At 39.6% G+C, this 576,716-nt stretch overlaps 6 protein-coding genes and 3 long non-coding RNA genes across 30 annotated transcripts; 3 read left to right on the top strand and 6 right to left on the bottom strand.

The window, feature by feature from the left end:
- Positions 1 to 74,023: 74,023 nt before the first annotated feature.
- CHST2 (carbohydrate sulfotransferase 2) lies at positions 74,024 to 80,543 on the bottom strand. The gene is made up of 2 exons (XM_082740097.1): positions 79,748 to 80,543; positions 74,024 to 79,639 (listed from the first exon to the last, which is right to left on the bottom strand). The coding sequence occupies exon 2, from the start codon at positions 79,455 to 79,457 to the stop codon at positions 77,856 to 77,858; it is 1,602 nt and encodes a 533-aa protein (XP_082596223.1). The 5' UTR covers positions 79,458 to 79,639; positions 79,748 to 80,543; the 3' UTR covers positions 74,024 to 77,855.
- A 47,005-nt stretch (positions 80,544 to 127,548) lies between these two features.
- Positions 127,549 to 181,311, bottom strand: U2SURP (U2 snRNP associated SURP domain containing). Of its 7 annotated transcripts, none has more exons than XM_082712978.1 (28): positions 181,161 to 181,311; positions 172,125 to 172,169; positions 170,599 to 170,730; positions 167,877 to 167,975; positions 165,310 to 165,424; positions 164,732 to 164,865; positions 162,106 to 162,173; positions 161,431 to 161,525; positions 161,312 to 161,347; positions 161,139 to 161,221; positions 159,764 to 159,929; positions 159,365 to 159,576; positions 158,392 to 158,435; positions 155,173 to 155,277; positions 154,027 to 154,093; positions 153,789 to 153,952; positions 152,420 to 152,582; positions 151,959 to 152,038; positions 150,995 to 151,082; positions 149,890 to 150,012; positions 144,476 to 144,632; positions 143,753 to 143,848; positions 142,928 to 142,994; positions 138,691 to 138,850; positions 134,068 to 134,178; positions 131,644 to 131,762; positions 130,088 to 130,264; positions 127,549 to 128,927 (listed from the first exon to the last, which is right to left on the bottom strand). In XM_082712978.1, the coding sequence occupies exons 1-28, from the start codon at positions 181,203 to 181,205 to the stop codon at positions 128,789 to 128,791; spliced, it is 3,090 nt and encodes a 1,029-aa protein (XP_082569104.1). In that variant the 5' UTR covers positions 181,206 to 181,311; the 3' UTR covers positions 127,549 to 128,788. The 7 variants fall into 7 exon arrangements, with proteins under 7 accessions (XP_082569104.1, XP_082569106.1, XP_082569105.1 ...); XM_082712980.1 differs by having other exon boundaries at positions 161,315 to 161,347; positions 181,161 to 181,299; XM_082712979.1 differs by having other exon boundaries at positions 153,789 to 153,948; positions 154,023 to 154,093; positions 181,161 to 181,285.
- A 27,691-nt stretch (positions 181,312 to 209,002) lies between these two features.
- On the bottom strand, positions 209,003 to 209,429 carry LOC309862513. The gene is made up of 2 exons (XR_014310558.1): positions 209,259 to 209,429; positions 209,003 to 209,059 (listed from the first exon to the last, which is right to left on the bottom strand). It is a non-coding gene; the product is annotated as an uncharacterized lncRNA (long non-coding RNA).
- A 1,336-nt stretch (positions 209,430 to 210,765) lies between these two features.
- Positions 210,766 to 224,101, bottom strand: LOC309863520. Of its 3 annotated transcripts, none has more exons than XR_014311097.1 (2): positions 223,266 to 223,347; positions 210,766 to 211,968 (listed from the first exon to the last, which is right to left on the bottom strand). It is a non-coding gene; the product is annotated as an uncharacterized lncRNA (long non-coding RNA). The 3 variants fall into 3 exon arrangements; XR_014311095.1 differs by lacking the exons at positions 210,766 to 211,968; positions 223,266 to 223,347 and adding exons at positions 222,674 to 223,130; positions 223,902 to 224,101; XR_014311096.1 differs by lacking the exon at positions 210,766 to 211,968 and adding an exon at positions 222,674 to 223,130 and having other exon boundaries at positions 223,266 to 223,382.
- Positions 223,129 to 232,913, top strand: PAQR9 (progestin and adipoQ receptor family member 9). 4 transcript variants are annotated; one of them, XM_082728403.1, is made up of 2 exons: positions 223,129 to 223,252; positions 224,095 to 232,913. In XM_082728403.1, the coding sequence occupies exon 2, from the start codon at positions 224,249 to 224,251 to the stop codon at positions 225,380 to 225,382; it is 1,134 nt and encodes a 377-aa protein (XP_082584529.1). In that variant the 5' UTR covers positions 223,129 to 223,252; positions 224,095 to 224,248; the 3' UTR covers positions 225,383 to 232,913. The 4 variants fall into 4 exon arrangements, with proteins under 4 accessions (XP_082584529.1, XP_082584528.1, XP_082584527.1 ...); XM_082728402.1 differs by lacking the exon at positions 223,129 to 223,252 and adding an exon at positions 223,257 to 223,382; XM_082728401.1 differs by lacking the exon at positions 223,129 to 223,252 and adding an exon at positions 223,594 to 223,734.
- Positions 232,914 to 291,219: 58,306 nt separating this feature from the next.
- PCOLCE2 (procollagen C-endopeptidase enhancer 2) lies at positions 291,220 to 356,972 on the top strand. The gene is made up of 9 exons (XM_082713179.1): positions 291,220 to 291,672; positions 292,686 to 292,794; positions 329,409 to 329,664; positions 333,726 to 333,850; positions 337,141 to 337,277; positions 347,139 to 347,293; positions 351,502 to 351,585; positions 353,531 to 353,698; positions 356,393 to 356,972. Exons 1-9 carry the CDS (start codon positions 291,590 to 291,592, stop codon positions 356,521 to 356,523), a joined length of 1,248 nt encoding a protein of 415 aa, XP_082569305.1. The 5' UTR covers positions 291,220 to 291,589; the 3' UTR covers positions 356,524 to 356,972.
- Positions 356,973 to 367,583: 10,611 nt separating this feature from the next.
- On the bottom strand, positions 367,584 to 439,275 carry TRPC1 (transient receptor potential cation channel subfamily C member 1). Of its 7 annotated transcripts, XM_082713037.1 has the most exons (13): positions 438,613 to 439,275; positions 429,057 to 429,211; positions 422,402 to 422,503; positions 417,795 to 417,997; positions 404,142 to 404,273; positions 400,227 to 400,422; positions 395,010 to 395,346; positions 384,541 to 384,680; positions 382,750 to 382,893; positions 371,455 to 371,630; positions 369,605 to 369,806; positions 369,057 to 369,251; positions 367,584 to 367,936 (listed from the first exon to the last, which is right to left on the bottom strand). In XM_082713037.1, the coding sequence occupies exons 1-13, from the start codon at positions 438,785 to 438,787 to the stop codon at positions 367,709 to 367,711; spliced, it is 2,385 nt and encodes a 794-aa protein (XP_082569163.1). In that variant the 5' UTR covers positions 438,788 to 439,275; the 3' UTR covers positions 367,584 to 367,708. The 7 variants fall into 7 exon arrangements, with proteins under 7 accessions (XP_082569163.1, XP_082569164.1, XP_082569162.1 ...); XM_082713038.1 differs by lacking the exon at positions 404,142 to 404,273 and having other exon boundaries at positions 438,613 to 438,933; XM_082713036.1 differs by lacking the exon at positions 422,402 to 422,503 and having other exon boundaries at positions 438,613 to 438,933.
- Positions 438,418 to 467,579, top strand: LOC309854300. The gene is made up of 3 exons (XR_014306142.1): positions 438,418 to 438,534; positions 444,866 to 444,987; positions 467,385 to 467,579. It is a non-coding gene; the product is annotated as an uncharacterized lncRNA (long non-coding RNA).
- On the bottom strand, positions 441,801 to 558,935 carry PLS1 (plastin 1). 5 transcript variants are annotated; one of them, XM_082713104.1, is made up of 17 exons: positions 558,788 to 558,935; positions 500,308 to 500,463; positions 496,028 to 496,131; positions 491,408 to 491,571; positions 489,700 to 489,829; positions 485,507 to 485,639; positions 484,124 to 484,205; positions 481,216 to 481,381; positions 480,992 to 481,134; positions 478,187 to 478,282; positions 475,578 to 475,770; positions 470,828 to 470,906; positions 466,046 to 466,160; positions 460,082 to 460,215; positions 459,512 to 459,635; positions 443,856 to 443,980; positions 441,801 to 443,589 (listed from the first exon to the last, which is right to left on the bottom strand). In XM_082713104.1, exons 3-17 carry the CDS (start codon positions 496,095 to 496,097, stop codon positions 443,454 to 443,456), a joined length of 1,890 nt encoding a protein of 629 aa, XP_082569230.1. In that variant the 5' UTR covers positions 496,098 to 496,131; positions 500,308 to 500,463; positions 558,788 to 558,935; the 3' UTR covers positions 441,801 to 443,453. The 5 variants fall into 5 exon arrangements, with proteins under 5 accessions (XP_082569230.1, XP_082569231.1, XP_082569233.1 ...); XM_082713105.1 differs by having other exon boundaries at positions 558,830 to 558,927; XM_082713107.1 differs by lacking the exon at positions 558,788 to 558,935 and adding an exon at positions 502,299 to 502,446.
- Between the last annotated feature and the right edge of the window lie 17,781 nt (positions 558,936 to 576,716).

The raw sequence follows: 576,716 nt of genomic DNA, 5'->3' as shown, positions 1-576,716 counted from the left end.
ATCTGAACACCTGCCTTTGACGCTTTTCCGCGCACGCGAGAACAGAAGGTGAGCTTGTCCCGGCGCCCTAGGGTCGGTCCTCTCCCAGCAGAAGACCAGCCCAAACCAGCCGGACCATAGTTCAATTCCAAGTCTCCTGGAGAAAAAATCTAATTGGTTCAACTTGGGTCAGGTGCCCGCCCCTGGTCCAGTTGACTGTCCAGAGAGGCGGAGTCAAGTAGCACAAACCTGGCTGTCTGAACCGGTTCCTGGGAGTGAAGGTGTAGTTCTCCAAAAAATCTTGTGATTGTGGACTGGGAAGACGGCCAAGTACCTAATCAAGTTAAAGACAAAACCAAGTACCTACTCGAGTCTCTTAATAAAGGAAGGATAAGATATTCTACCTCGAATAAAATAAACTGTGATGGCCATCTCTGGATAAATGTTTCCTGGATTAAAGGTTCGGATTACACAGTTAAGGCTTAATTATAATGGATGCAGCAGTTCTCATCGACAATATGTGCAAATCTTTGCTTTCAAGCAAGTAAATCAGAAAGGGATCATTAGTTACTGTGCAATCACCTAAACACGACCCCAGCCCACAGGAGGAAGGTCTGGGGTTTTCACACCACACTCAGACCCACTATCAGGAAAGTCATTTGAATCTTAGACATAAATGGCCTACCTGCTACTAAGAAGGTATTAGACAGGACAAAAACAAGCTCCAGAAATGAGAGAGAAGTTAAATTTAAGAACGGTACTCCTGGGGCCCCTAGGCGGGTCAGTAGGTTAAGTGTCTGCTTTTGGCTCAGGCCATGATCACAGGGTGATCATGTGATTGAGTCCCACATCAGCATCCTGCTCATGGAGGAGCCCGCTTTTCCCTCTGCCTGCCACTTCCCTTGCTTGTGTTCTCTCTCTTTCTGACAAATAAATAAATAAAACCTTAAAAAAAAAAAAAAAAAAAAAAGTACGTTCTCCCCAAGTACAGCATTAAGGTGAACTGGTTGGAACAGAGAAATAGAATGTTCTCCAGTATTCACAGGATACCCTTCGTGGCCACTCCCATAGATCCATCCCAATGCCTCTTTCCCAGCCCTTCCTATCCCCAGCATTCTGATTTTTCTCCCTACCAAGTCTCTGACCAACCAGTCAAGCCAGTCACCACTGTCTGGAGTCCATTCATATCCTTACCTCGAACCACTTTTCTCCTCCCATGAAAGTATACACCACTCAAAATTCTGTCCTTTGAGAGTGTTTGGGTCTTTATGTTGTACTATCCCTGTCCAGGATGCCATATTGTTTCCTTATCCACCATTGTTTATTTGTTGCTGAATAACAAATTACCACAAAAATGTGGTGGCTTAATACAGCATCTATTTTAATTATTTAGCATGATTCTGTTCTTGCTTGGAGTTTCTCATGCAGATGCAGTCCAGTGGCAGCTGGGACTAGAATGTCCAAGATAACTACACTCACATGGCTGGCACCTTGGCAGAGATGACGGGCAGGCTGAGGCCTCTCTTTCCACCTAGTCCCATCCTGTAGTGACCTACGGCTTCTCCATTTGGCAGCTGGATCCCAAGGACAAGCTTTGCAAGACAAACCCCTCTGTGCAAATTTTTTTTTTTTGTTTCCAAGGCAAAGCTAGAATCAAGGTTATTTAAAAGGAGTAGATCCTGGGGCACCTGGGTGTTAAGTGTCCAACTCTTGATTTCAGCTCAGGTCATGACCTGAAGGTCATGAGATCGAGCCCTAAGTCAGGCTCCATGTCCAGCATGGACTCTGCTTGAGATTCTGTCTCCCTCTGCCTCTGTCCCTCTTCCAGCTCACACTCTAAATAAATAAGTAAAATGTTTTTTAAAAAATAAAAAGGAGTAGATCCTGCAAGGAACCAGTGAGGGACAAAGCACCAAGAAATGGAGAAACAGAGTCCCCTAATGCGCCCTGAGGAGAACCACTTTTTATAGGCAAGACAAGCGAAGTAAAGCTGCGGGGCTGACCTATTTTCCCAACGCCCATCATCCACTTGTGCAAACTCTTATCAAGCCTCTGTTTGTACCATGCCAACTCATATCTATTTTCCCAAGTTAGGAGTCAATATTGGAGGGGACCACACAAAGGTGTAAATATTGGGAGGTATTGTTGATTGAGGGTCACCAAAGTAACTGCCTATTTGGTCATTAGGAAGAGAGCAGCTCCAAAGACTCCCACTTGGCTTTTTCCATTGCAATATCCCTCAGCTTACAGGCCAAAGAACAAATATGGCATTTCTGCAAACTACCAAGTACATTTGTTCCAGGAAAATGATCCCTTGATCCCAAGAACTCAGTGTACACTATAAGTTGGACCTAGACTGTCTCAGAGGGAGAGGCCCCAGGCACTAATGTCAATTCAGATTCTGCTGCCAACAGTCTTTGGAATGTTTGTGTATTCTCCCTTATCCAGGGGACAGCTGGCTGAGTAAGCCACTGGATTATTACCCAGAGGAATGATCACTGTATTCACTTGCCATGGTGTTGAAGAGTTCTTCCTCCTGATGACTCTGTCTCCCCTTCAGTAAACAGGTTTCAAGTCCAAAACTGGCTCTGGTCTAGAAACTGGACAGGAGACATCATGAATTTTTACAGGAGTAGTTCCCTCAAACTCTTCAATATGTTTTGATTGTATGGCCGGAGCAATCCTTTTTGACTGCCCCTGTATCACACCTGTAGGAACACCACATCTTATTAACCATCTTCTTAGCTCTCCGTGGGTTGAGGCTTCTGGCTGCCACCTTGACCTTGCCATTAGTTATGATGACTGTGTCGTGTCCCCTTTGCTTCTGACCTGCACCATTGTTATTACCAAACTCAGTGCTAGAACAGCACCTGCCGCCAGCCATAGCCTTCAGAACACCTCCACCACCAACCTTGTTAATGATGCTGACGCCCTTCTTACTTACTTATACTTAGTATATTCTCTCTAGCACACTCACTTCTCTGACCCTTTGATCCCTTCTACTGTCTGCTACACACTTGGGGCTTGTCTCCTTCACTTTGCCTAGATCATCACTTTCTTCAAGCTTCTAAGAACAATGTGCTAGCAGCATATTAGCATCATTCCCCAAGGGTTTTTCCAGGATGTCTCAAGAGTCCTGTGAGAGTGTTTCCAAATCAATAAACTCTCCTTTAGCCAGCTTTGTATTTGCCCTTCCCTTTCACTGTCTCTCGATCCAGCATACCACTCTGCTCTTCCAGCTTGGGAAATCACAGATCGGTGAGGTTTGGCAAATCACAGATTGGTGAGGTTTGGGGGCTCCCTTCCCTCCTGGAACAGGACCGGTGCTTCCCTGGCCAGCCTATATTGTGACTCAGCTCTGGCTGTTGGTCTAGAGAGGAGACAGAAACAGGTCCTGGAGGTATTCAGGATGAGCATCTCTGCCTTGTGCCAAAAAATGAGTGAACTATCATTTAATGGTGAGGACAGTGACCATTTTTACAGGTCTAGAGAGTTCAGGGGACTCCAGAAAATAAAATTTCCATTTACATTCACCCAGATGACAAGTCTCAGAGTCCCACACCTTTCTCATTGGGGCCCTCACTTTGGGTGAGAAGACTTGCCAGGTTTGAGAATTCAACCTCTTCTGGAGCTCCATCACCCCTGTAATTAAGTCCGAGACCTGATGTTGAGCATTTTCTGCCCCTTGGCTGCAGGGAATGAGAATCTCTTTACATGCTGCCAAGGAAGCCCTCTGCTTTTTACACTTCACCTTAAACTGGTGATTAATCACCCTCAGCCTTTCATTTTCTCAATACCTTGATGTCCCCAACCAACCTCCATCTAATTTCATCATCCTAAAAATGTTTACTCTCCCTGACTTCTCAAATACTGAAATACTGCATCCACTGATGAATTTCCTTCTGCCAATATCCATCTCAGTTCACCACATTTTAGCAATGCCACCATACTACATAACAGGGGGCCACGGCCAGTGATGGGGTTCTCATTGCCACTTGGCTGGAGGCATCAGCCCCCAGGTCCAATTTCCTAGCTCTACACCTGGCACCAAGTTCATAGGTGGGCTCTGTGGAAACAGACTCCAAGATGGAAGTTTATCAGGGTGCTCTGTTGCGCACAACTGCTGAAAGCAAATGAGGGAAGCAGGATGGGGCAGAGGGGAGTGTTGAACTACAATGCAGTGACAGCTAAAGTCTAAGCCATGAGGAGCTCTAAAGCTGGAATGACTCTTCAGAGATATCCCAGATTGAAGCAAGGAGATCAGGAACCACATTAACTGTTCTTGGAGCAAGGACAGTTTCTGAGGGAGGACCTTGCTATGAGCCACCCAGCAGGCAACCTGCCTGCCCTATGGGGGAATGGATGCGTAAGTCCTCTGGGTGGGAGCGAGAAGGCACATCTCTGCATCCACCTTACAGCCCAGAGAAGAAGATGTACAACATAAACCCCCTCCTCTCCATGCACTTATTAATCATAATGAGATATTAGGAAATTATAACTATGTTTCCAACATGACTTAAGATCTGGCCAGTATACAATAATGGCAGAACAGTGAAAAAGAGCAGGCATCAAGAGGCTGAAAGCTTCTAAATCCTACAGACGATGATTAGTGAGAGAAACAAATTAAAAAGTGGATCCAGCCCAGAGCCACTGACCAGGCTCTGGTTTAAATCATCTTGAACTTGAAAAACGGGTTCCATGCCCAGACCCAGACTCTGCTGGTTTATCCTGCCATTTAAGTTGCCCTGGTAAATTACTGTTACCCTGGGAAGGTATAAGGAACAAGAATGAGAATGAGGATATGATAGAAACAATAAAATAATGATATCAGTAGTGTAATTGCAAGGATAAGGTCTGCACTCTTTGCAATATTCCACATGTTTTATCTCCCTCTTATGGTCTTTAGAACATTAAAGAGAATCCGATACATTAGACTCATGAAAATCAACTGCTTAAAACAGGTTCATCAACTGTCCAAGTTTGGGAGGGGAAAATATGGTGTCAAATTCCTAATTTTGACTGCTTAGTCATGTTAAGTAGCATGAAAATATTTTGAGGGGTGTTAGTTATTGAATGATTAAAGAAATGTCTGTTGTTTCAGAAAGTCCAGAAAGTTAAGAAATTGAAGATCAGTAAAAAGATAGGTAGTCGAGAAGTTTCCTCTCCAAGAAAAAAGGCCTCCAGACAGTAAATCCTAGAATGCATACAGAGGCTCTCCCGGTATGAAATTGCTTTACCCCAGGCTGGCACAGAATACATACTTGGTATAGGTGGGTATTATTTTAACCATAAAATCCCCCCTATTCAAAAGACAGTACCAAACAAGACACATTTCAAAATACCAGTACTTGGGTATTGACCACATCTGTTTAGATCCATCATGTCCCATTCACCAGGCAATTGTGGGCTGACTCTACATCCAAACATTTATGAAATGCTCTTGATTGGCCACGATCTAGGAGGCTCTCTTGATCTGGTTCTCAATCAACTTCTTCCATCCTACATTCTTCCGGGAAGGCAGCAGATGGAGCTTGTTCCTGGGTCCCAGCAAGTGTCAGCTAGACTTGGTAATTATTTGAGAGTTTATCCAAAGTCCTTTGTGTTGAAAACACTGCTCAACTTCCAGGGTGAAGGGAGATCAGAAAAATCCAAACAAATTCAGATTTACATGTGTGCGATGCAAGAAACAGAAAACACTACAAGACCGACCCTTCAGAGAAGGCAAGGATGAGACCAAGATTCAGATTTTTAAAATCCACCCCTTCCCAAGTGTGTTTTTAAGTACCCTGGCTTCCAAAATTCATGCTGTACATTCAAAACAACTCTCCTGGAAGTACTAAAACAAACCCCAATGAGTTTATTTTCTTTTCTTTGTAGTGTTTAGGCTCTGCACCTGCGGTGAGAGACCTCTGTCCCTGGACTACTAACCTCTCTTGGAAGTTTTTAAGCCTCAAGTAAAATCTAGATGTGAGGGCTTCCTGGTCTGATTCAAAGCCACTTTAATGTTGAAAACAAATGCAAGCACAATGTCCACTCTGTTCTCATAGATTTATTTGTGTTTGGGGTTTTTTGTTTGTTTTTTCAGAATCTTGATTTCCTTTTCATTTGATGTTGGGTTAGTATTTACTTTTCAGATCACTTTCCTGAGCCAGCTTGTCAGCAGACATCAGCCAAATTGGCCTAGGGCCGCCCTGAAGAGAGAGTCACCAGTGCCCGGTTGCCATTGCCACACCTGACCACCAACCCTCAGCATGTCCCCCTTTCCTACAGAGTCGTGAAACATGGAGACCAACCCCTGAGCAAAGGATATTCTTGTCCTCCAGGGTCACGTTCCATGAGCTGCTGTGAAAGAGAAGAAAAAACATCTCTGGTTTCTCCAGGGCCCACATTGCCACTAGCTGGTCGTGTGACCTTAGGCAAGTCACCTCCCCTTTCTGAGTCTCAGTTCTCCTTGCAAAAATGAGGGCGCAGAACTGGGTAATGTAATAAGAAGTCTGAAGTTTATTATCAGCTTTCGGAATTGACACCTTTCACCTCGTCCTCTACCTTCCCCTTTTGTCCCACATCTGGGAAAGCTGAAAAAAAAAAATCCCAAATGTTCCCTCAGGCAGTTTTAGGTCCCACAAGCCTCAGCCAGCAGGACCCCTCCCCACAGTCCCATCTCCTAATCGCCTGAAAAACCTCAAGGTATTTTCCCTTCCCTCCTCTCTCAAGCCATTTTGGGACCTGCCCAGGATCGACTCCACCCTCCCCAGAAAGCATGATAATTACATGATAATGAACATTTCCTTAGCCTCTGAACGTGTGCCGCATAGTCGGTCATGACGTCTGAACCAAATTTGAGGCTGAAGGCCACCCAGTTTCTATAGGGCAGTTACAGCAGACAATCTCTGAGAGCTTCTTCCAAAGCAGCACTGTCCGGGAGAGATGCCGTGGGAGCTGCACATGGGAATATAGAGTTTCTAGTAGCCACTTTTATAAAAGAGTAAAAAGATGAAAACAATTTTAATAATGCAGTTTATTTAACCCAATAGATCTAAAATATGATCATTTCAACATGTAATCAATAAAAAATGGTGTTAAGTAGGGATGCCTGGCTGGTTCAGTCTGTTAAGCATCTGCGTTTGGCTCAGGTCATGATCCCAGGGTCCCCGGATCAAGGCCCGCATCAGGCTCCCTACTCAGTGGGGAGTCTGCTTCTCCCTCTCCCTCTGCCCCTCTCCCTCACTCATGCTCTCTCATTCTCTACTCTCTAGCTCAAATAACTAAAGAAATAAAATTTTTGAAAAAAAAAAATGCTAAGGAGATCTTTTAGCATTATTCTTTCCCATGTGAAATCTTCAGAATCTGGTGAGTAGTTTGCACCACAACACGTTACAATGGAGACTCGTGATGTTTCAGGTTCTCAAAATCCACATGGAGCTAGTGGATGCCATGCTGGAAAGTGTGGTCCTAAGAGATCCCAATGAAGACCCTAGATTCCTGACAGTATTGTTGTTTATAAAAAGTATTACCAAAGTCATCAAAACTCAGATGCCATCAATTATGAGGTACATTATTTCATACATCATTTTAAACAGTTGTCATTATAAATGCCATAAATTGTCAGATGAATTCAAAATTCAGAGATGTCCAACTGTGAAAGAAGTGTATACCTTAGAGATAAGCTTTAAAAAAATCTATATACACATGTGAATCACTTCCCCTAAAAGCCCCAATTCCAGGGAAAGCAGCAGGTGAGAAAACCAATGTCTTTGGTGCTATCACCCATTTTCTACAAGATTCTGCTGCTTTCTTTTGACCCTCTCTGCTTAATTTTCCTGTCAATCCTTGCTTTATCATTATAATAATCCTTTCATATCATTACCATAATCCCCAATATCATATTTATCATAATCTTTGCTTTATCATTAAGTGATATCATTAAGTGATGAAGCACTTACTGTATTATAGGAATAATACTGATAATACAGGAATAATATTGATAAGTACTTATTGTATTATAGGAATCCTTGAAATGCACTTGTGTTTCCAAAGAAGACATCTAAAACGAGACATTTATTGAGCACTACGCTAGGCAGTGAGCTCATCTGATCCTTCCAACAACCCTATGAGTTAAGCATTCTCTTCATTTCAAAAAAAAAAAAAAAAGAAGAAGAAGAACAAGAACAAGAACAAGAAGAGAAAAGTAGACTCAGAGAGGTGAAGTAAGTTACCCAAGGTCAAACAGCGTCTGAACAGCAAGTTCAGTTTTCAAATCTACATCTGCCTGACTTAAGAGGCCAGGAGTTTTCTCTACAACCAAAAGGAGGTGGAAAAAGCAGGACGACTGGTAGAGACCCAGAAGGCAAATACTTACCTACCCTGTTCCTAATGAGGCCACCTCCCCCCTTCACAGATCCTTAAGGATTGAACTGCCAGTGTCCGCCTCCTCACAAACACTACCAAATGCCAGCTCTGGCCGCTGTTTTTGGCCACCCGTGGTGATTCAGTGGGTTTTCTTTGCAAGACCACAAGAAGCATTGGAACCGACAAACCCCTGAAAACAGGCAGCAACCGGAGCTCCAGGGAAATGCCTCAGTGAGCAGATACAAGTGCACAGAAAAAGAAAGGGCCGCATGTGCATTTTTGGAGGTGAGGCTCTGCACAGCTGAGTGGTCATGGCCCATCACTCATGACATGATGGCGACACAGCCGCCTTTCCCAGGAGCCCAGCAGCCCAGACAGAGCCAGGCTGGGCAGACACGACTTGTTTTTCTTTTCCATGGGCTTGAGAGAGGCAGCCGGAAGAACTCGTTCAGGTCGCAGAGCTGCCCAGCACGCCAGCCAGCCAGAATCCCAACCAGGCTCAGAGAGCTGGACTGTAGGAAGGGGGGTTCTCTGGGATAACCAGCATCAAGGCACCACATGGCAGAAGTGACGCTTCCAAGCACACAGGAACGACGACCTCAGCTGAGTCTCTCGGCTAGAGGTGTGGCTGGGAATCAAGACTGCTCTTGAGCGCTAGCCTCATTGACAAGCTGTGATTCTTAGGGAGGAAGCAAACAAAAGAGCAGTCAGCCATGTTCATGGAGAAATAAGACAGTGCAAAAAAAAGTAGACGGGGCTCTATCCAAGACGGGGGTGAGACACAGGCCATCTGCTGAAAACATTTCTCCGCCACTTTGAGCTGGGAGTCAGGCACTCAGTAAGTACTTACTGAGTGAACCACTGTATCTTCACAAAAATTCAGTGATGAAAACCTTTCTATCCTCCTTTTCCAGATGAAAAAACAGAGTCAGAACAACTGAAAGCTGCACGGGGCATTAGTGACAGAGCCAAGACTGCAACCTAGATCTTGAGGACCAAAACCTGTGCTCTGAACTATCAAAGAACAGTCAGGAACCTTTGACTGAAGATCTCAGAAGGCCCAGCACAAACAGGCTTAGATGGTGAGGAAATCCGATGACGTGACCGGAAGCGTAAAGGTGGGGGAAGCTCCCCCGTGGTACATCACCGAGAACACGGCTTCTCCCGCCTCATCTCTCTGACCTGGCATCTTCAGTGCGTGGCTTGGGCTGTTGGCTCTCCCGACGGTGCTAGGATGGCTACCACTGGTGTCAGCATCACGCATAGACAAGAGCATCCAAACGTAGAGCAGAGAACCATCCCGTGCTGTGAAACTTACTGAGGATAAAAGGAAATGTCCCAAAAGCAGCCCCAGCAAACTTCTCCACGCCTCTCATCGGCCAGGATTGAATCTCTGGGCCATACCTAATCTAAACATGGAAGAAGAGAGATGAGATGACCATAACTGTCTTAGGCAAGTCAATATTCATCCTCAGGGGTTAAAGAAGGGCCACAGCCTCTCCTCCAGGACATAAATATGCAGAGGAGGATGAACAATTGGGGTTTCCTTAGTGTTCTAGTTATTATTGCTAATTAAGAAATGTCCTTAAACTGAAACCAACATGTTAACAAATGCTTTACCATTCCACCCTGAGGAAACTCTGGCTAACCTGATTTATGAGCTTGTTGTGTAGAAGTTGACTGATCACCAATAGGACTAGTTAAGACTGGATCAAACGGGGAAGAATTCTTGCCATTGCACAGAAGGGACGAAGAATGAATGAAAGCAACCTCTGTGAACACACATCCTGGGATTTCCCCCCAACCCCCACCGCCCCCATCATGCTTATAGCCATTTAGTGAGCAGGTGTTCCATGAGGAGATAAGAATCCAGACTGTGCATGCTCAGAAAGGAGGACAGCCCCCCCCAACACACACACACCTTACTTATCCCTATATCCAAACAGCATGTTGCATTACACCTACATCCGCCCCCCCCCCATGACATCCTGACGTGTTCCCCTTAAAAAGACACAACCCCCACTTGTGCAACACTCATGGAGATGGATTTGAATCCTGCCTTCCCCTCTCCTCTTTTAGCTGTCTCTCGAATAAACCGTTTCCATGGTGCATTCTCAGTGCCTCGGTGATTGGCTTTGCTGCACGTTGGACATACAAACTTGGGTTTGGCTCTAAAATTTAGAGGCCTAACGCAACAATGATTTAATTATTCTTACAGATAACTGGGAAAGGTCCAGTACGGGGAGTTTGTATCTGTTCTAGGATGTCAGAGGCTTCACATAGGATAATTAGAATGGCTGAGGGGCCAGAATAATTGTCCAGAGGCTTCTTCACTCGCAAGTTTGGTACCTGGAGGGGAATGACTCAAAGGCTGAGCTCAGCTGGGTTGGTTAACCAGAGCTCCTCCAAACAGCCTCACAGTGTGACTTGGGTTCCCACACAGCATGGCAGCCTCAGAGTAGTTAGACTCCTTACACAGCCTCCCTGGGCTCCCAGCGTCAGCACACAAGGAAGAAACTGCATTACCTTACATGAATCAGCCTAGAAAGTCATATAACATAACTTCAACGCTACTGTGTTGATTGAATCAGGCATACACCCACCAGACTCAAGGGAGATTACAAGGACTCTATCTTTCAATGGAAGGAATGTCAAAAAATTTGTAACAATTTTTTCAAACCACTTCTGTTCACAAGGAAAGGCAGACACAAACAACAGGATCTGCCTTCAGATCAGAAATGAACTACACGCTCAGAAAACAATCACAGGAGAATCACCCTTTTAGAAAACAATCCATGTCTTGCCAATTTTTCCTACAGCTGTTCTCTATTCAGCAGCATGTCTGTGCGATAGACCACCGACCCATTGATTTCATCTATAATTTAGCCATTGGTAAAGCTGATACTTTTCAAGTACATGGTCAACACATTGTTTGCAACCTAGGAGTTACAAAGTGTAATGAGAAAAAATGGGCTGGTTGATGGTAACTTGTCTTTAGTTTTTGCTATGGGTAGGTCCTTCTTCCTGTATGACACCCAGCTAGTTCAGCCACTCATGTGAAACGGACCCCCCTGCCCTGTTTGCTCTGGCTTAGCCATCTGTAAAATGGAGCTAGCCATCCCAGGAGGAGCAAGTTCTAGTGACTCCTTTTCTCTATTCACAACAGACCTGAAGGGCCTCAGAGACTGTGCTGTTTAAATGCAAAATGTTGTGACTATCGTTTCATTATCGGAAAAGCTAAGCAGCATGAGGATGCTTGTGTTGCCACGTTGCTAGGTTACGGACAGACCTCCCTGCCTGTGTGAGATGTTGAGCCTTGCTGCAGCTTTGCACCAGGGCAGCCTTTCCCGGGGCTGTGAGGAAGGCGGGAGAGAGAGGTGGCTGACCTGGAGTCAAGTTGCTGTGGACACCACTGAGAAGGGAAGGGCCTTAGCTTTCAGGGAGCATGGCTGGATTTCCTTGTTCTTTGAATCCAGCAACTCAGCGTATAGTATCAGAGCCAGAGATGGCTCAACACCCAACTGATGGGCTTAATCCTTACCAAGTTCAGATTGCGTCTCTGAAGGAGCCAAGTCCAGATCTACTTTATCTTCCAGAGAGTAAGGGGTGAGATAATCACATGTGGCAAGGAGGCAATAGTATCTGGAACACCTGTCATATTCTCAAGGCATGATATTGCCCTTCTGACACATTTGCCCACAATTTCTTAAAGGGGGGGAGGGATGGGAAATTTCATATGATTAATATTGTACCATTAAAAATACTCTTTCCAGGGCTGAGTAATCTTCTGTTGGCAGTCCCAAGGTGGATGCTGTTGTAAATGTCTAAAGGAAGATAAGCTTCCCCAGATATGACATTTAGATACAGTGACAAGTAATTACACACACACACACACACACGAAGGAGCTTTCGCCCTACATTCCTCCAGGTAAGTACTATTTATTGAATATACTTTACTGCTAAAGAAAACTTCCTAGCAGCTTTATCCTGGTGAGCCTTTGTCTGTTTAATAATGATTTAAACCCAGCAGCAGAAGCGTCCCGACTCTCAAAAACCCAGGGATATTTTCTCCCTGGCCATGTAACCGTGAAGAATAATTTTAGAAAATTCTGAAATGATCTCATCAATGGGAATGTGATATTCAGTATTCAAGTGAAGTCCTCTACCCATCTGTTTCCTTCTAGAGAAACATGGGCAAAAAAAAAAAAACAAGGATACCAATAAAGTTGTTACAAATGAACAGGGGGAAGGAAGGAAGGACAGAGAAAGTAAAAAGAAGACAGATGGAAACCAAGCTGTGGGAGAATTCTGCCTGGACAAAGCAGGAGAAAGAACACCAGTCACCCTGAGAAAACCACAAAGTTCCCTCGATGGTCACCAAGGCATACTGGGTCCCTTGTCTATGTCCTCCCTGTTATAGATGCTAGGGAGCAGCAGGGAGCCCTGACCACAGCCTGGTGGGGGAAACCAGGAAGCCCACGAGTAAATGTAAATTTAGAGATGGCGGTGGGAGCTGTGAAGGAAACCCACAGAACGCCATGAGCGTATGGAACTGTGAGATGTAACTTAGCTGGGCAGGTCTTGGAAGCCAACTTGAGTTGACGACATTTGCTCTTAAGGAAACCTGAGAGACAGTGGTGGGTGGCTGAGAGAGAGGCAGGCCAGCAGAGCTCACTTGGCGTGCACTGGGACGTGACCCCTGATGGTAACCAGAAAAGAAAGTGGAGCCTATCCACTTTTGCCACTGCCTCTGGACTGGGAAAGCCACAATGAGCTGTATCCTGTGGCACTTAGTCGGCCCCTCCTTCCCTTCGCCAGGGCCCCTGAGGGAACAGTGGTTCTGCTGACAGGATGATTGGTTTACAAGACCTCCTTCTTACATCTGGAATGAAGTCAAAGAAAATTGTCTGTTGGGTTTTATAATTTGGTGGATGATCCTCCCTTTCAACGGTGTCACTTTTCATAGCATTTCCATCATTTTTGTATCCACACAAAGTGCCCCTCCCTTGGTGTGTAATTAAATGCTTCCCAGAATCTGGCTGTACAAGAAGGGCTGCAGTAGACTAGCTTTCTTCCACAATGAAATGCAAAAGGGTGTCAGTGCATACAAACAAGGCGAATTTATGTCATGCCATCCTTAAAAAAAGAAAAGAACTGTTTAGGAGACGGGGACAGGGGATGGGGAACCACTGATTTCTCTTGATGTTGAAAGAGTGACTTAAGTTGCTCACCTCACAGAAACCTCTACTCGTACTCCATCAATTAGCACATTAAGCTAAAATCATAGAAACTTTGTGGGGAAGACCTAATGTTGTCTCTCAATCTCTGGAATCATTTTTCTCATTGCATCATGGTCACAGTTTCCAAATGCCGGTAGCCCAGACAGAGATGGGAGGCAACATTCGCGGGAACTGGCTCCGTGTGTTCCGAGTCACATCTGCCATCCTGCAATAAACATTCTATATGCAAATTGCCTCAAGTGACTCTCCAGAAATTGACTAGTTTCTTATGCTGTATCTTAACACCAAAAGAAATTGAAAACATTTTTATGGCTTATGTCCATAATACATCCCTTCAGTGTGTGCTGCGTTTTTATCTGCCAATATATAAGCTATTTTTTAGTGTTTGTTTATGCATCACCAGTTCATTTTTTGTGACAATGAAAAAAGAAAAGAACTTTCAGAACTATCTGTTCAAATGAAAGCTATTCATGGCCACACCCCAAAGTGGGTTCTAGCTTCCATTGTTCTTGAAATTGAATTGTTTCAAAAACAGTAGGAAAGTTGTGCTGGCTAAAGCCACTTACGGTATAGAAATTAAACCCCATTTGTCCATGGAGGAAAGGTCTGAAGTATCTGAAGGTCTGCTCTGAGTTATTCTGTCCTGACCATAAAGCTTTGGCCACTTGGTCTCAAAAAAATTTCCATCTGAGGTTTATCAGCTAATTAAGGAGGCCAGCAACACCACTGTTGCTGGTGTCAGTGCATACAAACAAGGCGAATTTATGTCATGCCATCCTTAAAAAAAGAAAAGAACTGTTTAGGAGACGGGGACAGGGGATGGGGAACCACTGATTTCTCTTGATGTTGAAAGAGTGACTTAAGTTGCTCACCTCACAGAAACCTCTACTCGTACTCCATCAATTAGCACATTAAGCTAAAATCATAGATGAAGATGATTGTGTTTTTGTTTTGTGGGTTCCGATGGGGTATTGAATGTTTGGTCATGCTCTTAGAAGCCTCATTTTCTTCCTAATCTTTTTGCTCTTCAAAGTTTGGCAGGGACCTTCAAAGTTGCTCCGTTTCCTTTGTTTCCCTTCCCTAGAGCTTTGCAAAATGGTTAACAGTGTTCAAGGCTCCATGCCTCCAACAGGTGGCCCACCTCTTCCCATTGAGGGGCTCACATCTCACCCCTGCTTTGGAAATGCAACAATTTGTACCAGCTGGTGGGGAATATTGATCGTGAAGGATGCTACGCATGTGTGGAAGAAGGGGTTATATGGGGAATTTCTGTACCTTCCCCTCAATTTCACTGGGAACCCTAAACTTCTCTAAAGAAAATAATAGTCTTCACTAAAAACAAAAACAGGGTACACAATCAGCCACTGCATATATGAACCCATGGCAGAACCACCCATGGCAGAACCACCACCTGTAAGACAGACTCTCCTTTACAGCTATCCCTCAAGCCACACTTGGACTTTTTATAATGCCTTTGTCCCTGAAGCCTTCCCATGACATTCACTTTATTCTGGTTTCAGCTGGGTTAAAAATGCTCAAGGTTACATATGGGGAACAAGCAGTGTGAACTGCCCCCAGAGTAGGAATAGCTCAGAGACATCTTTTTGGAAGAGAAAGATGGTGAGATCTGCTGTGGAAACGGATCTACTCAGCTGCAAAGGAAATTTACCTTAGGGACCCATATGAAAAAGTATAATCTTTTTATTACAAATAAAAGAAACCACTAAGTCTCAGCAAACATTTAAGGAAACCAACGGCATGAGAGACTCTCCAAGGTAAACAGAGCAACTGATCACTAAAATACACGAACAGGTTTGAAAAGAGACGATGTCCGTCAAAACCAAACAGGGCCCTTGAACCTGGGGCAGAGAGCACCGGCGGTACTTTCAGAATAAATACGTAATTGTCAAAAGAAATATCAGGAGGAGGGCCAAAAGACAACGTTACAGAAAGGCTGCAATTTAGAAGAAGGAATAAAAAGGAAAGGAAAAGAGAATGTTTTTTTAAAGGAAAGGAGAAAAGCAGAATGATAGGTCTAACTTCCATCTAGGAATTCTAACACCAACCCCACAGGAGTTCCAGAAGGAGAGTAAAAAATAAGAACTGGAAGGAAGACAAATAAATCGTAGAAAATTTCCTAGAGCAGCAGCAAACACAAATCTTTGATTCACCCATTACTGAACAAAAAGGCCCACACCTAAACATAATCTTATGAAATTTTGAAACATCAAAGATAAGGAGAAGAGCATAAAACTTCGGGTGGGGGGGCAGTTCAAAGTATCTGCGGAGGAACTGACATCAGACCTCTCATCAGCTTTTCTGGATACTGGAAGACGGTGGAGTAATTCCAGCAAAGTTCTGATAGATTATTTTCAACCTAAATTCTATAGCTAAGCAAACCATTTACCAAGTGTGAGGGCAATATAATGCAAGAACTTTGTAAGCATGCCAGGATTCAGAAATTTTACTTTCCTAGTTACCCTTTCTGAAAAACTTCCTTTCATTGTATCCCAACAAAAACCTAAATGAAACAAAGAAAACAGAAGACATGTGGACCCAACCAAAAGTCCAATAAAATAAAATGTCAAGATGACAGCTAACTAGCAGCACTAAACCTGAAATTCACACTGAAACACGAAGTCAGTAATCCCCCTCCAGCAACCCTCCCCCACCGCCCTGTCTTTAAGACCATCAATTTAAGAAATAGATTTATCTCAATAGCCGTGTAATGAAGTAGCTTGATATACTTACTAATTGGATAAATACATCACATGATTAAAATCTCCATCTCCCAAATCAGACTGTTTGGTTCAAATTACAAAAATTACAAACTAAGTACATGACCTTGAGCAGTTATTTACCTGCTTTTAGGCTCAATTTTCTTGCTTAAAAATGGGTATAAACATAATTTCTACTTCATAGGGTCATTATGGGTGTTGAAAGAAACAGTGCATAAAAAATATTTAGTGCCTGGCCTTCAGTAACTTCTACAAAAGTTTTATTATAATAAATAATTATTATATATATATATAATATATATATAATTATATATATTATATTATATTTATAAATTATTATAATTCAATATAATATAATAAGTTTTATTACAATAAATAATTATATTATAATTTAATATAATATTATAATAAAGTATTATAATATTCATATCAACAAGAAAAAAGAGAGGCCATTAGAGATTTTGGAAAAGATAAAGAAAGCTGTCAAGAAATGTCAAATGTCAAATCAAAGCAAATTAAACTGCAGCATGATTTTAGCAAGCGAAGTACTATGAAGTGGCAAACAGAGAACTCATTTGACCTTGAAGATTGGATCTTTTCTCCTGTGAGTACCATGAGTTTGGTAATTTAGAATTATTTTTCATTCTCTACAAGTCTAATCAAACTACTTGGTTCTCCACTGAATAATATTTACATAATTATAATTTCCAATTGCCATTTAATGGTTCTCGATTTTAAGAAACTAACCTATCGTCAAAGCACAGAAAACTTAATTATAGTTACAGATCAGAATATAAATGTAATAAACTTTGATCATGGAAAAGTAATGAACCAAATTGAGGGGGGAGGGGCCAGAGAATAGGAGAAGTAAGTGTTTGTGGTGCCTTTTCTCTTCTTAGGTAAAGGAGACTCAAGAAATAGTTATAAAGGTAACCAAAAGAAGACATTCTCGACAAAAATATAATTTTTAACAATAGAAGAGGAGGAATGATGTTCATGTGCTAAATTCTACAAATTCCCAAACAAACTTACTTCTTGGGAGTTGGGCCTGGGGAAGGCAGGAAGATAACTTTACTGTTTATTTTATGCCTTGATGTTATTTGAAAATTTTCTTGTGTGTTTGTGAATTACTTATATTATTCAGTAAATTAAAAGGCACTGATTCAGCGAGTCCATAAATAGTTACCAAGTACATACTCTGTGCAAGGCCTTGTCTAGACTCTGGGAATCACAAGATAAAAGTCTTGCCCTCAACAAGCTAACATTCTGGTGAGGAAATTAACAGTAAACACAGAAGCAATTTGATGAATAAGCAAATTTTAGAGGGTGATTGCCATGAAGTGATTCAGGGTGCCTACAAAGAGGCAGGTGAAATCTCCTTAACTAGGGTATTCTGAGAAGGCCTCTGGGAGGAATGATTTGAACTGAGATGTGTATGATGAGAGCAGCCATGCGAATGTTTGTGGGACTGTCACACTCAAAGGCTTGAGACTGGAAGGAGCATGACATGTGGACTGGAAGGAAGGCCAGCTGGTTGGAAGGAAAGTTGGAAAGTTTCTATTAGAAAGTTGCATGATTTTTCCCCCAGAAACATTCAGCTATTCAAATGCCGGCATTGAGTGGATTGATAGATGGGTTTGACCTGAATACTGTCAGGCAAGGAAGAAGGGGACGTATAAGGAGGTACAAGGACCTGTAAAGGAGAAATTGTTGTGTCACGTCATGATTAAATTGTGTTTCCAAAGATGGCAGCAACAATACCCGCCATGCCCATGCTTTATTGTGGTGTGCTCTTTGCCACTCCCCTGCCAGGGTGTGGAATCTATTTACGCTCCCTGTGGATCTGGGATCACCATATATTTTGCTTGGACTAATAGAATGTCCCAGAAGTGATGCCATGTACTTAATGCAGCTTCTAGCTTTGCCACGTACAATACTCACTATTAACACCCAGCTGCCATGTAAAGAAGCTGAAGATAGATCCTGGAGGCAACCCTGCATGAACTGAGAGCGAGGGAGAGAGAGGAAGAGAGAAATCCCAGTCATCACCACCAAGGTTCCAGATCGGTGATGAAGCCGTCTTGGACACTCCAATCCCAGCCACCATCTGACTACAACCTCAGGAGGGATGCCGGCTGATGCGACATGGGACAGAAGACCCATCCAGCCAAGCCTTGCTCGAACTTCTGGCCCACAGAATTGTGAGCAAATAAAATGTTGGCTGTTTTGAACCACTGAGCTCTATGGTGATTTGTTACACAGCACTGAATAAATCAGGAGTGCTCCCTCAACTTGTTACCATCATCCACTGAAAGGAAATGAATTTGAGGGGTGGGTGTTAATACTAGTGAAATAACACAGGGCCAACAGCATTTGTTGAGGTGAGGCTTTCCTAAGGAGGAGGAATTTCTGAAGAGGGGGTACTACTGTGGAGGGTTAGTTAGTAAGACAGGAGGTGATGCCAAGGAGTGGAAAACTCAAAATCAGTCAGGTACTGCTGTTATAACTTGTGACAAGGTCATGGGTGTGACCACTGGAGCAGGTAGTTGTGGTCGAGCCAAGAAGCTGGGGTGATCAAGGAACAGAGCAGTCAAGGTGTCAAATGGCCATCTGCATAGATGGAAAGGTTAACAAGAATATCAGTGAGGAAAGAGCTTCATATAGTGTTTAAGCGCATGCATTTCCAGCTCCAACCCCATCACTAATTGTGCATGATGGTAGGCAAAGCATATTACTCTGTGCACCTCCGTTTGCTCATCTATAAAATGAGGGTGGGAATTGTACCTTTCTCACAGCATTATAGAAATTAAATAAAATAAAGCTTTTGGAGGATGTAGAAGAGTTCCAGGAGAAGAGAGAAAACTCAGAGCGCTGTCATTGTCATTCTCATTGGCAGTAGAGATGAAGACAGCAAAGCAGGTGCTGGAGGTACCAAGGACTGGGGTCAGTGAATGACAACAAGGTGGGGTAGCAGGTGGTAACATCTGATGGTATGCTTCAAAGGGACTGAGGACTTTGAAGTTGGAAGCAAGAGCAATGATTAATTAGAAGTAGCAAAGGCAAAGAAGGAAGAGATTGGCCATTTTTCCAGGCTTTAAGGTCCACGGGGGATGAAATCAAAAGTCTCTCCCTGCAGAGGAAGCAGTGTCCTCAGGGAGATCCAGCTTCCATCCAGAGTGAGAAGGTAAAGGGAGCATCCAGGGCAGGGGATGAGAACGTGTGTGTGCCGATGACAGAATGACAGCCCGGGGGGAGGGTTAGCACAGATGGAGAGAAAGGAAAGAAGGGTCCGGTTTCAGGATGTACAGACTAGTGCAGGGGTAAGGGAACATGCCATGAGGGCTTATCTGATGGGGATTAAGGATTAAGGCAAAAAATATTCATGAACCACATGAGTCTGGTCCAGGAATTCTCTTGGGAAGGAATGTGGGAAAACCCAAAGCCAGCTAACTGTTCTTTGGCTCAAGGTGTATACCGGTCTGGAGGTTGGCAGGGGCCTCCTCATGGTTGTTCTGCTGGACAGCTCACTTCCTTATGCACGTTTTTTCAAAAGACAAGGGATGGTGAAGGTGAAAGAGGTATTGTTCCCTTCAAATCCTAGCTGGAAAAGTGAAGAATTAGAGCCTCCATCTGTGGTCCATTCACAGAAACATAAGGGGCGATTATTTCTCTTTCCAGGGCATAGAGGCTGGGCCACCTGACTTGGCAATTGTAGGGTACCAGGGCCTTGACATCACACATGGCAAAAGGAAAGACCATTACTAGCCTTTATAGTGTGCCTTAGCCCATTTGCGCTTCTCTAACAAAAATACTATAGACTGAGGGCTTACAAACATTTGTCTCTCATGGTTCCAGGAATCTCAGATGTGAGCACCAACAGATTCAATGTCTACTGAAAGATCATTCCCCGTTTGTAGATAGCCGCCGTTCTCACTCCATCCTCATGTGGCAAAAGATGCAAGGAAGTTCTCGGAGGTCTCATTGATAAGGACATTTATCCTCATTTCTTACCCTTGCCCTGATCCTTCCTGCTCCAGTCACACTGGTCTCCTTCTGTCCTTGCCTGCTCGAAGGACACTCCCACCTTTCTGTTTCCTTGCCTCTGTAGTATGTACATGGTTCGTTTCTGCATTCCCTTCAACTCTACTTAAATACACCCTTGTTGGAGACTTCTCTGACTCCTTCCCACATAAAATAGAACTGCTATCCACACAAAGGCCTTCCATCTCCTTATCCTGCTTTATTTTTCTGCATTACACTCTTCATCATCTAATATACTATATTCATTTTTTAGGGTTTTGTTCCCTGTTATATTGCTGGCACCTATAACTGCTTCTGTAACAAAAATATTTGTTGAATAACTGAATGAATTTGTACTTTCATGACAACACATTCTCTGCACCTGACCTTAAGTATGAGGCTTAAATTCTCCAAAGTCTCATTTCCATAAAACGCTGATATCAAAACATCTATCTCATACTGTTTTTGCTAAATTAAGTGACGTCTTAGTAGAGAGGTGTGACGTCTCTACCACTGTGTCAGAATTCTATAGGAGCTAAATAAACACTTGTTGCCATTGTTGTGGTTATATCATTAGTTAATGTTACTGTAGCAAATGTGGCTAATAATTTAGTTTCCATGTCCCCAGAACACCCTCTTGACCCACTTCTAGAAGTTTTAGGGAGGAAACACGATCCCCTTGCTTGCCCTGTCCTGGCAGGCCACCCCCACCCCCGACATCCCCCCAACCAGACTCAGCCTCACACACCTGCCAAAGCCCCTTATGGAAGTACCAGTCTTTCTCAGGGAGAAAATAGCTCACCCATGTGACACCAATTCCATCTTCCAGGACACCAGGGTGGTATTCTGCGCAATGAAAGTAATTTACTAAATGGTCCTCTGGTGCCATCGAAAAGTGAATTCATTTTGCACAGGTCACAAGTTTACTTCCAGAGAGCAGTTTCCTCCCCGCCGGAGAGGCCTAAGTCTAATGGAAAATTGAAACACAGCATGGAGGGTCCACGCAACAGTGGCTTGGGAGCCAGTCGAGGAAGAGAAACAGGGGAAGCAGTGATGCCTGTGAGAAAGCGAAGTTGTTCTCTGTCTTAATCTTGGGACTGTTAAATTGTGGTCCAGAGGGAGCCAAAGATGGGGGGAGGGGTTGCCACCATGGGGAAAGCGTGGGAGGAGAGGACGGAGCCAGAGTCAGACAACACAGTCAGAACCAGCTGTCCAAACACACAATACACCCAAACCTGAAGGGTGTTGAGAGAGAAAGAGTTATGGTAGAAAGAACACAACATTCTTCACCACATTCCTAGAATGCGGTGGGGAATCCCAGCCCAGATATAGAAAATTATAGCCTGGAGTGATTACCAGGACTGCAGAGCCATCAACAATAACAAATTCTCACATCGAGTCCCCCCGCCCCCACCCAGCCATACCCCCCCCCCCATTTCTGTTTTAAAAAGATCTTTTCACATCTGTGTGCGCACTCCATGGCTGTTCTTCTCAGATAAGTAACAGCGTTTCTCACCAGATCTGGATTTAGAATCTGCCCTTTTTGAACATTCAGAAATCACTCTAAAATGTCAAACAAAGCAAGGCTATTTGAGGAGAGCTCTACAGCACACACAGGGAAGGCAAGTGAGACTCACCACTTCTTTTCTCAGATTCGCATCGAGAGCTGCCTCAGATCAGGAAGAAATCAGGCAGATGATGGTGCTCAGTGATGGGAAATGCCCTTTTAGCAGATTATTATAGACCTTAAAAGTGAATCTGGATAATGTAAGCAAAAAGACAACAACCTGTATCCTCATTTTACTTGGTGGTCATGTTTTTCAGCCCCTCTCCACTTTTCGATTGCCTCCTAGAAATCTCAGAGCCAATGCTTTCATTTTAAGGAACCAGCTCAAAATTGTACGACACTGGCTCTCTGGGCTGTTAATAAGTGTTTTGTGAAAAAATAATCTTTTGGTCAATTTAACATGGTAAATTCTAGGTTGAAAAAAGTTAACCAGGTGTCTTCTCTGAAGACTTTTTGGTACCTTTACTATGTGAGCTGTGGATTTCAAATATATGGATAGATATAGCATGGGAAGTTCTCCAAACTTATTTGTTAATAGAAACTTGTTACAGGGAGCGTCCTAGAGGGTCATTACCAGCAGAGAGCACTTTTTAAGAAATGATGATTAATTAAATCTTCTTTTTTATTGGCCCAAAGAAACAGTAATGGATTCTGCAAAGGTAATATTCTAATCAACAGCATTTTTAAGGTCAGGATTTATGTACTTATGGGCACTTTTGAAAATGTTGGTTTAAATGTTTGGTACACACTTTGATTCATAATATGGAAATCTCAACCCCACACTAGTGGAATTATCATAAACTCAAGCCTTTGTTGAACATAGAATGCAAACCGCCTGGCATAGTGGCGCAGTTCACGGACTCTGGAGCCAGATTTCCCGAGTTTGAATCTTAGTTTTAATCCCATTTGTTAACTGTGCGGCCTTGTGATAAATACTCAACCTGTCTGTGTCACAGTTATGCTTCCCCATGTGTATAATGAGGACAATAATGACAATCGTACCTGCGTCACAGAGTTTCTTGAAATTTATTGATGAATAGAATAGAATAGAATAGAATAGAATAGAATAGAATAGAATAGAATACTGAGCTTTTGAAAAGGAATGTGTGATATAAATGAGTTCAAGCTCTCCAGAACAAAATGGCACCCACACACTTTGAGCCAATAAGAGGCAGCCCGTGCCCTTCCTCATCTGAGAACTTTCTTGTTTTCAGTATGAGAGAGAAATAATGGAAACATAAGTTCAACCTTAACAAAAATGTATTGACTGAAAAATTATACAATATTCAGGTGTCGAATGAGAGGTTATTCAGTTTGGGAAATTTAGACAAAATATCATACATGGACTAAACACAATACGGTCCAAATCCACCAGCTGACTCTCCAGGCCTGGAAACATTGACCTTCTACCTAAGAGGGTATGCAGATACATATGTCTGGATGTTTTGGTATATGCTGAGCAAGAACATTTGAAGATTTTGCTATTTTTAATTGCTGAATTGAAAATATAACTCTTTGAGTGTCATAAAACCACACTCATGTCACTGCCATGAACCTTTCACTAGAAACACATTTTCAGCATGTGACTAGATTTAAAGAAGCTTTGTGGGTGTCATTGATCATACACTGAGCCATCTGTGTCCCACCTCAGGGCGCTTCTTCGCAGCCCCCCACCCTGACCTGTACCTTTGTCCCCACTGTCTCCTGGACTCTCCCGTCCTCTCACCAGCACAAACACTAGACTCTACCTGAAAACAAGCCTTCCAAACTCCACTGAGAGCTCCCCTTTCAGAGTCTCCCAAGCTAATTTCAACTTTCTTTAAAATAATTTTCTATGCTTAAAGACATGACTGAAAATCCTTCAGGTTCTCTATTCTGGGTTGAGGGAAGGCCCTTTATATCACACAGGTCCTAGCGAGGCTGGAGCTCTCCAAAAAGAAGTTTATACATTCACTTCAGACCTGTGATGCTTGTTATTTCAGAAGGCAGCATATGTGCCTTGTGGCTCTTTGGTTTCCTCCCCCTGTGTCTATCCTTGGCCTTTGTCCATGCGGCTCTGAGCCCTGCGGACCAACTCTGTGCACCTGCCAGCTGGCTTTTGGCTAGATTTGGCCAAGGGAGGCACCTAAAGATGAGGCAAGAGGAAAGAGAAGACAGGGCATTTCTTTCCTGCTCCCTGCCTGCTCCAGGCTGTATTATCTGAGGACAGCTGCAGCCCTCCCTGACTTCAGCTTGCAACGGACTAAGGGAATGGACTTTGTAACACCCCCTGTCCCTTTAGGCCGGGGACAGGAATGGCTCCACTATTACTCCCTGGGTACCTCACCACCCCTCATTGTTCCCATAGCCCCATCCACAACCCTGTAAGCGGCCTCTTATTTGCCGTCTCTTGAACCATGTGAATTGGAATTTGTTTTTTGCTAAGCTCCTGACGACACAGAACCCTATTAAAAATGTGATAATTTTACACAAATAATGATGAATGTGATTGTTAAGCAAAAAAGTAGCATCCTTAAAAAAAAAAAAGTAGCATCCTTGCAAATTCAGATAACCTCAGAGGCAAGGAAAAATCCGCTATTGCTTCCACTCACCTCTGCCATCCTCTGGGTGAGGGACGCTCCAGCAGCAAGTTAGGCCTATGGCACGCGGATGTCTTAGTTCTTCTGAGAGCCCTACATAGTAATACTCATGATTCCTAAATGACTTAAGTACTTCAAACATGGCACGCACTTACCGCTTACAATTAGAAGCCATTTCAAAACATATAATGTTCTCTTTAAAAAAAAAAAAAGTTTATGTTGACATTTTAAATTTAGAATCTCACAAAGTTAATCCACTTCAGCAAACACCTTGGGTCCCTGGCCCCAGTCCTCCCTCTCCCTAGATCTCTTTATGCCTGACTCCTTTTTTTTTTTTTTTTTTTTTTTTGGTCATTTAGACCTCAACTTAATGAAGACCCACTTAGAGAGGGCTTAAGTAGCAACCTGCCCTCCATCCCAGTCTCCTAATTTAAATACTATTCATAACAACTTGTACTATTGGGTGTTTTTGCTATTTCCCTGTGCACCTTCTCCCCTGTTAGAACATAAGCTCCATGAAGGCTAAGACCTCATCTAACTTATTCACTGATATATCTTACAGCACTTAGCCCATAGTGGGTGCTCAAAAAATACTACAAATTAATGAATGAATTGGCATTTTACAGGAGATAAATGGGATAAAATGCTGTTCCTGCTCTCTCAAGTAACTTATAAATCAGAGAAAGAAACACACTTAAAAATTTATAGTGGAAGAAAGTTCTGTATAGAACAGAGCCCCGCTTATATCTACAGCAGACCATCCTGTAATAGAGCAATCATCCCACGGAACAAATTGCAAAAGTGTGATAAAACGAAAACATCTCCATTCAAAGATATTGGGAACTAGGGATTTACAAGACCAGGAGCCCACAGGAAGGATAAAGTCACGGAGGTGAGACAAGAATTCTGTACTTCATATCTCCTCAGGGCATTTCCTGTCGCATACATGGCATGCCTGGAAAGGCTGAGAAGCAGAAAGCAACTACTAAGAGGCAAAAAAGCTAAGCAGAGCTTTCATCATCTCACAGATATATGGAGACAAAACTTGGAGTTCAAGGCCAGCAAGACAGCCAGGACATAAAGGGCCAAGATCCAGGAAAGGAGAGCTGTGAGGTGGAGCACAACAGTTAGGGCAGCATTTCTGCTCTGTGGCAACTTCAGAAAAAGCTGTGAAGAGCCAGTGGTCTCTAAGTCTGTAAGAAACTGAGCAGAACTACCAGCAGTGTCCCAGTGCTGGAGGATGTTTTATATTCTCTCTGGAAGAAGAAAGTTCCAGACACAACCTCTGAAGGTTTTATATACATGGCTGGGATTTAATAAAATGTTACCAGATATCCAAAAGAGATGACCAAGAGGGGGGAAAAAGACAATAGAAACAGACTCTCAAGAGAGTCAAGGAGTTATTTAAATAATTTAAAACACCAGTAATTTATAGATTAATGAAAATAAATGGTAAGATAATGGTAATTTATAAAAAAAAAAAAAAAGAATCAAATCTAAGTTCTAAAACTCACACCCAAAATTGAGAACTCAGTAAATAGATACGATAGAAGATTAGACACAGCTGGAAAAGGGACTAGTAATCTGGAAGATAGACTAGTGGGAATTATCCAGATGAAGCACAGAGGAAGAGGATATAACATATAGAGAGAGATGTAGGATCCTGGTAGAATTATATGGAATTAGAATCCCAAGGAAGAGCAGGAGAGAAAAGGAAGACAGAACAATAGTTTAAGAAATAACATCCAACCATTACCCAAAGCAGAATACAGCAAGCCACAGATGCAAGAAGTCCCTCAAGCCCCAAGCAGGATAAATACAAAGAAAAACATATCGACCCACATCACTGAAAACCAAATGCAAAGAGAAAAACCTTAGCGATAAATACAAATTGGTATAGTTACACAAAGGAAAGAATAATTTGCCTCCAGGGATCAGATAAAGATTCACAAGGAAGGCAACAATTCAAGGGGCACCTGTCTGGCTCAGTTGGTGGAGCCTGTGACTCTTGATCTCAGGCTTGTGAATCTATACCGCACATTCGGTGTAGAGTTTACTTAAAAATAAGATCATTAAGAAAAAATAAGCAACAGGCTCTCTGCTCAGCAGGGAGCCTGCTTCCACCTCTCTCTCTGCCTGCCTATCTGCCTACTTGTGATCTCTCAGTCAAATAAATAAATAAAATCTTTAAAAGGAAAGAAAAAAATGAAAAGAAAGAAGGAAAGAAAGAAAGGAAGAGAGAAAGAAAGAAAGAAAAAAGAAAGAAAGAGGGAAGAAAAGAAGAGAAAAGAAAAGAAAAGAAAAAGAAATGGGGCGCCTGGGTTGCTCAGTCAGGTAAGCCACTGCCTTCCTCTCAGGTCATGATCCCAGGGTCCTGGGATTTGGATTGAGTCCCGAATCAGGCTCCTTGCTCAGCGGGAAGCCTGCTTCTCCCTCTCCCTCTGCCTGCATTTGCTCGCTCTCTCTCTCTCTGACAAATAAATAAGTAAATAAAATCTTTAAAAAAAAAAAAAAGAAGAAGGGGCACCTGGGTGGCTCAGTGGGTTAAAGCCTATGCCTTCAGCTCAGGTCATGATCTCAGGGTTCTGGGATCGAGCCCCGCATTGGGCTCTCTGCTCCGCCGGGAGCCTACTTCCCCCCACCTCTCTCTACCTGCCTCTCTGCCTATTTGCGATCTCTCTCTGTCCAATAAATAAATAAAATCTTTAAAAAAATAATAAAAAAGAAAAGAAAAGAAAAAAAGTAACCATTCCTTTATTCATTCACTCCACTAGAAGAATTAATAAATATCTATCACTAAGTTGAATCTTAAAAAATAAAAATAAAAATAAAAATGACATACTCCCTGCTTTCTCGGAGCTCAAGTTGCTGTGCAAGAGAGACAGAAATGTAAACAAGGTCTCCATAAAACCTGGGGATTTTTTTTAAAACCGGAAATTAAAAATTGTTCCAGTTGGGGGGGCGCTGAGGGATTAGGGGAAGTTGCAGGACAGTGTATGCTGTCTTGGTAGAGGCTCTAGGGGTGAAAACATCCCAAGCAAAGGACAGGGGGTCAAAGTGAGTATCTCATTGAACAGTAGTGAGCTGTTCTCTTGGGGTTCAGTGGGAGGAGATAAGAGGGAGTTACAGAAAATGTGGCTGGAAAGTTAGATTAGAAGCAAATTCAGTAGGCAGTGGGGACCTACCAGGATTCTTTCAGCAGGAGAAAGGCATCATCTAAGTCATTGTTTAGGAAGAGCACCATGGTGGGTAACATGAAGGAGATTTTTGAGAAAGAATCATGGTAACTCATGAGACCAATTAGGCAGGTCATTAGTTGCCATGACCCAGACAGGCACATCCTGAACTAGGATATCAGAAATAGAAATGCGAACCTGAGAGAATATTGTCTAAACATTTCAAAGTCTGAATCAACAGGACTTGGCCACCGTTGACTGTAGCAAATAAAAAAAATAAGTCAAAGTTGATTCAGGTGTTCAGAGAGAAGTCAATGGTACACAAATATTGTCACACAGATATTGCTAGGGGATCTATCCTAAGGTCACTTGAGCTTGTTGAGTTAGAAATATCAATCAGACTTTTCTGAAATATTTATCAAGGACCTAGAAAGTCCAGTCTGGAGGCCAGAAGCAAGATACTGGGAGCTGACACCAAGCTGTGTGGACCCAGAAGGGAAAGCCTGGCCAAGCAAGAGCTGAGAAGAGGCCGGTGACTCCAAAGTGTACACATCTTGGTAAACACAGATGATTCTAACAGAATATTCTTGGCTTTCTCATTCTGAGATAAATGAAAATATATTAATTGAAGAAAATCATTAGGATGCTCATTACACAGGGAAACCATTTGAGAAACAGACCTATTATCCTTCATATTTTATATTTTCCTCAGCCTTTGCTAAGTTGCATCCCAATTTTTTCTGCTTAGACAGCAGAAACACTAATGATGTGAGCTGTAGTTAAAAGTGCTTTCCAAGTTGGCTGTTTGAGAGCTTCAGTGTGAATAATGTCAGAGGCATGGGGCGGGGGGGGCAGTCTAAGACTATGTCTGTGTCATATTTTTTAAGTACTACACATCACATTGAGAAAAACACCACTTAAAACTGAAATAACATTTCCATATTAACCAATTACTTGGATTTACATACACACACACACACACATAGTCTACTGTCACTGGGGAAATTTCTCTCTGCTATCAATCAGTTTCTCTAATTCCAGATATGATTTATGGAAAAGAATGTAACATTGTCAGTGAGATTAGAAGCATTTTGGCAACCCCCATATTGTCACAGAATACTAAAGTTCAGGTCAAGAATAGCAAACTTCCTTCTGCTGCAGAAATTCTCTCACAGGCTGACACCGGATGTAGTTTGAACTTTGGTGTTTTTCAGCTACTTGTGGTTTATTTCTTGAAAAGTCTTGATCTGCTTCAAATCCCCTGAGGTCTAGAGAGAGGCAACCTCGGTTAATATTTACACAGTGGGTCTTTGGAGATGACTGCCCCCAAACTACTTTCCTACACCCCTGAAAGCTAGTGCCCCTTAGTAGCTAGTCCATAGTGGGTCTAATTAGAGGGCAAAGCAACGAATAATCACTGACTTCCTCCTCCGTGATCAGCTGCTTCATATGACAAGGAGCAAAGAAGCAGCGGTAGAGATGAGCTCTGAAGCAAACAAAGACAGAAGTTATTAAAGACACTAACTAAAAATACCAAGACGCTCTAGTCAAGGACTTGAACAGCACCAAGTAATAAATGCCGTAGGATATTTTGTAAAGGAGGCATGTGTGTGGACTATACCATCTGGAAGATCCCATGGAGGAAGCAGACTAACCCTGGAAACATTAGTACGTCTCCTGCACTCTCTTTGGTCTGGGTGTACCATCTGTGTTTATTTCTTTTTAAGATTTTATTTGTTTATTTGAAAGAGAGAGAGAGAGAGAGAGAGCAAGCGGGGAAAGGGAGGGGAACCAGCTGACTCTGCGCTCAGCCCAGAGCCCGACACAGGGCTCCATCTCACGACCCTGAGATCATAACCTGAGCCAAAATCAAGAGTTAGATGCTTGACCAACTGAGCCACCCGGGCGCCCCTCATCTGTTTTTAATTTGCCAACCCGCCAAGGAAGGTTGTAGTTGTCATGGACCTGGCATTTAGATATTGCTGGATCTGTTGAAAAGTCGAACACTCTTCTACCCATCCTGGAGGAAGTAGTCAAAGCCACAACGTCCCTCCCTCACTCCTGAGCCCACATTTGAGCCGCCTGCCCCAGTCTCACACGTGCCGGAGCATGCGTGCAGAAGCAAAGCAAGGAGATGGGGGTGAAGTTCCCTCGAGGCCGCACGTCTACAGCCTGATGTGAAGAGGGAGGCTGCGGCCTGATTACATGCCAACCTCGGGCTAAATGGCAGCATGATGGAAGTTGGTCCCAAGAGCCTCTAGTTCCTCACCCTTTCCAACAGCTCTCCTTTTCTTTCATTTAGCTTCTCTCCAGAGTTTTTTCCCTGTAGATTTAGATCTCATAGGTTATCACTCACCAAACCTTTATTAAGCACCTACAAAGTACACCACATAGAGTAGGTAAAACCAAGAGACTGTCTAGAAGTCTACAATCGGTCAGGGAAGCAGACAGAAAATTCTAAGTCTGGTGGGCAGTAGAGTGTGTGCTAGAGTTGTGTACAGACAATGCCATAAGATGAAGTAAACATTAAATCTACAGACACAAATCTTTTTTTAAAGATTTTATTTATTTATTTGACAGACAGAGATCACAAGTGGGCAGAGAGGCAGGCAGAGAGAGAGGAAGGGAAGCAGGCTCCCCGCAGAGCAGAGAGCCCGATGCGGGGCTCAATCCCTGGACCCTGAGATCATGACCTGAGCCAAAGGCGGAGGCTTTAACCCACTGAGCCACCCAGGCATTCCACAGACACAGAAATTTTTTAGGAGACTTGTCCTCCACTAAGAGCTGCGAGGTAGGTAGAGGGAGGATTCATCAGCCATTTTCTTAACATATAAAATTTACAAGAGAACCCCTCCAAGAATTACTTTGAGTCAGCAGAGGAAGGAAACCTGCATGCTTGAGATTCAATATGAAAGGGAAGGGTAAACCTTAGAGCTGTAAAAAATTAAAAATAAATCTAAAAGGGAAGAGGGGTAATGATGACATATGCTTGAAGGAAGTCCCAGTGTTTGCCCAACAAAACTACCACGCATTGTCATTTTGCTGAAACTGTACCTCTCTTTCTCTAATTCCTGACATGTAATGTCCTCTTATCAAAGCAGGGATGGTTTCTGCATTAAGAATCACTAAGGGAGAGAGAAATCAGTTGGGAGATAAGAGGAGGACTTTAGGTAGAAAGTGGCATCTTAACCCAGTCCAGTGGGTAGACTTTTTAGACAGCAATGGGAAGAAGAGTGTGATGGGGAAAAGGGAGGAAAGTGAGTAACGTGTCCAAGAAGAGGCATGGACACCAGGAGAGATTTTGACCTATGGGGTAAGATGGGAGGAGTCAGGGGTCCCATCCAGAAGTGAAGCCTGAGACAGGTTCCTGGAGAGCCTGTGTGCCAAGCTACATTGTTCAGTCTTAATTACAAAGACCCTGGGGAGCCATGGAAGCTTTCTGAGCAGACATGGGGACTGGATCCCCCCAGACCGTCTACCGAAGTCACTGATCGATACTAATTCAGGGACTGACTTCCTACAAATATTTCTATTTCCATTAAAACCTTTTTAAAGGCAAAAAAAAGTGTCTGCTAATCCAAAGAAATGGAAACCAAATGAGATAGTGCTACAGGGGAGATAGCTTGGGGCAGGGAGCCCCTTCTACTGCCCAGACCACTCCTTGAGCACCACTATGCATTTCTTGAGGCGAGATATAAAAAAGGTCTAGCCCAAAATTCCTTACCCTCTCTTCCCTGAAACACTCAGGACAGACGATGATCACTGACGGGATATACTCCCCTGGGTGTACCCAGGCTGACGTGGGAAACCAGCTCCAAATAGCCTGAATCAAGCGGGATTCAAATGGGAAACAGCTCTGTTTTCCTTAGCCCCTGCTTTCACCTTGTCCTATCAGATCTCCCTTGTCTACCCCTTGACCACACTTAACAGATCTCATAACTTTCCAGTCACTGCCAGTTCTAAGAACAAGCCTCACTTTGATAATCAAGGCCCTCTCTGGCCTGGTTTAGTCTCAGTCATAGTACCAACCCCATGGGGCACCTGGGGGGCTCAGTCATTAAGCATCTGCCTTCAACTCAGATCACGGTCTCATAGTCCTAGGATCAAGCCCTGCATCTGGCTCCATGCTCAGCTCAGAGCCTGCTTGAGGATTCTCTCCCTCTCCTTTCCCCTCTCCCCACTCGTGTGCTCTTTCTCTCTCTCTCTCTCTTGCTCTCAAATAAATAAAATATTTTTTAAAAAGTCAATCTCATACAATTCAATGCTCAGCCACCTCTCCCTAAACAACCTGATCACCCTCTCTTCCAACCTTAGCCCTGACCTGCTTGGGGGTGGGCAGGATCTGTACATCCCTGCCCTTCCACACCTTCTCCATCTCCACCCATCTCTCTTCTGGTGCAAGAGCAGGCTAAAGAGGCATGGAGCAAAGTGGACTTACATTCTGCCTCATCGGTGCTTCTGTGATACAGTGTTGGTTTCCTGGAGGAACCCCCACCCAGACTTGGAAGGAAAAGCCCAGGCAAGTGATTCATTTCCTTGATGATCCCCCTTGAATTTCAAGTCCTCCTCACACAGCCCAGAGGTCATTGTTGGGCTGAAGATCCCTGGGCTGGTTTGGGCACATCATTAACAGTGCCAAAGGGACCTCTCTAGCAGCAACTCCCTAGGAACTTTATATCCAGTTATTGACTTTGGGGCTTTAGCTAAATTTTTCAAGACAGTAGAAGAAGGTACCGTTCAACATCGGATGCATCTGCAATTTACCACCAACTAATTGTAGCCAAACCTTCCTCTCCCCTTACTCATGAAATCATATCAAATGCAAATCAGTGAGAATAAAAGTATTAAACAGTAACTCCTGAATGTACTTTAGTTTATTTTTTTGTATATTTTATGAGCAAACTTGGGTGGTTTAAACATGATAGATAAGCCACTTGTTTTGACACACCTCACCACTGACGTTCTGTAGCAGAAGCGGAACCCTTCCTTTACTGGGGCAACTATCACCTTACTCCAGGGTGAAGAACTCAGCAGAGAGAGGTCCATTTCTGCAGATACGTAAGTCCCGACCTGTCACTTTGCAGCCCTGATTCAGCTCTCTGACTGGGGTGAAGAGAAGAGTGATGGGGAATCGAGACTGGAAAGTGCCGGGGAATCAGAGAGCATGTGGCAAGGAGGCAGTCAACAGCTCACACACACAACCCTCAGGGCACACTTTGTCGTGTTTTCTAACCACAGGGTTGTGAATACCTTTGATCTCTGTGGCCTAACATGAAGCCTACCGGCATTATAGGAGCTGCCTGAAAACCTGATCAAATGCACCAGCACTTCAACCCTAATACCCATCCTTACCCCTTGGCCTCGTGCAGATTAGGGCCCTTCTCTTCCCAGTACTTCCCGAAACCACTACAATGGGCCTTAGCCCCTACTTCTGTTGAGCGGGGAGAAGCTGATAAAGGTTAGCCAGTTGTTGTCAATTTTTTCATTTCTAATCAGCTATCATAAAGATTTAGAATCACAGGCCAATCAGTCAATCTACAAATGTCTAAAAGGGACCCACTTGCACAGGGTCCCGTGGGACCCCCAGCTCTGTAGGAAGGTACAAGCCATTCTACCCCTAAGACCAGAGAGATCAGACCCTTATCCAAGGACACTGCAGCTCACAATGTATTTTCTTTAGATATGGACTTCAGAGTGTGATGTGGGTCAAGAGGTGAGGGAAGAAAGGAGAAACTCAGCAAGAGGTGGAAGAAATAATAAATTTCCAACAGAAGATGCTCAACTAATAACTAGAAACTATGAACTATGAAGATTGACGATTTTTTTTTTTTTAGATTTTATTTAGTCATTTGAGAAAGAGGGAGAGCACATACAAGCAGGAGGAGAGGCAGAGGAAGAGGGAAAACAGACTCCCCACTGAGCAGGAAGCTCAATATGGGACTCAATCCCAGGGCCCTGGGATCATGACTTGAACTGAAGGCTGATGCCTAACCATCTGAGCCACCCAGAGGCTCCAAGACTGAAGATTCTTAGAAGAAGACAGGTCTAGCAATATTATAAATATAAATATAATATATATAAATGAATATATGGTATATATAATATTTTGATAAACAATAAAATTTCTAAATAATAATAATAATGTATATATTTATAAATATAATAAATAATTCTGACATTAAGAAGTATGATTCATAAACAAGTCAGATTTGTCCATTTCACAGCTCAGGTTTAAATGACTTCTAAGTCCTCGCCACTCAAAGCACGTTCCAGAGACTAAAGCATCAGTACCACCTGAGAACTCGTTAAAAATGCAGACTCTCCTGCCCAGTCCAACAAATAGTGACTCAGAATCTGCATTTTAACAAGATCCCCAGGGGATTCACAAGAGTGTTCAAGTATGAGAAATACTGGTGTGAGAGCCAAGCCCTGACTGGAGGCACACATACGAACGGAAACCAGGAGATCTGCTTGAGCAGACCCTTCTGAGCTGCTGAGAAAGATCGGGCCTGAAGCTCATTCTGCTCCTCTCCCAATCTAGCAAATTCTCAAGTGGCCAGTGCCTCCCACCGGGCACCTATTTGCCTCAATGGTGGCAAAACCATTGAGGTTTTTTAGCTGCTTTAGAATTCAAGACAGCCTGCTTTTCAACCACTAAGACAGGAGGAAAGTTGCAGAATTAGAACTCAGTGCATTTTTTCTCATAGAGCAGTGTTCATTGTGTGTTGTTATGTGTTGGCATTATTTATACTTCCAAACTAATTTATACAAGTTATTTGTAATTCCAAAAACATTATGCAACAATGTGATCCAACAGAGATACATTCAATAAGACTATTCAAATGCAAAAGAAAAAATCAGACATCAGCTAAGGCAAAGCAGCAGCAAAAGGAAAGCACGTTGGATATCACAGTTATTTAGACTAAGCAATAGTTGTAGCTTTGAGGTTCCTGGTAGCCAAAGCAATAAAAGAAACATGATGAGTTACAAAATTCTCATTATTGGAAACATATTGCTTGAGGGAGGTTAAGAGATACCTAAATATCAATGTCAAGAGGAATTTATTTATTTATTGAATTTATTTAGTGAAAGAAAGATTAAAGAAACAGGGGCACCTGGGTGGCTCAGTGGGTTAAATCCTCTGCCTTCGGCTCAGGTCATGATCTCAGGGTCCTGGGATCAAGCCCCACATTGGGCTCTCTGCTCAGCAGGGAGTCTGCTTCCCACCCCCCTCTGCCTACCTGTGATCTCTGTCAGTCAAATAAATAAATAAAATCTTTAAAAAAAAAAAAAAGATTAAAGAAACAAGTCTGGCCCCAAATCTTGAGCCAAAACAAAAGACTTCAGATGGGGTTTCAAGGTTAGTTGTTTTGCAGAATGCCTGGATGGCTCAGTCCCTTAAGTGTCTGCCTTCGACTCAGCTCATGATCCCAAGAGGATGGAGTCCCGCATCCCATCAGAATCCTTGCTCAGCCGGCAGCCTGCTTCTTCCTCTGCCCCCCCTCCCACCTCTGCTTGTGTGCACTCTCTCTGACAAATAAATAAATACGAAATTTTAAAAAGAGAGAGAAAAAAAATGTTTTGCATTTTACATACATCCTTCGAACTCATCCAAAACTCTTCAGGACAGGAAATATGTTTCCTTATTCTTTTGTCCCCCTGCCAAGACAGTGAATACAACCTGCAAATTCAAGCCTGGTGAAAACATGTGTCCTTTTCCTCTCCCTTACAGACTAAGAATTTAAAGCACTCAGATTCTCAAAGCACTTTCAAGTGTTCTATCTTATTTGACCTTTACAACAATGTTCTGAGACTATTTCCTCCACTGCACTATGAGGAAAGCAAGTCCAGGAAGCTTGTGTCACTTGCCCAATACCAGCCCCAGAAGTTAACCTGGAATCTAGATCCCCACACCCAGTCTGGTGGGCTTGACCACTCTTCCAAGAGTTTCCCACTCTTGGAAGTCAAGATTTCGTTCCAGGAACCAGTCTGAAAATCTCATTTCCCGCTACCAAATGGCAGATTCAGAGTGGAAGTAACTCTTTAAGACAAGAGGAAGACTGATCTGTAATACGTTACAAGACCAATGACTGCTTGCACTTGGGGAGCTCGTTCTTAAAAGGGTCAATGGCAGAGTATTCTCCATCAAAAAGGAAAAAAAAAAAAAAAAAAAGCACTTGATAACTCCCCCTGAAATGCTAAGAGGCTTTAAAGTCTAAAAGGACTCTGAGAAGGGGAAGGAAAAACGTAAGTCTACCACAATCAAAGAGAAACAGCCAAGATGAATGAAAGAGACCTCCACAGGGATGGCCATTCAGCAACAAGCTTGTCTGGCCAGAATTTAACTCGAGAAACGGTGTCAGCCTCAAAACTGAAATCACAGGAAAGCAGTATGAAGATAAACCATGTGGTGGGGACAGGTTGAGCACACAGAGGATGACCACAGAGACTCGGAATACAAATAATGCCGTTTCCACGGCAGGGAGTAGCCCAGCGCCTCTCACTTCCAAAAGGAAACTCTCAGCGTCCCCCTGCCAGGAAAACCAGCCAAGAGTGAAAAAAATCTCTGGTTCCTTCTCTCCTCACCACTAATCCGCCACTCAGGCAAATACACTGGGAACCTGGGGCTCTGAATAACAGGTCCCAGCCCAAGACACTGCTTTGCGATAAAGTTAATCTGTTCTGCGGGCTGTTCAGTAACTAATCACCTTTCTCTTTTCATTGCTATGACCAGAAGCTCTGAGCCAAATGTGTAGCCTGCCCCTAGCGAGGGTTTCAGGACCAAATGGTGTCTATTTCTTTGTGGCTTTGTTTTTATGTGTACTTCCTACACCATTTTATCCACTGGCCGACATTCAATCGGCTTTGGAATGAGGTGGAATAAAGATGATAAATGATAGGAAGGAAGGAAGAAAGGAAGGTAGAAAGGAAGGAAGGAAGGAAGGAAGCCAGCTCATGATTGTGTGTGAGAGAGAGAGCTAGAACGAGCCGTGAGGAGAGAGCAACAGTGTACGTGTGCCTGCAGAATTCAGGTGCATCTCTGTGGGTAACAATAAGAACATCCCAGCACCGGCCAAGAGTCTTATGTGAGTCCCACAGGACCCTACTGACAAAGGCAATGACTGACCAAGCCACCGGCTTATTGGGCAGGAGATCAAAACTAAAACTCCTGATACCATTGTCCATGCCTATAATACCCATGGCCACCATTGCTGAGAAGTCAAGACACACTGCGTACTTTACCATGACATCCTTTTGTATTTAAAAATAATTTACAAACAGTAAAATGCACAGATCTTAAATAGTTCAATGAGGATGTTTCATGTTTATTTTCTTATTGAAGTATAATTAACATGCAATGAGATATTAGTTTCAGGTGTACAGTATAGTGATTCAACAATGCTATACATTGGAACTTAGACAATTATACACACTCACACAACTGTCACTCCAGTGGAGACAGAGATCAGGTCCATCATTCTACAGAGTTCCTTTGTCCCACGTTCCACTCAGTTCCCTCCCACAAGGACAACTGTTTGATTTCTATCACTCTGGAATCCTCTTATCTGTCCTAGAATTTAGTATAAAAGGAATCATGCTGTAAATTCTCTTTTGTGTCTGATTTCTTTCACTCGGCATAATGAGGTTCACCCATGTTGTTATGTGTCAGTCATTTGTCCTTCTTAGTGCTAAGCAGTATTCAATTACAACGGATACCCCATAATTTGCTTCTCTTTTCATGTTGATGAACATAGAGTTTTCTTATTTCTGGCTATTATGAATGAGACTGCTCTGAACATTCTTCCATAAGTCTTTTTGCGGACATAAGTTTCCACATCTCTGGATAAATATCTATAAATTAAGGTGCTGAGTCATAACATAGATGTATGCGTAACTTTATAAGAAACTGACAAACAGTTCTCCACGGTGGTGTGCTACTTAAACTCCTCCCAGCAGAGTGGGAATGTTCCGGTTCTTCTACAACTTGGTATTATCAGTGGTTTTAATTCTAGTCATTTTAATGGACATCTAGCGGTATCTTATTCTGATTTTAAATTGCTTTTTCCAAATGAATAAATGTATGGATTATCTTTCCATGTATTTATTGTCCATCTATATATCTTCTTTTTTTTTGAGCTTTCTGTTCAAATCTTTTGAGTATGTTATTATTAGGTTGTTTTCTTATTGTTCAGTTGTAACAGTTTTTGGTATTTTCCAGATATAAGTCTTTTGTTAGAGTATATGTATTATGAATATTTTCTCCCAGTCTGTGTTTTGCCTTTTTCTTTTCTTTTTTTTTTTTTAAGATTTTATTTATTTATTTGTCAGAGAGACAGAGACACAGGCAGACAGAGTGGCAGGCAGAGACAAAGGGAGGAGCAGGCTCCCCACTGAGCAAGAAGCCCGATGCAGGACTCCACTCCAGGACGCCGGGACCATGACCCAAGCCAAAGGAGACGCTAAACCAACCGAGCCACCCAGACGTCCCACCTTTTTACTTTCTTAACAGCATTTTTCAATGAGCGGACATTATTTATTTTGATATAGTCTAACTCATCAATTTTATCTTTTATGGTTAGTGCTCTCCACATCCTGACATAGAAGTCTTTGCCTGGCTCAGGTTGACTAAGACAGTCTCCTCTACATTCTTCTAGATTGATGGCTCTGGTTTTATATGTTGCATTTATAAACCATCTCAGATGAACTTCTGTGTGTGGAGTGATGTAGGGGCAGAAGCTCCTCTTCTCCCCATATGGATATCCAGTTGTCTCAGCAGCATCTGTGGAAAAGTCTTCCTTATCTCCCATTGAAGCAACGTGGCACCTCGGGCCTTTACCGTGTCATCATATATAATCTTCATAACCCTGTGATGTGTTTTCTATGTTTTACAGATGAAGAAACTGAAGCTCAGAAACATGAGTGAACTTCCCCAAGGTCACACAACCTCTGAATTGAAGCATGTGATTCACGCCCAGGTCTCTGTAAAGGCAACACATTTAGATACCAACAATGCAGCCTCCTTCCTTCAAAGACCCCCTCAAAGCCACTTCCCCAGGAAGACCTCCCAACAATGTTGATCTTCTCTCTCACTTTTCTATCCTCCAATTGTAATTAACACATGGACTTAGTTCTAGTCATATGGCTGTTATGCTGATGTGCACCATTTTCTACCTGGTACCTACATCAATTTCCAAAACCCCTTCCTCTCTTTCCAACAAGGTTTCTTTGAAGTGAGCAGAAGCCAAGTCTTAAATTTGATTATGCCTTCTGGAACACCAACCATGATGCTGAGTACACAGTAAGTGCTCAACAAATACCTTCTCAGGGTGGAAAAATGCCTTCATTTGAACAGTGGAGCCCTGTGCCCCTCCTACCTTGTTCAAGGCATGTCGACTTCCGTATGATGTCACCAGGTCCCACCTCAGGTCACCCAGACACAAACAACCTGGGACACCTGGGTGGCTCAGTTGGTTAAGCAGCTGCCTTCGGCTCAGGTCATGATCCCAGCGTCCTGGGATCGAGTCCCACGTCGGGCTCCTTGCTCAGCGGGGAGCCTGCTTCTCCCTCTGCCTCTGCCTGCCATTCTGTCTGCCTGTGCTTGCTCTCTCCCCTTCTCTCTCTCTCTGATAAATAAATAAAATCTTTAAAAAAAAAAAAAAAACAACGTCATTGCCCTCACATGCAGAGGTCCAGAAGAGGGAGCAGGTCAGACTATTCATTGGACTGCTCCCAGATTGTCCCATTGATGGATGCCTCTGGTTGTTCGGTTAAGCAGCTGATGATGCTACAGATTAGTAAAAGAATGGGCACCTGGGTGGCTCAGTTGGTTAAGCGACTGCCTCTGGCTCAGGTCATGATCCTAGAGTCCTGGGATCAAGTCCTGCATCAGGCTTCCTGCTCTGCAAGGAGTCTGCTTCTCCCACTGATCTCTCTCCTCTCATGCTCTCTCTCTCTCTCTCTCTCATTCTCTCTCTCTCAAATAAATGAATAAATCTTTTTAAAAAATAGTGGGTGGGCTTTGGAACTAAAAGGAATTAATTTCAAGAAGTCTTCTAAATGCCTCAAACAATTCATAAGCAAAACTAAAGTTATGAACATTTTGATGAATACAAGGACTTTTCCCCACAACACTTTTCCTTCCTAAAGCCCATCCACTGCTTATAATTTGGAGAGATTCAGAATAGAAGACTCATGTTGAGCTTTGTTTTGCTTTGTTTTGTTTTTTTGCAAAATTGGCTCTTTTGGTAGGAGAGTCCACCTATATAAAACTTGGAAGTTAAGGAAATGGGCAATTGGCAATTAAATAAAAGGAGAGTTTGAAAGTAATAGTGTGATGCCCCCCCCTTCAAAAATAGTGAAACACCCAGGGGCACCGGGGTGGCTCAGTGGGTTAAACCTCTGCCCAGGCTCAGGTCATGATCCTGGGGTCCTGGGATGAAGCCCTGAATCGGGCTCTCTGCTCAGCGGGGAGCCTGCTTCCCCCTCTCCCTCCGCCTGCCTTTCTGCCTACTTGTGATCTCTGTCTGTCAAATAAATAAATAAAATCTTTTTTAAAAAAAATAGTGAAACACCCAGAAAAAACATAGCTTTGTCATCAATTTGAAGCATGTATACTCTACCAGACACACAAGAACCTCAAAAGGGATTGAAGACTGAATCACAGGCACTGTCAGACAGGGAGTCAGTCGTCCTGAAGGACTAAAAAGGCCCACCCCACCAGAAAATGCCAGGTTCTTAAGCTGAGCTGCAGGCCCCAGAGCTCCATGCTGGAAACTCAAAGGGCACCAAGAAACGCAACTAAGAATTGGCATCTTCCCAGGGCAGGGGTGCCTAGGGGGTCAGAGAAGCCACGTGCCCAGGGCCCGCCGAGGGGTGATATGGTCAGTGAGAAGTTAAATTAATTTTTCAAAACAGCCTGTCCCTCAGAGGAGCAGATGGAGAGGTTTCTATTCTCTCAAGAACATTGTGAGCATGGAATCACAGGCTGGCAGGGACAAACACACTGAGGTCACCAGGGAAGAGATCAGGCAGCCTCGACAGAATCAGGAGGTGATAAGTCAGGAGATCAGAATGGTAGTGTCCAGGAATCCAAAAGGAATGAGAAAGCAGGATGCTAGAACTCGTGATGAAGGTAGGAAATCTAGGTCATAGAAAGGAAAACGCTCCTGATGCCGAAGCCAGGAAGGAATCCGGCTCTGAAGTGACTTTCATGGATCTGTAATCTGGGGACACAGCCGAACATTCTGGTCTCCACAAAGTTAAATGGAGAATTCAGCAACTCTCTGGGAAACGGGGGACAAAGAAGTCAGCTTTAAAAAAATATAAAAAATTAAAAAAAAAAAAAAGACTGCCTGTTGTTTTCTTCATCTAAATGAGACTACATTTAGAATATATTTTCAGCTCTACCTTTAGAGCTCTCCAAATAGAAACTCGCAGTTAAGGGGGAGTCTCATCACTTCAGTAACTCAAGAGGAAGTTAGACTGTTGAGTCCAACCCATTTATTAAACAGTTTTCCAAAAGCCTCCTTGGGTCTTTGTAATCTTTGAGAATTCTCTGAAGATTAAAAAAAAAAAAAAAAAAAACAGCAGCAAGTCTCTCACCAGTTATAAGGCAATTTGCTGAAAATATATGGACAGACACAGAAACTCAATTACCTGCACAAATAAAAGGAAGCACACATAATTCACAAACAGCCATTAAGCCACATGGTATCAACGGTCACCCTTATGAAAGGTTGGCTATAAGAGGAAAGACCCTATGCCACACACCTCACACACAGGATTTTTATCCTCAAAGAAAATTCGGGGCTAATAATAACATTGGTGACCTATATAAATTACCTTATTTAGTTCTCAGATCAAGCCTTGGAGGGAAGCACTACCATTATTCCATTTAACAGATAAGGAAAGATTGAAAGACACTAAAGAATGTTCCCGTGGTCATATGGCTATTGAGTGTGGGCTGGGGAATCAATCCAAGTGTCTCATCCCATGGCTTGTGCCTTTACCAACTAGACCCTTCCTCGGGGTTTTACAGATATGGAAACTGAGCCCTAAGGAAGCAAAATAACACCAAAGAATACACAGATGGTAAGTGGCCACATCAGAATTTGAATTCTATTCTTTCAAATTCCAAACTTCTATGCCTGTAAACTTGGTGTTATAGTAAATTGACTTCCATACCCAACCCTAACTTCTACATAGATATTATTTGAAGGTTGCATAAAATGTGAAATCAGGGAAACCCCAAGGGCTTCAACCTGTTGGGGTATCAAAGGAACGAGACTGAGACAAAGTGAAAGTTATGTAGAGCTTTATTCTATGCCAAGCATTAGAAGTCAGACTGACTATCCAGGGCCACCTCCAAAGAGAGCGACCCCCTCCTGATCTCACAGGCTGGTTTTATAGGGCATAACCGCAGATGCAAGGTACGTGGCTTCTATTGTTAAGGTGTTCACTCCCAGAATCGATACCCGAACCATACCAGGAACTACTGGGGCGTTTATTCCCGGAATGAAGTCCGTGGATGTAAACAACAATATGGCTACCTAGGCAATATGGAGTTGCTCTGGCTAAGCAGGCCCTAATAGTTAAACAGGTTTTAACATTAAATCGGACCTAACATTCCCCCCCTTTTCATTAGAGATTAGTCAATTCTTTGACTTTTTAGCCAGTTCTTGAGGGTGAAAACAGGCTGACCTGAAGTGTCGTTAACCTCCACAATAAAGGGCTGTCTCAAGAAAAACTGGATAGATGTCCCAGGGACCCTCCCTGACCATGGACTTCACGATGCCCTGAAGGATGGCCTACAGCACCTCTCGGACAACAGAGGAGCCAACCACATAGCACAGTCCATTCACACCTGTCCTGGCAATGAAGATACAACTATCTAGGATATAAAGTGAAGACACGTAGGGAATGTGGGGAAAGGTTGTCTATTGCTTTGGGGATTTTTTAACATATCAATTAACTCAGAGCTCACAACAGATGGATGGAAGATGCGTACATCACAGAAAGTAGTAGACATCTGCTGCTTGCCATCTACCCCCCTCTCCCCATTGCTGGCTCTCTATTCAAGGTTCTCTGCCTTCCCTCAACCCAGGAGTGGTCATGTGACCCAGACTAGACCAATGGAGCCCTCCCAGAAATGGAGTCTTGAGTGGAAAGATGCAGAGAGTTTTCTGCAATTGACTCATTCAGGCATGGCCTGGACACTGTGGCAATTGGTTCCTGCCACCAAGCTTCCTGGAGCTTCTAAGTCCCTGTGGTTCAGAAACAGGGTCCGGCAGCTTTCTCTTCAATTCTGTTATCCACCACAAATCCTCCCACACATTCCTATTCTGCCCAAGTTAGGTAGGGCTGGTGTCTTGCTACCCCTGTAAAATCCTACCTGAATTTGACCAAGGTGAGGCATCTCAACATGGGACTTTCAGCATCAGAATCCACTGCTGAGATCAAGAGGTGAGGGACTGCTGTGGAAAAGTGATGGAGAGGTGAAGGAGACATTTTGCTGGGTTTCTGTAGAGTTTTACACTCCCGAAATCTTCTCTGTCCCTTGCGTGATTCACACCTTTGACTGTTACTCATCATTTAAACCTACAGATTTATTGTCCTGGGAGAAGTATCTCAGCTGTCAATAGTGCAATGTTAATGAGGGCGGCTCTTCTGACTTGATTTCTGTGGTTACCCTAGCTGGAGTAATGAAGCTGATGGACAACACTAATCACTGCCACAAATTCGGGTTCAGCTCATATTTCTTAAGACCCTGTTTCATGCCAGGAAGTGCATTAGGCCTCCACACGCATTATCTCATTGGCTGTCAAGCAGACACTTGTGACAAATGAATCCAAGCCTATTACAAATGAATGACATGACCACACTGAAGACAGTGAGGAGGAAAGGAACTGAGCTAAGTAAAATTGGAAAACAGTATCCTGACTCAGTACTCTGAGCCTAAAGACAAAAAGAAAGTACATAAACACCGTACTCTGGTTGGTACACTTGTTTCTCACAGGGCTATTGGGTTAACAATTCTGAACTTACTTTCTATGTATGCCAGTGTGGAACATATAAGAAAACGCATTGCCGATAACGGGAACCAAGTTTCCTTCTTCTAGAGAAAGAAGTGACAAGGCAAGAGGAAGCTGGAATAAACACTGTAGTGCTTGATGGGAGTGGGATGGAGCAGTGTGAACTTATGGCTATGTTTTTTGTTATGGTCAAATATGCATAATGGAAAATTTTACTATTTTAATGCTTTTTAGACATATAAGTCAGTGCCATTAAGTACACTCACATTGTGGGGTAACCATCACCTCTATCCACCTTCACAACTTTGTCATGGTCCCAATGGGACACTCTTACCTGTTAAACAATAACTCCTCACTGTCCTACCGCTTGGATCTTGTAGTGTCTTTGGCTTTGGTATCAAGTCTCATAGTTACTTTAGGTGATAGGAAGATGATGACTGATGATAAATGATAGGTAAATAGATGATAGATAGATAGATACGTAGGTAGATAGGTAGATAGGTAGATAGGTAGTTAGAATCCATGTTTGCATAGGTTAGGATACACACATGTGTGTTCTAACTCAGTCTGTCTCCTGAGAGAGCCCAGAAGTAGTAAGAGCCCAGTAGCAATGAGTACACCTAGTGCCCTGATGTTGGTTTCTAAAACCACGCCCCAGTTATGGGGCGCCCAGGTGGCTCAGTGGGTTAAGCCGCTGCCTTCGGCTCAGGTCATGATCTCAGGGTCCTGGGATCGAGCCCCGCATCGGGCTCTCTGCTCAGCAGGGAGCCTGCTTCTCTCTCTCTCTGCCTGTCTCTCTGTCTACTTGTGATCTCTCTGTCAAATAAATAAATAAATCTTTAAAAAAAAAAAAAAAACCACGCCCCAGTGAAAGAAACCAGGACTGGAGCAGGAAAAATCCAAGATGAACTGGGACAGTCTTATGGTGGTAAAACACAACCAGGTGATTACAAAAAAGATGACAGGAAAGCATGTTAAAAGACACAGGATTCAACCTCAAAGAGCTTCCAATGACTGAAGCTGGAGCAATCTGGGCAATAAAATAAATAATAGTACTGTTGGGTTATAACCCAAAAAATAAAATAAATATCCCCAAGTCCATAGTGGGTAAGTAAATGATTGAGTGAATACGTACATACATACATACACACATACATACCTACATGGGAGAGAAAGTACAACACTTCCTTACAGAAGAATTCCAATTAATAAATGTAAATAGAATGAGAAAAATAGAAAATCACTATTAGAACACCACGGTAGTACCTACTGAAGGCATAATCCACTGAGAGACACTGAAATTAGTGAGTGAAAATTTAAGAAGAAACAAGATATCTCCATAATCTCAAACCATTTCCCCCTGAAATAAATATTTATTAACTTCAAAGGTAAAACATGATTGTTTTACAGCAGAGAAAACACCTCAGCCAATTGGTCAGGGCTAACATTGCTGGTGATATCATTATGATGGCCTGTACCCCCTGATGTGACCCACTGAGAAGGGCAGGCACATCTCCTCTGTGGTACTCTTCCCCCAGATCCATAATTCACATGATCCTGAGAAAATGTCAGACAAACCCAAATGGTAGGGCTTTCTACCAAATGCCTGATCAGTATTCTTCAAAACTATCAAAGTCATGAAAAACAAGAAAAGACTGAGGAGCTGTCCTAGATGGGGAGGAGGGGAGGCCAAAGAGACACACCCAATCCTTCAGGGCAATGTGATTTCCCCAGTTGGATTCTGGAACAAAAGACATCAATGGGGAGACCGGGAAAATGCTACCGCCATCCGCCATCCGTAGTTTAGTTATTAGCATTGTGCCAGGGTTAATGTGTTAGTTTTCATAACTATACTATATTTATATAAGATTTTAAACATTAGGGAGAGCTTGGTAAAGGGTATGCTAGGGAACTCCCTGTAGTGTTCTGGCAACTCCCCTATAAGCCTAAAATTATCTCAAAATAAGAAGTTTTATTTTTAAAAAAGTTTTGTTTAAATAATCTTTAAGAAAATCAAAGCACACAGACCAAATATCTTGAGAGTCCTGAAAACAGCATCCTTCCAGACAAAGAAGGCACGTCTTCATTTTTCATGAGTTAGTTATTCATGGTAGGAGTTCACCACTGTTCCTGCCCAGGAGTATTAAAGTCTAAAGGGCAATTGGTCAGGCAACATCTTTAGGAATCACTCTGGCATGTGGTGAGGCAGAACTAAATTTGAGTTGGGGAAATTTGCCAGGGGAAAGTTGTTTCTTCTCTCGAAAAGGTAAAAATATCTTTCCAGGGTTATTGTGGAAATTCAATGAGGCCATGCTAAGAAAGCATTTTATCCATGATTGGCATTCAATAAAAATCCTTCCTTTTCTTCTCTCTTGCTTTAAACTCTTTGGAATACAAAAGGAAAGCAACATGAGGTAGCTTTTACATGAAACCCTTATCATCTAGATTGAGCAAAAGATACGCATGTATGAAACAATGACCGAAGAAGAGTTTTCCATTCTGATAAAATCTAATGCTGAGTTCAAAGGTGGGGAGGTGGAAGGGAATACGTTCCAGAACACAACCCATGCAAAAGCAAAGATGGGAGCCACGGGAGCTAGCGTCCCCCTGGTCTCCAAGAGGACCGTCCTGAGTGGTGGGCGCAGATAAAAGAAAGATGGGACTGGGAGGGACAATGGAGCCCAGAGGGGAAAAAAAACAAAAGCTTGAAGATCGGAGTACTTCTGGGGGGCAGGGGCACCAGGTATGCCCCCCCACACACAGATTAGAGCAGCCCACAGGGAGAAACACCCATTCGGAGCCCAGGATGAATGTAGGAAAACACCAAAACCAGACTGACGAATGGAGCCAGATTCTGGGGAAGCTGAAAGGCAGGCTGAGTCATTCTTGATGCCAGAGACAAGAGAGGCTGTGACTGGTCGGCGAGTAAAAGGGGCTCAAGAGAAGCATATAGTGCCATAGTTTAAACTGGATTTGGTGGCCACAGAAGTGTTTTACGCAGAGGAGACATGTGATCTTAGCATGGTGTCTCAGGCAGGGCTCTGTTGCGGGAAATCAAAACCACTGTGACAATGTTAAATGAAAAGAGAATTCAGCACCTAGAAAACCACTGACAGGCCTCGAGGATTGAGCTCTGGGCTGTCCTATTAGAGGCACTGCCAACTGGTGAAGCCTTTTTGGAAAGCTGCTGGATGGCATCTAACAATAACTAAATATATATATATACATATATATATATATATATATATATATATATAATGTTTGACCCAGAAATTCCATATGAGAACAAACTCGATTCCAGAAACATCTATTCTCAAAAAGTTATTTACCTAGGAACACAAAGATAAATACACAAGGCTATTCATGGGAGAACTTTTTTTTTTTTTTTTCTGCTAGTGAAAAATTAGAAACTCCTAACTGGGCAAGGTTAAAGTATGATACAGAATACTGCATGCTCGTTAAGAGAATATATGGAGACTTTATGGAAAGATATCCCGGACAGATTGTTACTTGAAAAAACAAGTCACCAAGCAAAAGTCATAGTATGTCCCAATTATGTGTTTTAAAGTATATGAACTGAACAAATGCAAAGCAGCATTCCTCGTGCCTTTCACGTGGGACAGGAGGCAAGAGGGATGGGGCCACCGGCCCAGAAGGCTGCGGTGTTTTCCTCTGAGCCTTCCTGCATTGTTTAAACCTTTTATGCGAAGCAGCAGCCATGTGTGACCCGTGTGCTAAAAATATCGGTCACCAGTCACTTCCTCCAAACTTCTCCCTAAGATGAGATAAAGTAAACAAGTTTGGTCTTGATTCAGATCACGATAGGGGCAGAGCAGTGACATTCCCCTTGGATAAAAAACGAACTCTTGTCCATCTCAGGTAAAAGTGATGAACCAGAATGCAGTGCCAAGCCAGGGTCTCCTGATTTTTCTCTAGTGGTTTGTGCGGTGGATAGAGGGGCTCATGTTTTCTTTGTGTGCTGGTTGGCTTGTACCAAAGGGATGTTGCAAAGATAGGAGAAGACTGAGAGTCTAGGCTTAGAAAATAGAAAAGGGGAAGCCCGGCATCCCATGAACACAGACAAGCCCCGATCCAGGCAGAGTGTCATCAGGCCATCCACTCCCTCCCAGCTCATCCTGTCACAGCGCATCTCCAAAGAACTGTGCAGCCGGCATCTCTCCCTGAAAATTCCAAGACTGGATGCAAGGGTCTTATTTGCCAAGCAAACAAGGAGTAAAGAATGAAAAGTATTTGTTGCCATCCTTGGTTTTGTGGTGGGCATCTGGGTCCTGCCCCTCTCCAAGAACCCGCAAAGGAGAGGTGTGTCTCCAACAAGAATGGTCTCGTGCCGAGAAGGTCGACAGTGGCAAATGTCAGCCACTCTTGGGTTGACTGAAAATTTTGTCTCATTACGCATCCGAAGCCCCACCTGCCCGTTCATTCGCCTCGGTCTAGCCAATTCTTTGGCTTCAGATTTCTGAGTGCTTCAAGTTAGCGTAGCACTTCACTGACCACATGAAGGAAGAAGGCTCCATGGAGAAAAGGGAGCCTCACTTCTGAAGAGGGCATCTGTAGTAGCATCCATGAGACACGGATTTTTTTGAGCTACAGAGCAGAGGATGTGACTGATGTCCTGTCCCACGGGTCTCAGCTGAAGCTATGTGCCCCGTTTCAAGTGCCCCATCATATCGGGAAATGAAGCAAATGATTGGAAAGGGTCTAGGCTGGCCGGCTGGGAGAGCTGGGAGGGCCGTCTTCATTGCCTTCAGCAGGCTGCCAGGTTATATTCCAGACAGAAGTCATTCAGCCAAGACAGGGAGACAAAAAAGCAAATTCAATTGAGGTTCATAAAACTTATGAAGCATATGCTGAAAAGTGCCTCAGCAACTCACTCCTCAGCCTTGTCCCATAAATAACACAAGGACGAAGGGGTGAGGGAAATGGAACTGGAGACGGGGAGAGAACTCTCCTTTGCTCAACAAGGAGTTTAGATGAGGAGCGTGCCCGCGGCAGGCAGGAGCTCCCAAAGCACACAGGACCAAGAGCGTCTTTGGAGAGGCCCATTTCATTTTAATCTTTTTTTTACCACTTTTGGCATTTGCAGGTGTGTGGTAGCCACACTTCTTGATTTAGGACGCAATTACGTGTTTATTGGAGAAGGAAGGACTCGGAGGGTGATTACTTCCCACACGTAAGAACAGTTCATAAATGCCATCTTGGCCTCTACTTTTCACCGCAGGCTCTCCACACGGCACGCTGACAAAGGGAACTTTCTCTCAGGGAAGTCCCTGGGCAGAAGCAGCCCCAAGCGAAGAGGGGTCAGGAGGTTTGACCGCCCCTCAGCACACACCCGAGTGCCCGTGTGCTGATGGCTGAAGGAGCACACACAGGCTGTTTCCAGCACTCTCTTGCTTTTACCAGGCCACACAGAGGAGTGAGCAGGGGAATACCAGCCTCCAAACTGTAACTGCACCCCAGCAGCCCATTGCCTAAAACCACATTCTTCTTGCTCAACCAGTAGACCAGCGGCCAAAATAAAGGGGCAAGAAGATGCCATTAACTAGGAATCTCATTGAGTATTTTTCTAACAGGCCAAGAAAAGCGAATAGGACTATGTATGGCCAGTCTCTGTCTCTCTATGGACATTCTCTTGGCTTTTGGTCAAGTCACTCCTGGTCAAAATGAAGGGGCAAGAACTGCCTCTGAAATCCTAACTCGGGGAGAGCAGTATTTATGTAGTAAACACAGCCAAGAAGTTGGGGCATGTGACCAAAAAGAGACGGGACAAGAAATCGGGCTAAACAGGAGCAGAACGAAGCTTAGCCAGATCTGGAAACCTGGTGTCAAGTCAGTCAGTGTCCTCACAAGGGCTTGCTTCCATTTAAATTATTTTTGAGGAACAAAAGACATAGGAGGCCAGGGGCCATAATTTAAGACAAAGCAAGGGCTAGAAAGACCAATTCTCCTGCAGAGAACTAGACTATCTCTTGTTTACATGATCCACTCAAATTGACCTCTGTTTTCACATAAACCCCAGTGCCTATTTCGAAAAGAGGAAATGTATTTATGTTAGCTAGCCCTTGTTATGGAAGTTACTTGTATCAGTTAGAAATGTGAGCAGCTTCAAATAACAGAAAACAGAGTACTGAAGACTTAAATAGATAAGGATCTATTGGTCTTCTGTGAAAAGGAGTCCAGGGGTCAGCAGTTGGGCAAGAGCTTAGAAGCTCAACATTGGCACCGGGATCCCAGGCGCCGCTCTACTTTGTGACCCACAAGCCTTCTATTTTAGGCTTCCATCCTCATGTTTGTTGCCTCCTGGTTCCAAAATAGCCGCAGCACCTCGGTCATCCCATCTACTTCCAGGCAGGAAGAAGAGAAAGAAAAAAAGGGGAAGAGTTTGTATTGAGAAAGCAAATGCTTTCCCCAAAATTGCTTAGCAGCATTTGCTTACAGCTTAGTGACCAGAGTGTGTCACATAGCCACTTTTAGCTGCAAGGGAGTCAGAGAAGTACGAATTTTTTGCCAGACATATTGCCCACCCCTAACACACTTACCATCCTATTAAAAGGGCAAATACACGTTGGACAGACCACCAGCAAGGCCACCAGAACAACTGGGCTCTGTTTCTGTCATTTAGTGCAAGTGCTGTAATCCACTGAGTTCCAATGGTTGTGTGAAGTCATGATCCCGGTGTCCTGGAACCGAGCCCCACACTGGGGGACCTGCTTCTCCCTCTCCAGCTCCCCCTGCTTGTGCTCCCTGATTCGCTCTCTCTCTCTCTCTGTCATAAATAAAATCTTAAAAAAAAAAAAAAAAAAAGAACACTGGCATTTTATGGTAATGTAAAAATGTATAATGCTGGTAAGTTTGCATATGGATTCACCTTAATAGCTTGGTTTTTGACACCTCTAAAGTGGGTCTAAGCAGAGCTGGAATTACCTGGTGTGACGCATGCGTTTCATTTCGCTTTCTCCCCAGTGAACAGAATCTTCCATTTGTGATTATGTGTTCATGATTACCCAGTTTCCAATTCCATGAAAAGCACTGAAGCCGCTTCATGAATGTCTCCCTTTGCAACTGCCACTGTTAAGTGAGGGGGCGCGGATCACACGGAACTCAGAGTCATGCTGTCAGATTTCCTGCCTCCCCACCTGCTCCCGCTGCCGGCCCCTGGGCATTTCCAGGCCGAGGTGAAGGGAAGAGAGGAAGAGAGTGAGGACGGTGAGTGGTGGGAGCTGAGACAGAAGCTGCTGTAGCACCCAGTCCGAGTGCCTAATAGCTCCTAGACCCAGCTCCCATGGCCGGGGCTCTCCACAGAAAGGCCCTCAGTTTCTCAGGGGTGACTTTGGGGTCGATGGCTGCTCTCGCTGGAACTAAATCAAAGTCTCTCAGCCGTGGTCCCTCCCTGGGCATCACCTCCTTGGTCCACACCTTCAGAAAACAAGGAGCCATCTGACAGGGAAGGCATGGGCTGCCACGTTGCACTGTCATGTCTTCCAGGGAATTCCTTTCTGAAGGTGCTCCACTCTGTGTAGATGCCCTTGCCGACATGTGGAACAACACAATATCTCAGGAAGGTCCTGATCACAGGACCATGGCACAGGTCTGAAACCCTCCTAAAAGCTAGTCTTTCTCTACCTCCAACTCTTGCGATCGGCTCTAAACTCACCAGGCATCCATCATCCGTAGTATCAAATGTCATGGTCCCTGGCCACCCTCTCCAACACCTCAGGTGTTTCCTGGCTCTCCTTTATTTTCCCTCACAGTGTACCTAAAGGGCTCACATGTCTGAGAGCTTGTGAGGGCAAGCCCTCTGCCAGTTCCCTCCCCTGCGCCTAGAGCATTGCCCGGCATAGAGGACACACTCAGTAAATGTCAGCCCAATCATGTGGAAGTAAGCATGCATTGAGTCTGCCTAGTCATGATTTTAAATGCTTTACATATATTAATTCATTTATACTTTGTAGCAACCCTATGTGGTAAATGCTGTCATCCCCTCATTCAGATGAGCAAAGTGAAGCTCCGAGAGGTTAATGTTGCCCAGTAAATAGCGGAGCTGAGATTCAAAGTCTGACAGCGGCTGCAGAGCCATGATGCTGGCCACCACCATGTTCTGCCCCCACATCATAGAAGCTTCCAGAACACAGTGGGCTGTGGCAGGCCCTGTCCACCACTGCCAGCACATTAGTCCCGGGATCTCACACAGCTCTGCAGTTATCTTTTTCTCTCTTCTCAGACGCCGTTTACCCACAGCTTGAAGTGACCCCAGATCTCCATTAATACTTCACTAATTGGCCACAAAAATAGACACTGGTAAATGTATTTAAAACAGTCTTAAGGTCCTTAACTGCTTGGGAGAGTCCTAGGTTTGTTGGAAATAATATATACTTTAAAGCCAGCTGTGAAAATGGTTTTCGTTTTCTGCTCAAGGAATTTCAGTGATGGCACATAGAATTTATTGAGTACCTACTGCATGCCAGCAGGAGAAATGCAAATGATTTTCGAATCCTTTCAACAATCCTATAATGAAGGCAACGTCATCCCGTTTTGGAGTTGGGAAAAAGCAGCTTCACGGGTTTCAATTAATGGTCTCAGTTTGTGTCATAAGGAATAAGTGGAGGACCAGTATTCCCACTCACCAGGTTTCACCATTTTGTGAAAGAAGTAGGCACCTACCCAGGCCTGAGGTCTTCACAAAGAAAATTTATGAAGCAGTAAACATTCAACGATGGTCTCAAATGAAATGAAGAGCTGTAAGGCATCATCCAATCTGTAAGAGAGTCTAACAACCCAAACTTTTCCATGCCAGTGAGAGAAGGTCCTACATTTCTTCCAACAATTGTGTCATTTCTGAAATGTGTCTGAAAGGAGCAACAAGATTGAGCCATCACATCTCTGCCCAGCTTCTCCCAGAGGGACAGGCCACCTTAATCACAGCTCCTTTCTGCCCAGGTTGTTTAGCTTTATTCCAGAGACCAAACCCACCCTCAAAAGATAAAGTCTGGTGCATCACTGGAGATGATAATGAGGTTGTAATTATCTCCTACATTTCACAGAGGAGGAAGACTCAAGAGTTTGAGTAAACCGTCTGAGGCCAATTCCTTGCGGTCATGGCAGCCCAGCATCCAACCTCCACTGGCTGACACAGAATCCTGTGCTTTTCTTCCATTTCTAAGAGAAGCTTCATTGTGCAGCCTAAGAGGTGGAGGCCACGGAGAAGCAGGAAGAGAGAACATTTTGTGGGTGTTGGCAGCAGCATTGAAAGAAGCCGATCTGGCTCAGAGTTTGACTTTGGAGGATGCCATGTTGATGCGGATTAAAAAGCCATTGATTTACCTCATAGTTGCAACTCATGAGATTTCATTATATGAAGCCTTGGTGGTTCTTGTCCCCACAGAGAAAACGTCATCAGGCTCCCTCTGTAAACTGTATCCCCCTAGATTTGGGGGTTTAAAGAGTTCTAGGGTTCCTATTCATTTCCTCAGGCAAGCAAATGGAATGATTGGTGGACCTCTAAGGCGTTTAGCCGACAGGCCACATGTCATGATGGCTTGGAGCCTTCCATGGGCTCTGGAGTCTGACTTCTGTGTCCAGCTCCCGTCTCTGTCACCTACCAGGGGAATAACTTCAGTTTCTCCTGCCAATAAGATGGAGTTAGCTGGCCCATTCTTCAGGGGTGGGCACGAGGGCTGGACAAGTTCACGGACACCAAGCCCTGAGCACAATGCTGGCACTGGACGAGCTCCACTATTATTTATTTCTGCCCCATCCAGCTGGACGTAGAGGGTCCCAGAGAAGCCACTTCAGCCCAGCTGTGGGAAGTTAACAGGGCAGAGGAGGCAGAAACCACTCCTCTTTCGAAGGTCAGCAGGACATTGCCTGGGGGCCCTCTCACTTCAGCCCGCAACACACGGGCTCCCCAAATGAATAACATGGGGGTGGGGGTGAGCCGGGAAGCCTCCCGGCCTCCTGCCGCTGCAGCCTGTGGGCAATGTTTGCCAAGAACGCCATCACTCACAGAGAAAAGTGAGGCGAAGGAAAATACCCAGGAGCAGCTTGTTTGCAAAGCAACCATCCAGAATCTCAGTACACTTTTTCAATAAAAATGCCTGAAAATACTGTTTTTCTTTGTTGATACCATTTCTAGTGACGAAAAGTTGTCTAAGAGACACATTACCATAACTGCGGTCACCCTCTGTGCACATAACCTGCTTCTTTCACAAAATATAATTATTCCTGCTCTCCATGCTTTTAGCCAAAGATTAACTTGTAGCAATTTAAAAGGTCAAAGCTGGGATCAAACTGTGTGTGTTTTAATCTCCAAAAAAATGTAAATTGGGCAAAAATTTCAAAAATAACAAGCCCCGCGGGTAGGCTATATATTCACGGAAAGGTTCCCATGACATAGGAACCAGTCCTTGGATAACCAGCTTTGCGTCTGAGCAGCAGATGTAACCTCTGATGGGGTTATCAGCCACGGTACGGGAAACGCTGATGCTTTATCGAAGAGGAACAAGCAAACAGAATAGAAATACCACGGCCTCCAACGCATTCCATGGCTGAAATGAAGGGTGACTCCAGCGCAGGCGGCCACCATGATTCATTCGGCCAAATGTTTAAAATACACGCTGTGGTATGTTTGTATCGATTGTACTTATTTTCGCTGACCGAAATCGTATCTGCCAATGCCATGTCTGGGCGGAGGGTTTGGATCAGGGGATCTAAATTCCAGCAATGGACCCTGTAACCCGTCCTGAAAAAATGAGCTCCACTTTGCACAGAAACCAAATGCATTCCTTTCCACATGGCTGTTCTTCAACAAGAAATAATGAAGGAAAAACAGTGCTGAAATGTGCTGTGCGATTCTTAATGGCATTTTAATAGTTTAAATTAGGAGCAAAAGGCCTCTCGGCATGCGGTTTTGCATAAACATTGCCCTTTAGTGATATTAATTGGGATGGGGACAGACGAGCTAACGGAGAGGCGGCAGGCAGCAGGCCTGGGTCCCATCACGGTCAGGTGGCTGGGCGGCCCAGGCTCCCCTCGGCCCCTCAGCAGCAGCAGCCAGACCTGGAATGTCAGTGCAGAGAAAATCCTATCTGTACCCCTCCTTATGAAATGACTTACAGTGTGAAGTGCCCTCCACACACAGCTGACAGCTTGCTGGCTTGGACACTGCAACCGCTCAATTTATGTAATGTTCAGCTAGGGAAGAAGGCTTGAAAGTAAGTAAGAGGCAAATGACTCTTCACTTGCTACCGAAATTCATCTTTTCTAATCGCTACAAAGAGGGTGATCATAATAATGAAATTCCAAGAGACAGACAGCCATGGGAGCATGTGGGTTTATAATTTGGTGAGGTACCTAAGACCACAGCACAGCAATGAAGAAGGATCGTGGCCTGGGTTCTTCTGGCTGAAGCTGACAGCAGGCATCACAGACCTCTTCTGAGACCGATTTTGCCATTCCTGTTCTAAACCTTGGGTATACGCTCATGACCAAAACAGACAAGGTCACTGCTTTCAAGGGGTTCCCATGCTAGACCCCAGGTGTCCAATAAACAACTCAACCAACAGAATAATATCAGATAATAAGTGCTAGGAAGAAAGAAAAAAAAACTGGAAGACAGGAAAGCGAGTATCTGTGCCATGAGGGAGGCCTCTCTGAGAAAAGTCTATTTAAGCTGAGACCTGAACAACGAAAGAGGAACAGCTATGAAAAGATCTCAGGAAATAAAGGTTCCACGCAGAAGGCACTGCAAGTGCAAAGGCCCTGGGGTGCGTCTGTGCTATGTTCTCTTCTTTTTACCATTCAAGCAGATCATGTTAGGTCAGATCTTCTCACTGCAACATTTCTTGAACAGATGACCTATCTCTCCAGGGTAGAACATGGAAACGACCACCTTATTGAAGAAGTCAATGTAGTGATGGGGATCATAAGGGCACAGAATCCCAAGAGAGTAGGAAAATATAATTGCTGTTGTCTGGGTACAAGAACTAGTCTATAGAACTTCCTCTGAGACCTCTAGGCAATTACCAACAGCAGCAACACATGGAATCAAAAGGTCTGGGGGAGGGAGGAAGGAGGAGGAAGATCTTGAAAACACATTTGACAAACACCAGGCTGTTTGTTAGGTTTTTAATAAATACTGGGGGGTAACATACTCTGTTGCCAAGGTGGCTAATCTGGGTCAGTCACACGTTTTCCTCTGTCTCACAGGTCTCATGATGGCAACGATACCTGCTTTTGGAGGTCATCCGTGAAGGGGTTAGAATGAGGATTCTCCGCTGGAGCAGCAAGGATCACCAGGAAGAGGAGTCTCTGCACTGAAGAAAGAGAAGTTGACTGTCTCTACCTCAGGAGCCCTGGATGAAGAAATGATGCTCCCGAGTGGCTTCAAAATGATATCATATTGTGTCCTGAGAGGCTAGGAGGGAAGCTGAATGGACGTTCATTTTTCAGAATACAGTTTCAGAGGAAGAACTACTCACATGAAGCACCCTTCTGTTGAAAGAGTCCCTTGAGGCACAGGAAGTAGTAGAGATATCTGGATGGCCTTTCCAAGGCTGTCGGGAGTATCGTCTCTATGGAACGGCAAGGCCATTGTCAAGTCTGGCGAATACGGTATTCGGCTGTATCTCTTGAACAGCGACTACTTTTATAATGACAACCCAGGTTTGATCATATCAGGAACTGCTCATCTTCGGGGGAACTGGCTGAGACAACAGTAGCAACAAAAATGTATTTTTTAAAAAAGAATACATAGAATTCCTCCTACCTCCTCTCTTGAAATCTCACATTTTCTTTCTAAATCTCTCACTTGGCACCAGATACATCAAATACAATGTAGAGAAGCCTTTGACTTTCTGGAGAAAAATTAAGTGTTTTGATTTATATGATTGCTCTAACTGCATTACCCATGTGGGAAACTGTTGGCTAAATCAACATGATTAAATCGTGTTCCAAGGGTTTCCTTACTGCACTCTTGTTTGAGCTATAGAGCGAATTCGATGAGGAAGCCCCAGCAAATGAAATAGAGACAGCCCTCACCAAAACAGAATGGATGAGCTTTTGCACGGGGACATTTGGCCTCAGAGTTCATAAATTACCTGTTGACTATGCATGTAATTCTGTGATATCCTTCGGGGGAGTAGGTGCTGCAGTGTATCAGCTGTACTGAGATTCGATAGGATTCAACCATCTTGACAAATGCATTACAAACTGGGAAATTGAATTTCTAACTGAAGTCAGATCTACACAACAGCACAACCGTTTAAAAAATGAAAACTGCGGTTAGTTAATTGGGATCTAACTATGCCAAGCAGCTAGCCACGCTGATTTTTGCTCCACTCAACCGAACAGGAGCTTGAGCAAATGGTTTGAGTTAACCAGTTGATAAGGAAGCAAAGAGAGGGCGTCTATTCACACCAAAGCATAACTATATAATCAGACTTTGACCACCTATAATCTCATCTCTTTTTGGCTATAGAAGCAATAAATTTTGGTGCTCACAGGTAAAAAGATGAATTGTTAGAATAGGGAGTCCCGTAAATACTTGGTGGAACATAGTAAATAAAAATAAATATATACATTGGTATCTCTGTAACTGTTATAACACTGTTCTGACACCACACAGGAAAAAATAAGTGGATGATAAAGAAGTGACTGAGCGGGAAAGAATGAAAAATAGCAACGCACAACCAAACCCCCGTGTATTGATGTTTCACTTATTCTGGTTTATGACCAGATCTAGCACCCAGATCTTAATTTCTAAATACCATTCCTCAGTAAAAAGAATCTTGGAGAAATGGCTGATTCCAGGACAGGGAAGGGAAAGTAAAAGATGGGCCTAGAGTATCTTATGCCAAAAAGTAAGACATGCTCAGGAGGGCCTGGTTGACTCAGTCATCAGACCAGATGATTCTTAACCTTGGGGTTGTGAGTTCAAGTCCCACACTGGACATAGAGATTATTTAGAACTGGAAAATAAAGCAATACATGCTCCAAAAATGATGGATATGTCAAAATGACATGGAAACCAACTAACCAAGGTGGGGCAATTATAGCAACAAGGTTAATAGTAATACTAATAGATAATTGCCCACAGAATAAAATAAAATTTGTTAATTTGTACCAACATACCAAGTTGAATAAACAAATAGATGAGAAAGAAAGGAAAGCTCTTTTTTGTTATTGCAAAAATTATCGTAGAACAAGTGATGGAAATAGAGAATTACCACTTGACAAATACTGTAAGAAACAATATATTTACATAGGTCTCAGAGTATCTCTCCATAAAGTACTTACTAACTGCAAAGGGGAAACTGCACTGGAAAAAAATCTGTCAGGCATCACCTTAACCAAGTTATCAAAGTTAATATCACCAGTTACGGAACAGGTCAATCTCATGCCTTCTAATATGTTGCACAAGAAGGACATGATATTGCCTCTGTGGTGTCCTTGTCAAAAAAGCATAATGTGAATTTAATCCTCATGAAAACTGGACAAATGCTAATTAGGGGACATTCCACAAAGTAACTGGCCAGTACTCTTCAAAATGTCAAGGTCATGAATGACAAAGACAGGAGCAAGCTGTCACAAATTAAAGGAAACTAAGGAGACATAACAACTAAATGTAATGTATTAACCTTGATTGGATCCTGGACCAGAAAAGGAACGTTAGATGGACAACTGGAAAAATGGGAATAATGTCTCTAGGTTATACAACAATATTGCAGCAATGTTACATTTCTAATTTTTATGCTTTTACTGCAGTTATGTGAGATGGGTTAACATTTGGGGGATCTAGGTGAAGGGGCTCCAAACATTCTTTGTATCATTCCTGTGACATTTTGTAAGTCTCAAAGTTTCAAAGTCAGGTATTTAAAAAGTAAAATGTCTATAATAAGTCTGGTTGGGGTTTGGCTGGAGGTGGCAAGGAGGGGGCAAATATTATTAGAACCAGCTTTGTAGGGATGCCCGGGTGGCTCAGTAAACATCTGCCTTTGGCTCAGGTCATGATCCTGGGTCCAGGGATCGAGTCCCACATCAGCCTGCTTCTCTCTCTGCCTGTTGCTTCCCCCTGCTTGGGCTTTCTTTCTGTATCTCTGACAAATAAATAAAATCTTAAAAAAAAAAAAAAAGAAAGAAAGAAAGAAAGAAAGAAAAGAATAGAATAGAACTAGCTTGGTAGAGACCAGACGGATGGGTCTGTCAGAGAGCTAAGAGTCAGCCCACAACAGGAGGCAGCAGTGACCTGAAAGTGCAAGAATTTAAAAACAAACAAACAAAAAAAAAAAACAAAAAACAAAAAAAAAAAAACCACCAGCGCTAACCTCATCCTGTTACTTTGGCCATACTTACCTATTCACACCCACAGGTGTTTCAGACCCCATCCCGCTCCCAGCAGCTCTCAAAACAGAGAACAAACTTCTTAATGGGACTTGAGACAAGTTAATGTCTTCATTCCTCATCTGTAAAATGGGGAAACAAATGCAGTTAAGCCATCAGGCTATGGTACTCAGCACGAGGGCCGGCAGACAGAAAGCTCATGCTCAATGTTGGCTGCTCCAATCATCTTCTTTATCATCATCATCATCATCATCATCATTATTAGGCTTTGGCTTACCAAGCTCCCTACACCTTGCCCCACAAGAGTGGCCACTCTGCCCAGCCTGGTCACCACCACAACCCCGCACGTCACCCAGCACCTCCACCGAGCAGGCACTGGGGAAACGTGCTATTCAGATGGAGGAAAGAAACATCTGGCCCCAGCTTAGCTCTTGAATGACTGTGAACATAAATAGAGCTGCAGTACCAGAAACCCCAATGACCAGTAACCTAAATAAGACAGAGTTTGTTTTTCTTTCGCATAACCATCCGAGCATGAGCAGTCGGTGACGGGAAAGGTTTCTCCAGTTTCCCCGAACCTTTCTTCGGGCAGGACCATCCCAAGAATGCTTATGACCTCATCCGCATTCCAGCCGGCAGGAAGCAGGAAAGGTAAGGCACAGCTGAGAGGATATACGCATCACTCTATTTCCTTCTTAAGGCCGGGATATAGATGGAGACCACACCCTGATGCTGGGGAGGCAGGGACATGTAGTCTTTCTACTGGGTAGCCACAAGCCTCGATAAAATGTGGTGGCTCTGTGACTGTCAATGAAGATAATGCTGCTGGGAAGGAAGCCCCCGGCAGCCCGCCAGTCTCTCCAGCTTCCTTATGCACCCTCCACAATGCCTACTGGTCTAGGGTTGGAGACCAACCCTACTGGTCTCCAGGTGCTTGTACACCCTGCTCCCTTTGCCAGACACCCTAACCTGGCCCCAGCTTCACCCCTCTCCAGAACTCCTATTTCACCTTGCAGACCCGGAGAGGCATCACTTCCTCTTTGAAGTCTTTTTGAACAATTCCCCCACCAACCACCATCACCACTACCCAGTAGGAATCAGCTCTTCCTCCTTCCATGTAAGTTTCCTTCTTCCCTGAACTTGCCCCACAGGTGGCACTTGTCACACTGTATCTGAACTGCACTCTCCAAGAGGACAGAGAATATGACTGCCTGCATCTGAATAATTAAGTATATACTTTTGAGAATCTGTATTTCAATTTCGAAGCTACTGTTACTTTCCCCAATGGAAAACTACTCTTGGCATAAATATGACCACCGCACCCCAGACCCAAGCAAGTTGTAGGGAAGGTGCCAATAAAATGAGACCCACTGCTTAAGAAAGAAAGGAACCCAGATGCTGTGGGCTCCATGGAACCCTGAGAAGGCTTGTCCTACTCCTCACTTACGTTTATGTCCAACTGAGCTGGAGGACAACAGAGACCCATTGCCAACACCTCCCTACGTTAAATCAGTAGGGCTGGGGGTTGTCTTTGGACTCAAGACATCCCATGTTTACTTCCTGGGCAAGGAGACCTAGTGTGGCAACATACTCTGCTGGTAGAAGTCATAGCACAGATGGCTTATGAACATGAAAAGGCTGTTTAATGTTAAAAGCCTTTGATTTTTTTTTTTTCCAGATGAATTCCTTCAGAGCCCTGCAAGCTGTAGGCAAAATTCTATGAGCCAAGGAGAAAGGGCATTTCAACCCAAACACTAAATTCCCTTGCTTAATACCATTTCCGTGAGTTCCAAGTCAGAGTCTCAAATACATGTTTGTGGATTCAGGGTTAGTTTTGTTTGTTTGAGGAAGGGGAGCAAAGGAATAGTTTTAGGCTGTTTTGTTGCCCAAGTTTTTCAACAAAGAGGAAGAGAGGGAAATACCGAGCTTCGATGGAAGAACAAAGAGAAGTAACCATTTGCTAAAGATGTTCTAGCAACAAAACCTAATTTTAAAACCAATCCTAATTTGTTATTACTGAGCTTAGAATTCCTGCCTCGGGGCACCTGGGTGGCTCAATGGGTTAAAGTCTCTGCCTTCTGCTCAGGTCATGATCCCGGGGTCCTGGGATCAAGCCCCGCATCGGGCTCTCTGCTCAGCAGGGAGCCTGCTTCCTCCTCTCTCTCTCTCTCTGCCTGCCTCTCTGCCTACTTGTGATCTCTGTATGTCAAATAAATAAATAAAATCTTTAAAAAAAAAAAAAAAAGAATTCCTGCCTCACCTTTCTTTCCTCGTTTAACGCTGTTTCCCTCACTTCCAGATCAGACTTATATTTAAATATAAGTTCTGGGATTGAGGCTGTGCTTTTATTTTTATAAAGAAGACTTCTATCAATATTAGACCATCAAGCCCTCTAAGTGTTGGCTCTACTGGGAGTTTTGTCTCATCTAATTTTCTTGTCAACTCTATAAAGTCAAAAACAAACCAGGGTTCAGAATGGTCCTCGGATAATTAAAAGACAGTGGCTTCTCATCAAAGGCTACTGCCTGGAAAAAGAAACTAAAGACACAATGTTTTCTCTGGATATTCAGGGGACATTAAGGGGAATCCAAGAACTCTTTCTTGAGGAAGTAAATAAGCCATAGATCATTCTGGGTCCTTTGCCCAAACTAGTCTGTGATGTCAATAGCTCCCTGACTACTTGCCTCTTACTGGCTGCTCAATAGGCCAGAGTGATTTGAGTGTATTTTCTGGAAAATTAAATCTGTTCTCTGTGGCTACCTCCTATGTCCATGAACACAGAGCTATGACATGAAATAGTAGTAGTTGTCACATACACACAAAGTCTGTATATATTTTTTTAAGATTTTATTTATTTATTTGACAGAGAGAAATCACAAGTAGGCAGAGAGAGAGAGAGGGAGAGAGGAGGAAGCAGGCTCCCTGCCGAACAGAGAGCCCGATGCGGTACTCAATCCCAGGACTTTTGGGATCATGACCTGAGCCGAAGGCAGAGGCTTAACCCACTGAGCCACCCAGGTGCCCCCAAAGTCTGTATCTTTATGTTTAAGTACATAACACTGTGGATTTTGTTTTCAACCTACTCTAAACATCATACAATATCTTCACAATGCCTTAAGGACCCAATCTCTAAGAAACCAATATCCATGTGTGACTATGTTTTAAATGTGGGTCTTTATTAAGTGAGGTCACTGAGGTCCCTGCTTATACTTCGGATTAAGAAAACACTTAAATAAGTTCCCCTAAATCATTCCATGTCAGCTGATTCTATATAGCACTAAAAAAGAAATGATTGCTTTCCTCATGCACCCAGATGAACATTCGCATTAAAACCAAACCATTCATTTGTTTCAAAATACGGATGATACATGATGATGATTCAAATCAGAAAGGCGGACACCTGAGTGGCTCAGTCAATTGAGGGTCTAAGTCTTGATTTCAGCTCAGGTCCTGATGGGATCATGAAATCAAGCCCCGCGTTGGGCTCCTCACTCTGCACCAGGTCTGCGTGAGATCTCTCCCTCTCCCTGTGCCTCTAGCCCTTCTCCCCCAACCACTGATGTGCTTGCTGTCTCTCAAAACTGAAAAAAAATCTAAGAAAAAAAATCAGAAATTAGAACCTAATGGAGACTCTGGATTAGATAACTTGAAGTCTTCTTTTAAAGATTTATTTATTTATTTTACACAAGTGGGAAGGTCCATGGGAGAGAGAGACTTAAGCAGACTCCCTGCTAAGCATGGAGCCCAATGCAGGGCTCAATCCCACGGCCCTGAGATCAGGACGTGAGCCAAAACCAACTGCACCACCTAGGTGCCCCTTGAACTTTTCTTTACAAAAAACAAAGTTGTATGGTAAGAGCTTGGGCTCTGGGCTGAGATGGCTGGCCCTATCATCGCTAGTGTGCAAGGCCAGGCAGGTTACTCCACCTCCTTGAGGCACATCTGCAAATGGGTATGAGGAGTGGCTGGGTGGGAGCTAACCGTGAGGATTAAACCGTGCACAACCCAGGGGCTGCAACAGGACGTTCAGTCAAGATCGGCAAACTATTACCATCCTCAGGAAGTCAAAGGAAGAACCTTTTGTACCCATTCTTTGCAAATATAAAGTTGCTTTTGTTTGTTTTAAATATTTTATTTATTTATTTGACAGAGACACAGCAAGAGCAGGAACACAAACAGGGGAGTGAGAGAGGGAGAAGAAGCGGGCCTCCCGCAGTGCAGGGTGCCGGATGCCGGGGTTCAGATCCTAGATCGCAACTGGAGCTGAAGGGAGACGCTTAAGGACTGAGCCACCCAGGCACCCCATAGTGAACCGACCACCAGGCTGGCAAATCTCCAAGAGCTGGTATCTCCTCTGGAGGAAGAAGGCCTTATCTGCCCCAGCTGGCTGTTGGTTAGGTACCTGTTAGGTGCGCTTAAGCCCAAAGGTGGGTGTTTAGTCCCACCTTGTTCAGCTCTGATATGTTAAAATACTATTTGTCCATGAGATAGTTTCCTTGAAGATCCATATATATATATATATATATATATATATATACAGACATATATAATGTGTGAATAACCTATCTAGTGCCATGCTCTTGATTTTTCCCCACACTCGGGGCTATCCTCAGCCTTCACTGGTGGGATCCCACGGAGCCAACTGTACTGAGCTCTTGCCCAAGGAGTGTTCTCCGGGCTTCCCTGGTTGAGTGTGTCCCACTGTGCATCTTGCTTAGTCAGAGGTGGCTTTTCCCTCTTCAATATATTGAGTTGTAAACAATGTTGGTTGTCAAAAATTGTGTAAATGAAGGCACTCGGAAGCAAAGGATGCCACAAAGAAACAAAGGATGCATCACGTGCTAGATATCAACATGTAAGTGATCACACTGTGATATTTTATCGAAGTGGGAAGGTCACAATCTATAAACAATTAAGAGCTCTTGGAAGTCCTCCGTATCATCAGAAAATTACAGCAATCTGGAGAACCGATGCACAACCCACCCACAATTGTGGACTGGAGGCTGGAAGAAATGGTGGCTAAAGTTCTGAATTATTTCAGGTGTTTCAAAAAGCCTAGAAGGGTGGGCACCTGGGTGGCTCAGTTGGTTGAGTGACTGCCTTCAGCTCAGGTCATGATCCCGGACTTCCAAGATCGAGTCCCGCATCGGGCTCCCAGCTCCTTGGGGAGTCTGCTTCTCTCTCTGACCTTCTCCTCTCTCATGCTCTCTCTTACTCATTCTCTCTCAAATAAATAAATAAAATCTTTAAAAAAAAAAAAAAAAAAAAGCCTAGAAGGGTAACTGCTCACTGCAATGCCAGAACCACATCCCCGTACGAGGATGCTGAGTCAGTCACTGCTCCCACTTCCAGGACAGCAAACCGCAGGTACAGGGAAATGAGTGTGTTCTTCTTCCCCTGGCTGGAAGTCTCTGAACAGCCAGTTTTAAACAAATTCTTAGGTTGCAGAAGAGAAATGACTCATTCCTTCTGCTTGTGTTATTCAAACGTTGTGAAGATCTTTATGTCACATGTACACATGTATAAAAACATATAAATATGATCCTTATATGAGACTCTGTTTTTCTAAACTCATTCAGACTTTGTGTGTCATGGTTGGGTGTAAAACTAATGGTAAAATATATTTGCACTAAATGGAGTGAGCAGAAATTGGGGGTTGGGGGATCTGCATTGTCCTTTAATAGTTAACATGCAATGCTTCGGGCATCTGGCAAGCCAGACTTTCTCATCACCTGAAAATAAGCTAAGAAATGAGAGCATTCCTCATCTTTCCTATTTACACACTGCCTGTTTGCCTTTGCCTCTCCTAATAATGCATCCTCAAAAAGACACCTAAAAACCAAATTCTTGAGTCAGCCACAGGGCTAAAACACTGCCGGATGGAAGCCCAGAATTCATTTTAATGTGTAGTATTCCCTAGACTGTGACAGAATTCAGGTTTCAATTAGCCTTCTCCAGGCTCCCAAAACCAAAACGAATCTAGTGGGTTGTTACCATATTCATAAATAAACAAATGCTCGGTGTCTTGGCAGGCTGCCAGGACGTGGTACCAGGGAGGGATCTGGGCATCGATGGTGAAGCCATAGGGTTCCTTCACGTCCCTCCCTCCCTGGGACTGGACCAGCTGCAGGTGCCCCTCCTGGCTTTCTGAGCATCTTTATCTACACATTTATGGAACTCTGCAGGCAAGATGTCCACAAAAGGGGTTGGACATCCAGCCAGAATCACTAAATTAGGTGCTGCTTCAAGTGCAGGAGACTGCTAGGCTGGGCATTGACAAAAAGAAGGTGTCTATAGGTCTGCAAACCCTTCCTTCCCAAACTTCAGTGTGCATATATTAAAATGCAGATTCCATCTGGCAGGATAATGGTGCACTGACCTGCTGGTCTGAGGGCCCCATACTTTGAGTTGCAGTGTTGTAAAGTGAGCTCAAGACCATTTGTTTCACTATGAAATAAACATAGTTGGGAGATATCCTGGGTGCCAGGCAGTGTTGCCTTCTACTGAAAACACAAAGATGGTAAGACTAGGGCCCTGCTTAGAGGAACCTGCCATGTAATAGGAGAGGCAGATTCTAAAACAGTATTCATTGAGATTGTTTGCATTACAAGGAAGAAAAAGCTCATCCAAAATGGCTCAAGTGAAAAAGGGAATGTCACTTGCTCCTGTATTTGCAAAGGCCAAGTAAGGCCAACTTCAAGTCCGGCTTGAAAGCAGGGCTAAAATGATGTCACCAGTGCCTAGTTTGCATTTCTCCACCAAAACCTAGTTTCTCTCTCTCCAGCATTTTGCTCTTCTTCCTGTGGTTTGATTCTTTTCTTCTTGAGGCAACACGGATGGCAGTCCATCCATCCTCTCTTAGTAAGAGTGCCTGTCAATTCCAGATGTCTCAGAAAAAACTCAAAGTATCTGTCTCATTGGCTCTAATGGGTCACATGGTCAGCCCTTAACCAAGCACTGTGTCCTGAGAAGTCAGACGTTCAGCCTGGCCAACCCTGGAGTTTGGGGTTGAGTTAGATCCTGCAGAACTACATGTACCAAGAAAGCAGGAGGCATGGATTCCCAAAAGAAAATCAAGGTCGGATGGTGAGCAGCAAAAACCCACAGTCACCACTGCAAATGTATGACAGAAGCCTGTGCAGGGGAGCAATGAGGGCATGAAGACAAGCACTGATACTTGATAAATGCTGTCAGCAACAATGTGGTGGGAGGGGGATGGACCAGCCACAGGGCAAAGCATGCAAAGTCTGGAAAGGACAGGCACTGATCGTTTTGTTGGGGGCATTCAACTCAATACTCCCCCACCTCCCTCTTTTTTTTTTTTTTCCTTTGGATTTGTTCTTTATTAAGAGTTTTTTTTTTTTTTAACTTTTTATTTTTTATAAACATATATTTTTATCCCCAGGGGTACAGGTCTGTGAATCACCAGGTTTACACACTTCACAGCACTCACCAAAGCACATACCCTCCCCAATGTCCATAATCCCACCCCCTTCTCCCAAACCCCCTCCCCCCAGCAACCCTCAGTTTGTTTTGTGAGATTAAGAGTCACTTATGGTTTGTCTCCCTCCCAATCCCATCTTGTTTATCCAGAAGATGTGGTATATATACACAATGGAATACTATGCAGCCATCAAAAGAAATGAAATCTTGCCATTTGCGACAACATGGATGGAACTAGAGCGTATCATGCTTAGCGAAATAAGTCAAGCAGAGAAAGACAACTATCATATGATCTCCCCCACCTCCCTCTTAACCATGGTGTAATTCAGTCTCTCCAGAAATATTTCATTACACTACTTTCTGTGCAGAAGATGAGAAATGAAAACTGTGGTTAAATTGCTCCCGAGATTAGAGATAAACTGGAATGTAGACTAGACTGACACACATCAAAGATTTAAAAGCCAGTATAGATACTATGCAGCTGGGGGCTAGTTGGTGCCCAAAGGAAAAAGGCATTGGTATGAACTGTAATAGAAGCTTTCACAAGGCGTGAACACACAGATGCATTGAGAGTGATGAGACCAAACAAGTAGTGGGCGAGGACAGTGTCATCTTCAGAAACCAGGGACACCTGCAAGATTTGAGCACCCAGGCCCATGACCTCCTCTCCACCATGGCCTCTACCACCATCAGCTGTGACTTCAGTATTCATGTTGGAAGCCCACCTGACATCTTAGCCCTTCAGCTCCTTAACATCTCCACCTTCAATCCAAAACAACTACCAACTATCTTAGCCCTTGATAAGTAACAGCTACAGAAATGTAGGTTTCAAGGATTCCTGACCAACATTCTACATTTTCTCCTGCCTGAATTACTTGTATTTTTAATTTTATCTTTATTTATATAAAAGCTCAAATCTTTTATCTCACTGATGGTCTCAATCCAGTATCCCTCCTATTTTCTCCCGATCCATTCTCCATCATCCACCTAACATAAAAGAGCAGAATGTCGCCAGAGAAACATGCAAGCTGCAAATTCATTATCACCACAAATGTCCAAAATAGCAGTGATAATGATGCTGATGACGATGGTGATATCATCACCATTTCACATGCATTAAGTATCATTATGAGCCAGCCGGATTCTCAATTTTGAGTCAGTAAGTACATAATTCTTTTTGGCTTAATTTAGCACAGTGTTTCTCAATGGAACCACTATTAGTATTTCTAGAGGGGCAATTCTTCATACATGGGACTGTCCTGTGCATGACAGACCATTCAGCATTACTCCTCAGTCATGGCAAAACACACCTGCGCGCGTGGCCCCCAGTCCACCCTCCCAACCGGGTTGTAGGAACAGTCCCACACCCAGCTGAGAACCCCTGGCTGAGTGAAAAGAGCACTAACTTGAGCATCAAGACCGACACTGACTCTACTTTGAGACTTTGAGCAAACAGCTTAGCCTCTGTGACTACCAGGTTCTTCTCCTATAAAAGGTGGATCATTACCTTACTTCTGCCTAGAGGGGGCAAGTTTCAAGTGATCTGATGAAATACTAGTGAGAAAATTTAGTGTATTCATTAAGATTAAGTTTGGCTATGACAAAAAGTTGGCAGCACCAGCATAAACAATTAGATGTGGATTTTTCCCACATCACAGCCATCCTGATGGCTGGTGGTCCAAGGCTGGTGTGGTAGCTCCCCGGTGTCACCAATGTCCCCAGCTTCTCTCTTTCTGCAAGCTACCTTTACCTTCGTGGCTGCTTCTCAGTCATGAAATAGGGGCCCTACTTCCAGACTCAATCTGCAGGAAAGGTAGACAGAAAGGGAGGGAGGAAGGAAGAAGACAAAACAGACAAGGAAAAGCTCTGTCTATCTCAGAAACATAACGCTTGCCCAAAACTCCCCAGCCAACTTCCATTTACACCTCATTGGCTGTCACGTGATCCTTCCCACCCACAAAGGAGACTGGGAAATATTTTCAGCTGAATATACTGCCTTCTTGAACAAAATTAAGGTTCTGTGAGTGGGGAAGAAGGGGAGAAAGGATAGTGGGTGGGAAGCCAGCAATATGTGCCATCTTGGGCAAGTTACAAAGCATTCTGGAGTATAGGGTGGCATTATGATTAAAACCTGAGGGAAAGCACATAACAAAATACAGTATCTACATGAATTTCACTACATAAATTCCATCTGGAGTCTCATTTATCCACATTACTGAAGACTAAACAAGTGAATGTTCTTATTTATGTCCAACAGGCATGGTGGCCCAATTCGCTGATGAGGCACATCTCTGCCTCGTTTTAACATAACAATGCAGAGTGAACCACCTTGTATGAAGGGGACCCTAAAGAAAATAGCCCCCAATTATTCAAGATAACAGGAGAATAATAAGGGTGTAAATGAATTGAAAAGGACATTTATGAGTTTAAGGCCACCTGGCCTTCATCCCCCTACTTTTGATCATTGCATTCTGATTTTCTTGTGGGAAACGACTTCTGCACATTGTGTGCTGGTTGGCGGGACTGTCCGTCAAGGCGCCCTGCTCAGGGGCCAAGGAACAGACACCTGACTGAACCTCAGCCAATGCAACTCTCGTCCAGCGTTTTGAATATTGAATGTGTGAAGCAAGGCAAAGAAGGGAGGGAGGGAGGGAAAAAGCAAAGAAGAAAGAAAGGGTGAGAGAGGAGAGAGGTGGGAAGGGGAGGGGAGGGGAGGGGAGAGGACACCAAAGGGTCCAGCCTTGCTCCTTCGCTGTTCTTCAATTCTGTGGGCTCTGCACACCTTTCCCAGTAGATGAGTCTGTTTTGCAACCAAAGAACTTTGACCGATGCCCAACAGAATGACTTTTTCAGACCACCCAGAAATTCAGTCATCTGCTTTGGTTTCAACCGCATCTCCTACTAAAACTTGACCAGAACCCCAAAGGACACTTCCTCCCTGATCCCCAGACATTCTACAGAGACATTGAGAACTACTGGCGTGGTCAAAAGACTGCTAGGACCCAAGAAAATAAAAAGTCCTAGGGTGCGAATATGTCAGGGAGCCCCCGATTGGGAATCAGGAGCTGTGATTTCTAGTTTGTGCTCTTCCCCCAACTGGGGACACAGAGCACATCTCACGGTCTCTCTGCACCTCCGTTTTCACACCTGGAAATGACTGAGCTGACTCACATTAGTTTTTATAAGACACCAGCACTTCCTCACTTTGCTAAGTCTCCACATACCCACTGAGTTCTTACTCTTAAACAGTTAACAAGCCCTATGGATCAGCCTCCCGACATTCTCCCTCCTTGAGTCCTGCTCTACATACCTGTCTTTTATAATTTACATTAGATTGCCTAGAAGCCCCATCTCACCCTTGGAAAGAAATCCCCCTCCCTTCTAAACTCCCCCAGGGGCTCCCTGAGTAAGTCAACACTTCTAGGGTGGACTACAGAATTTGCAATTGCTTCTCTGCATTTCACCTGCTGTGGCTTCTTGCCCCATGCCATGCTAGCTCGCACTACTCTGATCCCTTCGGCCTGCAGGCCCCAGCTGCCCAGGGTGAGGCATGAAGTGGCCTTTACTTGGAGGTCTGGGCAACAGAGGCAGCTTCAGCACAGCTCAGTGGGCCAAACAATGCCATGCTGAACATCAATCTTCCTGCCCCCTAGCCATTCTCTTCTTGGGAGTGTCAAGGCCGCATCCCTTCCTTGGGCTCCAGTCTCCTGAGCGGCCTCTCAGGTTGCTTATCCCTAGACATCCCACCCTTTACCTCTCCCTTCTCCATTTACTCTTTCCCCCTCAACCTCCAAATGTTCCTTCCAGGTGTCTCCTTCCCACCCTCTAAAGGGCCTGTTTCTTGTTTGGCCAACAAAGGCCATTCTAAGAGGAATTTTGTCCAACAGCACTTAAACCGAAGTTAACCTTTCTCTTTCTGCTGCATAAAAATGCATCTCTAAAGATAGGGATAATACCTGTTCTTTGGCTGAAGGCACAATGCCTCAAGCATTCAGGAGGTATTTCTCCAAAAGCATTTGGTTGGGACAAAAAGACTTGCTATTTTGTTGGTATCCCTTCATGGAAACAGAGCGATCTCTGATCTACCAAGCAAAAAGAAAGGGGCCTTTTCACTTACTAGCTGTGTGACCTAAGGAAAAGGACCCATCTAAACCTATATTGTTCTTCTATAAAATAGGGACAATAGTAATACTTATTCCATAGGATTGTGGTGAGAATAAAATAGAAACATACATAAACAGTGCTGTGCACAGTGACTGGCAAATAACAAATGATCTACAAAGGGTAAATGATGATGTTGTGATTATTACCATCGCTACTGCTACTTACAGCACTTGAAAGTGAAATTAAAATGGTGAGAGCAAGTTATAAAGAGCACAGCACATCAAGAAGGCACTTGGGGAGTGTGCAAATATAAATGAAAAACCATGTGCAACAAAGACTTAACCTAAATAAAGTGTACTTGGAACTCACGTCCTGGGAAGGATACTGGTCTCACTAGCAAGTAGGGCTGGTTAAATAACAGGGCTAAAAGCTATAAATGTGAATGGTGTTGTTTCAGAAAGAAAATGTGTTTCATTTCTATTTTTCTTTGAAAAAGGAATAACATAATACCCTCCTTCATCTAAAGATACTGAACACCAATATGAGAACATCAAATGTCTTAATTCCTCCCAGGAGCTCATTTGGCCCTAGAGAGAATAAGAGTTTGCCAGAATAACTGGGACATCTGAAAATGGAAATGGAATATTTAGACCTCCATGTTGTTTCTTGAAAACTTCCAGTCCCTGGAAAGGTTAAAAGAGAATCACAGCGGAGGTAAGCTCCACACGTCAAAAACAAATATACATGGGGCACCTGCGTGGCTCAGTGGGTTAAGCCTCTGCCTTTGGCTCAGGTCATGGTCTCAGTGTCCTGGGATTGAGCCCTGCATCAGGCTCTCTGCTCAGCGGGGAGCCTATTTCCCCGCCCCACTGCCTGCCTCTCTGCCTACTTGTGATCTCTGTCAAATAAATAAATTTTTTAAAAATCTTTAATACACACACACACACACACATACACAAATACACAGCCTCAGCCTCCTTTACAATAACACATTTTCCTAGTGGGCTCTTTAAACATTGTCTCATTTCTGTTGGACTGCAGTTCAGTTGTTACTTTTCTTTGGTGGGGCAGGGCTCCATTATTGTTTCTCTGTTTCAAACACTAACAAGGAAGGATCACATTGGAGGCCTTCCATCTGCATGATTTGGTATGTTCCTTTTGTCGGTATTAACTTGCCTTCTTTTTCAGCTTCTGGATGCCACACATATGAAGAGTTCAAGCCATTGTGGAATGTCGCATACTATTCTAAAGTCTCTTGGACAAAGTGTCTGCCCCTCAATCCCTTCTGCTCTGTCTTCTTGGGCCACGTCTTCTATTTCACACTCACTTACTACAGACCTGTGAGCAAGACACAGCTTCAGTGCTGGGGAGATACACACACACACACAAGAGATCCTGAAGAACCTAGACTAGGAGAGGAAGTAGGCTATGAACAAGTCTCGGTCTGCCCTGGCTCCCTCCGATAGATCCATGCTCATGGCGGTAGGGGAAGGAGGGGACAGAAAGACACTTCTGCATCTTAGAGCAGGGCCAATAAATAAAACCTTCAGAAAGATCCAGGATCTTCAATAATAAGTAGGAATTCACAAAGCAGAGAAGAAATGGGAGGCAGGAGGTGAAGAGAGTGGAGAACTGCTACCCGGAGGAAAATCGGATGTATCACAACTATTATAAAAATAAACGTAGCCAACTATACTTAGCACAATGAGGAGGTATACCAGTTGGCTTAGTGACATCTTGCACTGTTACTCCTTGAGTTTATTGTGACTTGACCTTCTGCTCTTCCATACGTAAACTTTCCCTCTCTACTATACACAAAGCAAATACAGAGTCCCACGATAGTTCCAGAAGGAAGGGAACATGGTCATTAGCGGGACTCACCAGTATCCACCTGCCAAAGACAAAGAGGGCATGCCCGCCATCCTCATGGAAGACGAATAACCTGTTCTTCTAAGGATTCCCACAACAACACAAGCTGTCTTGCGCCTGACCAGTCCTGAGAACACTCCGTCTCAAGTATTCTCAAGCCCAACTGATGACTCAGAGGGGCTTGTTCATCACTTGCTGCAGTTCCTAAGGATCACGTGTCCTGTGTCTGTGCACCTCCTTAGAATTCCATCGCTCGAAGCGCATTTGTCTGGCTAGGATATCTCCGCGTTAATTACGGTTCACACAATAACCCCTACCTTTGCATCCACTTCTCAGGAACTTGCGGGTCACCATTATCTGCTCTCTCCCCTCGTTTGGCATTTCAGTCCCCACACACGGATCCGGGAGCACCTCCACGGCATACAACCTGTACAGCGGGCTGGCCCCACGCACAGAACGACGATGTGCTTGGCTTAACTCTTTGCTATTGCAGAATTGAAAGGTTAAAAGGTTTTTTAACAAGGGGCTCCACCCTTTCATTTTGCACTGAGCTCCACAAATTACATAGCTGGTCCTGTCTAAGAGGTGCGTTTCTGTCAAGCCCTGCCTAGACACCCAAGATGGGAGTCACTTTGATCACTTTCAATCATCATTCACGTGGCAGGGTGACTATCACAAACCTGCAAAGCTCGAGCAGCCCCCAGACAATTTTTGACAACTGATTACAGATAACCGGTTCGACCAAAAGTTAAGCTTGGCCTTGGCCATACTCCATACTCGATCATTCTTTATCATCCTGCCAAGTCTGCAGATAGGCTCCTACTCCTTCAAGGCTCCTTCAAGTTTACAAACAATACCTCCTCCAAACCCTGGTTTGTAAAGTTTCCCATTCTATAAACTTAACACGTTATTCAGGATTTAACAGTTTCCTTAGCATAATTTGATTAAGGGTGTGCAGAATTGCATCAGCCGTAATAAAAGTCAAGCCCTGTAATTCAATTATTAAACACTTGTACGAGATCCTGTACCCAAGCAGCCCATTGGCTGTGAACTTGAACTGCAAAAGTAGCAGCTGGGATGTCCAGAAAGGAGGGAAAGGATATGAGCACATTATGTTCTTCCTGTGACAGTTTTGAACAGCCTCAAGGTGAGTGACAAAGGGGTCTGTAAATGGCACGTTTACCTCAAGCCATCCCCTCACACAGCTCAGGCCATTCCTCACATCGCGATTGTCATTTACTGCCTGTCCACACTGGATCCTGACACAGAACTGTCATAGGCTGTGATAGACTCATCGGCACTTACTCTCCCGAGGTCTGAAATCAAAAGTATCCCTCCCCACATACCTTTCAGCGGGCATTAAAACATTCTGTTTTCCAGACTCGAAGACAGCGCAGGATCTGGGTGGATGCATGCGGCGGGGGGTGCGGGGGGTGGGGGGTGTTGTCGTGAGGAGGGAGGGAAGACAGGTGGGGGAGGGTGGTAGTGACAACTCAGCCTTCTTCACAGCTACAGAGAAGACGTGCCTTTTTATTTTCCTCTTGGTCTTTCTGAAGTCATCTCTAGAGACAAGGTTTCAAACATGATCTTTATTTCATTGCTGAGACCCGGGGAATATTCATTAACAGCCTCTCTCAGATTCACATTAATTTCAAACCGACAGCATAATCCAGCCGCAACTACACCGTACACAACAAAAATCCTGGACAGGACTGGCCAGAGCCAGGAAGGGATGCTTGGGGACAGGCTACCATTGTCTCATTCAGCATCCACAAGAGGCCGAACTTCCTGAAAAATAACTATTCCTCTGCCTGGGTGAAATCCACCTCGTGGTCCATTAAACGGCTCATTCAAAGCACTCAAAATAATAAATATGACAACGGTACAGCCCTCCCTTAGGTACCAAGGCAGCATTTGTTCCACAGCTAGCTTTGACCCTCCATTCTCTTGTTCCGACAATTGGGAAAACAAGTAATGAATGTCAAATCCCTCATCTAGAAATTTTTACTTCTCCACATTCAGAAACTCTGAATTTTTGTTTCTAATTCCTCTGTGGGAAATATTAGCCTATACCCGGGCACTCAGGAAACCTTGAAGACGTTCCTGTTGCCCGCTCCCCACATCGAAACAGAGTCTAAGGCCCCCTTCTTCCAGCAAACTTCGGTAAACAGCCTAGCAATTTCTCCAAACAGGGAACACATTCTTTCACTCTTTCCCTTCTGAGCGCTTTAAAATTTTGACAGTTCATTACTTCATTCACTTACTTACCAAGCGTTTATCAAGGACTCACTACGCTGTGGACACTGAAGGGTACAGGATTTGCCCCAGTCCCTGCTTGCAAAGGTGCCCACGGGTCAGTCTGAATGAGGCCTTTGAGTGCCTCTGAGCTCCCTGAAATTCAAGCACCCAGCCAGTGCCACTGCCTTGTTCCAAACTCTTATTTGTTGACTAGATGCACCAGGTAGACTACGTTTTATAAATAGAGCTTTCTAATTAACAAAGGCATTCCAAAGTCAAAGGAGGCAGTCAGGCGTGCTATCAGCTGAGCTGAATTTGAAAATAAAAATCACTCAGATAACCTGCTCTGAAGAATATTTCCTCCTGCTGATGGACATTCTGCCAAGCTGGGACATGGGAAAGCATCGCCTTTACAGCCGCTGCCTCAGAAACGGTCACAGTCTCGGGTGCTGTTTGCCGGGGCCCAGGTCTGCTTGCACTGGGGGCTGACAGGAGCTTATGAATGCCAAAAAAGCTATCCAATCCGTGGAAGCTGAATGTCACTGATAGGACTGTCTCGGCCGTTGGTGGGAACTACACCTGTCTTGCTTTCCTAGAATGCAGCTAGGTACAAATCTCCAGGAGCCACAATTCACCTTTTCCAATTACAGAGCGGCAGAGTGCAGAGCAAGCATCTGCTACAAACAAGGGTATTGGGCAGAAACCCCGTTCAAACACCACCAGGGGACAAATGGTGTTGATGCTTAGAATGTCATCTGAGCGGAGGCCGCGAGTGCTCTGCCGGCTGCCAGGGCCCCACGTGGCATCCAGGGTTTTTTGTTTGTTGTTGTTTTTTTTTTGGGTTTTTTTTTTTTTTTTTAGATACAAGATCCAAACACATCGAAATTCAACTTTAACACCAAGTCCTTAGATATACTGAGAGAAGAATGAATTCCACTGTTTAAAAAATCCTTCACTCAAAAACGAAGCATGAATTTTACTGTGATCAAGTGATAAGAGCTGATCCTAATGCCACATGAAGTCTGTTTTCCCATGGTTTTTTATTCAGAATGGTTGCCTTTTAATGATGCAGTCTTGATTCCCTGTTAAACCTGTTTCACCTATAGTTGTCTGACATTAATATTTATTTTGTTCACTTAATTTTAATATTCTTCAATGAAAGCTATTGCAAATATTCTGTTGCTGCCAATGATTTGGGCAGAGGCGCTACCGTGAAAATAGCATAGAAAACATGATCCATGTGTCATAGCTGTCGTCTGATTTAAACAACACAATACTACAAACTATTTTAGGAAATTAAGAACTAGTCATTCTAGAGTACGTTATAAAATCCATTGTTAAACACAACTCTGTTTTTCTAACTTCTGTGCTTCTTTATCTTGAACTCTCAACAGTGTAGTTAGATTTCACATTGTAATGAAAATTATACTTAAGAATCACCTGTGTTAAAATCTTTCCCATGTACATATTATTTTTCATCATATTTTCCTTCAGATCCCTCGCGTTTAGCCAACACAGCTTGGCCTGCAGAGATTTCACAATAAATTATAGCAAAATAAAGTCATGATGATCTCAAACTCGTACCATCTCTAATGAAATATATAACTACACTGTCTCTCATTCCTTACTTAGGGTTTAAAACTTCATACTGTAATACAGAATGCTTCAGTCGAAATCTCAGGACAGCAGCACACCATCACTGTTGCAGGAAAACTGGCATGGTTTTCTCCCTGGAAAATACCAAAATCTCAAAATCCAACACACTTACTCATAATTCATTTTCATTTCCTCTTTCCCAGAATTCATTTTCGTATCTAAAAGGAGCTCTTGACTGAAGCCTTATGCTGTCTGCAACATGTTATAGCTTCTTTGCAATTTTACTTTTAGGAAACACAGTCAGGAAAAGTAATGCACCCTCGTGGGCATCCCACGTAAGCCACAATCAATTCACATTCTGTTTTGCACTGATTTGAATGGGAACCAAGAAAGAAAAGGAAAAGCCTGTGAGTGCCCTTCTAGCTCTCAGGTGAAACTTCCCTTTCCAAATGCCTCCATTTACTGGGTCACAGGCAGAAGAACACTCCAGACACATATACTTATTATTTTTCTAACCACAGAAGTTGCTGCTATCATCAACAATACATTCATGCTCATTTCTGAGGTCTGTGTTTTAATCCTCAGAAATCTTACTTATATTCTTAAAAAAAAAAAAAAAGTCCTTTTTCTGAACTAACCTCAGAACCAAAACATGTCTTTGCTTCAAGGTTGCCAGTCTTAACTGAACAGTAATCAAAACCGAATGCCTTCAAAGCCCCAAGGGCTGCTTCTTCCTTTCTGTGCTCAAAGTGAAACAGGAAAGTAGTGTGAGTTTTCCCTCCACCGCCCTGCTTGGTCCCCACTCCTGCTCACCTGACAGGCTGTGATTTACATGTGAGAAAACTACTCAAAGGTTCTTATCAAGGAGTCAGAAGCTGTTCCCACCCATCCTAGCAGTTTTCTAGGAAACAGAATGGGGAGAGGAGGTGGGGGGAGGGGAAGCAAAGTCTGAAGCTACACAAGAGAAGTAGCACAGGTCAATCCAAAGTAATGGAGGCAAATATTAAAAAGAATATTATTTATTATCTTTTTTATTAATACTCACGTAGAACCTTTGCTTTTTACACAAGTCTACTTTTAGAAGAATGCCTCCTCGGTTTATCATGCCCAAAAGGAGCTCTGCGCTCCTGGACAACTTCCCCTTTCTCCACCCCCACCCCTCACAACCAAATTACTCTTTTACATGTTCACAGATACCACGAAAATTTTGTAAACAAGATTTAAGTTACTGGATCTTGATTTAATCAACATCCCACTTCAAAAGGGAAGGCAGGTATGAGAGAGGGTAGGAAAGGGGGGGAAAAGGAAGGGAGAAGAGGCAGGGGAGAGGGGGTGGGGGAGCTGGTCAGAACTTTCAAGTCTTGCCTTTGCTGAGATGTGTGTATATTGTGGCTGTTCCTTGAAATTCAATGACTCAAAACATTGACAGCAAGTGCCTGTGTGGTTATTTATATTATATATCTATAATAGAATATGTGGGCTTCCTCAGTTTGGGTCTGGGCTGTTTTTGTTTAAATACACAGTCCTCCTGTGGGCGTCTCCACCGGGAGTCGGCTCTCCCAAGAAACCCTCTCAGAGCCGGGGCTTCCGGAGCAGGGTCTTACTGAGGTCTTTGACCTCCTCGGGGCTATTGACCCGCTCATAGCCCAGCACGGCCATGGGCTGGTAGCAAAACTCCTCCACCTGTTTGATCTGCTGGAAGGTGAGGGCCGTCCGCCAGGCGTTGGCGGCCTGCGTGGCGTTCCGCGCGGACACCACGAAAGGCTTAGAGGAGGAGCCTGAGCCGCTGGTCATGTTGAGGGCAAACTGTTCCATTTCGGGGCTCACCAGCAGCCCCACAAAGTCGTACACCCTCCGTAGGGTCTTGACGGGGTCTCCCACCAGGTCCTCGTACCGCACAACCAGATAGTGGCCTTGCAGCCAGTCAGGGGGCTGCAGGGCCGTCTGGAGTGTCTTGGCCATGCTGTTGCAGATGACCTCCATAGCGCCAAGCGCGTGGTAGTCCGCCGGGCCGCCCACGCCCTCCTTCTTGACGCCCAGCTTGTGGCCAGCCGCCTCCAGGAAGGGCATGCGGTGGGCTCGCGGGTCCCGGCTGCGCACCACCTGAAGGCTCTCGCGGATGAGCCCGTGGCGCGAGCGGATGCGTGAGCTAGCCACAGCACGCGGATCGCGCACTAGGTGGATGACCTTGAGGTCCAGGGCCGGATCGCGCAGCAGGGGCGCCAACACGGCCACGTCGAAGACACGCACGCCCTTGATGACCAGCGTGCGGTACTTGCGGCACTCCTCCTCAAAGCGTGCCAGGCGCTGCGGCGGGCACTTCTTGCACACGCGGTCATCCACCAGCCCCACGATCTCCTTGCGGTAGGCGGGGCACAGCGGCGAGGAGCACACCACCTTGTTGGTGGCTGCCCCAAAAATGCCCAGCGTGGTGAGGTTGCGCCCCCCGCTGCCCGCGGGGCTGTACAGCTGGAAGACCGAGAGGTCGCAGCGATAGAGAGCGCTCAGCATGTCCCGCGCAGCCCCTTGCAGAGAAACAGCGTCCCCTGGGTACAGTTTTTGCCACACATGCCACACTGGCTCGTAGAGAAAGAACACCTCGGGGTTCTGGTTGAAGAGCTCACCGAAGAAAGACGAGCCCGAGCGCCACGTGGTGAACACATACACCAACTGCCTCTTTTCTCCGCCACCCCCGGTGCCCCGAGTGCCATTGCGAGGAGGTGCCACGGCCCCCGCTCCTCCTGCTGCTGCGGCGGCGGCTGGGGCCACCCCGACGGCTGCGGCTGCAGGAGGGCGGTACGGAGTACGAAGGTCCAAGCGGGTGTGTGCGTGGGGCTGCACAGCCGGAGGCGGCCCCGGGCGCGCCCAGCCGCCCCCAGCCGCCCCCGCCGCGGCACCGAGCGGCCCGTCGGGGCTGCATTGCTGCAGCGGCTCCTTGTGCCACTTGTAGTCCAGGAGGTTGAGCATGGTGAGCACCAGCAGCAGCGCATAGCCCGCGCACAGCACCAGCGCCTTCCTGCGGAACACCTTCATTCCGAGCGGGGACGCGGGCCAGCGACGGCCCGGGCGCCTGGGCCACGGCGGGAGCAGGGCGCGCGGCGCGGCCGCAGGAGCAGCCGGGAGCAACCGGGGGGGCGCGCCCGGGGGCAGGGCTCGCGGCGGGCTGCGGCTCATCACAGGCACAGCCGGGGCCGGCGGCGCGGCGGAGGCGGCCCTGCAGCCCAAGAGGGGGACTCAGCGGGCCGACTTCGGGCGCGGAGACTGGGGCCGCGGCTCCGAGGCGGACGCGGCAGCAGTGGCGGCTGGTCCCCGACGCCCAAGGCTGGCTCTCCCATGGCAGCGGCTCCGAGAAAGACCTGCGAGGGAGAAGCGGAGTAAGCCGATGCGCCCCAGTCCTCCTCCACATCCGCCTCTTCCACCGAAGTAACGCCCACCCGCGGGTCTGCCGGGCTCCCCCCGCTCACCTGGTGCCGCGGGCGCGCCCCGGAGCCGCCCGGGATCACGGCCGGCTGGTCTGTCCCGCTGTCACTCGTTCCTCGATTTCTCGCGCACGGTCTTGCCCGGGAGTCCCCGCGCCTTTAGAGGGGGCCGCAGGACTCGGCAACCCAAGCCCTGGATAGTTTCCGGGCAGCGGGCGCCCTGCGGCTCGGGAAGGGAAACTTTCACCGGGCCTGGAACCCTGCTCCGCGCTCTGCTGAGCCCAGCATGCCCAGCTCCAGCGGTGCCTCCGCCGCCCTCACGAGACCACAGCTTCCTTCCTCGCTCCGGGGGGCGAAGCCGGCTGGGGGAGGGGGCTTACACAGGACCCAGCTCCCGGCAAAGCGGCTCCGCCTTTCTCGCTCTCGGCCTCCGCGCCCGGAATCTTCCCATCTCTCTGGCGGCGGTGGATGGGGTGCAGCGCGACCCTGCAGCGGCAGCCGCTGCTTCTTCCATCACTCGGAGGATGCCCGGGCCGGCATAGCCGGCAGCGCCCGCCGCTCCGCAGCCTCCTACTGGCCCGGGAGGACCCTACACACACAACAATCGGCCAAGGAGACGGAGTCTGCAGCGCTCCCTAGCCGGCCCGCCCCCCCCCTCCCCCGCGGCACCAGCCGCTTCTGGCCAACGAGGTATCGGGGCAGAGGGAGCCCCCGCCGCTGCCGTGCGAAAGCAGCGCCCGGGAGGATGCTGCTACCCGACTCCCCCTACGCGGAGCGGCTGCAACGCGCTCTGGCCAGCCTCTGCGCGGCTGCTGCCAGCCTGCTCCGGGTTGGTGCGCGCGGCCGTCCGTCCCTGCGGCTCCTCCCCTTCGCCGCGCTGCCCTCCTCCTCCGCCCGTCCCGTGCCCGCCCCCCTCGCAGAGCGGGGCTCCAGCCGCCGCCGCCGCCGCCGCCGCCGCCGCTGCCTCGGGGCCAGGAGATGCGGGGCTCGATTCACCGCGACGACGCTCGGGCAGCCAACTCCACGACCGAGGCCGTAGCAGTCCGTCCCAAAGCGCCTGGGCGCGGAAGCGGGGTGCGGAGAGATGGGGAGCCCGGGGCTCTGAGAAACTTGGAGTCTCCTTGAGGCTGCGGGGCTTAGGCGCCCGTTTTTGCTTTCAGAAGGAGTTGGTGATAAAGTTAGGGCAGAAATCCCCAAGCGGCCTCCCACTCCGCTCTTCGCCCTGGGCGTCGGCACCGCCCGCCCCTCCGGGAACCGAGGACTCGCCCGGCTCCGAGGATGCCGAGCGCCGCTTGCAGGCTTTCTACTCCCGGCTCACGCGTTCCAGCTGCTCTGGGGCTTCTCCCTCAGCGAGGAAGTAATAAATCTTTCTGGCCCCGGGGTCAAAGAAGACGCATCAGTTTTCGGGAGTTGTGTGCAGGCGGGGCGCCTTCCCCCGCTTTACTCCACCGACGGATAGGACAGCTTGGGGTTCACTACGCCCCCCGCAGATGCTCTCCTGGCCTCCGCTCGTAGTGATGCGTCCGCTGTGACCCAGTGCTCGGGAACTGGGCTGATGGGGGTGGGGGAGTGACTCTGTTGTTCCAGTTTACAGTAAAATACTTGTCTTGCTTCTTGCTTTTACAGATGAGTTCACGTGATTTGACCAAAGGAAACACGGTCGTTGGAAGTAAAAACTCATTTTGAGTTGGTTTAAGATAAAGTTCTTTTTAAAAAGATGAAAAATCGCTCGCTCGCTCGCGCTTTCTCTCTAGCTATCAAGAGAACCAAAGGCAACTAAGCCATACCCTCAACTGCATCCGTAAAATGGGGACACTTATAATAGCATCCGGTAATTCAGCGGTGATTGGGTGGCATATGTTCAGATGATTTAACCCCATTGGAGGCTGTGCCTAAGTTGCGGCGAATCCGTAGGGGTCCTGAAGTTCACGGGCTGCAGGGACACAGAGCGCTGATCTCCTGGAGGCGTTCTGTTGCCTCTTGCTCATGAAGTTTCTGGAAGTTTGACGAAGTTACTACAAAATTCTATTTGTACTATTTTGGGTACCTTCTCTCAGTCAGAGGATCCTAAATTTAAAATGTTGCCGTTTGCGCTCTTATTCCTCACTGAGTTTTAAAGAATCTTAAGAGCGCAAGGACTTCTGGGAAGTGACTTCACTCCCGCGGGTTTTCAGGAGAAAAATGTTCAAAGAACTTGACTTCACCCGGTTTTCCAGAAAAAAATCCACCACCCCGGGAGTAAGTTCAGATAATTACTCCCTCTGTTGTTCTGATAAAGCATAAGGCTGGGGTGTTTCTAGGACCCGTTTTATGCAAATAGGAGGAGGCAGAGTGGAGTTTAGGTGGCGCTTTCTCAAGTCGCAAGCGCATCACCCCTCAGAGCAGGTCCGAGCATCTGTCTTCAGACCCGGTTTACAGAGGAAGGTGGTAGAATTGAGTGACTTCCCACCTCTCCATTTCTGGATCCACCTAACTCCCTCCCCCTGATGTCTCAAAAGTCCCTCTCCCTTCTTCCCCCTAGCTTTCCCCCAACACACACACACACAAAATAAGTGATACTGGCTTGTTAAAAGACTGATGGAAGAAAGGGAGCTGTGGAAGCAAGAAAAATCTCAATCTTAATATTCAGCATGATTCCAAGGAAAATAATTTCTAGTATTTTTAATTTAGTCTCTGGCTTTGTGGTTACTCAGAAAGCACCATGAATTGCAATTATTTGATGTAAGACCCTTTCTTAAACAATTGTTTGCATAGAAACAATTTTATTGCAATTTCCTAACACTTTACTAGAGTTGGCAAACTAGTAAATCCATTTGCCATACACCCCCACAGTGAGCGCTCAGCTGGCATAAATTACCAGCTTCCGGCATCTCCACCCTCTCCTGGCTTGCAAATATTTTACCAATTGGCACGGTGTCATGATTAATTCCAAACTTTGTTACAACTAATGACATCCTAGGACTTGATAATGTCTTCCTGCCTGCATTTGTTCAGAAATTCTTTTCACTTTAACCCATTTATCCTTTTTTGCATAGGAACGTCCCAGACATACAATAAGTCACATAATAATTTCATTGGCAGGGGAGCCGGTCATGCCACAGGGTTGTCCTTCATTCAGTTTGTTGCTTAGTTCGCTGCAATGCAGTCTGTGCCAGAATGCTCCTTTAGCCTTTTCTTTGGTGCCTGTGATGTGGAAAGGAACCATTAATAGAAACTTGCTGTGACCTTTGCCTAATCCTAGACAAATAGGGGCCTAACAACCAGGGGTGCTGTGGGCCCAGTACCCCACCTGTGTAGTAGGGCAGAGAAATCTTCTAAGACCTTCCTCCATGATCAGGATTGGGAAAAAATATAAGGCTGGGTTATCTGGATAGTTTCCAGCCCAGCCCGTCAGTGTCATGGGGGACCCTGCGAGATTCACCTTTAGGAAATATATCTGCCCCTGGCAAGAAAGATTGACTCACTCAGGTTTTCAACGAATATGCATTTTCAATGGAGCTTAAGCACACAGAATTGGATTAATCATACCCTTGATTGAAAACATACCATCATTAGTCCAAGGGTAGCCCTTTTCTATTTTATATGACTTTAAATAACATAATGAATACTCATGAGCCCTTTACAGAGCCCCAAATCTCCAGAGATAACCATTCTACTTAATTTAGTTTAAAAATTTTAATGAAATGGTTAAGTTCAAAAAAAAAAAAAAAGAAATAGCCTGATTATTCCTATGATTATTAAGGAAATGAAGCAGTCATTTAAACTCTTTCCATAAGAAAACCAACAGGCCCAGAGGGCTTTATCAGATTTTCTAACAGATTTTCAAGAGCTAAATAATTTCTATCCTACACAAACTCTTCCAGAGAACAGAAAAAGAGTGAAGACTTCCCTCCAATTCATTCTAAGGGGAAAATAACTAGAAGGGAATTTCAGAGGAGGAAATGGGTCCTTTTCATCGCTTGATATACACATCAAACTCCTAAATAGAATACTAGCAGAGCAAATCTAAGTGAGTGTGGGAATAAAGACAAGATTGGCGAACAAAGCCTTGGAGTTTCTTCTAGCAGTGTTTCCTTCCAGACATCAGGGACAAGCTAACTGGACAAAGAGATGTCCCCTGCCACAGCTAGTGACACTACCTCCTCGAGTCCACCAGCCATTTCCCTGCTACCTGTATAGGGCATCCTTCTGGGTTCTGCTTGACTCCATCCCTTCTCCCTTCCTTTGGGAACAGCGTCTGAACACCCCGAATGTGGCTTTCGTGGGAACTTCGACCGAAGTATTCCTCTTCTCTTCCCAAGGGGCATGTATGAGACCCAAACTCAGCAAGTTGAAGGTTCTGTCCATGAAAGCTCTGGTCATTCATTAATTAGTTCATTCATTTTTTAAATATTTTGTTTATTTTTAGAGAAAAAGTGTGAGAGAATGAAGGAAAATACGCAAGAGCAGGGAGAGGGCGAAGGGAGAAGCAGGCTTCCTGCTGAGCAGGGAGCCCAAAGAGGGGCTCCATCCCAGGACCCAAGGACCATGACCTGAGCCCAAAGCAGGCACTTAACCGACTGAGCCACCCAGACATCCCGATTCATTCATTCTTTATGTATTGAGCTGGTTTTATGTGGCAGGCAATCTGAATCTTCATCAGAGAGACTGAAAAATAGAAAACAGTTGCAGCGCCCTCATCCCAACAGTGAAGCCCTAGGGAGATGCTCCATTACCCTTTCAGGGGGGCCCTGTCTTTAAGCCTTTGAACTTGGAGGGTTTTTTGTTTGTTTGTTTGTTTGTTTGTTTGTTTTTAAAGATCCTGTGAGCTACTCCAAATGCATCCACCAATGCCCCCGCCTTCCCATTAAGTTTGTCAGAGTTCATTTGTGTTATTTACAACCAAAAATTCCAAATTGACACAGTGGCTTACTGCCTAATTATAGATTTGGTTTCATTCATGCTTTGTCTTTGTGCCTTATTCTCCACCTGCCCTTAAAGCAATGCTTTTGCTTTTGAGTTTCCACCTTTAAATTCTAGGATCTAGCCAGGCAGTGATCAAAAGGAGCTCCAGGGCAGCCCCCCACATTGGTGTCCGGGATCTCACCACCCAGACCTTTCCCTGACCTTGTTTATTAACACACTGGCTGGGCTGCTCTCTCGTAACCTCTGGCCCCCTCAGCCACCCAGCCAGGACTGCTTTCACTCTAATTAGTATACCTTTTCCATCAGATTTACTCCCAGAAACCACATCTAATGATCAGAATCTCCTGAACTCTGATCCCAAGGATCTACTGGGCTCTTCTATTACTATTTAATTATAGCCCCCTATTTAAAAAAAAAAAAAGAAAGGAAGAAAGGAAGGAGGAAAAAGATAGTAGGGATGTGAGATGGCCCATAAGGATAAATACAAGAAAACTGATCAAAGGGAACATAACATGAAGCCGAGGATGTGGTTCTATTTAGCAACTCATTCCATGACGTCCTATTGAATTGCTAGAGGTGAGCCAAAAAAAAAAGGCTTTCTCCTTCCTAGTAGCCAGAGTAAAGAAGGAAGATTGCTCAGGAGTTCGACAGCTTTACCTGACACAGAAAACTAAGAAAAAATTTTATCTGTCTTCTCTTGTAAGCTTTATTCATGTGATTCCTTTGTTCATTACTCTTTTCCCAATACTAGCATAGTATCTGGCATGTAAATGCTCAATAAATATTTATTGGCTGACTTCCTGGGGGTCCTTATAAAAGAATTATGCCATATAGAATGCAGATTAAGTTCTTTAATGTGTCTCTGTAATCTACAATTAAAAAAACAACAACTATAGAGTTGGGACAGAAAGTGTTCTTTTTTTCTTTTTTTTTTAAGATTTTATTTATTTATTTGACAGAGGGAGAGAGAGATCATGAGTAGGCATCGGTGGGGGGGAAGCAGGCTCCCTGCTAAGCTGAGAGCTGGATGCGGGGGCTCGATCCTAGGACCCTGAGATCATGACCTGAGCCATCCTGGGACCCTGAGATCATGACCTGAGCTGAAGGCAGAGGCGTAACCCACTGAGCCACCCAGGCGCCCCTGAAAGTATTCTTTCTTATAAGACCAGTCAATGCAATCCGATGGCATAATGTCAATGCTCAGTTCACTAAAGGCATTTCAGTGAAGCTATATTCACCTCTCTGCTGGGCTTGCCTGCTGGCTCATCTCAGCACGCTCAGCTGTTTGTCATGCTGAAGTGTACAAGGATGAATAACTTCTAGGACAAGGCTTCTTGGAGAAACTATTACCTGGAAGCAAGAGACCCAGCTTCTGTCATCTCTTTCCACATCTCCATGCCAGACTTCACCCAGTAGTCGTTAAACCTGTGTCTTGTACCATCCTCGGCTAGAAAATGGGCTTGAAGCATTTGAAAATCATTTTGTTTCCCCAGCTTTCCCCCTCAGTGTGTCAGGACTCATGAGTTATGAACACACTAAATAGCATTGAAGCTAGGAGAGGGCAGAGTGCTTTGGTCTCACTCCGGCCCCCACCCCCAGGGTGGAGCTCCAGTCCACAGGAATTCCTCCTTGGAGTAAGCCTGTTCTCTCCACAGAGGGTCTGTGCGCTGACAGCGAATGCTCAGAGGCCAGGGCCCCTGGTATCTGCTGAAAGCTAGCCCTCCCCCCCCCAGCTGGGGAACAACCGAACCCATCTCCAGCCTGCCGCCCATCCTTACCAGTCAGCACCGGTGACTCACAGAGTATTTTGAAATCCAACATTTGAGAAAAAGAGAAGCTTTGACACTGAAGTTTCAGCCCATGATCAGAAATGCTTTAAAAATCATCAACCAGTCACCGAACCCAACGGTCATGAGGGCGCAGAGATAACATCGGATTAGCAGAAACTCTGTGAGACATCCGTGCGGCTCTGCGCTAATAGATTTCTGTTTAAAACAAATAAAGGGATGTCGACTGTAACACCCTCGTGACTTCAATGTGACTTCCACCTCAGGTGTCACGGTATCTGATAAAAGGCTGTCAACTGGAAACCCCTCTCTTTATTTAACAGAAAGAATTAAGTTCTTTGAGATTTAAACAGATAGCGGCCCGTGTACAGAATTTGGAAACAGCCCTGGATTTAATTCCCCACAAGTTCACTTACAAGTCTGATGTATTCTCTTTTGAGCCTCAGTTTCCCATCAGCAATATAGGAAAACAACATATGGATAGTAATATCTGACTCATGGAACAGACAGAAGTAGTGAGGGAGCGTGCAGAGGTCAAGCCCACAGCATGGCTTGGAGTGGTTAGTAGATAATAATTCCTGCCCTCACCCTAGGTGAAGGGCCTTTTCCCTTGGGAGAGGAACGAAGCAAGTGGGAAGAACTTGGGATCTACCGAAAAGAAGGATGTCCTACCACTTTCCCCTTCTTCTGTTAGGGATACTTGGGATTTGGTTTGGTGAGGGCTTTTTTTTCAGGATGGGGAGAGTTCCAGTTGAGGTTTGTAGAGGCAGAAAGATGGGGAGAAGTGTTCAAGCGGTCGGCGGAGAAAATGGAGGCCATCACAGCTGGAGTTGACCTGTGTTTCGTTGGCCTTGATGTCCACTGAGCCTCACTACCCAAAGTGTGGTCAGTGGACCAGCTGAACCAAGGTCACCTGAGAGCGTGTTAGAATGCAAACTCTCGGGCCCCAGACGTACACCAGTGTATGCATTTTAGCAAGATTCCTGAGTGACTGATCAGCACGTTGGAGTTTAGAAAACAAAGTGTCATTAAACTTTGATGTTTAATGGTGGGTAGACACCTACAATAAATTACTCTGGGTCAGGCACTTGGGTGGACTCTTTCCTCCCCGCCCCCACCTCTAGGGCTACATAAGAGTATCGGATGGCTAGCAGAGGATTCTTCCAGAGCAGTGCAAATTGAAAAGGGTTCCCTCCCTAACCCCCTTTCCCCTGCCCCAGGTACAGCCCCATGTCAGGGTACACAGCAAATGAGCAGATGCTGGAGACTTTGTGCAGTCTACAATCACATGTGAGTCTACACAATCATATGAGAGCCTGCGCCTAGCCCCAGAATAAGTAAAACAATGCCCAAATTCCCAGAACTAGTCTGTCACTCTCAACTTCTGTATTTACCAAAAGCAATAGAATTTGCTGCTTTGCTTGCATTCAACAGAAAGAAAAAGAAATTACGGCAGCACTTAATTACAAGAACAACATATTGTGACATCGATTCTTCCTGCAGAAAAATGAGTGTTCGGGGCATGTCATGAGTCTCACGGTACACATTGCCACACGCAAAAGCAAATTCCATCCTAGGCAATGTTAGCTCTGTTCCTGTAACTTACAGACAAACCAGGATGCAGAAACATTGCAATTTTCTTTAGGTGACCTCGGTGCTCATGCATGTAATTTCTAAGATGTACTGGTGAACAAAGTGGAATGTACGATTTCATACATGCATTGTTTTGACAGTCACGAGACAGCAAAACCAACAAGGGAAGAAATTGGAGATAGAAAGTAGCCCTCGGCCGTGCCTGGGTGGCTCAGTCAGTTAAGCCTCTGTCTTTGGCTCAGGTCATGACCCCAGCGTGGGATCGAGCCCTGTGTCTTAGGGGCTTCCTGTTCAGGGAGGAGCCTGCTTCTCCTTCTCCCTCGGCCTGCCTCTCCTCCTACCCTTGCTCACTCTATCTCTCTCTCTCTCTTTTTCTGTCAGATAAGTAAATAAAATTTGGAAGGAAGAAAGGAAGGTGGGTAGGATGGTTGGAAGGAAGAAAGGAAGGAAGGAAGAGAGAAAAAGTAATCTTCACCTTGGATAATTTCATTGCTCATTTTCTCGGCTCTATAGTTCATCTTTTACCCCCCTTTCATTTTCTGTCCGACTACCAAATTCCCGAAGTTTTATGTCAACTCTTATCCTCTGGCTCTGCTCTTGCCTAGTTACATGCTAAAAAGTTGGATGCAACTTTGGCTCGAAGTGTAACGTCTCATAATTTTCAGATGATAGATCCTTGTCCTTCTACGGATTCCTCTCTTCTCAGTCACGACACGACATGACATGTGGTTTTACTCACTTCAAAGGAGCAACCTTTCTGCTCAAGCGCGGTTTCTGTCACATTCGTTTCAAGAGCACAAAAGGTTTTGTTGATTTGTTGAACTGTTTCTTTTCCTTTGCCTTGTTAGCTGTCTATTTTTATGCACAATTTCATTGTTAGGGCACAACTTATTATGCAGAAAAGTCTCTTCTGCAGGTCTATGTCCCACTTACAGTTTTTGGGAGACAATCTGCATTTTAATGCCACAGGTCAAATTCCAATCCAATAAATATCTAAACTCCCAGCCTTTCTATGAAAATATATTACTTTCTTCATCTCCGGCCAATGCCCCGTTTGTCATTTGTTTCTATATCTAATTGGCTTAATGAAATTTTGGTACAATGTAAAAATGTAGGGATTTATTGCACTCAGATATCTGTTTTGATATTTATAGCAAACACCTGGGTTCATTCAGACTTATTTTTCCACTATTCTTTTAATGATGGATATGTCGTCTCCTTTCCCTCCCAAACCTCCTCGACACAGAACATAAGAGACAGGGGGGGTTTAGACCTACTGGTTCAGTTTTCTGGAAACCCGATGTTCTGCACATGCCATGGCCTGGACTCTGAGCCCAGAGAGAGAAGATTTGATGTGCAGCATCATAACACATTGTGTTCTGCTTGACACAATAGCAGTGCCGACAAAGTGGGAATAACAGTCAGTGATGACAGAAGGAAGCCCTCTCCCTCTGGTGAAAATTCATTGTTCTAAATTAATATGCATGGCCTGCTCTGGAAGCTTTTGGATCCCTGGCTTGTTTCATTCTGTCCATAATGATGAGGAGGCCACAACACCTTCACGTATTTACAACGTTTTGGCTGTGTCACCAGGTTGGGACCCCAAGGTGTCCCTCTCTCAAATATTACCCTTCTGCTTGACGTGCCATGTTGAAAAGGAACCCAAGAAAGATGGTGCCATTTGGTATGTGTTGGCTGAATGGCTTCGTTTCTGTAAACAGCTGGATTTGTCCAACCATGTTGGCCATCAGCTTGGGTGTTTATGGCCCTTAGGAAACTCCCATATCATTCAGGCAGGCCATTGTTTACTCATGTTTTGCTGGAAACCTTTAGAAATATGTCCTCCGTAGCTGCAGATGTGCCCACAGCTTGCATCCAGTCCCGGCCTGGGTCAGCAATCTTTTCTATCCTTTTAAATAACCAACACAGAATATCCCCTGACAGATTATTATCCATCTGGTAGTTTGAGGCAAAGTGCTGAATTAGGCACTGTGTGTATTCGGGACTCACATTTAGCTTAATCCCATGATTCCTCCCGATCTGCAAAGTCTTTATTTACCTACAAGACGCCCCACATTGCTGATTCTTGCTGTCAGGGAAAGGTAGATAATATCATCTGCACAATCATGGTTCACTTTCAAAGCAATTTACAGATGCTCATCCTTATAATCGCTCACCAGAGAAGGACAGATATTTCAAGAAGACTGGAAATGAGGCACTAATTTTGTCCATGAATAACCGCGTCCAGTAGAATTTGAGCAACCTGACTTCATGGTGTTCCCCAAGGACCCCTGAGAACTGAACCCTGTACTCGGCTTAGATAGAAAGCACAGAGAATTCAGATAAGATCTTTCCCCAAGAATGCAACCAAGCATTCTTCGCCCAATATCTCCCACAAAAATGGCACCCAACTGGTCCCTAATTCGCACGGAAGCCTCATGGGCAATGGGAAAGATACACAAATACACAGGAACCGAGCTTCCTCGTTGATGGCAGTGAAGAGCTGAGGAAGTGGAAGCACTTAGTTGAACTGCAAGTCCATGACCCCAAGAGGACACACACTCCAAGCTCAGGGGTTCTGACCTCCAACCCTGTATTTGTTCTCTAGATTTACAGGCCTTCTCAAATTGCCGTCCTTTGACATTCTCAGAATGAGGTTTAAGCACTCCTTTCCTCCCACTCATTGAACATTACCTCCAAGGGTGAGTCCCGGAAAAGTCCTCCTGTTGATTCTGATGCACACTTATCACGGGGCACCAGCAGCACCTGCAGTCCACACCTTGACCCTCAGGCTTCCCCCATCATTTCCACCATGTGAAAGGCCTCTGGCTCTAATGCCAGTCTCTGTCCACAGAAAGACAGGCTGAAAAGTCTCTGCCAGGGAGTTTCCATAATTACCACGGGAAAGGGAGGCAGCCGATGCCCAATGGTTTCTGTGGTTCATGCTTGAACCAATGAGTTAGCTGAGCAAAGAGTGTGGGCATGCCTTCTTTCTCCTTCAGGGTTTCTCAAACCTCATTCATTGTGCTGCCACACCCCCTCTTTCTTGCCAAGTGCACAGACTACTTATTTTACTATGAATTTAATATTTTCTTTCATCTGACTCCTTGTTCAAGACCTGACCTGCGTTCAAATAAAAACTGTATATCACATGGAAAACCATTATGTTCCAGAAATGAAAAGTAACAAAAAACAAAAGAGAGCTATTAAATCCTGGTTAGGTTACTGCCTATGAAAAGTTTAGACATGATCTCTGGGATTTTTTTTTAAGGAGGGGAAGATTAACAAATATTAAAAAATGTTAAAGACACACAAACTCCAGACTAAAATTAAAAATCATCCTTCATTCTTCAAAAAACTCCCTGACATTCTATGAGTAGTAGGGTTCTAGTCATTCAGAAACACTGTCCCAAAAATGAAGTTTCTTAAGACAAAGACCACATTTCGTGGGAAATGAAATGATTCAAAGGTAGTCATGTTGCCACTTAAAGAATCCACGTGAATATTTATAGTACCATCCGTGCTCGTCTTTAAAACTGCTTTAGGACTTAGCATGAGTGCTTTGCATATGGAGTACAATGAGCAAATATTTATTGAGTGAATGAATGAAGGAATGTACAAACATCCTGACTGTAAGATTAATTTTGCAACTTTCCTAAGCTGAGCTGCTCCATTAACCTTTAGTGGTTCAGTTCACTGTCTCCCTAGTACACTCTAAATTCTACCCTATGAATTTCCTCCCCCTGCTCTGCCCGCCACACCATGTGATGAGGTCCAATTACACACTTCAAGTAGACAGCACCTGATTTGCATATGATTTGATTGCGGTCATACGCTCATTAATGGAGGCTTTTTTGTTGTGTGTTTGTTTGTTTATTACACTTTCCATCTTGCGTGCCAAATCACCCCTTTCATTTATGGTAGGTCATGAACCACACAGTTTATTGGAGCCACTGGTTGGTTTTTATGTTTGGATTTTGGTTCAGGATTGTGTGTCTGATATTAATCCTTTAGTCGCCAGCTTCCCTGTTGCTAAGAGTTTATGTTTATGCCTGTGCACCTAAAGTGGTTTCACTCAGCCTGCAGCTCTGGCTCCAGCTCACTGAATAACTTCTTCATGCTATTTTCTTATTAACTTAACTGTAAATATTTTCATTTCTGGCTCATGAGCACCGCAAAGGTGCTTGCAAACTCCATGCACCCAAAATCCGATAAATCCTTTGAATGCTTTTGTAAACTATGTACACACACAGGTACAGTTTGCTCTTGCTTTTGAGGTTTAAGTAATGAGGTGTTCTTTAAAACACTCACTTTGCCTTTAAGTGTGTCCAGGCCTTCTTTTCAGAATAGTATATAATAGATTATTTTCAAATATCAGATCTGCATGGGTACCACACATGCAGCTACAATAATAAGGAAAAATACATTCCGCTTGTCACTACACTTGGCATTTTTATCATCCAAAAGATTCACATATTCAGCACGTACTTTATGAGAAGCTACAAGAGGCATGAGGTGAACATTATATTCCTACCCAAATTAATTCACAAAACACATAGAGAGCATTTTTCCATTCCAAATCTTGTGATGACCCACTTGTGGGAGTGTATCTTGGTAGCTCACATTTTGCAGAGTGCCATTTGCTATGATATATCTAAATCCAAATTTAAAATGTTCTACCCAGAAAGTACGGCTTCCGCTAGTAACAGTTGTGGTTATTCAGATCAGCACCCCCACAAACTACAAAAGCTGGTGGATATACAACGTACGGGGCCAAAAAAAAAAAAAAAAAAAAAAGCCAACAGAAGCTCAAAGGAGAACAAGTAGGAAGATTTGCTTTTGCAGATATAAGAGCTTGATAGAAAGCTCTCGTTATTAAGACAGTATGATATTGTTACAGGAACAGAAAAATAGACCATGGACCAGACTAGACCATCACGGACTCCATCACAGACTCGTGCATATATGGACCCTGAGTTGTGACAGTTGCCACTGCAAAAGGAGAGGACAGACACAGTTTTCAATAGATGATGCTTGGACTACTGGGTGTTTATACGCCAAAATGACAATGGATGCCTACACAAAACTCAGTTCCAGCTTGATTACAAATCTGAATGCTAATGGGAAACACAATAATGCTTTTAGAAGATAACATAGCAGAGTTGATTGATCTTGACAGGAGAGAAAAAATGTAACACAAAAGCCCTAACCATGAAAGAAAAAAATATATGCATTTAACTACATTGGAAATAAGGGCTGGGGCGCCTGGGTGGCTCAGTCGGTTAAGCATCCGACTCTTGATTTCGGTTCAGGTCATGACTGATCTCAGAGTCATGGGATTGAGCCTCCTATGGGGCTCCTCGCCAAGCATGGAACCTTCTTGGGATTCTCTCCATCCCTCTCCCTCTGCCCCTCACCCACTCGCACGCAAATGCTCTCTCTCCCCCTCTCTCTCAAATAAATAAACAAGGGTTTCTGTAATCAAAAAAAAAAAAACATAAAGAAAGTAGAAAACAAAAGGAATGGGAGAAGATATCGCACACATGTACATGACCAAAACTTCCCACAGATCAGTTGAAAAAAAGTAGGTAGCCTAATAGAAAAAACTGCAGATTTAAACAGCCTCTTCACAAAGGAATAATTCGAAATTGCCAATTACATGAAAAGGTGCTCAATCTCATTAGCAATCAGGGAGATACAATTAAAAACCACAATGAAATAATACTACACACCACCAACTTGCCAAAGAAGTAAAAAAAAAAAAAAAACAAACAAACAAAAAACCTGGCAATGTCAACTGAGATGGGAACTCTCATTCACTGCTGGTGAAAATCATCAATATGGATAATATGGATATTATGGGGGAAAGGTTTTAGTACTAACTAATAAACTTGAAAATGCTCATACCCTATGACCCAGAAATTCTATTTATAGAACATATTTGCTGAGGAATCTGTGGACATGTGCACCAGAAAATAGACCAGAAACTTCAAAACGACACTGGACATAAAATCAAAAACATCAAAAGAGATAAATAAATGGTATAGTCAAACAATGGAATATGAAATGAAAAAAGGTAAACTAGATTACAAACAAAACATGATGAATTTTACATGCACTGCTGAGTAAAAGGAGTGTGACCTAGAGTATTAGGTATATGAATTCATAAAACAGGTAAAATGACACAATATTCTTTTAGGATATAGACATAGGTGACAAAATTATATTTTTTCAAAATCAAGGAACTGCATTCCACAAAAGTCAGATGGGGTCACCTCTGTGGAGGAGAAGGCATTTGGAAGTGCTCCAGGGAGACTCACGACATTACATTTCTTGACTTAAATGATGGTACGGCGTTCACCTTATTAATATAAATTATAATGTACATTTTAGGTACTTATCTTACGTGTGTGTATTTTATAAGATAAAAGGAAATAAATAAAAGGAATAAATAAAAATGAATAAAAGGAGAATGAAGGAAGACAAAGCCAGGAAAGAACAAAGGCAAAAAGAAAGGAAAGAAGGAGTGAGGGAGAAAGAAAACGAGAGAGATCAGATGCAGAAAGACCATCTCTGACTAACATCTTTTCTCAGAAATGCATGCAACAAAGATAATAAAGATGTGTCTAAAGTTTTAATTAAGAATGTTCATTATGGGAGCGACTAGGTGGCTCAGTGGGTTAAGCCTCTGCCTTCAGCTCAGGTCATGATCTCAAGGTCCTGGGATCCAGCCCCGCACTGGGCTCTCTGCTTAGCAGGGAGCCTGCTTCCCCCCTTTATCTCTGCCTGCCTCTCTGCCTACTTGTGATCTCTGTCTGTCAAATAAACAAATAAAATCTTAAAAAAAAAAAAAAAAAGAATGTTCATTATGACACTGTTTCAAACAGCAAATATGGGAAACAATCTAAAAGCCCAAAAATAAGGAAGCAGATGTGTACGTTCATATGATACGATCTATTTGTGCTGTCAAAGCCTAGGTAACTATTAACAAACGGTGTTACAGAAATACACTTGCTGACAAGTGTATTGGGGAATCATATCACATGGTAAACACAGAGCTGCACTAGCCAGAGCCCCCTTTGGGAACAACTGCCACCAGGCCACAGGGTGTGTGGTTCGCAGACTTCCCCCAACTGCCAGGTACTTCACGGTTGTCCTCAGCTGTTGGCAGCTGCTGGAACAGAGACAGGCCATGATGCACCATTGGTCACACAGCTGAGGACAGTACCCTAAAGGGTGGCAGAGCAGGATGGAGCGAATGCTGGTCACTGAACGACCAGATGCAACACACCCGGCCCCTCACCGTCCCCTGCCCTCCATCTTCTCTGAGGCGCTCTGTTTTGAAGCATGCTTGTTACAGCAGTCTTCCCTTGGACTTGTCGACGTTGTAATTCAGGAGATTTCACATGAAAAATGCAGATTTCTGTTGGAAATGTGAATTTTAACAACACCGGACCTGGATTCTTGTGAGATGATCTTCCAGAGCTCAGAGGTAGTGGACCCCTCCAAGGGTCCACGTGATGGATGGCTCACCCACAGTCCCTACTTGGTCCACCTCGTTCTCTCCTGGTAACTCACTGGCTTCTGAGGAGTTTGCAACTCCAGAATTAAAAGAACTTTTATCAGTCCATTCTCCTGATTCAAAGATTTCTATTCATTTCCCACTGCCAACAAGATCTTGCCCAGCCTCCCAGGTCCAGGGTGGGGAGCGCTGCATTCCTGGGCTTCCTGTGCGTCCGCTCTCCGCTCCAGTACTCTGGAATCCACTTCCATGCCTTTGCTCATGCTGGGTCCCCTGCCCAGAAAGCCCCTCCTCCTCTCACCCTTGTAAAGCTCCTGGGTACCCAGCAGCCTTGTCCTTCTCTCAACTGCTAGGACACAAATTGTGGAAAGAACCATGGAAAGAACTGGAAGGGCTGGAAAGAACCAAGAAGAAGAAGATAGGGCTGTAAAGAGAGTGTTTGAAATGACAAAACAAGGTAATGATCGATTCCTAGAGGGGAAAAACCTCCCCAACACCTAGCCATCGCTAACTATTCCAAGCCAGAGTTTTATAACTGTTTTTTATCACAACACCCAGTAGGAAACCAATTTTACATTATAATGATATACAGACACATACACAATTCACAAAACATGAAATGTAGTCTGATCTTCCCTAGTTCATTCTATTGTCTTGATGTTGCTCTTAAACCCTGGTTTCACAGTGACACTCCTAACCCATTAATGGTTTACAACCCGGTTTGAGAAGCCATCTGCTCCTTGATTTCACCTTGTCTGGCTGGGTGTCGAGGAGCTCTGCTTCCCTCCAATCCTGGATCAGCCCTTGAAGGAGCTCTGAGACCTTGGGCAAATCACTTAATCACTTTGGGTCTCAGTGTTCTCATCTGTAATATGGGATGATCATGTTTACTCTACTAGAGTGCTATAAGGATTCAAAACCCTCGTAGAGGGATTTAGCACACAACACCTTGTATATGATGAGCAGTCAATCAACAGTGATTTTGTTGTCAGTTTTTCTTGGCATCTCAGTGTCATGGTCTTCAACTGCGTGGCACTTTCTTTAGAATGCCCACCGCACCCAGAACACCGCTGTGCACCTGTTATGATCTTAGTATGTGCATCTGGGACAGTGTCCTATCACCTCTGGATTCCTGCCTTGAGGACCCAACCCCAGGGGTCAACAGATAGAGCCCAAATGAGAGCCAGGGATATGAAGCATGGGAAGAAGGAAGGAAAGAAAAGGCAGAGTTTTCCATCCTCTGAAGCTTGTGACCGCTGACCAGTCCCTCCTCCTGGGCACAGATTCAGAGGTGATCTGAACTACAAAGATGCTTCAAGATGACCAGAACACAGTTCTTACTATGGGGTCCCAAGGGAACATTACCTGGCAGCCGCAGAAAGCTGGGATTAGAACAGTGGTACTCAATTTGGGGACGGGCAAGTTTTTGGAGCACGGCTTTTAAAAATGACAACACACAGGCTCGCACAGACTCACACATGCACACACACGCACATGCAGAGTTGGCTGGTGAGAGCAGTAGTATAATGTGGCATGATGGCTTCATTTCATGGAGAAGGACAGGGAGTGGCTGGCTGAAGGTCACAATTCACCTGGACCTGCGCCAGGACCAGAGTTCCTTTCTCAGCCAATGCCCTTCTCTCGGCGCACCTGCCAGCTTCATTCTTCCCAACCCAGCTCCCAGATGCCCACTCTGTCTCTCTTCCCTGGATCCAGGATCTAGCCAGGTTACATATTGGTTTTGGAAAGCCATGGCCACTTAACCTTCTGTTCCCATTTTTATAAGAACCAAGGTTGGTTTTTTTCTTTTTCTTTTTTCTTTTTTTTTAATCTCTGAGGAAAGTAACACTGATTACATGTGATGCTGGAAGTATGTAACCAATCTCCTGGCCTTGGCCTCTGCCTTAGCAGCCTCGAACCATCAACAATGAAAATGTCTCCACCGGTGGCCCTTTCTGCAGACACTGCGGTGACCATGTAAAGAGTATCTCCCCTCTCATCCTCACATTTGCCTCATTTGAATCTGGAAATCAGAAAATAATGGTGGAACCATTAAAACACTGTTAAATCACTGAATGATGAGAAACCAAGTAATTTCACTGACAGCTTTGCACTGCTGGCTCCCCACCCAGTCCGGGGAAATAGAAAATGTTTGGGCTCTCAAGCGCAGGGCCAGGTCCAATCCACGTAGGAATTTCCCAGAGACAGAGGCTGAACAACAGCTCAGGCTCTAAGTTTCTGAGCCTTTGTCAGTTTAAGTTGGGATTTTAATGCAATTTTAATAGGTAGTGATTTTATTTTGTATCTAATGAAATCAACGGAGCGTGAAAATAGACATCAGAATTTGGAAGATAATGAGTCTGTTAGCTCTGCTGCCGGGGTTGCTGAGCGAGGTACAGTACTTAAGGTAGGAACAATAGACTGCTTCAGAAGAGGCTTTATTAGCTTCATTAGGGTGGTCATCAAATGAATGATTTCATAGCAGATCTAATTAACCAAAGGGGCTGCATCTTCTTCCTGTTAATTGGGCATATAGACGCAAGGCATATTAGCTACCTCAGAAATTTAGCATACAGATAAACCTGATAGATTCTTTGTGGGGAAGCACTTCCTGTGGGAGGATTTCAGAGCAGAATTTTGAACAACTCAAGATTTAAAAAAATTAAAAAAAAAAAACTCTCCAGTTTCTGGCTCCTGACGTTGGGTTGAGGACCCAGAGCTAACTCATGCCCTTCTTCAGCCACCAGGAAAGACAGCAGGAGCAGAGAGAAATCTTGATGGGTCCCTAAACAATGGCTGGAATGAGGGAGACCGGGACAGGTAACCCTGTGAGCAGAGGGTGCAGGTCTGCCTACAGGAGCTCTGGGGAAAGAACAAGTTGTGCCAGACCTGGAGGGCTATCCTGGAGCAAATCACGGGATTGCAGAGAAGGACGGCACAGAGGACAGGAGGGTTCTGGGCTGTGCCTGCTCACATGGAGCGGCGGTGAGCTGGCTATGCCGCCAAAGCGCTCCCCCCACCCCAAGAATGAAAGCTCCTCATGTGGGCAAGTGTGGGTGTCCCAGGGCTGCCTGCCAACCTGACCCATCAGCATACCTATAGGGTTGGCCTTTCAACACGCCCCACCCACATATATGAAAGCACCAGGCCCCTGCCTCAGAAACAGTCATACCCACTCATCTCCAAAGGAAATTCACATCAGCGACTGGGTGCTATGGAAAATGGTTAAAAAAAAAAAAAAATAGAATCATCGATATAAAAAATAGAAGGGATAGTGGAAAAGATTGAAGAATGAGTTACTGATTTTAAAGGCAGAGTCAAAATCCCTCAGAATATATAGAGTAAAAAGAAACTAGAGGAGAATTTATTCAGGCAGTTTGACTCAGAACGAACAGTCATTCCAGGAGGAGTGTACGGTCACACCTGAAGAGAAGAAATAATCAAAATTATAATAAAAGAAGATGCCCCTGAACTGAAAAAGATGTGACTTTTCAGAATAAAAGAGCTCACCAAGTTCCAAACAAGATTAAAGAAAAAGATCCTCATCAAGACACATTCTGCTAACATTTCCTGACTCCAAGAATAAAGGGAAAAATTCAAAAAGCATCCAGGAAAAAAAAAAAAATGAGAAAACCAAAAAAGAACAAAAATTGGGCTCTTCTTAACACTGGATTCTGGAAGGCAATCTAACAGTGTATTTAATTGTCTAATGAAAAATTATTTTCTACCAAGAATTTTATGCCCTGGCAAATTGAGTCAAATACTAGAGTAAAATAAAAATATTTCCCGTCAAATAAGTACCAAATACCAAAAGATTTGTCACACACATACTCTATATGAAAGAACCAAACAAGCAAGATTAGACGGAACAAAATAAATCTATATAAGGCAATAGAAGAGTGGACCGAATGTGATCTCAAAGAAGTGAAGGGAACTAGGAGAATTTAAGGAAAAATCCACTCGGATGAGATGCTTGGGAAATTCTCCAATGAGCAAAGTTTTTTAATCCTTCGGGGCGCCTGGGTGGCTCAGTGGGTTGAGCCGCTGCATTCGGCTCAGGTCATGATCTCAGGGTCCTGGGATCGAGCCCCACATCAGGCTCTCTGCTCAGCAGGGAGCCTGCTTCCCCCTCTCTCTCTGCCTGCCTCCCTGCCTACTTGTGATCTGTCTGTCAAATAAATAAATAAAATTAAAAAAAAAAAAGGATTACGCATTCAACTATAGGGCTCCAGTCATAACTGGCTCTACGACTAACACCTACCTATAACATTATTGTAAATGCCATTAATAGGTTCTCAGTTTTTAGAATTAACCAAAACCAGGATGAGAGCCTTAGTTACACAGGTGGTTCCCAACTCCCAATGGCACAACTCAGTGTGTCTTGACTGTATGATGTTGTGGAAATGGTACACTTTTCAGTGGAAACCATACTTCCAGTTTTGAATCTGGATCTTCTCCGGTGCTAGTGATATGCAGGGCAGTCCTCCCTCATGTTGCTTAGCAACAGCCACATCACAAGGATGGCCAACCGCTAGCTAAGGACCATTGCGTTCCCTTACAACCATTCCGTTTCTCACTTTCACTACAGCGTTTAATAAATCAAGGAGACATTCAAAACTTTGCTCTAAAATCAGCTCTGTGTTGGATGATTTTGATCGACTGTGGGTGAATACAAATGTTCTAAGCACGTTTTAAGGTCAGTGAGGCTACACTATGATGTTTGGTAGATCAGAAGTGTTAAATACATGTTCTACTTAATGATATTTTCAATTTGCCATGGGTTTATCAGGACATAACCCCCATCTTAAGTGGAGGAAGAACTGGACTGACGTGAACAGAATGCAGTGTGTCAGGCAGTCACACTGTAACGAAAACAGGCATATAGCGAGTAGTAGAGAAAGAGGTCAAAGAGATAGAAGAAAAGATGGAAGGAAGAGCAAGTGGGTCATCCGTAGGGATTCTCTCGGCTGAGGTAGGCAGTCACTAGAAGAATTAGGTAAAAGGACAGGTAGCCAGTGCAGAGAGTGGGAAGTAGACAGAAGCATGAGTGAGCTAGTCTTCTCTCCAGATGGCAGGAGGTTAAACAATTCCATTTAAAGGTGGTAACTCAAGAAATAGAGGTACAAACATAGTACATAAAGTGAGATTGGTAAGTGCCAAAAGAATTTATGATAGAAACTATTGACAGTTTCTGTCATTGACAGTGGTTACCTCTGAGGATGGGCTCTGGTAGTTGACAGAGATTGTTAATTTTTCTCTCCCTCTTCATGAGGTTAAAAGGAGCATACTGAACTGAACAGTTTCATGGCTTTCACCAGACTTCAAAATCCACTTATCTTTAAAGAATTTTATTTAGCAGGATGTTAAAGATCAAAATGAACTCACAAATTTTTCTTTTTTTCTCTTAAAAGAAAAACAAAGGGTAGCTGTCTGTATGAGAACTCCAAACACACACACGCATGCACACACACAAATACACGCTTTTAGGCTCAATTATAAGCCTAAGGCTCCAAAACTATTACTGTTGCCCCCAATATTTCGTGCCAATATTAAGGAAAAGCATGTGCAATGTTTTATTCTCTTTCTCTCATTCTGAACGGTAAGCCCTCGGGAAGCTTGATGGTGGGGAGGCTGATGGGATGACTCGTGTGTATCTCCTAAATGGGGTTGGATGAGACAGTTGGAGACTAAGGAGAAGCCCTAAGGAGATTCCAAACCCCTGTGACTTCTAGGATCTTTGCAAACAGTATCAGAGGTCCCCTTTCCCCAAGCCCTCTGATGAAATCGTTGCAAACTGTTCCTTTCTTCGTATCTCCATCAAAACCCTGGCATCGCTGTAGAGCGACAATAAAAACGTATTGTCTTGCTATATTGTAAGCAAGGCTCTTTTCTCTCCGGTGTCAAGACAATTTCAAGGACTTAAAATCTCAGCTCTGGAATGTAAGTCCTGGCCCCGAAGCAGAAGGCATACCCGTTGCTCCCCTTCCCAGCCGTGTGGCATCAGAAGGCAGCTGTGAGTCGGGGCTGGGGAGGGAGTCACGTGGCTCAGATCATCCACCGGAGAGTGTTTTTTAAATCTCAGTCCCTACCTTGATGGTTGTGTATACATGTGGCAAGAGAACGAATTCAATGTTGGAATTGCCATTAGAAAAATATGGTTTTGTGCTTTAGTTGTGAGTAAGTGAAAACATCTGTCCTCTATAGTTTTTGCAAGACAGTGTGTTTCCAGTGGAGGTTTGCATTCCATGTACCACTGTCTAAATGGACCCTAGAAATCTTCATGGACATACCTAACATTTATAGCACACTAACTTTGCAACCGTTCTAAATGTTCTCAATTAATATGTTAGTCACATTATTAATAGTTAGTCACACAATTAATATGTTAGCCACATGACCCTGTGAAATAGGTGTTGTTATTATTTGTGTGCCCATCTTTTAGAAGAGATAACTGAGAAGTAGAGGGGTAATGTAGCTTCCTTGAGGTTACACAGCTAGAAAGAAATGGAGTTGAGATCTGGGCCAGGCAATTGCCTTCTCCCTTAAGCTATGCTTCCTCCAAAAGCAATGCTGTCCTATCTACATTTTTAAGTTCAATTGATTTTTTAAGAATCATACTTTGTGCCAGAAGGGATTTTAGAGATTAGGCAGGTTGTTACAATGATGCCCTGCCCTCTCTCTCCATGATTCACACCCCCTGGGTCTGCACCCCTTTGCAATGTCTGTTGGATGCTCCCTTCTAGAGAAGAGTCCACCCCCCAACACTTTGTATCTGAGCACCCCTTCTCTGTTGCTTTGACCAAGAGAACGCAGTGGAAGTGAAGCTGTGTGACTTCAGAGCTAGGCCTTAAGGGGTCTTGCAGCTCCCAGCCTCTTCCTCACCAGAGACCCTGTGACCAACATGGCAAGAAGCAGCCCGGGATGAAAGATCTCACATGGAAAGGGTGTCCCAGATGTCCCAGCTGATTCCAATCCCCAGCCATGCACCTGCTGAGGCGTATCCCAAGTGCACATAGGGAGACCAGCAAACCAAAACCCAATTAACAAATTTTGCGAAACTGCTGTTGTAGGCCACTAAGGTGTGAGGTGGTTTGTTAGCAGTCATAAATAACTGATATAGAGATCAGATAGCACAGCCGACCAATTTCACAGCTAAGGAACTAGAGGTAAAGCAATTTACCAGGTCCTTAATGGTGGAATTAGCTAGAGCCCCATGACTTTCCAGCAGACACAGTGTCTCACTATAGACAGACTAATGCCTGGGTTGATGAAGCCGCTAGGTATTGCCGGGTTTGCATCCACTGTGCTCTGGAAGGATGAACAACCAGCTGGGGGAGCAGAGAGCCACAGGTGAAGGAAAGTTCCAGCCTCAGCCTGCAGCAGTCAGACCCTCTCCTTCTGCAAAGTACCAGGAAACTTCAGGATTCTAGTCCGGGGTGGGGGTGAAGGGTGGCAGGGAAAGGGTCCTGCCTCTGGCTGCTGGCGGGTCCCCTGCCTTAATCGTGGAGACTGAGCCTAGAGGTTGGCAAATAGGAGAAACAGCAGAAAGCATCTAGGGGTCTCCTGATGACCTGAGCCTCAGCTGAGAGGTGCAGAATGGGAGTTACAATCCTCATGCATCCTGTTGTTGGAGGGGAGGGGCCTTGGAAGCCAGACAGGGATGGGGGGAGGAGTCAGGGCACCCTGAAGTGATAAGAGGAGGAAAAGAGGGGAAAATGAGGGGGGACATGAGAGAAATGAAAGAAGCCCAGGGAGAGGCTCCCAGAACTGCCCTTTCTCCCACCCCATCTCGACTGACCTCTCTACACCTGGGGGGAAGGGAGAAGATGAAGGATCACCTGGTGGTCTCAGAAGCAGTTCAGTCCCTTCTCTCCAGCCCGACTTGGCCTCCGGAGCTGCTACCCCTTGGGCCCTCTCCCTGGCCGGAGGCTTCTCCTGGGCTCTGGCTTCTCCACACTCCAACCTGCCCCCGTAGTGGCACAGACGGAACTTTCCCAAACTCAGATCTGGTATCCCCTTTCCAGCAAAAATGTGGCAGGCCACCATGGCCTCCACCAGCTATCCACACACCACCTTCGAGAATCGGGTTCCCCACAGCCACCGACACCCGTCCCCTCACTTAGTGCTTTTCTTTAAAATGGCTCACTTTCTGACTTAAATCATTGTGTCCTCATTCTAGGCAATAAGACCCATACCATTGTGGGGTTGACGTGCTGTTTACTATTTTCCCCAATATGCATTAAAGTAATTCCATAACTGAGAAATGTCAGCGTTCCTTGTGTACGACCTCACAACCTTCCTTGTGGATGATCCCACTGACCGTATTTCCATCTGGAGCCATACTGAAAGTATGTCAGAATACTTGAGTTGCAAGAAATAGGAACTGAACCTGACCCATAAATAGAAAAGATTTTATGGGAAAGCTATGCGGGCATCAAGGACCAGGGAGGTGAGCAGTCTGGTCAGGGGACCGTGAGCCCAGAGCCCAGGAAACTGGGCTCAAGGCCCAACCACGCAGTGACCCTGGAGTTCAGGACAGTCAAGCATTTTTGGTCTCTAAGTCACACTGTGAATCAAATACCAGGAAGGGAATTTCCATGGGCCCGCTTGGGGCCCTTGCTCACCTGGTAGCTATTGGCCCAGGAGCAGCTATGCAGTGGCTGCTGCACCATCCCCAAACCCCTGTCTGCTTTGTTTCCTTCTCAAGCTGAGAACTGACCCTGCAACAATACTCACGGGACAGTATTCCACCAACTTCTCACGGAAGGTGGGAGTAATGCTGTGTCTTTCGAGCAGATTTGGTTTCTTCTGGGGATTTTCATCTTGTTAACTTGTTCGATGTTGGAGATTTTTAGGAAGAAGGACAACAGAGAATATTAATAGCACTAATATTGTCTAGTTTTTAAAAGTAAATCTGATTTGGGGTACCTGGGTGACTCAGTCAGTTAAGTGTCTGCCTTCCACTCAGGTCATGACCCCAGGGTCCCATGTTGGGATCCCTCCTCTGGGGGGAGTCTGCTGCTGACCCTCCCCGCTACTTGTGCTCTCTCTCTCTCTCCTTCTCTCTCTCTCATTCTCCAATAAATAAATAAAATCTTTTTTTAAATTAAATCTGATTTAAACAAATTAAAAGTACTTTTATCATTGTAATCTACTGATAAACTTGGCCCAAAAGAAATTCCTTTTGGCTCATGACCAAAGGCCAGCTGGGTTTCTCCTGGGTTCACTAGAAAGCTCCAAGCCAAACGCTGACCCACTGATAGTAACTGTGTGGGTTTTAGGCACACTCCATGTTTATAGAGCCATACTTATTTTTCTCTTTTCCATCACTCCTTCTCAGCTCCACGTCTTTCTTTTATAGGTATTGTTTGTTTTTTGTATCCTTGGAAGGCACTTTAAATTTGATACTTAACATGTTGGGAGATGTAGACGATGTTGATGGAGACTCACACGCACACCCGCACCCAACAGGACATTAAGATGGGCCTCTTTCAGTCTCTGTTTTGGTCAAAGCTCCATATGGCCAAGAACAAATCAATAGGTGTCAAGTATTCCCTCATTTCACACATTAGTACTAGATCAGGCCTATAAGACCTGCAAAAGAGGGGCTCCAAAATTGCAGTCCTTGGCCCCATACCATTTTGAGGGTATGAAAGGACTGAGATGAAGAGGTTATGGGGAAAGCCATTAGCAGAAAGAGAACATTTTCCTCTCCCACCTTCTGTGGGGAGAAGTGAAGGGAGAGAGAGTTTGTTGGGAACCAAAGGCAGGAGAGGAACATGGTGTTTCTTGTGAGTCCTCAAGATTCCTGGTCTTCCAACACATCAGTTCCACAAACTCAGTCTTCACACTCAGAGTTGAGATCATAGGGATCAATTCTTCACACAGTGTTGGTCCCAGGATCGCTGTGTGCTAGTCCGCATGATTTCCATGAGAAGCCCTATCGCCAGAAGTCAGTGAAAGCTCTTTCTTGTTATAGGACCATAGAATTGTTCTAAATCCGGCAGAATGCCGCTCTACCCAGATGCCTAGACTCTCCCTGGGGACCTTTGCATTTTTTTTTTTCTTAATCTGGGAGCTTTCCAAGATTCCCCTTGTTTTGCCTTTGGTCTTTGGAGGTAAAGTCTGGAGAGCTCCTTCCCCTTTCTCCTAAAATCTACTGACAGAGGTCATTGCCCTGTGGCTGGCCGGCATGAGTCATAGTTATGTGTCAAGTACGTGTCCCTCTGGAGAGGGAGTGGGTGAAGGAGAAAATGGAGCCCTAGAAAGGTATGGGCTGAGGCAATAGAGAGATCCCAAGATGTAAATCTTAGCAAAGCCTGTGAAATATCTTGACCAGATCATCAAGCCAGAAATCAGGTAGTGAGGCACACTGGCCTGATTTCTCCAAAGGCCGGGAAGTTAAACAGCTCTGCTCCTTCATGAAATGCAGTAACTAAATGTAGTGCTCTCACAGGGAACCGAACCACTTCACCTAATTGGTAAACGCTTCAAGATTAGGTCTTTCTACATCTCCTTAATGATAGGTTGTACTGAATGTTCAATACATGTTAATAGATGTTGTAGGAATAATGGGTTGTGCAGTTTAAAGCAAGAGGTATGAAATTCTAGCAGATCAATGCACTCTGGCTTAAATGTTTTATTACAATTAGAGAAAAACTAAGATATTCAAATAATGGGTTCAAAACAAACTGTTCCTAGGTTCTCTGAATTATGGCTTTGGAACATTACCTTTTCTGATAATCAGAAGTATGGCAAATCAGATTCGTTTTCTTCAATTGTTTAATTATTTTCCATTCACCTCTGGGATTATGCCTGATAGCTAGAAAAAAATGAGAGATCAAAACATCCCAGGGCTCCTTATTAATTCTGCACACCAAACATTCCCCAATAACCCTATGTAATACACTGCTGACAATAAATACGTTAGTCTGAGAAATAAATCTGTTTAGTTTTAAATTTATAGTTTGGGGATAAGCTGGCTCTCAGCTTCTTAAGCTTTTTATTGTTTCCCAGAAATCTCCCAAATACAGATGTTAAAGAAGGGCTCTTCAGGAAGATTTTCTTTTTTTAATAGTGTACTTGTCTTTACTTTGAAACCTTTTAAAATATAGGATTTCTTTTCAAGAAGAATTTTTTAATGAGATACCAACTCAATAAAAAAATGAGCAAGAGATATAAACAGACACTTCGCCAGCAATCAAATCCCTTTCCCCTCTTTGGAAACTTCCCCAGCGTGAGTCCATCCCTGTAGAAAAGCCAAAAGGGATGACACACGCATTCTCAGACTCCACATGGAATACCCAGTCCTGAGACGTCTTGCAGATCATCAAGAGAACCGTGTTACTCTTTCAGTATCAAATCAGGAATGTGGGGACATGGTACTCACTCGGACAAGGTGCCAGACCTCAAATATGCCCCAATTTCCCGCCGCAAATATGGACCTGCTAACATCAGCTTCTATATTTTACCAAATTCTTGAAAAGAAAAGTTTGCAAGAATGCAGAATTTTCTTAGGGATTCTTAAGTGAGATGGACAAAACAAGTGTGGGTATGTGTTTTTGAACGAGCATGTCTTACTAAAAGGAATGCAAATTTCAAACCCAGAAGAGGAAAAAAAAGACTGCATGCAGAAATGTCATTCCATATCCGAATTCCAGCTCCTTCAAGCAGGGAGTGGAAATCCAACCAGCAGGGCAGCCAGACTGGATTTCAGAATGTGTGGAGTCACCGCGGAGAAGAGTTTCTTCACAGACCCAACAATGCTATCAAATGCTTTGCAAAGCAGCCCACGTAGCCATAATTCCACCTGTGTGTCCCAGCTTCTGTATGCTTTCTCGCCTGTTCTCCTTTTCAAGCAACAGAGATAAATACAGGATCTTGGTCTCCTAAGAATTCATCTGTTTGAGCCTTTATCTTCTCAACAGCTGTACACTCCCATCATAGATGTCCAAGGTAGAGACTAGGGACATGGTCATCACGTCACGAAGAATGAGGCCAGAAGGACAAAAAAGCAGCAAACACAAGGAAACCCTGCACGACCCAGGGCCCATAACTGGAAGAAAAAAATCATTTCCAGGGGCAAAGAAAAAAGAATATTGAACGCAAAGTGTCTGGAGAACATTCCGTCATTAAGACTTTCTTTTTAATCCTGCAAGTTCGGCGTACAAACAACCTTTGGAGAGTATCACGCCCTGCTGTTCCCCAATCCCCCCAACAGTATTACGGCGTATCTCGACAGGAACATGCTGGAGAAGACAAGCAAGAGTCAGGCCCTGGGCTGTCACCACAGAAAAAGAGTGGAGCCCCCAGGGGACTCGGGGCCATCAGACCAGAACAAGCGCCTGGGACAAGTTAACATTTTCCTGCCGGTGTCAATGACTTGGAAAGTCAATTCTATTCCGCTGAGCCTTTTCATCAGCTATGATACCCTGAACCCATCTTCTTTTCACACCTGCAGCTTAGAGAAAATTCTGCGAATCAGTCTGTCACCAGCCCGCCCTCGGCATGTCTCCAGCAGGCACGGATGCCGCTGCAGCCAGCTGGCCCAAGGCAAACGCGGCGGTTCCTTTCGGGAGGAAGGTGCTACCGTGAGAATGTCAACGTCTGGCGCATAGAAGGGACACCTGCAGGCCTTCTGCTGTCTTCGTGGAATCAGATGCCTCTTACGGGGCCCAGAGGGCAGGGAGAGGATGACTGTTGTCCCGCTGTGGGGGCTGAGTGGTTCATCCTTTGCTCCTGAAGGATGTGCCCAACATACAGAGCAGCTCACAAAACACCAGCTCTGAGCCCTCCCTGCAGCATGGAAGGGACCAGTTAGATGGGGTTCTCGAAGGTTCTGTTCAGGCCTGTACAGGTCCCCGGGGAGAGGATATGGGGGACCCCAGGTTCACCCTCAGCCTGCCACGCCCCTGGCTCAGCACCCCATGAAAGGCCTCCACTCAGTCAGAGACAGGCATTTCCCTCACACGGTTCCAAAGTGTGTGCAACACCCTGCAAGTTCAAGTGGCTTCGGCCTTCGTAGCCCTAGCCCTCGGGGAAGTGGAGGATGGTGGTTGTGGACCTGGGCTCACCCACAGTGCCCAACTTGCCCTTGGAATCTCCACCCCACACAGCGGACCCGCCGGCCCGTCTTCCAGCCCCAGCACAGAGAAGCCCCTCTTCGGGGTGTTTAAACAATTTGTGTTAGCATTTTTCAATATTATTCCTAGATGAGACCAGGTTTATTACCATCTCTAGCTGCCCTTTCCAATTCTAATAGTCTCATATTCTGTGCATCCCAAGAGGCCCCTTTCCTGACAAAGATATTTACCTTAGATATGTGTAACTTCCAGGAGCCTGAAATATGATCATAAAGCATGTGCTAACACCGTGGCTTTTAGCTTCTTCAAGGCAGAACTCACATCATTAATAAGTCTTTCAGGATATTTATCTTTGCCGAGCTTTCCTCGGCATGGGGAGGACTTATTATAGAATATAGGTTGTCCCCGCCAGGGGACCACAGACATGAGGACTGCATTGCATTTTATTAGCCCAGTAGGTTATGTTCATGATGGAGAGGGAGAAATCGCAAGTTAATACTCCGAAGGGACCTGTAAAGGTCCGAAGCTTTTCCTTCAGGCTGTAACACCGGGGAGAAGCCCCAGCCTGGGCAAGAAAAATGCCAGCCTCCTGGATCTCCTCACTAGGGCTCCCCTCAGCCCTCAAGAGGCCAGAAGGTGTACACTTTTCTGGAAACCACTCTGAGAAGTCCCCTGTGGGTTCAGAGTTGGTTTAGACAGTGGTTCTCAGACTTGAGCATGTATCAGAATCCCCTGGAGGGCTGGTTCAAACCCAGATGGCTGGGCCCTACCAGAATTTTGGGCACTGCTCATGTGCGATAGGGCCCAAGAATCTGCATTTCTAACCAGTTCCCAGAGTCTCTGCTGCTGCTGCTGCTGGCCTGGAAACCACATGCTAGGATCACTGGGGTTCCAAGATTGGTCCTGCTTTAGGACATGTTAAGGGAGCCGAGGAACATGGGCTCTCGTGGATGTCCCAGTCCAGCTGCTCTACAGGCCACCTGGTTTTCACTGTGACAGCTCTCCTCAGAAGTCCAGACTCCCTGGATTGGCCCCAGGGCCGCTCCCTTTGATCTCAGGGCCAAGGGCTCACCACACAGCGACTCCCTCACCACAAGGCTGCTGGTTCTGCCCCTTTCGTCCCAACATGCTCCCAGCTGGAACCCGCTACATAATTTGCGTGGCCAAATGGAAAATGAAAATTTGGGGCCCCTTGTTGAAAATTATTAAGAATTTTAATACACTGGGGCACCTGGGTGCCTCAGTCAGTTAAGTGTCCAACTCTTGATTTCGGCTCAGCTCATGATCTCAGGGTTGCGAGATCAAGCCCCACATGAGGCTCTGCACTGAGCGTGGAGGCTGCTTGGGATGCTCTCTCTCTCTCTCCCTCTGCCCCTGCCCCACATTCACATGCTCTATAAATAAATAAACAGATTTTTTTTTTTTTAAGAATTTCAAATACACTGACAGGAGAGCATTAAATTCAACGTGTGCCTTTTTCCCCAGGGCTTGATCTCTGGGCCCCCACAATTTGGAGCAGAGAATTAGGACTCTTTCTCAATCCATCCTCAAAGAATGTCCTCCCTCTGCACCACGCCTCACCTCCTTGACTTCCCACCTTCTGTCCCTCAAAAAGAGGATATTGGTATATATTTGGAGGGAAACTTTTTATAAAGATTTTATTTATTTGAGCCAGAGAGGAAACACAAGCAGGGGGAGTGAGAGAGGGAGAAACAGGCTCCCCGCTGAGCCGAGAGCCCAGCACGGGATTCGATCCCAGGACTCCAGGATCATGACCTGAGCGGAAGGCAGATGCTTAATGACTGAGTCACCCAGGCATCCCTGGAGGGAAATTTAAACACTATCAAAATTATAAAATATTCCTACTCTATAATACAGGAAGCCCACCTCAAGGGATTTATTTGTCCTTTAGTGGATAGATTCATTGAAGGGCTCTTACAGTGCTCAAAGGATGTTCACTGGTACAGAGTTTGTAACAAGAAAAAAATGGAAGCAACTTAAATGTCTACCAATAATAGTTAATGAATAAAGAATATTTATAGGTAATGACAAGGAAGTATATTCAAGATAGAGCAAGTACAAAAAGCAAGTTGAAAATGTGTGTGTGTGTGTGTGTGTGTGTGTGTGTTAGTGCATGAACAGGAAAACATTCAGGTGATCTAAACAAATTGTTAGCCATTACTATCAGGAATTTTCACTTTATAACACATACTCTTTAAATTTTAAACTGTTTTATTATTTCTTTTCTTATTTCTAAGTATATGAGGAACTAAAAAGTACGTAAGAGTTCCACCAAAACTGTTCTCAGCCAGAAACTTTGACCAGCAGGCAGGGCTGCTCCCTCGGCCCCGGCCCTGTGTCCTCCCAGCCCTGCCCCTCCAGCACTGTGACATGCCCCAGCCCTGTAACTCTCCACACCTGTTGCCAGGAAGCCTCTCAGTTACCTGATCAAAGTCAGACCACGGCTGGACCTGCTCATCTAAATATATCCAGTTCTCCCCGGAAATAGGCTCCTGTGAAAACCTAATAAAACTGTGGAAAGGAGAAGCATTTATGAAACTTCTTTTAGACTATTTTCTGACTTAGTTTTCACTCTGAGGTAATGGATTTTTATTTCTCTTATTTTTGTGTTTGGATACAGAACAGGATGCCACCCACCCAAAACCGCCGTCAAACTGGTCTCAAGGTATACCCCAGGTTGAATTTGTATCTTGACTAACAGCCTCCAGCCTCTCCACCTCCTGAAGCTCTAAACCATCCTCTTCCTCATTCTCTGTCCTGAGCTATAATCAGTCAGTTGAGATACCAGGGGGAGTCACGGTAGCTAACAACAAACTTCCAGGTTTGGGGGCTGAACACATTTATTTTTCACTCACTTGGGTCCATTGAGGAATGTTCCAGTGTCAAAGTGTTCTGCTTGGTCATCCACACTCCCAGGCACCTCCACCTTCTGACTCTGCCCTTCTTTGTATCATCGGTGCAGGGAACGGGGAGAGCATGAGGACCACAAGGAAGATTCATTGGGCCAGGCCTAGAAGGGAAGAGTAAAAACTCATATTCCTCTGGTTACATTCTACAGGCCAGGATTTGACTTCATAAGCCAGGACTCTATATGAGATGAGCGTGAGTGGTGCCGCGGGCGGAAGAATGGTTCCCAAAGATGCCCAGAGAGCCTGTGTTTCATGCTCCCTGCCAAAGAGGACTTAGCAGATGTGACTAAGAATCTTGAGATGAGAAGATTGTCTTGGTTTATATGGGTGGGACCAATGTAATCACCGTGCTCTAATAAGAGAGAGGCAGAGGGTCAAAGTCTGAAAAAGGAAATGTGAGGATTCGAGCAACACTTGGGGTGATGTCCTCGAAAATGGCAGGAGGAGCCCAAGCTAAGGAACACAGCTGGCCTCTAAACACCAGAAAAGGCAAGGAAATGCATTCTCCCAGAAGCCCCGGATGGAACTAAGCCCAGCCAACACCTTGATTTTAGACTTCTGACCTCCCTGAATTATAAGAGAACAAGTTTGTATTGTTCTAAGATGCTAAGTTTGTGGAAATTGGTCCCAACAGTGGGACCAATATGAGTGGTCAGGCTGGGTGCTAAGGAGGAAAAGACAGGCTCTGGTGAATAATAGTGGCCTTTTCATCAGTGGGTAAGTCCACCCTGCCCTTCCTGCTGCCACCACCTCTCTTCAAGCTCCTGTGGCCTTTCTTCACCTGACCTGTGGTTTTGGCTGCTCTCCCACTGACTTCACCTCCTGCCAACCTCTTTCCTACACAGCTGCCAGAGTGGTTCTCCTAAATTTCAGGTCAGGTTCTATCATTTTCTTGCTCAAAACCCTGGTAGTTCCTACAGGAGAAAATCCAAATGTCTCAGCCCAGCATTCCACGTCCTCTGAAACGTGGCTCCTACCTGCCTTTTCATTTTACCGTTCACAAGGTCCTCTCTCCCATCAGGGGGAAACACTGACAAGTGCCTGTGAGTAGCTGTCAAGAGATGTGAGTGAAAGAGGCCTGGGTGGGGCTTATCCCCTTCCTCAGCATCAGCTTCCCCTCAGGTTCAACCTCCTGTCAAGAGAGAGAAAGCCAGGGCAAGGTCTTCCAGGCATTGGGGGCAATGGCGGCTGAGAAAATGTGCCTCACATACCAATAAATACAGCCCAAAGGAGCTTGTTCTGAGGTCATATCACAAAAAGGGCAAGCTCCAAACAAATCCTCATTGACATGCCCTTGGTTACTTGAATGCATTGAAACCAAATTCCTCAGCATGCCAGGCTGGACAATTGTCCTTGCCATCGAGCCACATTCTTTGAACTCCTTGGTGTGGAAACTATCCACATACTCCCATTGAGCAAATGCCAGAGACATCCAACAAGGAGACTAAAGAGCTTTTAAAGACCCCTCGTGCTTATAGGTGAACTCTTTGTGAGCCTCACGAAGACAAAGCTCAGGTAAGACTGAAGGGGAGGCAGGGTCACATCCACTGTCACCAGCCCCTCCACCCTGGTCCTTCTCAGCCTGCTGCTCGTACCACCTCCATGACTCCCTGGATCATGCCCCAAACTCTGGGCTCTCCCTTATGCTATGTTGTCCCTCCTCCCTAAGCCCTATTGTTTCTAAATGACAAGGGACTGCAAGTTAGTTAATCAGGTAACATCGCATTTCCAAATACATGTTTAACTCATTTGGAGACAAAAAATTGGAAGAAGAGGCAGGAAGAGAGAAATCACCCGTTAGGCTACTAACCAACTGCTATCATTTTGGTATATTCCAATTTAAACGTTTTCATGTGCGTATTTTAACACACTGTCATAAATACAATTTTGCATCTGGCTGCATGGTCCTCCCAGGCATCATTTAACGGCCTCATGACATCCTTTCCAGTAAATTCTCCGCAGTCTACCTAACTACTGTCCTATTTTTGGATGCTTGAGCCATGTCTAACTTTATACAGTTTGCAAATAAAGCTTTAATGCATGCATTTTTCCATTTTTATAAATTATTTCTTTAGACCAGATTTTTAAAAGTGGAATTTCTAGGTCAAAGTGTATGAAAATATTTAGGGAGTGATAGATTTGACCAACTGCATTTTTTAAAGTTGTACCAACTTCAAGTGCAGAGAGCAAAGGAAAACAGTATCAGTTACTGAGGTGTATTTTTATTTCATGTAAACATTTCAAAGTCACTTCAGATAGATTTCTGCTATAATTGGCAAAAGGACAATAAAACATAATTTTGCTATTGGAGGAACCTCAGATTTAACCCAGTGGCTCCCAAACTCGGCTGCATATCAGAATTAACTGAGGATTCTTTTAACAATACATCTTCCGCTAAAGCTTGAGAACTATTTTAGTCTGGAGTAAATCATGGACTAGATGAGCCTGAAGAACTTGTCATTTCTGAAAACAAGGAAGTTCTAAAGACCTTTGTCATGTGTCAAAAGAACTCAAGAGACATGGGGCACCTGGGTGGCTCAGTGGTTAAAGCCTCTGCCTTCAGCTCAGGTCATGATCCCAGGGTCCTGGGATTGAGCCCCGCTTCGGGCTGTCTGCTCTGTGAACAGCCTGCTTCCTCCTCTCTCTCTCTCTCTGCCTGCCTCTCTGCCTACTTGTGATCTCTCTCTGTCAAATAAAAAAAATAAAATAAAATCTTAAAAAAAAAAAAAAAAAAGAACTCGAGACAACTTGAAGAAGGTCCCACTGGCCAAAGACAGGAATTCTAGGAATAAGAATTGCAATGGACCAAAGCCCATCAAATACGTTAAAATCCATGAGGCTAGAGTGATGCAAAAATAATAAAATTTCAATGCTGTTTTTGGAGGGTAGTAGTGATATCTCAGCATCAGAATGACTTTGAAAATTAAAAGTAAAGGGGGGGGGGGTGCCTGGGTGGTTCAGTGGGTTAAGCCGCTGCCTTTGGCTCAGGTCATGATCCCAGGGTCCCAGCCCCCACGTCGGGCTCTCTGCTCAGCGGGGAGCCTGCTTCCTCTCCTCTCTCTCTGCCTGCCTCTCTGTCTGCTTGTGATCTCTGTCTGTCAAATAAATTTAAAAAAAAAAAAAAGTAAAGGGAAAAAATTTAGGCTGTATTTCTCATTGAACAGAGAAATAAGTAAGTAGTAGGTAAAGGGAAGTTCCTCTGTATTATTCCAGGTAAAAAGTAAAAAAGGAATGATAAATTCAGGAGATCATCATTTGCAACCATAATGAATTAATGGACAAAGACGATGACCACCAATGGCTGCTGATGTTAAAAAAAGAGACACTACCAGACATCATGTGATGTAGTGAAAATGCACAGCACCTCTTATGAAGTACTCTTGCCAAAATTTTTGAACCTAAGTCAGATCGAATCTGTAGGTCAAATTACTGCTTAATAGAAAATAAACATAGGAGACGGGGGATGCAATCAGCAAAATCCAGACTATGGGCAGGTCCTCAGGACAAACAAAGCAGTTTCTTGAACAAAAGATTTAAAGGGGAAAAAAATTAAATTAGGGAACACCAATGGATTAAAAATTACTTCAGAGCTATATTAACCAATCATAATGCATGATCCTTATTGGAATCTCAATTCAAACAAACTGAAAAAAAAAAAACCACTTTCTGTCAGACAATTGTGGATTTGTTAACACTGACATTAAGGGGTTACTGTTCATTTTTCTGGTCCATTTTCTGGTACATAATGGTATTGTGAGTATGTTAATGTCTGGAAAGAATATCTTGGAGAGAAACATACTAAAATACATACAAGTAATTAAAGGTTGAAGCTGGGTGATAGATGCAAGAAGGTTCATTATGCTACTTTCTCTATTTTTGCGTACGTTTGAATTTTCCATAATTAAAAGTAAAGACATCTATTTTAGGGGCAAGGCCCTACCCCCACCTGCTGGACCAGGATCTCAGATACAGGAACCAGGAATCTGAGTTCTGAGAGGCCCCATGCAATTCTGATGTGGCTGGTCTGTGGACTAGTGTCCAGGAAACAATGATTGAACCCACAGGGAAACCAAAGCCCAAAGACAGTGCATTTCTTGCCCAAGCTCACAGAGCCAGCTCATGGAAGAACCCTAGCCCACAGTCCTTTTCAAGATATAAGACATACTCTTGAATACAAACACCCTGGGTCCAGAACGTGCTCCCCTTGTAGGTGACATGATACTCTGGCCCAGTTTGAAGGCATGTGTACAGAAGGCACCCTGGGAGCTGTCTAGGATATTTTTTCTCTTCAACGTCATAGTCTCATGGAGCTACCCATGAGATCTCACAGTCTATTACAAAAAAGAAGGGAGACTTTTGAGCTGCACCTGCACAGAGGAACACAAAGATCTCCAATGTTATTTCCAAATGAGATCACACACAGAGCTCACAAACCTTCCCCAGCTCTCCTCCAGGATTCACAATCCAATAGTGGCATAGTCCCCTGGAGCTTCAACTTCTTTTCTAAATGGAAGCCTGAAGGCAAAAGGAACATTCAGAAAGGAGGTTGTGGACATAAGGAATTTTGCTTCTGTTGGACTGGGAATCCCGGACAGAAAGTGGGGGCATTCAGCCTGACATGTATTCAGTGTTAGAGGTGGTGTGGGAGTCTGGGGCTTCTCGTGAGAGCTGACAGCACCTGGGATAAAGAATTGGATATATTCAGGGACGCCTGAGTGGCTCAGTTGGTTAAGCAGCTGCCTTCGGCTCAGGTCATGATCCCAGCATCCTGGGATCGAGTCCCACATAGGGCTCCTTGCTCGGCAGGGAGCCTGCTTCTCCCTCTGCCTCTGCCTGCCATTCTGTCTGCCTGTGCTTGCTCTCTCCCCTTCTCTCTCTCTGATAAATAAATAAAATCTTAAAAAAAAAAAAGAATTGGATAAATTCAGTCTTGGTGTATTAAAGAAAAACAATGGTAGGAGTGATTATGAGAAGCTTCAGGGAAGAGAAAGGAGAGGTGTCTGTGATTTTCTGCTGATCACTGTTTAATATGAGGACTTCTTCTTGACCTTTGAGCATGGGGATGGATGCTTAAGGGAGGTTCACTCCTAATCTGACCTCTGTTGTTGAAGGGGCAAACCCATGCTGAAAGTGCTGGGTCATTCCTGGCCCAGAAGCTGGGGGTATCTCATCATCCATGATGATGGGGGGTAGGAAGTTTAGGAGAGATATGTCCCACTCACCTATCTTGCTACCATGTCTCATGTTCAATATTGATACTGTTTTGATCAAACACAAGATAAGATCTGGAGGATAAGAACCTTCAGGTCCAATTTTTAAACTCTTAGTGCAGGAAGACTTGACAGCATTCCATCTCGAGTCATTTGGGAGCAGAAGATAGCCCCATACCAGGATATAGTAGAAAAACAGATACCTGTCTAGGTGGTCCCTGGTCTAGAAAATAAGGATGCAGGGGCACCAAGATGGCTCAGTCTGTTAACATCCAGCTCTTGATTTCAGCTCAGGCCGTGATCTCAGGGTGATGAGATGGAGCCCCATATCAGGCTCCATGCTGGGCGTGGAGCCTGCTTAAGATTCTCTCTCTCCTTCTGCCCCTCCCCACCCACTTGTGCTCTCTCTCTCTCTCTCTTAATAAAACAGGGGGAGGGAACACAATATTGCTTGATTTTTTTTTAAGATTTTATTTATTTATTTATTTGACAGACAGAGATCACAAGTAGGCAGAGAAGCAGGCAGAGAGAGAGGAGGAAGCAGGCTTCCCACTGAGCAGAAAGCCTGATGCGGGGCTCGATCCCAGGACCCTGAGATCACGACCTGAGCTGAAGGCAGAGGCTTTAATCCACTGAGCCACCCAGGTGCCCCTGATTTTTTTATTTTTTAATGCACCAGAAATATATTCCTCTCTATCACCCCTAATCCTCACCCTACAACACCACAACCACAGGCCTACACTTACACACATGAAAAACTAACTCGGAAAAAAAAAAAAAAATCACACATAAAAATTCAAAAAACAGCAAGGCACCTGGGTGGCTCAGTTGGTTAAGCGACTGCCTTCCGCTCAGGTCATGATCCTGGAATCCTGGGATCAGTCCCACATCCGGCTCCCTGCTCAGCAGGGAGTCTGCTTATCCCTCTGACCCTCCCCCTTCTCATGCTCTCACTCTATCTCGCTCTCTGTCTCTCTCTCAAATAAATAAACTTTTTTTTAATCTAAAAAAAAAATTTCAAGAACAGCTAAGGTCACCCCCAAACTTGCATTTATTATATGATCTCTCATCCAAAACTAGTATAAAATGTGATTTTTTAAAAAACTAAGTTATAATAGATTCATATTGGGAGTCTTTGGCCCTTTGCCTCAGCTGACAGAGGACATTAGTGTGGATCTGAGGACGTGCTGTCACTCGGTGTGGTTGATGCAAGTGGGATTGCTTTAGACCCACACATTCTTATAGATGACTAGATTAGTTACCTCACTCATCCATACAGCCTGCCAAAATCACCCTCTGTTTTATAGATTCCAGAAATCTCCCCAGCTGGGAGCAAGTAATTTCATCCAATTTTGAACTTCTTTTAAAGTAGTATGTCACCAACTCCCAGTCTTGGCAAAGGTGCGTGAAATACCCACCCCCCAACATCACAGAAGGGCTAAAATGGTACACTTTGGGAAAGAAAGTTGGCAACATGAGACACATGAGCTTCAAAATGTTTATGTTCTTTGACCCAATAATTCCATATCTGAGAATAATCTAAAACTGGTTTAAAAGAATGAAAACAAAAATATCATGCATTCTGTGATATTCGTCACGGCATAATTGAGACTAGAAAAAGGTAGCAACCAACCCATGTTTCTAACAATAGGGTCTTGGCAAGCTACAGTAAATGATTGTTTGCCTCCATTAGAGTTTTATTTTCTACAAAATGATAACTTGGGAAGCTAGGTCCATCTGGTGCTGCCTTCCGGGAATTGGAAGCTCCGACAGAAGGACCAAGGGGCTGCAGAAGGTTAGAGCTGTGGTCTTCGGGGTGGGGAGCCTGGCCAGATAGCTCCCCACTGGATTCTGGTTTCCTCAGCCCGCTGCCTTCTCCTATCCTGCTGATTCCCACATCTGGCTTGCCAGCTACTCTGTCAATTCTCTGAGATTCCATAGGCTTCCACTGAATTCCTTTTGGCTTAACTTAGCTAGAGATGTTCTCTGTTGTTTGTGCCAAAGGACACTGACACATCTAACTAACCCATTAATCAGATCATCAGACTCTGAAAAATGTTGCCCAATCACAGCTTGGAAGTTTTCGAGTCTGTTCAGTGGAGTTTTTAGCCTTCTGAGATCAGAACAGTTGAGGCAACATGACATAATGTCTCCTGCCTGGGGGTCCAGAGTGCAGAGTCCCCGTACTTTCTGAGAAGTACTGCTGAAAAGCCTATTAGCCCAGGGCTTCCCAATGGACTTGACCATGCAACTCTTTTTCCTAGGCAACACCTAATAACACCCTGCAGCAAGCCCAGGACCAGCAGCAGCAGGGGTTGGGGGTAGGGGTGGCAAGTGCACGGAATGTATGAAAGAATGCTTATGCAGTCCTCACGACTTAAAATTTCCTGGTCTACTAGCTCCAGAGTGACAGGGGTGCTACATCCTGATCCAGCTTCCTGATCTAGCTGGGTTGGTTTAAGGGAGGCCAAGCGGTGTTAATCTCAGGGTGAATACTTAGCCTCTGCTGGGGGAAAAGAAATCGCAAGATCCAAGAAAATGATGAGAAGAGCAGCTGAATTATTTATCAGGAAGCTGCTGTTTGCTGGGGGGCAATGCTGAACACTTATTACTGATGAGAACCTTTAATCTTCACAGCCAAGAATCTCCTACTGGCTTCCCCGCTTTTCCTCTTGCTCCTCTTCCATTCTTTTTGTGTAGTGACCAGAGTGATCTTCAGAAACTACATCGGGGCACTCCTTGCATAAACCATTAAGTTCTACAGAATCTCCTTTCAAGCCACACCTACCTTTCCCCACTGCCCCCAAGCCACATTGACTGCTTTCCTCAACTGCCATTCTTCTCCAGCATTGTGTCCCCACCCCAACCCCAGCCCCTGCCCCGCCCCCCCGCCCCGGCCCCCTCAAAAGTTCCATACTTGCAGCTCCCTGGGCACGGAGCACTCAGTGCCGTCTTCCTGTAGCTGGCTCCACCTTATCATTCAGGCCTCAGCTCAGATGTCAGCACCACTGGGAGGCCCTCTGACCACCCTATCTGTAAGAGTACCTCTCACCCACTTTCTATCTCACCGCAATGTTGTTTTTCAGGACATTTTACTATCTGAAATGATCTTGATTTTTTTTTAATGCCTCCCACTAGTATGTAAATTCCAAAAGACCTTGTCTGTCCTATTCCTCACCATATATCACTTGTGCCTAGAACAGTGCCTGGTGCATAGTAAATGCTCAGCTTATTGATCTCTGTAACAAGTGACCAGCACACTCATGCTGCAGATGAGGAAATGGGCCTGAAATGCCGTGGGTACACATCTTGACCAAGGCCACACAGCTGGAAAATGATCAGAACTCGTGCTTTGTGATGGTGGAAGGCTGAAGGGAGTCTTTGGATCTTTAGAATACACTTATTATGGTGTATGGTTGGCCAAGTCCTGCTGAGTCACAGAATACCAAGAGCTAGATTTTCCAGGAAGCCCTCCACTTCTGTAAACTTTCTGCCTGTCAAGCCCTGTAGGAACTAATCTAGATTTGTTAAAGATGATCAAGGTCAGAAATTCATCTTTAGAAATCATGTTCCACCCAAAATATCCAAAGATGTCTCTGGTCTTGGGGTTTGACAGCTGGACTCATTAATATTTCATGCCTTTGCCTCGATCTTTCTTTTGGCATTGGACTGTGTTTTGGTCAAAGATAAGGATCTGCACAAATTAATCAGCAGGAAGTATCACTTTTGCCAAAATCAGGTATTTTATCATACTTTGTTGTCAGCAACACAACCTGCAAGGAAATAACTAAAAGCTTGAGAGAATGGGGAGGAAACAAAAAGCACAAGTCAACCAGAGCAGGTAAGGAGGGCAAGACAAGTCCTCTACTTCTGCCAAAAGCACATTAGAGCCTCCTTCATTTTCATCAAAAGGGTCTGTTTCAACAGAGGTAAACCATCTTCCACACAGACACAGGAAGCTTTGCAAGGTCCTCAAGGGCCTTTGGACCCCCAGTAGGTGCATGGAAGGACACATCAAGATAAACTGATGAAAGGTCAAAGTCAAGGATAAAGCCATGTAGGCATTAGCATACTCAGGTACTAAAAATAAATGGAAGGATTTTTTTCATATAACCCCAGTTATATAAGGACAGATGAAGTACAAAGAAAGCTATGAGGAGGTGGTGATCTGTGTAGCTATGAATTCCACTGTGATAGGCTATGGCACTCGAAGACTGCCAAACTCCTCACTGGGTAGGACAACTATCAGTGCATGTACCGTGATTAATCATGAAGAATATTGTAAGATAAGCTGTTCCAGAAATACTAAACAGACTAGATAGTGGAATTCCGCACCTTATCACCGATAGTATTATAAGCTCTGAAATACAAAGCAGGGAGAGATTCTTTCTCAGCACCAAACCTTTCTCTCATTCTTCATACATTGTTACCCATGGTTTTATTATATAATAGGCAAAGTAATGAATACATTAGGTTTCATTACAAAATACATGCAAATAAGGAATACTCCAAGAGGTTTTGACAATTTCCATGTGAGTCAGGAGAACAAACAGATAAACAGATCATTCCCTGCTTGAAGACTTAACATACACCTGCTATTTAAGTAAAATAAATCATGCTTTTAAGGCAATCAATTCAGAATTAAACCAGTATTTTTAGAGGTTGATGCCTTTTAAGTACTTGATGAGTGGTATTTCTGGTTGGTGGCACTTCCACATATATAGTATTTGGCACAGAGTTGGACACGCTGCAGATTTTTCTGGGGAGGACAGATTCTTAAAATAAGATGGGATATATCAGAAGTTGTGAAGAAGCACCCTATGAAATAGCACCCAAGGGCACACATAATATGTGATCTTGAGAATTGAAATTCACATTAGCCAAATGTTATGATTGGAAAACATAAAGATAAAAAATTCACTTCAAACACCTCTTGAGTTTTGATACCTCACTATACCCTGTGAGGGAGGCCTATATTAGACTCAAATAGTTTGCTTTTCCAGAAGTAAGTGAACAGTTTGACAGATCCCTTAATAAAATGTTAGCAAACTGCTCACACCTAACAGCTATTGCAATGCAATAAATCAAAATATGCTGACACAAGAAAAATCACCTAACAGCACTTCTTGTGATAGGACTCTTCAGCTGCTAAGGTAACCAATGTATAGTGAGGCGCTTATCCTTTTCAATTTCAATGTTTCATCTTTATGGAGGAAATCAGTTTTGCTTTGGAATCAGTTTTGCTTTTCCAGATTCTTGTTTGTGCAGCTGCAAGAACTTCAAAGAGTTTTACAAATGTCCTGAGGACATTACTACAAAGCCATTACTTTTGAGCAGAATTTAAAGTGTAATTTCCTTTTCAAATTCTATAGTCTCAGCTCTCCAGTCTTGTTTAGGGTGTATTATGTATTTCTGCATAATCTGAAAACACCAACTGTAACACACAAATACACACCAAATACAAGAGTCCAAGTCCACTCACATCACTAGCCCTCTTCATCTCCCCTCAGGATACCATCCTCCACCTAATCATTTTGTGAAAATTCCCAATTTTCACAGCTGGCTGCTCAGTTCTGGTAATTTGTGATTTGTTATTTCTATGTTTTTACTTTGAACTTCAGCAAAAAATCCAGTGCTCATCATATTCCATACTGTTCTCCAGGCTCCTTCCCCATATACTCTATTCAAGTTGTTCACTTAGATTTTCCTTTATGGGTTTCCTTTCAGAAAATCTGATCATGGGGTTCTATAATAATAAATGACAACTAATAAGAATTCTTAAAAATCTAGTTAATAAAAAAATTTTTCTTAAAGGAGATTAACAATTGGAAGTCGTATATATGACTGAGACAGCAGAATATGTACTGATATTCAGTGTGCAATAAACCAACATAATCCCAATGTGAGTTTATAAATTCTATTACAGTGCTATGTAATTGTTGTGTTACTGTTTTATTTTAGTTAGTTAGCTTTCAGGAATACTGTCATTAATTTTAAATACTGCTGACAACTATGTGCCCATGATTTACATGTGATCTCACCCTTATGATAAACACCCAGGGTTATTACTCATTTTATATACTCACATGTTATTTTCAGAAAATTAGATTCTGAAACATGACACAGCTAGTAGGAGAGAAGCGCTGGTATTCGAGTCCAAGTAGGACTCCAGAGCCCAAGCTCTTTCTCTCCCTCCACACTAGGCTATACCACATCTCATTTAAAACTCAAAATGCAGGGATGTCCACGTGGCTCAGTCTCATTTCAAAATCAAAATGCAGGGATGTCTGAGTGACTCAGTTGGTTAAACGTCTCCCTTTGGTTCAGGTCATGATTCCAGAGTCCTGGGATCAAGTCCCACGTTGGGTTCCCTGCTACACGAAGAGCCTTGGCTTAAATGTGCTGGCTCTCTCATTGGTAAATCAATAAAATCTTTAAAATAAAAAAATCAAAATCAAAAAGCATACATGCAACTAACGAATCGCTAAACATTAAAAAAAAATCAGGGCACCTGGGTGGCTCAGTGGGTTAAGGCCTCTGCCTTTGGCTCAGGTCATGATCTCGGGGTCTTAGGATCAAGCCCCACATTAGGCTCTCTGCTCAGCAGGGAGCTTGCTTCCCCCTTTCTCTCTGTCTGCCTCTCTGCCTACTCGTGATCCCTGTCTCAAATAAATAAAATTTTTTAAAAATTAAAAAATCTAAAAATAAATTTAAAAAATCAAAAAGCAAGTTTCTTACGCTAAACTGAAATTCTATGCTTTCTTAGGGTAAAATAAGAGAGAGTGGGGTTTTTTTTCTTTTCTTCGTGGCAAATGAATACCTAATCCAAATATTACATTTACTAAGTGCCAAAGTTTTAGTTTCCTTTTCATCAGGCGATAAATTAAAAAAAAAAAAAGCTTGAATATAGTCATTAATGTTAATACAATCCCAAAATTACATAGCTTGCTTTGAAAGTATACTTTGTACCCCATGCTATGAAGTGCTGATGTGAAATTATCCATAACCATTAAAAGAGGACACAGCATAAAAAGTGGTAAAAATGGTAAAGAAAGTGGTGTGGAGTAGCTGGCCCATATACTTGGTATTACTTTGTTTTCTTTTGAAGTTTTTGCTCAAAATAGAAAATGCTAATGTGCCATTTAGGGAGAATCCTTTTCAAATTCTCTAAGGAGATAGTGAAACTTTAAAGAAAAAGTTTTTAAAAAGTACCAAGGCACATGCTACCACATGGATGAACCTTGAGGACATTATGCTAAGTGAATTATGACAGTCACAAAAAGATGAATACTGCCTAAGTCCACTTGTTTATCTGGAGTAGTCAAACTCCCAGAAATAAAAAGTAAAATAGTTACGGGGTGGGGATGAGGAGTTGCTTAATTGTTATAGTTTCAATTTTGTAAATGAAAAGGTCCAGAGACTGCACAATGTACACACAATCTTCCTGGATTATTCACCTAAAAATGGCTATGATGGTGTATTTTGTTATGACTATTTTACCATAATTAAAAATTTAATTTTAAAAGAAACCAATGGATTATTTTTAATGTAATAATGATATTGTGGTTATGGCAGGTTTTAAAAAGAAAACATTTAGAGATACATATATGCAAGTTGATTGGTATTTGGGATGTTTGTCCTTTTTTTGTATGTTTGAAATCTTGCCCAGTGAAATAAAAAGGAACAAAATGACCCTTCATAGAAGGGGGAACCAATAATAAAATTTCCTAATCAAGAGAATCATCTATCATGAAAATATTTTATTAGAGTTTAAACATATAAAATGTAACATTGTAGCTAGAACTGATAAATGTGACACATAACTTATTTCACTTGATAGAAAGCTGCTGAAAACCAGACATGGTTTACTGGGCTCGCATTAGAAAAACTACATGGAGAAAATTACATGAACAGGCTAGTTTGCTATGAAAACAATGTATTTTTATTAAAGTAATTAAAAGTCAAAAAACAACAACAAAAGGGAAATTCCACAACCTTTGCAACTATATAATCTTTATGTAGAAAAACTATAAAGTGACAGTCTGGAAAGCAGCTCCATAATAAACTTAATCCTTACATCAAGAGTAACTAAATTATGGAATCCGTTTACCCAAAAGAAATTGTCTTGCTGTAAAATATTTCAGCTGAGCTGATTTCAACTATATTATTCTCATTCCTAAAAAATTGTCTTTCCTGATATTTCGAATCACCAGAGATGTAACGTACAAGAGCCTGTTGAAGTAAAAGGAGAAAACAAATACTCCAAGCACAATTACATGTGAAAATGAATGAGGGCATTTTATCTATAGAGCTACAAAACTATATAAATAACCAATTATACACATAATCCATTTACACCAAAGCTCCATGAGGTGGTACTGAGTAAACACTGAGGCATTGAATTTTCAACAACGGAACATGGCTCACTTTGAACAGCAGCACATTCCCACCTTTTAGTCTACCATCATAACACTTCCCCTGGGATCTGCATTTGGGGATTATCTAAATCCTGGGAAGTTGATAACAAAAATGAAGAAAAAAAGCCAAAAGGCAACAAATTAAATACCCCCTATAATCTGTCTAAAACCTGCATCTGAAATAGGAAGAAACCAAGCACTATGTGAGCTTTTACAGTCATGTGTTCTTTTCAACTTAGACTAACTAGTGTCTTCGTTACTATCTGAATTTTCTGTAATTTGCTTTTCCATGAAAGTATAAAAGGAAAACGACAAAGAAAAAAGCTCAAATTTTGTAAATGTACTGTCTTAGAAAAGTGGTACTATTTATTTAAAAAAAAAAACAACCTTTGCTGTTGAAGAGAGCACACTGTTGTGGTCATCAGAACAGCTTAAGCCACTTTGGCAATACAGGGATTTATTTGCTCTTATTTTTTAATAATCATAATGATAGGCTATTATCACGGCCACATAAAGTCAGAATTTATGTGATCGCAAAGGCAAATGTGTAGAACACAGCTAATAAATTAAATCATGGTTGGAACCTCTTAAAAATATTTTCAAGACTATTAAAATCTGGGGGAAAAATACAGAAGTCTTAAGCAAGTATTTCTTCTAAGATTCTTTAATTGGGATAAAAGTCTCAGGGTTAGCTCACAGGAATGGTCTGCAATAAAGAAAAATTAGGTCAGTGTCTAGTAATTTCTGCAAACTTTAGCAGAAAAGCCAAGAACATTCTGAGCATCATAAAAGCATTCTTTTGGGTCAGGGCTTTTTGTTGTTTTAGTTCTTTAATTTTTTACCTTCTCAACATATTACAGTTTAGAAATGCCCATATGCTTAACTAATGGGAATAAGGAAATACAATGTCACAGAAAAGATACACAAACATGATCCTTTTCAATCATAGGTCTCTCTTTGGTAAGAAATAGACCACCATTTATTTACTTTCTCTCAGTGTAGGAGGAGATTAAATAGTATTAACCTAATAAGAAATCCCTGTGTTTAAATGTTAGGACAGAGGGGAAAGAGTTTAAGCCACACTCTTTGTGAAAAGAGTAGGTAACCGAGGATTTCCTCTTACTCGTAGCTATGATAGAGCAAAACTGTCTACTACAGAGCTGGACCAGGTTATTTCCTATAACTAGAAAGTTATCCTATGAACATTTTAGTCAACCTGAAAAAATTCTATCTAATGAAGAGCGCTCTTTAGATGTGAAACATGAATACGCTATTTTTTTAAAAAATGGTAAAGTATCTCCGTCCTTAGAATTAACCAATTTCTGATCTTGTTAAACTTTCATAGAATCCATGAAGAATTAAACAGGCTTATTCTAGATATTTTCTAAGTAAAATCGGAAATAACCATTTGCAATTCCAGAAAAAAAAAATCCAATACAATCTAATACACACATTAGTAAACTTTACAGAACACATACTCTATCAAGCCTAAGCAATCCCCACCCACCCACCCCAAAGGAAGCCAATCTAATCCTCCTTAAGATATTCCTTGTACCTGGATCCACATTAAAAGAACTGCTAATTCCACTGCAGTAGGAAAAATACTACAAATAAGTACCCAAAACTGACCTAACAATTTCTAATCACTCCTCCTTCTTCAGGATATTTTTTTGAGAGAGAAATAAGCATTCCTTGTAATTTGACCACAAAAATCATTACCTGCCATTATTATGTCTAAGCCTATACTAGATACCAACTAATTATGGAATGCCCAAATCACCAGGAACTCAACATTATTGTTATTTATTTATTTATTTATTTATTTATTTATTTATTTGCAAAGAAAGGTATATATAAAATTTCCTCCCCCCAGGCTAGCAACAGGGGAGGAAAAAAACACTTGAAAAATGGCTATATCTGTAGGTTTTTAAAAACCTTTAAAAATGGCTGTATCTGTAGGTTTTTAAAAACCAGCACCAAATGTTCACATTTAATTATTCTAAGCAACATTTAGGAATTAACATTCCCTAACATCATGAACAAACAAAAGAGTGAACAATAAGGGAATAACCTTGAAGCAATAATGCATGTTGGTAAGAACCATTCAGTCCAATAACAGGATTGGCTCATTTGTAAAGCTGCTGTAGGTTTGCCCAGTTTGGAAATAGCACACCTCACCACCAGCTAATATACCTACTTCCCACATCATCAGTGCAGCTTATTTTATTTTATAACTAGGCAACATTAAATAAAGCAACTTGAAAATATAGTTTTAAAAAGGTAACTCAAAACAATCCATTATTAGAATGGTTTTCTATGCTATTAAGGGGGAAAAACCAAAACATCAAAACCACTGCATAACGTGTCCAGAAAAACTGAAAGATTCACAAATAGTAGTAGTGTCAGTTCAAGACTACATAACCCTTTATTACATTATATTGTAGCAATATTATGATCAACATTATACAAGTTTTATTTCGTTCTCATACTGCAGCAATTTTATTCCCACTGTGTAACAGATTTAACTCTGCAAACTGTTTAAATCAACTTTTTGCACCTTGAATTTACAAACCACTGGATGTTAAGTTTCCTGAAAACTATTTTACTTTTAAGCTTTACTTAAAGGTAAAGCTAAAACTCAATTCTTAAAAAACAAACAAAAAAAACAACTAAGGTGCTTTAAATAGAACATTGTAGAAATATACTGATACCAGTGTTTGAAAGATAACCTACACAGGGCTATAAAAGGGCAATTATCATACAAAAAACTTCTATGGCCAACTCTTGTTAGAAAATTTATTTTATAAATAAACTTCTTTCATGATAGAAGATGAAACCAAAAGATGGAGAGTTAATTTTTCCTAAAATAAATAGTTGCTCAGGACATAGACTGAGTACACTGAAATCATATTGCTTCTTTGATAAAAGAAAAAATATTCCAGCCAGGCATTCCATTAACAAAAAGACCATGCCACCTTTCTTTAGTTTTTTGATCTCTGGGTACTAGTATTACCCAAGATAGCCTTACCGAAGAAGTTGGTTGGCAAACCTACCAAATAGGAATCTCAGGTCCCTTAATTTTGATAGTCATCTTAGTAAATATAAAACTTTAGCTACTTGAACAATGGAGCTTATAAAGTGCTTTAAGTATAAGAAACACAACAGAAGTGCTAAACTCACTTAGTAGGACTTTAAGGGACTTGATGTCACCAATAGGGCAAAAAAACAACATTATAGTTTTCTGTTCAGATTTTATTTGAAATCTAATTCAAATTGTCAAAGCTACAAAAGGGGGGAAGACATCTGTATTATTTTTGCTAAGTCACAACATCCTAAAACAAAATACTACTACTGCCAGCAGATCCATTATACACATTTCTGATGAAATTCATTAGCACAATAAAAATTTCATCTTCAGAAACAGCCACAACGAAAGTAATTTATACAATATAAAACAAGGACAGGTCTACAGATGCAGTTACTCATGAGTTTACACATGCATTCACAAACAAATAAACAAAAAATCCAGGAATGCTCTTTCATTTGATTTTTTGTTATTTTTTTTTTTTAAAAAAACAGACCATTCAGGCACAAAACAAAATTGCATTTCCAATAAGTGACAGCATCTTAAAAATTTATGTCAGTGTTTGTTTTTCTTTGACTTTTTATGAGACCTGTGTGGAGATCGGGACTGGGATCTGGATTTCTTCCCTGACTTTTTAGGGGATCTAGACCGTGATCGCCTAGACCTTTTAGGTGTCCTCGAACCAGATGGTGATCTGAGGAAACAAACAGAAACAATTTATCAAAATACTTATATGATCAAAATGGACCATCCTTTAATTATCTAAAATGATCCTAAACAGAGCACAATGAAAGTCAGAAATAAAAAAGGCTGTAAAATTTCCCAAATTTATACTTTGCCTACTTTATATATACACACACACAATTTTATACCTTCTGTGCACTGCATCAATCAGTGGTGTGCTTACTTAAAAAAGACTCATTCCTGAGCCCTACCACTACTATTTAATCAAAATCCCAAGAAGTAAAGACTGGGAATTTGCATTTTTAACAAGCTCCACAGGTTATTGATATACCCCTAATCCAAACCTCTTCTACAAGGTAAAGTTCAAAACGGCATCTAAGATCATTCACAAAATTTTTTTCAACACAACAGTGTAGCAGCCTATCTTCCTGAAGGAAAAAGCACCAACTACTACGTATCTTTCAAGGGAATCTTTTAAGATACCATAATTCTGTAAGTGCAGTTCATGAAGATTACCAAAACAAATAAATATGCTTTTTATATAGGTGCAAGCGCCATTTACAAAAGGAAAAACTTATCTTTTACAAAAATTTTACTAAAAATGGTCACAAAAATAAATTTTTAGGCTATAAAGCAGTTTTAGTTCTCAGGAAAATTCCAATATATAGCACCAAATGAATAAAACATTTCTTAACCAGTTTTCTGGAACTACAAGGAAAAAAAAAGTATATAACACACATTTAAATTACCCACTGAAGAAGGGTATTTATTTCCACAAACATCTACCCAAGAACTTGCTAATAAGATGCAGGGGCAGGAGGGAGGGGGTAATGTATTTTGCTTTCAACCTTGACAAAATCAAAGAATATTCTATAGAAACTGAAGAACAGAATGAGAAGTAAAGCAGCTCCCCCTAGTCCACAGAAAACACTGGATATAATGTTTAAAATTCTTGGCTGGTCTTTACTTGTTGGAAGCCTTCTTGTGCTTTAGTCATGAGGAGACTGGGGTGGGGAGGTGGGAAGGAATAATCTAAAATGGAAGTGTACTTCTCTGGTTTTCTAAAGCCCTTTTAAAAAATGGCTGCCAGCCAAATTATTTTCAAAAGCTGGTAAAAATGACAAGGAAACTGGCATTTGAAATATTACAAAAAAAATAACTTGCATTTACCTTTTGGCCTTTTTGCTAACATCTCTAGGAGAATCTTTGTGAGATGACCTGGATCGTGAGCTCTCTTTATGAGATCTTTCTGAACGCTCTGATCGCTCCGATTTGGGTGAAGGGGATTTCACTCGTCTACCACTGCTACTGCGAGATGGGCTAGGGGATGTGCTGTGTCGCCTCTTCCTAAGGAACAAAGCCCCCAAAATATTCCATAAGTGAGTAAAGGATCAGGTATTCATTTTCCTTCTACTGAATTAGCTATTAATTCCTATCAGTTTACACTATTTTCACTAACCTTGTTAATGTTATTTTCCAACAACATTCAAAGCCCTTTATAAAGAACAAGAAAGTCTCAAAGACAGTTTAATCAAAACAAAAACTGATTTCAACTAAATTGGAGTTTCTTTTGCTATACGAGACTGGGACAATGGATAAAATTTCATTAAAGTCTCTGGTTAGATAATAGTATTTGTTTTAATGTTAATCCTCCAAACTTGAAACTTTGATTGTGGTTATGTAAGAAAATGGGGCATCATGTTGGCAAGTTGCTCTTAAATGATTAGGAGGAGGGAAAGGAAGGGAGAAAATTTTAAACAAAAGTAGAACTATTTCAACATTTGTTGGAGAATGTGGGTGAAGGATATCTGGGAATTCTTTACATTATCTTTGTAACTTTTCTATAAATCTGAAAGTCTATCAAAATAATAAAAACCAGACAAACAAGTGGTAAATTTAGCATTTAGCCAATCAGTATACTATTTTATTTGTACTTTATTTTACAACAGTATTATAGTATAATAGTATTATAGTATTTTATAAATACTATGTTATTTGTAATTATCTGTAGAGTAACTAAGCCAGAATAAATTTATTTGCATTCACTTGGATATTGGGAAAATCTCAGTTAACTAAAGCAATTTTCTCTATTAAATGAGAGATTTGGGAACTGTGAAAGTAAAATAAAAACTAAAAGGGAAAATGATTTTGATTAGAACGAAGACAAAGTGAGGAGTGAGTACTTATGGCCTATGCACACAAACTCCATTTAGACAGGACTGGGAGACTCAAGTTTACAAAGGTAGCAGCCTCAGCACAGCACAGAAGAAAAGCTTATACTAGAGGCAACAAGGAAGATGTAGCAAGCCTGTTTAGTTATTTAAACCTTAGGGTTGATACCTAATATGGTAACTGAATTCTTGCACTTAACTAAGGCTAAGGTACCATTTGAACCATGCAATGGGATTATGTCCTAATTAACCAAGCCAAGTGCCAACTAACTGCCCCATTTCTCAGTTAATTCTGCCTCCTACAGGCAGGAGCCAAACATGTTTATCATGAAAAAAATACTTTTCAAGTTTGTTGGCATCAGTGATGAAAACATTACAAAATGAAATATCATTCCAGAATTTAATTTATTTGGGGGGTGGGGTGGGGGGGAGAGAAGGCACATAGTAATGTCATTTTTTTTTTCTTATGTTCAATTAGCCAACATATAGTATATATCATTAGTTTTTGATGTAGTGTTCAAAAAGCAATACAGGCATTAAATGAGAAATATATACCTTTCTTTCCTTGTTGGAGTACATTCATCTTTTTCCTTCTTGTCTTTGGATCGAGATTCCAATTTTTCTTTATCCTTTTTATCTCTTTCTCGTTCTCTTTCTAATTCTTTCTCTTTCTCCTGTTTTATTTTTTTTAAAGAAAGAATATTTAGTCATTAAAAAATACCAATCTGAGTTAATCTCATTTATGCAATAATGTTTCACTTTTTAAATCACTACTGAAGGTATAATGCCATTAAAAAAAAAAAAAATACCTACTCTTCCAGGAAAACTAGTTATTTCTTCTACTTATACTGACCAGTTACTGAGTCCCTACCATAGACCAAATAATTACTAAACAACTTTCCATATACCATTGCATGTAATACTTCAAAACATCCCTAGGCATATTACTAATATCCTCATTCAAGAGATGAAAAATGAGACTCAGAAAGGTTAAGTACCATTTCATAGTCACACTGGATGGTGAAGTCAGGATTTGAGTCCAAGCTCTAGAGAAGGATTCTTAACTACTTCCTTTGTCCCTCCACTTAAAAAAAAAAAAAAAAAAAAAAGGAAAATGCCAACAATACACTGCCCCTTCTATCTTAAACTACAATAAAATAGTTGTGATTCTGTAACAAGTTGATTTAATCTGAGAGCTCTCTCCAAAGCAATAGGCTGAAAAGAAAAATAGTTATTCCCAATAATCGTCCTTAAGAAAATCTTATTAATAACAGGTATCACTTTTAATGGAAATTTTACAACCTAATTTATAAAAGTGCAAACTGACTACATGACTATACAATTATATAAACCAGAAAGATGACCTATCTGCTTTTTCCCACTGCTACAATCGCCACATCTCAGCTGAAATTATTTCTGTTGATAATTAAGGGAGTGGCTACAGAAAATAAACCCATAAAGCCAACTTAGCTCTTCATTAATAGGAATTTAATTTCTCTATGATTTATATGCATCAAGAAAGCTACCTGGTTGCTGATAAACAGCCTATAGCAGACGCTGCAAACAGAAATACTCTTAAAAACAACCAGATAGTAAATACTTTCTGCTCTGTGGGTCACATACATTTTCTGTCCCTGGATTCAACTCTCTCATAACAGTCCAAAATCCACTATCGATAATACATAAGTGAAGGCACATGTTCTATGTTCTAATAAGCTTATTTAAAATGAGGTGATGGCCTGTGAGGTGATGAGTCTCCTGACCCTTGGTATATACCTTCAAGAAACACATCCTCCTCTCCAGTTACAACCATGGAATGCAAAGAGATTAAAATATTATTACATGCATTACAATCATCAGGACCAGTGAGTATCTCAAGGTTTAGTCTTCCATGCAGATCAAATACCTGCCACCAACTCCAAAAAGACTCAGGGAGTACAGATACACCTTTGAAAAATGTCATTTTTCTTTTTTTGAAATGTAAGATTTAGAGTACAGATTTAAAAGTAATGCAGGGGATGCCATCTTCCTCTGGTGATCTGTAGGAACTATTTTCCTAATTGATAATTTTATAGGAATCAAACTAGGTAAAATACTTAAAATATTTTAAACAATTTAATCCTATAAAAGAGTAACATTAGCTATTATCTCACAATCCTACAAAACTGGGGCTATTGATCTAGTTTCGCAGAGAAAAGCAGGCCTCAGCAACTTGCCTAGGAGCACATAGTGAAGGCACACAGGGAAGGGGGGCACCAAGACCACACAGGTGTGTGCAGCACCAAAGCTATCTGATACACTGCTGCTCCCATCACCAGTCCTCTGCCATCAATAGCTTTAGTGAGTCTAATTCTGTTCTAGCTTGTTCTTATCTCTCTCTCTCTCTCTCTAGTCTTTTTGTAATGATAGTCAAGATACAGGTAAAAATTAATAGCAGTCCCAATAAAATTCCAGGGTTCTTTCAACAATTAACATGCGTTCTAAATTCTCTGTATATAGCCACATATTTTTTACGCATAAAGAATTCAAGGCTTAGAATTCACTGATGAGGTATTCTACTACTTGGTGTCCCTCTTTGGAAACAATGGAAAAGGAGTCCTAAATCAACTTCCCAAACTAATTCCATCTTTGTCTTTGTGCCACTGCTGAGGGTTGCTGGCATTTCACTGTCACAAACGTTGAAGTTTCATAATATACTGTCTTCCAGTTTTAAAAGCATGCTCTTAGCAGATTTTCTAGTTCACAGGTAGCATATCCAGAACAAAGTAGTGTGCTGTTGCCCTGAGACTCTTTTCCAAGTTGAAATAATTGCAAAACATCAAATTTCAAATGTTCCTGTCTACCAGTATTCAACATTTACACATGAAAGGATGTAATCTAAGATATACATTTCCTTAACTATACCAATATACCAATATCCTAGTAGTCAAACAAGTTAACTTTGGAAAATGCATATTATTGAATATACTTATTCCTTACTCGTTGAAGAAGTTTATCTCTGTAATGTTCTACTTGCTCCTGAAAGCTTTGGCCTGGTTTTTTAGGTCTTTTTCCAGATTCCAATTCATCCTGAAACTTCATAACTTTGAGCTGTGAAAGAAGATATTTTAAAATAAATCTTTTCATCACTATAGTTTTTTTAGTGCTTTACTCCTCAAAAAAATGTTTTTCCTTTGAAATATGTGTGTAAAAAGAAAAAAACAGAAACACAGCACAAAGTAGTAACTAATTAGAACTCAGTCAAAAATATAACACCAACATAAAGCTCCCTTATCTGAAAGCCACTTGTTAGAGAGCTCAGCCATGCAGAAATCAAGTGATCACATGCGGGCCCACATGCTCTCTATACAGCCCCATGAGATGACTCAAAAACCCATGAACTACTATTAAGAATCTACTTATTACCTCAGCACAATGATAATGAATTTGCTATCTGGATCCCCAAATGTGAAAGGCAAGGCTGCTAAGCACAACCTACTTTCAACAAGATAGGACAGCAGGCACAACACAAGATACATAACAATTTTTTTTTTTTTAAGCAGCATTCTTTATAGTTCACGTAGGACCAAACACAGAGCTGTAGAGTTTGAAGGTTTCACTCTATTTACAGTATAGTGCAATCACTGAACATCAAGACATTAAGAAAAGGTTAAACCACAGTAGAAATATAGAGCACATACTAATAAAAAAAGATTAGAAAATCTTCCAATTCTGTTTATCATTTATCCATATGAGCTCAGAACTATTCGTACAAAACTATTCACCACTGTTTGCACATGTATTATGTATTTTATTTTAATACATATTGTATGTTAATACACATTCTCTATAGGTTCACTTATGCTACATATATAAATATATACTTTATTATCTGTTATATTAATATAAACATAATTATATTAATACATATTATAAAAATATATATTTAAATTATAATCTAAAGATATATATACATCTTTACTGAACTAAGGGAGAACAAGTAAGATGAAATGCATGAGAACTCAGAGGATGTTGGAGGTGAACACAGAAAGCACATACAGATCCACTGAGTTATAGTACCAAACCTGTCCACCTTGTTTCACTCAAAGAGGGGAAGGAAACATTCTTGTCTAACAGAATTACTGTATATGCAAACATCTTGACCTATTTTATTAAGCACTGATAGGTTCTTTAAATGGACTAAATGTTATTATAAATGTTTCATTTTTATTTGGAAACAAGACCTCATTTGTTTTAGGTTCCACCCCCACTACATATGAGGTTTTCCAACAGAATGGCAACAAGTTACAAAAACTTTCTTCCATTCAAAGTGTTACTTTCACTATTTTTGACTTCATGAACATTTCTCATACATTTCCCAATTTTTGCCCTTTTTCTCCTTCCACTTCTATAATTAAGGGTCGTTTATAATCAGAGATTTCAAGTTCCTGCCATTTTCAAAATGCTTAAAAAAATCTTTGCGTTTTGTTGTTTTAATGAGGACTACATTTTAAAACACGGAAGACATAAGGGTAAGAGAGAGGGGAAAGGGGGAAGAAATGTAAATGTCTCACCTCACCACTGTGTGTAGCCTCCTATGACTAAAGTGACTCCGTTCTACAGAATGCATTTGCGACAAATCAGTTTAAGAGTTAAGCACCCAAAGGTCAAACAGACCCGAGTGCTACTTTGGAGAATGAAAGGCATTCCTTAAAAATCTTTTTAAAAATCATTATAAAATCCTTATAGTACCTGCTCATGTGGCCTAACTCAGGAACAAACACAAGTCCGGGGCACCCAGAAAATAGGTGACAAAAGGTCCCAACTCAAACAAGAACAGCACAGGTAATGGCTTGATTGCCAGCTAGTTATCTCCCTGTTGCCCTGGGACAGCAACAAGGTTCACCTTCCAACTCAACTACCCACTTTTTCCTCTGGGACCAAGGCAAAAAAAACAGGTCTTTCTGCTCCAACAACAAAGAAGATAGCCCCCCACACCACCAACCAACCCAAGCGTTCCACACCTCCAACCTTGTTGTTAGAAGTGGGGATGCAAACAGAATAAGAAAAGACAACTCCAACATAGGTCAGGCTCTAAGCAGTTATCTGAAAGATTAAGTACTTCCTTCTAGCCAACACCAGTAATACTCTATGCCTGCATGTTTTCTAAGTGCTTTGTGAAGAATGTCAGTATTTTATAACACAAATTCTTTGGTTTTATTAATCCCATGCTAAAAAATGTTCAGCTATATAACTGAAACCAGTCAAAGACGAATACCATATGTTTTCATTCATATATGGAATCTAAGAAACAAAACAAATGAACAAAGCCAGGGGGAAGGGAGAGAGACGCAAACTAAGAAACAGACTCTTAACCACAGAGAACAAATTGACAAACCGACAGTTATCAGAGGGGAGGAGGGAGGCAGGGATGAGTGAAATAGGTGATGGGGATTAAGGAGTACACCTGTGATGAGCACCAGCTGGTATGGCACGGCTGAATTACTGTACTGTGTGCCTGAAACGAATACTACACTGTGTGTTATCTAACTGGAATTTAAATAAAAACTTAAAAAATGCTCATCTATAGACAACTTTATTACAATATATTTGAAAAGAGTTTTCAAAAAGAAAAACTACAATATATAATTTTGTTACAGTAATTTATAGTAATATAACAACATATAACACTATAATAATGACCTTATATATATATTTATATATATATATATATATATATATATCCTTATTGAACTAAGGAAGGTCATGTAAGTTGAAAAGCATAAGAACTTAGAGGATGCTGGAGGTGGAGGTAGAAAGCACACAGATCCTGGATCAAATTTAGGGGCAGAAAGAGGACAGGAATAAATCTCATGAACCCTGAGTTCTAGTTCAAATTTGCCACCAGTTGTGAATCTTTATTCCATACAACTAAATCTTAAACAATGGAGAAAAATTAGATAACTCTAAAATGAAGCCAAGACCTAGATTTTAAAATTAGGGATGTGGTTCACAACTTAAATCTCAAAAAAGGGCAGTAAATTGTGAGAAGTAGGCGCTACATGAATAGGAGAAACAATCAGAATATGTAACAACGGAAAGGCCAGACAATCAAAGAGCACAGAAGTATGGAAATGGATGCATGTAAACACACACACACACACACACACACACACACACACACACAGAGAGAGACAGATACAGTGTGGAAATAATAATGTTCATAAAAACCATCCAAGTTACCAAAAAGTAAATTATGTGGCTTTCTTCTCCAATTTAAGCCAATAAGGAAATAGGAGTGTTTAAAAACTATCCAACAGTTTTGGCATTTAAAAGGGGTAACTTCACTATCAAGAAAATATATTTTTATTCAACTCCAGCAAAGCAGAGTTCAGTAAGGTTGGGAAGCGTTCTGAAAGTTAAGAAGGGGCATGTGCAGCTTGGAGAAAACCCACAGGTAGAATACTTTCATTGATACATTTCTGCCCCTAAAAAATTTATAAGGAATGTATATAATTACATCCCAGGAAAAATGAATCAACATGTTAACTCTGAAAATCTCTCCTCTTCACTTATAATACACAGTATACTCATTCCGTGTAGGTTAAAACAAAATACTTTCCCTGTTAACATTCTGGCTTGGTGATATCCAAGAAAGAGTTTGGCAAAAACTTGTACCAGTGCAACAGTATTAGAGAACTGGAAACAAGGAAACCACTATGGCAGATATTATAAAGTATTAAGAGGAATAGTGCTGATACACAGTAGGCATGCAAGAGATACTATTAGTTAAATTAACGGATAAAGAATTAAAAATACACTCTCATATACACTTCTGAGACTCTGGGCTGAGTGCTACACCAGCGTTTACTGGGAATGTTTCATCTCCTTGGGGCAAGGAATGAGGAAAGGTTCCCATTACAACACCCTTCCTTCTCTGAGATGTCTGACTAGTTTTGGTAATAAAAAAGGCACTAAAAAAGGAGAGGGTACTGAAGGAGGGAAAAATCTGCTTGAGATTGTTCGGACTCATTGTCGTAAGTTTTCCCCTGTCTTACTGTTAAGTCCCACTTAATGTCTACTCTCCCCACCCCAAAAGGATGCAGATACTTAAAATGATCACATAATTTGAATGTGCCAGAAAACCTCTCTTTTCCTTGTTACATACTATGTGCACTCAAACGTTATGGACTTCATAATGCCAAATATTGTAATATACTCATTGGAAGAATCAATATCTTAAAAGGATCTCCTCTGTGCCAGGCACTAGATTTATGATGATGAACAGACAAGCGCCACAGCCCTTTCCCCTCACGTAAATCACAGCCTTGTCAGGAATAGAGACATTAAACAAGCAAGCTAAGAATACAAAATTAAATAAACACACACCACAATACACGTAAAATCACAAGAGAAATAAGCAAATGCTGAAGTGTAAAAAAAAGGATAGCAGGAGAGAAGGGATGCTTGAACCAAGAGGCCTACAGTAAGTCAGGTGGTATGAAGGTTTCCAGGCACAGAGAACATAGTATACAAAGGAATGATGCCTAGAGGGAACCTAGGTTGGTGGAATAGAGAAAAGCGGCCAGTGAAGCATAGTTTCAACCTCATTGCCATACTAACTTCAATTTCACGAAGTTTAGCTCTTTTTTCCTCACTCATTTCAGAGTACTTAGAGAACTTGGACTCAGTCATTTCTTCTTTGATTGGATTAGAGTACAAATGATGTTCTTCTGATTTGGAACTTTGAGTATCTTCTTCATCTTCACTTTCTTCTTCTTGACTGGAAATAAACAGAATATATCATATGTTAAGGCAGGAAAAAAATGTTACATTTTACAGTCTGGCTTTTTTATTTTTCACTGTCTCAACCTGTAAATAATGTTAACAAAACGTTAAGAGGCCAATTCATCACTAAAACATTTCTTGAAAATATTTTACCAAATACTACAATTTTATAAAACTCTTAGGTTTCTTCCACATAAAAATTTTTAGCTTCAGCATAATCATTTTAAAAAATTCTGTGTGTGTTAAATGTTATCTGTGTGCCTTTCATTCCGCAACAAACTTTTCTTGCAGTGTTAAGTGAAATGAATCATCAGGCAATGATTCCCCAAATTTTCCAGTTAAGCATGAGTTTGGGAAGCCTAACACTAAAAAAGCCAAATGGATTTACCTTTTCTTCAGCAGAGGCTATACAATGGAAAATACATGAGTTTGTGTCACACAGTTAACTATGAAATAATGTACCATGTAAAGACCTTATCTGATTAGCACATAACCCTAGAAATAAAGCAAAGTATAAATTTTAAATATTATCACACATTAGTACTCATGTCAGAGTTGATTTTGAAAACTGTACTGGTTCTACATCAGCCAAGAAGAAAATGAAAAACTAAGTGATTGCCAAGGGTAAAGATACAAAGAAGAAAATAATCTACCCTTCACAAACAATATAGTGGAAACAGATAGGCAAGCAACTATGTGCAAAGTTGGTCCTCACTGCTGAACAGAGGCTGGTAAAAATGTTCTTGAAACACAACTGAAGGGGCCCAAAAAAGCTGTATGCTCTGGGACAGGGCTTTGTTGTGTACATATATGTCAAATCTGGGCAAAACATGTCATCCACACACAAACTTAGAATGTTTATGTATATACAAACAAAATTCCTTTTATAAACAATATTGATTATGACATATAAGCAGGAGTCCTTTCAGTATATTTAAAGCTATTCATAATAATATGAAAGTAGTTACAACCAAATTTGTTCTAGATAAATAATTTGAAAGACTGATAACAGAACTCACAGAATGACAAGGAAAATGTAAGGAAGGCAGATAAAAAGAAAGTGCTCGCAATTCAGAATCAGAAATTTGGTATTAAGACTATGCTACTAGCTTTGTAATACCTTACCCAAATGTCCTTTCCTGAACATAACTAAAATGTTTTACAAACTTTTTACTCTAAGAGCCCCACAAATCATTAGTACCACATAAAGATACAACTCACTATAATACTTAAAGAAAACAGTAAAAGGAAACTATTTCTAAAAAAACAATATCCTTTTTGGAAATAAATCTTTAACTTAACACTTCTCATTAATTTGTCAGAAACTTCCTAAATGCAGTTTTTAGTTAATTTTTTTAAACATAAGAATTTCTTGTTTTATGGTGCATAAATGCTTTATAAGTGTTTCAGATGCTTTTAAATGGCTAAACTATAGGCCTGTGTATGTGTAAATACAGAGGTTTGCTGTGATTATTCCAGAAAGGGGCACTCAAAAAGGACGAGACACAATTAAATTGTGGTATCTAAGCAATGGAAATTACTTAACCAATTCCAGCCTGTTATTTACAAATTTTCAGCAATTTTTTTGCAAATTCAAATATTCCTTAAACATCCTTCAACGTTTACCTGAATGCTTTCAATTACAGACAAATACAGAGCAGATAACTATATGGATTGACAAAGAAAAATGCCCATGACAATTAAGTAAAAAATGGGGTCAGAGAATAGTATGTGCAGTATACATTATATCATTCATGCTTAAAATAGATATACATGGGGGCGCCTGGGTGGCTCTGTCATTAAGCATATGCCTTTGGCTAAGGTCATGATGATCCCAGGGTCCTGGGATCGAGCCCCATATTAGGCTCCCTGCTCAGCGAGGAGCCTGCTTCTCCCTCTCCCACGCCCTCTGCTTATGTTCCCTCTCTCTCCCTGTATCTCTGTCAAAAAAATAAATAAAATCCTTAAAAATATAAATAAATAAATAAATAAATAAATAAAATAGTTATGCATGTTTTATGTAGACAGAGAAAGGATCTAGATGGCAAGACACCACACATTAACCACATTATTTACTTTCAAAGTAAGCTACACTTCACAACCTGAAATACGTATTTGTTTTACAATTGCTATTTTAATTTTTCAGGGCCCAAGCAGTCTGTTCTCATTGGCTTTGACTTTAGCTCTTAGTTACCAGTGCTTGGTTCAGATCTCAATATAGTTTCATCTTACTCTTTTAAAGAAATGCAAATTCAAGTCTATAAAACCATACAGAATTCACTATAAATGAAATTAAGTTACTACTTGGAAGTTTTCTACAAAACAACAGTAGGGCTATGTTTTCTTTTAATCACTTTTCTGCCATAAAAAATTAATTACTAGTTTCAAAATGGCATTTTGGATTCAGCCACTAGAGAGCAGTAGTGATGCATAAGAAAATTTCAAGGACCAAAAACGTGTATGGGAAAAAAAGTCTTTTCCTTGCTTTGTACTTTCATAAAATTATTTTTATGTTATTGTTATTTGGAGCTCTTAGGAAAAATCAAAATTAAAATTTTATTTCCTGTGATCCAGGCCTTGCTGTATAAACATGATTATTCTGTCAACACTAAAATGCAGTCACATTCCAAACTTTAAATATCAAATTTATGCAAAAAAAAAAAAGTTAAAACTTTTAGAAATAAAACAAACTGAAGAAATATCCAATGGCCTTTTCTACCCTTCCTTCCCCCTAAATTAAATAATTATTTCATAAATACACATAATTATTTTACACCAGTGATGCTACAATGGTGAGATGTTAATAATGATGTATTACAGACATTAAAAAAAAAGATTAAAGCATTATTTTAAAGCAAACTGGCCTGTCTCAATTCCTGTACTCCTACTAAACAGACCTAGAAAGGTACTTCCACCAACAAACCACATCTACATTTTGTAAATATTTTGTCACCATCACTGCTGACTAGTTCTGATAATCCCAATATTTCTGGAAAGACATCACTGTTGCGAAGTTTTCCTCAGCATATCAACTGTGCTCCCACATATGCTGATCAATCATATTTCCTTAACAATCTAAATGCTACTAATACCCACTTTCTGATTCCATACAAATACCTAAACTGTGCTGGGACACAAAACAGACTTTCTCCTTTGTTCACTCTTCAATTTGAGAATCATTTTTTTTTTTAATTTTTTTTTAATTTGAAACTTCTGCTTTGTGTTCTTGAGGTTATCTGTTCTATTTAATAAAATCAACTTCTGGGGCGCCTGGGTGGCTCAGTGGGTTAAGCCGCTGCCTTTGGCTCAGGTCATTATCTCAGGGTCCTGGGATCGAGTCCCGCATCGGGTTCTCTGCTCAGCAGGGAGCCTGCTTCCCTCTCTCTCTCTGCCTGCCTCTCCATCTACTTGTGATCTCTCTCTGTCAAATAAATAAAATCTTAAAAATAAAATAAAATAAAAAATAAAATCAACTTCCTTGCAATGATTTAAAAAGGTGTCAAGTTCTACATAAAAACTACCAAAACAAACATGCCAAGAGAAACTGGGAGCAGTATTCCTAGAGTCACATTCAATGTTAATACAAAAACAATCCTGGGGTGATTACCCAAGAGCAAAATTTTTCTACATGTTAAAGGAAAGCTTTTTTTCTGTTAGTTATTCTTAGTTCTTTTAACATGTTTACATATAAATAACAGAATGGCCATAATGCAATGCTTAGCAATGTACAATTCAAATAATAACTTTCCCATTCACATTTTAAAAATCACTTTTTGTGGAGTCAAAACAATACCTGATGACAAAGATTTGAAATAAATGCAGTTGACCATTTAGTAACTACCAACTGAGAATATATATACCTACAATAGAAAAACCAACTCAGAAACAAAGTGAAACCAGATCCATCAAGACCAGAAGCCAAAAGCTCTTCTCACTAAAAAAACAATGACAACTAAAAATGATCCTCTCAACAAGTTTAAAAGTGAAGTTGTCCTCTTCACTGTTATTTCAAGCATATCTCTTAATTAAAAAGGGAGCATATATGCAATAAGAAACTAAGTATGTTTCTTACTTTTGATTTTCTTCTTCTTCTGATTCTTCATGCTGGTCAAATAACTCCCATTTAGAAGTTGTTACAGCTGAGTGGAAGGAAAAAAAAGGGTGTAATTCCAAAAGGTAAATTAGCATTTTTGCAGTAGCACATAAGGGCAAAATTGAAAAGTTTTAGAATTGAAACTTTAGAATTGAAAGTTTATATTACAGAAGCATTAGAATTGGAAGTTTATATAAGTTTGTAAAAAGTTATCTACAATATTAATCTATTCTTTGAATAGCCTTTTCTATGTGATAAATTTCTTTCTTTCCTCACACCTAGGCTATAATTTTACTCAAATTCATGAAGTGACAAATAAAGTTATCATTCTTATTTTTGTGCTAGGTGGTAACATTTATTTCATTAGAACCTACAAATATTAATAATTACAGATATAAATACTAAGGACACATGTCCAAAGTAAGTATGAAAAGCAGGTCTAAACTGCAACTAATAAGTCAAGCATTACAGGAAGATCAAAGCCTGGTTTCTCTAAAGTGACCTCTAAATAAATTTCTATGTAGGTATTACCTCCCATCTACATTTTCTATTGAAATGCCTTAACTGAAAGGTTTTAGTGATTTCTCTGATTACTCCCAAAACATCCAAACTAAAAGATCTAAGAAAATTGTAACAGCAACCATAATGAAAACTAAGCCACTAGACATAAAATAAATAACTGTGGGTCTTAAGGTTGAAACATTATAAAATACAAAAAAACCAAAACAAAACCAAAAACCCACACTCTAATAATTTTAAGTACTCAATTTTTTAAACCTAGTATTTATTGTCCTTTTTACTCACCCTGTGCTTCCAATTCAGATTCATCTACAGCTTCCCATTTTGATGGGGCAACTTTAAATATGGGCTCATTCTTCTTTGAGTCCTCAGTTGCATCCACTATTGAAGAAAGATAAGACATTAACCCTGACAACTAGGGGATGACTAAATAGTTCATGAGCATTCACTATATTACTGAAAAGTAAAATAAGGCCACACATGGACTAATAATGCTAGTGTCAAGAATTATGACTAATGACCTCTGTACCTGAGGTCCAAATTTTGAACATGTTATGTGTCAATTCAGAATATACAAGTTATTATGATTTCAAGCAAATGGGGAAGTTGTGGCATTAAAAAAAAATCTTTATTATCTCTACCTAATTACTGTTTAAACTATACAATTCCCACATTGTTCAATCTTTTCATGTCATTCAAATGTACTAAAGACTGTGTACACTTCCTATTTCCAAAAATGATTTTAGGCAACTAGGAAAACTGAACCCATAAACTATGAACAAAAAGAGAACTGACGAAACAAGGAATCTGAGATGATAAATAAAACTGAGCACAAGATTTTGCCTACAGTCTTCCTGGTCAAATGTATTATTGGGTATTTGAATTTTGAAAAGTCAGAAATAAGAGACAGAAAAAAATAATGACAACTTAAACTTCATCGACATGTGTGGAAATTAAAGAGTTTTGGAATCCAACTTATTAGATCATCAGTTTGAAATCTGAACTTACAAGGCACTCCATCAAGATCATCATCAAGGCTCTTTATAGGGACCCCATCAAGATCATCAATGGGAGTAGCATCAATAGGAATTCCATCCACATCTTCTAGAGGTGCACCATCAAGCTCTTCCTCAATGGGGGCACCATCAAGGTCATCTGGTACATCCTACAGAAACATACACACCATTGTTAACATTTTCCTTTGCTTACTAGTCATATTGCTATAAGATTAATTTACAATATGAGGAAGCTGAGAGGCAACATGGGGGGGTTGTGGGGTAGGGAAAGAATAAATGAAACAAGATGGGATCGGGAGGGAGACAAACCGTAACAGACTCTTAATCTGTGGTGGGAGGGTAGGGAGAGGGTGGTTGGGTTATGGACACTGGGGAAGGTATGTGCTATGGTGAGTGCTGTGAAATGTGTAAACCTGGCGATTCACAGACATGTACCCCTGGGACTAATAATACATTATATGTTAATAAAAACTTTTTTAAAAAAAGATTAATTTGCAATCCAATACAAACCAACCTAGGACATATCTAGGATATGATTTATCCTCCTGACAAAGAAGCAGTCATTCTTTCATTATTTATGAAATATCTATCAAGTGTTTACTGAAACCAGGTACACCATGTAAGGGACTGAGATACAATGATGAGCAAAAATGAGTTTGTTCCCTTGGTCATTCCTATAACAGGGCTTACTAGAATATTTTTTGCGGGGGCGGGCGGGGAGAGGCAGGCATATATATTATCACAATATGCAAAGAACCATTACGGTGACCGCTACAACAAAGAAGTATATCATACTATTCAAGTGTGCGATAAGTATGTTTCACCTAAGAGGTCTGAGAAGGCTCAATGCGGTTATGCTTAACTGACATCTGAAGGATCTCAGATAAACAGGAAATGTTTCAGAGAAAGGGAGGAAAATTTACAAAGGTCTATGGTAGAAGGAAACGTATATAAGAAACTGAAATGAGGCCCATGTGCTTGGAATAGGGGGGCCAATTAGGAGGATCTTGTAGGAGTGAAAGTGAAAATACAATTGGATTAGGATGGTAGAAATGAATATAAAGGATTCACAAAATACTGAGGACGTGAAAAGCCAACAGAATCACGATGAACAAAATCTGCTATCATTGTGGTACATCTCTTCATGTACATATTTATTTATATAGCTACTTTAATAAAATTAAATCGTGCTGTATACCATGCTCTACCACTTCTTTTTTCTACTAATACATTATCTTTTCATGTCATTTAATAAAACACCAGTCGATAGAAATCAATACATGGAGACCAAATGAAAATTTAAAAAAAAAAAAGTTCAAAATCTTTAGGACATAGCAAAGGCAGTTTGAAGAGGGAAGTTTGTATCAATACAGGCCTACCTCAAATAAACAAAGAAAAGTCTCAAATATACTATCTAACCTTACATGTGAAAGAATTAGAAAAAGAAAAACAAAGCCCAAAGCTAGTAGGAGGAATAATAAAGATGAGTAGAAATAAAACAAAAACAAAAAGAAAAATTTAAAAAATCAATTAACCCAAGTGCCAGTTCTTAGAAAAGATAAAACTGATAAACCTTTAGCTATTCATCTAGAAAAAAGAAAGGACTCAAATAAATAAAACCAGAAATGAAGCAGAAGTAACAACCAACACCAAAGAAATCAAAGCATTATAACCAAAGCATTATGGAACGAAAAATCATCTGCCAACAAACTGGACAACAGAGAAGAAATGGATAACTTCCTAAAAGATGCAATCTTCCGAAACTGGAATCAGCAATCAAAAGCCTCCAAACAAACAAAAGTCTAGGGCCAGGTGGCTTTCCAGGTGATTTCAATCTACAGATGCAATGTAATCTCTATCAAAAAACCAAGAGCATCGGGAGGCCTGGCTCAATTGGTTGGGCTGCTGCCTTCATCTCGGGTCATGATCCCGGAGTCCTGGGACTGAGTCCCACATCCAGCTCCCTGCTCAGCTGGGAGCCTGCTGCTCCCCCTGCTTGTGCTCTCTCTCTGTGTCAAATAAATAAATAAAATCTTTAAAAAAAAAAAAAAACAATAGCATTTTTCACAGAACTAGAATAATCCTAAAATTCGTATGGAACCACAAAAGACCTCAAATAGCCGCAGCAATATAAGAACAAGGTGGAGGTATCACAATCCCAGATTTCAAGATATACAAAGCTATAGTAACCAAATCAAGATGGTATTGGGGTGCCTGGGTTGCTCAGGCAGTTAAGCGTCTGACTCTAGGTTTTAGTTCAGGTTGTGATTGTGGGACTTAAGCCTGGCATCAGGCTCCATGCTCAGCAGGGAGTTTGTTTGTCTCTCTCCCTTTGCTCCTCCCCCTGCTCATGCTCTTTGCTCTCTAAAATAAAATCTTTAAAAAAAAAAAAAAAGGGGGAAGATGGTACTGGCACAAAAAACAGATGCACAGATCAATAGAACAGGATAAATACCCAGAAGTAAACCCACACCTAGATGGTCAATTAGTCAACCACAAAGGAGGCAAGAACATACAATGAGGAAAAGACAGTCTCTTCAACAAATGAACCTGAGAATACTGAATAGATACAATGCAAAAACACAACAAAACAAAACAAAACCGAACCACTTTCATACACCATACACAAAAGTCAACTCAAAATGGATTAAATACCTAAATTTAAGACCTGAAACCATGGAACACAGGCAATAATCTCTGGGGCACTGGCCTTAGCAATGTATTTATAGATATGTCTCCCCAGGCAAGGGAAACAAAAGTGAAAATCAACTACTGGTTTTTGATTCTGATGAAGTCCCAAAAAGTTTATTTTCGCTTTTGTTTCCTTTGCCTTTGGAGACATATCTTGAAAGAAGTTACTGTGGCTGATATCGAAGGAACATAGGCTGATATTGCCTATGTTCTCCACTAGGATTCTGATGGATTCCTGTCTCACATTGAGGTCTTTTATCCATTTTGAGTTTATCTTTGTGTACGGTGTAAGAGAATGGTTGAGTTTCATTCTTCTACATATAGCTGTCCAGTTTTCCCAGCACCATTCATTGAAGAGACTGTCTTTTTTCCCACTGTATATTTTTTCCTAATTGACCATAGAGTTGAGGGTCCATATCTGGGCTCTCTACTTGGTTCCACTGGTCTATGTGTCTGTTTTTATGCCAGTACCATGCTGTCTTGGTGATCACAGCTTTATAATAAAGCTTGAAATCAGGTCACGTGATGCCCCCAGTTTTATTTTTGTTTTTCAACATTTCCTTAGCAATTCAGGGTCTCTTCTGATTCCATACAAATTTTTGGATTATTTGCTCCAGCTCTTTGAAGAATACCGGTGGAATTTTGATCGGAATGGCATTAAAAGTATAGATTGCTCTAGGCAGTATAGACATTTTAACAATGTTTATTCTTCCAATCCAAGAGCATGGAATGGTCTTCCATCTTTTTGTGTCTTCTTCAATTTCTTTCATGAGTGTTCTGTAGTTCCTCAAGTACAGATCCTTTACCTCTTTGGTTAGGTTTATTCCCAGGTTCTTGGTGCTCTAGTAAATGAAATCGATTCCCTAATTTCCCTTTCTGTATTTTCATTGTTAGTGTATAAGAAAGCCTCTGATTTCTGTACATTGACTTTGTATCCTGCCACGTTGCTGAATTGCTGTATGAGTTCTAGAAGTTTGGGGGTGGAGTCTTTTGGGTTTTCCATATAAAGAATCATGTCATCTGCGAAGAGAGAGAGTTTGACTTCTTCATTGCCAATTTGGATACCTTTTACTTCTCTTTGTTGGCTGATTGCTGTTGCTAGGACTTCAATTACTATGTTGAACAAGAGTGGTGAAAGTGGGCATCCTTGTCTTGTTCCTGATCTCAACGGGAAGGCTGCAAGCTTTTTCCCATTGAGGATGATATTTGCTGTGGGTCTTTCATAGATAGATTTGACGAAGTTCAGGAATGTTCCCTCTATCCCTATACTTTGAAGCGTTTTAATCAGGAACAGATGCTGGATTTTGTCAAATGCTTTTTCTGCATCAAGTGAGAGGACCATGTGGTTCTTCGCTCTTCTCATATTAATTTGTCAACTACTGGGACTATACCAAAACAAAGCTTTTGCACAGAAAAGGAAGCTATCAACAAAACAAAGAGGCAAGCTACCAAAGGGAGATGATGCTTGCGAATGATATACCCAATAAGGGGTTAATATCCAAAATACATAAAGAATTTATACAACTCAACACCAAAATAAAACAATCTGATAAACAAATGGGTGAAGAAGCTGAGCACACATTTTTTCAAAAGACAACAGAGATTGTCAACAGACACATGAAAGGAGACTCAAAATCCCTAATTATCAAGGAAATGCGTATCAAAACCACAAAAAGATTTATCACCTCAAACCAGAATGGCTAGTATCAGAAAGAAAAGAAATAACAGTGTTGGCAAGGATGTGGAGAAAAGGGAACCATCATGTACTGTTTGTTGGTGAGAATGTAAACTGATGCAACCACTATGGAAGACAGTAGGCAGATTCCTCAAAAAACTGAGAACAGAAATACTATATGGCCCAATAATTCCACTGGTGGGTATCTACCCAAATAAAACAAAAACACTAAATTCAAAAAAATACATGCACCCTGATTTTTATTTCAGCATTATTTATAATAATAGCCAAGATATAAAGATAACCCGAGTGTCTACTGATAGATGAATGGATCAGATGTGATGTACACACACATACACAAATCGTTGTCATCAAAAAGAATGGATTCTTGCCATTTGTGACAACAGAGATGGACCTAGAAGGTATTATGCTAAATGAAATATATCAGAGAAAGACAGTATGATTTCACTTATACATGGAATCTAAAAACCAAAACAAGCAGACCAAAACAAAAAAAAAACCCGACTCTTAAACACAGAGAACTGGTAGTTGTCAGAAGGGAGCAAAATAGGTGAAGAGGATTAAGATATATAAACTCCTGTAACAAAGCAAATAAATCACAGAGATTTAAAAAAACAGCATGCGGAACAGTCAACAATACTGTAATAACACTGTATGGTAACTAAACTTATCATGATGAGCATCAAATAATGTACAGAACTGCTGAATCACTACGCTATACACCTGAAGCTAATAGAACACTGAATGTCAACTATACTTCAATTAAAAAAAAAAAAAATGCAGGTATTAGGGGAAAGAAACCCAGTCACCCAGTTTTCACATAAGGTCACAAAACAGAATTCCTATATACATCATTCCATCTTTCAGGCTCTAGCAATTCCAGAAACAAAAATCCACAAGTTAGTGATAAACAGTAGTTATTTTTCATAAAGAAATGTCACATCCATAACATACCACACCCCCATAGCATCTCCAGAAATAAATTCTAAAATAATCAAACAAAGACACTGAGTACATACCTCTGTTTCCTTTTCTTCAATAATATTTACAAGTCCTAAGAAAATATTTTGTAGTTTGATCAAAAATGGTTCTGGATAAATTGCCCAATCCTCCCATGCTCTGAAGCAGGTCATTACCCGTTGCTAAATAAGTAAGAAAGAGACAACAAATTATTAATTAGGAAAACACGTCTCAAACTTCATCTCATGAGAAGAGCCATGACAATTTGCTGAATTTTCCTTTAAACCAACATCCTGGATAGAAAATAATTATCATATTTTTAAAAAATCACAAAGTCACCTTCTAACTAAATGGGAATAAAATCAGAAATAAATATAACGAGAAAGCAACAATAACTCTTTTGTTCCTGACCACCTAAGATCAATGTCCCCTACCACTAGTGGTACAAGAGGCCCCATCTGGGAATAATAACTTAGAAATTTATTAAAATTGGTACTAAGGTAGTTCTGACCCAAATTCTTTTATGGTCCAATGATGTACTTTCCTGATTCTCGCTAAGACTTTTCCTCTGTCCCATCCCTGAACTTTTCTATAAGCTCTGATTTATGGTCAAAATTTAAGGTCAAAAAATTTTTAAAAGGAGTTGTTTAAATTCTCTAAATGGTGGGGTCATTAGGCATCTTCCCAGTCTAAAAATTTCATTAATAGAATTCTTCCTCTCATGAAAGCAGTATCTATTTATTCCATTATATGCAAGGTACTTTGTTTAGCTTTTCTTAACACTGGTCTACAGCTAAGAGATAATAAAAAGTAACTAAATGTATCTTCTAAACATGAATAACTAAAATTGTGTTTCTACTCCAGCCTAATTATATATACCATTACAAAACAAGTGATGTTCTGAACGGTTTTTTGTGCAAAAACTAGTATGTAAAACATTTAAATGTAAGACTTCAAACTAAAACACCCAACAAAATAACACTACATATTTCAAACTTTCAGGCTTTTTGGTACTGAAGATGAAATGGCAGTAAATTTTAAAGCAATAATTTCTGAAAGATTCATGTTATGTCTTATACTTGTCCTATGTACTTTTCTAGCCCTCCAATGTGCTTGCCAGCCCCTACCACATTTCACACTAGGGAAAAAAAACAATAAACATACCTTAAAGTTTTCAGACTGTAAATGGCCTTGAATTGTACGATAGGTAGCATTGAGGTCTGAAAATATCTGACATAACTTTGTTTCAAAACTGAAATTCAAATAATACATATTTAACAGAGTTTATTTAAAAACCTCTATCTACTTCAGCATGCTATCCAATGAAAACCTCTCCTGAACTTAAAAAAAAGTATAAATAAATTAATCAAGTAATTCTTTAAAAATAAAGAACTAGGTACCTAAACTCTTAAAACTGTAACTGAACTCTTTATTCTGAGTTATTCTCCTGCAAAGAATTAGTTTCTTCGATTAACAAGAAACTACATTTTGGATACTTTATGCTACCTAAACTGATCTCTTCATGCTAGGAAAAGTGACTTGTCCAAGGCAAAAGAAAAAGAAAAAGAAAAAAAAAACCTAATAACAACTAAGGTTAGGATCCACATCTCCAAATTTCATTTCAGAATCAGCTCTTAGAGGAAAGTGTCCCTGATTCATAAAATAAACACCAAACACAAATTCTGAAGAACAATTATATATTAATTACAATAGAGCAACATAATTTCCTATTGACTAGGAAAACAATCACTGTGAACTACAAAATGATCAAAAGAGAACATAGATTCTATAAACAGTTTATATTCTATCTTTGGTCTCTTCCCTTATGTTTGCCATTATTTCTATTTGTTTCAGTTTATTTACTACACAAGTGGCTAAATATGCAATAAAGTTTTTTAACCCTTATTTGTTGTAATTTATCAAGAAACTGGTATGAAAACTTTCCAAACATTTAGCTTAAAGTGGTTTAATGAATGCAACCCAATTTTTTAGAAAACTCTATTAAACTAAGAAGAAATACAAATTATTTATCACTGAAACTATCAATTAACCAAAAAAATCCTCTTCTCTGAATTCCTTACCCTTAATGTTTTATTTCAGGAATATCATCTTACACCATTATACTTACAATTTTCTATAATATGAAGCATTGGCAACTTTGGCTGAAGAATTATACAAAACATCAGAAACCAAATATAATCTGGCAATCTAGAATACCAAAAGATAACATAAGAGATTAAAAACAAAAACCCATAGCAAATAATGTATCTAGAAAAAATTCCATATTTTTTGCCATCAGTGGCATACAGCTAATGTTTAGCTATAATACTAACAGCTAATTATAGGAGTTAAGAAATTCAACATTACCAGAGCCACTACTTTGACAAGGATAAAATACGTTTCAACCTGTTGATAACCTGTGTACTGATTAACATAACAAGTTTCCCCAGACAGGAGGAAAATTAGACCGCGTGGGAAAGATCTCTTCGGTCAAGTTCTTCATGCAAAACCAATTTCAATAAAAAGAAGTCAACCGTTATCTCTCTTTTACTTAAATAAATGTTCCAGAAAGAGAAATCATTCCCATACCTTTTTGGGGAGGGGTGTCTTTAAGATGGACAATGACTCAGTAATGCAATCCACTATTTCTTCGGCAGCTTCAGCATTATTAAGACAGAAAACCATTGCATCTCCAATATCATTTTTCCTTGGAGTTAACCCCCGCAGGATTTCTTCTAATTTGTCCCTCTGTCTGAATACAAATGTTTTTAACTCACAAATATTTACAGATAGAAACTTCAAATGTCATTATAGTTTCTGCTCACAAACTAATTTCTTTAAAACCTACTTGGATAAAATTCTGAAGACTAAATTGTATGAAGTCTGATTTTCAAGAGTATTTGAGTTTCCTAGTCCTATTATCCCATTACAGTGGGGGAGGAAGGGAAGCCTTCATGTTTTTTACTCTCTTTTGAAGGAAGTCAGTTACTTTAGCACTTCTGCATCAGATCAGAAACAGGTTAAAGCCGGTGGTGGCAAACTTCACAAAAAATCAGACAGTAAATATTTTAGGCTTTGCAGGTCTACTGACTCATAGTTACTTGACTCCACTGCTATTAACACTAAAGCAGCCATAAACCACATATAAAAGGCAGTTTGGCGGGGGAGGTGCTGGCAGGGGGTGCAAGAAGTGTAGAGCATGACTGTGATCCAATAAAACTACAAAAACAGGAGATAGCCAGATTTAGCCTACAGACTGAGCTTGAAGACCTGGGCAAAAGTAATGAGGAAAATACATCTTCAGAAGCAAATATGCTTCAAATATATATAGCTCTCCATTAGCAAAGGCTCTCACAAACAATGCACCAGTGCAACTAATACTAAAATTTAGATTATGAAGTGGAGTACATAAACCCACATGCCATGATCTTTTAGTCAATTTCTCCCCATGAGGTATACAGAACTTCCTTTTAATATTTAATAGTTATATCTGTTTCTGATTCTTAAACCAGACTAACCTCACTGTACCCATAATGACTGAACACTAATAAGTATGTTCGCATGGTATACAACTCTTGGGGAAAGACTCTGCATAATCAACCATCTGACTTCACAAAGCTCCACAGTAATTTTTTCCTCTTTAATGTTGCATTCATGGAGGCTAGAATTCTAAAGATCCCAAGATAATTTCTGTAAGAGTCACAAGTATTCCACTGCTAGAGAATCATTACTTAAGAGATTATCACTGTCTTTTATCTGCAGGAAAAGACAGAGGTCAATAGGCCACATACTTACACTTGCCAAGATTTTTAAAATAACTAAACACATGTATTTTAAAAACAGTCACAAGAAAAAACATTTTATTTTAGGGCTAACATCTTAGTAACAAGATCACTAATTAACACAATTATTACAGAACTTTTCTTAATATGTAACAGGAAAAGAAAAAAATTCTTACTCTTCCTTAAGTGCTCCCTTTTTACTTGGCTCCTCTACAAAAGCTTCTGTTTCTTGCTCTTCTGACATCCCATGCAGGTATGGATTTAATGGTGGTGGCCTCCAAAAAGATCCATTTTTGAACATACGAAAATCCTCTGTCCGCCACTTAGTCGGAGAATCTCCCTAATAAATGTCCAGAATGTTACTAGGCAAAATACCTCAGAGTCAAAATTAACAAAGTAATTGATTCCACTTGCCTGTAGAATAGAATAAAGCTTCCACCTATAGTAAACATGGGCTGGTGTCTGGTTTTCAAATAAGAACCTAAAAACAAACAAAAAAATACATTCTTTAACAAAGAAGTGTCTTCAAGTAAATATAAACAAATGAGAAATACTATCTGCCTACCTCATTTGAAGTAAAACCAAAAGCAAAGATCACTGAAGAAAAATCCTCATCCACTGCCTTCTGCCATCAATCCTCTTCCTCGCCCTAGCCCCTACACTGCCTTTGTGACTGACATCAACACTCAGGAGGTATGTATGCATCTTATTGAGTCTTACAATTTTATTGAATACTTAGAAGTCAGATATTATACCTGGCGATAGATTTTCCCAAGATAGAAATTTCAAAAGCAGTGGTTTTTAAATGACTTAGTAGTGCTAAATGAATGTCTTAGATACCGTATCTGTTAAGAAGATAACCAATTTTCTACGAAGCTCTATTGTTCTACTATGAATGAGTCAGTGAAAAACATGAAGAGTAGTGTCTCCCTCCTAGAGGAAGAGGAATAACTTAAATGCTATTTAAGTAGCCTAAATCAAAATCAGACATAAAACTGACCCAAGTACATCCTAGTCTAATTACTAAAACTTCCTTCTCATTCCATTGCAAAAACAACTCCATACTTTTAGAACTTTATTCTCCGAAATATTTTCAGCTCCAAAAAATAAGTAAAAAGTATTTCTTAAATGCAAACCTAAGGATAAAAAAATTGTGGTAAATACATGTAATGGACTATTATACAGTTTTAAAAGGTAAGGAAATTCTGACACACTCTTCAACATGGATGAACCTTGAAGGTATTATGTTAATTGAAATAAGCAAGTCTCAAAGTACTAAATGATTTCACTTATATGAGGTAACTAGAGTAAACATATTACAAGAGACAGAAAGTAGAATGGGAGCTACCAGAGGCGGAAGGACCCAGGGAATGGGGAGTTATTGTTCAAGAGGTACAATTTCAGTTAAGGGAGATGAGAAAATTTCTAGAGATAGACAATAGTGGTGATTTTCACAAAAATGTGAATGCACATGATGCCACTCAACTATATCTGTTAAAATGGCAAAAACAGTACATTTTCTATTATATGTATATTATACCACAATAAAAAAATGCACACCTGAACATAGGATTGTTGATTTCTCTGTTCATAATCATAGCTTCAAACATTGGCCCTTCACGTACAACAAACTCTATCATTCGGTGTATCAGGGCGAGCAAATTCCTACAACAACAACACAGTTAAAGAAAATGGATTCAGACCTACCACTATATAAAACTATACTTGACCTAAGTTACTATAATTGTGCAGAAAAAGATTATTCTGCTGACTAATACAAAATTTTATACCTGGAGCATATGTTAATGCCTTGTGCATTAAGAGGGAGTGGGTCAATGGGGATAAGGTAGTGGGAGGGGAAGGGAAGATGAAGGGAGGGAGGGAAACCACAACACAGCTTCATAGCAATAAAGATTTTTTTCTAAATGCCACTTAATTTTATTTTCCAAATGCAAAACATTAAATTATGAATCACAACTAATTGGAAAGCTGCAAATACATAAAATGAGTAAACTTAGAGCTTACATATTATCAAAGCCATCTAAAAACGTACACACTATCTCAGTTTTAAAAGAAAATATTCCTAAACCAAGCACTTTTGTGGTGGTATTGAAATGTTATATACATTGCTATAATTTAGAAAAAATCCAAAACTATTTAACAAGTTTAAGGCCTGATTTAATAAAAAATCCATCCAACTCTTGTGCTTTTCTGGTACACATACAGCAGATGGAGTTTTTATTGAATCTGACCTTTAATGAGGCAACATCCCTTTGGATCACACTTCAAACTAGTTCACACAACTCATCACATGTATAATTCTGCCTGCGTACTATAACTCAATGAAGCAATTATATTGCCAAAGCCTTAAATGGAGTCCTCTTTCCAAAATATTCCAAAATAAGGGACATGGTGAGATGCCTCTCCCATTTTTCATAACAATTACTTTCCAATATTTAAGCCAAGAAGAAACCTGTAACTTTTTAGTACAGTCGTTTTATTGGTTGGGCTCATAGAAAATCTTTATTTTTAAAATCTAGGTCCTAAAATCATGTGATTTAAACACTATTTTAGATACTGATTACAACATCAAGCAAAAATGACTCAGCTTATTATAAGCTGCTTTTGATTTCTCACTTCACCAGTCCCCCAGCATATAGACTAGGCAAATAGCAATTGGGAAAAGCAAAAGGATATTGGCTCTTGGTACAAGGCACACACCAAATTACACCTTTAGCATTCCCAACTCAAATTAAGTTCATGTAATTACTAGAATATAAATAAATATATAGTTATAGAATAAGACATTGTTTTGGCTCTATAATGCCCTGCTTCAGAGTACATAAACAATAAAGTAATTTATTTCATGGTCATTGTAGTTATTTTCTCCCATTTCAAACAAACCTACTTAAATGGACACTAAAATCTCTATATAGTGAAAAAAATTAATTTTTTTGACCTTCTCTAGGTCAAAAAAATTATATGAAAGTTTAAATCTTTAATATAGGGGAAACTATATATTTAAAACTATTAATTCAACCTCAAATTGTTAAAACAAAAAACCAAAAGCAACACTTAATTTTATACCTAAAAATTACTTTTCTTTCACAGAAGTACTAATTATTCTGCAAATATGCAGTTCTTGTTACCAAATGACAATGTATTCTGAGCATCCATATAGTTAATGATACTATTTTGAGGGAAGGGAGATAAAGGTAAGCTATGATTCAGTTCCAAAATTCCCACTGGTATGTGTCAAATTAAAGTGAAGGGAAATTTTATACAAATATCGTAATATATAAAATGAATTACTGGAGAACAAATACTATCATCCAGAAACTTGTATGAATTAAGTCAAATGCAACTTGACTTGAATATTATAAATTAAAAATGATTTAGCAAGTTTAAAACAAAGGATTCACTGTAATGGTGAATTAAGACTTTTCAACAAAATGTATACTCAAAATTTAGTTTAGAAATAAGCTGAGCCACATGTAAAGCTACTATGGAATATGCTTTTTGAATACTACAAAAATACTTTCCTGTGAATGCTTTATCAGTGGAAAAATAACCCACTATAGTTTTAAACAGGCTTGTAAACTGATAAAATGTATTTTTAGAATATTTAAAGTCTTTCATGTGATTATTTAAAATCAAAATCTGACAATTAGTTGTTGCTAACCTGAATTCAAGATTATTAAAAGAATTGTAATCACAATTTTTTCCTAAAGATTGTGTATTTAACATCATTCTTAAAAGGGTGACTGTTCTACTAGAATGAAACAGTGTAGTACAAAAAGATGATATATTTTAAAGTGCATTATTTTATTTTAAAATGGCAATTATCTTACTCTGGGCAACAATAACCAAAAACAAAAAAAAAAAAAAAAAAAGAAAGAAAAACCAAAAAATTGTCTCTCAGTTATAATAAAACCACATTTATTGGAGTCGATCGTACCAATGTCTGGTCAAAAACTGTATACTTTCCCAATCCATCCCATGATGTTTTCCTGGTCCCCCGCTGCCGCAGACAGTTCAGCTGGTGTTGCTCACCAAGGCCAATGTCAAAGAGAATTTGGTATTCTTTTGTGTTCATTTATTATTCAACCAGTGTTGTGTTCCTGTGTTTGGGAAAAGGCTTAGCTTGACTGAGCAAGAGCATACCTAGAGCATGAATTCTTCTGCTTTATCATTATGTTTAAAAAGAAAAAAAAAAGGAAAATAAAAGAATTCCAAATACCTTTTGTTACCATGAAAAAAATTTTCTAGCCATGTTCAATGTTCATAAGGATAATAGGAATTCCTAATCAATTAGAAAAAAAACAAAGCTATGCTCTTCAGTAAGGAGAACTCAAACTAAGGTTACATATTAAACACAGATCATTCAGGAACCAAGACACACACACCCCCATACAAAAAAAAAAAAAAAAAGGTTGGGTCAAATTCCAACATTACATACAATTTAAGATACATTTAAAACACCTACTTTCCCAGCACAATAGTCTAATATTATTAGACTAACAACTCCAGATTAAATCTATCAAACACATTCGAACTACTAATGCTATAAAATTCCCTACTTTGGTAACAATAAAAACAAAAAGATAATGACATAAAATTGCAATATACTAGAGTTAGTCAAATATCCCCCCCAAAAAGTACTGGGAAGGAACCATTGCTCAGTCAAGATATTACCTTTTCCTGAACACCATTTTTTTTTTAATTCAGAAGGGGATATTGTCTATATTTAGATCAGTAATAATAAAGAAAAACATGTACCTTTCTGTTGGGATAACCACTTTGACTATGGCTTGCGACAGAGTCTGTATATGAAGTCACATCAGATAATAAACATAGAATATGTGAGTATTGTTAACAAGTAACAAGCAAAAATATACATAATGCATTGAAAACACTACACATCTAATCACAAGTTTTGCAGGCAATCACTGCATTTGAAGTAATTATACACTAAGCAATTACATAAATGCAAATGGATGTGTTCAGTGAACAATAAATGTTCACCAAATGCAAAGAATCAGAACATTCCTGCCAGAATGCACATCAATGCACTGAAATAGGTACTACACTGAGAATTATCAGATAAAGATTTTAATTTGTGAAATAATTAACTGTTTGCCTCTGACCATACAGTTTGCTACTTTGTTCCCAAGCCTTTAAAACCAGCCCTGCCATTTTAAGTGTAATTATTTCATAACAGAACCAACAAATTCTTATAAACTTGAAATTAAGTTGGTTTTGTGTTTAATAAAAAGAAAATACTCACCCTTTGCTTTTACTAGAGTAGTTAACTGCTTTTTTAAAAAAACCACATATGCTCTCAAATACTCTAATACCTCAGATCTTGAGAACTAAGTTAGCTAACAGCCATCCAAACAGTTTAACTATTTAGGTCTTTCTAAATGAAAAGTCACTTAACCAAATACAGAGTAACACTTTCTCAGAACAAAGTAAATTTAGATACTGCACTTAAGCAAACCTGGATACAATAGTGGACAAAGAAAAAAAACTTAAGTGGTCAAAAAAGGAATGGTAGCCACAAATAAAAATATGACCTAGTATTTCAATACACGGTTTCCATGGGCTAAGGCAGGGAACACATCTACTTATTTCTTAAGAGTTGTCAAACAGAATTACACACACATTTTCTATAAAATTATTGAAAAGAAATACTACCACAGATTTAGTATTTACAAATTAGATGCGGCCCTATGTACATTTTTTAAATTACCTTCTCAAAATCCTCCTTGTTTTTAGGTGGCGGTAACATTGGAGCATTGGGGTTTTTTAACCTCTCTCTAGGCTGCGCATTAAAAGGCAGTCCTGATGGAGGTGGGGGAAGCGTATGTTCCATCATAGAAGGCGGAATGTATATTGGATGTGGAGGAATAGGCACAGCTTTACCCCAACCTAACTTCATTTCAAATGACATAATCATCTTTCCTGCAAAAAAAGAAAAGAAAGGTCACCCTGGTAATTCTCAAAACAAAATAAAAGACTTCTGTTAATTTGAATTAATTCCCATGTTTAACCTTTCCATTTTTGGTCCATTTTTTCCCTAGAGTTTTTATACTTTTCAGAACCAGAAAAAAAACCTGAATTCTATAGTATACAATAGAAACTTTCTTACCATTTAAATTTTTTAAAGCTCTTTCAGCATCTCTTCTATTCATAAAAGCCACAAAGCCACAATTTCTCTCTCTTGCTCTTTCTTCATCAGTTCTAGGCCACATAATTTTCACACTGGCTAATGGTCCAAATCTTCCAAATTCTTGACAAAGCATTTCTTCATTCATCTATTTAAAGGCATAAAAGAAAATGAATACATAAATAAAAATAAAAGACATGAGTTTTTTCGATACGTAGAAAAAAAGGGGAAAATCTATGCAACAGAAAGCAAATTTTTACAAAATGAAGAGTGAGATATATTAATGCTACAATTTTCCATTCAAGTACTAGGACCCTATAAAGGTAAAAACCTTGCCCTCAAGGGACATTCACAAATATTTTCATACTAGAAACACAAATAAGTGTTCAAGGTGAAGAGGCTGGGTGGCAAAAGAAAAAGCACACCTCTACATCCCCTCCTGCTCCTTCTGAGATCCTGCATCTAAAATAAGCTGTTCTTCACCAGTGGTTTGTTTCAGTCAGCTCTGATTATCCCAATTAAGGCAAAGAGAAAGTATATGTTGCTGATGAAAGTCAAAAAAAAAAAAAGCACCTAATCACTCCCCCCCCCCCCCAGCACCCAACGTAATTAAGAAGAGAGAAAACAGTAAATACCCAATGAGGTCCAAAATATATACAATTATGAGTGCCTGGGTATCTCAGTGGTTGGGCATCTGCCTTCAGACTCAGGTCACGATCCCAGGGTCCTGGGATGTCAGACTTCTTGCTCACCAGGGAGCCTGCTTCTCCCTCTGCCTCTGACCCTTCCCACTGCATGTGTGCACATGTGCACACACACATACTCTCTCTCAAATCTTTGGGAGGGGGAAAAAACCTGTAATTTTTTAAAAAGAGCATACTATGTATAACCACCACCATTTTCCCCATAACACAAGAAACACTGAAGTAAGGAAAAGAATTCAAATATAAAAGACAGAAGTACAAATTACTAGTCTGCTACGATGAAGAGAAAATAGAAAAAGGACGTCCATTAAGGAAGCATGCTATGCATAAGAGGGTAGTCTCAAAAGAACACTGTCAACCACTGGACACATCCTGATTTGATAAATAAAATCAGTATATAGTAAGACATTTCAAATTCAGATAGTCCAGTTACAGAAAGTGGAGATAAGTCCTTAAGAACTGTAGCAAGACAATACCAGTCCACACCACTAAGGCTCAATTTTCTAAGATAATTTTTAAGACTTCAGTAGCCTTTAGGTTTCACCGAACTTGCTTACTTCAGATTCTTGACTTTATTTTTTACTGGCAAAGTAGTTTTCTTCCATAATTATAAAGAATATGAGCCAACATTCATCTAACTTTTCTAAGATTACCTGTGGATTAATGTTTCCAAGATATAAATTAGTAGTGCTTGGATCTCCTACATCATGTGAGCCAGGTGCATAATCATCAAGAACTAGAACAAAGAGGGATAAAAAAATTATAACCTGCAAAATACAAGGTTTGGACAATTTCTATTAATTAAAAAAGCAAAAAACTGTATTACCACCAGATGATCTATTTCTTCTTGAAGGCGCATCCACTTTAAAAGAGGGAAAAGCAAACAAGTCTTAGTTTTTAGAATAGTTAATCACAAATATAAACATTAAAATAAATGCCACTTACTAGAACGACGCTGGCCATCAGAATCTGACTGAGGTGGCTCAAATCGGCTTAACCTGCCTTTTGTTTTATGTCTCTCATCACGCTCTTCCTGAATTCTGTTGAAAACATTTATAATCACTAATAATGAGGCAAAAGTTATTTATTCACATTTATTAGGAATACAACTTATCCAGGTACTATGTTCATATAACTTGAAATACTTTTGAGTAATTAAATGCCAGTACCAATAACCAAGATGAAAGAATCCCTCAGCTATAACAATCATAAGCAAATTTCTGGTATGTCATGCAAGCATTAGAATACAAAGCTCACTTCTAAGGTGAGAAGAAAATTCAACAATAAAACATTAAAACAAACTGAATTTGTTCTTTCTTGGTTAAGTCTGCTCACTGCTCAATAACCGCATTTTTTCCACTGCAAACAGGACTCCGGACATGAGATAAATCAATTGAATTGCATCCATATTATGCTACCAACCTCGATGCTGGATGAAATGCTAATGCATTTTCAAACATACCCTAAAAAAAATGAAATCACTATAATTTCTAAAACAACCTCATCATAGGTTAAGGCCTTTAGTGATAACTAATTGGTACTCTACATTCTTCATACCTGCATCTCTAAGTATCAGCTCAATATACCTATGACAGCCATTCTCCGCACTATAAAACTTACTGTTTCAATTCTTCTTTGAAGAGTTCCAAATTGCTTTTTTTCTTTTCCTTCTCCCCTTTCTTCAGTGGCTATGAAGGATATGACAAGTTATACTTCAAACAAAACATGGTCAAACAAAACTAATGGTTCAATAATCAGATCATTTTAAATAATTTTTGAGTACCAATTATGTTCTAATTATTTAAATTAAAAAGAATGTCTCTGTTCTCACTGTACTTCCTTTTCTCGTCAATTAAGAATTTAACAATTCAATTATTAAGGCAATTAAAGAAAATGACAACGAGTAGTCTTAATGTAAAGGAACCACAAACTATCTCCCAAATGCCTGTGATACTTAGGCCTCAATATTGTTAGAGGGAGCAAAACTAAAGAACATAAAGTAACTGAACTGCCAAGTGACTGCCATGAGCAACCATTGAAAATATGCACTTCTTCAAAACAATCACCTTAGGAGGACTATGAATTATTAAAATAATCAGTAACATCTTGGAACGCCTCTTTTAAAACTGCTTTTGAGATCCCTTTCTTAGAAGTGCCAAAATAATTCAATGGGGAAAAACAGCCTTTTCCCCCCCTCCAGAAACAGTGTGAGAACAATCGAATATCCACATGCAAGAAAAACTGAAGTTGGTACTCTTCTCCACACCACACACAAAAATTAACTCAAATGATTCACACACCTAAATTTAAGCACAAAAACTATAAAACTCTTAAAAAAAAAAACTATAAAACTCTTAAGAGAAAAACATAGGAATAACTCTTCATGACTTTGAAAGAGGCAATGGTTTCTTAGATATGACATCAAAAAGCACACCTGACATAAGAAAAAATCTGATAAACTCAACTTCATCACAATTAAAAACTTTTGTGTTTCAAAGGATACTATCAATAAAGGACAAAGACAACTCACAGAATGGGAGAAAACATGTGCAAATCGTATAGCTGATAAGAGACTTGACTCTAGGAAGTGGAAAATGCAACAGAAAAGACAACAAATAGCCCAACTAAAAAATGGGCCAAGGATCTGAAAGACATTTCTCCACAGAAGACTACAAATGGATGATAAACACATAAAAAGATGTCTGACGTCATTAGGGAACTGCAAATCATGCCCATGATTAGGTACAAATTCATACCTACTAAGATGACTAAAATTTTAAAAACAGACAATTTTAACAAGTGTTGGTGAAGACATGTAAAAATTAGAACCCTGGTAATGATGCTGATGGGACTGTAAAATGGTACAGCTAATTTAGAAAGGAGTTTTGGCAGTTTCTCAAAAGGTTCAACAAACAGTTGACCATTTGACCCAGCAATTCCACTTCTAGGTATATGTAAGAGAACCGAATACATACGTCCACAAAAAAGGCCTACGCACAAATGTTTATAGCAACATTACTCATAATGGCTAAAAAGTGGAGACAACCCAAATGTCAAGTGATAAATGGATAAACAGTATGTGCTATACCCATAAAACAGTATTATTTGTCTATAAAAGAGAATGAAGTACTACTATATGCTAGAATACAGATGAACCTTGAAATATTATGCTAAGAAGTCAGAAACAGAAGGCCATATGTTATATGATTCCATCTGCATGAAATGTCCCAAATACACTAATCCAAACAGGCAAAAAGTAGATTAGTGGTTGTCAGAGGTAGGGGATTACTAAAAATAATTAATGTTTCTTTGTGGGGTAATAAAAACATTCTGAAATTAGAGATTAGTGATTGTTGCACAAATGTGAATACACCTTAAAAAAATAACTGTACTTTAAAAGAGTAAATTTTATGGTATGTGAATTACATCCCAATAAAACTGCTTTTTTCCACTGCCTTCAGAGCTATTTTTAAAGTCACAAAAGAAAAGTCAGTCTCACCATTCAGTGTAATCGTATTTCTTCACCGAGTGTGGCTCCAAATGACATGACTCACATCTACCTTCTAACCCCCATGAAAAGTCCCCACCATTTTCTAACATTGAGAATATTTAAAAGAAAGTACCACTAGTTGACACTAATTCCAAAAATGTTCTAGGCAAAAAATACATTATCAGAATACATATAGTCTTCCAAGATAACTGCCACTACACATGCTGATATTATTTAAATACCTCAGTTCAGAATTGCTTAAAAACACAATCCCATTATATTTATACCTAAAATATAATCAACCTTTTACTTATTATGACTAAAACACCAGAGGTTCACTGCTCAAAGAACATGAAAAGAGGGGTGCCTGGGTGGCTCAGTGGGTTAAAGCCTCTGCCTTTGGCTCAGGTCATGATCCCAGAGTCCTGGGATCGAGCCCCGCATCGGGCTCTCTGCTCAGCAGGGAACCTGCTTCCTCCTCTCTCTCTGCCTGCTTCTCTGCCTACTTGTGATCTCCGTCTGTCAAATAAATAAATAAAATCTTAAAAAAAAAAAAAAGAACATGAAAAGAATACTATCTACATGCTGTACTCTAACTTATTATCAATTCTCTAGGAAGATTAAACACCAAAACTCAACATCTACTCCCAAAATAATTAAAAACAAGAAACCAAAGTCCTGCTTATAGTGGAACTAAAAAATCATTAGTAGTATCATCTCTGAACATAAAAAGTCACTTATCTGGGTATGACTTACAGGTTTTTTGGTTTCTATCACAAGAAGAGATGGTGGTCTTTCATTGGATGACTGATTTGGAGGATTTTTTTGATCTGCAAATCTTGAAGAGGGCTTATAAATTTTACCTCTTTTTTCATCTGTTTCATGTTCTTCTGAAATTTAAAACAGTTAAGTTTCAAGACTAATTTTTAAAATTATTTCATATTATTTATCATTTTTATTTAAAAATAAACAGAAATTAGTAAAATGCTTTAAGCACTAAGATGTATCACTACTGACAAAATATGAAGTTAAATTCGTATTACCACCTTAACTCTCAAAAATACTAATAAAACTATGAAATATATTAAAATTTTTGCAAAGTGTTTCACTGTATTCAACAATGAAAGATATTATCTAACTTATCTGGCTCAAATTTCTCATTAATATACATCTGGCCACTTATCCTACTAATTGATAATTAGTATCAACACTAGAGGGTGCTGATAGAAAGGAAATGTGAAATTCAAAAGACAACAAACATATTTCATAATTACCTACAGTCATTCTACTAAGACATTTTGGGTTTGCTCAAGGACTATGATAGTCACACTAACCTTTAGCTGCATTAACAACACCTCCACGCACAAATGTCTTCACTTTATTACCATCACTCCCCTCAAAAGCGGCAAGAAATTCCTCATATATCTCAGCAGCTGCCTTTTCATCTTCCTAAAAACACAGGAAAATATTAATACCACTTGTCTGAAAAATATTATTGGAAACAGGGCAAAACTCATTAAGGAATAAGTAAACAAAATCTTTCCCTTCACTGGAAAAAGCAGGTTATGCAGTCCTAATAGGTAACATCTAATCTTTAGCAGATGTAGATACTAATTAACCTTGAAACTAAGAGAGACTTTGATCCTTCATTGGCAATTTGTGGAACTAGAAAAGGACCCACTAAGTAAATTTGTTTAGAGACATCAAGAGTCAAACTACAGGACAACTATGTAAAATATATTACTTTTTTAAGGTTTTTGACATTTCCAAAGCATGATGATTTAATTCAGTGGTAATAAAGATTTCCTTCACAAACCAAAGACATGAATATCAGAAGCTGAAGCAGCAATTAACTCCACAGTTGGCATTAGGAAAAAAGCTCAAAAGAACCTTAACAATTTCAATTGTAACTCTTCACAATGTCCCCAAAACATGTATGCATAAAAGGCCAATGGAACAGACAAAAAATAGAGACGTAAATCCATAACACTTGGAAATTCAGTATTCAATAAAAGAAGCATCTCAAATCAATGGAGAATAGAATGACTTTTCAATGAATGATGTTGGGCTGACTATTTGAAAAAAAGATAAAAATGAACCAATTCTTCACATCACATACCAAGAGAAACTGCAAATGAATCAAATTTAATTTTTTTAACCTGAAACTCTTTAAGGGACGCTTGGGTGGCTCAATCGGTTAAGCATCTATCTGCCTTTGGCTGGGGTCATGACCAGAGTCCTGGGATTGAGTCCCACATCAGGCTTCTTGCTCAGCTAGGAGCCTGCTTCTCCCTCTGCCTGCCATTCTCCCCACCTGTGCTCTCTCTCTTTCTCGTGCGCTCTCTCTCTGATGAATAAAGAAATAAAAATCTTAAAAAAAAGAAACTACTGGGGCACCTGGGTGGCTCAGTGGGTTAAAGCCTCTGCCTTCGGCTCGGGTCATGATCCCAGGGTCCTAGGATCGAGCCCCACATCGGGCTCTCTGCTCCACAGGGAGCCTGCTTCCCTCCTCTCTCTGCCTGCTTCTCTGCCTGCTTGTGGCCTCTGTCTGTCAAATAAATAAATAAAATCTTTAAAAAAAAAAGAAAGAAAGAAACTACTGAAGTATTAGAAAAAACATGAGGAAATTCCTTTATAAGCTAGGAGTAAGAAAAACACTGAAAACTAGAAATCATAAGGGAAGACTGATAAATATGATTACATTACAATAAACAAGTTTCTGCATGGAAAAAACACCATAAGCAAATAAAAAGACAACTGACAGACTGGGAAAAAACACTGCACCTTGTGTCATACGTAGACAAAGTGTTAATATACTTAATATACAAAGTTTCTTTAAAAAACAGAGTACTACTAAATTCTAGAAAGAATGGTTTACATAAAAGCAGACAGCTCACAGAAACAAACACAAAAGCTGTTCAACATTACTTACAAAAGAAATGCAAATTTAAAACTGCACTGAGATACCATTTTTCACTGAGCAGACTGCCAAAACTTCAAAAACATCCTCTGTGGCAAGGCTATAGGGAAACAACCTCTCATACATTACTGAGAGATGCAAAATGTCCCTGACCTTATAGAGAGCAATCTGACAATATCTAACAGAGCTACATTTATACATTTACCATTCAACCCCATAATCTCACTTACAGGAATATATCCCAAAGGCAAATTAGCAAAAAACAAAAAACAAAACAAAAACCATGTGCATAACACTATCCATTAACAACACTATCTGTAATGGCAAAAGACCAAAACAAAAATGCCCTTTATAGAATTTTAGTGAAAAATTACTATGTCTACACAGCTATTTAAAAACACAAGGAATATTTCATTATACCTGCAGTAATCTCTGAGATACAATGTTAAGTGTAAGAAGCAAGATGGAGAAAAGTATAGTGGATATAGCATATCACTGATCACCTAAGAAAGAGGAGTACAATACCTGTTTATACACATTTGCTTATACAAAAAGAACAGACCAGAAAAGAGCCAAATCTTACACAGAAGAGACAGTGGAGGAGATAGGGATACAAACTGGACTCCTCCAAATGTACCTTGTGTTACAGATTTGACTTAGTGTTGAGAGCTGAGAATACCCTGGTCAAGAACCTTTGAAAATGGGCACCTGGGTGGCTCAGTGGGTTAAGCCTCTGCCTTCAGCTCAGGTCGTTATCTCAGGGTCCTGGGATCAAGCCCAACATTGGGATCTCTGCTCAGCGGGGAGCCTGCTTACCCCCTCTCTCTGCCTGCCTCTCTGCCTACTTGTGATCTCTCTCTCTTTCAAATAAGTAAATAAAATCTTAAAAAAAAAAAAAAAGAACAAAACACCATTTCTCTACTGTCTGTGCAGCAGAGAACACATTTCCAAGGATAACTGAAAATACAATTTTAACATTACCTTTTTCTTTAATTCTTCTTGCTCTTTCTTACTTAAAGTTCGTTTAGCCGTACTCATTTTTCCAATACTGAAGGCTTTAAGTTTGTTTTCTAGAAGAGGCTATGAAAAGAAATAAAAAGCATACCTTTACAAAGACATTCTTAATACTATCTATTAATACTTAATATCTATAATATTTAATACTATTAACTGGTACAGCTCATAAGATAACCAAGTCTTCAGATTAGATGACTTTACAAAAGAAATTTCACTGTAAAGCAGAAAAACTGAGGCTACTCTTAAGCATCAAGTGCCTACCTTGGGCTTGATTCTAAATATTCCTTAAAGAATGTCTTCATTTGCTAGCTCAAGGCCGATAACATACAAAAACCATTATCTTTATAAAAAAGGTTAAAAAGCAGAGAAAGAGATGCCAAGGTTTAGAACTCATTCAACCAACTTGCCGGCAGCAAGAATAAAATCACTTCAGAAAAAGTACAGATGGTTCTGGGCAAAAGAAGCAGTGATGGAAAACAGACATTCAAATAGGGAGAAGGCACTATTTATTTCCAAGTTCAGTATCTAAATGCCATCTATAACCTCCATTACAGGTACCACAAATCACATCACTTCCTTCTATAAATCAATAAATTCACTCATTCTTCATCAGTACTGACATTTATGAACATAATAGTAATATTTCACATTTCAGCAGAAGTAAAATCATCCATAGATCTTTAGTTGCTCAGTTATTCATTTAAATGTTAGATTTTGATCCATAAACTTAAAAGAGAGTAATGTCTATTAAATATACCCTAAAATATTAATCTGTAGTTGAAATCTGAAGGTTTTGCCTACCAAAAAAAGAAGTTAACCAATTAAAAATCAGACTTTATCAATCCCCTGGTTTTTAAATAGGCTTGCCCCTGAGAGAAGCTGAACAGAAGACTAACAGTGCTACAAATTATTTTAAAGAAAATTACTTTGAAAAAATAAAAGCTTATAACCCAAAATGAGATTTCACGAATAGATTCAAAGTAAATTTTTTCCCCTAAGTAGAAAGAAAAATGTTTGGTCATCATTCACCATCTTTAAGCAAATGGTAATATTACATATAAATTCAATGAAAAACATATACAAAACAAAATCAGGAGGGCTCAAATTTTATTTATCTATATTCTAAGAAAGTAACCTTACACACCAAAGAGAAAAATGGTTAAGGAAATTATGGAATGTTTACATAAAGAAATACAACCATCCAATAAAAAGTTTCAAAGAATTTTTGCTAAAATTAAAAAAAAAATACTGAAAAGAGTTTGTTTTGTTTTGTTTTGAAAAGAGTATTTTAAAATGTATTCCTGGGGTGCTTATGTGGCTCAGGGGGTTGGGCCTCTGCCTCCAGCTCGGGTCATGGTCTCAGGATCCTGGGATCGAGCCCCACATCGACCACTCTGCTCAGCAGGGAACCTGATTCTCCCTCTGCCTACTTGTGATCTCTGTCTGCCAAATAAATAAATAAAATCTTTTAAAAATAAATAAATAAATGAAATGTATTCTTGTAAAATGGATCTTAGCAAAGTAAAAATATATTTATGCTTAGAATATTATACCATAAAAATAAAGTGCTATCAATGTTAATATTGGCTGGTGATGACTACCTTCTTTGTATTTCCAAATTTAATTTTTATTAATTTATTAATTCCCCAAATTTAATCACAACAAGAAAAAGTATATGAAAAAGAAAAAAGACTAAAAGAGCATGAGAACCCTTTGCAGATACACGTAGTAAAGAAGCTCCTTCTCTAGGTTCTCATACTGCCCTGGGCACCATACTAACCATACTGAATAGTACCTATCCCTCTTTAAATCCCACAGTGAGACTATAAACTCTCTAAGAGCAAGAACTGCATTTTACCCATCTATTTATTTCTAGTGACTGGCATGTGGTACTTGGTTGAGTAAGTGTTTGGTATAAGGGAGGAACAATAAATCTGACCATTAACCATTTCATATCCAAAACACTCCTTGGTTTTTTTTCTTTTTAATATTTTACTTTTTTTTTACTTTTTACTTTGGTTTTTTTTTTTTAAGATTTTATTTATTTATTTATTTATCAGAGAGAGAGAGAGAGAGAGAGCGCGCGCGCGCATAAACACAAGCAGGCACAGTGGCAGGCAGAGGCCAAGAGAAGAAGCAGGCTCCCCAAGGAGCAAGGAGACCGATGCGGGACTCGATCCCAGAACCCTGGGATCATGGCCTGAGCCGAAGGCAGCGGCCTAACCGACTGAGCCACCCAGACGTCCCACTCCTTGGTTTTTAAATACAATTTAAATTTTGCAAGAGTCCTATCTCATATAAACAAAAAAAGGCGGGGGGGTGCGCCTGGGTGGCTCAGTGGGTTAAGCCTCTGCCTTTGGCTCAGGTTATAATCTCAGGGTTTTGGGATCAAGCCCCATATCGGGCTCTCTGCTCAGCAGGAAGCCTGTTTCCCTCTCTTTCTGCCTGCCTCTCTGACTGCTTGTGATCTCTCTCTCTCTCTGTCAAATAAATAGATAAAATCTTAAAAAAAAAAAAAAATTCCTTACATGAACTTGAGTTTATCATTAACCCAAATACAAAAAAGAATGCTATTTTCAAATAGGACATGATGAAACAAACAGTACAAAACCAAAATACCAATCACCAAGTTCTATCAAGGACAGATTAAAATCATTTATCCTTTCTTATCTTTATCAACACTCACTCTTGAGAGATTTTGATGAGGAGAATCACAAAGGCTTTCACGGGTACTCTCATTTCTATAATTATGTTTTCTTGGGCTCTTAGGTCGTGTCCGACTTGGCATGTCACTATCTGAGGGTCCAGATGCATCCATCTTCAGGAAAAGTGAAACAAGTTTTTAAAAATCACTTATGTAGTACTAAAATCACAACCCAAATGTCCAAATAGTGACAAATTTCACTATACACTATCAAAACTCTCATCAGAAAAGTTATTCAGTACAGGTAAAGTTTTTAATAATTCTAACTTGTACCTGAAAGCTCGGATTTTATATCAGTAACAAATAATTGTTTTCTTTGAAGTAACAGATCTGTTTCCTTCACTTTTAAAAGAACATCTGCCAAATACCCAAGTCTGATTTACCAGTCTGTCAGTTGTTTCTTCAAGTAAAAATGGTATGCCAGCGAAAAAAAAGGGCCAGTTTTCATTTCTCAACTTAAATAATCCACCAAGCACCTTTCCTCAAGACAAATATACTTTGAGAAGTAGTACCTTATACATACTTCCCATTTCATCACACAAAACATAAAAAAGACCCACCCACAAGGATAAAATTAAGCATTAATACCTGTTACTGCTTCATCAAGAACATTTTTAAGTGAAACTAACTTATTTTTACTTTTACTGTGCCAGGTGGGGAAGAACACAATGACAACTAATACATTTTGGCAACACTGACTTGATTCACGTTAGATGCCAACAGTTTACCCATACATTGCCTTTTCACCACGAATGCAAATGTCAACCTGATGAAACAGGCAAATGTGTTTTTATTATTATAAAATAGCTGAACTCACAAAACCCAGGAAAAATTCTCAGTAACCCCCAAGAGTCTGAAAGCCATACTTTGAGCACTGCTTTAATAACATGCAAAGGAATGTTTATTGAAGAACTGTTCAAATGTCAAAAAGCTTTAAGCAAGTATATGCCCATCAAAAAAAATACAACTTAAAAAATCATGTGTACTTCTCCCTATGGAATATTACAACGCCAGCAGAAAGACTATATTTATTAGAGCCTTAACTGCTGAGGAATTTCCAACAGGTATATCATGTAGTGAAAAAAGAATGACTGCATATAACACAAACCATAACCAATGTACAAGTATACACACTTGTATATGTAGAGAACTTTACAAGCACAATAAAAAAACAAAGATACACACATACTTGGTTACTAATATGGTCTGAGGGGGCAAACTTATACAAACAGAACACACAAAAAAAGAGGGCACCTAGCTAAAAACATGATAGAAAACAGACACAATGTATTAGTATTTATTTAGCAAGTAAAATCATAAATGTAGAGATACAGAGAGAAATTAAATGTTAGAGAAAAAAGGAAAGGTATTTGGCTGGCTCAGTCCATGTAGCATACACCTCTTAATCTAGAAGACATGAGTTGGAGCCTCACAATGGTTGTACAGATTACTTAAATGAATGCTTTAAAAAAAAAAGAAGAAAGACACAGATTGCCTTTTATACTCACATGTGCATCTGAAGATCCAGATGAATGAACATCTGATGATCTGGTCTGCAATTATTAAAAAGCCAATATTTAAGTGATCTGAAAATATATTGTGCTAACAAAACAAGTATGTCTCATGTTATACAACTTAATCTTCCCAAACTCGAAGCAATTTTGCCTCAGCTAATAAAACCAGACAAAGGAAATCTAGAACTCAGAAAAAGATTGTGATCTAAAATAAATGTGCAAGTCAATTCTTTAAAATTCAGAATGCCTATGTGCCAAAATATGATACAAATGAGAGTGGGAGGTATCTGAGGAATCAACTTTATAAACTGTAATCTGGAAACTTAACCACTATTTTTATGACAGATTTTCGTGCAAAAGCTCTTTCCAAGTCCTAAGATATACTGTTTACTGCCACAACACTGACAGAGCAGCAACTTCTTGTTATACAGCAAAGAAACTTCCCCTCCTTCCTCGAACTACTCAGTCATATAAGAAACAGATTCTAGTAATAAGAAAATCCACACATAAACCCTTAATGTAAAAGGTACAAACTATTTCTGCTACTGCAGAAATAGTTCAAGAGAAAGAAAAGGCTTTTATCAAATCCACTGCTGGTTACCATTTACAAGTTGTTTTAAGGAGACTGCTTCTAATTCAGCATGCCATTACTGCTGACTGCTGCACAGAAAAAGTTCAGTCTTCAAGTAACGGTACTTTCCAACAATGTCTACTGTTAAAATCTCATCTTATTTTTCTTAATTGATGTACAGATTAAATTACATATGGCACGCAATATTTTGTTTTTTCACTATGCAGATGAAGAACCCAAGCTGCAAGACTATTAACTAAATAACATGTGGCATCTGTCTCAAATTTTTACTTGGGAGTCCCAGAATTTAACTGTCATTGAGTTCTTTTTATTTTGCAAAGTATTGGGTAGTGAGATTTTACTTATTTTTATGTATAGTCAAATATTAAAAGTGAAACCAAGAATCTTAACACCACAAATATCTGACCCTCGCTCCAAGTTCTAGATTTCAAATAAAATGCACAAAACATTGTATTAATTTTAAAAGAAAATTGAAGATTTGTAGATATATAAAAGACCAAATACAGCAAAACTCATGTAAGTCTACACATTATTGCTTTACTTACCTTCTCTAAACTTAAGGCTAAGAAAAGCTGGTCAGATTTTCACTCTGAATCAATTTGTTCCTCTGAACTCCACTGTGCTGGGCCCTAAGCAAAATAAACTCAAGACAACCAAGCAATGACATACCTTCCATCACTATTCTTTCTATCTATCTTTTTCTATATCCAGCTTTATTGTATGCTTCCTCCTTTACTTTCTCCTCACATCTAGCCCAAGAAGAAATTGTTTAATATTTAAATTTAATTCTCTGAAACACACTCTGAAACAGTTTGAAATGTGCCTATTTGCACACACTTAGAAATTAGAAAATGCAAGAAAATAACTACTCTTAAAAAGAAAAAAAATTCAGTCAAGGCGCTGAACAGATTGAGAAAGAAAAAAAAAAAAAATCAACTGCTTGCCAATATACTAGTATAAACCTGCTAAGTAACAAAAATGATACCCTAACTGCAATAGTCCCAATAAGTATAAAACATCTAGAAACCAACAACAACAAAAAAAAACATATACAACCCCGGTGAAGAAAACACAAACTTTTACAGAAGGATTCGGTTATTCAAGTCACCTTTTGAAAAGACCAATTATACTACTACTGGATGGGAAAACCCATTATTAAGACAATGTCAATTATACCCAAATTTATTTATACATTTAATGCAATTTCATTCAACAGCTCAATACCACAAAGGAAAATCCTTCTAAGGGGGCGCAGGGGTTGCCAAAAATAATTCTAAAGTTCACCCAGATGAATAAGCCTGCAAGAGCAGCTAAAACAGTGCTGGTCTTTCTTTTATCTTCTAGGTCACCATATCCAAATCATCATTTCTAGGATTTAAAAATAACAGGCGGCACCTGGGTGGCTCAGTGGGTTAAAGCCTCTGTCTTCAGCTCAGGTTATGATTTCAGGGTGCTGGGATCGAGCCCCACATCAGTCTCTCTGCTTGGCGGGGAGCCTGCTTCCCCTCTCTCTCTGCCTGCCTCTCTGCCTACTTATGATCTCTGCCTGTCAAATAAATAAATAAAATCTTTAAAAAAAATAAATAAAAATAAAAACAGGATAGCTTATGAAGATGCACAGCTGATTTCAATTAACCTAAGATGGCACTGGTCACATTTACTACAAACCAGACGTTTTCTACTGATTAGCAGCTATAATTACACAGCGTTTAAAACAGAACTCTTTAAGCTTAAGAGTTAGAGAGATGAAAATAGTACTAAGATTTTTAAAATAACAAACTTCTAAAACCAGTGGTCCAAGTAAACAGTAAATGTAATGCTACTTCAGAAGCTGAACCTCTCCCTCTTCGTAACCTAGAACTGACTATATTGTCTTGGGTTTGGTTTTTACATTTTTTTAACTGAAGAACAACAAATTAATAATGCTTTCAGATCTTTTGAAGTCTAGAGCACAGTTCTTCATCCATAAGAATCCAAAAGAAATGAATCCGCAGAATTAAGGGAAGCTTAAGACAATAAGAAGCAGACACAAGGAGCATCTGAATGGCTCAATTAGTTAAGCTACTGCCTTCAGCTCAGGTCATGATCCCAGAGTCCTAGGATCAAGTCCTGCATCTGGCTCCCAGCTCTGCGAGGAGTCTGCTTCTCCCTCTGACCTTCTCCCCTCTCATGCTCTCGCTTTCTCTCAAATAAATAAAAATCTTTAAATAAATAAATAAAGGGAAGACGAAGAAGTAGACACAAGACAAATTTATCTCAGGATAGAAAAAGCAGAGAGTAGAGATGTAGTGTCCTCTAAAGCATCAACTTACATGTCCACAAGTTTAACAATCTCTCCCACAGGAAGCACATCAACACCTTTATTTTACTGAGATGACTTCTAATTCTTTATTTTCAACCTTAGTCCCTCTCCTAGGTTCTAATCTGCTTTCAAACTACCTACTGAACATCTTCACCCGAATACCTGCAAGCTCCTCAAACAACATATTTAAAACTCCTTCCAAAAGCTTCTCCTATTGACTTTATTTCTGACAGTGGATTGTATCTCACTCACTCATAATATGGAAGCAGTAAAACGTTTTTAAGAGCACAGACTCTGGAATCAGACTTCCTGGTTTTAGCACTTACCAGTTTTGTAAACTTGGCCCTGTTTCCTTCATCTGTAAAGCTGAATAGCACCCTGCCTATAGGATTATTGTGAAGGACAGAAACAGGTAAAGCACTTAGAAAAGTGTCTAGCACATAATAACTACTCAATAAGTGTTAGCCAGCAACAGCCTTGTAACAGGATCATCCTGGACCCCTGTATCCCCTCATAATGACATAAGTCAAATTCTGTTCATCCCGCCTCTAATACAGCTCTTCTCTGGGGACTCTTCTCTTCCTTTCTAAAGACACAACTGTGGTCCAGATCTTCCCTTAATTCAACCATTTACTGGTACTATGACTTACATTAGAGATATAAAGTAAAATAAGACATACCTCCTGCCTTTAAGAGCTAATAAAAAAGTAAAGTAAAACAATGGTCACTGGAGAAGAGGGGAAAGGCAAATCTTAATGGGAGTGGGGAAGAAGCTTCCCAGAGAAGATCTGAGGTGAGATTTCTGCAACAATCCTCAATATTTATCTGGAGCACTGCAATAATCTTCCAAGTGGTCCTCCTCACTCCCAAATTCTTCCTGAAGTATACCCCCAAGAATTCTTTCCTAAAGGACTTTACTGCCTCAAATTTTCCATGGCTCTCTAATTTTACTCCACAGCATTCAAAATCTCCACAATTTATCTCAAACTTATCTTTCCATCTCAGCAACTCGTATTCCCTATGCAAGTGCTCTATGCACTGACTAAATGAGATCACTTACTAATCCATTTCCCAGATTTATTTTTCTTTACCTCGTCCATCTCTTTTTATATCCCTATCTCTATCCTTCAAACCTCTGCTCATTGTTGAGCATTGCTCATATTCCTTTTTTTTTTTTTTTTTTTTTTGACAGAGAGATAGAAAGAGAGAACAAGTAGGCAGAGAGGCAGGCAGAGGGAGAGGGAGAAGCAGGCTCTCTGCTAAGCAGAGACCCCGATGCGAGAGGCTGGATCCCAGGACCCTGGGATCATGAGCCAAAGGATGCCATTTAACCAACTGAGTCACCCAGGCACCCAAATTCCTCTATTCTTGAAGCCTTCTCCTTCCCACCTTCCATTTAACCAGCTGTCACTTCTCTCTAGACTTCTAGATACCTCTACTTTGTGCTATTATCTGTTGACTTTTCTTCCACTAGACAGCACACTCCTCAATTGGTATAGTCTCATTTCATATTTTCTTCTCAAAGTCAAGCACAAGATCTGCCAAGTGATGGAGCCTCTATATATTTGTTGACTTTACCTACTAGAACAAGTACCTACCCAATAAAATTGTTACACTCCACTATCAACATACTTTGCTGCCCACTCACTAACAAGTGGCAGCCACCTATTTTAATATCACTCTCCAAGGCAAACCAAGGGTCATCTCTCAAAAAAAACTTTATAGATCACTAAGACATGTACTATGTAACATAAAATTAAATAAAAACCCAAAATGACTTTTTAAAGTTATATTTAAAACACGACCAATACATGAAAAGTTGTTAAGTACATTTGAACATCCCATAGTTAATCTAAATTGAGGAAAGTCTAGCGAAAAAATTTAACTCCTGAAGGAAGAGACAGCTAACAGTACCAAACAGCCTTGAGTGCTACTGCAAACACATCTTGCTTTTTGAAAAATTATTTCAGCACAATATCTAACACATGTCTAATCTGCAATATTAAAACTTCTTAAAAATAGTATGAAGCAAGTTATTTGTAATATTAATGTTTTCGAGTTTAACATCCTGTAGCCAAGTTTTTACTTTATTTTTTAAAAACAATGCTCTTTGTGAAAAAGTGGTAGAGAGGCAGCAGTCTTCAACTTGCACACCAAATGAACCCCTCTTTCATATGCCACTAAGGCAAAGGAGAATGTTCCATGGATTTAGTTTCCAGGAAGAAAAAAATCTTCAGGAATAAAAAAAGAAAATAAAAACTGGACTTTCAGAAAACAATTAATCTAGTAAAATGGGATTTTTAAAAAACCATATCAAGAGTCACATTCCCGAGGTGCCTGGGTGGCTCAGTCCTTAAGTGTTTGCCTTAGGCTCAGGTCATGACCCGAAGGTCCTGGGATGGAGCCCTCCACTGGGCTCCCTGCTCAGCAGGAAGCCTGCTACTCCCTCTCCCACCACCTCTGCTGTGTTCCCTCTCTCACTGTGTCTATCTCTGTCAAATAAATAAAATCTTTAAAAAAAAAAGTTACATTCAAGCACCAGTGCTGTAAATACTCTAAAAGAGTATCAATCAAGAAAACAGAAGTTCATAATTCAACTCTCCACCCAAAAAAAAAACCACCCACAAAACTATCTACCTTATATTTTAAGATAAAATTACAATCATAACAAACTTTTAATCTAAACTAAAACTAGCAACCCATGAAGAACCTAATTTTCAAGATTTGTTTCATTTAGAGTATTTTACCATATTTAGGGCAACCATCTCAAGTCCCCTCCTTCCTTGGGAGCTTTGTACTATCACTGTGCTGTCACTCAATAAACCTTGCTTTATTGCCCCCCACCAAAATAAAATAAAATTTAAAAATAGAGTATTTTACCATATTTAAATCTTACATATCTTTAGGTACCATCAAAAGAATATACACAAGAAGTAATAAATACCTGAGGATCAGAAGCCTTGAATGTAACCTCATTTTACTTATTTCTTAGAAGTGAAATACTTTCATTAATCAGCAATCAAAACAGTTCCCTAACCAATTCAGCACTAAATGTCTAAGGAAGCCAGCAATATCTTCTACCTGTTCATATACCTAGCCCAATTTCTGACAATATGGCAAAAAAGAAATACTGTCACAGAGAGAAATAACAGGACACGTAAATCCATTACGATCACAGTATATCCCACACAGAAAATATAAAAAGAAAGAAAATACCACATTCGCTTCATATCCTCATTTTGCTGTGCCAGCAAACAAATTCTTAAAATCAAAATAATAAACTAACCTTTATAAATTAAATTCTAAGGAAATATGTTTAATAATTTTCTAAGGAAATAATTATTCTCCTCCCAAAATAAATGCTACAACATGGCACCAACAGCCCTCTCCTATTCTAAAGCAATACTTTAATCTGGTAATAAATAAATGCGTAGAAAATAATTACAACTAAGACACATCAAATCATTTTGCGATTATCAATAAAGAAATCCTGAATACTGAACATTTTATTTTTAATTTATTTTTATTGAAGTACAATCAACAAAATTATATTAGTTTCAAGTACACAACATGATTTAGTATCTGTATATATTATGAAATGATCACCACAGTAAGCCTAGTTAACATATTTCACTATGCAGAAATCTTTTTCTTGTGATGAGAGCTTTCAACATCAACTCTTAGCAACTTTCAAATATGCAATACAGTATTAACTATAGTCACCATGCTGTACATTACATTCCCTTGTACATTTTTAAATTAACATTTTCCTTAATGTGCAGAAATATGATTAACAAGCATGCCAACCTATATCAATGGGAATTTAACTACCAAAGAAGAGTGAGCATGAAACAAAAGAATCTGTTCATTCCATCTGTACTGTAGTATACATCATTCATCTGATCTCCCAGAGGAAAGAAAATCAAACCACAAAGATCAAAGGCTAGAAATTCCAAATATTGTAGTATTAGCCAAAAAGATCTGATACTCTCTCCAATAAATTCTGGACTTGTGTGAGAAACAAAGCAGCAGTGTGGGCAGTCATTATATGATAGGTGATGACTTAGATTCTAAACCTTAGGATTAGAATTTATTGAACATTTTTGAAAAGTTAGTACTTTTTAATTCCTGTAAGGACAAAAAGGAGAGGGAAAAGGAACAAAGATTATGTACTTCATAGACATTTATTCATTTAATCCTTACATCAACCCTGTAAAAAAGAGATTACATCCATATTACAAATGAGAAAACTGAGGTTTGAGAGTATAAGCAATCTGCCTTCTTATCACAAATATAATCAATTACCAATTCAGGATTTGAATCCAAATGTCTTTTGTTTGTCATCAAAATCTATAATCTTTAACTGTATCATGCAGCTCTTCAAATTAATCAAGAAAATCACATCAACATCATTTGAGTCCTGAGATACTCTGATTCCTTTTACAAACATCGGTAAGGAATCTCTTAATAGCATGAATGGAAGATAATCTAAAGCAATATATAAACTGAAAATATTTATTATTGGAAGATCCAACAATTTACCTATAGGAACAGCCACACAAAACCATGAGAAATAGTATTTTAGAAGAAAACCTGAACATATACATTGAAATGTTTTCCATGTATCCAAGGAGTCAAGTAGGAGATACTTAAAATATTACTTTGAAAGAAATTAAAGCTGTGAAACTGGAGCAAATTAGTAAGGGTGTGGTAGCATTATCAACAGTTCTCAAACAGCAGCAAGCAGGGCTGTTTTTGTGGCTCTGTGAGGTAGTGACCTGAGCGATGTACCCAACCATTCCGCTCAACGCTAAGGGAAAGGTACTGGAGAGGGAAGAAACTGACAAGGAGTAAAAGTAGGATGTAAAAACAGCCAAAACTGGCCCTCTACCACAGTTTCTACAAAATTAAAGGATGAAAGGTAAAGACAGTACTAATTACAAACTAATTATGGACATCATTCACAAAATATCATAAAGATTATGACTTATTAGACATAAACCAAATATAAAATGGGTTATTTCTCAGAACAAACTAATTTCAGGACTCGCCTTGTCCACCCTAAACTTCCTAATAACCGATTTATAATCATACACTCCGCAAAATGTTAACAGTCCCTAGAATCTTTAAGTGTTACACAACTTCTTTTATTAGCATAAAAAGCTTAATAACTACTTCAGGCAGTACCTATTACTTTTAATATCGTGTTCAAGATGAGAAACTAGAAGTAAAAAAAAAAAAAAAAGATTAAATGACCGGCCCAAGACGGCAACTAAGACCTGATGCTAACCACCACCTAACTACTGTTAAACTACTTCTACAGCTCAGTGGTTTCACAAGACGTGCACACGGTTCCCTGTTAACTCAAAATTAATTTAACAATCTTAAGTGGCTTCCAAGTCTTTGGAAGTTCTCTTTTGAGTGGAACACACAACATGGAGATGCAGGAGACCCCGAGTCCTTGAAAACGAACACTCCAAAAAAAAAAAAAAAAAAAAAAAAGTGCTCATTTTATACTTCCTCTTAAGTGAGGTAAGACCACGTGTAGAGCGTAGCAATAACCTTGGTGATGCAGCTCGGCAAAGGAGAGCTGCTCCCGCCTCTGCACTTCCCACCCCGCGTCCCTCCACCATTGGTCCTCCCCTCACAACTTGCAGGCCTAGATGTTATTTACTCCCCGGAGGGCAAGAGGGAAACTGAGGGACACCGGAAGCGTGTGAGATCTAAAACCAAAGAACCGAGGAAAGAGAGGCAAACACTTAAACACCGGGAAGCGATTCCCGCCTCTCCCAAGCGCTGTCCGGCGGCCTCAGAGATCAACAAACAAATACAGGGGCGCGTTTTCACGGCTTCAAACCTCAATCTAAATCCCTGACTTCACTCCAATGCCAAACGCAGGCCGAGCTAATCAGGCCACCCAACCCGGGCCCGCCAGTCTCGAGCCGAATCCAGCCTGGGACTAAAGGGAGACACCAGGCCTCTCAACCTGCGCACCATAGTGCGTCGGGCCCCAGGCCTACAGTCGTGACCAGAACAGGGAATCCCAGCCCAACCTCCTCCCGCTGGCCAGAAGCGTCTGTAGGCCCCAGATGACAGTGATAAACTCACTGACTTACAAAGTCCTCTAAGAAATTACCTTCGAACTGGCCTTCTGAGATCCGCCTGGCGTTTTGTCCGCCATCTTGAGCTTTGCCCCTCCTTCGGCGGCCGCAGCAGCACGGGCGAGTCGAGCACCGAAAGAGCGGATCTCAGTGGAGCCCGCCAGAGGCGCCTGCAAGACTGAGTAGTCGACTGCCGAGATAGGGAATTCGGGCGGAGCTGTGCCACGTGACTTCCGGTGGCAGTCGTTTTCCCCGACCAAGACCAGTCCGCTGGGTTTCGCGGGTGTTTCACCTGGTTGTCTTCTCTGTGGGGTCCTAGCAGTTGGAGAATCTCCTTGTACTGGCTTTCAGGGCGGGCTGATATTTCACTTTTTTCCCCAGTTCCCGCCATTGATAGGTGCGAGCCAGTTGAATTACCTGGGTGAGAAGAGAACGACTCCTTAAAGAAATACAGACTGGTCGGCTAGGGAGCTGATTGGGGGCCCCGCGCTCCATGGCCAAAGACGGCTTTCGCGCCAGCTCCGGGGCTTACGCCGTAGTGTGAAAAGCAAACCTGGAATTTTCTCAAGTTAGTTTTAGACAAGCCAGTGCCTCGAGAGTGGAGAAAATGAGCATTGACCCAACCTGAGAATCCAGCCATGGAGTTATCCGATACACTGTTAGGGTATCTACAAAGTGGGTACATGCAGAGAGAGGGAGATGGAGAGAAAATCATAGACCGTATTCTAAGTCTAGCATACATGTAAGGTGTGTATCATTTAAAATTACATTTCCTGCTTTAGTGGTTTCATTTTTAATCACATAAATGGAGAGGTGCACCATAAACTTTACGTACCAACCACCTTTTTAAAGTTCTTAATGGGATCTGTATTCAAAGGAGGAAAACTTGGGGTGCCTGGATGACCCAATGGGTGAAGCACATCTAACTCCATCTCACCATAGGTCTTGATCGCATGGTTGTGAGTTCAAGCCTGGCATTGGGCTGCACACTGGGTATGAAGCCTACTTTTTTTTTTTTTTAAATTTTATTTATTTATTTGACAGAGAGAAATCACAAGTAGATGGAGAGGTAGGCAGAGAGAGAGAGAGAGAAAGGGAAGCAGGCTCCCTGCCGAGCAGAGAGCCCGATGCGGGACTCGATCCCAGGACCCTGAGATCATGACCTGAGCCGAAGGCAGCGGCTTAACCCACTGAGCCACCCAGGTGCCCCTGAAGCCTACTTTAAAAAAAAAAAAAAAAAGGAAAATTTGCTTGAGAAGATCGTGCTTGAACTGAGCCAGGCAAGGAAAATGGAAAATGGCATTCCAGGTAGAGGGAGTAGTTGAAATAAAAGCCTCAGGGGGATGGGGGGCGCGGAAGCCTAGTAACATGTATCAGTACAGCTCCTTGTGCAGTCACCATACACAGACAAGTTTTATTAGAAGAGATACAGAGAGAGTTGTGGCTGGAGAGATGGGTGGGAGCAAGTTAACATAGGGCCCTGAAGTGAGCAGGTGCTTAGGAATTAGAATCCTAGTCTGAGATGAATAGTGGCCTTCAACAGGGTTAAATAGGTCTGTGATGTCAGGCTTGAAGTTTTAAAAGATTGCTCTCATTACTGTAGGAAGGGAAGAAGAATTCATTTATTCAAAATATTTTTGAGCCCTGTTTTGTGAAAATCCTGTCCAAAGTGTTGAGAGCCTTACAGAGACAAATAAAAAATCACTGCCTTACTGTGATTTAGAATTTAAGAATGGGGGAAAGAAAACCAGAATTAAATTGATGCAGCAAAGAGAGACCAAAGAGGGGGGAGGACCCTGAAAGAAGTAATTCTGAGAGTAAGCGTTGGGTAAAGAGATAGGGAGGTTTCACAGAGAGGGGAGAATTTGAGCCAACTCTGAAGAAGTAAACTTTGTCTGCTGGGGGAGGGTGCGGGGGTTGGGGAAGGAAGGGAGTTTGGGTGGCCACAGCAAAGCACTTATTACAGGATCTGACCCATGGCAGGTCCTCAGTAAAGGTGAACACTCATATGTACCTGGCAATGAGGAATCAGCAATTTCGGGTTTCTGTGTGAGCAAATGGGGATGGAAGAACAGACAAATAAGCAAACGAGAAATGATCCAAAGTGACAAGTACTATGCATTAAAATTAAATTGGAATGATGCTTTGCATTCTCCAGTCCAATTGAATTTATTTCCAGTCTTGGGTTTTATCACACTTTTTCACTTCCAGGCTTTTTCTCCCACCCTCATTCTGGTCTTTAATTGAAAAGTAAATCGATTTTACACTCTTACCGAAGATATCACTTTCTCCAGGAAGCCTTAAAGCTTACAGGAGGGAGATCCCCCAACAAGCCTAAGATAGAGACTCTGCTTCTGTTTCCATAGGAACCTAACACTTTCCCACTCAAAATGCTCATCAGACTGGACCTTAATTGTTTACAATCTAGGGTGAGAAAGTGAAATCACTGGGGTGCCTAAGTGGCTCAGATGTTAAGCGTCTGCCTTTGGTTCAGGTCGAGATCCCAGGGTCCTGGGATGGAGTCACTCCCTCTGACTGTGTTCCCTCTCTCATTGTCTCTCTGTCAAATAAATAAATAAAATCTTTAAAAAGGAAAGAAAGAAAGAAAGTGAAATCATCACCTGAGATAAAGGAAGAAGGAGTGGGACTGGCTGTGCCTACTCATGTTCCTGCAATGCTGCAAGCTGATTTTGTCTACAAAATGCATAAAAGCATGCTTTTCATTCAAATCCCCAAAGTTCTACTGCTCACAAAAATAATTTTCTCCAAATGTTTACCCCTAAAGAGTTAGAATAAAGGAACACACACTTCTTTCTCTTTTTCATACAGTAAAGTACCAAAGAAAGCTGGACAAATGTGACCTGACAAAAAGTAATACATAGGCTTTTATTAAGGCCTGATTAAATATACCTTTAAAAACACAATCATGAGGGGCGCCTGGGTGGCTCAGTGGATTAAGCCGCTGCCTTCGGCTCAGGTCATGATCTCAGGGTCCTGGGATCGAGTCCCGCATCGGGCTCTCTGCTCAGCAGGGAGCCTGCTTCCCTCTCTCTCTCTCTCTCTGGCTGCCTCTCTGTCTACTTGTGATTTCTCTCTGTCAAATAAATAAATCTTTAAAAAAAAAAACACACAATCATGAATATAAGCAAAGCTCTCCTTAACACATGTATGTCATGAAATCTTTCCCCTGTTACTCAAACCACAAATTAAGGAGGATGGCATAGCATGAATCATCCAAATGGAATATGACAGAATCCGAAATTTTAATTAGATTCACGGTTACTATGGCCAAAGGACTACACATAAGTAGTAAGAAAATCATACAATTTACTACAATTAGAATTACTTTTTACAATCACACTAAAACCATGCTTTTTCTCCTCCCACTGTGCTAGTGGTTCTCTAGTCCCTGTCATCTGCTTTAAAGGGCTCTCCCTGCAGCTGTGTTCAACGAGGATTGCAAAGTAGTGCCAGGTGCGATCCACAAAGGTGTTTTGTTTGGTTCAACCGGAAAGGTTTTTGATTTTTGAAATTTGAGCTAGCATTTTAAAATTCGGAGATTTTTGTGTTTTTATGCTCAGGGTTTCCAGTGTTTCTTGAAAAATGGGAAAGACTATGAGATGCCCGGGTGGCTTAGTTAAGTGTCTGCCTTCAGCTCAGGCCATGATCCCAGGATCCTGATCCTGATTCCTGAATCAGGCTCCAAGGAGCCTGCTTCTCTCTCTCCCTCTGCTGCTCCACCTGCTTTTGCTCTCTCTCTTTCTCTCTCTCTCTCAAATAAATAAAATCTTTTAAAAAAGGAAGGGAGAGAAAAAGAAAAGAAAAATGGGAAAGTCTGGCAACAACTCAGTAGAGATGAGCCACAGTGACCTTAAAGGGAACTGAGCACTCCAGTTCACTAGACCTTCACCACACGTGTGGTGGACAAATGCTGCACCCTGGCCTGCTTGTAGGCATTTGAGTTTACTACCTCTCAGGTACAGTTTAAGTCTTATTAGTGGTGATGAACAAAATGAGGCACAAAAGACTCGGTGCCTAGGACCCACAATATTTTCAGGGACCTTCCAAATGTTAAATTTCTTTTAAAATAAGCGGGGGGTGGATTAGAGAGACTGAAAAAAAGGGGCAGCATTTAACAATACACACAAGGAAAGAGAGAGGCCTTACAAATGAAAATCTCCTGTAGTGTGCCAGTGGACTGTTCCTACTTGGTGGCACTTTCATTCTGCAGAATTTTTCTTTTAAGATTTTATTTATTTATTTGATAAAGAGAACACAAGGGGAGCAGCGGACAGAGGAAGAGGCAGAAGCAGGCTCCCCGAAAAGCAAGGAGTCCAACGTCGATCCCAGGAGCCTGGGATCATGACCTCAGCTGAAGGCAGATGCTTAACAACTGAGGCATCCAGGCTCCCCTCATTCTACAGGATTTTGTATGCGGTTTTTTCCTGCTCTCTAGACTTCAAGATAGAGGCTTGTGAAAGCACAATCCCATCCATTTGTTTATTTGGCAGTTAATGAATTTCTAGCATGTACTAGTGATGAAGGATAGTTAGAAGGCAGGCAGGCATGGAGAAGGGGCGTCCACTCTAACAGGAAACTACCCTTAAAAGGATTTACACCACCTTGGAAGAAGCCCTCCACCTTTTCCCACGTGATAGATAACAAAAACCTGGTTGGATGACAGGCACAGGGAGGGTTAATCAGATTAAAACAGCACGGCCAGCAAGGCCATAAAAACCCCTAGACTTAGAAACTCCAGTATCAACCCTCTCAGGTCCCTTCCCTTCTAGGGAGCTTTGTACTATCACTCAATAAACCTTGTTTTGCTGCCCACCACTCTGTCTGGTCTACCTCTTCATTCTTCAAAGCAACGTGACCGAGAACCAGGCCACCGATGGAGAAAAAAATCCTGTAACACCGGGCTCTGAAAAAAAGATAAAGAGGGAGAGAGAAACAGCTAAAAATCAGACTTAGTTCTTCCTTTAAGAGAAATTTCAGCTGCTTCTAGGAATAGTCAGGGAACAGCCTTCAAGGAGGGTGTATCCTGTGTGAAATTAAAGATTCTTTCTGATAAACTTGACTGCCTGTCCACCCCACAATGCTAGCCTGACAGGATTTCAGAGGCAATAGTGGCTTCTCCTACCCCCCATAAAAAAAATACTACCCAACTTACTTATTGATGATATCTAGAATTCCTTTGATAACAGTAATTAGCAGAGGCTTTTTTTTTTTTAACCAAAAATGTCTAGGAAATAAAAGATACCTAAAAATGGTGTCAACAAGTATATAGCCCAAGAATGGGCTTGTGATATGTTGAAAATAATAAAAATTGCTGTTTTAGCTATGATTGTGGAGAGAACATTACCATGAGCATGCTACCATGAAGCAATTATTTTATCAATGAGATAAAACCTAAGATGATCTAGATGGGGTATTCCAGAAATGTGTATTCTGTGTATTCTGGTGTTCCCGAGCGAGTGAGTGGGTGTGTAGGTGTGTACGTGTGTGTTTGTGGCAAAGGTATACATTCTGAAGGATCTGTGGCGAGTCAAAATAACTAGCAAAAGGCAACATCCCATAGCGAGTCCTCACTGGCCATGACCTGGCGATCCAAAGGTGGACTGGGCTTAGATCACCAAGAGATCAGGCCTCAACTTTTGACCTGCTTTCTGCCAGTGGAGAGGCTGCATACCCCATGAAGACTGAAATTCTTAAGACAAGACCAAGTAATATAAAGGCTAGGTGAAGAATGAATTTATGAAGTGAAAATGAAATGATTATTTCCCTTATCAATTTCATTAGGTTGGCAATAACAGAAGTCCAAGTGTACTGGTCATAAACACATAAGGCGGGTGTTTGGTGGCTCAGTGGACTGAGCGTCCACCTTTAGTTCAAGCTGTAATCCCAGGTCCCTGGGATTGAGTCCACATCAGGCTCCCCACTCTGTGGGGAGTCTGGTTCTCTCTCTGCGCCTCCCCTAACTCATTCTCTCATTCTCCTTCTCTCTCTCTCAAATAAGTAAATAAAATCTTAAAAAAAATAATTAAACACATAAAGCTTTATTTTGATCTTGTTATCATGGTAAGTCTATCAGAAAATATAACATACCTTTCTTTTGCATGTTTTATTCTGTTTCCTTCTCTTTGACTTTGCCTATGTCTTATTTTATTCTTTTATTTTATCTTTTTTATTTTGTCTTTTCTGTTTATTATTTTACCTTATTAAAGACAAATTTATTTTATTATTTTTATCTTTTCTGTTTATTTTATCTTTTCTATTGTTACTGAAAGTTGTTTTTCCACTATTTATATGTCGTAATTGTTGTTTATATATTGATTATTTATACATTAATGTTCTGTCCAGCCACTTTGCTGAATTCCTTTATTATTTGTATAGTTTTTTCATTTTTTCCTCCTAGCCTTTCAGGTAAACAGTCATATCATTTGCAAATAATTGCAAAATTACCCCCTTCTGTCCCTCCCCCACCATCTTTTGTTTTTCTCTTGTGTAATAACAGCCAGACTTCCAGAATAACATTAAGTAAGAATGGTACTAATGGATATCCTTGTCTTGTTCCCTACTTTAATGAGAATGCTTTTAGTATTCTCATCAGGATAAGGCTGACTTTTGGGTTGTGAGTTGAATTATATATTTACTTTTAGCTAACCATGGAACTGAAAATACATAATTTTAAATTCTCGTAGAAAAGTTGGGGACTCTGAGGATATGCCAAAGAATGCCGATGGTCAGACAAGATGGTTAGAGAAACACTTACATGTTAAGAAAAACCAGGACATCTCAATGACGTTGGGAAAAACAAAGAAACAGAGTAGAAACGTCCTGCTTTCTGCACCAGGGAGAATGGGAAGCTGGGAAGGCAAATGAGAGGGAAGACATGTAGAAATCTATGTTAGCTTCCTGTCGCTGACATAACAAATTACCACCACGTTAGTGGCTTCTAGCAACACAGATGTGTTATCTTATATTTCTAGAGGTTGTAATCTTTTTTTTTTTTAAAGATTTTATTTATTTATTTGACAGACAGAGATCACAAGTAGGCAGAGAGAGAGAGAGAGGAAGCAGGCTTCCTCTCAAGCAGAGAGCCCGATTCGGGGCTCGATTCCAGGACCCTGGGATCAGTACCCTGGGATCAGGGCCTGAGCCAAAGGCAGAGGATTTAACCCACTGAGCCACCCAGGAGCCCCTAGAGGTCGGAATCTTAAAGGTGCCAGCAGTCCTGTGTTCATTTGGAGGCTCCAAAGAAGAATCCTTTTCCTTGCTTTTTCTATCTTCTAGAGTTCACCTACGTTCCCTCCTGATTCATGGCCCCCTTGCCTATCTTCAGAGTTAGCAGCATAGTATCTTCTCTCCTCTCTGACCTCTGTTTCCATCCTTCTATCTGCTTTCTGACCCTAACTCTACTGCCTCCCTCTTACAAGGCCCCTGGTGATTCCCTTTGGCCCACCATGACAATCCTGGATAATCTCCCCATCTCAAGAGCTTAACTGACTCACATCCCAAGTCCATTTGCCATGTAAGTGAATGTATTTGCAGGCTTGGAGAATTAGGATGTGGACATCTTCGGAAGGTTGTTGTTCAGGCCACCACAGGATCTAAGATAAACTTTCTGCTTCTGTATTTTGTCACTGGTTGGCAAGCACAGCTTTGATTCCATCAGAAAACTGACATGGGAATGGTCCTGATAAATATGGTCATGTCAAATCAATTGAGTTCTGAAATTGTTACTGGAGAAATCACTGGGTGTGGTTTCAGTGAAGAAGGGATAAGACAGGCCCCTGTTGTCAAAGACTTACCGCATATAAAGAAGACAAGTGTGTCTCAATAAGAGTGTCATAAGTGAAGACTGAAACTGTAGTCTGATTTATTTCCTGCTGTATCTACAGAGTCTAGAACTAGAGAAAGCACCAAGCAGGCACTCAGTTAGTATTTGTTAATAAATGAAATCTATATCGGGGCAGTTTAGGGGCGCTCAGAATATTTGCACTGCAGAAGAGGAGAGGGAAGACCTCATGAAGGATGCTATGGAACTTTTGGGCATGTCTGTCTCAATCTCAAGACTTCACCTCTGGGGCAAACTCCCTGGAGTTAACTAGAAGCCGCTCAGAGAGCAGAATGAGACCCTTTCAAAATGTCTCATTTTAAGAAAATACAAATTTTTCTATTTGGATAGGCTTACGCGTCTCCCTTCATGTAAAGATTTTGAAATAATGCAACTTCCCTCTCATCCCCAGTGAAAAAACCATTTTCAAGCATTGCGTCATTTCTACACAGGCAGGCTCAACGCACAGCAAAAGTCGTTTACTGTTTGCCACTTGGGGGCGCTGCTGTGCTTGATTAACAGAAACACCCACCATCCTTCCTGGGGATTCCGTGGACGCACACAGTACCTCCGTGATGAGGTTGGTGCACTTGTCACATTTGTTGCTATAATGAAAAATCTTTCTAAATCCTGGTTGTTGTCCCCTAAGCTTTCATTGGGCAATTGGGCTAGTGCTGTTGCTAAAAAAAAAAAAAGTGCTAAAAAACAATTTAGAAGGGGAAGTTAAATGTGATGAAATCATGGAATACTGTGTTCTTATTTAGGAGAGAACAGTCCACTAAATATGAAAGATAATAAAAAATATTAGAGACAACATTAGAGATAATAGCTTTATAGTCAGGCTTGCTCTATTTCTCTAGGAAAGCAGGGACAGGGCTAAATCCCATGCCTATTTCCGTGCCAGGCACACAGGAGGCAGCCGATATATATTTGTTGAATAAATAATAAATAAACGTGGAAGATTACCCATAAGCCACCTGATAGCCCCAACCACATATCTATCCTCTCAGTTTTACCAGAACATAGAGACCAACAAAAAGTTCCTGAAACCAAATTCCAAATATGCAGCAATAAGTTTCTGAAAAGTTCAGCTCAAGTTAGCTGCTCAGTTGTGGTCTAATCAACTGTGCCGAGGAAAATAGTGCCACATAGCACAAATGGCTCCCAGAGGCTTACCATAGGATGAATGAAGATTTGGGGGAGGAGGATGTGTGAGGCCCACAGCAACACATTTCGGACCTCAACTCAATGTACAAAATGATTTTTAACTTCTAGAACTGTTTAACGATGGAACAGTCTACCTTAATGAAAAAAGCATTACTCTGTGAAAATACAAAGACAGAAACTGATTGTAGAAGGGAGGAGGAGGTTGGAGGAGAATTATATCTGGGCTCTAAGACTTCTTAGACAGAACATTCTCTGTCTTTTTAATGTTTGAAACATCAGTAGAAAAGATGATAATGACCAAAGCTGTAAAGTTTCCAAAATAAATAATTATTTAGTGTATACTTGGTTTGATAGTCATTAGTGTCAGTTCCCCCAGATGAAGTTTGAATCTGAGAAGCTAACTGTTGAGTGCTTTTAGAAATCTATACAACGTTAGAGGAGGACATTACCTAAGATTCTAATGACAGGAGCCAGCACGGATTATCAGGGACGCTGAGACCTAAACCAGGAGTCCATGCCATTTTTGTATAATGTACTAGGAAAATACCCTGGTAAATCCAAAATCAAATTCAACAAATAGCAGAGCCTTGTTCCAGTTTCATTTAATAAAAATCAGTGACCCCATTTGTCCTATTTAGTAGACTTTGATTTTTGGCTTTTCTTTCATGATTTCTCTTTTGTTTTTTATTAAAGCTTGTCGGGAAAAGCTTCCTCAAGGAGCTGTAGAAAAGTAGACAACTCTTATACTTGGAGTGGGAAAGTAAATTGGTACAACCTTGCTTGAATGGCAATTTGGTCATAGTTACCAAAATGTGAAGCGTATATACCTTTTGACCCTGCAATTACCTTCCAGATGTAGTCTCACACCAATAAACAATGTGTGCAGCAAAAGATCAAAGACACCATAACTAACTGCCCATCAATAAAGGACTGTTTAATAAAGGTATGGCATAGCCAAAAAAATAAAAAATAAAAACAGTGTGGAGTCAGGCCTAAAATCCTACGCCATTGCTAGAAGAATGAGGGAGGTCTTCATGGACTGACTTCGAAATTGCTTCAAGATACACTGTTGTATGACAAAAGCAAGGCAGGAAACATTTTTGTGCTTAAAAAGAAAGGTATCTATAGATAGAAATATAGTTTATACATGTGCACCAGGCATCTTCTAAGTTTACCCCAATGATCACCAACCTCTGGTTACTATGCTCTGTGTAATTCCCTTCCCTTGAGATTGGATTCAACCTAGAGATGTGTTTCTAACAAACAGCAAAAGTGAAAGGATGTCACTTCTGAGATTTGGTTATAAAAAGAACTTTGGAGGCGTCTGGATGTCTCAGTTGGTTAAGCGTTTGACTCGTGGTTTCAGCTCAGGTCAGGAGATGGAGCCCTGTGTGAGGCACCAGGCTAAGTAGGGAGTCTGCTTGAGATTTTCTTCCTCTCCCTCTCCCTCTGCCCTTTCCCCACACAGGTGCTCCCTCACTCTCTCTCAAATAAGTAAATAAATCTTAAAAAAAATTTTTTTTGGCTTCTAGTCTTCCTTGACTTTTCTGGCTCTTCTTGGCTATTTGCTCTGATGAAGCCAAGTACCATGCTGTGAGGTGCTTTATGCAGAAGCCCATGTAGCAGGAAACTGAAGGAAGCCTCAGCCCAAAAGTTAGTGAAGAAATGAGGCCATCTGTCCAACAGCCTGTGAGAAACTAAATCCTGCCCACAAACCCTTGAGTGAGCTTGAAAGCAGATCCTCCCTGGTAGAGCTATGAGATGACTACAGCCCCAGGTGACAGCTCAACCACAACCTTGCAAGAGACCAAGTTAGAGGACCAGCTAAACACTACATTCCTGCCCAAAGAACATGTAAGATAATGATCATTGTTAAAGCCACTAAGTTCTGGCATAATTTGTTATACAGCAGTAGACAACTAATATAAGCTGTAATGTGTGTTTATGCATATAGACAATATATTTCTTTAAAAATTGGCCACTGTGCTTGCCCCTGTGGAAGGAAACTGAAGATTCTGGGAATTAGGGGAGGGAGGAAACTTGCTTTTTACTGTTATACCCTTTGGTCTACTTGAATATATTGTTTATTCAAGAAATGAACAGAGACAGATAATAACATTTTTAATACCTGCCAATAAACAATAATTTCAAAGACCCATTTCTAAAATTCTCATACGAATTTTTTTTTCTATATCTGCATACATTAGCTACTCACTCACAAAGAAGTTTTTTCATAGTTCTCTAACTTGAGCACATATCACAACATCTCACAGTTAAAAAAGAAAGAAACTCTTTCATACTTTCTGGGGAAATGGGGAAAATGTCTTCTTGCCCCTTCTGATCTGACTCCCCTGTGCTCCAGCCACACCAAGGTTCCAAGTCCCCCATTAGGCTCTGTTGTTTCCAGTCTCTGTCCCTTAACTCACACCTTTTCTCAAGTCTGGAATACTTTTCTTCCCAGCCCCTCCCCTGACTAATTCCTATGCAAAATACAAGACCCAACTCCAACTCCTCCTCCTCCTCCCACACCCTCAGCCCATTCTTTCCCCAACCTGCTTCTTGCCTCTCCCCTTCCCCCACATCCTGCAATTCTCTTTCTGGCTATGCCTCCCAGACAGCTTGGTCCCTTACTTCTTTGGACTACCCCTTATTTCACATAGTTCAGGATAGGTCGTCACCCCACTGTACTGCCATTTTTCTGTCTTGTCTACTAGTCAGTAAGCTCCATGGAGATGAGAATGGAAAGGATAGAAGGCAGGGACATGGGAACTGTGATACAACATACCCTTTTCACTTCCCCCTTCCCAGTGCATAATCCTAACCAGAACAGTGGGAGTAGATATGTTTAGCTCGCATATGGGTCACTTACATTCTTGACACAAATTCACAAGAGATATTTGAAGATTTATACATGTGTCACTTTAGGGTGCATGTATAAAATACCTTTAGTTACGATTGACAGAAGCTTCCTCACTTGTGTAGCTTAAACTGTAAGGAAATTTTATTTCACCCATCAAGACGCTCAGAAGTAAGACTGGGGCAGGATTTGTTAATTTAGCAGCTCAGTCTCATCAAGGACCCAGTTCCAAGTTTCCATCTCTCTGCTCTGCTATCTTCAGTGGGTCAGCCTACCCGTCAGGCTAATCTCCCCCCCAGTAGTCATGAATGGCTACCACAGCTCCCAACACCACACCAGAAGAAGCGTTCCTTTCTTCCTGAAAGCTTGTCTATCTCTTTTTTTTAGGACTGAAGGGAAAGAAACCTAGAAATCACTCCAGCAGACTTTCCCTTCATGTTTCGTTGGCCATTGTTGTCACCCTTGCCATATCTATCAAGGGGGCAAGGGGAGTGAGATAGATGATAGATGATTGTGATCAGCTTATATGGAGCACCTGGCTGGCTAGGACATGCATTATCTGAAAATCTGTCTTCTGCTAAAAATAAGGAAGGGCGTGGGTAACAACAATGCTGCCTTCTATATTGTGAGGATCTGGGCTCTCTTACTTTTTTTTCTCACTATTATGCTAAATTGCATATATTATAATTAGAAAACACCACATCACTCCCAGCACCTGGAGATCTATTTTTAAAAGTACCACACAGGCAACCCAAATCCAGCTCAGAATATGTATTTTTAAAACTTTGAGCATTGGCACTACTAGTCTTGTTGTTTGGGAAAGATACAACAGGGTCTGAGCAAGAAGAGTGAGGCAGTTAAAACTGGGACGGTGCTGGTGTTTGCCGAGGGACTGAGGTGATGACTTTCTTCCCTCTCCCAATCGTCCAGGACTCTTCAGGGAGCTTAAAAAACAACAGACCAGCAGCTGACAAGCTGGGCATAGTGTGGAATAGGGCACACAGCTTCTCTAGTCAAGCTGACTACTTTAAATCCTAACTCCACCATTAATATCTCATGAAATTTGGGCAATGACAGTAGATTTTCTGGGCATCTGTTTCCTTATGAGTAAAACAAAGATAATAATATAAACCTTGCAACTTTATGAAATTAAGTGAATATCTGAAATGAAAAACATATGGCAGAAAGCCTCTAACATAAGAATAAACTATCAAACCTATCATAGTAAAAACTAAACAAACAAAAAACAGGGTTATAATAGCACAAGAACTGACAAATTGGCCAACGCAAACATAAACCCATTTGCACAGGGAAATTAATGTACAACAAATGACAAATGACAAAGTGACAAATGTAACAGAGGTGTCACCACAAATCAATGTGGAAAGGATGAATTGTCAGGCAGATGGTGGTGGGGAAAGTGACTCACTATGAAGAAAAAGAAAACCTGGTCCCTATCGAACACCATGTCCCAAAGCAGGCTCCTGAGACTGTGCTGCAGAAATCCCTTTTCACTTTCCAAGCTAGCAGTATGGTTTCAAGACCAATGAAGGGTCTAATTATCTAAGGAAGAACTCTGTAAAGCTGATGGCAGAAATTGTTGTAGGGTATCTTTGTGACCCTAGGAGTTGGGAAGCATTTCCTAAACAAAATTTCACAAGCACAGACCATAAAACAAAAAGTTGATGCATTTAAGGGACATCTGCCTAGCTCAGTAGGTAGGGCTTGTGGCTCTTGATCTCCGGGTTGTAAGTTTGAGCCCTGTGTTGGGTGTAGATATCTCTAAATAAATAAATAAATAAATAAATAAATAAAATCTTTAAAAGAGGTGCCTGACTAGCTTACTTGGTAGATTATGCAACTCCCAATCACAGAGTAGTGAGTTCAAGCCCCATGTCGGACATGGAGCTTACTTTAAAAAAAAAAAAAAAAAAAAAAGTTGATGCGTTTGATTACACAAAAAATTAAAGAATTTGATTCAGTGAAGGCCATTATGGATAAAAATAATAGATTACATGATAGAAGATATTTGTAGAATATAAAAATGAAAAGGTATTAATATCTAGAATAAGCAAGAGCTACAAACCATTAAGAAGAAACAGTAACTGGGGCACCTGGGTGGCTCAGTGGGTTAAAGCCTCTGCCTTCGGCTCAGGTCATGATCTCAGGGTCCTGGGATTGAGCCCCGCATCGGGCTCTCTGCTCATTGGGGAGCCTGCTTCTTCCTTTCTCTCTGCCTGCCTCTCTGCCTACATGTGATCTCTGTCTGTCAAATAAATAAATAAAATCTTTTAAAAAAAATAAAAAATAAAAAATTTTTAAAAAAAGAAGAAACAGTAACTTTACAAGAAAAATGAGCAAAGGACAATAACAGACAATTTAAGAAAAGGAAGCCCAAAGTCCACCAAACATATAGAGAAATATTCAATTTTATTAGTAACCCCAAAAGAATCCAAATGAAACAAGATATCATTTTATATCTATAAGATAAGCAAAGATTAGAAAGCTGGATGATGCCAAGTGTTGGTATGATGTGAGATATATCATACCCTGTGATGAGGAGTTATCAACTTGTCTATTTTTTTTCCATTTATCTATTAAGTGCATAGCAAAATATCCCAAACTTGGTGGCTTAAAACAACAACCACTTTATTTAGCTAATAATTCTGTGGGTTCTCAGTTGGCACTGGGCTCTGCTTAGTAACCAAGTCTGGTCCAATTCATTTAGATGTTCTCTGTTCTCAATTCACTTAGATGTATGGGGCTTCAGTTAAGGAAGCTGAAGCACTGGCTCCTCCCTCCACATGGTCTCATCCTCTAGCAGGCTAGCCTGGGCTTGATGACATGATGGTAGAATGGCTCCCAGATAAATAACAGTAGTTGTAGGATTTCTTGAGGTCTAGGCTCAGAACACAACCATTTTCCGTCACCTTCCATGAAAGCAAATCACAAGGTCAAGTCAGATTCAAGGGGAAGGGAAATAGGTACTATCTTTTGATGGGAGTTGCTACTAAGAATCTGTGTGTGTGTGTGTGTGTGTGTGTATCCCCCCCCCCCACCCCTGGTATAGGATGTGTGCATTGGTTCATCCATTCTGGAGAACAATCTGGTGTTAGAGTCAAATTAAATACATTTATATCCTATAGCTCAACAATTTCCTCCCTGAGTATATAGTCCAAAAATATTCTCACTCAGGTTCATTAGATGATAAGATTATTTGTGGTAGCAGGGAATTTGGGACAATCAGATATACATTATTTGGTGACTAGATTATAGCAAAGTGGTGGATACTCACCAGGAGTATTATGTAACAACTCAAAACAATGGATTAAAAGTACACATAGCAATATAAAGAGATCTCAAAGACATATGCTGAAAGAAAATAAACAGAATAAGATATATAGTATCGTACCATTCAATTAAAAATACAAGTACACAAAACAATATATATTTTACAAGAAACACGCAGAAACACATTAAATGCATTGTAATGGCTGTCTTTGAGGGAAGTCTTAAACGGAAGCAGATAAGGGAAGAGAAGGTAATAAATTATTTAATGAATAAATCAACGACATGCGGAGCCCTGCCCAGACTAACAATGACGACTACCCTGAAATTTGAAACTTCTGTATCTGAGATCCAGGAAGAAAAAGAGATATGATAGCTGCTTTGTCTCTTCCATCCCTTCCTGCACAAGAGTTCCTTTTCATCATGAAACATTAAAGAAGAGAGCCAAGGAGGGAAAGGGCTAGCCGGGGGCCAAAATCATATTTAAGGGTCACATCTCTATGTGAGGACCACTTTCACAGGTGGAAAATTCAAGAAAATTTGATATGTTAATATCCTGAGATTTTCGCTAGAGTCCAAGGGCAACAGGCATGGGAACTGGATGTGCTTCCTTGAAAACTACTCAACACCTATTCTATTTTCCTACCGCTGACCTGGGTGGAATGGTTTCCATGAAGATGGCCACTATCCCACTATGAGTTGAATTCCCTGTTGGAAAAAAGTGCTTTCAGAAAACCATATACTAACTCTCCATAGGCTATCGGACCTCCTCAGAGAAGTGCTGGTTTACCATGATCAGGCCCAAGGACACTTTGCAAACAAAGGACACACATGTGACAGCCATACTCTTAAAAATTTCTATGAATTTTGTCCTTAGATCATTTACTAAAACCAAGCATTCTTTCATTTACCAATTCCAATGACTATTTACTTTACGATGCATCCTTTGTTTCTTTCATGGGCAAATTAAAGCTTTGGTTAGTTTAGTTTTTTTACTTCCAATTCAGTTACCCATATAACTAAACCTACACTTGGAAAAATCCCGCTTAATCTGTGTATTTGGCTTCTGAAAATTGGATATTAAGGCAAATTAAATATATTTTCAATCATTCTCTTTGTTAGTTACTATTTGTTTCTGGCTTAAGAAATGTATCTGTTGTAATGGTATGAATGTTTGTGTCCCTCCCCCAACCCACACCAGATTCATGTGTTGAAATCCTATCTTTCAATACCACGGTATCAAGAAGTAGGGCCTTTGGGAGGTGATTGGGTCAAGAGGGTGAAGTCCTCAGGTGTGGGATTAGTGCCCTCATAAAAGATGCCCCAAGGATCTCTTTCGCCCCTTCTGCCATGTGAGGACCCAGTAAGAAAATAGCTATTTATGAACCAGGAAACACGTTTTCACCAGACCCAAATCTGCCAGCACCCAGATCTCACTTCCCAGCCTCCAGAACTGTGAGAAATAAATAATTTTTGTTTAAGCCGTTCGTTCAGTCTCTGGTGTTTTTGTTATGGCAGCCTGAAGGCACTAAGACATCTACTATGTTTATGCTGCTCATGACTTCTTATTTTTTACATTAATGCCTAGAGTTTTCATGCAGATTTTTAAACCACAGAAGTCGTTGATTTTTGAGAAAACGGGGGTGGGGGTGGGGGGTGGGAATTGGTGAAAGAATACTTTGTTTATTTAACCACTAGAGGGCGCGTTGCATCAGATGTTTTGGATTTTTTTTTCACATTCCTATATAATTTGAATGTGTACTTCAAAAGAAAGTCAAAGAACGTTGGTTTTCAATGTACATGATTTTTAAAAGAACTTTCATTAACTAAATAAGAAATGATTCAGTACGAAGAAAGAGACAAAATGGGGGGAGGGGAATCAAAATCCTTAAAACCTAGAAATGAATAAACCCAGAAAGTGTACTTGCCAATCAAATAAAAAATACACAAGTTGGGGCACCTGGGTGGCTCAGTGGGTTAAAGCCTCTGCCTTCGGCTCAGGTCATGATCCCAGGGTCCTGGGATCGAGCCCTGCATCAGGCTCTCTGCTCAACAGGGAGCCTGCTTCCTCCTCTCTCTCTGCCTGCCTCTCTGCCTACTTGTGATCTCTGCCTATCAAATAAATAAATAAAATCTTTAAAAAAAAATACACAAGTTTTTCTGTTCAGTTACTAAGTGGAAAGAGGATAACTCAGACTTTCTAGGGGGAAAAAAAGGGAGCTCTGCAGCCCCAGAAAAGAGCCATAGTAGGAGGGTACACAAAAGAAGCTCACAGGCTTGTGATGAGAAGAAATTCCGTACTTCAACAGAAGTCATTAGTTTTTCTTTTATTTAGTTTTATTGAATTGGCCATATATGTATGTCATTAAAAATTAAAAGTACAAAATATGTATAGTGAAAAGAAAAGTCTCCCTTCTCCCCACAATACAATTCCCCTCTGTGGCGGCTACCATTACTACTGATTTCTTATACATCCTCCAGAAAACAAATTCACACATTTGCAAACGTATAACTGAGCAAATATATTGAGTTTTCCCCCACAGAAACATAGTGTGGTCTATACACTGTTCTCACTTTGCTTCTTTTTTTTTTAATTTTAAATATTTGAAGTATAATTGACATATTAGTTTCAGATGTATGACATAGGGATTTGATTTTGTATATATTGCAGGTGATCACCAAAATAAGTCCAGTTAATATCCACCACAATACATAGCTACAGAGTTTTTTTTCCTGTGGTAAGAATTGTCAAGATCCACTCTCCTACCTACCTTCAAATAGACTAGACAGTATCATTGACTATAGTCACCATGCAGTTCATTACATCATGACTTCACCTCCTTTATTTCAACTTCACAATATATCTTGGAGATCCTTCTCTGTACATGTAGATCTGCCTTAAATTCTGTCTTACTGTCTTAATGGATATCTGCAATTGAAATTACATTATTATTATTTTATAATAATAAAATTACTTTATAATTCTGTTTAAAATATACCCTCCATTTATTTAATCACTGTATTAATGGACATTTAAGTTCTTTCCTATCTGGTTTTGGGTTTTTTTGTTTGTTTTTGTTTTTGTTTTAAGTTGGCTCCATGCCCAATGTGGAGCCCAACACAGGGCTTAAACTCACGATGCTGAGATCAAGACCTAAGATCAAGACCGGAGCTGAGATCAAAAGTTGGAAACTTAACTGACTGACCTAACCAGCCACCCCCTTTCCAGTCTTTTTTTAAAATTAACACTATTGCAATGAATCCCCTTTTTCATATACCACCTCGGGCTGTGTATATAAAGAGTAGAACGCTGAGATATTATTAGCCAATTAAAGACCAAAGCAGTGTACATTTTAATGGGGAAAAGAGAATCTGGGAAAGAAGGCTCTCGACCTCACCCCTCAAGCCCTCTACACAGGTCTGTGCGATGCAGAGACCTCATCCCCTCCACAGATCTCATAGGAGCCCTCCCCATCAATCCAAGATCAAATCAGATTCCCCTGAGGACCAAAATGTACCCAGAGCCTCCTGTCTGCATAGTCCTCAGTCTGCTCTGCCCTGATCCACTGCTCAACCTTTTCCCCTGCACTTTCTAGATCAGCTCTGTCTCATAGAAATGTAATTCACGCTACATACGGAACTTAAAATTTTCTAGAAGCTACATTAAAAAAATATGGAAACAGTTGTAATTGCTTGAAATAGTATTTTTATTTAACATAATATATCCCAGGGCACCTGGGTGGTTCAGTTGTGAAGCATCTGCCTTTGGCTTAGGTTATGATCCCAGAGCCCTGAGACAGAACCCCCTATTGGGTTCCCTGCCAGACAGAGTCTAGACAGAGTCTAGAGAAGAGTCTAGTTCTCTCTCTCTCCCCCTGCCCACCCTACACCCCGACCCGTGCACACACTTCTTTCTCTCTAATATATAAAGAAAATCTTTTTTTTTTGAAGATATTATTTATTTATTTGACAGACAGAGATCAAAAGTAGGCAGAGAGGCAGGCAGAGAGAGAGAGGAAGGGAAGCAGGATCCCTGCTGAGCAGAGAGCCCAATTCAGGGCTCCATCCCAGAACCCTGGGATCATGACCTGAGCTGAAGGCAGAGGCTTTAACCCACTGAGCCACCCAGGCACCCCAAATAAAGAAAATCTTTAAAAACATAATATATCCAAGGCATTGTCATTTCATCATTTAATCAATATTAAAAATTACTTTTTCAATTTTTAATTTAAATTCAATTAATTAACATATAATGTATTATTGGTTTCTGACTCAGAGTTCAGTGATTCATTAGCAGCGTGTACTACCCAGTGCTCATTATATCACATGCCCTCCTTAACGTCCATCACCCTGTTACCCCATCCCCCCACCCCCACCATCCTCTCCAACAACCCTCAGTTTGTTTCCTATGATTGAGAGTCTCTTATGGTTTGTCTTCTCTATGAAAATGAAAAATTATTAAAGTTTTACATTCTTCTTTTTGGACTCTTTGTAATCCAGTGTGTGTTTACACTCACACCACATCTCATTTTAGACTAGCTGTATTGCAAGGGCTCAATAGCAACATATGGCTTGACCATCATTGTCCAATGAGAGAAATGCAATGAGAGAAATGCTAGATCCTTGCTCCCACAAATACCCTTTGCCCTCCTATACAGTCGGTCTTTTCCCAGAGCACTTTTCTCCTCTTCCTGCATCAGTGAGATCCAGGCTCTCCAAGGTCACTGCACCACCACGGACATTTCTCATGGAGGCCACTTACTCCTTTATCTCCCAAACCACCAGAACAAGTGCCTCCTACAAGCTTCAGTCCAGATCTGTGCTGTCCATGGTGACAGACATAGATAAACATGTGGCTACTTAAATTTAAATTAATTAAAATAATTTCATTTTCTCAGTTGCACTAACCTCATATCAAGTGCACAGTAGCCACATGTGGCCAATGGCCATTGGCCATTGTACTGGACAACAGAGGCTCAAACAGTTTCTCTTCCAGCATCGGATAAAACCTCCTGTCTTTGGAGACTTCTGTCCTGGGGCTCCCTAGAACCTCCAGCCATGCCCATGGGGAAGTCATGGAAATGCCTCTCTTGATTAAGACATTTGGAGGGTTCTCTTCATTCTTCATAGCCTTCAGAAGGCCCCATGGTGCTCTACCGCAGATCCCAGCATTCTATGGGTTTTTAGCATCTGCGTGCTTCTAGATAACAGCTTGGATGAACATTTCTTGTACCTCATTGATTCCAACCTCACCTTCACTCCACCGCAGTCCCCTACTCCCAGAACCTGCACTGATCTGGTCATCACCTAGCCCAACTCCATCCCAGAAATATTTTTTATTCTTTTATTTGTAACTAATGAACAAGTAATGCATACTATGCTTTTCCCAGAAAACAACAAACCATACAGCTAAAGGGAATCCCCCTTGGTCAGCCCACTCCTATTTTCAAGCTTTCTCTTCTTCTCCTTCTTCTCCCTCTCCCTCTTCTTCTTCTTCAGATTTATTTATTTATTTATTTATTTATTTATTTATTTGAGAGAGAAAGAGAGAGAAGGAGGAGAGGCAGAGAGTCTGAAGCAAACTCCAAGCTGAGCGTGAAGCCCAATCCGAGGCTTGATCTCTCGACCCTGAAATCACGACCTGAGCCAAAACCGAGAGTCTGTCACTTAATAGGTACCCACCACCTCGGTGCCTCCCAGACTTCTTCTTGAGCCCTTCTCCCAACCTCCTCTCCCTTGTATTTCTAAATCTTGATAAGTGTGTGCGTACTGTTCTGCTACTTTCTTGTTTTTCTTAATAGTATGTCTTGTGGGCCTTTTCACATCAGAATATGTAGATCCACACCTTGTTATGTGCCTATGAGGGCAGGGGAGAGGTGGTATATTCATACAGTTAAGGCCCAAAAAAGTACAAAAAAGATGTATAATGGGGGCGCCTGAGTGGCTCAGTGGGTTAAGCCTCTGCCTTCAGCTCGGGTCATGATCCCCGGGTCCTAGGATTGAGCCCCGCATTAGGCTCTCTGCTTGGTGGGGAGCCTGCTTCCTCCTCTCCCTCTGCCTGCCTCTCTGCCTACTTGTGATCTCTGTCTGTTAAATAAATAAATAAAATCTTTAAAAAAAAAGATGTATAATGAAGTTTTCCTCCTCATTCCTTTTCTTCATCGATGCCATTCCCATACAAGTTTCATAGATAGCCACTTTTATTAGTTTCTTATTATAACTAGTTATTCTTCATTTCAAGCAAATATGAATATAGATTCTTATTTTCCTTCCATGATACTCCCATTTCATACATATTTTATACACTCTTCTACCTTGAAGTACATTTTTTTTGAGAGAGAGAGAGAGAGAGAGAATGCACACATGTATGCAGGGGAGAGGCAGAGGGAGAGGGAAAAGAGAGAATATTAAGTAGGCTCCACACCCAGCACAGAGTTGGACCCAGGGCTTGATTTCGCAACCCTGAGATCATGCCCTGAGCTGAAACCAGGAGTCTGATGCTTAACTGACCGAGACACCCAGATGCCCCACTGAAGTGCCTTTCCATACCAATACATAGGGAGTATCTTCATTCTTTTTTCCATGCTGTAGTATTATTCCATTGTATGGCTATAACATAATTTAATCAGGTCCCGGTTGAGGGGGGTCTTGGATTGTTTTCAACGCTTACTATTCCAACCAGTGCTGCCAGAAAGAACTTTGTATTTATGTCACTTTCCATGTGTGGAAATATTTCTGTAGGATGAACTGAATTTCCAAAGGGAAATTGTGCAAATGTATTTGAAATGCAAATTTTGATAAATATTGCCAAACTGCCTTCCACAGAAGCTATACCAACTCAGGGCACATCTCAGTGTTTCTTAACTGTTGCATAATATTTCAAAGCACAGAGGTTATACGTCATAGTGTATATAGGTCCTGCCTACTGATGCAGAACATTAGGTTGTTTTCAAAGGTTGTCTTACAAAAATTCCTGCAATAAACATCCTTGTGTGTGCTTCTTTGTGCATGTTTATCTCTAGGATAAAGAAAACAGAGACCAAAAGAAGCAGTTGCTCTAAGGCTCCAAGATGAAACAGAGCTCAGAGTGATGAGAAACAGAGAGAAAGTCTGTGTGGCTGGAGCAAAAGGTCCAGGGGGTAGATCTCAGGGCAGATGGGAGCAGTGGCCATAATAGGGCCATGGAAGCCCATTGGTAAGGCTTTTGGATTTTATTCTGAGGTCAAGATGATATGATGAACATTTTAAGAGATCACTCTGGCTGCTGCACAGAAAATGATTTTGAAGGAAAGAGTAGAAGCAAGAGACCAGCAACGATTAACATAAGAAGGAGCACCAGAGCCATGGCTGCCCTGAAACAGTCCTTGGCAAGGAGCAATGAATGGGAAATAAAAGCAATAGGAAGTATCCTGCTCCCAAGAGTGGACTCTCTAAGTGTGATGAGGGACACATGGGTCCACAAGGCAAGACACAGCCTCAGCCTCTGCCCTCAAGGGCAGATGAAGGAAATACTTTAAAGTGTAGACAATAGTCTACACACAGTGTGACTGGCTTTGAAAGTCACATGGCTGTGCACTCACTGGGAATTCTGCTCTCCCACTTATTAGTTGTTACTTTGTCCAAGTTTCTCTTTCACTCTCTCTCTCTATCAGTCTCTTGCATCTGATTTCTTCATCTCTAAGGCTTAGTGAGTGGATTAAATGAGATCATTTTTGAAAAGCACCTAACACTGGTAAAAAGGGGGCACTTAAGTATACTCGGTGAACGAGAGGGAAAAAGCATTCTCCTTTTTCTGCCATCTGTCTTCCTATGCCCTGCCCACCTCTCCAGGCAATCGTCTGGTTCTGAATTCCTGCCATCCCCTCCAACTACAGAATGTGATTACCAATGGAGTCCACCCAGCTTATTAACCCTTTGCATGTAGTTTTGTCACCATCATGAGTTGCCAAGTAATGCAAATTAATTGTTTGCCCTCCTTTCTTTCCCCAAGATTATCCTGTTTAAAAATAAATAAAATATTTCCCCCTCCCCCCTTTTACTATCAGGAAGTTTAACATATACTAGAAACAATAGATGGAGAAATTAATTTATTTGATTAATGGATACCAAATTATTGTAGTTAAGTTTATTGTTTTGGACCACAGCTCCATGGGGACTTTAATAAATGGGATTGCTTTTGCTAGAATTTTCGTTAATCCTCTGGTTTAGTGCACTGATAATGGAACATGCTGTTCCAGGGACTTTTAATGAGCGTGCGCCCCTATTTAGCAGGAAAGCAAAGAAAATAAATTTATAAATGTGTACATGTTAAAAAAGACTAAAAAAATTTTTAAATCTCCTTATGCTCTCAGAACATGTCACAGAATTGTTCTTAAACATAATTTCTTTTTCCTATAAGGTTTTCTCTATAGATATTTTTAAAATTTAAAATCTACAGATATTTTTAAAATTTTAAATTTAGAAATCTGAGGTATGTTGCTCTTAAATTCTGAAATAATGTGAGTTATTCCTGGCTGTTGGAGTTTAAAAGACTTTCTTTGGCTTGGAGGCCTTAATTAAGATGATTTGTTTTGGCAGTTACTAGGTTTTGCCTTCTTTTGAGTAAATAATTCTAAACCAACAAAGTAATATGCTGATATTATATATAGCACCTTGTTAATCCACGTCATACCCACAATTGCAAAGGGAAATAAAAATAATGTTATTTACAAAATCGCCGGAGCTTTCCATCCAAGGGAAATAGATTGCTGAGGTGCCACGTCAAACGTTAACTCTTATGTGTGCCCTTTCATGCCTTCCACTACCTCACAACAGTCTCTCTCAGTCAATGCATGAGTATGCTTTAATTTCATGTTGTTACACAAGAAATCAGGGTGGGGAGGGGAATGTCCTGCATATGCATGCATTGATGAGGCAGGGAGGGGTGTAAAATTAAAACAGCAAAGAGAACAAGTGAGCAAGTTACCAGTGGACAATAATTTCTGGAACACAGGTCAGGTGAAACAGAGCAGTGAAGGACAAAACCCAGGATACACCAGGAAGGAGGATGCAGAAACATTCTGAGAGAGTCCCCTAGCAATGCTGTGTAATGAAGATATCGTATGTCAATGGCTTAGCACATCGTAAGCGCTCAATTAAATGTTAACTATTATGTTATTATTCCAGAACTTGCTTTTGTTAGTCTGGGTCAGTACATCTACAAGTAAGTTATTCTTTTGTAGAAGTACAGAATATTCCATAACTTATTCATCTATTTTCTTATTTAAGAAGCCTTCAGATTATTTTTAGGTTTATTTGTTTTGGGGCTTTTTTGTTTTGTGGTTTTGTTTTGTTTTGGGGCTTTTTTGTTTTGTGGTTTTGTTTTGTTTTGTTTTTTGATAGAGTGCTCTGCCAAAATATGGTGCTACAAATTTCCATATACACCTGTCCTTTAATTATTGGAGCTTTTATTTCTATGTGCTAGATTTTCAAAAGTGACCTTGCTGGATCAAAAGGAATGTGCAAGTTTAATTTTAACTGATTCACCAACTGAATGAAGTTTTTTTTAGGAATTATAGCAGACGTGGGCACCATGAATCAGGCTCTCTGAGAGAGAGAGAGAGCAGAGGGAGGGGGAGAGGGGAAGAGGGAGAGGTAGAAGAAGGCCCCCCACTGAGCAGGGATCTTGACATGGAGCTTTATCCCAGGACCCTGGGATCATGACCCAAGCCAAAGGCAGACGCTTAGCTGACTGAGCCACCGAGGCACCCCTAAATAAAATCTTTAAAAAAAAAAAAAGAAAAGAAAAGAAAGAAAGAATTACAGTAGACGAACTTTGGCCAGCAATGCTGAGGACTGCCAAACAGGACTCTATCCTCCAGCCTGAGTTCGATGTTATCAATCTTGTAAACCAATAAATTTATAAATTGTTGTCAATTTGATGAATTAAGAAAAAGAGATGTAACTACTATTGTAATTTGGATTTTTCTGGCCTAGTATAGTCGAACATTTCTTTATACACTGATCAGTTCTATGAAGTTCTTTATTTGTGAACTAATTATTCATATGCTTTGCCCATTTTTCTTTTGCTGTTTGTTATCAGAGTTCTTTGTACTTTAAAGATATTAATTACTTGTGTATCCAGCACTGATTTTGATTACCATTTTTTGCTAGGCATTTCTAATTTTTACGTTGTTGAACTCACCAGATTTTTCTTTTATGGCTTCTGGGTTTGCAGTGTTGCTATAGGCTAGGTCTCCCCCATATTGAGATTATACAAATACTCTCCCATATTTCCTTGCTATTTTTACTGTTCTATGTTTTAAATTTAACTCTTTAATCCATCTGGGATTTATTTTTATATATTTTTATGCCAGTCTCATTTTTTAAATTAAAAAACTTTCTTAAAGTTTTTATTATAATTCTAATTAGTTAACATACAGTGTAACATTAATTTGAGGTATACAATATAGTGATTCAACACTTCCATATGCCGCCCTGTGCTGATCACAAGTGCACTCCTTAATCCCCATCACCTATTTTACCCTTGTCCCACCCCCTCCCCTCTGGTAACCATCTGTTTGTTCTCTAGAGTGAAGAGTCTGTTCCTTGATTTGTCTCTCTCTCATCTCCCCCTTTTGCTTGTTTTGTTTCTTAAATTCCACATATGAGTGAAATCATATGATCATTATTTTTCTCTGACTTACTTCACTCAGCATTTATACTCTCTAGTTCCATCCATGTTGTTGCAAATGGCAAGATTTCATTCTTTTTTATGGCTGAATCACACACACACACACATGCCACCTCTTCTTCTTTATCTGTTTATCTATCAATGGGCACTAGGGCTGCTGCCATATTTGGCTATTGTAAATAATGGTGCATGTGTTCCTTTGGACTAGTGTTCTTGTGTTCTTTTGATAAATACCCAGTAGTCCAATTCCTGGTTCATAAGGTAGCTCTATTTTTAACTTTTTGAGGAACCTCCATATTGTTTTCCATGGTGGCTGCAACAGTTTGCATTCCCACCAACAGATCATCACTGACATCTTCCTTGACATCTGTTTTTTGTGTGTGTGTTGTTGATTTTAGCCACTCTGACAGGTGTGAGGTGGTATCTCATTGTAGTTTTGATTTGCATTTCCCTGATTTGATTAGTGATGTTGAGCATCTTTTCATGTTCTGTTGGCCATCTGTGTATCTACCTTAGAGAAATGTCTGTTCATGTCTTCTGCCCATTTTTTAACTGGGTTTTTGGTTTTTGGGTTTTTTTTTTTTTTGAGGTTGTTGATTTGTCTAAGTTCTTTATATATTTTGGATATTAACCCTTTTGGGGACATCTTCGCCAATATCTTCTCCCATTCCATAGGCTGCTTTCAGTTTTGTTTATTGTTTTCTTCACTCTTCACTGTGCAGAAGCTTTTTATTTTGACGTGGTCCCAACAGTTTATTTTGCTTTTGTTTCTCTTGCCTCAGGAGACATATTTAGAAAAATGTTGCTGCAGCTGATGTCAAAGAAGTTACTGCCTATGTTCTCTTCTAGAATTTTAGTGTTTCTTGTCTCATATTTAGGTCATTAATCCATTTTGAATTTATTTTTGTGTACAGTGTAAGAAAGCGGTCCAGTTCCATTCTTCCACATGTTGCTGTCCAGTTTTCCCAGCACCATTTGTTGAACAGACTGTCCTTCTCCCATCAGATATTCGTTTCTGCTTTGTCAAAGATTAACTCACCATATATTTGTGGGTTTATTTCTGGGTTTTCTATCCTGTTCCATCAATTTTTGTGTCTATATCTGTGCCATTACCATACTGTTTTCATTACTACAGATGTGTAATATAACTTGAAGTCCGGAATTGTAATGCCTCCAGCTTTGCTTTTCTTCTTCAAGATTGCTTTGGCTCTTTGGGGTCTTTTGTGGTTCCATACATACTTTAGGATTCTTTGTTCTAGTTCTGCGAAAAATGCTATTGGCATTTTGTAGAGATTGCAATAAATATGTATATTGTTTTGGGTAGTATAGACATCTGAACAATATTTATTTTTCCAATCCATGAGCATGGGATGTCTTTTTTTTTTTTTTAAGATTTTATTTATTTTTTTTTTGACAGAGAAAGAGAGAGATCACCAGTAGGCAGAGAGGCAGGCAGAGAAAGAGGGAGAAGCAGACTCCCTGCTGAGCAAAGAGCCCAGTGTGGGGCTCGATCCCAGGACCCTGAGATCATGAACTGAGCTGAAGGCAGAGGTTTAACCCACTGAGCCACCCAGGCATCCAGAGCATTGGATGTCTTTTCATTTCTTTGTGTCATCTTTAGTTTCTTTCATCAGTGTTTTATAGTTTTTAGCATACAGGTCTTTCACCTCTTTGGCTGGGTTTATTCCTGGTATCTCATAATTTTGGGTGCAATTATAAAGGAGGTTGTTTTCTTAATTTCTCTTTCTGCTGCTTCATTATTGGTATAGAGAAATGCAGCAGATTTCTGTACATTGATTTTGATCCTGGAACTTAACAAAACCCACTACAAAATATATAATACAAAAGTTTCAAAACACTTTTCCTTGAAAGATAGAGATAAACAATTCTCAATAAAACATTAGCAAATTTAATCGAGCAGCATGTTAAAAGAATGATAGCAAGTAATATGGGAGTATATTAGAAGTCTTAAGAAATTCAACCACAACATTAATATTAAAGGAATTTGAAAAAATAGCTATACATCAAAAACCACTAATATAAAAAATTGACAATAGCTTTTCTATACACCTAAAACCACCAGTTAGAATTGGAAATGAAAGAAAAATATCTTACTCATACCATAGTTTTATTATTATTATTATTTTTTATTTGACAGAGAGAGCTCACAAGTAGGCAGAGAGGCAGGCAGAGAGAGAGAGAGGAGGAAGCAGGCTCCCAGCTGAGCAGAGAGCCCGATGCGGGACTCGATCCCAGGACCCTGAGATCATGACCCGAGCCGAAGGCAGCAGCTTAACCTACTGAGCCACCCAGGTGCCCCCATAGTTTTATTTTTTTAACAGAACTTTTGGAAAAAATTATTTTCAGTGTTCTTTGGAAATTTGTGAAACATAATTTTGAAAATGTAAAGTAAACATGGGTGGAGCCCTGCATGCTTTCTAATGATTAATTCATGCAAGGCCATTTGGAGATAAAGCACCAAATGCATGGCTGACTCATCAGATCTTCCTTCCCTCAAGGAGAACAAGTGCACCGGCTGAATTCAAAATAATCCTATAGTTTCCCTGAAAACTACGGCTTAAATTGTGTTTCACAGGAGAATTTCTGGAATTAATTTCCTTTTGTTTGGGCTGCTCTTCACATCAAGGGCTTAGCTGATACTCACTTTCAATCAGCTAAGCATTGTGTTGTCCATGTTTCCTATTAATAAAACACAAACCATCACATGTAGCTTGGATTGAATGTCCCCCGGAGAGAAAGTACTGGGTTGTCTCCTTTACTGGAAGTTTCCTGTTTCTAAGAATACATTCACTCATTTATGAATGTAACCCATATTTACTACATATCAGGCACGGGACATTGTGACAGGGGCAGAGTAGTCGGCAGCACTATGGGACAGGCCCCCTCCTTCAAGGACCTGACAGACTTGTGAGCTGAAGACCATGCTCTGCCAAAATTGTGACTGACCCTTCACTTTTGTCTAGAACAGGAACCTGGAGAGCAATGGGGGAATAAAGAATGGGCAATCTCCCCTTCTAACTGAACAGTGTCTTTCATCACAAAAAGGCCTGATGGCAGTATGCCACAAAAAACCCTACTCTAGCAGGAAAGTCTTCTGCCAGTCCTTTATCCTGCTCCCCTCTACTGCCCCAGGCATGTGCTCTCCAAGCAGAAGGAGCAGCAGCATTTCCTCTCTGCCTTCTCCCTGGGACTGAGGTCAGCTTTGGGTTGAGGCCAGCATGAGTCAGCTTGCCCAGCACGGACTCTCGCCTCTGCCTTGAGGATGGCCTTGCTAAAACTCTGATGCACACATGCAGTGTATGTATCCAAGATCCAGGGCAAATTTGGGGCACGGGCACGTCCCCATGGAATATGGGATGTGAGAACCATGTGAGATTTGGGTTGACAGGGTAGTGAGGAGAAACTTTTCTTTCTTTCTTTTTTTTTTTTTCCCCAAAGAAATCTGTTAGTCACAACAGGAGCCACCAAGCTGTCCATATATTTTGAGCTCATGATTCCATTTTTGAAGAACTTAGGGCAAAGAAACTATCTAAAAGAAAAAAAAAAAAAGCCCAAAGATACCCTCATGATTGCAACTGGTAATCATGATAAATTCGTAGCATCCCAAATACTGCCAATAGAGAAACTATAATATAATCTGAATGTAATGTTACAGAGGTATTAAAAATGGAAAGGACGCATACTATGTTAATTCGTGGAAATATCTACATTTAGAACAGAACATAAGATGGGATTCACACATGGATTATAATTATATGAAACATCTGTAGATATATCAAAGAAGAACAGAAGAGAATTTTGAACATTTTTAATGGCTTAGAATTGAATTAGTTTTTCCCCTCAAATTCTCTATTTAAAAATAAAAACTACCATTTTTTTATGCAAATAAGAATAAATGGCAACTGACATTATCAACATATACAAGCTCTTCAGAGCAGGCTTAAAAGGGAAGAGCAGAAGCAGTCATCTGCATGCTAGGGTTTGTCCGTCTGTCCCACCTCTAACCTCTCCATGTCCTGAACAGAAGCCCAGGTTCCAAGGCCCCACCACCTCCTGACAGATCACCCTGATGTCAGCTACTCAGGCCTCCAGCATGCATCTCATCTCTCCTGGGTTTCTGGTTGCTGTGCTCGGTCCCTCAGCAGTCTAATTAGGTGTATTCCCTGCATACGGCTATCTCCCTTGAGGCTGCCAGCTTGCCTGCCTGCTTGGAACACCACCACGTCTGTCTCCACGCCTTTTATGTGCTTCTCACATGAGCTTCCTCCTAGCACCTTCAGCTGAGCTGTTCCCCTAACACTTATCCAACACTGCGTGTAGCTGGCTTGTGCCCAGATGTCCTCTCCATTACTAACGTTCATCACTATGTGTCTCAGTGGCTTTTCATTTCCAAGGATCTCTACTAAAAGATAAATATCCTTGAAGGTTGTTCTGTCTAAAGCCAGTGTTTTGTAATATTGGCAGCTGGGTTGGTTGTTCTTTGAGTAACTAACACAGGGGTTGTGGGGGGAGTGCATAGGAATAACAGTAACTACCTTTTATTGGCACCTCGTTTGTATCTGGCACCTTTGAAACATCAGTCTTCACAACAACCTTGCAGCAAAGCATTGTGGCTTCCCTTTGCAAATCCGAAAGGCTACACTCACACTGCTGAGCCACTATAAAGTGGGACTTCAAGCTCTGGCCCATCTGACGCAAAAACCAAGGGTCTGTCAACCACCTCCCACCATGTACTCAATGTGGTGTCAAAGGAAGCGCAGAGCTGAGAGTCAGAAACCCAGCTGCGTAGCCTTGCACAGGACACTTCGCTTTTCTGGACTCTGGTTTCTTCGTCTGTAAAATGAGGGAGCTGGACTTTAAAAGCTGCCCACTAGGAAGGAGTAGGAGGGGCTAGGAAAATGGCCAAAAGGTTCTCCAGAGGCCCTTCTTTCCCATTTCACCGCTGAGACCGCAGATAGGCTGTGGTTAGATGCATGATTCCGAGCAGCTATCCAAACCCTGAAGAGAAGAGGAGAAAGGGTCAAGAGTGGTCACCACAGTTGAAATTTCCCCTGTTGTCCATGAAGAAACAAGCACGGGACTCCTCACACATTTGGAAAAAGAATCCTTTCTGACAGGAAGCTCTCAGCTGGCAATTTGAAGCCCTGTAATATAAATACTTTCCCATAGGATGTGGGGTAGTTCTTGGTGGAAATGTTACTGGCACCAGCCTGGGTGCAGGATTTGAAGTGAGGAGGTCCTCTTGGGGACAGACTCTGCATTTGCAGAAAGGATTTGGAAGGAGAAAGTAGGTGCGAACCGCTCTCGGGGCTGAGTAACAGCTCATCACAGGCTCTGCCATCAAAGAAAACAGAACACGAAGGAGAAAGATGCATTACAACTGGAATTCCCCCTCCCGCACTTCCCCCTTCCCATCCCTTGCAAACGTCAGGCAATAAAGCGCAGACTATTCTTTTCCCAGGAGCTACCGCCTGGTGCAACCTACGTGGGCCACCGTGCACCCGTATATAATATAATCACCCCTTTTGAAAATGCAAAGCTATACTTTCCTAAGTAGATACATTAAGCACATTAGCTGAAATGAAAGCAAAACTCAATCAAGCTGGAAGGCATTTAAAGTTCATCTTCCACCCATCAGGGATTAATGCTGCAAAATCTTCCTTCACCTCTCACACACCCACGTCCCAGAGCTGTTTTCCCTTCTGAGTCTCTGCAGCCCACGCTGGGCTTTTAGCCTCACTGTCTGCGGGAGGCTGACAGGACACCTGGCACCTACAGGGGCTGCCACGTCCAGAAGAGGGCGCACGGAGAAGGTGCTCGGCAAGCCTGCCAGCCCGCAGCCAAGCCTGACTGCAGTCCCTGTTATTCCCAAAGGGAACTGGGTTTGGGACCACGTGTGTGCAAGTGAGACAAGTGTTAGTGCGAGCTGGGGGAGGGGGAGGGGACGAGGGGGGACAGCGGCGCTCTGTGTATACCAGTTTCTCTCTGCACTTGGTTGTGCTCTCAGCCCCGGGTCAAAAATTTGTGCGTGGTAGTGTCAGAAGCTCTTATGACATTTGCAAAACTCTAAGTATTTTTAAACCAGACTTTCAGGAGGAGGATCTGTTAGGTTCTAAAAGCTCAGGCCGTAGCCAAAGAGGGTGTAAATTTTTATACCTCTATGGCACTGTATCCACACTGACATTTGCTTCTCTCTAACTCGGTTAAGGTGAAACCATGGTGAGACAGTCCTAAACAGTCTGCTGAGCAGCAGGGGTGCTAAATGGTGCTATTAATAGAAGAGATTGGAGGAATTCTCTTTGATACAGACTACTTTGTTAGAATTGACCTTTAATATCCAAAGCATTGTAAATCTTTCCTATCTTTTCCTATCATAATAGCGCATTATATGTTGTTTCTTTCCCAATAAATCACTAGTCCGCCAAGGTGACCTCCTAGAAGCTCAGCTGAGTGCGGGTGGAGGGTGGGAGCTCTGAGTCATTTTTTGGTGGTGTTTTGGTGGTTAAAGTCTCCCGGTAGAGGGGGTGATTCTGAGGTGCAGAAACCACTGTCCTGGTCACTGAAGTTCACAGCCAACAGCTTTTGTGTTTTCTATTTTTGGTTTAGCTTTTCCAGGTTGGGGAGGTCAGCTAATAAGATTCTGCCTGAGCAGGGTCAATGCAAATATTCTGGGTTGCGCCTACTCCAGTTTTAGAAAGCCTTGGGGGTACGATCTTTTTTAAACATTCCACAAATGTTTATTTGGTGCCTACTATGTGCCAGCATTCTCTGAGAGGTGCTGGGGATAGAGCAGCAAGCAAAGTCCCTGCTCTCACAGAGCTTATATTTCAGTAGGGAAGAAAAAAATGAATGAAGTATATATTATGCCATATGTTATGTAATGTCCAATAATAAATGATGAAGAAGCTAAAGCAGAGTGAGGAGTTAAAGAGTGATGGGGACTGTCATTTTAGATAGGATGGGTGGCAGAGTTTTCTGAGAAGTGGTGATGTCAAGCAAAGAACCAAATGAAGGGAGAATGTCAGGGTGGGAAGCATCTGAGGCAGAGGGAGGCAGAAAGAACCAAGTGTAAGGGCCCACGGGCAACTGGCAGCCCACCAGTGAATCAAGAAAAGAAACCCCTTCTTCTGGGCAAACAGCCCCTGCCTGGGCCCAGAATGTGGCCTGCAGATTATGGGCTGCCTATCAGATCCCCCTGCCCCCTCAGCCAGGCCCTTGTGTGGAGACAGATGTCCAGCCATACAAAGCTTCTTCTAGGGGTAGGTGCTCGGGACTTAGAGGAACGGCAGGAAGGCTGGTGCAGTTGGACAGGAAAGAGGCTAGAACAGAAAGAATGGTAAGTAGAAACCTCAATCTTAAAAGATTAGTAATTTAGAATAAAAATCCCTTTGTTATGTGGATTAACCACCAACTACATGGGGCAGGATTTAAGAGCAACCCCTCCACTGGTCTCTTCTTGATCCTCCATTGTGGCCATGATTTTCTGCCATTAACCCTGAGGCTGATAAAGAATTTAAGAACCACATCAGACTTAAAGAAATTACTATTCCAATTTGGAGATGTAAGGCTGGTTATTTCTGTGTCTATCTCACAGAGAGAAAGTCTCTCCTCCCTCCCCTCTTTTTATTCTTTCCTTTATAGCATTTGTATCATACTTGGCTTCCTTGAGGCAAGATATTTTGCACAACAAAGTCAAAAGAGCTTTGCCATAAGTGTAAAATCACTAATATTCTTTAAATTACTAAAAAATGAACAAATGAAATAGACTTTCTTCACCCCTTCTTCCATCTCTAACTCTCTTGTGGGAAACCTTCATTTTCTACCTTATTCCTAAATTGTTTATAAAGCATTTTACAAACCTACTGCTTTGATAAGCCCATAACCAATTACTCGATGTTATTTTAATTTTTCTTAACCATTTAAGAAAATCAAAAAGTGGGGCGCCTGGGTGGCTCAGTGGTTTAAAGCCTCTGCCTTCAGCTCAAGTCGTGATCCCAGGGTCTTGGGATCAAGCCCCACATCAGGCTCTCTGCTCAGCAGGGAGCCTGCTTCCTCCTCTCTCTGCCTGCCTCTCTGCCTCCTTGTGATCTCTGTCTGTTAAATAAATAAATAAAATATTAAAAAAAAATCAAAAAAGTGTTGTGTGAACATCTGCTAGACTCAGATTAGCCTGTCTCCCCTAAGTGGTATTGCAAAGAATTTTGAGAACAGTAGATAAAATGTATGTGCATTGCTGAAGGACCTGTTAGAAATGTTAATTTGAGAATTTCCAATGCAGTCTGGAGCTGGGAATATGAGATAGAATTGTAGTCTGCAGAGCCCTTCCACTCCCACTCCACTTCCCTCCCAACATAGACCCAATTAAACAAGGTCCGTAGAAGCAGGAAGCCTCCAAAATACAGGAGTGGCCATTCATGCGATTTAAAATGGATCCTTTCTCCATCATTCAAATCTATTTGTTAATTAAAAGTAAAGAGCATGGACATTGTTATGATAAAGGAAAGTGAGATGCAAGCCAAGGGACAGGCAACAAGTAAGGCAGGATTGACAGTTCTTTTCAATGAACAAGTGTGGTTGACTCATGACTTTTGGTTGTATGTGGTTTGCTTGCCAGATGGTCCTTAACCCTCCCTCCAGCCCTGACCTCCGTGGGGGGAGGGGGCAGGAATCAAGGCTGGAGGCAGGTGTCTGTCTAACACATTACTCTGAAGTAAAAACACTGAAGCCTTAATGGTCTTTGAAACAGCTTCGAAATATTCCTTTTTTCCAAATAGCCACATTAAATAAGCAATCACAAAATGGTTGCATTAAAACATGGTGGGCACGTTTCCCATACAACGGAAAGCAGGGATGATTCTGACTTTCCTTTGTTGTGTTCCGACTTGCTCCTCTGTTCTTCCGTGCCTTGTGCATCTAGTACCAGCTTTGCAAGTAGGTGATGTTTATTTCTGTGGATTAAATATATATTCAAAGGTGTCTCCAGGATGCTCACTGTAGATTTATTCAATAATCCCTACCAGTACTGAGAAGTCTCTCTAGACAGTGAGTTAAGTGCTTGTGAAAATTAGGTATACAGAATTAAGACTCTTGGGAGGGGGGAAGAGGGTTGGAGAAGTAGGGCGGGGATCAAGAATGAAACGAAACTAACCCATTTTGACCATGGAATGCTCAGAACACAAGGCTCAAAGGAAACATGTCAATGGGTGACCATGTGAATAAGTATGCTCCTAGAAATAAATGTTCCTTGTTCACTTTGTAGAAATGAATTAAGTGTTCTGAGAAGATTCTATTGATAACTCCATATTATATATTGTATTCTTTTTTTTTTAAAGATTTTATTTATTTATTTGACAGAGAGAAATCACAAGTAGATGGAGAGACAGGCAGAGAGAGAGAGAGAGGAGGAAGCAGGCTCCCTGCCGAGCAGAGAGCCCGATGCGGGACCCGATCCCAGGACCCTGAGATCACGACCCGAGCCGAAGGCAGCGGCTTAAACCACTGAGCCACCCAGGCGCCCCTATATATTGTATTCTTAAAGTAAAGTAAGCTAAAGAAAATCACAAGAGAAAATGCACTTACAGCTCTAAACTGTATTTATGAAAAAAAAAAAGCCCACAGATAAAGTGACCCACACAGTTTAAACATGTATTATTCAAATTCTTATGGTTTTCACATGAATGGGTACAAGAATGAACTGAAATTCTCTCTCTCTCTCTCTCTCACACACACACACACACACGACATTCTTCAGTTTAGTGATTGTTACTTGGAAAATTATGCTGCTAAATATTTTCAATAAACATATTGTACCTCAAAGAAAAGAAAATTGTTGCATTAAAAAACTAAATGTACAGGCACATGAGAAGGTGCTCAACATCACTCATCCTCAGGGAAATGCAAATCAAACCCCTATGAGATATCACCTCATGCTTGTTATCAAAAAGACAAGAAATAACAGATGTTGGTGAGGATGTGGACAAAAAGAACCCTTCGACACTGCTGATGGAAATGTAAACTGGTGCGACCACTAGGGAAACCAGGATAGGGGTTCCTCAAAAAATAAAAAATAGAAATGCCATATGTTTCAGCAATTCCACTTCTACATATTTATCTGAAGAAAATGAAAACACTAACTTGAAAAGATATCTGCAGTCCCATGTTCACAGCATTATATATAATAGCCAAGACATAGAAACAACCTAAGTGAAAAAAAGAAACAACCTAAGTGTCTACTGACAGATGAATGGATAAATAAAATGTGGTAGACACAGGCAAGGGAATACTACTCAGCCATAATAAAGAATGAAATCTTGCCATTTACAACAAGATGGATGGCACTGGAAAACACTACGCTGAGTGAAATAAGTCAGAGAAAGGCAAATACTGTTATGACCTCACTTGTATGTGGAATTTAAAACAAAACAAAACAAACACCAAGCTCACAGAGACAGAGAACAAAGTGGTGGTTGAGAGAGGCAGAAGGTGGAGGGATGGGCAAAATGGGCCAAAAGGGTCAAAGGTACAAACTTCCAGTTATAAAAAAAGAAATAAACCATGGGGATGTAGTATATAGTGTGGTAACTATAGCCAATAATACTGTATTGTGTATTTGGAAGTTTCTTTTTTTTTTTTTTTTTAGATTTTATTTATTTATTTGACAGACAGAGATCACAAGTAGGCAGAGAAGCAGGCAGAGAGAGAAGGAGAAGCAGGCTCCCTGCTGAGCACATAGCCCGATGCGATGCTATGCGGTGTGATGTGGGGCTCCATCCTAGGACCCTGGGATCATGACCTGAGCTGAAAGCAGAGGCTTTAACCCACTGAGCCTCCCAGGCGCCCCTATTTGGAAGTTTCTAAGAGAGTCAAACTTAAAAGTCCTCAACACAAGAAAAAAACAAATTTTTATAACTATGCACAGTGATGAATGTTGAGTAGACTTAATTCCCAATGTTTGCCAATATCAAATCATTATACTGTACACCTGAAACTAATATAATGCTATATGTCAATTATACCTCAATAAAATTTATTTTAATTTCTTTAAAAGGAAAAGAAAAAAAAAAAAACCCGAAATGGAATTATGGCGAGTGAGCTTGAGGCCCAAACAGAGTCCCATAATTGAGATGCCTTCCCTTAAATGATATAGAGTATTTTCCTTTCCATATGAATCAGTTGCCATAATCAATAATGTGCTAAAGGCAAGGATCAGCTATGAAATCATGGAATTGGTATTTGCCTCCTTTGCAGAGATCTAGGGTATGGCAAGCCCCCTGTTGTTACCAGCAACATTTGTTTACAGAGAAATGCTCTTTATATGAAATATACCTCGTAGACATGCCTAATCAATATGCAGCTGTCACATACTGCATGCACACGTGCCTCATTTGGCATCGTTCTTTTCAGGGACTTGCTAACCAGATCCAGTTGGTGACCACATCCAATAATACTTACAGTTGAGCTTTGGGCCAAGATGCAACCGTGATTTAGTCTCATCGGTTGTGTTCATTTAATTATTTACAAAGTTTTTCAACAACAATTTAAAAAACTGAAAATGGAAGGGAAGGCTCTGTGAGGTAGAAAGTCTCTTTACTGGAAATGTTCAAAGCTGGCCATACAATAGTTTCTCAGGACAAGGTACCCTATAAAGGAAACAGTTGGGAGGGGGAGGGTTGGAATTAATCAAGTTAGACTCTGACTTTGCCACGCAACAGCTTAATATCTCTGAGCTTCTGTGTTCTTGTCCAAAATGGGGATAGTATGGGTTTACCTTACACAGAATATTCTGAGAATTAGGGTCTATCCCACTACCAGAACACAGTATATGTATTGACTATCCTAAAGGGGAAGACATTGAACTAGAGGACTCACAAGATTATGTGACATCCAGATTCTAAAATTCTAAGATTTTATGTTCTAACCTTTTGGGGTTTTTTTAGTTTTTTAAAGATTTTACTTATTTATTTGAGAGAGAGAGAGAGCACACGAAAGAGCACGAGTTGGGGGGAGAGGGAGATTCCCCACTGAGCAGGGAGCCTGGTGCAAGGCTCCATCCCAGGAACCTGGGATCATGACCTGAAGCGAAGGCAGATGTTTAACTGACTGAGCCACCCAGGTGCCCTAGTACTAATGTTTTAAAGCCTTACTGTATTAGAAAGAATTTCCCCAACCACAAAAATATAGTGAGTGCTTAGCATGTGCAAAGCACTATGTTTCAAAGAAAACTGTTCGTAAATAGTGAGGAGCAGGAACTCAATAATCTTACACACTTACGTAACTCTTTACCAAGTTAAGTTAATGAATGCTACTTAAAAGGCCCTATCAAAAGCAAGCCAACAACCTACGACAATCTCTTACCCAAAGGGTAACTCTAAATTGGGATGAATAAAACATGTAAATATAATTAATGCTTTTATGGAAAGACAATATAGGATCTAGCTAAAAAACAGAAAAGACAGAATTTGGAGAAATAGCCCCAGAATGGAGACTGCCATCCTAGTTCAGGGCAGCTGAAGGCTTGGGCAGGTCTGGTCATAGCTTAAGGACTGCTGGGTGATAGATGGGGACCTCCAAACACTCTTTCCAGTGACCTCAGAGGCAGGAAAGGGGAGTCCATCTTAGACCTGGGAGAGAGGGTGAAAGCAAGTTGGACAAACATGCAAGTCAATAGCATGGGTGGCACTGTCCCAACATGTTCTTTATAAATTACTTCCATGTACTACCTATCAAGTGTATCATAAAAACCCTTCATAGAGTATAGACATTGAAAAGGGTTTTGAAACAGAAAGTGTAATATTTTATTTTTCACCCTAATCAGTCTCCTTGTGCACCCCACCCCACTGAGACCAGTAGTACAGAACAGGTGAACGTGTGGGAGAGAGGGGAGCATGGAGCTGTCAATCCCTGCATGTAACCTCAATGGGAAAAACACTGTCTACAAGTCTCCCTCTGCTTTTCTGCAGAAGAGAATCCTGTCACCATGTCAGTGAATAGGCAGGAACAGCACCAGATAAGAACTCCGTGTCCCCACCACTCTCTCTCTAGCTTCCAGCCTTCTGCCTGGCCTTCAGATCACACTTGTCTTCCAAGGTTGCCATAGTGACATCTGATGCCACTGCCAGAAGGTTTGCCACGTTAGGAAGCTCAGACTCTACAGTCTGGTCGTGACCATATCTGACCTAGAAGAGGTCGGATGATAAGCCTAGGACCGTTTTCAATTTGGGGGAAGGGAAGCACTTTTTTAGACCATATATTACAAGTAGAGGGAATGAATCTTAGAATCCTCCTTGTACAGAGTCCTGGGTGCAATTAAACACTGGGTCCATGGTAGGTTTTGTTTGGTTGGTTGATTGATTTGGGCTAAACATTAGACTGAGAAAAAATTATTTCCTGCAAAAACAGGTGTATTATTAGCAAATATCATAGGCTTTTTCCCCATGGACTTTATAGCTACTAGAGAACATCAAATTTGGTGCAGAATTTTCATATATGCTTCATCTTAGGACTATAGAGAGAAATACAAATAGACCTAAGTCAGTCTGTGAAGACATCACCAAAGCAAACCGTATGGGGAAAAAACATTTGTCCAGTTTGCAACAGGTCCCCTATATATGAAACTATAGATTTCATTCTGCAGTGGGGACCCCTCAACCCCCCAAGTGTACAGAAGTCCAAAACTACAGAACTCCACAGAACCCCCAAAACATTTGTGGTCTTGCTTTGACAAGATTTCAATTAAAAGAACTAGCTGGTTTTTGCCTCTAAACACTGGCACTGGCATTCCAATGTAATACCTTGTGATTCTTCTCGTCAAGAGTTTGGTAGTCAGTCCTGGTTACCTTTGAGAAGCCTTATCTCCCAGTGAACCTTCAGGGAATGGCAGCCAGCCTAGCCTGCTGCTTCTATCGGTTTAGCCAAGCCCATGGGTGCGAGCATGGTTCTCACTGACAAGAGGCAGTTCGCTTACTAGATAGAGTTCAGCCACAAAACCTAGTCTGTGTAGGGTTTGGGTAACACATTTTTATAGTTAAAAAAAAAAAAACAAGAAAAATTAATTCTATATATCAGTAGTAATTATGGAAAAGTCACAATGCTGGGTTTGCTTTTTGCTTTTTAATAAGATCAGTTTTGCTGTTTCCTTATGTTCTATTTACTTGGCTTTGTCAAGGTATAGCAAAGATAGCTGGTGGGTTGGCATCAAAGAGCTTTCTTTCTTTTTTAAAGATTTTACTTATTTACTTGCCAGAGGGATAGAGCCAGAGAGCACAAGTGGAGGGAATGGCAGAAGGAGAGGGAGAAATAGACCCTGCACTGAGCAGGGAGCCTGATGCGGGGCTCGACCCCAGGACCCTGGGATCATGACCTGAGCTGAAAGCAGACACTTAACCATCTGAGCCACCAAAAGAGCCCAGGTGCCCTGGCACCAAAGAGCTTTCATGACACCAGTCCATGGCATCAGTTGATCTTAAGCTCTCATGTGCAGTGGGAGATGGAGGAGAAAAGAGAAAAGCAGAAATCACAAAGACTTTCTGAGAGTTAGTTTTCAGATTGTTTGACTTTGTAAAACACTGTTTCAAGGAACATTATATTTTATTATAGACAGTCTCACCACTCTCAGAAAGATAAATATTATTTTATCTAAGTTTTTACACATTCATTTACAATCAATTCTATTATTTCACTCCATGAACTATTATATTTTCTCCAATTAAGTGAGGTGATTATGAAACTGAAAGATTGGTAAATATGGAGGTTATTATTGGATCAACATTTTCTTCAGGCACAGTTTAGATTGTTTGTGAAGCACAAAGAGAACATGAAAATGTCTTTCCTACCCTGCTCTAGATTCAAGTTATTCATTCCAGGATTGATTTATAAATGTCTAAATCTTAATCCCTTTTACAAATTAGCATGGGTCTTTAGCCCAGATGTTAAAGGAATTTTGCTTTAAATTGCTTTAAAACAGTATGATGACAGTGGAAAAACAGAAAATACTAAAACAAAGCACTTGTTGAGTAATTACAGCGAAATGTCATTTATATGAAATTCATTCATCAGGAATTGGTGATAGTTAAGAAAGGCACAAGACCAAGGTGTACCGTTGGCCTAATTGTGCAAGAGTTGCTAAATCAGTTACTAGTGGAAAACATTTTTTAGAGAGAAGGCTGAAGCCTCTATAGAGAATGTTTCTAATACCCGTAAGTAATTTTAGACATTTAAGACATTGAATTATTTCTCAGTTATAAATAATCCTTATCAATAATTTAAGTCCTTCTTGAGCCACTACTAAGTAAATCTTTCTTGATCTACTTGTAGGATTTGCTGTAGCGATGAAGGTAGCCTTTCATTTATAAAATGAACATGAAAGCCTTTTCCTAAATCAGATGCCCTTTCCTACTAGTTTCCTTTTCGCAGAGCAGGTCAGATGTTCTTAAGTGCGTGAGATCTAGAAGCAGCTTGCCTGGGTTCAAATCTCCCTTCTACCAATTGGCATATTATCTGCGGTCGTGGTACCTCCATTTCCCAGTCTGTAAAATGGAAAAAATAATAATACCTAAAAGATGTTAAAACTGCAAAGCACTTAGAACAGTGCCTGGTCCCTTTAAAATCAGCTCTTGTTGCCATAACACTGAACAGCGGGTCAGTGAGGCAAGTTAGACTCGGTCACACCCCCAGGGCGTCGCTAAGAGAAACTTCTGTGAAATGGTACATTTTAGAGCAGACGGGTTTTTAAGCCCCTCCTTTCACAAAGCTCAAGGGCAGATTTTCTTTCACACCGCAGTGCATCACACCCGTTTTCGATTCCTCAGCCTTCCTTTCTTCTGGCCTCCATCCACCCAACCTAGCCTGCCGGGTACGCCTGGTTAATTATGCAAAAGCCTTCTCCAAGCCACCCCCTCCGAGTCTCTACGAATTCGTCTCCGTGCTCTCATCATTTCGTGCTAGACCGCACCTCCTCCCTGAAGTCCTCCCTCATCAACGCGCTCCACTCGGACCAGCCCGTGACTCGGGCACAGCTCTGCTCGGGAACCCCCTTCTCGATAGATCCTTCAGATGGTTAGAGGCTATTTGAATCGCCCGGTCTTCATCTGAAATTTTTCATTAAAACGTGGAGTTTGAACAGTCCGCCCTGAGTTGTTGGACTTTGGCTCCAAACCAGACTCCTAGTTAAAGACACAAGAACACAACGATGGGTGAGCTGCGGGCCCCGAGGGCCGGTGAGCGCGACCGGAGCCCCGTTTAGGAACGGTTCGTTTGGACGAGACCAGGACGAAGGAGAGCGGAGGTTAGTGACGCACCTGAATAAGTCCGCTAGACCAAAGGAGATAAACTCAGGCTTTAATCGTGCAGGCGGAGAGCCGCGCGCGCAGGCGCGCACACACACCACAGACACGGAAAGAGAAGCGCCTTCCCAGGTATCTGACAAGGACACGACTCTGAGCAGGACCGGGTCTTAAAGGCCCCCGACTTCCGGAGAACCCCTGCCCCCGCCTCCTCCGAAGATTACCGTTAGCGCATCTGTCCGCCAAAGCCCAGGCTCGGGCGCGCCGGGCACCCTCCCCGCAAGCCCCGCGGCCACAGCTCCCCGCCCCCCGCGAACGCGGCTGCCCAGTGTCCTCTGGAACGCCTGAGTGACTGTCGGGTTTCGAACCCGGGCGTCGACCCTGGCCCTCGGCGCGCGCAGCGGAGTCGCCGGCGCAGCCTTTGGCCCGCACATCAATCATTTACGCGCCGACTAGGGCTCCTGCGGCCCGAGGAGGGGGGATGGTACGGAAACCGAGCCCGGGGACAACTCTATCCCCCAAGGCAGCCGCGAAACACTAGCCCGGGAGGCCCCCGCCCTCCCTCGGTGCGCCCGTCCCTCCCTCCTTCCAGCGCCTAGGCTCCCACATCCCCGCCTCCCGCTCCGGGGGCGGCGGCGGCTGCGCCCGCACCGCGCGATGCCCAGTCACCGCAGCAGCGCCGCCGCTGCCGCCGCAGTCCACCGCCGCCGCTGTCGCTGCCGCAGCGCGGGCGGCCGCGAGCCCGTGGCAGGGAGCCTGGCGCAGGGGCCGCCGAGCCCGCGCGCTCCTACCAGTCGCTGAGCGACTCATAACCTGATTGCTATTTTTATTTATTTTTTTTCAGGACCGGCACCTCCGAATCAGGTCTTCTCTTGAATCTGCAGCGACGCCCCCGGCGCGTGCACAAAGGCTCCGACGGCGGCCGGCGGGGACTGCCGAGCGCGCGGGAGCCGGCGCCAGAGGTCGCCTGTGCGCGCCTTAGCCAAACCCCAGGCACCATGCCGCGGCGCCTGCAGCCCCGGGGCGCGGGCACAAAGGGCCCGCCGGCCGCGACCGCGGCGGCTTCGGAAGCGGCCTCGCGTTCCCACCCCTCCGCCTCCGGGGACCCTCCGGCATCGGCCAAGCCGCTGCTGCGCTGGGACGAGGTGCCCGACGACTTCGTGGAGTGCTTCATCCTGTCGGGCTACCGGCGGCTGCCCTGTACGGCGCAGGAGTGCCTGGCCTCGGTGCTGAAGCCCACCAACGAGACGCTCAACTTCTGGACGCACTTCATCCCGCTGCTGCTGTTCCTGAGCAAGTTCTGCCGCCTGTTTTTCCTGAGCGGCCAGGACGTGCCCTTTCATCACCCGTGGCTGTTGCCACTGTGGTGCTACGCGTCGGGCGTGCTGCTGACCTTCGCCATGAGCTGCACAGCGCACGTGTTCAGCTGCCTGTCGCTGCGCCTGCGCGCTGCCTTCTTCTACCTGGACTACGCGTCCATCAGCTACTACGGCTTCGGCAGCACGGTGGCCTACTACTACTACCTGTTGCCAGGCCTGAGCTTGCTGGACGCCAGAGTGATGACGCCGTATGTGCAGCAGCGCCTGGGCTGGCACGTGGACTGCACGCGCCTCATCGCCGCCTACCGGGCGCTCGTGCTGCCGGTGGCCTTCGTGCTGGCCGTGGCCTGCACAGTGGCCTGCTGCAAGAGCCGCACGGACTGGTGCTCCTACCCCTTCGCGCTTCGCACTTTTGTGTTCGTCATGCCCCTCAGCATGGCCTGCCCCATCATGCTTGAAAGCTGGCTCTTTGACCTGCGCGGCGAGAACCCCACGCTCTTCGTGCACTTCTATCGTCGCTACTTCTGGCTGGTGGTGGCCGCCTTCTTCAATGTGAGCAAGATCCCTGAGCGCATCCATCCGGGCCTCTTCGACATTATTGGCCACAGTCACCAGCTCTTCCACATATTCACTTTTCTTAGCATCTATGACCAGGTGTACTACGTGGAGGAAGGCCTGCGCCAATTCCTCAAGGCGCCACCTGCGGCGCCCACCTTTTCTGGCACAGTGGGCTACATGCTGCTGCTGGTGGTCTGCCTGGGACTGGTCATCAAGAAGTTCCTAAACAAAACCGAAGTCTGCTATAAAAAGTGAACCTCCGCCTTGCCTTGGAGGAGGCTGCTGGTTCGCCCACCTATTTGTTTGGAGTTTCTGTTGTTGCTATTGTTGGTTTGTTTTCAAGTTTTGTTGTGTTTACTTCTTTGCTCAAGGAAGGTGCTGCAAAACCACAGGGAAAAAGTCGAATACAACAAGGTGGTCTCAGTGCACTTGGGGCCTTTGGAAGAGGGGAGATAAGGTTCAAGCAAGAGGGAGAGGGCCACTGGTTCTTGCTCCTGGAAAAAAAATTCCGGTAGTGTTTCTGACATCCAGGGTTTTTCAGAGGGAGCGAGTAAAATCCCCAGTAAAACCCCGAACAGTTTGGTTTTCCAGTCGTCGTCTGCACCAGTGGTAATGACGAGTAGTCCTGGTGAGGTCAGGTATGCAGTAAAGAGGGTAAGTAGACAAAATCCCCGGATACTTCCATTTCAGTCTGAGGAATGCTTGGATTTGTAAAAAGAATGGAGCTTTGTAGGGAATGGGCACAAAGACACAAACCCAGGGCTTAACCTGCTAGAAAATGCATGGAATGTGAACACAAATTAATTATTTCAAAATGTTTCTCATGTTATTTAAATAGTAATATATACAATGATTTTTCATAATTTATCAAAGCCTGTGATATGCACTGAATTATCTTTGTTACATAGTTTTGAATTTTGCAGCCCTTCTGCATTGCATACACTTGAACTGGACATCAGGGCAAGCTGCTTGAGAATTCTCAACTACTTTTTTAAACAGTGTTTTCCGAAGGCTTATGTGTGTTATGATACAACTGTGAATTATTTTACCTTAGGGACTCTGGTTAAACTATTGTTGAGGAGCTCAGTGGTTTGTATACATCCCAGGTTTCGATTTACTTCAATGTATTCCACACAACCCATCCAATTTTTTGTTTTGTTTTTAATTTTATTCTTTCCTTCTCTACTTATTTAAATTGCCACTGGAATAAATGTGCCTTTTGAAGCAATGCCCAAATGACTGGTCCTCAGACATAGTTTCAGGCATGGAGAGAGCAGTAAGAATAAGCTTTTCTTACTTTACTGTAAATCAGGGTCTAACATTCCATCAAAGAGGGAAGGAAGATGGTGTTGGTTTTAAAATTTTGGTAGGACTGAAAGGAGCTTACCAGGAGAAAGGGAGCTAACCCACTAATGTGGCTGTGGTTCCTAAAGCAGCCATCGGGGAAGGTGAGAAGACACAGTTCTAGACCAATGCCATTTATCCTTGCTTATAATTAAAAATATAATATTCAAGAAAAACTGAGGCAGTTATATTATGAAAGTCAAGAGCATATTACTTGAGTTGTAACTGAAGACATTAACTCAAATAACATTACCTTTGCGTGGTTAAACACTGGTCTCATTTGGAGCCACGCTATGGAAATGAATAGCAGTCACCCTAAATCACTGAAAAATTAGTGAACGTGTTCCTGAGATCCTTTCTGACAACCACATTGGCCAGTGTTATTTAAGACATTTCTCATAAGTGATAACCTGTACTTGAGATAACAACTCTAGATTAACACAAACCACCGAGGTGGCTTATTTAACTTACCACACTTCCTGACAAGTCCTTTTGGTTAAGAGCCAAATAAGTCATTGAATGGGAAGTCTTGACTTCATAGGATAATTTAGATCAAGCACATAAGGTAGATGAACACTTACCTCAGCACTGGCCGGCTGGAACTCCTAAAAAGATCGCTGTTTTTGTTTATGCTTTTAATCTCTACTTTATTTGTAAACAGAGAGGCTTGGCACAATTCCCTGGAGGAGCCAGTATCCTTGTGCATTAATTTGCACACAGAAGTTAACTTTCTATAGGTCTGTATTTAATTTGGAACCTCTTAATGGGATCGTAAATACACTTTGCACATTTGTTGATGGATGTCAGTATCTAACCTTTTGCAAAGTGCAGGGAGATTCCCATTAGGTGATAGAGGCTGAAAATTTGTGCCCAGCACGGATGTTATTCCTCAGCTGTAACTTAACTCAGTGCATGTATTCAAGGACAGTTGTGGAAATCATGATATTTCCACATGCAAACTTATTTGCATGTCATTGTTGTCCCTTCTAGAGCCCCAAAGAATGTTGGTTTGGAAGCTAGAGAAACAGGTTGAGGAGTGTTTGGTAGCTTTCTTGTAAAATGGGACCTCCCCTTTCAGAAGGAACTTTCAAGGGGCAGAATTCTAAAAACGGTCCATGAGCTTGAGAACAAGAAATAAACCCTGTATTTGTCATTTTAAATTTGTGTTGGAGATCTGGGTCTCCAGAATTCCAGCCAACAGAATTCCCTTCTCACCCTGTGTCTTTGTCCTTAAGTAGAGGCCACTTAAGGATAAAATTATACCCATATCATTTTCAAGTGATTATGATACGTGAGCCCAGTAAGGTGACACACTTTCCCCCTCAATGTTTTCAGACCCAGTGTGCCCCAGGGAGAATGAGGACTCACTTTCCTTCCCTTTGCTGTTTCTTTCCTTTACGTTCTTTTGTCCCATTCCATCTTAGTATTTATATACCACATATAACGTTGACAAAAGGTCATTCTAGTTGAAAACAGTGGTTTGGCTTCGCTTCTTATTTGCAAAAAGATACCCTATATGCTATATAGGACCAGGGATGATTTGTGAAACTATGTGTGTTATTTGCTAAATTATATCAGATTTCTGCCCAGATAAATGGTGATATTTTAGATTCAGCATATATTTACTGAATCTCCATTTGCATGGAAATAGCCAGGTATGTTATTACATATTTCAGGGGTAAAATGGCCATCAGAATAAAATATCTTTGAAAAACATTTTTCACGTTCTCCACTTTGCCACATCCATTAGGATTCAGTTTTACTTTATTGTGTTCAGCTGCTTGAAATGTAGGACAAATGATAAATAAGAATGTACTCCATTATCTCTCTAAAACCTATTTTGGCAGTGGAATTTTGAAGCATATTATGTAATGCATTTTATTTTTACTTGTTAGTCATGATCTAGATGACATCTCAAGGAGCAGCGTCGTAGAGTCATGCCTGGAAAGTGAAGGTGTTTGACTTTTTGGAGCCTGTCATTCTGTGGGCTGGTCTCTGGGGTTGATGCAGCTGAGTTAGTTGGTTAAAGAGGGTTCGTGTCTTTCCTGTACGTGCAGCTGCACCCTCAGATGAAAGGGATGACCTTCCCAGACCGAAGTGAGTCTTTTGGTCATGTCATGACTGCTTATAAAAATAAGCGTGATCTTTTCCACTGGCCATACACTTTCTATAAATAGCCCAGGAAGAAAGTATGGGGCTTCAGAGCTGGCCAGAGTGGCCTTCACATGTTTCCATTCATAAATCCTGCCCGTAAGTGCTTGCAGTTAAAAACCATTTAGCCTAATTCATTGTGCCACTCTAGGGTAATCTTGACTAAAAACGCAAAATTGGGAGATGGAGGTTATTATTTTTATTCTTATTTTTTCTGATTTGGTGCTGAATCTGAGAGCTCACAGCAATAATAAACAGGGATTGTTATCTTCATATCTCTTTACAACTCTACTTAATTTGCACAAAGCTAGAGTAAAAGGTACAATAGGAATTATCTCCATCTATAGGTTATACTAAGGCGACAGAATCAAGTTTGCAAACTGGCCTTAGAATGTGGGGATGGTTGTGTGCTCACTTGGGAGTATGTGCTAGTTTGCATGGCTGTGATGCCTGGTCAAGCACACAGACACTAATTGAAGATGTGTGTCTCCGTAATTATATATCTATGATTAATAATGTCTAGTATTTATTTTATATACAGAGATAGGTCATTTATCATTGTAAAACAGAGTGAAGTAAGATGTGGTTATCCTTGAATTTAGATTATAAAATCTTAAACAAAATGTACTTATGTAGTTTTTATCATCTTGGATTGTTTTTCATCTGTTGAAGTCTGACGCTGCTGACTTCACTCCATCAGTATCCTTTGAGTTGGTTTCCACATTTGTCCATGTCATCCTTTTAGTGATCACTGAGCACCTACTGCATGTAAGCCATCAGGCAAGGATTCATCCACATTATTACAGCTATTACCCCTTTGTCTGTGGGGGAACAGAGATGGGAACACTAGAGAGCCATCTGGCCAGGACCCAAACGCTGACCTTGGCCACAGCAGAATGTCCTAAGCCACTGAGTTTGGTTCTTTTCTCCTTTCTGTTGCAGAGAGGCAATGCATAGAATCTTCTTTCAGTTAACGTGCTAACTAACCCCAAAGCAATTTCTTTCTTTCCTTCATTCTTTTTTCCTCCCTCCCTCCCTCCCTTCGTCCCTTCCTTCCCTTTCCTTCGTTCCTTTTTCTGTCTGCTCCTAGACCTATGTGACTCTGATGGCTGTAGAAATCTTAACATAGGATGCAGGTGAAGTGATAGCAGGCATATGTACATGGAGACAGTTGAAAATTTTATTACTACTAATCAATAGAAACGCTACTAACAACCACTTTTGGGGAGGTTAATAGTATTTATGTCATCATGAAGCAAGATTCATCCAAAGTGCCTAGACTGTGATATCATTAAGTGTCTGAATTTCATAGAGAGCATACTTATGCTTTAAAAATAGGAGCTTCAGTCCGCAAAGACGAACTCATGTTCTTTGGCCTTTTTCCTCTTTTAAGGTCCTTGTGTTGTCATCTATAAAACATGTCTTAGAAAAAATTATTCTGGAAGAAATTAGTTTTTTTTTTTTTTAAAGTATCAGATCTGAAAAAGACAGGAAGAAGGCATGAGCAGGGGAGAACAAGGAGGATTCGACTCAGACAGTTAGAATGGGACTGCAAGTTCAACTGTGGACAGTTACTCCTGAGTTTTACGTTCTGTCCCTAGAAAAGCATGTGAACTCGCATGGTGTTAGCTCTCAAATGGACAGGCAAGGAATTCTCTTTGGCAGGCTAACCACGTCCTGTAGTTTTTGACCTGAGCACTACTGCCAAGGTATATTTTGAGTAGCACTCTTACTGCTGGCTTAATGTCCTTAATTTGTTTCCATAAAATTAGGATCTAAGGCAAAAAGGCATTAGGGGATAGCCCAGCCAATTGTAAATCACCTTTTGAATCATTTCTTTGAAGGACTGCCAATATCCTCTAACACAAATTGCCTGACAAAAAGCAAACAAGCCCAGACGTACCGAAAAAAGAAAGCATTCATTGGTTAAGCTGAGTGAGCACCATTGTATTCCAATGGGATAGGCTGCACACCCTCCTGTTGAAGGTTTTCTTCCTCTTCACTACTATGAATAATGATCTTTTAATTGTGAAAATAGGTATCGATTCTTAATTACTTTTCCAAAAATCTAATACAAATTTTTGCAGTTGTTTCAAAAGGACAGATGTATTGCATTTCTGGTTTGCAGATTTCTAACCAGCTTGTAGACATTTTTGTTTTAGAATAGCTTAAGAGTCTGTGAACAAGTTGCAGAATTAGAGTGTTTATATATAGGTCAGAGGCCAAGAACACTCCGGTGGCTGCTAACTGTGGCAGGATGTGACTTTGGAAAGCTCGGAACACATCCATCCATGCAACAAAATGATCACTTATTTACTATCTAACTCGGTGGAAAAGAGCCTTTTGTTTGAGTTTTGGAAAATGTTCCCCAATGTATTGTGCTTCTAAATGTGATGCAGGATCCTCCATCTTTTTTGTTCTCAATCAATCTCTGAAAGCTGTTCCAAACATGGCATTCCTCAAGGAATATTTTGTGAATGTGCAAAAGTATTCTCGAATGTGTCAATGTGGCAGGCCACCTTTCTCATGCCTTACAGCTCCACCTAAAATATGCAATAAGCACCCCCGTAGGAGTGAAAGGGCCTTCAGATGGTTATTTAACCGCGCTGTGGAAATGGTCCTGCTCCTCACGGCTCACCCACCACATTGAGAAAGGACATCATGTAAATAAACCTTTGTTTCTAGTTGAGGGGCGAATGGGGATACACATGAATCTCGTTTCTTCTTTCAGTTCCATCTGTAGTTAGAAAGTGTAATCTTTTTAATATGCTGGATGCAAAAAAAAAATTAATAGGAAAACATTTTAAAGAGGTATTCTAATTTTCTATCTTACAAGTTTATAATAGCAATTTGTTTGTAAAAAACAGGCCTTAGCACATAGATGAGAACCAGCGCTTTTTGGAAAGCCTCATCTTTGTCCTGGGAGTTTAATCACCTTGAGCTCTTACCCAAATGACGAAGACCTAGTAGGTCTTTAAAAATGTAAATAATGTATAGTTTACAGAAGGGTAAAAAACAAACTTTTTTTTTTTTTTTAATGAAGAAAACAGGTCAGATATGTTCTAGGTGTGTAACAAGGCTAAATTCAACGTCTTTAAAAAATTCTAGTTAGAAACTTCATTAAATCCACTCTCCCAGCAAGGCTTAGCATGGAAGGTCTATTTTCGACAGGGTCGATTTTCTCTTATGGAGGCTATGAGCAAAATTGTTCTAACAAAGCAACTGAGTACCAAGGCAAAGGGGATGAGGCACAGTTAGTTCACTTGGATGAGGGTATAACCACAGCAAATGACACAGCCAGGAAACCGGGCACACACGTGCCCCTCGTTTCTGTGGAGTGGGAAGGAGCCGAGAGCCCCACACCATCGCTACACAGACAAGGAGAAGGCTATCTGGTTGCAGGGCTGGGGATGAACCCTTGGCTGTTCTTTTATCTGCATAAAGCCTGTGGTGGCTCTGAACTCCTCATTCCAGCCTTCCCCCAGGCCATTCCCACCACCCTGGAAGCCTTCGGTTTTCACAACCTCCTCCTCTAAGACGAAAGGTTTCTAAAAGGATTTCATGTGTATCTAGGCCTTGTCCAACCATCTGCCTTATGAGGTTCATCCATGTCTAAACCAAGGATTTAAATACGATTACTGTGCTCAGATTTACAAGAATGTACAATCAGCAGGTCCCCTTTCGTGGTAAAGGGCATTTAATTGAAGGCCATACTCATTTTTTCCCTCAGGTCAGAGGCAGAGGGAGGATTTCACAGTGACCAAGTAGACACCTCCTTGTACCAGTATTTTCTTTTTTTAAAGTTCATTTAATGGTGATAATGGAGGGAGAAAGGAGTAAAGGATAATGCAGGCCTGAAGAAAGAAACTGAGGGGAAGATCCCACTGCTTGCGAAATTATTTCTTCTGAGGCTGCCTGACTCCAGCCATCACCTACATCCTAAACAGCTGTATTTAGCTGGCTAGAGAGGCTTCTCAGGATGTGTGAACTTCCATACAGGGACTACGTACGATGTGATTTCAAATCAATAGTGTTCTCTGCCAGAGAAGCATTATTTAATCATAATTCCACGTTACCTTATAAATCTATAGAAATAGGTATCACTTTGGTCAGTTCTGTGCATGTAACTAACAAAATTGTGACTAATTTCTCTTGTATAGTTTGCTATGATTTTGGTTTTCTGAGATATTTGTTCCTTATGGTCTTGAACATGGAATTCTATATTAATAATATATGTATTTTTTGCTGAAAAACAAATGTATGAAGTAAGAATAAATTATTTGTAAGCAGAGTGTTTAGGTCTGTATTTGTATGCCTTCAGCAAACAATTCCTAAGTTAATAGTATGTATAACACTAATACACATGATAGGAAGACGCATCCTTTTTATGAAAATCTGCTAGCAGAACAGAAGAATGTTAAGTTTCTAATAGAAGTCCTGAAGAAGCACCCTTAATATATTTTTACAATTTTATTTAAATGAAAAAGAAAGCTCATGAATTACTTTGAAACCATGTCTTCTAAGAAAATACTTAAGCCCAGATAATGAAGCTTTTCCTTATTCTTCCCTATATTTCAAGGCACTTGTGGTCCATGGACTTTTGTGCAGTGCAGCCTGTCCCAGAACCCTGGTGATGTGTGTGAATTTGTGGTCTCTCTGTCCCAAATAACCCTAGCAAAGGAGATCTGGCTTCAGTTATTAAGGTCTGTGAGTTAACCTCAGGGGAACCTAAGTGTAAACCGGAGGGAAGCCAGGATGAGAATAGAGCCAACACATGGAATGGGGCTGAACAGAGTAAATCACAAAGGGAGGCTTGATCAATCTGTGCCTGAAGCCTACACTTTGGGGCTTGTCCTTATGCGAGCCAAGAAGTTGTTTTCATTTTACAATCTAGTTTGAGTGTTCATTGCTTGTAATCAGAAGTATCTTAACTCATCCACAAGGTTTGGTAACCTCCCAGCCGTCTACAACAGGATTGGCACAGCTCCCATCCCACACTCAGTCAGTCCCACATTTTAGGATCTGCATGTTAGATATTTGAGATACCTCATTTTTATTTTTTTAAAGATTTTGTTTATCTGATGGAAAGAGAGATTACAAGGAGGCAGAGAGGCAGGCAGAGAGGAGGAAGCAGGCTCCCCGTGGAGCAGAGAACCCGACGTGGGGCTCGATCCCAGGACCCTGAGATCATGACCTGAGCCGAAGGCAGAGGCTTTAACCCACTGAGCCACCCAAGAGCCCCTGAAATACCTCATTTTTAAAGTACAGATTTCTGTTAGGACCCAGTGGTGCCAATGACCCTCCTGGATTGCCTAAACCACATTCTCTCCTGTTCTCCACTGCAGATACTTCATATCTCTGACCTTCCCACTTCCTCCCACTCCTCAAATGTCCCATCCCACCACTCCCCATCTCTTCAACAACCACGCTATTAATACGCATTGTTCTCCTGTATGTTCAACCAATTCTACTTACTAGGGTTCTTCCTACGAACATTTAAAAATGTACCACTAGTATCTCCCATCTTCTAAATAAAGAAAGTCACCCTCTCCCCACTATGTCACACTCTAACCACCACCACCCTCTCTTCTTCACAGCCAGGCTTTTTGCAAGAGTGGTGTACACCGGCTTTGTTTCCATACCTCCTACTCACTCCTTCACCCACTGCATTCCGACTTCATAAATCTCACTAGAATGGCTCTTACATGATTTCTGACAACCTTTCTTGGCTGATGAGCATTTTTTAGATCCTTCCTCATTCCCCTCCCCTGAAACTCTTCCCTTGGCCTCTGTGACCCCATACCTCTGGATTCCCTCCTACCTCTTGGGCTACACTGTTTCACAATTGCCTTTCTGACCTCTCTTCACCTGTTCATGCCTAAAGTCAATTTTCTCAAAGCGTGAGCCAGAGCAGGGGCACCTGGCTGGCACAGTCAGAAGAACAAGAGACTCGAACTCGGGGTCGTGAATTCAAGCCCTACATTGGGTGTACAGATTACTTAAAAAAAAAAAAAAAAGTGTGAGCTGGACTATCTACATTAGTATACTTTAAGGACTTGTCAGCATCTTGATCCTACCACTTCCTTTCAGCCCTCAGAGCAGAGGTATTATAATTCTTATTCTAGGAATCTCAACCTCAAGCCTACTCCAATTACTTCCAGTGAATTTGTAAGCCAACCAACACCTGTTAATAATCCCCTTCAGCCCCAACTAGGTTGAGTGGATTCTGTTTTCTGCAACTGAACCTTAACTGATACAGCAGGTACACAGAAAAAGAGGGTGATCAAAATTTCTGGCAATGGAAAGCCATAACTCTTTATTCCCCAAACCAATCATTGGTGGACAGTCTGTTGGGCTTCTGATTTTTTTTTTTTTTACCTTTAATTTTCCTTGGAAGACAAAGCAGGTTCTGGATCAGGCGGCTTCTTCAGAGAGTTTGGATCTATTTCAAAGCAAAAACGAAACATTAGGAAGAGAATTGCCTAGAAATTTGTTTCCCCTTATTTTTGACTTAATATAGATGGACAGAAACACAGCATGAATATTTAGAATTTATGTCAGGTGAAAGAAATCTTAAAATAACAAAGCTCACCAACAATAAGGGGCATTCCCATATCACTGAAGTTCATATAATTTTCATATAGAGATTAAGCCACTGGTAACTAAAAATCCACTAAGACCATACAGAATTATAACCCTGGATAGGAATTCTAGAAGCCTAAACCAAACCTGCAGCAGCTGCTTGGCTTCCTCTTTCCCTAGACAAAGGTGCATTAATGCATACCCGTTTCTTCCAGCAGTACCCTAAATTTCCTTTTAAGAAGGACCCCTTCCACTCAACCTTGGTAGGACTGCTCTCCCTGGCAGCCATGGGCATGTGACCCAAGGTAGGTTTGCAACCACAGAGCTTCTCTAGATTCTGAACTTTCTGTGACTTGCCTGCAGATGTCTTCATGCAATTCTGAGAGCTACCCAATGGACTTCAATAGCTTTTATCTTACTATTTTCTCCCTGTAAGTTAACCAGAAGGTTCCCATTTCTTGCAACTAAAGATAATTAACTAAGACCTTCCAGTTTCTGGTCCAGCATGCAAGGAGCTTAGAAGCTATCACTCTATCCTAACAACAATTAAAAAGCTGAATACGCCATGAAATCAACCACACTTCTTTGATCTGTCAGAGAATTGTGGGTCAGAGGGCAAAATGCTGTCCTCAAAATAGAGACACACACAGGTGGATACAGAGAATTACAACTTACCACATAGGAACCCACAAGCAGAAACCTCTGCAGGCGCGAGAACTGTCTTTCAATAAAAAATCAGAAGGCTACTTAAAGGCAAAAAACATAGTTTAAAGAGACACAGCAAGCATCAAAACTCATCTCTGATAAGGCAGGATGTTGGAAATACCAAATTGGAAATTTTAAACAATGATGCAAACAGCTCTAATGGAAAAAGTAGGCAACGTGCAGGAACAGGTAGGTAATTGTAGGCAAAGAGATGGAAATTCTAAGAAAGAATAAAAGATAAAATGCTAGAAATCAAAACCATTGTGGCAGAAATGGAGAATGCCCATGACAGACTCATTAGTAGACCAGACACAGTCAAGGAAAAAATCAATAAGCTTAAAGGTATTTCAGTAGATGCTTCTAAAACTTAGAATCAAAGAGAAAAGAAGACTGTGCGGGGGGAGAGCAGAATATCCAAGAACTGTAGGACAACTACAGCCACCAACCGTATAAAACATACATAATGGGAATAACAAGGAAAAATGAGAGAAAGGAACAGAGCATATTGACTGGTACAACACCACTCAACGTTTGTAAACTGAAAGGGAAGGACATGACTTTTGAATCATTTGTAAATAATTTCTTTCCTCCTCTCTGTCTTAGAAGACCCCTGGTTCTGACTGCCAACATTTTTTTTTCTCAAGTACAGAAGGAATTCTTTAAGAAAGGTGAGAATTTGGGCCACCTGACTCTTGATTTTGGCTCAGGCCATAATCTCAGAGTCTTGAGAGCGAGCCTGTGTTAGGCTCCGTGCTCAGCAGGGAGTCTGCTGGAGATTTTCTCCCTCTCCTCTGTCCCTCCCTCCAGCTCACCCACTCTCTCTAACAGAGATATATAAATCTTAAAAAAAAAAAGAGTGGTGAGAATTTAAGAAATCTCATTATCTTTGTAGTTTATAAGTACTTGCTAAAACCATAGGATGAACAAAAAAGGTCCCATACCTGCCTTCCTAAATAATTTCCATTCTTCCCACCTTGCTTGAACCTATGTGACTGTGAAAATATATGTGAAAAGCTGAGAGGTAGGGACAAGGCATGAGACCATCTATCAGTACGAAATGTAATTTCCTAAGAGCTAGCTTATTAATTCAAGATGACTTGAGTGGGTTTTTCCTCTGGCTCTTAATTTAATGGTTCCCTGTGTTAGCTCATCCTCACTCACTATCAATCTATATTGATGGTGATCTGTAAATAGCAATTTAGAGTTCCTTCCTATTCTAATTTTAGTTACACAGAGAGGTCATAAAGCACAAAAAGACATGAGTTTAAGGAAAACTTCTTCTAAAGCTACACATATAATACACCAACTGTAGGTAGATGATGCTCCTATCTTCCATTGTCTTGGTTTGATTTTTTGGTTTTGATTTTGGTGTCTCCTTTTTCATCCCCTTCAGCACCTAGAGAAAGGGTCAGATATTTAAGATGGCAGATGTGAAATCCTGCCAGAAGTCCCTCATTTTGATCTCCAGTGTTAACCTCTTTCTTGCCAAATGTAAAGTCTGTTCATTTATAGGTGCAAATTTATCACAGAAACACGTAAAGGGATCTGCGACAGGTGGCGTAAATCAGGGTTCCTCCCTTCAGTTGTATTACCAGGTGGACCTGGCTAAAATAAATTTAAAAATAAGAGTTAGAAGAAAAGGGGGGTTTTCTTACCAGTAGATGGAATTCTACATTGCCTCCCCGTCCTACTGCTTCATGGAATCATTTGAGTCCTGGGGCTATCATTTGCTTGCTTGTAGCAAAGGGAGCTGTCCGGATGGAGGACGGCGGGTGAGTCACAGCTATCCTGTAAGCCAGATATCAGTGTTCCAGAGCAAAACAAAGCAGCGCTCATTATGCTGCTCAAAAACAGGACACCTTAAAAAATAAACCTTTCACTCCCTGTCCTTGCTGTCCAGTCCCATAAATACTTCTAACAAGGCCTATGTCAGGCCACAGTGTCGCTCAGCTTCCTCCACAGGGGCTGGTAACTCTTCACAACCGGCCCTAAGAAATCCCAAAGAAAAAACAGGTGCCAATCTGAAAAATGGGGGGCTGCATCAGGAATAGCTGCTTAAGTGTTGGGACATCTTAGCGTCCAGCCTGGTTCCGTGTGGCGCTCTGTCCCCACTGTCCATGCTGCAGCCGTGGAGCTGGATGACTGCAGTCAGGCAACCTCCCGTAGATGCTGCCCGTAGGTCTTTACAACTGGTAAGAAAATGCTGGACACCACCACCCCCCAAGTTGGGTGTGGGAGCAGTGGGGATCCTGCCCTCCTCCTCCAGAGAGTGGTGTCTAAAGAGCGATGGACACATAACACACAAGCTCTTTCCCTCTCTCTCTCATGCGCACACCCCCAAACTCAAACTTCCTGGTCACTGCGAGATGGTGGGACAATCTCCAGCCGTAAAGGTCCCTAGAAAGGACTCTTCCAGAACCACGGAAGACAGAGCAGAGGAGATCCCTGCAGGAATCCTGGCAGGCCGGGCATGGGCTCTGGAATACACTGAGCAGCCAGAGGGAGGAGTGCGTTTTCCCACCGCGGGCATGGACGAGCTCTCAAGGGGCAGGTGCTGGGAGGTCTGCGGGGCAAGGTGGCGAGTGGGTGGGGGGTGATGCCGTCAGTGCGCAGGTGCCTGTGGGAAGGCCCGGGGGCTGGGCGGTGGGACCAGGGAACTCGAGGTCCCAGGGCGACCCGAGACACCTCCACGTGATCCTGAGCTTGTAGATGCTCTAATTCTGGCCTCTTTCCTCCATTGCAGCCTCTTGCATCATCAGACCTCGGTTGGGTTGGACTTCTGGAGCCATTATTCCCTAGTCTTGTCGGCAAATTACTTGGTCCCTCTGGACCTCCATTTTCTCATCTGTAAAATGGGGTTGTAAATCTCTCTCTCAGAGTAGCGCAACAATTCAGCTCAGTGCCTGGCACATGGTAATTGTTCAGTACATTTTAGCTAGTGTTGCAATAGCTAAAACACTTAAGAATCCGTAGCACACCCAATCCATGAGGTTCCTGAGGGAATGCGTGCATTCTGGGGAAAAAAGTGGAATTGATCTAACTTTCTTTCTACATCAGTGCTATCTAATAGAAATATAATGCAAACTGCATATGTAATTTTCTAGTATCCATAGTAAAAGGGTAAAAAAAATCAAGTGAAATTAATTTTAGTAATACTTTTGATTTAGCCCAGTAGATCCTAAATATTATCATTTCACCAGCCACGTTTCAAAACCTTCAATTTCTTATGTGCTGGACAATATGGCTCAGACTCCTTGTCACCATATGGGTCTCAGCTCAAGTGTCACCAACACCTTTGAGCATATAAGGAACCACCTTGGTCTCCTCCCCCACCCCACATTCACCATGGCTTCACCCTGTTTTATTTTCTACACATCACTAGCATGTGAAACTACCTTGTTTATTGTTTCCTTTTCTCCATGAGAATCTAGACTATAGGACTGCAGAAATAACAAGATTTGTTAGCAGCCGGCATGGTGCCTTCCTTGCCTGCTGCAGACCCCCCTGAACACTTGTCGAATGTATAAATAAATGAATGAACAAATTCATAAATGAGTGGATGTGGTATTATCCACCCACTCTACAGACAGAACTGTCCAATGTTGACTAAGAAGATCTCTCTGCAATGCGGAAATTATACTCTATGTGAAGAATTCAAAGGATGCACAATACTCACAAGGATATAAAAACAGAATTCTACCATTTTGACGATTATGGCGGCAAAGGCAAGTAACTTAGTTACTATTTTATGCCTAGGTTTATAAACTACCTCTCCCAGCTATGATGGCACAAGTATCAGATGTTTTTCAATAGCCATTTATTTACTTCATGCATTATCTGAAATGTATACCAATTCAAGATTTAAGATTTTTAAAAACAGTTTTAAAATAAAGATTAATACATAAAAATATTAAATTGTGCCCAAATGGTGAGGAGTCCGTTAACCATGACTAGGTTAACCTTCAGTAAAAAGAGATTAACTGGCCTAGCTTAAGAGTATGTGTATATCTCTGTTGAGACACTTCAACAACAGAGCTTTCTTGTAAAACTATATTTGGGCAATGGGTCAATAACAATAGCTAAAACCTATATCTGGTTGGGCCACTCGGTTATGGCAATAATGAGTTTGTGGTACTGGTTCTAATGGATTCATTTGTTATTATAAAATAGCTAGTGAAATAGTGGTTTCCAAACCTGGCTGCGTAGAAGAATTACCTAGAGAGGATTGGGAGGGAGACAAACCATAAGAGACTCCTTATCTCACGAAACAAACAGGGTTGCTGAGGGCTGGGGGGGCTGGGGAGAGGGTGGCTGGGTTATGGACATTGGGGAGGGTATGTGCTATGGTGGGTGCTGTGAAGTGGGTAAGCCTGATGATTCACAGACCTGTACCTCTGGGACAAATAATACATTATATATTAATAAAAATAAAAATTTAAAAAAAAGAATTACCTAGAGAGCTTGGCAAGAGAGCTGATTCCTAGGGTCTATCCTCATAGATTCTAATTCAGACAATCTGTCAGGGCTTTGGAAACTGTTGTTAGAAAAGCTCTCTCAGTGTCTCCAGTAACGAGCGGGGTCTGGGACATTCTGCAGCAGAATTGTCCAATTACCACCAGACACACATTAACCAGGACACCAAAGAGACTCAGTTTTCAAGGACATATCATGTGCATGAGTCCCTCCCAAAGCCCTGTATCTAATTTTGTGTTTGTAATTTTGCATTCTTTTTCTTAAACAAGACCCCCCAAATTATAAAGGGTTCACTCCCCACAAAACCTGGATCTGCTCCCGACCATAAACTATACTATAGTCAGAAAACTACAGCCACAGAGCAAATCCAGCCCTCTGCCTATTTTTGCACAGCTCATAGCTAGGAACAGTTGCTCCATTTCTTACTGGTTGGAAAGAATGAAAAGAGTAGCACTTGGTGACACGTGAAAGTTACATGAAATTCAAATTTCGCCTTCTATAGGTAGTTAAGTTGGCTCCCAGCCATGCAGGCTCATTCATTAACAAATTGCCTGTGACTGCTGCCATGGCAGAGTTGAACAGCTGCCACAGAGATTGCATGGCCTGCAAAGCTCAAAGTATTTATTATCTGGCCTTTTACAGAAAAAGTTTGCCAACCTTGACTTACACCGCCAGCTGATAACATCATAGACACAACAGAACAGTGATTTAAATGGATTACATTATTTAAAGTGAAAAGCATGCATGATGGGGGAATGGTGTAACATAAACAACTTATAAACACTCCCAACTGTAGAAGTGAGAGGTTTGTTTTATGAAAATCTAGAAGTGACTAAACTCACGTGTGAATAGCAAAAAACCATAGCATTTTGTTCAATATCACTCAGAGTAAGCTATGTTTGGTCTATAGGTTAGGAGCAATGACTGGGGAGACTAAAGGCTTTATGAGATGATTAAGAATAGAATGATTAGCGGTAAAAAAAAAAAAAAAAAAAAAGGACAAGAGATCTTCCTTAATGGACTCAGGAGCCCAAGACTTTGAAGATCCAAGTGGTCTGCTATTCTAGGTTCTGATGGAATCTTAGCTGTTTGAAGACCATTGGTTCTGTGTCTTTTGAAGAGATCACAGTCTTCTGTTCCAAAGACTACCTGGGAATAATAGCCCAAGGGTAGCCTAACATTTCAATTTTCGTGATAAGAGAGGAGTCTGGAGAGCTGGAAGGTAAGAGGATTAGTGAGTCGATCTGAAGGCTGAGTGATTTATAGGCAGGCAGACATAGGGAAAAAAGAAGTAAAGGAACATTTTGGAGCATCTGCTATGAGCTAACTTCGTTATCTCCACATCCCCTCAGTATAATGATTCCAGTACATATCTGAAGAAACAGAAACAGTAAGTTTTGTAACAGGGAAAACCTTAGCATATCTAACTACATATTGCTTCTATTTCCCTTGCTGCTATGACCTATAGCTTAAATCTTCTGCTTACAGCTAAGATGTACATAAACTGCTTTTTACCCAAAATCTACCTCACTCGAGGAGATAAGGAAATAAGTACAGAAATGACTATACTCTGTTCAAGATATATAGGATTGACAGGACCAGACTCCCATATACAAAGATCAACTGACCATGGTCAGAGAAGTTACATGACTTTCCTGGGATGTCTACAGATAATCAGTCACTTTTTGACTCCAACCCCATTCTGCTTCTCCCTTTTGCTAATGTAGCAGAAGCCTGAATTTCTTGCCAAGGAGAGATATTCTTTAGGATAATAGTATGCCATCCCCTTGGTCTGCTGGTTTTCCAAATAAAGTTGCATTCTTTACCCCAACATCTTGCCTCTCAACTTGTTGGCCTGTCGTGGGGCAAACAGAACGAGCTTGGACTCAGTTACAGTTTCATGCTTACGACCATCCAGCCAGTAATGGCAGAGTTGAAGTAGGAACTCAGGTCTGACTGTTTGCCTGGTCCTGAGTCTTTACTTACGACCTGGCCCCCAGCAGGCTCTCCAAGCAGAGAAAGCAACAGGCAGAAAAGCACAGCCTCATAAATACGGTTTTCCACTTTCAGTGACCACCAAGATATTTCTTTAAGTTTACTGGAGTTATAAAAACAGAACTAAACTAATATCCTTCATTAATTAATAATATGTCTCCAAGTTGGAAGGTCACATTACCCATTGTAGTCTTTCTTAAAACAAATTGCCACGTTCTAAATCTATGAAATGTCCTCTATTGGGTCCTTTTGAGACTGTACAGAATTTAAACCTGCAAACTGGCTGTAAAAATTGCCTCATAGGCAAATGCAAAGTCTTGCTGACTCGATTGCCCCCGATGGGGCTCTTTGCTCCATCTGTGACTAGTTTCTCTGTCACCAGATTCCAATTAGAAATGAGGTTGTAATTTTAAGTCTTCCCTCCCCATGGGGGTTTCTTTACGAGGGTTTCTTTACACAGGCCATTACAGTAATGAGTTCCATGGTCTTCCCTCAGGTGATGGTCACTGGTAAAAAACACATTCAGTAGATTACTAGAGCAATTATTACAAGCTTCTTTAAAAAATTGGTTAAGGGGTGGCGCCTGAGTGGCTCAGTCAGTTGAGCCTCTGTATTTGGCTCAGGCCATGATCTCAGGGTCCTGGGATCGAGCCCCACATGGGGCTCTCTGCTCCCCAGGGAGCCTGCTTCCCCCGCCCCCTCTGCCTACCTCTCTGCCTACTTGTGATCTCTCTCCCTCTGTCATATAAATAAATACAATCTTTAATAAATAAAGAATCGGTTAAGGAACATGTGCTACCATTGAGAAGTCCTTCAACAAGATACGTGATCAATTTGTAGATAATTCTGTTCTTTCCTAAAGTGCATCTTCAAGTTTGTCGGAGCTTGAAGTATTTACATTTCACCCTGCAAATTACAAGCCATTCAAAGGAAGCTATAGGAAGACACTACTATCCAGTAACACTGTTTTAAATAATCCCAGCCACTCTGAATTTTGTAGATTTCTTTTGTAAACCTAGGTCTAATCTCAGATTAAACAGAACAAATGGTAGCTAAATAGACAGCCTCTTCAAATCTGTTTGCTTTACCACAGATGAATAGGCCAAGTCTTTCGTAATTTGTAGTTGAGAGCTCTCTTCCCAACTTAGAAGCAGAGGGAAAAGGAAGACCAAACACCAACTTAAACAAAGGGTCTGTAATTATAGGATTTTAGGTTTGGAGTCACTTCACTTAATCTTTGCATGACCCAGAATTCAACCCAGAAGATTAAAAGAACAGCATTCTCAATTCTATTCATGAAAAGGAAGGACTTGGCTAGAGTTAATAAAGCTGAGGGAAAAAAATATATAAGTTGTTAGTCAAAGTGAAATAATCCTCACTTCAGTGCAAAGTGGAAAAAAAAATTCATTGTACATGGTTTCCATTGTAAGAGGTAATAGTTCTGCATACAGAATTGTAAAAGAGGACATAACATCCTGAAGCTGAATGATTCCATGTGGAAGAACCATACTAAGATTCCACTGTTGAAGCAACCCCTGGAGCTTCTCAGATCTAAATAAAAGATTGATGGTGATTCTGAGTTTAAAATTTAATGCCGAGTCTAGCTACTTAATTTTACATTACAAGAATGGTGATGGTACTATAAATCAATAAAATCAATTGTGCCCTCTTAGGGGATGGATTTTACAACAGGAAAATTATTTACATATTGTACTTTTAAAGAAGGCATTGTTTACTTATTTTACGCACTGTCACTTGTCAAAATTTTCATCTTGATACATTTAATGAGTAATATTTTTACATGCTTCATTAGAAATCCCACTCTTCTGAAAATGCCCTGTTTTCCCTAGAAATTACTGACAGACATGATCATTTCTATCTACAAACATGGTATATGGATTTGCAGATGCAATCTAGTAACGTGATATACCTATATTCAAGAAAGAAATTCCCAACTTTAAATTTAGCTGATCCTCTTCCTGGAAAAAGGAACTTCAAGACAGCTACATTGTGCTGCAAAGAAATAATCAATACAATCATCATAGCTATGAGGCTGCTTTGTAAATAAATATAAGTGTCTGTTTACTCAACACCTTAGTTACTATGCAAGTCTTTTCCCAAAACCAGGTTACCAATTCACAGGAGCTTTATCTTTGGCTAAACCCATCTCTCAAGTGAGTTAAAGTCTTGTGAGAGAAGGTAAGTGACCTTTCCCTGGGTTTAAAATGGGCTGTAAGATGAGGACCTGTGAAATGCCGCTCAAAGGCTAGAGTAGCCATGTTCTTCTCCTCTGTACGATGTCATTAGTGTTCCCCCATCTCCTTTCCCCAACCTCCGGAGGGAAAAGGCCATCTTACTAAATAATGCACATATAAGTACTGTAACAACATATGTCTCCAAAATGTGCTTTTGTAAAACCGTAACATCAAGATTTTGGTCATTTGGGCCGAACAGATAGTTGGTGATGTTTATCATCAAGAAATCAAAGATGACAGCATGGAAAAACGTCACAAATGCTATCCTAAGTAACCGTTTAAAACACATTTCAGAATAAACTTTGATAAGAACTTCCAGTCTATTAACTCAGAATTAGAATGTGAGAAAGACAAATTTCTAGCTCAATAATGAAATAATTTATTATTTTGTTTTCTTAACAGAACGGGGAGATATATTTTGATCATTAGGGAGAAATCCTGTTTCTTATTCCTAAATATATTGGATTAATACCATAGGTGCATCATGCTAACTAGGAAGAAGGCCATTTCAAAGAACATTAATAATTTTAACTCAAGATAAAGATATAAAGAGCACCAATCAATTATATTTAAGTTCTGAAATCAAGAATTTACTCAGAAAAGCTTTTCTGGGCTTTCATCAGCTAATATGATTATTCTATAAAGATGGTCCTTGTATCAAATTTAAGCTGTTTTTTCTTTTCCCAGGTCACTTGCACTATTATCACCTCTATAAAATCCCACATTTGGAAAAACACGATATATGACATTCATTTTTTTAATTTATAAGATTTTTAAAAATTACAAAAGATACAAACACACAAGTCAAACATTCCAGAGGTGTATAACACCCCTTCCTTCTCCAATCCCATCCCCCTGAGGCACCCAATGTTAACATTTTAATGTATATCCTCCACACCAAACAAATACATATGAATGCACCTATCCAAACACAAATGCATAATTATAAAAGTCAGAATCAATTCATCCACATTGTTCTCTATATTAATCAGGACTCTTGATTACAAGTAACAGAAAAAGAAAGGAATTTAAGTAAGAGGGAGGATTTATTGGTTCACAAACCTGGTAGGCTTCAGGCATAGCTGGATCTAGGGACTTAAATCTGTAAAGTTTCACAGGCGAGGTAAACATAACACCAGGCAAGGTGGGTGCAAGGCAAGATTTATTAAAGGCTCTCTCCCACGAAGTTTCAGGGCTCAGGAGAAGGGGAGCCAGGAAGGTCCCACCAGGAGGAGGTGGGCACCCTCGGGGTGAGGTTCCTCAACTCCAGAAAGGGGAGTGGGGGAAGCGGCACTAGGAGGGAGTTGGTGGGGGTCTTTTATTGGGCCAAGGCAGGGCATGGGCTCACATCCATATTTGGTGATGGGACAGTATGGGGTGAGGGCTCCTGATACTCCTGTTAACTGCATAGGTGTGAGGTTACCTATGGAGACGTGATCTGGGCGTTAGCCCTTTTGGCGGGAGAATCTAGGGTTAAGGAAGGAGGGGAGGGGACTGGAAGATGGCGGCCCGGCGGTCATTTCCATTGTTCCTCCTGCATTCCCGGAACCGCCGACCCAACACTATCAATCCCTGGTTTAGCTTTGTCTTGATTCAGTTTTTCTCCATACTGGGACATTTTGGGGAAAGTCTCCCCCTGTGGGGGCAAAGATGGATGCCACAGCTCGGGGTGTACATACTTATAGTTCCAAACCCAGGAGAAAAGAGAGTATGTTTCTATTTATTTTTTTACTTATTTATTTATCTGACAGAGAGAAACAGTGAGAAAAGGAACACAAGCAGGGAGAGTGGGAGAGGGAGAAGCAGGCTTTCTGCTGAGCCAAGAGCCCGATGCAGAGCTCCATCCCAGAACCCTGGGATTCCAGAACCTTGGGATCATGACCTGAGCCGAAGGCCGTTGCTTAACAACTGAGCCACCCAGGCATTCCTGAGTATGTTTCTTTTTCAACAGAATCAGTGAAAGTTCTGAAACTTTGCACTTATTATTTCTTTCGTTCCTTTTTTTAAAGGTTTTTATTTGTTTGATAGAGAGTACAAGTAGGCAGAGCAGCAGGCAGAGGGAGAAGCAGGCTCTCCGCCAAGCAGGGAGCCTGGTATAGGGCTATATCCCAGGACCCTGGGATCATGACCTGAACTGAAGACAGCAGCTTAAACGACTGAGCCACCCAGGCCCCCGGAACTTACTGTTTCTGATCAGATTAAACATTCATCCCTGAATCAATCCCTGTGGCTAGAGCGATGCTCTGATTCTCCAGGCATGTGTCATGGGCACACTTGGGCTGAGAACAAGGGTCTATCTTAGTTTGGGCTGCCATATAAAAATATCCTACGCCAAGTAGCTTAAACAACAAGCATTTATTTTTCACAAATTTAAAGGCTGGAAAGTCCAATATCAAGGTGCTTTAAAGATCTGGTACCTGGTAAGGACATTCTTACTGGTTTGCAGACCGCTGTTTTGGAAAGACAAAGACAAAGAGGCTGAGAGAAGTCAGAGGCAGAGAGAGACAGAGAAAGAGATGAAGGGAAAGGAGTAAGGTGCAGGGGGTGTGGAGGGAGATGGAGAAGGACCGAGAGAAAGCGCTCATGTCTCTTCTTACAAGGGCACAAATCCCATTCCTGAAGCCTCCACCCTCATGGGCTGTCCTCTCCCAACAGCTCCACTTCCTAATGCCATCATTGTGGCAGTTAGGATTTCAACATTTGAACTTGGTGAGGGGGTGTGTGTGACACAAACTCTCCCAAAAGGAAAACCCAGGTCCTACTTTATGAAAAAGTTTAACAAATCCTGGGTCGGCAAAATCAACACATGATCTATTACATCCTGTATCCTCCTTTCTTCACTTAGTAGGTTATTATGAATAACTCTCTGTATAATCAGTGTAAATATAGTAATGCCAAAATGGGGAAGAAAAACCCCACCTCATTCTGTGAATCCCCATAGAATTTACCATTCTAGGGGTGCCTGGGTGACTTAGTGGGTTAAGCCTCTGCCTTCAGCTCAGGTTATGATCCCAGGGTCCTGGGATCGAGCCCAGCATGAGGGGGGAGTGTCTCTGCTCAGCAGAGAGCCTGCTTCACCCCCCCCATCCCAGCCTGCCTCTCTGCCTACTTGTGATCTCTCTCTGTCAGATAAATAAATAAAATCTTAAAAAAAAAAAAAAGAATTTACCATTCTATTCCTGATGGATATTCAACTGTCCCTGCTCCCTCCACTTCCCCCAACTTCCCAGAGTTTTATAAACAGTGCTGCAAGAACCATCCTTGTATTTTCTGATTCATTGGTTTCTGAAATATAGATTCCTCAAAGTGGGATTGCAAGTTCAAAAGATGAACATGTTTAATATTTCAATATTTGCTGTCTGATTACATTTCAAAATCTGTTGTTTGCACTCCTATCAACAACATGGGACGAGAATGTTGATTCCTCCCATCTTTTATGATGTTATTACATATGTTAATGTTATTATATAGAATATTATATAACCCATAGGATAGTATAACCTCTTCAGTTTTTTCAAATCTCAAGGAAATAAAACAGTATCACCCTCATAAAAAGAATAATGAGGGGTGCCTGAGTGGCTCAGTCGGTTAGGTGACTACCTCAAACCCCTGCTTCCTCACTCACATCACAAAACCAGAGATGGCAACCTGCTCTTTTCTCTCCCCAACGTTGTAATAGATAGACTTCTGGATCTCCTTCATGTGGGAGATATACTCTGAAAGAAGTCATCTCATCTCCAGACTGAGAAGCATGATAACACAGCAGCTCAGCAAGGCTGTGAGGAGGAGTCGAGCTCTCATGGATTCCAGGCTTGAGGTTTTTAGAGAAGGCCTCGTAGAATTTCCTATAGTTCTCCTTGTCCTCTGCCAGCTCAGAGGAGAGCTCAAGGCATCATTACTTTACAATGGTTTTGCAAATGACCTTCAAGAGTTTGCTCTGCTGGAGCATTTCTAGGGAGATTTCTAGGGCAGGTCCTTGGAGTCGACCACACCCCGAATGAAACTGAGATGCTCTGTCATCACAGCTGTCCTCAATGAACACATGGCGGGCATAGAGTTTAATGTTGTTCATTTTCTTCTTGTTCTCAAAGAGGTTGAAAGGAGCCCCGCGAGGGATGAACGGCAATACACTGAATTCCAGGTGATCTTCTCCAAAAAAGTGCTTAACTACCAAGGGTCTTCCCAGTCATTGGTAATAGAAGCGTGTATTTATTCTCACATAGGATTGTTGACTTTTAATTAGTTAACTATAGTATATTGAATTACATTGATATATTTCTTAAGGTTGAACCACCTTTGCATGTGGTCACAGGGCATTAGTCTCTGAATCCACTTTTAAAGTCAGTTTCTAATTATTATTATTATTATTATTATTTTAATTTATTTGAGAGAGAGACAGTGAGAGAGAGCATGAGCAAGGAGAAGGTCAGAGGAGAAGCAGACTCCCCATGGAGCTGGGAGCCTGATGTGGGACTCGATCCCAGAACTCCGGGATCATGACCTGAGCCAAAGGCAGTCGTCCAACCAACTGAGCCACCCAAGCGTCCCAGTTTGTAACTATTTTATCTTTCTCTACAGTGAAAGAGATCTTGTTTTCCTTTTATTTTTAAGCTTTCTTTCTACATATATATCTTTACATAGATAGATATTAAAATCCCTAAATATAATCATACATGTTTGCATCTTTTGTTTCCCTTTTTGTTTTGTTATTTCCCCACCTTCTTTGTCCTCATCACCCACACCATTCTTTCCCCTCCCTTCCCTTCACTCCCATGCTCACATGACTGTGTTAAAAATAGATGGTGCATCTTCCCATGTTTCTTCTTCAAGCTGATATAACATTATAAATATAGATGTGTGTATCTGAATGTTTTTAGTTTGTCCTAGAGATTTTTCTTTTTGGGTGGGGGGTGGGAGTAAGGATAGGATCCTTTTTGAATCTATGGGGGTTTTTCCATCAATTCTGAAAATTCACACACACACGCACACACACACACACACACACACAATTTCTAAGAAAAAAACAGTCTTTTAGCAAACACTTTAAGCATACTAGGACATAAGGCACCATGAACAAGATTCAGCGTACAGGTAGATATCAGCAAAGGACTCCAAAGACCTCAGATACTGAACATATCAGACAGCAAATACAAAATAACTATGTCTGACAATTTTAAAGAAGTACAAGACAGGCTTGAAATATGGACAGGCAATAAGAAATCATTTTAAATTATCAGAGACTTAAGGCCCACCTGAAACTTATAAGAATGAAAACTATAATGATGAAATTTTTTAAAAACTCGGTGGAAGATTTCTATTTCTGACTGTATTGGTTACCAAGATGTTTTGGATCACTCTCCCACTGAAAAGAACTAAAAATGCTGGCTAGATTAGAAAAAATATCTTAGAGGCATCAAAGAGCTAACAGAACGGTAAGAAATAGCCAAGCCAAAACTCAAGTGCAAGTGGAGATGCAGAAAAATAAGCATAATGATGAAGCCAGTATGTATTTATTCAAACTAATTTCTAAATGTTCTTTAATTTGTGTGGGGGCATACTTCGTAACCTCATGTCTTGATGACCCTGTGAACAAGGCCTCAACACTGAACAGCTGTTGCCTAGGCTGCAGGGATACTCAACAAGTGGGCTTGTCTGGACAAGGGCCAACTGGGAGGCACTTGCCTGCACATTCCAGAATGAGACCTGTCCCTCGAAAGTCTAGACCATAGACAGCCAACTCTGCAGGACCAGCCCAACGATGGGTTTGCAAACCCTTAGCTCATAACATGCAAGTAGGATTGGGTTGGGGTGAGGATGGGAAGGATGATCTAGCCTGTCATTCTTCCTACCTGCCTTACTCACAACAAAGAGGGTTGGGGAGAGGGCATGAGGCTCACCCTCAGTTCCGGGGTAACGAGGCTGCTGAACTGAGTTCAGAGCTGCCGTCCTCCCTCCCCTGCAGTCACCACGTGACTATTCCCTACTGCAACCTCCTTGCCTGCACTGGATTGATGCATTAGGCTAAGTTCAGTCACATACCCAACCCATTCTGACACTCCGTTATTGCTCAGGGCTCTGAGAACACGTCCTGCCAGTACTCCAGACTCAGTTAGGATGCTTCTAGCTTCACGTAGCAGAAAGTCCAGTTCAGGAGGGCTTAGACACAATGAAAGGGGATGTTTGGCTGAACGTTCTAGAGAGGATTCTCAGTCTGAGCACTATAAATGGATTCTAACTGATCACATTTGCTGAAAGGATGTTGGGTAAGTCAAAGGCTAGGTAGACCTGCAGTGGAAATTGGGCCACAGAAGCAGTTTGGTCAAGACAGTGCACTCCATTCCGACCCTAGGATTCAGGATGCTAAGCACTACTTCTGACACTGTTGCTCTAGGGGCATTGCATGTTGCTCCCATGCACCACACCTGCCTCTAACAAAATGAATTCTTCAATTCCTTCACATTGCTAGCTCGGGATTCACAGAACCACACAGGTCATTCAGATGGCTGAGCAGAAGCTGTGAAGCTGCCTGGGACAATAACTATCTGGCCCTCAGTGTGTTCTACACTGAGAGGCATCCCTGTCCCCCAGGGATATGCATGTGGTGGGATATCCCCCAATACGGCAATGTGTTGAGCAGCAGGCCCAGGCCTCACAACCATATTCACTCAGAAGGAGGGAGAGTATCTGCACTCCAAAAATTCCACAGAAATCCTGAGTGTCCAACTGACTGAGTTCCCATGCCCAGTCCCTATGGCTGTAGGAATTTCATGAATCACTTGGCTCCAGAGCCTGGGATTACTTTGATTGATTTAGGCCAGTTAGGGATCAGCCCTGGATCTGGGGATGAGGATAATCCCACCTATATAAAACGATTTTTTTTTCCCCAAAATGAATTGAGGTGAGGCTTAATGGATGTTGGAGAGAAAACACTGTCTCTTCTCCAGCTAGTCTCACTGGTCTTTCAGAATTTTTTCTTCAGAATAAATATTTTATACCTCTGTTATTAATTTTTTAAAAAGATTTATTTGATAGAGAGAGGGTGCACAAGCAGGGGGAGTGGAAGAGGGAGAAGCAGGCTCCCCATTGAGCAGGGAACCTGATGTGGGGCTCGATCCCAGGATCCTGGGATCATCATGACCTGAGCCAAAGGCAGATGCTTAACCAACTGAGCCACCCAGGTGCCCCTGTTACTAATTTTTTTAAAATGTACGGATTACCTCCCCAAATAGACAATAGGATCCTGTGAACAAGGACAAGTTTTATAATGTCAGGATCCCCTCAGTGCCGAAAATGTGATAAGCTTTCAGTAAATGATAATAAATTAAAGATTGGTTCTCCATTGCATTGCTCTGAAGTATATGAAGAATATCAATTCAAAGTATATGAAGAATATCAATTACTCAAGAGGATGAGAGTGAAGTTGAATTGAGTCAAATAATTAAATAACTAGACTTTTCACCAATTGTTTTAGTTTTTCACAGATACTCATTAAGTTTTTACACAAAATGAGAGTAAAATATTTATCTTTCACATAACAGGGTCTATAGGGATTCCTTTTAAAGAGTTTTGTACTATTTGGGATAATAGCATCTTCTAAATCTAAGTTTTGTTTTTATTTCTCCTAGACCCCTAAAATTGTTGTAAAGGGTCTTCTTTATGAGATAGGTATTTATTGTGTTGCCTCTGAGTTTATGCTTTTGATTAACTTATTTATCCCTTTCTTCTACCCTACTCCAATCTGTGGGACAATTAATACAGTTGGTTATTAGAAGAAACATATTTCTTCAAAAGTGTGCCTTGCCCTGTTTAGTGCGAAAACGAATTCCCCTTTGGGTGAACTGATACAGTAATATACTTTATAATTACTATCCTTACTCTATTAACTCTTCAGTAAATAGTGCAAGAAAGTGCTTTAGAGACCAAGCTTCTCTAACTCCCTCAACAGTTGCAGATGAGCACTATAAAGAAATGGTTTTTGGAGTTTTTTGAACATCCCTTGGGAGTTAAATAAGTAACTGACTTACATAATTAATATACAAATTTGGTAAAAACCAAAGTTTTATAGATTGAGTGTCTATCTATATAAGCAGTTTATAGTGAATTTTAAAAACAGTGTTTCAGAGACTTCTAAGTCTCCAAGGATTGGAGTAAAGAAGGCAGTTCCATGCCTCCGGTGTTAAGCAACAGTAACTAGAAAGTTGGACTTGCCATCTTAATTTTACACAGTTGGTGTAGAGCCCCTTGATGCCCCGTCCTTCACTCCTCCTTGCCCACTCTCTTTGCAATGTGACTTTGCATCTACTCCCCCTAGGATGAGTCCTTCAACTCTGGGTTTGGCCAACAGACTAAGAGAGAGTGAAACTGTGCTGGTTCCAACCCTAGGCCTCAGAAGACTTCATGCTCAACCCCTCGATCTTGGAGCTATATAAATACTTTATTTTCATATATCTCTGAGATTTTGTGGATGTTTGTTCACAGTAATATCTAGTAGATAAAACTAGTTTATTTGTAAAGAATTCGTATCACTTTTTTCTGGGAATGAATTTGACTTAAGATATAAAAATTGCTCTTAAAAATCAAGACTCCAGGCATGCCTGGGTGGTGCAATTGGTTAAGTGGTTCCCTTCAGCTCAGGTCATGATCTCAGGGTCCTAGGATCGAACGCCACACCAGGCTCCCTGCTCAGGGAGGAACCTGCTTCTCCTTCTCCCAATCCCCCTGCTTGTGTTCCCTCTCTTTCTGTGTCTCTCTCTCTGCCAAATAAACAAATAAAATCTTTAAAAAAAAAAAATCAAGACTCCAGGTTCTGAAAATCAAGAGTCTATAGCTAGTTCATAGACTTGGGGTTCATCTCCTTGCAATGGAATAAAGTAGAAGTTCTTAAAACTTTTGTCCCGTATGCTCTTAAAAATTATTGGGGACCCAAAAAGCTATTTCTGGTGGTTACATCTATTGATATTTACAGTTTGGAAATTAAAACTGAGAGATTTTAAAATATTAAGTAATTATAAAGTACCTATAATAAACCTATTATATAGTAGCATAAATTACATCCTTTTATGAAAAATAACTATGTCTTCCAGGGACACCTGGGTGGCTCAGTTAGTTAAGCGTCTGCCTTTGGCTCAGATCATGATCCTCAGGTCCCAGGATAGATTCCCAGGTCAGGCTCCCTGCTCAGCGGTGAGTGTTTCTCCCTCCGGCCCTCCCCTGCTTGTACTCACTCTCTGTCTCTCTGTCTCTGACAAATGAATAAATAAAATATTTTAAAAAAAAGAAAAATAACTATATTTTCCAGAATGAAAAAAAGATACAGTGAGAGAGTAGCACTGTTTTACCTTTTCACAAATCTCTTTAATGTCTGGCTCAGCAGAAGACAACTATACATTCACATAGTTTCTTTAATTTCACTTTAATTTATTACAATATATTATTTTGATTAAAGTACATGAAGAAGATTTGGCCTCATGCAGATATGATGTTGGAAAATGAAAGAGAATTATTTTGGGGGGGCTGGAAGAGTATTTTTTAAAAGATTATTATTTATTTATTTGAGAGAGGGAGAGTGAGAGAGAGCATAGAGGGAGAAGAAGACTCCATGCTGAGCAGAGAGTCCCACATGGGGCTTGATCCCAGGACCCTGGGATCATAACCTCAGCCGAGGGCAGATGCTTAACTGACTGAGCCACCCAAGCCCCTGGAAAGGTATTTTAATAGTCTTTTCAGATTATTGGAAGATATTCTTTTGTGCTACTATACCAAAACTTAACAAGCAATAGTTTCTTAAAACTTGGCTCCAGTGTGGAAACTGAAAGCGTATTGATGATTATTCTGTACTCTGTTATCTTAAAATCCATCGGTCTCTCCCGAATTTTGAACAGATCTTTTGTGCATGCATGATTTTGACCCCATGATCCCCCTGAAAAGGTCTTGAGACCTCTCAAGGAGTCCTCAGACCACTTTGAGCACGACTGATACAAAATATCCAATAACCTTGGTCTACATTCTACTCCAAACTTGCCTCTTCCCATGAGTCACAAATAAAGAACATTATCCACGATCTCATTTCCTACATTAATAAAATCTGTACTTATATTTTTCTGATCCTTGAATTTACATAAAGGGAACCAAGGAACACAAGGCTGTTTCTCACATCGTCCTTAGTCTGTATATGCTGGGTATTGAACTTAAGCTGAAGGTATAGAGATGAGAAAGGCAAAGTCCTTGCTCACTATGCATTTATAGTCTTACAGGGAGGTTAACAGATAATAAACAGGTAAACAAATAAACAAAGATGACAATTTCAGGTCTTGGTTAGAGTTCTGAAGACTATGAGGCTCCTCACAAAATCCAAACCTGATGTTGCCTCGCGATGCCAGGGGGAAGCATGACTTTGCAAATTTGGGTAAGAGTAGGAAAGAGGCAAAAGGAGCCCTGGGTGGAGAGGAGGGGTGGCTGTGACCTGCTGAGGGCAAACAACAGGGGAAACAGAGGAGGTCATCTCTGGAGCATGGTGGAGGCGGAGTTGCGGCTGTTTTCTTGGCAAATCACTGCCCAGCCTGGTGCCACCTTGAGGCCAATAGCAGCTGGCCAGGGGTGTCAGAGGCTGCCAGGGTAAGGAAGATAACAATGGGCCATCCATCCCTTCCACAGCCCGAGGGCTAAGGGACTACCAATGAGGGGAAAACAGTCTCTGTAAAGGGCAGGACAGGGGTGCTTGTTCTCTGAGGGGCATTTGTGTAGAGCATAAGGGGATGGGGTGAGGGGTAGGACAGCACCGGCTAGGGCACTGGGGGTTCTTCTTATACTCACCTGGAGGGAGTCACCTCCAAGTTTAAAGCCCAGCTCTGTCACTAACAAACTTGAACAGGTCATGAACCACTTGGTTTCTTTACTGGTAAAATGGGGATGATAATAACACCTACTTCAGAGGGTTCTTGTGAGGATTGACTGATTTAATATATATAAAGTATTTAGACCTTATATGTATGTAAGTATGTACTTACATATGGCCAGCAATCCCTCCCCACTTAGATGGGGAGATCAATTCTCTCCCAGATCTATAAAGGGGCAAAGATGGGGATAGTCAATGTAAAGCTCTTTTGGGGAGCTCATCCTAAGGGGGGATACATGCATTCTACAAAATGCCAGGGATAGCTTGGAAGAAATGAACACGAATACATATGGATCTTTAAATCCCACTGCTGATTGTAAAACATAAATAGAACAAGGTCTATGGAACAATGCTTTAATAAAAATTTAAAACATATACCAAACAGGGGCGCCTGGGTGGCTCAGTGGGTTAAAGCCTCTGCCATCGGCTCAGGTCATGATCTCAGAGTCCAGCGCTGCTGGTGTAGTGGTATCATGCAAGATTCCCATGATCTCAGAGTCCTAGGATCGAGTCCCGCATCAGTCTCTCTGCTCAGCGAGGAGCCTGCTTCCCCCCCCACCTCTGTGCCTGCCTCTCTGCTTACTTCTGATCTCTGTCAAATAAATAAATAAATAAAGTCTTTAAAAAAAGAAAACATATATCAAACAACACCTGACATTTTACAGTATTGCACTTATATCAAAGAGTATATATCTACTATCCTACAGTGGATGCCTATGTGAAAGGAAAGAGAATGAAAATGGAGATCAGGGCTGAGTGAAAGAAATATCCATGAAAGAAAGGGAATAATAGTGTATCATGAATTGAGGTATATGATTGACTCACTGTTTTTTACCTGAAGCATTAAAAAAAAAAAAAATGAAAGAACAGGAGGGAGGGACGGAGGGAGAAAGAAGGAAGAGAAAGAATAAGATAATTAGTTAGTGTCTGGGCTGCAAGTGGGATGATTAACACTGAGTAGGGTGGTCAGGGAAGGCTTCTCCAAAGAGGTGACAGTGAAGCCTGTTGTGTGATGATTTGGGAGTATGAATTCCAGGCAGAGGGAACAGCATGCGCTAAGACCCTGAAACAGAAACATGACATATTCGAAGAATAGGGGGGAAAAAGACAAATGTTTTTGGACCATGGTGAGCATAAAGGTGAGTTTTCATTTTAAAATGTGGTCTGTTACCAGGCTTTCCCTCATACACTGGTCTATATGTCTAGATGATTTTGGACAGTTGGTTTCACAGAATTGGCAATTCCCCAAGAGAAGGGAAGTCCTCTGTGTGCTTGCTTATGGTGACCCGGCTTGTGACAGAGAGATAAGAAGTGAGCATCAGGCAACGGGAGAGGGGAGGACAAAACTTTACTCCCTCGGGTGTAGAGGAGCCAAATCCCACCCCAGGGAAGACAGAAATTTTAGTGGGACTTCCGACCTCAGTTCTCCCCACCAGTCACTGGGCAGTCAGCAAAGTACCTGGTTGGGACTTCTGAGATAACAGTATCCCAGATGTGGTCCTCTTTCCACCCATGCCCTCAACATTTCCCTGGCAACAGCACTTCCCTGGGGCCACTGTCAACAATTGTCACCTCTGGGATTTGAACCATGGTCTCTTTTTTGCCCCCCTTCCACACCTTTCCAGAGAACATACATTTCTTGGTTTCTTTCAAAATAACATCTAAGTGTATCAAAACTACAAACCTCGGGTTTTCTCATCTGTCCTGGGGTATTGATCTCTCATCACCTTACCAAATGCTGAATATCTCCTGAATAGCCAGCAAATAAGCAAAAACAAAACAAAACAAAACAAAAAGCACCAATAGCAAGATTTTTTTCTGAACAAGAAATCCTTTAGAACAGAGACCTAGTCTATCTTGATTTCCATCTATTTTCATGCCTTGAAAAATGCCAGGTGATCAAGAAAATGGGTTGAATGAGTTCATACACACACATACTCACACACACACAATGATGAAAAAAAATCCTATATCGTTCTCCAATTCCAGTTGGAGCTTTTACTCCAACTGGAATTCATCTTTCTCAAGATAACAAGCATAAATGTAGCTTCGTTCGGCACCAATTTTTGCTCACTTGATTTTCCTCCTTGGGGCTATAATGGATAATGATAATGTTTATTGAATACTATGCGCCAGACACTGAATCTCATTTAAAACCCAAGACAACCCTATGAATTGATGACTATCTTATCCTTACCTAAAAGAAGAGAAAGTTGAAGCTTAAAGAAATAAAAGAACTTTTAAGTGATGGCTACATATGTGTTTTTAATCCCAGGTCACCTGACCCCAGAATTCTTGGATGAACTTCTGAAATTTGGGTCAATTTTACAAAAATTAAAGGTATTGAATTTGTACCTGAAACAGCAACTACTCTTCTAAATATTGTTTTTCTCTTCTAGACTAATCATTGGCATCCATATATTTAAGCATATTTTTCGGAGCTGAAAGCTGAAAGCTTTTCACAATCTTGCAATGATTTAAATATAAGGTTATAGGACAGCTTGCAAAAGAGCAGCAGAGACAGAACAGAAGTGGAGTCTTCTAAGCCATAGACTGTTCTTTTTTTTTTTTTTAAAGATTTTATTCATTTATTTGACAGAAAGAGATTACAAGTAGGCAGAGAGGCAGGCAGAGAGAGAGAGAGGAGGAAGCAGACTCCTTGCTGAGCAGAGAGCCCGATGTGGGACTCGATCCCAGGACCCTGAGATCATGACCTGAACCGAAGGCAGCGGCTCAACCCACTGAGCCACCCAGGCGCCCCCATAGACTGTTCTTAGTGTGGAGTTTGCTTTAATTTTAGTTTTCAGTTTGAAAGTCCCCTTTTCCCCCCTCTATTTTTCCTTCTTTTTCTTTGTTCTAATGGTTTAACTAATTTTTGAGATCATAAAACAATGTCTGAGCATTGTGACAATTTTGCTGCAGCAAACATTCTTTGTCTGAGTCTGAGTTCCCTAGAAACGATAGTCTGAGGCAAAATTTACATTCTGAATCTTTACTGGAAGAATGCCAAGCCCAAAGCAGCAAGAGTGAAGGAGGACAGGGCACTGAGGCAGAGAGGAGGGGGAAGGAAAGTTCTTAAATGGCCCTCCACGTCACTAAAAAGCACAACTGGTTGCTCGGTCAGGTAAGAAGTTTCTAGAAAAGCCTCGTGGAAACAGTTCTCGGAAGAGTCCTTTGAAGGAGAGGAAAGAGAAAAATTTATCTATGGTTCTGTCTCTCATCCTTTACCTCTCTGGGGTTGAAATTTGCTTCATTGGGTCTGAACGCCTTGCACTTCTGGAATTGTTTCCTGGCTCCTCTTGCAGCCATAAAGAAATGGCAGTGAGAGCCACCAGCCTATGAGCCGACACAAGCCAGGGACATTCCTTTTCTGCCTGCAGTCTCCTGGGCCCTATCACGTCAGTTTGCCCCTGGCAGTCTTGTTGTATCTTGTACCTCAGTGGTGACAGGGAGGCCCTGGGTAGGAGGGGAGAGGCCTGTAGTGTGAGGCACAAGGTAGGTGAGGATTGGGCTGTGCCTTGGGTGAGCTGGGGGACCTGGAGCCCAGCTGGCTGAGCAGAGGTACAACATGGCTTCCACAGCAATGGCCCAGAAGGCCATCTTCCTCGAGCGTCATCGGTGGCATCGAGTAACCCATCAGAGTCAGTCTCACACATGTCTCCTTGTGCACATACAGGAGATGTCCGCTGTGTGTGCCTCTGCAAGTGGACTGGCTGGGTCACTGGGAAGTTTCAACCGAACCAGACAGTGTTGTGTTACACTCCTAAACAATAGCTTTCAATAATTGCTTGTTATTGATTTGGTCTGATTTTTTTCCCTTTTCTATACATATATCTAAAATTCATCTGTTGTTTCATACATTCGCTCTGGGACTGGGCGAATCACTGCATATCCCTATCACGATGTCCTCCTTAGTAAACTACAATAGGCATCTCTTGCCAAACTCACGGGGAGACTGAAAATAGGAATTAAAGGACATCTGTGAAGTATTTCAAACTTCTTGAAGAGAGAGGCTATTTAAATCCACATTAATTTTAAAACCAAAATTTCCCATTATTTCCAGGAGGGGGCACAAATTCATCTTATGTGTATCCTAAGGCTCTTCACCAGCCTCCTGAATCTCACCCCTCACACACACACACACACACACACACACACGAATACACACCATAATTCCAATTTTGCACTCACCCAATAGATAAACCACTTTATACTATCATTTCAAAACCTACCAAAGGCAACTTAGGGCTCCCAGGCTCCTTACTCTGTTGCAAGATCCAGACATCTGCTGGGGCTTCGTGAGGTCCCTGTGTGGGGCTGTGTCCCCTGGGCCTGGAATGCGGAAGGAGGAAGAATCATACAAATTCAACACATGTGGCTCTAAGTTATATTTCCTATACTATTTTTCCTCATTTCCTATGGCATGGGAGTCCATGAGTGGTAATAGGAGAGATCTCAAACAATAAGGGTGTGCATAGTCTATAGAGAATTTTGAAACAATAATAAAAACGGGCTAAAAGTTGGTCTGCTTTTAAGAACGATAGTCATATATCAGCAATTCTACACAATGTCCAATCTCATGTAAAATACTCTTCCTCCCCCCAGATCTTTTAGCAGTCTAAGTTCTCAACAATTTCTGCAGTTACTATTCAATAATATAATAAATAAAATTAATACTTTTTCATCCTTCCAGAGGCCTTGATCTCTACATAGAAGTTAAGTCAGAAGAGCACAGGCATCAACCAACCTATCTACAAGTGTTTGTTGGGGAGTTAGGTTCCTTATGGTTCGGAATCATCCATGCTTGCTTTTGGTGCCTTTCCTGACTCCACCTTGGGCGGAACTATCTGCTACTGCACTTAAACATAGATTTGAAAGAAGTGATTGTAACAGAACTTGTGCTACTTCCATTCTTTCTCATTCGATTTAATCCCCTCATTCTATGTGGCCACTTAGAGCTTTTATCTGTGATTATAATTTAAAACAGTGCAAACTGCAAGCTATAATATTCTTGTTTGGTAAGTGCAAGTTTTCATACATGAAATATTTTACTCTATTGGAATAGTATCTTTAAAATTTGAAATGGATCTTTTCTTGTTATTTTTCTTGCTTAATTGTGAACTAATGATTATTAGCTGTTAGATTACTCATGTCTGTGGCAGGCTAGTATGTAGGTATATGCTTTTTCCCTTTCATTTGGAAAAAACTAATGTAATTTAAAAATATTAGTCCATTATTTTTCCCTCTTCTTTGATTCTGTGCTAATTTATTTTATGATTTAATAATTATTTTTATTGACATGATTACATATACAGAGTTCAATAAAAGAAAACTCTCACTGTTTCTTTTCTGTCCATTATTATGATTATTCATTTAGTTTCAGTGTTATTACTGAAAATAACATTGTATGCAGAAGGTTAAGCAATGTCCTGCCCTGTTAGATATACCAGGTACATGGCTGTTTCCCTGGAGGGGTGAGACTGCCTTGTAGATCCACAGAGCTGCCCACCCTGAGGAGACCGTCCCCTGCTGCCAGAGTATGAACCTGCCTATGAGGCTAATGGAGGGAGATTAACCCTCACTTTACCTTCACTTTTTTCTTTGATTCAAAGTTGTATATATAACTAAAATGTCAACTCCAAGAGGTCTAGAACTTTGTCTGGTTCAGCCCCGATCCCCAGGAACAGAGCAAGCAATGAATACACTTTTGTTAAATGAAAGTAGTGTGGTATTAACTTGGCACACGCTGGCCTGTGCACAACTTTGTATTTCTGAGCAATTTGTTGGCATGTTTCCAACACAAGATAGGAGCACAAAAGCAAACATCATGTATTTCTTGTCTTCCCCCACCCCCCATCCCGGCCTCCCAGCAGGGCCAGAGACTCTATAATTACAGAATGACTAATCTATTAACCGTATAGGACTAGGACTCAAAAGACTGCTCTGAAAAAACTAAGAATGATCAAAGAGTTAAAATTAAATAAAATAAAGTAACATTTTATATTATTTTCTTATCATCTTACTGGTTTCTTTGGAGGGCAGGGTTACTCATTAGAAATAAAATGCTCAAATTATCAAAAGACACTATAATTGCTATTGACCTCTCCCAAATTTTAATAATTTATTTCTCATTCATCTAATGGATGCCCAGACATACATCTAACTATGTGTCAGAATTACTAAAGTTATATTTAAAGTAGGAAATGAGGGATAATGTAATCTTTTAAAAGCTCTGATCAGATCAGATAAGATGTTCTTTCAAAGGTAAGTAATATAGAATGTTGGCATTAGAGACCCTAAAGCTTATGTAGTCCAGCCTCAGTCTGTAAATGAAACCTGCAAGAATGCAAGATTTTGTCCAGACTCACAGTGTACAGGTAGAGCCAAGACCAGAGCCAACCCTAACTTTTACCACAACCTCTCCTCCAAAATGACAGAGATTCCAAAGTCCAAGAAAATGGCTCTATACTTGTTTATTATATCAACTCGCTTAAAGTATTTAAGATAGTGTCCAGAGTTATAGCTGTTTACAGTGACCACTGACAAAACAAGGGAAAAAAAATTATAAAGAAACTTTACATTGGCAGATATCAATATATTAAATAATGATTTGAAGTTATTTTTACGAATCCCCTTTATAGTACATATATACACGGAGTAGAAGACCCTGGTGTCATGAGTTCAAGCCCCATGTTGGACATAGAGATTCCTTTTAAAAACTGGTAATAAATACTTATTAAGCATCTATATGCACATAACATAGTCATTTTTTATAGAGACTTCTGAATGAATAAATAATAGCACACACTTACATAAAACTCACCATATGTTACTCTCTATTCTAAATGCTTTACATTCATCAACTTACTGAATCTTCACAACAACCCGCTATCATCATCATTCCCATTTAACAGATGAGGACATTGAGGCATTGAGAACTTCACCAAGACTAAACAGCTAATAAGTAGAGCTCTCTGAATCAGATCATCTAGCTCCAAAGATTGTACAAACTATGATCTACTTCTCATTTTAAGGAACATAAACATAGGAAAAGGTTAATGGAAGTACAGGTTAAAGAAAAACAGCTAAGGAAAACTATAAGGCCCACAAGGTGGTACACAAGAGCTGAGTGAATGTTAAGTCAAGGATGTTTAGGTGTAAGTGGCAGAAACTAAGTTAGAAATAGCTTAAGTTATTTCAAAATCTATTTGTTTGCTGTCCGTATTAATTTTAATAGGTTAAATTGTGCTCCTCGTCTCAAAATTCATATACTGAAGTCCTAACAACAAATACTTCAGAATGTGACTCCAGGGATGCCTGGATGGCTCAGTGAGTTAGGCGTCTGACTTTGGCCCAGGTCGCGATCTCAGGGTCCTGGGATTGAGCCCCACAAGGAGCCTCATGTCTCCAGGCCCTACACTCAGCAGGGAGACTACCTCTCCCCCTGTGCCCCCCCCCACTCCAATTCATGCTGTCTCTCTCTCTCTCTCTCTCTAATAAATAAATAAAATCTTTAAAAACAAACAAAAAGGGACACCTGGGTGGCTCAGTGGGTTAAGTTGCTGCCTTCGGCTCGGGTCATGATCCCAGGGTCCTGGGATCGAGTCCCGCGACGGGCTCCTTGCTTGGCGGGGAGCCTGCCTCTCTCTCTGCCTCTGCCTCTCTGCCTGCTTGTGTGCTTTCTCTCTCTCTCTCTCTTTCTGACAAATAAATAAATAAAATCTTAAAAAAAAAAAAAAAAAAAAACAAAAAGAACGTGATTCTATCTGGAGATAGGGTCTTTAAAGAAATAAGCAAAAATGAACTCATATAAGTAAGCCCAATCCAATCTAGTGTTCTTAAAAGGGGAGGGTAGGATACAGAGAGCACAGAGGGAAGACCCTGGGAAGGCACAAGGGAGAAGATGGCCGTCTACAAGCCAAGGAGAGATGCCTCAGAAGACGCTAACCCTGCCAACACTTTCATTCTGGACTTCCCGCCTCCAGAACTATGAGGAAATAAATTTCTGGTGTGTAAGCCACACAATCTGTGGTACTTTGTGATGGCAGTCCTAGCAAACGGATATAGAAGGATACTGAGTGGTTTATAGAATTGAAGGAAGAATTACAAGAACAGGGGCGCCTGGGTGGCTCAGTGGTTAAGCCGCTGCCTTCGGCTCAGGTCATGATCTTGGGGTCCTGGGATCGAGCCCCGCGTCGGGCTCTCTGCTCAGCGGGGAGCCTGCTTCCTCCTCTCTGCCTGCCTCTCTGCCTGCTTGTGATCTCTCTCTGTCAAATAAATAAATAAAATCTTTAAAAAAAAAAAAAAAAGAATTACAAGAACAAGTCATAGAAGTAATCTCAAAGATTTGAACAGGGCCTCAACACATCCAGGACACTCACCTGGACGGACAGACAGACACACACACACACACACACAATCAACTTCTGTCCCTCCCCCACCCCGTCCCTCTCTCTCTGTCCCTCTTTCTCTCTCTCTCTCTCTCTTTCTCTCTTTCCCTCTCATCTGCATTTTACTTCCTTCTTATCTATTTCAATAGGCTTTTTTTCATGTGAAGGGGAGACGTGGCTTCCAACCCCGCTTTTCTCTCCTGGTCTCAGAATACAGAAATGCCAAGAATGGATTCGGTTGGCCCTGTTTGGGTCACATGTCTAATCCAGAACCAGTCAGTTCATTCTCTTGCCATATGATGTCTCCACCACCCTGGCCTGGCTTCTGTCCCTGAGTCTGGAGCCTCTTCACTATCTCCTGCATAACCCTGGCTTCTGCTGAGGTGGGAGAGAGGTCATTCTTAGGCTGCTGAGAGAAGAGGAAAGGAGTAGGGGATCTGACTGCTCCTCCAGAAGACTTTCCACAAACCACAGCCCTGCCTCTTACCCTCTCTTTCGGAAGGATTTGTGCCTCCAATTTCGGGGCCTTTCCAGGGTGCTATACCCCAGACAGGCTTCCTTCTTCACAGTTCCTCATCTGCAGACGCTCAGGTTTCTGTTTCCTCAGCTACGGGGGGCTTGGATTCCCTCATCTAGCTGCTGTCCATGTTCCCAAAAAGGTTGACTCTGACTCTTCACCCATTTTGGCCCTTTTGCTGTCAATTTAGTGGCATTTTAGAAAGGATCAAAGCAAAATGCATGTTTTTAAACTGCAGTGTTTGACCAGAAGTCCATTCTGGGGCTTTTCAAATCCTCCTGCTCTCTGAACACGCCATGGCAGCTGCCCTCATGTCTGGGAGGAGAGGTGTTGGCACAGGGGCAGCAGGGCGAGAACAGTAAGAGAAGCGCGGGCAGGCTCTGGCTCTCACCCCTCAATCAAGCACCCCTACAAACCTCTGCCTTTTTCTGTTTTATATTTTGAGCTTCTAAGATTTTACATGAACAAAAAGCCTTTAACTAAAAATATAAAACCTTAGAAACCACCACACAACACCAGGCTGCTGCCTACCTATTTTATAGAGTCGTAATCACATTGTCCGTATGGTTTGGTCATCTGGTTTTGTTGCTTATGTGTTTATTTATTTTCCGTCAGATTGCTGTATAAACCTGTTTCTCTATTTCTGTTGCTTTTTCATAATTGGTTTCTTAACCCAGGGCCTCGTACATAGAGGGTCCTTAGTAAATAGTGATTGAATGAGTGGATCAATTGTAATACTTAATAGCTGCTGTTTCTGAATATTTTTGATATTATAGTAATAACTTCTGTTGAGTTCATGCATTCATTCACCCAACACATATTGTTGAATACCTGCTATGGGCCACACACTGGTAGGTGGGGCTGGGAATACAGCAACGAACAGAGTCCTTTCCATGGGGTCGAAAGGGGGAATCTGACAAGTAAGTTGTCAGTCGCAATGCTGAAGCATCAGAGCTACCAGGAACAAAAAGAACTATTTGGGCACCTAGTAGAGGCCTCTAGCTTAGTCTGGAAAGTCCAGGAAATCTCCTTGGAGGAAGAGACCAAAGAAAATCATAAAAAATAAACAGGACATTCCAGTGCGGGAGGGAAGATAAGTGCTCCATACAGAGGAAGTAGCCGGTAGAAAGACTCTTGGCTTTTCATTAAACAGTAACTCCCTGGGCACCTACTACGGGCCAGGTATATAATGTATTTAAGGTGCCTGGGGTACATCTCAGTGAAGTTGTCTGCAAAATGAGCAGAAATGTAGTTCAGAAGCACAGGAGAAAGGGCTGGGCTGCAGGTGGGGATGTGGGTATCCTCAGGACCGACGTGGTAAGTGATGTGGAACTGAAGAGGGCAGTGAGATCCCTCAGGGAGAGAGGTGGAAGAGAAACCGGAGGCCACTATCATCATCCTAATTTTATAAATGAGGAAATTCAGGCTCAGAGAGGTTAAGTAACCTGCCCAAGGTCACACAGCCATTGAAGGATTGAACCAAGACTGCATATTAAAATCTCTTGGCCCTTGGAGCTTATGATCCTTTTCAGGACACCACGCTGACATTGCTGACTTCTCTCTGCTTTTGTTGCTGACTTGAAGAATGGAGAACAATCATTTTAGGAAATGTTCTAGCATTGTTCTCAGTAACTGTCATACAGAAGGTAATAAAACATGCGGTTTTAGGAAGCCCTTTCAGAGCAGTAGAAAAGGCTGTAGATTCTGTCATTTTTCCTTTAAAATTCAGTAATGAGTATATACCATAAACAATAGCAACCTCCAAGAAATAGCCAGGTAGAATTCAGTCAGTGAAAAATGAAGGTATTGGAATATGAGAAGCTAGATAGGAGAAATAGTCACTTCGCTTGGCTTTCATTTGGTGGCACTTAATATTTAATAAATTCTGAGTGTTCAACTCCCTGGCATGATTCTAAGAACCAATTTCTCACAAAAAATACATATGTCAGTGAGTTTCCTAAGAACATTCTCTCATGGTGACACAAAATTAGGTGGCCTTAGTTCTTCAAACTTGTAAAAATGACTCTTTGCTTAAATGATTTTGTTTTTCTAGCACAGAAACATCAAGCATAACAAGTTTTCACTGCCTGGAATGAGAACCCTGCCCTCATTCCTAGGTAATGATCCAGGAGTTGGATTGTATTTTCTTGTTTTCACAAACCCATTGCATTATGGCTTTTTCCATTCATCTAATAACATTACTCATTATTTCTTGACAATGATCATTTAACAATTCATTTGTTTTTCTTTGGGATTCTATTTCTAATTACATAGTCATTATAATAAAATTAAAATATAGCTCAATTTCAGCTAATAGACTGTGGCATTCTTCATATTAGAAAAAACTTCTATCTGTATGGCGTTATAAAGACACCGAGTTCCAGGAATATTCTGAACAAAGTAAGAAACATCCAGTAATAGTCCTTACTTTGGCCAGATTCCCAGTAATGTCATTGTGCCTTTTCCCCAAAAGGCCTATTAGAATGCTGGTTTCTTTTAAAGATGAGCAGTCCATCCTTGTTTGATGTGAAAGATGTCTCTTTTGGCCTGGCTCCCTTTCTTCTCTCTGACCACCTGTCTTCCATCAAAAAATGCTCCATGAAACACTTTTTAAAATAAATGTGAGAGATGCCTGGCTGGCCCAATCAGTAGAGCATGTGACTCTTGATCTTGGGATCATGAGTTCAAGCCCCATGTTGGGCATTGAGATTACTTAAAAAAAAAAAAAAAAGGTAAAATTAAAATTACTGTGTTTTGAGATTTTCTTTTTCCCCACAGAATTCTGGATCAAGCCTAGTGAATCAGTTTTAACAAAGACAATTTTATAACTCTTAAGAAATCCTTCCAGATTCGTTAACATCTGAAAGTTTTATGATGGATTTATTATTTCTTCCTTTTTATTTAATGAAAATTTTAGAATTTGGTTAAAATAACTTACTTAAGTAGAGGATTTCAGAGAGGAGCCTAGCTTTTGGAGACGCTCTCTGTCACATTTTCAGCCATCCAACAGCTGTGCTTTGCCCTTAGCTTCAGGCCCCAGGGTAGTAGGTGGAGTGCATTGCCGCATCCAATGGGGTAAGGCCAAGGCAGGAATGCAAATGTGCGAGTGGCCTGAGGAAGCAACATGGTTTATGGCAGCTGTGTTACATTGCATGTCGCGTGCTAGTAGAGTTCTGGTCTCAGGTAGACCTGATTCAAATCCCAGAAAACCTCACCGTGACCTTGGGAATTTCCTTAACCAACACGAATCCCTGTTTTCTTATTCACAACATGGAAAAACTTTTGTATCCCTCCGAGTCTTGTCAGCAGACAGAAACCATCCCAGTGACTGAGAAGTGAGAATGTAATATAAAAGAAACTGTTAAGCAGATATAATAAAGTTGTTAACTTGGTGACTGAAAGGTGAAATGGAGGCACTAAGAAATCATAGCAGTAGCCACTGTGGGAAGTAGCTTCCTCCCCTAGAGGTGCAGAAGAGAGGAAGAAGTTGGAGGAGGGACCAAGAGCCCTGCAGCTGGAGTACCAGTGGGCTGGCGTTGGTGTCTCTGAGAAGGTGCAATGAGGCTGCTCCTGCACGGGAACTGGGTTCAGATGGCCCTCAGCCAAGGTGAACAGACATGGCTGACCTGCTGCTCACAGAACAGGAAGTAGCTATAAGCCCCCAAAGAAGGAGCAAGTTCCTTCTCCCCCCCTCCAGCCTTCTAGTTTCTCTCTGGTTTCTCCACTGGCAGAGCCCAATAAGGAGTAGTTGGTAAAGCAGAAATGTGGTATAGAGCCCCAGATAGACCCAGCACCACAAAGCAGAGAACAGAACAGTGGATTTGCAATTGAGAGACAAAAAGCTATAGGTAGCCCAAATATCAGGTAGTAAGCACTCACTCCATGCCACGTCGAGGTCTTACCATGCATTCTTATTTATCTTCACAACTTAATGAAGTGCCCTCAGTTGACAGATGGGTAAGAAAGGAAGCCAGGTTTATCTGACTTCTTCAGTCCTCTGCTGTATATAACAAGGTGTTGCCTGAATCCTATTTCCATAAGCAGATGCTGTCCTTTCCACCTTCACCCTTTCTCTACGTTCAATATTCTCAGAGCTTGGTGGTTCCTGAGGAGAGGTGAGGGAAGTAGAGAGTCAGGCAAATTTACATAGGAGCTGAGGGAAGGAAGTGGACCCATTTTGTGGTTCAGAATGTGGTCCATAATAGCCCATAATGTGGCCCTGACAACAGTCAGATGGGGAAAAAAAAAAAAATCAAACATGAGAGTTTCAAAGGAATTCACCTTGCAGGAAGGAGAAGATCAAGCCAATGGCTGAGGTACTATTAGTTCACTGGGGAGCATCAGTACTGGTCAATGAAGCCCTGGTACCTGGCATGACCCAAGAGGGTTGCCAGGGTGAAGGACACATATGAAAGCTGGGGTGGAGCTTCTGAGAGAATCTCGAAGGGCAGAAGCATTCTTTGTTGTGTCTTGAGCTGCCATGGCAGCCTGGAAGGGATCCGCTCTGGGCAGTGAGGCAAAAGAGCCATCTCTGGTCTCCAGGGCTGAACAAAGAATTCCGGGGTTAGTGAGAGCAGATGAGATAAGAAGTGGCATTCTGGGGCGCCTGGGTGGCTCAGTGGGTTAAGCCGCTGCCTTTGGCTCAGGTCATGATCCCAGGGTCCTGGGATCGAGTCCCACATCGGGCCCTCTGCTGGGCAGGGAGCCTGCTTCTTCCTCTCTCTCTTTCAGCCTGCCTCTCTGCCTACTTGTGATCTCTGTCTGTCAAATAAATAAATAAAATCTTTAAAAAAAAAAAAAAGAAGAAGAAGAAGTGGCATTCTTCCTGAACTTTCAAGGTTTCAGTGAGGATAGCAGACTTTCACAACAGCAATAGCACATCATGAAGCAACCAGCTGCCGTGTCACCTTGAACAGCACTAGAAAAAGAATAAATCTATAGAGAGGATTGTTGATGTCAGAGCCACAAGGCCAAATGAATGACATACTCCATTTGCCTTGGGCTAAGTTCCCTGGAAACAAACTCAGATGAGACTTGCTTGCAGGTGGTTCACTGAGGGCTCTAGCCAGTGACAACCCCTATAAAGAAGTAAGGAAAGCAAGGCTTGGCAGGGCGAGAGATTGAACTGCAATGCAGGTGTGACAGAGGCCTGGTTGATTTCGCCTTCAGTGGGAACTGCGATGGTCCTTCAGAGTTGGACCGATCTTTCGACTGCCTCACAGACCAGCCACTGGGGGGCAATCCTTGGAGATGGGGTGTAAATCTTGTCCTGTGGGAAATTCCTAGACAGATGCCAACTGGAAGCCCTTAGCAGCTGGCATCCCAGCAGCTGGGGGAATGAATGCCTTGGACCTAAATGACAGATCAAGGAGGCCCACTACTGCACCTGCTACGCATCCATCCATGAAAATAAAAATCTACTGGATAACTACTCTTAGTCAGGCACTGTGCTAGAAACACATCAGGGATGGAGACAACAAATAGCTGGCTTCTTGGTAGAGTTATATTTCCTAAATCCTTGTTTGCCTCAAGGACCTCACTGTAAACTATGGATAATAAGATCCTAAGTCATAGGATTGCTATAAGAGTGAGTAAGATAATTCTGCCTGGCACACAGTAAGCTTTCAGCTAGTACCATATGTTGTTATTACTATCTGTAATGTCTACCCTACGGTGTTTGAGGACTGCCTGGAGGACCAGCAGGGGAGTTAACTCTGCTGTGACTCCTGCCACAAGCATGGATCTGCGTGAAGGAGGAGCTCCTAAGGGAGAAAAAGTTGGAACACTGAGCCAGCCCCGCGAGCAGTATTAAGTTACCCCTGAAGGAAAGGCATGGTTCTGAGAAGTCCCTAGGAGCTCAGAGTGTGAAAGGACTTTAAGACAAAGTGCTAACACCCTGGGTTCTGTGACTAAAATGTCTGTGGCCACATAACCATATCCCCTCTCTGAATACCATGCCAGCCCAGGCCAGCAGCTCTGGGAGAGCAACTCTGGGAAAATCATCAAGCAATCGTCTCAAGCTCAAGTCCACCTCTCCATCTTGTTGCTCCTGGGCTCTGAACTGGGACTTGAAAAGGGCACTGCACCTAGGACTTTCCCTGGCCCCATGGCTTCAAATCCTGGACTTTTTAATCACAAATAGCTGTACTCCAGTGCCAGCCCCTGGCTTACCCATTGGCTGGACACATACCACCTGACCCCCCTTTGTCAGAGGGACTGGATGGCAGAAATGGCAGTGGAGGGATTTCACGGTCCTCACGTGGAATCCCTGCTACAGACATGGGAAGAGACACTATTTTTGAAAGGGTTTGGTTTTTTTCAGCAGCGCAAGCAGTGTCTGCTATCTCTGGAAGGCACTGGGGACAGCAGCAACAGCATCATGCTTTGAACCCCTGGGCCTTGGCAGCCATGCAAACATCCCAGGAGACCACAGCAAAAGCTACAAAGTGGCTACAGGTCCCGAGTGTTACCCAAAAGAAATGTTTCACAAGTACACATGAGACTCCTCGCTGAAGTCTCCAGGAACAGAAGCTGACCTTTCCTCCTGTAATTTGGGAGGGGCTGATGTTCTCACATAGCAGGTGAAGGTAAAACCACACAAATTTTAGTTTGTTTGGTCTTGTGACTCTGTCCGTCCCATCTGCCCCCCAGCACTACCACCATCTTGTGTGGCTTAAGGCATTAAGAGTTATATTCAGGGGCGCCTGGGTGGCTCGGTGGGTTAAAGCCTCTGCCTTCGGCTCAGGTCATGATCCCAGGGTCCTGGGATCGAGCCTCGCATCGGGCTCTCGGCTCAGCGGGAAGCCTGCTTCCTCCTCTCTCTCTGCCTGCCTCTCTGCCTACTTGTGATCTCTGTCTGTCAAATAAATAAATAAAATCTTTAAAAAACAAGAGAGAGTTATATTCAGGTAATTGATACTGTTTCGTCACCCGTTCTCCAGTTCTGCTACTGGAAACCATAACCCAGTTCCCTTCAGGGAGATTACCAATTCTTCTCCCAGTTCATAAAATGATGGTGGGGTTGATTGTACCATTGGTTTGAGGTATGAACATATGACTCAACTCAGCCTAGTCAATCAGAAAGAATGTGACTTTTTTTTTGGTGGCAACAGTTGGTTTGGGGATGGGCACATGATCCAAACAGAGTCAATAAAACTTGGGGAGATTTTGTTGGGAATCCTGGGGAAAGGGTAAGTACTCCTTTCAAATAGAATTGAATGAGGTCTGCTGATGCTGGAAGCATCTTCTGACCTCAAGTGACAGTAATGTTTGAAAGTTGAGCCAGCATTGAGAAGAGCAGAGGTGAGAAAGTGACTGGTTCTCCAGTGAGACCATTTGAGCCTAGATCTATCTTCGGATTTTTCAGTTACTAGAGCCAATGTGTTGTGTTTTTGCTTAAAGCCCTTTGGGTTTTTTTTCCTCTGTCACTTGCAGCCAAGAAAATCAAGACAGTTAGAATATATAGATCAAGCAAGCAGCACAGGACTGGAACATAAAAGACATGCAAGTTAAATTTAGTTCCTCTTCTTTCCTTTCACTTAATCCTCATTACGATTATATGTAACTAGGAATAATGGTTTTATTGTCCTATTAAAACAGTGATAAAATTACGCACTCGATATGTTGAATGAGTTGCTCAAGGTCTTTTGGCTAACAGATGATTGAGCTCAGGTTGGTAACCTTTAGATTTGGGAAACAGGAAAACTCAACAAGATCAGTACACCAACCATAATAATTAATCAGATCTATTTACTGATACTGTCTCGAGGATTTTTAAGTTTATTTTAAAGATTTGATTTATTTATTTGAGGGAGAGAGCATGATGGGTCAGGGAGGAACAACAGAGAGAGGGAGAAGCAGGCTCCTTACTGAGCACGGAGCCCAACACAGGGCTTATTCCAGGACCCTGAGATTCTGACCTGAGCCGAAAGCAGATGTTTAACTGATGGAGCACCCCAGGTGCCCCATGTCAAGGATACTCTTAGATAATTACTTGATCATGCAAACATTTTCTCTTTACATCTGTCAATGTCACTTTATTCTGCTACTGGTCATATTTTCAACTCCATACAGCTTTTCATATTCATGAAGAGAAAAAAGTGGCTGTAAGAAACAAATTCAATTGGTCAATAAGAATTTATTAAATCCTTAGACAGCCTTCCATTACCTTTTCAACTCCATTTCCTTAACCTTTGTGTCCCTGGTTCTCCAGAGCTGCCCACGGAGCTCCCCACCTGAGAGCAGATCTATGGGACAAACACAGTTGTCGGGAAAATCAGAGCTGGGTGTAGACAGCACTTAAACAGCCCTGAACTGCCTATTCCCAAGCATGAGTCACCCCCCTAGCATAGGAGTCCTGGTTTTGAATGATGCCCATGGACATTCAGATAGACAGATAGCCTGAATGACCGGCAAACAGACAAACTGATTCTTTCCATTGTCCATCCCCAATTCTCCATAGCCTCACCCTGTCTACCAGCTAAGATGTGAATGTCTCTTACTGGAAAACTGGAGGGCAGAATCTTACTCCATTCGTTCATGAGTTTGTGCTACCAATACTAGTCACAGACCTACTGTGTTCCAGAGGCTGGGCCAGACTCTGATGATACAAAGCCCACAAACAGCCCCTACCCTCAACAGCTCTGTGGCTTTATGGAAAGAGAGACATACCCATTAAGAACAAGGATTCTAGGGGTGCCTGGGTGGCTCAGTGGGTTAAAGCCTTTGCCTTCAGCTCAGCTCATGATCCCAGGGTCCTGGGATCAAGCACCACATCGGACTCTGCTCAGCAGGGAGCCTGCTTCCCCCGCCCTCCGCCTCTCTGCCTACTTGTGATCTCTGTCAAATAAATAAATAAAATCTTAAACAAACAAACAAACAAGGATTCTAAAGCAATTTAAGTGTTGTGATAGTGTATGCAGAATACAGTGGAGGAAAATAACTGTGGGACTAGTTCCACCTGAGGTTGGGGAGCAGGAAAAACTCACAGCTCATTGGTGTTTAAAGTGAGTCTTTTTTTTTTTTTAATATTTTATTGATTTATTTGAGAGACACAGCGGGAGAGGGAACACAAGTGGGGGAGTGGGAGAGGGAGAAGTAGACTTCCTGCGGAGCAGGGAGCCTGATTTGGGGCTTGAACCCAGGACACTGGGATCCTGACCTGAGCAGAAGGCAGCCGCTTAAGGACTGAGCCACCGTCTTGAATGAGAAGAAGGTGTTTGCCAGAAGAGTGGGTAAGAAGAGCTTGCCACTTGAGTTGTATATGACAGAAAACTTGACTCCAACTGGTTTAAGCAAGATGGGAACTTATTGGGGGAACTGAGCGAGGAAACAAAAAGTCCAGGGATAGACTTGTCAGGCATGGCTGGATTCAGGGCCCAAATGCTGTCTCCAGGACTTGATTTCTCTCTGTCTTTCATCTGCTTTCCTCTGAGATGGCTTCACTAGCATCAAGATGGTGAGAGCAGATCCAACCCTACATTCTCTCAGGTTTCAGCTTCAGAGCAAAAAGTACTACTGGCGGGGCACCTGGGTGGTTCAGTGGGTTAAAGCCTCTGCCTTCGGCTCAGGTCATGATCCCAGGGTCCTGGGATCAAGCCCCGCATCGGGCTCTCTGCTCAGCAGGGAGCCTGCTTCCATCTCTCTCTCTCTCTACCTGCCTCTCCATCTACTTGTGATCTCTATCAAATAAATAAATAAAATCTTAAATAAAATAAATAAATAAAATAAAATCTTAAAAAAAAAAAAAGTACTACTGGCATGCTACTCTTAGAAATGTCTCATTCTCCAAAAGTGTCTCATGTTATCCCCTTGGCTCTGTGGAGGAGGCAGTCCTATGTCCACCCCTGAAGAGATCACAGTGGCCAAGGGAATGTGAGGCTCCGGTTCACTGGCCTGAGTCATTGCTCTCCCCAGAGAGCCAGGGCGGATCCTTCTTCACCAGGACAACTTGGACTGAGAGGAGAAGGACAATCCAGCACTATTATCAAAGAAAGGGGAGTTAACGACAAACTCCATTTCAGGGCAAGTCCTGTTGACCCCTGTTATTCCAGATCACTGTGACTAGGAGTCTAGAGCTGAGAAGGTCAACACCACAGAACCCCTGGCAACTAACACAAAGTCAGATTTTCCGGAAGGACCCATTTTTGTTCCTCTCAGCTGGAGCAGTCATCTTCCTAATGGAGTCTACACTTGGGGGAAACTTTTTTTTTTTTTTGTCTTCATTCCCACTGGAGAGCCCGGGCCTCTGGGGGGAGCCAGTGAGCAGCCTCAGTCTGGAGAGACTTCTGGAACCTTGGGAGAGGCCTGGCTGAGCTGCCAGACAGGACATCATCTTTTCCATCTCTCTTCTGCTCCACTACCAATTCCTCCCTCTCTATTCCTGTGTCTACCAAGGTCAGGTCACAGGTAGTGAACCTCAGGTTTCTATTTTTTATTATACCTTATTGGAATCTCATAGCAGGAAAAGCTAGAGGCTTCACTTCCCTGGAGTTGGACTTCAAGTTTGAGCAGTGACCTCGCTCTTGTATTTTGGAATCTATTGCTACTTGCTTTTTGCATGCTATGCTCAAAGCTAGAGATATTCTCACTCTTGGTACTGTTTCTTCCATTTCTGGAACTTCCTGACTTATGTACAGGTTCCTATATCCCCATCGTCCTTCTTATACAAATAAGGGGGGGGGGAGAAATACACACACACACACACACATATATAAAGTATATAAATATAATTTTTAGGCAGCTATGTATTTTATTGTTTTTTTTTTTTAAGATTTTATTTATTTATTTGACAGAAAGAGAAACCACAATCGAGGCAGAGGGAGAAGCAGTCTCCCAGCTGAGCAGGGAGCCGGACACTGGACTTGAGCCCAGGACCCTGGGATCACAACTTGAGCTGAAGGCAGACACTTTCCCGACAGAGCCACCCAGGCACCCTGGCAGATATGTATTTTTAAAATTATTTATATTGAGATATAAATTACATACAATAAAGGGCATCCATTTTAAGTGTATAGTTCAGTGGTTTTTGACAAAAGCATACACCCATGTAATCACCACCACAATTAAGCTATAGAACATTTCCATCTGGCACCTGGGTGGCTCAGTGGGTTAAAGCCTCTGCCTTCGGCTCAGATCATGATCCTAGGGTCCTCATCGAGAGCATCAGGCTCTCTGCTCAGCAGGGAGCCTGCTTCCTCCCCTCTCTCTCTGCCTGCCTCTCTGCCTACTTGTGATCTCTATCTGTCAAATAAATAAACAAAATCTTTAAAAAAAAAAAAAAAAGAACATTTCCATCAGCCCCCAAATGCCCTGCTCCTTTGCAATCTATACTTGCCCACCACCCACCTCTATTTCTGGCCCCAGATAGCTGTGATAGGCTTTCTGTCACCCTAGATTAGCTTTGCTTACTGTAAAATTCCAAATAAGTGAAATAAATAAATGTTTGCTCTTGTAGATCTAGTTTCCTTTGCTCAGCCCTATGTTTTTGAGATCTGTCCATGTTTTGGCATATATCAGAAGTTTATTCCTTTCTGTGGCTGAGGCATTTTCCATTGTAGGCAAACCACGGTTTGTTTATCTGATTTCCTGTTGATGAACACCTGGGCTATTTTCACTTGGAGCTATTATGAATAAAGCTACAATAAACAGTCATGTATGTCTTTGTGTGGACATATATTTTTATATGTCCTAGGAGGATTCCTGGGTCAAAAGTATATGTTTAACTTTATGGAAACTAGGCAGATTGATATTTAATAGAAGAATAGAACACTCACTGAATATTTATTACTCCAGGCTTTGGTTTCCTCATTAGCAAAATGGGAGTATCTGCCCTAATTCTTGCCACCATTGGAATGATCATAATGGATAATGCAGGTATTCACCATGAAGTACTAAACTGTGCAGTATGGAGAAAGGGCGATAGGGATCCCGAGGGAAGGGAGACAATACTCCCTTTCCACTTGCTTCCCTACAGGGAGACTAAATGGAGAAGGAACTGATCTTGGATGCTCAATTAAATCTACCTAACAGGTGGGTGGTTGGATGGACGGATGGGCGGATACAGAGAGTTAGATGTTATAGCTTCAAGGAATAAATAATAACTTAAAGAATATAAGAAGAATATGATATTTTTTAAGTTTGTGATATGTTTGGGGCGCCTGGGTGGCTCAGTGGGTTAAGCCTCTGACTTCAGCTCAGGTCATGATCTCAGGATTCTGGGATGGAGCCCTGTGCTGGGCTCTCTGCTCAGCAGGGAGCCTCCTTCCCCTCCCCGTCTCTGTGCCTGCCTCTCTGCCTACTTGTGATCTCTGTCTGTCAAATATATAAACAAAATCTTTAAAAAAATTTTTTTAAATCACATTGCTGTCAAGAAGGCCCCTAACAACTTTATCACATATATTGTCTTGTTTAGGTGCTCAATAGAAGCAAGAGTGACAAGTGGCCAGCATGATCCTCCAAGAAAGATGACAGTTTTGCTAAAGAAAAAGAGTCATCTTGGCTCTTGCTTCAAACTATGCTATATCCAGCTGTGGACTTTCCTAGTAGTGTCTCTACTTTCTACTAAAAGCAAAAAATAGGCAATGCAAGAAATATAAAAGAAAGAAATGCACAAGTTTATGAAAGAGTGTTTACTCTTGTGTGATAAAGGTCTAAGATGACATGAAAGTTTCTATTTCCTAATAGTTTCTGGCTGCCCAAGCTCCTCCCTTTCTGAGGCAGCCTCATGCATTGTTCTGGGCCAGGGAGGAGGTACAAGAATCCCCTCTGCTGGTGTTGGAGACAGTGGAGACTTTGCAAACTAGAAGTCAAGCTTCCTCAACTTAGAGTCTTTTTGCTTGCTGTTCCCTTCACCTGAAGTGCTCTTTTCCCTTTCTCAAGCCTTGTTCTTTCTTATTATTCAGGTCTCAGTTCAGCTCCTACAAACCTTGAAGATTCCCTGCTCACCCAGGCCCCTATCATAGCACAATGTTTTAACTCTCTATAGAGCTTTTATCTCCTGGTATTTTTCCTATATTTATTTGTTTGCTTTCTTACTGTTCGTTTGCCTCACTGAAACATGTGGTCCACAAAAGCAAGGACTTTTTGTCGTATTTGCCATGTGCTCAGTTCCTAGCTCCTGGTACATAGTAGGAGCTCAACAAATATTTGATGAATGAATGAATGAGCTCACGGCTTGAGAAGGGGAAGAGAAGGAAAGTGATGATCTTTGAAGTGCTGGAGGATTTACCCAAAATAAACAGAAGAATCAGGAAGTGACTAGGTTTAGAGTCAATAGGTAAAACGAGTCTTTCAGCCAGATAAGGCTTGAGAGATGGTTTCATTTGTTATAAAATAATAGAGAAAGTTCCATTTTTGTGACACCTAGACCTGTCACTGTGAGATTCATATGTGCTGCATAACTGATGAAATGAATGAATGTTCTTACTCATATGAAGACTATTGACTTCAAAATTAGTACCTGGTTTGATGAGCAAGATTTTATGATTTAATGATTTAACCAATAGGACTTGTGTCCCTAATTGTATATATGACATTTGACCAATTTAATCATAAAAATATTTTTTATTTCTTTAAAACATATTGTAAAAATTTCTAAAAATATGTCTGTAGAAATAAGCCACTGATTTTTTAAGTGTCCTCTGAAAATATAATCAAGGGGTTTTTCTTGATTCCCAAATGTATTTTTCTTTTTTTTTTTTTTAAAGAGTTTATTTATTGGACACAGAGAGGGGGAGGAGAGCAAGCACAAATAGGGGGGAGTAGCAGAGAGAGAAGCAGGCTCCCTCCTGAGCAAGGAGTACAAGGCAGGGCTGATCCCAGGACTGTGGGATCATGACCTGAGCCAAAGGCAGCCACTTAACCGACTGAGCCACTCAGGGACGCCATATTTTTCATTTTTTTAAGAACTCTGAGCTCTTTTGTCTTTACTTGGATGAATAAAATAAAGGACTAATATAATATAATTCTGTTTAATTAAACAAACAAACAAACAAACTTGAATTTAACCCAATCAGAAAGTTCATTTCCAGGGGGAAGGGTACAAACTCTAGTTGTTTGCTGTTTGGAAATTCTAACTGGTCTGAGGTCTACCTTTTTCTTTATCCTTCCTCTTGGGTTTTAAACGGCAGAGGTGGGAGGTGCAGGCTACACCTGTTTAGAATGTTTGGAAGCAGAGCTCTCCTCACAGACAAGGAAAGGATAAACAAAGCAAAAGGAGGAAGGAAAGCAGGGAAGGAAGTTCTCACAGCAAGAAGTTGTAAGCATTGGCTAAAGTCAAAAGCACTTCTTATTTAATCATTTGCAAGTGAGAAGCTATTTGACTATCCTGTATTCCAGGCCAATTTATTTTAAAATGTAATCAATCATCGCCATCAGCACTGCCCATTAGCTGTAGCTAACACTCCAAATGTGACTTAGTCAGCTGAGGAACTGAGTATTTGAACTTTGTTCCATTTTAATTAATCTACATTTAAATTCAAATAGTCACCTATGACTAGTTGCTCCACATTGAACAGCATGGATCTAGATAACTAGGTACATTATACTAATCAAATGCTTCAAAATTAATTAATGTTATGGAGTGAGTATTTTGAAATTTATTAAGTAATCTCAACACCCAATGTGGGGCTTGAAATCATGACCCCGAGATCAAGGGTCACATGTCCTTCCATCTGAGCCAGCCTGGTGATGGAGTGAGTATTTTGGATATGTAGAGATCCAACCTCAAAAGAAGTAGAAAAGAGGCAACAATTAGAGAGGACGTGCTCCTCATTGTCTTCTTGGCTTTTCATTGTGTCTGATGTTCTTCTATTTCCTTGGCTTTTTGGCAGCCAATGAGCAAGTTTCTCCTGTTTCTCTAGTGGGTTTTGCAGATTAAAAAAGGGGGGGGGCGCCTGGGTGGCTCAGTGGGTTAAGCCGCTGCCTTCGGCTCAGGTCATGATCTCAGGGTCCTGGGATCGAGTCCCGCATCGGGTTCTCTACTCAGCAGGGAGCTTGCTTCCTCCTCTCTCTCTCTGCCTGCCTCTCTGCCTACTTGTGATCTCTCTCTGTCAAATAAATAAATAAAATCTTAAAAAAAAAAAAGTCCAATTACCAGATCTTTATCTGAAATACTACCTGTTGGGTCCCCCAATGTTGGGTCCCCCAATAATGGGTCCATGATTAAAGGAGAGAGACTGATACAAAGAGAAGGTCAAGCAAAGCTTTATTTCGAGCCAAGCATCGAGAATGAAACCGACCATTCAGGGCTGCACTTCTTACAGAGAGGGCGACCCCTCCCTGCCTTACAGACTAACTTATAGAGCAAAGGCCATGTGGTTGGGCCTGGCCACACACAGGTGACCAATGAGATTGTAACACACAGAGGAAGCTGCACAGTCATGCTAGGCAGCAGTCATGCTAGGCCCCACGCAAGTGGCCAATTGAATTACAATTCACCCCAGAGTAGCTATTTGAACTAGCCTATCACCTTGGTCAGAATTGGCACCCAAAAGCGGGGCTCTCACTCCTTGGTACCTAGGGAGACAGTATGCATGCTTTACTGATTGGATGTCTCCACCTGACCTGGCTCACCCTTGTATTTGGGCTTTGTTATCTGGAACTGGTTTCCTGGACTTGCTTTTAAGTAAGTTCCCCTGAGGGGGTGGGCAGGGTCAATTTAAGTTTTACTGCATAAACAACAAAATGGCTGTTGAATCGGGGTGGGGCCACTCTGGCTGAATAGGCCCTTACACTACCCACATAGACACTTAATGACTTGGTTATTTGTTTGTTTTTGCTCTGAAGAGTTTGGTATTTAAACATTTTCATGGTGGTAATGATTTTGAAGGCAGGGAGTTATTTACTTGGGATGTCATTGGTTAAAATACTTTGGGCTGCCCAAGTTCTCAGACCTTCTAGAGCTATCTGATGACAGGGCAACCTGGAGAAGGAGTGAATTACAGTGTGCTGGAGTCATAATTATTCTTGAGATAATCACTTGGTTTTCTAGCTTTTCTTTTTAAATTCATTTTTCTTGCTTGGTTGTTCTTTTCCTCTGCTACAAGTCTTTTTTTGTTGGTGGTGACGTAAGATGGTGTGTTTTGGGTTTTATTTTAAGAAAAGGGGAAACGCAATCCAAAGATGTCTCTAGATTTGTGACCCAAGAAGGACCATGACACGAGCAATCTAGAAGACGAAGGTGATGCGAGATGCCTGCTGTGAATCTAATTCTGTGCACGACCGCTTGTAGGTGTCTACTCTGGGACAAGAGTGCAAAAAAGGATTCAGAGCCTTGGGCTTCCTAAGAAATGCATCCTTACAAACAGCCCTACATACACTTCCCATGGAGTAGCACTTCCAATGGAGCAGCACTTTGAGGGCTTTTTCCTACCCAACCTAAGAACTCTGATAAACCTGGGAAGCACACAGGTCTGCCCTGAAGTGAGCATCAAAAAGTTGAATTCTTGATATCTGCAGCTTTCAGCTGGGGTACAGCAGCAAAATGTTTCTCCCACTCCCACTCTACTCCCACCTATATTGATGTAGTCTTAGAATATAAGTGAGGTTTGGTTGGGTGAGGTCCAGAGCTGATGACCAAGAAAAAATTGTTGAGACATCTTTGGTGCAAAATTGAGGTTTATTAAAGCACAGGGACAGGACCCGTGGGAAGAAAGAGCTGCTGCCCCAGGGTTGTGTGGAGCGGTCCATTATATACTTGTAATGGGGAGGGGGTCAGGGATGGCATAAGTCTCTAAGGAATTTTGGAAACAGGTTTACAGGACCTTGAGGGGCTAGCTATTATTGGGAAAAAGGCTATTCATCACTGGTAATAAAACCTTTGTCGTGAGACCCTTTAGATGTACATCAGTGGGCCATATGCCTGGGAATGATTGTCAACACTATTTTGGAGGGTTTAGAGATAAAAGTAGTTTCCAAAGGAATTGTTAAAGTAGACTTACAGGATCCTGGTTGGGGGTAGGGGTAGGTCAGACTAAGGTTGCCCTTTGCCCTTAGCAAAGCCCTAAGGTGGAGGTAGTTGAGTTGCTAGAGGAATGTCACTCTGCCTGTTTCAAGGGCTTGTCAGTGGGTAAGGAAATTTAATAACTTTTCTTCTGCCTCTGTTTCCCAAATCAATACCAAGGACTTGAAAATGAAGTTTCCTCTGAGGATAAAACCCTAAAATCTACTCACAGGGCAGCCACAGGAGCATACCATATAGATCTCCCTTCAGGAGAGAAGTTGCTGTAAGGACTAGCATTAGTTGGCAGCTTCCAGGGACCATAGTTTCAGGCTCTGATGCAGGATGTGTGTCAAAACCCCCTCTAACCCAGGCTGCTCCTGGCCAATGGCTGAGCAAGGCAGGTGGACTAGAGCCATGCCATTCCTACCCAAAGCAAGTCTCCTGGAACAGGCTCCTTGCTGGAGCTCCTGTCGCTGCCTACTCCCTCTTCCTTTTCCCTTTGTCCTCCACGGGCATTTCCCCCAATATATATCCCTTGTACATCTAAGTCTGTGTTGATGTCTTCATCTCAGAGGACCAACCCAATATGAAATGAGTGGAGTCAGTTATTTGAAGAAATAACCTTAAAGAGCATTCCAGGCTGTGAAGATGCCAACGGAACCAGGTCTGCTGTACTCCAGGGCCTACCTAGGGCAGCCCTGGGGAATAAAGCAAGCTCTCCGTAACTTGAGAATGGAAGGAGGCTGGAGAGGGAAGGCAGAGGGGAGGGAGAGGAGAAAAATTTTGGATTAGCTGTGATTAAAACCTAATGAAGCTTTAGTAACGCATAGAAAAACAAAACAAAAGCTGTAGTATTAGAAAGAAAAAGTAGTAGAACTAGTAGATAAGACAGAAGAGGATAGTCAGTTTAGAATTTAGAAAACGGAACTTCATAGGGTGAAAATATGTTCGTATGCCTCCCGCACTGACCGTGCAAGACGCGTGTACACCCACGCACACATGCATGTACATATACATCTCACACTGGCATCCACATCTACATATAATAAATAATAACATGCAGGAAATAATATGTATATGACACATATGTGTTTACCTCTTATTTTCCTCAGAACTCAATATATCCAAGTAATACCGAAATATGCCACAAATAAAAGGAAAATGAAACAAATACAAAAGTCTCTAGATGCTGCCAGTGGAAACGTTACCAATTGAGAAAACAGACACAACTGCCAGCTCCAGGCTGTGCTTCTCCTGCTACAACTTCCCATTTGTGCAATTAGTCCTACCCAGTGGGCCAAGACACTCCTGTCATTAGCGTCTGGCAAATATCCCTCCATTAAGAAGGAGCAATTGCTGTGTCCCTCAGAAAAGACTCTGGACTCCAGCAAGAGATGTAATCCTATTAAATGCCACCAAAGTCGTCTCATGTTAATTTTTAAAATTAATAACCACTTAATACCCACAATAAATATATGTTGATGTTGGGGCATTTTGGCTTTATTGAGAATTTACTGAAAGTGATGTTTCTCCACATATGTTTTCTTTTGCAATTATATTAATGGAAAAATGTGTATTTGGATTTCTATTTGTTTCTTAGAAGCATGTTTTTGTTGGGGTTATTTCAAAAGCACTTACAGGACTATAAAATGTTTTCAGAATCCTAAGGGGGAAGGACTGAGAGCTTATATTTGAGACTAGTTTTATTAATACCATGGATTTAGGACTCTGTTCACAGCCATCATTTTGTATACATGTAAATTATATACACAATTTATAATCTAGATAACCATTGTTTTACATATATGAATAATATACATAATCTTAATTATGTATATTTTATATAAATTTAATTTTATATAAAATTAATATAATTTTAATAGAAATAAAGTATATCTGTAAATTTTAATATAAATAAAGTAATTCTAATATAAATTTTAATTTTATCATATTTAATATAAATAATTTTAATATAATTTTAATATAAATTTAATATAAATAAAGTTAATATACATTTTAACATAAATAAAGTATATCTGTAAACAATGTATAAACTACATACATAAATGCTTTATATATTATTGTTTATATATAATTTTATCTATGTATTTAAAATTATATAATCTTTTACAGAAATTCTCATATTTTAATTTAATTTAATTTTAGTTCTTTAATCCTTAAATTCTTTACAGATTCTTTTTTTTTTTTAAGATTTTATTTATTTGAGAGAGAGAGAGATCACAAGTAGGCAGAGAGGCAGGCAGAGAGAGAGAGGGGAGGAAGCAGGCTCCCCGCGTAGCAGAGAGCCCGAGGCGAGGCTTGATCCCAGGATCCCAGGACCCCAGGACCCCAGGATCATGACCTGAGCGGAAGGCAGAGGCTTTAACCCACTTAGCCACCCAGGCGCCCCTCTTTACAGAATTCTTAAAAGAAATCCAGCTGCAAAGGTATGCCTTTGTGAATTTTGCAGTTGTTTTTCTTTTAACCTCAGAACTCTGAAGAATCTCTTAATGGCTCTAGTGCTTTTGTTTGCATATAATATTTATTTGGATAATACCTTTTAGGTAGCTGTCTTATTTTTCAAAAGCAATAGCCCTTTAGCAATCTTGCAACTCATAACCAGGCTCAAACTGGAAATGCAAACTCTTTTATTTCAAGATGTCTAATGAGCAATATGAATGGAATGTAAACGAATATGCATCTATTCCTTGAGGTAGACTTATCAGCTCGGTCTGCAATTAGAATTGGTTTCTCCAAAGAACATTTAGAGTAGCAGGGCGTAAAAAGGAAATGATTCACTCTCACTCTTCTCAGGAAGTCATTCTCCAGTCAGCTGTGATTGCAGCAATGTTGACATTATAAAATCATTATCATTGATCTTCTTTATTGATGACTCGTCCAGAAGCAAAGAAGGACATGGAAATAAAGCATACTCTTCAAATCCCTAGATATAATTATATCATAGAAGAGACACATTAGAAAGGAAGGGGAACTAAAATGGCACTAGTATTGTCTTTGGGTGGCAAAGTCAATGGTTTTTCTTTTCTTTTTCCTTGTTTACTTTTTCTAGATTTTATTTAATGAGCATGTATTTCCTTTATACTAAGAGAAATCCTTCTTTAAAAAAAAAAAAAAAAAAAAGGAAAGAGATGGTGATCAAAAATGGAAACACACATAGCTTGAGAGAGCTTCCATTTTCATTCCTTGTGGTTAGGGTCCAAGTGCTGATGCCAAACTCTTGCTTCAAGTTTTGAGAATCTGTGAGGAGGGCACAGGGAACCCCAGGCACTTGGGCATTTTTTGTTCCAGACTTCTGGCTCTTTGTTAACAGACAGTTTTGGTGGTATTCCTCTCATCTTTGGCATCCCAGAACTTCCCCCAGTGGCCCTATTGCATTGTCTTCTTGCAACAATTACCAGCTTGGTATGACTAATAATTATAGTAGTATTCAGTCCTGGTGAGATAGCCAGATGAGCTAGCTATGGAAGAACCCAAATGACTATCTGGGTCAATATATTGGATAAGGTTACTTAAATACAGGAAGTTTATCTAACAAATAAAAAGGTATTTCTTTTTTTTTTTTAAGATTTTATTTATTTATTTGACAGAAAGAGATCACAAGTAGGCAGAGAGGCAAGCAGAGAGAGAGAGAGGAGGAAGCAGGCTCCCTGCTGAGCAGAGAGCCTGATGCAGGACTCGATTCCAGGACCCTGAGATAATGACCTGAACCGAAGGCAGCGGCTTAACCCACTGGGCCACCCAGGCACCCATAAAAAGGTATTTCTTATCTACATTTAACACTAATCATTCTTAAAGGCAAAGTTCACCCCCAAAGGTCAATATAATAAAATGATTCCGAGGTGTTTCGGTTTGGTTTGGTTTTGGTTTGGTTTGGTGTTGTTAATTATTACATAATAAGTACTCCTTACTTTATGGTCCTTAATACTATTAATGGGTCATACTTTGAAGATTTTTTATGATCAAAAATTTTTTTTAATTAAAACTTTTTTTTATGTCTTTTCTCATGCCCAAGTCTCTGTATTATATGTTAGAATCCGGGTTCTCAAAAGACTCTTTTTCAAATTCTTATAGGTCCATCTCTTTGTGGAAGGGGGGTGACTTGTTACTCTGACCATTCACCTCAGGCTTTCTCCTCTTTCCCTAGGAAATGACTAGCTTACACACTGCTTTCAGTGGGAAAACAAAAGGAGTAACAGAAGAAACTTTACCCCAATATGTCCAGTAGGAAAGTCCTGGGAGAGCCCTCTAATTGAACAGTCCTTGGTCATATGTTCTTTCCAGGGTCTGGAGGAGCAATGAATGAAATTAGTGATCCTGGGGGACAAACAGCATAAGTCTGTCCACCACACCCAATGCTTCCATGTGCATGGAGTATTCATGGGTCCTGAGAGAGGCTCTGATGATGGACTGGCATGCTGCAGTATTTTTAAAAACATGAGCTTTCTAGGCAGACTAGGTTCAAATCCTGGTATTTCATTTACACAACGCAGGTTTTGGATTAGTGGTTAACCTCTATATACCTCAGAATCCTCACCTGTGAAATGGTGATAATTATTCTCACTTCATAGGGCTATTGAGTAAATTAAGCGAAACCTTATTAGAAAGTACTTATCACTGTTTTTGGTATATAATAAGTACTCAGTAAAAGTTAGGGATGATGGTGATGATGATTCATTATGAAATGGTTCCATTGGATAAAGTTTCATTCCAAACCAACAAAGAGCAGCTGATTCCTTTGTCCAACACGGGCAGGTGAGTGGAGCTGATTTCATTCAACATCCATTACATTGTCTTAGCACACTTACAGATAAAGACTCCCTTGGGGCTGTTTCCCTCAGCAAGGGCATACAAGGAGAGACTAATTGAATTATATGGACCCTGTCATGGGCATTAATCATATTTGTGCCTGCCCATTATGTTTTGAGTAGTCTTTGAATATTGGGGGAAATCTCTACAGTATATGGCCCTTTCTCCCACAAACAGTTGAATTCTTAGCTTCTTTTGCAGCTGAAATATACTCGTGTGATATAGACATTACCTATCATATAGGATTCCATGTGATTTTGGATTTAAGAGATTAACATGAGGAAAGAGGGTCTGTATTAAGCTTTCCTTCCGTAGGTGGCAGCAGAGCTATCTGGCCTTTGGGGTAGAGGTATTACAAGGTTTAGTTTCCCAGGGCAGAAATGCATCTGATGTGCTCATAGCCGTCACAATTGCAGTGAGCTGGAATACTTCCATTATTGTTTAGTCTTGGTGACAGCAATGGCAACTGATTTCTCACTGGGCCATTTCGGAAGCCAGGCGTTGGCCATTAGCCTTGACATAGTTTCTTCAGTGCTCTTATTGCTTCTATGAACTACCTTCCATTTTAAAATGGATCCCTTTTATGGCCTGTACTAGCCAGAACAGACTCAGTTGTTTGTGGCTAAAAAGACTAACCAAAACAATTCCCTTCCAATATTTCATTCTTGAAAGTGGGGGAGGTGTACTTCCTAATGCATGTTTACAAACATCAAAAAAAATTGAAATAACATTTAATTCTAAAAAGCCTTGTTCATGAGAATATTTAGTAATGAGTCTGTGCACAAGAATTCAAAGATTCAGGGTACCTGGGTGGCTCAGTGGGTTAAAGCCTCTGCCTTCAGCTCAGGTCATGATCCCAGCGTCCTGGGATTGAGCCCCACATCGGGCTCTCTGCTCAGTGGGGCGCCTGCTTCCTCTTCTCTCTCTCTCTCTCTCTGCCTGCCTCTCTGCCTACTTGTGATCTCTGTCTGTCAAATAAATAAATAAAATCTTTAAAAAAAAATTTAAAAAAAGAATTAAAAGATTCTGGGGAGTTCTTAAATGTTGACAGTGTCCAAAAGCTGAATTCAGAAGGGGCACTTCTATCACTAAAGTATTAATATCATAATGCTACACTACTGTATTTTCCTAGTTAAAGAAAGCAGGGAGGGGGCACCTGGGTGGTCCAGTCCATTGTCTGTTTGGCTCAGGTCATCAAGCCCCGCATCAAGCTCCTTGCTCAGCAGGGAGCCTGCCTTTCCCTCTTCCTCTGCTTCTCCCCCTGCTTGTACTCTCTCACACACTCTCTGTCTCTTTATTTATAAATAAATTAATAAATACTATCTTAAAAAAATTTTTTTAAAAGGAATAGAAATTCCAGTTTGATGGTTTTATAGAACTACAGACGTAGGGAAATATCACAAACACCATCTTGTCACATAGGCGACATCAAAGAATTTCCACACTAATTGTTTTCCAGATATTTTTCATTCCTTTTATACATTTGTAGCATTTATAAATCTAGAGCCCCATGTGGTACAGTTGGAGTAGTGTCATTTTCAAGGAAGCACAGACCACACCCAAGTTTCAGATGAAGGTCCTGCCTTGAAGAACCATGGGAGTGACCCAAGGATAGAGTCCAGCCCCTCATTATCTCCTGTCCTACCTTCTCCCCCTCAATCTGATGCACTGCCCCGGATTGTTGCTCAAGCACCTTTCAAGTTAATTGGAGATCGTCCATATCTGATATTAACTGTACTGGAAAAGGGCACTTAAATCATACTTAACACAGGCTCCAAATTTTCAAAGATACTGAAAAAGCGTTCAGGATTTTATCTTCAAAAATGGAAATGGAAATTCAAAAATTTATTTTGTATTTAATAAAATTTCATTTATATTTGCAACTATGTGCCAATTTTCATAATGAACAATGAGTCAAATGTGGAGTTTTTTACCATAATTTTCCCTGCAAAAATGCATTCTAAGAAAATATAAACATCCTTTCATTTACTCTTGACTTTCACAGCACTATATTATAGAAAACTAATTTTGAAAAATCATTATAGTTGGGGTGCCTGGGTGGCTCAGTGGGTTAAGCCGCTGCCTTCAGCTCAGGTCATGATCTCAGGATCCTGGGATCGAGTCCCACATCGGGCTCTCTGCTCGGCAGGGAGCCTGCTTCTCTCTCTCTCTCTCTCTGCCAGCCTCTCTACCTACCTGTGATCTCTGTCAAATAAATAAATATTTTTAAAAAAAATCATTATAGAGTTTCTTCATTTTTTTCATGGACAACTTTTTTTTTTTTTTTTTTTAAGATTTTACTTACTTATTTGACAAAGAGAGATCACAAGTAGGCAGAGAGTGAGAGGGGGAGGAAGCAGGCTCCCGGCTGAGCAGAGAGCCCGATGTTGGGGCTCAATCCCAGGACTCTGAGATCATAATCCGAGCCGAAGGTGGAGGCTTAACGCACTGAGCCATCCAGGCGCCCCTCATGGACTCCTTTTTAATATTTTGACATTAAAAATCATTCTTTTTTTAAGTGACTTTGGTCAGCAACCTCCTTTAGCTTTTTCCGTCAGTTCATTGGAGTAACTCATCCAAGTCTTCATTCATCAAAAGAAGCCCATCATCCTCCCACTTCTTTCAACCTCACTTGCAACCATTTTATAAATTCTGGATCTTTTACAAGATCTGGATCTTTTACAATACAGCACTATGAATTTTTACAAATTCTGGATCTTTTACAATACAGCACTATGGATTGAAAGTGCACTGTTATTTACATTGCATTTTCAGATGCTTACAAAGCTGATGAATTGACCAGAGACTAACCAACAAAGATGTTGACATATTGGGCCTAGCTAGATGCTAATGTTGGGCAGCAAGAAATGTTTGGGGACTAATTTTATAAGTGGTTGGTTCATTGGCGAATATTTCCATATTTCCATGACTTAGATTCTCTGTGCAACCTACTTAACTGCAGAGATTGGGTATTATATACCTTGGAAAATAAGGATCACTTCACTTAACACTCTGCTTTTCTTTCTAGAATCTACCACTAGGCTTTCATCCTCTCTACCCCTGTCCCTGACTAGGCCTGGAGTTCTCTGGCTCCCTGCCCATTATGCCAGTTCTGCATCACTAAAGTCCAGAAATCAGTCTCACAGAAATGGACCCTACACACACGTTCAAAGTCCACTTGGGTCTGTCTCAATTTTAACACGTTAAGTTTCTCAGGACATTTAAGGGTTATAATTTTCATCTTGGAGCTGTAGTTCCAAGACAAATACGTTTTTCTAAGAGCAAATACTCTTAAAATCATATGGTAACATCAATGTCTTCCTGTGGGTCTCAACAACAACAGAACCATCAGTGTTGCAAGTCTGACTCTTTAGTGAGGATAGAAACACAGTTATCATTCCATAAATTAAGAAAAGAAAATATTGTTGCATACTTATGTTCAAATAGTTCAATATGTACTGGGACAGGTTTAATACTTTATTTTTGAATTTTAAAGTTTAAAAACTTAGCTTAGTCCTAGGAATTAAGTATTTTCTGGCTATGATGACTTCAGATCATTACCAGAAAGTGAATTGAGCAATATTTTCACTTTATAATTTAAAACTTTGACTTTTTCACAAAATATCATCTAAAACACTTATGCTGTTGGATAGCATATTCTTGAAATGTGTGCAAAATAAACAATCATTTATTTTCCTTTTTGGTGTTTTAAAGCAATTTTTATTGGGTTGAGGGTGTAGGTTTTAGGATATAATGTAGTTTGCCAAATTTTTTTTTCTTTCTTTTTTAATGTCATAAACAGGGTGTGGTAGCCTTTAGAGAACTTTTTAAAAGTTGTAGTTCTTGGTCTTTTTTTTTTTTCCTTCATTTTTTCAAAAATAGTAAGATAATCTAAACCCCACAGGGAAATTCTGGTTTCTACTATTGTTTCCTGGGTTTCCCCACTATTAAAAGACAGATTATTCCCTGTAGCTAGTTTTTACTTATTTTCTTGCTAGGAGTGTTTACATTCTTAACATTGTAAGTTCATTATTAGAAATGAAATCATGGCAAGAACTATTTCAGTGGTGGTTTTTTGGTTTTTGTTGTTGTTTGGTTAGAAAGGTGAAAATAATTTAGAGGGAACAGCATATATGGGGCATCTAGATTCAGCTATATCCCTCTTGTGCTGATGTGGTTGTTGAATATCTCAATGAACCCATTCTGTTCTTGTTTTTCTTTTTTTAATTCCTAGCTATTGGAAAGCACTTAACAAAATAAGGTGTTTAAAATTCTTTTTCTTTAATTAAATAAAGTATTGATTCCACAAGGTTGGAATTGTTGTTCTTAGAAAAACAAATTCTCTGTGACTCTTAACTCATTAATGTTACAGAATGTTGGAAAAGATTCTTTAAGAACAGAGAGATGCCGACAACTAAACACCATTTTCAGAACAGAACACGGTGAGATCTCCTGATCTGGGTTCCATCTTCATTATCTGACATAGTTGATATAGTTAATGGCAATTCACTCACAAACCGCTTGGCTGAAAATACAGTTTTAAATCCCTGCACAGAAAACGGTTTCCCTATTCTCACACATCAGGAAAAACAGAGAAGACTTTATTGAGGGAGAGTTTCAAGTAAAAAGATAAGAGCAGGAGTTAAAATTTGATAGGACGCCCTTCTGGTTCCCCCTTTTCTTGCCTTAGATCTGTGTGTTTGAAGGCGACAGAAATAAAGAGGGAACCCCAGTTTTCCAGCAACGAGCAAGCGCGAACACTTTTTTTTTTTTTTTTTTTTTCAAAGCAATTAAGTTAAACCACTCTCCAAAGCAAGCCATGACCCCCTCTCTGTGAATCGTCTGTGGATCCCGAAGTCGGGTCCCGCTTGGGTACCACTCGGCAGGGTTTCCCCCTCCTTTCCTCCCCACAGGCCCTGCGGGCGGGATGTGACAGGCACTGCGGGTCCCGGGGGGCCAGCGAGGAGACGCCCGCCCGCCCCAGGAGAGGAGGCGGCTCCGGCCTCAGAGCCGCCCCCTCCCGCCGCCGGAGAACAAACGGGATATTCAGCAGTGGCCTGTGGCTGCCAGAGCAACTCCTCTGGGGAAATTCAGCGTCGAGGCAGCGTGCACCGTGATTGCCTTTAAAAGCGCCCCACCCGCCCGCCGCGCACACCCGGATACCTGGGCTGCCCCGCGGCTGCGTGCGCACGTGTGTGTGCTCGTGTGTGTGCTCGTGTGTGTGTGTGTGAGACAGAGAGAGGGCGGGGAAGCGAGCCGGGAGTGTGCGGCGCGCGAGCCTGTTTCTCCCCGTGTGTGCCAGAGTGTGAGCCTTGGGGGGTGCGACCCGGTGTGCGGACCGGCGTGCGCGCCGGGGTGGGAGCAAGCCGAGCGCGTCTACACCGGCCATGAGGGGCGCGGGCGCCTGGGCCGCGCTCTGCCTGCTGCTGGCCGTGGCCGCGCAGCTCTCCCGGCAGCAGCCCCCGGAGAGGTAACGCGACCCCCGCCCGGTATCCCTTTCTCCCCGCCTCTGTCCCGCTGTCCTGCAGCCTCGCCCCGCGGTTTTACCGCAGCCGCGTAGGGGCGCTCGGGGATCCGGCGCGCGACCCTGCGCTCACCCGGGCTCCGGCGTCCGCTGCCCCCGCCCGGACGGCCCCCCGCTCGGCCGCGCGCCCCCAGCTCCGCCAGCCCGACCTCCTCGCCGCTGGCCGCACCACCACGTGGCGGGGTCTGAAGGGGACCGGCGCCGCCTCTCCCCGAGTGCGTCTGCGGGCGGAGGGAGGCACGAGGGCCCGAGGCTGCGGTTTTTGCTTTTTCACTTCTGCTTTACTCCTCCGGGAGGCTCGGCCCAGAGACGGAAAGCCTCGGGGAAAACCCGAGTCGCGCGGCGCGCGGGGAGCCGCTCCCGGAAAGTTAACCCTTCGTCAGCCCGCGTCAGGGCTGCCAGACCGCCCAGGACCTGGGCTGGGGGACCCATCCCGTGGCCACCTTTGGCATCTCCTCTTCCACCTCCATCACCAGCAGCCTCCCTTTATAAATGCGAGGCTCTGCCAATGGTTAATGGTTTTCAGAAAAGGGGAGGAGAAGTAGGCATCTCTCCACATTTAGGAAATTAAAACTTTTTTTAATCTATTGCTTGTCTGTCTTTAAGACCGTGTACCTCGCCTAGCTCTCACCTTCTTTCACTCACCTCCACTCCCCAGTCAAATTTTCCATTGACTATTTCCCATTAACTTTTACCACTACGTGGAGCATTTGATTGCTTATGGATAGATGGATAAACAGATGTTGTGTTAGGAGGATGGAGATGGCAACTGGACAGAATGTTTTATTAAACTGTAATTTAAAAATTCTCAACTAGCAAGTTTCAAATCCCTTATATGGTGCAGGCATTTATTAATCAATATTAACTTTATCCATATTTAGAAGCTACAACCTTTCTAAAGTTGACATTAGATTGTTAGACCTAGTTTCAAATTAAGTTTCCTTCTTTTATTTTCCCAGACCTGTTTTCACATGTGGCGGCATTCTTACTGGAGAGTCTGGATTTATTGGCAGCGAAGGTTTCCCTGGAGTGTACCCTCCAAATAGCAAATGTACTTGGAAAATCACAGTAAGCATTTTTTTTTTTTTTTCTTTTTAAGGGTATTCTCCTGGAAGTGGGTATTGGAAACAGTGGAAGGCTGCTGCATTTTTCCTCTGGTGTGAGGATTTGGGTAGGGGGCAAATGCCTGAAATAGTAAAATGTTGGATTTACCTCAACTATTTGGGAGATTTTTATTAATAGAACTAGTGGTGTCCTGCATTAGTGATTAGAAAGGGCACAAGATAACGGTTGAAGGAATAAATTCTTAAAGCAGATGTGTTCCTGAAAACCCTTCCTGATCCAGCTGAGTTTCATGGATTCAAAATTAAGGCTGTTTTCAAAGTCCTGTGGTAATGACTTTTAGAATCCATTTATTACCTGTGCATTACATAAATGTCTCCCAGTGGGGAATAGAAGAGCAAAGGTAATGCTCATCCCTGACTACTTTATACCCACTATGGGTGAAAGGGAAAAGAAAAAGGAAAAAAAAATCTCACTTAATGTCCCTGACTTAAAACCACCACTAAAGGCAGTTTAAGAATAGAGAATAATAATAATTGTGGGGTAGGGTGGGAAAATGTAAACAGCAAAAAAAAGGCTAATAAAATGCCCATGCAGTTAGTAATGACATAGATTATGCTGAGTCCAAAAGTCGGATTTCCAGACAGCCATCTTAAAAAAGAAGTCTGAATTTAGAATCAGCCAAAATGAGTCATCTTGCCAGTCAGTGTGATAGTGAGTCTTCTTCATTTTTTCATTGTTGGGAAGTTATTTGGTAATTGAACACATTGGTTCACTGAGAGCTTTAGTCTATCAGATTGTGCTACCCACTGATGATAATTTTTAAAAGTAGCTACCTCTCTATGGGCACTTAATGTGTACTAGACACTGTACCAGGTAGCTAACAAGTATAACCTCACTGAATCTTTGAAATCACTCTGAGAAAGTGACTCTTACATCCCCATTTTATAGATGGGGAAGCTGAGGCCTAGAACAGTTATGTAAATTGACTTGATCAGACATTTGGTAAGTCCAACTTTATGTATGAATGAGACCTGTTTTGCAGTGAGGCATTCTTACCAACAGGCAAATATTTGGGGTCCCCTTCCTTAAGAAAAGGTGTGGCTTCTGTCTGCACTGATACTTTCCTATAAAATATTGACTATCTGATGAACTGATGCAGATTTCATTGTGTTATTGCAACACATGGGGCTAGGAGAGAATATGTCATAAAAAACAGCTTTGAAATATTGATATTAGCATAAATGTGAAATAAGGCTTCAAAATAAACATGTAACTTGGTTTTCATATTATAGTTGTGTTTCATTTGCAATTTAATGGATTTAAGTTATAAACGGTCCAAGGAAATTAATAACTGAGGGGCATTGTGTACATAACAAGTAGAAATTCATGGTTGGCTGTATATTTAGGGTATTATGGGCATTGTTGGTGTGGCATCAAACTTTGATGGGTGAAGGGTATCCAAGGGACTTACTTTGGTAAAGAAGTGGTAGGCTTCTGGAGAGGACTGACTGACTACCATATTCTTATGTGGGGGAAGGAAAGTATAGTGGATGTTCTATTTGGATGCAGTGTAAAGGTAAGGTCAACAGTCAGACTTCTCTGGATTCAAATTCTCATTCTGTCACTCATAAATTGTGTGATCAGGACTCCTCTTTTTTAAACCTCGGAATTGTTGTGAAGATAAAATGGGTTAGTACAGGTAAAGCCCCTTGGCTCAGTGTTGGGGTTATAATAAATTACTTAATAAATGTTAGCCATCACCATTATCATTTTCATTATCCTCATTATTGTTGGTATTGACTTCCCATTCCTTCAGACCCTTGGTTGATTTGGCAGATCACTGTTACGCCCTTACCTCACTGGCTAAGCTGTGCTTGGCATCAGCTCAGAATAGCTCAAATCTTGCCGAACAATCTCCTTTGTCATCTATATCTAGGAAGAATTATTTCTGTGTTGGGTTCTCCAGTAGTCTTACTGAAAAGATTCCGTGTGAGTCAGAACTAGGGCAGCTTCCAATAACAGTGGCCTAGAACAACAATGGCTCTGACAGAACTTTGGTTCTCTCTCACATAAGGGAATCTACAGGTAAGCAATCCAAGATTGGGGTGGCAGCTTCAAGCCAGTAGGCACACTGTATCTTTGTCTCCCCCTGCTTTGCCATACTCAGATGTGTGCTACAGTTCTAGCCATCAAGTTTACATTTCAGCCAACAAAAAGGAGGCAAAGACGAGCATGTGTCTTCCCTTTAAGGACATTGTGCGTAATTACATGCAACTTGCTGCTTACATTTCATTGGCTTGTTCTTAGTTACACCGCCACTTCTCTCTGCAAGAAAGCTGAGAAAGGAGGGCTTCATTTCAGGTGTCCATGTGCTCTGCTAAAATTCAAAAGCCTTCTTTTGAGTAAAAGTTTTCTATCAGCTGTGGAAAGAAGGGAAAACAGGCAGATGACAAGCAGTCTCTGTGGCATATTTATTTGTGGTTTTCTCAGGCTGCCTGAAGTGATGTTCATGAAGTTGAGTAACAAATATCAGCCTTTTTGGAAAAGGAAAAAAAAATTTGTTTTTAAAAGAGAGTATAGGTAATATAGAAGAAAGGACTACACAATTTGCTTTTCTAGTCAAAAGCTTAATAGTTTTCACTCTTAGTTGAGTTTATTCTATTCCAAGGGGCTGGGTCTTCTATGTTTGCATGAGTTGCCACCAAGAACTTCCAGAGAAGCCCAGCATGTTCTCCTGGTTATAATTACTGCCTCTGTTGTGCACAAAGGCCATGGGTGCTCTCAAGGTCTTAGTTTGACAACATTTTTATTTCTTTGTATGTCACAGAGAATAGCACTAACTCATTTGTTAAAATCTTCTTAATTCTTCTTCACAGTCCTCTGGCTTGTCAGAGTAGCAGAAGGGAACTCCCCAGCTCCCGTATATCCTAGGGAACCTAAAAAGAGGAGAACTGTGGTAGCTCTAAAGCTGGTGACCCTGAGGTCTCTCACACATTCGACAAATGTGCTTTGAGTGCTGGGTGCTATTTGGGTTATGGTAGCAAACAAGTCAGCCAAACTCCTTACTGCCATGCAGCTAGAATTCTAGTTTGGGGAGATAAATAAACAAAAAAAGAAAATATGAAGTAGCGATAAATATATTATAAAAATAAAATAGATATTACTTCATATCCATTAGGATGGCTATTATAAAGAAATAGAAAATAACAAGTGTTGGCAAGATATAGAGAAATTGGACCCCTTGTGTGTTGGTGGTGGGAATGTAAAATAATGCAGCATGCTGTGGAAAGTATTTCTCAAGAAATTAAACATGAGAAAAGCAGAATCAGACCTGCACATACAGAGAACAAACTGATGTTTGCCAGAGGAGGGAGGGTGCAAAATGGTTGAAAGGGAGTAGGAGATACAGGCTTTCAGTTATGGAATGTTAAGTCATGGGGATGAGGGGTGCAGCACAGGGAATGTAGTCAATGGTATTGTAATAGTGTTGTGTGGTGACAGATGATAGCCACCTAGCATGATGTATAGAGTTGTCCAGTCACTATGTTGTACACCTGAAACTAATGTAACATTGTGTGTCAACTATAATCCAACAACAACAACAAAAAAGAAATTAAACACAGAATTACCATATTATCCAACATTGCCACTTCTGGGTCTATACCCCAAAGAAGTGAAAGCAGGGACTTGAGCAGATATTTATACATCCATGTTCGTGGCAGCATTATCACAGTAGCCAAAAGGTGGGAGAAGCCCCAGTATTTATCCGCAGATGAAGGAATGAACAAAACGTGGTATAGACATGCAAGGAAACATTATTCAGCCTTAAAAAGTAAGAGAATTCTGGGGCACCTGCATGGCTCAGTCGGTTGGGTGTCTGCCTTTGGCTTGGGTCATGATCTCAGGGTCCTGGGATAGAGCCCCGTATCGGGCTCCCTGCTCATTGGGGAGTCTCTTCTCCCTCTGCTCCTCCTCTGCTCGTGGTCTCTCTCTCAAATAAATAAAATCTTCAGGGAAAAAAAAGAGGGGGGGGAATTCTGACACATGCTCCAATAGGGACGAACTGTGAAGACATTGTGCTGAGTAAAATAAACCATCACAAAAGAACAAATAGTGCATGATTCTGTTTTTATAAAAATAGAATATTTTCTTTTTATAAAAATATAAAATATTTTTCCACATTCTCTATGTGGCACCTAGAGTACTCAGGTTCATAGAGACAGAAAGGAGAATGATGGTTGCCAGCCTGGGGGTGGGGAGTTAGTATTTAATGGGAATAGAGTTTCCCTAGGGGAAGATGAAAACGTTCAGAGACAGATGGTGGTGGTGACTGTTGCACAGCAATGTGTAAAGCTCGTTCTGGCTGCTGTCTAGAGGATGCGTTGTGGGGAGTTGAGAATGGAGCAAGGAGACCAATTAGGAAGCTACTCTGGTATCCAGGAGAGAGAAGATGGTGGATTGAACAAGGGCGGTAACAAAGGAGATGAAGAAACATGGAATATTCTGCCCAGAGCAGCTCTCTCAGCAGTTCTGAGTGCAGTTAGGATCTAGTGGCTCCAGCTGAAAGGCTGGATACACCAGGCTTCGAGCCCTGGCTTGGCAGCTGCTCCAGATGTGGCTGAGCTCTGGTATGACCTCATCCAAGGCCGTATTAAAGTCTTTCCCAAAGTGGAGGATCTAGTCCATCTTGCTGCTCCTGCAGACAGTAAACCAAGAATAGAATTTCTACTGGGTGATTCAGTATCACTTTTATTAAACATCACAGAGATGCTTCAGGGCACCTGGGTGGCTTAGTCGGGTAAGCACCTGCCTTCAGCTCAGGTCGTGGTCACAGGGTCCTGGGATTGGATCCCACATCGGGCTCCATGCTCAGCCAGAAGTCTGCTTCTCCCTCTTCTTCTGCCCGTCCTCTCTGTACTCCCCCCAAATAAACAAATAAAATCGTTTAATAAAAACCATAGAAATGCCTCAAAATGGGAGTCTCAGAGTGGCCCTAAAATTCTAGTTCCTGTAGTTGGAGAAAAATATACTGCCTCTCACTCCTTACCTGCCTCTTATCCTGTTCTCCCAGGTTAGAGTTGTATTCCAAGCAAGGTGGCTTTCCTCACCAAATGGTTTTCCTTGAACTATATCTTATCAATAGGATATTGAGGAGAGTCTAACATTAGTATCTGTATGCTTTGAGGAAGTTGAATGCTAGTTGTCACAGCCAAACTTCCTAGCCAATTGTAATGGACTTTCTGGGTATGGAAATATAGCCTACAAATTGGAAATTTAGATTTGTCCTTATATTACAGTACTTTAAAATTTCCATAGCTATTTCTTGGACAGCTACACTGTCCCATATACTGTCTACATTGCTACTTAACTTAATTGACTAAATTAATTACAAATTCAGTGTCTCAGTCACTTTAGCCATTTTTCAAGGGCTCTGTAGCCACATGTAGATAGTGGCTATCATATTGGACAGTATATAATATAAATATTTCCATCAACACAAAAAATGCCTTTGGACAGTGCTGTTCCAGAGAACTTCTGAGGTTCATTTTACTCATGTAAAGCTATGATGAGGACATGGTGCTCTATGCTGCTTAGTTGTACTTCTGTTTTGCAAGTGGGGAAGGTGACCCTTGTTCTGTGTGGTATTGAAATTGTGACTGGAACTCAAACCTCATGACTTAGCTCTATCTTTCTGGGTACAACTCTTGGTGACCTCAACTAGTCTTAGGTTCTACTAATTAATTTTGCTGACTATGAAAAAAAATTTTGCTGAATATGTTCTCAAAAACATATGGTTAGACATTAAAGAGAGAATTTGAGGGTGAAGAAATTGTAAGATATTTTGTAATCTGTGATGAGGTTGAAGGTTTCTTAGTTTCCTGTGAGGGTCGATTTTCAGAACTGGATTTAAGGGACATCTGCATAAAAAACCTACTTGACGTGGATGACGGAGGTGGGAGTTAAGTATGATTTGAGAGCTAAGGTATGTATAATTCTTTGGAAAACAGTGGTTGATCTAAGCAGGTTTGGAAGGACAGCAAGACTGGGTTGAGACAAAGGTCACCTGAATTGACCTCCATGCCATTAATGGTGTCATTAAAAATTCAGTGCAAATGTGGTAAATCACCAATACCTTTTCTGTTCCTTGGTCTTTTCATCAATAACTTGTTCACTTTATAATCCCACAGTAGAATTACAGATTTGTATTGACGGTTCGACACAATTTTTGAATGAAAAAATAGGCATAGTAGCAAAGTAATATCTTGTGAAAGCAACTATTCAGAGTTTGATTTGGGCTACATATGTTATGGCAGGTTAAGTGGAACCAACAGAATCTTTGTTTATAGCAACTATGCAAATTAGAAGAAACTGGAAGCCTAGAACCTTCTGGGAAATCACCTTGAATAGGTATGTAGGAATTGTCATTTTGAATCAAAGTTAAAACTAAATGTCACATCTGAATGTGTTGGGCAGTTGCTATCATTAGGTAACAGAAACAGCAGCTGGTATGTAGGTTAAGGTGAAGATGATTTTGTGCTTGGAGTTGAAGCAGGGCATGATTTACAAAATTTTAAAAAATGAGATACTTCATTTATGTTGTCCTGTTGTTACAGATCATTATTGAATTACAAAGTATTTACTATTTATATCTCTTCTTTACCCCCCCCCCCCAATTTAAAAGTATTGAAATTAGAGAGCCAATTATTGAAGGCTTCAGTTATTTTCTTCAGTAGAAATCTGGCTTGAGAAAAATCAGCAAACATTTGAGGAATTTAAAATTTTAGAGGCATTGGAGGTTCTTTTAACTCTGAATTAAATAATGTGGGAGAGTCGGAAAGTCACAGACCTTTGCCAAAAATGGGAGAACAATTATAACAATGAATGGACTCACTCCCATTTAAACTGGAAGTGTGTGGCAGTTTTCTTTATCTAGCTAATTCATGCAGAAGATAAAAAACCATAAATTATCGCATGTTGAAGATCTTTGGGGTCCCAGGTAATACATATACTATTATTTTGATAACTTTTTTTTTTCTGTTGAGCTGAAATTAAATATACTAGTTATTATATAGATTATAGATATAAAGTAATATAGGATAATATAAAGTAATATATAAAGTAATAATGTGTGGTTTTCAGTATACTTTCAAATATAGTGTATCATTTTATTTCATTCCCATCCAATTCTGTGATGTCAGAGGATGCCCATTTTGTAAGTAGTGAAACTGAGGTCTAAAGAACCCCTAATATTGTCATTCTTGCAAAAATATGAAAAGACTAGAGAATTTTTCGACCAGTTGATACAAAGGCACTGTTACAGACTTATTGAGCAAATAAATGGACATTTACCCAATGCTTATTGAACATCTTCTATGAGCTGAACATTGTGTTGGGCTCAGGGGGTAAAAAGATAAGGCATGGTTTCTGTCTTCAAGGAGTTTATAATCTGGTATGGAGTAGTTAGACACGAAAACCAGTAGCAGTTATGTATGTAAATAACTATGATGCTCACTGTAAGTCATTTTAAGTATTGATCATGTGGAATGAGTCTTATTTACATTTTTAATTATTGAAATTCTTAGATTCAGTAAATGAAAATAATTATTGCCTCATGCTAAGAGTAAAAGATGTCGACCCATTTTACATCTGTCTTACTCTAAGACTTGAGAAATTGTTACTGTATCCTTTGTTTGACATCCTAGGGCCATTTTCAGTTAGCAATAATCATGCCTCGGATAAACCTCATTGGCTATGATACTGCCACTTCGCAAAGCTTCCTTGGACCGTTTTATAGTGCTTGCCTTGATATTTCCAAATATGAGAATAAATAATTATTTAAGGGCATTCCTGTACCATTGCCTTTGGGGTGATTGTGCCACTAAGGTATGTTAAAGTCATCATTCTGAGTTCATCCTCCAAAAGCCTGATCAAGTTTAAATGGCATTCACATTTAAAGAAATGATAGATTAAAAATGTGGTGGGGATATATATTTTCCCAATAACCTTCATATGGCTTCATGAGAAGAAAGACAGCAGTGGTGGGGCATGGAGTTGTGTGAAAATTGAAACAAATAATGATGTTCCTCTAAGATCGGTGCTAGGTATATAATTTGAGAAAACAAATAGTGGATTTAGACGGGAACTCAACATGTAAGGCACTTAATTATACCTAAGGTATGGCAAGGGGTTCTAAAATTACTGTAACTATTATTTCCCTGGCATAACCACAGCAGGACAGATAGGAGAATGGAATTTTTGGCCTTAAACACATATTTCCTGGCTTTAAACTACATGTACGATTTAGAATTATATAGAGACTTAAATTCCGATCTTAACTACAGGTTTTTTTTTTAAACGTACATATACATTTGTTGGACTAGGCTTGGTTATTTCAGCTGCCTTGAATAGTAATTTAACCCCCTGCTTGACTTAATATTATTTACCTCTGATCCCTTAGTAAAGATGTGGATAACTAGCAGAATGTCTGTATACCCAAGGCTGAGGACCATAAGAATGGGACGAGAGCACTAAAGCTGGTTTTTGTTTGCTTGTTTAATTAAGAGAATATAATTCAGATACTTTGTGATTCTTAGGGCACTTAAACTGTCCCAATTAGGTTTTAGTTGGTAAGGCACTGGAAGAACTAAATAAAATCTGTTTCCTGCTCCCTTAAATCCCCCCTGGGAAGCAGGGAGAATATAAATCCTAAAAAAATAAGCAAATAGGTGACATTTTCCCACTGGGGCCTCAGTCCAGTTTTTCTAAACTTGTTTAGTTTTCTACTTGTTTTTTAAGGACCTCTATTGCTTGCTTTTGTTTTGTTTTTCTTTGTTCTTTCCATGAAAGTCAAATATATTTTTATTGATTAAAAACCTAATGTTTTATAAATGCTCTTATTTGTTCTGCCTGTATTTTTTTTGTGCAGGGGTGAACCAGAAGCCTTGGAAAGGGCCTAATGAGGAGGGAAGAAAATGAGAAACCATGAAAACAGTCTTCATGTTTTTCTGAAGAAAATTCTCTTTCATAACATCTTAATGACGAAAAAGTCATTCTTTCCTGAAACATCACTTTAATAACGGAGCACCAAAATAACACATTTAAAACCTCTCTATTAAAAAGCACTATAAACGAAGAAGGCATTTAACAGAGGTAGAACAGCCAGAAAGATTCTTAAGGCATATGTTCTTAAAAGGACGGATAGAATTACGTTCCCATTCCTTGCCCACCTCCAGAGTTTAATTTATGATGTGAAATTATGGGCAAGTTAGAATTGTTCCATAAATTTGCAGATTCCTTACAATCTATCATGTATTGACAATACAGAGAGAGAGAGAGAGAGAAAGAGAGAGAGCATTCTCATCTGTTGGTTACTCTGTGCTGGAGGCCAGAGAAGCATTTAGGGGGCTCCTAATTCTCAAGGTTTCTCTTTTCTCCCCCACCTCCATTCTTCTGCTTAGGTAGGAAAGCATTCTTGTGACGGTTGCTGTCCCATGTTCCTGGCGCAGTGAAGTTTTATACGTATGGATTATTGTGTCTTGATCCTACAAGAAATGCAATCACTACCTTCACCTTACACAGTTGCACCTTATAATTTAGCAGCTTTAACAACAGTGGCAGTAGCTGTTTGGGGGTACACTTGACTGTCTTACTCTAGGAACTTTGGAGAATAGAAGTGTTTTCTTCAGATATATTATTTGTTAGATCATGACAGTCCATGTGGCAAGTCTTTGGAAACCCAGTATAAACATCTAAAAATAAATGGAACACCCACAGAGGAGTGGGGAGATGGAATTAAACCAGTACAAGCTCTGCCACTAAATATCACCTCGCTTTCATCGCCTCACCCCCAGGACAGTCTGGAGCATCACATATAATAAAACAGTGTTTCCCAAAATGTGGAGGGAGGAGAGACCATTAGGTCAGAGATGGGCTGTTCCGTGGGTGAGACTGACAAGGACACAGGGAAGCCAGTGGGCATATTATCACTGCATATATTTCTGCTCCTAGAAATGAATTGATAGGAGTCTGATTGCTAGACACAGATTTCTAAAGGCGCTAGGCTACAATTTACCTTTCCTGGAAAAAAAAAAATCATACTTTATTAATTTATTAAAACCATTTTTAAAGTACCTACCAGAGACCAGATGCTGGGTTGGGCCCAGAGATGGCAATAAGAAGAAAACCACATCCCTGAATAGGACAGGAGGAGATAAGGAGGCTCTTAACTAGTCAAGGAGATGTCCCCAGAGTGAATCACCCTGACACAAGGTGACAGGTTTCATGGTTAAAGGTTGTTAAGTGTGGCAATACTCAGTGACTAGAAGAATGGATATTGGAGAGTCATACTGCTGACATGTGGTCAGACCTGCCTTGTAGGGGTAAAGGGAGGATCGAAGGAGATAGTAGATGAAAGGTCCTTGGCTTGGTGCTTGATACAAGCATGCACTCGTAAACGGTGGTTATGGTGGCGGTTATTTTTCTAACCTCTCTTCTAGGGCTGTAATAAGGCATAAAAGGGTGATGTCTGTGTAGAACTTGTCTACAAGCCAATGCATTTCAAGCTGGATGGTAATCCCTTTGGGGCATGGCTAGCTCCCATTGGAAATACCCACTCCTACTCACTGTGTCCTTTCTTCATTTAAAATGTGATCTTTCATAAGACTTTGTCCACAGAAGTACTTCCAAAACTTTCCTGCTTCTCCTCAAGTCATGTCCCCTTGACCAAACACCTCCCATTCCAGAACCAACCCAAAATGCCCCATAGCTTTTGAAACTAGGATGTTTAGAAACAGGGAAAGGATTGTCACTTAAAAATTGCCAATAATTTTCTATCTTTAGAGATCGGGACTTCAGTTTGCCTTAGAATCCTCAATCACCAGAATAGTCTCTGCTAGTCACACAAATCAAGTAACGAATTTATTCATTTATTCCTAATAGAGACACCTCATGATAGAGCGGTTAAAAGTGTGTAATTCCCAGAGTCAGACTTGCCTGCGTTCAAACACCAGCTCCACTATTGTCGTGTAAGTCCTTAAAGATGACCCCCCAATACCACACCTCCTGGTATTTATGCCTTTTTCTAGTACTCCCAAATATTGAATCTGGGCTGGCCCTGTGAAGCAGATAGAGTGGGGCAGAAGGGACATGCATGACTTTGTGGCCAGGGCATAAGAAGTCTTAAAGCTTTTGCCTTAGTCTCTAAACATGCACTCTGGGGGAACTAGTGGCCATGTGAAGACCACCATGCTGTGAGGAAGCCCAAGCCAGCCATGTAGAGGGGCTTCATGATGGGGAGTGGGGGCGAAGAGGGAGAGAGATGGGGAGAGAGAGATGCCTAGGCAGGCCCCGGTTATTCCAGTCTTCTCAGCTGAGGTGCTAGACATGGTGTGAAGATGACATCTTGGACAACCAGCCCAGTTAAGCCTTCAGATGACTTAAGCCGTAGCTGATAACTGATGATAATTATGTAAGATGATTCAAGCCAGAAACCACCCAGCTGAGGGTAGTGAACTCATAGAACTGTAAGAAATAATTGTACAGTGCTCCTGGGTGGCTCAGTTAAGCATCTACCTCTAGTTCAGGTCATGATCCCAGGGTCAAGTCCTATGGTGGGCTCTCTGCTCAGCCCGGAGACTACTTCTCCTTCTAACCCTCTCCCCTTCTCATGATCTCTCTCTCTCTCAAATGAAAAAATAAAATCTTAAAAAAAGAAGGGTACATTGTTTTAAGCTACTGAGTTTTGGGGTGTATTTTTTATGCAGCAATAGGTTACCAAAACAGTTATTTACTAGCTGTATGGCCTTGAGTTTGTTAGTTAACCTCTCTGTGCCCCATTTTCCTCATATCTAAAATGTGACTAATGATATTCCCTACCTCATGGGATAACTTTGGGGATTTAGTTATTGAATGTGTGGTATTAAGGTGACTTCATAGGGAAAGAACCGGGGAAATAAATGTCCTGACCAAACTCCCTTTCTTATTTTCAATTCCTTTTGAGCTTCCCACACACAACTGGAGGACAACTGTTGATCCATTCATTCAGGTCAACCACTCAGGAAGGAGAGTAAAGGGGAAATGGAAGGAGAACGGATCTGGAGGGGCAAATAGAAGTTATTTGACACAGGAAGCCTATGTCAGGGTTCTCCAGAGAAACAGAACTGGAAATATATATGCATATATATATGCATATACATGAAGGCATGTGCACATACAAGCATCGACATGTGTCCTTCTAAATAATATATGCACAAATACATAGAAATACATATGTATATATACATACATACTTAAAAAGATTTGTTTCAAGGAATAGGCTTATGTAGTTGTGATGGTTCTCCAGTCTGAAATTTGTAGGGAATCTGTCAGGCAGGAGCTGATGCTGCAGTCTTGAGGCAGAATTTCTTTTTCCTTGGCGATACCTCAGTTTTGCTCTTAAGGCCGTTCAGCTGATTAGATGAGGCCCACCCATATTGTATTATAGTCTCCATAAAGTGAGCTGACTGTAGATGTTAACACATTTATGAAATACCTTCATGGCAGTACCTGGATTAGTGTTCGAATAACCATGTCAACCAAGTGGACATGTGAAACCAACCATCACAGAGACACTGCAGGTTTGGAGCAGGGGAGTGACAAGGGTCGCCCTGGATACTGTGTTGAGAGCAGAGATTGGGGTGCAGGAGTGATAGATAATAGGAAGCTAGTTAGGAGTCAACTCCTGTAATTTAGGTGAGGGAGGACAGTGGCTTGAACCAGCATGGGAGCCATGGAGGTGGTAAGGGATAGTTATTTTCTGGATATACTTTAAAAGAGAGCCAAGAAGTGTGGGGTGGGGGGGGCGGGGCAGGAACCAAGGATGGCTTCACAGTTACTGGCTCGAGTAAACCAGAAGGATGGAAGTGCAATCCATCAGCCATGACGGGGAGGCCAGGGTACAGCTGCTTTGGTGGGGGAGGTCACATGTTGTTTTGACAGCATTAAGCGGAGGTGTACATCAGATCTCACAGCAAAATGCCATTCCGAATACTATGTCTCCTGCAGAGAGACCAGGTGGCAGCTAACGGTTTACTCCCTATTCTTGAAACAGTGCTTTAGGAAGTAACAAAAGGTAGAAATGTGATCAGCTGGCAGTGGGTGAGCCCCTGTCTTTAAAGTGTGAGGTTCATGAAACTGGTTGCAGACATGGCTATGTTTAGGTGTGGTGGCAGCTGAAGATAAAGGTGCTTTTTGAAATGAAAAATGGTACATAGTAAACAGTGATAATGCCAGTAAAGGCCTTCTCTGGTGTATTAGAGAAATAAATCCTGCTTCTTGATAGCCTAAACCTATTATTCAGAGGCAAAATATCACTATTTTATACTGAAAATAAGGTATTGGAATCTTTTGAGATTGAACCATTTTACAATCGGTTTGGTCGCTTGAGAGTCTGGCATGCTCCCAACACTGGATGTTTTTCTTCACTTTTCAGGAAAATAAATCAGTAACTTAATATGGGGCGTATTTTCAAGCCACACCTAAATGCTGGAGCAGAACATGAAAAATACTTTCTAGAGCTAAATGTTATCAAACACAGAATCGGGAATCCATTCACTGCTATTGCCCAGATTGAAACAGCTTCCTAGGTCTTGATTGTGATCTGTCCATCAGCCTGACATTTTACGGGATGTAAAATGCTGTAGTTTATAATGAGAAATCACCTCATTATTCTGGGTCCTAATCTGATTTGAGTACCCGGAACTATCTGACAAAGCCAGAGGATACTTGCTGCCATTCTTGACATTCTGTTATTCTTCTCAGTTAGGCTTTTCTAACTTGTAGTGATAAGAATAAAAAATCAAACTGATGGCCTTTCAGACTAGTACCAAATGTATTGGCATACTTTACAATCATCTCTCTTGTTTATGTGAAAATACTATTAAATGTAAATTAATTTTAGGCTTTTTTAAAAATTTTGTTTAATTTAAATTCAGTTAGCCAGCATATAGTACATCATTATACTACTTTCCATAAGTTTAATTTTAGACTTTTTTAGGAAAAGACTTTATTTAAGAGAGAGAGAAAGGGAGAGAGTGAGAATGAGAACACAAGTGGGGGAGGGGCAGAGGCAGAGGGAGAAGCAGACTCCCCACTGAGCAGGGAGCCCGATGCGGGGCTCGATCCCAGAACCCTGTGATCATGACCTGAGCCAAAAGCAGGCATTTGAGCCATCCAGGAACCCCTTGATTTTAGGCTTTTAGAATCAGACCTAAAAGTGGCTAACTATATATTCCCAATATCCATTAAATAGTAACATGGAGAGCAAAACTTGGAGAAACACTCTCTTGAATAATGCTTTCCTTAAGAGCAGAAGCCACAGTTATCTTTTTCCTCTCCTTAGACCCTAGCACAGGACCTGACACATAGTTAGGTAGTTGATAAATATTTCATTATATTGGAAAAAATTGGATCGCCTTTCTGGGAAAAACAAGAGCGTGTCATTGTTCTCTTATGGTCCTTGCCCCACTTTCAAGGAACTTTGATTTGTCAAGAGCTTTCAGCCATTGCACTTCTGAGTTTGACCAATGACAGGTTTTCATACCAGTCACAGTTGAGGTTCTCATCAACATTCTGCTTCAGTTTTCTCACCCGCCTCAAGTATTTTTCTTAGCAGAGACCAAGAACCACAAGTCACAACCCTCCATGACAATCCAGCTTTAGCTCCTTTGGGAAATTGTCAAATTACCCACTGATATTTTCTACATTTATTTATATATGGAGTGGCTGTTATTTTTAATTAAGATTATAGTTGATATTAACAAGACAGGATAAATTGGATGTGGCATGTAAAAACTTGTAAGATTTTTATGATAGGTCACAGGGTGATGGAGGATGACTGGGTTTCATAGTAATTCGTATCATTCAGACTTGTCCCAAATAGCAGGTTTCAAGTTTGCACGGTGATGTGGATGACACTTAGCTGGTAGCTTTGTTGTGATAGATAATACTTATAATTTTAATCAGCATTTACTGAGCATTAAGTAAGTGACAAGCACTATCCTAAATGTAGTAAACTGATAGATACATGTTTATGCCATCTGCACAGCACTCTATTTCTGCTTGTTTTAGTTTGGGTTTTGGGGGGGTATACTTTACATAGAGTGTGCAAATCTTAAATTTGCAATTCAGTGTATTTGACAAAATCAAACATCTGTCTAAATCACACCTGTATGAAAAGAAATATTTTCAGCACTCAGAACCCTCCCTCTTACTCCTTTCCAGCCAATTCCCCATCCCTCCAAGAGGCAAGTAGCATAGATTAGTTTTTCCTATTCTAGAACTTCATAAAAATGGAATGATACGGAATGTACTCTTTTTTTCCTTCATAGTTTATTCAGTATAATGTTTTTGGATTTGTCTCTATTGTTGAGTTAGTAGTTGTTCCTTTTCTTGCTAATTACCATTCTATTGTATAAACACACCACGATTTGTTTATCCATTCTTCTGTTGATGGACATTTGTACTTTTTTCAAATTCGGGCTACTACGAATAAAGCTGCTATGTACCTTCTTGTGCAAGGCTAATTATGAATGTATGTTTTCTTTTCTCCTCGATGCATACCTGGGAGTGGAACTGCTGAGTCATGGGATATGTATATGTTTAACTTTATAAGAACCTGCCAGATCAATTTACAAAGTGATGGCATTAATTTACCCTCCCACCAGGAATGGTAGAAAGTTGTATTTGCTCTACATTCTGGCATTTGGTGTTGGTCAGCCTTTCTGATTTTAGCTCTTCTAGCGGGTGTGTAGTTATGTCTTATTGTGATTATTGTAATTCTAGTTTGCATTTCCCTAGTGGGTACTGAGATTGAATGCTTTCTGTGTGCATATTGGTCTGTCTTTTTGAAGTGTCTGCTCATGTCTTTCACCCATGTTTTTTATTGGGTAATTTGTCTTATATCATTAAACTGTAGGAGTTCTTTATTCCAAATATAAGCTCCTTGTCAGATATATGTGTTGCAAGTATTTTCCTCCCATCTGTGGTTATCTATTCATTTTGTTGACAGTATCCTTCAATGAGCAAAAATTAGGACATTTTTGAAGTCCAGTTGATCTAGTGTTACTCTGTAGTTAGTGTTTTCTTGCTGTCCAGGATTATAAAGTATTCTATGTTTTCTTCTAGAAGTCTCATAGGTTTAACATTTAAATTCATGTCTGTGATCCTTCTCAAATGAATTTGTTTAATGGTTTGAGGTGGGAGTCAAGGTTCATATTTTTTCTGTGTGGATTTCCAGGTTTTGCAACATCCTTTGTTGAAAAGACTGTCCTTTTACCCATTGAAGGGCTTTGCCGCCTTTGCCAAAAATTGACCATGTAAGTGTGGCTGTATTTCTGGACTGTCTACTCCACACCATTGATCTATTTGCCTTTCTTGACTGGTTTGCCATTGCTCGCAGAAGTCTTTTGAACATCGTATTATGGTGATAACAAACAACAAATTAAGTGAACCACACTTTTAGAAGAGAAAAATGAGCCTTAGATTAAACAATCTTAACATATCTACATTTTTATTCTTCCCAGTCACACAGATTATTCTAAGCTGTCCACACTTCAGTTTGATTTTACTGATATCATTGTTGACCCTTGAACAATGCCAGTTTGAATTGCATGGGTCCATTTATAAGTGGATTTTTTAAAAATAAATATAGTACTGTACTGGAAATGTATTTTCTCTTCCTTATGATTTTCTTAGCACTTTCTTTTCTCTAGCTTTATTGTAAGAGTATGGTGAATAATGCGTAGGCAAAATATGTTGTCGATCAACTGATTCTGTTTTTGGTAAGGCTTCCATTCAGTAGTAGGGCCATTAGTAGTTAAGTTTCAGGGAGATAGAAGTTGTATGCAGATTTTCAGTTGGCATCCCCAACATATAGAGTTCAACTCTATATCATGAGTTAGCATGCTGATTGCAGTGTTTGTGTTTGTAGTTATTTCTAAAACTTTCCTATGTCTTTGAATTGTTGCTCTTTCATACTGTCCTCTGCAAAGCACTGAGAGGCTTCCCATCCTTAGCAGGGAGTTATTTCTTTTTATACTTTGTAGAACGGTTGCTTGTGGAGAAATTTAAAAAGTGAGAAGCCCATGTTCCTAACCAGTGGTTTCTCGGAGAGTTGTCAGCTCGCTGTTATTCTGTGTAGAGTAACTTCATCAAACAGGCTTGCTAGGGAGGCCTCGCCTCTTCCTTTGGCCTTAAAATGGGTATATGAAGCCAGATTTTACAGTGTGACTTAGATGCTTATCTTTATTTTGAGACAAGTTTTGGTGCTTTTCAAAGCGTTTTAGGATTGACGATTTAAAAAACAGCAAAAGATTGGAAGAGACATTTCATCAAAGAAGATATATGAGCGGCCAATAAGCAAAGGAAGAGATAGTCATGAGGGAAATGCAGCCCAAAGCACAATGAGATACCGCTTCACCTCCGCTGGCTGGATGGATGGTTTTAGGGATGACTATAAAACAACAACAACAACAGATGATAGTAAGAGTGGTTGAGGATGTGGAGAAATTGTAACTCTTGTAAGCTAATGGTAGGAGTGTAAACTATTGTAGCCACTTAGGAAAACAGACTCTTTTAAAGTTAAAGATTTACCGTAGGACCCAGCAATTGTATTCTTAGGTGCAAGAAGAATGAAAACATGCACCACATAAAAGTTTGCACAATAGTGTTCATAAAAGCATCATTAATAATAACCAAAAAGTGGATACTTCTCAAATACCCATCAACTGATAAATGGATAAATAGTAGTGGTATATCCATACAAGGAAATATTAATTACCCATAAAAAGGAATGAAGCATTAGTTAGCACTACAGTATGTATGAACTTGGAAACCCTATGCTAAATGAAAGAAGCCAGATGCAAAAGAGCCCAAGTGATATGATACCATTTATAGAAATGTCCAGAAAAAGAAAGTAGATTAATAGTTGTCTGAGGCTGGGGGTGGGAATGAAGACTGACTGTGAACAGACATGAGGGATCTTTTTGCAGGAATGGAATTGTTTGAAAGTTGGATTGTGATGATGCTTGGCGAAACTCTAAAAATTTAGTAAAAATCATTGAAATGTATGCTTCAACTAGTGTGTTGTATGGTCTGTAAATGTTACCATGATGAAGGTTTTTTGTTTTTGTTTTTGTTTTTTCCCAAGCAGGATTAGAGGGAGGGCCAGAGGGAGAGAGAGAATCTCCAGCAGACTCCACGCTGAGCACAGAGCCCTGTGCAGGACTTGGTCCCATGACCCTGAGATCATGACCTGAGCTGAAATTAAGAGTTACATAATACTTAACCAACTGAGCCACCCAGGCATCTTGAAAGGTGTTTTTTGTTTGTTTAAGTGTTTTAGGATTGAAAAATTCTGTTCTGAATGGGGTCTGGGATACTAAGGAAACACCAAGACTCACCTGAGACATGTGACCAAGTGGGGGATGATGATGGCAGAATGGCTGTGTCTGGGGCATTATAGGACTCTCAGTTTTAAGAATCAGCCCCTTGAATTGAAAAACCACCAAATAATGCCCCTCTTCAACATCAGCCATCAATTCAGGCTGCTGAGGAGAGGGGACTTGGTGAAACTTGGGTTTTCTTATTTTATGAGCAGTTCCAAAGTCTGCAACTGAAGGAACAAGGACAGATAGGACCTGTAAGAACCACAGAGGAAGTGCCAGGCATGTTTGAACATAATTACCTCTACCTCGCCAAAACTTTTCAAGCCATCTGTGCCAGTTACATGCATTCTAGACAAGTGAATTCATTCGGAGCCTCTCCGATTTACTCTTTCGTATCCACTAATGTCTTCTTTTTTATGATTTGTCCTAAATGTGTTGTTGTCACAGAACATTTAATTTAAATGTCACACCATTGGAGCAAAATGACTCACTGTCTTTTCTCTTGCTGACTAAACTCTCCTCTGGGAATCTAAAGGTTTTTCTTAAATAGCATGTTAGTTTATATCTACTTTTCTTTTGTTTTTCATCTCATTGACATTTAAAAAAATAATTCTTCTCTTGGGGTGGTCTGAGTGGAAGAGAGTTTGTAAACAAAGTTCTTTAGGTTGTTGGTAGGGTTGGGACTGGATGGTTGGAAATAATGAAGGTGCCTCCTTTGTTTGTGCTCCTAACCACTTCACTGGCAGCCATGCTCTATGGGTTGTGGCTTCTGGCACCTCTGAGTCCTTCCCTTCACACACCCTCTTTCTCTCTTACCTTCTCCTTGTGGCTACACGTTTGTGAGACGTCTGGCTATGGGAAGAGTCTTCTGTGGCCTCAGACTGTTTTCTCTTGTAAAAGTTTTTCCATGTCCTCTTTGCTGACAGAACTACACCTTTTAAAATCCTCCTTCCTCAAGCCATCATTCTGATTTTTAATACAGAATTGTATACCTCTAATATCTTAAACTTGACCTATTCAAGACCAAAATTATTACATCCTCTGTCCTTCCACAGTATCTTTCTCTAAAACAAAACAACATGAAACCTCTCTCTCCTCACTGCCTTTCTAGTGTGGGCGGTGCCTATGGGACTTGAAACCTTGAGGTCGGTGTCGAAGGCTTCTCTTACCAGCTGCCCCTTGTTCCAACTCCACCGCTTAAAGGAAGCCAGCATCCCCTTGCTAATGCCTAGTGTGACATTAAAACAACCATGATGTCCCATTTTTTTACCGACCTGATTAATCACTATTGGCAGCATCCGTGTAGTTGAGGGTGTGAAAAATGATAATGTGAATTAATTTAGCTTTTCTTGGGAGTATACTATTATAATCTAAAATGCCTATATTCCTTGACTTAGCAAATCCCATTTCTAGTAATTTATTCTATAGAAATATTCCCTTTAACAGAGGGTGGTTTATATAATTATGTTCATAGCAGCATTGTTTATATTAATGAAAAATTAGAAACATACTAAATGTAGAAAAAAGATGTGATTGTTTTTATAAAATATGGTATATGTATACATTAGAGTAGCATAAAGTCATTAAAAATGGTAATATACCTGTCTTGCAGTTCTTTCCAATTTTCGTATATGTGCTGCCAAAGTGAGTACCCTGTCTTGCAGTTCTTTTGAATCCTCTGGCATCTGGCATCATTGGTGTTATTTACAGGTGCTTAATAGAATCTGGCTTTTATTTTTAAATATGCTCTTACATATAATTTTATAATGTTATACCGTATAAACTGTTATAAATAACCTCAGAATATAGTGTTATCTCTTTTTTTTTTATTAATTTATTTGACACAGAGCAGGAGAGCGAGCGAGAAAAAGCACAGGCAGAGGGAGAGGGCGAGGCCGACTCCCCGCTGAGCAGGGAGGCGGACACAGGGTTCTATCCCAGGACCCTGGGATCATGACCCTGAGCCAAAGACAGTCACCTAACTGACTGAGCCACCCAGGTGCTTCGTGTTAATCTTCTTATTACTTCTTAATAAAAATCACATTAGTGACTTCTGGTTAAGCATGGTGAATTAAACATGTGTGTTTATTTCTACCCTTTCTCAAAATCCCACAAAAATTTCAGTGAGGAAATAAGTTTAAACTCACAAAGACAAAGGAAACTGGAATCGAATTAACAGTAGATGAGAGATATCAACAAAATTTCAGAAGAAAGCAAATGGTCAGTGGTAACTGAGTTAGCAAAAGAGAGAATGAAAAGCAGTGTTGTCTGCTAGAGGGGAGGGGCATGCCCCAGAATCCCCGAAAGGCTCAGGAATTAGAGGCACCAGATTTCCTGGAAGGCAGCAGAGCAGGTGGGTTGGAGTTACAAAAAAACCTTTTAAGAACAATTAGCCTTCAAGGTTCCCTCCTCCACTAAGAGCAGCAAGGGGCCTGTCTCCCTTCCCATCGTGGTAAGGCTTGTTTTCTGGGAACCAGAGGGGCTCCGGACTTGAGAACTTCAATTCCAGCGGATGGGGCTGGGCCGAGGTGTGGCACTGAAAACAGGTAATGAAATTAAGTCTACATCCTGAACCCTGAGGCCCTCCCAACCTCCTCTCTTCCTGCTCCTCCCAAGAAAACTGCAGCAAAGGTTTAACCGTCAGGCAAAGCATTGAAGGATTTTAAAGAAAACATCCCTAGAGTTAGGACCTCCAAATAATGACTATTGAGAGGCCCTGTGAAAACACTGGCCTGTCCCCAGTCACATGATGGTGGCACATCCTCCCATAGAGATTCCAGTCAGCCTCCCCTCAGCTTTGAAATGGATAGTCAAGGGTTACTGGACATTTGAGGAAAGCATCTTACATGAAGAGGTGGAGCCCCAAACGGGAAAACAGCAACAACAACAAAACGCTCCAAGGAAACAGAGACAATACAGAGGGCTGAAGAAAATTTCAAGATGATTATTATTATCTTTAGATCAGAAGAGGTATAATGCATGTAAAATAAAATAAAATGCTAAAAAACAAACAAATACATTATCAACAATAGCCAAATTCGGGAGAGAGCCCAATTGTCCATTGACTGATGAATGGATAAGGAAGATGTGGTGTGTGTGTGTGCGTGTGTGTATCATGGACTATTATTCAGCCTTAAAAAAAAAAAAACCAGAATCCTGGGACGCCAGGGTGGCTCAGTCAAGTAAGCCGCTCAGGTCATCTGAGGCTTCAGCTCAGGTCATGATCCCAGGGTCCTGGGATCGAGTCCTGCATCAGGCTCCTTGTCCAGCTGGGAGACTGCTTCTCTCTCTACCTCTGCATGCAACTCTACTTTGCTCTCTCTCTGACAAATAAATAAATGAAATCTTAAACAAACAAACAAACAAATGGAATCCTGCCATTTGCAATCATGTGGATGGAGCTAGAGTGTATTATTCTAAGTGAAGTAAGTCAGTCAGAGAAAGAAAAATACCATGATTTCACTCACGTGGAATTTAAGAAACAAAACAAATGAGCCTTTGGAGGGGGGGAAAAGAGAGAGGGGAGAAACAAATCATGAGAGACTCTTAACTATGGAGAACAGAGTGAGGGTGATGGAGAGAGGTGGGTGGGGGATGGGTTAGATGGGTGATGGGTATTAAAGAGAGCACTTGTTAGGAAGAGCACTGGATGTTGTATGTAAGTGATGAATCATTGAATTCTATTCCTGAAACCAATATTGTACTGTATGTTAAATAACTAGAATTAAATTAAAATTTGAAGGAGAAAAAAAGAAAGAAACAAAATTTAAAAATGTGATCAGAAATTAATAACTTGATAATGGAAATAAAAATATTGATTAAAGTACTGGAAGATGGGGCGCCTGGGTGGCTCAATGGGTTAAGCCGCTGCCTTTGATCGAGTTCTGCATCGGGCTCTCTGTTCAGCAGGGAGCCTGCTTCCCTCTCTCTCTCTCTCTCTCTCTGCGTACTTGTGAGCTCTCTCTCTCAAATAAATAAATAAAATCCTTAAAAAAAAAAAAGGTACTGGAAGATAAACTTGAAGAAGACACCTCAGAAAGTGGAACATTCAGAAGAGATGAACTATTAGAGAGGAAAGAAAAAAATTAGAAGGGAGGGGATGCCTGGGTGGCTCAGTTGGTTAAGTGTCTGACTTTTGATTTCAGCTCAGGTCATGATCTCAGGGTCTAGAGATCAGCTCCACATTGGGCTCTGAAGTCTGCTTGTTCCTCTTATTCCCTAATGCCCCTCTCTCTGCTTGTGTGTGTGTACACATGTGCTCTATCTCTCTCTCAAGATCTCTCTCAAATAAATAAATAAAATCTTAAGAAGATTTGAGGATCTATTCAGGAAGCCTTGATCTGACTAGTGAGAGTTCTTTGAGAGTTCTAGGGAAAGAGAACAGAGACTATGAAGGGGAGGGAATAATCAAAAAAGTAATAATCAACACAATGAAAGGAAAAAGACAAACACCAAGGCACATTTTTGTTCAATGTAGATGAGAAAATCCTACAAGCTTTTAGAGGAGGGGAAAATCACAGAGAGAGAGGAAAGAACAACATCAGCTTATTGGAAGCGAGAAGATTGTGGAATGATGCCCTAAAAATTCTGATGAAAATTACTTTAAAGCTACAATTCTATACCCTACCAAACTGGTAGACCAATGTGAGTACAGATTAAAGGTGTTTTTAGAAATGTCAGATCTTCTTCTCCCTATTCACCCTTTGTAAGAAAATTGCAAGAGAATGAGCTCCAACAAAATAAGGGAATAAAACAAGCAAGAAAAAAGACATATGGGGACTTCCTGAGTTGAATAAAGCCAAGTCCCAGCCTCGTAGCTGTGTAGCATGCATTGAAAGCAGCTAATCAAGACTGGACAGAGAAATAGCAGGAGGATGGAGAGCTCTAGGTTGGATGTTTCCAGGAAGAAAATGGAACTGACAGGATACCAGTGCCTGGCCATTATTTAGAGGGGTTTTTGTGATAGGTAGATAGAAAACGAAGGAAACTTAAAGAACAAGGAAATGATTAGCCTTAGGAAAAGCAAAAAATTGTATAAGAAGTGTAACAACTCAGTTGAGCAGTGAATAATATTTATGTAGTAATGGAAATCCTGACTTTTGATTTAACCAGAATTTTGATGAAGGATTTGGGCAATAAGAGGAAGCAAAGAGATGTTTAAAATGGATAAATTAAGAAATAGCAGCACAAGCATGTTATTAAGCAGAGGTAGATGCCAGATAAAATAGCTGAAAGAGTTAAAATTGATTGCTTCTGAGGAGTGGGAATCAGGGACAGGAAGAGGGGTGAGGATTCATTTTTCATTAAAATCTTGTAGTACTATTTTAGATTATAAACTATAGATGAGAATTTCTTGATTTAAAAAAAAGGTTTTAAAAACAATTTTAGTTCCAGCTTGTAGCAACCTAATGCTACTGTGTAAACCTTTGTCTCTTACTCATTCAGGAGAACATTGGCTGCTCACATTTGCATCTATTTTGCTCTAAATGTGTTGATTACCTTACTGTGATTCTTCTCATCAGAGCAAGGAAACTAGGAGCTGATTCTTTGAAAGAATTAAGATTAATAAGCCCCTGGGCAGAACTATCAAAAAGAAAAGAGAAAAGACCCAAATAAAACCATGAATGAAAGAGAAGAGATCACAACCAACACCAAAGAAATACAAAGAATTATAAGGACATATTATGAGCAATTATATACCAAAAAATTGGGCAATCTGGAAGAAATGGGTGCTCTCCTGGAGACATATTAACTACCAAAACTGAAACAGGAAGAAATAGAAAACCTGAACAGACCCATAACTAGCAAGGAAATTGAAGCAGTAATCAAAAATTTCCCAACAAACAAGAGTCCAAGGCCACTAGGACCTTCCTAGGGGAATTTTATCAAATTTTATCAAATATTTAAAGAAGAATTAATACCAGGGCACCTGGGTGGCTCAGTCAGTTAAACATCTGCCTTCAGCTCAGGTCAGGTTCTCGGGGTCCTGGGATCTAGCCCTGCATTGGGCTCCCTACTCAGTGGGGAGTCCGCTTTTCCCTCTGCCCCTTTCCCCCACTCGTGCACGTTCTCTCTCTCTTTCTCTCAAATAAATAAAATCTTTTAAAAAGAGAGAGAATTAATACCTATTCTTCTGAAGCTGTTTCAGAAAGTCGAAATGGAAGGAAAACTTCCAAACACATTTTATGAGGCCAGCAACACCTTGATCCCAGAACCAGACAAAGACCTCATCAAAAAGGTGAATTACAGATGAATATCCCTGATGAACATGGATGCAAAAATTCTCACCAGGATACTAGCCAATAGGATCCAACAGCACATTAAAAGGATTATTCACCATGACCAAACGGGATTTTTTCCTAGGCTGCAAGGGTGGTTCAACATCCACAAATCAATCAATGTGATACACTACATTAAAAGAAGGGACAAGAACCATATGATCCTCTCAATAGATGCAGAAAAAGCATTTGACAAAGTACAGCATCCTTTCTTGATCAAAACTTTTCAAGATGTAGGAATAGAGGGAACAAATATCAATATCATAAAAGCCATATACAAAAAGCCCACAACCAATATCATCCTCAATGAAGAAAAACCGAGAGCTTTTCCCCTAAGGTTAAGAATGCAAGAAGGATGTCCACTCTCACCACTGTTGTTCAACATAGTACTAGAAGTCCTAGCCTCAGCAACCAGACAACTAAAAGAGGTAAAAGGCATCTGAATCAGCAAAGAAGTCAATCTCTCACTCTTTGCAGATGACCTGATCCTCTATGTGGAAAACCCAAAAGACCACCCCCAGATTGCTAGGACTCCTACGGGAATTCAGCAACATTGTAGGATAGAAAATCAATGCACAGGAATCAGTTGCATTTCTGTACACTAACAGTGAGGCAGAAGGAAATGAAGGGGTTGATCCCGTTTCCAACTGCACCCAGACCATAAGATACCTAGGAATAAACCTAACCAAAGAGGCTCTGTACTCAGAAAACTATAGAACTATAGTTCTATAAATAGAATACTCATGAAAGAAATTGAGGACGTCACAAAAATAATAGAAAAATATTCCATGCTCATGGATTGGAACAACAAATATTGTTAAGCCGTCTATGCTACCTAGAGCAGTCTGTACATTCAGTGCAATCCCCATCAGAATACCATCAACTTTTTCAGAAAGCTGGAACAAATAATCCTAAAATTTGTATGGAACCATAAAAGAAACCGAATAGCCAAAGGAATATTGGAAAAGAAAATCAAAGCTGGTGGCATCACAATCCCAGACTTCAAACCTTCAAACTCTATTACAAAGCTGTAATCATCAAGACAGTATGGTACTGGCACAAAAACAGACACATAGATCAATGGACCAGAATAGAGAGCCCAGAAATGGTCCCTCAACTCTATGGTCAATTAATCTTCGACAAAGCAGGAAAGAAGATGGAATGGGAAAAAGTCTCTTCAACGAATGGTATTGGGAAAATTGGACAGCCACATACAGAAGAATGAAACTGGACCCTTTCCTTACACCATACACAAAAACAGACTCAAAATGGATGAAAGATACCTCAAGAGAACATGGGCAGCAACTTTTTTTTTTTAAGATTTTATTTTTTGTATTTAACAGAGAGACACAGCAGGAGAGGGAACACTAGCAGGGGGAGTTAGAGAGGGAGAATCAGGCTTCCTGCTGAGCAGGGAGCCCACTGCTTGTCTTGATCCCCTGGGATCGTGGCCTGAGCCGAAGACAGACGCCTGATGACTGAGCCACACAGGTGCCCTCACAGGCAGCAACTTCTTGCTAGATATGTCCAAAGGCAAGGGAAACAAAGGCAAAAATGAACTATTAGGATAAAGATAAATAGCTTTTGCACAGCAAAGGAAACAGTTGATAATATCAAACCAAAAGATAACTGACAGAATGGGAGAAGTTATTTGCAAATTACATCAGATAAAGGGCTAGTATCCAAAATCGATAAAGAACTTATCAAACTCAACACCCAAAGAACAAATAATCCAATAAAAAAATAGAAGATATGAACAGACATTTCTCCAAAGAAGATATCCAGATGGCCAACAGATACATGAAAAAAGTGTTCAACATCACTTGGCATCAGGAAATACACATCAAAACCACACCTCACACCAGTCAGAATGGCTAAAATTAACAAGTCAGGAAATGACAGATGTTGGTGAGGTTGCAGAGAAAGGGGAACCCTCTTATACTATTGGTGGGAATGCAAGCTGGTGCATCCACTGCAGGTTTTGGAGGTTCCTCAAAAAGTTGAAAATAGAGCTACCCTATGACCCAGCAATTGCACTACAGGATATTTATCCCAAAGATACAAATGGAGTGATCTGAAGGGGCACGTGCACCAGAATGTTTATAGTAACAATGTCTACAATAGCCAAACTATGGAAAGAGCCCAGATGTCCATCAACAGATGAATGGATAAAGAAGATGTGATATATATATACACAATGGAATTAGTATTCAGCCATCAAAAAATGAAATCTTACCATTTGCAATGATGTGGATGGAACTAGAGGGTATTAGGCTGAGCAAAATAAGTCAATCAGAGAAAGAATTATATGATCTCACTGATATGTGGAATTTAAAAAGTAAAATAGGATCATAGGGGAAGGGAAGAAAAAATAAAACGAGATGAACTCAGAGAGGGAGACAAACTGTAAGAGACTCTTAATCTCAGGAAAGAAACTGAGGGTTGCTGGAGAGAAGGTGGGTGGGAGAATAGGGTACCTGGGTGATGGGCATTAAGGAGGGCACAGGAGTAATGAGCACTGGATATTATATAATGCTGATGGATCATTTACCTCTACCTCTGAAACTAATAATACATATTATATTTATATATATATATATATTTTTTTTTAAAGATTTTGTTTATTTATTTGACAGGCAGAGAAGCAGGCAGAGAGAGACGGGGAAGCAGGCCCCCCGCTGAGCAGAGAGCCCAATGCAGGGCTCAATCCCAGGACACTGAGATCATGACCTGAGCCGAAAGCAGAGGCTTTAACCCACTGAGCCACCCAGGCACCCCTACATTATATGTTAATTAATTGAGTTTAAATTTAAAACAATAATTAAAATAACCTAGGATGGGCTTGGTAGAGCTCACTTTGAAGTCGCATCTTCTGCTGTGGTCTTGTCTAGAAGTGTATCACGCACATGTGCCATGCCCAGGGTTCTCTCTTCAACACACGGTTCAGTGCAAAAGACAAATGTGACAACTCACGTCTTCACTTGACACAGTTAACGCATTTCAAGAACAGGATTTAAGTAAAACACTAATCACATGAAACAGCTTGGGCACTGGCCACTATGTTCCTGTCCTGGGGGGAGGGGTGATAAGGGTTCGATGCTGCTATTCCCATCAGTCACGTGGTACCAGTGCTGTGGTTTGCGCGCTGGTCAGGGAGACACCTGATGCCACCAGGCTACCCGTTGGCTGATTCAGTGCACAACGCGGGAAGTAAAGGTTTGCTGTACAAGGGATAGATGCTGGGAAATGGAAGCTGATCCCCCCTGTTGAGGAATAGTCCGACTGCTCTCGCTACAATGGTTTTGTTACTTACTGCTTGGTGTAAATTTACAGCTCTTCGTTTTAGAAATATTTTATTGTGTGGCAGGGCTTTGATCAATTGTACTGTTTGGCAGTGCTTTTTTTTTTATTTTGCAGTAAACCCTTTCGGAAACAAACAGCTAGAAAGCTCATGTTTAATGAAAATCAAATAGTGAATTTCCAGTTTTTCAAGGAAGTTGACTATGCATGCATAGCTTGCTCAGATTTGTCATCCCTTCTATCCAGCATCGGGTCCTAGTGATAGTAGCCACAGGGAAACCAGAAGATGCACCCTGTGGAAAGAACACAGTAGTGTCCCTTATCTGCAGCTTTGCTCCCCACGGTTGCCCACAGTCAGCCCTGGTCTAGCAGCCTCCAGCTATGCCACTCGCCTGCATCGTCCCCCACCCTCCCTCTCATCCTGGAGCCCATCTGCCATATCACGTCATCGTAGGAAGAGAAGATGATGGAGATATTTTGAGAAAGACCACATTCACATAACTTTTATTGCAGTTTATTGTATAATTGTCCTATTTTATTATGAGTTTTTGTTAATGGCTTACCGTGCCAGTTTATAAATGAAACTTTATCGTAGGTATGTATGTATAGGAAAACACATAGTGTAGAAAAGGCATCCACTGGGGGTCTTGGAACATATGTCCTATGGATGGAGGGGGACGACTGGACTCTACATTTAAACTTTATCTCCTCCCCCAAGCAAGACCTAAACCACAGCCCTTTGCCCCATTGCTTGTCCTCTAGTCCTGGCTGTAAGTACCTAGGGGTCCCATTGTTTTGGTGTTCCAGAGTTTCCCATCTGTGTTTTCTCTTGGCAGGGTTGAGTTCGGCAACCCTCACAGCACTGGGGGTGGGGGGGCGCCAGCCCAGCCTCGATCTCCCCTCTGGCATTTTCTTCTTCACCCTTAGGCAGCATTTGCAAAAGAGGCATACTCTGAAGCCCAGTTTCTGGTTCATTCCACAGCCAGGCCTCTGGCTAAAGAGTCCACATCTTTTCTCAGTTCAAGAAGCACGGCTGTTGATCACCAACCATGTCACCCCAGCTAACTGGCTACACAGAAGGGACTCAGAGGGTCATGATAGTGGTGCCAGAGGCACGAGTTACACTTTTGCAGCAGCCACTGAAATTACAGAGGTACCTCAGTGAAGCCGAGTTTACTCACTTTTGCAGTCGCTCCCAATTGCCTGCTGCCTCCCCTGCTGTTCACACAGCCCGCGACAGTCTGCCCTTTGGATAGATAGCTCTATTACAGTGTTGATTCATATAGAATTTATATGCAACAAAAAGAACAGAAATGTCTCCACAGTTGCTGTCACAGCGCTGGTGGGTAAGGACAACAGGTGAACATAACTAATCGTTTGTTAACCAGGGTTATTAAGACAAAGTGCAGAGCTGTAACAAATGACACCCCAAGTCTCAGTAGCCTGACTCAACGAATGGCTCTGTCTTGCACCCTTCACAGCTTAGTGCAGGTGGATGGCTGTCCCAGGCAGCTGGCCTCTGAGCATTAACTCCTCTGTGGCTCTGCTGTCTCCTAGAATGTTCCTATTTCTTCTGTTGAATTTTCTCCGTAAGAGCAAAAAGAGAGCTCCAAAAAGATTGCACTGGACGTTCTGTGGCTAAGCCTAGAGGTGGATGTGACTTCTACCTACGTGCCATTGACCAGGACCGAGCCCATGGCCCCGACCTAACTGCAGGGGAGGCTGGGAACTGTTGACTTCCTGTGTGCCCAGGCAGAGGAAACACGATGGCTGAGCGTCTCCTCGGCCCTTGTGACAGGCCATGGAAAAACAGCTGGGTAGAAGCCAGAGCTGGGCTTTGCAGCTGATGTGCTGGGTGGCTTTAGGTAAGTCACCAGAACCACTCTGAGCTGTTTCTAACTTCCGGTAAGGGTGCTGACACTGCTTGCCTTGTTTCTGTAAGTGAGTTCACATTGTTGTATAAATGTATGTGCTGGTAATAGGGCTTGTGGCCTGCACTCTTTTTTTTTTTTTTTTTTAATTAAGAGTATAGGGATCCCAGTTATCAATTCACTAACTACATTTTGAACTCCTATAATAGTCAGGCATTGGATTAGCTACTGGCAAACTCTGATCCCTGGATCTTACATTCTGGTGGAGAGACAGACAATAAATAATCTATAAAGAAATAACGTGGTTTTGTGATCTACATGATCTAAAGCAACTGAAGGGCTCAGGATAGGCTTCTCTGGAAAGGCAGCACTTGAGCTGAGACCTGAAGGATGACCCAGGGGCAGACACGTGAATATTGGTAGAAGATTGTGCCCAGAGGAGGGGCCAAATTGTGCAAAGATCCTGGGGTGTGATGAAGTTCAAGAACCTAGCGCCAGCTTTTGCTTTGTCCTCAGCCAGCCTCGTGCTCCCTCATCAGGTGGAAAACCGGTTTGGAGGGATCCTTGCATGGCCGAATTGTTGTATGAGAGGGAAAGATTAGGTCAGAGATAGGGGCCATGTCATGCAGGGCTTTCACCTGTCTGTGCCTCAGTTTCCTCACTTGTAAAATAGGGCTAATAATATCAACTTCATAGGGTGACTGTGAAGGATTACATGAGATCATGTGTAAAGCGCTTAGAAAAATATCTGGCACGTGATATATGCTAAGTGTATACAGTGAGAGAGGATTTTATTCTAAGCACAGTGGGAAAGTTTTGGACACTTTATAGCAAGGAGTGTGACCTATTGTCCACAGGTGCAGCCAGGCTGGGTTTGAGGTGGGGGTGTCTTTCCTTCTTCCAGACAAAAAGGGGGTTTTTTTGGTGAAATTACCAATCTCCCCCCACCCAGAATTTTCAAAACATCACATGTTTCCATTAATGAAAATGTATGTTTTATTTTCTGAACATTTATAAGATTCCCTCTAAAGATATCTAAATATACAAAGTATTTAAATATACAAAGAATATACATGAATAAGCTTTTGTAAGCTTCTGGTTTATCCCCTCCACACCGCCCCCCCCCCTAAAATAGAGCCAAATATTGGTGCATAGTTTGCACGGAAATTTCTCTGCATTGCATTCGGGGGGGTATGTGAGATGACACCAAGGTGCACACCTCTTGAACTTCATGTAAATAAAAGGCGGCCTTGTATTTTAGAGCATGTAGTTCCAAAGGTCTGTTTGTGGAAGAGGACAGTTTTAGGAGATTAAAACAATGGCTTTAAAAAAAATCAAACATGCTGCAGAAACCGATCTTTTTGCTCAAATTTGTAAATGGTGTGTTGGGGGAAGAAAAGCTGCAGACGCAAGGAGAATTACCATTTCTACAGAAATCGATTCCATACAAAAGAGGCTGCCCTCCTATTTGCATTTTGCTCCCAGGATCCTGAAAATGCAAACCATCAGCTTAAAATGTACTTCCCCTATTGGTTCTCTGGCAGCAGCTCCCGCACTTGGCACGTTGGCCCGTGACAGTAAGGACATCCCAGGGGCTGTGGGGTGAGCTGAGGTCATTGTTGCAGCATGAACAAGGTTTTGGCCCACACAGGACTCAGCTGTTGACAGGGAAAAGCATGAATATAGAATTGTTTTTCTACAGGCAGATAATGAATCCCCTGGTCCATATAATCTCACAAAACAGCAGCTTTTTCTCCATTGCCACCAAAAAAAGCATCTTAATGGAGTTTCTGCATTAAGTATTAGCATCCCAGCAGATTTGAAATATAAGGTTTCCTAAAAGATCTGCATCTTCTTTTGTTTGTAAAGAATGACCTAGAAAGCAGAGCAGCCTTCTGGAACTCTTGCTGCTCTTGGGGATAGGAAATACTAGGACACAAGAGGTGGGGCTGCCTAGTAGGTGCCTTGTTTGGGGTTTGTGCAAAGAAGCTGGTGTTCCTTTGAGTACCTGGCAGATTCATTCACTTAACAGGTCTTCATGAGACCCCTCTGATTGGGGTCATACGCTGTCCAGAAGCTGGGATGCAGCAGTGACCAAGGCAGGAGGGAGACTTGCCTCTTAGAGTTCTATCTTTCAGGGAGAATAGACAGTCAGGGAGTAGGTGGGTTGAGTGACCTCATGCTCAGGGACAAGGGGCAAGTAGCTCACTGGGCAGAGCCCATTGTGGGAGGAGGGGCTGGGGTCTGGGAGTGCCTCCAAGAAGCGGTGACCTTGAAACTGAGACCCTCAACATGAGTGAAAGAAAGGCAGAGGTGGGCAAGTATGGTAGGCAGAAGGAATAGCTTGTGAAGGGCCTATGAGGTTTTTTTTTGTTTTGTTTTTTTAAGATTTATTTATTTATTTTGGGGAGGGGGGGAGGGGCACAGGGAGAGGCACAAGCAGGGGGAGGGGCAGAGGGAGCGGGAGAGAGGTCTTAAGCAGACTCCACACTGAGCGTGGAACCTGGGCTTAGTCTCAGGACTCCGAGATCATGACCTGAGCTGAAATCAAGAGTTGGCCACTTAACCAACTGAGCCATCCAGGTATCCCCTGTGCGGTTTTGTTTTTATTTTTATTTCTCCCTCTTCTCTTCTTCCTCACCCAGAAAACTCAAGGATGCCCAGGCTGGAGAATATGTAGAGCATTATCCCATCTTCATTAATTTTTAAAACAGACACAAAAACACAACCATGTATTTTTCATGAATACAGACATACTTAAACAAAAGTATTTTGAATGGCACAGAAGGAAACCCACTGAATTTATGACAGTGGTCCCTTCTGAGAAAGGAGGGGAAATGGGTCCTGGGATGGGGACGATAAACTTCATTTTATCTGAAAACTTGTATTTATTTTATTAAAGGAGACACTAAAAATGTGCTGTCAAAATGTTAACAATAATTAGTTCTGGATGGCTGGTACCTAGGTGTTTGTTGTATTACTCCATCATATATATAATATATATATATTTGTTCTTTTAATATCCTTAACAAAGGAAAATCAAGAGTACAGACTGTAGATTCTTCAAGTGGAGAGGTCACCTTTGAAAAATATGCTTTAGAAAGTCCTTTAGAATGAGCCTCTAGGGGGCGCCTGGGTGGCTCAGTGGGTTAAGCCGCTGCCTTCGGCTCAGGTCATGATCTCAGGGTCCTGGGATCGAGTCCCACGTTGGGTTCTCTGCTTGGCAGGGAACCTGCTTCTCTCTCTCTCTCTCTCTCTGCCTGCCTCTCCATCTACTTATGATCTCTCTCTGTCAAATAAAGAAATAAAAATCTTTAAAAAATAATAAATAAATAATAAATAAAAGAATGAGCCTCTAGGAGCTCTAAGCAAAGTTCACCTGGGAGGGCTCCAGACAATCTTGATTACTCACATTAAAATGAAGAACAGCTGTTGTGTGGTCGTGGAAGGGTTCCCCGAAGTATGCATCTCACTGCAACAGACAGCCCTTGGCCTTCGGTGCAAAATGGCGATTGTTTCTGGTTACAGTAGACCCACAACTGATACCGACCAATCTCTGTGTCCTTCCTTCAAAAGAGTTTTTGCCGGGGAATGTTGTTGGGATCAGCAGGTGTTCAAAATTTCAGTGACGTAATCTTGTTTCTATTGCCGAAAAATGCTACTTTATCCCATTGGAAATGTGTATCCAGCTTGACCACAGATATGGATCAGCAGAGATTTCTTAGCACCAAAGAACTGAAAACTTGCAAGTGAAACAAGACTCTGCCCTCCTCTGCCCCTCTTTGCTCCTCTTGTTGTAGAAAGTCCCCAGGGCAGTTTTCCTCATTTCTTAAAAATTTTGGCCTCTGGCTCACTGCCAGAGTGTCTTCAACACTCTTCCTTGTCACAATTCATAGTGATTTCGGTGCCTACATGGGGGATCCTGTTGGGTCTTGCAGCTCCCATCCTCCATAAGCTTATCCTCCATTGTTCCTTGGCCACCCACTTCCATTGCATGGTCCTGTCTCCACCACAACCTAGGTTGTTACTGCCCTCACCCCACTGATTCAAGGTTTCTATCCTTCCCCAGCTTAGATGCCATGGCCCATCATTATTGTCATTCCCCTGCCCCTGTCTTTAACTCTCTTGGCTCTCTCTCCCTCCATAGTCTTTGCTTGGCAAATTTACCCACTCCACCAACCTCCCACGCTCTGCTGCTTAAGTCCAGCCCTCCACCTGCTCTGCATCTTCACCCGGGGACTGTGTGTGGCTGGGGGGGAACCACGACCATGCAAAGAGGCCTCACTCTTGGTTTATTTGCCTCAAACGAGCTCTCAGCACTCCTGACACTCCTGCTACACTTCCTTAATCCATTTACACAGCTCTCCTCTGCTCCCAGACTCCTGATAGCTCCTCTCACATCCATGTTTGCTGCTGATGACCTTGTTCCCTATTTCACAGAAGAAAAATTTCATCTGCTCTCACAGCATCACCTGCAACCCCACCTGCCGCTGCCTTCCCTCCTCTCTCTAGGCACAACAGTCCATGCTCCTTTCAAAGACTGAACCTCCCCCCCATCTGTGCCTTAGAGCAAATTTTCCCTTGCCTACCCAATGCCATTTCTCCAGCAACTCTATCTCTTTCCTACTTTATCAGTTTTGCCCTTTCTGTGGAATTATTCCCATTGGCATGCAAATGAGTCTTAATAGAGCCCATTTTAACTATCCTGCCTTGACCCCCACCCCCTTTTCCAGCTACCCACCTATTACTCTGTTCATCTTTCCAGCAAAGCTCCTTGAAAACTTTGTCCCTATTCCTCTCACCCATTTCTCTTGATCCTTCTCTTACCAGGCTTTATCCCTGCTGCTCCACCGAAACAGCTTTTTCAGAGCTACCAGCGACCTCTGGTTGATAAACCCAGTGGCCATCTTGTAGTCATCTTCCAGTACATCCTCCTAGTTAGTAGCCACTCCTAACTCAGCAGACTACTTCCTCTTTCAACACACTCTTTTCACCTGGCTTCTGGGCACCACAGACTTTCTGATTGCATCCTACTTCTTAACTCAGTTTGATCGTATCTGGAAGACCCGATGGCATCAGAGTCCCCCAGGGGTCAATCCTTCCACCTCTTCCCTTTTTTACTTAATCTGGACGTGGAAGAGTCTCAGAGCTTTGAATTAACCCCCATAGAGTTTATCTACACATTTACACGGTCACTCTTCATGCAGAGACAACCAATGTTAAATTAATGTAGCTCAGAACGGTTTGGGGTTTTTTTTTGGGGCTGGAAAATTTTCAGTGATTGATAGCTTATATTTACAATTACAAATGTGGTGTCACATTTTTGTAATTTTCTGATCATAGGCTAACTAGAGATTGCATGCAAAAAAATAAATACAACCAAAAAACCCAGAGGAGTTCTCCAAGAACTATCTCAGTGAGAATGTTTAAAAGTTAAATTGCATTTTCTGCTATCAGCTTTATAGACTTTGGCTTTGGAACTTCTAATACACTATTAAGATAAGCTCCTAGCAATTAGAATACAGCCATGACAAAGCCAAAATATCCTTTTGAGACTCCTGCACTATGGTTTTTGCCATGGGGTGTGTATGTATGTCTTTGACACCAAAGGCAAATAGTACTGAAACACTGCTTCTTATCACAGAGGGGGAAAAAAAATAAAAACAACTATGGCACTGAACTCACCAACATAGGAAGCCACGTTTATGTTAAAGAATCTATTGACCCTTGAATAGGAGATAATTACTTAAGATGAATATAAACCAACTACCGTTGGCTGTTGTGGGTTTGTCTTTCAAATCACTGACTTTTTGTCATCTGTAAAATGAAATTCTTACATCATACAGTGGAGAGCTCATTGAGTTGAAAAGATAAAATGCATCTGGTTGTGAGACTTTATGATCAAATGCTTGGATGAGTAAATTAAAAGATAGTGTGCACTGAAAAAGAAATGGGGCTTTTGTTAGAATCCTGCTGAATGCTTTTGTAGCCATTTTTTCTGCCTGTTCAGGGAACAAGGAGGGAAGCATCATAAGAATTCTATGGAGGAAAATATAGTGAAGAAAGTTGTATAAGAAAGTGAAAACTCAACTTTTTCATCAGTGCATTGTGTTTCAAGGACACCTGGTATATAAAGTTTCCATGTGGAAAACAAAAACTCAGTGATTCTGAGAAGAGATGATTCGGTAATTACTCAGCATCATCAGTATAAATAGTTGATCTGGATTTTTCAGGACCCAAACGGAAGTATCTGTAAATTAACTGCACAATTGCCAAACAATCCAAACTTGATAGAAGTATTCTACATATTGAGATTATCCTGTTGTATTATTTGTGAAGAATGCTATTTCAAATATTTCTTTGCCAAGCAATACCTCTGGGTGCCATGGTGTTTTCAATTTGCAAATGGGGGTGCTAAGATCCAGTTAGAACTGGTATTCTTTGTAAGCAGTGACTAACAAATTTTAAGACTAACCCAACATTTTGCAACTTTGTTGAGATAAACTCTCTAGGAATAAGATTGTGTTCCCTCATGAATTGTAGCATTTGTCAAAAGACAATAAATACTTATATTTTATTAGGAATTCATTATGGTAGAAAACCTTTTCTGGGTTAGTTCAGATTTGTGGAAAGAAAAGCATCGTTTTGGGTATATTATATTTTAATCTGCTCACTTCAGGCTAGATGGGAAGACTTCAGAATACTGTTTTCATGACATGGTTTTCCAATTGGTAATTTCTCTCCAGGTTCCTGAAGGAAAAGTGGTAGTTCTTAATTTCCGATTCATAGATCTGGAGAGCGACAACCTGTGCCGCTATGACTTTGTAGACGTGTACAATGGTCACACCAATGGCCAGCGTATCGGGCGCTTCTGTGGCACGTTCCGGCCTGGAGCCCTTGTGTCCAGCGGTAACAAGATGATGGTGCAGATGATTTCCGATGCCAACACGGCTGGGAATGGCTTCATGGCCATGTTCTCTGCTGCTGAACCAAACGAAAGAGGTAGTGTTTCCACATAATAGCAATCATGGCGGTAATAATGGCTTACGGGTTAGTGGGTGCCTCCTGTCCCTGGCTGAGCCTCGTCCCAGGCTCTTTGTATGTCTTTACTCCTTTAGCCTAAAGTTGAAGAGCAGTTCTTCTCAGGCAGAGCTAATAAATGCTGTTGAACCACCAAGAGACCATTCAAAAAAGTCTCTTTTTAATTTTTATTTATTTATTTATTATAATTATATATTATTTATTATATTTATATTTAATATATAGTATTTATTATAATATTTATTATTTTATTTTGTTTATTTTTATTATTTTTTCAAAAAAGTCTCTTTTTTTTAAAGCCCATGTGATTCTTATCAAAATTCAAATATAGAAATTCCTGGAGTAAAAATATGAAGCTTACATACACATATACACATACAGATATCAAAACATATCCCTTCACTCCATTATAGTCCCATCTTGGAAAGAGACGTGGTTGGTGATTGCCATCCCTTTCTAGGTACAATTCTGCAGTAGCTTTTTAAAAATCTAAGTGGGATCATACACTCATATTATTTCACAACTTTTTTTTTTTTTTTTTCACTTAAGAACTACATATTGGGTGTTTTCATGTCAGTACATATAAGCACCCATGGGTAGAAACGTCTACCCTGAAGAGATACGATTGGGCAAGATCTGTTAAATATGCAGCCTTTTCCTGGAGGGCATTTCCTAGTCTGCTCTTGCTTTAGGTTGTTGCACTGCATTTCGGTTGGAGATGTCAGAGAACAGGTTCTGGGGCTGCCAAGAGCAGCCAGAACGTTTGGGAGGAAATGCTGGCTGGGAGCTACAGAGGAACTGAGGCACAGAATGTACATGTAAAATCCACCGAGATCTCTCTTTGGGCAACAGCCAAACTCTGTGTTTGACTGACCGTGCGGGTCAGTCCAGCTGACCCGTCACAAAAGCATCAGGTGAAAGTGAACAGAGATTACAGCTGCTGCACGCGGCCAGGGAGACCCACCGTGAGCTTGAGTCTAGGCAAGTGAAATGCCTGCTGGAACCCAAATCCTTTTTCACACAAACACAACAGAATCTAGAGTCTCTGTAAGGTATCATTCATAATATCCAGTATCTATGTGGTAAAACCAGAAAAGTGTGTCTATATTCAAGAGGAAAAGCAGTCAGTAAAAACCAGTCCCAGGATAACTCAAATGTGGCAGTTAGCAGATACGCACTTAAAGGAACTATTCTAACTATGCGTAGGGACTTCAAGGGAAACAGATGTGTAGTAAGTAAACAGACTGAGAATTTCAGAAGAGAAACAGAACTATGAAACTATAAACTATATTAAAAAAAAAAAGAATAAAAGAGCAATTCTAGAACTGAAAGAGATTCTGAAATTTAAAAATTTACCTGGTGGGCTTTCAAGCAGATTGGAGATGGCAGAAGAGTCAGTGGATCTACATAGAAATGATCCAATCTGAAGAACCAGGAGGAAAAAAGATTAAAGAAAAAGAGCCCAAGAAAGTGAGGCAATGTCAAGTAGGACAGAAAAATGTCTGAAGAAATAATGGCTTGAAGCCACCCACATTCACTGAAGAACGTTAAGATCAACAAGCCCCAAACAGGATAAATTTTTAAAAAGCCACACTGAGGAACATCAAAATTGCAGAACTTTAAATATAAAGAGAAAGTTTTAAAATTAGTGAGATGGAAATCAAATCACATACAAGGGAAAGATGGGGTGAAGGATGGCTTTCTTTTCATTAGAAACAGTAGAGGCCAGAAGACAGTAGAGTAGCGTTCTTAAAGTAGCTGGAGTAAAACTATCAGCCCAGAATTCTGTACCTGGTCTTTAAAAATGAAAGTGGATTAAGGACATATCTTGCACCCCAAGAAATATTGAAGGAAGTTCCTCAAGTTGAAGGGAAATGGTCCCACAGGGTAACACGAAGGTAATAGGATTGGCAGCCACTGGAAAGGGTAAATATAAAAGACTACTGGGGCGCCTGGGTGGCTCAGTCATTAAGCATCTGCCTTCAGCTCAGGTCATGATCTCAGAGTCCTGGGATCGAGCCCCGCATCCAGCCCCATATCGAGGTCTCTGCTCAGCAGGGAGCCTGCTTCCCCATCACTGCTTGCCTCTCTGCCTACTTGTGATCTCTCTCTCTGTCAAATAAATAAAAAAAAAATTTTTAAACCACCCTGAGGAACTGTTACAAACCTACCAGATTGGCAAAAATAATTGACATCATCCAAGTATGACCGAAGGGCTCGTACCTGGAGACATACAAAATGCTGCAGCCTCGAGGGGAAATCATTCGTAGTTTCTTCTGAAATTAAACATCGACAGCTATTCTTGGCCTAGGAATTGTTTTCCTGGGTACCGGTGCAAGAGAAATGAAAATGCACGTCCACAAAGAGATTTGTACAGAACAGGTCACAGCAGCTTCACTCACAATAGCCTGAACTGGAAACACCCAAAGGAATGTCCAGCAGAAGAAGAGGGAGACAAATTGTGTTTCCACACCCACAGTCACCCGGGAGAGTAAAACAGCAAACTATGAATACAAACGGCAATATGAATCCACCTGAGATGCCGTGCAGGGGAAGCCAGATGCAGAAGAATGCACAGTACATGAGTCCATGTTTGGGAAGCGCTAGAATAAAACTAATCTAAGGTAAAATTTTTCAGAAAAGTGGTGTGAAGAGTTGGCCGACTGGGAAGGGATACAGGAATTTGGTGGGAAATGGATTCTGTATGATCACAGGAGTGTGGTTAACACAAGGAGATTAATTTTTCAAATTAGTATAGCTAATATTTGTGCCTTTCACCGTACATGAATTTACCTCCCTGAAATCTCTAATAATAAAGCAGATGGTGGGGATTGGATAATGATATTAATAAAAAGAACAGTAGAATAAAATAATTAATTGTTGAAATTGGGTGACGGATACATAGAAGCTAATTATATTATTCTAATTACTTTGTATCTGCCTGAAATTCCATGATAAACAGTTTTAGAAATTATCCAGCCTCAATTTTTATAGGGCATTTTCTTAGAGATGCCTTTTAAGAATGATTCTCTTCTGCGTCAAAGATATTATATAAACTATATTAAGTTCTCTTAGTTTCAGTTCAGTTTTTGTTAGTTTAATTCAAATAAAATTAAATTTAGAACTTTGTATTAAAATACTGTTTTGGGGCACCTGGGTGGCTCAGTCATTAAGCCTCTGCCTTTGGCTCAGGTCATGATCTCAGGGTCCTGGAATCGAGCCCCGCATCAGGCTTCCTGCTCTGCGGGAAGCCTGCTATCCCTCTCCTACTCCCCCTGCTTCTGTTCCTGCTCTCACTATCTCCCTCTCTCTGTCAAATAAATAAAAATTTTAAAAATATATATATTGTTCTGAAATTATTCCTGTTGACCTATCAGTATATATGATAGAAATGATCCAATCTGAAGAACCAGATTGATGTTTCTCAAATATTAATTGTGGTTAGTTTTAGGTGGTTGGATTTGGGGTAATTTTCTTTTTCTTCTTGATGCTCTTCTGTATTGCTGAAAATTTATAAACTTTTTACAAACAAAATCTGTTCTTAAAATTATTAAAGATGCATAGCATATAGAGTTTTCTGGTAATGAGAGTATTCTCTGCCAACATATTCAAATTTTGTCTGTGGGCATGCATTTTAATCCTATTAATAAACACCTCTGTCATGAAGGTTCTTTAAAATCTGTATGATTTGTTGAGCCAGCATGATTTCTGAATGTTTCATGCCCAAATGTCTGTCTTCACTTACCCAAAAAAACAGAAAGAAAAGAAGCTATAGGCCTGACTCCACTTCTGTGTTCTCTTGTGCTCATGTGATAGGTCAGGTAACAGAGATGATTCAGTGTGTGGCTGGTGGGGGTGGGGGTGGGGGGTGTAGGAGGCTGTGTAACCATGTTTTAGGAAAAAATTGAAGAGCTTCTGCCAGTGGCTTTATTCACTGTATTATTACCAATATTTCAAATCCCAGTCTTCTTACAGTTGCATTGCCATAACCTGGATTTTTTTTTCATACTTTAAAAATTCAGGGGATCGGTATTGTGGAGGACGCCTTGAAAGACCTTCCGGCTCTTTTAAAACCCCCAACTGGCCAGACCGAGATTACCCTGCAGGAGTCACTTGTGTGTGGCACATTGTAGCCCCAAAGAATCAGGTAAGATTCCCTAAAAACATGAAGAAAGCGTGTGTGTGTGAATTGCCTAGATGATGCAAGGGGCCCATCTCTCAGGAGCTTAGCATGCGGGGTGAGGTGAGGAAGGCTCTGCTGGTCGCAGGTGTCTTTTCATACAAAGACCCAGATTAAAATTGCTTTTGCACTATTTGACTTACAAAAGTTGTGCATTTAATTTCCTAGTATATAAATATGATTTTCAAATTTCAGTATAATTGTAAGCAAATCCCTGTGAGATTTCTGAACCCTGGGGAAGGTGTTATAAACAGCAGTGACTGAGTATGGGAGGACTGGAATCCTCAAGTACATGCAGGTTTCAGGTCACCGTTTGTTCACGTGGCAGATGAACTGTGACACCTTCACCTGGACAAAGCTGGGGCAGGCACACTACATCTTCCCCTCAGAGAACGAGTCTGAAGGCTAATCTGCCTTGTGGGTTTTTTTTTTTTTTTGGTTATTGTTTAATATAAAATTTATTCAGGTTCCCCACAAATAACTTCATTCATTGCTGTAAAACAACCAACAGAGAAGGTCTGGTTTTCTAGTGCTTATTAGTTTGTGGTTATATGAAATTTTACCATTTCTGGGAACCACTTTCAGATATGAATTTCAGGACAAAACTTAGCATGGGAATAGACCAAGTCTTCTTTGTGGACTTGGGGAAATAACTTTTTAAAAATTACTGTTATAAACACTACAGACTTTACTCAAACACTAGAGGGTGAGTGTTAGGATACTGTCTAAAAAAAACTTTTCTAGGCACCTGAGTGGCTCAGTTGCTTCAGCAACCCACTCTTGATTCTGGTTCAGGTCATGATCTCAGGTTCCTGTGATGGAGGCCTCAGACTTCCTACTCAGCAGGGAACCTGCTTCTCTCCTTCTGCCCCTCCACTCATGTGTGCACACAGGCTCTTTCTCTCTCTCTAAAACAAATAAATAAATCTTTAAAAATTTTTCTAAGCTTATCTTTTGTATGACTTACACAAATACTATTTGTCATATATTGATTTTTTAATGGAAAATTATTCAGGCAAATATACCATGCAAGTTAGTGATTTGAACACTCCCTCCCTCTCTCTTACATACCACACACACACACACACACACACACTTTGATCATAATCTCCAAACCCGGTTTTATTTTCAAGAATAAAAATATGGTCATTTACTTAATGATGAAAGATTCTACAAATGTATTGAACTTTTTTAATAGTTTAACACTTAAAAATCACATTTCTTGATATTTAAGCCATTATGTAATTTTTTTTTTTAAGGTTTTATTTATTTGACAGAGAGAGACAGCTAGAGAGGAAACACAAGCAGGGGGACTGGGAAAGGGAAAAGCAGGCTTTTGCTGAGCAGGAGCCCAACATGGGGCTTGATCACAGGACCTTAAGATCATGACCTGAGCCAAAGGCAGAGGCTTAATCCACTGAGCCACCCAGGGGCCCCTCCATTATGTAATTCTTGAGATTGTGCTGGTCATTTTTCTCTCTGTGACATTTGGAAATGTATTAATTAGCCTAGTTATCCTTGCAGATTACAATTCAGCATCTTTTTTTCATTGTTCATCTCTTTGACTATTTAAACTTAAATTTGGCTTCCATTTTACTAATGTGATTTTTGGCTTTAGCCAAGTTTTTTTTTTTTTTTTTTTTTTTTAAGATTTTATATATTTGTTTGACAGAGATCACAAGTAGGCAGAGAGGCAAGCAGAGAGAGAGGAGGAAGCAGGCTCCCTGCCAAGCAGAGAGCCCGATGCGGGTCGATCCCAGGACCCTAGAATAATGACCTGAGCTGAAGGCAGAGGCTTTAACCCACTGAGCCACCCAGGCGCCCCCAGCCAAGTAGTTTTTAATGACTATTGCAATGCCTGAAATCATGGAAGCACTGTCAAAGTAGAATATAATGGGAAGATTAAGTCCTAAGTAATTTCTGTGCAAACCTATGAGCATAAGTTAAAGACTTATTTTCATTTTTTAAATCATAGCTTTTCCCTTTATTCTTCTTTTTATTTACTCATTTTTAATCCTTTCTTCAAAAGTTATTATGTGACTAATTTCTAAGTAGAGAAAATTCAGCCAATTTTTAATAATCTGGAAAACATTTTATTAGTAACCGGTTAGAAATTACTGGACCCAAAGAGGAAATATTTTAATATAATTTAAAACAGTGCTAAATATGAATAAGCTGTTATTCAGCCATAACTGGTGCTGACTTTTTAAAGGTGGGTAAATATGTAGACATGCGACGGTTACGTTCAAAGCCAGAATTTACCACTGGTCCCTCTGTGGTGCTGTTGCTGTTACCATCTTCATCCAATTATTGCATGTGAGTCTCCTTTAGCTAATAACTATGGCCTGTCCTAACAGAAATTAATGCCTGTTATCTTCTGTAAGCAGCAGGCGGGGGTTTCCTGCCCACCTGCATAGAACCAGCTATCTGGGTACCATGGGTATTGATGACCCATTGAGATTTCCTTTGATTCACAAATTGGAGGTGCCCTGGAAAAATCTGCTTGTGAGGGGAACGTTGCCTATTAAAACAAAACTTCCTATTGACTTGAATAACTTAAGGATACTATTATTGGTACTAGTACAAAAAAACTAATACTTAAGAAATCTAACACTGACTTGTTTATCAGTGCTTTCAAGCAGCCTCTTCAGAAATCAACCACATCACCAAGTAGGCTGTGCTCAACTCAGTAGGCACACTTTTCAAACAAACTTCAGGAAGACTCACAGTCAATCTCTACTTCCTGAATCTCTGGTCCTAAAGAATTTATCTTCTTACATGTAATAGGAATATCATTCTCCTTCCCTTGAAAGAGGAGCAACTCTATCCAGCATCTCACCTACCCAAATACGAAACACATACACCACACCTCAACACACTCTAACATAGGGGACATGTCAGAGGAGAAGAATGAAGTAGGTATATACCTCTGCTTCCCACTCCAACACGTATCCAGTTATGTTCTTAACGTAGGCTGTTAGGGTTACATGGTGTTCCCATACATTTGTAACTGTAGGTGAACAGACCTCTCAAATTTAAGATCGTAACCAAGGTTGATCTTTTGGAATGATTAAAATAAAAAATACCACAGTTTTGTTAGAGAAGAAATATGAAAACAATAAGAAACAAATAATTCAAACAGAATGAACACATTCTTTACCAAGGAAAATCTTGCAGATCTGGGGAGAGGAAGATTCCCGTTTGAGATTATTCCTCAGTGCTATCTTGATATTTCTAATGTTGTGCTTTCTCTAAAGCTTATAGAATTAAAATTTGAGAAGTTTGATGTTGAGCGTGACAACTATTGCCGGTATGATTTTGTGGCTGTGTTCAATGGTGGAGAAATCAATGACGCTAAAAGAATTGGAAAATATTGTGGCGATAGCCCACCTGCGTAAGTAGTGTCTGTATTATTTCATTAATGTTTTAGTGGCTCTAGACTTCTTTTTTCGTCAATTAACCAATTATATTGATATTTATATTTTATTTATATATAAATATATTTTTATTTATAAATTTATAATTTATAAATTTATGTTTATATAAATATATAAAAATTATTTTATATTTATAAAATTTATCTATAAATTTTATTTTAAATTTTTAATTATTTATAAATATACAAATATATTTATTATATTTTATTTATATATAAATATATGTATTATATATCTATATTTTATTTTCTGGAGGATTCTATGCTGTTATTGTTTTGTTCACAAATTCTGGGGTTCCATGGCTATAGAGTCCCATACAGCACCAGCACTAAGAGTTAGCCAGCCCAGAAAGCAAGGCAACATTGATGAGTGGAGTGAGGCCTCAACAGCCAGATAACAGAAGCAGGGTTGGTGATGCCCCAGAGTCAGCTGCTAGCCAGATACCTGGAGACGTCACTGCTCTACAAAGGTGACTTCAGGCATCAGAGTGGAATGGGGGAAGTTCTGAGAAAAAAAGCAGGCGGCTGAAATTGAAATTACTACAGCTCAGGGTGTCTAGCTTACTGAGTGGGTAGAGCTTGCAACACTTGACCTCAGGGTCATAAGTTTGAGCCTGTAGAGATTACTAAAAAAAAGGGCGGGATCATGGGTGGCTCAGTCAGTTAAGCATCTGCCTTCAGCTCAGGTCATGATCCCAGGGTCCTGGAATCGAGTCCTGTGTCAGCTCCCCAGGGAGTCTGCTTCTCCCTCTGCCTGCAGCTTCCCCTGCTTGTGCTTTCTCTCATCCTCTCTCCATCTCTTTGTGTTAAATAAATAAATAAATAACATCTTTAAAAAACTACTACAGCTTGCTGTCAAAGTCACCATTCTGCCAGTTGAAATACCCTTTCTACTTTGTTGCTTAAACACAATTAGATTATATGTGTCCCTGGATTTTACATGCATGTCTATGATTCCCCTCGATGCATGTGAGTTACAGCAAAGTAGTTTTCAATTTAAATTCATTTAGCTTAAGATTGATAATACAAAGAATTCTTAATACATGCAAGTTGGTTAAAATTTGAACATTACCATACCCAAATTTGACTCTCCAGCTTAATGTGTTAGAGAAAGGCCCATTTCTAAGCTCTCAGAAAAGGTGTTCCTGCTGTATTTCTTCTCCTGTTGCTGCTCTAACAGATTAACACAAACCGAGTGGCTTGTAGGAACCCATTTATTCCCTTACAGTTGTGAAGGTCAGAAGTCTGAACTTACTTTCACTGGACTAAAGCCAAGCTGTCAGCAGGCTGTTTGCTTCTGGAAGCTCTGAGGGGAGAATCTATTTCCATGCCTATTTCAGCTTCAAGAAGCTGCTGCTATGTTTTGGCAGCGGTTTCCTCCTCCATCTTCAAAGCACAGCACTCCTATCTCTGCTTCTGTCCCGTATTGCCTTCTCCTCTTCTGGAGTCAAACCTCTCTTTTCTGAGGACACCTGTGGTTACATTTAGGGCCCATCTAAGCAATCCAGGACACTCTCCCCTTTTTGAGATCCTTAACTAAATCATACCTGCGAAGTCCCTTTGCACAGAAGATAGCATATTGACAAGCCCCGAAGATTAGAATGTGGACACACGGGGGTGGGGGCACTACTCAGCCTACCACACACTCCTTTATTCAAAGCCAGTCCTACGCCTAATCCTCCTTCTGACCTTCTCCTTTTCTCCCTTCATACTTCCCTCTGTCCAGTAGTCCTCTTCTTTTTCTCCATCATCTCCACCTTTAACCTCTGCCTCCTTTTTGTTTTTATTTCTTTCCCATAGCCTGTAAATTTAAGTTCTACTGAATTAAGGGTCCAAAAAAAAAAAAAAAAGGAGCCCTTTCTTGACTCTATCCTGCTGTTGCTTTTTCTGCCATATCTCTCCTTCTCTTTATATTCAAATATTTTTAAAAATTTTTCTCAAGTTTCTAGCAATACAGAAATGAAGATAGCCTTTAAAAATCATACAGGGCGGGCTCTCTGCTCAGCGGAGAGCCTGCTTCCTCCCCTCTCTCTCTCTGCCTGCCTCTCTGCCTACTTGTGATCTCTGTCTGTCAGATAAATTAAAAAAGTAAAAAATAAAAAATAAAAATCATACAGGGATAAGTACTAAGCAGTGTTCCTAAGTTAAAAAAAATGTTTTTAAGCATTGCTCAGTTGATAAAAAATAAGAGAACTCATAAGAGGTCAAAAATGTTAAGAAACCTATATCTGAAAGGATAAGTACTTGCAGGTGACATGTGCCAGTTCTTGGTGACCTAGAATTTCACTCACAGCAGACCAGCCTTCGAGATAGGAGACAGAGCTCAGGGTCCAGGCAAGAGGTGAGATTGGATCAAAGACCAGAACATAAGTCAGGCACCCATAGAAAGTGACACCATATGGAGAATGTGACTGAACTCATTCTCCTCCCCACCAAGGGTGAAGGTAAGGAGATTGGCTGTTGGGGCTTTGGCATTCGGTAAAGGGAAAAAAAGGTATTCTCTCATGAGAATTCCTAACCAAATACCAGTCCACATGTGAGTCTGAGGTTAGAATTGACACTACCTGACTGTACAAAAAACTGTAGCCCAGAATTTAAGGTTTCCCATTTGCTAGTGCCCAGAGGGACTGAGAGGAGAAAACACAAATCCTGTCTGGGAGAAGGCATCTAACATAGGCTTTAGCAATTCCTATAAGTAAATTTCAAGGAATTTAAGTTCCCAATCTAAAGAATCATAAAACATAAAGGAAAAGTTAACATAAACAAGAACCAGCAGAAATAAACAATATAATCAGATAATAATATAATAATATATAATAATAATATAATCAGAGGCCATATATAGTAATTATCATACAGAATGTGAAATAAATATGCTTAAAGAAATTCATACAAAATGAAGGTGCAGATTATTGGAAGTCTGACGAAGAAACAAGAGACTTTGAGATATGATCAGAATTAACAAAGAGCCTAATAAAATTTCTAGAACTGAGACATTTGATAATTTACACAGAAAACTGAATACATGTGTTAAATAGCAGATAAGACACAGCTCCAAAAAGAATTAGGGAACTGAGAAATAGTTGTGAAGTAATTACCTGGAATATAGCATAAAAAGATAATAGATGGGAAATATGAAAGAGAGGTTAAGAGCCATAGAGGCTAGAGTGCGAGGATCTAAAATACATTTAATTGGAGTTCCATAAGAAAAAAATAGGGAATATAGGAGATGTAATGTTTGAAGAAATAATAGCCAAGTTTTCCATTATAAATGAAAGACCCCAATTATCAAGTTCAAGAACTCAAATCCTAAGCAGTATATATATTAATATACCAATTCCTACATATATTATAGCAAAACCAGAGGACAACAGAGAGATGTTAAAAACAGCAGAGAGAAAAGACAGATTTTCACAGAAGGAAGCCAATTAGCCTAACATCTGACTTCTCCGTAGCAATAGTGGAAGTCTGAAGCTCTTAGAACAGTATCCTCAAAATGCAGAGACAAAGTAACTGTCATTTTAGAATTATTTACTCAAGAAAACCTCTCATTTATGAATAAAAGAAGTTAAAAGACCTTTTCATTTAAACAAGAGCTGAGACAGTTTTCTACCAATAGACCGTAACTAAAGAAGCTTCACATTCTGTATTTCAAGCGGAAAAGTAGCGGTTGCTGGATTAAAGGACTGAGCTACAGGAGGAAACCCTGAGCAAAGATCCTGGTTCTAAGAGCTGAAGGACTCATGGGCCCTTGTGTCGTTTAGAAACAGGGTGAAGATATTATTAAGCTGTATAAGATGCTTAAGTAAATGAAGATGTTAAGTTCAGGGCAACCATTAGAGTCTTTAACTTCCAAAACAGGGGAGAGAAAACATGAAATGAGAAAGAAGTTCATTCCAAAGGAGGGCAAGAAAAGAGAAAAGGAGAAACGTTTTTTTAAAAAAAAAAGGCAAGACAAAAAAAAAAAAAAAAGTGCGCCAAATAAGATGGTAGAATTATATTTTGATCTATGTGTAATCAATATAAATGCAAATGAATCAAATCATTAGTGAGAAGACAAAGCATGTTAGACTGGACAATAAATCCAATATATGCTGTTTATAAGACACATTTCCAACAAAAATAAGAACACAGGACATTTGAGACTAAAAGGATAGAAAAAGATATTGGAACCAAATGTTGGTTGAAAGAAAATGAACATAGTTTTATTGATATTAGGGAAAAGTAGATTTTAGGCAGAAAGCATTACTAAAAATAGTTGCTATGTAATGGTAAAAGGTACACTTTATCAGGAAGGTATAATAACTGTAAACTTGTATGTACAGAAAAATATATAAAGCAAAAAATAGGTAAACAAAAACTAATATATCTACAAAGTTACTATTACAGTAGGAGATTCTTAACACATCTCTTTGTATAGTTGAGAGATTAACTGTCAGTTGGAGAAAGATGGAAAAATGGGATATAGAAGATTTGAAAAATAATTAATAGGTTATCTAATGGATAAATAGGGAACAAGTACATTCAGCAACTGGGGAAAACATATTCTTTAAGCAAAAATGGACACAGGGAAAAGAAAAACCCAGAATTGCCAAATAATCATTAAAGAAACTTAATTGGTTGTTAAAAATCTTCCTAATGGGGGGGCATTCTTGGGGGAAACAGGCCCAGATTGTTTTTCTCCATGCGTGCCAACAAACATTTGAGGAACAAATGATACCAAACACTATACAGATTCTTCCAGAGAAAAACAGAGACTGTTCCACAATTGATTTTTTTTTAAAGATTTTATTTATTTACTTGGCAGATAGAGAGATCATAAGTAGGCAGAGAGGCAGTCAGAGAAAGAGGGGGAAGCAGGCTTCCTCCTGAGTAGAGAGCCCGATGCGGGGCTCGATCCCAGAATCCTGGGATCATGACCTGAGTGGAAGGCAGAAGTTTAACCCACTGAGTCACCCAGGCGCCCCTCCACAACTGATTTTATTTTTTTATTTTTATTTTTATTTTTTTTTTAAGATTTTATTTATTTATCAGAGAGAGAGAGGGGGAGAGAGCGAGCACAGGCAGACAGAATGGCAGGCAGAGGCAGAGGGAGAAGCAGGCTCCCTGCTGAGCAAGGAGCCTGATGTGGGACTCAATCCCAGGACACTGGGATCATGACCTGAGCCGAAGGCAGCTGCTTAACCAACTGAGCCACCCAGGCGTCCCCACAACTGATTTTATAAAGCTAGTATAAATACACACCAAAACAAGGTAAGGACAGAATCCCCCCCCAAAAAAGAATATTAAAGATTGATCTTACTTACGAATGTGATGAAAAACAAATCTTAAAAGAAAAAATATTAGGAAGTCAAATCTAACAATGTATAAAAAAGACGCTCTAACCAGGAATTTGAGGTTGGTTTGAACTTAGAAAATATATTACTAGATTAAAGTGTGACTTGCAGATTTAATTTTGGGGGGGGGGTTGGAAACATTAATTATTCAAGAATACCTTTTCTTAAAAAGCTTGAATAAAAAATTTGGGGGTGCCTGGGTGGCTCAGTCAGTTGGGGAATCCAGTCTTGATCTCAGCTCATGTCTTAATCTCAGGGTTATGAGTTCAAGTAGGCTCCATGCCCAGCTTGGAGCCTTAAAAGAAAAGGTTGCATTTTTTAAATACTTAAAAAAAAAAAAAGTTTGTATTTTTAGAAAGATTATTTTCATAGCAACTAAAAAGATATTAAAAAATAAATCTAATACTTCTATATAAGACCTTAGTCAAAGGTATGTTAAAAGACCTCAATAAATGGAGTTATATACTTTCTCATGAATAGGAAGAATTAGTGTCATTTAAAAATAACAAAATCCGTTTTTCATTAGCCATGACAGCCTGATTCTAAAATTCATGAAATTGCAAGGGGGTGGGGGAAGGAGAGGACACTAAGGCAGCTCTGAAGGAGAACCTGGCAGGAGGATTTGCCTTACATGATGAAGTCATTTTGGAAAGCCGTCATAATTGAGACAAGGTGGTTTTAATAGAGATAGACCAACAGACTAATGACGACAACAAAGGGAGGCCAGAAACGTTTCCACACAGTCTGCAGATGAGGCACATCACAGAGACCCACATGTCCATTGGTAAGAAAATGGCCCACTGAAAAATGAGGCAGGGATAAGTCTTACTCTTTTTTTTTTTAAATATATTTTATTTATTTGACAGAGAGAAACCACAACTAGGCAGAGAGTCAGGCAGAGAGAAAGGAGGAAGCAGGCTCCCTGCTGAGCAGAGATTCCCCAGGCGGGGCTCCATCCCAGGACCCTGGGATCATGACCTGAGCTGAAGGCAGAGGGTTTACCCCACTGAGCCACCCAGGTGCCCCATAAGTCTTACTCTTATGGGTAAAATGAATCGTATCACACAAAAATCAACTACAGATGCATTGGAAACTTAAATGATAATTTCTACTCATCAAAATACACCTTCAAGAGAGGGAAAAGAGAAGATACAAAACAGAAACTGGTATCTGTCACATATTTGACAAAGACCCCCGGGTCCAGGATTTCTGACAAGGAATCAGATTAGTTCTTCCCAAGATTAGTCCATAGAAATGGCATTAGATGGTCAAGGGGTCCTTCAATAAAAGTTGAAGACAGTTGGGACAAGTGGTGAAGAGGTCAGGAGAGGTTTTTCGGAGGAGATTGTGCCTCTTGAAGCTTAGTCTTGAAGGGCTAGTGTTGGTCACAGGCGGAAGGGAGGACAGAGTCATTCCAAGTTAGAAGGAGTTTCGCAAATAGAGGTACACAGGGGAGGTATGTGCTATTCTGTAACCCAAACCCCTGGGGTCTAGGGGGAGAGAGAGGAGGCAGGAGCACTGAACAGGGTTCCACATCCTGCAGACGCAGGAACCTTTTGGGTGCGTTTAGGCCGGAAATGATGGGACCATTGCCTTAGAATCTCCATCCTTGACAAGATGAGCAAGAGAGTCTGGTTAGAAGGCTGTGGCAGGGGGTCCCAGTGAAGTTGAGGAGGCAGGAAAGAATGGTAGAGATGGACAGGAGGTGGATTAAGAAATGCTCAGGGTGCAAGATTGGCAGGACATGGTGGTTGACTGGCCGTAGAGATGAAGATGAGGAAGGCTGGATGACAAAGCAACGACCACTAACACAGCTAGCTCTGTAAGACCAAACAGCCTCCTCCATCCCTTCCCGGGACCTGCCAGCATGGAATAAACCCGCGTGTGAGTTCCTCTTGCCTTTCTAGTGATGTGTAACATTAATTTGCAGATGTACCCACATGGCTCTCAGAACATTTATGGCTCTGTGATTCTGTCACATTCATGCCTAAAGCTCAGTAGCAATGTAACAAAAATATGTCTTTGTTACTAAAATACTCTTCCTTGAGAAAAGTCAACTTCCAATTTAACGCTCCCAAGATTAGTTCATAGAAAAGGCATTTGATGATGACTGTAATTATAACACTTGCCCAGAAGGCTGACCTGATTAGGTCTTGAGGTTTCCTTTGCCGATTACAATAAGGGCTTTTTGTAATTTTATCATTTAAACAAGTTTAACATACTTTATTGTAGTTGGGAATTGTGTTTCATGCACATTGTTTGTATTTATTTAATGGAATGTGTTTTCAAAAGCAAGACAAAATTTTTTTTTAATTTTTAAATTGTTTAATTAACATATAATGTATTAGTCATCCCAGGGGTACAGGTCTGTGAATCGCCAGGTTTATACACTTCATAGCACTCACCATAGCACATACCCTCCCCAGTGTCCATAACCCAACCACCCTCTCCCGACACCCCTCCCCCTGTAACCCTCAGTTTGTTTTGTGAGATTAAGAGTCCTATGGTTTGTCTCCCTCCCAATCCCATCTTGTTTCATTTATTCTTTTCCTACCCACCAAACCCCCCACACTGCATCTCCACTTCCTCATATCAGGGAGATCATATGATAGTTGTCTTTCTCCAACTGACTTATTTCGCTAAGCACAATACCCTCTAGTTCCATCCACGTTGTCGCAAAAGGCAAGATTTCATTTCTTTTGATGGCTGCATAGTATTCCATTGTGTATATATACCACATCTTCTTGATCCATTCATCTGTTGATGGACATCTAGGTTCTTTCCATAGTTTGGCTATTGTGGACATTGCTGCTATAAACATTCGGGTGCATGTGCCCCTTCGGATCACTATGGTTGTATCTTTAGGGTAAATACCCAGTGCAATTGCTGGGTCATAGGGTATCTCTATTTTCAACTTTTTGAGGAATCTCCATGCTGTTTTTCAGAGTGGCTGCACCAGCTTGCATTTCCACCAACGGTGTAAGAGGGTCCCCCTTTCTCCGCATCCTTGCCAGCATCTGTCATTTCCTGTCTTGTTAATTTTAGCCATTCTGACTGGTGTGAGGTGGTATCTCATTGTGGTTTTGATTTGTATTTCCCCGCTGCCGAGTGATGTGGAGCACTTTGTCATGAAGACAGAATATTTCTGATAAAGGCTTGATTCTCAATGATCTCAATCACTTTCATGACAAGGATGCTAACTATAGGTCACAAAGCTCACTCTTAGGTTTGTCCCATCCCTTGGCTCAGGAGGTAGTAGACTTCAAGGCAGAAAAGATCCTGCAGTTTTTCTAGCTGGTTTGGTCAAATTCAGATCTACCTCCTTCACCGACACACACACACAGACATTCCTACTCAAAGTAGCTGTCAGGTGTTGGGGGGGGGCGGGGGGATGCAGTGCCTCCTTATTTGCTGTCCATAATGCCTGAGAAGTTGTTTGACTGAGAAGATGCCTCAAAAAACTTTAGTCAAACCGCCAGTTAACTCTGTTAAATAACCTGTTCAGGTTTTGGTTTTTTTCCCCCCACTTTTCAATTAACTAGTCTTTAAATAGAATTAGCCACATAGCATTTTTAAACCATTGCTTAAATTATAATAGAAAAAGTTCAAATGAAACTCTTTTATGTAATAGTTATCCCCTAAGACTTACAAGTGCTTCTGAGCCTCAGTTATCATCACCAGTAAATCTTTAGTGCCAGCTAATCAGCAAGCCCCCAAAATAGCTTTAAAATTAGAGTTCTTTATGATGTTGTTCATAACTACCAAAGCAATCACTTTCTCCTTCACAGCATTCTGCCACTGAGATTATAAACAGAAATGTTTCCATTTGGGGCATGCACCAGAGGTCTCATTAAATATGAAATGGAAGTCATGGCTTTTTTATCCCCTAGTGACCAGCCCACTGAGATGATCCCTCTGGCTGAGTCTTTGTGGGGTGTAAGAATTTGTTCATCAGATTTCTCCATCTGACTCTCTTGGGCCAGTATCCCTAGCTTCCTGGCCAGCTTAGGTCCAGACTCTTTGTCAAAAGCAGCAGTGTGGTTCCCAGGTCAGACCAAAAGCTGAGGTGCTCGTGAGGAACCAGGCACAGCTTCCATGTTTACATTGGTCCCAAGGTCTACCTGGTCCTATGTTCAAATCCTGCATCCCCCACATATACTAGCTGTAGGGCCTCGGGCAAATCACTTGGAACTCTGAAGTTCAGTTGTCTTTTTGTTAAGAAAGGGATAACAATAGAGTTGCTGTGAAGGTGGAATTCGAGAGTTTGCATAAAGCCTATTGCTGAGCTGAACAAACACTCAGGAAATGTTAGCTAAGTAGCATTAATACTGAGCAGATTGAGACTTTTGCCTTTTGAAGTATTCCACATTTAAGTTAACACATACCATAATCTATTGTCAGAAATGAATGGAGAGCAGAAGTCTACATTTCAGAGAGGTGCCACTTAAAAAAAAAATTTTTTTTAATGCTTTTCTTCTTTTAGGCCAATTGTATCTGAGAGAAATGAACTTCTCATTCAGTTTTTATCAGACTTAAGTTTAACTGCAGATGGGTTTATTGGTCACTACAAATTCAGGCCAAAAAAACTGCCTACAACTACAGCATCACCTGTTACCACCACGTTCCCTGTAACTACAGGTGAGTTTTTCTGTTTTGATGTTTGCACACACACTTCAGGAGTATAAGAAAAATTCTTTTGAAACAGAAAAAAAAAAAAAAAGATACTTGAAACTACATTAAATAAGATGAAAACCTATCTAAGGGGGACGCCTGGGTGGCTCAGTTGGTTAAGCAGCTGCCTTCGGCTCAGGTCATGATCCCAGCGTCCTGGGATCGAGTCCCACATCGGGCTCCTTGCTCTGCAGGGAGCCTGCTTCTCCCTCTGCCTCTGCCTGCCATTCTGTCTGCCTGTGCTCGCTCTCTCTCCCTCTTTCTCTGATAAATAAATAAAAAATCTAAAAAAAAAAAAATACCAGACTTATCTAAGGGAATAATATGACTCCATTAATGGAAGAAAAGTATAAGGTATAAGTGTGTAGAAGCTAATAATTTTCAAATGTCATCTAAGAAAATTATGACCACTTAAAAAAATTAGGAACCCTGACATAGGCATAGATCATTATAAGCCCAGTTTTTCTTTTTCTGGTACTTAAAAAATTATGACTTTATTACATAGAATTGTAGTATTTTAGATTAAAGTTCTAGGGTCTTGATACCTATTTTCCCATCTGCCAGTTTTTTGGGTTTTTGTTTTTATTTTGCTTCCCTCTGAAATGTGTTGTGAAAAATACATTTTTTTCTTTCAAAATGGGGTTAATCAAACAGAAATACTCAATGGGTTATAGTAGCTAGTTGGGAAACTCTGGAGCATGATCTAAGAAACGGAGCGGCAAGAGTGGAACCCCATGCTGAGTCCCTACAGCCTGTCAGCTCCACCCAGTGAGATTTCAGGCATCAGATCTCAAAATCTAAATCTGGAGAAAGAAAAAGGTGGGAATGAAAGATCTAAAGTTAGGATAAATGACAGGTTGAAAATGAGCCCAGCTTTATTGCCCACCATTTTCTGCTTGCACCCGAAGTCGGCCTGACTTGAGTACAGGCGCTTCTACAAAGGGCTGTTTCTTCTGACACTCCACAAGTGTGCCACCTGGTGGCCTAGAGATGTACTGCCTTACTTTGAAGCCCTATTTCTTATTTCTCGAGCTTGTCTCCGGGGACTCTGTTGTCCTTATTCCTTTCAGTGAATTAAATGGCTCCCTAGATTTTTATCTTCAGTCCTAAACTTCTCTGAAATTGCAAACATCAATTTAGGATTATCTCCTAGGGCTTTGTGACTGCTAAACATTTAAATTAAATTAAATTAAAACACATTTAAATTAAATTAAATTAAAACACACCAAACTCAACTTATTTTGATCACACTATTTTCTGCTTTAGATCAGCTTCTCCACGGCTTCCCCAAGCATGCCCACAGCATTAGCAGCCACACTCTTAGATCATCCTTGAGCTCCTCTCGCCTACCTCCCCACTGCATGTCCCCCTCCGCACACAAAGCAGATCATGTCTCCCACTGGAATTCATTGTCTGCACCTGTGCTATCCAATACCATAGCCACTGTTGGACACTTGAAATGTGGCTAGTGATGCAGAGGAACTGAATTTTAATTTAATTAATTAAGAAGCCTCATGTGGCTAGTGGCTATCAGAATGGGCAGTACAGGCGTCAAGTTTCTTCATGCCATGTATAAGACCCTTCATATGTTGTGCTTAGCTTCTCTCTCTAGCTCCATCATTAGGTCCTACTACCTCTCTCCTTATGCTTCTAAGTATTTTAGAGTGTTAGAATTCTGTCCTAAGTGTGGGGATTTTTTAGAGTATTGGGATTTTTTCCTAATTTGGGGGGAAACTGCGATGGAATTAGGCAAAGTTCAGGATTAGATTCTCACTCTTTGAAGATCAGTCTGGTCAGTGTGAGTGAATGGATGGGAGGGTCAGGAGGCCACGGGTTCTTGTGGTTATCCAGGGAAACTGTGCTGAAATACAGAGTCAAGAAATGCTGGCTGTTGTACAAGGCAGGGGCCTTGGGAGATACTGACAAGTCTTTCATTGATGATTCATTGGATTAGGGAGATAAGGGGGGTGTCAAGAATGCTTCCCAAGTCTCTGGCTTGCTCTGTTCCAAGGATAATGAGACCATCACTGAAGCAGAGAACTGGGTTTAAGGCTCTAGTCATTAGTTAAGCTGCGGCTTGTTGGGCTTGAGTGTGTGACACTCAAGTGGACTAGTCAAGTCCAGTTTGATCCATGGTCTCCTCCAGAAGAGATTTCTGCAAGAGATTTACATTTGCAGATCATCATGGTTGGCCCAGAAGGAGGTCATCTAGGGAGAGGTTAGGAAAGAAAGGTGGAGAAAGGGCTGGAATTCAATCTCTGGAAGTTCCAGCTTTTTAAAAAGGAAGCTATAATGGCAAAGGAGACTGAAAAGAGAAGGGCTTGAAGGAGAGGCAGCTTGGATGTCTAAGCTTGAGAGCTTGGTGATGAAGCTCTAGGAGGAAGACATGTGAGCCTGGCACTGAGTGACAGACACAGAGCAGAGGGAAGGTCTGGGAGTGATGGAGCCACAGCACTGAGAGGACCGTGGAGGGGGGGTGCAGTGAGATGGTTGCAGGTGCACCTGGAGAAGAAGGCTGGGGACCACATGGCACCTAGGGAGTGCAGGGAGAGAGTAGACAGTGAGGTTACAGGGTCAGGGTGCTCTAACGTTGATTTAAAGCCAAGAACGCAGAGATCTACTGAAGGGAGGGGAGGAGCAGGGTGGGACATGCGCCCATTTTGCAGACTGATGTTCCCAAGCTGAGAGGAGCGGTTTCAAGAGCCCACAGAAAGGATGTTCTTTCATCAGACAGAGAGAACCACTAACGCCACTACTTTTTGACTCAGTTAATTAGGTATATTTAGGTGTCCAACTTCTAGAACAATGTTCCCTCTAAATGTTGTCTGAGCTCTGTCTTAAAAAATTTATACACACACAGATCCTATTATATGTACTTAACATTAAATTGTAAATATTTTAATAATGTGATTCACCTGAAGTCCTTTTTTGGAGTTAAGTATAGGTACAAATTAAAACCAAATAAATAATAAATTCACAGAAGAGTTCACAAATTCTTGCCCAACAAGTACAATTCTGTTACAGTTGATTTGTTTAGTTCTTCCTTGCATATTGCCACGTGTAAGTGAATAACTAGCAAATATTTTGGAAACTTTGTTCATGATAATGGGAATTAACTACTTTGATTTTGTTAATTCACAGTTTTTCAACCTTGGCAGTGTTTACATTTTAGGCCAGATGATGCTTTGCTGTTGGGGCTGTTTCTTGTAGGACTTTCAGCAGCATCCTTGGTATCTACCCACTAGAGGCCAATAGCGACCCTGTTGGGACAGCCAAAACTATTTCCGGACATGGCAAAATGTCACCCGAGGACAAAAATCACCTTTGCTGGAGAACTACTGTGTTTATCTATTTTGTTTTATTTTTAAATTAGTCAACTTCCCAGTTCTTAAGATCTTTATAGGCAATGACGGGCTCAAAATAAATGTTTAATGACTAGTTACATCTTATTACAGGCATAACACGCTTTACACATGAGCAGTATTTCTACAGAGTCATACTACTGACATTTGGACAGTTGGGTATTTTTTTTTTTTTAAAGATTTTATTTATTTATTTGACAGAGAGAGATCACAAGTAGGCAGAGAGGCAGGCAGAGAGAGAGAGAGGAGGAAGCAGGCTCCCTGCTGAGCAGAGAGCCCGATGCGGGACTCGATCCCAGGACCCTGAGATCATGACCTGAGCCGAAGGCAGCGGCTTAACCACTGAGCCACCCAGGCGCCCCAGTTGGGTATTTTTAAATGCACCAAGAAAGCTCCCTCCATCCTCAAGGGGAACACCACTCGATTCCTTTTGTAAAGTGAAGAATTAACATGTATTTCCTGAGTTCATATTTGATGTACTGGGTTTTTCTAAGCTCGGTGCATGGAGACTGCATCTATTTTTGGTTAGTGTTTGTTATATATAAAGGAAGAAGAGAATAGGGCTAAATTTGGGTTATCTTTGATCTCAGGTTTAAAATTCAGCAGAGAGCATTGAGTTACCCTGAGGAAATTAGAGCAGTAGTTAGTAGCATAAAGAATTTCTTTTGAATGTTTTCTAGTTATTTCATTGCAATGACAGCTTGGTGGTCCCGGGAAATAAATAGGAATTTTAAGTAGATGGATTCAGGTCTAAACACCAATTATACTTGAATTCATTTTCCTGAATCTTATGTCTGTCTGCTTTGAATTTAGGTTTAAAACCCACCGTGGCCCTGTGTCAACAAAAGTGTAGACGGACGGGGACTCTGGAGAGCAATTATTGTTCAAGTAACTTTGGTAAGAAATAAAACCCAGGCTTTTCTCTTTAATCAGAAACTTGAGACTGCATTCTTAATCTCAAAGGAACTGCCATGAATGTGATGGTGAAGTGTCAGTTACACTCTTCATTTACCTAAGAAAATATTTTCCTATACCCTGAGGTCTGTTGACTAGTGCTGCTCGAAGTGTTGGATTTCACAACTGAGAATAATACATATACAGAAAATGTGCTTTTAATTAACTTAATAATTTGACTCTGGAGTATGATACCGCTACCCTGTGTGCTCTCAGTGGCTCAGTGATCCTGAAAAACGCTGCACAATTTTTCTCACATATTTTTCATGTCCGAAGCACTTTTTCACATCTGCAATTCCACCTAAGTAAATTAGAAACATATCCAAGCTGGCCTTTCTCAGAAGAAATTCAAGTATTTCTTCTGTCATGTCCTTCCAAAGTACTAAATTAAGACTTGGGAACCTGAAATCTCTTTGGGAATGACTTGTAAGTTGGAACCTAAGGAGATACTACCTAATGATTTAGAATTTCTAAGAGCTTTCTCCAGTTTAAAAAAATGGCACTTCCTGTAAAAAATCACTGAAAAGCAAGAGATACCAAATTTAATTATGTGGGTTTTTTTAAAAAGGGATGTTGAAGAAAATTCTTGTCAGGAAAAGAAAGTTGCTAAAACCTAAGTATGTTACCCCGAATGAACAGTCTCCCAGAAAAGGCTTTGCTTGCCTTTTCCTATCTGAAGTGCAGACGAACTATGTCGTCTGCAAAGGCATGAAGGCACTGAAGAACCCAATGGGCCCTAAATCTTACTGGAATTGCCATGCCGAAATTCAAATAACAGGCATAAAAATGAAAACAAATTGCTATCACACCCTGGTTAGTCTTCTGTGAGGTGCTTGAGGCAATCCCCTCCATGTCCTTCGGAGCCCCCTGAGTTCCCTTGGCTATCGACTAACATTTTTCAGTGAACACATCACCAGGAATCAGAGTAGGGCATGATAAAAATTCCGATTTTATGAATTTTGCCTGCTACCTAAGAAGTGACTTCTCACCTTAACCTCAAGGGTCTTGTCAGCCAAGTCCAAAACTTGATTTAGTCCACTGTTACTCTCTTACCTGGTAAAATGACCAAATGCTATCCCCAGCAGCCCACTGGATCTCCGCCTACACTGGTAACAGGAACAGGGCTCTTAAAACAGTCTCCCAACCCAAGTCCTGCACCACATGGAATGGTCACCCACAAAATATCAAAAGCATGCCTTTGAGAAACATAGCATCTTTCCTAGGGTTTTTTGGTTGTGTTTTTTTTTTGTTTTGTTTTAAAGCAAGAAAATGTTGTTTTACTCAGTTCTATACTTTATTAAATGAGATATACAAGGTAGATAAGAAAGACCCAGAAAAACACAGGTATTTACCAATAATTAGAGATGGGGACCCATAGGATGAACCAAAGTTGAAGGAGAGAGGACAGCTAAAGAGAAAGGGGGAAAGACACAGAGAGGTAGGCACTCAACCATACCAACAGGAAGGCTCATGTCTTAATGGCTTGAACCCCTGCCATGCAACTTCAGTATAGTATTGTGTCTAAAGACTCAAGATCTTATTGAGAATTAAGAGGTAGAGGCTCATAAGTCTCTGCCTTACTTGGTAAATGGTCCCCATGTTGGATAAAACATTGTCAAGAGTCCCCATCTCAGCAGTAGCTTGCAGGGCAGGAGACATTTCGGTTTCTGTCACAGGTAACCTGGGTAACATTATGGCTCCATGGCCTCTTTTTTTTCCAACCTGAATTTTGGGGACAAATGCACAGACTCAAATCCGATAGTTCTATTAAGGCCTTCTCTTGAACATTAAAACGTTTTCTATCAGAAACTTAGAAGAATGTACAGTGATTTTCAGTTCTGCCTACATTTACCTTCACAGTCTTATTTCCAAATGTTTTCTTCGGCAGTATTGGCTGGCACCGTGATCACAACTGTCACCAGGGGTGGAAGCTTGTATGCCACTGTCTCGATCATCAACATCTACAAGGAGGGAAATCTGGCAATTCAGCAGGCTGGCAAGAACATGAGTGCCAAGATCACTGTGGTCTGCAAGCAGTGCCCTCTCCTCAGGAGAGGTAAGGAGGAAAACTTTAGTCTTTCTTGGAGGGGAGCTCAGGGACAGAGAAGGGAACGAGAGAAAGTCTGAGCAAGTCACGGATATTTCCACGCCCTGGCTGGGCAAGGGAACTAAAATCAAGCTTCATCTGTTGGCCACTTCTGGTGTAGAAGGAAGGCCTTGGAGTCAGGCAGAATAGGGCTCTGGTCCCAGTTCTTGTAACTTGTGGCAGAAGATGAGATAGTGAAAGTGATAAAAGGGTTCAAGAAGCATTTGAAGCTGGATCAACAAGGAACAAACACAGAAGGAGCAGTTCGAGGGAAAGAGAGTTTCTTTTTGCACTTAAAGTTCCAATACAGTTTTAGAGGAAAATATCCAGCAAGGGGCAGGAAATTTGGAGCTGACATTCAGAAGACAGAGATATATATGGGCTAGAATTAAAGATTTGGGAATCATTTTCAGACACAGAATCATTAAATCCACACATGGAAATCAGATTAGGAGAAATTATGGAAAAAGGAAAGTTAAAAAAAGGAAAAAGTCCAGAGCCCGAGGTACATGATTTTTTTTTTTTTAACAAGTTCTTTAACTTATAAAAGTAGTGTATGGTCTATGGTTTTTAAAGAGTTTAAGTAAGTAGGGATATAAAATTAAAAGTGAAACCTTTTCCCTTTCCCCAGAGATACTGTGAATGTTCCTTCTAGAAAGTTCTGTCTACAGAAAGCACCCACATACACACTCAAATGAGATTGTGCTATAAAATTCTACTGCAGCTTCCCTCATATGATGTGTACAGATATCTTTCCACAAATAGCACCTATAGATAGATCTCTCTCTGGAATGGTGATAATGCCTGGTATTCTCTTGTGTGATATACCATGATTTCTCTATCCAATCTCGGCTCATTCCTTTCCTCAGTCTTGTTACAATAACCAAACCACAAAACACACACACACACACGCACGCACACACACACCAGAGAGAGCAAAGAACATCCACTTCCAGAAAGCTTTACTGTGCATTCAGATTGTTCAGAAAAGTCTGGAGGCTAGCAGCAGAATGTTGATTCTTCAGAGAGAAAGACTCTGTAAGAGATAACACTTCTCCCCAGAACTGCCAGGAGAAGCAAGTAACATACATGGAGATACTTACTGGAGGGTCTCCTCACAATGCTAGCAGCCCAGCCTTGAGGAGGGGCCCCCCATGCACAGTCCTCCACACTTGCACAGGCTCAAGATCACTACAGGACAATGTTAGCCCATGGAGGAAGGCTTATAACAGAGAAAAAGGATACACATGTTTCTCTTATGACACACAGGAGAAAGGGAGAGTGAAGGAGACTGTAATACACGCTTGCTTTATGACATTTTTCTCAGACAAGGTAGGTCTTCAGAGTTGAACCCGACATACCTCAGCTTGAGCCCCAGTCTAGGCCTAACTTAGCCAGACACACTGTGATACAAAAAAGTGTCCATCTGGGACGCCTGGGTGGCTCAGTTGGTTAAGCAGCTGCCTTCAGCTCAGGTCATGATCCCAGAGTCCTGGGATCGAGTCCCACATCGGGCTCCTTGCTCGGCAGGGTGCCTGCTTCTCCCTCTGCCTCTGCCTGCCATTCTGCCTGTGCTCGCTCTCTCTCCCTCTCTCTCTCTGACAAATAAATAAAACTTAAAAAAAAAAGTGTCCATCTGATAGAAGTACTTTTTCATAACTATTTGTTGCAAGGAACTGTGAGAATGCAAAGAAATAGATGATGCAACCGTGTCCTCAAGGAACGAACGTAGTATAAATGCTCAAGGTGTTGAGAAGAGTTCAAGTCGACCACAGGAGCAGAAGCCAGTGGCCCATTAGTTGCCAAAGGCCTGGGAATCCAGAAGTGTTCCGAGAGGATGAGAGGCCATCTGAGGAGGACGTGTCAGGGAGCACTGCGGCCCCTCAAGGAAGGACAATCTTTCACATAAACACAGGGTGTCATACACAGCAGACACTCAGTAAATGCCCCAGACCCAGGGCACCACAGAGCAGGACATGACAGGATCTCACCATTCCACCCATCTTCCTAGTGTTGGCAGAGCTGGAACATGTAACTTAGTTGAATTTAGATTTTTTTTTTTCTGATGAGAGGCTTAAACCTGATTTTATCCTGAGTAGACAAAATGTGTAGTTTTATCATTTACAGATCATTTATCTAGAGGTAGGTTATAGTCTAAATTTTATCAAAACAATACACATAGAGGGGACCTGGGTGACTCAGTCAGTTTAGCATCTGCCTGCGGCTCAGGGCACGATCCCAGGGTCCTGGGATCAAGCTCCCCCCACCCCACCCCCCAGGTTGGAGCTCCCTGCTCAGCAGGGAGTCTTTTTCTCCCTCTCCCTTTCCCTCTCCCCCTCCTCCCTGCACTTGCATGTGCTTCCTCGCTCTAATAAAATCTTTTTTTGTTTGTTTTTAAGATTTTATTTATTTGACATACAGAGAGAGAAATAGCAAGAGAGAGAACACAAGCAGGACAAGTGGGAGAGGAGGAAGCAGGCTTCCCGCTGAGCAGACAGCCTATGCAGGGCTCAATCCCAGGACTCTGGGATCATGACCTGAGCCGAAGGCAGATGCTTAACGACTGAGCCACCCAGGCACCCCTCTAATAAGATCTTTGAAAAGAAGAATAATTAAAAAAATGCACATGGAGAAAAAAATTAATTTATGTTCTCTTTTTTTTAGGTCTAAATTACATTATTATGGGCCAAGTGGGTGAAGACGGGCGAGGCAAAATCATGCCAAACAGCTTTATCATGATGTTCAAGACCAAGAATCAGAAGCTCCTGGATGCCTTGAAAAACAAGCAATGTTAATAATGAACTGTGTCGAGTTAAGCTGCATTCTGTCATTGCCTTGGAAAGATCTATATTTTTCTCTGTAGGAAAAAAAAAGTCTTATATTAAATATTGAGCATTCAGAAAGATTTACTCTTCACATGATGTAGGTATGAGACCTCCGGTATCACTGGTGGGAGTTCTGTGCCTGCGCCGAGAGGAGCAGATACATGATTGAAAACTTGCAGACTTGGTGCGGCTATAGGAAACTGAATGTATCAAGCACTGACAGTGTGGAAGCAGTTTATTTATACGTCTCTGTAAAAGGGTATTTTAGAAATGAGTGGTGTGAAGATGTAAAAAAGAGATTTTATAAGTGCAATATTTATAGTGATATTTGTTTTACCTTCAAGCATTTTCTCTGAGGGGTTATATTCTTCTCTTGCATTTTTTAAGTCACTGCTTAATAAAATATTTTTAAATGATTACGTAACAGCCATTACACTTGTTTTTATAGAAAATGGGGCACTGTAAAAAGAATATTCCCTGCTTTTTACATACCAATTTGGCATGGATGTACACTTTGCTGAAAGAGTGTGTATTCCAAGAACTTCGGGGACCAGATGGATCCAGTAATGTAAGTAGACTAGAATTCTCTGTAGAACCAGAGAACATGGTATCCCTCTGGGATCGAATTCAACTCCTTCAGTTTGTGACAGAAATTGAAGCTCAGGTCTAGTTAGTGACTTGTCTAGAGCACACATCTCCCAAAGGACAGAGCTGGCACTCAAGCTTGGAAGTCCTGATTCCAACCCAGTGCCCTCCCCGCCAGCAAAGAAGCCCTCTCGGGCCCAGAGGAAAATCCTCGGATCCTGGCTCGGCAGCATCTGCTCTTTGTTTCTTTTGCAGCCCAAATCATAACTGGTCATTTTATAGGACTTGAAAGTAGAGGGGAGTCTGATGCCCCAGTCCTGTTCATCCCCGGTTAACTGATGCTTTCTGCAGTTGCCTTTGAAGACTCCCTTTTTACCCAGCGGCGGAAAGAACTGGGAAAGAACTCCCCACATCTGCACACAGCTGTTTAATCTGCAGCTCTACCAGCCACAGCGGTGGCAACCAGCCCTTAGGAGGCTGCCAGCCAGGACCTGTGGAAGAGGGCCCACCATCCCCCTCTGAGGAAGGTGGAAAGCACGTCAGGGAGGAGCAAAGACTTGGATCACAAGGTCTCTCATGGTAGAACCAAAGTTTTAGAAATAAGAAAAATATTCTTTGGGGTTAAAAACAATAATTCCCAGCCCTAGAAGTGACCAGACATTCAAAAGGCCAAAGACTTGGATCACAAGGTCTCTCATGGTAGAACCAAAATTTTAGAAATAAGAAAAATATTCTTTTGGGTTAAAAACAATAATTCCCAGCCCTAGAAGTGACCATTCAAAAGGCCAAAAAACCCCAAAAACAAACAAAAACAAATTTCAAAAGAATCCCTCTCTTTTGGCAGCTGACTGAGCACATGCAAGCAATGAATGCGGGCTGATTGTGGTGTCAGGAATTATTCCTAACCCCTGCCACTGGGCTGCCCCCATCCGTACCAGAAAATTCTCCAGCTGAGAACATGGATAAACTACAGGAGTCGGTGGCTGGCTTCCCTAGCCAGTGCCACCTTCTAGAAAGGCCCTCACAACCCTCTGGACGTCACCTCTGTGCACAGCCAGGATGTAACTGTAGAATCCTGATTGATTCTAACCTTCTGGAGGCAAGTGAGTTCCTTTCAAGAACACATGTTATGAGGCTTTGCAGTGATAACTGAAGATTTCAGTATTTGGGGGGCATTGGGCTGGCTCAACCAGGAGAGCATAGCTATGACTCTTGATCTCCCGAACGTGAGTTTGAGCCCCCCGTGTGGAGTGGAGATTACTTAAAAAAAAAAAAAAAATGTAGAATTTCTTCTCCTTGTCTTCTAATTGGTGCATTACAGGCAGCATGCTTGCAACTCTCAGCCTCCTACACTTCCAGCAGAAAGACTGCCATTGGTTTCTGGGTCACACTAAGGTAAAAATCGGGAAGAGTAACCCAAACTATTTATACCATTGACATCTCTGACACAAGACTTTAAACTGTTGAGGGAATTAGTGGTTAATAATGAACAGCACTGGTTTGTCTTTTAATTCAATTATTCAAAACAGAGATAAACTGAAAAGTAACACTGCTCTTTTTGGTCCAACAACCATTTTTCTTAATTTCTTTCTTGTTTAATAAGTCACTTGTTTTGACTGAACTTGAACTTCCTTAGTTATAAATTGAAGGAGTTAGACTAGATGATTTCTGGGAATTATTTCTCTTTTAGGAATTCTTTTTAAAATTTTATTTTTTTAAAGTATAACTGACTAAGGTTTGTATTTGTTTTTAGTTCTTGTACTTGGGGAATCAAATATACACGATAAACAAATGGGTGACCATACTAATATATCCTGTTAGCTTAATTTTCATCTTTTGAATTCAATTTCTGTAATAAAAATATATGAATCTTGCCGAGTTCCCAAATCTTAAATTCTGCAATATAACTTACTTAGTTAAAGGTTAACCTTAGCTGAAGAAATTTACCTTCTTTTTTTCTCTTTCTGTAGGAAAGTGCTGCCAAGCTTCTACTAGATCTTCTGACTGCTTTAGTGAACTAAACTAGTAAGAAAAATCTTCTTTAAAGAAAAGCCTTATAATAAAACAGCTGAAGGGGCGCCTGCATGGCACAGTTGGTTGAGCATCAGACTCTTGATTTTGGCTCAGGTCATGATCCTGGAGTCATGGGATCGAGCCTGGCCTAGGGCTGCATGCTCAGTGCAGAGTCTGCTTGGGATGCTCTCTCCCTGGGCCCCTCCCTACACTTGCTGGAGCTGTCTCTCAAACAAATAAATAGATCTTAAAATTAATTAATTAATTAAAAAACAGCTACTGATTAGTAATCCTCTCTTTTTAAAATTTATTTATTTGACAGACGGAGATCACAGAGAAGCAGGCAGAGAGAAAGGAGGAAGCAGGCTCCCTGCTGAGCAGACAGCCTATGCAGGGTTCAATCCCAGGACCCTGGGATCATGACCTGAGCCGAAGGCAGAGGCTTTAACCCACTGAGCCACCCAGGCGCCCACTGATTAGTAATTCTAATATGAGTTAAGTAATATCAAGCAGAAACTCCTTTGGCTTGAATTCATAAATATATTTATATAAGTGAAAACGAATTTTCAAAAAAAAAAAAAAAGTAAATTCAAGTAGAAAACAAACATTTAAAGAAGGTGGGGGAGGAGGGAGCTTGCCCTAAGTGTTCTAAAGCCCTTATAATTGGAGAGAGAAAGATAAAAATATTAATTTAGAACTTTGATAACTTAAGTTTTTACATTAAAATATCTAGGGTAACTATAAAAGAGTTTGAAACTTTAAAACTAGCAGAGAACATAAATAGATTTGAAAATTTACATGAAGTGAACAAACTGCTAAACTGTACCTACCAACTCAAACTCAAGTAGAAACAGAATACCTAAGCAATCCTCTAACCATTAAAGAAATTCAAACAGTAATTAAAACTTTCTTCAAATTAAGTTCCAGGTCTGGATAGTTTGACTCAGAAGGACTATGAAATATCTAAGAGACAAATACTGCCAATCTAACACATACAATTCCAGAGTATAAATAAGAAAGTAACATTCAGTGATCCTTTTTAGGAGATCAGCATAATCTTAATGCCAAGACTTCAGCAAACATAGGATCCAGTCTGATTTCACTTACAAACATAGGTACAAAAACATATTATCAGACAAAAATGCAACAAACAAAATAGGTCAGATCAAGTTGGATTTATCCCAGGAACGCATGATTGATTTTACATCAGGAAATGGATGTTCACACTACACTGCTTTCCTAGATCTGCAATGCCAGCTAGGCAATCTGGGGCACAACTAAACATTGACACTCATGAGTACCACAGGCCTCTCTCACTACCAGCACCCTCAGAGCTATAGCACAGAGACCAGAGCTCAACAGGATAGGGCCAGACCGGGAGCAGTTCACACAGCCACCCATGAGCTGTTTTCTTTGGCCTTCCTAGATAATGTCTGGGATGCCTGGGGCCTTGATTCACATCCGGTGGGTGCAGACACTCCAACTTGAAGTTCCCATCTCCTGGGAAACCAGGGTCTCTTGTATTAACTCCATAGGCAGAGTAGCTTTCAGGCTCCTCCTAGATGACACACCTCATTGTAAGAACTACACACTAAGGAAAACCCAAAGGTGTGGCTGCCCCATCAGGTATTTAGAGCTCACTTGCAGCTCTTCCCAGACCAGTGCAATTTACCAATCTGGGTTCATTGATACCAGAAGCAACTTTGCCCAGCCACACAGTCGACCTATGTAGTATTAGATTACTGGTAAATTAAGCCAGAGTCAAATAAAGGTCGTCAACGCAACAGAACTGGGAAAGTTTCTGTTAAGCCCTGTTTGCAATACATATAAGGGGAGAAATCATTTGATCTTAATGCAGAAAAGCATTTGATATACTCCAACATTAATTCATGACAAAATAAACCTTAAGGAAACTAAAAATAGGAGAGAGCTTCCTTAAACTGATAAAAAATCCCTGCAGCAAATGGTGACATATTGAAAGCATTTTAATGTCAGCGATAAGACAAAAATGCCTAAAGTCAACATTTCTATTCAAAATTGCACTGGTGGGTCTAGTTAATGTAGTAAGGAAAGAAAAAGAGATATTGGACAGGAAGAATGACTTTTTTTTTAACATTTCATTTACTTATTTGTCAGAGAGAAGGAGAGAGAGAGAGCACACAAGCAGGAAGAGAGGCTGGCAGAGGCAGAGAGATAAGCAGGCTCCCTGCCGAGCAAGGAGCCCATGTGTGACTCGATCCCAGGACTCTGGGATCATGACCTGAGCCGAAGGCAGTGGCTTAACCCACTGAGCCACCCAGGCGTCCCAGAAGAATGACTCTTCTAATGCAAAGAGTATATCCTAATTCAAATAGAAAAGCCAAAAAATCCCTGCAGGTAAGTGGTTAGAATTAATAGTTTTACAAGTTTGTTCCTTAGATGTATATGTAAGCCCTAGCCCAAGGATAAAAATACTGATTTTTAAAAAAATCTTTTATAATTAAGCATCTTGAATTAAATATGTGAGGGCCATGATTCGTACACTAACAGCCCTTTTTTAACATGGGGCCTGAGGATGTGTAAGAATGGGAGTATACTTGGGTATTCAGACAAGTAGCTCTGGGATGTACATAGAAATTTGTTCTGGATAATTTTGAAGTTGTTATTTAAAATCCTAACTTTTAAGTCATGGGGATGAAAGGTACAGCATAGGGAATATAATCAATGGTACAGTAAGAGTGTTGTATGGGTAGATGGTAGCTATACTTGGGGGGAGCACAGCATAATGCATAAACATGTTGAATCACTTCACTGTGTTGTACACCAGAAACTAATGTAACATTGGGTGTCTGCTAGTCTTCAATTAAAAATATTTTAAAAATTTGACTTCTGGGGTGCCTGGGTGGCTCAGTGGGTTAAAGCCTCTGCCTTCGGCTCAGGTCATGATCTCAGTGTCCTGGGATCGAGCCCCACATCAGGCTCTCTGCTCTGCAGGGAGCCTGCTTCTCCCTCTCTCTCTGCCTGCCTCTCTGACTACTTGTGTTCTCTGTCTGTCAAATAAATAAAATCTTAAAAAAAAAAAACAACTAGACTTCTATTTGTTTTTATAATTTGCTTCTTCCTCTAAAACACAAAGTCAACAATCAGTTTTAAAAAGGCTAAACTTTGATTATAAATATGAAGTGTTATCTTTTGCTGGAAGGATATTCCCATGGCCTTCTGATACTAAGATTAGGTTACATTTAAACCGTGAGATAGAGCTTTTGAGTACAGAAATCTATTAAGAAAATTTAAAAACTTAAGATTTCATACAGCTAGCTGCTTTATCTTACAAACAGGAAATTAATAACAACAGTGATATAATGTAATTAAGAGCCTCCTGGATGAGGCAAAGACTTGAATTCTCCTTCACAGGGTAGCTGTGGGAGAACTTTAGTTTCCTTTTCTGTAAAATGAGAAAGGCAAATTGGATCCTTTCTGAGATCCCATATAGGTCTTAAATTTTCTAGATCCTTGAATAACCAAATTGATCAGGTTATAAAGTGGCACAGAAATAAAATCAACCAGTGTCTCCATTCTGAGCCCTTGGTTCAATCTACATGGTCTGGCTTGTTATTTTTTTGAGACTGACTCCTGGTTTTCTGTTTATGTTTACTACTCCACAGCTCCTCTTACCCTCTTATTCTTGCTCATCTCACTTGTCTCTGTTTCTGTCCTTGGTAATAAATTAAGTCTTGAATAAACTATTCATTTGGAAAGGCAGGGACTAAGCATCTTAAGTTCCCATCTCTGACCAAGATGAACCTACCATGAAAAATTAATTCAAAAATACAAAGCTCTAGGAATATATCTTAATTGATAAAATAAATCGGGTTTGGGCTCTCAAGTCAGACATGATTCAATCTTGGACAAATTACTTAAAATGCGATTTTCTTACCTATAAAATTAGAAGGTTGAAGTAGGTGATCTAAGTTTTCCTCCAATCCAAACGATGAAATAGGTTCTAAAGCATAAAACTGTTAGGTGTCTGACTGGACGTCAGTCCTAGTAGATAATGCTAAATTTTCATTCAGCAAACTTGTGCCATTCACCATCGACATCAAGAGAAATATTTCTGCCCAGTTTTATAACTTTAAAAAAAAAGCCTCTGCATTAAAATAATCATTATAAAAACTTTAAAAAAAAAAAGCCTCTGCATTAAAATAATCATTATAAAAAATACAGTGACTCTTTGCTATTTCCAATGAAATATTAAATGGGGGGGGATATGTTTTTAAATATCTGAAATTTAAAATATTAAAATGACCCTACAAAATTAATTAAGTTTCTGGATGAATTACTGAGGCAGTTAGTATTTTCCTCCTCAAAATTCTTTTCAAGTAGCACCTGATAATTTTTAATATCTTTCAATAGGAATAATTTGCCTAAAATTGAAGAATGGGTTATATAACCTTTCTAAAGAAGAGAGACCAAGAAACAGACACACATACAGAGGAAACTCTAGACTGCAGAATGAAGGAAATGGAGCTTACCTGTCATTTCTCTGGCTGAAACGGTTCTTTTTTTAAACATACATTTACCTCCTACATAAACCTGCTGTTTTGCTTCTTGTATTACTGTAATCTAATTTACATCAGAAGTCGTGTCTCTTAAATATGGTTATTTTTAAAACATGTAGGTAGCACATAAAATTTTTCCTAATTTTGAATGGCATATCAAAAGTTTCAAAATGGGGACAAGGGGGGCAGGAGAAGAAAACAATGTGAAATTATCAAATGAAGAGAAATGCTGTAATTGGACATTTTTCTAAGTATATCTTTAAGAGACACGTGTTTATAAACAGGACAGTGATGCCAGAAAGCTAATAAACTAGCTTACAAATGAGAAATTCAGGGCAGCCATAACCCAGTTACCATTAATATTTTCTTAGTGTAATTCTGAATTAGACCCAACTGGTTTACTCCTCTGAGCCTGCCTATAACCTCAGTCTATCTGGATTTTATAAATGTATTTTCTGAGGAATACAAGAATTTCAGTGTCAGTATAATTCCAATAAAAATCCCAACTAAGCCTTTTTGTAGAAATTGATAGGCATGTTTCAAAATTTATATGAAGAAGAAAGAAGCTAAAACAGCCAAAATTATTTTGATAAATAGTGCAAAATAATTTACCTTGGTATTTATTACCATTCTTCACCCCACTGTCTTGTGTTAATGATTGGATTACTAACGTGCATATTCAAGCCTTGTTTTCTTTTGGAGTGATAATGAATTTTAAGACTCTACTCTTATTTTCTTATTTAGTAAGTTGTAGCCTTAGGTATTTTTGTCAGGTTAATGAAGCATCATCTCCATTCATTAAAATTCACCCTTTTTGAGTATATAGTTTGATTAGTTGTACAATCCATCTTCTCCTTCCACCATATCTTAGTAACCAATAACTTGATTTCAGTTTCCATGTTCTATCTTTTCTAGAATGTCATTGTAAATGGAATCACACAGTATGTAGCCTTATGTGATGAGCTTCCTTTAAAAAGGATACTTTTAAAATACTTTAAAAGGATACTTTTAAGACTCACCTATGTTATAGCATAGGTGGGTAGTCTGTTCCTGTGCTAACCTGGGTAGGCTGTTTTATGTTTCCCAAAATTTTCTTCCATGTATACTACCAGATAGGGTGAGCCACAAGACCCATTCTCATGTGAAATTTGGAGGGCAGAAGTGAAGCAGCAGCCATCTTATTTTTTATGTAGGCATTTTGTAGTTCCCACATGGTATGACTTACCTGCTGGCTCACCTTTCAGGGCAGGGCAGCAGTTGGGCCTACATGGTTCTACCCTTCCTTGCATTCTCCTTCAGCTTCTTTGCCTCCTGGGTCAAGTATATGTCCAGCAACCTGGCAAAAGGCAACTTTTCTCCCAGGATACTCACATTATCAAAGCTGGAGACAGTGAGAAGTGACATGGGTGTCAGTCAGTCCTCATGGATTCCAGCTGTGTCTTTCTGTCTTCCACTTTCCACCTACTGTCCCTTTCTAACTGCCTATCCTGTGAACTACAGGCTCTTAGGTGCGGAAACAACAGCCTCACGGAGACTGCTTAAAGAACCCAGCTGTGTAACACAAATCGCTATATAAACATTCAGAGATGCCCACGAATATCCAGTAGTTCTGCTTCTCTAACTGAAGTCCGACACAATTTGGCATTACTGAGTAAATAAACACCCACTGTATGGATGTACGGCTTGTTTATCCATTCACCAATTGATGGACATTTGGTAGTTCTCAGTGATCCAGTTTGGGATCATGAATCCATAAAGCTGCTAAAAATGGTCACACACAGGTCTTTATGTGAACATATTACTTCAAAACATGGTATTTATAATAATAGCATGGAGGACATGGGGAGATAGAGAGGAGCAGGGAGTTGGGGGAAATCGGAAGGGGAGGTGAACCATGAGAGACTATGGACTCTGAAAAACAACCTGAGGGTTTTGAAGGGGCAGGGGGTGGGAGGTTGGGGTACCTGGTGGTGGGTATTATAGAGGGCACGGATTGCATGGACCACTGGGTGTGGTGCAAAAATAATGAATACTGTTATGCTGAAAATAAAAAATAAATTATAAAACAACTAAAAAAAACAACAACCCACGGTATTTATAAATATAAGAAATAGCTAAAAGAGTTCAATGTGACTGCCGTTGGAGGTGAAAAGGAAAACAAAGGGGTCTGATGTTGATATTTTACGTTTGAGACCCTTACCATGATTTACAAAAAACAAAAACACTGAATTGTACACTTTAAAAGAGTAAATTTTATGCTGGGTGAATTATAGCTCAATAGAAAAGTATAAAAGTACATGATAATATAATAAACAAACTCTGCCAACATATAATGTAATATCAAGTTTTATTTACCTTTTTTCTTACAATATGCTGTCATTCAAAATATACCTCATAAGTAACTCATGCATACAGTAGGCACTCTATAAATATTTTGATTTAATAATTAGTTATTTTTTAGAATGACTAAAAATCCTGATGTAAAATCCCAATTGGGAAGTGCATAATCCCATTGTAGACAAAATATATAACTTTACAATAAACATTTTTATAAGAATTTTCCCCAAAGAGGGAACACTTACAACTTGGAAATTAAAAAATAAAGAGTAAAAAGCAAAATGAAGCACAATACTAATATATTTAGCCAATGATCCCTGGATCAGTGGTGCTCACAGACCAAGGGTTACCTGCACCCTGTGGCCTTAAGACCATCTGAAATTCAGTTAAGAAGACAAGCATATACCTAATAACCTCTTAACTGGAAATACAGCAAGAAAATAAAAGCAAAAGTCTGTGAAACTTTTTTAAACTACACCCCTTACATGAACACAGGAAAAAAATTTAACCCTTATTTTATTTTCCAATTTAAAAAAAATCAAGGTTTTTCATCTTAAGCAGCAAGAATGATCCGTAAATAAGCAAGAAGTCACTTTTATAGAAACTATGTTAAATTCTGTGGAAAATACTTTGGGAGATTAGTTCAAGAACCTTAGTCCAAATATGAAATAAATTCTTGCCTTATAGGATCTTCCAGTGTTTACCAAAACAAAACAGGCTGTGACCACATAAGTAAAGCATCTTCTAAATTCTTATTTTGGGTTAGCTTTATAATTATGAACAGTCACTCCAACCTGAAAAGAATTATAGCACTATTATGATAAAGAAAAATTAAAAGCCACCAAATGCCTAACCTTAGTGGAGTGCCTGTGCAAACCTATAAACATACTCAAATGCCTTGATTGCTCTAAAATGAAAAGTCTACTAACTATATTTTTCAAAAGCTATATATAATCCTATAAAAATTTAAATATGTGGACTATAACAATACACGGAAATGTATATATAAAATACTATTAAGTGAAAAAAACAAAATAAAAAATATAAAGTGATTACAACCATGTATAAGTAAATATATTATAATAACAAAAACTGAAGTGAATTTAAATTTATAGAGACATAAATAGATTCAAACATCCATTGGGGCTTTTCCTTGTTATGTAAGATTATAACAAAATAAAAAAAATAGACCATTATTCTAGATAAAACTATACTCCTGAACAATAAATACTGAACTGCATGTGAACTCCTAAAACAGAGATTTTAAATACCATGACTTACTACATTTCAGGTGTGTCCTATGGATTGAGATCAGCCCACATCTGCTGATCTTCATTTTACAAAACCTCTGGCAATGTGTACAATTATAACTGCCCTTCTTAAACATAAGAAAAAAATTTAAAGCACTGTTCAAGTAAGAAAACCAAGCAGCATGCTAACAAAACATATCTACTTAATCTGTTTTGCTCCTGCAAAAAGCTACTAACAGAGGATTTTAAAAAACTAATTCTATATACATATTTTACATAATATATTTTGCTATAAATATTTTAAAGAATGGCTTTTACAGAATTCTTCATTTTAATTTCAATAGATATCTTATTGATTTAATCGCAAATTATGCAAATGCAGTCTTTCAGATTTATTACTGAAAATTATTCTCTCCGTGGTTTAGAAAATGGTTAATTTCTTGGATAAAACATAGCATATTTAGAAGTCCGAAAGCCAAGTAAATCCCTTATTTCATTTCGGAATTTTGACAGATCCTGGCGTAGTTCATTTAGATTTTCCACGGTTGCCTGATCTGTACTTTGCATCTTCTGCCTCATGGATGTCAGGTAACGATGCACCAAGCAGCACATCACTTTTTGGTAGTTCTCATCCCTCTTTTGTTTCAGATTTCTCCATTCCTTCAAAACAAACAATTGCATGGTATGAACAATGGACATAAACCATATTTAAGTGAGGTGAGGTTTTTTTTTAAGATTTTATTTATTTATTTCTCAGAGAGTGAGCGAGCACATGGAGGGGGAGCGGCAGGCAGAGGGAGAAGCAGACACCCTGCCAAGCAGGGAGCCCAATGCAGGACTCAGTCCCAGAACCCTGGGATACATGACCTGAGCCAAAGACAGATGTTTAACTGACTGAGCCACCCAGGTGTCCCTAAATGAGGTTTTTGTTTGTTTGTTTTTATGAAGTGGGTCTTTAAAACATATTCACAAACACATGCTTTATTAGACTTTATTTTTGGCTTTAAGTGTTACAAAGTAATATCCAACACTTATTTAAAACAAATATAGCCTGAACATTTGTTTTATTCATTCATCTGGATGCTTTACTTGATTTAACAATAGTCTTAGAAATCTTCAGTTTATAGGAAGGATTAACAAACCACAGCCCACAGGCCGAACATAGCCCACTTACTATTTTTTTATGGTCTGTATAAGCTAAGAATGGGTCTTTATATTTTATCTGTATTACAAAAAGTTATTACTCAATTAATATTAAATTGTCAATTTCATCAATAAAAATTTTATGGATGTTTGTGTTCTTTCTTGTTATGTTACTTGTTATATTCATATAACATTTTTGATTTTGTCTCAGTCTGCAAAGCCCAAAATATTATCTGGCCCTTTACAGGAAAGGTTTGCCAATCTCTGGTTTATAGCAACATGTATTGAATTATTTATGTAATGAGTAACTTTCAAGAAGAACTGGAAAAATATGAGATGGCTCTAGTAGTCAATCTTTATCTATGCTGACAGAATAGGTATTCTAAATATTTTCCATATTTTAAAACTGTGAGATAAGACTTCATGAAAAAAAAAAAGTATAGCTCTCTCTCTCACATATTGAATCCTTACTTTACGTAGGATAATATGCCATGCATATGCCATGCATTAGGGATATATGAGTGAAAAAAAGTAGACAGTCCTAGGCCTCTTTAAGGCCTAGGACATATTTACATTTTAGTAAACATCTGATATTAGGAGCTGTTAAAACTTCCAAGTTGCAATTTTAATTTCTTACCTTTAAACTGTTTTGACGTTTAACCTTGCCTTTTGATGTATGAGAGCAAATCCACTTACTGAGGCTACTAATCATATAGCAAATAGTCTTTGGTGAAGGAATGATGTTGAAAGGTGGGGGTAACGTACATTTGTCATCAAAGTAGCTAAGCCATAACTTTGCTCGAGCAAACTTCCATTCTTTGTCCTCATGATTCTGTAAGAGAAAAATGAAAAAGTAATACAGAACATGAACACACACACATACACACACACACACACACGGGGGAGGGGAGGTCAGAAGGAGCAAGGGAGAGAGGCAGAGAGGGAATGGGGGGGCAGAGAGAGAAAGAGAGATCATTTTAAACTGTCCAAATGTTTGCATACCTTGTATGTAAAAATTTGGTTCAAGATTTGCAGTTAATATATATTACTTACATTTTAAAAATCTATATTTAATTTCAAAATAGTACTAATTCTTAATTCTTATCATCTTTGGTTGCTTTATCTATTGCATACATTTGGTAAGACCTGAAAGAATATGAAGTTTCTAGAAGAATGGACACTTACTGCTATCAGCTGGAAGCTCTTATGAAGCATTGCCACCAGCAGCTTGGTGAGCACAATCACAACCACAACATTGTACGTCCCAACAATAACTGCTCCAACAAAGGACTGCAATTCCTCTCCATAACTAAATCTTGTGACAAAGATTGCCACGTGTGCTAAAGAGAAAATATACCAGAACAAAGCAAAGCAAGTGCCAATGAACCTGTAAAGACAATTACATTTCTGTTTAAAAGGAAATTAAAGAAATTAATTAGCAAAAATGAAGAATTCGTTTATACCAACATTCCACAGAGATAATCTAAGAATACTTTATAAAATGAATGAGGTTGAACCCAACTGTACAGATATGCCTTACCTTAAACAAAGAAACAGACTCAAAAGGAGGATAAATTATTTTTGTTTGACCTCTTACTGCTTTTTTGTCTATTCTCAACAAAGCAGCCACTAAGATATTGGTAATGCCTAATTCAGTGTTGCCACTCCTCTGCTCAAAAACTTCAAAAGGCTCTTGCTCTCATTACCCCAAAGTCCTTACAAGTATCAAAAAAAAGTCCTACATCTCCTACAACTTTCCCTCAGCTTCCCTACATCCATCCACACTGGCCTCTGGCTTTTCCCTGAACTTGCCAGCCACACTCCCATCTCAGGGCATTTGCCTTTGCCACTCCCTCTATCTACTCATGCTCTTCCTCCAGCCATCTCCTTTAGGTCTTGGTTCTTCGTATCTCTACTTGAATGTCACCTCTTGTGGGGCCACTCCCCAGTCTCCCATCTAAAATTGCACCCTCTCACACATATATCCTCCCTGGCCAAAGCTTTGTCTCTTTAGCCCCTTTTATTGCATAATATACTATACTTTTTTTTCTCTTTTTATTGCCTATATCATCTAACTATAATATAAGCTCCATGAGGTAGTTTTGTTTACTAGGACTTCATTCACTCAGCACTTCGAACAGTGTCTGTTACACAGAAGGTGTTAAACAAATAGTTATAGTCATTTAATCTTATTCCTTATATAAGATGACATGTGAATATCTAAAGAATAGTTGGTTCGTAACAGAAACACAACAAATGAGTAATTCCACACGCTTTTCCATTATGTTATTTTAAAATGAGGGGAGGTATTTTCTCTGCCTCACAGTTGATTGTCCAATTTCTTTTGATACAGCAAATCAGAGGAAAAAAATTGTTGATGAAGTTCTAATGATTCTCAATTCTAGTGACCTCCTATTAAGTGCTGAAAATACAAGATTGTTTTGGCTGTAACAATGATGGACAGTTGCTACTGACATTCACTATAAGAAGGACAGAGATGTTGAATGTCTTGCAATATACAGGACTGACAGAAAACTGTCCTGTCCCAAATGCTAACAGTGTGCAAAATGCCACGAGTTCCTCTTTTAAAAGATTACAGTGGGGGAAACAGTGTAATATCTTAGGCCTACTAATTACTTAAGATTCTATTTAGATAAATATAACCATCAAATGATTCATGAAAAATAAGTATTTCTTTTTTTTTTTTTTTTTAAGATTTTATTATTTATTTGACACAGAGAGATCACAAGTAGGCAGAGAGGCAGGCAGAGAGAGAGAGAGAGAGAGAGGAGGAAGCAGGCTCCCTGCTGAGCAGAGAGCCCGATGCGGGACTCGATCCCAGGACCCTGAGATCATGACCTGAGCTGAAGGCAGCGGCTTAACCCACTGAGCCACCCAGGTGCCCGAAAAATAAGTATTTCTTATTAGAAAAGAATGTCTTAAAGAAAATGTGAAGTTCTAATTCTTTAGGTATTAATTCATTCATAATACAATAGAGAGAAATACATTTACAAAAAATTTTAAAAGACACTCACGAATGGAAGGTATCATTGCTTTGCTGTTCACAGAAGATGCCTACACAGTCCTTCTGTTCTTTTGGGGTATAGCCTTTATCATACAGTTGTGTCAGTCCAATTGTGAAAGAAAACAAAACAAGAAGGAACATCCCAAGAAATTTTCCAAAATCTTGTAACATCTGTCCCATTGAAATCTGTGGAATATATTATATAGCTGTTGGTTAAAATTATCAGGAAAACAAAATATTAAATATAAAAAACCAGGCAATAAAAGTAAAACAAACATATGACCCACAGTCTCCTCCTTTTATGCCATCTGGTTAAGATAATGTCGTACCTTTTTTTAAATTTTTATTTTTATCTATTTATTTTTTTAAAAAGATTTTATTTATTTGTCAGAGAGAGAGAGAAAGCACGAGAGCGAGCACAGGCAGACAGAGTGGCAGGCAGAGACAGAGAGAGAAGCAGGCTCAAGGAGCCCAATGTGGGACTCGATCCCAGGACGCTGGGATCATGACCTGAGCCAAAGGCAGCCACTTAACAACTGAGCCACCCAGGCGTCCCAATGTCGTACTTTTAAAATGTAATAAGTCTTGTTGCCTAACAAAAAGCCATTCTAAGCATGCTATCACTCTGAGTACTGGGTGGCACATTTCTTGAGTCTGGACCAGGTATGCAGAGGACATTGCTGTGATGAAGTTAGGGGCTGAAACATGAGATTTAAGAAAAACCTAATCTGCAAGGAATAAAGGGAAAATTCTTTGCTCAAGCCTAAAGAAGCTATTTATAGCTTCTTAAAATTTACAAATATAAAATCATATGATAAAGTATTTTATTTGATTTTTGTGACCAATTCTAAACCAATTCCCAAAAGATGGCATTTTCTCTCCAGGACTGCCATAATCTCTTTTGCCAAGGTGGTCAATTTTCTTTCATTTTAGGTCAATTACAAGAAAAAACTATGTGCAAGCCAGAGAGTAGGTCTAGTACATTGATACATATTATAATGTACACATGTGAAGTGCATCTAGAAGCTTCATTCAAGCCTAATTTCATTGTCCTTCAATACTCCTTAAAAATCTGGGAAATAGGTACTTTTCATAAATTCTTGTTATTTAAATTAGCATACAAATTTGAAGAATAATTTGACATTACCTTTTTGACCCAGTAATTCTATCCCTTGGAATTTAGCCAATAGATAGAAAATATGCAAAGATGTGTGTATATACAAGGATTTTCACTGCAACACTGTTATAGGTAGCAAAAAAAATGAGAACATGCTAAATATTATTAAAAAGAATGAAGTATGGCTCTATGTGCTGGCACAGAGAAATGTCTATAAAATATTAAGTCAAAAAAGCAGGTTATAGGGGCGCCTGAGTGGCTCAGTGGGTTGAAGCCTCGGCCTTTGGCTCGGGTCATGATCCTGGGGTCCTGGGATCGAGCCCCGCATCGGGCTCTCTGCTCAGTGCAGAGCCTGCTTCTCCCTCTCTCTCTCTCTCTGCCTGCCTCTCTGTCTACTTGTGTTCTCTGTCTGTCAAATAGATAAATAGAATCTTTAAAAAAAAAAAAAAGCAGGTTATAGAACAGTATTATAACAGATCTTGTTTCTAATTTTTTAAAGGATAAATCAGGTATATATTTTCATATAGACAGAATTTAATATGCACAGGAAAGTTCTGTAAGTTTACACCAGAAACTGTTAACAGTCCTTATCTATGGAAGGTAGGAGTAGGGATTAGAAGGCAGACTTTTTTCCTTTGAATTTTCTTTACTATATGCATTTATTACTCTTATGATACAAAAAATAATGTTTAAAAGTAATCCCTCTTCAAGACTTACTGGTCAATTTTATAGAGTTAATTAAATCCAGCTTCAAATAAAATGTCTCATTGCCTCAAACCTACCAAAATAATACATGCCACTTACTAATGATACAAAATGATAATGACAAGCAAGAGGCCAAACCCCTCTAACCCACTAAAAGTGAACCAGCTAGTTAAGCAGAAGAGGTGTGCTAAAATTCTTTAAGCACACCACAAGCTGCTGACCCGGACTCTGCAACACTGGAAAGGTCCAGTACGCCTGAGGTGTACATGTGACGAGGCCATATGGTCCTTTCAGAAGTCTTGTGCTTCCCTCACCTCCCCTTGCAAAATTCTGAGAGAAGAAATAGAGAGCTTTTAGATTCAGCAAGTTTGAAATGTGTGAAAAAGAGAAGAAATACACTTCCTCTTAGTCAACGATAGCTTTATACTGAATCCCCTTGGAAAAGAAATAATTTATTCAGACTGGGAGTGCTTAGATAAAGCCGTGCCATCCACTACAGAACTTGGTAAGTTAGGACAGTAAGAATGCAGAAACTGCTTTAGATAACTACGAAAAGACTGCCTTTGAAGAAAACTTGGGCACTGTAGGTAAAATTATGAGTAAATAGGGTTTCTTAAGAGTGACTGTGTATGAAGTTATAATTTTAACTTAAAAAATTGAGTCCAAAAGAGAAGCCTGAATTTAACATTACTAAGTTGTGTTTTTTGGGAAGATTTATTTATTTACTTTAGAAAGAGAGTGAGCGAGGGGAGGGACAAAGGGAGAGGAAGACAGAATCCTTAAGCAGACTCCCTGCTGAGCAAGGAGCCATACACAGGGCTCAATTCCATGACCATTATTAGATCATGACCTGAGCTGAAATCGAGAGTCAGACACGTAACCAACTGAGACACCCAGGTGCCCCAAACATTACTAAGCTTTAAAGTGTAAGTATAGTTCAATTTCAGTATCAAGATGAACAATATTTAATGAAAAAAAAAATCCACAAACTTCAAGGACCGTTCTTTAAAAGCATATTAGTTCTGACATAAGTTGGAAGAATCAGTACTAGTTACCGTGGACATCCCTGACATTAGCACTAACTGAGTGTGCACGCTAGCCCAACATGCCCGTGAAAGGCAAAATTCAAAAACACTAAATCTATTTTAGTCTGAGGCAGATTATGAGGCTTATTTATCTGTAAAAATAATAATTATGCTGTTGAAAATATTTACTTAAACTTAGCAGTTTTACTCAAGAAATAGGAAAATTAAGAAATGAAAAGAAAAAGGTAATTAAAATATCAGTACTGAAGTTTACATAGAGTTAACACTGCTACGCACTGAGAAAAATATATACATCCTTCCTTGTAATCAGAAAAATGGAAATGAAAGAGGATTACTAAGATAGTATAAATTAGCACCAAATGCAATTGAATGTGGTGAAACAGTGTGCTTTTTATACTGCTTATGAGATCAAAAATTAACACATCATTTTGCAAAGTAACAGAAATACTGAGGCACTATAAGGATCAGATCTTTTGATATGTTAATGCTCCTGGAGAGTTATCCTTAGGAAATGATTTAAAAGAGGCAAAGTCCTCTATACAGAACAGCATGTAGAACAGCAAAAACAAGCCAAATGCCCAATAGGGCAAAGGCTGGTATCATTAGGGTTCATAGCAAGCGTTAAACTATAAAACTTGCTAACAAAGCAATAATAATGACAATCTCTAGTCATTCTCCTTCCAAATCTTTCTCCAGAAAAAGCCATAGTTACCTGTCTAAAAGTTCTTTAAAAAAAAAAAAATTTTTTTTTTTATTTAATTAAGAGACAGAGCGCGAGAGCAGAGGGACAGGAGGAGTGGGAAGGAAGAGCAGAGGGACAGGGATTTCCAAGCTGATTCTTTGCTGAGCACCAGCCAGGTGTGAGAGGCTCCATCTCACCATCCTGAGATCACCACCTGAGCTGAAATCAAGAGTCAGATGCTTAACCGACTGAGCCACCCAGACATCCTCCCTATCTAAAAGTTCTATCGAATCAAGCATTCATGCTCCAAACCTCCTTTGCATGTATGAAACTGTTCAAATTCCTGGCACAGAGGCCCTCAGAATCCAGCCCAGTCTGTTTTTTCAGCCTCATCTCCCCAACGGCTATCCACTGTCCAAGCACAAAAGACATCCTGTCTTATCCGAGCACACCATGCTTTCAGGACTCCACGTTTTCACACATGTAACTCTCTGGTCTTCACCAGGCGAGCTTCTCATCCTTGTAAGGCCCAGATCAAATGTCACCTTCTCTAAGCTTTCCTGACTCTCTCCAGGCACCGCCTCAGTTATGCTCCGAAGTACTTTGTTCGTAATCTCTAAAATACTATTTTTCACTTTATACCAACATGTAGGTTTGTCTCTTCCAGCAGTCTTTATGAGCAGGAACAATGTCAGTAAGCTCCAGAGCCCAGCATATTAGTTAAAATGTTGAACACATAAATACATTTCATACAACTCTACCATTTTCCAAGAGGTATCCTATATTCTTATTTACCTTGCAGGATGAGAAAGGCTATCTCTATTTTTTCCAAGTAACAAACTGCAGCTCGGGGAGATTTAGTGAATTGCTCATGGTAGCAGAACTAATAGATGACAGAGATAAAATTCAATTCTACCTCTTCTTCTAACTTCTTGCAAGAGCTTTTCTGAAACATCACTTTGTGGTTTGTTTGGGCTTTTTTCAAAGATTTTATTTATTTATTTGATAGAGAGAGAGAGATCAGGAGTACGCAGAGAGGCAGGCAGAGAGAGAGGGAAAGCAGGCTCCCCACTGAGCAGGGAACCCGATGTGGGGCTCGATCCCAGGATCCTGGGATCATGACCTGAGCCAAAGGTAGAGGCTTAATCCACTGAAGCACCCAGGCACTCCCACTTTGTGGTTTTTATCTTAGCTCTTGCATTAAAAATTTGGGGCTATGTACAATTAAGAAGGATCTTGTTCTCATGTAACAGTTCCCCCACACAGCAGGGCTTATTGAATTAATGTATGAATAAATATCCTCCAAAAATGTAATTGTTTTTTTTTTTTTAAGATTATTTATTTATTTATTTGACAGAGATCACAAGTAGGCAGAGAAGCAGGCAGAGAGAGAGAGGAGGAAGCAGGCTCCCTGCTGAGCAGAGAGCCTGATACGGGGCTCGGTCCCAGGACCCTGAGATCATGACCTGAGCCAAAGGCAGAGGCTTTAACCCACTGAGCCACCCAGGTGCCCCAAAAATGTAATTGTTAATTAACATTTTACACCAAGTCTTTTTTTCTAACACTGTGAGCTGGGCCTTAATTTCCTGACCTATAAAATAGATGGTCATATGCTACAACAGACTTACTTACCTACATGCTATTAAAAATTTGCCAGACTTTACCCCAATCTATTTAATCAGTATTTCTGAGGGCAGAACTCAGAAATGAAGGTTTCACATGCTCCCCCAGTGATTCGGAGCCTCACCAGTTTGGGAGCTCCTAGACTACATGACCTCTAAGTTTCCAGCTAACTATAACAGCTATGCTTTTTCTTTTCTTTCTTTCTTTCTTTTTTTTTTTTTTTAAGATTTTATTTATTTATTTGACAGAGAGAGGGACAGCGAGAAAAGGAACACAAGCAGGGCAGTGGGAGAGGGAGAAGGCGGCTTCCTGCTGAGCAGGGAGCCTGATGCAGGGCTCCATCCCAGCACTCTGGTATCACGACCTGAGCCAAAGGCAGATGCTTAACAACTGAGGCACCCAGGTACCCCAACATTTATGCTTCTTAAAAGAAAAATGTCCATCCCCAGTATACCCTAAAATGCAAGGCACCTGAAATCGCCCTTTACTTTACTCATTGCAAAGGATAGCAATATGCCATTTATGTCTTACAGACTAGTAAGTCAAATCTAATAATTATCCAGAAAAAGCCAAATAATTCCCTAGGAATAAAGCATGCATTCATGTGTCAGACACTACATTTACTTCCCAAGTTTCCCTGTATTATGTTTCAGGTCTGCCACAGTTAATTCCACTAACTAAAAAGGGAATGGAAGAATGGATCTAATCATTTATGTAAAACTAATCATGTGTCAGGGACTCTGCTTTGAGACGCATCTTATATATCCATTTACTGATCCATTTAATCCTCACGACAATGACAGGCAACCTGAGACTCACACAGATGAAGTAACAGTAAGTTACAGAATAAGATTTTTTTTTTTTTAAGATTTTATTTATTTATTTGTCAGAGAGAGAGAGTGAGCGAGAATGAGCACAGGCAGACAGAGTGGAAGGCAGAGTCAGAGGGAGAAGCAGGCTCCCTGCGGAGCAAGGAGCCCGATGTGGGACTCGATCCCAGGATGCCGGGATCATGACCTGAGCTGAAGGCAGCTGCTTAACCAACTGAGCCATGCAGGCGTCCCCAGAATAAGATTTTTGAACCCAGTTGGTTGGTCCTGTCTTGTCCTTTCTGTCTTATGACCCAACTACAAGTGCTAAAGGTTGTTTAATTCATTTGAAACATGTGGATGAACCAGAAGAATTTTTGAAATCTGTAAATTATTAAAGTCTACCCGAAGAAGTATCATGCAATAAAAGTTAAGGAGGGAATCATGTTACTCTGCACCACTGACTTAGCAGAGTGGCGAAGATCATTAGCTCTGGAGCCATAATCACCTGGGCTGGAAACCCAATATAACTACTTGCCAGCTGTGTGACCTTGTGCAAGTTACTTAATGTCCCTATGCCTCAATTTCTTCCTCTGCAAAATGGAAATAAAAGAGTCTGCCTCTTAGAACAACTGTGAGGATTTAATGAGGTAATAAATGTACATAAAGATCTTGGAATAGTATCCACAGTAAGGGCTCAAATGTTAACTGCTATTATTATAATTCCCGCGTTTATTTTTAGATTCTATCTTCATGTCTTTTTTTGTTAAGATGTAGAACATTACTGATCTATGCCCAACTATGACTCATATCTGCTGAAGCATATTAGCTGGGATCCTTCATAAAAGCAGAAGAGCTAACTTCAAAGAGCTGGTTGGTCTCTGGATTCAGACTCAGGTTTAGCTCTTGACTCTACCTTAGTCTAGTTCTGTGAATCACTGAACCTCTCTAAGCCTTAGATCCCCCATTTGTAAAATGGAAATAAAAAACAGCAAGGGTTGTGATGAGGATTAAATAAGTGGAAAACAGCACAGTGCCTGGTCCACATGAAATGTCCAACAAATGTGGTCGCTGAACAGATTTTGCATAAGCAGCTCCAGGGACAGCTAGGATATTGTCCTATTTCTCCATCAGCTTTTTTCTTTTCACGCACCAATCAGCACTTGTTTCTACCCAAGCCCAGTCAATCAGTTTTTCAATTCAATTTGACAAACTGTTAGTAACTAGTATGACCATGTAGTGAGTAATGTGCCTGCAAAAAAAAATAAAGATATATTCTCCATCCTCAAGGACTATTTAACTTAGAAAAAACATCATCTAGAAATTAAGACAAGCTAAATTCTAACTGCCTTACAATTAAGACAAGCTTTAGGAAGTGCTCATTAGAGGTTCAAAGTATCAAGTTCATTGGATGGAGTTATTCATTAGCAGGGGAGCAGGAGTGCAGGAATGGATTTTCCAGTGGCAAGAGCCCTAAAGTTGGCACATGTTCCCTTCTCCCTGGGATGCCCTAATCCCGCCTCCTTCCCACTCATCTTTCAAGACTTAATTCTAGTGTCATCTCTTCTGGGAAGTGCCTTAAACTGAAGTGACTGCCCTTTCTCTGAGCTGTCTATGACAACAATTACCACTGTAAATGTCATGCTTGCCTGTCACCCTTCATGTACTGTGAGCTTCTTAAGGAGCTATTGGAGCTTATTCATTTTAGTATTCTCAGTGTCCAGTACCTATCAGCACTCAATAAATGTTTGTTGAATAAATAAATAGAATTTCAACAAGCAGAGGAACAGCTAGGGCATTCTAAACAGGGTAATAACAGAAACAATGACATGGAAGTCGAAGAGCATGGGCCATGTGTGAGATCAGTGACTGGTCTTGGCCCAGATGGAGAAGAATTTCAGTAAGAGACAGAGATGAGTATATAAGAGATGGCTACTAAGCAAGCAGGGCCAGATGTAGACAGTTACATTCCAAAGTCTACCTACAACGTAAGCTACTAATTTAAAGAACACAATCATAAAATTGTCAAGTACTAGAATAGAGGATACAATCATTGCTGAATATAGAACCATTTTATATACTCTACTATATGATATTCCTGTGACCTTCATTTGCCTAAGATAGTCCCAGTTTCCACTTGTCTTCCCAAGTTAGTATTCCCACAAGTGTCTCTATTTGGATGATAAAATATGGTTATTCTAATCAAGGGAGAGTTCTGTACCCCTAACACAGGTTGTATATCCAGTCAAAATAAAAGTCAACTTCTAAATCTGCAAGAATCTGGAAGGAAAAAATGTTAGTATATGGAAATAAATTTAACAACCAACTGCAATAATCACATAAAAGCATTATTTGACATAGCAAGTTATATACATAAAGGAAAAAAAGTTACACTTTTGCTAAAGTAATTAACTGTTAATTTTCTTTTTGCATTTCTTTTAGTTTTACATTCATAACTGACTAATTCCATTTTAATTGAGTTCCTTATGATGAACATAATGGAAAAATGTATTATAAATATTTTCAGTTTTAGAATATTTTGGCAGAATTATGCAATACAAATCTGTCATGTTAGTAAGACTACACTGGAAAACAAATGCCTTTATTTGAAAACTTCTTTAAGTAAAAGCCTGAAAGGGGCGCCTGGGTGGCTCAGTGGGTTAAAGCCTCTGCCTTCGGCTTGGGTCATGATCCCAGAGTTCTGGGATCATGCCCCCCTTCGGGCTCTCTGCTCAGCGGGGAGCCTGCTTCCTGCTCTCTCTCTCTCTCTGCCTGCCTCTCCGCCTACTTGTGATTTCTGTCAAATAAATAAATAAAATCTTAAAAAAAAAAAAAAGCCTGAAAATCTGAATCTATAGATTCCTATTCAATATTGATTCCTTGCCCTCTTATTAACTAACCAGACCTTGATTTCTTAGAGGGCAATATGCTCAATTAAAAGTACTGATCTCCTCAGACTTCCTTGTAGCTACGAAGGTTATGGTTACTGACACCAAATTCTGGCCAATGAGATACAAATGGAAATATCTGGTAGGGCTCCAGGGAAAATGATTGCTCTTGATAAAAAGAGAGACAGCTGGCCCATGCTTTCTGATGTTTGGCCTCTGCTTTTCCCCCTTCTTCCTGCAGGGTACAGACTTGATATAATGACTTGGAACAGGGAGCCTGTGACCATGAGAACCAGTAACACTAAAAAGACTGCAGACAACCTTCTGTCTGGGAAGATCTGCTTTGTAATACCATCCTAGTTCTATTTGTATTTCCAAATCCTTCAGTTCTGAGACTAGCGTATCCCAGCAATGGTTGCCTGGGGAAAGGGCAAAGGGAATGCAAATGTAAATGCAAAAATGTACCAAGAAACTTTGTGGGGTGATGCATATGTTCTCTATCTTGATTATAGTAGTGATTAAACAAATTTACAGATTTGCAAAACTCATCAAATTATACAGTTAAGATGCATGTATTTTACTGTATACAAAGTATACTTTAATAAAGATAGGTTTTTTTTAAAAAATCACTTGCTGAACTAAATCACAATATTTAAGCATGTATTATGGTTAACCTAGAGAGTTTTCAAAAAATAGGAACACTAAATATTGGTTGGCCTCACCTATATTATCTGTAGTTCTAGAACTATAAGGATAATTATCATGCTGGAGGAGAAAAACACACATAAGAGCTGAAATGACAAATAGCCACTTATGCAGTATTTGTATGCACACCATAGTTCTTTCAGGAAGAGACTAAGTCAGAAGACCCAACTCAATAGTTCTAAGAAAAACAAAGATAATTCACTAAGAAATAATAGCATACTTTTCCTTTTTAACTCTGTAGAAATCTATTAAAAATTTTCCAGTATATAAACTGGTGGTATCATTAATTTTTAGCTTAAAAAATGCATATAAAACATACTGTTGAATCTCGACTAAAACACTCATAGAGGATATTAGTGGCAAAATTAAATCAAAATAACAGTCTAAACCAGGATTTCACATACTATTGCTTTGGATAAAAACAGAGACTTGAGCATATCTAATGAAAATTGAGTATGACATTAAATGAACTTATGTAATTATCATTTGAACAAGGTTAAACAAGTATCTTTACTTCTTTCTCATGAGCTTTAATGTGATCATATGCACTGTGAATTCCCAAAAGAGTTATATGGAATGCAGTGTTTCTGCCTTACTTCAGTCAGAGCACCTCACAGGACTTGGTTAAGGAAATCACGCCTCAGGAAACACACTGCAGGATGATAGCACAAGCCAAATAAGATCAAGTTTTTCCTACATATTTTATTTTCATATCCCTATTTGGAGAAGGTAATCATGCCCTCTACTTAAAACATCTCCTTTAAAAATGCTTTTAAAAATCTACATTCTCGGGAGCCTGGGTGGCTCAGTCAAGTAAGCATCCACCTCTGGCTCAGGTCCCCCTGCTCGGCAGGGCCTGCTTCTCTCTTCCCTCCTCGTTTGTGGTCTCTGTCGCTCTCTCTGTCTCAATCTCTCAAATAAATTAAAAAAAAAAAATCTTAAACAAATCTTTCTTAGTAAATTTTTACCTATTGAGAAAAAATTAGTATTATATGTAGAGCTAGTCATGTAGCAGAGTTGATTCCCACCTTCTAGAAACAATCACTACTACAATATGTGGAATAAAGTCAACCAATCATGGGTCCTTTCTTTAATGTAAAAGGACTTAGAATTTAGTCCTGGACTCTCACTATAATAATCATACTACTCTGAGCAAATCACATACCATCTCAAAAGCCCAATTTCTTGAGCTATAAATTACTATAAAGTATGAAGTTGGACTACATGAACTCTATGAAACTTGCTAGTTCTGAATATGCTGTTTACCAATTTATTATACTTAATATTTACTAATCAAAGTGAAAGAGTATTTTAAAAATACAGCTTGTTTATTTTCAAAATCATCATTAAGAATAAATTCTTTCTGCACAACACCTCCCTCATATTTTTCACTTAAAATTTTAAATATGAAATTTATTTTGTTTAAAAGCAGATTTTCATGTTTCTCTATCGTCTGAAGTACAACTATATTTTAAATGAATCTATGTCTATGGGCTGCAGGGAGAGGGTCAATGGACCAGAGCTTAATAAAAATTTGAATAACTGAAAGCAAAGGATTATCATTCTGCTAAAAGCAAAGCAGATGAATACTCAGTGTCCTCTCAATTGTTAATTATTATAAAAAACAAAGTTTAACTTGAACTTCATGAGAGAACAGTGTTGCAGTGGACCAACAAGATATAATAATAATGACATCTAAGAAATTTCTTTAAGAAAAATGAATTATTTACCTGTAATGGACCCAATATGGAGCTTGTTGTATACATAAAAAAGAGACGAAGATAACTTAGAACGTTTGCAAATGCAAAAAGCCCTTCTGCCACCAGAGTAGGATGGAATGCGTCCCAATCCTTCCGATCAGCAAAATCATGAAACTAAAGTTAGGAAGAAAAAGCCAAAGGTAAATAGCTCCCTCAACTTATGAAAATAAAAGTAAATATTCTGACTATTGAAAGAAAACTAATAATTATATACCTTTTAGGGGCTCTCCTTTTATGTTTTATAAAGTCCTCTTCTTCTAATACAAATAACATTATTTTAAATAAAAGGTTTTTACATATGTGAGGCAATATCACTTACTCTATATAAAGAGGTTTTCTTAGGAATTCTTAGGTTTTAAAAATTAAATAATTTTTTAAAAAGTCAAACTTTTTATGAATGAAATGTTTACTGGTTTTCCTTAAATTTTACAACATAAACTTTAAGTATTAAGTAAAATTTAAGTATGTTTTCTCTCAGTTAATTAGCTATCATATTAAATCAACCTAGCCCTTTAACTCTAGTTTCTAGAATGAACCCTAGAAGTTCTTCTCCCTTCTAAATACCAATAGAGTGTATTATTATACCCAGACATAGAGTGGCCACATGTTCCAGTTGCCTGGTTAGTCCCAAATTATATTCCAGTTTTCCTGGCATAATGATTAATACCCCCTTTCACTCTCAAAGTGTCCTCACTTCTAGAACTAAAGAGAGCAGTGTAAGATACCAATGACCCTCAACCATTTATCTATGTTATGACCAATTTTTATTTTCTTAGTAATTTCACTACTCAAGTCACTGAAAATGCCTAACAAACATGTTCCATACTACTGATCATTTAAAGGAATAGAGGTTTTTTTTTTTTTTAAATAAAGTAAAATGATATAACTGGTTTTTTTTCTATAGTCTATAAAGTAGTTAAAAAAACAGAAAATCTATCTCTCAGTTCTTTGACTGTGATGCCTTAGAAGAATTCTAAACTCAAGGCTTAAACAAAGATAGTTAACATAAAATCTATTACCTTTTCTGGGCTTGGAAGAGCTTATATCTTCATAAAATTATAAGATGTGTATAAAACTAAATTTTTGTCAAATGCTAAGTTTTAAAAATAGAAGCATCAAAAAATATCACATTTATATCACCTTGTAAGCTATAGAAAATACTAATCATGATTATGAATGAGGTAAAACACTACAGAATAAATTCTTAAAGAAAAACTTTTTTCTAGCAGGTATAAAGATAATTAACACTTATTAATTTCAGTAACTTTGTGTTCTCATTTTAAGTATATATACACATTAATGAGGTATATGAACCTAGCTCAGATATAAGGAATTGGCATTTGGTAGAAAGAAAATGCCTAGACAGACCTGGATTTAAATCCAGTCTTGGTTTCTTACTGTGTGGTCTTGGATAAGTTACTTAATATCTCTGAGCTTCGTTTTCCTTATTTGCAAAATGGGGATAAGGACATCTGTCTCATAGAGTCCCTGTGAGGATAAAATGAGATAAAGTATATCAAGTGTCAACCATGGTGCCTGGCATATAATAGGTAACCAACATTAAAAGGTAATTAACATCCTTCAAACTATTGGAAGGGAGGAAACAATGCAGACTATTCCCTTACACTGGGAGAGGTTTAAAATGAAAACACATCAGATATAGATTTGGGGCAATGTAACTCTGAGTTATACAGCTACATATCTCAGGTTTTTCCTAAACAAACTTCACTTGTGTCTGCAATTAGCATAGCTAATAGTCACCTTGTTGTGAGCAACCACTTTGAGGGCAAAAGTTGCCAAATAAAGTGAATTCATGACAAAACTGAGTTGATTACGTGATTCTTCCAAAAAGTCTTCTAACCCTTCATACCAGAGTCTTTTAATGTCTGACCAAATCATCCCTAAAAAAAGGAAGGAAAAAAAAATTAAATAATGCTCTTACTTTAATAATAAACTGAAAAATACTTTAAAACTCAGGATATTAAATAAATAACACTCATACCAGTGATAGCTTCATTTAGAAGAAAAAATAACTTTTTAGTAAAAAATTCTCAAAATTTGAAAGAAAATAACTGTTAAGTTTTATATAATAATATCTTTCTCAGAGAGGAATTTTAATAAATGTGAAAAAAGCATAAGAAAACAAATAAATTGATGCTAAACACACACACACACACACACACACACACACACAAACACACACACAAACACCACAAAGGCTCAGTTCCTGATTCTTTTCTTTACTCTATTATGCTCACTCCTACAGAGACTTTGGCGGTCTAATCTAATGGCTTTAAATATGATCTATGGGCAGATTTCCAAATTTATCTCTCACAAACTCAATCTGTATTTATAGAATTAATAACTCTAACCCCCTCTCCTAAATTCAATTTTTATATGTATTTGACTGTTCTACATCCCCTACGGGATATCCTAACATATTCAAACTGAACTTTTTAATTTCTGCCCCAAATTCACTGTACTTAGAACTCTTCCCATCTCAGTTAATAGAAACTTCATCATTCTAGTGGCTTAATCCAAACTTCCTTGAATCATCCTTGACTCTTATTTCTTTTAATCCACATATTCAGTGCAATAACAAATCCTGTTAGCTCTGCTTTCAAAATATATTTAGAACCTAATCCTTGTCACTACCTCTTCAACTTCAAGCCACCATACTATCTAGCCTGGATTACTGAAATAGCCTACCTGGTCTCCCCACTTTTATCCTGGTCTCCTTAAAATGTATTTGCAACACAGCAACCACAGCAATCCTTGTAAAAGTGCAAGTGAGATTGAAGAGGTAGCTGCCTATGGTTTCCTCTAGGAATTTGATGGATTCCTTTCTCACACTTAGGTCATTCAACCATTTTAACTATTGGGACTTCATCAAGATCAAAAGCTTTTGCACAGCCAAGGTAACAGTCAACAAAACCAAAAGACAACTAACAGAGGGAGAAGGTATTTGCAAATGACGTATCAAATAAAGGGCTAGTATCCAAAATCTGTAAAGAACCTGGCAAACTCAACAGCCAAAGAACAAATAATACAATCAAGAAATGGGCAGAAGACATGAACAAACATTTCTGCAAAGAAGACATCCAAATGGCCAATACACACCTGAAAAAATGTTCAACATCTCTCGGCATTGGGAAAATATAAATCAAAACCACAATGAAACACTACCTCACACCAGTCAGAATGGCTAAAATTAAAAAGTCAAGAAATGCCAGATGTTGGCGAGGATGTGGAGAAAGAGGAACTCTCCTATACTGTTGGTGGGAATGCAAGCTGGTGCAGTCACTCTGGAAAACAGTATGGAGGTTCCTCAGAAAGTTGCAAATAGAGCTACTTTAGACCCAGCAATTACACTACTTGGTATTTACCCAAAGATACAAATGTAGTGACCTGAAGGGGCACCTGTACCCCAATGTTTACAGCAGCAATAGCGATAGTAGTCAAACTATGGGAAGAGGCCAGATGTCCATCAACAGATGAATTAGTAAAAAGATTTGGTATATATATATAATGGAATATTACTCATCTCCCCAAAAAACTGAACTCTTGCCATTTGCAATGACGTGGATGGAACTAGAGGGTATTATGCTAAGTGAAATAAGTCAAACAGAGAACAATTATCACATGAGCTCACTGATATGTGGAGTTTAAGAAACAAGACAGAGGATTATAGGGGAAGAGAGGAAAAAAGGAAGCAAGATGAAAGCAGAGAGGGAGACAAACCATAAGAGACTCTTAATCATAGGAAACAAACTGAGGGTTGCTGTAGAGGAGTGGGGTGGGGGGGATGGAGTAACTGGATGACGGATATTGGGGAGGGCATGTATTGCAATGAGCACTGGGTATTATATAAGACTGATGAATCACAAACCTGTACGTCTAAAAACAATAATACATTATATGTTAATTTAAAAAATGGTAGAGAAACTGAAATATCTTTAACACAGGATTCGGTTTTGTGGTCCTTCCACTCCATTCTAAGTGTAAACTTATACCCAGATCTCTTTTCTCTTGCTATTGGGTATATGTTTTATACTGATCCAATAAACCATGTGATTTAAGCATTAAAAAAAAAAAGCAAGTGTTAACTTCCCTTCTCAAAACTCTGAAGTAACTCCCAGAGGAGAAAGGATTAACTACAGGTCTGAGCTCTTTTTCCATGGGAACACAACCTCATATTACTGTCTTTTAAAGAGGTTTCCTTAGAAACATACTATGTTAAGAAAAATATGAAAGGTCAGCTGTATTCAATACTGTTATAAAAACGACTGGGGAACTACATCTGGACTGGGAGGACTCCAAGTGGATTCACAGACCCTGAAAGTATACACAGCCAAAACTACCAAAAAAATGATGAAACTGATGAATCAGTGAAATCTACTTCTGAAACTAATAATATATGTCAATTAATTGGATTTAAATAAATTTTAAAAAATAATTCATAACGGAAGTATATAATAAATAGTATCATATATATATAACTGAATCAAATTCCAGTTTCTCTATTCCATTGGACTACGGATTTGTCCATTCCCTAACGTATTTTTTATTACATTAGTGTTATGATTAATATGAGTATTCCAATTTTGTTATTTAAAAAAAATAACTGTCTATATGATTTCCTGGAGTACTCCAAATATAGTAGCTTCTAATACCTAGTAAGTTTCCAGGATGGTGAATCTTTACAATGTCAACTCATCGGCGAACAGGGTGTCTTTCTTTATTGACTTCAACTCTGTGACATTTAAAAAATTCTATCTATAAAGATTTTTTTTGAGTCTTCTTAATAGTTTAAAAAAAAAAAAAGATATGTTGAGAAATATAGGCCTTGGCTTCTCTGCGTGATGTCTCTCTTAAGAGTGTGCTTGCAGTGGGAGCTACACTCTTGGGCTTCATGAGCCGTAGCTGCCGCTAGAATCGGGACTTTTCTAGCTGGGAGTAGCCCACACCCAGCCATCCAGCCTCATCCCATACAAATGAATGTGTCCACAATAGCACTGGGAAATAGCCCCAGACTTTTATAAGAACTGCCAATAAAGATATATTTGAAGCTGTAATGCTGACATGCTGTACTTCCCTGTCTTGTCCCTTGTACAAAGCTAGTAAGTAAACCAGGGCCAGGTTCTCACCTGTTGTGTACCACGAGTATGAATGTCAGCAAGAACCCAAGATCACTGCTGCTTATTGTGCAGAGTGGGTGCCGCACCTTCCCTTTTATCTCATGTCTCTCAGAGTCTAAAGTAATTTCTTGACCTACAAGGACATGTATCACTTCTCCCCTCTCACATTCTCTCCTATCAGTTTTTCCTTCCACTGCTTGTCACACTGGCCTCCTTGCTTCCTTGCTGTCCTCTGAACACACAATAGTCCTGCATTGGGGCCTAACATCAGCTCTTCCCTCTGACTGGAAGCTCCTCACTCAGATATCCATTTGATTAACTCCTTTACTGAGTGTCTTTGCTTACCATCTACTCTGATCATCTTATTTCAAATTGCAAACCCCATGTCCTCCATTCCCAACTCCTTAACTCTGCTTCTACCTTTCTCTTCCCTTAGTACTTAACCCTTTGAACATTGGGTACAGTGTACTTATTATGTCTATTATTAGCTGACTTTACTCATCCCATTAGAGGAAACTCTTCAAGAGTAAGAATTTTTGTTTTTATTAACCAATGTCTTAAATGTCCTGGACGATTCCTAATACATAGTTGGTGTTCAAAAAATTTGCTAAATGAATAAATATACACAAATAAAACCCAAACACACAAACAAAAATCCCTTCCCCTTTTTTGGCCATAAATTCCTCCATAGTTAATATATTCCTAGGAGTATCAGAGAATAGTATTATAACCTACGATAGTTTTATGATAAATTCATTCATAAGATCTTTTTATTTTTTTAAGATTTTATTTATTTATTTGACAGACAGAGACCACAGGTAGGCAGAGAGGCAGGCAGAGAGAGAGGAGGAAGCAGTCTCCCCATGAGCAAAGAGCCTGATGCGGGGCTCGATCCCAGGACCCTGGGATCATGACCGAAGCAGAAGGCAGAGGCTCAACCCACTGAGCCACCCAGGCGCCCCCATAAGATCTTTTTAAGGAGAATACGTAGTAATAAAAGAATAGAGTGCTGCAATATAACATATGGGTGGAGATCACATTGAGCCAGTCAGAAGCATCCTCTGGCTTACCAGTAGGCAGAATAATTCCCCTAGGAAGCACATGAAGCATTCTTAAAAAACTGTTTATAACATCTTAATTATACAGTACCTATATTTTATGTAGAGAACCATTTTTAAATACTTGCAGATCTGACACAGAAAATACTTTTAAAATTTCCATTTAGATGAGCTTCTATTTAAAGTGAATACATAAAAACTATCCAAAAATGTTAAACCAAATATTTTTTTAACTCAAATGCTATCCACGGAAACATTAAACCAAAAAAGATGCTTCCAGAAATAACTGTTTTATTTCTGTAAAATGCAGTATTATACCTAAAAGGAACTCTTGACCACAATTACAAAAGGAATTGGAAAAGATTTTTGATTTAAAAAAAAAAAAAAAGAAAGGTAGATAAGTGAAAGAACAATGACTACTGTCAGGTGGTTTCCCATCTTCTGTGCAACACCCCACAACAAAATGAAAATAATACACTTGACATATTTGATATTTCTGAATTGAATTAAGAGAACAAAATAATTTTAAACTATTATAATTAATGCCTTTGAATACTAGTCAATGTGCTGTATTTTAGGGTCTTGTTGTTGTTTTTTTTTTTTAGAATTAGTAACCAACACTTATAAGCTATAATCCTATCATTTGGGGATTCCTCAAGGCCTGCTTCTACCTCCTCTATTCTCATTTTATACTTTCTCAAGTGTCTCATCCATGCCCATAATTTCATATACAAGCAATATGTAAATTATTCACACAATGCTAACTCAAGCCTGGACTTCCTCTTGAGCTCCAGACCATGATGTCTAATTGTCTTTTAGATATCTTGAAGTCTCTTTTATTTCGATGTATCCAAAAACCATACTCCGGGTCTACCCTCTCACAGATCCCCAAACCAAATACTTTTCCAAAACACCTATACTTCTTAATAAACTCACTCTTCCTCACCTCCTATATACTGTGTATTTCCATATTCTATTGACTTTACTTTGTAAGTTATCTCTCAGATTTGTTCCTTTCTTTCTTTTTCTTTCATAACAACTCTAACTCCAAGGTACCATCAGCTTTCATCTGTAATAGCCTCCTTCTGGTCTCCCTCTATCCACTCTTGCCACAGCCCTATCCTCCTAACCATTCTCTGTTGTAGCAAGAATGATCTTTTCAAAAGGCAAATCTGAAATACAAAAACAAAAACAAAAGGCAAATCTGATCACGGCACTTAAATACTTAAAAATTTCAATGGTTTTCCATTCTTCTTAGCATAAAGTCAAAATTACTTAACATGGCCCACAAGCCTGTCCATGGTCTGAAGCACCATCCATTTCTACAGCTTCATCTTGGATTTTGCGTCTCTTGTTCTCTCTGCTCCAGTATTTACTCAGTACCTTCTTTGTACCACACTCCTTCTTGCCATGGTGCCTCTCAATGTAACTTTTATATCAGCCTAGAATACTCCTTTCCTAATTGTCTTAGCTGACTCTTTTATTTTTTAGATCTAGCTCATTTATCAGCTCATCAAGAAAGCCTTTCCAATTTTCCTGACCTGGTAAGATGTCCTTATAATATGCTTGCTCTCCTAGCTCCATGACCTTTACTTAGCAGCACTTAACTCATTTGTGCTTTTCCATTATCTGTGCAATTCTCAAGTTTTTGCCTTAATTAGGCCATAAGTTCCACGAGTGTTGCACCATATCTCATTCCTGCCTGTGCTTGGACAAAGTAGATATACTAAATTTCAAAAAATGTATTTTTAGGGACAGCTGGGTGGCTCAGTCAGTTAAGCATATGCCTTCAGCTCAAGTCATGATCCCAGGGTCCTGGGATCGAGCCCTGCAACTGGCCTCCCTGCTCAGCAGGGAGCTTGCTTTTCCCTCTCCCTCTGCCTGCTGCTCCCCCTGCTTGTGCTCCATCTCTCTCTGTCAAATAAATAAATAACATCTTTATTTTTATATTTTTATACTAGCTATTCTATTATATCCTAACAGTAAAAAATTAAGTAAAAGGATACCACTAATATTCCGTGTATTCACTGACACACTGTTTTCATTTTACCTATGTGTTTTTTATAATTTAACCCTACTTTTTCTGGAGAACCAAGGAAAAGAACAAGAAACAAATGTACAGAAGTCAGCCATCAATAAGCCAAAAGTCACTGTGTTCACGGCATGTAATAATACATTGAATGAGGATGTGCCTTTAGATAAATGGGCCAATGATTCCTACATGTTTCCTTAGAGCAAGTTCAGATCTACATATTTAAGGAAGCCCAGAGGGATCTAATTACATTAACAGGCTTAAAAGACATCCTTGGCAAGGTTTATTCAGATCTATTGGTTTCAAAGCAGAAGCTGTGCTGAGAAAAGTAAAACACTTCCAGGAATTTTACTAGCTTAATGCACATTATGCTCTTCTACTGAAGCAGAATATGTTAGAAAATTAATCATATTGTGTGTGCATGAGTGTTCAATAATGTCTTTGAAAATAGGGCCATCATGATTAAAAAGAAGTAACAGTAGTTTTACCATTATTATGAAATTCCGTTATAACAGTAATATTTACACTATCCCAAGAGTGTATAACTCTTTGAGTTCAGTATGTTTCTACTTACTGCTAAGAAATATAAATGTTAATTTGATCCTTATACAGACTCAGGAAACCTGAATCTTAATTACATAACAAATAAAAGATTCTTTCTCATGACTATTTAAACAATAGGTTACAGATAAATGATATAAAATTTCCTTTATTACTAGACATATATAACAATCTTTTAGAAGTAGTTTAAATAAATAGAGGGGAAAAGTACTTAGAGATTCCATTCAAAATTTTTTAAACCTATTCAAAAAACAATACAAACAAGTTTCAGATTAGAAAGCTTTATAACAAAGCAATTTGGAATTATACATGATAAGGTATAAATTAATTCCTAAATTAAAATATTAAATTTTAGATAAAAATAGCAGAAATACAGAAGAAGAAAATATTAACAAGAAATTACTTGGGGAGTGGGAGGTTGGGTGAGCCTGGTGGTGGGTATTATGAAGGGCACGTATTGCATGGAACACTGGGTGTGGTACATAAACAATGAATTCTGGTACACTGAAAAGAAATTTAAAGAAAAAAAAAGAAGAAGAAATTACTTAATTCCCTTTAACCGAGAATTCAGATGTGTGGTATTTTTACTTTATCTACCTAATTTTAAATGTTAATACACAATGGTTTGAATACTTTTAAAAGTAAAACTCTGATCAAATTGCTTAAAATGAACTAACTTCCAAATAAAAATTAAAATTCCAAAACATGCACATTATTTTTATAGCTAAAGGAAAACTAAAAGTGAAAATGATACAGTAATTTTCTCAAATTATTTAATAATTAAATCAATAAAGAACATATTGATCGATCACTGTTTTATACCATAAAAATACTAAATTTTAGTATCTTTTACTCTATAGAAAATAGCAAAAAGATGGGTGAGAAATGCTGAGTTTAAAAACAAGACTGAAAAAGGAAACAATAAACAAAACTAAAACGCAACCTATAGAATGGGAGAAGATAATCACAAATGACATATCACACAGACAAAAGGCTAGTATCCAAAATCCATAAAGAACTTAACTAACTCAACAGCCTCCCCCCAAAAATCTAGTCAAGATACAGGCAGAAGATATGAACAGACATTTCTCGAAAGATGATATACAAATGGCCAACAGACACATGAAAAAATGGTCAATATCACTTACCATCAGGAAAATACAAATCAAAATCACAGTGAGGTACTACCTCACACCAATCAGAATGGCTAAAATTAACAGCATGGAGATTCCTTAAAAAGTTAAAAATAGAACTACCCTACAACTCAGCAATTGCACTAGTAGGTATTTATCTAAAGGATACAAACATAGTGGTTCTAAAGGGCACATGTACCCCAATGTTTATATAGCAGCAATGTCCACAATAGCCAAAATATGGAAAGAGCCCAGATATCCATCAACAGATTAACAGATAAAGAAGATGTGATATATATTATATATATAATACATATATATGTATATCTATTTATATATTGCATGATATATAAAGATAATATATGGATATATAGATAATTATATAGATAATATCTATAAATATTATCTATAGATATATATAATATATAGTTATATAGATATTATCTATAAAATATAGATAAAATATATAGATATTATATATATTATATAGCTATATAGATAATTATATAGATTATCTATATAGCTATATAACACCTATATATAGCTATATATATAATACCTATATAGCTATATAATACCTATATATAGATAATATCCATATATAGATATGTAAATATTTATATATAGAAATATATGATACAGATAGATAATAGAGTTATCTCGATAATCTATTAGATTATATATATATATAATCTATATATAATGAAATATTACTCAGCCATCAAAAAGAATGAAACATTGCCATTTGCAATGACATGAATGGAACTAGAGGGTATTATGCTAAATGAAATAAGTTAGCTAGAGAAAGACAAATACCATATGATTTCAGTCATATATAGAATTTTTTTTTAAAGATTTATTTACTTATTTGAGAGGGGCGGAGGGAGATGGAAAGAAAACCTTAGCAGACTTCTTGATGAGCTCAGAGCCCCATGCAGGGCTCGATCTCACAACTCTGAGTTCATGACCCTGAGTTCACAACCTGAGTTGAAACCAAGAGTTAGTCGCTTAACTGACTGTGCCACCCAGGGTCCCCTTACTCATGTGGAATTTAAGAAACAAAACTGATGAACACAGAGGAAGGGAAGGAAAAATAAAATAAGATAAAAACAGAGAAGGAGGCACACCATGAGACTCTTGCTATAGGAAACAAATTGAGGGCTGCAGGAGGGGAGGTGGGTGGAGGGTAATGGAGTAACTGGGTGATGGGCATAAGAAGGTCACTTAACGTAATGAGCACTGGGTGTTAAATGCAACTGATTTATCACTAAATTCTACCCCTGAAACTAATAATGCACTATGTGTTAACTAAATTGAATTTAAAAACAAAACCAAAACAAGGCTGAAGATACAGAAGGAAATAAAGGAGATGTCATTAAAAGACCATAAATAGACAATGTGATTATATCTCAACTCCCTTCCATTCCCCACAAAAAAAGGGCAAGAGTTGTAACAACTGCAGGAGGTCATTTAAAATATTTATCATATAGCATAACACTCACAAAAACGATTTTCAGAAAATAAAGTTTCTTATATTTAAAAACCTGGCCATTTCTAAAATGATCTGGTTATCATTACAAAGAACTGATTCATATTCAGTGAGTCACCAGGGAATCCTTTAAATCTAAATTCAAATAATGTTTCTATAACAAAGATAAGGACATAGCCTTGTAAGTTCAAAGGTTGTTTTTTAAAACTATTCATTTTAAAGAGATACAGAGACAGAGATGGAGAGAGAGCACAAGCAGGGGCAGAGGCAGAGGGAGAGGGAGAAGCAGACTCCCCAGTGAGCCGGACATGGGGCCCCATCCCAGGACCTGGAGATCATGACTTGAGCCAAAGACAGACACTTAACTATCTGAGCGACCCAGGCACCCCATTTCATAGGTTCTTAAAAGGGAAAGTAATGTTTTAATAAAAAAAATAGTTAACTCTTCAAATGCAACAAAGTATAATATATATTACATTTCAAAGTACCTAAGAAGATTCATACTCTTATACCCAAAAAAAGCATTCATCAGCACAATTTTTCTGTTTTAATGATAAACAATTTTAGAGACTGAGAATAAAGAATTTTTCACTTCCAAATAATTAAGTAATATTAAATAAGAGATCTGCTCCCTTATGAAGTTCAGGATCATTTACCATTACAAAAATGTTAGTTAAGTCTTTAATGAAAGTGTTCAAATTCTTGCTGTGCAAACAGTTTAAAATTATAAAGTGAACACACATGTTTGTAATGCCAGCAAGTAAGGGAGAACTAAGGGCTATATAAAAGGGAAATCTTTTGAATAAACTTGACACTTACCAATAATCCACAGTATAAGTAGATAGTCTATTCTTTCAAGGGCTGGCCCCATTGTGTTTTTCTTATCCTCATTGTAGACAAGAGAGTAGAGGTTTAGTAACAGCAGGAACGTGAAATATGATGCTCCATGAATAATAAATTTCATAAAAGGAGTGTGAATGATTCTGCCGAACTGAGATTTGGGAGCTATCAAATAACAAAGTGACAAAACTGGCCAAAAGATGCCAACTGTCAAAACTGTCATTATCTTCTTACAGGTGGGCTTACGTCGGTAACCTGACATCTGTCCAAACCAAACAGTGTTCAGGAACTGCTGGCAGTTAGACTGTGAGACAAACTGAAAAGAACACACACATATATACACAAAAATAAATAACTATTAATAACTATTCATTATATTAATAATTAACAATAAATTGCCTATAGATACAATTTGATAATAACATTATTTAACTGATAATCAAAGTATTAATAGCTTAAAATCAATTCTACACAATTCACATAATTTTTTGTTTTTCTTATATGTAATAAAAGAGTGTAGAGTTTGAGAGCATAGACTCTGAAGCCAGATTACCTGGATTCAAATCCAGGCTCTGCCACTTAATAATTGACCTTGAGCAAGTCTTTAAACATCTTTCAGCCTCAAATTTCCCATCTATAAAATGGGGATAATAGTCTCGACCCATAAACTTGTTACAAGGATTAAATATAAAGCTCTTAGAATAGTGCCTGATTCATGTAGTATTTAAGTATTAATATTAATAGCCTACTTAGCCATTTTGCAAAATTTAATTTATAGAGGCTCTCATAATGTTTGTGAAATTTCAAAGTTAACAACCACAAACCAAAAGAAAACACTTCTTTCTAGAAGAACTACTGATTCCAGTTAGAAGAAACCAAGACACTAAGATAGCAAAGAAATCCAAGTCTAAACATCAGATACATTTATGCTCCATGAAAACACTGAGAATTTCTTTAAATGTATTATACTCTCAAGCTGCTTAAAACTGAATTCTGTGTAAGAAAAAAAAATATATTGCCAAATAAGAGGGAAATTTTAGTTCAAGTATAGGAATCAATTTACCAAAGTTTACAAAGCTTCTTAGTTTACTAATTTCAGAAGCAGTATTTTCCCAATATAATGCTCAAGTTGTGAAGTATAACTTAAGGATTCTGGTAACTGTGGGTACAATTATGTGATCAGGTTTGAAATGAACAAAGTGATCATAATGTCATTAATATATTAAAAACTAATTGGTCAATCTTCTGTTTTAAAATTATTTATCCTGGGTGCTCAGGTGGCTCAATCTGGTGAGCATGTGACTATTGATTTTGGCGTAGGTCATGATCTTAGGGTGCTGAGATTGAGCCCCATGTCAGGCTCCGTGCTCAGCATGGAGTCTGCTTCCCTTCTCCCTCTGCCCCTCCCCACTACTCATGCTCTTTCTCTCCATCTCTCAAATAAATAAAATCTTAAAAAAAAAAAAAAGGAATTTCCTATATACTATACTTGTTTTTGGCAGTTAAGTCTTACTTCATTCTTCTGCTCAGATTCTAGTGCTCTTAAGGGATCTTAATTTGTCTCTCAAGATGAAATATTGCAGAGAGAAATAGCTTTTCCTCCCATCAACTACCCAGTTTAGTAGCATCCCAAACTACTAAAGGAGAAACTAGTGGTTTCTCCCTTTCGCCAATATCAAAGGACTGACTGCTGTCCTTGCCATCCCTCTTTATAATAATGATTTAATTAATAGCCACGTTAAATATGTAATTTGAAGGACAAGATTTCAACTAGAAATGTTTTAGGTCTGTGTTGGTTTTAAAACAATGATACAGGGGCGCCTGGGTGGCTCAGTGGGTTAAGCCACTGCTTTCGGCTCAGGTCATGATCTCAGGGTCCTGGGATCGAGTCCCGCATCAGGCTCTCTGCTCAGCAGGGAGCCTGCTTCCTCCTCTCTCTCTCTCTCTCTGCCTGCCTCTCTGCCTACTTGTGATCTCTCTCTGTCAAATAAATAAATAAAATCTTAAAAAAAAAAAAAAGTAAAACAATGATACAAATTCTTTGCTACTCCTCTCATCAAGAGGTGGGTTATCATGTTTCATACCCTTCTATTCAACAAAGCTGTGATTGGTTTAGTCAGTAAATTCTGGAAGAAGTGATACCATGTGACTTCTGAGGGTCGGTTTTAAAAGGTTATGCAGGTTCCACCTTGTTTGATTAACACCTGATTTTGATGCCATTATCTGTCATATAAAGCATCCTACTACCCAAAGCTGCTATGCTGTGAGGAAGCCCAGGCTACATGCACTCTGGGCAGCCCTCAGAAGCTTCTTAGACCATCTCCTCACAGTCAACCCACCATGATGACCATGCCCTTCCATGATTCCAGTAGTAACTGCTCAGGAGGCCAACCCTCAATGCATCCACTCAGCCCACGGGAGAGCTCCCTGCTGGTCTTTAGCTGCTGGCTCAGACACCAGACAGTTGAGTGAAGAAGCCTCCACATGACTGTACCCCCAGTCATCTGAGCTACCTCCAGCTGAGACCCTAGACACAGTGAAGCAAGGACAAATTATCCATGCTTGCTGTGCCCTTTCCTAATTCCTGGCCTACACAATCCAAGAGCAGAATAAAATGATTATGAAATTATTATAAATGATTATGAAATACTGTTTTATGCCACTGATTGTCAGGAATTGTTATCCAGGGCAGATTACCTAAACAAAGTCTACCAACTATTTGGGAAGACATTATCCTCCCCTTTGATCATATCTAGAAATCTAGCTTAAAAAACTTATTTTCATGTGTCCTTAAAATTACAGAGTATTTTCCTTTCAAATAAAAATATTACTACTAATTCTTCTTTCCTTTTCTTGCATCTTCCTTAGAATGGAACATTTGGTTACATCTGTTAGTCCTCAGGGTGATATATATATATATATATCTCAATCATTAGGAAACTGGCTCTTAGTTTTTCCTTCCCTAACCAGGATAATCTCAGTCTTTCCACCTTTCTTTGGGGTTTCTTTTTCCAATCACTTAAGTTGATTTTGTAACTTGCTATCTCTTTATTTCATCACTTAATAGTATTTCATGTCTATTTTAAGTCGTAGAGCACGGAAGTAAATAAATTAACCTAAGATGTAGTCAAAATGTGTATTAGAGGACAATTTTATCAGGTGTTCTATATTGTTTCTATTTATACACATTAGTGCTATACTTCCTTTTTAAGCACACAGGTATGTTGTTGATTTATAATCTAATTACACTGATCCAAATTCTTGTGTTTAATTTTTTTCTATAAATGTTTTCCTTTTTTTTTTTTTAATATTTTATTATTTATTTGACAGAGAGACACAGCAAGAGAGGGAACACAAACAGGGGGAGTGGGAGAGGGCAAAGCAGGCCTCCTGACAAGCAGAGAGCCCAGTGTGGGGCTTGATCCCAGGACCCTGGGACCATGACCTGAGCCAAAGGCAGACACTTAATGACTGAGCCACCCAGGTGCCCCATAGATATTTTATCTTAATCAAGAACCTTAGAGTATTAGAAAAAGTATAAGATTTGAAACCAGAAATCTGGGTAAGTGATATACTATGTAGGTAATATTAAAATAAACATCTTAAAATTCCTGTACCAATTTCCTCACAAACCATTGTGAGGCTCAAATTTTCAACCAAAATAATAAAAAATTCTGCTCCTAGCACCAGAAGTCCTGTATCTTGCCTTCTACCATTATATGTCTCAGGTCACATTTTTATATTAATACAAATCTGATAACCAAGTTTTACTCCAACATCTATATTAATAATAAAAATAATAGGCCTTAGGGGCATCTAGGTGGCTCAGCTGGCTTAATGTCCAATGAGTTCAGTTCAGGTCATGATCTCAGGGTAGGGAGAATGAGCCCTGCGATAGTTGTGGTGTCTCTTTGTCCCTCTCCTTTTGCCCCTTCCCCTGCTTGTGCTCGTGCTCTCTCGTGTTCTCTCTCACTAAAATAAATAAATCAAACCTTTTAAAAAAAAAAAATGGGTCTTAGAAAAAATACCTTAAAAGTATCATTTACCAATACCTCATACTATCAGCTAGGTATCATAACCTACACACAAACACCTGTGTTTAGTAAATTATCTCAAAAAATGAAATTTAAAATGCATACCTTCCCTCTTCAAGTTCCCGAATCATGTAGTGTGTGTGTGTGTGTGTGTGTGTGTGTTATGTGTGTGTGTGCGTGTGTGTGTGTGTATGTGCGGGGATTAAAAATAGGTATTTCCCTTAATAGGAAAAGATGATGCCAGTAGAATCAAATTGAATTTAGTTATCACATCATGGGCCTCTCCACCTTTGGGCTTCAATGAATTAAGAAATAAGAACCAGGAAGCAGCATCTGATACTTTATGTTTAAATAGAAAGGTACTATAGAAAGCGCCATTTGTAACCAAATCAACAAAACAAACCTACGACAGACAAAATACAAGATAGAACCATCATTATGAAAATACTTACCACACAAGATCTTATTTAAATAGCTACTACTTGGCAAAAATACTAAATTAACATTATTATTATTATAATTAAAATTAATTGTTAAAAACAACTTGTATCAACAATACTTCAATATTTCTTAAAAAAGGAAAGTAGTAAAACTGTCCCTGAACCAAAATAATAATAATAATAATAGCAACTGCCATTTATTGAGTATTTGCTTAACACCACCCTTGGGGTGCCTGGATGGTTCAGTCAGGTAAGCATCTGCCTTTGGCTCAGGTCATGACTCCAGGGTCCTGAAATCGAGCCCCACATTGGGCTCCCCGGCTCAACAGGGAGTCTGCTTCTCCCTCTCCCTCTAACCCTCAACCCGTTCATGCTCTCGCTCTCTCTTAAATAAATAAATAACCTTTTTAGAAAAGTGATGGTAGAGTACATATCTTTAATTCTCAATTAATTGCCCTGAACCACTATACTACTATGGAGGAAATAATTCTTTTTTTAAAAGATTTATTTATCTATTTTAGAAAGAGAGAGAGTAGTAGCAGGAAAGGTAGAGGGAAAGGGAGAAAAAACCCCAAGTAGACTTCACACTGAGCAAGGAGGCTGGCTTTATCTCATGAACCTGATATCACGACCTGAGCCGAAACTAAGAGTCAGACACTTAACCAACTGTGCCACCTAGGCACCCTGGAAGTAATGTATATATATCACAGAAAGCCTCATACCTCCTTTTGGTTATATTTGATAGCAAGTTTTAGACGACTTAAATTCATTCTTTCTTCTAGTAATCCCCGTTTGTCAAGAGGCTCATCACTAGATGTATGGTTTAGGATAACTTCCAATTCTCGTGAATTCCGCGCTTGTGCAAGCAAATCTTTAGCAAACATTTTACATTGTCGGGCTAGTTCCTCATAATCATTCCTGCAAAATGCAATAGTTTATTATTAGAAATGTCACTTCCAGCTTCTAATTAAGTTCTTTTCAATAGAAAATTACTTACTCAGTAACATTTTAATTCTGACAGGGCTCTTCAAAATCTGAAGTCATTTGTGCTGATGGTCAAAAGAAGCTACTGGTGCATAAATTCTCTACAGCTTTGGGGGAAACTGTAACACAATTCTATTCCCTGTGTTCACACGGATAATTTTAGAGAGTACAGTATTTCCTTATACATACTGATATTCCTAGAAATTCTGTTTATAGTTTCCAACCAGCTATTAACTCATTTGCCATTATTCTCTGTCTGACGTAAAACTTCTGTCTGACGTAAAACTTCTTTCACATTACTCATCTAAACAATAGATAATAATACTGCTATCCAATAAATATTAATATGTACCTTTAATGAGAGTTGTTTTCAATAATTGTCTACAACATGATATATGCTACTTTTGATATTAAAATAGTATTCTCGGGGCGCCTGGGTGGCTCAGTGGGTTAAAGCCTCTGCCTTCGGCTCAGGTCATGATCCCAGGGTCCTGGGATTGAGCCCCGCATCGGGCTCTCTGCTCAGCAGGGAGTCTGCTTTCTCCTCTCTGCCTGCCTCTCTGACTACTTATAATCTCTGTCTGTCAAATAAATAAATAAAATCTTTAAAAAAAAATAGTATTCTCATTCACTTTTAAAGTGTTTGTTTGAATAAAATTCAAGTTGGAAAGAAAAGATGCTGAAATATTCCTAGTAAAGAATTTTCTTTCATAATCACTATTCCCTGAAACTTGGGATTTAACTGCTGATTAAAGACGGGCCTAAATCGGGGTGCCAGGGTGGCTCAGTTGGTAGGGTAACTGCCTATGGCTGACGTCATAATCCCAGGGTCCTAGGATAGAGCCCCGCGTTGGGCTCCCTACTCCTTGGGGAGGCTGCTTCTCCCTTTCCCTCAGCCTGCTGCTCCCCCTGCTTGTGCGCTCACTCTCTCTCCCTATCAAATAAATAAATAAAATCTTTGGAAAAAAAAAAAGACAGGCCTATATCAACAAACTTGTGAGCAACTGAGAAGTTTTAGCAGATAATTCTCTTTAAGAACATCAGTTATATTAAAATTATGTCTGAGTGTAATAACTCGAAAATAAGTTAGATAGGTATAAATATGAGTCAATTGGGGTCAGATTCAGAAAATAATTTTTATTCCATTTTTTTCTCTCTTTTTTAAAAGATTTTATTTATTTGACAGAGAGAGAGATCACAATTAGGCAGAGAGGCAGGCAGAGAGAGAGGGGGAAGCAGGCTCCCCACTGAGCAGAGAGCTCGATGCGGGCTTCGATTCCAGGACTCTAAGACCATGACCTGAGCTGAAGGCAGAGGCTTAACCCACTGAGCCACCCAGGCACCCTTCAGTTTTTTGCTCCTTCTTGGGAAAGGGAAAAACAGAAAAATTTCCCAATGGTTAATCATCTATATAATGGGATTTTCATGAACAGAAAATTATCACTCAAAGAATTAAAAACTTTTCCTTAGAGGCTAACATTTTTCTATCTATTCTTTGGATTTACTACATAACCAAAACTACTTAAAAATAAGCAATTATATTTCTTTAACAAATGAAGTATTACTGCTTCTTAGTCTAGGAATCCAATTACAGATGAGAATATTCATCAAAAGTATGTATTATTACAAAGAGGTCTCATCTTTAGGTAAACACTGACAGACCACTGAATTCAGTAAGATTAATATATTTTATTAATCTAATTTTCTTAATCTTTAACAAATTATTATAAGATTAATAAGTGGCTGTGTATAGTTTAGGTGGAAATATAGTAGACTAGAAGCCAGGAGTCCTATGTTCTAGTTACAATTCTTGCTAACTCTGTTCCTAATTAGATGCTGCTTATCAGTAAAATATCTAACCTATATACATCACTTTCCCTGTCTACAAAAACAAGGGGATTGGGGGCACCTGGGTGGCTTAGTTGGTTAAGCGTCTGCCTTCGGCTCAGGTCACAATCTCAGGGTCCTGGGATCAAACCCCACATCGGGCTCCCTGCTCAGCAAGGAGCCTGCTTCTCCCTCTCCTCCTCGCTTGTGTGCTCTCTCTCATTATCTTTGTCTCTCTCTCAAATAAATGAATAATTTTTTAAAAATGGAATTAAAGTAAATGGATTTTATGATCTATGTTCAAAATCTAACTTTATTATCTGATGATTACAGAATAATCATAGCAGTTGCTTCAAATCCTTTTTGGAAGGAGCTGAATGAATTCTACTTTATATGGTAACTGAGAACTCCAATTATAAGGTTATAATAAGAAGTTCTTTAGAATTAAAAGGAATTAAAACTTTATAACAGCCTCATATGCTAATAAAGTTAAAAGTACCAACAAGTTACATTTTAACCATGTCTTATGTTTTTCTTGAAGTATATACTTTGTGTCCTATCAAGTTTAAATAAAACAAAATTTAACTTATCCAAATTGAAATACAGGAGTTCCATACTTAAAAACTTATGAACAGGTTATTTAAAAAGTTTCTAGAACTCAGCTATCAAAAACACACTATAAACTGTTATTAAGGCATAAGAAAATTGCAAGCTTCTTGTCATCCTTCCAGGAAGAAGTCTGAATCTTTCCATCTTGTCAAGTCACTAGAGGAGTGCAATGCAAAGAGGGGGCACCTCCCAGAACAGCTAGACAGAAAAGGAAAGGTAGAGATAGGTGTAACCTGCACCCCAGAAACCTTCCAGCAGGAACTATCAAGAAATGATCAATCTCTCTTTCAGGGGGCACAAGGGATACTTTAAAATAAGGGAAAGTCTCAAAGATTTTCCTCAAGTCTAAGAAATATAATTTCCTAAGGACTTTCATTTTTTAAATGTTTAAATTAGTAGTTTAATAGGCTACTTTTCCCAAAGCCTTTTTTTGTTCCCCCACCTTAACTCTCTAAGGGGAATTGATACCAATGGTTCTTTATGTCAAAATTACATTTAACTCTTCACTTCAGAAGAAAACTCAGAATGGGATTCATCCCTCTTAATCAGCAGTATTTCATTTTAATGTAATAGCTTCTTTTTCCAAAGCCTTTTTCTATTATCCCAACTTAACTCTCTAAGAGAAATTGATAAACAATGATTCTTTGTGTCAAAATTACATTCAACTCTTCATTTCAGAAAAAAACTCAGAATGGGATTCATCCCTCTTAATCAGTAGTATTTTATTTTTATATCTACATATTATGTGTCTCCTAAGAGAAAAATCTCACCAAACAGTGAAAACAGACTATGTCTGTGTGTATGGAACGTTCCTGAAACACAGAAAGCATTCTACATGCTTCTGAAAGTTATGAAGGACCAAGCTCTCAGGATGACTATAGAATCTGAGAATAAGGGGAGGCAGAATAGAGAACAGTTATAAATTTGCTCTTGCTTAAGGCTGCCACTCCCCTTACTCTTCACTGTCTTAGAACTCCTTTGGCAACATTCAACAAATGGCAAAGGGCACGTGGGGAAAGAGTGACATAAGTAACATCAAGGTCTAAGCCACTGAGCCTGAAGGAAAATCCCTGGTAAGTGGCGGCAAGGTCTGGTCATCTTGGATCAAAAGTAAATAAATATAAACATGTGTTTGGTTTATGGAAAAAAAAAAAAAAACTCAGGCTGAAGAGATTCTTGAAAAAAGGATATAATTTATAATTTCCACTCATTCTCACCTGAATTCCACCTCCACGAGACTTAATTCTTTTAAATCAGCACTAAGTTCAAATGCTCTCAGAATTGGATCCTCCTCCGTTAACATTATTAGAGCTGGACTGGCCAAACAGCGATATATATCAAGACGAAACCTGTGATAAATTTTGATTCCATAATGTAAAATAAATGGATTATACACATATAATTAGTATTTTCAACCTATAATTTTCATAAATTTAAAATTAAAGTACTATAAAATTAAAAGAAAATAAAACAACTATAATATAGTTATTACAGGATATACTACATAAAGACTTAAAAAATAAGTCTTTGTATTTTTCAATCCAATTTAATTAAAAATTTCTATTCTTGAACCAATATTATTTTTTTTTATTTCTTATTTATTTTTTTTTAAGATTTTATTTATTTATTTGACAGAGAGAAATTACAAGTACACTGAGAGGCAGGCAGAGAGAGAGAGAAGGAAGCAGACTCCCTGCTGAGCAGAGAGCACGATGCGGGACTCAATCCCAGGACCCTGAGATCATGACCTGAGCCGAAGGCAGCGGTCCAACCCACTGAGCCACCCAGGCGCCCTGGAACCAATATTATTTTAAATGGAATAGGCTAATAGCTAATACATTTTGAATATGATGTGAATGGTTATTAAATTTTTCCTTCCTCAGTGATAAGACTAAATTAATACACTAGATATATATAACACATGACTCAATCAACCAGGTTATTATTTTTTTCAACCAGGTTGTTTTTTAAAGATGTTTCAAATCTTAAGAATGAAATCATTCATTTATGTATAATCTCTAGATAATGGAAAAGCATACCACTTTACCTTCTGTAAACTAGTTATGGTTCATATTCAATACCTAAATAAGAAGCACACCAGAAAATTTTTGCAATAAATCTTTCATTTATAAACATATAATTTTTAATTTATAAATTTAGTAGATATTATATAATGTATATTTCCTTCCAAACATAAATTTAATACATGCTTGTTATTAAAAAAAAAAAAAGCAAACAGTTTTAGGGGTGCCTGGGTGGCTCAGTCAGTTAAGTGTCTGCCTTTAGCTCAAGTCATGATCCTGGGTCCTGAGACTGACCCCTGTATCAGGCTCCCTGCTCAGCAGGAAGCCTGCTTCTCCTTCTACCTCTCCCTCTGCCTACTGTTTCCCCTGCTTGTGCTCTCACGTGTGCGCTCTCTTCTCTCTGTGAAATTAAGTAAGCAAATAAATAAATAAAGCCATTTAGAAATATGATGGTCCCCAATTCTCCTCCTTCCATCAACTCTACTCCTCTAAGAATAGTCAAATTACAGAGAATTATGAATATCCTTATTATTTTCAATTCACACACAAATATAATCAGACATATTATATAAAGGAACAACTTTTTCTATGTTACTACATATAGAGTCATGCCTTTTTTTTTCCCCCAAACTGGATGGTTTCCCATTTGACGGCAGCTCATCAGATCTCCAAAAATGGAAATTTCAGTTGCTTCTAATTTTTTACTTCTATAAATAACACAGCAATGAATATTCTTCAGTTCATATGTTCTTTGCACACTTAGAATTGCTGCATAAAATGGCATATGTATCTTAAATTCTAATAGATGCTTCTAAAACACTAACAATAAGGAGAGTTCATTTCCCCCTACATCATTATTTTGCCACTTTCATGAATGAAAAATGGAATTTTATGTGAATTTCTTAAAAAGCTTAAGCATCCTTTCCTGTTTACTATCCATTTATACTACTTCTGTAAATTCCTGTTCATTTTCATTAGCCTATTTTTCTGATAATTGTTTCTTTTTTAAAATCAATTTGTAAGATCTACATATCAAAGAAATTAGCCCTCTGTCTGGTCAAAGTATTTTAAATACATTTTCGCAGTTTATTGTTTGTCTGCATTCCCCAACTAACCCAGAGACTCATCAGGAGACAGTAGAACTCTTTTATAGGCTCAAAGTGTATTAACATAAACTCTACCCAAATCATTGGCTCACCTATATAGATCCGGAAATGACCCTTAGGAATCAAGGCTAAAAAATAAAAATAATCAGGGGTGCCTAGGTGGCTCAGTCAGTTAAGCATCCAACTCTTGGTTTCAGATCAGGTCACGATCTCATGAGATGGGATGGAGCCCCGGCACCAGCTCTGCACTCAGCGAGGAGTCCGCTTGAAGATTCTCCCCTCTGCCTCTCCCCTTCCACTCACATGCATGCTCTCTCTTTAAAATAAATAGATCTTTTTAAAAAATAAGAATCAAAAACTAAAAAAGGCACAGAGATCTATGATTATATATCACAGGGAGACAGACTTTTCAGGCCAGAAAAATAATAATATTTTTAAAAATCTTAGAAAGTACAACAGTATTCGGAGTTTCTACAATATACACTAGACTGTCCAGATTTCAAGCAAAGAAATATTAGATGTGCAAGAAAGAGTCAAGCTGTGCCTCACTAAGGAGCAACAACAGAGGGGGAAAATAGACTTCATTAAAATCGTCCAGCAAAAGGCCCAGAACAGAATCCTCCTTCACAACCCTCAGAATAAAACAACACTGCCCTACCTTGATTTTGGATTCCTAGGCTCCAGAATTGTAAGACAATAAGTTTCTGTTGTTTAAGTCACCCAGTGTGGTATCCTATTATGATCGCCTTAGCAAAATAATGCAGGGCTCAAAAGTAGATCTGAAATGGCAGGAGAAAGAACTACCAAACTTGAAGATATATTGATAGAGATTATGCAAGCCAAAGACTAAAGAGAAGAAAAAGAATGAGGAAAAATGAACAGAAATTCAGAGATATGTAAAACTATTAAATACAAGTACATACTCACAATGGGTACATACCAGGAGAGAAGAGAAGAACAAATATTTGCAAAAATAATGGCTAACAACTTACTATATTTACCGAAAAACAATAACCTGCACATCCAAGAAACTCAACAAATTCCAAGGAGGACAAATGCAAAGATAATCACAAACAGAAATATCATGGTAAATACGCTGAAAGTCAAAGGCAGGGAAAAAATCTTGAAAGCAACAAGAGGAAAGTGATGAGGTGTTTACAAGGAAACCCCAGAAAGACTAACAGCAGACTTCTCAGTCAAAACAATAGAAGGATAAAATATTCAAAGCACTCAAAGGGGAAAAAAAAAAAAAAACCATCAGACAAAAATCCTATAACCAGCAAATCTATTATGCAAAAGTAAAGGCAAAATAAGAACTTTGCCTGAAAAAGACTGATTGAATAACGTTCCTAGCAGACCTGCCTTAAAGGAAATACTAAAGAAAGTTCTTTAGGCTGAAAGCAAGTGATCCAAGATGATAATTCAAATCCACATGAACAAAAAGAACAAGTAAAAGTCGTTATGTAATTATAAAAGACACTATAAATGTCTATTTCTCTTGCCTCTTAACTGATTTAAAAAGCAATTATATAAGGGCATCTAGGTAGCTCAGTCAGTTAAGCATCAGACTCTTTTTTTTTCCCATTTTATTTTATTTTATTTCTTTTCAGTGTTCCAGAATTCATTGTTTATGTACCACACCCAGTGCTCCATGCAATGGCGGCTTGGGTCATGATCTCAGGATCATGAAATCCAGTCCCATATCAGGTTCCATACTCAGTGTGGAATCTGCTCTCTCCCCCTCTCCCTTAAATAAATAAATAATCTGTATCATTTGGCCTATAATAACACAGAGAAATGTAATGCATGTATAATGTAATCACCAGTAACAGCACAAAGTAAGTGGACAGGACTACAGCTGTAATAGACTAAAGAAATGATGACCGTAAAGTATACAACAATATGTCTGTTGACAATAAAGTAAACAACAATATGTTGTTGGGTTTATAGATGAAATATGTATAATAACAATACCATTAAAAGGATGGAAAAGATAAGTAATTTATTAATGATATTAAAATGCCAATTAGAAAATATACACTCAATGCAAAAAAAAAAGCACTAATGAAGAAACAGAGGAACAAGAAAGATGTAAGACACAAAGGAAACAAATGAGGAGACATGTGGAAAACAAAAGGCAAAATGACATATTTACAACTATATTAAGAACATTAAATGTAAATGGTTTAAACAATCCAATTAAAAGGCAGATGTTGGGGGCGCCTGGGTGGCTCAGTGGGTTAAAGCCTCTGCCTTCGGCTCAGGTCATGATCCCAGGGTCCTGGGATCGAGCCCCGCATCTGGCTCTCTGCTCAGCAGGGAGCCTGCTTCCCTTCCTCTCTCTCTGCCTGCCTCTCTGACTACTTGTGATCTGTCTGTCAAATAAATAAAATCTTTAAAAAGTAAAAAAATTAAAAAAATAAAAGGCAGATGTTGTCAGACGAAATTTTTAAAAAGCATAATCTAACTCTATGTTGTCTATAGGAGATACACTTTAGATTCAAAGATACAAATAGACTGAAAGTAAAAGTCTGGAAAAAGATATACCATGCAAACCGCAACCACAGGAAAGCTGGAAAAGCTATACTAGTATCAGACTTTAAAACAAACCAAAAAAATATTACTAGCAATAAAGAGGGACATTTTATAATGATAAAATGTCAATCAAAGGAGATATAACATTTATAAACATATTTGTAACTAACAACAGAGCACCAAAATCATGAAGAGAAAATTAATAGAAATGGAAAAATAGACAACTGAACAATAACAAACACTTTTAACACCCCATTTTCAATAGTGAAAAGAACTAGATAAAAGATCAACAAGAAAAGAAAAGAATTAAGCAACCAACTAGACAATGACAGAACATTCCATCTGACAAGGATAAATTATATATTCTGATACATTCTGAGATTGAGAATTGATAGACTAAATAGATTGAAAACCAGAGGGATAAGGAAGATTCAAATACTATGAAAGAATATATGATTGAACGAAGTTTATTGAATGCTCACTCCAAGAGTACACTGAATACTCAAGAGTATTATTTCAAGAGTACATATAATATTGTCGATGTCAAATTATATGGTAGGCCATAGAACTAGTCCTAACATTTCTTTAAAGAATGAAATGATAAAAAAAAAAAAAGAATGAAATGATAAAAAGTACCTTCTCCAAATTAAGCAATGATTTCTTAGCTATAATACCAAAAAGAGGTCAACTGATGCCACCAAGCTTCTTTAAAACTTCTGTTTTTCAAAGTACACCATTGAAAAAGTGAAAAAATAATTGATAGAATGTGAAAAAAAAATTACAAATCATGTATCTGATGAGGGACTTGTATCCAGGATATAAAACAAACAAACAACTCTTATAATTCAACAAATAAAAAAGCAGATAACCAACTAAAAAACTGGGAAATGGATTTGAATAGACCTCTCCAAAAAGATAAGCAAAGAATCAATAAGAACTTTAAAGATACAATTTATATGAAATACTCAGAAGAGGCAAACCCATAAGAACAGAAAGTAAATTCAGTGGTTTCCAGTGGTTTCAAGAGTAACTGGTAATGAATGAGTACAGTGTTTCTTCTGGATGGGATGAAAGGTTCTGGAATTAGGTAATGATGGTCAATGTATAACTTCATGAATATTATAAAAGGGTGAATTTCAAAATATATGAATTATAGCTCAATAAAGTTATTTTAAAGATTTTACTTATTTATTTGAGAAGGAGAGAGAGAGAGAGAGCAAGAATGCAAGAGTGGGGTAGGGAGAAGCAGACTCCCTACTGAGCAGGGAACCCAATCCAGGGCTCCATATCAGGATGCTGGGATCATGACCTGAGCTGAGGGTAGCTACTTAACCGACTGGGCCACGTAGCTTCTCCTCAATTAAGCTATTTTTAAAATACAGTATCCTCTAATAATTAATTAATTTAGAAATTAAATAGAAGTCACCAGAAGAAAGAAATCTGGGAAATCCCAAAATATGTGAAAGTACAACAGCAGAGTTTGAAATAACCCATGAATTAAAAGAATAAAAAGAAAAGCCACAGGCTGGGAGAAAATATTTGCAAAAAACGTATCTGAGAAAGGACCCTGCATATAAATTATATAAAAAACTCTTAAAACACAACAATAAGAAAACAATCCAATTAAAAAATAGGCAAGAGATCTTAACAGACATCTCACAAAAGAAGATATACAGATGGCAAATAAGCATATAGAAATGTACATCAGGGCGCCTGGGTGGCTCAGTGGTTAAGCCGCTGCCTTCGGCTCAGGTCATGGTCTCAGGGTCCTGGGATCGAGTCCCGCATCAGGCTCTCTGCTCAGCAGGGAGCCTGCTTCCCTCTCTCTCTCTCTGCCTGCCTCTCTGACTACTTGTGATTTCTCTCTGTCAAATAAATAAATAAAAATCTTTAAAAAAAAAAAAAAAAAATCAAAAATTTAAAAAAAAAAAAAAAAAAAAAAAAAAAAAGAAATGTACATCATACATCACTAGGGAATGGCAATTAAAGCAACAATGAGATACCATATCAATACACACACATTAGAAAGGCTAAAATTCAACCCTGACAGTATCAAATGCTGATCAGGATGTGGAACGACATGAACTTCATTCACTGTTGGTAGGAATGCTGAAGTGCAGGCACTTTTGCAAGACAGTTTGGAAGTTTCTTATATTCTTACCTTATGACCCAGCAATCACACTTCTTGATATTTATCTAATTAAGTTGAGAACTTATGTCTACACAAAAACTTGTACATGAATGTTTATAACAGCTTTATTTATAACTTCCAATACTTAGAAGCAATCAGCTGTCTTTCAATAGGTGAACAGATAGACTGTAGTACCTTCATACAATGGAATATTATTCAGTGTTAAAAAGAAATGTAATATCAATCCATGAAAACACATGAAGGAAACCTAAATGCATATTCCTAAGTGAAAGAAGCCAATACAAAAAGGCTATAAACTATATTATTCCAATCATATGACATTACAGAGAAAAGTTAAAACCAGAGACAGTTAAAAAAAAATGTAGTGTTTGCCAGGGGTTTGGGGGTAAGGGAGGGCTAAATAAGTGTAATGTAGGGGATCTTTAGGGCAGTAAACCTATCTCCTATGATACTATAAATAGAAAATTCCAAATAGAAACTCCAGAACCACGAATCTTAAGGCAAGGATATTCACCCTTACTAACTTACATTCAATATCACACTGGAGGTTCTAGCCAGTGCAATAAGGCAAGAAAAATGAAGGACTAAGGATTGGAAAAGGACTAAAACTTCCTCTACTTCAGAACATATAATCTTATATATAAAAAAATCTTTAGGAAACTAAAAAGCAAACAAACAAAAAGCCCTATTAGAATAAATGAGTTTAGGAAAAACAAGATACAAAACCAGTATACAAAAAAATCTATTTTATTTCTATATTCTAGCAACAAACCATCTGCAAATGAAATTAAGAAAGCAATTCATGTGCAACATTATCAAAACAAATAAAATACTTGGGAATAAATTGTAAAAAAAAAAAAAAAAAAAAGCACAAGATCAATACACTGAAGACTAGCTTTGCGCAGTGGCAGTATCGTAGCCAATGAGGTTTATCCGAGGCGCGATTATTGCTAATTGAAAACAATACACTGAAGACTAGAAAACATTGCTGAAAGTAATTAGGAAGGTCTAATAAAATAGAAAGATACACTATATTCATAGGTTGAAAGATTAATATTATTAAAATGGCAATTCTCTCCAAATTGGTTTAATGGAACCCCTCTTAAAAACCCAAGCAATGGGGCGCCAGGGTGGCTCAGTGGGTTAAGCCGCTGCCTTCGGCTCAGGTCATGATCTCAGTGTCCTGGGATCAAGCCCCGCATCTGGCTCTCTGCTCAGCAGGGAGCCTGCTTCCCCCTCTGTCTCTGCCTGCCTCTCTGCCTACTTGTGATCTCTCTCTCTGTCAGGTAAAATAAATAAAATCTTAAAAAAAAAAAAAAACCCAAGCAAGTATTTTTGTAAAAATTGATAACTCATTCTAAACTTTATTTGAAATGCAAAGCGCACAGCCTAGCAAAAATAAAAAAAAAAAATTAAAAAAAAAGATGAAAAGATGAAAAACTTATATTACCTCATTTTATTTTGTTTCAAGTTTTTATTTAAATTCCAGTTGGCTAATGTATGGTATATTATTAGTTTCAGAAGTAGAATTTAGAGATTCATTGCTTACATATAACACCCAATGCTCTGGGCTCCTGGGAGGTTCAGATGGTTGGGTGTCTGCCTTCCACTTGAATCATGATCCTGGGGTCCTGGCATCGAGTCCCATATTGGGCTCCCTGTTCCATAGGAAGTCTGCTTTTCCTTCTGCCCTTCCCCCCTGCTTGTACCCAATCTCTCTCGCGTGCGCGCGCACAAAAATAAATAAAAATCTTAAAAAAACAAACACCCCGTGCTCATCACAAGGACCTTCCTTAATACCCATCACCCATTTAACCCATCCCCCTGTCCACCTCCCCTTTAGCAACCCTCAGTTTGTTCTCTACAGTTAAGAGTCTGAGTAGACACTTCATCAAAGAAGATAGATTAATGGCATATAAACACACGATAAGATGCTTGATATTATAAGGCATAAGGGATATGCAAATTAAAACCACAATGAGATACTACTATACTTCTGCTAAAATGGCTAAGATAAAAAAAATAACAATATAAAGTTGGTGACCATGTGGAGGAACTGAAAGCATCACATATCACAGTGAGAATGCAAAATGCTACAATCACTTTGGAAAACAGTTTAGCAGTTACTTAAAAAATTAGACATACACTTAACATACAACCCAGAAATTCCACTCCTAGGTATCTACCTAACAGAAATTAAAAAAAAAAAAAAAAATGTCCATAAAAAGACTTATAGGTGAATGTTCACTGCCAAAAACTAGAAACAACTCAAATGTCCATCAACTAGTGAATGTATAAACAAAAGATTCATCCTTACAATGATATACTACTCAACAATAAAAAGGAATAAACTGGGGCACCTGGGTGGCTCAGTGGGTTAAAGCCTCTGCCTTCAGTTCAAGTCATGATCCCAGGGTCCTGGGATCGAGTCCTGCAACGGGCTCCCTGCCACCCCCTCTCTCTCTGCCTGCCTCTCTGCCTGCTTGTGATCTCTGTCTGTCAAATAAATAAATAAAATCTTAAAAAAAAAAAAAAAGCAACATCACATTTAAAAAAAAACAAGGAATAAACTACTGATAAATGCAATATGAAAGAACCTCAAAGTACTATGCTAAGCAAGAGAAGCTAGAGACATAAGTTAATATATTTTATGATTCTATTTATATGAAATTTCTAGAAAAGAAAAAACTATGGGTTATAGACAAAAAAAGATATGTGGTTGCTTGGAGCTAGGAATGGGAGCAGTGATTGACTACAAATGGGTATACAGAACTTCTTTCAGTGATGGAAGTGACAGAATATTGGATTCTGGTGACAGTATACACCTGTATACATTTACTACACCTGTGTACATTTACTGCAAATCATCAATCTCCATTTAAAAAAAAGGGGGGGGGGTGCCTGGGTGGCTCAGTCAGTTAAGTGGTCGACTCTGGCTTTCGGCTCAGATCATCATCCCAGGGGCCTGGAATCAAGCCACAAGTCAGGCTCCACGATCAGTGGGGAGTCTGCTTGAAGATTCTCTCTTCCTCTGTCTCTGCCTCTCCACCCCCCCAACCCCACTCACGTGCACATGCTCTCTCTCTCTCTCTAAAATAAATAAATAAATCTTAAAAATTTTTTCTTTGAGGCCTTTAGAGTTATATGATTATATTCTACATAACTTTCTGGGATTTTGGTTTCATCCACACCAAGAAGAATATGGGAATATGAAATTTGTCCAAAATACTTTTAAGACAGTAATTTCATATGGCTCAACCTAAATATTTGGACAACCATAAAAACTGGAATAGATGAAATAAGATTAATAACATATAGGCAAAATTAATGAAGTAGGAGAGGAAACTTGAATGGACTCTGCATAGACAGAAATCAGGAGATGGAATTTGTAACTTCAACATTGATTGATGGCTATTGATGGAGACTAGTTTCCAATCTAACACCACAGTTAAGAGTCACATTTCTAGCCAATTAGATTTCTAGTCATTAAGGAGCAGAATACAGAACCTCAAACTAATCATACTGGTTAGTTCCAGAGATAGGAGGAGAACTGAGATTGGTCAAAATTAAACTTAGAATTTTTACACAGATTTGAGGATTTATTCACATATTACTTGTGTAGTTAAAATAAATAGCTTTTAGGGGCACCTGGGTGGCTCAGTTGGTTAAAGCCTCTGCCTTCAGCTCAGGTCACAATCCCAGAGTCCTGGGATCGAGCCCCGCATCGGGCTCTCTGCTTAGCGGGGAGCCTGCTTCCCTCCCTCTCTCTGCCTGCTTGTGATCTCTGTCTGTCAAATAAATAAATAAATAAATAGCTTTCAAACTAGTATTACTAGAGCCTCATAGTTCAAATGTCAATGTCAAATCCTACTTTTCTAGCCAAGTTGCACAAGTTCAATTGCTTTTAAAGGTGAAGCGGGTTATAATATGAGTAAAGTTGAGTATACTTTGGGCTTACAGGCATTCAAACCCAAAACTATAAAAATCACTATGCAGTTTATACAAGGCACTTCTCAACTCTTTAAAAACTTTGTCTTTCTTTGATAGACAATAAAGATTTCAAATATTCCTTTAAAGTTATTCGAAATTTCACAACACATCGAATAACTGAGGCTAAAACCTAATCATAGCAATTATATTACTGAAAATGTTTTTCTAAACTACAATGGTCCATAACCCTTCCCTACCCATTTAAAATTATGGCCCCTGGGGCATCTGAGTGACTGGGTTGGTTAAGCGGCTGCCTTTAACCCCAGAGTCAGCAGGGAGTCTGCTTCTCCAACTGCCCCTCACCCCACTTGTGTTCTCTCTCATTCCCTCTCAAATATAAAAATTTTAACAATAATAAAAAAAGTAAGATAAAAATAATCACCCCTAAGGGATGCCTGGGTGGTTCAGTCAGTTAAAGGTCTGCCTTTGGCTCAAGTAATGATCCCAGGATCCTAGGATCAAGCCTGCAGTCTTGAAAATGTTGTCCTAGATGCAAATTGCAGCAGAGATGTGAAACTAATGCTCTTGAAGCTTGTAGAACTCTGGTCAAGTAACTGGGGTAGAGTTCATGCAACCTCAACATACAGAGAAGCAACACCTGAAAATGATCCTATTTTATGAATGAACCAACATTTTATACCTCTGATGGTGTTCCTTTCACCGCGGCTGATCCAGATTACCAAGAGAAATACCAAGAGTTACTTGAAAGAGAAGACTTTTTTCCAGATTATGAAGAAAATGGGACAGATTTATCAGGGGCTGGTGATCCATACTTGGATGATATTGATGATGAGATGGACCCAGAGATAGAAGAAGCTTATGAAAAGCTTCTTGTTTGGAATCAGAGCGTAAGCAAAAGCAGTAAAGATAAATTTCAACACATCAGTTTTATAAAGCAGTTTAGGTTATGGTGATTTAGCAGAACACAGGAAAATGTGTCACACTTATACGAAATTAAGGATGTTGAGTTATGTTACTAATGTATACAACTTTAATTTTATTTAACACTATCTGCCAAAATAAATTTTATTCCCTATAACTTAAAATGTGTGTATATATATATATATAATAGTTTATTATGTACAGTTAATTCCACTGTTTTGGCTGCAATAAAATCGATTTTGAAATTAAAAAAAACAACAAAAACAAAAAAACCCTCCCTGCTCAGTGGGGAGTCTGCTTCTCCGCTTTCCTCTACCTCCCTTCCCACCCCCTGGCTTGTGCTCTCGGTCTCTCAAATACATGAAATCTTTAAAAATAAATATATAAATAATAAAATAAAATTACTACCTCTCGATCTTATCATCACCTGAAACTTCAGCATCTCTAAAATTTAAAAACCAGTAACTTTATACAGACTGCCTCACTTCTTTATTGCCAGGATATTGGCTCTTCAACTTCACCAAAACCTTCACCCATATCTCTTTTTACTCATGTTGTTACCCTCTTTTCTTCAGGAAGTCTACTTAGCAATTCCAAGAAATGACTTATAGCCAGGATATTTGCCCTGTTTTCCCAAATAGCAACAATAAACTCTCAAACTTTTCTGTAAATACACCATATCATTTGGAGTTCCCTAAATAAACCACAACCACATACTGTACTTTCTGCATAAAACAACCTTTTTATTTTTTTAAGATTTATTTATTTATATATTTACTTATTTATTTATTTGAGCAGGGGTGTGGTAGGGAGGTAGCAAAAGAGAAAATTTCCCCACTGAGCACAGAGCCAACATGAGGCTCGATCTCATGACCCTGAAAGCATGACCTGAGCCAAAATCAAGAGTCACAGACTTAACCAACTGAGCCACCCAGGGTTCCCCCTTTTTATTTTTATTCATACCTAAAGACCAAGCTCATGCCACCAGCTCCTCTAAAAGCTTTCAGAACAAAGCTTTTTCCCCACCTGAAACAGAACCAGGCTTAGTGTTCTCTCTAGGCCCAATTCCTACAAACCTCAGCTGCTTCAACTACACACATATTTAATAAGCATACAATTTAGAAATACTTATATTTAATATTGATAAATGATTTTAAAACTAGAAGAAGCCTTAAAGATCATTTCTGCTTGTCATTTTACAGGCTAGTCATTTTAAAACTAGAAAGTTAAATGATATAGCCTTAACTATCAACAAGATCTTAAACCCCCTCCCCCAAAATCTTTCCAGTTCAACCTCTGCAAATAAACATTAAATTGATTCCCAGAAGACTTTCTCAATTTATGGATCTGTAACTATCTGTCAATCCACCAAAGATCTGTCCTTAAGGTAAGGAAGGAGTAAGGGTGAATAGCTTGCAGCTTTAAGGCTAATTTCACATACTGTAAAAACAGTTTGTCAAGGAGCTGCTTAGGACTTCCAGACCACATTTCCCATAGCAAAGGTTATATTTGATGTAATTTCAACTATATTTGATTACTACACAGGTAATATATATATATATGAAGACTTAAGCTGAAATGAGATTCTTAAGTCTAGCCCAGAACTTTATACAACATGCCCATGTGTGTGCTCTTGCTCAGCCTGTCCGAGTTGGGGTACTTTCTTGTTCATTTTCTCCTCAGTTGTTCTTACTTTTTTGACTGGGGAGAAAGGGAAGAGAAAAAGATTTAAATATTGTATGAAAGGGGAAGTAAGAGGTATAACAAGTTAAGTATTTAGTCAGATAGAACATACTTTTTATTTCCTTGTGAATAAGATAAGGAGGGGTATCTCCACCCCTTCTACTATATGGAAATTCTCTTAGATTAATAAACTCTGCTTTTAAAAAGTAAATAGTGTCTCCAAGCCCCACCAGCAGAAGTATAAGGTAAACCTTATTCAAATTTGAAGGCTTTTCCTAACTACATATCATTTAGTAAACACTTATATTTTTTTTTTTAGTAAACACTTCTAAAAAATGTAAAACTCATATTAACCAAAGGAATTAGAAGTTTAGCTTTCATAAGCCATTCCAGTACCATATTTCTTAAAAGCCGCAAAGAAAGAAAAACAACAAATATTTCACTGACATATACCTTAGTAAATTGCACATCTATTTATCAAAACCTTAACTTTCTAACCTGGAATGTCGGAGGCTATCCTTTTTGTTTTTTGCAGAACACAACGTGCATTCACAGCCAACTGCATGGGGCTTGGGTAGAGACACATCCTGTTTTAACAGCATTGTAAGAATTTCATAGTTGTTACGATGAGCAGCCAAAATGACAGGTGCAACATCCATAGTTGTTGAATACTCAGGATTCTGAATTCGTTCCATTAGTTTCTGAAAAATATTTATATAAATGTATAAAATTATTATTTGTGACTTCAAAATAATATATTTATCTGAAAATGAAATGAAAAAATCAGAAGGCACAAAGAATATAAGAATTATTTTTAAAAATATGATAAACATTTTACCAGGACTCATTTTCTTTTGAAATCTTATAACTCAATATTAATTAATAAATGCAATATAATCATGACAGACAAAAATCTTCAATAGGACACATTCATACAACTAGAGTCCTGCTTCCCTAACAAAGAAGAAGTGAGGATACCTAGAGAAATACTTTAGGGAAAAGTGTTTCATTTTCCCAAGATTATGGAAACATGCATGACAAGGAGAAAGAACAAGAATCTTGGAAAAAGAATATAAAGGGAAAAACAGAAATGTTAAAAATAGGCAGAGAATAAATGCATAAGAAAAACTTAAAAATTCCAACTTTATGGAAACCTTGTCACATTAATAACAATGAAGCTACCTGAAAGAAGTAAGTAAATAGGAAGCACTCTTCATTTTGTGTAATTCTCTACATATTCCCAATCACTACCTATACAATTTCCTATTACAAATGCACAAAAACACTAACAATAATAACTACTATTCATGAGTCCTGGGACTGTTAGGCACTTTATGTTTGTCATCTCATTTAATCCCCAAAATGCCTGCAAAATTGAACATTATAATCCCCATGAAGAAACTGAGGCTCAGAGAAGTTAACGTGCCCAAGCTACACAACAGAGTGGCAAAATGCAGATCAGAACTCACGTCCATATTACACCAGAGCCTGAGCTGCTTTCCCTACATGGGCTCATGGGCCTGCTGATGGCATGACATCAGGAAGGAAACAAGTAAACAAAGAACCAGGGTTAAATAAAAAGATTGACTGATTTATGACTATTGCATATCTTCCCAATACTTCTCACTTTTTCACATGGCTTTTCCTGAGAATTGTTTGATTCCATTGCATAAGCTTATCAAGTTCATAGGGGTTTTTTGGTAATTTTTATTAATGTTTTAAAAGTAGTACACACATATTTTAAAATATCTGAAAAATAGAGAAAAGCAGAAAGAAGTATAAAAATTCCCATATTCCTACTATGCAAAATACATTTTACAGTGTCTCCTTCCAGTTCTTTCTCTACTATACCTTCTTTTAAGGATATCTTTGGCATAAGTGATTTGGCATCAATGATTAAAAACAATGGTCCTTACTATTTTGAAATTCAAGGATGCTTCTAATAATTTCATAAAACGATAGCCCAGAATTTCTGGGAAATAAAATTCATGTGTAGACCTAGCATGTAATTTAAGAAAATTCATAGACCTATGTTCAAGATATTTTGTTTTGCTTATTTAAATAACACTACCACAAACATCTTTATGAATACAGCTTTTTTGAAATTTAGGATAAACTCATTAAACACAGAACCCCTGAAGTGCAATAATAGGTCTAAAGGCCATGAACAGTTTTGAAGCTTTTGATATAAATCACTAAAGTTCTTTTCATAGTTTATATTACCAATAATATAGGAATGTACCCATTTCACACTCAAGGTTCACTCACCAGCACTAGGCATGGTCATTCCCAATTTATGAGTGAAAAAATACTTTACTTTCCTTTGATTACTGGCTAAGTTCTAGTATTTTCCAACATCCTTAGCTTTTCCCCTTCTTTTACGAATAGTTTCTTTATATACTTCCCATTTATTTCCTGGAAACTTCAAATTAAAGAATTTATTTAAAAATAACAATGAAATCTAAAAATTTAGCCCTTTCTCCCCTTATTACTGATTATAAAGAAAATTGTATCTAAATAATGTTCACATTTTTCCTAAAAAATACACTTGACTACGTAAAAAACATTAGAAGATTAAAATTCATTATTTCGTTGTTCATAAAATAATCTACATACTATCAAAAAACCTACCTGTATTTAAAAATTAAAATTTATCAAAAGATAATTTTGATAAGCTAAGAATACAGAATTCACTGAAATCATAAAAAAAGTATATAAAAATATTTTACATTATCTGTCAAGAAGTATTAAGGATCTTAAAATATGATCTTGCTGTCACTGAAAGTACTCAAGCAAACGCTTTTCGTTAGAGATGAAGTACAAAGTGTTCTTTCACTGAGTAGGTGAAGACTGCCAGAGCCTTAGGACTCAAGAGTCGACTGGTGGTGCTAATGGTGATGAAATAATGTCAGCCAGTTGCGCCAATACCCTGGTATACTACACCCCCCTCTCCTTGCCAAGAAAGTAAATGGGTAAAAAGGCTACAAGGTGGAATAAGTATACCAAAATGTAACAATGACTGCAAGAGATGACAGAAAATCGAATAGGATTCTAGGTATTTCTGATCATTTGGACAAGGGCTATATTCTTAGCCTTTTTTCCTGTTCCTTTTGGTTTCTTATCACCACTTAACCTAGTTGGTACTACCATCTAGAGCAAGTCATGCTTACACATACTTTCTAATACCTAAATGATAGTAAAAGATTTTAGCTAATGTATGATAAAGTATGCAATTTAGCAGAGCTTCTCATTGTTCTCAGACAATGGCAGAAAATCCACAACTAATTTATAATTCTTTCTTAAAATGGTTTTTTTCTTCAGAGGATAGCCAGTTTACACTACCAGCAATTATTTAAACCACTTGTTTTACTACATCCTCACCAATAATGAATAATTTTTAAATTTTGAATATAACAAATATCTCATTTTAGAGTAGAATTTACTGTTCATTAGTGACTGTCTTAAAAACTTAAAGCAATAAGGAAAATTAAAAGGAGTAAGGAAAAAATATCCTTAATTTAGGAATGAGATGACTGCTGTTAGGTAACATTTTGCTACATTTGCATATAGTTCCCTGTCTGTGCATCTTTTTAACACTGGCTCATATTATATGTCCAGTTTACGATTCCCATTTTTTCCTACCTTCCTAAGTCATATTTATTCAGGTTCCTAAATATTCTTTTAAAAATATCATTTTAATATATATGTGACTTTCACTATTTCCAATCTTTTATTTGGGGATGTTTAAATTGGGTCACATGGTTTTTTCATTGCTATAAGTAAGATCATAATTAACATTCTTCTCGCCATTTCTGAGAGTTCCTAGAAGGGGAAGCACTAGGTTAAAGAACCTGAACAGCTTTCTTATTTATGACACACTCTGCCAAACTGCTTTCCAAAATACCCTCCCCATCAATTTGTGTTAGACTCTACTACTCCTTTGCCATCAATGATAATTATTTTCAAAAATCTTTACTAATTTGCATTCAAACAATGACCAAACAATAGAGAGCCCAAATAGCCAATGACTGATGAATGGATAAAGAAGAGCTATATATAATTTAATATTACCCAGCCATTGAAAAGAATGAAAACTTGCCATTTGGAATGATATGGATGGAGCTAGAGCGTATTATATTAAGTGAAATGAGTCAGTCAGACAAAGACAAATACCATATGATTTCACTCATATATGGAATTTAAAAATAGATGAATGTATGGGAAGGGAGGAAAAAAGGTAGGAGGGAAATAAACCATAAGAGACTCTTAATGACAGAAAAAAAAACTGAGGGTTGATGGAAGGATGAGGGTGGGTGGTGGGCTAGATGGGTGATAGGTATTAAGGAAGGCACTTGTGATACACACTGTGTTATATGTAAGTGATGAGTCACTGAATTCTACTCCTGAAACCAACATTACACTATATGTTAACTAAAATTTAAATAAATAAGTAAATCTTTGCTAATTTGATGAGCAAAATTTGGTATTTCATATCTCACTAGTAGTAAGTTTTAACATCTTATATTTTCTTTTCTGACACTTTTTTTGGTGTCCTTTTCTGATCCTGGTGTTTTTCATCAATTTTTCAATTATTAAGATTATGAATTTGTGCTATATTTTGAAAATATCTTTGCCAGTTATCCATCTGCTTTCTAAATTCTGCTTGATGTCTGAATTCCAGAAATTTAACTTCTATACAGCCAAAGGCTGTGCCATTGCTTTTTATGATTAGAAAGTCTTTCTACTCATAATCACTTAAATATTCACCTACCAGTTTTATGGTTTCACTGTTTATATTCAATTCTTAAATCCATTTGGAAACTAATCTGTATTTTCAACCTAATCTATAGAATGTCCAAAACTAAAAATATTGGTCCACAATGACAAAATTATGAAAATATCACTAATTTTAAAAAGGTTTCCTGAAAGCAAAATTAATTATTCCTGCAAGTATCTACTTACTTGAAGGCAATATTTTACAGAATAAAAAAAAAAATCTACTTCTTTAAAACAAAATAAATTTAGGGGAAGAAAAAAATGGCAATGGGGCAGGAGATCTATTTTGGTTCAAAAATCCAAATTAATAAATATTTAAGAGTACTAACTACTATAGTTGGTCTTGATGATCGTTTTGGTCGATGATTAAGTAGTATATCAACAGCTCCCACTACTTCAGAGTCGATTGCCACCAAAAGTGCATCTGCGGACTTTAAAAAAAAAAAAGGTTAAAAATGAAAATGGAGGATAAAAAGGTAAACTATTTATTTTTACTAATTCTTAAACAAAACTTTCTTTAAATTTAAACTGTAGTATATACAGTAATACTAAATTTTTAAAAATTTAGACTGTCCAAATAGTACATTTGCTTGCCTTAGCAGTACTTTTGTGTACCATAAAACATACAAATTTCTGTCCTGGTTTCACAAAAAAAAAAAAAAATCAATGGTTGCTAAAAGTGCTTATTAATGGAACAGTGCTACTCCATGAAGTATTCAAAGCTGAAATTTCTTTTCAAGACCTCTACTTGTGAACTTTGAACCAAAAAGAAAATCTTAACATTCCAGATCTTTAAAGAAATTGCCAAGAACTATTACTACTGATAAAGGATTATGTTAATTCTAATAAAAAAGACCATCAGGAAACCATGAGGATAGGGGAGCCCTCTGGTCTCAACTTTAAAATATACATGGCTAACTGAAATGTTACAAATTTGACATTAATATTAGCAATCTTATAAGTAAAAGCTGTAAAAAACTAGACTACCAATGTCCTTGGATCAAGAGGGAGAAGTGACTTTACAGTTTTACTCCCCAAATATCATTCATTTTGAAATTCTAACTTTGATGGAGGAAAAAGTAAACAGAAGCTGAGCATTTGGGACTTTCCAACCCTGCAACAGAGTCAACATTAGTTGACTTTGTTTTATGATACTTGACAATTGTGACACCAGGTTTTTGGGTTTCTTTTGGTTTTGTTCTACTCTATTTTGTTTTAAGGAAAACCATAAAGGCAGAAGGGAAACATGGGGACAAATAACGATTTAATCTAAGAAAGTGCCCTGATTACTTTCAATCTGTACATTTAAAAAACTGTTAAAATCTTTAAAAACCATTTACATCAACTTTCTCCTCTTGAAAATGAAACTATATCAGATCTTTAGTATTCTTGGAACCGAAAAGAATAATGCTTCTATATACTTTATCTAGATGTCAAAAATAGGACTAAAAACAACAGGCTTTACCTGGATACCTAAAAATAGGAAATAGCATCCCAAAGAAAGAATTGGGGGCCAAATTCAACTATTAGGAACCGTCTATGTATTCCCACAGGAAAAACTCCCCACCCCAATGAGAAACTTAATTTTTTTATTCCTTAAAACTTTTAAAGTTCACTGGGCTGTAGCCTATTTAAATTTAGCATCATTATTCTGCTTTGCAAATATTTCTCTTCAATTTTTACCATACTTGGTCAGATGAAGCAAACAAAAAATTTATGTGTTCATTACTACTAAACATTTCATTTATGATAAATTTTAACTTACAAAGCTAACTATAGTAATGCTATGACTCTCCAAGTCAAAATACCAGTCAACTCCAACCATTCAACACAGCCATGGATCTAACTGCAAATTTCAAAAAAAAAAAAACCAACAAACAAACAAAAAAAAACCCCAAACTATACTGAGTTGTCATAAACTAACTTCATGGGCATTATTTCCCAGAAGGAATTGTCTCAACCACTATAAGAGCGGTCTATAAAGACAGGATATTTTTTCCACTGAATATTCTTCACATCTTTATTGAATAAAGAAACAGATTACAACTAACAAAGTAGGAAGAAATGAAGAAAAAATTACTAAAAGCCAACTACTGAAAGATAAAGTATCAGTATAGCAAAACAACTATCAATACAGAGCAGTCAGAAGCAATTTAACGTAAGGACAAACATGTTAATAGCTTCAGATTACACAAAGCAAAGTAAAACAATTATATTCTCAATGATTCCCACTTACGATGGTAAAGTTAAAATATATTCAGACACATTATTTAGCAAAGAATAAGGAAAGACTCATGTTAAATCTTCCAATGCTTAAAAGGATAAGCTTCAGGTTTAAAATATTTGTGTAAAAAAGTCATGTAAATAAGGAGTTCCCATTAACTTATTCTGCACAAATTGGATGTTATTTGATAAATCAATGGAAGTTCTGAATGCAAAAAAAGTTCCAAATTATTTAAAAAATATCTATAGGACAAAATGTCATTAGTTTTGCTTCCCAATTTCTCACAAATATATGAACATCCCTTATTTAAATTTATTCAATATGTATACTTACTACGTATTAATGAGGTTGCTTACTATATTCCTTCCCACCTCAGAAAATGTCTTTTCATTGTCATTGTCATTCAAATCCCATACTCTTTTCTCTAGGCTCAGAGTAAGAAGCTTCTGATTTCCTTTCCGAAGTTAAGTTTTCTCCCTTGGTATTCTATTTAATGCTTTTCTGTCTTCTACAGGAACTTGGTCCTTCATTTACAGAAATACCAGTCCCAACTTCCATCTCCCAAAATATACAGATACTTCCTCACTCTTTGCTACCTTGTCCTGATCCTGTCTTTCTCTTACCATTCAAGTTTTCTTCCTCTCACTTTGTCAAACTTCTCAAATCATGTATATCACTTTCTCTAAATCTATTGATGCCAGTTTCAAAATACAGTGGCCCTTCCTACCCTTTCAATTTCTTTGATTTCTAAGCAACACATTAAAACTGTTCCTTTGTAATAAAAAAATTAAAAAATTTGAAAAAAACTGCTCCTTTGGTTTTCACGACGCTACACTATCCTAGCTCCTTTAATGGAACACTTTCCTTCTATTGTCTTTATTAATGTAGATGCTCCCTGAGAAAGAATCAGCACCAGCCATTCTCTCTCCTCTGTAATTTCATCCACTTTCATGACGCAGGTGATCATCCCATGTTGTGGACATGTATCTCTCCCTACAGATTTAATTTCCATCTGTAACTATTTATTGGAGATGCCTGATATGCCCAAAATAAACAAGGCTAAAACCCAAATTCGTATTTCTCTGCCTCGATCTTGACTTCTTAACTTCCTCTTTTTCTTTCATCCTTCTCCCAGCCACCTATGTTAAACATTTCCAAATCATCTTGGTCTCCTTTTCAATTTGTCCCTCCAAATTTAAATATTAAGTTCTATCAATTCTTCCTTCACAGCATCTTTCACATCTGCCATTTCTTCTCCTATTCCTACATCTACTATTCTAGTTCATTACGGTAAAAACTGCTCACCCAAGCTATTGCCTTCTCCCCTTTCCATTTTTCAATCTATACTGAACATAGCCATTAGAATACTTCTCCCAAAATACCACTGGACACAACACATCCTTTCTCAAAAATCATTTAATGATCCCATTATCTATAAACCCAAATTACTTAGCATGGCATTCTGACCCTTTTCATTCATTTTGTTTTAGTTCTTTTCCCAGATGTCTCCCACTACTATCCAACCCAAATATTTTGTTCAACAGGCTAAGTCAATTCACTTTCTCAAAAATATACATTGTACCTGCCTTTGTTAACATCCTTCCCAACATCCCCTGTTCTGGAGCTATCTACAGATTTTTGAGAGTAGTTTTGGGTAGTATATAAAAGCATGGACTCTGGAGCCAGAATCTGCATTCTAATTCCAGGTCTGCCGTTTGTGGAGTGTCTTTGGGCAAGTTACCTAAACTTTGTGTACCTTGGTTTCCTCCTCTATACTTGGAAATAATAATAGTACCTATCTCATGGACTGCTGTGAGGATTAAGGAAGTGAATATATTTAAAGTCCCTGGCATACAGTATCACTATAAAAATACTGGCAATTATTAATGTTTAAAGGCTGAGCTCAACTGGCACTCTTTCGTGAAACCTTGATAGCTCAATCCACAGGGACCTTCTCTTTCCTCTATTTCCAAAACATCTATTGCAAAGCTCAAAAGCATTAAGTATAAAACATGGTTTCTCAACAGTGACAATACTGACATTTGGGGCCAGGTAATTCTTCACTGTAGATGTTGTCTTGTGCACTGTAGGGTGTTCAGCAGCATCCCTAGCTTCTACTCACTAGATGCTAGTAGTAATCCATCCCCCAACTGTGAAACCAAAAATGTCTCCAGACATTATCAAATGTCCCCTGGCGAGCAAAATTATCCAGTTGAGAGCCACTAGGATAACTTAAGATAAAATAACACAAAAGTACTTTGTAACCTCAAAGTAATATACAAGGGTCAAGTATTACTATCACTCAGTACTTATCAAATACACATCTGCATTATTTAACTGATTTCAAACTCGAACATACACAGTTGACCCTTAAACAATGCAGAGGTTGGGATGCCCACCCCCCACATAATTGAAAATTTGCACATAATTTTTAACCCCCCCAAAACTCAACTACTAATAGCCTCTTGCTGACCAGAGCCTTACCTATAACATAGTCAATTAACACATATTTTGTATGTCACATGTATTATATATTGTATTCTAAAAAATAACCTGGAGAAAAAAATATTAAGAAAATCATTAAACAAAATATTTAGTCCTATACTATAAAAAATCCACATATAAGTGGACCCATGCAGTTCAAAACTGTATTGTTCAAGGATCAACTATACTTTCATTATCCAATTAGTTTTAATGTCCTAGTATGTCCTAGTATGGAATTCATGTTTTACTTATTCATTTCCACAATCGCACCCAATGGTAGGTCTTGGACATCTGTTAACTGACAGGCAAGACAGAGGTAACCTGAGACAGAAAACACAATGAACTGGAAAGAGCATGGGATTTGCAGTCAGAAGATCAGGTTCGTATCTTAGCTCTGCCCTCACTTATTTTAGAACTTTGGGCAATTCATTAAAGTCTATGAGCCTCAGTTTTCTGATCTATAAAATGTAACACCTATATAGGTTGGCGATGATGTTCAAATATGATCAGGAACCATGTGAAAGAACCATGTACACTGCAGAATTATTATATACAGAGGAACATATATGTAAAAAGACAAAAATGATGATTATACCATAATACTTCATTTATCCAGAATCATCAGGGTCTTTCTTTATAACCTTGTTTTCTAGGTAACTGAAGCTTATGCCTTTAAGTGTTTAACTTTGAAATATAAACTATTTTGATGGACGTTTTCTCAGAAATACCATACATATTCTTCTAACTTCTAAAACAATAGGTACTGAATATAATTTAACTTTTCCTTACTTATTCTGGCCATTGTTGTAAATATTAATTACCATTCTAACATACAACTCCCTCAAAGATTATCAGATATGTAAGGCTGTTGACCTCTTTATTAAAGAGAGTTAGAGGTACTATGCCCCATTTTGTTTCACTCTAGCCCTCATGCCCCTTTTGTTGCCCATCTGCTAAAAGTTGAAGGAGGGCTCTAGTACTCCTATGACTAAAGTTCATAAATGGAAAACTTCATGGCAGCTACTGTGCAGAGAGGTTTTTACTTTCTGATTCTCAGTGGTGTTCTGGGTAACTAATATTTCTGGGAAGCAATTTCTTTTTCTACTCTAAATATGTAAACATACTATACTGTATATTGTACTGCATATATATGTACGCACAATAAAAATGCACATAGAACCTACTTATATTTTAAAACCTTCTGTGAGTGCTTCCTGATGTCACTCAAAAAAAAAAAAAACCCCTCACTAATTTGAAGCTACAACAGAGCAATCATGTTATTTGAAAGAAAAAAAAGTGCCAGAATTCATGTGCTCCCATCATAAGCAAAGAAAAAGAAAATAATATTAAATAATTAAATATTATTAAATTTCCTTCAGAATCTTGTCTTTCAAGACTTATATGAAGGAAAAAAAAAAAAAAAGATTTATGAAGGGATGCCTGGATGGCTCAGTGGGTTAAGCGTCTGCCTTCCTCTCAGGTCAAGATCCCAGGGTCCTGAGATTAAATCCCGCAATGGGCTCCTTGCTCGCCGGGAAGCCTGCTTCCCTCTCTGCTTGTCTTTCCCTGTCTTGTGTTCTCTCTCTCTCTGACAAATAAATAAATAAAATATTTTTAAAATATATATATATATGTATTTTTTTTAAAAGACTTATATGAATGCCTGTTTTTCTACCTGAACTTATATAAAGAGAAACAGAAAGGTTTATATATTCCAGTTTTTAAAAAAAGATTTGTTCTTCTTTAGTTATAAACACTAACTTCAGACCAAAAAGGAAAACTTAATAAAATTTAACAGGAGAAAATAAAAGTAAAGTTGAAAATTGCACATTGTGAGTCAGGAGCATTTTGTTCTTATGTTTGTAAATTACATGAACCACAGAACAACCTGTTCCCCTGACACTGTCAGAACACTTGTACTATTTTTAGATATGTAACATAAATAGTGATAACATAAGTAATAAAAACAAAATCACCTTTAATAAATCATGATAATTTACCTCTGTGAGATGTTATAAAACATATAAAGGGGGGAACATAAAAATTTGGAGGGAAATGATAAGTCAAATGCACTTTTTTAAAAAAAGTCTTTTTGTTTGTTTTAAAACTTTTAGTGGCTCAAGACAAAGGGTAAAAGAAAGATAAGAATTAAAAAAAAAAAAGCAAAGGAAGGAAAGAAGAAAGGAGGGGGATGAAAGGAAACTAGAAAGAAAGAAGAAAACATGGCATATCTAACAGTATTTAGAAGCTACTGGTAGAATTATCTAGCCTTGTACCTGACAACCGTAGTCCAAAAGAAGCTGCAGTATATCCAAGTTTTCGTTTTCAATAGTTATGGTAACAGCATTTCTCCCAAGCACATCTACGCAATTTATGTTCAAGTCACCTGAACTGTTTTCCTCCAAAATCTTTTTAACCATATAATAGTCACCTAAATAACAATATACAAACATAATTTAATATCCAAGGCATATTAGATAAGAATAACTATAAAAACTTAGCCTATTGATTTAAAACTTAGAAACCTAAACTCATTTTTTATACGGAAATGTGCAAAGAAAATGTGATCATTTCCTTGCTGAAAACCTTGTCCTGACAAATTAGTATGTACATCAGCTACAAACACAAAAAGTAGAACAAATTTTAAATGTGCAGCTTAAAATAGAAGTTGTTAGTTTAAAATTCGTAACTGATTGATTATAAGGACAGAAACTTTTAGAAGATATTTAAAGCAATAAAACAACGTCCAAAAGTACAGACTGTAAACTAGAAAAATAACAAGCATAAAGGATTTAAGTTTTACATCTCAAATACACAAACACATTTACTGGTACATAATAATGGTTAAAAATAGATGTAACAACAAGAGGATATTAAGAAGTGGTTTTACAGGGGAAAATCTAGTTGGAAAAGCAGTGTGTATACATGCTAGTGGTCACACATAGTAAAAGAGAAGGATGCCAGACATTCCTTTCCTCTCCTTCCCACTCTCACAACACACACACACACACACACACACACAACATCTTATCTCATTAATGACCTGTTTACATCACCAGGAAATATTCAGCTCATAAAACTCGAAGGTAGGACTAGGATTAATGCTGGTAAAGACTAAAATGAGAATATTTCAAAATGAAGTTTCACCTGTCAGGAACATGCAGATTACCTTCTGCCTAAATACAGTTTGCCTACATCAAAACAAGTGACCCATAGGGGAAAATGAGAACAAGTACAGAGGTCATTATTTTCACCTAGGGCCCATTATATTCACCTGTTGACCGGCTAGTGCAGTAATTTGGCACGAAGAATCCAAAGAGAAGTGCTGATTAAATAAAGCAAGATGAGTTTTGTTTGTTTTATTTAATTTAACTTTTGAAACATAAGATGAATAAACCATTTTAAATGACTTGCAAATATAGTTGTTCCTTCAAAGTCTACGACTAATAAACAGGAAAAGATCAGAGTAGAAACCACAAGGAAAAAGAAATGAATAATTTCATGATACAGAAGGAAAAAAAAATCCTAAAACTGAACGAAATGTGTGAATAGGCAAAGTAACAGATTTTTGTTAAAACTTCTAACTTGCTACTATTTGTAGTCAATGACTTTTGGAAGAAGTTGAATAGTAGTTTTTTTGATGACATATTTCCTTAGTTCCCTAAAGAAGAAAACTAGTCACAAAAGAAGTATTTTCCTCACAGCACTAGTAATTTTCAGACACTTGTTCCATGACAAAAACTTACTTCACAAAGTGAAGCTTTTAGTCACAAGCTGAATGAATAGTGAACATACAGATAGACCAGTGAAAATTAAGCACTATTTCTGGAAAATAATGTTTGAAACCTTATTTCAGGTGAATTTATTTCAGTATCTTGGTGGTAAAGAGAATGCTACCCATAAAAACTCTACATTTTCTTTGGTTTCATGATGTGTCTAGGTGAGGACTAATTTTTTATTTACTTAAGGTCTCAGTAGGTTTTCTGAATCTAAGGACTTTTGCCCTTCATAAATTCTGCAATATTTTCAGCCATTATCTCTTCAAATACTGCTTCATCCCCATATTGCTTTTTTTCTTTTGGAACTTCTATTAAACATTACGTTGGATCATCTCATTCCAACTTCTATGTCCCTAAAGATTTCTTAATGTTCCTCTTTCTCTCTCTCCTATATTCTTGATAATTTCAACTCTCCCACTTAGTCCTTATTCAATTATTTTGTATTAACCCATTCATTTTTTTACTATTTTTTTTTACTTTTTATTGGATTCCTTTCCAAATCCTTTGTTTTCATTTCCTTAAGACTTTAGTCATTTTAAACATACGTATTTTATTATTTCTATATGATAGTTATCTGAAGGCCTTAGGGATTTAATCCTATTTGTTGTGTCTACTGACCCATTCTCGAGAATGAGTGACTGTCCTTGGAATTTTTAAATTGGGCGTTGCAAACTCATCTTTATGCAGCTTAACTGTGAGAATCCTGGCAGCCTAGTTTGAAAGCTTGTAACATCAAGAATGTTTTGTTTGCTTCTTCTGGATAACTCAGAGGTTTTAGTATCCCATCAGCCTTTTTATATTTCTCAGTTTAGGTTTTTACACACCAAGGAGGTAGTATTAAACTGCAAGCCATGGGGCTCATGGGTGGCTCAGTTGGTTGAGCAGCTTTGTCTTCAGCTCAGGTAATGAACCTGGAGTCCCAGGACCAAGTCCCTTGTCAGGCTGCCTGATGGGCAGGGAGTCTGCTTTTCCTCTCTCTTTGCTCTTTCTCTCACTCTCTCTCAAATAAAAAAATAACTCCAAGCCGACAAGAGACAGGATTACAGCTACAAATTCTTAAGCTTCTCTCTAGTATCCCAGCACTGGTGGGTGGGTTTTCTTCATCTACCCCTTTCCTACAGGTACAGTGCTTAAAGGATGCTGATTTTATGCATGGATGTTGCGCTAATTTCCCACTTTGTACAAACTCAAGGCCTTGTAACCTATTTCCATATGGGCATTGAAATTCAAATCCCTGTAATGCCTGGACCAATACCTAACTCTTGCCCCATCCATGCAGCAGCCAATATTAGCTCACATACTCCTCTATTGCTCGGTCTTTTCCTCATTTTTGCATCATGAGTGTTTCCTTAATTTCTTGAAAGCTCAGCTGTTCATTTAAATGGATGTTTGTTATCTTTTAGCTGGCATTTCTAGGTGATTTGAAGCAGAAGGGTTTTCAGATTATCTAGTCAGCCAATTGTCAGAAACAGAAAAGTATAAAGAATTGTATAAATACAATTCTTGCAAAATTTTATAAATTTCAGGTACAGCATAGGAAAGAAACTGCTACATGTTTTAAAACTTCAGATTGCTATTTAAAAAGTAATTGTATTGCAAATGTCATATACTCTAGCTTGAGGTTTCAAAGACTATTTCTATTAGAGTCAGGGGGCTATCCAAGAAAAAAACTTTAAAAAATCATACCAAGTAAGTAATTTTCATCCCTAAAAATAATAAAAAGTTCCACCCTGCTACAGCTGACACACGCATGAAAATGAAAAATTACATGCTATAGTCACAGAACCTATAAGAAACTAGAGTGGTTTCCAAGTATTCCACCTAAGTTTACATTTGCAAGCCATTTAAAACAATGTTATATTATTTATTATTAAGCCCAGAACAGTCTTAGTATTTAGGAACAGTCTTAATATGTAGGATGAGTGTATATGTAGAAAGAGGTTAGTAATTTAAAATACATAGCAAGAAGCTAATTATAGAGCAAGGGTTACAATTTAAATGCCTTTTTATGTCAAATATATGAATGCTTTTCATTTTACATTGAACTTGCTTTTAAGGGTTACATTAAATCTTTTGTCTTTTAAAATGTAATATATACAAGGAAATGCAACATAATCTGTACCTTTTGGCTAAATGGTTCTTTTTCAGTGATGGAAAAATAAATGTTTTTAATCAATTCCACTAGTACACCAATTTAATAGCAAGCCTTCCCAGCCCCCTCTCCAAAATAGTTCCACTACTCATCTACTTGTATCCATGTATATGGCTACCCACAGTCAAAGCCACTATCCTCTCTTTCCTGGACTCTGCAATAGACTCTTTACTGAAATAGCTGCCAATACTCTAAAACAAAGCTCAACATCTTTTTTTTTCTATAAAAGGCCATACAGGAACTATTTCAGGCGTTACAGGTCATACAATCTCAGTTGCAAATATTCAAGTCTACCTTCACAGCACAAAAGTGGCAAAGATTACATATACAGAAATGAATTCCAATATATTCCAATAAAACTTTGTGAACACTACAGTTTAAATTACATATAACTTTAATGTTATAAAATATTATTCTTCTCTTGATTTATTCCTAACCATTTGAAATGTAAAATGTAAACTATTTTTAGCTCACAGCCCTTAGGAAAACAAGTGGTAAGGACTTGGCCTGTGGGCCACAATTTGCCCACCTTGCTCTAGCCCCTGCTCTAGTCCCACCCTTTTAATCTACTGTCCACCCAGCAGCCAGTGTGATCTTTTTTAAATTAAAATCATTCAATTCCCCCAAATCGTGAAGATTGTTAAGATTTTCCATTACACCTAAAATAAGTGCCAAAATTTTCATTGTGGCTTTCTAAGTCCTATGGCCCGTGAGCTTTGCTACCATTCTCTATTAACTGTGTGCAACTCTCCTATTTACTATTATCTTTGTAGACCAATGTTTTCCAAAATGCACGTTGCAACCCATCAGGAGTCACAAATCAATGTAATGAGTCCTAACCAATGATTTTTAAAAATGAAATGGTATATAAAACACCAGGGTAATCTCATGGATATTTAGCAACCTATTCACCCTGGCCAACTGTGATAAACCCTTAAGAAATACAGTGGAGAAATGTTACAGTATCATTTAAGAATAGGCGATACCATCTCTTCTTTATTGGCAACTCACTTTATTTTCTGGCATATGATATGATGGTAAATTTTAGTATCCCTAAAATGGGAGCATTAAAGTTGATCAGTTTAATTTTACAGTATTCAAATTTTTAGTTAGTTGTGAAGTATAGGAGAATTTATCTGTCAAAAAATCTGTAAAGCTTTTCAAACCAAGTTTCTATAACAAACCTTTAGAGTGTGTCAACTGCAACATTCTATTTAAACTATTACTGAAGACATTTAAAAAAAGGATTTTATTATTAAAAAGAAAAATTAAAAAATTAAAAAACATGATCAAATTCAGTTGCTGGATCTGTAAATACAAATAGTGACAATACTGATTTAAATGTTAACTCTATAGAAAACTTCAAATTAGTCTGAATCAAATTTTAAAAAGAAAAAAATACAAGACTTTTACAGTGAAGGTGATTTAAAGATGTAGTTTTACCCAAATATGCAAAACCCAGTATTTCTCAAAATCCCAATGTTTTATAATCATATTGTTATTAGTGAAACCTTAAAAATTAAAGATACTTGAAACAGGGTATGTTTGAATATTTTTCAAGAGAGACAATTATTACTCTATGTTCTTACCCATTTATGACTGTTAATGAAGATTATTAATGATAATGAATATCATGTGGCAAAGGAGCAAAGATTCACTCTGCTGCAGGGAAAAATATTTACAGCACAGAAGATGATGCTTATTTTACAGTAAGATAGTTGACAAATTAAAAATTATTAACAGTATACTCTTATAAATCTATTAGAAAAACAATTAGGAGCAGTGTTTATTTTGTAATTAGAGTCTGGTATGTGACTCTATCGTGTATGGTATATGATCCAATTCACTGATGTTGTAAGCTGTATAAAATTTTAGTTTACATCAAAGAGTCAGAAAAGTCCCACTAAATATATTAAGTAAGGTGTTATTAAAATGGCAGCTTAAAAAAATGGCAGCTTAGTATTACTTCTCCCAGAAATGCTCCCCATTTTAAAAGCATGCTTACGGGCACCTGAGTGGCTCAGTAGATTAAAGCCTCTGCCTTCAGCTCAGGTCATGATCCCAGGGTCCTGGGATTGAGCCCTACATCCGGCTCTCTGCTCAGTAGGGAGCCTGCTTCCCGCCCCCTCCCCTCCTCTGCCAGCCTGTGATAAACCCTTAAGAAATACAGTGGAGAAATGTTACAGTATCATTTAAGAATAGGCGATACCATCTCTTCTTTATTGGCATCTCACTTCCCAGCCCCCTCTCCAAAATAGTTCCACTACTCATCTACTTGTATCCATGTATATGGCTACTTGTGACCTCTGTCAAATAAATAAAATCTTAAAAACAAAAAATAAAAATAAAAATAAAAATAAAAAGCATGCTTAGTCCAAAGGTATGAAATGTCCGTGTGGGAATTCAAACATCAACGCACCCTCCCACACAATGCAGTGAAATCATACTACAAAGGTAATGCAAGACCTCAGATTAGATTGAGCCCAAGGACAGCTCTTTCCATCTTTCCTGTGCCCCCAAGCTGAAATTTCTAGGGCATCCTAACTCATTAATTGCAAACAGAATTTCTGGAAAACGCCCTTAAAGGGGAGTTGGAAGGTCCTAAATCCAGACCTAAGACCCTAATCCAGACTTAAGTCCTTTCATCATTTCCTTTTTCTGCACAAGAACTGGTAATTAGCAAATTAAAGGGTTAATATAGGTTTAGCTCAGGAATGTTTACTAAAAGCTGCCGGCTACTCAAGTTACATTAAAAGAGGTTAATTAACATGAACGATACCTAGTTACGTGTTCCCTAAACCAATGTCCTAACCTTTTCTCCAGCCAGCAGGCCTGAGTAAACCACAGGCTCCCACAAATAGAAGTGGCTCATTATCACATTAACTCTCAATGAAAGAGGAAAGGGGTGGTGATAAGAATCCTATTTAATATTTCATAAAATAGCTAGTGCTTGTTTCAATTATCTTTTACCTCCGAGTTGCAGTGTTCTGTTTCTATAAAGAATATGAATGTGTTTTCTGAGAATTTTACTGGGGGTGGGGGCGGGCAACATACTTAACTCATTGTCACTGGTACAGATGCTTTCACTTTTCTTCTAAATTTTATACAAAGAACCAATGATACATGACTCTGACCTACTTTCAAGATAAATAATAGCCACTACTAAGTAGCCACTACCTGGAGATCAGCACTTGCCTAGATATACTGAGCTCACTTTTCATAAAAGCCAGCTATACAAAAATCTTTTCTTTTTTTCTTTACTCCTTAATTTGTACACACCCATCCACTAACATACACATAACCATTTCATCTCCATAATTTTTGCTTTAGGAATTCTTCCTAAGTGGAATATATTATAAACATTTTGTAAACGTAGAGTAGGAATGCTAAATGAAAAGGATAAGAAACATAAATATTCTACTGTAGATTTGTTCCAGTGCTATTAAAGCTTTGTACTTTTATTGGATAAATATAATCCACAGAATCAACGTTTAAAAACATTCATAGAGATCAAGCTTAATCTCTAACTAGTAAATCCAAATTTGGATGTGTCTTTTCTTACACAAATTATTTTCACTCATTCAATTACAACTAGATCAATACAACATAACGTCTAATGACAGTGCAAGCTCAAGTAGATCTGAGTTCTACCACTTTCTAGCTAATGTAACATTGGGCAAAGTGGTTGTAATATTTGCTAAGCCTCATTTTCCTCATTTGTAAAATAGGTATGACAGATCTGCCTCATGGGGTTGTCAGGATAAAATGAAATCATCTATGAAAAGCATATACACTCTACCCTAATGGCCTAATGGCTGTTTTAGCAAATGTTTGCCATTCGGTATGATGAAAGCTCCAATGTAATAGTGGAAGCTAGAGTTACTTCAAGAAGCTTCTCGCTTTTAGACTAAAAGTGAAATACTAAAAAAGGCTTAACAATATTAGTGAACATAAACATGTAAGCAAACAAAAATATTGCTATAACTCAAATTTACTTTTTCAATGTAAATGTATACCATAAATAATGTAATTTAAGCCACTTTCCCAAATCTAAGCCAAGAATTCATTTCAACATACCTGAAAGAGGAAATGCCTATTTAATCTCACTCATTTGAAAAAATGTTTAATTTATAGACGGGGAAAAAAATGCCTATTTACCTTCCACCCCACTCCCCAAAGCTAAATCTCTCCAAGGATCTAAATGTTATAAAACAGGAAACTGCGAATAGGAAGCTATTTCAACTGACACTACTGGATAGGCTACAAAACTACCAGAGATGAAAAATTTCATTTGAGGTCTATCATGCAATAGCCCTAAATATACATACCATACAAGTAATTTCTCCAACCACATTCCATTATGATACTCCTCTGTGCTCAGTTGACAGCAATATTAAATTCCTTTTCTTGACATACTTTCTGTTTGTTTTAAAATAACCACAGCTCAGTAAGCTGGGGTAGATGCAGCAGCCACTCACTCATTCTAGTACAACTCAATCTTGTCCATTCCCCTCTCAGAGAACTTTTGAGGGAAAAGAACTCAGATAACCCACCGACAGTGACTTTTGTGAGGTTATAAACATATACTCTATGTTTCTTAACATTTCCAAGACTATTCAAAGTTGTGTCCATGGTGGACTTTAACAAAGGCTTTCATAATATAATTTAATACTATTACAGAACATAAAAGGGTCTGACAAGAGACATAGGTGGACTCTGTTGATATGTTAATGTGCTTTCAAAAAGCTGTGTAAATAAAATCCTATTTCAAAAACAGTAAGAGAGATTAGAAAGGCTGTGATTTATTAAAAACACACACATACAAACAAAAAAAAAATCCTCTGTAGTTAATCTCTTCACAGTGTAAAGCCTCCCTTTGGGTTTATGTTTGGAAGTTTGCAGAATTCTAAACAGAGTATTCCTAAGTGAGCATGGCCATTGCAAGGCAACTTAATAAATTTAGAAAAAGAAAAATTACATTTTCTTACATGTGGGAAATAAACGCCCTCTTAGGGCAATCAATTTCCCACTCCTTTTATTATACACACCAATATAAAGCATGCTTAAGTGAAAAGATTTTATTATGGCCATAAAAGTAATTGATTTCTAGTTTTTTGGTGTGTTTTTTTTTTTTTAAAGAAAAACACACTAAATACATCCCACAGTTTTGTCCTGTAATTTTTTTGCATGACCATATTTCCCCAAAGGTTCAGGGGCAATAAGCCTTCTCCAATGAAAACACGAACAAAGTTCCGTAATTAAAAAAAAAAAAGTTTGGCACTAAGGCATAATTTCTCCAGACCTATCTTTATCTCCACCCAGGATACTGACACACCTAATCCCATTCAACAGTCATTGAACACCAAGGCAATGGATGGCTGAAGCTAATAATACGAGTACGGGTTTAAAAAAAAGAAAAAAGAAAAAGAAAAAAAAAAAAAAAAAAACCAGGAGAGAGCCCATAAACACGAGGAACCTTAAGCAAGGTCATGAAATTTTCTAACTACAAGGTCCCGAACTAGACAAACCCTCTGGAATTCCAGAAAGAGAGAACAGAAGCTCCTAGAGGGAGACCGGGTCTTTCAGGGGGTTTCAAGCAGAGGCGGGGTCCGGTCGGCAAGTCGCTACCAAAGCACCGGACCCCACGAAGGGAGGCCAGGGCCAGAACCGCCGCCCCAGGTGCGGTGCTCGGTGGGCTGCCCCCCGGCTGCTCCCGCCCGCCAGCTCCACACTCACAGGGCAGAGGCGGTGCCGGGAAGCCCGGGAGAGACAGCGAGCGAGGCGGGTACAGACGCTCCGCGCGCGAGGAAAGAGTGCCCCAAGGTGAGGCTGAGGAAAGGGTGAAGGAAGGGTGTGGAGGGCAGGGGCGCCCAGAAGTGGAGAAAGGGGCCTAGCTCTCACCCTTGTCGCACGCCAGCAAGAAAAGCTTCTCATTCAGGGTGTTCTCCTCCTTCACCTCCCGCACATCCTTCAGCGCCATCACCTCGTTCGGCGACGAAGAGGAGGATGGGGAAGAAGGTAGGGAGGAGGAGGAGGCGCCCGAGAGATCCGTGCTCGGGTACAGGGCCGCCATCATCTCGGCCCATGAAGGGGGTAGGCCGGGAGACGGGGGCGGGGCCCCCACCAGCCCCGACCCCGACCCCAGCCCCGCCCCAGGGCTGGAAAAGGGATGAGTCGTTCCCACGGCCGCCTCAGCGCGCGGCCCGTTGGCCCCGAAGGGCGTCGCCTCCCCTCGGAGCCAGCACTCGCCCTCCACTGACAGCCCCAGACTGGTGGCGGCGCATGCGCGGCCCCGGGGCCAGCGCCCCCTCCCCAGCCGCCGGCGCCCGGGTCGAGCCGGTCCGCGCCCCTCCGGGGACGACAGAGTGGCGCGCGCCAGGGCGGCAGCCGAGCGCGGGGCCGTGCCAGGAGCCGCGGGGGCCGCACTGGGGGCGGCCCGGCCCGGGAGGAGGAGGAGAGATCTGTGAGAAAGGAGCTCCGAGAGCGATTCTGCGCACGTCGGACTCCCGGGCTGTGGGAACCGCCGACCCAGCTGCGCCGGGATATGTTCGCAACTCTCCTCACGTCATCTTCCGCTCTGCTAAAGCGACGACAAAGGGGCGGGCTCGCTGGTGGGCGGGGCCGTTGTGGGGGCGGGGTATACGCGCGCCACGCCCCCAGTCCTTGCCAACCCGCTGCAGCTTCAAAGGCTTGGAGTTACTGCTGAGGGCTAAGTGAACAGCCCAGTGCGTCCTCTGTAAATCTGAGTTGTTGAAGTAATTTCCCTGCAGTTTTCTGATGCATGTAAATATGCAGCGGTATGGTTATTGAACCTTTGGCGACTTAATGTCGAATTATCTAATTATTTCCTGTTTATGTCCTCTGCCTAAAGCTGAAGGGAGAGGACCCTGGTTACGCCGCTACACTCGTGCTTGCGCGCGTGTGTTTGGGTTTGCTATACTCATTTCTAGACTATTTTTTTCAACAGCTTGTTTGTGATATCAGATTGGCATAATGTTCTCGATGTCATACATTTTCATGTAATTCCAGTATACCGACATGTAACCATTGGATAAGCACGTTTATAGAATTAAACTACCTCCATTCCAGTGGTTTCTTCACTTTTATAAATTTGATTTTAAGAGATGTGTGTTAGGCAAAAGCTAACTGAAGTACAGTAAGTACTACTTTCTTGCTTTTTTTTTTTTTAAAGCAGATTCTTGCACCTTTCAAAGCTAAGGGTAAAACTGCAACTCCTATCTTGAGTAATTCTTACTGCTTTTCAGAACTATACAAAAATCAAAATTGTGCCCCCAGTACTTAGGTTTTTAAAGGCAATACATAAATTTATGTCAGAATATCTTACAGATGAGGGAAATACTTACTATTCAGGTTGATATATTCCATCTCTGTTCTTACCATCACTAACTCCCAAATTTCCCAACTAAATCTTTCTCACCATTCAAAGCCCTCTTTAGATCTTCTCTAATAGGAGGCCTTAGGTAGATGGCAAGATTGCCCACCTTTCCAAACATTGTCATATATTTACTTCACAATAGTCAATTATCTATTGAATCATTTCAGCTTTTTTTTTTAATCTGTAATATATCATAAGTCTTCCCCATTCTATACTGTTTCCAAGTTTGCATATTTGTAAACTTGGAATATTTGGTGGAATGTCAAAATTGTTCATTGTTAATTTGTAGCCAGTGAAAATAGAGGTGCATTTATGGGTATGTATGTGTGCTTACTTACACTCTTTACAGTCCAAGAAATTTTTTATTCAGTAGGACAACTCTAATGCTGACCCATCCAAAAGTTCCAGAGTACTGAAGGGTAAAAATTCAGATAGCTCCAAATATAAAAACCACTTTAATCTGGAGTCTTTTCAAGCTTCTGAGTTCATGATTTCTCATCCCTAAGGAGTCCCACAGGGGCTGGATTAATTCCTTATATTCAGGGGAATTCCAACCTACTTCATTTAGTAAATAATTCTGGGAGGCAAAATTATTAGCGGACCTCCTTCCCTATTTCAGAATAAGCCAGTATTGCAACTGCATCCTGTTCTTTAGTTTTTTTGAAACGTCTCAGATGCAGCATATTCTCTCCTGCCTTGTCTGGTGCATGTTTTATCCAGCATAAATTGGGGTATTTTAGCATCCCCTCTATAATGGGTTTATTGTGCATCTGTGACAGTAAGTTAGTAGAATCATGAGGAACAATGGCAGTGCAAGATTCAGAAGCAGCACATTACTCAAAACAACTCACTAACCTGTGCAAAAGAGCCATCAACCTCAATCAGAGAAGAGAAAAATCCAGATTCTGATCTAGTCTTAAAAATAGAACAGATCTCCCCAAGAAAGAATAGGAATGTCTGGCTGGCTCAGTCGACAGAGCATGTAACTCTCGTCCCACAATGGGTATAGAGCCTACTTTAAAAAAAAAAAAAAAGTGTAGAAGAGATCCTATCTACATCTCCAAACTCTATGTCTCTCTCTCACTACTCTTGGGCCACATTTGCCTGTTTCTTTTACTGGAATGTATGTGAGATCATTCCTGCTTCAGAGACTTTGTTCCCTCTGCTGAATGTTTATCACCTATCTCCTCATCATTCATATTTCAGTCTAAATATCTCATCCTTAGAGAGACCATTCCTGACCACCCAAACTAAAATCTTCACCCCAATTCCCAAGTCAGTTCTATTACATTACCATGTTATTTCCCCTGCTGCATTTTATCACTGTCTAAAATTCCTATTTGTTCATTATCTCTCTCTACTAGGATATAACATTCATGAAGTCAGAGAACTCTGTCTATATTTTTCTCAACTGAATCCCATATTTCTAGTATCATACCTGAATCACAACAAATTTATGTTAATCAGCAGATTCCCTCAAATTATTTCAGCACAAACTAAATCGTAGTAATAATGCAGTTGGTCTTTAGTAAAATTCTTCATGTTAAAGAACCATAGAACCACCTTCACTCCCCCCCCAAATCTAATTTTTTTGTTTTACTAATTGGAACAAAATTATTTTTTCTGGAAATAAACTTATGACAGATTAATTTTCAAGTCTGTATATCCTTTAAATGAAATGAACACTGACACATTTGTACATACGTAGAGTTTTTATTAAATATATTTTTGTGAGAAAAAGAACACCCTCAAGTGCCAAATTTCATGTAAATTGGATAACTTAGTAAGTATAATGGTGAAAAAAAATCAAAAGGGGAAACATTACTTAATCACTGTAGAGCAAAAACATCTTAATTTTCATATAAGAAAACAATCATCAAAATATAAAAGGAAAGGAAATCACTTTTGTAGAAGAATATACTTCAAAGTTCCACCTATTGATGATTTCATTTAAAAAATTCAAAACACATGAGTAGTCTCACTCTTACCAACCTGTTTTAATCAATGGTAGAAGGGGAGTTTAAACTACTCATTCACATGAAGATAACACAGCATTTTTGTTGCATAGCGGTATTGCTCACTCTCACTCACAGTGGAAGATGGAGGAAATAGATTTCTGAATTCATTTTTTAGCAGCAGAATCTGTCTACTGATAGAAATTCACACAAAAATAGGTCTGAAGGTTAGCTACTCTCAAGTTACACAGGCATTAACCAAACACTGCCAATTTGTAGGAGGCCGTCGAAAAAACATATGAAAATATTCTACGTTGAGTATTAGCTTTGTGTTATTTTCTGCTAAAGATATTCAGTGGGCATATTCTAAATTAGAGCTTCAGTATAGATCAGAATTAACATGTGTAATATGAAACTAACAGTATAGTTCAACATGTCTTGAGATGCTGTAGTCAATGCTTTGTTATAATTATGTGGAAGAAGTCAGTTGAAAAATAACTATAGGCACATCCAAAATGAATATTTTCTAAAATAAATCTTCATGTACCAAATATCTACAAACTGAAAAGTCGTTACACATGTAGTGGGACCACAATAAACACTTAATGGTTGCCTGACTGACCAGTTATACATACCATTTAAGAAAACCTGGGTAATTCAGATGCAAAAAAAATATATATATATATACACACACACACATTTCTCTAATAACAGTCTACCAACATATATGCTGCATGTCATAGTTAAAGCTGTATTACAAACTAGCATACATAAAATATAAGTACAGTTAAAATTAAGTTTTAAGTAAAAAGCTCCTGCTACTTATATAAGAGAATGTATTTTGGTGTTTATTCAAGAATTTTAGTTCTCATATATGAAATGGTTTAATGTTAGTGAACAATACTTATCACTTAAAAACTTGAGACAATATAGAAATTTACAGAAAAGTAAAGTTCACATAGTTGGAGGAAAAAATAAAAGAACCTGGATAATGACTTTGAATACATTTATAATCAAAATTAACACATATACACACACACAAATCAAAGCACCGCAGGACATGCAAAAAATGTTTACATTGATCTTTTATGAACGATGAAAAAGATGAATTAGTCTTGTTTTAATAAGACTTTCAGAAAATGAAAATAATTTAATTATGAAATATCAGCTTAATAATGAGCATGTTATTATCGGTATTGACTGGTAAATTAACTGCATATCCAAAAATGTTGACAAATTCTGACTAGTATGAACAAGATATTGCATTCATTAATGAATTATACAACTAGTTAAGCATACAAATAATCAAAAACCCACTACATTTCAGAATTCTGTAAACTGTGAGACATTCAGTGTGTTTAATGTGGCAGAAAATAATATTAAATATTTTATTATTTTATTCTGTTCAGTCCTTTTCCCATTAAGCATGCAAACACAGTCATAACCATCTTTGGTTTCACTTCTACAAGGTCATCAGGTAAGGCATATATCCGGGCACCGATCTTTCGAGCAACTGAAATGGCATATCTTGAAAAGACAAGAAAAATATTTTATCAGTTATCTGCTGTGTTTTCACTTAATATATATTAAGAATGAAATATTTTGATTAGATTAGCTTTACAAGAAAGTTAAGTTTGAAAGTCTTTAAATCATAGTCCCCATATAAATTGTATTTTTCCCCTCCCCCCTGTATAAGTTGTATCTTAAAATGTTAAAAACATGGTAACATTACCTGTAAGGTCTTACAAAATTAAAGAGCCACTGTGTTCTAATATAAACCACAAAAAGCTTACTTAGCATTGTTCAACTTGTCTTCCTCAGTTAAGTTTTCTCTCTTGATCATTTCTTGACGAACTGCATTTGGTGCAATGGCATCTATTAAGTCTAGGACAGGTAAACTGGTGCTAATAGATTTGTCCTAGAAAATAAAGAATGGAGGAACATTATTAATAAATATCGTACTTTTAATTTTCATAAATGGAAAATTGGGTCATCACCATATACCTGAAAGCAGCTTATAAGCTTTCTTGGTACTGAACATTCAGCTTTTCTGCAACCAGCACACAACACAAACCATTTAAAATAAGCTTTTCCTTCAATCTTTACAGAGCTTACAGTGCAGAGTTGTCACCATACCCAAACAGGGCTTGCAGATGTGACAATTCCTAAAATATGCTAACTGCAATAAGCATTCTGTAAAACATAACTTTTGAAAGGGATTAGGAGATGAACTTTTAATTAATAGTTTTCTAAATTCTAGTAATATATTTCTTAGACCATGGACTCCTAAGCCTTCACTTAAAATGTTTTAGGATGATAAATGAAGATATTACTGGAAAGGAACTAACATTTAAGGCATTAAATTAAAGAATAATGCCTTAAATTAATATTTAAGGCATTATTCTTGTTGCGTTATATGTCCACCTTAAGTCTCTAACAACCTCATAATAAAGAAATTATAATCTCTCTTTCAAAGAGGAAGAACATGAAGTTCATAGAGCTCAAGTGACTTGTTCACACAACCAGTAAGTACAAAACCAGTAAATGAACCCATAACTGACTACAATGCCCAAGATTCTCTCCACTTTTGAAGTCACCTCCAAGCTGATCTAAAAATGAACAACCAAATTCTAGTGGATAGAGCCCTGCAGTTAAAGCCAGAAATCCTGGTCTGAACTGTTTTACCACTTACCAATACTTGGAAAAAAAAATCATTTGTTCTGTCTCTCAGCTTAGATAGTGGCCACTACTACTTCCGTACCCAGGATCTAATCTTTCCTTAATACTTTCTTCATCCTAACAGAATTCACATCTTCGCTCTGTATCCACATCTCCCTCACATAGGCATGTGCTACAGGAAAAGCTGACCCCATCGACAGCTCCAGGGGTGATCCTGAATTAGTCTAGGCCATGAATTTCTAGGGGGTAAGTGATGAACTTATGCTTTTTTATGTATAAAGCCTACAGTGCATAGACATACAGTAATATCCATGGTATTAAAATTTCAGAGGTGGAGTTTTTAAGAAGAAAACCTCTAAAAAGACTCCTTCAATGAACAAAAACACTAGTCTGAACCAAACAGAGTAATCCCATCTGATTACAACAGTGATTTAATCTGGGCCCAATTTAATTTAATATGAGGTTCTTGTTATATTTCTGGGAGAGCTATGGAAAACCAGCAACCATTCTCCTGTATCTGAATGAGAGGATGAAACCTTTGTCCCACCCAGCAGCTATCCTAAAAGGAAAACCAGCTATAGGGTGCAGTTGACACTGTAAACGGCAAAGCAGAAATGGATAAAAAAAAAAAAACCAAAAACCTCAGTCCTGAATGACATTCTTCAATTACTGGTTCAACCAACCCTGAAATCTAACCTACTTCTGATTTCTGCCATTTTGTACCTTTCATTTTAGTTTAAACGACTTTAAATTGGGTTTCTGTTACGTGAAGCCAAAAGCAAGCACCCTTTCCTAAGCACTACCATGAGAATGTCACAGGATTCTTGGGAATATCAGTATAAGGGAAAGCATCTACTACAGTTCCTAGCCAAATTAATAAAATTTAAAAAAAAAAACAGTTTGAAGCCATGTGAAGAACATTAATAGTCCACATTTTTGGGCCATGATCTGTAAGCCACTACATTTATTAACTGTCCAAAAATGTATATTCTTTACTTTTAGAAATGTTCATTTTATGAAACAGATTTTTGAGGAGAAGTAGAAATAGAGGAGTAAAAATAACTAGGGTCCATAAGTCTTCCTGATGATGTTAATCTGGATCTAGTTTTGGGGGGGCATTTTCCTTATTTCTGAAAAATTCTGGTATTTGTTTTCTCAATGTATAGTCTGTAGATCACCTACATGAAAATCATCTGACATGTTTGTTAAAAGCATAAATTTATCCCTATAAATTAATAAGTCAGGATATCTGTGGACAGGGCTAAAAACATACATCTTTTTTTTATTTTTTTATTTCTTTATAAATATAGAATGTATTTTTATCCCCACGGGTACAGGTCTATCAATCACCAGGTTTACACACTTCACAGCACTCACCATAGCACATACCCTCCCCAATATCCATAAACCCACCACCCTCTCTCAACACACCTCCCCCCAGCAACCCTCAGTTTGTTTTATGAGATTAAGAGTCACTTATGGTTTGTCTCCCTCCCGATTCCATCTTGTTTCATTTATTCTTTTCCTACCCCCCCAAACCCCCCACATTGCATCTCCACTTCCTCATATTAGGGAGATTATATGATAGTTGTCTTTCTCTGATTGACTTATTTTGCTAAGCATAATACCCTCTAGTTCCATACACGTCATCACAAATGGCAAGATTTCATTTCTTTTGATGGCTGCATAGTATTCCATTATATATATACATATATATATATGTATATATATATATATATATATACCACCTTTTCTTTATCCATTCATTGGTTGATGGACATCTAGGTTCTTTCCATAGTTTGGCTATTGTGGACATTGCTGTTATAAACATTCGGGTGCACGTGCCCCTCCGGATCACTTCGTTTGTTTCTTTAGGGTAAATACCCAGTAGTGCAATTGCTGGGTCAGAGGGTAGCTCAATTTTCAACTTTTTGAGGGACCTCTGTGCTGTTTTCCAGAGTGATTGCACCAGCTTGCATTCCCACCAACAGTGTAGGAGGGTTCCCCATTCTCCACATCTTCGCCAGCATCTGTCATTTCCTGACTTGTTAATATTAGCCATTCTGACTGGTGTGAGGTGGTATCTCATTGTGGTTTTGATTTGTATTTCTCTGATACCGAGTGATGTGGAGCACTTTTTGATGTGTCTATTGGCCATCTGGATGTCTTCTTTGCAGAAATGTCTGTTCATGTCCTCTGCCCATTTCTTGATTGGGTTATTTGTTCTTTGGGTGTTGAGTTTGCTAAGCTCTTTATAGATTTTGGATACTAGCCCTTTATCGGATATGTCATTTGCAAATATCTTCTCCCATTCTGTCAGTTATCTTTTGGTTTGGTTAACTGTTTCCTTTGCTGTGCAAAAGCTTTTGATCTTGATGAAATCCCAATAGTTCATTTTTGCCCTTGCTTTCCTTACCTTTGGCGATGTTCCCAGGAAGACGTTGCTGCGGCTGAGGTTAAAGAGGTTGTTGCCTGTGTTTTCCTCAAGGATTTTGATGGATTCCTTTCTCACAATGAAGTCCTTCATCCATTTGGAGTCTATTTTCGTGTGTGGTGTAAGGAAATGGTCCAATTTCATTTTTCTGCATGTGGCTGTCCAACTTTCCCAATACCATTTGTTGAAGAGACTTTCTTTTTTCCATTAGACTTTCTTTCCTGCTTTGTCAAAGATTAGTTGACCATAGAGTTGAGGGTCTATTTCTGGGCTTTCTATTCTGTTCCATTGATCTATATGTCTGTTTTTGTGCCAGTACTATACTGTCTTGATGATGACAGCTTTGTAATAGAGCTTAAAGTCCGGAGTTGTGATGCCACTGCTTTGGCTTTCTTTTTCAATATTCCTTTGGCTATTCAAGGTCTTTTCTGGTTCCATATAAATTGTAGGATTATTTGTTACATTTCTTTGAAAAAAAAAATAAATGGGATTTTGATAGGGATTGAATTAAATGTGTAGATTGCTTTAGGTAGCATGGACATTTCCACAATATTTATTCTTCCAATCCAGGAGCATAGAACATTTTTCCATTTCCTTGTGTCTTCCTCAATTTCTTTCATGAGTACTTTATAGCTTTCTGAGTGTAGATTCTTTGCCTCTTTGGTTAGGTTTATTCCTAGGTATCTTATGGTTTTGGGTGCAACTGTAAATGGGATTGAGTCCTCAATTTCTCTTTCTTCTGTCTTGTTGGTGTAGAGAAATGCAACTGATTTCTGTGCATTGATTTTATATCCAGACACTTTACTGAATTCCTGTACAAGTTCTAGCAGTTTTGGAGTGGAGCCTTTTGGATTTTCCACATATAGTATCATATCATCTACAAAGAGTGATAGTTTGACTACTTCTTTGCTGATTTGGAAGCCTTTAATTTCTTTTTGTTGTCTGATTCCTGAGGCTAGGACTTCTAGTACTATGTTGAATAGCAGTGGTGATAATGGACATCCCTGCTGTGTTCCTGACCTTAGCGGAAAAGCTTTCAGTTTTTCTCCATTGAGAATGATATTTTCAGTGGGTTTTTCATAGATGGCTTTAATACTATTGAGGTATGTGCCCTCTGTCCCTAAACTTTGAAGAGTTTTGATCAGGAAGGGATGCTGTACTTTGTCAAATGCTTTTTCAGCATCTATTGAGAGTATCATATGGTTCTTGTTCTTTTTTTTATTAATGTATTGTATCACATTGATTGATTTGCCGATGTTGAACCAAACTTGCAGCCCTGGAATAAATCCTACTTGGTTGTGGTGAATAATCTTGTTAATGTACTATTGGATTCTATTGGCTAGTATTTTGGTGAGAATATTCGCATCTGTGTTCATCAAGGATATTGGTCTATAATTATCTTATTTGATGGGATCCTTGTCTGGTTTTGGGATCGAGGTGATGCTGGCCTCATAAAATGAGTTTGGAAGTTCTCCTTCCATTTCTATTTTTTGGAAGTTTCAGGAGAATAGGTATTAAGTCTTCTTTAAATGTTTGGTAGAATTCCCCTGGGAAGCCGTCTGGCCCTGAGCTTTTGTTTGTTTGGATATTTTTGATGACTGTTTCAATCTCCTCCCTCGTTATAGGTCTCTTCAGGTTTTCTATTTCTTCCTGGTTCAGTTGTGGTAGTTTATATGTCTCTAGGAATGCATCCATTTCTTCCAGACTGTCAAATTTGTTGGCACAGAGTTGTTCATAATATGTTCTTATAATTGTATTTCTTTGGTGTTGGTTGTAATCTCTCCTCTTCCATTCATGATTTTATTTATTTGGGTTCTTTCTCTTTTCTTTTTGATAAGTCTGGCCAGGGATTTATCAATTTTATTAATTCTTCCAAAGAACCAGCTCCTAGTTTCGTTTATTTGTTCTATTGTTTTTTTTGTTTCTACTGCACTGATTTCTGCTCTGATCTTTATTATTTCTCTTCTCCTGCTGGGTTTAGGCTTTCTTTGTTGTTCTTTCTCTAGCTCCTTTAGGTATAGAGTTGTGTATTTGAGACCTTTCTTGATTCTTGAGAAAGGCTTGTACCACTATATATTTTCCTCTCAGGACTGACTGTCTTTGCTGTGCCCCACAGATTTTGAACCGTTGTGTTCTCATTATCATTTGTTTCCATGAATTTTTTCAATTCTTCTTTAATTTCTTGGTTGACCCATTCATTCTTTAGAAGGATGCTGTTTAGTCTCCATGTATTTGGGTTCTTTCCAAATTTCCTCTTGTGATTGAGTTCTAGCTTCAGAGCACTGTGGTCTGAAAATATGCAGGGAATGATCCCAATCTTTTGATACTGGTTGAGACCTGATTTGTGACCCAGGATGTGATGTCTTCTGGAGAATGGTCCAATGCACTAGAGAAGAATGTGTATTCTGTTGCTTTGGGATGAAATGTTCTGAATATATCTGTGATGTCCATCTCGTCCAGTGTGTCATTTAAGGTCTTTATTTCCTTGTTGATCTTTTGCTTGGATGATATGTCCATTTCAGTGAGGGGAGTGTTAAAGTCCCCTATTATTGTATTATTGTTGATGTGTTTCTTTGATTTTGTTATTAATTGGTTTATATAGTTGGCTGCTCCCATGTTAGGGGCATAGATCTTTAAAATTGTTAGATCTTCTTGTTGGACAGACCCTTTGAGTATGATATAGTGTCCTTCCTCATCTCTTATTATAATCTTTGGCTTAAAATCTAACTGATCTAAGGATTGCCACCCCAGCCTTCTTCTGATGTCCATTAGCATGGTAAATTGTTTTCCACCTCCTCACTTTAAATCTGGAGGTGTCTTCAGGTCTAAAATGATTTTCTTGTAGGCAGCATATTGATGGGTTTTGCTTTTTTTTATCCATTTGGATACTCGTGTCTTTTGATTGGAGCATTTAGCCCATTAACATTCAGGGTAACTATTGAGAGATATGAGTTTAGTGCCATTGTATGGCCTGTAAAGTGACTATTACTGTATATTATCTGCTCCTTTCTGATCTACTACTTTAAGGGTCTCTTTCTGCTTAGAGGACCCCTTTCAATATTTCCTATAGAGCTGGTTTGGTGTTTGCAAGTTCTTTCAGTTTTTGTTTGTCCTGGAAGCTTTTTATCTCTCTTTCTATTTACAATGACAGCCTAGCTGGATACAGTATTCTTGGCTGCATGTTATTCTCGTTTAGTGCTCTGAATATATCATGACAGTTCTTTCTGGCCTGCCAGGTCTCTGTGGATAAGTCTGCTGCCAATCTAATATTTTTACCATTGTATGTTACAGACTTTTCAGGATTTTCTTTTTGTCGCTAAGACTTGTAAATTTTACTATTAGGTTACTATTCTTACTGATTTTGAGGGGGGTTCTCTGCACCTCCTGGATTTTGATGCTTGTTCCCTTTGACATGATAGGGAAATTCTCTACAATAATTCTCTCCAATATACCTTCTGCTCCCCTATTTCTTCTTCTTCTGGAATCCCAATTATTCTAATGTTGTTTTGTCTTATGGTGTCACTTATCTCTCGAATTCTCCCCTCGTGGTCTAGCATTTGTATGTCTCTCTTTTGCTCAGCTTCTTTATTCTCTGTCATTTGGTCTTCTAGATCACTAATTCTTTTTTCTGCCTCATTTATTCTAGCAGTAAGAGCCTCCATTTTTTAATGCACCTCATTAATAGCTTTTTTAATTTCAACTTGGTTAGATTTTAGTTCTTTTATTTCTCCAGGAAGGGCTTTTATCTCTCCAGAGAAGGTTTCACTAATATCGTCCATACCTTTTTTGAGCCCAGCTAGAACCTTGAGAATCGTCATTCTGAACTCTAGATCTGACGTATTACCAATGTCCGTATTGATTAGGTCCCTAGCCTTCAGTATTGCCTCTTGTTCTTTTTTTTGTGGTGAGTTTTTCCGCCTTGTCATTTTGTCCAGATAAGAATATATGAAGGAGCAAATAAAATACTGAAAGGGTGGCAAAGACCCCAGGAAAATGCGCTTTAACCAAATCAGAAGAGTCCCCAAATCATGCAGGGGCGGGGTAGAAAGGGTATAAAAAGAAGTTCAGGAAAAAAAATTTTAAAAAAATGTATTAAAAAATAAAAAATATATGTATTAGATTGGTGACTAGAACAGGGTCGCCCACTTAATTTTGGGAGTATTTTGGTCTCTTAGAAGAAACTACCTCCCAAAATCTTAAAGAATGAAAAACATATATAAGAGTAAACACAATGAAGAGATGGAATATGCCTATAAAGATGAAAAAAAAATTTTTTTTTAATTTCCTAAAAAGGAGTTGATAAAGTAGGTTGGTTGGGAGAATCAAGAAAAAGTGGTCAGATTTTGCTTGGGCTGGAGAGTAGAACAACCCCAGAGCTAGATTTAGGGTATAAAGCTAGATACAATGAAGGATAAAATATGACTATATAATAATAATATAATGAAGGTTCAAAAAAGATTATTATAATCTTTTATAATAATGAAGGTTCAAAAAAGATTATTCTTACTTTTTTTTAATGAAAGGTATTGTTAGGATAGACTAGTTTAAAAACGTTAAAAGATGAGGGTGCCTGGGTGGCTCAGTGGGTTAAGCCGCTGCCTTCGGCTCAGGTCATGATCTCAGGGTCCTGGGATCGAGTCCCACGTCGGGTTCTCTGCTCAGCAGGGAGCCTGCTTCCCTCTCTCTCTCTCTGCCTGCCTCTCTGCCTCCTTGTGATCTCTGCCTGTCAAATAAATGGATAAAATCTTTAAAAAAAAAAATAAAGTTAAAAGATGAGAGGATAAAAGTTAAAAAAAATTAGAAGAAAAAAAATTAAATTAAAAAATTTTTAAATTAACTGCAAGAACAAAGAATCATGGGGAGAAAGCCATGAATTCCATGCTTTGCTTTCTCCTCCTCTGGAATTCCACTGTTCTCCTTGGTAAGTGAACTTTCCAGCCAGAAATCCACTGGCTGGATTTCTTATTGATCTTCTGGGTGAGGGGCCTGTGGTAGAGATTCTCAAGTGTCTTTGCCCCAGGCGGAATTGCACCGCCCTTACCAGGGGCCCGGCTAAGTAATCCACTCAGGTTCGCTTTCAGGAGCTTTTGTTCCCTGAACGCTTTCTGGAGAGTTCCGGAGGACAGGAATGAAAAAGGTGGCCTCCCAGTCTCCAGCCAGAAAGAGCCGAGAGCTTGGGGCCCCACTCCTCAGTGTGCCCTCAGAGAAAAGCGCTCAATCACTCTCGTCTCCCTGGCCTCTGGCCACGCTCTGAGCTCACCCAGCTGGTGCCTGGGTCAAGGTAACCCCGAGCTGAGAGCTCATTCCTCGGCTCTGTCTCTGTAGCTGACTTCCCTGCTCTAATACCTGTGAGCTCTGCGACACTCAGACACCCCCGATCCTTCTGTGACCATGTGGGACCTGGGGCCATGCTGACCCCGTGTGGGCTTCACTCCGGTTTAGCCTCTGGAGCTATGCCCTTCAGTGGAGCAGACTTCTAAAAGTTCCAATATTTTGGTCTGTTGCTTGGCCGCTTGCCAGAAGCTGGCCCCTCCTCCCACGGTCTATCTTCCCATTGCTTTGGATTCACTTCTCCACCATCCTACCTTTCAGAAAGTGATCGATTTTCTGTTTCTAGAATTGTTGCTCTTCTTGTCTTTCGTCTTCTGTTGGATTTGTAGGTGTTCGCAATGAATTGATAAGCTATCTAGCTGATCTCCTGCTACCTGGAGTCTTAGCCTGCTACTTCTCTGCCATCTTGACGAGTACCATAAGTCTACATCTTTAATAAGCTTCCTAAATGCCTCTAATGTACACTGTTATTCTTTCTAAAAAAACAAAAAACAAAAAAACCCACAGCATTCTTGGGGCACCTGGGTGGCTCAGTGGGTTAGGCCTCTGCCTTCGGCTCAGGTCATGATCTCAGGGTCCTGGGATTGAGCCCCACATTGGGCTCTCTGCTCAGTGGGGAGCCTGCTTCCCCCTCTCTCTCTACCTGCTGCTCTGCCTGCTTGTGATTTCTGTCAAATAAACAAATAAAATCTTAAAAAAAAAAATGAACACGATTCATGCCATTCTATTAGAAATTTAAAATTTCTATGTACTTTTCAATTTTCTATGACGATTCAAAAACATACAAGTGGCTTAATTGTGCTACAGTCTGATTACTTATTTACATGTTTGTGGGGTTCTTTTTAAGATTTAGGAAAATTATTTTGTTCATTTGTTTTTTCATCTTTATTGAATTATAATTGACAAATTAAACTGTAAGACATTTACAGTGTACATCTTGAATATGTGATATATGTTGTGAAAGAATTACTCTCATCTAATTAACACATCCATCACCTACATATATATATACACACATATATGTGTGTGTGTGTGTGTGTGTGTGTGTATATATATAAGCATTTAAGTTCTATTCTAGCAAATTTTAATTATATAATGTTAACTGAAATCACCATGTTATATATAAGGTCCGCAGTTCTTATAGCCAAAAATTTATGCCCTTTTGTGATATTTTAAATATTTCTTCACCTAGATGTAGGAAAGAATGATGTTTTCACCTATTCCCTTATGACTTACCTTGGGAAAAACTTTTACTGAGTTGAATGAAAGATTTAAGTTTCAAGGGCTATACTGGATCCCTTATCTTACTATTTCCAAGAAAACGGGCCTATCTTCCAACTCCTGATTTGTATATTATCAGTAAGACATTCTTCTTTTGACAAGGGAGTAGGATTTACAATAAAACCGTCAGTTTAGTATGTAAGTACATTTTTATCATCTTTCCTTTCACTTTCCTTAAGTTTATTATAAAGAAATTACTTAAAGAAAAACAATGTTGAGACTCTCAAAGACAATTAGCCTAGAGTTTGGCTTTTTGATTTTCAAGAAAATGAATTATACCAATCCTTTCTCTTAATTTGAGACACATTACTATTAGAACATTCCATGCCATTGTTTTTGTGTCATTATTGAAAGCAGAAGTGGAGGGACGCCTGAGTGACTCAGTCAATTAAGTGGCTGCCTTCAGCTCAGGTCATGATCCCAGAGTCCTGGGATTGAGTCCTGCATTGGGCTCTCTACTCAGTGGGGATCGTGCTTCTCCCTATCCCTCTGCTTGTGGTCTCTCTCTCTCTCTCTCTCTATCAAATAAGTAAATAAATCTTTTTTTTTTTTTTTAAATAGAAGCGGAAACACAGTGATGTGGCAGCCAGAGTTCTCTAAAACTTTCAAAAGGAACCTCTCCAATTTGATGTTCTTTATATACTGCCATTCCAGTAGTGCAGTAAGCCCCTTGTACTGAGCCCTTTAGACACACCAGGCATTTTGAGCTTTTTACAATTGTTAACTTATTTAGTTTGATAACAAACTCAGATGATAGATACTATTAATATCTCCATTTTTAATATGGGGAAACTGAGGCATAGAGAAATTAATAACTTGCCCAAGGTCACACAGATACTACGTGATGAGCCAGTAGTAAATTCAGTTTTATTCATCAAGAGATGTAGTCCAGTTGTTAGTATAAAACTGCTAAGGTTTCTATAAAACACACCCTTCTCATGTGCTTCCTACTCTCCTTAGCCAGGTTTTATAGTATGCTGACACCCCACACAGTGGTTCCTATTTTCTTATTTGCTTCCTTTCCTGAACAGTGAGCACTCTGAGGACATAATGTAGCTGCAGTGATGCAAAGCATCTGATATAGGGTAGGCTTTGAATATTTATGAGATGAATGAGCAGTATGTCCCTCAGCTAATAAAGTGTGTAAACTGAAGTCAAATCCAGGGTCATACAATTACAGCTTGGCTTTCAACCTGCAGTTAGATCTTGATGTGAAATCCAGCTATTTGGCTCAATTCTTAGTTGTGTGACAGTGGACAAGTTGTTTAACTTTTCTAATGCTCTTCCTTTTGCTTATAGACTTATTGAGAGAATTTAAAGGAACATAAAGTGCTTAACATGGTAGCACACAGGATTCAATGATTATTGTTATGGCTGATATACCACTTCTTTATTTCTTTCCTTTTATTTTAATTTCAGTGTTGTTAACACAAAGTTTCAGGTGTTCAATATAGGGATTCAACAATTCCATATATTATTCAGTGCTCATACACTTCCTTTTCTTGATGAGGGAAAATTACTTTGCAACTAAAAAGGATAAATTTGTCTTTTCTAAAATTTCTCAGTATAGCACTGCCTTGATTATGATAAATAGACTCTTACTAGTACCATTTATTATAGCCTTCAAATGTAATTTTGTATTTATTCCACCTGTGCCTTCTACAGGTAGAATAAAAGCCTCCTCACCCCAATTATTTTTTAGCATTTGCTGCCACATTTCTAAATTTAGTCTCTTTACAGATTTTATTACTGAGCATCTACTAAATAAATGCCAAGCACTTCTGCATTTCGTTTCTGCTACCTCTGTTCTAAGTAAAACTCCCAAGTCTGCTTTTCTTTCTGAGCTCTCTCCCTTAAAGAATTTGTATACTCTTACTATCAACTATCTCTTCTATTCAACTGATCAAGTCTATATTCCCAGTTTAATATTTCCTTTCATCCAGCTCACTTCCTGAACATTACCCAACAAGCTTAAAACTGAAGTCCTCACCTTTTCCAGAAAGCAAATGCACCTCCTGACATTCCCATTTGTTAGTGTTATCTGTTTTCCAATTACCCAGGCCTATAAAGTTTTAATTCCTCTCTCTCCTGTGCTTCCCTAAATCAGGAAGTCAAATCCTACCTGTTCTTTTGCAATAGAAAATAGCTACCCATTCTTTTTTTAATTAACATATAATGTATTGTTTGTTTCAGGGTGATTCACCAGTCTTACACAATTCACAGCGTTCACCACAGCACATACCCTCCCCAGTGTCTATCCCCCAGCCGCCCCCTCCCTCTCACCCTGCTCCCCTCCCAGAACCCTCAGTTTGTTTCCTGAGATTAAGAGTCTCTTATGGTTTGTCTCCCTCTCTGGTTTCATCTTGTTTCATTTTTCCCTCCCTTCCCCTATGATCCTCTGTCTTGTTTCTCAAAATCCTCAAATCAGTTGAGACCATATGATAATTGTCTCTGATTGTCTTATTTCATTTAGCATAATAGCCTCTAGTTCCATACACACTGTTGCAAATGGCAAGATTTCAGTTTTTTTGATGGCTGCATAATATTTATGTGTGTGTGTGTGTGTGTGTGTGTATGTGTGTGTGTATCCATCCATCCCACATCTTCTTTATCCATTCATCTGTTGATGGACATCTAAGCTCTTTCCATAGTCTGGCTATTGTGGACATTGCTGCTATAAACATTTGGGTGCACGTGCCCCTTCGGATCATTACATTTGTATCTTTGGGGTAAATACCCAGTAGTGCAATTGCTGGGTTATAGGGTAGCTCAATTTTCAATTTTTTGAGGAACCTCCATACTGTTTTCCAGAGTGGCTGCACTAGCTTGCCTTCCCACCAACAGTGTAGGAGGGTTCCCCCTTCTCTGCATCCTCGCCAACACCTGTCATTTCCTGACTTATCAGTTTGAGCCATTCTAACCAGTGTGACATGGCATCTCACTGTGGTTTTGATTTGTATTTCCCTGATGCTGTGTAATGTTCAGCACTTTTTCATGTGTCTGTTGGCCATTTGGATGTCTTCTTTGCAGAAATGCCTGTTCATGTCTTCTGCCCATTTCTTGATTGGGTTATTTGTTCTTTGGATGTTGAGTTTGATAAATTCTTTATATATTTTGGATATATATGTCATTTGCAAATATCTGATATGTCATTTGCAAATATCTTCTCCCATTCTGTCAGTTGTCTTTTGGGTTTTTTGACTGTTTCCTTTGCTGTGCAAATGCTTTTGATCTTGTTGAAGTCTCAATAGTTTGTTTTTGCCCTTGATTCCCTTGCCCTTGGCGATGTTTCTAGGAAGAAGTTGCTGTGGCTGAGGTTCAAGAGGTTGCTGCCTGTGTTCTCCTCAAGGATTTTGATGGATTCCTGTCTTACATTGAAGTCTTTCATCCATTTGGAGTCTATTTTTGTGTGTGGTGTAAGGAATAGCTATCCATTCTTAACATTCCCAGTACCCACCCCCAACTCTCCTCATATCCTTATCATTTCACACCTTGAGTTTTGCCTCAACTTCCTAGGCACTGTCCTTGAATTTACACCTTTTTCCTCCAATCCATCCTGCTCAACACATTCACACAAGTACTCCTAGGAATGCTGAGACTACTCAGCCGGTTAAGCATCTGACTCTTGATTTTGGTTCAAGCAGTGATGGCAGTGAGAAGTCTGGTTCTCTCCCTCTTTCCCGCCCCCACCCCACATGTCCATATTCATGGATGCTGTGCGCTTTCTTTCTCTCTCTCAAATAAATCAATCTTGAAGAAAAAAAGAAGTGTATTCCTAAAATAGTAACTTTTTTTTACATTACTTCTGATATCAATAAACTTTTACTTGTTTTTAAATATTTTATTTATTTATTTGACAGAGAAAGAGATCACAAGTAGGCAGAGCAGGAGGTGGGGGGGGTGGGGAGCAGGATCCCCACTGAGCAGAGAGCCCAATGCAGGGCTCCATCCCATTACCCTGAGATCATGACTTGAGCTGAAGGCAGAGGCTTAACCCACTGAGCCACCCAGGTGCCCCAATAAACTTTTATTAAGGCAAGATTCCTCCACAGTCTTGACCCAGACTATATCTAGCACTACACCCTTATAAACTATCCTCTCTAGGGCGCCTGGGTGGCTCAGTGGGTTAAGCCGCTGCCTTCGGCTCAGGTCATGATCTCAGGGTCCTGGGATCGAGTCCCACATCGGGCTCTCTGCTCAGCAGGGAGCCTGCTTCCCTCTCTCTCTCTCTCTCTCTGCCTGCCTCTCCATCTACTTGTGATTTCTCTCTGTCAAATAAATAAATAAAATCTTAAAAAAAAAAAAACTATCCTCTCTAGCCAAACTGCTAATTGTAAGCTTCTCAGACTTGCCTTTATTCAAGATGCACCCTCTTCTAGCTTGTTATGAAAATTCCAGTTATGAAAACTGTGTTCTTTCAAATAAATGATGGACACTTTGAGGGCCAAATTATTTCTTATACTCTATACCTTTACCTATAAATGTTACTTAATAGTAAGAGCCCCAAAAATATTTATTTCTAAATATTTTCTCATTGTATTTAAGTATATACATGCTTATTATTTTTTATCAAATAATGTAAAATGCATAAAATATCATTACAAGTTTTAGTGAGTAACTATCACTTAGGGGATTTCATATGTTCCCTTTTCTATGTTTTTGTGTTTTACGTCTAAAACAAATCATGGACTGAAAACTTGTTTCATTTTTTTTATAAGCAACAATAAAAACTCAAAGTCATTAGTTCCTTCCAAGATGGCAAAAAGAGAAACACACTTGAACTAGAACTCAAGCAACATCTCTGCTATATATTCCATCTGTCCTGTTAAAACTTCTTTGAGGCTCAGTATTTATTAAAGATTGAATTTATCAATTTCTGGCATTTCTCCTGCTCTAAAATGTTGTTAAATATATAGAACAAAGGCAAAAAAAAAAAAAAAAAGCTAAAGATGGTTAGATAACTCATAAGAGAGCTTAGGGTTTCATTTGTTTGCACTCTTACTCACTAAAAACAAAACCACCAAATTGCTGATTTCTCACATATCATAATAAAATCACAAACACAAGGCTCACTGAATTAATGTGTACAAGCAGACATGCTTATTTGTAGTTAACATCACGTTGCATGCAAAAGCGAAACACAATGGAAATGCATGAAAATTAGTGGGTATGTATGCACAGATTACATTTTTTAGTGCTTTATGAATCATCCACGAATGCTTGGAAGTGAGTGTTAAGTGCTATTATGAAGCCAGATGACAAGATTTTTTTTTTCCTACCAGTTTTCTCAATTCCCACTTGAATCGCTTTGGCTGGCTCTGTTATGCCTTGGAAATGATGTCAATACAATTCTGAGTCTGCTGCTAGGGAGTACAAAACATTATAGGTCCTATATAAACAATGTTGTTGTTTTTTAATCTTTCTTTTTTATTTGACAATTGTTTTTTTGGCTCTATTCTATTTCTTTTTTAAGATTAGATGACCAGAGTCTGATAATATTAACCTGCATTGACTCTCAATAGGACAACCAATCAAAAATATACGAATTCAAACTATATTTTTGCTTTACAGATGCCAAATAACTAGTAAGCCTAAGTTCATACTTGTGTTTCTGATATATAACGCTTATGTAACTCTGGGCCTAAACCAGTGTAATTTCCAATAAAAATTCCTTCCTAACCTTAATTTCTTACAAAAACAAAATTTTAAGTAGCTTTTGATTACCTTGAAGCTGGATATAGAAGTATTTTTTTTTGCACTTTTAAGAGTCTGATTGACCCATTTAATAATAATTTCATCATTTACTTTTTCACCCTCTCCAAGATCTGATAATACATTCAATGTGTACCTGTAATAGAAAAGATGTATATTTGAGAGTGAAAGGGATGAAATTTGCTCTCACATCATTTATATCAATATTTAGATAAATATTTAAATATTTTGGCTCTAATAAATATTTCTAATATTAGGTATTTGCACTTAGTCACAGTCACAGTCCAAAGTTGCAAAGCTCAGTAATCAAAAACAAAAACTATAGATGGTGTTTTACAAAAACAACTCTTTACAAAGCAGTGTTTTACAAAAACAACTCCTTACAAATACAAAGGTATTAATAAAAGTGATTGATTCTAGAGATTGACCCACTTTTCAACAAAATATATTATCAATGGTAAATCATTTACAAACATTTTACATTGTAAATTTTTCCATTTATTATTCTCAAAAACTGCTAAACATTTAGTTCATATGACTTACTGAAGGAAATAGTATTGCTGTAAACACATCAGCCTTTACCTTCTCATCAGCTGCCATACCAATGCCAGAGTAAGTGTTGACTTCCCTTCATTTAGGTCCTGCCCAGCAATGCCAACCAAGGAGAATTTAGCTGTATTCTTCCCAAGTTCCACTGCATAGTTACAGTTTTCAATCTATAAATAATAAGTAAACATTCTGATATAAAAACATGTTTTTAAAAATATATCTCTTGATTAAACCAGCTCTGTTCAGTCACTTGAAAAATAACTGAGGATACCTTCTATTTATATGACAGAATATCATTTCATAATAACACTGAAATTAAGGAAATAATTATTATTCCCATTTTATAATTATTCCTTTTTTTTTTTTTTTAAGATTTTATTCATTCATTTGACAGACAGAGACTACAAGTAGGCAGAGAGAGAGGAGGAAGCAGGCTCTCTGAGGAGCAGAGAGCCCGATGTGGGGCTCGATCCCAGGACCCTGAGATCATGACCTGAGCCGAAGGCAGAGGCCTTAACCCACTGAGCCACCCAGGCGCCCCTAATAATTCCCTTTTTATAGCTGAAGATATCAAAGCTCTGAACAGTTAACCTAGACAGAGAAACAACTGGCTAAAAAGTTTTAAGATCTTACTCTTAAAGTTGACTGTCCAAGATTACATAGTTTATTTGTGACAAAGCTGTGACTAAAAACCAAGGTTTCCTACATTCCATTAATAGAGTTAAAAGAAAAGATGAATACCCAACTTTTGTAGCAACATGGACGGGACTGGAAGAGATTATGCTGAGTGAAATAAGTCAAGCAGAGAGAGTCAATTATCATATGGTTTCACTTATTTGTGGAGCATAACAAATAGCATGGAGGACATGGGGAGTTAGAGAGGAGAAGGGAGTTGGGGGAAATTGGAAGGGGAGGTGAATCATGAGAGACTATGGACTCTGAAAAACAATCTGAGGGGTTTGAAGTGGCGGGGGGGTGGGAGGTTGGGGTACCAGGTGGTGGGTATTATAGAGGGCACGGATTGCATGGAGCACTGGGTGTGGTGAAAAAATAATGAATACTGTTATGCTGAAAATAAATAAAAAATAAATTTTAAAAAAAGGCAAAAAAAATACAGTTTTGTTTAAATTTAAAATTAAGGAATAAAGAAATTGTTTCATTAAGAATCTAAAACTTCATCTCCCATTTCTCCATCCAGATACTACTCATCTTCCAAAATTTAGCTGTTAACCCTCATTCTTCAACAAAGTCTTATTATTGAACTTCCAACAATGTTTATATTGTAATGCTTATGTACCACATTCTACTTAGCAATCCATGTACTTTCTTTTGTCAACCACAGGACAGGCTCCTTTAAAAAAAAAAAAAAGATTTTATTTATATATTTGTCAGAGAGAGACAGAGAGAACAACCACAAGTAGGGAGAGTGGCAGGCAGAGAGAGAAACAGGCCCCTCACTGAGCAAGGAGCCAGATGTGGGATTCAGTCCCAGGACCCTGGGATCATGACCTGAGCCACAGACAGACGCTTAACCAACTGAGTCACGCAGCATCCCTAGACAGCCTCCATTTAAAGGGCAAAACCTATAACATGTACATCTATATCATACTCTTCTCCACCCCCTGACCAGAACCCATCACAGTGCCCTGCCTACAGTAAGAATCTTACAAATGACCACCGAGTAAATTATTTACTTACCTACTTCTTTCTGGGGTTATAAGTTCAGTTAAGTCTTTTCTCTAGCAAATTTTTTGTCTATTCAGTCTATATAGATGTTTATTATCTCCAGTTTTTTATCTCGGGGTTATATGTGTATGTGTGTGTGTGTGTTGTGTGTAAATTCTTAGGTATTAGAATCCTTTTCTCCAGTGAAATTGTAGGCTCTCATAATCTTATAACACCACCAGTAGTAAAAAGTGCTTACTAAATATTTTTTGGAATAAACATTTAATTAAGAAAAACAGTATAAACAGTGTAACTGTTTTCTTCTGATTTTCTTTCCCAAGTTAGTTATGATTTCATTACAAAACAATTCAATATGAGATACATAGATACATATTTTTTTCCTAAGAAGGTATTTCTAGGAAAGGTGAGAAAGGGAGCAGACAATAACAGAATTTGCAAAAATAAATGGGTATTGTTCCTTGAAAAAGAAAATCCAAATTTCCAAAGATAAGTTTGTTACAAATAAAAATTCACAAAAGATCCTTTGGTCCTGCTATAGCATCTGCCTGGTTCTCTCAATAAGTTTAATAAAATCTTTGGTAGGTATACATTTTTTCAAAATATAAGGAAACAATATTTTAAACTTCTTTTTCCTAGTAATTATATTAATTATGGATTTATTTAGCCTATTAAAAATATATGCCATAGAAATGCACAGAATTGAAAAACAACCAAATAGATACCCAGTTTATAGAAAATAGCATCAAAGTTCAGATTATGTAACAATGTGAACAGAAGAGAGAAAATCCAGGATATTTTCCACTGACACCTGTTTCAATGGCAGAATTTTCTACCAAATGTAATAATAATCATTTTCATGCAAAATGTGTTTCCATGAAGGGCTGTCTATTTTATAGTTAGTTAGACCAAAATTCCTAAGAGGAATGATGGTGAGAAGGGTGCTCAGGGTTACTAGAAGTCTAAGATGTGGGAATGACCAGCAACAAAAGGGTCCCTAGAAATTGATGCTCATATAAGGAAAAAGAGGTGTTCTGTTTTTTTATTAACATATAATGTATTATTTGCGTGAGGGGTACAGGTCTGTGAATCATCAGGCTTACACATTTCACAGCACTCACCATAGCACATACCCTTCCCAATGTCCATAACCCAGGCACCCTATCCTTATCCCCCCACCTCCCAGGTGTTCTATTTTTTTGGCAACAGTTGATTCCAAATTTGGCAAAACTTCTAAGATCTAGAGAGGTACCAAACTAGAGAAAGAATAAGAAACTCAGTTCTAGAGATAAGTCATGTTTATGGTACTACTTAACACTCTAAAAATGGATCTGCTCACTGAGGATGTAAATATAGAAAGTTAAGAGCAGTGAGCCAAGAACTGAGCCTTGCAAATTCTAGAGTTGTCAGGCTAAAAAACGAGGACTAGGTAAGAATAAAGATAAGAATAAACACAAAGGAAGTAAGAAAAAATTGGAGAATGCAGTTTCATAGAGTTAATGGGAGAAATGATTATCAAGTACTTCAAATGCTTTGGGAAAAGTGAAGTTTGCATCATTTGGAAAATGAGAAAAATTACATGAAAGGATACAGGCTTCCAAGTGAAAAGAAATACTGGAGAAATAATGAAGAAAGACTATTTAAGTGGTGCAGCTTTATGAACTTTACAAATGAAGCAAAGTGATGTCTGCTGATGAGTGCCCAAAGTCCATAAAATAATCCTCCGTGATACTTTGTCATGAAAGTACTGCTTCATTTTTTAAACACCTTGAATTTATTACAGGCCTTATGTTTCATTCTATAAGCAGCTTGTATTTGTTGAAAGGAAGCATTTTACATATGATTCACTTGTGACATCTCATAATTAAGATTCCAGATAAAATAAGTAGTTTAATTTTTGTTTCCCTGTTACATTTTGCATCTGCTTACTCCTAAAGGAACTAGAAAAAGAACATAGCCCATAGTTAGTAGAAGGAAGGAAGGAAAATAATAAAGATCAAAGCAGAAATAGGTGAATAAGAGGCTTAAAAAAATAATAGAAAAGATTAAAAGAAACCAAGAGTCGGTCTTTGAAAAGGAAACAAAATTGATAAACCTTTATCCAGACTCATCAAGAAACAGTCCTCGAGAGTCCTTGAGAGAGGAAGCAAATAAAAAGAGTCCTTGAGAGAGGACTCAAGTAAAATCAGAAATGAAAGAGAAGTAATGACTGTACATCACAGAAAGACAAAGGATTGTAAGAGACTACTACATAAATTATATGCCAACACATTAGACAACCTAGAAAAAATGGATAAATTCCTAGAAACATACAATCTTCTAAAACTGAATTGGGAAAAAATCTGAACAGACCAGTAAGTAGTAATTAAATTAAATCAGTGATCAAAAATCCCCCAACACTTGAAGTAATGAACACTAGGTGTTGTATGCAACCAGTGAATCACTAAATTGTACCTCTGAAACTAATAATACAGTATATGTTAAATTGCATTTAAATTTTTAAAATTTTTTAAATTTCCCAACAAACAAAAGTCCAGGACCAGATGGACTCACAGGTGAATTCTACCAAACATTTAAAGAAAAAAGGAGGGAAAGTAGGAAGGGAGGGAGGGAGGAAGAGTTAGTACCTTTTCTTCCCAAACTATTCCAAAAAATAGAAAAAGACAAGAACAAGTATTGGTAAGGGTGTGGAGAAAAAGGAATGCTGTGCGCTGTTGGTGGGAATGTAAGTTGGTGTAGCCACTGTGGAAAACATTATGGAAGTTCTTCAAAATATTAAAAATTAAAAACTACATAATCCAGTAATTCCAGTACTAGTATTTACCCAAAGAAGATGGAAACACCAATTCAAAAAGATCCCTGCACTCCTATGTTTATTGCAACATTATTTACAATAGCCAAGATACAGAAGCAACCCAGTGTCCATTGATAGATGAATGGATAAAGAAGATGTGTGATGTGATATACACACACACACACACACACACACACATATACACATACACAATGGGGTATTACTCAGCCATAAAAAAGAATGAGATCTTGCCATTTGTGACAATATGGATACTCTAGAGAGTATTATGCTAAGAGAAATAAGTCAGCCAGAGAAGGAAAATACCATATGATTTCACATGTATGTGGAATCTAAAAAACAAAACAAATGAGCAAAAAAAGAGGCAGAAACAGACCCCTGAATACAGAGAACTGATGGTTGCAGAGGGGAGGACGGGAGAATGGATAAAATGGATTAAAGACAGTAGGAGATACAGGCTTCCAGTTTCGAATCACCATCATTCATCTGCCAGATAGTTTCCCACCAACTGTAATCAAGTCACTGCTCTGCTCAAAAATGTTTCATGGCTTCCCATTACTTTTAGTTTAAAATGCAAGCTCTTTAATCTGACAGTCAGGGTTCTCAACATCTGGCTCCAATTGAAATTTTAGGGTTCATACTTACTTCTTCCTATTGGAATCCTCTGTTACAGCCAACATATTCCCTCCCATTCCCAGAAATGCATTTTATATGTCCCCATCACTATCCCTTTTCCTGATCCTCAGCCTCCCCTCTAGCCTCCTTTCTGAAACCCTTATTCCAATACCACCTCCTGCATGAACCTCTCAAAATAAATGCAAACTGTAGCCTCTTCTTCCTTAGAACTCATAATCCATGCTTCTATATATGTTGCACTATATTACAGTTGTTTGTACACACATCTAATTTGTTTAGGCTTCTTGAAGACCAACTTCATGCTTTGTACTATTTTATATTCTGCATTGCACCGTACAGATAGTAGGTAATCAGTAAATGTCTGTTGAAAGATATTAACAAATAACCAGTAAAGATTTGGCAAGTTCTGGAGATTATAATTCAGGAAAGAGATATGATGCACCTCCAAGAAAATTAAGTGCAACTTGTTAAAGACAAAAGCAGTTACATAAAGCGAACTGTCTTCATCTTTCCAAACATTTATTAAAGCATGTTTATAAAAGGGCTCTTAAGGGGCACCTGGGTGGGTGGCTCAGTGGGTTAAGCTGCTGCCTTCAGTTCAGATCATGATCTCAGGGTCCTGGGATCGAGTCCCGCATCGGGCTCTCTGCTCAGCAGGGAGTCAGCTTCTCCCTCTCTCTCTGCCTACTTGTGATTTTCTCTCTGTCAAATAAATAAAATCTTTAAAAGGGCTCTTAAGCTTAACACATTTTGGTTTAAATCAGAATCATGGGAACAGCCACATGTTACTAAGCTTTATGAAACTCCAAATCCTTGGTTTCATATTAGAACAATAACAACATATCCTTGGTGATTATCTCATTCACCTTCTTCATGTTCCCTCCAAGAGCAGGATAAGGAGGTTTGTTGACCTGGCTCCAGTCGACAGGCACACGGATCATTTCATAAAGCTGAAAGACCACTAAAGCATCTGCAAGGTCACTAAAACAAGAAGAAAAGATGATAAAGAGGGAGGAAATTTTATTAAGCACAATGAAGGTAGGCTTAGGTCTTCAAAAACACAACACGGTCATTTAATGCTTAAAAAATGACAAAGACAAGGGTGCCTAGGTGGCTCAGTTAGTTAAATGGCCAACTTGTAATTTAGGCTCAGGTCATAATTTCATGGGTCATGAGATCAAGCCCCATGTCTGGCTCCATGCTCAGCAGGGAATCTGCTTGAGCTTCTCTCCCTCTGCCCCTCCCCCACTCGCTCGCGTGCGCGTGCTCTCTTGCTCTCTAAAATTAGTCTTAAAAAAACAAAATGGATCATTTGACTCAGAACTTCTTTTTTTGTTCTTTTCTCAATTTTTAATTGTAAAGTCTAGCTAGGTAACATACAGTGTAATGTTGGTCTCAGGAGCAGAATTCAATGGTCGACCCAGAATTCTAATCTAGGAATCTCTCCAAAAATTTTAATATATGTTTACAAAAATAATAAGTACAAAGACATTCATTGCCACATTATTCATTAATTTGGAAGCAAATTAAATGCCTGGCAGTAGGGAGCTGCTGAATAAACTCTCTATACCATGGACTCCTGGTCCATAGTAAGAAATAAAGTCTATCTCTATGTACTAACATGGAAAGTTTTATAAGATTACATTTTAAAAAGCAAGTGGCAGAAAACAGCATACAGTTTACTATATATAAAACTCATTTTCAAAATTGAGAGTATTTCAGTACCTATATACGCTATGGACTGTTAATAGCAATACCGCTGGGCAGGAAAAAAAGGATTATGGGAGATGTAAGCGAAGTATTATCATGTTTTAATTCATTCTACATAGTCACATATTTCCTGAAACTTGTTCAGTGAGAATACATTCATGTATTACTTATGTATTGTGATTTTTAAAACTTTTTTAAATATACAAAATCACAATAGCTACAAAGTAGGCAGCTGTTCATGTTAAATAATGAGGATTAAATAATGAGGATTAAGAGGATTAAGAGAAAGATAATGCCAATTTATGAGCAAGTTGGCATTACTGAAGTAAGAATAGTTCTACTTTGGATTCAGAAAAACACATTCTTCTGAGATGCTCAAAGTATATCCATTGAGTCTGTTTTCAATTCTGTATGCTAAGGACATAAAGCAACAGCAATTGGTTTTTTTAAATTGTTGACTCTATGATGTATTTTGTCATTTTTCTCTCTCAACAGCTTGTTCACCAAGTTTTTTTGCTAAGATTCATATGAAAGTTACTTTGCAACTCTGGATGTACACCCTATGGCAATGAAGGGGACTGGACCCTGTGCTGAGTGATGGAAAGATAACATCTATTATGAAGGCAATTAAGAACTGACTTGGTTATGTATAAAAGCACATGGAGAGTTTCATATAAAAAAGTTACTAAAGGATTTGTATCTGCTCTGAATTTTTCTTTTTTACTTTAAGTGAATTCACTTTTACTTCTATTTGGTGAGCTATTACTCATGTTTTGCAAATAGGAAAACTGAAGCCCAGAGAGTTGAAATGATTTCCAGAGAATTCAAGATGTATTCCTGAACCAACCAGTCATAGAAAAATTCTAGGACTAACAGTTCTTCAAATATATTAAATAACTTGTATGGGGAGAGAATTTTCATTTAAAATCAATCTAAATTATGCTAATGCTTTGGTTTGCTTTAGATCTGGTGTACTGCAGGAGAGTGGTTAAAATAACTTAGGGTTTAGGAATATGATCCAGACACAAATTCATGGACACATGGTTCTGGTGCCAACTAGACCTCTGGCCACTATTTTTCTGTATATGACAGTTCTCTTGAGGGTTATGTTAACTTTTGAGAATTTTCTGAATTCTCTTTTCCAAAATAGAATTACATGTGCCTAGAAGTCCTATGCTAGTACTTCAGGACTTTGAGTAAAAAATGTTGTCAATTCTCTCCTCCACTGTCAACCAAGGAAGACTCTGGAGATCATGACATTTATGAGAAAGTTACCATGGGTCTCACTCAACAAATCTTAGTCCCCTAGTATGAAATTTACTTTGTAATTTAAAAAGAAATTTACTTTGAAAATTACGTGCTTGTGTAAAAAAAAAAAAAAAAGGCAAGTATATTAAGTCACTAAGATTAAAAATAAGTCTTCTCACTATTCTCCATCCGACTAACCAGGGTGCATACAGTTTGGTATTCATCCCTTCCAGGTTCTTAAAAACTCCATATACAAATGTGTGTATACTCAATTTTTCTGCAAGAAAGAAATTTAATCCCAACATTTTTTTATGCTATAAATGCTTATATTAAGAAGAGTTCAAATAAACAACTTACCATTACACTACAAGGAACTAGAAAAAGAAACTCTTCCAAAATTTAGTAGAGGAAAGAAATAATAAAGAAAGATCAGAAATAAATAAAATAGAGACCAGAATAAATAATAACATAACACTGAGTATAATGACCAGTTTTTCCAAAACAAATAAATAAACAATATTAGCAATGCTTTGTATACACTCAATTTTAAAATAAAAATGGAATCATACAAGACCTATTCTTCTTTTTAAAAAAGATTTCTTTATTTTAGAGAGGGGGGTGCAGGGATGGGGGTGACAGAGGGAGAGAGAATCTTAAGCAGACTCCCCACTCAGTGTGGAGCCCCACACAGAGCTCGATCTCACAACCCCAAAATCACAAACCCTGAGATCACAACTTGAGCTGAAAGCAAGAGTCGGGCGCTTCACTGACTGTCCTACCCAGATGTCCCTGACATATTGTTCTTTTCTCTCAAATATGTATTATAGACATTCTTTTACATTATTCTATAAAGATCTTATCCCTCTCCTCATCATCTATCTGTACCCCCAGTATCTGATTCCTTTACTGCCTTCCTACTATAATAAAAATTCTAGTCTAAATGATATTTATCTCTGCCATCTAGCTGGAATTTACACACTTTTAAAGGATTCATCAAATATTAGTTCATCACATCAAAGCCAGTTACCATAAGGTAGTACTGGTTGTAGATTTTTTTGGAAATATTTTATTTATTTATTTGAGAGAGAGAGCATGAGAAGGGAGAAGGTCAGAGGGAGAAGCAGACTCCCCATGGAACTGGGAGCCCAGTTCGGGACTTGATCCTGGGACTCCGGATCCTGACCTGAGCCGAAGGCAGTCGTTTAACCAACTGAGCCAACCAGGAGCCCTGGTTTTAGATTTTTTTTTAATTTTTAATCTTTAAAAAATATTTTATTGGGGGCACCTGGGTGGCTCAGTGGGTTAAGCCGCTGCCTTCGGCTCAGGTCATGATCTCAGGGTTCTGGAATCGAGTCCCACATCGGGCTCTCTGCTCAGCAGGGAGCCTGTTTCCTCTTCTCTCTCTCTCTGCCTACTTGTGATCTCTCTCTGTCAAATAAATAAATAAAATCTTAAAAAATATATTTTATTTATGTAAGAGAGAATGAGCACAAGTCAGAGGGAAACGGAGAGGGAGAAGCAAACTCCCCACTGAACAGGGAGCCCAAAGCAGGGCTCGATCCCATGACCTTGAGATCATGACCTGAGCCAAAGGCAGATGCTTAATGGCTAAGCCACCCCAGTGCTCTAGTTTTAGATTTTTAACAAGACTTTGAATATACACCAAGAAGCAGAAATTACTATATCATAAATCTTCAATTAGCCAATGAATTGGTCTTTTGTGGCATTAGACTTGAGTTCAATATTTAAATAATAATTCAGTTATTGTTCATTAAGGAGTTTCCTTAGTGTATAAATTATTAATATACAATTTTGCAAAAAGTTGAGTTCTTATCCAGTTTTAAAGGCAGGCTGGTAGCTCCTATAATAAAGAGAGAAGGAAGGTCTCTTCTTATACAAACCTAGAAAGACACATTGTTAGCAGGACCAGATAGCACAGAAAATGTTCAGTAAAATACTTTTTAGTCCTACCAATGTTGAAAATGTGTTGTCATTTTAAACAAGAAAGAGTAAGATAAATCACAATTACTCAGGGAAAGCAAGTTATTTCTGCAAATTAGAAGCAAATATCTGCAACAAATTACAGGAAAAGTGAGGTAGATTTTGGCACAAATAGAAAGTGTGAATTATAATTTAAAATACTGATCATGGGGCGCCTGGGTGGCTCAGTGGGTTAAAGCCTCTGCCTTCGGCTCAGGTCATGATCCCAGGGTCCCGGGATCGAGCCCCGCATTGGGCTCTCTGCTTAGCAGGGAGCCAGCCTGCTTCCTCCTCTTCTCTCTGCCTGCCTCTCTGCCTACTTGTGATCTCTCTCAAATAAATAAATAAAATTTTTTTAAAAATAAAATACTGATCATAATGATAAGAACAATTTATAAAATATTACTACTCTATTCTAATTTTTACTTTTCTGATCAATAATTATAAAAGAGTAAGAGGGATTATCTTTACCAAATTGGTTGTTTACATCATCAGAAACTATAACTACCATCATATTCTGATCCTTTTAAGAAATACCATCCTTTTTTAAAAAAATCCATTGTATTGTCAATTTCTAGGATTCTGAAATCCTAAATGTTGGCTAAAATTCCTGTGATTTTTAGAAAATGTACTAATGTAAATGTACCTAAGGTGTGAAACTAGAAAAGTTGGACTCTGGCTATAAAACTAAAACACAATAAAATATTTACCTGTACAAATGATTAATGTATGGGTTGACCCCCAAGGAATTCATCCAGTTCCGAAATGTTCTCTCTTCCTTGCTCTCTCCTAGAGTAGACACAAGTTTGTACTGATGATTCAGGGAAAAATGCAGTAAGAAATATATTTTAAACCATCCTGGCAGGTGTAAACCAGCCAAACGTACTTTTCAGTGGTTTCTGTGATACTGCCATCTTTTGGGGGGAAAGTAAGTCTTATTGCCAAAGTCCCTTCCCTGCCCTATCTATATAGGCCTCCATTTGCTCTAAAGTTCTCTATCTAGAGTCCTTTCTTTGATGTCTATTAACTACTGAGTCATGGGTTTCTCTGTCCAGAAAGTGACAGAGAAACTTACATGGTCTTATCTGTAGTTATGATTACATGCAAAATGGACTGGCTAAAAATTGAAACTCTTTTAGCATTCAGGGTAATATCAGCACAGTAACACAAAAGAAAAGCTGTGCTTTTCCCAATGCAGTGTTTCTAAATTTGTACAGGTTTTTATTTTACACAACGAAGTTTCCTGACATACAAACTAACATTTTAATTATACCAAACAGCAATGAAGGGGAGACGGGATTATAGGTAATACAAGAATAGGCAATGAAGGGATATAACTATTTTACAGGTTTCATGAGTTATTTTAGATTGATGTAGCCCCCACACAGGGTGCTAAGAGAAAGACATCTATCTAATCCTAGAAAGTCCCTAGACCTCAGAGATCACCTCAGTTAGAGAAACTCCTTGCAGGCACTCTTATTTAACCTGTGATTACCTAACCTCCCTGAGCATTCCCTTTGCTGCAGTGCTCACACCATCTGCAAGAAAAACATGCGCTATCATGTACCACAAAGTAGCAGAGAGTGAATATACTCTCCTTGCCATGTCTGCCCTCTGTTCATCCCCTAGACTGCAAATAATCCCAAGTGACTATCTGTAGTATTATCTGTTTTCAGCAAAGGAAGGGAGCAATGGAATGTCCTAACTTACACCTCATCACCAGACTTGTGAAAAACACTTTGTGAACAAATATTTACACCTATCATCACTTCTAAACTATAGGCAAGTTCAGGTCACTCTCTAGACTTTGACTCATGTGGGATTCCCAGAACAAGGATACATCTAAATCTATAACCATCTGAGCTCCAGAGACCCATTCCTATGGAGCTTCCCCTGCAATCATCTTCAGAATAAGGGCCACAGGTAAAATAACCCTGCACACTCAGAAGAGAAACCAAACCTTGTAAAATATAAAGGATTTTGGTTTTTGTGATGCTGTTCAGGAAATAACCTGTCCACTATAATTTCGTTTGATTTTCTATGCTACTACCTAATGGTGTTCCCAGAATCTACTTTAATTATTGATCTATTAAACAGTGTAGCCATATAATTTAAATTCCATTCCCTTGGGCCTGCATAAAAGGTAACTGACCAGTCTGCTGTATCTGCCACTATCACTTTATGATAAATAACCTATTTGAAAACCCTTTAAAAAAGAACCAAGTTAAACCAAATATTACTAGAAATCATGCTTGCTCTTTGTAGGAGTTATTAAACAAGTACAAATTATATATAACTTTCCTCAAAGCAACATAAATATAAGCATACTATCATCAACAGTTTGATGCATGTGACTTGGATTTACCTTTGAGCTGCTTCTTTATTACAGTCTGTAATGGGTTTTTCTCTAGTAATTATGGAAATGTTACATTATTTCCTTCTGGGAAAATCCAAGTTATGTTTTAAAATTAAAAACACTAATAATGTAACAATAGTCTCATTTTTAATTGAAATAACATCCCAATTCTGCTGAACCTGATGGTACAGCAAATAAGATTTAAGAAGACACTCGTATTTTGACTGAATTCTGAAACTGTTATGAGCTTCAGGGTGTCATATTTCTTCCCATTGTTCTCTTATATTGTTACTATTTTCATTTCTGATGCCTGGAAAGTAAAATAGATTATGTAAGTGAGCATTTATTTATCTAACACCATTTCAAGTTGTCTTGGTAAATAAATGCTCAAAGCCAAAAGCACTACGCATTTGTGCAAGAGCCATGGTAAAGCATTACAAAAACATATGTATTCCAGATTGTGAATGTTGTCCATATTGCAGACAACTAAAGCAATCTTAGAAGTAAAATGTTCACTGCTGACATAAAAGATAGAAAGACTATAAAACATTTCAATTTTAGGGCCAAACTGATATCTGCAATTGATAAAAGTTTCAGAAAAAAAATAACAAATATACTACAATGAGACTACTAAGAGGAAAGAAAAAGAACTAACATATATTTAACACTCACTAAATGTGCTAAGTGATGTTTTCCTCTTTCTAACCTATTACTGAGGACATACTATATGCTAAACTCTTTCCTTCATGAAAGGTCATTTTAACTTGCTCTTTAGTTCTTCAAAATTAGTACTACTAATCTTGTTTTGTAGGTGAGAAAAACAAAGCTCATGGAAGTCATTCAGATACTAAATGGTGGACCCATAATTTGAACAAAGTGTAATAACATGACCTATGAATTTTCTATCACCACAAATGAATTCTGAGATGGCCTCTCTATACAAAGCCCACATATTTGGCTCAGTTTAATATGAAGGTTTTTTTATTTGGTTGGGCTTTTAATTTTCTCTAATTCCAGACAGATAAAATTCTTTGCAATGAGAATATGAATATGGGTTGTGATAAGGTCAAGCTTCAACTATCATAAGGATCCATAAAAACAAATTTAGAGAGGAAAAATTCCAATTGACAGTTGAGTCAAATACATTTTTGGCAGACGTATCAAGGATATACATATGTTCTAAATAAAGATGATTGATAAATATTTCCCATAGTATCTTCTTATATAAATAGAGGAAATACTAATGGAAATGTTTAGCAATCCTATACACACTGAAAAATTCCAAAAGCATGCTGAACACTAGCAAAAGAATTCAAACATGACAAATAAGAGAGCGAGCAAGTTGGAAAAGATATCTAGCAAGAACTCGGTGACTATAAAAAGCAGATCATTTTTAATATGCCACTCTAAACAATGCCTTCTCTTGTAAGATACAGAGGGATTTTGAAGTTTTCCAGACTGATAAAAACCTAGCACTCTTCCATTTTATTTATTTTTTTTAAAGTTCTAATCCCACACTCTCAATTTCTCTGCCAAAAAATCTACTCCTTTATCTATTTCCCCACTCAATTACATACCTTTGTGGAGAATATAGTCTTTTTTTAATTTTGAGAACATAGTCTTTATCTTCCCTCTCAATTACATATCTATATAGAGAATATAGTCCTTATTTTACTAGACCTCGGGAAGAGTGAATTGAATTAATCATATTCCTCAAAGAGCGTGTTTGTTAAATCTGAAACTTCTTTCATTAATCAAGAAGATGCAATTATAAAGTGTTAAGGATATTGGAATTCTGGTTGTGGCAGTCAAAAGAGAAGATCATGAAACTTATTTCTCATTCTAACCCCCTCCCAGGGAAGGAAGGGAGTAAGGCAGGTTCTGTGAGAGAAAGGACACTGCAACATCAAATTCTCCCCACCAAGAATCCTTACTTGAAGACTGCCTTCTCCAAACCAGGGCAACTGGTGAGACTATTTTAGGATGGGCCCCTCCCTCTGACTGCTGCCACTGTTTTCACCTTTAGTTCTGATACCAATGTCAGTTTGGGTATGCGTGTGAGAGTATGATAACAAAGAAGAATACAGGCTAGAAAACAAAGATAGGGAGAAAGAACTAGATAACAAGAATGTTTTTGTCATGACAATTCATATATCATAAGCTTCAGTGACATTCAAGAAATGTAACATAGCTAAGTAATACAAAATAGAACCTAAACAGATCCTTTACTGGTGATAAAAGATAAGTGCGTTTGTTTAAAGGAGAGGAATATAGGCTTTACATCATGAAATCCAATTGTCAAAACTGATTTTTGTTGTGTTTACATATACAATATCCCATCATTATAGAAGGCAAATTCAGTGGAGAGTTTACATAATCAAGCCTTGATGTGCTGTTCTAGTTCAGTTTCATTTGTGTTCTTCCTTGTTGTCATTCTTTAGGCATATTAAGACAGAAAAAACACAGCATGAACAATGCAAAAAATAAATCAGATAGGATCAACCCAGATAGAAAGAATAAATGGTACTAATAAAAAGAAGGTTCAGAATGAACATATTTATAGAGTATAGAAAAGTACTAAATACAGTACCTACATTAGGAGGGGTCAAATCTGCATTTCACAAAGCAAAACAGGAAAGTATTATAAATTATGAGACAGATAACAATAGCCCACACACAACAAGACAAGTAATGAATACTTAAAATTTTTTCATGTACCTTAAAAACATTAAAAAGAGAATAATACTGGAGTCAAACTGTAGCTTTTAAAGGAGGAAAAAAGCTACAAAATAATTATTTTTCCAATAGATAATTCATTGTCCATATTGGTGGTGGAGTTATGTTATGTGGTCATTTAAGAGACTACTTTAAATGTATGATAGTTTTTACTAAACACTGATGGAGAGATGACAGACAAGTAAGATTTACCCCAGCATTCTCTTTCAACAAAACCAATAATGACTTTTCTTAATATGAACTTTTTAATGAATGCACATGCCTACACACTGCATCTCCCACCACAATCCCCTACCTCTGACAGCAAAGTAGGTCACTACCACAAGAAGATACAAACTGTGAAGCAATTAAAGGCAGAAAGAACATACCTTCCAATAAATTCATATCGATGTCATTATCAGGCTTGTGTAGGCATGGGTATGTGTTAAACAGATTAGCTACAAAAGCTAAATTAAGTTTAGGATTGCCTGAAACCACATCTGCAGGAGTAACAAACTGTCTGCAGCCCAGTTTATCTGCTTCTTGAAGCATGAATCCAGCACGCTTTAGGTCATTTTTCTCCTAAACAACAAAATAAAACAAAAATGGTCAAGGTGGGCGCCTGGGTGGCTCAGTGGGTTAAGCCTCTGCCTTCAGCTCAGGTCATGATCTCAGGGTTCTGGGATTGAGCCCCCACATCAGGCTCTCTGCTCAGCAGGGAGCCTGCTTCCTCCTCTCTCTCTGCCTGCCTCTCTGCCTACTTGTGATCTCTGTCAAATGGATAAATAAAATCTTTTAAAAAATAAAAAAAAAATGGTCAACATTAAATTGCCAACATTGATTGGCATAATTTTTTATTGACATACGTATTTAAAAGCAAGCAATTTTCTGGAAATATATTAAATGATAGATTAAAACAACCTCTCAAATTTTGTATCAGTCAGCTCCTACTGGTCAATTATAGATAATTTGGTCAAGATCATATATCAGAACACCTTCTGGCTGAGAAGTTTAGTTATCTCACCCATTTTACTCTGAATAATATTTCCAGTAGACTCTTTTCTCAATGAAAAACAAGTTGGGATACAAATAGGAAATTATTAAAATTAAAAGGACAGGACTTTTCACAAGTGCAAAATCCTGGAAACAAACTAAATGCTTGTCAACAGGAAAGGAGACAAATAAACTGTCTCATATTTACACAGTGACACTGAACAATGTGAGTGACCCTTAGCCATATATGTTCAAAACAATACTAGGAATTTAACTACTTTTTTTTTTTTTTTTTACAAAAAATAAATGAAAAGTAAAATAAAAAATTTAATTTTGTAAGGGATATATTTGGTTGAAAGAAAACTACATAAAAAGAGAAGCAAAAGGACAATGAACATAAGACTGAAGATGGTGATTATCACATTAAGGTGAGGCAAAAAGATGGAATAGAGAAGAAGTAGAGAGCTAAACACAAATTAATATCAAGGTCTTAGCTTTCTTTTGGATTGATGGTTCATACAGACTTGTTAAAATTTTTAAACAACTACAAACAAAAATAAATAAAAAGAGGCAGGCACATCCATGGACCCATGATAAGATTATATTATGACTAAGAATTATAACTTGTCTCATTTTGTGTATTAGTTACAAAAAAGTAAAAATGTAAATGAAATCAGAGAAAGCAACAGGTTCGATCCTATTAAACAATATAAAGTTCCTAACGTAGACATGAACATAATATATGGACCTTATAATATGTGGACCTTATTCAGATCTTAATTCAAATAAACAAGAAAGAAAATTTGATATTTAAGAAGCAATTGGAAACGTCAATGTTGACTAAATTTTTTTTAACATTTTTATTTATTTATTTGATAGACAGAGATCACAAGTAGGCAGAGAGGCTGGCAAAGAGAGAGGGAAGCAGGCTCCCCACTGAGCTGAAAGCCGAATAAGGGGCTCGATCCAGGACCCTGGGATCATGACCCGAGCTGAAGGCAGAGGCTTTAACCTACTGAGCCCCCCAGGTGACCCAAAGTATTATAGTTTTAAAGTTTCTTTATCTTCTAGAAATACATATTGAAATACTTATCAATGAAGTGATATGATGTCTAGGATTTGCTTCAAAATAACACAGGACGGGGGTGCCTGGGTGGCTCAGTGGGTTAAAGCCTCTGCCTTCAGCTCAGGTCATGATCTCAGGGTCCTGGGATGGAGCCCCACATCACATCAGGCTCTCTGCTCAGCAAGGAGCCTGATTCCCTTCCTTTCTCTCTGCCTGTCTCTCTGCCTACTTGTGATCTCTGTCTGTCAAATAAATAAATAAACTCTTCAAAAAAAAAAAAAAAAAAAACCACAGGAGAGGAAGGATAGGTGATAAATGACTAAAGACTGATTATGAGTTGATAGTTGTTGAACCTGGAGGATGAGCACAGGGTAGTTCATTATACTGAGTGTGTGAATTGTTTTATTATGTTTAAAATTTTCCTTAAGTTTAAATTCTAGAGATGGATAGTGGTGATGGTTGTACACACTGCAATTGTACTTAATGCCAAAGAACCGTGCACTTGGGCACCTGGGTGGCTCAGTGGGTTAAAGCCTCTGCTTTCAGCTCAGGTCATGATCCCAGGGTCTTGGGATCAAGCCCCACATCGGGCTCTCTGCTTGGCAGGGAGCCTGCTTCCTCTTCTCTCTCTGCCTGCCTCTCTGCCTGCTTGTGGTCTCTATCTGTCAAATAAATAAATAAAATCTTTAAAAAAAAAAAAAAAGAACCGTGTACTTAAACATAGTTAAAATGGTAAAAAAATTAAAAAAAATTTATTTAAAAAAAACTTATTTTTTAAAAAATAAAAAAATCTTTAATTAAAAACTGTACTTAATCGGGCTCTCTGCTCAGCAGGGAGCCTGCTTCCCTCTCTCTCTCTGCCTGCCTCTCCGTCTACTTGTGATTTCTGTCTGTCAAATAAATAAATAAAATCTTAAAAAAAAAAAAAACTGTACTTACATTAAATCCTGAAAGGTCAATGGCAATGGCAGGTTTATCACCCTGTTCACCTTTAGGTGCAATCTGATTAAGCAGATGAAAATAGGCTCTTGAATCCTTCAAGGAAAGACATGAAATAGAATTTTTTAAATGAATAAAATCATCATTTGATTTAGGAAAATAGTATCAAACTGAAGAAATTGTCCTTGTCTTAAAGAATGGAATAACTTAGTAACTTCTTACCAACAGGCTCCTGAATGCACTATGCTGGTATCACACCTCACAGCTTCTAGCAACACCATTCCCTATACCTGGAATACCTTTCCTCACCTTTTCATTTATCAATACTCCCAAGCATCCATTAAGATTAGGGTCAAGATATCAAATAAAGGGCTAGTATCCAAAATATATAAAGAACTTATCAAACTCAACACCCAAAGAACAAATAATCCAATCAAGAAATGGGCAGGGGACATGAACAGGCATTTCTGCAAAGAAGACATCCAGATGGCCAACAGACACATGAAAAAATGCTCAAAATCACTCGGCATCAGGGAAATACAAATCAAAAACCACGATGAGATATCACCTCACGCCAGTCAGAATGGCTAAAGTTAACACGCCAGGAAATGATAGATACTGGTGAGGATGCAGAGAAAGGGGAACCCTCCTACACTATTGGTGGGAAGGCAAGCTGGTGCAGCCACTCTGGAAAACAGCATGGAGGTTCCTCAAAAAGTTGAAAATAGAACTACCCTATGACCCAGTAATTGCACTACCAGGTATTTACCCTAAAGAAACAAATGTAGTGATCCGAAGGGGCACATGCACCCGAATGTTTATAGCAGCAATGTCCACAATAGCCAAACTATGGAAAGAGCCTAGATGTCCATCAACAGGCAAATGGATAAAGAAGATGTGGTGTATATATATACAATGGAATACTATGCAGCTATCAAAAGAAATGAAATCTTGCCATTTGCAACAACGTGGATGGAACTAGAGGGTATTATGCTGAATGAAATAAGTCAATCAGAGAAATACAATTATCATATGATCTCCCTGATATGAGGAATTTGAGAAGCAGAGTGAGGGTTTGGGGGGGTAGTGAAGGAAAAAATGAAACAAGATGGGAATGGGAGGGAGACAAACCATAAGAGACTTTTAATCTCACAAAACAAACTGAGTGTTGCCAGGGGGAGGGGGTTATGTAGAGGGTGGTTGGATTATGGACATTGGGGAGGGTATGTGAAATGGTGAGTTCTGTGAAGTGTGTAAGCCTGACAATTCATAGACCTGTACCCCTGGGGCAAATAATACGTTATATGTTAATAAAAATAATTAATAAAAAAAAAGATGAGGGTGAAGTATTAACTTCTGGAAGCCTTCCCCCATTTAACTCAGACTGGCCCTGTGACCTGTTCTGAACAACAGAATGCCGGGCAAGTGAGGTACTGGGGCTCCCAAGCCCAAGCCCTAGGAGCTTCTGCTTCCTCCCTCTTGAAGTGAGTCTCCATGGAGGAAGTCCAGCTATCTGAAATGATCACGCTATGAGGAAGCACTAGCTAGCCACGATATTGTCATTTTAAGCTATTAAGTTCTGAGTGGCTTGTTATATAGCAATAGATAAATGAATTATCTGTCTCCTAGATGTTTATCTCCCTGTATAACCGGTCAGCTTCTTAAGAGCTAAATCTTCACATCCCCTATACCTGGCATACAACCCCATAGGAGGGGTTTAATAAGTATCTGATAAACTGAATTTTAAAATAAGAGAGCCCCCCAAAATATATATTTAAATGAGCATATAATAACTGAAAGCAGAGAAATATAATGTCACTTCAAAGAGATTGTCATCTAAGCCCATTATGACAAGAACATAGTCTGACTGAAGGGGTTAATATATCTAGAGAGAAAATACAAATAAATGCCAATGCTGATTAGTCTGGGTGGGGAAAAAAGCATAGAGAAGAGGGAGACACAGGGACCAAGTATGCCAGTGCATGTCTAGGGAGTGACCATGGAAGAACTGTTAGGCACACTGAATGTCACAGGCTCCTTGACAAGCTCTTCTGATAAGGGAGGGAAGTATTTCAAGCCATTTTGGTTGAAAATCATACCTGAAGAATTCCTTTGTCTACTGATTCCCTGTGCCCTCAGACATCTGGTCTCCTGTTAGCTTGTTATTGGCAAAGTGGGAGTAAGAGTATTGAACTGGTCAGGCCCACAACGACCTCTAGTCCAGTGAACAGACAAATTCTCAGTCCAAATTAATAGACTGACCTCCTCATTATAATTTAATCTCTTTGTGGCATATAAAATGGGAAGGAATGCTTTAATCTGCTAGGGCTAGTATCTCCGCACAGCCAAGCTATATTTCTTCTTAAATACCAGTAAACCAGTTTTTCTTCATTGCAAAAGAAGATTTTGTCCTTTTTATATTTTTTAAGATTTTATTTGAATTGCAGATAGCTAATACACACTGTAATGCTAGTTTCTGGTGTACAATACAGTGTGATTCAGCACTTCCAAACAACAGCCGGTGCTCAACACTGCTTAATCCCCATCACCTATTTCATCCATCCCCCCATCCACCTCCCTTCTGGTAACCAGCCATTTAAACCAGTTTTTTTTTTTAATAAAAAGATTTTGCAATTATAATCGGAAGATCCACCTCAGACAGAGAAATGCAAAATTTCATTTTTTTACACTTTGGCCTTATGCATTAAACTTCAGTTTGAAATTAATTTTGAACATGTTTTGATTTTTTTTTTTACATTCTACATCTTTCTTTTATATCACAGTTATGAACATTAAAATATAAACCTTAATGTCTTGGCTGAAGTTTTTGATGTTGCGCCATCCTGCATTGGTCAGATGGTAGTTCACCCATCGCAGCAGTAATTCCTCTGGAGAAAGCTTCATCAGCTCTTCTAGATCCTCACCTTCATTTAGCAATGCAATCAGAGCTGAAAGGAAAACAATAAAATGTAAATTCTTCCCAGAGTAAGTATATGTTAATGAAAAGCAAATATTTTTGATGATCTTACCTTCATTCCTAGAAATCTCAATATCAGCCAAAAGACCAACTTTGATGATCTGCCAGAGAAGTCCCAAGACCAAGTGAGGTTTTCCTTCTTTGAGATCCTGGGCCCCAATGTTGACCACTCTACAACCAATGGCTGAGGCAGAATTCAGGGCTAGGTTTAAGTTTTCCTGAATTGCCACAAAGAAAATTACCTGTGAGAAAGTACTTTCCAAAGTCTTACTGACAAGTTGCGAAGGTAAATAAGAAACAAAAGATTGTGAAAATTCAGATTTTGAAACACAAGTAGTATTTATACAAGCAAAATACTACTACAAAAGAAAAAAAAAACAACCTCATAGCTTTAACCAGGACTTTACTACTTGATCTCATTCCCTTGCTTTCATAGTTACTGTACGTCATTTTCATCCCTTCGTATTTCTCTTCTTTTGTACATCATGATACTACATAAACCCATCATCATGAGGTAAAAAACAAAAAAAAAAACAAAAAAACCGATATTATCACAACTTTACAACCTTTTATAAATGAATGAGGCTTCTTTTGGATAAAGTTTCATGGGAAACTGGTAGTATTCTAGCCAATCTATTCCCAGAGCTCTAAAATTACTAAAAAAACAAGATAGATTTAATATCCACAGTAACACTTTGCTCCTTCCCAGAGATCTTCTTTCATTCTACATTAGTATACTCTTTCAAGCCTCCTAACGATCTACACTATTACCACCTACTCATATTGGAAGAATGTCGTCTCTAAAAAAAATTGTAAAAGTTTTAGCTCCCTCAGACCCATCCTGTAGTTATTGCAAAACAGCTACAGAATATTTTTTCCTTATTTTCTTTAATGCACTGCATTCACACATTAAAAAGTAAAACCATTAAAAGTAAAAGTAAGGGGCGCCTGGGTGGCTCAGTGGGTTAGGCCGCTGCCTTCGGCTCAGGTCATGATCTCAGGGTCCTGGGATCAAGTTCCGCATCGGGCTCTCTGCTCAGCAGGGAGCCTGCTTCCTCCTCTCTCTCTCTCTGCCTACTTGTGATCTCTCTCTGTCATATAAATAAATAAAATCTTAAAAAAAAAAAAAAGTAAAAGTAAAACATTAAAAGTTAATGTACAACATTAAAATATTAAAAGTAAAACCAGACAATAGATTTGTACAGCACTGATAAATGCTGTATTTCAGAGTCAGTGCCATAAAAAGTTATGTGACACATATATCCTAAAATAAGACGTATGAATATTTTCAACATTCTAGACATTAAGCAAAGCATCCTGACACAAGATGTGAAAGAAAATAAACCTATGGCAATTGCAATCAGAAATGTGCTTCTTCAAGAATGGTAGTTTCTGCTAGGAATATGCAATAGCGGGAGACAAGAAAGCCATGTTAGTCAACATCCAATTCATACTTCTCAAAGATACAGGAAATGGGAGTATCCCCTTGGATACTCCAGGACTCACCATGTACCATGGCACTAAGGTTGTAGCTTCCTTATAAAAGAGGCTTAAAAACTTTAGCAAAATTAAGGGTTATCGCTTCTCGGCCTTTTGGCTAAGATCAAGTGTAAAATTAAGGGTTATATTTGTCAAGAGAAAGGAGGGATCACTGGGAATCATATCCTGGTTCTGCCACCGAGTAACCTCTTAGTGCCTCAGTTTTCTCATCTGTAAAACTGTAGTATCCACTGTATTTTAAAGGTGCCAGGAAAATTCAGAGAGATAATTCATGCAGTTGTTTAGAACAGTGACTGCCACAGTAAGTACTTAGTATCTGTTGATACCTGGCCCTGCTCTAGAGATTTTGAGGGGTGACTATTTTATAATGTGGTGACTATAGACTCCTACACTTTAACAAGACCTGAACGGAGAAGCTGACTACAGAATAATATAGCTAAAAAGAATAGTTCAAATTCTATGAAATAGTAAAATATGGGGTAAAACTATACAGTGCTCTTATTTTCACCAAGAACAACAGCATCAAGAAAATACTTACTAATAAAAGCAACTCAATGATTACAATAATATAACCTGAATACTAGTATCTTAAGTAAAGTTCATCCAAAGCACTCTGAACAATGTTTGTTTGCTTGTCTGTTTTAACTGGCTTCCACGCTGGGGCTTGAATCCATTAACACCAAGATTAAGACCTGAGCTAAGATCAAGTCAGATGCTTACTCAACAGAGCCACCCAGGCACCCTCATTCAAAGCACTTTGAATCTTTATTTCATTCAGTACAAAATACAGATGAATTTCTATTTAATAAAGCCTAGTTTTTATAGGCAACTGAAATTATGTTAAATTTGACATTCTACATGAGTGGACCCTGAAGGCATTATGCTAAGTGAAATAAGTCAGACAGACAAAGATAAATATTATATGACCTCACTCATATGTGAAATGTAAAACAAAACAAAGCAAAAATTACCAAACTCATAGAAAAAGAGATCAGACTTGGGGTTACCAGAGGCAAAGAGTGGGAAGAGGAAAAACTGGAGGAAGGTGGTCAAAAGAATACAAACTTGCAGTTTTAAGATAATTAAGTACTAGAGATGTCATGTACAACAAGATGACTAGCTAACACCGCTGTATGGTATGTAGCAAAGGTGTTAAGAGAGTAGGTCCTATGAGTTCTCATCTCAAGGAGAAAATTTTTGTCCTTTTTCTCTCTTTTCTTTTTATTGTACCTAAATAAGAATGTGCATGTTAGCTGAACCTATTATAATAATCACTTCACAATATATGCAAATCAAACCATCACACTGTATGCCTTAACCTCACACAGTGAAATATGTCAATTATTTCTCAGTACAATTGTGGAGTAAAAAAAGTTTTACTCGGGCCTGAGAACCCAGTAATAAAGGCCTTACACTTTACAACACAGTAACATGATCATTAGCAAAGGGCAAATACTTACAGAAATAGTGAAAGGGGTGAGCTTTTTCTTATTAATGGCTCTTTCATCAATTGTATCTGGTTCAGATAAGTTGATCATTTTGCTACAGAGAAAATGGCAATAATTAAGCTTAAGACTCCCAGTTTAAGATAAATAATTTAAGCTAAATTATTTAAGACTTTTTAGTTTGTTTTTGCAAGTAGACAAAACAGTTATAACAATCCACCTCTTTAAAATATACTGTGATTCATGTCAGGGACTTACTTTTTAAAATCTTAGAAATATTCCGTAACCTAAAACAAATTCCGTTTTAGGTTACGGAATATTTCTCATTCCAATAGTAATCTTAGTGTTTCCTCATAATATTTTTAAACTGTCTTGCATTTTCTTTATGTGAGTCCTGTCTCTATTTAATGATCATCAACATTCAGCAGTCTGAAATGTAAAAAACAAACTCTCAAGAATCCACGTTCCATAAAGTAGCAGCAATAGTGTCAAAATTACTGTTGTTGCAGAAAGAGTCAGACACATGGGCTTTCTAAGATTTCAATACCACAAACATTTTAAGAGAAATTGTGGTAAAATTTATCTCCAAATTTTAGAACATATTTTATATTTTAAAATAGAGATAGGAAAATACCAATTCAATTTGTAATAGGAATTTACTCTGAAGATCAGAAAAAGAGATTAGAACTGTAGGTGGAAGTCAAGGTATATTTTACATGTTATTTAAAAACTAATATCCTGTACTTGTGAGTAGGTTGGAGCTTTTTTTTTTCTTTTTAAGTAAAAACACAGAAAAAAAGACTGAAAGAAACATGCCAGAACATTAATAATAGCCAATTATGGGTAATAAGAACAAAAATGTTCTTATTTGTAATTTTTCTAAATTTTTATTAAAAAAAAAAAAGACACCTCCTTTGTACAAAGAAGTATACTGGGACTATAGTAGACACCACAGAGAAAGACATGCCCCTAAAGAGTTTACAGGCTAATGAGCAGAAACATACTGCAAGGAGCCAAGGGTATGACAAGCCTGATTTTAAGCATTAATTTCATTTAAGCAAAATGAGATGTATCTTTCTCTTACATTTCCTCATGTTCCTGTCCCAGTCAATAATTCCTTATTGAAAGTGAAAAAAGAAACCCTGTGAACATTTTTAAATACATCAGAGGAATAACTCAAAACTGGCTTGATATCAATAAGGAAATAGAAAAGGCATGAGAAAACTAAGAGACTGCATTTGGAGAAAAATTTTGGAAAGCACCCTTACTTAATTTTCCGTGTAATATAAATTCTTCAATACCAATATAGCTACTCGTTCCCTGAGTTGTAGTTTTTACTGAATGCTCATCAATGGAAAGAGGAAGAACGTATTTCCCTTAACCTAATGTTCAACTCACCAAAGAAGGATACCATCTGCAAGTGATCTGAAAAGGCTGCCATCACTGGGATTCATGGGTAGGAGATGTTTACAGTCAGGGTCATCCGCCAGGGCTTTGTTGATCCAGTTAACAAAAGCTACTTTTTCTTCCTCTGAAAAGAGAAAATCTTCATCAGCAAACCAAATTTCACAAAATTAACCACACTACAGAGACATACTTTTTAACTTCTGTTCAAAGATAATAAATGGTTATTATTAAAGCTCTGCTAAAATAATACCAGGCTTAAGAGGGCATAAGGATTTAAGGAGAAAGGGGAATTTGTTCCATTTTTTCATCTGATGTTTTAGGAAACAGTATGGTACACAGCTTAAACAAGCACAGTAAGTATTTGATTTGATTCTAAAATCCTTACTAAAATATATTGCTTCTGAAAGCTAATCAATCAGAAGCCAACCATGAGTGGTCAGATCAGGCACACACACCAGGATTTAAAAATACAAGCATCAGGAGTGCCTGGGTGGCTCAGTGGGTTAAAGACTCTGCCTTCGGCTCAGGTCATGATCCCAGGGTGCTGGGATGGAGCTCCACATCGGGTTCTCTGTTCAGCGGGAAGCCCGCTTCTCTTCCCTTCTCTCTCTGCCTGCCTCTCTGCCTACTTGTGATCTCTGTCTGTTAAATAAATTTTTTTTAAATCTTTTTAAAAAATTAAAAAAAAAATACAAGCATCAGATTTCCACAGCAATAAATTCCACAACCCCCACCAAAATGTACGGAGTTGTGATTTGGGGCTTATAACAGAAATACTAATTTCAGTCAAGAGCTATCTGAATGAATGAACCACCTCCATTTCTGTGGAATTTCTACTACAAGAAGACTGATACAAATCTAGATACCAACTCTACTCTCAGCCACCTGCGTCCTCAACTTCTCAATACATGGTTTCTGGTGTGGGCACATTGATCTTTAGGCCGAAAAAGTTATTGAGCTAAGCAGTTGGGAAAATAGAAAGAAACTTGAAAGAAAAATGTTCCATGGCTTTATTATTACTCTGCAAATATAAAAATGATTTAACAACCCAAATCTTCAAAGAAAATAATTCCCATTTCTATCACAGAGTAGCATATAGTGAGCCAAACTGCCCCAATTCCTAGAATTAAGTAATTTTATAAGGGCATATTTGACAGGCACTCCCAAAATGTAAGCCATCACACAGACACACACACACACATATACAATATCAAAAAGACACATTTACTAATATTTATCTTTTGTACATATCATAATCTGCCTTTTTAACTTCTTGCTTCACCAAACATACCTACTCAGAGACTTAGAACCTAGGAATTTAAAGGTCACTAGAATATTGTACCTTACCATCAAGGACTTCTTAGTGTAATGATAAAAAAAAGATATACAAAGAAACCCAAAATAAGGGAAATAAACAGACCATAAGAGATATAGGCAGGGTTTTAGAGAATTTAAAGAACAGAAGAATCACTTCCAGTTGGGGGGTGGTCAAGAAAAGGCTTTATGGAGAAAGTACAATGTGTTTGATTGTTTTTTAAGATTTTATTTACTTATTTGAGAGAGAGGGGAGGAGCAGAAAGACAAGCAGACTCCCCACTGAGCAGGGAGCCCCAAGCAAGGCTGAATCCCAAGACCCTGAGATCATAACCTGAGCTAAAGGCAGACACTTAACCAACTGAGCCATCCAGCTGCCCTGAGAAGGTACAATCTGAATGACAGATTTTTTTTTTTTTTTGAAGACAGATTTTTAAGATGCGGAGAAAAAGGAAAGATGTTCCAGGTATAGGAACCAGGAATGAGAGAATACTTCACAACGGCTAAGATGGCCATAATAAACAAAAGGGACAATAACAAGTGTTGATGAGAATATAAAGAATTTGGACTTTCAAACATTGCTAGTGGGGATGCAAAATCGTGCAACCACTTTAAAAACAGTTTGGTCGTTTTTAAAAATATTAAACACAGAGTTACAAAAAGCCCTAGCAATTCTACTCCTAAGTATATACCTAAGATAAGTTAAAACCTATGTTCACACAAAAATGTATACCAAAGTGCTCATACAGCAGTATTAAGAATAGTCCAGACGACCCAAATGTCTATCAGCTGATGAAAGAATAAGCAAAATGTGATGCTATTCATAGAAGAAAATAGTGTATGGCAATAAAAAGAATGCAGTATAATATATATCACAAGAGGTAATGTTATGCCAGTGAGGGAGCCAGTCAAGTGAAAGGCCACTGCTCTATGATTTCATTTACAGGAAATTTCCACAAGAGGCAAAGTAGATCACTGGTTGCCAGAGGCTGCGGGAAGGGAGAAATTAGGAGGGTCTGCTAATGAGCATGGTGTTTCTCCTTAGCGTAATGAAAGTATTCCAAAATTAGATGGTGGTGATGACCATACAACTCTGTGAATATACTAAAAACCACTGAACTGCACATTTTCAAAGGGTGAATTTCATGGCATCTCAATTATATCTCAATAAAGCTGCTCTTTTTAAAAAGGTATTAAGTGGGGGCACCTGGGTGGCTCAGTGGGTTGAGCCTCTGCCTTCTGTTCAGGTCATGATCTTAAGGGTCCTGGGACTGAGCCCTGCATCAGGCTCTCTGCTCCGTGGGGAGCCCGCTTCTCCCTCTTTCTCTGCCTAACTCTCTGCTTACTTGTGATCTCTGCCAAATAAATAAATAAAATCTTAAAAAAAAAAAAAGCTATTAAATGTTCCATACCTCGTTCAAGATAATAGTTACATGGATAACAATTTACACATTTACATATTCATGTATTAAAAAGTCATCAAGCCACACACGTAAAAATAGTACACTTTATGTTCTTACTGTGTGCATCTTATACTCCAACAAATCAGTAAAAAAAGAAGAATCTATGGTGACAGATGTCAGAAAAGTGGTCCCCTCTGGGAAGAAATAGTTACCGTTCGAGGCATGAAGGAGCAATTGAGGGTGATGAAATATTTTCTCTTGATCTGGTGGCATCTACATAGATGTAGGTACAGGATGTTGACACATGTAAAAATTCCTTGAGCTGTCCAGTTAAGAATTATAACACTTTGCTAAATGCATATTATATCTCAATAAAAAGATTTAAAAATTGAAGAAGACGTTTCATATGAATGGGTAGGCAGAAATGGACTTAAGGAGTGAACCCCTTTCAAAAAATGAAGGTAGCAGTTATAGTTCACTGCCTTTACCACATTTCTGGAAAAGGGTAGAAAAAACTTAAAATGGGTGGGAGAAGTGTGAGTAAACTGTTACAGAAAAATCCAGCTGAAAGGAAGAGAATCAAGAGGATAATTAACAGATTCAGATCTCAGAGGAAAACGGAGAAAAGGTTACAGTTAAATCAATAATTTAAAAAGCACAGTTCAGGGATGTCATGATTCCAGGGTTCCTGGATTGAGTCCCCTCTCGAGCTCCCTGCTCAGTGGGGAGTCTGCTTCTCTCTCTCCCTTTGCCCCTCCCCCTGCTTATTCTCCCTCTCTCTCTCTCTAACAAATAAATAAAATCTTTTAAAATAAAATAAAAATCAAGTTCTACTTATTTTAATATAAGCAAAATGAACTTGACCAAAGCTTCTCAAACATCTTGACCACAAAAAGTAAAAAGTAAGCTTAACATGGTAAGACCTCTCATCTTAGGATTTCCCATTGGGCAACATTCCAATGATTCTATCAGATCTAGCAAATCAGATTCTGTGCTCTCTAGTCACCTAGTTGCTTGATAAAAGATGATTCAGGAATCTCAGCTCCTGGAAAATGTAAGGGAAATGTCCTAGAAATAAACCTCTCAACAAATTCCTAGGTTGGGTCTAAAAATATACCCAACTCACCAGTCAGGATGAAAAATCCATTCAGAGTTCATGAATGAACATATTCAATGCCGAAATATAAACAATTTCTATTTTGTTGTTTCTAATCTCCTTGTGTGCTGTGCCTGACACGTGGTAGGAAATCAGTGATTTCACTGATTCTATGATTTTTCATCCTGACACCTCTAAAATTGAGATGCATTTCAAATTTGATGGCACACTATAGTTTAGTCTGATTTTCCCTCAATGGTACATAAAACAACGGTATGAATTGCAAATGAATGGCATCTTAGATTTGATGAAATATCACACTTAGTGAATGAATCAGTGACTGAAAGGTCAAATTTAGATTGGCAGGTTACCTGCGTAAGAATGCTGTGTGCCCTCACTGGAAATGGATGAGGTTCCTCCAATAGCAGTAATTCCTTCTCTCTTATTAATTATTTTGCGGAATGTCCTGCTGATGTGTTTGCTTTTTAACTCTTGTATCAGCTGGAATGGAATATAAGTAAAATTGAACCTTGACCAATCATAACAAACCTTACAATGTGACAGATAATTATTTAGACTTCTTTATTTGGAATGATATCAAAAGAAATCCTAATCAGGTACTCTCACCCTTATTGGTTAGCTCTTGTGTCATTTTACCCAGCATACAAAATGTCCAAACATTTGCACTCCAAACACTAGAAGAAATTTCGTTATAATTAAGCTTAAATTAAATACACTGAAATTATTCTCCTGTGCTTGCCACAACATTTTGTCGTGCCTTTTGAAAACTAAAGAATAACTCACTACGTGACAAAGATTTTTAATGCTTTAATGAGGATTATTTTCCTGTCTGAGCATTGCAAATGTATATATGTTTTAAAATCAGTAAGTCAGATATTGTAGGAAATAAGAGAGGCTTGGAGAAATACCCTCTTTCAATCACTCTCATGATTGGCTAGACTGAATTTAATCAGTACTCCAAGCAGCAGCCAGAGTGCATTTTAAAAATTTTGAATCTGATCATGTGACTTCACACTCTCTTCTTCCTACATCACTGGCTTCCTATTGCTCTTATGATAAAAATGAAAATTCTGCAAGACCCCGCATGACCTGACCCCAACTTACTTCCCTAGCTGCATTCCATACACTTACCATCTCGCCCTATTCACACTCAGCATTTTCCAAGTGCTTGAGAAGATCTACCATCCCTAAAGCCACACAGAGCCTCTACAATAGGCTGTCACTTCCACTGGCCTCACACATCATTCAGTCCCCCCACTCAACCCCTTTGATCTGTTTAACATCTTTCTTCGGATCTCAGCTCAGTCTTCACAGCTCCCAGGACAAGTTCCCTGAGATCCCTGGGTTCTCCAGCCTCACCACCAAGTTCTATTTCCATATGACACATACAGTCATGGTTGTGGTGCTGGAAGAAGTGACAGCCCTTGCTCAGTGGGCAGGTGGCAAAGGCAATGTGGCCAAGTCATCCATCCCTCTTAGCCAGTGAGTCTGAAATACATGATATTCAATATTCGGTTCTACAACCTATTTTTCTTTTGTTGGTTGTGTCATGTTGTATTTTTCATCCTGTTCAGTTCCCTGAGCCTTGAGGTACTTTAATAATGAAACAATGCTATCATAGCTAGCACCAAAATTTACCTGGTGACATTTGCTGAAACTGAAGGTCTAACTTATCACAAGAAAATAATTAGTTTCTAGGAAGTATAGCTCCCATATCTTAGCTATGTCAGTCACCAAAAAATATTCCATTTCTCAAGACCAAGTACTGAGACATTAAAACATTCTGTACACAGATAGTCAATAAGCACTGAACTCAACTGTAGTTTTATTAGCACGTGAGCTATGACTGCCAAAGCCTGACTTCCAACAACTTGAGAATAATTTTTCCCTTTCTTTTATGAATTATTTGTGGACAGTTGTTACCATCACCATCATCATTATAAAGCAGTGCTTTTATCTGGTCTCCGCAGCCAGATTTAATGAAAGAGAGTGATGACATTATTAAAATTTTGCTCAAAGCAAAAAGATCAGTAACCAGGAAAGGAAGGGATTACTTACTGACACAAACTCTTGAAAATTGATTTTGCCATCTTTGTTGTTGTCAGCAACTGCTAGAATTTTCTCCACAATCTCGCGCACCTTGTATCCAGGCAGAGGAAGGCTCGCTTCCTTAAACAGGTCCTGAAGTTCATAGTCACTAACATATCCACTGTTGTCAATATCTGTAAAGATAAATTATGAGCTGTCAACTATCACTTGCACTCTTCATCAGAGGTGCACACCCCGCAGGCCTCGTGGGAGATTCACAGGCAGGTAGAAACTTTCCAGTTTGTTCCACAAGTTGCAGTCACCTTTTCTCTTGTATCTGAACTGTACAAGTAGTCTATGCACTTTATCAAAAATCTCATATTGAGATGGACTTTATCCACAGAGATTTAGAACTCCATGAGTATTTTAAGTACATGAGCATAAGTATAAGAGCATGAACGTTGCTCTGGCAGATGAAAAACTCAGGCTTAGCATATGACTAAATTTCAAAGAACTAAGCATTGACAAATCTCAGATACCTAGAAGAAACAGCAGCAATGGTCATGAGGGAACACCCACCCAAATTTTAACTTCTTCACAGAACTTATAAAATGGATCTGTAGGTCTCACATTCTGTATAAAATATGTGTATCATGTTTGTGTATTAAATACAATAAGGTATTTCTGCTATACATTTCTCTTGGTGGCAGTTCTGTTTCATTTGTCAATAATTCATTGCTTCTTCATTATGTATTTATGATACCATTATGTAGGCTGAATCATGTTTGATGTCAATTTGACATTAAGTATTCAAGAAATAATTTCACACCTGTATTTGGACTTTTGAAAATGGGTTTCCAGGCATTTTCATGTTATCACTGAGGTGCCCTTCCCAAGGTTTTCCCTGGAGATTAGATATCACTTCTTGACACAGAACAAAGGCAACACAAAATACTCCCAACCAGAGTTGGCAACAGAGCTCTGGATTGTTTGGTTAGTTGCCTGGATCCACCTTCTTATATAGGCTTTCTTGACTCATCTGCTAATAGTTGCTTTGTTTCCTCTATTTCATGTTTTCCTCTCCATAAAAGAGCCATCCTCACTATAACTCACTTAATAATAAAGACAGAAACTTTTCTTTTAAACTCTTGTACACAAGTTTTAGAATTAACAGTTTAGAACAATGGAAAGTTTCTCAACTAGAATCTACCAATAACTAAAATATTGCTATAACCTCAAAAGTCAGTCAGAAACCTTGATATTGCAATAATAATATTATTTTCTCTGAACTTAGAGCAAAATATCATTATTTAATATATCACAAGTTTAGGGGCGCCTGGGTGGCTCAGTGGGTTAAGCCGCTGCTTTCGGCTCAGGTCATGATCTCAGGGTCCTGGGATCAAGTCCCGCATCGGGCTCTCTGCTCGGCAGGGAGCCTGCTTCCCTCTCTTTCTCTCTCTGCCTGCCTCTCCATCTACTTGTGATTTCTCTCTGTCAAATAAATAAATAAAATCTTTAAGAAAAAAAAAATATATATATATATCACAAGTTTAGAACTGTTTCCTATAATTCTGAAATAGGCAAATAAACTACCTGGCTTACTTCTTTACCAGTACTATGGCAAAGAGTATTTAAAAATAAATATGATTAAATAAATAAATAAATAAACTAAACAAGATTGAGGGGCATCTGGATGGCTCAGTTGGTTAAGTGTCCAAATCTTGATTTTGGCTCAGGTCATGATCTCTGGGTCATGAGACTGAGTCCTGCATCTGGCTCCTTGCTGGGCATGGAACTCGCCTAAGATTTTCTCTCTCCCTCTTCCTGCTCATCTCCCCCACCCTCACAGGCAAGATTGAGGAAAAGTTGTTTACTTACTAACTGCCATGCTATACTAACAAGAATACTTAGGAGCTAGAGCTCTGAAGATGAGTAAGTCTGTGTGCTTAAATCCCAGCTCCATCCCTATGGCCTCTGTGGTTTGGGTATGATGTGACAAAAAAATAATAAATACCATTTAATAAGCACATATTCTGTGCCACGTGATTTGTTAAGAACTTATCTCACAAAATCCTATAACAACCTTGAGGTAGCTAATAATATAATTCTTATTTTAAAGATGAGGAAATCAAGGCTTAGGTTAAATTATCATAAAGATTAGAGTTTAAAAAGAAACAAGACTTTCTTATAATTCAACAAAAATAAATAACTTGATTAAAAAGTGGGCAGAAGAAATAGACACTGAATAGGAATGAAGAGACATTTTCCCAAAGAAGTTATACAAATGTTCAATACACATATGAAAAGATGCTCAACATCACAAAACATTAGGGAAATGTAAATTAAAACCACAATGAGATACTGCTTCACACTTTTGATGGCTATTACAAAAAAAAGTTTTTTTAAACAGAAAATAATAAGTGTTGACAAGGATTTGAAGAAATCGAAACCCTTATGCACTACTGACGGGACTGTAAGATGTGACGCCACCACAGAAAACAGCATGATGGTTCCTCGAAAGATTAAACTTATAATTACCATATTATTCAGCAATACCACTTCTATATACACAAAATAACTGAAAGGAGAAATGTGAACAGATATTTGTATACTCAAGTTCATAGCAACATTATTCACAATAGCAAAAAGGTAGAAACAACTCAGGTGTCCTTCGTCAGATGAATAGATCAACCAAATGTGATGTAGACATAAAACAGAATGTTGTACAAGATGAGGAGTTGGTATTTAATGGGTTTGGGAAGATAAAGTTCTAGAGATAGTGGTATGGTTGCATAATAACATGAATATATGTAATGTCACTGAACTGTATACTTAAAAGTTACTAAAACAGTAAGTTTTGTTATGCTATTTTACCAAAATGTATAAAGAAAAAAAAGAAGACAAATATTTTAATCTGTCATCTCACTTTTGAGACCCAAAAAATATCCCATGTAGTAAGGTTGGATGGGCACGATACTGAGTTAATAAGTAGCAATTTATCTTGCCAATAAAAAGCTAGTACATATTGTGCTAGTGTCAGCACTGCCCTCACATAGAGCAAATTATCTGGCTGTCAGATTTGTTCCATCAGTGAATTATTTATTCAAAATATCATTAAATAAATATTGCAGGATTATATGTCCATGAGTCATAAGGAGTAAAGCTAAACAAAGAAAACAGATTACTCATTCATCCATATTTCACTAAGACTTAGGTAGCACCTCTGTTCAAGCTACCAAACTGCACTATAAAATAACAGCAGTAGCAAACTAGGAGAGACATTTCTATTACTTCCTCTGTTTGAATGCTCAAAATGAGCAGACCAGTCCAAAAATTGCCTTTTGTCTTGAAAAGATTCTGGGCACTGCATACAATACTCTATAAAATTTATTAATAACCTTCTAGAAATCGTATTATATTCATGCCATGCTCTACTGACAAATATACCGTCTTCAAAATAAAGAAAAGATCAGAATTAAGGCATTCACTGTGAGCCTAATTCAGCCACCATGTAGACTGTGTGTGGAAGGTTTGAGTTACTCTGGAGATGACTGTGCAGAGAAAAGTAGAAGAGCCCAGGGATTTGTACAACTCACTTTACTTAACAGCAATGATTTGTAAGTTAAGTTATAAGGTCTTAACAGCTTTACTTTGGGGGGGCGGTGGTTAAGAGCTTTCTTTTTAAAGCTGAAATTGTTCTCTTTTTATTGGTCTCTAAAATTCATTCTGTACTGCATTTCATCTACATGAATTTTAGTAGTTATTCACTAAGTTTGTGAGAAATCTAGGCACGAGACCAACTGTGATCATTATATACCCTCTCTGGTCTACCATCTGACTGTTTCTCATGGATTGCTCTTCTGTACCAGAGAAGGAGCCTACTGTGGGAGGGGCAGTGGTGTCACAGTTCCAATGTCCTTTCACTGTGCTCACCTTTCATTTGCATGCTTTTGCAGACTAGAGCAAAAGACAATATTTATATCCCTGTTTGCCACCGGTTTCCTAGGAACCAAGTGCAGAAGAATTGTAATCCAACAGAGTATGAGGGAATATTTTGGGAAGAAAAATACAAAGCCGTCAGATGATAATGTCATAAAGACAAAACACTGAATGGCTTTAAAAAGTGAAAGAAGAAAAACCAGGATATGCAGCCTTTAAAAACAACCCAAAGGTTTTTTTAAAATTATGTGTGAGGAAGAACGAAATTAGGACATATGACCTTTAAAAGCAATATTCAGATTTTAAAATATTCTGCATGAAGTAAGAAAGTGTCATTGGTAGTGACAAACACATGCATGAAGACCAGAGTTCAGTTTATAAACAAGGAAGTGTTTCTATATTTTCTCTCTGTAATGAGGATATCATGTTAGGCATATTCAGTTACGCTGTCATTCATTAACCTGGATTACCTTAGGCCAGGAAATTATCAAAGAATTCAAAGTCCAGTTCTCCTAGAAATTTAAGCCAGTCTTAGTTTGTCTTTCAGAAAGAAAGAATGAATCCAGTAAAACCTGGATAGGAAAAAAGGAGGGGGGAATAAAGCTAGGGGCAAATGAGTGGTAGTAAAACCAACAAAAGGTATTGTTCCATTCCTGGAAGTCTGATATCAAGCAGAATAGCAATGTCATAAGTAGTTTTTCTCAAGCATACCTATTTTATTAAATGCTTCTTGTAGCTCTTCCAGTTCCTCCCGTGAAATGACGGTGGTATTGTTTTCCATCTCTGGAGAAAATACTACCTTCGGGTCCTTATATCTAGAAAAAGTAATGTTATAAAAAGAACATTAGCCCTTTGGAAAATTTTATCTGGGATACAGAGTACATAGGCAGTACACTGTCTAGAAAAAAACACCTGAGAGGTCTGGCTGACAAGGAACAAAAAGGAACAGAACTCCGGGAACACCGTTTCCCAGAATAGGTAGGCCAGACAATAAAAGAGTTAGTACGGGGAAGAAACACCTGTCATTTACACCTTGTGCTTATACAGGGCATAGATGCTCAATAGCCTGTACAATTTTCATTTATATTTTGCCCCACTATTTCAGTAAAATAAACATTTCAGGTTTGAGAGAAGTATAGCATTTATAAATGTAAAGAAAGTGGTCAGAAAGTAAAATTTTAAGACATGACTGAAGTCCACATAAAGAAGAAAGTAAGCATGTAATTTCTGAAATATAATTTATTCATTAAAATTTTTCACTGATCATTTAAAGGTCATCAAGATCATATTGTGTGAAGCCCTTGAAGAGTATTATGGCTCATGTGTCATTTGTGATCTATATATCATCTTGCTTAGGAATTTTTGGTGTTCTTTCAAAATGACAGATTTCTGAATCTTACAGTTATTCTGGGGCCTGTTTTAATTAAATCTTTGGGTTTGAAAAAACATACTACTGCCCACTATCTAATTGTACTCTGTTTTTAAAAAAAATCTTAAGAGCTCAAGTAACAGAGCTGATGAAGGGGTAAAGGGAATTCATCTTACTCCCCAGATGCAGTTTCTTACATCTTAAATAATAAAATAATAAAATTTTATTGACTTCTCACTTTTAGAATGTTTCACTATAGTTAAAACTATTTATAGGCATACTTATTTTGTGCTGAAAGAAATGAAACACATCATTTAGAAATTTTAAGCGTAATTCCCTAGTCTGCAAAATGCTAATTCTGTCACAGCTGGCTTTGAATCTGTGGTTTTGGTCATCCTGCATATCCTTTCCCATATGCAAAATGGTTTCTATCCCTTGCCTCAAGTTTTATAAATAGTGATCCAAGGGGCACCTGGGTAGTGGTTCAGTTGCTTAAGTAACTGCCTTAGGTTCAGATCATGATCCCAGGATCTCACTCTCACTTTTGCTCTCAAATAAGTCAGTAAAATCTTTAAAACAAAACAAAAAACCCACAGTGATCCAACCTTCCCAACTGCACTCCACAGAAAGGCTTGCAAATTAAGAGTCCTTCTGTTTAACTCACATTTGAAAGGATAAATATACCTGGGGTTCTATTCTTTTTGCTCATGATTATTTGAATTTATGTGATTTGTTAATTACATAAACTCTTGTTATTTTCCCACAATTAGACAAAACTAGCACTTAAACTTATTGGGAAACCAATTACCCATACAATATGTTTCTTATTTTTAAAAGCTTTATTTTTATAAGTAATAAAGTTGCTTCAAGTCCTTTGGTATTTAAATGAGAGAAATAGAAAAATATAGAGCTATCTTCAAGATACACTCCTAAGTGCTTGTTTCATCAGCACTGAAATTGGAACAATTCAGAGAAAATTAGCATGGCTACTGTGCAAGGAAGTTTTTTCAACAAAAATTCATGAAGTGTCCTGTATTTTTTTTTTTAAAGAAAGTTATACCTTTTTTTTTTTTTTAAGATTCCATTTATTTACTTGACACAGAGAGAAAGAGAGAACAAGAAGAGGGAGCAGCAGAGACAGAGGGAGCAGCAGAAACAGAGGGAGAAGCAGACTTCCAGCTGAGCAGGGAACCCAATGTGGGACTGGATCCAATGACACTAGGATCATAACCTTAGCTAAAGGCAGACACTTAACGGACTGGGCCACCCATGTGCCCCAATATATACTTTTCTTTTTAAAGATTTTTTTTATTTGACAGAGAGAAAGATCACAAGTAGGCAGAGAGGCAGGCAGAGAGAGAGGAAGGGAAGCAGGCTCCCTACTGAGCAGGGAGCCTGATTTGGGGCTGGATCCCAGGACCCTGAGATCATGACCTGAGCTGCAGGCAGAGGCTTAACCCACTGAGCCATCCAGGCGCCCCCAATATATACATTTTAAAAGAAATCTGCCTCTGTAAAATTTATAAAGTTTTGGAGGAAAGAATTCTAGCTAAGTCAACTCATATTTATGAAGCATATAACTTGGCAGTCCTGAAACACTGTAGAGTGAAGTTATGAGAATTTACTTTGCAATTTTAGGAAACTATCACTTAACCAGTGATTCCCCCAATGGGGCAGGTTATGTTGAATTCTGTAAATAGATATACCTTCCCATAGATTTTGATGTGTACCATGTATTTCTTCAGTAATTCCAACACTGCTTTCCTCCTCTGCTTTTCCTTTTTTAGCCCATATAATTTTAAAAACTTTCTTTCACCAACTAAAGCCTTTTTTTATCCTCTCTCCTAATCCTCGAGCGTATCCTAACACAACCAAATATATATTTAGAAACTTAAGGGAGTATATTCTAAGGACGAACTCAATTTAGATAAAATTTAATCCAATCTTTTATCCTCCCTCGAATTTCTAACCTCCCTGAAACTTTAAAAGCTTTAGCAGGATTAGTCTAAGCAGCCATTTCCAATTTATAGGATCTAGAACAGTTTCAGAGAAAAGGCATTAGGAACAACCCTGAGACCAATAAGATTCTGATGCCTTTCAATCAACCGTAAATCTTCCAAATGTGAGGGACCAAAGCTATTTACACGGGCACCTTTGGGCTTCCCAGCTATTCTGTTTTCTTTCCTCCCATTGTGGTCCTATCCCCGATCACCTGATATTCTAGAGTTCTTGAGGTAGCTGCTGACCCAGCTGAGGCAGCTGGCCCCCTACTCTATCTTCCAAAATTCCCTTCTTCCCTTACTTCCCTTTCTCTAGTAATACAAAATATAAAGGCAAATATTTACTGAGGGCTCTCAATGGGCCTGCAATTCTGCTACCATCCTCACACACAAGCTTACTATGCTGATGGAACCAGCATCCTCTCTTAAATGTAAATTAAAGGGTTGCAGAGATTACTTACCTAAGGAAGGCTGACAAAAGAAGAGATTCAAAATCAAATCTGTTTCTAGTGCCTCCAAGCTCTTAAATTCTACATGTAAATTAACATCCCTATTCTCTCACTGCAAGCATCACAGATAGTTTTAAAAAAGAGATTGATAATTTAAGTCATGCTTAAGTATGAGTAATTGCTAAATCCTTACACTGCTCATCAAATTTGTATTTTAAGGGCATACTTACTTTTTTTTTTTTTAAGATTTATCTATTTACTTGAGAAGGAGAGAGTGTGCATGTGCGTGCAGAGGGAGAGGGGTAGAGAAAGAGTCTTAAACAGACTCCATGCTGAGCACAGAGCCTGACAGAGGCCTTGATCTCACATTCATGAGATTACAACCTGAGCCAAAACCAAGAGTCCCTCCCTTAACCAACTGCACCACCCAGGTGCCCCTAGAGCAAATTTTTATTTTAAAGCAAATGCCTGTTTTCTTTAGAATAATGGGTGAATACATGATTATTTAATCAATAGAGTATATATCATTAAATAAATCAACCACATCTGTTTCTTAAGAACACAGTCATTGCAAAAAGCAAAGTACTAGAGGATACATAGAGTGTATGTCACAATTATTATAAATTATAAAAACCCAAAATACTGAATTTGTTGTGTATGTTGCCAAATATAGGTGGTAAAACTTAAAAATATATGGGAATGACACACTAACTCAGAATATTGGTTGTCCTATGGAGATGGAGGCAAGGGACACAGCTGGAGGCTGAAGGTCAATTTATTACATTTTTTAAAAGAAATTTAAAGCAATTATGACAAAATTTTTAACCTATGTTCAACCTGAGCATTAAGTATATGAATATTGGTTAAATTGTTCCTGTACTTTTCAGTATTTTTGTTTTAAATATTTCATAATATAATTGTTTAACTTTTAAACTCAGTAAAAAATGGTATGTAAATAAAATAATAAAGATAGCACAAGAATATATTTGAACAGGAAAAAATTTCCCAAAGCCCCTCAGGACATGGGGAAAAATTTTTTTTAAGTACTTCATTACCAAACAATCAAATAGTTAATATTATTGTGGCAGAATAATTCATTGAAATATCAAATTGTGTTTATTTTCCACCTCCCCTGCCTTCCCAGTCCCACTCCTCAACTAAGGCAATAACTACCTCTTGTCTTAGGATGCTGGCAGCACAGAAAGCAAAACCAGCCTGGGATCTGTGGTTCCTTGAGTCTGTGGGTCGAAGTACAAACTTCCTTAGGATTTACTTAGGCTGGGTGTGCTTCGAGTGGGGCAGCGGGAGGAGGACATCTCTGAGAAGCCACTAGATGAGGAAGAGAGAGAGAGAGAGAGAGAGAAATTACCCTGGTGGGGAAGGACAAAAATCTGTGGATGCCATCAAGGAAGACTGTGACCACAGGGGTGGCCAAGATAGGGACAGACAAGGTGCAGCAGAATCTCTGTGGAAGAGACACACAGAATAAGCAATGGGCGTTTCCCAGGTGGACACTGAGGACTAATGACCAAGGACAGAAAAGCTTCCTCCAAGCCTTTGCTCTGTTGAAGACCTCAGACAACAGAGCCTAAGGGAAAGATTCCAGGGACCTGAGAAAAACCTGACTGCACAGGCAGGATGAGGCATCACAGTCAAAATAAATTTGCTTTAAAGAACATAGATAAGGGGCACGTGGGTGGCTCAGTGGGTTAAAGCCTCTTGCCTTCAGCTCCAGTCATAATCCCAGGGTCCTGGGATCAAGCCCCACATTGGGCTCTCTGCTCAGCGGGGAGCCTGCTTCCCTTCCTCTCTCTCTCTCTCTCTCTCTGCCTGCCTCTCTGCTTACCAGTGCTGTCAAACAAATACATAAAAACTTAAAAAAAAAAAAAAAAAAGACTGCCTTGGATCAAAGGTCAGAGCACTGCAGTATCTCTGGGAGTATGTAACTCTATGGTATCCCGTATCCTCCTCCCCTTCTTCAACTGTTCTCTTAAAGCACAACCCTCCTCTTTTCCTATTATGTGCTACTCTCAGTTCCCCATTACAAGTTTAAAGATCACAAGGAAACTGGAATAAATCACTATGGGGAAAAACAAATAGCTAAGATATAGGAATTAATTAAAGGGTTTTCTTTTTAGTTAAAAGGAATCCTAGAGAATACTTTCATTTTTCTGTATTTTCAGCAATCTCTTTCTTCAACCACATTTCCTAACAGGGGGAGCATCATTCATTTTCCAAAAAGCAAACAGATTCATATTCCATATCAACCTGTTACTTTATCAAATTTTATCTAGTTAACTGGAATGCCTTTAATATATATGAACCAGGAGACAACTGACTTTGTTAAATATCAGACTCCTACTCTACATGCCAGACTGACCCCTCTTCGGACAAAGCAAGCTATTAAACACAGGTACGATAAAACTCAGATTTCTCCTGAGCATCCTTCTGCAAAGTAAAGTCAGAGGGTAGTATGATCCCCACCAGAATACCAATGTAAAAGCATGTGGTGAGTCAACAAGTACTCTGAATTCAGAAATGGGTTCAGACCAAAAAAAAAAAAAAAAAAAAAGATTATATAGAAGGATTTCAAAAGAATAACTTTTTCAAGGAAAGACACTTATTGAAATGGAAGCTGTGAGCACCACAACTGACCCTCACTACTCAGTGTATGGGATTTGGTCACCCAAGCACAGAGGTTCAAATGTTACTTGATTTGTGCAACTGAATGAATGGATGTGAAGGGTTAGAGTTAGCTCACTGAATGCTTAATCAGCATGCAGGAAAAAAACCTGGTCTTTTCTCACAAGGCCTTACTCCAGACTTCTCTGCATTGATCCTGACTAACCCAAACAGTGCCAACTCTGTTCGGAAACCCCAGCATACAAAGCTGTGGTAAGTGCAAAAGTGATGAGGGATGGCCTAGGCAGAGGAGGACCATGGGTAAAGTTTGCCTCACACTCTGCTCTGCTCCACCCAGATGGGTGACTAGTGTATCCACCATGCCTTTCAAGGGAACCTGGAAACATTCTGTGTTTCTCTAGAAACACTCCCATCAAATTAGCTCATTCTAAGAGGCAAAAGAAAACATTTTGTCTCCCTCTCTCACTGTTTCGCTTTCAAATAAATAAATAAAATATTTTTTTAAAAAGAAGGGGGGGTACCTGGGTAGTACAGTCAGTTGAGCATCTGCCTTCAGCTCAGATTGTGATCCCAGGGTCGTGGGATGGAGCCCCGCATCAGGGTCCCTGCTTAGCAGGGAGCCTGCTTCTCTACTCCCTTTGCCTGTGTTCCCTCTCTCACTGTCTCTCTCTGTCAAATAAATAAATAAAATCTTTTAAAAAAGAAAGAAAGAGGGGCGCCTGGGTGGCTCAGTGGGTTAAGCTGCTGCCTTCGGCTCAGGCCATGATCTCAGGGTCCTGGGATCGAGTCCCGCATCCGGCTCTCTGCACAGCAGGGAGCCTGCTTCCCTCTCTCTCTCTCTCTGGCTGCCTCTCCGTCTACTTGTGATTTCTCTCTGTCAAATTAATAAATAAAATCTTTAAAAAAAAAAAGAAAGAAAGAAAGAAAACATTTTGTCTCTTAACGTGTCAAAACCCAACCAGAGTTAGCACCACTCACCACATCCCCGATGCCAGTGAGGGATATTTCCAAGTGACGGCTCCTCTGAGAGAAGAGGAGCCAGCAGGTCAGGAGACCATTAATCACAGATTCCTAGCTAAGGTAACTGGATCTGCCCATTATCCCAGGATCTTTTCCTTCTCACTTATTATTTATATCCCATCTACTCTCCCACTCTCCCACCCCCCACTTTAGGACCACTCTGGCTCTCTCAGAAAATTCAACAACCAACATACCATCAACACACACAACATCTTTCTATGTTATATACCGAATTGCTATCCTATAGTTTTATAACATTATCAATACTTCAAGTATCATTTCCTGAACATGTTCTGTTTTCTTTTCCAGTAATTATTTCCCTTCTTCTGATAACAGCACCGATTTTAGTTTTGGGGTTCCACTCATTCCATATAATCCATGCATAGCATTTGAGTGAACCTCTAGTTCCAAGCCAATCAGCAAATCATACTCTCTAGCCAAAGGGATTTGGTTTAGCAACAGGCATATAAGCCAGCTGGAGCCAGTGAGACATAAGAAAGCTTTTGTGGAACTTTCTGAAATGAGAGTCTACAAACTCCCCTGGATCAGTTTTTCATGAAGAAGTAGAGACCAGAGCAGCTGCGCACATCTTGCCTCCAGGAGGGGAGGACCTAGGGACTAAGAATGAAGCCAAAACCAACACAGCAGAAAGCAGAGCCAGTGAATGAAAAGAAAACATGACCCGGCAGGGCTGAATGCAAAATCCCGCTGTGCTAAAAACCCTGATGATTTTAGTTACTTGAAACACATTTTTTTAAAGCCAGTTAAACTGGATTTCTGTTGCTTGCAACAGAGTCCAAACTGATATATAGACATAGTTTACAAAAAGAAAATAAAAGGGGAGGCCAATTCCTCAAATGATAGAAAATATTTGAACTTTCTGATTTGGGAAAGAAATTTAATCATATTTTCTAAGTTTACATCTAAATATGTATTATTTTGTCATCATTTTTTTTTAGGTTTTTGGGGGGGCAGAGAGGGAGAGAAAATCTTAAGCAGGCTCCATACCCAGCACGGAACTCAACGCAGGGCTCAATCTCACGATTCTGAGATCATGACCTGAGCTGAAATCTAGAGTTGGATGCTTAACCGACTGAACCACCCAGGCCCCATTTTTAGTTTTGGGGGGTTTTTAAAAAGATTTTATTTATTTATTTATTTATTTATTTGAGAGAGAGAGAGAGATCCCAAATAGGCAGAGAGACAGGAGGAGAGAGAGGGGGAAGCAGGCTCCCCACTGAGCAGAGAGCCCGATGCGGGGCTTGATCCCAGGATCCTGAGATCATGACCTCAGCCGAAGGCAGAGGCTTAACCCACTGAGCCACCCAGGCGCCCCTAGGTTTGCTTTTTTTTTTTTTTTTTTTATCTGAGTATGGTTGGCACACAGTGTTACATTAGTTTCCGATGTACTATATCATGACTCAACATCTCTATATTTTATGCCATGCTCACCATAAGTGTAGCTACCATCTGTCACCATACAGTGCTTAACAATATCATTGATTTTTGTCCTAATTTGTATTTTACCACCACCACCACACCTAATCCCAGAAATTCAGTGCATCAGTGAAGTATAGAAGTCCATTTATGGTTGCTCCCACAGCGCTGAAAACTATATTCCTAGCCTAAAGTCCTTTGGACTTATGGCTTCTTTGTTCCTTTTTTCCCTTCTCTATATCCAGAAAGATCCTTACCATTTCTCCTAACTCGTTTCTTGTTAAAGATGACAAACTGAGTAGTAATAAATTATGAGGAATGGCAGGTCTTTCTGTTATGAAGGACGGCAGGTAATCAATTTATTTGATTATAATTTATAATCTAGCTGCAATAACAAATACTCAAAGGCAACAAATCATTACAATCAGGAAATTACTAATGCATTGCACATAGGAAAAAAAAGAAAGAGAGAAATGTACCTAATACATGACAGTAAAAATAACAGACACCCAAGATGTTTGTAGCTTCACCCAGTAGCTCACAAAACAGGGCTCCCCAAGTATCAAAGTTCCTATAAGTCTGTTCAATTTTCAAAGGGGTGCTTGACCTACCATGGGACCTACTGCTGCGTGGAACAACACTGTGCTTCCAAGTACAAAGGGAATAAGAAAGATGTATGGCAGACAGGAATTCAGGAATGAATGAGGCTTAAAAACAAACAAACAAACAAACAAACAAAAACTCCCTATCTAGTCTTTTTTAAAAATATTTATTTAGTTATTTTTAAGTAATCTTTACATGCAGTATGGGCTCAAACACATGAGATCAAGAGTCTCGTGCTTTTCCGACTGCACCAGCCAGGCACCCCTGATCTAGTCTTTAATAGCATTTTTATACATGATTAGATATCCAATGTAGTTTTGGCTTCTCAAAGAAATTGACCTGAAATAGACTTTAAGTAGGAATATTAGAAACAACAGATTTATCAAATCTATTTGCTGCTATTATTGTTTTGGCTTTCCAATTCACACTATTTCCAAGAGATGTCACCATATTGCTATCCAAAATTATACAAGCTGCTTAATTATTTTCTATTTTTAAATTCAAGAGGAAGAAAACATTCTAAAAGATAATGTACCCCATAATTAAATTTTCTTTTGTTGTTGTTGTCATTGTAGTTATTCCTTTAAACTAGACTTTAATCTCCTTCATCAGATTTTAGCCTCAATATACTTTAGCTGTAAACCTATCTGTCTAGACTCTAATCCTTCCCTGTTAACAATTCTTCTTCCCCATTTTACCCTTTGAAAGACGTTCTCTTTCTTCCAAGGCCTCTTCCTGATTGTCCCTTAACTCTCCTTCATGTCATTTCCTGTCCTGAGAAACTCTATTCTCCTACATCTAATTCTTCACATGCCCTCCAAGCGGAGCTCGAATTCCACCATGAATTTCCCCATTGGCCACATTTTGTCTCAGCACATGTTTACTGAGAACATCTAAGGCACTAGGTGTTGTTCCAAGTGTTGAAGGCAATCTAATGATGACTAACACACAGCATCAGCTCTCAAAGAATTTATAATCTAGTAAGGGAATCAATAAACCACAGACGACAGTAATGGCAAACACATGAGACTCCTTTACCCATTATAAATGCCACTTATTAATCCCAGTTCTTTCCAAAAAGGCCTTGAGTTGCCTCTGGATCCGTTTTCCAACATGATATAGCCCCTACTAAAGAATCAGCCCTCCATGGGACGCCTGGGTGGCTCAGTTGGTTAAGCAGCTGCCTTCGGCTCAGGTCATGATCCCAGCGTCCTGGGATCGAGTCCCACATCGGGCTCCTTGCTCTGCAGGGAGCCTGCTTCTCCCTCTGACTCTGCCTTCCACTCTGTCTGCCTGTGCTCACTTTCGCTCGCGCTCTCTCTCTGACAAATAAATAAAATCTTAAAAAAAAAAAAAAAACTTTAAAAAAAAAAAAAAAAAGAATCAGCCCTCCAAATGAACTAGGATGTCACCTTCAGAATTATTATGCAAGCTAGAATGAAATCAATAGGAAAGGAAGAATCTTCCAACTGCTCCCAGTCTTCCAAGAAGACTTTCAGAGGAGGTACTATTTGAGCTGGGCCTTGAAAAATGAATAGTCAGAGAAAGACGCAAATCCCAGTTAAGGGAGAAAATTCTTAGTGGTCTCCCCAAAGAACACTGACTCTGACAGAATGGAGTTGTTGTCTAAGTGTCAATAACAGTAGTGCTGTTCAAGAACAGCTAACTCTTCAATCTACTTGAACTTCAATAACAGTTCAATAACAATTCAACTTCAATAACAGTTGAATAACAGTACCTTATCTAATTTTTAAGGTTTTGAGAGCAATGGAGTATCTTCTATTTCTTCTGTAATTAAAAATATTACAAGTGAGGGTGCCTGGGTGGCTCAGGTCATGATCCTGGAGTCCCAGGATTGAGTCCCACATCGGGCTCCCTGTTCAACGGGGAGTATTTCTCCCTCTGCTCCTCCATCTCATACTCTCTCTCTATCACTCTCTCTCTCTCATTCTCTTTCAAATAAACAGAATCTTAAAAAAAAAAATATTACAGTGATAAGATGATGCAATACAACATAAATACTCAAAAATCACTTTTAACCTCTTGGTGACAATAATGGTGAGTAATCTTATTCAAAAGATGTCACTCCTCTGAAAGCCTTTTTAAAAAATAACTGTTTAATATCTTTAGTAACTGATTCTAAGTCCTTCCACAAAAGAGCATTACCGTTCTTCAGTTTATTGCAAATATAGCTTTCTTTTTTTATATATATCTTTCTTTTTTTTAAATCAGCCCAAACGTTAAACTTACAATACAAATTCTCAGCTATTAGCACTACACCATCAAGCACATGAAAAGTATCTTCTTTAAATAAAATGAGTTTATGTTTTTGCCTACTAGGAATTTCAACTTCTGACATGAAAAGTAACCCCTGCCATCTCCAAAGGTGCCTGCATGCTACACCTCCTATTGGGAGCAGGCCAGTGCTGGCCAACCTACAGACTCTTCCTTTTTCCATTCAACTAGGTCAACAGTTCACTCCTTATGCACCTCAGAAAACAAGCGATCTTCTCACTGTAAGCCATACTCACTAAAAAGGAATTTTCTATTATTTCCAAGACTCATAGCTTCATCTGTATCCTCTTACCTACTGACAATGGACACATTTAATCTGCCTACTTGGTATTTGTGCCAGTTAAGATATTTTCACTGTAAACCACAAAAACTGATTCTGGCAAAATGTGCCAAAATGGAACACCTTGGAACATGCTGGTTCAAAAAAGTCAGGGAGGGCTAAACAAGCAGGCTCTGGAAGGCCAGGAGCCAGGCAGTTCTAAGGAGCTCCACAGTGGAAACTTTCAGAGCTGTTAGAGCTGTCTCCAGGTGCCTCAAGCCCCACCAGTCGCAGATGACAGTCTAATTCCCAGGACATCAGTCTGATTGGCAGAGCTCAGGCCACATGCCCAACCCTTATAGTCAGGGGATACCAAGAAGACCTAGAGCTATAAAGAATCTCTTTGGCCTGGGTTCATTTGCCTTCTGCACAATCTCTGTATTTCCAAGAGGCAAAAACCAAGGTTTAAATCTGACTCCCAAGCAAATGCAAGGATGCCATTCTAATAGTTTTCTCCTGAACTGAACTCATCCCACCCAATTAAGAACATCTGGGTGTTGGGGCACCTGGGTGGCTCAGTGGGTTAAAGCCTCTGCCTTCAGCTGGGGTCATGATCCCAGGGTCCTGGAATCGAGCCTCTCCTCGGGCTCTCTGCTCGGCAGGGAGTCTCTTCCTCCTCTCTCTTTGCCTACCTCTCTGCCTACTTGTGATCTCTGTCTGTCAAATAAATAAATAAAATCTTCAAAAAAAAAAAAAAAAACACCTGGGTGTCATATAAACAGGACTCATTAAATCTCTGCCAAACTCTCTATCCAAAGAAATCACAAAACACAACACTCACAGCAGTCCAAAAAGGCAAGGGAGACTTCCCTTATCTCTCTGACAGTAATAAACATTCTTGGGTACTCACCATAGGCCAAGCACTGTTCTAAGTAGTACATAGACTGTCTCAATCTACACAGAAACTCCCTGAGGTTGGTAATATTACAACTCCTATTTCACAGTAAAGTAATTGAGGTCCAAGGCTTTGCAATAAGTGGCAGAGCTGGGATCCATGCCAAGAAGTTTTCCAAGTCCAGACCCTAATTATACTTCATAGTGGTGGTCTCCATACATTCCTCTCTACCCCTACATCTCATGTTATACACCCAGTGACGACTTCCTATTAGAACCTGCCTAGAACCTGGCTTTCCAGCATACAGTTAGCGTGAAGTGTGGACAGTTTTAAAGAGGGTCTGAGACAGATTAGTTAATAAAGAGAGTCAGAGTTGGTTTTTGCAGGTTATAAAATAAAGTGTCTCAGAGTTTCAACTTCTGAAAACACCGTTTTAATTATCTATGTGCAATATGTTTTACTAGAAATCCAGAGAATGCATGGAAGGATTTAAATGAGCTTTGTGAGAATTATATGAATTCTTTTACATTACCTTTTTTTCTGTCTCTACAAAAGTACCTTACTCTTACTTTCTATGTATTATTTAGTCACTGGAAATTATATATGAGGGAGACTCCCAGACTGTAACTGCCTATATTGCCAAATATTTCATTCAGAATAAATGCCTCAACACAAATGTCAAAGAGCTATCAGAGAACAGGAAGCTGAGTCACTTCCAAGGGCTCTGGAATAATCCGGGCATTACTTCCTAGTTTATAATCCTTTCCCCCCATCTCCACCCAAGAATTTCCATGTAAATGATTCACAACAACACAGACATTCTTGTCCAGCTTGTGTCCAAATAAGCTGATGAGTCCTATCCAGGGTGTTTCCAGGTTGGGGTTTGAACTTTAACCTCCAAAGCACACATTGGTTTAAATTTGAAATGTTTCGCTTTGTACATAAATTAAAACTTTTCAGGAGTTGAAACCCTGAGGCACTTTGTTTTACAACCTATAGAAACCAACTCTGACCCTCTTTATTAACTGACAAAGGAAGAAGGAATTACCATATATATGTGTGTTTAGAAATCCTAAATTTCTATCAATTATGGATAAAAATTATTAGTGCCAAAAAATGATATTTTCCAACAAATGCAAAGGATGCCATATTACAAAGAATCAACATTGTCACCACAGATTTCTTAAAGAATACAATAATTCACAAAACTATGGTTTTATCATTCTTTCAATAGCCAGCATGCTACCATGGAAGGATTCTGCTAGCTGAACATAACAGGTCAGAGCCATTCCTACCACAGGAGATGGACACCTCCACAGTGCAAGTGGATATCTGCCCAAGCACTGTGAGGTTATCTGAACCTTTTGCTGTGGAGCATGGGAGGCAGAGTCCGCTACCAGCTCTGGAAATTTTCTCATATCAGAATCTTGGCATTAGAAAAATTAAACAGCACTCTATATTTATTGAGTATTTTATACTCTCCAAGCATCCATTTTACCTCTTTAACCTCTTATTAGACACAGGTCTCCCAACAAAGAAACTGAGACTTAAGTTTAATGATTTATCACATTTATAAAATCCAGTCCACACTTCTCCACAGATGACAGAACGGGCATCTAGACAGGAATAAAATGCTGTACTCAGAGTTCTAGAACAAACCTTTGGCAATGCTGGGTAAGAGTATTTACATCAAGAAAGGACTCAGAGTAAACACCACTGAAGACAAATAACAACCAAAACTAGAACACACTGGCATTAATGTTTCTATGTCACAGGTTATATAGCTTTAGAAATAAAGAAAGAAATTAACAAGAGTACAATGACTGCGAGAGGTTAATTACCAATAGTTTAATGAGTCAAAAGCTATCAATGATACAGAAAATCTGTATAATAAATTGTAAAGCTATAAAATTTTCTGTAACTCTCAAATTATAATCCTTATTTTCCTGAATTAAATCAAAATTACCTCAAAGACCTACTCAATACGATCACTTGAGAAGACCAACACTAGTTGTTAAATAAATCCCTCTCCATTCTCTGAGCTATACCAGGACTCCAGAGCTTACAGGAGAACAGGAAAAATGGGGAAGACACTTTCTGACACCACCACCTTCTGGGCCCATGTCAACCATTCAAAATCGCTAGCATCCACACCCCCAATTATAAGCCTAGAAACAGTGACCCTTCCTTCCAAAGGTTAGTCCCAGTCATCTGAGACATCTCGTGTGTATGCAGTCTCCCAAACTGTAAGCCTCAAAATCATCTTGACTCCATTATCCTCTCCCTGCAAAAAAACCGTAACTTACCACCAAATCCTATTCCAAATTCTGGAATACCCCTTCTTCCTCATCTTTACTTCTCACTACCTTAGTCCAGCACTCTGGTGTCTTGTGAGGGCTACTTTAGCAGGTTCTGCTCTCCCTGACTCTCCCCATCCAGTACTTGGCTCTTACTCTGTGCCCATCCGCTTCAACATATATACCCTCAAACAGAGCCAACCTAACAATGCATTTAATGAGAATTATTTTACTTAAGATTTTGTGGAAACGTGGAGAAGAAAGTTCATGTTGCCCACAGCTGGACAAAATTCTGCACATTTTCCTTTAATTAACCCACCCAATCTTTCTCCCAAACTCCTCTCTGGGATAGCGCCTCCTTGCCTGTCACAACTCCTGGACCACCCCCTTTAGGTTTCAGCCTCCCACTTTCCAGGGTATTTCTTTCCTTAACCTCCACCCCAACCACTTTCCTTATGTTGAGCAATTCAACTCTTGGCTCAACTTCTGAGGTTTGCATTCTTTCACCCACCACCCTGTCACCAAACACACCTTCCACCGAAGGATCCAGTAGGCAGTAGGGGAATAGCAAGTAACAAAAAGGACAAGTGAGTAGCCACTCTAGCCCCTACGACTAAGAAAATTTTCTAAACTGAAAAATTGGTGACCTACTGAAAACATCCTTTTAAAATGGTCACTAGGGGTGCTTGCGTAGCGCAGTCAGTTAAACCTCTGCCTCTTGGTTTTGGCTCCGTCCTGAGTTTAGGGTCTTGAGAGATGGAGCCTACATCGGGCTCCGTGCTCAGCACAGAATCTCCTTGAGAGTCTATCTCCCTCTCCCCCTGCCCTTCCTGCTCATGCTCTCTCTCTAAAGTTGGTAAATAAATCCTAAAAAAAAAAAAAAAAAAAAAAAAGTACAAATAAAACAGCCACTAAACTAAATGGAAATTAAAATAATAATGAAATACCATTTTTTTTGCCCAGAAAATTAGCATCCATCCTTTTAAAGAATAAGAACCAGTTGGAGCAATAGTTCCAGGAAATATACAAACCCACTGTACTGAATGCAAATTGAAACAAATTTTTTGCAGGATAATTTAGTAATAACAGGACCAAAGTCTCAAAAATGTTAATGAAGGAATCCCACTTGCAGTAATTATTCTACAGAAACAAGCTGAAATCAGCGGAGAGATATTGGTATAAATATGTTCATTTCATCATTACTTATTATAATGGAAAACCTACAATAACCTAAATTTCTAAAATAGAGGATTTGCTTAATAAAATATAGTATACTCTTATAAAAGTCAGGCAGTCATTAAAAGTAATGTTCTTTAAGAATATGAGGAAAAACTTACAATATATTATCAGGTTAAAATAAAGAGGATTATCAATACATGTAATATATTCCCAACCTGTTTAAAGTATATATCTGTGTAAGGAGTGGATAGCCAAGATGATAGAGGCAACAAGTAAGCTCCTCCACCTGTTTCAAACATATAGAAATGCTGGATAAGGGGAACTGGTTGGCTCAGTTGGTCAAGTATCTGACTTGAGTTCAGCTCAGGTCACAATGTCAAGGTTATGAAACTGAGGCCTGAACCGGGCTCTGCACTGGGCATGGAGCCTACTTAAGATTCCCTCTCTCCCTCTCCCTCTGCTTCTCCCCAACTCTCTCCCTTTAAAAAAAAAAAAAAAGTGGGGGGGGGGGGAATAAAATAAATATCTTTAAATTTTTTCAATACATATCTAAGCCCAAGCAAGCAAAAGAAATCTCCTGGTACCAGATATGAAGTGGGAAATCAAGCAAGAGCAGCTCCACATTCACATCTCAAGGGACAGGATTAAAACCTATGAACACAGCAGAAACCTGGAAATGGAACATAAAACTGGAAAACAGGAGGGCCATCCTCTCTGTAAAGAGGGATGCTCAACATAGTATCTATATAGAAAAAAGTTACACAGGAGAAATCAGAACCCCAAATCTGCCCTGCATGTGGGTGTGAGGTCTGAATTTCACATCACCTTACTGCAGGAACCTATGAAACCATATGGATCTTGCAGGCAGAAGCAAAACCGCCCATAGGCCCAACTCTACCACCTAGAGCATACACTGAACTCCACTAAGGAAAAGAAGATACTCGATCAAGCCCCCATCAGGCTCTCTGCTCAGCAGGGAGCCTGCTTCCTCCTCTCTCTCTGCCTGCCTCTCTGCCTACTTGTGATCTCTGTCTGTCAAATAAATAAATAAAATCTTTAAAAAAAGAAAAGAAAAGATTCTGGAGATAGGCTCACAAACATTACAAATCATTGAAGAACCCATCATGATAGAAGACAGTAAAAGACTTCTAAACTGGAAATCATGACAGAAACTTTAAAATAAGTAGGGCTGAAATAGTCAGAAATAAGGAATTCACTTAAAAGTAAAAAAACAAGACACAATTTTTTAATACATTTAATAGTATTTTTTAAATGAACAGGAGATACTATACATAAAACTGATTACAGGGGCTGTTTAGGGGGTGAGGACAGTGAGATTATATATATCTAATTTTTTCCTATATAGTTACCTATTGTCCACAATGATCATATATATCTTTTATAACAGACAAGAAATGAAGGAAGGAAAAAAAGTGAAGATTCAAATTTAACCACTCCTACATGACAGTTAAAAACAATTTTCAAGGGGTGCCTGTGTGGCTCAGTTGGTTCAGCATCCAACTCTTGATTTCGGCTCAGGTCCTGATCCCATGGCTCCTAGGATCGAGTCCTGTGTCAGCCTCCAAGCTCAGCAGGAGTCTGCCTGGATATTCTCTCCCTCTGTCCCTAGCCCCACTCACGCTTGCTCCCTCTCAAATAAATAAATCTTTAAATAATAATTATAATAATAATTTTGAAAACTGGAGGGGATACACTTTGATGTACTACTAGAACAAATCCATGCTGGTATCTAATGGAATGCCCCTATATCATGAGATACCACCCCAGCCCACACCACATGTTCTAGTCATACTGAGCACCCTAGCAACCCTGGATCCCTAGCTCTTCTTTAATACCAACCCTCTGCACATGCCCTCTTCCTGGAATTTCTTTAGCCTTTCCTTGCCCTGTGAATTCCTGGTAATCATTTCAGATCCAGGTAAAAACCATTCCCCTCTGGAGTCTTCCTCAACTCCCTCAGACCAAAGAGCTATGTCCCTCAGCAATGACAGCAAAAGTCAGTCAACACTCTGGTGAACGCCAGTGTGTACACTGTGTCTTTTGTCCATCCTACCTCCATCAAGGACTATGCATTTGGGGATCTAAGAAACCCATTTTCTCAGATTATCTCTGAATACGGAGTGTCCAATACATTGCTTATCCACAGGAGGTACTCAACAAAAATTTGTTATTTGAATGCAAGTGCAGAAAATCATTAAAATCCTCTAAGTATAAGCTTAGAGGAATCATCTGCTCAGTATAGTTTTTCTCCCTTAGCCTCAGAGAAGTGAATTAGAGTCATCTACCTACTGTTGGCTAACATCTTCTTGTAAAATTGCCATCACAAATACTACTTGCCAGGTCTTTGATTTTTCTCCCTTGTATTATATACTGTCCCTGATGTGCCATGCATGTAATTATACTCATTTATCTTCCCCATTCTATAAAATTCTCCCAGCTGATTTTAATTTTTTAAAGTTTTTTTTATTATTTATTTTTAAGTAATCTCTATGCCCAATTTGGGGCTCAAACTCATGACCCCAAGATCAAGGGTCCCATGCTCTACCAACAGAGCCAGCCAGGCACCCCTCCCAGCTGGCTATAATCAAAACCTTAAGTCATTTGCATGTAAGAGACATGGTTGCCCTAGGCTTCCTTGGACACCAGAAATACATGTAGAAAGAACAACATAAATTGTCTCTCAATTCAATCAAATGAAGTAAATAGTTAATGATGACTTAGGGTTCAACACTATGTTGAGATATACAAGATAATAGATTTATTTTCTGTACTCAAAAAATTTAAATTCATTAATTCATTCAGCCAACAGATACTGAGGACCACCTATGCTTTTAGCCCAATGCAAAGCACTTGAGAAGAGCATCAAGACATTTAATATTTGGTCTGGGCATTCCAAGAGCTTACAAACTAGTTGTGGTCGTGGGCGGCGGGGGTGAATTGTGTGAGAAACACAAATAGAAAGTTAAATAGCAATGACAGTATTATATGTGTAATCAATAAAGTTCAGAAAAAAATGTTAAAAGATGATAAAATGATGTTAAGATCATTTTTAAGATGTTATAAGAGGTGTTACAGGGTAGATGGTGTGGTCTGGATACAAAGAATTAACAGAGGAGAGAGGGGCTTCTGTATACCCAAGTGATCCAGAAAGTGTTCCATGGAGGAGTGGGAACTGGGGAGAGACATGTGATCTCATGTATAACAGGGTAAAACTGCTCAATAATAACACTGTTTTACAATCCCCCTGCCACATACCCTCCACCATTCCACTGCTAAGCCAGGTGGATTTGAAGGGGATTTGGGACTTTTTTTTTTTTTTTAAAGATTTTATTTTTAAGTAACCTCTACACCCAAGGTGGAGCTTGTACTCATATCCTGAGATCAAGGATTGCATCCTCTACCAACTGATACAGCAAGGAACCTTTGGAATTGAGGATACTAATGAAGGGACACCACATGGGCTACAGACCAACAGGGAATTCACTCTTCCGCAGATATCAGCAGGGAGGGACATCCACAGCTGGGACAACACAGGAACCTAAGTCTCATAAGAAGGCAGTATCAGAGAAATAACAGTCTTAAACTAAACTCCCTACCCTCAAACCCATGCCATGATAAGATGAAATTTCTGAAAACTTAAATACCACCCAGGAAAGAAGACAACTGAGTTCAGCCTTAAATGACTGTTTTACCCTGTATGACTAGAACAGTCTTCCACTATATGGCTACTAATAATAGAAACTATGCTGATGTAGGAAAAATAAAGGTATTTTATACTCACTTCAGTTTTGAGGCCTGAGAGTTGATCCTTGCATAAAAATCAAACCTATTTGACAAAGCAGGAAAGAATATCTCATGGGGAAAAAAGTCTCTTCAACAAAGGGTGTTGGGAAAACCGGACAGCAACATGGCAAAGAAGGACACGGACCACTTTTTTACACCATAATACAAACTCAAAAATACACTCAAAATGGATTAAAGACCTAAACAGGAGGCCTAAAAACATAAAAATCCTAGAAGAGAGCACAGGCAACAGTAACCTCTTTGACATTAGCCAGAGCAATATTTTTCTAGACAGGTCCCTTAAGGTAAAGGAAATAAAAGCAAAAATAAACTATTGGGACTACATCAAAATAAAAAGCTTCTGCACAAAGAAGGAAACAGTCAACAAAACTAAGAAGCAACCTACCAAATGAGAGAAGATATTTGCAAATAACATATCTAATATAAGGTTAGTATCCAAAATATATAAAGAACTTATAGAACTTACCACCCAAAAAACAAATAATGCAATTAAAAATGGTTAGAAGACATGAATAGACATTTCTCCAAAGAAGATCATTAGATGGCCAACAGACATGTGAGAAGATGCCCAACATCACTCATCATCAAGGAAATGCAAATCAAAACTACATTACACCTGTCAGAATGGCTAAAGTCAAAACCACAACACACACACAAAAAGCAAGTTTTGGCAAGGATGTGGAGAAAAAAGAACACTTGCACACTATTTGTAGGAATGTCAACTGTGAAAAACAGTATGAAGGTTCCTCAAAAAGTTAAAATAGAAGTACCCTGCAATCCAGTAATCACACTACTAGGTATTTACCCCCAAAATACAAAAACACTAATTCAAAGGGATACATGCATCTCTGTATTTATTGCAGGTTTATTTACAATAGCCTAGATATGGAAGTAACCCAAGTACCCACTGATAGATGAATAAGGGAATGTGGTGTGTGTGTATACATGTCTGTGTATAATGGAATATTATTTACCCCTAAAAAAGAATGAGCTATTGTCATTTGCAACAAGATGGATGGAGCTAGAGAGTATAATGATAAGCAAAAGAAGTCAGAGAAAGAGAAATACAGTATAATTTCACCCATATGTGGAATTTAAGAAACAAAACATATGAGAAAAAAGAGAGATGAACTAAAAAGCAGACATTTAACTATACAGAATAAAGTGATGGCTGCCTGAGGGAAGGTCGGTTGGGGAGTAGGTGAAATAGGTGACAGATTAAGGTTTCCACTTGTGATGAACACTTGGTTATTCACGAATTATTGAATCACTATATTGATCACCTGAAACGAATACAATACTTAATGTTACCTGGAGTTAAAATAAAAGCTTCTTTAAATTTTATAAATTTTTAAAAATCTAAAATAAGGTAGCACATCATTACATTCCAAAATGAGCCTCAAAGACACAGATAGTAGGGCTGCATTTTAACACGGGAATACTAACTCCACACCGAGACAGTCTTTTTTTTTTTTTTTAAGATTTTATTTATTTATTTATTTATTTGACAGACAGAGACCCCAAGTAGGCAGAGAGGCTGGCAGAGACAGGGCAGAAAGCAGGCTCCCTGCTGAGCAGAGAGCCCAATTCGGGGCTCAATCCCAGGACCCTGGGATCATGACCTGAGCCGAAGGCAGAGGCTTTAACCCACTGAGCCACTCAGGCGCCCTCTGAGGCAGCCTTTTTAAAGCAGGTATCGTTCTGCCAGCCCTGAAATATCATTATTGATCCTATGTTCTGAAGACCATACTCACAGACCAGTTAAGTGGGTCATGGGTTGTTAAAGATGCCAATCCTTCAAGCCAGCATTTCTGCCTTAACAGGGCAGCGGTCCCAGACTTCCTTCTCAGCACCCTGTGCCCTCTTGCCTTCTACTCAGCTATGAAACCTGACAAAATCCAAGATGCAATGCTAGGTTTCCATCTCACCAGCTATGCAATCTTGGGTAGCTGAACTCTCTGGATCTCACTTGTAATACTGTAAGTGATAATACCTACACCTCATAAGCTTGTCAGGATCAAATGGAAGAGCATACGTGAAAGGCCACACATGATTGCCTCTTCCAGGAAACTATATGTTTTAAACTACCTTTGTTATTATAGAATAAAGAGCTGTATTCCATTTTTTTTTTTTTAATTTCAGAATCTCAGGGGCGCTTGAGTGGCTAAGTCATTAGGCGTCTGCCTTCAGCGCAAGTCATGATCCCAGGGTCCTGGGATTGAGCCCCAAATCAGGCTCCCTGCTAGGAGGGATGCCTGCTTCTCCCTCTCTCACTCCCCCTGCTTGTGTTCCCTCTCTCTAGCTATGTTTCTCTCTGTCAAATAAATAAATAAAATATTTTTTAAAAATTTCAGAATCTCAGGCAAAGTGAGTCAACAGGGAGGAACATTGTGGGAGAGAGGTCTCCTGGCCCCCACACTCACACCTGTACACTAACTGTACTTGATCACACCTAATGAAGCTGGCCAGCCTCTTCAGGAGCTGTGACAGCAGGAGAGTGAGAAGAGGAAAAAGAATGGAGGTAATAAAGTTTGCATTTAAAGCAGTTCCTTATTTTATATAGAGATGTCAAAAAGGATATTCACCTATGATAAAAAGTAATGGCACAGTGATGGGATTTTTGGATAACCTTTAACTTTCTGCTTTGTTCTTTTCTTTAATTCATATACTGAAAACACACACATACTTTAAAACTACAGTTAATTTTGGGGGCTAATGCCTTCATAAGCTTTTCATACAGCACTCTTCATAATAGACAAGACAACCAAAGTGTCCAACAACTGATGAGAGAAGAAACAGAATGGGATGTTATCCATAGAATTGAACATCATTCAATTCAATGCAGTACAACCTAAGTCACAACACGGAGGATCCTTGAAAATACTATGCCAGTAAAGGAGCATAACTTAAACATAAAACTACTTACCCACTTTTAAATATCACATTTTACATCTTATCCCATGATCTCACAACTTTTTATGAACATCTTTTTAAAACTAAATATTTATTTTTAACAGCTTTATTAACAGTTTTATTTATATTATGTTTATTTCTATTTAACAGCTTTATTAAGATATAATTAACAGGGGAACCTGTTAACTGCTGTGGCTCAGTGGTTAAGCATCTGCCTTCGGCTCAGGTCATGATCCCAGAGTCCTGGGATCTATCTAGCTCCACAACAGGCTCCTTGCTTAGCGAGGGTACCTGCTTCTCCCTCTCCCTCTGCTGCTCCCCCTGCTTCTGCCCTCTCTCTGTCTGACAAATAAATAAAATCTTTTTTTTTTTAAAGCTATAGTTAACAAACACTAAAGTATACCTATTTAAAGTACAAAATTTGAAGTTTTGACATACTACACACATCACTATAGTCAAGACAGTGAATATAACACTCCCACAAGTTTCCTCACACTCTCTGTAATACCTCACTCCCATCTCTCCCTGTTGCTGGGCAACCAATAATGTGAATAATGTCACTACAGTTTAATTTGTATTTTCCAGAGCTTTTAAGATTTTATTTATTTGAGAGAGAGAGCAGGGCCAGGGAAAAGAGAGAAGCAGGCTCCCTGCGGAGCAAGGAGCTGGATGCAGGGCTCCATCCGAGGTTTATCTTTCCAATCCTGTTACTTTTAACCTACCTATGCCTTTATATTTAAAGTGCAGTTTCTTCAAGGCAATATTTAGCTGGGTCTTGTGTTTTCACCCAATATGAACTATTTCTGCTTTTTAACTAGGGTGTTTAGACCATTAACTATTTATTTATTTATTTATTTATTTATTTATTACCATTAACCTTTTAATGTGATCATTAATATAGTTCGGTTTGAGTCTCTCATTTTGCTCTTTGCTCCACCTGTTCTTTGTTTCCTTTCTTCCTCTTTTTCTATCTACTTTTGTATTACTCAAATATTTCTTATAATTCCATTTTTCTCCTTTCTTGCTCAACTCTGTTATTTTAGTGGTTGCTTTAGTGTTTTGTACTCATTGCAGCTTTTCTTCAAGTGATATAACACCACTCCATGTAGAGTATAAGGATGTTACAGTGGCATACTTCCATTTATCCCCACCAATACTTTGTTATTTTTGTTATACATTTTACATATGTTATAAACCCCATACTACGTTTTATTTTTTAAATATACTTAAATAATAAGAAAAGATCTTAGAGTTGACTTAAATATACAATACCATTTCTTCCTTTGTATAGATCTGTATTTCCATATGGTATTATTTTCTTTCTGCCTGAAGATCTTCCTATAACATTTTTTAAAATTTATTTTATTATTTATTTGACAGACAGAGATCACAAGCAGGCAGAGAGAGAGGAGGAAGCAGGCTCCCCACTGAGCAGAGAGCCTGATGTAGGGCTCGATCCTGGGACCCCGAGATCATGACCTGAGCTGGAGGCAGAGGCTTAACCCACTGAGCCACCCAGGCACCCCCCTATAACTTTTCCTATAATGGGGATCTGCTGAGGATGAATTTTTCCACTTTACATGTCCGAAATGTCTTTATTTCATCTTTATTTTTGAAAGATATTTTTGTTAGGTGTAGAATTCTAGGCTGACAGTTTTCCTTTCAGTATTTTGATGATGTTTCTCCACACTATTATGCACATTTCCAACAAGAAATATATATTATCTGTATCCATCTTCCTCTGTATGTAATTATATAAGTGGTCTTTTCTCTCTGGTTTAAGATTTTATCCCTAAAGATAAGATCCTTTATCCTGGCTTTAAGCAATTTAATTACAATGTGCTTTGATGTTGTTTTCTTCATGTATGTTTTGCTTTATACATACATGAATTGACCTTTTGGGGTCTAGAGGCTCATACTTTTCAGCAAATTTAGAAAAAAAAATTAAGATTTTTATTTACTCACTTGAGAGAGAGGGAGAGCACAAGCAGGGGGAGCAGCAGACAGAGAGGGAGAAGCAGGCTCCGTGCTGAGCAAGAAGCCTGACTCAAGGCTAGATCCCAGGACTCTGAGATCATGACCCAAGCTGAAGGCAGTTGCCCAACCTACTGAGTTTTTCCACATGCCCCAAATTTGGAAAATTTTTAACCATGATTCTTCAAATATTTTTTTCTGTTCCCCCTCCTTAGGGACTCTATATACATGGATATTAGGTCACTTAAGTCCCACAGATCACTGATGATACTTTTAATTTTTTTGTAATTTCTTTATTCTGTTTCATTTTGGATAGTTTCTATTGTTATGTCTTCAAAATCACTATTCTTTTCTTCTACAATGTCTGATATGTTCTTAAGACCATCCCGTGTATTGTTCATTTGGCATGTTACAGTTTTTCTCTATCTTTATCTCTAGAAGTTCAGTACAAGTCTTTTAAAGTATTTTCAATGTCTCCACTTAACTCTTCGAAGCATTTGGAATATAGTTGTAATGACTGTTTTGATGCCATTATCTGGTAATTCTAATATCTGTGTCAGTTCTGGGTCATTTTTTGGTTGACAGACTTTCCCCGATCATTATGGGTCACATTTTCTTGCTTTGCTCATAGATTTCATGCTCAGTATAAACATCTAAAACAACTGCTATACTTGGGAGGTATCCTTCTGGACTATTTTAATTTACAAATTACATATATATTTATATATATACTATATATAGGTATATAAGTGTATATATATGTGTGTATGTGTGTGTGTGTGTGTGTGTGTGTATATATATATATATATATATATGATTTTTTAAATGGGATTATGCCATAGATTTTAAACACTATTTAAATAGCTACTATATTGGGAAAGGCAAATGAAAACAATGACCCAACATCTTAAACAGTCTCCTCTCCAGAGTGGTGTATATCTGAAAGAGGTGAAGATATGCATACTCTCTAACACACAACTCCACTTCTAGAAATTTATCCCAGAGAAACTCTTATACAAATATACCAAAATAAAGGTAAAAGCACACCACTGTTAATAGTATTTAAGAATTTGGGGCATCTGGGTAGTTCAGCCAGTTAAGTGTCTGCCTTCACCTCAGGTCATGATCCCAGAGTCCTGAGATCAAGCCCCACATCGGGCTCCCTGCTCAGTGGGGAGCTTGCTTCTCCCTCTCTCCCATGAATGCTCTCTCTTGTTATCTCTCTCTGACAAATAAATAAATAAAATCTTTTAAAAAATAATATCAAAAAATTGGAAACCACTTGAATTTCTACATCAGGTAACTGGATAATTACAGAATATTCACTTAGTGAAAAACTACATAACAGTTAAAATGAAGTGGATACTGGTTTTAACATGAGAAATTTATGTTAAGTTAGGAAAAGTATACAGCAGCTATCATTTGTAAAAAAAATTTAAAGCATTTAAAACAGTATATTATTAATGGAAAACACTAATGGAAAAATATAGATGGTTGGGGAAAATAATTAAAATGCCAACTTCAGGACTGTCAGTGAGGTACAGGATTAAAATGGGGAAGAGCCTTCAGTCATCTAATGTTTTATTCCTTAGAGAAAACAAAGAGCTGATGCATAAAATAAATAGAAAATTGCTGACATTTCTTAAATCCAGGTAGAGAAAATGTGTGTATATTGTATTATTCTCAGTATTCTTTTGGATGTTTCACTATTTTATAACTAAAAATATGAAAGAAAACTTACACAGAATAATATTATACTACAACTGTATACAGCAGTACTTTCCATCATGCATTTTACTTAATCATCCTCTTCATCTGGTTTTAAGAATATACAGCAGAAAATCTAATCTGTTTTTAAAGAAAATTAGGTAGCAACTCTCCTAAGTTAAAATTTCAGTTTGTAAATACAGAGCAAAAGCTGAAGTGTGTGAGGCTTTGATCTATGTCTTAAATAAAGAGCACCTAGAATGAAAGGCTAAACGATGAATAGGGTCTAAAACAGACCAGCCCAGACACAGTTACACACAAATCTAGAATAGCATAATTTTTAAAGTTCATAATATCGTCCATATGAAGAGAATCTACTATGTGCCAGGTCCTTTATATAAATTATCTCTAATTTTTTTTTTAATATTCTCTACACCCAAAGTCACAGCCCTGAGATCAAGTCACATGCTCCACTGACTGAGGCAGCCAGGTACCCCAAATTATTTCTAATCCTTAAAACAACCCCCAAAAGTAGAAGTTTATATCTATTTTTACTGATAGACACTCAAGCTCAATAAAGTTAAGTAACTTACCCAACACCACTCAGCTAATAAGCACTAGAGTCATATAATCCAAACAGCAGTGTAAAGGTCCATGTTTCCACTACTTCATATAAGGCTGGGCCCAGGAAAGTATTGGGATCTGTGACAAGGGAATTTAACCAATCTCCTTACAGAGCTAGACCGACACCCAACATTTGCAATCTTTGGAAATATTACTTTAGTTAATTTCAGTACCTTAAAATAACATTGTTTTACTTGTATGTTTTCATGTGAGTCTGTTTACTCAGTTAATATAGGTGTCTCAGTGCAAACACACTAGACATTTCCATCTTAGCTAATAATAATGACCTAAATTTTTTTTTAAGATTTTATTTATTTATTTGACAGAGAGAGATCACAAGTAGGCAGAGAGGCAGGCAAAGAGAGAGGAGGAAGCAGGTTCCCCGCTGAGCAAAGAGCCAATGCAGGGCTCCATCCCAGGACCCTGAGATCATGACCCAAGCCGAAGGCAGAGGCTTTAACCCACTGAGCCACCCAGGTGCCCCATGACCTAAATTTTTGTGAAAGAAAACATAGATTTGAAACTGATTCTTCATGGTGGTCCAAAACCAAAGACTAAGGAAGACTATCATGACATTGAAGAAGTAGGTGCCATTATCAGGGAAAAAATTAGCACATTTAAGTGCTAATTTAATTTCTTTTTTAGATTTTTTGCTGAGGGAGAGAGTGTATGTGGAGTGTGGGAGCAGAGAGAGAGGGAGAGAGAGAATCTCAAGCAGACTTCCCGCTGAGTAGGGAGCCTGACCCGGGGCTCCATCTTACGACTTTGAGATCATGACCTGAGCGGAAACCTAGATTCATATACTTAACTGACTGCACCACCCACATACCCCTGCTTTCTAATTTATAAAGCACTTTCACATATGTTATCACTTTTGACCCCCATTAATCCATTAATTAGAACCAAAGATAATAATTTACTATGTAATAATATGATCTGTTTCCCTATATTATTTTACTCCCATTTTATAAATAAGGAAACAGACTCCAAGAAATCAACCTACATAGCCTAGGTCATCTGCTGCTGGGTGTCAAAGCTGGTACTGCTTTCAGTGTGCTTGAGTCCCAGTTCAATAAACCACACTGACTCTTGAATGTCTAAGAGCAATGAAGACATGAAATAGGGAAACCAAGGAATCAACTTTCCACATGATATTCAAGGAAGAGATCTGAGCCTCTTTTATATAGACATTGAAATCAGAAGACTCAATGTAGAGGTTTACAGGACAGTTCTATATATGGTTCTTTTTACTTTTTTAATCCTAACTTAACTCCCAATTCTCCCTTTTGTCTAATAAGTAAAATATTTACATATTAAATTCAATAAGAATTATCACTCATAAGTAAAATAATGTCATGAGTACATAATTAGTAGGAAATATAGCATGACATTTTCAAGCTTATGGTTATATTAAGCATTGCTAAAAATATGATTTGCATAATAGTAAGGTCACAAAATGCTACAGAGAACTGAAAAAATGCAAAAGTGATGAAAATATGGTTAGAAAGGAAACATAAATTTATATTAATAGTTTACATTAGATGGTCTTTTGATTTTTAGCCTTTTGAGCAAAAGTTATGGCCACTGCACCCAGAAAAATGCACACAGCTCTGAATTTTGCACATGACTTCAGAGAGTCTGTAGATGTACCGCCTACCCTTAAGCCCATTCACAGACCTTTGAGAGGTCTACAGGCTCCAGGTTAAGAACTCCAAACCCAGATGCTCTCAAAAAGTTCTCTTGGGAAGAAAACATTTTAAGAATAATTTCTTAGAGAATATGTGCTCAACAACTTACTTCAACATTTTCAGTGAAAAAGAAGTGATTCAGCAAGGCTTGCTGGTATAAAACTGAGCAATCAATTACTGTGCCTCATGAAAGGCAAACGTGCACACATACAACCATAACTCATGTCTACTGATAAACATGTACAGACAGAGCTATGTGGGAAGAATAAGGAGGAAGCAAAACAGGGGCCTAAAAAGATTTTCCTGAGAGGATAATGTTTAAGCTGAGTAGGCCTTGAAGAGTAAGGAGACTTTGAAAGTTGTGTTTGGGTATCACGTATATTTCTAAAATCTTGACTTAAAAAGTATATCCTAATATGTCATTCATATTTCTGAAAATTAATGCTTATAGAAATAACTTCCAAGCAGTCAGAGTTATTTATGAGAATGAGTTAATAGGTATCTACAAAAAAATAAACAGACAAATAAATAAATGGGATAAAAATCCCAGATTTTAAAAAAAAAACCTTAGAAGTCATCCAGTCCTGGGGCACCTGAGTGGCTCAGTCAGTGAGACACTGACTCAGTTGGGTAAGTGCCTACCTTTGGCTCAGGTCATGATCTCAGGGTTCTAGTATCAGGCACCACATCAGGCTCCCTGCTCAGCAGAGAGTCCGCTTGCCCCTCTCCTTCTGTCCCTCCCCCTGCTCATGCTCACTCTCTAATAAATAAATAAAATCTTTTAAAAAAAGAAAAAAGTCATCCAGTCCAAACCCCTCTATAGGTAAGACTGAGGCCATACTCTTAGCTCCTCAAAAGATACCAAGAATAAAGGTTTCCCCCAGAGGGCAAGAAGTGAACATTAGGAAGCAGTATCAAGGAACTAAATTCGATTTACAAATATTTAACATACTTATTCGCTCTAGCATCCTAACTTGGTCCTTATGATGGAGGATCCCATGTCACAATAGTTTAAGAGACCCCCAAGAGAAGAGTGAATATTTCACAAAGCAGGAGCTAGACAGTGGGCCATCGCTCCTTTGACCACTTCCAGTGTTTCCGACATCCTGAAATTTATGTATGCCTCAATGAATGGACTGACAAATGACATAACTTAGCTGATAGCAAGACTATCGTCACTAAATGGGCAAGTAGCTTTAAATGATGCTCACAGAGAAACTGGGTACTGAAAACACACTAATAATACAAACCTACAAAAAATGGAGGAGCAGATACCTTCACTCCTAATGAGTCTTCACCAGCTACATTAGAAAATAAAAGAGAGGTGAATGTGACCACAAGTTGGACATATGATCCAAAATCATCAAGACTACATAAAATAGTTTCACACTGTCTGTGACAACAAACAGTACCCTGAGTGTATATTTTACCATATCAGTTATTACAAATGCATTCCTTGGAACTGGTGTATACACAAAATGTCTTTATTGATGGGAGCAGAACAATGAAAAACCCTGGAGGCCACTGTTCCAAGGACAAAGAGCTCAGTGTCCAGCCTCTACTGGAATAGGTAAAGGGAGAATTCTTCCCACCATATGCTACTTCTGGTTAATGACAGCATCTTTTCTATCCTGTGAGACTGAGAACTAGGTTGGAAACATTTGGAAGGAAAGAAACAGAAGGAATCCTAAAAGTCTCAGTTCTAATACAAGAGTATAGTCAGAAAAGGCCAGTAAATGTTTATAATTCTTAAAGCAATTCAGGCCCAGACATAGCGAGGATTAGAGATTAAAATCAGAAAACAGAAAAAAACAAGCAGCCAAGCACTCAGTGGACTATATTCAGGAGTTCAGGATGCATGCCTGCAGAACATACCTAACCCCAAATGCCACTCCATTCTCCATAGGCTCCTATTCCTAGGATCCTTAGCAATAGGGCCTTTTATAGCACTGAAGCTAAGTCAGCGTGAACTTGGACTTTTTTAATGGCTAGATAAGGCCACACCATTAGTAACATTTGTAGCTATGCAAAGTAACATAATAAGGGTAATCAAATATCATGCTTTGGGTGGTAAGCTGATCTAAACTAAGGATCATAAAGGAATGTTATCCCCCTCCTCTGTAAGAACACAATTGAGCATTTGGCTGCTTCACTATGAAAGGACTAGCACAGGGGCACTGCCTTTGTTGGGCTTCAGGCAAATACAGGAAAGGGAATTCTGGCTCCTTGGAAAGCCATAAAGGGTGTCTTAAGAACTAGGTGAAATTTGTCCATGTTACTCACTTTCCAGAGTTCACTGGTCATGATGTGTTTCTTTCTCTCAGAAGAGCCACAGAGTACTCTACTCCATGATCCATACAAATAACCCGAAATGGTCGACTGCTTCACAAAGCTGAGCAGGTAAGTCTTAACTTACTAGAGAGGTCTGAGAGCTCAGGTCACTGCACAAAGGAAAAATACTTAACTTTTCAGAAGCTGGCCCCTTTTAAGAAAACCCCAGAGTCTTTAATTCTTTGGCAGTAAGAGCTGTGCAAACTGCCAGCAGTATCAGTATCCAACTTTCCTCGACATGCATCATTCAAGACCTTCTCAGCTTTACATGGGCTGGGAACTGCTCATTTTCTGTTTTACTAAGAAAAGAGCTCAAAGGAGGCTACCACAGCTTCCAGGACATTGTAGGTGAAAGATCTATGGCTCTCCAGTCAATTTCAGAAACCTTTAAGAATGTTCACAGTAAAAGGCAACATGTTTATCTTTAGACTATATAAGGAAATTTCCTGAAAGCCCTCGGCTTCTTCCCAAATTCACTGAAACATTAGGGAGAAGGGGAGTTTTTAAACAAGAGCACTACCTCCAAGTACTTTCTGGTACTTAAAAATGTAGAAGAGCAAAAATAATGATAAAGAATTAATTTCAACTAAGGTATTTTCTTCAGACTCAAGATGGTTGGGTATTTTCTTTTTTCTTTTAAGATTTTACTTATTTATTTGACAGTGAGAGAGAGATCACAAATAGAGAGGCAGGCAGAGAGAGGGGGAAGTATGCTCCCCACTGAGCAGAGAGCCTGATTCGGGACTGGATCCCAGGACCCCGAGATCATGACCCGAGTTGAAGGCAGAGGTTTTAACCCGCTGAGCCACCCAGGCGCCCAGTTGGGTATTTTCTTAACATGTCCCAATACTGGCAACATCTTCTATTACCATTTGTGTTAGTTATCTGTGAAATTCCTTTAGAAGAAAGAAAAGTCTTGCTTATCCATGATAAAACCATAGATTGGAAGAGCTGTTTCATTAGAGTAAAAGAATCAAGCTTCAAAGCAATTATACATATACATTCTGAAGGGCACAGACTGTGTCTTGGCCCATTAGCATGTTTCTAAGAATTTATATACATTTCTAAAGGAAAATTAGTCAAATCTAAAATTATGAATTGAATTTTTTAATCCAACTCTGAGTAAACAAAAACAGCCCTTACTTATCTAACAAGTATTACTTAAGGTAGAAATAGTTTTCAAAACTGAAAAATTGGGGGACCCGGGTGGCTCAGTTAGATAAGCATCTGCCTTGGGCTCATGTCATGATCCCAGGGTCTTGGGATCAAGCCCCACATTGGGCTCCTTCTTCAGCAGGGACTTTGCGTCCCCCTCTTTCTCTGCACCCTTCTTGTGTTCTCCCCCTCTCTCACTAACAAATAAATAAAATCTTTAAAAATTCAAGAAAAAAAATAATTAAAAGAGAAGGAAGAACAGTAGGACTCTCACACCATGATTACTATTTGCTTTGATTATGCAAAGCCACCTAGAATCCCAAAGCAAGAATGCACTAAAACAAAACAAAGCATGAGGGGGGTTAATCTCATTTTAACAAACATAAAAAAGGCAGTTCCAGAATCTGAGGCCTGATTATTGCTATTAACATAGAGAAAAGACTACATACCTGCTTCTGTTGGTCTTGTCACCTGAGATTTGGAGGTCCAAGGAAACAACTCAGAAGATTTAAAATAGCAAGTAAGCAAGGCCAACTGAAGTATTCTGCCTACTACTAAGATTTTAATCTCAAAAGAATTTGGTCTCAGGTAGAAAGGCCAATTTGCAACATGGGCGTGGTTTGGAACTATAAAAAAATCAGGAGACAAAAATGTAGATGATATCACCATTTGTTTGTTTATGACTGTGGCTTAAATTATACCTGGATTTCTTTTCTTTTCTTTCTTTCTTTCTTTCTTTCTTTCTTTCTTTCTTTCTTTCTTTCTTTCTTTCTTTCTTTCTCTTAGATTTTATTTATTTATTTGTCAGAGAGAGAACACAAGCATAGGGAAAGAGAAGCAGAGAGGGAAGCAGGTTTCCCGTTGATCAAGGAGCCCAATGTGGGACTCCCTGGGATCATGACCTGACACTCAACCAACTGAACCACCCAGGTGTCTCTATACCTGGATTTCACTTTAGTCTTTAGATCCCACTCAGGCAGGTCTTCTTCCTCGGAATACAACTGTCCTATGAGATCTTACGTTATTTTTATACATATTTGTTTGCCACTTCAAATTTTGAAATGGCAACTTTGTTTTCACCTTGTGAACAATCATTAAACAATTAAGTATACACTGAGATTCCTGGAAATAACTAGGAAATTGTGTTAAACTTAAAAACAAAATAAAACGAACCCTACATCCTACTGAATATTTATTTTAGAGTCACTGAACTAATTTTAAGGAAATGTACAAAATCACCTTTGAATAGTAACTGGAAACATTATATAGAGTTATATACTGTTAAAGCTAGAAGTGCCTCAAAGGTTATTGTCCAATTCTACTTTTTAAGTGTGGTAGGAAAAGGTTTGCTTATAAAATCCATAATCTGTTTTCACTGAATGACTAATTCTCTGAAGAGGAAGTGTGAAACACATTTTATGATGCCTCCACCAAAGTAGAGAACAACTGTTATAAAACTGCTTCACAAAATGAAAAAAAAAAAAAAAAAAATGAAAGCTTGGTATGGTACCAGCCAGTTAAAAAAAAAAAAAAAGAGTACATATTGTATAATTCCCTCTATATCAAATTCCAGAAAATGAAAACTAATCTATGGAGACAGAAATCCGATGAATGGTTGCCTAGAAGAGGGGCAGAAGGAGCAAAAGACTGAAAGGGGATGTGAAGAAACTCTGGGGAGAAATGAAAATATTCTGCATCTTGATTGTGGCTATGATTTTGTAGTGCATACATCTGATCAAAACATACCAAACTATCTGCTCTACTATTCCACCACAATGATTGTTAAAATACACAGACATATATTTAAAAGGCACCTGTATTGAAGGCGGCCAAAGGATGGCAAAACTAGGATTAGGCCAAAATATCAGAAAATTTCTGCAACAATATAAAGAAATATGTACTATCCCAGTGGTCCAGAGCCAACCTGGGCTCCCTTGGGAATACTAAAGTCCTCTCCACCCGGCATCCAATTCAGGCTGAAAGTACATTTGGGGTGTACGGCGTTGTCTTTAGGGATTTCTACATAGAAAGTTGCATGAAATGACCACTAACGATTCTTGCATCAAGATTTACATTATTTCAGTACATTATTTCATTTATGGATGTTTGTGACCCTGCTGCTGACGGTAGACTCCTGCTAACTTCTTGACTAAAACTGGGATTTGCTGTGTCTGATATCCCCTAGGGACTTCACAGGAAAAGTCTGTTATCTGCCCAGTGCATCCTTTGTGTGTGAGGGGAGGGAATATGTACGAAATATTTTATGATACCAATAAAATTGGTTTTCAACTTTTTCTACAGGTTTTTTTTTCTTTAAAGATTTTATTTATTTATTTGACAGACAGAGAATACAAGTAGACAAAGGCAGGCAGAGAGAGGGGAAGGGAAGCAGGCCCCCTGCTGAGCAGAGAGCCCAATGCGGGACTCGATCCCAGGACCCTGAGATCATGACCCGAGCCGAAGGCAGCGGCTCAACCCACTGAGCCACCCAGGCGCCCCTTTCTACAGGTTTTTAATGAGACTTCAGGTTGGCTAAGTAATTTCCAGGTCTATTTGCTTTCTGAATTTTAAAGTTTGGTGTCTTTTCCTTTTCATTTTCTGCCTTGTTGCTGGCTTTTAATCATCAGAAATTCCTTTCCCACTTCTTAAAAAAATTAATCTCAAGTTAGTTAACATACAGTGCAGCACTGGTTTCAGGAGCAGAATCCAGTGACTCATCACCCACATACACCACCCTGTGTTCATCCCAACAAATGCCCTCCTTTCTACCCATCACCCATTTAGTCCATCCCCCACCTACCTTCCCTCCAGCAACCCTGTTTGTTCTCTACAGTTAAGAGTCCCACGGTTTGCCTCCCTTTCTGTTTTTATCTTATTTTATCTTTCCTTCCCTTCCCCTATGTTCATCTGTTTTATTTCTTAAATTCCACATATGAGTGAAATCATGATATTTATCTTTCTCTGACTTTTTTTACTTGGGATAATATCTTCTAGTTCCATCCACACTGTTGCAAATGGCAAGATTTCATTCTTTTTGATCACCAAATAATATTCCAGTGTGTGTGTGTGTGTGTGTGTGTGTATGTACCCCACATCTTTCTCCATTCATTGCTCAATGGACATTTGGACTCTCTCCATAATGTGGGTGCTGCTATAAACATTAGGGTCCATGTGCCCCTTCAAATCAGCATTTTTTATCCTTTGGATAAATATCTAGTAGTGCAGTTGCTGGGTCATAGGGTAGTTCTATTTTTAACCTTTTAAGGAACTTCCATACTGTTTTCCAGAGTGGCTGCACCAGTTTGTATTCCCACCAACAGTGCACAAGGGTTCCCTTTTCTCTACATCCTTGCCAACATCTGCTGTTTCCTTAATTTTAGCCATTCTGACATTCTTATGGTATCTTGGTTTTGATCTCCATTTCCCTGATGATCAATAATGCTGAGCATCTTTTCATGTGTCTGTTGGCCATCTGGATGTCTTCTTTGGAAAAGTGTCTATTCATGTCTTCTGCCCATTTCTTAACTAGATTATTTGTTTTTTGAGTGTTGAGTTTGATAAGTTCTTTATAGATTTTGGATACTAGCCCTTTATCCAATATGTCATTTGCAAATATGTTCTCCCATTCTGTCAGCTTTGGTTTTGTTGATTGCTTCCTTTGTTGTGCAGAAGCTTTTTACCTTGATGAATTCCTAATAGTTCATTTTTGCTTTTGTTTCCCTTCAGATGTGTCTAGCAAGAAGTTGCCGCAGCAGAGGCCAAAGACGTTGCTGCCTGTGTTCTCCTCTAGGATTTGAGGGATTCCTGTCTTACATTTAGGTCTTTCTTTCATCCACTCTGAATTTATTTTTGTGGATTGCATGAGAAAGAGGTCCCGTTTCATTCTTTTGCATGCAGCTGTTCAATTTTCCCAACACCATTTGTTGAAGAGACTGTCTTTTTCCTCCTTCTCTGCTTTGTCAAAGATTAGTTGACCATAGAGTTGAGGGTCCATTTCTGGACTCTCTGTTCTGTTCCATTGATATATGTGTCTGTTTTTATGCCAGTACCATACTGTCTTTATGATGACAGCTTTGTAATAGAGCTTGAAATCTGGAATTCTGATGCCTCCCACTTTGCTTTGCTTTTTCAATATTACTTTCTCTATTTGAGGTCTTTTCTGGTTCCATTCAAATTTAAGATTTGTTTGTTCTAGTTCTGTGAAAAATGCTGGCATTATTTTGATGGGGATTGCCCAATGCATCCTTTTTAAAGAATGGATACTGTGTGGTTATTTTCTGATTTTTGAAAAGTAATATGTAAAGTGGAAAATATTTAGAAAATAAGAAAATTTAAATTGCTCTTGAGCACACCATTCAAAAACAATGAGGGGACCAGTATGTTATGAATTTCTAGTCTCTCTTCTACACACATGTGCATGAATATATTTGTTTCACAAAGATCTTTCAATATATAGTTTCACTTAATATTAGCAAGAAATATCCCCTATCATTAAGCAATTTTTTAAAAGCATGCATTCAATGCTTCATTAACACATTATGACTATACCATGATTTCTTTAAGCATTCGTGTTGGTAAGTAAGGTGGTTTCCAATGTTTTAGGTTTTAGAAACAATGCTCCTGTACCCTTGAACACAGAAAATGAATGGACAATGGACAGCCCTGAATACAACTTCTCTAATATTTTATCCACTCCATATTATTACAAGCAATTTCACTTTCCACTCTTCTGGGAAGTGCTGTAGTAGACAGTTAAATGTGCAGTATGGTAGCTGCCATTTTTGCTGACAAGAGCTTTTCCTGAGTACCTACTATGAACCTCAATCAAAATTCATGAGAAAATATGCTAATTTGATCTCAATAAAAACTATGCAGAAAGTGATGCAGTGCCAAGGCACCGTTCAGGGTCAAGTGCATGGTGCACTTTTAACAAATAGTGAATATTGGAGGTAAAGAATTGTTTGAACCAGACAACTGGGTAGCCCAGTCGGTTAAGTCTCTGCCTTTGGCTCAGGTCATAATCCCAGGGTCCTGAAACTGAGTCCTGCATTGGACTCCCTGCTCAGCAGAGAGTCTGATTCTTTTTCTCCCTCCACCCCTTCCCCTGCTCATGCTCTCTCTCGCTCTCTCTTAAATAAATAAAGTATTTTAAAAAGTATTGTTTGAACCAATATAAGAATTTAAGAACCAATATAAGAACATAAGAATTTTTTCTTGTATCTTAAAAATAGATCATTTCTCAAATTTTGCAAATTTCAGGGCAGCAATTACCCTTGAGAGTAGTGACAACTGGAAGGAAGCAGGAAGGTTTGGGGGGTGCTGGTAATAATTCTGGTTTCTTGATATAGGTGCCATCTTCATGGGAATATCATTTTGTTAAAATTCATCAAGTTACACACTCAATTTGTACAGTTGTCTGAATGTGTACTGTATGTCAATTAAAGATTCAGAAATAGACAAAAACCAAAAAGTCTACTCCCTTTTTCCCACCATACTCTGCTAGGTAATCTGACAGAATATGAATTTATATATTTAGTAAAAGATGAACTGGATGGGGTGCCTTGGTGGCTCAGTGAGTTAAGCCTCTGCCTTCGGCTCAGGTCATGGTCTCAGGGTCCTGGGATTGAGCCCCACATCGGGCTCTCTGCTTAGCAGGGTAACTGCTTCCCGCTCTCTTTCTGCCTGCTTCTCTGCCTACTTGTGATCTCTGTCTGTCAAATAAATAAATAAAAACTTTAAAAAAAAAAAAGGATGAACTGGAAATCTTCTCTCTAACAATCCCAGTTCTATTCCTTAAATTGGACATTCTCAGCAATATCCTTTTGTTAACAACATAAAATAATAAATACACATATCCTTCAGAATTTTGGTGTATCGATAATATAACCACAATCATTTAAATTTAGTATCTCAAATCAATTCAATAAGTAGTTCTGAGTCCCTACCACATCCAGGATGCTGCAAGGGTACCTTTAATGCTGTGCAGATTTATGGAGGAAGACATCAGAGAGAATTTGAAATGTCCTATGAAACACTGGCAGATGATAGAGATTCTTTTATCCTTTTAATCACCTACTGGGAAAAATGAGTTGATGCCATAACTTTCAGCACCTTAGAAAATGTCTCCTTGAACTGGTGAGTGTCGAAACTTGTCACTCATGTGTACTATTATAGATAAACTGGAAAGAAAGACAGAAGGGCAGACCAGGCAGGTGAGAGAGCATGAACAAAGGAGTGGAAGCTTGAGAGCATATGGGCATGGAACAAGAAACTAAAAGCAAATATCCTGTTTGAATGAGTGGCCCTACTTCATGTCATACTTTTCTTCTGAATCTAAATTACCAGAAAAGCAGGCAAAATGTGAATTACTTCCTCTTGTGACACACAGAGATAAGTGTCACCGTAGCTCTACTTGTCTATACAGAATTCCTGAGATATCCTTTCCAAAACTACTTATTTTGGACTCTGGCCCTGAGATTATTTCAATTCAGAAAAATATCCAGTTAAATCACATTTTCTCACACACATCAACATTAATGCCTGCAACCCCACTGGCAGTGATAACCACTGCTATCTTTTCTGTCAACAAAGGCAGACAATGTTTGAGTCAGTGGCAGGCAGAATAATTCCCCCCCAATATGCCCATGCCCTAACCCCCAGAACCTGGGAATATGTCACCCTTACACGGCTAAAAGGGACTTTGCAGATGTGACTAAGGGCATGGGCCATGGGATGGGGCAAAATATCCTGGATATTCTAGAGAGACCCAATCTAATCCCATGAATTCCTTAAGAGCAGAGAACCTTCCCCTGCAGAGTAAGAAAGATGGAGGAGAAGGAAAGATTCAATGTGTGAAAAGGTCTGGACCCTCTGATGCTGGCTTTGAAGATGGAGGAAAGGACCATGAACCAATGTCATCATAGGCGACATCTAGATGCTTGGAATGGCCTTCAGTTTATATCCAGTAAGAAAATGAAGATATCCAGACTACCATCTCAAGAAAGTGGATTCTGCCAACAACCCGAATGAGCCATGGACAAGATTCACCCCCCAGGACCTTCAGAGAGGAACAACCCTGTCAACACCTTTAGTCCAATGATAAGACCCATGTCAGACTTCTGAACTACAGAAAGTAAGGTAATCAGTGTGTTGTACAAGTCACAAAATTTTGTTAGGGAAGCAACAGAAAATTAATACAGGCTCACACAGTTTTATTCAGAACAGAATGTTCTTACCACCTTGGCCATGAATGGCCCACAAGAGAGAACAGCTATCATTTAAAAGAGAAGCAGAGGGAAAAGAATAGTGTGTCTGTAAGGAAGGGTTTGGCTTTGACTTTCCTTAAATAAATTTTCTCTTCCATTGGATATACACATATATTGGAAGTTAGTCAAATATTTAGGTTAGCAGCTGAAAAAGAAAAACACCACAAAAATGAAAAGATTCAAGATCCTGCCAAGAATGATGAATAGGATGCCTTATTCTTTTTTTTTTTTTTAAAGATTTTATTTATTTATTTGACAGAGAGAAATTACAAGTACATTGAGAGGCAGGCAGAGAGAGAGAGAGAAGGAAGCAGGCTCCCTGCTGAGCAGAGAGCCCGATGCGGGACTCGATCCCAGGACCCTGAGATCATGACCTGAGCCGAAGGCAGCGGCTTAATCCACTGAGCCACCCAGGCGCCCCGGATGCCTTACTCTTAACCCCACCTAATAGACTGGGACCCAGAGATTACTGCAATAGATAGTAAATGCTACCCAGCAATTAGGTAAAGTGGTTCTCATTAGCAGTCATAAATTCAAATGTGGAGCTTATGCTAAATGCAAATTCCTGGGTCTCAGCCCCAAAGGTTATCACTCAGAAGTTTTAGGGGAGAAACCAGAAACATGGAAAAGATCAAAATTCAGAATTTCTAAATTTTGTCCTCTAACAAATGATTCATACTGCGGAAGTATTCCCACCAACCATTCTCTCACCAATCACCAAGGACCTCTCCTCTTCTGACCTAGACCCAGCGCAGTTCAGGAGGTACCCCAGGAGCTAGCCCGTCTAGCAAACTAGGTGGTTAAGAGATGTACATCTTGGTATAAACAGACTTAGACTTGATTCTGCTCTTTCTCTTACTAACAGAATGTTCTGGGCAAGTCACTTAAGGTCCCTGAACCTGTACCCTCATTTGTATAAAGGGAATGACATGTCCTACCTACCCATATAACTGTTACCCAAATTTAACACAATTCTTGAAACATACTAACTATTCAGTTGTTGTGTCTATTAATAGCACCATTAATTCCATTTTTAGATGAAGTCTAAACAAAATACTTATAAGCAGAGGTAGTTTGAATTCTTTAACATTTTTCATTCCTGTATCTGTAACTAGAAAGATTAAGTATTTAATGGAAGAAGCTTCCACAGTAGACTGCATGGAATTGAGTATAAAGAGGCTGTATTGTAGGGGGAAATAAATAAAAGAAACCATAATATCTGTATCTCTTTGAGGCTATATATGCCCAACAAGGTATAATTTGATTTTAAACCTCTAAAAAGGTTGGTACAAGAAAAAAAAAATCTCTCCCACGTATAAACAGCTAGGAAATTTATCTCTTTATTCATCTTAGAATATAAAACGCCAATTATGTAGATTGTTTGAAACCAGTCCTTGTTATCACTGAGTATTTTAATGGCTAGTGAGACCTCTGCTCTGGTTTGAAGACTCTGAAAATAAATCTGAACAACCTGCTCAAGGTCACAAAGCAAGATAAATAGTTTCAATGTCCAGGTAAATATGAAGAACATACATAATCATGTCACTGAGCAATATACACAATTCAGTAACATGAAACAGAATAGACACAAACAAGAAGAAAAGAGCCCAGCGTCACTGAGTCCATGCTAATGAGAAATGATACTGTCACAGTCAAATGGCCTGCATTTGGGGTCACAACTAGAGAAATTAATCAGAGACTAAAAACAATATAAATACATGAAGAATAAATTATGAAGAATAATACTGGAATAATATTTTTCTATGATATTTTAGTGTTCTCCCTCTCCCTGCTTGTATTCATTCTTTTGCCTCTCCTTTATTCTTTAGAAAAAAGGTAGGCAATGTTAACAGATGAGAAAAGAAGCAGTTAAAGAAAATATTCTTGCTTGCACCTGCTGGTCCTTCTCAAGACTACAGTCCTCTAAAGAGGGCAAGATTATCAGCTAGGGGAAACCCATTCTCCTATCTTATGTTTCCATGAGAGCCTATTGCAAAGGCAGCACTCTTGGCCTCTTCTCTACATTCTTTTCTTATCCTTCCCAAAGGAGGGGCACTGATTTATCTTACTGGTGAGAAGGTAAGTGTCTGGAGTTCATTGACACTTATTCCTCTACTGCAATGATTCTCAAACTTTAACTGCAACAGAATCATAAGACTTTCAAGCCCCACACCCCAGAGTCTCTGCTTCAGTTCATCTGGGTTAGAGACCACCAATCTACATTTCCAACAAGTTTTGAGGTAATGCTAATGCTGCTTGTGTAAGGACCACGCTCTGAGAACACACGGCTGTACTGAAGGGGGCTAAAGTGTTCGATGTCATTATCCTCACATGGCTTACCCTTTTCTTCTTTAGCAGTCGCTTGTCCTCAGGACACAAACTCTCCCTTTCAACCCAAAGGCAACTGTGTCCAGCCAGTCTGCCTGGAATGGGATGAACAGAATTTAAAACTTGGGGAGAAAATGCATGAGGAAGACCATTTGGTCATAGGCTGTAATCATGGTCCAGTTTCACTGGCAATAAACTTGGTATTTTAAACTGAGAGGCCTCTATTTCTCAATCAGTTCAGAGAACAAAGAGAAATAAATTATCAGCCCTAGATCCAAGAGCATCCAGCATATGACCATGGGAATGAGAAGGAATTTCAAAGGCTGTAACTTCATTTTGGAAGCAGAGTGACTTGCCTCGTCTAAGTCCTAATGCTGAAGCCAAATGACATCAAGTGTGCATACTGAATAATGTTCTTGCTCTTGAAGACTATGCAGGTATCACCAAAGGGCTGTAAATGGAGAGAAGATATAGAACCTTCATGAAATTTAGCCTAGATTATTTCTTTGGGTAGATCACCAACAACAGTCCAGACCAGGTTGGCTGGCTCAACAGCTCCCTCCCCACCCAGCTAAGCAAAGTCCGCTAGGATACTTCTTGACCACCCCTTCTGCCCATTTTCCATCCTTGGGTCTGGCAGCTCTGCTTCTATGCTATGTCCTACCCATCCTACAAATACTTCTTAGTCTTAGCTCTCAAATGACACCCTGGTTTCAAACCTCAGTGTGTAACCAATTTTGCTTCATCTCTGCTCAACCTCACTGAGCTCCTAGAGTCCGTAACAGGATTCAACATCCCCAGGCACTCTTTCTGGTATAGCAAATGGCTTTCCTTAAGAAGAGCAGAAAATTAAAATGCAATCTCACAGCAAACAGAAAAATAGAGAAGAACAGTGAAACTCATGCCAGGTCTTGCAGGTCATAACCTCCCCACTCCTGGGGCACTCATCTCAGGGCTTTTGTAACTTCTTCTTCACCACCCTAAGAGGCCTGCCTGGTTACCAACAGACAAAATAGCACCCAGGGGCCACATCCTGCCTGGACACATGTCTTCTGTGGCTCGTTAAGTATCTTTTAAATTTTGGAGTGAACATATGAAATTAGAGGATTAACATAAAATTCAGATTTCTATTTTCTCTTTTAAAAACAGGAGGTTGGGGCCCCTGGGTGGCTCAGTTGGTTAAGCGACTGCCTTCAGCTCAGGTCATGATTCCAGGGTCCTGGGATGGAGCCCCACATTGGGCTCTCTGCTCGGTGGGGAGCTTGCTTCTCCCTCTCCTTCTGCTGCTCTGCCTGCTTGTGCTCTCTCGCTTTGTCAAATAAATAAATAAATATTTTTGAAAAATAAAATTAGGAGGTCTAGGAGCACTTGGGTGGCTCAGTCAGTTAAGCACCTGCCTTCAGCTCAGGACTGAGACCTATGTCAGGCTCCGTGCTGGGTGGAGAGCTTGCTCCTCCCTCTCTCTCTGCTGCTCCCCCTGCTTGTGCTTTCTCTTGCTCTCTCCCCATCTCTGTCAAATAAATATATAAAAATCTTCCTTCTTTTTTTTTTTTTTAGGATTGAGAATATCTTCCATTTAGCATAATTTGTTTTCAGATAAGTAAATGGAAGGAATTAACAATTTCAAATGCATTAAATATAGAATGCAACTTTAAGAAAATACTAGAACATTTTATGAAAAAAATTACATATCATACATTTTGAACACAATATTTTATCAGAAAAATACCAGCAACACAATATTAGACAAAGGCAGTTGAAAAAATTAATCACCTATTATCTATCTATATTGAAAATAATTTCTCAACCCATGTTATATACAATATTCAGATAATCAACATAAATACAATTTAGATTTTATTTAGGACTTTAAAAAAATAACATAAAATAAAATCAGGAGGTCTAGCAATACTGACCCTTTTTTTCTACGCAGTAGCACTGGGCTAAGCCACAGACAGATGTGCCCTTTCCATAGGTATAAACAGTTTGCCACAATCCTATGATCCCTGGTTACTCTCATTTACCACAGAGCATATGTAAATGAACAGTAGTAAAGCATGAACTCTGCTACCTGCTATTGTTAATTTCCTGAGCTACTCCTGAACTCAAATTATTAGTGCTGTGCTGCTGAGACAGAAACACACGTATTTTGTTTCCTCTTCAGCTGGTACTTGTTTCCGTTCTCAGTCCTGAAGCCATAATTGTAGGAATCATAAGTAAATGGACAAGTGCTTCTCCCAAAGTGGCCCAGACTCATGGAGGGTGAGGAGAAAGACAATAAAGGGACTCAAAATAAAAAGGCAATCCCCTTTCCAATGTCTCTAGTTCCCTAAAAGATCAGGACTCAAGAAAGAAAAGGTAGCCTTATCCTTGCTGTTATAGGAAGAAATTCCATAATCAGAAGCGACCAAATATAGAAATTTATGGAACATCTAATTTTAGATTATATATAAGGCAAATCAAAGTTTGTTGTTTTTGGAAAGACGATCACCTGGCAGGCCTTTTCATGTAGAAATAAACTACACCAAAAAAGAGAAAAGGAGGGGCACCTGGGTGACTCAGTGGGTTAAAGCCTCTGCCTTTAGCTCAGGTCATGATACCAGGGTCCTGGGATTGACCCCCTGCATCGGGCTTTCAGCATGGAGCCTGCCTCCCTGCTCTCTCCTTGCCTCTCTGCCTACATGTGATCTCTGTCTATAAATAAATAAAAATCTTAAAAAAAAAAAAAAGAGAGAGAGAGAGAGAAAAGAAAGAAAGAAGCTACACCAATGAGAAAGGAGAATATTTACCTACTTAGGAAATGATCATAGTGCAATAAAAGTGTACAAAGATCTCTTCTTGTCTTGAATCATCTGTTATTTGCATGTAAAATGAACTGGTTGAAACTCCTGCTAAGCCACCAACAAATGACTGCTGTGTCACAGACACTTGCCCCAGAGTGGCACAAGTTTAGGTACTTTTAAATTCCTGGTCTTTGCCCATAAGATTAGATTAGTGAATTGGTGTCAAGGGGAATATTTGATTTTTTTAAAAAAAAATATTTATTTATTTGACAGAGATCACGAGTAAGTAGAGAGGCAGGCAGAGAGAGAGAGAGGAGAAAGCAGGCTTCCTGCAGAGCAGAGAGCCCGATGTGGGGCTGGATCCAAAGACCCTGGGATCATGACCTGAGCTGAAGGCAGAGGCTTTAACCCACTGAGCCACCCAGTTGCTCCATGAATATTTGATTTTTTAAATCCTTCCTTCTCTTTCTCACTTCTCTCCTTCCAAGGACAGCACTTAAGTGGGAAAATAAAATGTGTTACAATTTCTCTCCTTAAGACTTCCCAGAACAAGAGGTGCCTGGGTGGCAGGGGGCCTGCTTCCCTCTCCGCCTGCCTCTCTGCCTACTTGTGATCTCTCTCTGTCAAATAAATAAATAAAATCTTAAAAAAAAAAAAAAAAAAAGATTTCCCAAAACAAGACTGGATTCTATAGTCCTTTTCCTCCTGATTCAACATAAAACAGATCCCAAAGTGAATCAGAAATTTTCAATAGCCCAAGAATCTTACACAGGTTGTGTTGGCTTTGGGATCTAACCTTTCCACTGATTCAGAGGAAGGAACAATGCAGGGAGGGCTAAGGCTAATTTGTGGAATGGCCGGCACACTGTGATGACTAATGAGATTCCTTGGGGATAGAATTACAGAGTACTTCCACATAATGTTTCACAGGCAGGACAGTATTTTGAAAACTTTATATACAAATATAAAGTATCTATATTGTGATTTTGAGCTGGACATGATAAAACATTCTATTGTAAATCTGGCCTTATCTAGATTCTCAGTGATGATTCAGTTAGTTGGGAAAAGAGGAAGATCTCAGCACACTGTTTATGTCAAATTGGAGTCTGAGCTGATTATCTTTGCTCACAGACAGAAACAAGCTAAAATTACATCAGTGAAAACTATTAGAATACTTGCTTCCTAAATGTTTCCTTTTTCAATTACATACTTGCTCCTTAGGAAAAATCATTTTTTAATTTTAGTCACCACTTCTATTTTCTCACACTGTAACAATTTTAAGGAAAAAGCAGTTTAACTACTTTAGGGGCACCTGGGTGGCTCTGTTGGTTGAACATCCAACTCTTGGTTTGCACTCAGGTCACGATCTCAGGGTCATGGGATTGGGCTCCACGCTCAGATCAGAGTCTGCTTAAGAATCTCTCCCTCGGGATGCCTGGGTGGCTCAGTTGGTTAAGCAGCTGCCTTCAGCTCAGGTCATGATCCCAGCGTCCTGGGATGGAGTCCCACATGGGGCTCCTTGCTTGGTAGGGAGCCTGCTTCTCCCTCTGCCTTTGCCTGCCATTCTGTCTGCCTGTGCTCACTCTCTCTCCCTCTCTCTCTCTAATAAATAAATAAAATCTTAAAAAAAAAAAAAAAAAAGAATCTCTCCCTCTCTTTCTGTCACTCCCTGCTGTGTTCTCTCTCTCTAAATAAGTAAGTAAATCTTTACAAAATAAAGGAATATCTCAATAAATCTAAGCTTTGATCATCATCATCATCACCTGAGCAGTTATAATGCAAAAAGGTAACTTTTTCTTAGAAGTTTGTCTTTATTCCCTTAGAAGATGCAGTCTTGATATCAAGACTGGATATCAAGTTGCTGAATCAGCCATACCTAAATTATTATAAATTGATTAGTTTATGGCAAAGCTCATTTGGTATTTAGTAGCAAGTAATTATTACTAAATATTTCAGTATATTTTTCTCTCTTTAGTGGAGTTTTTGGGATGGAAGGGTTTGGGTTTAGGTTAAGGGTTTGTTGTTGTTGTTTTGGCATGCCAGCCACTTCTCTTGCTGTAAAGAAGGTGAGGCAAAGACATTTACTGTTCAATGAACAGCCACGTACTTCCCCTTCCTTCCAGCAGGATCACATGATTAGTTCTAATCAATGGGCTGTGAGTCACACTAAGCCAAAGCAATTCAGAGCTAGTATGTGATCCTTTAGCTCCTCTTCACCTGCTAAGACAATTTGGAAGTCCCAGGTTAAAACAGCAAAATCACAAAAACCAAGAAATTGGTAGAGACTTCAGGGCTATTTGTTACTGCATGATAGCCTACCCTAACTCATACAGAAAGTATGACCAGAAAGAAACTTTGTGTTAGTCTGTGATCAACCCACTTGGGCCATTTATAAGGATTAGCTGAATCAAGCAGGGAAGTTTTCCAAACCTTCCTCCAGACCTTCTGTTTTACTTTATTATTTCATTTCACATGCATTCACAGGTTATTACCACTCTTTTTCAAAGGTAAGTACTTAAGACCAAATCCTCCATGCTGCTCACTTATTAACAAATTCAAGATCTTACTGAGACATACCATGAGCAATGCACACAAAGCAATGTAACCACTGACAGACCTTAGCTGAATATGTTGTTCTCCTACATGGCTGCTTTCCTGTTTTAGGACCCTCAGGCTTCATTTCAGGAGACACATGCGGCAGTGGAGTTAGTAGGCCAGACAAGATGTCATAGTGACGTGGGCAAAGCTGGCTCTCCTTTGTTAGCAGTCCACAAGTATGCTGTTAATTCGACAGGCTGATTTCAGGGGGGCCTTGAACAGAGACAGATGCTATCTCCTCCAGCTGGCAGTAAAAATATCCAGTATGATAAGGACTCAAGCCTATGCCCTTCAAAACATTACTGATTTAAAACCTTTGGGAACTCTGGAGCCTGGCCTGGACAGCAGTAAGGTATAAATTTCCACAGCCCCGGATGCAAATCTCAGCTCAACTACTGACAGCTGCCTGAGTCAAGCCACAGGACACAGCACAGCATCCCCAATACCCGGTTCCCTGCCCCCTTCACAAGGCATCTGTCAGGCTTACAGGAATTGATGGTGGTCAAAATACTGACTACATGTTGAAACTTGGTGTCTCAGAACCATAGGATTCTTTTTTTTTTTTTTCATTTATTTATTTGTCAGAGAGAGAAAGAGAGAGCAAGCAGAAGCAGGGGGAGCAGCAGGTAGATGGAGAAACAGGCTCCCCCCCTCTCTGAGCAGGGAGCCTAATGTCGGACTCGATCCCCGGACTCCTGGGATCATGACTTGAGCTGAAGGCAGAGAGTTAACTGCGTCACCCAGGCATCCTAGAACCATGGAATTCTTAAAGTCAATCTACATTTCTATTAACTTTATGTTTTATTACAAGCAAAACATCATTCTTGGGTACATTTAAAGCAGTGAAAAATGTGTCTGGGGTTTTACCCTTAGACTAGATGCTCCTTAATGACAGTCACAATAATAAATTCTCCTACTTTACTCGTCTTCCATTGTGATCAAGTCCTTGCTAGAAAAAATATATCTTGAGTTACAGGTCTGTTCATTCTCCAGAAGAAACTGGATTTTTTTTAATCCCTAGGAATTTCCTATCAACCGTATTTTTGCTGACTTCCAGTTCTGATCGTGTATTTCTATACTCCAAGTAAACTGCACTCATGTAATATTTTTAATACTAAAAACCAATGTCAGTGCAGCCTAATCACAAAAAAAGAAAAATCAGACAAATTCCAACAGTCCTACAGTGTACCTGACTACTACTCACAACTCTGAAGGTTATCAAAAAACAAGGAAAGGCAGGAAAACTATCAGAGCCAGAAGAAGCTTGAGAAATGTCAGCTAAATGTAATGTATGACATCTTGGTGGGATCCTGCAGCAAAAACAGGACTTCCCATAAAAACTAAGGAAATATGAATAAACTACAGCTAATCATAGTATAACAATATTGGCTTATGAATTACAGCAAATGTACCACACTAAGGTAAGATGTTAATAGGTAAACTATTGGGGCGCCTGGGTGGCTCAGAGGGTTAAGCCTCTGCCTTCGGCTCAGGTCATGATCTCAGAATCCTGGGATCGAGTCCCACATCGGGCTCTCTGCTCAGCAGGGAGCCTGCTTCCTCCTCTCTCTCTCTTTCTGCCTGCCTCTCTACCTACTTGTGATCTCTGTCTGTCAAATAAATAAATAAAATCTTAAAAAAAAAAATAGGTAAACTATTAGTGTGTGTCAGTGTAGGGGCACATGGGAACTCTCCATACTACCTATTTAATTTATCTGCAAATCTAAAACCATACTAAAAAATAGAGCTTATTAAAAAAAAAATGTTAACCACAATGAGATGCCACTTTCACACAAAAATGGCCAATATGACCAAAAAGATAAATGGCAACCCCTGGTGAGGATGTGGAGGAACTAGAACCTTCATACGTTGCTAGTGGGAATGAAAAAATGCTGCAGTCACCAAATAATAAAATAAAGTAGCAGTCGTATTGGAAAATATTCTGGCCATTTCTCAAAATGTTAAACAAGTTACCATGTGACCCAGCAATTCAACCTCTAGGTATATGCCTGAGAAATGAAAACGCATGCCCCCCAAAAAACTTGTTCACAGCAGCAGCAAATTCATAATAGCCAAAAAGTGGTAACAACTCAAATACCCATCAACTGAGCAACAAATAAGATGTGGCAGGATCCACACAGTGGACTATTATTCAGCCATAAAGGATGAAATTTTAATACTCGAACATGGGTGAACCTCAAAAACATTATGCTAAGTGAAATAAACCAGATAGAAAAAGCCACATATTATATGATTCCATTTATATGAAATTTCAAGAACATGTAACACAAAGTAGAATTGTCACTGCCTATGCAGGGGGTGGGTAGGAAATGAGGAATGTTAATGGATACAGGATGATAAAAATAGTCTAAAATGGACTTACAGGGACGCCTGGGTGGCTCAGTGGGTTAAAGTCACTGCCTTCAGCTCAGGTCATGATGCCACAGTCCTGGGATCAAGCCACGAATAGGGCTCTCTGCTCAGCAGGGAGCCTGCTTCCTCCTCTCTCTCTCTCTCTCTGCCTGCCTCTCTGCCTACTAGAGATCTCTGCCAAATAAATAAATAAAATCTTTAAAAATATAAATAAAAAATGGACTCACACATATGAGTGATTTGAATGGTACATGAATTATACCTCAATAAAGCTGTTATTAAAAAAAAACAACTCATCATGTGCACCAAGATTGCTGACAGAACACTTTTTAATCTTATTCAAGACAAAGATTTTGACAATGTCTTGTTAATATGAAACCATGAAACCATTAATTTCCCTGATATGCCTTGCTCCTTGATTTTGTAATATCCTTATTATAATGCCTAAGAGCATAACATAATGGAAAGAACATGCACACACGAGTGAGCTTTTTTATTTTTTTTTTAATATTTTATTTATTTATCAGAGAGAGAGAGAGGGAAAGAGAGCGAGTACAGGCAGACAGAATGGCAGGCAGAGGCAGAGGGAGAAGGAGGCTCCCCGCCAAGCAAGGAGCCCGATGTGGGACTCGATCCCAGGACGCTGGGATCATGACCTGAGCTGAAGACAGCTGCTTAACCAACTGAGCCACCCAGGCATCCCTTGATTGAGCTTTTTTAGATTAAGTAAGCAACATATATAAGGCTTCCTAAAGTGTGCCTGAGATATGAAATAGGATGCAAAGAATATTCCCATGATATATAATAAATTAACTTACAAAAATGAGCATCACAGTGTACTGTTTTAGTATACTTCCTCAAAATGTAGTCATTTCCTCTGAATTACTAGAAAATAACAATGCTTTCAGTTCTCCCATTATTTATTGTCCTAATCCTATGAGAAATTTAATACTAACCCTGCAGAAAACTTCAATTAGCGCTTAGTCTCCCATAACACGATACATATCACGTAGGTAGAATATAACTCAGTAAAAATTTAGCAAGGTCAATTTTTTTTATTCTACACATTCCAGATGTATATTAAGAAATACAATAATTTAAAAAATGAAACTATTTCATTCAAATTGAAAAAGATGAATTTTTGCCCATATTAATCCAGCCTAATTTCATGAAGCAAGAACTGAATCAGAGTTCAACAACAGATTTGAACTGCGTGGGTCATTATATGCAGATTTTTTTCAATACAATACTGTCAATGTATTTTCTCTTCTTTATAATTTTCTTAATAACATTTTCTTTTCTCTAGCTTATTTTCCGGTAAGAGTACAGTGTTATAATACATATAACCTCCACAATATGTGTTCATTGACTATTCATGTTATCAGTAAGGCTTTTATGTCATTGGTTAGGTTTTTGGTCAACACTAGGCTATCAGTAGTAAAGTTTTGGGGGATTCAGAAGTTATATGTGGATTTTTCACTGCAGGGGTGAATGGGGGGAGGAGGTGAGCAACCCTAACCTCCACAATGTTCAATACAGCACAACTGTACTGCTAACGTTAGACAAACCGTGAAACCTAAGGTAGAATAAAATTACTTTTGGTTCTTGCTTTATTTAACTGCAGGGAAAAAGGTATCTAAGCCTCTAACCAATCAGTGTATTAATATTCATTTCTCTGAGCATCTCTATCAGCCACTTTCCTACTCCTAATCAGATTCTTCCTAAGACAATATAAAACACTTCGAGAGGAATATAACCTCAATTTTTTTAATTTAAATTCAATTAAGTAACATATAATGTATTATTTGTTTCAGAGGTACAGGTCTGTTATTCATCTGTCTTATATAATATCCAATGCTTATTACAACAAATAACCTCAATTTATATGTGTCAATTTACTTCAGAGGTGCAGTTTTACACACAACATTATCCACATGTAAAACATTATTAAATATTATTTAAGTCATTTCTAGAATTAGTTTAGAATGCATGTGAATCTACAAAGATCCTTGGACTTTGAACTCAAGCTGTGCTGTTGTGCCTCATGGATAAGCCTAGGTTAGCTCTTAAGATTTACAGCCAGTAAAACAGACGGGGGCTTAGCAGTCTAAAAAAAACCAGGGGGTGCATGGCCTGCTCAGTCAGTAGAGCATGTGACTCTAGATTCTGGTGTCGTGAGTTTGAGCCCCGCACTGGGTGCATAACTTGTAAGTAAGTAAGTAAGTAAAATAAGGCACCATGGCTCTTAAGTCTCTATAAGTTAAGTAGAAGGTAGAAAATATTAGGTATATGACAGTTGGGGGTGGGTATAGATGCATCCATTCGTTAACTCCTTTTTATATATTCATTCAACAACTTATCAATTTCCAACTATGCAACAGACAATGGGGATACAAAGTTAGAAAGATACAATCTTGCCCTCAAGAAGCTTTCACCGGGGGATAATGTCAAGGAGGAGGTATGGAGCAGGGGAGAAGCAGGAGCAGCCCATACTCTACATGGCCATCCACATCTTAGCCCCAAGAATTTCAAATAAATCTTAATGTTATTAAAATTCTTTTAAGTGACCTTTTAAAAAAGTTTTTATTTATTTATTCCTTTACTCTCTATACCACAACATGGGGCTCAAGCTCAAGATTCGGAGATCAAGTGTCCCATGCTTTTTAGACTGAGCCAGCCAGGCACCCCTGTTGGAAGATTTTAATCTAAAATGTGTATGGTACCTTTTAATTTAACTATTTTATTTTACTTAATCCACAACAAAATACAAACCACCACTAGGTTCAGATAGGCTGCATGCCTTTCCCACCTCTTGAACCTCTTAGCTGTGGATTGTGGGCAAAGGGGAGTCAGTCAGCTCTGTCCCACTCACTCAGTACATTGCCTCTTTTATCAGTCAGCTAGCAAATGGTAGCACCAGGGTGGCAATTTCCACTCACAAGTCCACTGTTTTTTGCTTTTCTCCCCATATTAGTCCTCAGCACAGGATACTTTGTAGGGCATATACACAGAAGATTCTTAAAATCCCCAATGAGACAGAAATGTCTTTCTCATTTGTAGCCATCTGCCAAAGAGCTAAACAAAAGTGACCACTTGGCCTTAGTGCCCTTTAATCCTCAGCACTAAACCAGTAGACATTGCCCCATTTATAGCTGAAGCAATTCTGAGGAGACACCACATTGTCATTCACCTTTACCTTTGGATCTTTCAGCACTTGGGAGTCAGCCTGAAAGATCTGCTTAAGACACCATATTTAAATCCTTAGCCTTAACTTTTCAATTCCCTTGTCTTCCCAGAACAATACAGAACAAGCAGTATAATTGCTCAACCCAGTAATATATTTTTGTCTCATTTTTATCATTTGTCTCTGAGAAACTAAAATTAGTTGTTCTTTACATTTTACATATTTCTGAAAGACACAGAAGCCTTTAATGATAGATTGATTTTTACAAATCCAAAAGTTGACTGAAATACACATACTAAAATCAGAGCCAGGGAAAAGCATTTTTACGTGTTTATCCAAGAGTCTGAACTATAGATAAATGCACTGTAAGAAATAGGGTTCCTCCTTTTCTGTTTGTGCTTTGGGGTTAGGAAGGAACTGACAGGGTAAGCCAAGATAAGACTATGATTCAACATGGACTACAGAATAAAGCCCAAATCCCACAACCTCATACTCAAAATGCTCCACAACCTTCTCTAAATGCCTTTCCAGTCTCATCTCCCTGCACTTCCCCAAAATGAACTAGAATATTCACCCTTAGCTGCACTTACACTGCCCTGCCACACCTCCATTCTGCGGTTCAGTTGCCCCCTGTGTCTGGAACACGTCCTCCTCTTCCTCTCCCTAGTGACTGGTGAGCACCTGCTATCCTTCAATGCTTCCCTCCTTCAAATTCCCCTCCCTCCATTATTTGCTTTATATAGACAAATGCTCCCTTATTTCAGATGGCTTACAAAATGCATAAAACATCAGAAGACAGTATTAATCATCAATCCCTTAACTCTGTCCTTGCTTGCCCTAATTGCTACAATGGAAAGTTAGCCTTCCTCCACCTCAGGCCCATCTCTCTTGGTTTCTATCATTCCTACAACATGTGGCACCAACTGCCCTGTGCTGGAGCTAGGAACTCATTCCTCTTAACCCTCCTATAAAACTTCAGAGGGCAGAGAAGGAACTTTCCGCCATTGTGTACATCCTACCTTTCAGCTCAGAGCTTACAAACTATTCCAAAAATATTTGTTGAACACAGTTTAACATTACATCCAGATTACCAAAAATAAAAATCCAAGCATATACTCTGTGAATTTACTAGTCATTCATACTTGGTTTGGGGTCAACTCCTAACTTCCTCTAGCTGATGCTGGCTTTCCACGGGTGGAATGGCCATACTGGCTAAACAGCAGTTATTTATTTAAAAGTATGTACTAAAAGCAAAGGACTGATTTCTTGGGAGAACAAGGTGGGTGGGGTATGGAACTGATAAGGAACTTCCAGGGAACAGCAACCACTTAAAGAAGACTAATTAAAAAACAAAACAATGGGGTGCCTGGCTGGCTTAGTTGGTAGAGCATGTAAATCTTGATCATGAGGTCATTAGTTCAAGCCCTACGTTGGGTGTAGAGATTACTTAGAAAATAAGCTTAAACAACAACAACAAAACCTGAAACATCAGTTTTGTGAAGAAAGTACAGTTTCAAAAGAAAACCATTTCTTTCTAGCTCATCTATCACACATTCCCTTCATTCTAGTCCACGGTTTCTCAACGTGTGGTTACCAGATCAGCAGCCTTGGCCTCACCTGGAACTTGCCAAAATGAAACTCTCCAGCCCCATACCAGACTTAAAGAAGGAGAAACTCTGGAGTTGGGACCTAGCAATCTGTTTTTCACTAAGCTCTCGAGGTGATTCTTAGGCATGCTCATGTTTCAGGACACATTCAAGTACCTGCAGCTTCCTGAATAGGCCAGCTCTTTCTAGTCTCCATGTTTTCTCCCCTACTGAACCTTCTCTAAGGAATGCTTTTTCCTCCATCTATTCTCTGTAGATTGAACTTGTGTTTTCAAGGCTGGGCTCAAAAATCTTGACACCTGGGACACCTGGGTGGCTCAGTTGGTTAGGCCACTGCCTTCGGCTCGGGTCATGATCCCGGGGTCCTGGGATCGAGTCCCACATCAGGCTCCTCGGTGGGGAGCCTGCTTCTCTCTCTGCCTCTGCCTGCTTGTGCACTGTCTGTCTCTCTCTTTCTCTCTCTCTGACAAATAAATAAATAATATTTAAAAAAAAAAAAAATCTTGACACCTTCCTCAACCCACTGATCAGAATTAACCGCTCTCAACCTGGGCTCCCCCAAAGCTTCATTCTGCCCTTTCTCCCAGTGATCACTCTTGTCCCAGGCTGTCCATGTGTCTGCCTGCTCCATCTGACTGAGGACGCATGAATGTAGGGACATGTCTCACTCACAGCCTAGCCCCCAATTTACCTCCTTTTATTCAGCTGCAGCCCTTGGATTTTTTCAGAGGAAAGAAAATTATTCTTCTGCAGCAAGCCTCTGACAATGAAAAGACTGTTGAGAAGCATCCAAACCCTCTCGCCCTAATGGAGATTAATAAATATCTTATCAAGAGGGATCTGGGGGCACCTGGGTGGCTCAGTGGGCTAAATCCTTTGCCTTCAGCTCAGGTCATGATCCCAGGGTCCTGGGATCGAGCCCCTCATGGGGTTCTCCGCTCAGCAGGAAGCCTGCCTCCCCCGTTTTCTCTGACTGCCTCTCTACCTACTTGTGATCTCTGTTAAATAAATAAATAAAATCTTTAAAAAAAATTTTTTTTAAAAGAGGGATCTGAAGTTTAGGGGGCAGTTGTTGAAGGCACCTCTGGCAACAGAGAAATCCCTTAAAGAGCTCCATAGTCAAGACTTAGCTACAAACTTACTTAGGATCTTCTAAAAACCAAATATAAATTTGAAATTATTCCCTCTGATCAAAGAATATGGATTGAAATGAGCACAGATTTGGAGCTAGACTGAAGACCCAAGAGGACAGGATCCTGTATCTGTCTTGGCTATGACAATGGTCCCAATGCTGAGCCCTGACAGTTTGTCAAATGCTGTGAAGATACAGATGTGTGTTCCATCCCTGTCTTTCCAACTAGGTAACCTCAAGCAGGCAAGTCATTCTCAAAGTCTTGGCTACTTATCAGTGAAAGGCAGCAAGGTCGGAAAATTATTATAACTATCAATAAATATCTTACTCCTTACCTTACAGTTTCCAAATTGCTTTCACATTCTCTGTCTTATGTGATCATTAAACATGCAGCTGCAGAAAAGGACTCCCTTCTCATGGGGTCAGACTTTGACCTCCCATCCATGCCCCTGATCATAGGCCAATGGATTTCAGATATCTAAATTTTAAATTACTTAGCTCATGTTGATTGATCACTACTCAGTCAGAGATTATCAAGTTACCTTTTTCTATTGATCTTGAGTTTAACTTGGGCTGTATGAGGATAAGAAAAGGGATAAAGCAGGGGTGCCTGGGTGGCTCAGGGCGTTAAGCCTCTGCCTTCAGCTCAGGTCATAATCTCAGGGTCCTGGGATTGAGCCCCGCATCGGGCTCTCTGCTCTGTAGGGAGACTGCTTCTTCCTCTCTCTCTCTGCCTACCTCTCTGCTTACTTGTGATCTCTCTCTCTCTCTCTCTGCCAAATAAATAAATAAAATCTTTAAAAAAAAATAAATAAAAAGAAAAGGGATAAAGCAAATAGCTATTATTGTTGTTTTTCCAAAATTAATTCACTTGCATGACAACTTTGCTAAAAAGCATCATTGAATTTATGTGAGCTGTGTTTCACAGCTGGTACCATGAACATAGTGTCAGCTGTTAACACTGACCTGATAACACTTAAACTCTGCCAGAATTAGGCCACTCTTGAAAACACCATCTGAACCAAAAGAGTGTCCCAGTGAACCTAAAGCTGAGAAAAGAGGAAGGAAAAAGCAGACTTCATCAGGACAAAATGCTGAGAAAGCCTTTGGATTAAAGAATTCAGGAGTCTGAGAAATTTGGGTTTATTACCAAAGGTTATAAATACTAACTTGATATTGAGCTAAAAGTTCAATTATGTACTAACTTGGTACTGTATTCCCACCAAATTATTGATAAATAGCAATTAAAACCTAAGCAGAGACCCACTTATCAAACCTCAAAATTCTACTTTGCATTGATTTTTATCTATAAACAGTAAGTACACTTCGAGTATAAATCATCAAGGACAAAAAAAGGAAAGCAAATATAGCTACAAAGAATGGCATTTAAGATGACAAAGTGAAATGAAACAAAAAGTTTCCTTGTGCCTTTGATCATTCACTGTAAGTGAGTTGGTTCTGAACCTGCTTTTCTTTTATTTCAACAATTTAATCTAGGTTCTGAGCACCAGCTATGGAAACAATGTGTGAATTCAGCCAGCACTTTCTATCTAATGCATTCAAACTGTTTGATCAACATCAGTTTTAGGTCACAGATTGTCATGCATCACTTTGGATTTTACAATTGTGATCTGTGGGATAGGTTTACTCTTTAATTCGTAGAGTGCAGAGGGCCCTACATGAGCATTTATTGTAGGGAAGAAGGTTTAGGCAAGACGGCCTTGGTCCAATGCTTAATTACCATGACTGATCCTCTTCCACACATTTACCAATGTTTCAATTCCAAATTCAATTCAAATTCTATTTTGACAGCATGATTACAATCTCGTTTCTTGGTTCTCCAACAAATTGAAGGAGATTTCATCATTTAAGTTTTAAAAAATGCTTTATTTCCTAAATCTTTAAACAATTTGAGTCTTTCAATAATAAAATAAATAGGGTAAATGCCAACCATTCCCCTAAAAACCTTTTGCTTTTTATCACGAAGAAGGTCCCCCATAAACCTTTCACCTTACAAAGACATCCAGCTACCTTACTATTGGAAAAGACAGTTTCTCGTATCTCCTCTGTAGTTGGCTTGGATTTTTTGAAGGAGGCATGTCTATGTGAAGTGAGTTATCACCCAAATATTCCCGTAGCTTTATAGATCTAAATTTCTTAAAAGTTTCTTATAAAGTCTAAGTCCCCTCACACTGGACTTTGTGAGCAAATAACCTGAAACTTTCCTAAAAAAATAAAATACTCTCTGATAAGGAGCACCTGAGTGGCTCAGTCAGTTAAGCGTCTGACTCTCGGAGTCTGGAGATGGAGACCCACGTTGGACTCGATGCTCACAGAGTCCGCTTGCCCCTCTCCCTCCCCCTACAACTTGTGTATAGGTGCTCACACTCTTTCTAATAAGTAAAATCTTAAAAAAAAAAAAAAACTTTCTGATAAAACAAGTGTTTGAAACAAGAAACTCTATAGTCATCACTCTAACACACTCCCTTTCTGTGCCCACAGTGTTACTAAAAGGCAACTCGCTTTTACAGAAGACATGTTACATACTTCTCACCAAAAACAGCCAGTAAGTACTTTGAGACACAGGAACATGTAAAAGAAGACGATCAAAGCTGACACAGCCATACATCTCATGATCTTTTAGGTCAGCAAAATTTCCAGCAAACTTGTACAGCCATTTTATAACCTATAAACCTGCCTACAGTACAAAGGCCTCTTTCTCTTGGTCCCTGATTTTCATCATCATCAGAAGAAAACATGGATTTGGATCTTTGTTCAGGGAAAGAGCTGGGTGGTAATGATAAGTTCTTGGATGTTGAGAAGAATTGAAATGGGCGGAGGCCAGAAGCCAGTGGCCTTTCCTTTCCTATCCAGTGCACATGCCCTGGGAAAGCACAGAACCAGGAAAAGGTGAAGCAGAAGCAAGCAATGGAAACAGGACTTAGCACAGGGAGGAGAAGAACGCTCTCAGCGGGATTCCATTTCCAGACACGCATGAGGGAGTAATTAGGTTCATCAAGGAGGTTGAGAGGAGGCACTTTCTCAAGGGCAACTCACTGGTCAAATTTGGGGACTGCCAGTCCTGACTCTAAATTATTTGTCTCTGACCTGGGGCCTTCCCTGAGGTCTCTACACCCACCTTCAACTGCAACAAGTCCATACTCATCTCAGAACTTACTGATCTTGAGGATCCCAGAAGAATGAGTTCAGGTCTGGATTCTCCCTGGGGGTTTTGACCAGGGTTCAAAGACCTGAGATCAGGATAAGGGTCAAGACCCACAGTTATTCCAAGAGCTTCCAGCAGTACATCCTGCCACCCCAGGGGGAAAAAATCATTACAAACATGACCACCCGAGAGTCCTTAAACTCATACACAAAGTGAATTTCACACACCCCCAACTCAGAGGCATCTCCTGGATCTCTACACCAATTCACCTTCATTACCACTGCTCTACCCCCTGAAAGAGGACAGGAGCAGAACAGAAATAGCTTTCCGGTGCATCCAGAGAAAGAGTTGCTGATCACCTTATAATGCCTTGAGGGTAAAAAAGGAAATAAAGACTAGGTGGAATAATTTTTAAAATAAAAACAAAAACTGGGAAGATTCACCACTGCTGTTTTGTTTTCAGATTAAAGTCTGGCTCAGAATATTGAGTTTCACCACAGCTAAAATCTGTCATCATTCTCAGCATCTATTAGAGTTACCACAGATAAAGCTTTGCATTTTGTTAAGATATTTAATTAAGTTATTTGAGCTCTCCATGCCTGAAGACAGGCAGGCCTGGGATTAAAACTTACCTCAACATTTGTCAATTGTATGACCTGAGAAATGTAACTTTATCTAAGTCTCAGTTTTTCCATCTGTAAAGCAGGAGTAAAGACTTAATGACATATCACTTATAAAGTGTTTAGAACAGTGTCTGGTGCATGGAAAATATTCTATAATCCTAGTTACTAATATTACCATTATTATTTTGAGAAAGATCCAGAATACAGTCATTTTATAATAGTGCTAGGTATATTATTCTAGAATGCAATCTTTGGGGCATTTTTTTTAAGTGTATGAGACATTATCTTCAACATACTACCTGACTTTGCATTTGGTTGTCCAACCAATTTTGACTATACCACGATTTAAAAAAAAAAAAAAAAAGGTAATCCCTCTATACCTGGCCAACCCTTCCCCTCCCTCTGGCAAACCATCTCTCAAGCTCTGTCTCTCCTCTCGACCACTCTCTCTCCCTGACTCCTTTACAAGAATAAGCATAACTTACCAGTTGAAGCTGGTGGTCAACTACACTGTGAATGTTAGTGTAAAAATGCACTATCAACAGCTCCATCAATGCGTGCACAGCCCAATGAAAAGGTTGTGTTTTGATTTGCAAAATGGTATCTGCAACAACTGTTCCAGGTAAACAAATATCTCAAACCACCTCTTGACCTTATTTTGGGTTCAGAAGCATTGTCTTCTTATTTTTCCAAGTAGAGAATCTGATCACAATTCTCTCTCAACCTTACCCCCACAGCCATTGCTCTTCACCTCTCAGTAGTGTAAAATATATCTCCCAAATACACTCGCAGTCCAAGGACTTTGGGCCCCTATGTTTGTGTCTTCTGTTCCAGAGAAAGTAGGCTACCACGTCCTTTCCAGACTCCTCCTCAACTCCATCGTGCAGACGCCCAGGACTGCAGCCTCACCCCCCTCATTCTATACTCAACCTGGAAATGACCAGTCATCCCTTGGGTCTCAACGCTTCCTATAACACAGACATCCTCCCATTGGCCACCAAGTTCTCCCATTTAGATTGGCCTCTGAGGGTTTTCGATCCACAGTACATCTCTACCTGGAGTGCCCTGTTGCCAATTCAAATTAATCTTGAGGCAAATAACCTCAAAAAGTTAGAGATAATGAAATGAGCTAGTAGTGAAGAGATGGTGTAGCCAGAGCCTCTGTTCACACTAACTAGCTTAGTTAAGCATAACTCACTTTCTCTTCTTATAATGAAGGTATGGTCTGGATAAGGCACTACCTGATAGCTCTAAGATCCTAAATGCCCACCTTCCCCATGCCAAAAAAAACCACTTATTTATTCATACAACAACTATTGAGCATCTAATACTGCAGAACTACATGCCTAGCATTGTGAGGGATTAAAGATCATCCCCCCAAAAGCTTGTCATCTAGAATATATCAACTGTAAGAAACGTTAAAAGATAAAGTCACAATCAGAAGTACTTATAAGGTAAAAACTTTATAAGCCCGTTATCAACACACCAAGCCTGAAACTGATTTTCAATATGTCTTTTCTTCTCTGCATCTAGTCTTTTACCAAAAGCTTTTTACTTTTCCTTTACATCATTTCTTAAATCTGTGCTTTCCACTAAGCTCTTAAGGGTTACATGCTTAAATGCAGGCTTGGGCAACTCTCCGCTCTGTTATGATTTTACCCCTTCACCAGCACTCCCCAAACGGATCCATGAGCTCTCATCAAAATATTAGAATCACCCCATTAGGCTGGTTTGACTTGGCCACTGTCTTGCTATTCCTCTAAGGTGGCCTCCCCCGTATTACACGATATCCACCTTAAATCCCTATACAAGGGGTGCCTGGATGGCTCAGTTGGTTAAGCGTCCGACTCTTGGTTTTAGCTCGGGTCATGATCTCAGGGTCATGAGATCCAACCCTGCATCATGCTCTGCACTCAGTGTGGAGTCGGCTTCACATCGTCTCCCTCACCCCACTCTCTATCTCAAAATAAGTAAAAAAAATCTTTTTTAAAAATCCCTTTACAAAATGAGCCATACTTCACCTCCCACGAACAGTGGCTGAGAACATACTTAGTGCTTGGTGCTGTATGGGATGTCTAAGTCATAGAGACTTGTAAGTTCTAAGAGCTTACAAACTGATCAGGAAGTTGACATGTGCTAAAATATAATAATCAGGGATACTAAAGATGATGCAGACACCAGCAGCACAGACAACAGTAATACATGCTATAGGGTTTGGAAGAGGGAGAGCTACTTTCTGGCTGCAGTAATTAAGGAAGTCTTCAAGAAGAGATCACACCTGAGTTACACCTCGCAGTGTGGGCAGAACTTCAGGAAATGAGGCAAAAAGGCATTCTAAGCCAAAGGCCAATGTGACTGAGACTAGAAAGGAGGGAGGTTTCAAAATCAGCAAATTTGTAGGTGGGGCTTGAGTGAGAGGGCACTTTTTAAAAGGTTTTTATAGGGTTCGATCAAGCTTAGTAATAGGAATGACTAATTTTCAGATTAAACCAGAGTAAAAGAAGGTAGAAGAAAAAAGTAATGTTTAAAAATCTACCCAAACTGTGAAGAGAGTATTATCAGGGGGATGGTAAAAAGAGCCCTAAAATCAGAAGACCTGGGCCGTAGGCCCAGTTTTGCCAAGGAGGGGCTCCAGCAGCCACAGCAAGTCATTTAACCTCATTGGTCTCGGTTTTCTCATTTGTAAACTGAAGCAACTGAACTGGCTGACCTCAAAGGTCTCTAACAGTCCAAAACTAAACCAACTGTATATTATTTCTGCCATTAAAACATTCATCATGGGAGGGGAGAGGCTGGAGGGAAATGCAGATTTCTGTGTTCCTTTTTCATATAGGTTTCTCTTCCTGAACTAAAAATTTCTTTTTTCCTAAACTCATTAATTCTCTATATATGTCTCCCACATCATAAATTTAACTTTACCTAAATAAAGTTCAGTGTGTGCCCCCTGATCTAAAATTTTATGACTCACAAGTTATCCAAGAAATTTGTGCAACGCAGCTGTAGCCTCCCACAAGTGTATCCAATACCGCAGCCCCAGGGTAAAATATCTGGGTATGAGCCGTAAAATGTGACAGGGTAAATAAAGGACAGAAAAGTAAGAACTCTTGTTGCTCATCTAAAATATCGCTTTCTTTTAATAGCACCAAATCAAACCTGAAATAACCGTAATGTAGAAAAGTAAGGGGCAGGGGTGGGGAATCTTACATTTTAAAAAGTTTCTACTTTAAAATGCTGCTGAAACGCGTGAAGTGTTTGGCACTGAAATTCGCTGAAAGTTGACATTTTTTACGCCGCATCCAGAAGCCTCCTGCTCCAGGAAGGCAGCAAAACCAGAAACCACGAAAGCGATTTCACTTCAGCCCTATTGATCCTATGCACCAAAAGACCAAAAGCAAATAAAATCACTCAACAGAATTCGAGTGGAACAGGCTGGATCAGAAAGCCTCGGCAGCAGCCACCCAAAGTTTAAAAGCGCCAGGGGGATATAGAAAAGTTAACAAAATGCCTAACTTCAAGCAGGGAATCATAATTCAGTTCCCAGGCTTACTGTGTAAGCAGCATAAATGCATGATTTAACACCTGCCCGCACTCCATGCTGTTGGGACTAGGCAGGTGCGCACCCAGAGGTCTGAGGACGCCGCACTGCACAGCCGGGCGCGGGGAGCCGCCTCTCGAAAGAGGAAAATCGGAGAGACTCCCCTCGAGCCGCTGTGCGCCAGCGAAGAAGTAAATCTTTGTTTTCTACCTACCGTTCCAGCCTTCCTCTCAAACCCCACCGCCGCGACGCGTACCTGCCGCAGCCGTCGAGCCCGCAGCTCCCGTTTGGGTCCCGAGCACTCCCAGCTCCACTCTGCGGATACCTCTCCGCGGCCGCCGAGCTGCCGCGCTCGCGCCACTACGCATGCCCGGCCGGCATCCAGGCCAGCAAACCCTAAATCCATTTGCCAGGTTTTAGCTGCGGCTCCTAGGGGAGAGGACCCAAGCCCCGGAGCCTGAGTTCCGCCCTTGAGTGGAAGACAAGTTGCAGATGCTGGGAGAGGTGGATGGACGCTGCGGCAATGTTATCCCTATTACCCTCAGTTACTCAGTACGTACTCCACCAAACCTAAAGCTAACCATCTACATAATTGGAATGAGCTTAGCTGAGTGGTCCTAAAACTTGAGCATGGATCAGAATGAGCGGGAGGGCTTGTTAAAACACAGATCCCGCAACAATTGTTTCAGATTCAGTTTGCCCACAGTGAGGCCCGAGGATTTACATTTCTAACACTTTCTTAGGGGAAACATGCTACTAGTCCTGGGACCACACATTGCCAACCCCTGGTCTAGAAAAAAGATATTTGATATTAAAACAGGAACGTTCTTTCACCACCCCCCCCACTCCCCTTCTAGGATTTCACATAACATTTCCTCTTCCTTTAATGGCCACACCTGTTTTAAAAATACATACATACAGCTCACGCTCAAACAAAGGTGGGACATTTCCTCTAGCATGTGAGTCAGGTAAATGGAATGCATCCTAAAGAGTTTGGGCATACATTTTCTGTAGCATAATCTATAGCTGTGGTCCCTTCAACTCTCCAGGCAACAGGAGAGTTCCTATTTTGCTGCCTCATTAACTCAAAACCCTGTGTACCCCCCTTAGTGTCTAGGGCAATACCGGGTATCGGGGGACCAGAGAGATGAAGAAGAAGGATGTTGAAATTATTTTAGGAACCCAAAGGAAATGATAAGCAACTAAATATAGAAGTAAGTAAGTCAATAAGGATTTCTACCTGCTTTCTAACTAGAGAAATCAGTAAATTTAGTATCCTTATCTAAGCCCAGATAAGGACTACATAAATTCTCACAAAGTATTTCTTAAAAAATCAAATACACTTCTGCTGTATAACCTAGCCATTCCATCCATAGGTATTACCCCAGAGAAATTAAAACATACATTTACACAAAGACTAACACCAATGTTCATAGAAGCTTTTTTTTTCCACAATAAGTCCCAAACCAAAAGAAACCCAAATGTTCGTCAACAGATGACTGAATAAACAAAATGTGGTACATCTATGGAGTGGAATAATACTCAGTAACAAAAGGAAAGAATTATTCATACAGGCTTCAACATAGATAAATCTAAAATCATTATTATGCTGAGTGGAAGAGCCCAGAGACAAATGTATGATTCCATTTATATAAGAAGTCCAAACTAACCTATAGTGACAAAAAGCAAATGAAAAATCACCTAGAGTCAAGGGTGCAGGGGGGGATGAGCTGCAAAGGAGCAGTAAAAATCTTTTGGAAATGATGGGAATCTTATCTTGATTGTAGTAGAGATTTCACAGGGACATACAGCTATCACAATTAAACTACATACTTTAAACTTATGGAATTCATTTTACATAAATTATTTCCTAATAAAAATAAGAAAAAAATTAATCAAATATTCCAATGAGCTCTTTACTTACTGGGAATATTGACCAAGATAAATTCATGAGGAAGCATAGACCCTAGATATGGTGTAATCTGATTTGAAAGGAAGACAAAAAATAAAAAAAAAAAAAGAAAGAAAAAGGAAAAAAATAAAAAGATAAAAAGAAAGAAATCATCCTCTGTAGAAAAGCAAAAAAATAATCAACATAAAATGTCTGAAACAACTCATCTCTAAAAATAAACAACCCCAAGATGTCATTTGTAAAGCTATTGCTGATTAAAGTATTTCCCAAAAGTAACTCCAATTAGAAAAGAGAAAATAAAGCACATCATTATAAATGCACAGCCAAGGGTACCTGGCTGGTGCAGCTGGTTAAACATCAGACACTTGGTTTCAGTTCAGGGTGTCATCTCAGGGCCATGAGATCAAGCGTCACATTGGCCTCTCCTCCTGCCCCCTCCAGCTCATGCTCTCTCTCTGAAATAAAAATAAAATCAAGAAGATCTTAAAAAAAAGAAGAAGAAGAAGAAGAAGAAGAAGGAGAAGAAGAAGAAGAAGAAATACACAACCAGGGCATAATAATTATAAAGAAAACCATTATCTGATGAACTGATTTTATTTCTAACAATAAGAAATAAAGTTTCCAAACTATGTTTCCAGGAGCCTGGGGTGTCATGGCGATGATAAATAAGCAGGACTCTGGGTCAAGGACCCCAGTGCCAAGAGCACACTACTTCCACATTGGATTATTCTCTGAGATTTTATTATTAAAGAGTTCCACTGATAATTAAAAGATCAATAGTTTGAAAGCAACAGAAGTAATGGCATCACGTAGGAAGAATTCACAAAGAGAAGATGCTATATTTGGTGGGCACAAGTATTCTGATCAGCAAAAACGTACATCTTAGTTATAATACCTTATGTTCCAGTTTTTCCATAATACTCCTGATTTTTAATATTTATTTATCACATGAATTTATGTCTAATCATGTGCTTCAACTAATAAAATCACCAACATAAATTGAAATAGGGATAATTTTCTGGGTCTTCTACAGTTTATATAAAATATTAGTAATATATTAATATTAATAACAACATAGCTAAGAATTATTCTGCTCCTAGTTTGTACCAGCATTTAAAGTATTTTACATTATTTTCTCATTGACTATCCATGACAACCTTAATAAGCAATCCTCATTTTATAGGTGAGAAAACGGAGCACAAAATACTAATTATTTTTCTCAAAATAACACAACTAAATGAAAATCAAATAAAAACTAAATTGAAAAGTGCATTTTGGGCGCCTGAGTGGCTCAGTGGGTTAGGCCGCTGCCTTTGGCTCAGGTCATGATCTCAGGGTCCTGGGATCGAGTCCTGCATCAGGCTCTCTGCTCAGCAGGGAGCCTGCTTCCTTCTCTCTCTCTCTGCCTGCCTCTCAGTGTACTTGTAATTTCTCTCTGTCAAATAAATAAATAAAATCTTTAAAAAAAATTAAAAAAAGAAAAGTGCATTTTATTTAAAGACAATCTTTGCTAATTTCACATTTTCCAAGGAGCTTCTGGATTATTAATTTATTTTCCAGGGTTACTGATATTGAGAAGGAGATCATAAAGAGCAGAATTTCAATAAGCCAATTAATAACAAAATCAAAGAAACACTTTGATAATAATACTATAATAGTAGGGGACTGGAACACCCCACTAACTGCAATGGACAGATCATCAAAGCAGAAGATCAACAAGGAAATAAGGGCTTTGAATGACACACTGGACCAGATGAACACCACAGATTTATTCAGAACATTCCATCCCAAAGCAACAGAATACACATTCTTCTCCACCACACATGGAACATTCTCCAGAATAGATCACAACCTGGGTCACATTTCAGGTCTCAAAAGTTTGGGATCATCCCCTGCATATTGTCAAACCATAATGCTTTGAAACTGGAACTCAATCACAAGAGCAAAGTTGGAAAGAACTCAAATGCATGGAGGCTAAATACTATCCTACTAAAGAATAAATGGGTCAACCAGGAAATTAAAGAATTTTCTTAAAAATTCATGTAAAGAAATGAAAATGAAAACACAACTATTCAAAACCTTTGGGATGCAGCAAAGGTAGTCCTATGAGAGAAGTATATAGCAATACAAGCCTTTCTCAAGAAATAAGAAAACTCTCAAATACCCAACCTAACCCTACACCTAAAGGACATGAAGAAAGAACAGCAAATAAAGCTTAAGCCCCACATGAGAAGAGAAATAATAAAGATTAGAGCAGAAATCAGTGAAATAGAAACCAAAAGAATAGAAGAACAGATCAACAAAACTAGTAGCTGGTTCTTTGAAAGAATTAATAAGATTGATAAACCCCTGGCCAGACTTATCAAAAAGGAAAGAGAAAGGACCCAAATAAATTAAAGAGGAATTGAAGAGGAGAAATTAAAGAGGAGAATTAAATTAAAGAGGAGAAATCACAACCAACACTGAAGAAATTAAACACTGAAGAATTAAAGAGGACTTTAACACTGAAGAATTAAAGAGGAGAAATCACAACCAACACTAAAGAAATACAATTATAAGAACATATTATGAGCAACTACATCCCCAAAAATTAGACAATCTGGAAGAAATTGATGCATTCCTAGAGACATAAACTATCAACACTGAAACAGGAGGAAATGGAAAACCCAAACAGATCCATAACCAGCAAGGAAATTGAAGAAGTAATCAAAAATCTCCCAACAAAAAGAGCACAGGGCCAAATGGCTTCCCAAGGGAATTTTACCAAACATTTAAAGAAGGATTAATACCTATTCTTCTGAGGCTGTTTTGAAAAATTGAAGTGGAAGGAAAACTCTTTTTATAAGGCCAGCAGTATCTTGATTCCAAAACCAGACAAAGACCCTACCAAAAAGGAGAATTACAGACCAATATTCCTGATGAACGTGGATGCAAAAATTCTCACCCAACAGTACTGGCACTGGTGACCACTTGGTCACCACGACCAAGTGGGATTTATTCCTAGGCTGCAAGGTTGGTTCAACATCCACAAATCAATCAATATGATCCACTACATAATAAAAGAAAGGACAAGAACCATATGATCCTCTCAATAGATGCAGAAAACCATTTGACAAAGTACAGTGTCCTTTCTTGATTAAAAACCTTCACAGTGTAGGGATAGAGGGTACATACCTCAATATCATAAAAGTCATCTGTGAAAAACCCACAGCAAATATCATTCTCAATGGGGAAACACTGGCAGCTTTTCCCCTAAGGTCAGGAACACGGCAGCAATGTCCTCTATCACCACTGCTATTTAGCATAGTACTAGAAGTCTTAGCCTCAGCAATCAGTCAACAAAAATCTTGAAGAAATAAAGAACATACAAGAAATAAAAGACATCTGAATCAGCAAAGAAGTCAAACTCTCACTCTTTGCAGATGACATGATACTCTGTGGAAAACACAAGAGACTCCACCCCAAAACTGCTAGACCTCATAGAGGAATTCAATAAAATAAATGGAATTTATTTATAAATTCAATAAATAAATAAATTCCATTCATTTAAAAAAAAATAAAGTTAATGCCCAGAAATCAGTTGGATTTCTATATACCTACAATGAGATAGAAGAAAGAGAAATTAAGGATTCGATCCCATTTACAATTGCACCTAAAATCACAAGATATCTAGGAATAAATCTAACCAAAGAGGCAAAGGATCTGTACACAGAAAACTATAGAACACTCATGAAAAAACTATAGAACACTCATGAAAGAAATGGAGGAAAGACACAAAGAAATGGAAAAATGTTCCAAGCTCATGGACTGTAAGAACAAATATGTTAAAATGTCTATGCTACCTAGAGCAATCTATACATTCAATGCAATCCTTATCAAAATACTATCAACAACAAATAATCCTAAAATTTGTATGGAACCAGGAAAAAACCCGAATATCCAAAGGAATGTAGAAAAAGAAAACCAAAGCTGGTGGCATCACAACTCCAGACTTCAAGCTCTAGTACAAAGCTGTCATCATCAAGACAGTATGGTACTGGCACAAAAACAGACACACAGATCAATGGAACAGAACAGAGAGCCCAGAAATAGACCCTCAACTCTATGGTCAACTAATCTTTGACAAAGCAAGAAAGAATGTCCAATGGAAAAAAGACAGTCTCTTCAACAAATGGTGTTGGGAAAATTGGACAGCCACATGCAGAAAAATAAAATTGGACCATTTCCTTACACCACACACAAAAATAGACTCCAAATGGATGAAAGACTTCAGTGTAAGACAGGAGTCCATCAAAATCCTTGAGGAGAACAGAGGCAGCAACCTCTTGAATCTCAGCCACAGCAACTTCCTCCTAGAAACATCCCTGAAGGCAAGGGAAGCAAGGGCAAAAACGAACTATTGAGACTTCAACAAGATTAAAAGCTTTTGCACAGCAAAGGAAACAGTCAACAAAACCAAAAGACAACTGACAGAATGGGAGAAGATATTTGTAAACAACATATCAGATAAAGTGCTAGTGTCAAAATCTATAAAGAACATATCAAACTCAACACCCAAAGAACAAATAATTCAATCAAGAAATGGGCAGAGGGCATGAACAGACATTTCTGCAAAGAAGACATCCAGATGGCCAAGAGACACATGAAAAAGTGCTCCACATCACTTGGTATCAGGGAAATACAAATCAAAACCACACTGAGATACCACTTCATACTTGTCAGAATGGCTCAAATTGCCAAGTCAGGAAATGACAGATGTTGGTGAGGATGCAGAGAAAGAGGAACCCTCCTACACTGTTGGTGAGAATGTAAGCTGGTGCAGCCACTCTGAGGAAGAGTATGGAAGTTCCTCAAAAAGTTGAAAATAGCGCTATCCTATGACCCAGCAATCACACTACTGGATATTTACCCTAAAGAAACAAATGTAGTGATCCGAAGGGGCACATGCACCAGAATGTTTATAGCAGCAGTGTCCACAATAAACAAACTATGGAAAGAAACTAGATGTCCATCACAGACGAATGGATAAAGAAAATGTGATATATATATACAATGGAATACTATGCAGCCATCAAAAGAAATGAAATCTTGCCATTTGCAATGATGTGGATGGAACTAGAGGGTATTATGCCGAGCTAAATAAGTCAATCAGAGAAAGACAATTATCATATGATCTCCCTGATATGAGGAATTTGAGAGGCAATGTGTGGGGTTTGGGGGGTAGGGAAGGAAAAAATTAAATAAGATAGGATTGGGAGATAAGATAGATAAGAGACTCTTAATCTCACAAAACAAACTTAGGGTAGCAGGGGAAGGGGGTATGGAGAAGGTGGTTGGGTTATGGACATTGGGGAAGGTATGTGCTATGGTGAGTGCTGTGAAGTGTGTAAACGTGGAGATTCACAGATCTATACCCCTGGGGCTAATAATACATTATATGTTAATAGGGGCACCTGGGTGGCTCAGTGGGTTAAAGCCTCTGCCTTCAGCTCAGGTCCTGGTCTCAGGGTCCTGGGATGGAGCCCCTCATCGGGCTGTCTGCTCAGCAGGAAGCCTGCTTCCTCCTCTCTTTCTCTCTGCCTGCCTCTCTGCCTATTTTTGATCTGTCTGTCATATAAATAAATAAAATCTTTAAAAAATACATTACATGTTAATAAAAAATAAATAAAATGGTGCTCTGTCTACCATGTAGAACAATTCCAAATAACATCAGCATCACTTTGAAGCATTTTAAAAATTATTAAAAATAAAAATAAATTTTGAATTATTAAGTAATTTAAAAATTACTTAAAATGAAAATTTGGGGAGTGACATCACAAGTTGTTCCTGACATTGCTCTCCCCTCACAAGAAGAACAACCAACACTTATTCAAGAACAATAAACCACTGAGAGAATCCTAGAACACAGGGGTTAGGTTGAAGCACCCCATGCACCCAGAGACCAAGACAGACTACATTAGAAAAGAGATGCAGCTGCATGTTGAATGCATTGCCCCTCCCTCAGGAAAGTTCAATAAGACAGGCCTCTCCTGAGCTTTCAGTTCCTCTAGTGGGAAGAAGAATCCAGGAGGGATAATCAGCCTTCCCCCATATTGTGGATCACTTTTGAGGAGGCCCTACTCCAATCTTACACCACAGGAATTACATGGGAGTCTGGGGGGCCCAGCTAATGGGAATCTGACTGTGATGGAGGAGGAAGGGCTTGCAACAACCAGCATATGGATATTGGCAGACAGAGTTCATACCTGCTTTGTGCCAAGTAGTAATCCTTACCAGTGGTTTTGTTCATCTGCAGAACCAGGTCAGAGACACACACTGACCAGGGAACTCAGTGAAGAACAGACGTGCCTGATTTGGATCCTCAGATGAGGAGTTTTGCTGGCCCTAGAGCCCACTTTGCCTATGCCAAAGAAAGGAAATGAGCCACAGCCTCACCCACTTTGGAGAGTGACTTCTAGTCCCATCTGACTGGAAGTGCTGGTGAAAACAGCTGAAAGCGGTGTGGCCCAGTGGCACTCAACAGAGAAAAAGCAGACAGAGCTGACAGTTTGCAGAGCAAAGCCAGTGGTTCTATTAAACCAGAAAATTTGGGGGACAGGTTGGCTTGAGCTTGGACAAAAAAGAGCTTTACCAGTTTCAGAGCTTCTTCAGCTGCGCCTGGCAGGAAATCTAATTCATAGTCCTGCTCATTGCTGATTATAGCTTTCCATCTCTCTGATCAAGTAGTTTAACCAGAGTACAGAGGAAGGTGCATAGCCCATTTAACAGCCCTACATACAGTGGCATTTGAATAAAGAACACAACCTGTGACATACCCCTCTGCAGAGCAAAACCAATGGCCTCCTCACTTGAAATACTCAGGTCTGATTAGGGCCCGCAAACAATGAAGTGCACAGGCCCTGGTCTCTGGCCTGCTACCCTGCCAGAGCAGGGAAGCTAATTCATAGCCCCACTTACTAGTGAATATACCCAACCATCTAGTAAGACTGACTAGAGAATTCAGGCACCAGCAGAGCCCATCCTTTAATCTTCCTTGGGTAGGGAGCCAAGCCTGCAATCCTACCCAGCTGCTGTCAGTCGGTGACATGCTCCCCCATCCTCATCATCAGAGCTCAAACATTTGCCTCCTCCCAAATTAAACCATAATAGCAGGCCCACCTGCCCCAAGACATTACAAGCAGACACACCCAGAAATCCAAATTGAGCTGGTAAAGAACTATCTCTGCCAAAGCACACCTGTGGAGTCTGGAAGGGAAGCCCCATTTCTCACACTTACAGATACCAATATAAAGAATCAAAGATCACAACAAAATCAGGTATGTACAATACCACCAAAGGAAATCAATGAAGGTCCAACAACTGACTCTAAAAAAATGGACATTTATGAACTGTGAGACAAAGAATTCAGAATAATTTTCCTAAGGATGCTTCATGAACTACAAGAAAACACAGACAACTAAACAAAGCACAAACAAAACAGGAAATTTGACAAAAAATAGGAACAATTAAACAAACAAACAAATAAAAACACAGAAATCCTGGAATTGGAAAATATAATAAATTAATTGAAAAGATTAATGGTTTCAAAAATAGACTTGAACATCCAGAAGAAAGAATCAGTGACCTGGAGGATAGGACATTGGAAATCCCTCCATCAGAGGAGTGAAAAGGAAAGAAAAAAAAAAAAAAAAAGAGGAGAAAGAAAGAAAAAGAGTAGGGGCACCTGGGTGGCTCAGTGGGTTAAGCCTCTGCCTTCGGCTCAGGTCATAATCCCAGGATCCTGGGATTGAGCCCCACATCAGGCTCTCTGCTCAGCAGGGAGCCTGCTTCCCCACTCTCTTTCTGCCTGCCTCTCTGCCTACTTGTGACCTCTGTCTGTCAAATAAATAAACAAAATCTGTAAAAAAAAAAAAAAAAAAAAAAAAGAAGAAGAAGAAAAGAAAAAGAGTAAAGAAAGCCTATGGCAATTATTAGGATACAATGAAAATAAACAATATTCACATTATGGGATTTCTGGAAGAAGAAGAGAAAGAGAAAAGGACAAAAAGCATATTTAAAGCAATAATGGCAGAAAACCTCCTGAACCTGAGGAGAGAAATGGACATCTAGATCCATGATGCCCAAATAACTCCAAATATGTTGAACCTAAATAGGGTAACAATGAGATACATGATAATTAAACTGTCAAAAGTCAAAGACAAAGAAAGAATTTTAAAAGCAGCAAGAGAAAAGGGTAGTTACATATAAGGAACCCGCCATAAAACCATGGTGGGTTTCTTAGTAGAAACTTTTTAGGCCAGGAAGAGAATGGGATGACATATTCAAAATGTTGAAAAAAATAACGATTAACCAAGAATTATCTAACAATGCTGTCCTTTGGAAATGAAGTAGGGACGCTCCAAACAAATAAAAGCTGAAAAAATTCACCACCAGACCTGCCTTCCAAGAAATGCTAAAGGAAGTTCTTTGAGTAGAAGTAAAAGGAGGCTAATTAATATCATAAAAACACAAAAAAAGTAGCATAAATCTCACTGGTAATTGTAATATAGAAGTGTTGTTAGATTCTACAATATGGTAATGGTGGTACACTACAAATGGTAAAAAGAAAAAAAGAAGGTCATTATATAATAATATAGGTCATTATATAATAATAGAGGTTAGAATCTCAAGAAGATATAACAATTATAAATATTTATATGCCCAATATCAGAGCACCTAAATATATAAAACAAAAACTAACAGAGTTAAAGAGACAAATAAATAGTAATACAATGATATTTGAGGACTTTAATATCCCACTCTCTACAATGGACAGATCATCCAGACAGAGGATCAATAAGGAATCTGTATCTTTGAACAACACTATTGACCAAACAGACCTAACGAACACACATACAAAACATTCTATCGAGGGTGCCTGGGTGGCTGAGTCAGTTAAGCCTCTGCCTTCAGCTCAAGTCATGATCCCAGGATCCTGGGAAGGAGTCTTGCATCAGGCTTCCTGCTCAGCGGGGAGCCTACTTCTCTTTTCCCCACTACCCCAGCTCGTGCTCTCTCTCACTTTCTCTCTCTCTGTCAAATAAATAAATAAAATCTTTAAAACAAAACATCCTATCCAACAATACCAGAATACATATTTTTCCTAAGCACACATGGAACATTTTCTAGGAATGACCATATGTTAGGCCACAAAATAAATCTTTGCAAATTCAAAAAAGACTGAAGTCAAACCAAATATCTTCTCTGACCACAATGACGTAAAAACAGAAATCAATAAGAAGAAAACTGGAAAATTCACAAAAACGTGGAAATTAAACAATACTCTCTTGAACAACCAATGGATGAAAGAAGAAATTAAAGAGAAAATAAAACAGTTCCTTGAGACTAACAGAAATGGAAACACAGCATACCAGAACTGCTGGGATGCAGTAAGAACAGTTAACACTATACATTATATTCAGAAGCAAGAAAGATCCCAAATAAACAAACTAACTCTATGCTTTAGCAAACTAGAAAAAGAACAAACTGAGCCCAAAATTGTTAGGATAAAGGAAATAATAAAGATAAGAGGAGAAATAAATAAAATTAGGAACAGAAAAACAAAGAAAAGATTAACAAGAGTTGATTCTTTGAAAAGATAAAATTGATAAACCCTTAACTAGATTAACCAAGGGAAAAAAGAAAGGACCCAAATCAACTAAATTATAAATGAAAAATAACATTATAATTGATACCACAGAAATTCAAAGAATCATAAGAGGCCACTAAACACCAACAGGCTGGACAACCTAGAAGAAATGGAACTATTCTTATAAACACACAACTCACCAAGACTGAATCAGAAAAAAAAAAAAAAAGGAAAAATCTGAATAGGCCAATTACTAATTAGGAGATTAAACCAGTAATTTAAAAAAAAATCTCCCAACAAAGAAAAGCCCAGGACCAGATGGCTTCAATCTTGAATTTCACCAAGCATCTAAAGGAAAATTGACATCAATACTTCTCACATTATTCCAAAAAATTGAAGAGGAGGAAACACTGTCATATTCAGTTTATGAAGCTGAAATTATCCTGGTACCAAAACCAAGAAAAACACTACTAGAAAAGAAAACTACAAGCTAAAACCCTGATAAATATAGATGCAAAACTTCTCAATAAAATACTGCTAAACCAAATTCAGCACCACATTAAATAAATCATTCACAATGATCATGTGGGATTTATGCTTGGGATGCAAGGATGGTTCAATATACACATATCAATCAGTGAACTACATCATATTAATAAAGACTGAAAGAAAAGAATCATATGATCACATTAATTCATGCAGAAAAAGCATTGACAAAATTCAATATCCATTCATGATAACAACTCTTAACAAAGTAGGTATAGAAGGAACATATCTCAATGTAGTAAAGCTTAATATATGACAAGACCACAGCTAACATACTCAATGGTGAGAGGATGAAAGCTTTTCCTCTCAGAGTGGGAACAAGAGTAGGAACAAGTGCCTACTCTCACCACTCCTATTCAACATAGTACTGGAAGTCCTAGGTAAAGCAATTGAGGCAAGGAAAAAAAAAAAAACAGGTAACAGAATTGGAAAGGAAGAAGTCAAATTGTCTCTATTTGCAGATGATATGATATTATATGTAGAAAATCCGATTCAACCAAAAAACTAATCAGTGATTTCAGTAAAGTTGCTGGATAGCAAATTAACATACAAAAATCAGTAACATTTCTATACACTAAAAATAAAATTTCTGAGAAAGAAATAAAGAAATAGATCCCATTTACAATAGCATCAAAACTGGTAAAATATTTAGGAATAAATTTAACTAATGAGGAAATGATCTCTATACTGAAAATTACAACATTGATTAAAGAGACTGAGAAGACATAAAGAAATGGAAAGGTATTCTGTGTTCATGGATTGGAAGAATTAATATTGTTAAATGTCAGTACTACCAAAAGCCATCTGTATATCAATGCAATCCCTATTAAGATCTAGTGGCATTTTTTACAGAAGTATACAAACAAAGACTCCTAAAACTTATATGGAACCACCAAAGACCCTGAATAACCAAAAAAAAAAAAAAAAAAAAAAATCATGAGAAATGAGAAAGAGCAAATCAGGCAGTATCACTTCCTGATTAAAAGCTAATATTCGGGGACACCTGGGTGGCTCAGTTGGTTGGACGACTGCCTTCAGCTCAGGTCATGATCCCGAAGTTCCGGAATTGAGCCCCGCATGGGGCTCCCAGCTCCACGGGGAGTCTGCTTCTCCCTCTGACCTTCTCCTTGCTCATGCTCTCTTTCACTGTCTCTCTCTCAAATAAATAAATAAAATCTTAAAAAAAAAAAAAAAAGCTAATATTCTAAAGGGAGCCAAGAATACTCAATGGAGAAAAGACAGTCTCTTCAATAACTGATGCTGGGATAATTGGATATTCACATGTAAAAGAATGAAACTGGACCCATATGTTATACCACTTATAAAAATTAACTTGAGGGACACCTGATTGGCTCAGTCAGCTAAACATCTGCCTTCGGCTCAGGTCACAATCCCAGGGATAGAGCCTTGCATCAGGCTCCCTCCTGGGCAGGGAGCCTACTTTTCCCTCTCCCTCTGCCTGCCGCTCTGCCTACCTGTGCTCTCTCTCTCTCTCTGTGTCAAATAAATAAATAATTTTTTAAAAAATTTACCTGAAATGTAATAAAGACTTAAATGTAAAACCTGAAACCATAAAACTCCTAGAAGAAAGGATCATAGTAATGATTTTTAGATATGCCATCTAAAGCATAAGCAAAAAATAAAAAATAAACAAGTGGGACTAAAACTAAAAAGCTTTTACACAGAAAAAAAAAAACATCAATAAAGTGAAAAGACAGCAAATTGGGGAACATACTTGCAAGTCATATATCTGATAAGAGGTTGATATCTGCAATACAGAAAGAGTTCATACAACTCAGTAACAAGAAAACAGGGGCACCTGGGTGGCTCAGTGGGTTGAGCCGCTGCCTTCGGCCCACATTGGGCTCTCTGCTCAGCGGGGAGCCTGCTTCCCTCTCTCTCTCTCTCTGCCTACTTGTGATCTTTCTCTGTCAAATAAATAAATAAAATCTTTAAAAAAAAACAAACAAACAAGAAAACAAACAACCCAAATAAAAATTGGGTAAAGGACTTGAATAAACATTTCTCCAAAGAAGATATATGAAAGGCCAAATGGTACCTGAAAAAATGCTCAACATCACTAATCATTAGGGAAATGCAAATTAAAAACACAGTGAGACACTACTTCACTCCTGTTAGAATGGCTACTTTCACACATATGACAGATAACAAATACTGGCATGGATATGGAGAAAAGGGAAGCTCTGTGCACTGTTGGTGAGGTTGTAAATTCCATAGTATCTACAGTATAGTATCCATAGTATAGTATACATAGTATATACTATATAGTATATATATATATTATACATATAGTATATGTATAGTATCCATAGTATAGATACTATGGAAATAGTATCCATAGTATAGATACTATGGAAAAGACTATAGAGGATCCTTAAAAAGTTAAAAATAGAGCTACATATGATCCAGCAATTCCACTTCTAGGAATACATTCTAAGGTAATAAAAACACTAACTTGAAAAGATATCTGCAGGGACGCCTGGGTGGCTCAGTTGGTTAAGCAGCTGCCTTCGGCTCAGGTCATGATCCCAGCGTCCTGGGATCGAGTCCCACATCGGGCTCCTTGCTCCGCAGGGAGCCTGCTTCTCCCTCTGACTCTGCCTTCCACTCTGTCTGCCTGTGCTCACTTTCGCTCGCGCTCTCTCTCTGACAAATAAATAAAATCTTAAAAAAAAAAAAAAAAAGAAAAGATATCTGCAGTCCTATGTTCATAGCAGCATTATTTACAATAGACAAAATATGGAAACAGGTAACATAAGTATCCACTGGTGGATGAATGAATAAAGAAATTGTGATATATATGTGAATCCTACCATTTCTGACAATATGGATAGATCTTGAAGGTATTACGTTAAGTGAAATAACCAGGACAGAGAAAGATAAATATCATATGATCTCACTTATATGTGGAATTTAAAACAAACAAAAAATCCCACCAAATTTATAGAAAAAGAGGTGAGATATGTGGTCATCAGAGGTATGAGGTAGTAGGAGGGAAGTGGAGCAATGTGGCCAAGAAGTACAAACTACTAATTACAAAATAAATAAGTACTAGAGATATAATGTACAACATGATGGTTACAGCTAATACTGCTGTATGGTGTATAAGAAAGTTAAGAGAGTAAATCCTAAGAGTTCTCATTACAAGGAGAAATTTTTTTTCTTTTATTCTTCTTTCTTTTCTTTTTATTGTCTCTATATAAGATGGATGTTAGCTGAACCTGTTATGGTAATCATTTTATAATATATGTAAATGAAACCATCATGCTCTATGCCTTAACCTTACACAGGAACATTTCATTTATTTCTCAATGAAACTAGGAGAAACAAAAGTTATTAAAAATTATTTAAAATGCAAATTTTCGAGCACCATGTACCAAGGAGGTATATATTGAAGTCCATTCCAGTGTAAAAAGGAAATTGAAATTATTTATATTTTTATCTCATTTCCTTAAGACTTCTATTTTAGGGATACCTGGATGTCTCAGTTGGTTAGGCATCTACTTTTGGCTCAGGTCATGATCTCAGAACCCTGGGATTAAGTCCCACATCAGGCTCCTTTCTCAGCAGGGAGACTGCTTCTCCCTCTGCCTGTTGCTCCCCCTGCTTGTGTGCACTTTCTCTCTCTGACAAATAAATAGACAATCTTCCCTTAAAAAAAAATTACTATTTTAGTGTATATTTAATGATGTGACTTATGCAATAAAATCCTGACAAAATACATAAGTGGAGTTAAAAACATAAAATCTGTGCATTATCATGGAACTTGCCCAGCTGGGCCACCAGAATTTCGGCATCTGAGAATGGAGAAGCCAGTTTCCTTTTATTTGGGTTGTGGTGCCACCTCGTGGTCATTTTGTCCCCTAGTTTAATCATCAATGAGGACAATTCTATACACCAGCAGGCTGAATCCTACAAGGCATAGGCTGGTGCCCCCTTATCAACTTGAATGAGACATTGGGCTTAGGAAATACCAAGGTCTCAAGGACACTAGGACCCACCTACCTCAGCCTCTCTGCTTCCTGCCTCACTCTCTCCCCCCACATTCCACTCCCCCTAATGATAAAAAGGCAGTGAGAAGAATACAGACCCCAATCAACAGTTGTATTTTGTCCAAATTTACATTATTAGGAATTTTATGTATACTACAACATAGTGCTAAATATATGTGATTAATAAATATGTACACATTAGGATGCATATATTTTAAAAATTTCAATGATGCTGTTGAACAATTTTAAAAAGTTGGGAGGGTCCAGTGTAGAGAATAGACGGATTGGAAGGAAAAGCCTAAAGGAAGAGGTAAACTGGAATGCTATAGGAATAAATGTGATGGTCTGAAACTAGCATAGTGGTAATAGGATTTGGAGGGAAGTAGATTGGTTTGATCACTTCAAGGCAGAATTGAATCCTTATCTTTAAGAGATAGAAACTGAAATATTTATAGATAAATTGACTTGATGTTGGAGATTTTCTTTAAAATAATCCAATTAGGGTAGGCCTCAGTGGCTCAGTTGGTTAAGCCACTGCCTTCGGCTTAGGTCACGATCCAGGTTCCTGGGACTGAGTCCCAAATGGAGCTCCTTCAGCTCCTCAGGGAGCTTGCTTCTCCTTTTCCCTCTTCCTACTTCTCCCCCTGCTTGTGCTTTCTCCCTCTGTCAAATAAATAAAAATCTTCTAAAAAAAAAATAATCCAACTGAAGCGCCTGGGTGGTTCAGTGGGTTAAGCCTCTGACTTAGGTTCAGGTCATGATCTCAGAGCCCTGGGATCAAGCCCCACATCGGGCTCTCTTCTCAGCGAGGAGCCTGCTTCCCCCTCTCTCTCTGCCTGTCTCTTTGTCTACTTGTGATATTTCTCTCTGTCAAATAAATAAATAAAATCTTAAAAAAATAATAATCCAACTAAGAAGAAGGGTAATGGGAAGGGCGGTTATAGATGAAACAGACTAGCCATATACACAATTGCTGAAGCTGGGCAAAAGGCACAAGGTGGTTCCTTATTCTAGGCCCTCTGTTTTTATATATACCTGAAACTTTTCATAATAAAAAGTCAAACAAAAATAAAGTACCTGGGAAAAATTCAAGATAAAAAATTCAGTAATAAGTTAGACTTGTGAAACATATAGCTCAGAGAGAGATTTGGGCAGAAGCAAAGAATTTGGGAGTAATAAGCAGGTGGAAAGTTCACTGAAGTCTCGAGTCAATGCAGGGCTCTGGAATTAAAAAAAGAGAGAGAGAAAGGAAGGAAAATTAAAATCCTAAGGAATAACAGCAGTTAAGAGAATGGAAAAGGAAGTGTTGCTACCAAAAGAGTAACATAGGCCAAAGGAAGAAAATATCCTAAGATAGAGGCATTAATCTACACATTTAAGTGCTGCTGAGTGGTCACGAAAGAAAAGGGCCTATCAACATCTTTTTAATTTACCCATACATATGAAAGTTATTGATGACTTTGGTGAGCAGCACTTAAAAGGAGGCAGGTGGGACACCTGGGTGGCTCAGTCACTTAAGCTGCTGCCTTTGACTCAGGTCATGATCCCAGAGTCCTAGGATCGAGTCCCACATCAGGCTCCTTGCTTGGCAGGGAGCCTGCTTCTTTCTCTGCCTCTGCCTGCTTGTGCTCTTTCTCTCTCTGATAGATAAATAAATAAAATCTTTAAAAAATTTAAAAAATAAATAAAAGGGGGCAGGTAGGGCAGAGAGAATAGCTTATGTAGGTTTAAAACTTGAGTGGGAGGTGAGGAAGTACAATCAGCCTATATGAAAAACTGAAAAAGTTTGATGGGGGAGAGAAGTATATGGGTACCTCGAGGGATGATGTCTGCTTGGAATGACAATTGCTCACTTATTCATTTGCTGCTTAAGTTTGATTTCTTGAAATAATCTGCTATCCTCCTTTTGTTCTGTACCCTCCTGCCAGATGAGTGTAGCTCTGTCACTTCATACAAAATCTTCCAGTGCCTCCTTAGTTTTTACTGAGGTTTGTACAAGTAACTCAGTTGGACTACTCTAAATGTTCCCTAACATTAGCTGAAG

Source organism: Mustela nivalis, assembly GCF_964662115.1.
Source record: "Mustela nivalis genome assembly, chromosome: 1".
NCBI lineage: Eukaryota > Metazoa > Chordata > Mammalia > Carnivora > Mustelidae > Mustela > Mustela nivalis.
This window is presented reverse-complemented; position numbering and strand designations above follow the sequence as displayed.

Excerpts from the sequence above, each read along its gene's own strand:
- CHST2 (XM_082740097.1), bottom strand. The coding sequence starts at position 79,457 with ATGAGCCGCAGCCCGCCGCGAGCCCTGCCCCCGGGCGCGCCCCCCCGG.
- U2SURP (XM_082712978.1), bottom strand. The coding sequence starts at position 181,205 with ATGGCGGACAAAACGCCAGGCGGATCTCAGAAGGCCAGTTCGAAG. Across the intron at positions 159,930-161,138 it reads TTGGAAACATTAATCCACAG|ATGAATGAAGAAATGCTTTG; the intron begins GTAATCTTAGAA and ends GCCTTTAAATAG. Across the intron at positions 152,583-153,788 it reads AAGGGAGCACTTAAGGAAGA|ACAGAGGGACAAATTAGAAG; the intron begins GTAAGAATTTTT and ends ATTTGTATTCAG.
- PAQR9 (XM_082728403.1), top strand. The coding sequence starts at position 224,249 with ATGCCGCGGCGCCTGCAGCCCCGGGGCGCGGGCACAAAGGGCCCGCCG.
- PCOLCE2 (XM_082713179.1), top strand. The coding sequence starts at position 291,590 with ATGAGGGGCGCGGGCGCCTGGGCCGCGCTCTGCCTGCTGCTGGCCGTG. Across the intron at positions 291,673-292,685 it reads CGGCAGCAGCCCCCGGAGAG|ACCTGTTTTCACATGTGGCG; the intron begins GTAACGCGACCC and ends TTATTTTCCCAG. Across the intron at positions 353,699-356,392 it reads GTGCCCTCTCCTCAGGAGAG|GTCTAAATTACATTATTATG; the intron begins GTAAGGAGGAAA and ends TCTTTTTTTTAG.
- TRPC1 (XM_082713037.1), bottom strand. The coding sequence starts at position 438,787 with ATGATGGCGGCCCTGTACCCGAGCACGGATCTCTCGGGCGCCTCCTCC. Across the intron at positions 384,681-395,009 it reads ACTTATACTGTGGATTATTG|GGATGATTTGGTCAGACATT; the intron begins GTAAGTGTCAAG and ends TCCTTTTTTTAG. Across the intron at positions 382,894-384,540 it reads AAGTGGTTGCTCACAACAAG|TTTCATGATTTTGCTGATCG; the intron begins GTGACTATTAGC and ends TCCTAACTTTAG.
- PLS1 (XM_082713104.1), bottom strand. The coding sequence starts at position 496,097 with ATGGAAAACAATACCACCGTCATTTCACGGGAGGAACTGGAAGAGCTA. Across the intron at positions 485,640-489,699 it reads CACACAGCATTCTTACGCAG|AGGAAGAAAAAGTAGCTTTT; the intron begins GTAACCTGCCAA and ends TTCTCTTTTCAG. Across the intron at positions 470,907-475,577 it reads CGATATGAATTTATTGGAAG|GAGAGAGCAAGGAAGAGAGA; the intron begins GTATGTTCTTTC and ends TGTCTACTCTAG.